This window comes from Marmota flaviventris, chromosome 1 (genome assembly GCF_047511675.1).
Source record: "Marmota flaviventris isolate mMarFla1 chromosome 1, mMarFla1.hap1, whole genome shotgun sequence".
Lineage (NCBI taxonomy): Eukaryota > Metazoa > Chordata > Mammalia > Rodentia > Sciuridae > Marmota > Marmota flaviventris.
In genome coordinates this window covers 53,946,856-54,523,571 of record NC_092498.1, presented here as the reverse complement: position 1 = coordinate 54,523,571, position 576,716 = coordinate 53,946,856, and the positions used below count along the sequence as shown (strand labels likewise).

General features: G+C 42.2%; 3 protein-coding genes, 2 long non-coding RNA genes and 1 pseudogene across 6 annotated transcripts in view; 4 read left to right on the top strand and 2 right to left on the bottom strand.

Moving 5' to 3' along the window:
- Positions 1-14,264, bottom strand: part of Lep (leptin) — a 16,449-nt gene extending 2,185 nt beyond the window's left edge. The window contains exons 1-3 of one of the 2 annotated variants that reach the window (XM_027926275.2): positions 14,211-14,264; positions 2,532-2,703; positions 1-874 (exon numbers count right to left, since the gene is read on the bottom strand). The exon at positions 1-874 is cut by the window's left edge and continues 2,185 nt beyond it. In XM_027926275.2, the coding sequence (XP_027782076.1) occupies positions 515-874; positions 2,532-2,675 (504 nt within the window). In that variant the 5' untranslated portion in view covers positions 2,676-2,703; positions 14,211-14,264 and the 3' untranslated portion in view covers positions 1-514. The remainder of the gene's footprint in view (positions 875-2,531; positions 2,704-14,210) is intronic. The other variant, XM_071607780.1, reaches the window with a different exon arrangement.
- A 135,037-nt stretch (positions 14,265-149,301) lies between these two features.
- Snd1 (staphylococcal nuclease and tudor domain containing 1) lies at positions 149,302-559,985 on the bottom strand. The gene is made up of 24 exons (XM_027926283.2): positions 559,674-559,985; positions 526,129-526,278; positions 519,135-519,255; positions 516,275-516,353; positions 513,922-514,082; positions 513,133-513,224; positions 512,262-512,420; positions 510,895-511,001; positions 508,478-508,568; positions 492,800-492,913; positions 411,216-411,305; positions 376,439-376,539; positions 336,835-336,945; positions 320,652-320,724; positions 300,023-300,164; positions 245,216-245,325; positions 164,694-164,882; positions 158,666-158,807; positions 155,287-155,410; positions 154,388-154,457; positions 153,156-153,269; positions 151,383-151,586; positions 150,008-150,052; positions 149,302-149,898 (listed from the first exon to the last, which is right to left on the bottom strand). The coding sequence occupies exons 1-24, from the start codon at positions 559,749-559,751 to the stop codon at positions 149,833-149,835; spliced, it is 2,733 nt and encodes a 910-aa protein (XP_027782084.1). The 5' UTR covers positions 559,752-559,985; the 3' UTR covers positions 149,302-149,832.
- Lrrc4 (leucine rich repeat containing 4) lies at positions 207,865-209,973 on the top strand. The gene has a single exon (XM_071607778.1). The coding sequence runs from the start codon at positions 207,878-207,880 to the stop codon at positions 209,831-209,833; it is 1,956 nt and encodes a 651-aa protein (XP_071463879.1). The 5' UTR covers positions 207,865-207,877; the 3' UTR covers positions 209,834-209,973.
- LOC114085185 (uncharacterized) lies at positions 229,415-240,336 on the top strand. Its single transcript, XR_003581441.2, has 4 exons — positions 229,415-229,511; positions 229,965-230,744; positions 236,323-236,427; positions 239,898-240,336. It is a non-coding gene; the product is annotated as an uncharacterized lncRNA (long non-coding RNA).
- Positions 559,986-560,338: 353 nt separating the features above from the next.
- On the top strand, positions 560,339-564,216 carry LOC139701344 (uncharacterized). Its single transcript, XR_011706568.1, has 3 exons — positions 560,339-560,786; positions 561,178-561,229; positions 563,307-564,216. It is a non-coding gene; the product is annotated as an uncharacterized lncRNA (long non-coding RNA).
- A 9,926-nt stretch (positions 564,217-574,142) lies between these two features.
- LOC114085208 (large ribosomal subunit protein eL22 pseudogene) overlaps positions 574,143-576,716 on the top strand; it is a 6,096-nt pseudogene continuing 3,522 nt past the window's right edge.

Sequence of the window (576,716 nt, the reverse complement as noted above, 5' to 3'; positions counted from 1 at the left end):
TGCTTTACATCCATTCAGAGTAAAATACATAATCAATAAATAAGTTCTTCCAACGTGTGTTGCTTGGGAGTTTCTAGCTGTGTGTGGACGTAGCCTTCATGGTGCTCCCTAGAATTCTCAAATAGAAACTTGTTCTGAAAAGATCCAGAGGCTCTGCCCACCCCACTCCTAAAATCACCCTGGGTTGCCCTGAAGCAAGCAAAGAGGGAGATGGAATGGGGAGAGGACAGGATGACTCTGGTCGATGGCTGAAGAATTTGGCGAGAATCACAGCAACAATCCACTCTGCTGGATGGACCCCCTTTCAGCGAGCGAGGAATCATGTGTATATATATCTTTGGTTTCAAGCAACGTGGAGTCTTCGCCTTTGGAAGGGTGGATTAGAGGAGGGAGAGGCATGGACAGAGTCCTGGATAAAGGATGTCCATACAAAGCTCTCTTCTCCTCCAGTCACCTGGAAGCCAAGGTTTCTTCCTTCTCCATGCTCCTTGGGGGAAGAGCAGTGCTCAAGGCTTCAGCATCTGGGGCTGAAGTCCAGCTGCCTCAGCATCCCCTGTAGAGACCCTTGCAGCCTGCTCAGAGCCACTACCTCTGTGGAATAGAGAGAGGCTTCCAGGACACCATCCAGGCTCTCTAGAGTCTCCAGACCACTGGTCTGGGGCAGAGGGCAGCTCTTGGAGGAAGCCAGCAGGCGGAGAAGGTCCCGGAGGTTCTCCAGGTCATTAGATATTTGCATCACATTTTGGGAAGGCAGACTGGTGAGGATCTGTTGGTAGACTGCCAATGTCTGGTCCATTTTGGACAAACTCAGGACCGGGTGAAGCCCAGGAATGAAGTCCAAACCAGTGACCCTCTGCTTGGAGGACACCGACTGCTGTGTAGGAGGAAGAGGGAGGGCAAGTGCTCAGTAAGAGGGCGGAGCAACCATTCTGCACCACCCTCCACTGCCCCAGGAAAGTGGAGGCTCATTCTCTGGGTTGCCTCCTTCCCCCCTTCCTCACCTTCCTGGTCCAGGCATTTATTTCCTGGGCCCAGGTGACAGTGAGTCTCTAAGACGGTTTCCTGGACTCATATCCAATCACCCTACCTTCTACTTCTGACTTATCTTCTCAGGTCATTCCTTTCTCCAAATAGGTTCTGTGAAGACCAGCCATGCCTTCCTATTTTTTTATTTAGTTGGGTTTCTTCCTAGACATCGTAGGTCCTCTATAAGTACTCCTTTCCCTGCTGCCCTCATTCTCTTTCACCCCAGCAGATTCCTCCCTCTCGTTCAGGTTCCCCCTTCTTAGGGGTCAAGGTTACAACCCATTCTTCTTCTCTGTGCCAATGGCTCTAGTTTCGAGGAGGGTCTCTCCCCATCCTGGTGACCCACAACTTGCTCTCGACACCACCCAAGTTGGGACACTCTTCACCTCTCATGTGCAACCTTGCTAATTGACTATTTTGAAAGAAGGAGACTTAAGGAATTTTCTCTATGAAATGACCAAGACTCTGTCTAATTCTGAGCTATCTCTGCTTCTGGCCTGACTGCCAGAAGCCACTTCTCCCTGACTACCAAGGCCACTGTTAAACACCCACCATGGCCAAAAGATATGGAAACCTCCAAATGGCTCCAGACAGGGGTGCTTGCACTTGCCTTAACTAGTTTGAGTCTTACAACAACCTGGAAGTGACTGCATGAGGTTCCCATTGTACAGATGATGAAAGACACCAAGGAACTCACTTAGGGTCTCGCAGATGGAGAACAGATGTGTGAAGATTCACACTTAGTCTTCCTATTCCAATATAGACTCATCTGGGAAACAGCTGAAGGCCTAGTCTATTGGACCCCAGAGAAAAGACCAGGGTGGACAGTAACAGCTGTTGACAATTACACAGAGGGCTGAATGTGAACAACCAAAATCCCACCTCATGTGGCCTTGAAAGCAGATGGGGAGAGGCTGCAACTGAAACTCTAAGAACCCTAGTTATAAGTACATCTGGAGACGGGGCAAGGCCCCACAGGGATGCTGCTAGTGTCTGGTCCCTGTCAACAAGATACAAGGACATATATGAGTTCCTCTGGTCCTGGGCACTAGGATTCAAAGAAAGGGAGTCAAGAAATAAGGAGAGGGAGGGAGGCAGAAACAGATGCAGAGAGGAGAGGAAGAGGGAGGGAGGAATTAAGGCTATCACTGCCAAAGTCTGAGGTCTGGGATTCCCCCCATGTTACAGTGAAAATAAACACAGGTGACCTCTTAGTACCAGAGAATCCTATAATGTTTTAATGAAACCACAGGGCAAAGTTAAATGCTCTTAAAGTGGTTTAGAATTAGAACCACTCATCCCTGAATCCCAGCAGGCAGAGGGGCCAAGAGAAACAACCAGAAAGAATGGGCATCCTGAGCTTTCAAATCTTCCTAACTTCTAGTAGGTGTCTGGCATTTAGAAGATGCTCAACAAATGTTTCTTGAACTATCTGGTTCCAGTCCCAGTAGGAGCCAGCTCTGGGCTGGCCACAGTTCTTCTTTGTCCCCCCTACCCTTCCCTACCGTGTGTGAAATGTCATTGATCCTGGTGACAATAGTCTTGATGAGGGTTTTGGTGTCATCCTGGACTTTTCGGATGGGCACAGCTTGAACATAAGACAGATAGGGCCAAAGCCACAGGAACTGGCACAGGCGTCCACAGCGCATTTTCCTCCCCAGGATGTGCTTCTTGGGCCTGCAAACAGAGAACCACACATTGCTAGAGCTGGTGTCTCAGAACACACGCACCTGCCCTGCTCCCAACCACATTGCCGGATGTGGGTGAAAATGAGATTTACTTTCTGCCCTGGCTACCGTCAAAGTCAAAGACAATTCATTATCTAGACCTTTATTAACGACATGCATCCCCTTGGGAAGACGATTATTGCCTAGTCAATAAAACCACAATGACGTGTCCTGAAGACCACAAGCAGAGAGCCCGGCTGTGATCCAATGGATGTGGAGCTTTAAGGGGACGAGAATAGACTGTTAAGTTCTGGTTTGAATCCAGTCCTTTACTCACTGTATAACTTTAGGCACATGGCCTAACCACTCAAAACTCCACCTTCATCCCTATAAAATACCTATTTCCAGGTTTTTATGAGGATCAAATTAGATAATGCATGTGAAAGAGCTGGAAGCGGTTGTGAGGTGTACTTTTTCACTACCCTATTATTAGAGATGATGTTACTGCCTTGTCCTCCCCATTACTCTCACAGCAGCCTGCTGTCATCTACGATGGCCTTTATTGCAAGCTTTATTACTTCCTTTCTCTCCTACTGGGAGCCTGGGAATCCACCCAGCACTGCTTTGCCATGTACTAACAAGTCAGATGCAGGGCGAGGCACCAAGGAATCAGGTGAACCACCGATGCCCTCTGCCCTGCAGTGTTTCATAGTTTAACAGAAGAGACAAAAAGTCTACAGGCCATTCCAGTACAGGAGTACAGAGCTTTGAAAGGGGAGCAAAAAAAAAAAATGTCAAGAGCCCAAAGGGTCCTCCCTGGGAGGGGTGTTGCCTTGGGCTGAGTATTAAAGACTGAGAAGGCATAAGAGTATAACCTGGTGGCCACAGGTGGCCAGGAGCTCAGCTGAGTAAAGACAGGGGCAGGATAGAATATGACTCCTTTACCCAGAATGCTTGAAACTTTCAAAGCCATGGAACTGTTAATTCTAAAATTAATAATATGCAGGTCCTTGATCAAGCAGCAGAGTTTTAATGGGATACATGAGGCAAAACGTAATCAAGTTAAATGCATGCAAGTCTATAGCCAATGATCCATGCTAAGTATGTGTGTATGAGCCTGAAATACTAATAAAATGTAAGTAAAAATTAGGATAAAGATTCTGGAAACATTAATCTCTGCTCTGTGCATTCTTTCTCATTGGGGTCTTGATGAAAACAAGTAATGCATTTTCTGTCCCTAGGTGGCAATATTAGTATAATTCATTTTCTAGCAATGTAATAAAAACAGTCTTTACATATTATCTATAATACTCAAATATGTGTATTTTTTCCAAATCTGATTTTTCAGAAGAGAAAAAAATGAGGTTCAGGAAGACAAGACAACCTGCCCAAAGTCACATTGGTTAGTGGCAGAGCCAGGGTATTTATGGAACAGAGTTAAATACATGCCCCTTACCCATGATTTTGCTTTCCAAGGTTTAAGTTACCCACAATGAACCATGGTCCAAAAATATTAAATGGCAAATTCCAGAAATGAGCAATTCATAAGCTTTTAATTGTGCCATTCTGAGTGGTGTGGTGAAATTTTGCATTACTTCCTCCAACCCACCTGGGATGTGAATCATCCCTTTGTCCAGTGTACTCACACTGTATATGCTACCCACCCATTAGTCATTTAGTAGTGGTCTCAATTATCAGATCAACTGCCATAGTATCACAAATGTTTAACCACAATTTAATTAATAACAACCTAAATTGTAAAAGTAGTATGCCAAGGAGGCAAAAAAAAATATGGAAGGACAAATAAACTCTGGTACTGTGTGGCAGTGCTGCAGGGCATATAGAGAAAAACTTAGTAGTGTCTGCAGATTCAGGTAACTACTGGGAGTCTTGGACATATCCCCCACAGGTAAGTGGGGGACTGTGATAGTGCTAATCCTTAACACCCTCGCAAAAGGAGGAGGCTATAGTGGAGTCAGGCTTCCAGGTTTCAACAGCCCACTCCTCCACTATTCATTGTGTGTCTCCAGGTGAGAAATGTAACTTCCCAAAGCATCTGTTTCTGACAGAAAATGGAGTTAACTTCACCACCTGGCTCAAAAGGGTAAAAGAGATGAGCCAGTGATGCCCCTGCATACGGTGTGTGTCTGACTTGGGATGGGGCAGGAAATGCCAGCTGCCCCCAAATGATTGTAATTCCAGGACAGGGCTTGAACTACTGGGGCAATAGCACCTGTAGCCAACTCTGAATCAAGCATGTGGCCCATCTCAACAGGGGACCTGCTATTTCAGGGTTTCCCCCCTGTAGCACAAGATTGAGGTGCATTCTTTTCTAAGATTCCTGTGTTGATGACACCTCCTTCCTGAGTAAATTTATTACCAGATTAACCCTGGTCACATCACAGCCATTCTCACATGATGGCCACCCTCTCATACCTGAATGGAAAACAGGTTATAAGCCTCCCTTATCACCACTGGTAATATGCTTCAGTGAATGCTGAGAATAAATTGCAGTTTTCCTTGAATGGAGAGGAGGAGCTGTTGCTGAGGAGTCTGCCTAAGATGGGGGAACAGGCTCGGGAACAGCCAGGGGGCTGCAGAGCAAGTGATAACAGGTCATTGAGATCAGAGTGGTGGCAAGCACTCGTTGTGTTGTGCACAACACACGGCACACATAACCTTGCAGTGGAGGCTGCTGGTTGTCCCCAGTGTCTAGTTTTCCTTCTTTGCCAGTTGTAGAATCTACAAAGTGTAAACATAAGAATAAATCCTATACTTCCTGGCTTCCCCCAGTAGCCATGGCTATGAAGCTAAATTCTGGCCAATAAAATATAAGTAGAAGTGTCACATGACAGTGCTCAGGACCCCATTGTGTGTCTTTGCCTCTTCCTTTTTAATCCTTCCCATTTTGGGGGTGTGCGTACTGGGGATTGAACCCAGGGCCTCATCTATGTGAGGCAAGCACTTCACCACTGAGCCACATCTCAAGCCCTCTCCTTCCTTTGTTCTGATCCCTCATGTAGATGAGGGAGCCAGCATTCCAGCACCATCTTGGATCATAAGGACAAAGGTCTCCCTTATGAATGGCAGAGCAAGGAGCTGCAGGAGCCTTGGTTCCTGAGGACTTTGTGGAACTGGAATTCCATGCTGGCCTTGGACAACTTGTCTCTGGACTTGTGTGTGTGAGAGACATGACCTCTGCTATGTGTGAGTCACTGTTGAGTCTCTGCTGCATACACCCAAACTTCAGGCTAACCAACTTAGCGTATCCCAGTGTGGATATCATCAGGAAGGAGTGGACATCAAGTATTCCTAGGTTCACCTGAATCTCAGTACCTTGGGGGTGAGGGAGAGTGACTGGGAAGGGCAGGGTTTAGGAGAGAAGGGGAAATTCAAGATGGTGAATTCAGCTTCAATGAGCGTGGTGCCTGAGGCACAACAATTACTCAAGATATATTTGATGGTTGGATGGTTGGCAGCTAACTCGTATTGATTTCCCATTGTAGGCGTATAGAGATGAAGATGACACTGACCATAGGAAAGCAGGAATCCAAAGATGGGGAGGTTCAAGCAGAGGCTGGGGGTTTTCCCAGGAAGCCCAGGTAGTGTATCACACCATAGGTAGTTATCACACTTTTGACTTTGCCAACTACTTTCATATATTATTGATTAACAATTTTAAAAACAAAACTGTGCTCTTCTGGTTTGAGAATTTGAATAATTAGTTGCAATGCAAAGAAGAACTGAAATTTATAAATCTACAGTTCAAAACTACTTTTGAGTCAGAATATATAGATTTTGCAGAAAGTTAGCTCATCTCTCTGAGATTCAGTCTCTTTAGTTATAAAATGGGGATGGCATCAATCATAATTCCCCCTGTGGCTGTTATGTGGCTGACATGAGATAATGCATATAAAGTGCTAACTCTGTGCCTGGCATGTTGCCAAACCCAATATTTGTTAGCTATTATCATTGCTATTTCAGAAGGAATTGCGGAGGTCTTGTGGAAGAGGTGGCATTTGCTAAGGGCCCTGAGAATAGGTGGAACTGGGTTTGTGAAGATGAAGGAGAAAGACAGTCCTGGCAGAGACTGAAAAACACCAGGCAGGGGGGGCGGCTAAGAAATGGGTGTCCCCAGCTGGCTCCAGAGGGTGACAGGGAGGAGGGGGCAGAGTGTTCTGGGATTGGGAAGGTGGTGAAAGCCAAGCAGGAAGGTTGCTCTTTCCTCCCCAGAACTGAGGAACAAATGTTTCAGCCCCAGGGACTAGAAAGATGGTACCAGATAGAAAGTGGGAGGGATACATGGAGAAGTTTGGGAAAAAGGAGATCTGGGACATGTTGATCTGCTGATACTGCTGGGACATCAGGTAGCCTCCACAGCAGCCCGGGGAACCCAAAATCTAAGCTTAGAACGGCTGTGGGTGTAACCACAGGAGCTGCACAGGAGTGAGTGAAGGGAGGGAGCTGAGGGATTCGGTGGGCAGGGAGAAAGGTCAACTGTGGGCCCTCTAGAATTTTCCAAAGTAGGCTTGAACATTCTGGAGCTGTCATATTATAAGAGATGGAAGATGAACTTCTGAAATGTTGAAATATAGCGCCCTGTTTACTTCTGGGGACAGTTAAAGCAGGACCTGTGCTCTTCTGGTTTGAGAATTCTGGAGAAAAGAGGGAGCGGTTCCCAGGAGGGCAGGGAGTGGATAGGCCAGGGTGGGTGATGGGCCTGCTCTCAGATATGGTCCTCCTTTCTGCCTCTCCCTCACCACCCACTCCTCTATCATACCCAGCTTTCTCACTAGCTAGCTTTCCTGCAGACTACCTTCCTTCTCCTTCCATTAAGGCCCTGTGACTCCCATTATCTCTACCACCTTGCCCTCCATGGTGCACTGGAGAAGAAAACAGAGCCCCAGGGACAGCACCAGAGGATGAAATATGAGCACAGTCAACAGGCTAGTGGCCAGCAGGAGGGGCTCATGACCACACCATCAGCCCACCAGTTTCCCCTTTCTGACTTTCCCAGGGTCCTGGGTTGCCTACTCCTCTTTGGGTGCCTCCCTTTCCCATCCCCCCAGAGCAGTTCTACAGGGCTCCAGCCACCCTCCACCCCACTCTCTGCAAATAAGAGGTTGGTGACCTCCAGATGGTGTGCTCCCTTATCTTCCCTCCATCGCAGGGGCTGAGGCAGACCCTATAGGGGCCTCCATGTCAAGGTGGGGAGGGGTGGCAGAGTTGGGCTGCTTCTCTGGATCCAGGCAGAAGGGTCATCTGAGCCAAGGTCAGGTCTTCCCACCACCTTCTGATGACAGCAGCAGGGGAAAAGGGAGCACTGGGTCAGAGACATTTGCTGGTGGAGGCTGCCAGCCTTGAGTTCTCCAGACTCTTCTGCCTATCTCTCCTGTTTAAAGTTCCAGAGATTAACCAGGGCCCAGCATAATCTTCTCCAGCATCAGAGTTTTTGCACCCTTCTCTCAGATAGTCTTTTGCATGCTAGTAAATTCAGATAATGCTTGGCCAACAAATATATGAAAAAGTGTTCTACATAGCTGATCACCAGGGAAACCAAATGAAAACCATAAGGAGCTACCATCCCATCCCAGTGAGAATGGTTATTGCCAAAAAGACAAACAAAAAAACCCACCTAATTCTGGGGAGAATGCAGAGAAAAGAAAATGGTGGAAAGGTAAATTAGTACAGCTATTATATAACACAGCATGAAGGCTCCTCAAAAAACTAGAAATAGGTCTGGGGTTGTAGCTCAGTGGTAGAGCACTTGCCTGGCTTGTGTGAGGCACAGGGTTTGATTCTCAGCACTGCATATATATAAATAAAGATCCATTGACAACTAAAAAATTTTTTAAAAAACTAGAAATAGAATCACCTTATGCCCTAGCCATCCTGTTACTGAGTGTATATCCAAAGGGAATGAAAGCAGTGTGTAAAGGAGACATCTGCACTCCCATGTTTATTGCAGTACTATTTACAACAGCCAATACATGGATTCAATCTATGTGGCTATTGATGGATGAATAGATAAAGAAAATGTGGTGAAGAGGAAGTGCTGGGAGTGATATTGGTCAAATCATATTGTTATGTTTTGTGCATGAACAAATATGTAACAGAAAATCCCATCATATATAAAAATATAATGTACCATAAAAATGTGAAAAAAGATGTGGTATATATACATAGTGGAATGTTATTTAGTAAAAAAAAAAAAGAATGGAATTCTGTGAATAGTGTCAACATGGAAGCTACTGGAGGACATTATATTAAGTTAATCTCAAAGAAGTAGAGAATGGAATAATGGTTTCCAGACCCTGGGAAAGGTGTGGTGAGGGGGATAAAGGATGGTCTATGGGTCCAGAGATATAAATGGATAGGAGGAATGACTTCTAATGTTCTATGTTCATATGCTCAATAGGATAACTATAACCATAATTAGTTAAATACTTTAAAGTAGCTAATAATCAATATTGAACATACTGAATGTTGTCCACACAAAGAATTGATAGAGAGGGGTCTGAGGTGACAGATGTGTCAGTTACCCTGACCTGATCATTGTACATTATGTATGAGTTGAAATGTCACTGTACTCATAAATACATACAATTACTTTGTTACAAATGTGTTATAAATAATTAGAAATACTAACTACTAATTCAGCATTTGCTGTGAATTATGAGGAAAAACCTTTGGCTCCTCTAAGCCCTCTCCCTGTATAAAATTTCCTTGTGGGTCCTTCTTTTATTCTTCCCTTCCTTCCATCCTTTCTTCACAACTCCAATTTGGAAGGGACTTGAGGATGGGGAAAGGACAAAGAAGGACAGAGAGATTGCTATTTGGGTCCTTCAAGTTGTCCAGAGTCCAGTGGAACAGACAGACAGAGGCTTGGATGACTCATGGTAACAACCTGGTGGAGGTTATGAGGCAAGGAGCATAGAGTATGAGGCAGAGAGGGGAAGAGGTGACTCCTGGTGGGAGGAGTGAGGAGAACTTTGCAAAGAAGGCAACGCGTGAACAGAGTTACCTGAAGGACAGGAGTTCTCAGAGGAAAGAGGAGAGGTTGTTACGGTTTAGATATGAGATGTCCCCGAGAAGCTCATGTGTGAGACAAAGCAAGAAAGCTTATATGTGAAAGGATTGGGTTTTGAGAGCCTTAACCTGGTCAGTGCATTAATCCTCTGGTAGGGATTAGCAGGTGGTAACTGTAGGAAGGTAAGGTGCGGCTGGAGGAGGTGGGTCATTGAGGACATGCCTTTGGGATGTATATTTTGTCCAAGGTGAGGGGAGTCTCCCTTTCTCTGTTTTCTGGTGCCACATCCTGAGCTGCTTTCCTCTGCTATGCCCTTCGCCAGGTCCAGAGCAATGAAACCAGCTGTCTATGGATTGAAACCTTTGAAACTGTGAGCCCCCAAATAAACTTTTCCTCCTCTAATTATTTATGTCAGGTCTCTTGGTCACAGCAGAAAAAAAAACAACTGACTAAAACAGGGGCATAGCAGACCACATTGAGGACTTCAGGAAAATCATGGTGGGTTTGGAAGAACTGCTAGAAGGGTGGAATGTGTGACTTTTGGGACTTGATTCCACATGTAGTGGGGTGCTGCTGGGGATCTGAATTACCTGAGAAAACACACATGTGCACACGTGCACGCACACGATCCGATCCCTGGTGCCATGTTTGCATTTACACTACAGTCCCAGTGGCTACAACTGCCTGACCAATGGGAGGCAAGAGACTAAGAAGCTCTTCTCTCCCCCCTTTCCTCATCCTTCTCCTCTTAACCCATGATCAGGCTGAGCAGTTTCTCTCCCAGAAATTTAGAGGGCTTCAGAGAGCTCAGTTTGTCTCTGTTGAGGGCTCAGAAGTCCTAGGGGAGTCACATTTGGACCAGGTACATGGAGGAGCTGAGAAAGAGCAGAGTCTACACCTCTACTGAGAGGTGAATTAGAGTCACTGTATGGATTCCTTCTGATTTTTCTTTTTGGTTCCTGACATTTTTGGTTCTGGATCCTTATAAGGCTTGGTGGCCCTCTCTGCCCTTAGGCTCCAGTGTAAGACACTCTTTTCCACTTATGCTTGGGGGTGATACTATGGTATGGACATAGTCTGTCCTTTAAGGTTCATATGTCGGGAGCTTGGTCCTCAAAGTAATAGTACTGGGAGGTGGTGTAGAACCCCTAAGAGATGGGGTCTGTTGGGAAGTCCTTAGGTCAATTAAGTGCACATCCTTGGAAGAAATTGTGGGAACCCAGTCTTTCTCTGACATCTCTGTTTTGAGATGTGATCTCTTCTTTTTGCACATGCTTCTGCCATTGCCATCTACCATGATGTGACACAGCCAAGAGGGCCCTCAGTGGTGCTGAGCCTATGCCAGTGCCATGCCCTAGAGTTTCCAAAACTGAGATAAATAAATCTCTTTTCTTCACAAAGTTACCTAGTCTCAGGTATTTTGTTGTAGTAATAAAAGTGGGCTAACACATTTGAGTAGCTTTCAACTTTTCTGAATATATTTTTCACTTAGGAGACATATAAATATATATGAAATAAGTGTCAAAAAATAAAATTTTCCCTTACTCTGGGTGACAAACTCTTGAGCATTTCAGTTTATTTTTCAAATATTGGCCACAATATGCAATTTGAAAAATCACTGAGCTAGCAAGAGCAATTTTCTCTACTTGCAGCCAAAGGCTTCATTTGAGGAATCATGCTAACATACTTAACCAGTAGCTAGGGTATGGATGAGGGGGTTATATTATTCCCGTACATCAGGAGCTACCCTTAGATCTGATCCCATCAGAGATAGAAAATGGGATTCAACTTCTGTGTCAACTCTGATCAATTTTTGGTGGCTCCCTGGAGCACTGTAAGAGGGGAATCTGAAGCTCCTGCCAGAGTCATAGAAAGAGGGTGCCATGATCAATTAGTGACGCCAGCATCCACCAAGGGCCCGGCATGGAGCAGGTGTTTGTTAAATATTTGTTGAATGAATAAATGAAATGTTTCCGCTCCCTGATCTTGGTTGGGTAACCATGAAAGCTCACCTGCTCCCATATTAGAATTCACTTTTGCCCAGCAGAAACACCTTCTAAATAAAGACAGACGCTTCAGTGTCCAGGTCTCCCTTTCTCAGACACCTTGGTCTGCTTCCTGCACCTCCTACATGTTTTGCAGATCCATATAGGTCCTGATGTCTTTCAGCTTCCTCAGCTCTATTCCACCTGGACTGTGGTACCTCAGCGCTCCCAGCCACAGACGTGTGCACCACCTGGCTCCCGCCCCTGCACTCTGGGCGTTCTGCCCTTGCCAGAGACCTCTGTTCTGCCCTCCTGTCTTCTCTGTAGCTTCCCTGCGGAGCTCTGTGGTACACCAAAGCACAAACACAATGTGTGCACAGATGGGGACTAAATCTTCTGTGGTGTGGGTGAAATGTCAGCATGGGCACTGATTATAGATTCATTTCCAGAGAGCTAACAAACTGAGCAGGAGAGAGGGGAACATCAATTTGCTGAGGAGCAAGGCGCATCTGTTGTCACACGAGCAAAGGATTCTGTGGATCTGGACACTGGGTGAGCCGTTTTAAAGCAGAAATTACCTCTCTTTCTGTTTCTCTGAGACAACCATATGAACTGAGAAGAATTTTAAGGCTCTCTGACGACTGGAGCTGGGGCAGCTAGTATCTTCTCCCTGTAGGGAGGGGGTCTGCTGACCGATTGGCTGCCAGAGATTTTCCTTTAAATCACACAGATGTTGCTCAGGGATATACACCCCATAGGGACTTCATCTCCCTGGAGCCTCTTCTCCCTTCCTGGCTCCCATGCTCCCCTGGGGCATCCAAGCTAGGGCTGGACAAAGACCTGGGCTCTTTGTGGAGTGTTCTCCTAGGTGGCACCTCTGTGCCTCACATGTCACACCACCCAGACATGCAAGGCATCTGCCCGGGGCTGATGGCAGGAATTCATTGCAACCTCCCTGGCTCTGTCCTTGGCACTTGGAGCTATTTCCTAGAACAGAGGGGGAGGAAAATATTTTCCCCAGATACCAAGAGGAGTTATTTTGGGTATAAAATGTACAAAATATGAGAAGGATGCTCCTTTGGCCAACATGGAAATGTTCCCCTCAGCCTAATGTCTTTAGTTGTTTGAAAAAGAAAGCTGAAAAGCATCTTTTTTTTCCCCTTGCCTTTTCTTGCTGCCTACATGAGATAAATGATCAATATTGCTTTTTTGTTTCTAAGGGTGTTCCAATGGGAACAACAACGTTATTAGAAACCTCCCTCATTGAAGTTTGGTTCCACAGACCTTGCTGGTGGGAATTAGGTTGGGAATACTATCCGAATCCCAGCTGACTGCTGCCACCTCAGAACTCAAAAAAACAAACACAACTGGAGCTGCCAGATGGCAATCCTACCCTGCAAAGGGTACTCAGAGAGCTCACTCTCCAGGAATGGTACAGCCAAGTCCCTGCCTCTGCCCCCTGCCCTGAAGACCATCTTCCCAACAACAATGAATCATCTTGTCCTCTCCAAAGCAGCTATTCACACATGACAAACAGGCCACTGGTCTCATTGGATCTAACTGTATTTAAAGAGTCACTTTTCCAACGCACCACCATCTCTAAGCCACAGAAACTGGAGTGCAAAGGCAACCACACCCATGGTGAAGTCTAAATCAAACCTAAAGGGGAGGAAGGCTGTGGGTGGAACTGATGGGCCTCCCCTGGAGCCTGCCTGTCAATCGTGTGTATTTACCTTTTCTGGCTAGCAATGTTTAGCAGTGAAAAATTTGCAGGTGACAGGCCTTTTCCATGACCTGCTGATCCGTCCCCCAGGTACCCCTCATCAAATTTACTGTGAAGAAAGGAATCTGCATGGCTTTGAAAACAGATGCATTGAGACCTGACACAATTTCTCTGAAAATTTGCCTTGTTTCGGATAGTTTTTCTATCCCCCTTTATTCTGCTTAGTTCTAGTCCTAAACCAGGCCTCATGCAACCCCTCCCATTCAGAAGTCAGGACGCTCCCTGGAAAATAAGGCCCTATCTCTCTCTCTCTCTCTCTCTCTCTCTCTCTCTCTCTCTCCCCCCCCCCCACCCCCAAACCCATGCTGTGCATGCTAGGCAACACTGGACCACTGAACTACACCGCCAGCCCTGAGGCCCAAATTCTTACCTGCAGAGTTCAGAAATTGAAAGCTCCTCTTTACCCGCAACTTTGTTACTTTCAGATACTGATAGGGCGCCCTAATCTTAGAGGATCTGCTCATGGTTTCTTGGCTCTGCTAACTATGCAAGGACAGATTCCTGCCTTGTGGGCACCGGTACAACTCACCACCGAATCCAGCCCTCCCCAGCTCCCAGCCACCTTTATTCTGGCTAAAACTCGGTGTAGAGCTATGTAGTCCAGAACCAAGCCATCCGTCCTGCCTCCTGCCTGCCTCAGTTTCCCGGGTGTCCAGAGTGGTGCTGGGGTCTGCCAAGAAAGACCAGCGGAGGAGAAAGGAGTACGTCGGGGGCCTTACCTCGCAGCTGCTGGCGCCGGGGATTCCTGCGGGGCTCCATGCCTGCCCGCCTCTCTTATAGCTGCCCCAGCACAACTTGCGCAACTGCCCCGCAGGCCCTGGCGCACCCCGAGTGCCAGTTCCCGCCCCGCCCCACGGGGCAGCTAAGGCCCGGCGGCTGCGAGCTCCCGGCCTCGGTGCGCGCTTTATCGGACCTCGAGGGCGACCCTCGGCTGCGCCTGACACCACGGGCACCCTCGGATGTGTCCTGAAAGTTTGGGGGCAGTTGTCAGGAATGAGAAATCCTCGAAGTCCCGCCAGAAGCTCCTGTGGCGCAAGGATCAGTCTTTTGGGACTTTTTCTAGCAGCTAGAACGCTCCCGGGAGGGGTGGCTCTCTAGAGCAGGCTGGGGGCTGGGGCTGCGTCCCCGCTAGTCTTGCAGACCGCAAGGACCCCCGCAGCCATCGGCGGGGTGAGCTGGACTTCCGCGGGCCGCTGCTCCCCTGGCTCTCAGCCCCGACGACACTTCACTCCCGGGGTTAGAGGGAGCGGCCCGTGGTGTAGCCAGCGTCCCTACTCGGAATCTGGGGAGGGAGTGCTGACCTCGCCCACTCCTGCTGTGGCGCGCGAGAACCCGGTTCCTTGGTGCAGGTCGGGTTGGATTCAGTTGGCACCCCGGGAGACTCGCATCCCGTAGGCATGAGGAGTCTGCTTCCAAGACTACACGTAGTTCCTTGCCCTGAGTAGCTCAGAAACTGAGGTCTTGGGGATGCTCTGAATGCACCAAGAGCCTCCATCCTCAGAGAAGTATTCCTGCTTACCAAGAAGGGTGCTCCAAACGTGGCCATGTTTTCCTCACAGCAGCCTGTGAGTAGACTGGTGTCGTCCTAGGGCTTCAGGGTGAGGAACCAGGTCCAGAGAGGTTAGTGACGTCCTTTAAAACTCTCATCTGGTAAGGAGTAGAGATGAGCCAGGGACTCAGGTGCAAACAAACGGACCAGGCCCATTCTGCTTCCACAGCAGAGAGTGCTGAGAGCAAACCATCCGGTTAAGAACCCCTGATCACAGTAGATGGGAAGATGTGAATGACCACGCGATCACGCGTACAGCACTTGAGCTAGGAATGGTTGGTGGTGGTCTGTGGGGGGAAGAATAGTAGTTCTGACATTAGGAAATTGTTTCAAAGATTGTCAACAAAAATTGTGGAACTTTTTTTTTCTCTTCTGTAAGAGAGAAAAATACCCTGGATTTTGCCTTTTGGTTTTCTGAAACCTAAAATGTTTGCCATTTGAAACCTTCAGAGAAGAAGTTTGTCAGCCCCTAACTAGGGACCACACAGGCAACATGGGTGGCTCCTCCAGACTTTTGTTTGCACCAGCCTCTGTGTCGCCTGATTGCTTCTCCATCCCTTTTCCCTGCAGAATCTCCCTTTATGGCTGGGCTTTCTCTCCATCATTGAAGAGGCCTGTCCTGTTTTTTTTTTTTTTCCCTGCCCACTCCCTTCCCCCTGGCCTGCTGGGTTCCCTTTCCATCTCCTTGGTTGTAAGTGGAGGACAGGAATTGATCATCACTTCTGAAGTCCTGGCACCTTTACAATGCCATTCACACACTGAGTGCCCAGAAAATTTTGCTGAACTGAACCTCAGGGCTTCACCCACCACACAGCTAATTTTTGACATATGTTAGTTAGTGTACCACTGTTTGGGAATTCCTCTAAATTCAAGGCCATTGGTAGGGTAGTGATTATGTGCAATTTGCATATGCAATGATGTGCAGGGTACAAGAGAAACAGGGTCCCACAGGTCCTGGAGGCAACAGTCCTATTGCATTTGAGATTCCCTAATAGAAACAAGTTCCCCAAAGATTGTTCCATGAAGTGATGGGGTCTTCCTAGTTCACTGCTGTCCTCCCAGTTCATAGCCCAGTGCTTACTACAAGTATTTCATTTTTCAAACATATTTTTAAATGAAAAGTTCAAACATACAGAAAAGTAAGCTGTAGATAATGAACTACAAAATCTCTCTCACCCAGTTGTATATATGTATTTGCTTTAAAAAAAAAAACCCACACAAATGATGTCACTCTATTCTATTCCTACTACTGTTTCTGCCCCTTATCTTTAGTTGTTTTTTTTTTTATATTGGAAATTTTCAAATCTCCATAATACATTTATAAGAAAAATGGCATAACAAATCTCCACGTGCCCATCATCCAGCTTCAACCATTATTAATCTTACTTCTTTTCCATAATGTATCTAGAATATAATTTCTTACCAGTATTCATAGACCTGTGCCTACCTTTTTGAAGTCCATATTATTCCATTTTAGGGATGCAACATAATCTATTTAACCATATTGTTACATACACAGTGCTCAAGTAAATATATTTAAATATATTAATTACAACATTATGTGAGTATATCTGTGGGAGAAATTCTGATAAGTAGAATTATCTAGTCAAAAGGTATGCACATTCAAAATAGAAATATATTGCCAAGTTACATTCCTTAGTGATTGCCCCAATTTGCATATGCAATTGTCTGCAAGTAACAGTGGTTTAAGCATTAACAGCATTTGGTTATCTCTTCTCCCCAGGAGTCAGGAGGTGGGTGGGTATATAGCACAGTGGCATCATCAAGAATCTTCCTCCTTCTGATCTTGTTTCCCTTGTGTCCTTGCGTTTGTGGCCTCACAATTGCAAGAGGGATGCTACCCTTGCAGCCTCATGTCCTCACACCAGTAGAAAAGGCAAGGCAGGGGCAGTAAGTTTTCTCTTCTTGAAATTCTTTAAGTCAGGGCAGGAAAGTCAGACTTTTCCTTATTTCTCATTGGCCAGAACTGGGACATATACCCCCATGTAGAGCAGTCTATCGCTGGCGTGATCGTCATGGCTGATTTAGACCAGAATTCTTCTCCTGAGGCTGAGGTAGATCAAGGTAGAGAAAGGGAGGTCCTGGTCTTACAATGCCTGATGTGTAATGGGTGATCCCTTAACACCTGTCAGGAAGTGATGCAGTTATGAACCAGTGACAGTGGAGAGGGGTTCCCCGCATTTGTTAGAGTGAGAGACATGGCTCTTGGGTGTTATGGAGCAAGGGCCAGCTCAGAGCTGAGGCAGCCATCCTCAGTTACTGGTTCTTGTGATCATGCTAGAAAGACTTCAGATTAGCCAGCATTATTTTATCAAAAGGGATAGGAAACTAGGTGCAGTGGCACACGCATTTGATCCCAGAGGTCGGAAGGCTGAGACGGGAGGATGGCAAGTTCAAAGCCAGCCTCTGCAAAAGTGAGGCGCTAAGCAACTCAGTGAGACCCTGTCTATAAATAATATACAAAATAGGGCTGGGTATGTGGCTCAATAGTTGAGTGCCCCTGAGTTCAATCTCTGTACCCTCCCAAAAAGATAGGAAAAGGGGAAAAGGGGACATTTTCACAGGAGAGAGTGGATAGAGGGATGTCATGCCCCTCCTGCCCTCGTGTTTTATTGGAAGTCCCAAAGAAGTTTTCAGAGAGTCTCTCCCAGATCTACCTCTTGACTTCCAACTGACAGAATTATATCAGACTTTCAAGTCCCCACTGTGCCTGGTCTCTGTTATCTATCATTGAGTACAAAAAAAATGTGCTTGTTCTACTCAACTCTGATGTATTATGGCACTTCTGATCAACTTGACTTAAAATATTAAGCAGCAAAACTTTGAAATTTTTTTTGCTGACAACCTTCACAAATTTTACAAAAGTAATCCAGCACTTTGAATTTGAATAATTCTTTTTATTTTTCAAAGCACTTATCATGATCTCATTTGATCTACCCACATCTTATTTTGATATTTCCTATGTGACCCTGAGATTCAGAGTGGTCAAGGGATGGCACCAACAGTTAGGGGTAGAGCTTGGTCAGAGTCTACACTTTTCTCACCCAGCCTGACCTCATTTCACATAATATTTTGCTTATCCAGATACCAACAAAGATTCCTAGCTGCCACCATTCTCAGTGGAAGTGGCTTCTGCCCTTCTGAGCCAATAACAATGGAGAGTTATGGGCATCAGCCATAAGGTGCACCAGGGTCTGAAGGTCACCTCAGAGATCCCCAGGCTTTGTGGAGTGACAGGTGATTACCTATAAAAGTAGAAGAAAGGCAGGTGAAGGTTTTAATTTAGGTAACCCCACGCAGCAACTTATGTAAGAAATATACCATTTGACCCACACCAAGGTGGGGTCTACACTGGCCTACCAACAGGACTAAAAAGTAGCTAGATAATTCAGTCAAATAGTGGGTCTGGATTTTCCAAAATTAAGGTGTGTGTGTGTGTGTGTGTGTGTGTGTGTGTGTGTATGTGTGTGTGTGTTTCTGCAGGATTGGCTCTTTTGGTATCTATGTAGCCTATTAGGGGACAGCTCCTCAAGAGCAAAGACCATATCTCATTCATCTTACTATTACCAGTTTGACACGGTACCTGATGCAAAGCAGGTGCTCCATAGACATCTGTCAGGTGCACGATGCAGGAATGGTCTGAGTTCTGTCTGCTAATGACAGATGTTCTCCCTGTTATCAGCTGTTAGAGTACTCCGTTTATTCTACATAACACCAAGTAAAACCTATAATTGACCAATCAATTATAATTACTAATTTATCCTGTTTTCTTCTTTTTTTTTTTTTTTAAAGATGAGGACTTGTGGGCTGGGATTGTAGCTCAGTGGTAGAGCGCTTGCCTCACACGCGTGAGGCCCTGGATTCGATCCCCAGCACTATGTAAAAATAAACAAATAAAAATAAAGATATTATGTCCATCTACAACTAAAAAAAGAAATTAAAAAAATATAGGGACTTGCTATGTTGCCCAGGCCGATCTCAAACTCCTGGGTTCAAGTGATCCTACCACCTTAGCCTCCAAAGTATCTGGGACTACAGGTGTACACCACAATACCCTGTTATCTTTTTTAAAAAAATGTTTATTTTTAGAATATTTTAAACTTTGAGAAAAGTTATAAAGATAGTATATAGATAAGTTATAAGAAAAGTTATTAAGATAGTATATACAGATAGCATAGAGAGTTCTCATATACCTGCCCGTTTCTCTGATTAGCATCTTCCATTAGTATGGTACATTTGTCACAATTAATGAGCCAATATTGGTACATTATTATTAAGTAGAGTCCATACTTTATTTGGGATCCTTCAGTGTTTTCCTAATATCCATTTTTCTGATCCAGGATCTAATTTATTTCCTTTTTTAGCTCATTCATAAGAACGTGAGTTCCCCGAGGGTGAGAACCATGCCCGTCTGGTCCCAGTGCAGGGCCTTCATGGGCTCTATAAACTACTGAATGAAGCTTTGAGCGAATGTTTGTATTTTTAGCTTTTAGTAGCGCCTGGCACATAGAAAGTCCTCAATAAAAATCTATAAAATAAACACCCAACAAAATACGACAGGAACTTTGTGTTAATGAGCTTCTGATAGGCATGATAAAGGCTGCAGCTTGACAGGCAGCACGGGGCCAGGGAGCCAGGCCAGCCAACTGTCCAGATGGACAGACAGCCCATCAGGAGTCAGCTGGCCTCCCACCACTCCTGGGTCTCCTGTTTCTCAATTTTCTCCAGTTCTGCCTGAGGGCTTTGTTCATTAACAAAGGATCCATTGTATTTAATCAACAATCTAAAAAACTGACTTTCACTTCATTTTGCTTTACTTGAGTGATTCTGGCGCAGGCTATGAGATTCCAATAGGCCTTCTTGGCAGACAAGGATGGACGAGGACTCCAGAGATCCCCCTTTCTGAGGATTCAGTGACGAAAACAAGGCTCCCCAGGCACGAGACTTTGCCCACTCCTCCCTTGGGCTGAGTTAGTTCACTTGGTGCCCAGGGCTCAGGGCTAGCTGAGGAGGCAGGGGCTGGGGGTTGACCTCTGGGCATGTCAGTCAGGTTGGCTGTGCATTAGTTCCACATGTTGATTAACTGCTGGGGTTGCTGGGCATTGGGGAAACGAGAGAGTCAGTGCCTCATCTTTAGGACACAACAGTTCCAGTCCACTCCCTGGTCCTGGCCAGTCTTGCTGTGGGGTATATGTGCATTTGTAAGGGAACAAGAAGGTGAGGGAACCAGGTGGACCCTTGGTCAAGGCTGGTGCTTCAGGCTGGCTGCTCTCCTGGCTGGGCTCTGGGGGAGTTATGTAATGTTGTGATGCCTTCTCCCCTTTCCTCTGGTCTTTTTTCTTGTCTCCTTCCCCACCCTCCCCCCATCCCTACTATGAGCCTCCTTAAACAAAATAATACAAAATAAACTGAAATTTTTAATAAATGTTTTTACACCCATATCAGGATGTCCAAAACTGGACCTGGGAAGTTTTAGAAGTTGGTCTGCATAGCATCTTTCTCCAGCCAGCAAACAGTCTTAGAGAATCATGAGCTATATCACCAACTAGCCCCAAATCTTGAGGCAGTGATCATTTATTTAGCTCATAATTTTATAGGTCAGCAATATGGCCTTATTCGTATGTCTGGTGGTTGGCTGGCTGTCAGTTGAGATGATGAGGGTAACCGGGCTAGCCTGGGTTTGTTTCCATGGTGACAGCTATTGGGTTCCAAAGATCAGGAAAAAAAAAATCCCTATGTGTAAGCAGTTTTTAAGTCCCTGCCACCATTATGTTTGCGATTTCCCATTGACCAAGATGAGTCATGATCAAGTCCAGGGTTACCATGACAGGAGACCACTCAATAGCAGGAAGGCATGAATAGAGTGGGCCCCTGACCATAATCAGTCACAGGAGAAGATGCCCACCACACTCAGAAAAAACCCAAGCCAACAGAAAGCATCAGCACTGCAGGCTGAGTTGTCAAGCAGAAAAGAGCAAAGGTCAGGTCACCATTTTGGAAGAGTCAACTGGAGAGAAATATCAAATATTTTGCCAGGGGTAAAACTAAAATCAAGATGATAAATTATAAAGAATAATTTCTCCACCCATTTGTTTACATATTCATTCACTGAACCAAGAAGCATACATCAAGAGTACTCTATGTGCTGGTACTAAGCCAGATCCTAGAGGTGCAAAAACAAGGGGAATATAGTCCTGGCCTCAGCTGTGGGCAAGCAGTTTTTAGAGGGGCAGAGGGGAGACAGAGGAAAAAGAGATCCTGTCATGGCTGAATGCCCCCACCAAAATTAAAGCCCAAACTTAATCCCCATTGGGAGGATGGGATCTGGTGGACAGTCAAGAGATGATTAGATCATGAAGTCTCTGCCCTCACGAATGGCTCCATCTACTCATGAGTTGATCAGCAGATTACTGGGTTAATTCATTGTCTTGAGAACACATTGTTACAAAAGCCAGTTTGACTCCATCACTTGTAAGTGACTTTCTGACATTTGCTGCCCTGCACTGCCCTGGAACTCTGCACTATCCCTGCCAGCCAGAAGACCCTCATCAGATGCAGCCCCTCAGCTGCCAGAACCATTGGGTAATTTATACAGAATAAATAAACCTTTATTCTGTATAAATTACCCAGTCTCTGGTGTTCAGTTACAGCAAGAGAAAACAGACTCTAAATGCCTTTTAAAAAATGCATTTTGAAGAAAACATCTGTCCTGTCAGCTGAATGATCAGCCTCAGAGGAAAGCACATCATACTGCCATTAACTTTCCCACCTAGAACCCAATGCTACTGCTGCTGGTAGAGACAGAGAGTTAAGGAGGTGGCTAAATGTGGAGGGGACAGGAAAAGGAAAGACAAACATGTTTGTTGGGAACATGGTTGTTTAGGACTTCTGATTGCAGTTGTTCTGCAGTTAATGGGGCTGAAGTCCACGTGACCAAGGATGAAGTATGGTTCCAGAAATCTTCTGTAAAAACAAAAAAGATGGTTTCTCTTAAAACAGGGTGGTCAGGGCCAGCAGACTTGGGCCCATGGAACACTCTATAATCTGCAAGGTTTTGAGCAATTAGTCTGCAGTAGAGGAAAGTAAAAAAGAGGATGGGGATGGAAATTTGCTGGTGTGGAGATCAAGTGGGGCTCTGAGGAAGGTGCATGCAATAGAGGGCACCTTGGAGCTTAGTGGGCTACCCAGGTTGGAGAAAAAGTCCTGCAAAGATAGCCCAAGAATTGTGTCTTTTTTCTTCCTTTAATTAATTTGCCCAAATAATCATTTTCATTGCAGAAAATTAGAAAAGGCAGAGAAGCAAAGCCATGAACAAAGTCATCTCTAGTCCCACCACGCTGAGATAACCCCTGTTTATATGTCTGCACTGATCCACCCAGACTTGGTAACAGCCTCTCACATCCTGGGTTGGAATCCAGCCTGGAAGCTCCAAGGGAAGAACAACAGCCAAGAAGTCGACTGTAGCAGCCTCTCCCTCTGGCCGCAAGCTCTTTCTCCCACCTGGTCTCCCTTGCCTGTTGGATCCTTTGTAGAGCTGGATCCAGGAACCAGGGCTCAACAGACATTTGGAAAGATGCTCTAGAGAAGCATCAAGAAGCCCTGAGCCCTCCAGAAAGCTGACCTAACACATCCAGAGGCTTCCCCAGTCTCACCATCACCTGCAGAAGAGCTTCTTTCTAGTAGCTCCTTTAAAACAGGATTCACTTACTTCCTCTGCTATTGGAGCAATAAAGAAGATGGACTGTGGGTACCCAGGGTTCAAGTCCCTGGGAAGGTCCTGTGTGGTCCCATAAATGTGAAGGACATAATTCATACCCTGGACAAATTCACAGTCTTTCAGGTCAAACTTGAAATCACCATGGAAACCTGACTGTAATGGAAATTGTCAGCCAGAGAGGGGCTGCATGGCATGATGTCTCTAAGGGCTGGCTGCAGGGCTGCACTGCCTGGGTCAAATCCTGGCTCTGCTGTTGGTTAGCAGGTGATATTGGGTGTGCTGCCTGAGCTCTGCCTCTATCTCCTCACTGGTAACAGGAGCTTTACAGTAGCACCCCATTTGGGTTGTTACAAGTAAAACTCTGCACAAGTGTTAATTATTCATCAGAGTGGGAGCTTTGGAAGCACGCGACAGGGCCTGTTTTGCACAGGCTGAGAAGTCAGCAGGGAAGGAATTCCAATGTGCCTGCTCAGCTGAGTGGAACGCAGCAGCCAGGGAAAAAAAGTCATCCTTCCTGCTTTTATGCAACCATCAGGCCTGAATTCTGGTTTGTCCCATTATGGTCTGTAATGGAGCTGAGGAGTTGGAAGATCCGTCTGCCCAGAGCTGGGGCTGCCAAGGGCATCTCTCCTGCAGTGCAGTTACATAAGGAGTGGGGTTGCTGCGTGGCACCCTGAGGAGGAGGGTGACCAGCCTGTCCCAGCAGTCAGGAGCTGCTCTCTCCTGGAGTAGGCTTGCTGCTGGCGTGTGGCCCCCACCCCCAGTCCTTACCTACTCATGTCTTAGGTGGGAATCATTGTCCTGTGCCTGGGAGGTGTTGCTGTGAAAAATAAAGTATCTTTTACTCTGATAGATGAGCAATGAACTTTTCTTGTAGAAAACATCCAGAGAAGATCATTCAAATTTCTTGTAATTCCTCTACCCTAAAATCATGAATCTTTTATGTTTTTGATTCACACCTTTTCTCTCATCTCCATATCTCTCTGTATACATATTTTTTTCTATCAGAAATAGGATCATAGAGTACATATTATGTTGCAGTTGTCTCAAGTTTCTTTTCATGTCATTAAATATTCTTCCCTGATGTAACTCGTAAAGCCTGCATCGTATGAATATGCCATATATTATTTAACCAATCCCTAGGGTTGAGAATTTAGATCATTCTCAATGATCTTCTGCTTTCCTCTCAAACAAAGCTCTGATGCATAATCTTGTAGATTATTCATGCTTATTTCCTGCAAATATTCATGCTCATTTCCTAAGGATCGTCTCTAAAGCTCATCAACAGCTTATTGCATGTTTTAAGGCTTTGAATGTTCACTACAAGGGGTCCCCCATGGGACTCCCAGGGATGGCTTTCCCCCCTAGGGCCTGCCAAGGTGGGCCTAAGCTACTTGCTGGGAGCTAGGGACTGGGCAGGTCACCACGAACCCTGAAAATTTCTCCAATCTTAAAAAAAAAAAAAAAAAAAAAGTGGCTGGGACAAGAACATGGCAGATGGCGCAGTCACCAATGTACAGCCAGGACGTTTAGTTGCTCTTTGGAGACTCAGGGAATTTAAAGAGACCAGGTGGAAACTTGTGAATAATTCCATGGGGGTGAATGAGTTGTCTCAGAGAGAGAGAGAGAGAGAGAGAAAAGAACAGATTGTCCTGCTAAAAACCTTGCTTGTAACTTTCAGGGGAGCCCTGGGGCTGCCCACACCTCTGGGCTATGGACTGTCTATCCCAGCAGATTGGGCTTCCCAACAGCAGGAATGTGTGCTTCATCTCCACAGCCCGCTTCAGCCCAGGACGAGTAAATGCTCCAACTCAGCAGTGCTTGCTCCTCCCACTTTCACATTTGCAAATCAAGGCTGTGGGCATCTAACTACCTGGTAAAGTGTACACTGGAGCATTTTTTGATAGACATGTGAGCAATGTCTACCAAAGGCCTTATCATATGCACAACTCTCAGCTGGTAACTTAGCTTTTAGGAATATCCTAAAAGTAATCCAAGTTCTCCAGGAACTGCCTCCTGTCTGCTTCCTCGGCATCCTTGATATTGGAAGGGCATTTCATGTCCCATTACCCAAACTCTTTCTCCATGCACAGGAAAACATGCTACCTTCTCTAGCAAGCCTTCCTGACCCCCAGATGGACAGCTGCATCTCTAGTGCATGTTAGAGTCACACACTTACCCAAACTTCCCAGCACCAGTCCTTGAGGGCAGGCAGGTAGGGAGGAATCCCTATCTGTCTTATCTTTACCTTGTGGCAGAGTGCTGCACCAACAGCAGGTGCAGAAAGTGTGATGGGAAGGCCCACTTGGGAAAAGGATGTTCTTTTCATCCCTCTCCTCTCACTGCTGGGAAACTGCATCCTTCTGCCTGCTGAGATTGGTCGCAGGCTTGAGCTGTGGCCACAAAGCCATTGCCCCCCACCCATCTTTTGGCATCATGATCTAAAGTTTAGTTGAGCATCCAGAGCCTGGAAGAGGTCACAGATGACCTTGAATCTGTGTGATCTGACATTGAGATGCAGTTTCTTCATACTGCATTAAGCTCAGTTGCTTCGTACCACAACACAAGTGTGATTATTTCTAACGGAAAAGAACTCATTTCTTTACAATAAGGTCTAGCATGCAGAACTTTAAATCTATGCCCAGAGTTCCCCTAGTGAGTTTCAGGGAGGGTTTAATTAACTATGATTTGATTCAAAGGAGCCAGCCTTCCAAAACAGGAATTTGTGAGACGAGGGAAAGAGCTGCAGTGAGGGTACTTGTCAGAGAAGCAGAGAAGACAGGCCAGCTCTGGCATCATTGATTCCATGACCCCTTTTCATTATTAAGAAGGGAATTTTTGTTGGTAACATAGTTAATTACTGATGGCTAATTTGCACGTTTTTACCAGGCTGTTCTGGTAGGAAAAGCCAACTGCACTCAACACTTCAAGGTGGGTAAAACCATTCCAGTGTTGTAAATGAGAACGCAGAGGCTCAGAGAGGTCAATTAACCTGTTCAAATTTACCCAGGTCCAATTTGAATCCTGGGTAGTCAGGGCTCTTCCACATCCCAGTGAACCTCACACAATCTTGCTTTACAGGCTCCCGGTGTCCAGGTCTCAGCCCAGCCCAATAAAATCAGAATGGATGAGCAAGGTTTCATATATATATATGTATTTTTTTTTTAAGATCACCAAGTACTATAATGAGCAGCCTGGGTACAGAATCCTTGACATTGCAGCCCCCACTTGGAGGACCCCGAATTCACAGGGAGCCCCTGACAGAGGTGACAGAGGCTCTCACCTTCAATGTCCTTAGAACTGCTGGGGGTTTTGAAGACAGATGCAGCCCTGCCACCCCGTGCATTAGAGAAGGTGGGGACTCTGGATGGGGGAACTGCACATCAGCATGTTGCCTTTTTGAAGCTCCCCAGGTGATTCTAAGAGTATCAGTGTTGAAAATTAAAGTCCAGAGCCTTAAATCAAATTGCATCTGCAAGCCTGCCCCCTAGACAGTCAGCCAGCCCCGGCCCAAGCAGAGCAGAGCGCAAGGCACAGTGGGCCTGGCCTCTGTGGATTCAACTTGAGTAGCAGGATGGGGAAGGAGGAGAGAAACAATCCTCATTCACCAACCCAGGATGTGGAGATGCTAACTACTCAAAAAGAATCAGCCAATTTGGGCTGGGGATACAGCTCAGTTGGTAGAGTGCTTGGTTGTCAAGCACAAGGCCCTGGATTTAATCCCCAGAACAACCAAAAAAAAAAAAAATCAGTCAATTCAATTTGTTGACAAATTTACTTGACAGAATCTTTCTTCATAGGGAAAAAGCAAAATCTTTGCCTAGAAAAGTGATTCTTTAAAGTGTCACAAATGGGGTTCAGATGAATGAGGTTCACTGTGGGGACAAAGGGAACTTAAGGGACAGAAAATGGAATCCACAAACCTCCACAGTGGGTGGATGACACAGGCTGTATATGCATAGCAGGCAAGGAGTGCCCAAGGGGAAACAAAAGAAGGTGAACAATTGATGCAGAAGGAGGAGCAGGTGAAGTCAGGGCTAGAGCCTTGGGAGGAAGGCAGGCTGGGTGTCACCAGCTGGGGCTGCAGTGGCCAACAGCTGCTGCATAGCAGGTCTGGGATGGATTGAGCTGCTTCATCCCAGTGACACCCAGGCTCCTTATCCAGCAGGGGGTGACCTTGGTGGGGACTGCTGCCCTCCCCTTAGTGCTCTCCCTCCCTCCCCCACCTCTGGCCTCCTGCAGACCTTGGGCAGGGCATCTCCTTGTTCTCTCCATGGGAGAGGGTAGAAATGGCTGAAACAAAATCTCTGTCCAACCCAAAAGACCTCCCACAAAGGGAGAGGAAAAAGAAAACAGCTTTATTATTAAATCAAATTAAGTCAATGCAATGTGCATCCTGAGCAATCCACTAAGAGACTTCAAAGATAGAAAGAAGACTCATCCTTTAACGTAGCCAAGGTTCTCAGGTAGGGGGACCTGCTGGCACCATTTGTTGCACAGAGTTTATTGCAGATCCAACTGGCCAGATTCAACTGCTAATTGACTTTTCCTTGGTTTTTGCAGTGCTGGGGATGGAACCCAGGGTCTTGTGCATGCTAGGCAAGTGCTCTACCATGGAGCAGCACCCCCACCCCCTGCTAGTTTGCCTTCATCCAAAATAAAAAGAAACTTCTCATCTCTTTATGACAAGAGGTAGCTCTACAACTTGGAGCCATAATTAGGCTCCTTCCCTGCTCCCTAAAACTAGGAGATGGATATATCCTTCAATGATTGCATTCAAAGGGAGACTCCCCAGGTCCCTGGGTGGAAGCTGGCAAGGACTTACTGAATTTTTAAAAAGCTGTACATACATTTCAAAGAGACAGAGAAAGTGCTTCCAGTATAAGGTCTCTAAAGTAAGTGCTCTAAGAAAAGGGAGTGGGGTGGGGATTGGAGGGTACCTTCCATTATCTAAGCTTTTTATTTTTATTTGTTGGTACTGTAGATTGAACCCAAGAGTATTTTACTATTGAGCTACATCCCCAGCCCTTTTTATTCTTTATTTTGAGACAGGGCTTCACTAGGTTGCTGAGACTGGCCTTGAACTTGCAATCCTTCTGCCTCAGCCTCCCAAGTCCCTGGGATTACAGGCATGTGCTAACATGCCTGGTGCCTCTTATATATGTGTATTTGTCCTTATAGAATTCAGCTAGGCCCTCATGTAATGCCTGCCAGGGAGGGAATGGGCATGTTAGGCCCTAAGGACAGTCCTTGGCCAGTGACACAAGAAAATCCAAGGAGTAGAGTTAAACTGGATTTGATCGTGCCATCTTGGGAGGCAGGAAGGGTGGATGGAGTGCAGCACTTGGGTAGTTTCTAGATTTGGCTAGGACGTTAGCAATGACAGGTGGTCCCTGCAACCCCAGAGCCCCTGACCCTTCAGCCTTCCTCCCTTCTAGATCTCATCTAGTCCCCTGTGTCACACCTCCCTCCCTGCCACACCCTGGTATCTTCTCTCAGTTCTCTGTGGGGGAGGAGGGCTATTCAAGATGCTGGCCTGGTATGGCCTGTGGCCTCGGGGCTGTGGCTTTTCTCCTCCCTCCCCTCCCCAGTACAGCTCACGGCTTCTGCTCTACTCCAATTAGACTCTAACCCACTGGCAGCTGTAGCCAATTCTGCAGAAAGTTCAAATCTTTAGGGACTTCATAAATTAGCCTTTACTGCTAAGTATTCTTCAGAAAAGAAAAGAACTGGAGAGCTGGGGCAGGGGAAGGGGGGTACAAAGTGCAGCTCAATTGCTGCTTCTTCTATCCAAGCTGAGCGTTCCTGTGAAAACAGAATCAGGGCAGAACCATCTGGAGAGGGGCGTCGGGAGTGCTGGGGTCGGCACAGGGAGAGCCGACTGGCCCAGAGGGTATTGGGTGACTCTGGGCAAGTCGGGGCACAGTCCTGAGGTATAGGCGCTATGATGGGTAATTCTGTGTTGGCAAATTCTGAGCCACATCTTGAATTTTAGTGTATGTTTGTGAGCACGTGACATGAGTGCTCTTTCCTATTTCTGTAGAAAATTCAGCCTGGAATCCCACATTTCTGCACACAAGTATGTCTCAGCATTCTGTTGTGTACCTACATCTGTTGTGTTTTGTGGAGAGAGGAGGCGTTTCCAAGGGATTCTGCCTGGCATGCGGGGGCCAGAGGCAAGGCCGGCAGTTTCTTGGTCCTAGGCAGTGTCAGCAGGGAGGGAGGGTCACTGAAGCTGGGGTGATGGATTGACAGGGCAGGTTCCACCTGCTTCCTTCCGCACAACTATTCTCTCTGGCCTTGACTGTGCCCTTGCCCACTACTCTTTCTCCACCCCAGAATTTGGTGACCGCAGCTCCCTCCAAGTGTGCAAAACTTGCTCACTCCTCTCGCCGTTGCACCTGCAGGTCTCTCTGCTCTTTCTTTATCTGGCTAAATGTAGCTCATCCTTCAGAGATATCACCTCTTTCAGGAAGCCCTCCTCAATCCTCTGGGGCTCCCCCCTCTTCTGGATGAGCCTCTATGGTAGCATTTGCCACACCCTATTCGAATCCTTCATTTATTTATCTGTCTCGCCCACTAGACCAAGAACTCCCTGAGAACAGATTGCATCTTATCTCCTGGCTTTCCACCCCCTAGCACAGTTCTTGGCAGAAAGTGTGCTTGTGAAATGAATGAATGTTGGGTAACAGCACCCCATATTTGCATAGCACTTTTCCATTCACCAAGCACTTTCACATATATTGTTCTCTGTTCATCTTCGCAGCAACACAGCCCAGCAGGAGAGGCAGGTGTGGTTTTTCCCCATTTTCTTGGTGAGGATCCAGGAGGTTGGACTGGGGAAGAGTCTCCAGATTCCTGTCCCCCGGTGCCACGCCCTCTCTGGGCAGCACTCCAGTCAGGAACAGTCTCCACCTTGAGGGAGGACTGAGCTCGCTCACCCAGGGCAAACTGGCTCAAGGGAGCTTTGCCCTAAAGCCCCAAATCCCAAACACTGATTGCTAGACATTGCTGGCACACACACACACACACACACACACAGGCAAGTTGCTGTGTGTGTTTGTGTGCCAGTGGAGATAGTGTTGCAGAAAGTGAATCGAGTGGGGCAGCACGTGGGTGCTGGGCCTCTACTCCCTTTGAAATGCCCCCAACCTCTCTCTACTCTCAGGCTCAGGGATCCACTCTATATTTCCCTAGATTCTCTGGAGAAACAGAAACAGTTGTGTGTGTGTGTGTGTGTGTGTGTGTGTGTGTGTGTAAAGACATTTATTATAAGGAATTGGCTTGGGTGATTATGCAAACTGACAAGTTCAAAATCAGCAGGGCAGGCTGCCGTAACCTGGAGACCCAGAAGGGCATATGTTTCAGATGCAGTCTGAAGGCAGTGTGCTGGAGCGTTCTTTCTTACTTGGAGAAGACCAGATTTTTTGTTCTATTCAGGCCTTCAATTAATTGGATGAGGCCCACCCACATTATGAAGGGTACTCTCCTTACTCGAAGCCCACCAACTTACATGTGAATCTCATTCAAAACCCCCTCATAGAAACATCTAGAATAATGATTGGCCAATTATCTTGGCACTGTGGCCTAGTCAATTTGGCATATAAAATTAATCATCACTGTAAGGGATCCTTGGGATCCTGTCCAGGACACTCAGGGAAGGGAAGGCAAGTTGCTGATTCCCAAAAATCTACTTCGGCTGTCCCTGTTCCATTTACAGTGAAACAGGAGTAAATGCATAGATGGATGGGAGGATGGATGGGCAGATGGATGGATGGATGGATGGATGGATGGATGGATGGATGGATAGGAGGATAAGAGAATGTATAGAAGGAAGTAAGGGAAAGTAGGAAGAAGAGAGGAGATGAATGCATGTATGCATCGGTGAGTAGGTAGATGGATGGATAGAAAGATAAATAGATAATTAGGAATAGATAGACATTAGTAATGGTGACTAGTAACTTTTCAGTTAGTATTAGACTGAAAATTTCAAAAACACAAAACTGGCTGGGCAGGGTGGCTCATGCTTGTAATCTCAGCAGCTCTGTGGGCTGTGGCAGGAACATCGCAAGTTTAAAGGCAGCCTCAGCAAAGGCGAGGCGCTAAGCAGCTCAGTGAGACCCTGTCTCTAAATAAAATACAAAATAGGGCTGGGGATGTGACTCAGTGGTCAAGTACCCCTGAGTTCAATCCTGAGGACCCCCACAAAAAAAACCCCACAAAAACCCCAAATACAAAACTGGAGAATGCAGACCAGAATGATTAATTTATCCACCTCTAAATTTCACATAAGGGAAATGGTACCCAGAGGAGTACTCCCTTCAGGCCACATATGAGTAGAGGTTCTTCTCCCTTCTGGTGTGGCGGCTGCACTGACACAGGAGTGAGGGGTGTATGTGCTGGATCAGGCTGAACTGAAGGATCAGAGAGAGGCTCCACACCTCCTGGGCTTGCTGTGTGCTCACACGTGTGCTGGTAAGTCTGGTGGAAGAGATCTACTCCATACTTTGCCTTGACATCTCAACATGTGGCCTCTGTGGCCCCTGAGGCAGGAGAAGAGAGAGAGTTGGCATGTGGAGTGGCAGCTCTTACATGCCCAGAAGCAACATCTGTCACCTTTCCTACCAGCTACCAACTAATAGAAGAGTGCTGGAAATGCAGGTGAGCACATGGATTTTTTGGGAGAAACAAGGGTTTCTGACATAGAGTAGTTTGTCATCTCTTTGTTGGGGTTCCTTTCCTACAGCTTTGAACCAAAGAAATTGCCCCAGGATATCTCAGAACCCAAGGATCACCCTTGTGCTCTTTGAACCTCCCAGGAATCTGAGTTTACACTGCCCTGAAGGCTTTCACCCATCACATTGCAGAACTGAACTCAACTGTGCTTTCTGTGTGTATCAAGGGTGTAGGGGAGACATTCCTCTCATCCTTCCCACCTAAACAAGTGGAATCTGAGCCGCTTACAGCCATTTTTACCTAAAGTACAGAGAAGTGCCAAGTTTGGTCCCTCTCTCATTGTTATTTATTCATTTTCGGGACATTGTCTGTATTTTCCGGCTTTTAAAACTCATTTCTCCCAGGATATGGTTTGTTCACAAATATTGATCAAGCATTATGATGGTTACAAGAACTTGATAGGTTCACATTGCAAATGTGCTACAAACACATTTCCTTTGAAGCTTCTTGCCCATAGTTGAAATGAACTTCCACCGAGGAGCCAGCCACATTTGAATTGCTTGTGTCACCAAAGGCAATAGTAATTACAACATTCATTTCTCGTGGCATTGGTATCCTTTAAGTAAATTTAAATAGAGCTTTTTATTAAAATAACTAAGAACAAATAATTTATTATTTTAATAAAATACCAACAAATATCAATTCAAAATAGGCTATATAATTGGAGTTAGATTCAAAGAAATACAAACACAGGCATAAATTGATGTCTTTAATTGCTAGGGCTGTTGACCTTTATTTAGTTTAATCCTGGTTCTTCTTTAGACTTGGATAGAGTTAATTCCGACTCTTCGAACTTTCTTAGGTATATGTCAAATATGGTCAGATTGGCCACAGCTTCTCTCCAGCCTTGATTTCCTGTATCTAATTAAGGACCCTTTTTTGACCCTTTACAATTTTTCTGGAGAAGGCTTTGGTTTCTTTGTTTCAGTCCTATTTCCTTGAAGTCTGCAGAGAAAAGGAGAATGAGTTATAGTAAGATGTGATGTTTCCAGAAAATTTCAAACTCATGAGTTTTTCTGAATTGGCAGTAGGATTTTTTCCTTACTTGAATTCTTCTCTCAGCCTCTGCTCTTTACTGAGTTTGTTATCACTAACCTCCATAGACAGGTCCCTTAGAAACCAGGGCTTTGATGAGGTTAGATGGATCTGACCCTTTGTGTCACCTGACTTTGCAAAGTCTGCTTTTGGATAGGTACAAAACAGGTCATTCCAGAACATGACTCTTAAAGTATCTTTGAACAGAAGGCAACATGGAGAGACAAAGTGACTTCTACCTAAGCCTCCCTGTGTGCTCAGCAAGATCCCAGGGGATGTGAAAATAAAAAAGTGCTGAAGGAGTTTTCACCTGATTTAGGTGGTGGTGCCTGGGGAGTCAGGTACAAAGCCCAAATGCCAAAGCTGGCTTCACTGGGCCAAATTCCAGCATCACATGGTTCCTCAGTTCTGGGTTAGGACCACCTGTGAGCAAAGGCCTGTTTCCTGCATTTAACCAGGTGCTGTAGGTCTGAATTCTCCTGTCAGTTTATTTCCACCCTTCACCAGGTCACCAATGGTCTGGTTCATGGTGCAGGAAAAGAAAGTTGGAAGACAAGGGGACTGGAGTTCAATAAGCTACAGGAAGTGTGTCCTCCATCAGCAGATATTACCGCGAGTATCAGAGAGTGTGCTGGGTTCTGGGTGTGCTGGGTTCTGGCAGGGTACCTTTCTTGGGGGCGGTCAGCCTGTTTCATTCTGGGTGTTGGGGAAGGGCTTGGAGAAGGCTTCTTTAGGAACAGGGCTTTTAGTAAAGCTGAACTCAATTGGTTAATGAAGCTACCAAGGCTGTTCCTAACAACAGCATCCAAATTATGCCTCTGTGGCCACAGCTGCCTTGGGGTGGGGGAGAGAAGTGGCATGTAAGGGGGGGGGGCACTGGATATATAGAAATCGTTACCATTTATTGAGCACTTGCTGAGAGCCAGGCTCCCTGGGAAACGTTTACTTCATTATCTTATTTATTAAGATGTATAGTGTTTTTTGTTTGTTTGTTTTTGAAGGGCTCATCACATTTGGGAACAACCTAGGGGCGGAGAGGATTCAACCGGGGAAGGTCTTGGTACCAGATGCTCCCTGGTAGTGCAGGTCACCAGGAGAAGAAACACCTTGCCCCCTCAGGCACTGATCTCCCTGCTCCTTCAAGTTCCCCACCAACCCAGTGACCAGGGCAAACTGACCAGACTCTAGGGCTGGCTGAACCCCAGGTGGCTTTGCTCAGGGGTGGATTGCTCCCTGAGCACTGTTCTGTGTGCCTTATCTTTCTGCCATTTTGCTTTATCCTCACCACAATCCTTGAGGGAGGATAATATTTTACAGACGAGGATACAAGGGCACAGAGGAGATGAGGACAATTTACACAGCTAGAAACTGGCAGAGCTGAGTTCTACTCATGTTCAATCTGACTGTCAGCTGCTACAGAAACCTGCTGAATTCCAGTTCACTCTACATGGCCCCACCCTTGGGCTTCACAGATGGGTGACTGGGCACATTGAGAGTCTTTGGCAGGGTCGAGAGGGTCTGAAGAATGGTGGAAGGCTTTCAATTATCCTGTAAAACTGATCTAAAAAATCAAACAAGAACAGAAAATACAATCTAGATTGTCGAATGCATAAACCAGCTAGCTCTTTGACAGAATACCAGGGACTGGATGGCTTAAACAATCACAATTCATCTTCTCACAGTCCTGTAGGCAGTAAGTCCAAGATCAAGGTGCCAACAGAGTTGGTTTCTGGTGAGGTTTCTGTCCTTGGCTTACAGACACAATCTCTCCTGTGTCCTTGTGTGAACTTTTCTCCTTGCATACCCATCCCTGGTATCTTTTGTGTCCAAATTTCCTCTTTCTATAAGGACACCAGTCAGATTGAATTGGGGTCCAATCCTTGTGACTTTATGTAACCATAATTGTCTGCCTAAAGGTTCCATCTCCAAAGTCACATTAGAGGTTATATGAAAGACACAATTCAGTTCATAACATAGATTCTTCAAAACTCTCTGCCCCACCCACAGGAGACCCCACAGCAATGGACACAGTGAGCTACAATCTGGTGCTAGCCCCTCTCTGGAAGGCTTGGAAGCCACTTCAATGCAGCTCCACAGAGAGTTCAATAAAGGCTTTCTCCAGAACACACTGCAGACTCCTGCAGCTCCGAACAACCCAACATTTGCATGTAATTTTCACTTCAGCTAAAGCTTTTAAATTTAAAACCTCAGTGACTGAAGTCACAACCCCCTATCTGATAGTTTCTTTCAATGTTAAAAGTGATTTTTAAAGAGTCCTCAAAGCTGTCTAAGGTTCCAGAGAACTCTGTTCTTTCCATACACAAAACCAATGCCTCTGATCCCATTGCCATCCCTGGAATAGAAACTGCACATGCCTTGGTAAACCAGGAAGAGAAGGAGAAGGAGGAGGACAAGGAAGGGGAAGAGATCAAGGAAGGAGGAAGGGGAGGAGCAGAAGCTATGGCCACCTTGATTTGTAGAGTTTACCAATCCCTATGGTAATAGATTTTAAGCTGTGTGGTTTAAAAATGGTTCACAGGCCTCTGAACATTTTCACTTGGCTTACAAGCTATTATGAGTGTTCCACTACACCCCTATTTGCCTCTCTCATGTTCTCAGAAACCCAATTTGTTGATTTTAATCTGGGTCAGGTACAGCCTGGGATCTTGATCAAAATGAGGCTGATGCCCTTTCAGGATTCAATTTCACAATTTTATTTCCATTCTCATCATGCTTTAACTCCACTAGCACTAGCCACAGATCTATGTTCATCTACTATATGCTCCTGGGTAAAACCTTCTTAACTTAGAAGAGTCATCCAACTGCTGAAGGTCAGAGTCGGCCCTCTACCATAAGATTTCTCATGGGTCCTTGGTCTGTGTGGGAAAAGTCAAGAGCAAGTTGGGGTCCGATTGATGACAGGTGTAAACATAACCCAAGTAGTGGTGCTCTGTCCCTTTATTTTTTATTCAACAAAATCTGTGGGGGCCTCAACAGGTGCTTCCTGATGATTCCAGGTGGTTAAGGTGGTGATCAAGGTCCCCTTGGATCCTGAGAGACCGTCTGCACTCCGTGTGTGTGATATGTCCACCTCAGAGGCAGAACTGAGAAGACCCATGGGTCAGGTCATATAATTCCAAGCTAATGACCAGGATGTGGCACACCAAGGGAAAACATGATCTGAGAGCTCACCTTAGAGAAAACTGGCCTTAGAAATAACATAATCCAGAGTAAATCAAATTAAAGTGGGAATTGCACCCTGGAACTTGACTTTTCTAGAGCAAATGGCATAGCAAGGGAAGGGCCACACAGAATTAGAATGGTCCCCCCACCTCCTTCCCTGATTGGTTCTGCTCCTCCATCTGGCCAGGCTTGGTAGGGAAGAAAGATATGGTGGGCATCAGGAGGAGGGAGGGTCCCTCATCCGTTCTTTCTCTCCCTTCCTCTGAAGTCCACTCTCCAGATTATTCCTGAGTCCCAGGTGAGTCAGACAAAGTGGTTATGATAATACTAATAAGCTGATTTAAGAGAAGAGCTGGGCTTGCTGAACCTTCAGGAAAGGCCTCTCTGCTGGCTTTGCTTGGTAGGATAACAAGCCTCCATGGGGCTCACAGATCCTAACCCTCTCCACCGCTGTAGTCTTATTTCATATGCTGAAGGTGTCGATAATCTCTCCCTTAAGTGGACTCTGCCTTTCCTCTGGCAATAAAAAGGTTCAATTGTAAATGGCATCCTTGGCGTCTCCTCTCCCTTTAGGGCTCCTCTGAGATCAGGGGAGGGTGAACACAGAGGATTCCACACAGTCCCTCATGCTTGGGGTCCCTGGCCAGTGTTCTCCATAATATTTGATGATCTGAAACAACAACACTCCCATGCGCTCTTTACTCAGGGCTGTTTCTAGGAATACAGGAAATCAAAATAATTATAATTGAGCATCTACTGCATGCCAAATCCTGTGCTAGGTATCTTGTATTTACAAACCTAATAAAAAAAAATATTGTGAGATAGAAGTCATGCCTACCATTTCAGAGATAAAGAAACTAAGGGTCAGAATGTTAACAGATTTGCCCGTGGTCAGTAAGTATTCAGATTCCAGTCTTGATCTTTTTAACACTAAAGCTCACTTTAAAAAAAAAAAAAAGTCATTATGTTATAGAAAATATGTCAGTCAGCACAAAACCAGCTTGTACTGCAGTTACAAGTGGCCCCAGAATCCCAGTGGCCTAGAACAATGATGTTTAGCTTCACTCTCTGTGTGCTACATGATTCACATGCAGTACAACTAGCCTGGGGACTCTGCTCCATACCATCCCAGGACTCGGGCTGATGATGGAAGAGACGCCAGACTGATGCAGTTCTCATGCTGGAGACTTAGGGGAGCTCTAGTGGGTCTAAAGTTAACAAAATGCTTGGGTGTTGGACTGACATGTTACTTCTACCCATAACTCAATGGCCAGGATTTTGCAGGACTCTTCCACACCGCAAAAGGGAGAAAACACAATCAGAACAGCTGAGGACACATTAAATGCTGGTGAACAGCATTAAAACCTGCCATGAGTGTCGGGGACAGGGCTTGGCACCATTTAAAATGTTCAATAAACACCGTGTCATGCTCCCTTCCCTTCCTCAATGGTGAACAGCCATGGTGGAATCTCTTTTTGGACCAAAGACAAGCCCTTCGTAATGTGCTCTGTTGAACACTTTCCTGCTTCTCTGGCTGACTACTGGATCATGGGATGCTGGTAACTGTCCACATCTGGATCAGATTGTTCCAGAGCCTGAGTCTCCAGTGACTTCATGTCCAACCATTCATCAGAGGTCTCCATCAGCTGTCTTGCAGGTGTAGTAGGTGATAGACATTCACAGACACAGCACATGACATCCTCCTGTCAGCATCCAATAGGCTGGGGACAACAGGCACTCCCTAACCTACTATCCCTGGTTTGCTAGCTATAATTTCACTCCTTCTTCTTCAATACAGGGAGGCATATCAGAATGCAAACGACTGGCAGGGGTGTTCCTAGAGAGACAGACTAGGTCTATTTTAATTGATAAAAAAGTCATCAATCACTTGAAAACCTCAACAGCTTATTATGAGTAGCCAATTGCCTATGACACACCTCAGCACTGATTCAGGCATGCTGCACATCAGGACATCGCGAGGAGGAACCACTGGTCAAGAAGATCCCAGTGCACTCAGTTGTGAAATGAAAAATGGTGCCAATTAATTGGTTGTTTTATGTATCCCGGGCCAAAAAATTGATTGGAGAGAACATCTCGTCCCCACTAACTCCACTGGCTAGTGGTCTTGGCATTGTGTAGACATAGCCTGAGTATTAAGAATGTGAGTCTAGTGTCAAACGGTCAGATCACACAATGTTAGACTGGAAGGAACCTCCAGAGATGCTTCTCATACATTCCCTTCATGTCACAGGTGAGGAAACTAAGGAACAGTCAGGTTAAAAGATTTGCTTTAGGACACGCGGCACAATCGTTAACTATTGTTTTAGAAAGGAGGTCAACGCGGGCACATCTTCACCCACAGCATTTTTAACATTTTCTGTAGCTATTTCAGAATCCAGATGCCCACTGAATGCCATTGCATACTTTCTAAAAGTAGACAAGAATTTGAGAAACACCCCGTGGTGCAATTGTTCATTGCTTAAACTTGCTGCTGACTCATTTGCCCTTCACCACTTCTTTACCAACATCAGTGGTGGCATCCGTACTTGTACTTACTGGCTGTTTTCTCTAGCTTGTTCTATCCACCCTGGCTGAGCTGGGAAACAGGATATAGTGACGTCACCTCTGCACGTCCTCATTGGCTGGTGGGCGGGGTTCCACTGTGAGGTCCTGATGGGATGCGCTGGGCCTATGGGTAAGCCTCTGGTCCTCCAGGCTGAGTAAGCCACCTGTTGTCCAGAGGGCAGGCTGTTCAAAGCAGACAGAAATCTGTTGAGCAAGGTCATTGAGGTTTTCAGGTTTTATCTTTTTGATAAAGAACAAATGTCCCCTCCAAACAAATTCTTGTGGACCACACTTAAGGTGTTAGGTGGGTGGGTGGGGGCTCCTTGGATCAAGACCCTACACACACCTACCTAGCTGTGAATTGTACAAAGTGAGTTTGCAGTCACTTCAGGTCCCTGCCTCTTGAAATGCCTTTTTTTGGAGACAAGCAGTTTGGTGGTGGTCCCTTTAATCATCCCTCACCCCCACCCTCTTCTCAAGTCAATTTCAGAGGTTCTGAAGGCTCCCTGATTTAGGGCCTGTGGGAAGACTAGTTCTGTCTGGCCCTGGGGCTGAGGCACAGGGTCAGTGGCCAAGATCTAGGCTTTCCACTGTCACTGCCCAGTCTAGGATTTTGGCAGCTCTCCTATCCCCACAGGCCCAGATGCAGCAGCAGCCTTTGGCATGGACAGAGAACACTTAGGCTGAGGGCCAAAAGTCAGCCCTTTACCCCAGATGAACACATGGAGTGCCCCTTCCCCACACAACACACCTCTCTCCCTATCCCCTGGGCTTACATGGCTTAGAGAAGTGGTAGGGAAGCAGGTAAGATGGAACCATAGGGTGACTTCTTGGGATGACTCTCCCTCTGACCCACAACAAATTAAGAGGGATATCCACCTCTTTTCTGGGGTTGATGCATTGTTGAGAAGACATTAAGGTCTGGCTCTTCCCAGTTTCTTTTCCTTCTTGCCTTTGATACAAAGCTACTAAAATGACACACACATACTCCACCCCATAATATTCAGGCCAGTTGTCCCTTCTTGCTGTTAGGTTCAGATTCCGGAAAATCCTAGTGGGAGAATTCATGACAGAAGAATTTAAGACTTTAAGGGAGGGCTGGGGATATGGCTTAGTTGGTAGAGTGCTTGCCTCGCATGCACAAGGCCCTGGCTTCAATTCCCAGCCCCCCCCCCCCCAAAAAAAAAAAAAAAGACTTTAAGGGAAAATAGAAACAGGTGAACAAAAGCCAGGAATAATATAATCCTTATATTTGATTTTGCATTCAGGAAATAATACTGTCCAAGAGCATACTGAATAAATAGCATTTTAGGAGGTATCATGTGGCACTGGTAGAAGTGGGTACTGGTTTAGAAATGCTAGTGAGCAAATTGGACACATGTCAATAACGAGGAATGTACTATCCCTATGGCCCAATAACCCACTTATGTGTGTGGGGTCTTCTCTGGGGAAACATGTACAAGGTTGTTCACTATAGAATCATTTGAGATTGACAACTCATAAATGACTTTATCCTCATCCATTTTTTGTTGCTATTTTTAAAAAATGCCTTGGCTGGGCACTGTGGCTCATGCCTGTAATCTCAGTTCCTCAGGAAGTCGAGGCAGGAGGATTGAATGTCCAAGGCCAGCCTGAGCAACTTAGCAAGAGCCTGTCTCAAAATAAAAAAATAAAAAAGCCTGGAGATGTAGCTCAGTGGTAGAGCACACCTGGGTCTAATCCCCAGTGATGATGATGATGATAATGATGATGATGATGATGATATACCAGGACTGGTACAAAGAATAGAGGTTTGTTTAGCTCACAGTTCTGCTTGGCACCTGGTGAGGGTCTTCTTGCTGCATCATAACATGCAGAGTGCAGCACATGGTGAAACAGAGAAAGCTAGCCAGAGAGTTCACCTTATAACAAAGCCATTCCTGTGATAACCCATAAATCCATGGGTTTAAATCCATTCATAGGCCAGAGTCCTTTGACCTAATCACCTCTTAAAGGGCCCACCTCCCAACATCACCACAATAGCCATTAAATTTCAACCTGAGTTTCAGGGAGGACAAACCATAGCAAAATTAAATGTCCATCATTGGGTGAGTGGATGAATTGTGGTTCCCTTTAAACAGTCTGTTATTTAGGTGTCACAATGAATGTGCTAGAATTCTACCAGCAACATGGATAGAGCATGGAAACACAAGGTTACATAAAAATAAGCAAGTTCCAGAATGATAGGGTCAGTGTGACACCACTTATGTAAATTAAAAAGCACTCAAAGAATTGCTAGGTATAATTATGAGAAATTGGGTTGGAACACATGTATGAGAAAAATACTCACCAATTTGAGGATAGTTGCTGCATATTTACAGAGAAGAAAGGGGACACAAAGGGAATTTTTAACTGTATCTTCAAGTCTTATTTCTTTAAAAAATCTGACATAAGTGAGACAAAATATTAGCTTTTGCCATCTTTTTTTTGGTGGGGACAAGATTATTGTCATATTTCTCCTTGTATTTTGCTATATGTTTAAGTATTTCAAAATTGGAAAAGGGAAAGAAAATCCCAGTGGCATTTTGCACACATTTGCATGAATAATAATGGGTAAGGTACTGTGACTTCCCATTTTCACGTTTTCTAGGAAAGAAACAGGATATCCTTTCTCTGTATCTCCAATGCAATGCTTTTAATGTGTTTTTCTTTGTAGCAGAAATATGCATCCAAAGGGTTATTTTTTCGGCCAATTATTCCATGCCCTTTGGATCCTGTGACACTCTCTCCTTCATCTGGATACGTGGGAAAATGAGAACAAGGTGAAGTATCCTGATCCAATCTACTCTGCAGCAGTTGGAGGTTCACCTTTCCATTGACAACCCATAGGTTCCTTTTTTCTCATGATCCCACCAGAGCTGACCTATGGGAATGGTAGTTCTCATATTTGATTATGCATCAGAATCACCTGGAAATATTATTAAAATGCAGGCTGCTGGACTCCACCTTCAGAATTTCTGATTCAGTAGGTCTGAATGGGGCCCAGCAGTATGCAGAAAGCAGTTTAACGGGGCTCTCTGAAAAGAAAAACAAGCACTGATTTGAAGTGTTTGCCAATTTCCACAGTGTAAATACTGCCACCGTGGCTGATGTCAAGCCCCCCCCAATGTGACTGTCACTAAATGTGGCATTGGGGAGGGAGTGTGCACAATCGGTTCTCCCAAGGGAATGCAAGCCATTTCCTGCCCTCCCTGGGCACTGAGACTTGAATTTTTGTGTTTCTAATAAGATTTCAGGTACTGCTGGGCTATAGATCTCTCACAGTGGTTCACACTTCAAAACCCACTGCTCTAGAAGGCAGAGCACAATAGTGTGGGATTTGGGAAGAGATCTTTGGATTGTGTAAATAACTCTGCAAACTTGACCTTAAAAATCCCATTTTCTTAAAAGAAATCCAGGGCCAGGTGCAGTGGTACATGCCTGTAATCCCCAGAAACTCAGGAGGCTGAGGAAGGAGGTTTATAAGTTCAAGACCAGCTTAGACAATTTAGTGAAAAAGGGGTTGAGCATGTAGCTCAGTGGTACAGCAGTCTTGGGTTCAATCACAGTACTGTAAAGAATAAGTAAGTAAATAGAAGGGAAAAAGAAAAGAAAAAAGATCCCGGAAGCAGATTTCCTGCTCTAAAGAGCAAGAGACATATGTCATGGGTCTAGGCCCAGACTACCCTATAGATGAAACAAGCCCAGATTCTATCCCAAGCTGGTGCACTGGCCTGGGGGTTCTGCCCCTAACCCAACTACCTTCTGACCATAGCAATCCAAACGGCACAGGCCAACAGATGGGTGCACCCTAATCTCTAGAGGCTCTGGAAGGGAGAAACCATGTCTGAGAATGCTTCTAGCCAAATAAGTCTAGGCCCTCAGAAAGAAGGAAAAGGAAGGAAATGGGAAATGAGAATGAGAGACGGAAAAGATAGACGTGGAGGTGGAAGGAGGAATCCAGAACAGAGATGCTAATGTGGAGTCATCAACTGCCAGGGATTTGGGGTATACCCCAGATTAGGCAGAAATGAAAGCACAAAATGCAGTTATCCATTCCCCTTCAGCTGACATGCCAGCTTCATGCCAGGGGTTCTTTGATTTTTCACTTCCTACTGTCACTTCCCCCAGGCCCACACTGGGCCAGGCCACCTCTGGGATGAACAAAGAAGCCCTGCAGGCATCCCATGGATAGGTGGGATGAACTCCTGGAGCCCTGCCCCAGGCTGTTGGTTTGCAGGATCACACTTCATTAGGATTATGTGTTGCAGTGGCTCCAGGAGCATTTGGCACCTCTAGTCCAGCTGGACTTTCGGGAAGCCACAGCTCTTCACTGCTGGCAATTTCTCTGACTCCTTCCTCCTAGAGCTCAGGATTCCATCTCAGCCTGCCTCCCCCAGGTGCCAGGCCTCCCGATGCCCTCTGTGGCTCCTACCCTCAAGGACAGTGGCTGGGGCCCCAGGCCTCACCTGCCTGTTTGGAGTAGGAGGGGGCGTGGAAGGGGAGGTGGTGGCTGACAGAACACAAGGGCTGGAAGGAGTCCAGCACATTTCTCTTGTTTTACAGATGCAGAAACTGAGGCCCAAAGAAGGACAGATGCAAGGCCACTCCATCAGCACGGGCCAGCCTGGATCAGATCCCAGCTCTTGGTCTCCTGGGAGAGCAGATGCATTGCCCAGGTGCTGCTGCTGTCTCCTTGAATTGGTGAGAGAGGGGAACATCAGGCGCCTGGAGAGACTTCCCTTTTTGCCTCGCTGCTTCCCTTTATTTCTTGACTTTCCTTCCCCTATTCTTTGCCACCTTCTTCCTCCCTCTCCAAGGCCCTGATTACCCACAGGCTGGGACAGCCCCTCCCAATCTAGGTCTGTGCCAGTAGGGCCCTCCCTGGCAGCTGTACACTCTCTGTCCTTACCTCTTGCTCCCAAGTTCCAAGGAACTGGCATGATGAACAGCTCCCTCCATCTTCTTCATGTCTCTCCTCCTATTTCCTGAGGACTGGTGGCCACCTTTCCCACAGTGCCCACAGTCCTGGAAACACCCATGGGGGCTCTCAGCACACCCCTGTCTGTTTAGGTAGGTAAGGTAAGGGGCAAACAGACATGGCTGGTTTCAATTGAACAACTCATTGCCAAGCACACACACACACACACACACACAGCTGTGTACAGGGGGCCAAGCTAATCCCCTCCCCAGGGATGACAGCTGCTAGATCCAGAGTTGGGGGCTCTCTTTTCTATGGTAGGGGTCATTCATTGTCCTGACATCCTCTCATTATGAGGTCTCAAACCCCATAAGGCAGGCATTATTACCCCTGGTTTGTGGATGAAGACACTGAAGCACAGAGAGGATAAAGGACTTTCCTGAGGTCACACAGATAAGATAGGGAAGATCTGAGATTTGACTTCAGGTTCTTTGCATGAACACTGGAAACAGAAGCCTTTTTTGAATAATGCCTCCTAGTGGGAACAGATCCCCAAGGGTGACAGGGTTGCAACTCAAGATGCTCAAGTGAAAGGCTGAGGGTAGTCAGATGCCCAGAATGTGGCCCCTGAAACCCACTTTGAAAGGTGACCAGATGCAGGAGAGCAGTGGGCTGCAGGCATCCTTGCCGAGACCCAGCTCCCCTGTAGCATCTTTTCAAACCCATCACCTATCCCTCTCCCTTCTCTTCTCTTCTACCAGCTCTCAGGCCATCAGCCCTTCTGGACTGCTCTGCACAGAACTCAGCTCTGCTGGGAAAGATCCTTGGCATCCACAACAGCACAGGCAGGCTACACTTGCTGAGTGACCTTACACATAATGGAGGGTGTGGGGTGCACTACCCAATATGACCGCATGATGCCACCCTTGAGCTACATAGCCATTCCCACCTGCTTGCAGGGGGCAGGTGACCTAGCAAGATCTGCTTTGCAGGGGGTGAGATGGAAGGTCAAGACAGCATCAGGGGCAAGAGCTCCAGAGATCAAAGAAATGAGTCATCCCCACATTATCACCTGCTGTCATCCTCTCTTCTCCCACTGCTTGTCTCCAGGTTGGGGCTGTTTGCCTCACATACCTACAGTTATTGCTTCTGGCCCATAAACCCAGCCCCTTCTGAACCTCCACAGCAAACCCTCAGCCCCATTCAGGATCCCTCTGCACTCTGGAACTCAGTGTGGCACACTCCAATTCACATGTTGCCTTACAATGTGGCTTCTGCATGGGGAAGGAACTTTCCAGGTGCCTTATTTCTTGAGATCTGTGGCTCTATGAAAGGAGAGGCCTGACATTGTGCCTTACACCATGGGATGCATCCTCCAGGGCTGAAGGGGAGGGATCCAGACAAGCAGGGGCACTGGAGCCCAGCCTTCTCCTGATCAGAGAGCATCAAGGTGCTCAGCACCTCTCTCAGTAGTGGAGAATGAGATGGCTGCCTGCGTGGCCATCTCTGATCCACTGTGGCCTCACTGCAGCTGCAGAGACCATCCCCCATCCACCAGCATTATCAGAACAAAAGGAAACCCACAGATACCTGTAAATGTCATAACTCTTCAAATCTCTCTGTAGTATATAAGCCTCCTTCCCTCATTTATCCCAACACAATTCACACCTAAAGGGGAAGTTTCCTTGGACCTTAACCTAACACTTACATATGACCCCTGCCCTCTACTCTGCCCTCTATCCCTTGAGGGCTTTCTGTAAGGATGGTGACTCAGACCTTCCCCAGGCCTGTCCCTTCTCTCATCTTCTCCAAAGCACACAATCCCTCCAACACACACACGAAAGGACTCTGTATCCGAGGAGAGCCTCAGTACCAATTCCACTTAACCTCAGCATCAAGGATTTTATCTGAAGGACTTGGGAGTGGTTCACAGGGTAAGGGGGCAGATACAAGTCCAGGCCAGGGAAGGACAGATGCAGTCTTTGCAGTGATCTAGAGAGCAGAAGCTCATAATCTTGTCTCACAGCTGCTAGGATCAATTGGCGCCAATCATTTCATTTCCAATCTTGTGTCCCTCTTCACAGGATTCCAATTCCCCAGGCTTTTGTTGGGTCCACTCAGTGGGCAAGGAGGACAGAACATTCTAAATGACAGGAGCGCCCACTGTGTGGGAGGGGTCCATCCCCAGAGATGCTCAGAGGCAGGTTGTGTGCAGAGAGATAGCAGAATGGGGGAGAGCCAGGCCACCAACATCCATCAAGCAGTTGTCCCTGCCCTTTAATGGGGCCATTCCTTTTTTTCTTACCTTGTAGTCACCCACTGCACACTGCCCACTAGGAAAAGATCAAGAGAGTGGCGTAACTCTGAGGCACAGAGAGCCTCAGCACTTGACCAGAGGACAGCTAGTTCCACTAGTTCTTGGGTTTGTTGTGTGACTCACCTGGAGCCCTCGGGGATCTCTCTTGTGGACAAGGCCTCCCGTAGATACTTTTTGGGGTAAGGGCTTCCTGACTACTGTTGAGAGGAACAGCAAGCCCAGACCGCAAAAAGATCCAAAGGAGACAGCATCTGGGCAGTGACAGGAGGGGAGGGTACGGCCCCCCAGGGCTCGGCTTATACTCACAGACCAGGTGAATGAGGCATAGCCAGGGCCTGGGGAGAGAAGGGAGAGAGATGAGGGTGAACCAGCAAGCAGGTGGGCATCAGGAATCCCAGCTGTAATCCTTCCTCCACCACTCAATGTCAACTTCATTCTTACCTGGCCAGTTAGTAAAGAGCAGAGCTGTGGCGCCCCCTAGCGTGGGGGCTGTTTGGTCTCCCTGAGTCCTCTTCATCTTTAGAGGATCTTATGGCCTCCTGTTGTGACTGGTGTTCGGTCAGTGGCCCAAGGGTCTTCAATGCCCTTGGTTCCACAGTGGCAGCATTGGACTTGGGATTGGTTCACAGGGTAAGGGGGACTCTCCAGAGCCTCAAAACACCAAGAATCCCAAGAAGACTCTGTCATTGGACGAAACTGCTGAGGAAGATATCTTTAAACTTGCAGGCATGGTCTGCTTTAGTGGACACCACTGCCAGGGTAAAGGCAGAGCTACAGGCCAGGCCCAGCTCAGTCTGAGTCAACCTCTCCTGTTGTTTTCAAGCAGCTGCTCTATAGAAGTGACAGCTAAGTCCCATAGGGGTCTGAAGCTCCCAGGAGGCATGGATGAGGTCAGCAAAGCTGCCTTGGAGTCCCCAAGCCAGTCAGGCAAGTCTTACCTGCTCTATCTGAAGGGCCCCTAGAGGCCACAGCCACTGGACACAGGGAGGCTCTTTCTAGAAGGATCATCACTGCTGGTTTGGAGAGTGGATGGTTTCTGCCTCTGGTCCACTGCTGAGCTCAGGATGGGTTGGTTGGTTTCTTGCCTTTCCTGAAAGGGTCAAGGAGGCATCTTAGACCAGCTCAAGAGGGTGGCCCTCTGTTTTCCCCAGATCCCCAACAGCACAGAATCCCCAGTGGGCGTGGAGGGAAGGGAGGCTTCACTAGGAAGTCATGTTTGAGTCTTCCAGGGAGGATGGGAGGGGATTGGAGAAAGGGAGGAGGGGAGAGGATGGAAGTGAAGGCGGGAGGCGAAACCTACTGGGGGGAAGAAAGGCTGGTTTGTAGGCAGAGCAAGGAGAAGGAGAAGGTGGGGAAGAACCTTGGTGTTCAGGCAGCCGCAGGGCTGGTGTTTTCTCCGGCAGGCAATGAACAGTCTCGGGAGGTTTTTGATCAGGAAAAAAAAAAAAAATTGTGAAATTGACTGAAAGAGGGAGAGGCTGCTGTTAGAGGAGAAAATAGAAACTACAACAATTTTGATGAACGGTAATGGGGCGCGGGGCTGACCCAGAAGGATGGAAGGAGGAGACCGATGCAGGGAATTTATGAGACAGGAATGGATAAGGTACAGTTCATCTGAGAGGCGTGGAAAGGGGTCCGAGTGCTAAGGACAGAGGAGCAATCACAGGAAGAAAGTAAGTGGTTGGATTATATACCGCACGCAGTCCAGCCTAATCATGTGGAAGACCCACGACGTACAGGGTTCACTGTCAGCTCTCAAGGTGTAGAATTTGACAATGATAAGCGAAGGGCAAAAGAGACAGGGGGAGGCAAAAATTGAAGCTGGAGGAGGAAGGCAGGCGTGCAGGTCTGGGGGATCGCTGTGCCATGCACATCTCCACTACGATGGGCTACCTGGCACTGTCCCAGCAGACAAAGTGATGGTCAGCGGGGCGGTGCAGATAGCTCGGCCTTGGAGGGAGGGACTAGGAGCCACGCCCACACCGGGGCCTGGAAAGGGCGTGGCTTCTGAGGTCGCAGGAACTTGACTCGTTGCTCTGAGTAAGACCATCAAATCCTACATCCCGGTGCTGCCAAGGGGTGGGCACTGCGCACAGGTCGAACCCCTGGCATTCAGTCCCAGCTCTGCCCACTGCCTGGGTGACCTTGGGCGGTTCACTGTGTATTTCTCAAAAATGACCAACGTTGTACCCTCCCGGCTGCTCCTACCCCAAACCTACAGACCACAGCGGCACCTTCTGAGTCCTCTTCCACGTTTTCAACTTCTAATATGTCCCAAGGTCAAACTCCTAAATATCCTTCAAATCTACCGCCCGTCTCCTGCCAGTCCTTTGCTCTGCCCTGTAGAAGACCTCCGTGACTTGTGGACCATAGTGGCCTCCTACTGGGCCTCTCCGCACCCACCCTTGCCCCTGCAATCCAGGACACTTTTAAAAAATGCAAATCTGCTTATGTTCCTCCACCTAAGAAATCCTTAAGTGGTTTCTTGCCACTCTTAAAAATGAAGTCGTGTTGATCACCTGCCTTTCCCCCCAGGCTTCTCCTGTGTCAATCTTTCCCTCTCTCCTGATGCTCCAGCCTCATTGGCATTCTTCCAGCTCCTTGAACACTCTGAGCTTGCCTGGGGGCCTTTGCCCTTGCTGTCCCCTCTGCCAGGAACACCGTCCCTCCCACTCTACCTAGGTAACTGGAACAGCCTGCAGCAGGGAGCCTAATTACCACTCCCGCTAAGAGACCTTCCCAGAGCACCCAAATTAAATCCTCTCCGTTAGTCCCTCGCAGAGCACTTAATCTCCTTTTACACATATTTATGTATTGCTGTGATTTCTTTGTCTTTTGTTTAATGTCTGTCTGTCCCACTGGACTGTAAATCCCTGAAGACTTCTAGTTTTGTCTGTCTTGTTAGCTGCTGTATACCTTAGTGTTGATGGAATGAAGGAAGGGAGGAATTAAACACGAGGGGGAATGGCATGAAGGGAGGGAGGGAGGAAGGGAGGAAGGGAGGGAGGGAGATAGATGGAGACCATCTCTGGATTCAATTCTAAGATTCAGTTTGGCAGAAGGAGGGTGATTGATCCTTGTCTCCAGGATAAACAGTTTATCCTTCACAACCAGGGGACAGAGGTAGAGCAGGAGAACAGGCCCCATGGTCTAATCTGGGTGCTCTCTGTCCACTGCTTCCTGGTTGTGCTGTGGGGTCGGAAGAGAGATCAGGCAGAGCGAGGCTGAGAAATGTGACTGAGAGAGGTAAGATAAAGAAAGTCATTGTGAGTACAGGTCACTGGCCTTCTGACAGGTCCAAGAAGGAAAGGGAGCCAGACCTTGTGACCTAGGCCAAGTGGGCAGAGCTGTGTCCAGGCTAGGCCTCATCACAACTCCTGTTCCGGGCCTGGGTCTTGCTCTAAGAGCCATGCTGCTGCTACTCACAAGGATTGATTCTCACCACTCACAAGTGCCAGTGGGTTTTTCAGGCTGCAATCAGCTGCCCAGACCTCTAAAAGCCATGTGTTCCTGTTGTAATTGTTACCACCTCAAATGACCCTCCCTACCCAGAAAGCTCTGGGAGATGGGCGCTGCAAATGCGCATCCGAGCTATTTCTTTGTGCTATGATTTGGAGGTGGTTTGTCCCTGCCAAAACTCTTGTTGAAATTCAGTTGCCAATGGAGCTGTGATGGGAGGTAGGGCCTCTAAGAAGGATTAAAGTCTTTCTCTTGAGACTGAATTAGGTCTCTTGAAAATGGATTAGTTCTCTGAGAGCTAAAGGGGGTCAGCTTCTCTGTTCCTCCCTGTTTTCTGCACATGCCTACTTTCTCTTTCCACCATGCATAGAATGGCACATGTCCGTCACCAGAAGGCTAGAAGATGCTGGCACCATACTCTTGGACTTCCAGAACTCTGAGCCAAACTAAACCTCTTTTCTTTGTAAATTACTCAGACTCTAGTATTCTGTTTTAGCAACAGAAACAGATTAAGACATTATATAATTGAACTCCCGTTAAACAGTGGAAAGTTTTATAATGCAATTTTATCACCTGGTATATGACTTATACATCTTTCTTTACTTTAGCTCCATATTTCTTGATTTGTCACCTGCTTGGCAACAAGTTAACCCTTATAATTTTCTCCATTATCTTCCTCAGTTCATGTTAAAATAGAAATACTTCTTACTTATGTGTTACTAATTTGTAGGCCAGTATTTATATTCTTTTTATCAGCTCTATAATAATATTTTCCAGATCTATTATAAGTTCTTATTGTCTTCATGGTTTCATTAGCCATAAAATGAAACTAAATAGAGTAACAGTTGTTCAATTTAACAACTGAATCTTATTCAGGAAATAATTTAGATAAAAATAACTACTGTATACTCAGAATGGTGAATGAAGTGAGATATTGCCATTTATAGAATTCCATCCTATTAATAACTGCATAGTTTCCTGGTTTTCTTTCTTATGCTAATGTAAATCCAACCTCCCACTCCCACTCCACCCATCTGAACTTGCTATATTAGGCAATTTGGGCTGTGAGATGGAGGAGAGGATCAAAAGCTGAGAGCTGACACCCTTTACTGGGTTTCTCCAGGGGTCTGACCTTAAGGAAAAAGAACATTTCTCAAGGGTCAAATATTTATTTGTGCAGAGGGAGCTCTCTTCCTCATTTCAAGTGCAGATCAGGACTGATAGCATCTTTTTCTGAACTTGGAGGGACAGGAGGCAACATAAAATGGCATAGCTGGTAAGCATATTGCACCCTGCTGTGGCCCTGGGAGTTATGCTAATGGATCTTCCTGAAGGGGCCCTGAGAGATGTCCCTGGGGCTCAGAACTGCAGCCAATTAGCTGGGAGCTCTAGCAAGTGCAAAGAGCTGGTTGGAAGGAAGCTGAGGAGAGGAAAATGGGAGCAGAGGGTCAGGGCTGGTTTTCTAGCTCTGTCAGGGAAGTGGCCTGCTCAGTCTCCAGGCCTTGCCTATCACTCAGTGACCTCATCCCAGTCTGGTGAGAAGCCTTCTGGTTATCAACACAGCTTTTTGGACTGTGGTTCCTGACACAGCAGTAGACAGCTGCTGGACAAGAATGTGACAGGACTTAGAGAGCTACTGCTGACCCCCTTCTACCCACAGTCAAGGAATAACCTGCTTCCAGGTCTTCTCTATTATTCATGAGCCTGGGTCCCTAGACGCTGCTCCATCCTGGGTGAATAGATAGGAAGTCCTGATTCTGACTTTGCAAAGGTTATATCCAGGCTTGGGGTCCAAATCACAGGCCCATGTAATGCCCTGAAGAAAAGTCGTCCACTGCCCGTCTCCTGCCCCCGCCCCTCTGCCATCTCTTGCCTTGGAATCCCCTCTCTAGGTGTCTGTCTTTGTCCTTCTGTTCCCACCTCTGTCTTTCTGCTTATCAAACCTACCTCTAGTGAAAATTTTACTGTCTTCTTTTTAGGGCAATAAATGAAACAACAGGAGGAAAAGGCAGTGAGAAAAGTGAGGGGGAAAGTATTTTCCACCCAATTCCCATCCGAGAGCTCTAGATGGGGAAACCAGGGCTGCCGTGGGAGGGAAACTGGAGGCAGGTGAGGCCAATGGATACCAGCCATGTGCTGGGTGCCACACCACGGCTGAGGTATGAGGAAAAGAAAAACTAAAATGTGCTGAGAGAAGTCTATTTGGCACTGGGAGTAATTTTGGCCACTGTTCTGGGGCAGAGGAGGCATAAAACTGGAGTTGGGCTTACACTGCTAGTCACATTAGAGTCACTAGTACTGGACTTGCCCTCCTGACTTGATCAACAAAACACAGGGAGCATATGTTTCCAGACATGGGGTGACAGCACAGGATTATCATTGTTGAGAGAAATACATGAAGAGGCTCATAAGTACCTCGGATTTCTATCTAGGGTGCTTTCCAGATGGCAGAGATCGGAGTGCAGGTCTGATGAAGTGGCTACAATCCGAGGGCTAGGATAGCTGTTATGGGATGAATTCTGTGCACCCCAAACTGACACATTGAAATTTTAACTCCCAGTAGCTCAAGATGTGACTATATTTGGAAAAAAGGCCTTGAGTTAAAAGCAGGTTCTTAAGATGGTGCTAGTCCAATCTGACTGTGTCCTTAGAAGAGAAGATTTACAAACACAGAGAAACACCTTGATCTCATACTTGTAGCTTCCAGTAGTGTGAGGAGGAGATTATGGCATCTACAAGGACTCCCAGTGGGTGACTGGCTGAGGGCTGGGTCGATACGCACAGGGCAAGATTTAGCAAAGCCCGGTAAAGAGTGGTTTCTGTGGAGTGAGAGGTAAACAGGGTTACCACAGGTCATGCAGGGCCTGGACACAAAAAGTAGTAAGACCTCAGTAAGGACTTAAAGCATTCAAGTGATCCCAGAAAGGACACGCCTTAAGAATAACAATTATGTCCTAGAGTAAGTGCCATACTCGAGGACCAAGTGAAAAAACTATAGCAAAGAATAAATAAATAGTCTACCAGGATTAAAATGATCCACCTATAATGTAATGCCTACCAGAATAAAATTTAATATCCTTTAAAGGAAGAAAATGTAAACTAGATTCCCTACAATATATCACTCACAATGTCAAAAATTCAATGAAAGAGCTGGGGTTGTAGTGAAGTGGCACCCCCTTTCTCTACAGAAAAGCCCTCTCCACCATGGCTGATTTTAGGACTGTCAGCAAAAGAGTCTCTGTGAAAGAGTCCAATGTAGATAAACTTCCTATTTTAGTGTTGCCCTGTTTTACTTGGCCACTGGCCAGGAAGATACCAGCACCCCAGGTGCTGGACACCCCCTTACTAGTTTTTCACAAACATATCCACTATAGTACTTTGTAGAAATGTGCAAACAAGGCCTCTGGCCTTGAGCTGGGCTTCACAGAGATGTCTACATTTTTAAGATAAGTTACAATTGGGCTCCATGGTAACAGCTGGCAGGAGGAGGGAAGAAAGGGGAGAAGAAGCTCTCCCCCTCTCAGGTGTTGTCCTTGAAGAGTTAACTTGCCCAAAACAGTGAAAGAAAGAGCTGCTTTTATGTGAACTTTTGCAGACTGTGAACTTCTGAGCCCCTCCCCTTACATGCTGGGTATAAAACTCTAAAACTCCCTGAACTCGGGGTTCAGGGGGATTAATTGATTACAGCAAAAGCTGTGCCCTCTGAACCTGGCTGCAGCCAAATAAAACTGTTTCCTGCTGTCTTTGGTGCCTTGCCTCATTTGTTCCTACAACAGTAGCTCAGTGGCTTACTTGCCTAGCACATGTGAGGCCCTGGGTTCAATCCTCAGCACCACATAAAAATAAATAAATAAAATAAAGGTACTATATCCATGTAATACTAAAATTATTTTTTTAAATAAAGAATAGAATTTAAAATATTTACACCTGAGAAGCAGGAAAATGTGACCTATGATTGATCAATAAAAATAGACTCATAATTGTTGTAAGCCAATAGAAACAAGCCCTAAGAAATGAAGTTGTTAATATCGGTTGATAGGACTTTTAAGCAGCTACTGTAAATGGGCAGGAATCTAAAAGAAAAGGATATACACAATGCATGAACAGATGTAGGAATTTAGCAGAAAAAAATGAAAACTATAAAAAAGATACAAATGGAAATTCTAGAACTGAACACTATAAGACCTAAAATTTTAAATTCACTGAATAGCTTAATATATTGGAGAAAAAAAGATAAATAATCTTGAAAATAGATCATCAGAAATTGTTCAACCTGAAGGCCACACAGAAAAATTAATTTAAAAAAAAAAAAAAAAGGTCAATGGTGGCTTAGGGCCAGGGAGTAAGAGAGGTCATAAACTGCAAAGGGATGTGAAAGAAATTTTTAGGGAGATGGAATAGTTCTATATCATGATTGTGGTGGAGTTTACATGTCAATATACAATTACCAAACTCATCAAACTATATATCTAAAAAAAATTTATTATATATAAAGTATACCTTCATAAAACAAAAATATTCTAAAAGTTGAAAATTTGGGCGAAAATGCAAAGAACCTAGAGTATCCAAAAAATTCTGAAAAAAAGAAAACAAAGTTGGAGAATGCAGATTGTATTGTTCCAGCACTCTAGGGCTTATGGCCCTCTGTGTGGACAGTGTGGTGACCAAGCACCAGGAAGGGAAGTACACTCAGGTTAGGAGAATGAGCCCTTCCTCTCAGGCTCTCACATGGTGGGCCCTCACCAGCTGGACTCCTGTTTTCAGGGATGGCTCCCCATGCCACTCCAGGTAACACAGAGGTCCTCGCAATAGGAAAGTTACATCCTGCCCTTCTCCAACCTCCTCTCCCACTTGCTCAAACTCACCAGACACAGAGACCTTTGCTCTAGATGTTTCCTGTGCCTGGAATGCCATTTCTCCAGATATCCCTGAGTTACTCCCTCACTTCCTTCAATCTTCACTCAAGTTTTCCCTTCCCAGCTGATCCCCATATCCAACACTGTAAACCGCTCCCTCTCAGGATTCTGCAACACTTTACCTGGCTTTATGCCTCTGTTTTTCTTTTTTTTTTTTTTTTCTGGTAAGCCTCTTTAACCTTCTAATTTATTTTCCAATTTGCTTATTTCTTGTTTCTGTTGTCATTGTCTGTGTTCTCTTGCTAGAATGCAAGCTCTGGGAGGGCAGAGGTGTTCATCTAACTTGCTCATCAAAATACCCCAGGAGTATAAAAAGGCTAAGCTTCAATAAATATATCCTGAACAATGAGTAAAATTTCTTTTTATGTCTTTTGACCACTGTTTTTCCCCCATGTAAAAACCTAATTTGTAGAAGGCCTTTATATATTAACTGTGCTTAGTCTTTTCTGGTTTAATATGTTGCTATTTTCTTCCAGTTTATGACTTAATTTTTTTCACTCTTCTTATGATTCATTTGATGGACAGAAGTTCTTAATTTTAATGTAGTTATTTTTTGCTTTTTTGTGTGTCTTGTTTAGAAACCCTTCTCTGCTCAAGATTATAATATCTGTTATCTTCTAAAAGTTGTATAGTTTTGTCATTTGTTCATTCATTCATTCCTTCATTCATGGTCTTGCCATATTGCCCAGACTGGTCTTGAACTCCTGGGCTCAAGTGATTCTCCATCAGCTTCCCAAGTAACTGGGACTATGGACATATACCACCTAGCTCAATTCACCTTTTAAATTAACATATTGAATATACATGAAATGGAATTTTGTGAAGGGTGTGAGGTATGGCAACAAGTTCACTTTTTTCCCCCACAGATAGTCAATCATCACCACACACTTATTGAATAGTCCAACCTATTTGGATGAATCTGAGATACCCATTCTTGCCATAAATCAAGTTTTCAAATATTTAGTTCCCTTTATCTATTTGTATGTTCCTATAACATGCTATACTTAGTTACTATAGCATTAAAATAACTCTTCTGGTAGGGTACATCTTCCCTTAAGTTCATTTTCTCCCTATGATGTTTTAAAGTTTTTATTCAATGCATAAATTGTTTATACTTTTAGAATAAAAATATAGGTGTAATAAAATATTGAACTTGATAGAAATATTCATGAAAAATAAGTTTAAAAATCAGGTTACAAAACAACTTGAATAAATTATTTTAAGTTGAAAGAATTAAAATATATATGTGTGTGTGTGTGTGTGTGTGTGTGTATATATATATATATATATATATATATATATATATATATAAAGCTGTATTACTAAATAAATACTAACAGTAATTATCTCAGGTTGGTGAAATTGTGGGTGCTTTATTTCTTTGCTTTTTTTTCTGCTTTGTCTTCATCTCTATTTTTCAAATTTTCTGCCACGAGCGTATATTATTTGCCAGAAGAAAAAAAAATAGCTTTATAATTATTTTAAGGTAATGAGGTGTAACAGAAAGAAGAGAACAGAAAAGTGCTGTGAACATTAAAAAATCCTCTGTTCTGGCCATTTTGAAACAGAACAATCAAAGAAATGATAAACGTTGGAAATGATGGATACCCTAATTGCCCTGATTTGATCATTACATAATAAATATCAAAGCATCACACTGTACCCCATGAACATGTTCAATTATTATGTGTCAATCAAAAATAGAATGAAACTAAAAAGAGAAAAATCCAGTGCTGTGGAGGGAGCAGGGCTGATCCAGGGATGGCCAGGGTGGGGCTGAGGGCAGGCGGGAGGCCAGCGGCCCACATTTCCACTGCAGAGATTCCTGGGAGGACAGAGACGTTAGCACAGAGAGAAACCACGAGGAGGAGCTCATTTGCGGGGAAGAGGAAATGTTGAATTCATTTGGATGTGCCAAATTGGGGGGCAGGGAGAGAGTCCAGCCCAGACATAGGCCCAGAGGAAGCCCAGGCTCCCAGGCATCTTAATTAGGAGGGTCTGAGGAGCCAGGAGCAGGGAAGCCACCAAGGGGGGATGTCAGGGACCAGGCACCTCCTGCTATCCCAGGGGTCTGATTAGGAGAGTGTAAAGGAGCCAGAGAAAGGGGAGGAGGAAGAAGAGAAGTAGGAGGAGGAAAGGAAGGGGAAATGAGAGGGAGGAGAAGAGGGGACCACCTTTGAAGCAGGGTGAGCTCTGAGGAGGGATGTGGGCAGCAGGCCTCACAAGAGAATGCTTAGGAGATGAGGCCTGCAGAGCGCAGTCTGGGCCTGAGGAAGGGGACAGGGGCCATGACAAGGGTTATGTTTTATTTAGAAGTTTCTGGTCAGGAGAAGGGAGGCCAAGAGATTGCATCAGCAGCTGAGAAGGCTGAGGGCTGAGGGAGCTCTTCATGCTCACAGGCTGTGAGGAAGGAGCAGGAAATGATTAAAGATGGAAGACAAAGCAAACAGGCTGAGCCGCCCTCCCATGCACACCCTAACTGCCCGAAGGACACAGCAGCCCAGGTGCCCCCTTCACGGTGTCCCCCACATTGGAACACACTTCCTGGTGTCCCAACAGAACATCCCAACAGCAGAGACTTTTTATAACTGTCAAGAACGCGACAGAGCGTGAAATCCGTTACATAAGTGATCTAGCTGGAACCAGGGTACGTTCTATTTGTTTTGTGACAGGGCAAAAAATGGAAAATTTTGCCTCAAGGTGGGAATAAAAAACAAAGACAAAGCACCATCGCCTCTCCCGAGAGCCTGCCGTGTGGCACGCGCCCTCCCAGCTCCTTGCCATCGCCCTTGCTGAGGCATGGGACCTGCACACCTCCCTGGCCTCGTTGTCTGCTTTCCATGCTCATCCATCAAAACCCTAACCCCAGATCGACCCTGCAATCCTCTTCCACTCCCACAGTGCCCCTTAGAAAAATCCTGACATGATCTTGCAAACTGACACCATACACAAAAAAATCCTAGTTCCATGACAATCCTTTGAGATATCCCACCCCCCACCCCTGCCCTCAGCCACTGTTTCCAACTTTCATGACTTGCCCGTAGCCCTTGCCTGTCAACTTGTAGACAAACTTGTTTCCTCCATCCGGTTGACCACTAAGGCCTCCAACTGTAACCTTTCCCAGTGTCCTTCTGCCCTCAGTGATCTGCCATTTCACCAGCTCTGTCCTCCTCCCTTGCAATCTCCAAGTGTGGATTGTCCACACTGCAAGTCCACGGGGAAGAGGAAATGTTGAATTCATTTGGATGTGCTGAACTGGGGGGCAGGGAGAAAGTCTAGCCCAGATCTAGGCCCAGAGGAAGCCCAGGCTTCCAGGCATCTGAATTAGGAGGGTCTGAGGAGCCAAGAGCAGGGGAGCAAAAGGGGAATGTCAGGGACCAGGCACCTCCTAGTAACCCAGGGGTCTGATTAGGAGAGTGGTCCTGCTCAGGGCCAATGTGCTACTCACTAGTCCCACTGCCTCCTCTTGGCAGCAGGCACTCTGTTGGCCTCTTTCATCTCCTCAAGTTCTTCCTCTCTCTGGCAACCTCCCCGAATCCTATTAATAAGCTCAAAATGCACTTCCTTCACTCTGCGCTTCTCTGGGGCTTGAGCTGTCTTGCCTTCCCTTCTCAGCTAAGCTTTTTGAAAGACTAATCTGTTCTCATACACCAACATCAATGGATACAAAAATAAAATATTACAAATAGAATCTGTCAGAAAAGTAAGTAATAAAAATAATAATATAAATGATAAAGTGACGTTTATTCCAGGAATGTGAAGGCTGTCATAAGAAAATCTATTAGTACAGTTTATTGCATGAATAGATTAAAAGAGAAAAGTGACACAATCATTTGAGAGATGCCCAAAAGACATTTGATAAAATGCAATACACAATTTCAAAAAAAAATCCCTCTCAGGAAACTAGAAATAGAGGATAATTCCAAAGCAGAATAAAAAACAAATTTAAATCTGGAACAAATGTTATGCTTGAAGATGAAGCATTACCCTATCACTACACAAGAGTGTCCTTGATTAGAGCAATCATGAAAACCCAAATTGTTTGGAAGTAAGCTCTAGTCAATGTAATCATTAAAGGAAAAGAAAAGGGAGGTGAGGGAAAACCTGCTTGATTCCATAGAAACCTGGAGATTAGAGGAACTTATTCTAATTAATAAGAGAGTTTAAAAATGCAAGGAGTTCCAAAAGAAATACTGAAGATTTTATTAGCTTTTCTATTTAGTGGCAGTAACCAGCTGAACATACAATGGGAAAAAGGATTTCACTCATAAAAGCAAACAAAATACAAAATATTAGGGGATCAGGCTGGGTGTGCAGCAAAGTGCAAGGCCCCAAGTTTCAAGCCCCAGTGCTGCAAAACAACAGCAAAAAAAAAAAAAAAAAAAAAAAAAAAAAAAAAAAATCAGGGAAGAATGCTAACAATAAGAATGAAGGTCCTCATTAAGAAATGCTCACTCTTTTCTGAACAGTCAAGTTAATCAAGGGCCATACCTTGTTTCAAGCCAGGAATACCCAATATTATAAAAATGTCAATCTTCTCCAAACTCATCTACATACTTCCCATAATGGCAATCCAAATCTCAAAATTAAGTTTTGAGTTGAATTTGATTAAACGAATCTAACATTAATCTGGATGAAGTTGTATGAGAAAATTCATAAAATTTGGAAGGAAAAAAAAATCTGAATTGGAGCAGGGCATGCTTGTCATATCAAATATGAAAAAAATGTATTTTAAATCCATAGTAATTGCTGCAGTAAGGTCCTGGTGTCAGAGTAAACAGACAGATCAAAGGAGCAGAACAAAAAATCCAAATGGCATTTCAAGTTGGTAGGGGAAAATGTGCTATTCAGAGAATGCTGCTGGGATAACATGAAGACAGGCTTCTTCCAGTTTGATTTGATTTACTGAAACATAAAAAAATTTCCATATGTCAAAGAAACTGCACAACAGAAATGTTTACAGAAAAATGATATTTATAGGAAAAAATAATATGCTGCCTGGGATTCGCTTTGAAATAATAGGGGGAAAGTTGGGAGGGTATAAATGAAATAAAATGATGTTAATGATAATGGTTGAAACTTTGTGGTGGATATGTGGGCGTTTATTATACTACTCTGTCTTCCTTTACACATGCTTGAAGTTTTACACAATAGAGAGCTGTAAATATCATATGAATTAAAAATTCCACCTAAAATATTTACAAGATGATGCACAAAAATACATGTCCTTAAGATTACAAATTGCTTTTACAAAGAAATGTAAGTATTCAGTCTCAATAGTGATCAAAGAAATGCAATTCTGTTTTAGAATAAGATTTAATTTTCAGCCTACAAAAAGAGCCAAGATGAAAAAGAATGCAGTGATTGAGAGAGGTAAATGTGTGGAAAAAGGTGGCCTCTCATATACAAGGTAGAGAGTAAACTATTATGCTATTTAGGGATAAACTGTCCATGTGTATGAGGACGCTTTAAATTATGCTTACACTTTGGCCCATTGATTCAGTCTTTAAGCGTTTAAATTCAAGCTAGTATCACCCTGATACCAAAACCAAACAAAGACACATTAAAGAAAGAAAACTTCAGGTCAATATCCTTAATGAACATAGATGCAAAAATTCTTCATAAAATATTGACAAATTGCACACAAAACACATTTAAAAGATAGTGCATCATGATCAAGTAGGTCTCATCACAGGGATGCAATTTTGGTTCAGCATACAGAAATCAATAAATGTAATTCATCACATAAATAGACTTAAAGACAAGAATCGCATGATTATCTCAATAGACACAGAAAAAGCGTTTGACAAAACACAACCCCATTCATGTTTAAAAAACTAGAAAAAATAGGGATAGAAGGAACACACCTAAACATTGTAAGCTATATACAACAAACCCAAGTCCAACATCTTTCTAAATGGAGAAAATCTGAAAATGTTCCTTCTAAAAACAGGAACAAGACAAGGATGCTCACTTTCACCACTTCTAATTAATATAGTCCTTGAAACTCTAGCCAGAGCAATTATGCAAAAGAAAGAAATTAAAGGGATATGAATAGGAATAAAAGGGCTCAAACTATCTCTGTTTGCTAATGACATGACCCAAAAAACTTCATCAGAAAACTTCTAGAATTCATCAATGAATTCAGCAAAGTAGCAACATACAAAATTAACACTCAGAAATCAATTGTGTTCGTATACTCCAATGAAAGAGAAATTAGGAAAACCATCCCATTTACAATAGCCTCAAAAAAAAAAAATCTTGGGAATAAATCTAACAAAAGAAGTGAAGGACCTCTACACTGAAAACTACGGAACTCTAAAAAAAGAAATTGAGGAAGACCTTAGAAGATGGAAAGACCTCCAATGTTCTTGGATAGGCAGAATAAATATTGTCAAAATGGCCACACTACCAAAAGCGCTATATAGATTCAATGCAATTCCCATTAAAATTCCAATGATATTCTTCATAGAAATAGGAAAAGTAGTCACGAGATTCATCTGGAAAAATAAGAGGTCCTGAATAGCCAAAGCAATCCTTAGTGAGAAAAGCAAAGCAAGAGGCATCACAATCACAGAACTTAAATTATACTATAGAGCTATAGTAACAAAACCAGCATGGTATTGGCACCAAAACAAGCAAGAAGACGAATGGAACAGAATAGAAGACGCAGAGACAAACCCACAAATATACACCTACCACATACTAGACAAAGACATCAAAAACATACAATGGAGAAAAAGATAACCTCTTCAACAAATGGTGCTGGGAAAACTGGAAATCCATATGTGGTAGAATGAAATTTAACCCCTATCTCTCACCCTGCACAAAACTCAATTCAAAGCGGATCAAAGACCTAGAAATTAGTTCAGAAACCCTGCACATACTAGAAGAAAATGTTGGCCTAACACTCCAACATGTTGGCTCAGAAACTGACTTCCTTCACAAGACTCCTAAAGTGCAAGAAGTGAAATCAACAATCAATAAATAGGATGGTGTCAAATTAAAAAGCTTCTTAATAGCAAAAGAAACAAGAAAGTGAAGAGAGAGCCTTCAGGATTGGAGAAAATATTTGCCACCTGCACCTCAGATAGGGCATTAATTTCCAGGACATACAAAGAACTCAAAAAACTTAACACCCTGCCCCCCTCCCCCGACAAATAACCAATAAATAAATGAGCAAAGGAACTGAACAGACACTTCACAGAAGAATAAATATGAATGGTCAACAAACATATGGAAAATGTTCAACATTTCTGGTAATTAGAGAAATGCAAATTAAAACTACACTGATTTCATCTCAATCTAGTCAGAATAGCAATTATCAAGAATACAAGTAACAGTAAATATTGGCAAGAATGTGGGGCAAAAGGTACACCTATACACTGCAAATCTGCAGCATGAAAATTCCTCAGAAAACTTGGAATTGAATCACCATGTGACCCACTCCTCAGCTTATACCCAAAGGACTTAAAATCAGCATAATACAGTGATGCAGTCACATCAATGTTTATAGAAGCTCAATTCACAATAGCTAAGATGTGGAAGCAATCTATGTGTTTTTCAACAGATGAATGGATAAAGAAAATGTAGTATATATACACAATGTAGTATTACTCAGCCATAAAGAAGAATGACTTTATGACATTTGTAAGTAAATGGATGGATCTGGAGACTATCATGCCAAGTGAAATAAGCCAGTCCTTAAAAGCCAAAGGTTGAATGTTTTCACTATATGTGGAAGCTAACCCACAATAAGGGAGGAGAAGAGAAGAACAGATATTCAGTAGATTAGACAAAGAGGGATGAAGGGAAGAGAGAAGATATAGGAAGAGGAAAGACAACAGAATGAGTCCAAAATAATTTTCTTGTGTTCTTATGTACTTGTATGAATACATCATAGTGAATCCCACCATCATGTACCTCCATAAGGATGGGGTCCTAACTAGAATAAGATATGTTCCATGCTTCTAGGATTGTATCAAAATGAATTCTACTGTCATGTATAGCTTAAAAGAACCTATAGAAAAGAATTTAAATTCAATTTTTAAAAAATATCTCATAGATACATACAAACAAGTTCAGATATTTATACATATGTACACACAACAATATTGTTTATAATAATAAAATATTGTGGTATTGCCCAAATATCAGTCAATAAATAGTTTATCTTAAATGAATTATGATATAACCTTACATTAAAAAGGACGATGCAGATTAAATTTTAATGAAATGGAAAGAGATGTTTTTGAGTGTGAAAGATCAGTTTAAAGTGTTGAATCCTTTCTTTAAAAATCTACTTTGCCAATCTGCATCTTTTAATTGTGGTGTTTAGATCATTACTTTCAAAGTTAATTATTGATACATTAGGGCTTAAATATGCCCTAGAATTATAGGTTTTCTGTTTCCTCTACTTGTTTTTCCTTCCTGTTCCTTCTTTCCTGCTTCATGTGATTTGTTAATCATTTTTATAATAAAATTTTGATTTGACTATGAAAAAAAGTAGGATGCAAGGTAGAAAGGATACTGCTTTGGGGAAATGTATCAGGAAATGTTTTCACATGGCAAAATGTGAATATGACTATTTTATGGATAATAAGACTCAGGGTTACCTTTGCTTTCTTTTAATTGTCTTTCTATACTTTCAGATTCTTTTTTTATGAGAAGCAAATGCACTATTACTTCTATAAGTAAAAAAATAAAATTACATCTATTTTTTTTTTAATTTTGCTACAAGGAATTGAACTCAGGGACATTCAACTACAGAGGCACATCCCCAGCCCTATTTTGTATTTTATTTAGAGACAGGGTTTCACTGAGTTGCTTAGTGCCTTCAGGTTGCTGGGGTGGGCTTTGTACCCACAATCCTCCTGTCTCAGCCTCCTGAGCTGCTGGGATTATAGGCGTGCGCCACTGTGCCCAGTACGTCTATTTTTTTGAAGGAACAAAGAAAAGAAGAAAGGAAGGGAGGGAGAAGTAAGGGAGACAGGCAGGAAGGACATCTGTATTTTGTATGTTCTTTTTTGCTCTATATGTCTTTATTTCTTTAAAATTCAAATAGTAATTAGTATACACAATGTTCTGTTTTTGTCTTTTCCATTTGACAGTAGATCTTGGTCATGTCAAACTAATCTCCCACCACATCCTTACCAATACACTGTGCTACCAAATTTTTTTAACTTTGCTGAGTTTTAATGGACAGCTGATTGTAATTTTAATTTGAATTTTCCTCATTATAAAGGAGGTTGAACATCTTTTTATATGTATATGGGCATTTAACTTTTCTATATCTGTGAGCTTTATTCACATTCTTTGCCTATTTTTCATATTTATTTGTAGTGACTCTTTATGTAGAAAGAAGTAGGCATTTGTCTGCCATATATGTTTGCAAATTCTCCACAATTTACCATTTGTCATTTGATACTTTTTATATATGCTTTTTTTTTCCCCAACACAGAAGTATGTTATTTTTATACAGTTGACTTAATTGCTCTCGTTGGACAGCTTCTTGGGAACAGGATCCTCCCCTACTCCAAGATCATATATATTAAATGCTTCATGTTTTCTTTGAATATACCTATGACTTCATTTTTTAATATTCTCTCCATTATTTTGATGTAAAGAGTGAACTAGGGATCACTTTTTCTCCTATGACCCTGGCTGCCCTAGCCTATATATTGAACAGCTTGTCTTTCCCATCTGATGTAAAATGGAATTTTATATATACTAAATTCCTATATCAATTCATGCTTTTTATTCTGTTCTACTGATTCAACTGAATATTCTCCAGTGCTTTTCATTTTGATTAAATTCTCACATGGGGTAGAGTCAATCTCTTCTTATGGCTCTTCTTTAAAACAATTTCCTGGTTATCTGTGCATGTTTGTTTTTCCATATGAACTTCAGAATAAGCTTGCCTGAGTCCAAGAAAAAATTCAGCTAGGTAATTGCATACAAATCATAATTTAAGAAAAATTAACATCTTTATAATACTTGGGATCAATAGTTTCCAATTCAAGAATGAGGTTTTTCATTTTCATTTTTTAAGTTATTCTATTGTGTTCCTAAATAATGTTTTAAACTTCCTCATATGGACCTTTCATATTTGTTGCTATTACAATTGTTTTTCCCCCTTCAATTGCATTTTTAATTTTTTTGTTTTTATATATGGGAATGCTATTAACTTGTCTTATCAATTTCATTTCAGTAAATTTTCTGTCGATTCTCTTGGGTGTTAAAGTAATACAATCACATAACTTTACATTATTGATACAATTTTATTTCCTATTTTCTAATTTGGTGCCTCATTTCTTTTTCTTTTTTAGCCACTTAATTAATACTTCATCTAACTGCTCCTTACTCTAGTGGGGATCCTTCCATAGCTTTATCATTAAGCTAGGCAATGCATTTGATTTGAAATAAATAGAAATAGAAAAGTAATCAAAATACAATATAGATCTTTGACAGAAGAGGAAATAAGAATGACTCAAATATAGGAAAAGATGTTCAACTTTATGTACAGCATTATTAACCTGCCCTTTAAAGGCTAAAATTCAGTCCTTGGTCCATTCTTTTCCCACTGGCAGCTCTTTGGGCCATTGCCTCTATCCCTCCCAACCCCCACACCCTACTGACAGCTTTCAAGATGACAGTCCTAGACCTGACTTTGCCCTGAAGCATCCTGTGTGTATCTGCTACAGCCACCTATGTATTCCCACTTGGATTTTCTGCAAGTACCTCAAACTCAACATGTTCAACATAGCACAACTATCTCAACCACCGAAAAGCTTCCCTATTTAGTGAGCAATGTGTCATCTGCCCAGTTCTCCCAGGTAAATCTTCTCTCTTCCACATCCTGTCCCTTCAATCAATCGAGTCTTGTTTCCCATTTACCTTCTAAACACCCACTTCAATGTGCCTCTTTGCACCCCCTACTATTGTGGTTCAGACCTTCATGGGCCCCCCTACCTGGGTTGGTACATGGGGCCTAAATGGATTTTTCTTCTCCTCTCATGGCCCTTTTAGAACAAGCTTCCAGATTTATTGCATTCAATGTATATTTCCAAAACACAAATTTAATCTTATTACTTGTTAAATGTAAGTGGCTCCCCATTGCCACCAGGATGAAGTACAAGTTCCTGGCAGGTTCTGCAGGCTCCTGAGGCCTGTTCCACCCAGCCCTCGTTGCAGCCCATTTGGACACCCTGCTCTAGTGACACTGAGGCCTCCTGGTGATAATGTGCTGGTTGTCTCACCACTGGCCAAACTCTGGGTCTAGGCTTCCTGAATCTTCTTTCAAAGAACGCTGCACCACTAACCACACTTTGATTTAAAGTTTTTATGTTAATCAAACCAATCCATTCATGGCTTAAAAAAACCTGATTGTATCAAAATAAAAACCAACCCAGGCCCACCCCCACCCCACCCTCTGTCCTACTCCTTGGAGGCAACCATTTTGAACTCTTTCAACTATTTCTTCTAGTGTTTACTTTTATATCTCCAAATAATGTATTTATAAAGCCATGTCTTGATTTATCAAGTGTATAAATCCTTCTTATTCCTTCCGTATTTTAAGAGTTTAGCCCTATTATACTGCTCACATCTCAACTCTCCCTGTATATCTACCATCTTCGGTTAAATAATATTTCCATTATCATGCCTACAGAAGAAACATCATTGCCAAATCAATTACAGTACATGGACTAAATGTTGTTTGTGTGTGCAGATTTTCAGTTTTCCAGGAATCTCTCTTTTTCTTTTGTCATCATATCCTTTCCTCAGCAGCTTTAGCTGTTCAGGTACTTTATCGGGTCTCCCCTTCTTTTCAGGACACTCCCTGTCATGGCCCTCTGTCCTCTGGCTCCAACTGGACTGCAGCGCCCCTCAGACACCAGAGAGCTCACAGCCTGGGACTTCTCCAGATTGCTCTACAGAACAGACACACTGTTCCTGGATTTTTTGTTTTTCTGCCCTCTTTGACTTTACCACTTCCTCTACTAGAGCACATTATTAATAACTTCCTTAAATAGGGTGCTGAGTCCTTGTATATCTGAAAAATGTCTTTTATTCTACCCTAATTTGGGATGGTAATTTGTCTGGATATGGAGCTCTGGGTTGAGATTACTTTTCCTCTGAATTTTGAAGGCTGGTTTCCTCTGAATTCTAGGGTTTGATATTACCATTAAGGGTTGCTACACACAATAATAACGTTCATTGGGATTCTATATTTTTTCTCTGGAAGTTTTGGCTTATTTTCTGTGTCCCTGATATACTGAAATTTGAGGTTGACATACATTTCTGTGGATTGATTTCATTCTTTGTGCTAGGTTGACTCGGCGGGTTCTTTAAAGACCTCTAAACTTCAGGGTTGAGAATTTTCCTGTATTATTTATTTGATCATTTCCTCTCCTCGATTTTCTCTGGGCTCGCTTTCTGGAATGCCTATTAGTCCAATGTGAGCCTTACAAATGAATTCACTTTTCTTTTCTATTATCTTTCCAATCTGTCGTGTTATTCTGCTTTCTGAGAGATTTTCTCAACTTCATCTTCCAATTCTACTGAATTTTTATCTTCTACTTCCTGGGAGATTTCCTTAACTGTATCTTCAATTCTGCTGCATATTTTCTTTTTTGGCAGTCATTTAAAAAATGTTTTTAATTTCCCAGAGCATTTTCTTATCCTCTGAGTTTTCCTTCCTGGTACTGTCTCTGGACATGAACGAGAGGTTTTGTTTGCTTTGTTTTTAGTTCTTTTCTGTCCTTTACATTATTTCTAGTTTCTCAGGGGTCTTCTTTTGCTCTTTGTTTCCCTTTGTTTCAATCATCTTGGAGATTGTCCTTGGGATGGATTATCTTTGAGGTATCTATACATATATTTAAGAAGAAGACATTGATCATTTGGGAACTGTGGATGTGGGTGAGGTTTTCCCAGAGGCAATGGCTGTTACACATGGGGACCGTCAGTTGTCCTGAGAAGAAAATTCTGATCTCCTGACGGAAGGGTGCAGTCCTGTCTGTAAATATTCTATTTAGTGTCAGGGTTGACTGTTAAATAAATAGACTTTCTAGTCTGGTACTAGCCTTCATTCTTGCCTCTGTCAAACCTGGCCATTTGGGGACCTCTTCTCAGGGCTTCTCCAGGGGGCAAGGAAGGCTTTTCCTTCCCCACTGCCTTCTTGAAGCATTCCAAGCTAGTTTCCGCCACTCCTACATGACCCTCCATACCTTCACCTGCTCTTAGTCTTCTAGAATTTGATGAAAGCTTCGAATTTGCTGATGGCCTTTCCTCATCATTGCATGTTAATGTTTTTTACAGAAATCCCCTTCCTGCCAGGCAAGGTGGCACAAACGCCTCTAATCCCAGTGATTTGGGAAGTTAAGACAGAAAAATCACAAATTCAAGGCCAGCTTCCACAATTGAGTGAGGGCCCAAGCAACTTACAAAAGCCTGTCACAAAATAAAAAATAAAAAGCCCTGGGGATAAAGATTGGTGGCAAATCACCCTGATTAAATCCCCAGTACCAAAAAAAAAAAAAAAAAAAGCAAAGAAAAAGACTAAAGATAAGAAACCGCTTTTCTACAAGTCTAGAGAGGTCTTGGGTCTTGGAAGGGAGGGGTAACCGGAATTTGTGTTCCACCTGCCATTTTATGGGATTGTTTTCACCGGCAGCTAAGCTCCTAGGGACAACAGCTGCTTCTAAATCATCTTTTGAGTCCCCAGAGCTGAGCAGAGTGAATGGCATAGGTCAGCCAATAGCCTATAAAATATCCATCAAATGGAATTGAACTTTCTGGTCTCTCTAAATCCTTCATGTTTATTTCCGTGCCTGAATTGGTTAGGATAATAAGAGGGCACAAAAATCATGTCACATATGGAATGGACATTTTGTCTAGAGAAGGGAAAATGGGGGCAGGGAGGTAGAGATGCATGGGATGTGTGGCATCTACAAATATCGGGGGGATCTCATGTAGAAGAATTGACATTTTCTGTGTGGCCTTGGAGGACAGGCTCAGGAGTAGTCAGAGGTGGGAGATGCTCAGTGACAGGTCTGGCTCCTTATGTGCAATCACTTTGAACAACCAGCTTCCTGATGATGAGCCTGGAGAGGTAATGAATTTCCACCCTGAAGATGTTCAGGCAGAGCTGGATAGCCAGCAATAAGGCAAGCCACGAAGAAAATTTAACTCCCCAGAGCCCCAACCCTCTGGTCCTTTGGCTGCCAGCAGGAGACTATGCCTCTCAAAGAAAAAAGAAAAGGGATGAGTACTATTATAACACCTTTCTCCTCCCCAAGATGAGCTCTTTCTGTTCTTGGAAGCTCTGGACTAAATCCTCTAACTCACTTTTTAAAAAATACCCTCATTTATAGCAAATGTTTGATAATATCCTTTTAACTATCTTAAACTAAAATAATAGTAAAGTCTACTTTAAAAAAAAAAAACATTTAAAAAAATCAAGGGCTGGGGATACAGCTCAGTTGATAGAGTGCTCCCCTCACATGCACAAGGCCCTGGGTTCAATCCCCAGCATCATAAAAATGAATACATAAATAAAAATTAAAAAATTGATAAGACTCCCTAATTGACATTGACAATAAATGACATAATTTATAATATAAGAACATGCATTTCAACATGTAAATGTTTAGACATGATGATGCAGAATAGAATTAAATAGTGAGACACTTACTGTGTGTGGAATTGTCACCATCAACTGGTATGAGTGCAGACTGATATAGGGGTGTTTTCTCAATGACTCCATTACTAAGAGAACTTTGCCTTCCAAGGTGGTGATTTTCCAAAATGACACACAACTCTTACTAAAATTCTAAAGCACAGTCTCTCCTCAATTCACACACAGAAATAGTCTCAGACAATTTGACTGTGCTTATGTGTAAACACAGTTCACAGATAATTCTGAATAGCTTTTTGCTGCTGGGCAAGGCATTTGAAAGCTGTGGGAGAGAAGCACTCATCGCAGCTGTGCAGGACTGACTCGTCTTCCACCTACTAAATGTCAGTAGCATTCCTCCAATCACTGTGACAATCAAAAGTGCCATGTATTTCCAAATGCCCCCAGAGATCATCATTGCCAGAAAACCACCAGACTAAGAGACTACCAAGGTCCCTTCAAATCCTAGGACCCTCAGATTCCTTCAGGAGCTACAGAACCAGGCAGAAGCAAGTGAGACTGGTAGTCCACAGTCTCGAGAGCCATCTAAGCTGGTGTAATAGCAGCAGTAGCTGCTAGGGGCCTCTGTGGGGGTCCCCTGCCTCTAAGCAGATCCACATGCACAGGCAAGGAACCAGCAGCCAGGTTATTTGGCATCCCCTGTGAAGGTTCCCTGAGTGGGTGTGACCGACCCTGCATTTGCTCTTGCAAATCAAGGTGGATGAAGGTGGTGGCATCTGTGCATCAGTGGTGCCTCCCCAGCACCTCAACGCCCTTCCTTCCCTGCCCTTTCACTTGGCTATTCTCTAAACCTGAAGGAACCAGCTGCCTTCATTCTCCCTACCTCCTGAGCTTCCATGGCTGGAAACAATGCAGCGTGGTGCAGCTTGTTGGAGCCATGCAAAGGGCAGCGGCCACACTTCCTGCCTCCATCCTGCTCCCCAGAGCCCCAACCCTCTGGTCCTTTGGCTGCCAGCAGGAGACTGTGCCTCTCAAAGAATAAAGAAAAGGGATGAGTACTATTATAGCACCTTTCTCCTCCCCAAGATGAGCTCTTTCTGTTCTTGGAAGCTCTGGTCATTAGTTAGCTTCTCTCCCTCCCCATTTTCAGCCACCTTTAATCCTTTCTGCTCAGAAATTGGTTCATCTCCTAAACTAAGCAGGAAACAAAGCCCCTTAGTCTCATCTCCATTTCTCCCTCTCTTCCTGCCAATATCATGGCACTTCCATCCTCTTCAACACCCTCCCTTGCTATAACTTAGTCTCTCTCTCCACCATACCACTGAATCCAATGGGTTTCCATTGGCCTAATTATCAAATCCTGTTTCCACTCTTCATCTTCCATTTAAATTCTCTGCAGCAGTTGATTCCACAGATCATACTCTTTTCCCTGAGTATCTGATTTTGTTCTCAGGTGTTCTGTTTCCTTTTCTGATCCATTGTTTCACATTGTCTTTGCTGGCTCCTCTCTCTCCCTGCCCTCCTCCCTGACCCCCATGAGTTCAACAGCTGCTGGATGCTGTGGAATCCCAGATCTCTACTCAGCTTCAACTTACCTCCTCAGCTCCAGTCCCAAAGACAGAACTGCCTGCACAGTCTGTCCCAATTTGCTCTGCCTGCCCTGTCATTAACCACTGAATGCTGTCACCTCCACCTGTGTCTGAACTGCACACCTGGAAGTTGAGATCAGCTTCTTTCACTTCCATCCCATTTGCAATCTGCTCCCAAATCTAGTGGATCCTGTGTCAGAACAATCTCAGGGGCTTGGCCTTCTTCTCTATCCTCTCTGCCACCCACCTCTTTGCTAGGCCTCCGAAATCTTTCTAAGAGCCCCAATTGGTCTCCATGGTCACCAGGTCCTACTTTTCTAGAATTCTCCATCATGACCATTTGACTCATGACATTCTTCTCTTTCTTACCTAATGCTTCCATGGGCTTCTCATTACCTACAGTTAAAGCCCAGGCTCCTCTGAAGGGCACGGCCCCATTTGCCACACTGTCCTGCCCACCTCTCCTATAGCCATCCTGAGTCTCCATAACCCCTGAACATGCCAAGTCCTGCAAGAGAATTCCTTTGCTCCCCAAGACAGTGAAGGGCATATTCATTGTACCCTTCTGTACAGTATGCTCATCAAACTTCTACAGCTGCTGTCATTACCCTTATGTCATAGCTGACAGCTACCTGCGTGCCTCACCCCGGACTCATTCCTCTTTGAATAAGCAGTGAGTGCCTAGCATGGTAGCAGCATATAGCAAGGGTTCAGTGATCATCAGTAAAACGACAGAATCAATGAATAAGCAGAAGAATTGATTAAAAAATCATGCCCTCATCTGCCTCTTTATCATATCATTCCCTAGGCCAAATCTGAATGTGATACAAATTACTTGGAAATCTTTTTAAAATGCAGATCTGACTCAATGGGTTCAGGGTGGGGTCTGAGCTTCTGCATTTCTAACAAGCTCCCAAGTGATCCTGATGCTGCTGGCCTGCTGACCACGCTCGGAGGAAAAAGGCCCTGTCCTCCACCAGTGGCTCCGAAACTTTGCCAGATATTAGAACCACCTGGAGAGCTTTGACAATTCCCATTTTTTAAAAAACCAATTAAATCAGAACTCTGAGCAAGGGAGCCAAAGATTGTATTTTTATAGATTCCCACACGACTCCCAGGTACAGTGAAGCCCAGGAAGTCCTGGCCTGTGCCCTTTCTTACCTCCTTAGCCCTGCCCCTCAGCCCTGGATGCTCATTGAATGGCCTGGGGAATGCTTAATACCTGCTGATGCCTGGACCACTCCCACATCAATTAAATCCGAATCTCTAGGGTTGGACATGAGAATTCTTAAAGCTCCCCAGGTAATTCTAATATGCAGCAAAGGTGAGAACCAATGTTTTCATGCTCTGCCTCCAAAGAATGATACAAAGGATCAGGAGTCCAGAATAAGGAGTAGAGATTAAGTCAGACCCTCGTCCCCATTACCCAGTTATGTGCTGTATCATCCCAGAGAAGTTAATTTAGCCTCATCTCCAACATGAGATTAAACATGCATGCCCTCCCCCTTACCTTAATTTTAGTGGAGGCTTCTGAATGTCATCAAGCCCGCAGTGGAATTTGGGAAAGTGTCCACCTAGGAGCCTGTCTTTAATGCGTAGTGACCACTTGAGTCCCCACTAATTAGCTGACTGCTGGTGGTAGAGAAGTCTCTATCCTGCATGAACTCTCAGCTGTAAGCCCAGCTAGGGAGCAGATGGTTTAGTAGCAGCCAGGCCACCAAAGGGGAAGTCACGAGGACCTACATTTGCAGCCGACCAAGAGGTGAAATCAAACACAACCCCTGCAAAGCAGCCTGGCCTGGATCCTGAACGCTGCATGGTGGGCTGGCCGGTCCCAGGCAGGGGCGGGGCACACCCGCTGTTCTTAGGACATACCGCAGTGCTACCACCTGACCCATGGCAATGAGCCTGTAGATTTGCACCAGGCTCTCTCTTAGGAGCTGTCTCTGTAAATCTACCCTGGTGCTGCAGGAAAAGCACGAAATAGCCATAGAAATCTTTGGTTCAAATCTGGCCTACTGCCCGGGCTGCGTGAGCTGGATCTGTTTCCTCCACAGCTGTCATTACTTCCTATTTAATCAGCATCTTATATACATATACCAAGCTAGAACACCCTTGTCCCTGAAGGCAGCAGAAACCCCAGGTCTCAAGGGAAAGGGGTTGGGGACAGAGGAGGCACGTTCCAATATGGAGAGGTTCTGGGTCATAGTTATAGAGAATCTTAAGACATACCTATATTAAAAAGTTGTCTTAATCTGAAATTAAAATTTAACTGGGCATTTATTTTTAAATCCAACAACCCTACAGGAGGGGAAGGAAGGAGTTAAAAGGTATAGCAAGTGCTTGGGCCTGAAGAGACTGACCTGGAGGGAAAAGGCCCGCTTGGCTGAACTGAGTGAACCGAGCGCTTCACAGGACTCTGAAAACCAGATGGCGAAAGAACACACACTCTTATGCCCCAGAGCATCTTCTGGAAATTAGCCTTGTCCAGCAAAGTCCAGTTACTTCCCTGAGGCAGGTGAGGCTGGGCTGGGGATGGGTTTTAACTCGTACTCCCACCATGTCACCATCTCTTCACCCCAAAGGACTGAGTCAACATGAATTTCTCAATACTACAGGAGAAAATATGCTCCCACCACCTGCTTCCCTGTGTAGATGGGGCCTTTTATATCAAAGTCCTGGAGGACGCAGCACTCCAAACCAAAGAGCCTTCAATCCCATCCAATGTCTTGTGGTTATGGCTGAGAGGTGTAAATTCAGAGAAGGATGACCACAAGTCTGCCAAAGCCAGAGAGCAAGTGACAGACTGGAACCCAGGCCTCCTACCAACCTAATCAGCTCAACCCCGTGCTCCTGAAACCACCCTTCAGAATAGAAATGCTGGTGACTTAATGAACAAATCCATTCATCAGCTCCACAAACTGGAACAGAGAGGTGTCAAAGAGGGCCTTAGGTTCTCCCCAGTTACATCCCAACTAGAAGCAAAACATTCTGTTCTGAAAAGGGCAAAGGGCTTTCCAGGGGCATCTGGAAGACCACCATGTTGCCTAGGTCCAGCCCTACTCACTGGCCTGCTGGAAGTCACTGAAGATAGTAGAGACACCATGTACTGCGGAGTCAGGAGACCTGGCACCCTGCCTTATCTGGATGGGTTTGGCTCATACTCAGCCTCAGTTTCCTCATCTGTTAAATGTGACTATCTCACACAGGTATCATGAAAATAATGAGATCAGGCACAGGGCTGAAAGCTTTGCATGATAAAGCCTAACCTTTTAAGTACTGCCTTGACATCTTTGAGTCTCCAAAACCTAACCATGAGTTCCCCCGCTCTCTCCAGATATGCCCCCCACCTGGTGGGAAGTTCTCCCCACCTGGCTAGTTTCCCTAGCAGCCAGGCCAACTGCACTCCATCTCATCTTCAACCTAAGTGGTTTCACCTCTTTGCCAGCCCATGAGATTATTCAAACAGACCAATCACACTTCCTGAAGGAAACAGGGACACCCCAGCCTCTTGTCACCCTGCCTCTCACAGCCCCTGCTGGTTCATTCAGTCCTGGTGCCACACCTGAGTGCAACCCTCATGTGGCCCTGCATGGCATGCCCTAGCCTCCAACCACAGGCTGTGAGTCCATGTGATTTATAAACTGCTGCCAAGCACATCTGTCCCTTGTCACAGGTTGTGTGTTGGCCACCTCATATAATTTAGGGCACAGGATCCCTCCTTCACCAGGGGATTCATTCTGGCTCACAGTCTACAATCTCACCAGGTAGCTTAGTAAGATTGTGGATTCTGTTGCCAACCTCTAAATCCCTAACCTTCTGGGGTGGGGGGTCCTCCTTCCGCTCCTGAATGGTGGTATCTGAGTTTCCATTCAAGGGAGAGGCTGAGACACTGACAGCAGGAGAATTTGCAGCAAGAAACAGCATTTGGTGACTTCTCAAGGTCTCTAGGTTAACAGTGTTTCCCTTCTACCCCATGACATACTCATCTTAAGTACATGTCATCAGATTCTAACTACGGCCGCATGAAAGGCATTATCAAATGCTTCACGTGTTTTTATGCTGGGAGGTGAAATGACTAGTCCAAGATCACACAGGCAAGAGAGGTAGGTCTGGGTCAATCCCACACTCCTTCTCCAGTGTCAGATCTAACCCTGTACCTGAAACCTCTAGGGAATAGAAGTGCTGCCCCATGAAGTTTGTCCCTGTATGCTGAGACAACACCCCAGAAAAGTGACTACAGGATACCTCCAGTCCCTCAAGGACTGCAGAATCCAAAGGTTGGCCTTGGCCATGAGACCCATGTTTCCTGGGAAGTTCTGCAGAAGAAAGAGAGCACAATGACCTTGTCCCAGCTCACTTAGACTGTGGCTCAGTCCCTCCTGGGATCAGTGTCCAGCTGATGGACAGTGGGGTGGTCAGGAGGCCTGATATGATCCTGCAGGTGGGGACAAGAAGCTTGAGCAAATATAGGACCACTGTGATTTTGCTGTAGGCCCCCCTCCTTTATTTGGAAACAAGGGGGCTGACAAGTAGAGCTTAAATTGGGGGTCAGGGCTGGGTGACTTCCACCAGCTTGGAGCTGTTCTTCACACACCAGCAGAGCAAAGTGCATTCTCTGATTTCTCAGTGGTAGAGTTTGGGCTTCCATCTACAGGGAGAGACCAAGACCCTGGGAGGAAGAGAAGTTGATCAGGGGGCAGAAAAGTCACCACTGGAACTGGATTGGCCTTCCCCATACCCCAAGGCACCCAAGCCTCTGGGATCCTAGGCATTTTCATGAAGGAAGGACTCTGAAGGCTAGTTTTGATTTCAAATGCAAATATCATGTTGTTTAGATGGCCTCAGAACAAACTGACTCTCAGGTTGTGGGTGCCATCTCTGCTTCAGCTAATCCCATTATGCAGATGAAGAAACTGAGTCTCACCATAAGGACTTGCTTAAGCAATCAGCTTGAGGCTGAAGGGACTATTTGGGTCCCCCAGTGCCGGCGATGGTGGTGCATCCGTCCAGCTCCCTGCTGAGCAACCGACCCCATGACTCATGAGACCAGATGTCCCTCTGGCCCAGGATGCTGTGGGCAGGCAGAGACAACAATAGAGTTCTGGGCTCTTTCCTACAGCCAATTCAATGTCGAGTTGGCTTCTGCACAACTAGAGGAGAAGTCAGGTGCTTATCCATAGGGCAAACTTCCCTGTATGTACTTGACCTTGGCCAGTCTTTCCCGAGGCCACAGCCAGCTGTTACCCAGCTGAGCACAGAGGGAAGCCAGAGAGTCAGGGAAGCTTGAAAAGTAGCCAGAAGTGGGACTGGGCAGATGGCAGCAGCTTAGCACTCCCAGAGGAATGAATTTTGTCTGAAAGACCCCCAGGGAGGCCACTGTCCTTTAGTGGAAGGCAGGTCTCCTTGCTGTCCATAGGTTTTGCCTTCACTGCTACCTCTTTAGCCTGGTCATACACAGCTCTTTTTGCCAATAAGAATATTAATAATAATAATAATAATAATAATTTATTGGGGAGAAAAGCGGTTTCATGACTCCCTTGAGAGCTGTGGAAACTCTGAGGATCTCGTGAGTGCTGGGCTTAGGTTCAACCTATAAGAAAGAAGTACCCTGACCAGGGCAGTCATCTCTCCTTCCCTTGTCCCCAGCTTGGGGGCCTTTTCTCTCCTCTCTGGTAGCTCAGAAGCAGGCAGTACAATGGCTGAGAAAAGGCCATTTCCTGCTGACAGTGTGCAAGAATGACTCCAGGGCCCAGCGTTTCTGCAAAGATGTGAAGACCTCCTCTAGTGACCTGACCTCAATAGGACAAAAACAACACTTGGATCTGCCTCTGGGTCAGATCTGACAAGGTTGGCCTAATCTCTGCTGTCCCCAAGGAGAATATCTATGGAGTAAGTGCTGTGAGGTGCCCAGGCAGGGAAAGGGGCTCACAGCTGGTCTCCAGCTTGCCCAAGGTCCCTGGATCAGGGCAAGGCAGGATGGAGAGAGGTAACTCCTCCATCCCTGAATCAGCTGAGGCATCGATAGCCCATCTGCCCTTCCTGAAGGAACTGGCATGACAGTAAGGAGATAGCTGAATGAGGTGGGACAATATCTCAGCACCTCCTTGGTGTTTAATAAGTTCAAGGAACCCAGGTGTGGAGGCAGTCTCAGGTAGAGTTTTGTATCCTGGATTCCACTTGTGCAGGGAGGTGGGGTGGGAAGGTTCCTGAGTGGCCACAGCCCAGTGAATGTGGTCTGCACAAAGCTCTGTCACCACAGAAATCACTTCTGGGGACCTCTTGGGCAGTCTAGAATACTTCTCTAATGAGAAGCTACTAAGACGCCATCCTGCACCAAGCCCCCAAAGCCATGACATCATCTGAGCCCTCTCTGCTGCCAGAAGTAGTTGGGATTCATCCCATGCCTCTCCGCACAATGAGGAGTTACTTTAGGAAAAGAGACAAGGAAGTGGTTGTGGGAATGTCTGGAAGGGGCTCACAGAGGCCAAAAATTGGATTTTTACAATCCAGAAAAATACCGGACTCTGTCTCATGCTTTCTGAAGGCTGGCTTGCTTTTTTGGAAGGTGGGGGGTCAGGGGACCTGGCTTCATTCACTTATTTTAATTAACCGAGGTGAGAAAGGAGAGCTTGTAGCAGGGACAGGAATAAGTCTCTCTCCAGAGTCATTTGCCCCTTGCAGGAAGCCTGTCTGCTATGTGGTGACGCCTGCCAGACAATCTTAGAGATTTTGCAGTCTGGCCACCTGGAGAGGACTCGACGTGTGTATGTGTTAGGGGACAGGAAGAAGGGTCTAGAGCCGAATTCTAAAGCTAGTCAAAAGCGGGAGAGGACGGGAAGACGGGGTGGGGTGGCAGGGTGTTCCCTCCCAGAGGGGCGCTCAGCGCTGTCAGGGAAAGAAGAAGCCCCCGACCGGTTTGGAGCTGTCCGGACTATGGTGCTGAAAATGGAGAGCGGAGGCCTAGAGGGTGGAGAGCATCCAGCGAAGCTTGTGTTTCCCAGGTGAGAGGGGGTGGGTGAGAAGGGATTCCCTCTCCACCCCCATCTCCTCTTCTACTCAATAACCCAAGGAAGAAAGAGCACAAGTGACCTGGGGCTAGCAAGATAGTTGAGCTTTGAGAATTGTGCAAGCCTTCCCGAAGCCGGCCAGTGTAGTTACAGAAGGCCAGGGCCCAGCTGGGAGTAGGGTGCAATCTGGGCCAGCTGTAGGGGATGGGCCCAGAAGAGACCCTGGACCTGGGCGGATCCCTCGCTGACCTCCTACACTCTAGGCAAGTACCACAGATGCATTTCAAGGAGGGGTGCACCAGATGGTCCTAGGCTATGGCACATTAGACTTTCGTGGGATACACTCCCTGGACACACTGGCTATGCTCCCAGAACCCGTGCACATCAAGCACACACAAGCAGTCCAGTACATGCCCCCTACAGTACACAGGTACCGGCTCCCACCAGGCTGCCCAGGCTCCAATTCAGTCTTAACCCCTCTGGCCCCTGGCCCCAGACGTCCCTCCAGCTTTGCTTCCAGGCCTTGAATGGTGTCCCTAAGTGAGGTAGAGCCAGTGGGAAGCCCCAGTTCTAGCCTGAGGCCGTGAAAAGTGCTGAAGTGGGATAGATAACCAATTCCTACACCCAGAAAGAAGGGGGTGAGACAGGCAGAACAGGTAGGTCTCCCACACCCCTTCTTCTTTCCCAGAACTCCCAGTTATGGTGCCAGGACAGGAGAGTGGACGGGAGGGAGTGTGTGTGCGTGTGTGTGTGTGTGTGTGTGTGTGTGTGTGTGTCTCCCTCCCAAACTGAGGACACCCGGAAGACCAGCGCGTACCTGTGCGTGGGAGGCCCCGCATGGAGCCCCCTCAGCGAGTCCCGACCTGCTGGCTCCTCTGGCTCCCCCTGGATAAAGGTGGGGATGGGAGTGGGGGTTACCCTGCTTGCCCTCCACACGGCCTCCTGGATGTCCGTGGGCAACGGAGTTTCTCCGTCCTGGGCGGCGGGAAGTTGCTCACGTTCGGGCGCTGGGAAGGGGCGCCCTCCGGTCCCTAAGCTTGGCCGCGGCTCCCGCGCCCCCGCGCCCGCCGTCCTAGCCACCTCGCCGGCGCCCTCCCGCCCGCAGACTGCGCCGAGTCTGCAAGCCCGGAGCCCTCCCGCCCGCCCTCCCGGAGAGTCTGCTGCTGACCTGCATTGACGTCATTGCGTCATTAGGTTTCCCCTGGAAACACTGGCTCGCCCGAAATAGTAACACATTAATTCAGGCCGGGGGAGCAGGGAGAGACTGTTTGTAACCCTGCAGCTAACTCGGCGCGCGCGAGCAAGCGCGCAGCAGCTCCCACCCCTCCCGAGGGCAGCGCGGGCCCGGCTCGCCTACTATTTTGAGAACAAAGGAAGGCAAAATTTAGAACCCCGGAGAGAGGGTGCGGGGGACGCCTAGACCCTCTGTCCTTGCACGCGCGCATACCTACACACACACACACACACGGATTCACACCCCACCTGGGACTATCTACCCTCCTTTGCGCGCTCCCTGCTTTCAGGCTTTTTCAGGGATCTGCTGGGGCGTGTGCACTAGACCTCTGTGCGCCTGGACAGGTCCGAATCAGGGCTTCCTGCCCTGCCCTGCCCTGCTGGGGTAAAGGATGAACTCCCTCCCACACCCGCCGCCCAGCAGGTCCGGAGAGTCCGCCTTCTTCCACACACCTGTCCCACCCACCCACGAGGGCCCGAGAGGAGTCAGGCGCACTCTGCCCTTTCACTCCCCGCGGGGCCCCGAACTGCGTGTGGGGGAAACCCTGCCGGGATCCAGCCCCCGCCCTTGGTTCTCCACCTCACCCCCGATCGGTGGTGTGGGGGATAGACCACGCTGCGGCAGGGGAGGAGGATAGGTTTGGGATAGGAAGACTGGAGGGCAGAGTTGCTGTCGCAGGTACCAGAATCGTCTGGGCCAGGGAGTGATCCACTTTTCTAAGCGTCACCTCTCTCCGGCTCACGGCCAGGCCCAGCAAGCAGAAAGGCGCTGGGGAACTCCTGGCGTCAGAGGCTCTCGTTAGTTGTCGCTCCTCCCCTGACTCGGCCCTTGACTCAGTATCTCGCGGAGATAGTGGAGAGCACTCCTGAAGATCAAAATAGCAAGCTCTTAGAGCCTTGGGCTGTAAGCCCAGCGGGGAGACCCGAGACCACGCGCGCGCCTGCGGAGCCGCGAGAAACTCCCAAGGCGCGGGATGCTAGTAGGCGCGGCTGGCCAAGGGGCTAGGCACTTCGTGGGTGCCAGTGTAGGTGGGGAGCGGGCGGGGCATTGAAGGACTCCACCTTCCTCCTCCTCCCAGAGGCAGCTCAGCAGCCTGGCCAAGGGCACCGAAAGGTCTCTGCCGTTTTATTCCAGTCTGAATTTGTCTTGCCCTTGCAGTCTCTGGGCGGGGAAGGAGGGTGAGCCTTGGATTAAGGAACTGTTCCCCAAGGTCTCTATCTCGTGCACAGAGCCCACCTCAGTAATTTGGCTCACAGCACACCCCTCCCACTGCAAGAGGACAGATGGCCTCTCAAACCGCACCCCTGAGCCCAGGTAGCCTCCTCTTGGCTTCTGCTCCTTGTTCACCACAGAAATGACGAACAAGCCGTCACGAACTGACTTTCATGGACGAACAAACCCAGTTGTCCCCATAGGTAGGAGCCAGACCAAATAACAAGATTTGGAGGGGACAGGCCTGGCTTTGCCCCCTTAAGCACTGTGTGGCCCTTTCTTTGAATGTGACTTTTTCTCCCTAAGCCACAGCACCTCATCTGTGGAATGGGGATCATGAAGCCCACCCCATGGGCTTCTGTAAAGATGACAAAAGATGGTGTGAGGGTGTGCTGGAGAAATAATGTCCAGTCCTATTCCTGCCTTTCTCACAGCAATAAGGGAACCCACATGCCCCACCATGTCCATGCCCCCTTTGGGAAAATTGGTCAAGGGACACTCAGGAAATAACGAAATTGAATACCCCAGCCCCAAAAGAGTTGGCACCTGCACTCTCCTTCTATACTACCCATCAGCCTCTGACCTAACCCCCCCCCCCAAACAGGTCTCTAATGCTTTCAGATTCAATCAAGTGGTGGGGGAAGGCATGGGAGCTCATGATCTGGCTCTGCCTCCCTCTCTTTAGGTTTATTTTCCAGTATGATATACACAAAAATTACATGGTGTGGGCTCCCATGAGCCCTACAACTATCGTCTTCCTGTCTGGCTCCCCCTCTGGGCAGTGGCAAATCCTCTTGGCTCAGGATTCTGACACAACAAGTGACATTAATAATTTGTAAACAAAGATTGATAGTCCCACTTTTGAAAAACTCTTGCCCCACCCTCCTGCTTCCATCTACCTCCCTATGTGAAAGTCTTTGCAGGCCTCTCTGATTCCCAGGGTTGTGAACTCACACTCATATGTCCTTCATCCTTGGATTACTTGGAAGTATCTCCTGTAATTCTGGCCTAAATTGCCATTCTTTAATTATACATTTTCCTGCTGGTTTGAAACTCCTCAGAACCAGAAGTAGGTCGTATCCATTTCCACATACTCCATGTGGTTTGGCTATGCCAGCCAGGCATGCAGTAGGTGCTCAGGAAATGGCTACCATGCTAAACTCTGCAGGTCTGCTCATGATTTCTCAGTTCTGGGAAGGAGAGTGATGCTGATGGCAATATCTCTGCAGATGTAGGCTAAGAGAGACCTTTCCATGTGGATAAGAAATGTCTCAGGCCACCCAGCTCCAGGAAAAGAGACACTGAAAGAGCATCCTTCCTACTTTCTTCTACCCTGGGGGACAGTGCGGAATCTGTCTGGTAGCTAAGAAGATGTGATGGGGGTGAGGAAGGAGGAGACCCACCAGGGTGAAAACCACAATCTGTCCCACGAACTGTCACATAGGAAAGCCAGTGTCTTACAATCACAGGATACACCCCCTTTATCCTGGTCCATAGTAATGTCTGGAGTCAGCCATGGGTCTCCTCCACAAACATGTAAGTTTGTGACTAGTTCTTTCTGTGATCCAGCCTATCCTGGCTACACTGCCCCCAGACCATCTCAGCTTTGTACCCCAGGCCTGTCAGCAAGACTGTTTCATCTTGTGAGTCCCCAAAGGAGCCTCCTAGGTCCTTTAATGTAACACTCCCCATCATCCAAGATGGGGATGGGAGATCCTAGGGTGTCTAGAAATACCTGGAAGGCTACTTGGGGTCCTAGGGGTTGGTTTCCCACCTGGGCTGTTTTGTTTCTCAGAGGCAGCAGGAGCTGCAAAGTTCCAGGTTGAGTGCTGCCTCGAAGGTTAATTGTAACTTGTCCGCCCCTGTCTCCTTCTGTCTTTCCCTCTTCATCTTCAGTTCAAACTATTGTGAAGGGGAGAATGAGGATGACTTAGGTAAGTACCAGGGTCTCTGACCTAGGTCACCTCTGGGATCCTGGGATGTCCAGAGATCTACAGCTTTGGGGTCAGATTTCCCCAACTGGCCCAGTTAGTGGGATAGGGAGGATGCCCTTGAGCAGAGCTTCAGGAATGAGTTCCTTGGAAAAACTCTCGTTTGATGTGTTGAGCACTGTGGCCAGCCTGTTCAATGCCATCACAATTAAGGGTAAACTTTAAATTCTCCCTCTATCCCCAGCGCATAAGTGAAGGGTATTGTGGGTTGGTGGGCAGTGGGTTTCATTGTTGAGCTGATCTTCACACCAGGCCTTCCAGTTGGGGGGCGGGGGTGGGCAGTGAGAAGGCAGTGGCCAGGCTCACTGTGTGATACTGATGGCAACAGGACCAGAGGGCCAATGATCCAGTGTGGACCCACAGGCTGTCTCCCCAGAGGACATTCTGTGTCCCATGTCAATGCCCACTTGGTTTTCAAAAACAGGCCTGGCCAGAGAAGACCTGGCACCTTCTGCAGAATGCAGGTGCCAGGAAGAGAGTCCCTCAGACCTTCACTAGAGGCCTGTTTAGAGCCCCACAAAGTGACTAACATGGACAACAGAGTCAAGAAGAGTGAGTTCTGGGCTGGAAATGAGAACTGACTTCTGATCCCAGCATTACCATTCAAACATGATATAATTCAAGACAAAGTTGTCCCCCTGCACCCCAGGACTATTTCAGCTACCTGCTCTGGTGGAATAGGATCATCAAGCAGACTTATCAGCATGGACATGGAGACCCTGTCCACATCCTCAACTTTGGTGGAAATTGGCCCAGTTGACAGCAGCCTATGCCCTTGAACCCAGAGCCTCCAGTTGGGCAGGTGGTAGAGTGGGCAGCTCTTGGGGTTTGGCCTAGCTAGCTGGACCACTGGTGGCCATATACGGTCTCCTCCCAACCAGCCCTCCATTTGAAGTCTTCTTATCCATTATTGTCTGGTACCTCCTGAATAAGCAAGTGTGCTACAGGCCCCCTTTTATTGTTCTTCCCAACAGTACAGGTGAAGATCCATTCATTCTGTCATTCTGCAACTTCTCAGGTGGTCCAATGCCATTTTAACCTCAAATTGTTCTCTTCTCAGTTCCTGTTCTTTAGCCACCGAAATTTATCCCAGGCTCTTCCCAGACTTTGCTCTCAACATTTCCCAGCCCTTGCATCCAGCCTGTCCCCTAGAGGCACCATTGCCCCATCACCATCTTGCTGACCTTCAGATCTGCATCCGAGAGACTGGAAATCCCTGGCCCACACTCCCCTCCTCTACCTCTCTAGTGCCTCTGCCCCTGACCCACAATCTGTTCTCCCAAATTCTCCTGGCTTCTAATACCTAGGAGGGGAGCACTGAGCCAAGGAGGTTGCTTGGCAAAAATCTGAGTTCAAGTATTGCTTTCTGATAGGGCTTGATTATTGTTGCAGTTTTGGGCAGAGGTGGAGGTAACTGAGCAGTGAGGGATTGGATGTGGAAAACCTGCCAAGGATCCAGTGGCAGGAAGCCAAGAGCTAAATTCAAACTAAGGGATAGAATAGGTGCCACCTTAAATGGGGCGGACAAGTTCTGCAACCAGCATTTGGAAAAGGGAGGGATCACATAGGCTGGAGAAAGCAGGTCACAACCACAGGGCAGTTGCATTAGACTGAACCCCAAAGGCAAGTAGGACATGGGATGGGAAGAGGGAATGGGAGAAAGACAGCTGGAGGCACCTGGAGAAAGCAATGTTCTTATCCTGACTTCACATTAGAAACCGCTGGGGGTCGACCTGGGCTCAGCCTAAAGCTAATAGGAAAATTCAGATTTCATTGGTTTGGGGTGAGGCCCAGGCATTTATAGTTTTTAAATTTTCATTTTTACTTTGTGACTTTTTGGCAATTATGTGCCACGCTACCAGAAATCATTTTTAATTTGTCATATAGTATGAGAGACCAAAGTAGTGCCCTGTTGGAATCCTGGCTCCCCACTCACTGGCCATCTGATCAGGAATGGTGTCCTGAGCTTCCTAAGTTTCTTTTTTTTCCTCCTCTGCAGAATGGTGAAAGTAATAGTGCCTATATCTCCCAGGGTTGTTTTGTGATCCCATGAGGTAAAACATTCAAGGTTGAGCGCTAACCCACTGGACACTGGTCCTGTTAAACAGATTTCCAGATGGTTCTAATGTATACACAGGGCTAACCTCTGGCATAAAACAAAGGCAGTAGTTAGGACAAAATAAGTTGTGTCGCAGACTCTTGGATGTTGGAGAAGATGTGTATCAGAGGGAGGAGAGACTGAAAAGTTGGGTCAAGACTCTATTATGGAACAGTTGAATGACAGGGTGAAATGTGGACACTTCATCCTATTAGGCACAACAGAAGCCTAACTTTCAGAGTTTGAGGATGATGTATGACATGATGAATGTAACGCCTCAGGTATCTGGGGGTTGCACAAGCTTGACTGGAGAAAGCAAAAGAACAGTGTGGGATCCAAAGGGCAGTGGAAATTGCAATGGAAGGATGAGTATAAGGTGATGCACAAAGGGGAAGTTAACAGGATTTAGGACCTTAGTGGACAATAAGAGGTTAGAGAGATGGAGGGGTAAAATATAAATATAAGCTTTCAAGTCTAGGAGAACTAAGGAGATAACCCCTGTGTTGGTTAGGATCATATTTAACTATGAGTACCAGTCCAATCAGCTGTGGCTTAAACAAAATAGGGGTTAATTTCTCTACCAGTTAAAAGACCAGAAGTTACTGGGCTCAGTGGTGTGCACGCCTCTAATCCCAGTGGCTCAGGAGACTGAGGCAGGAGGATTGCAAGTTCAAAGCTAGCCTCAGCAATTTAGTTAGACCCTGTCTCTAAATAAACTATAAAAAAGGGCTAGGGATATGGCTCAGTGGTTATGCTCCCTGGATTAAATCTCAGTTAAAAAAAAATCCAGAAGTGTCAGTTCAAAGTCAGTAAGCAGTTGTATTCCACATAATACTTGGAATCCAGGCTTCTGCCAGTTCACGCATCTGCTATCCCCCTTCTCATGGTACCGGATGGTGATAACACTTAGGTTTCAGCAGCATCTATGTGGGAAAGGAGTGGAGAAGAACAGGGAAAAGTCAAGAGCCAGAGTCTCCTGAGGGAGGTTCCTTGTAGCCACATTCACTTACATTCCATTGTCCAGAAATTAGTCTTATGATTTGCACCCTTGCGAAGAAAGCTAAGAAGTGTGGTCTCTACTTCCTAAGAAGACCTGTACCCAGCTAAAAATTCTATGGTACTTACTGTGTTGAAGTAGATTCTATTTCCATAAAAAAGAGAAATTCAGATACTGAGGGAGAACTAACGGTCTCTTCTATTACCTCATTTCTTTACCCGGTGAACTTAAAAGAGTTTGGGAAAATTTTTTTTTTAATGTATGAGTAGGAAAATGGGTGCCAGCTAATGGTCTTGGGTAGGCAGAATTCTAAGATGGCCCCAATATTCCTGACTCCTGATGTCCACATCTGTCTATCGGTGGGACTAGGGAATATGATGGGAGCTTTCTAGGAAACATTAAGAGTGATGTGGTGAGGATGCAAGTTAGATGAGAAAAGTTAGTGAGGAAATGGCCAATCAGAAAGAGGAGGCAGCTGTCAACATGGAAAAACCTTAACACAACACACAAAATTCACCATAAGGCCAGGAACAGTGACCCATGCCTGTAATCCCAGCAGCTTGGAAAGCTGAGACAGGAGGATCACAAGTTCAAAGCCAGCCTCAGCAACAGTGAGGTTTGTCTTTAAATAAAATACAAAATAGGACTCAGTGGTTGCATGCCCCTGAGTTTAATATCCAATACCCATCCCCCCAAAAAATCCTCCATTATTTGGCCACTGGCTTCCTCCCTAGAACTCTTCTTCTGCCAATCTCTTCTGCTTGTATCTTATTTTAATTTTGCCCAACTGCTGTACATCTGCTGGTCTCACCTCTGTGCCACCTAGAGTGCCCAGCACCTGTTCCCTTTGGCATGATTAACTCCTGCACAACCTTCCAAATTCAGTTCATACATTGCCTTCCCAGGAAACATTCACTAACCCACCAGAGCAGTTAGCTGTCTCTTTGTGGTCCTCCCATGATGCCCTCCAGCCTCATTCCATCCCTGAATTTGTTGCATTTTTAGAAGGTTACTGTTGATTTTGAGTTTGTCTGCCTTGTGAACTCCTGGAAGGCAAGCACAGAGCAGATTGTCTTTGTAACCACAGAATGTAGCACAATTCCTGGTGTACAGTGAACTCTCAAATATGTGGGCAGTAGATGAAAAAATATCCCTCAAGAGCTGGTATCAAGGGAACATAGGACAAGGGACATTTATTCTGGGACTGGTAGACAGAATGAGAAGACAAATATGGAGTGAGATGCTTTAAATGAGGACTTGTTATAATCAGGTTCCACTATCACAACCCAGTAAGGATGTTTCTTGGCACTTTTAATAATCAAGCTCTAGTGAGCATTGGTTTAGGGAGTTAGAAATGTGATCTTGATGTGAAGTTTTGAATCTGAAATATCCCCCAGAGGCTCATATATTGAAGGCTTGGTCCCCAGTGCAGCAATTTTTAGAGGTAGGGCTTTGGGGAAGTGAATGGATCACAAGAGCTCTCCCATGGATTTGTCCATTGATGGATTCTCAATTTGGTGGCATTATTGGGAAGTGGTGGAGGTGGGACCTTTTGAAGGGAGTGGGACCTTGGGGGCATGCTCTTAAAGGCTACCTCTTCTCCCTGGTCCTCCCCTACCCTCTGCTTTGTTTCCTAGCTGTCCTGTGAATAGCTTTCCTCTGCCGTCCTTTCCATCGGTGATATTTCTGCCTCACTACAGGCCTAAAAGCAGTGGAACGAGCTACCATGGATGAAACCATGATCTAAAACAAACTTCTTCTCTTTAAGTTGTTTTTCTCAGGCACTTGATCACAGTGATGAAAAGCTAGCTAACACACTTGATAACAAGATAGGATGGCAGGGTGAGGAAAAAATGTCTCCAAAGAGGGGGGGGGGGGCGGACATGAACCACAAGGGAAAAACAAAAACAAAAGCAACCATAAAGCTGACATTCAATCCATAAATTAACTACAAATATCAACTGCAATCCAGGGATATCAGATTCTGAGTAGAATCTCAGGGCTCTTTTTTCCTGGGCACTGTGCCCTCCTTAATTTCAATTTAAGTCAGCAAACGTGAACTGATCACCTACTGTGTACTTGAGCACTTGCCGGTGCAGTGGGCCAAGCACCAAGCAGGCAGCTATGAAGAGGATGAACACAGATTCTTCTCCACGAATGAAGACAAATATCAAGCAGGAATAGTAATTGTGAAGGCCTTGAAGGAATCATAGGAGACTCCTTAGGTCCCTGAGGTCAAGTCTCCTCAGCTCACCTCTGATTTTAGCCACAGCTATGAGAACAGTTCCACACAAGCCCAGGCTCATCCCTTGCTGGTAGTCTCCCTTTGAAGTTTGTGCACTGCAAGGGTTTCATTTTCTGCCTCAGGATCTGTGAAAGTCCCCTTGGAAATAGCAGGTAGAGGTCTTGGAGGAGGCAGTTTTTGTTAACCTGACGACCTCAATAACACCCCTTTCTACTGGCCTTTCTCCTTCCCTGTCTCTCCCAATTCCTGCACTTCTGTTGCATGATCACATTCCCATATATCACCTTCATAGAAGTCTGTGGCTCATGCTTTGCTTTAGTGAGGCTAACCAAAAACAATGGAATTTCCAGGTGCTATGAGACAATATCACCAGGGAATTTCAGCTGATTGGACTTCCTAAAGTCTCCTTTAGGTAAATCTTCTTAGGAAGCAATGTCTAAGTTGAGACCTAAAGGATAGGTGGAGTCCTTCCGGAGAAGGAGATGGAGGATGGGCACACAGAGGGCCTGACAGGTACAAAGGCCCAGCGTGCACAGGCATGGCATCTTTGAGGACCTGAAAGGCAACCACTGGGGATAGAGCAAGAGTGAAACGAAGTGAGACTTGTTGCTGAATAGAAAATCTCATAGCCATAGTGAGGATTTTAGACTTCATTCTAAGGCAAGAGGATACCAACTGAAAGTTTTGAAGTAGACATGAACCATATTTAAATGTTTTTTTTAAAATTGTTTTGGCTTCAGTATGAAGAGTAGCGGGGATCAGAGGAGATAGCCTGTTTAAATAACTGAGAGGCTAAAAAGTAATCCAGGGGAGTGTAGATAAGCACCATGGCAGAGTGAGGGAGAGAGGTGGGCAGACTCAAGGAGGCAGGACTTGCAGCCCTGGGTGTTTGATTAGATGTGGTAGTCAGGGAACCATGAGCCAAGGATGACCCTCAGGCTTCTGGTTTGAGAAACTAGGTAAATACAATGGAAAATCCTGGCAAAAGCATGGATTTGAGGAAGAAGACAAGGGATTCCATTTGTATTGAATTTGAGATGTCCCTGAGAATATCAAGGGAAGGGATCCCAGAAAATTTGAAATACTCAGAGGAACAGGAAGAGAAAAAAAACAGTAGTCTTAAAGATTGTTTCCCCTCCTTTTTTGTAAATTAGCGGTTTACTAGCTTAGCAGGTCTGATTCAGCTCATGGGAATTGTTTTACTCAGCTTTTTGTTGCTGTGACCAAAAGACCTGACAAGAGTAATTTCAGAGGAGGAAAATTTTATTTGGGGCTCATGGTTTCAGAGGTCTCAGTCCATAGATAGCCAACTCCATTGCTCTGGGGCCTAAGGTTAGGCAGAACATCACTGTGGAATGGTTCAGAGGAAGAAAGCAGTTCAGGATATGGCACCAGGGAGCAGAGAATGAGAGAGAGGTCTCCTCTCACCAAGGACAAAATATAAACCCCAAAGGCATGCCTCCAATGACCCACCTCCTCCAGCCACCCCCTACCTGCCTACAGTCACCACCCAGTTAATCCTTATCAGGGGATCCATGCATTGATTAAATTAAAACGCTCATAACTCAATCATTTCACCTCTAAACTTTCTTGTATCATCTCACATATGAGTTTTTGGGGAACACCTAATATCTAAACCATAATTTTCTGCCCCTGGCTCCCCAAATCTCATGCCCATCTCACAATGCAAAATAAATATAGTCCATTTGCAAGAGTTTCCATAGTTTCAGTAGTTCCATAATTGCCCAAAAATCTAAACCCCAAATCTCCTCTGAGACTCAGTGCCAACTCTTAGATGTTTTCTCCCGTAAAAATCGAAAGCAAGTTACATATATCCAATATATAAAGGCACAGAGTAAACACTTTCCATCCCAAAAGGGAAAAATATGAGCCCAGAAAGAAGATATGAGTCAAAAGCAAGACTAAAATACAGCTGGGCAAACAAGTCCTGTATTTCCACATATGACATCTGGAGCACACTGGTATCATGTTCTCTCCGAAGAGCTTGTGTAGCTTCGTCCCAATGGCTTTGCTGGTTGCAGTCCATATGGCCTCTCTCTTGGCTTGTCTCTGATAGATTCCTGCACTTTTTCTTGGTAAACATTCCACTGTAGTGGCATTTCTTAATCTTGGGGGTATCTACTGCAATTTTGGCTTCCTTCTCACATCTCCATGAATCATCCTCTCAGGGGCATCCTGCAGGGACTCTGACCCTGTGGTACTTTGCCTGGCCTCCCAGGTTTTCCTTTGAAACCTCAGTGGGAGCCTCCATGACCCCCTAACTCCAGCAGACTCAGTACCATGTGATTGATACCAAGGTCTGCCGCCATCTCAAACAGTAACCAAGACTCCTGGGACCCTGGCTGCAGCACCCTCTGAATGCCTGGGTGGTGAGCATGGTGAAACAACTTCCTAGCCCCACCCATGCAAGCAGGGTGTCCCACTGGTCTCTTCTCAAAGGAATTTTTACTTTTACCCCTTGATCCTATGATAGGTGTGGTCTTGCCAATTCCTGAGACACCCCCAAGCCACCTTTTCTGTTGTTCTGGGTAAAGTACTTAGCGGCATCTCTTTTGTGGCTATAACCTATTAAACCACCACAACTTCCTTAGACCCAGCTTTACTTATAATTTTCTGGCCAAACTGCAAGTTTTTCAAATATTTCAGCTCTGTTTCTGCTCCTGATTATCACAATCAACTTGGCTAAAAGCTGCCAGCAACATCCATACCACCTCTTAAAGACTGTGCTGTATTAAAATTTCCTCCTCCAGAATAATCAGTTCATCACCTTAAAATCAGTCTCACGGAGAGTCTCAGGACACGGGCAAAATGCAGAGATCATAACATGAATGGCCTCTAGTCCAGTTTCCAATAGAATCCTCCTTTTCCTCTGAAACCCCATGAGCTCTGTCTTTATGGTCCACAGTTCTATCAGCATTCTCATCTTCTGAACTCCCACCAGAATTGCCCTTTAAGGTCCACTTACAAAATTCTAAAGTTTTTCCAGCTTCCATCACTAAACTTTCCAAAATTCCTCCCACAGATTCAAAAAAGCTCCAAAGCTTCTGAACCACATGGTCAAGTTAGTCACAGCAACAACCCCACTTCTCAGCACCAATTTCTGTTTTAGTCAGCTTTTTGCTGCTGTGACCAAAAGACCTGACAAGAGCAATTTTAGAGGAGGAAAAATTTATTTGGGGCTCACAGTTTCAGAGGTCTCAGTCCACAGACAGCCAACTCCACTGCTCGGGGTGGGGCTTGAGGTAAGGCAGAACATCATTGTGGAAAGGTGTGGAGGAGGAAAGCAGTTCAGGATAAGGCACCAGGAAGCAGACAGTGTGAGAGAGGTCTCCTCTCACCAAGGACAAAACATAAACCCCAAAGGCATGACTCTAATGACCCACCTCCTCCAGCCACCCCCTACCTGCCTACATTCACCACTCATTTGTCCTATCAGGGGATTAATGCATTGATTAAATTAAAACCCTCATAGCTCAATCATTTCACCTCTAAATGTTCTTGTATTGTCTTGCATATGAGCTTTTGGGGGACACCTAATATCTAAACTCTAACTGGAAGACAGGCTCAGCACAGTGTTGAGCTTGCGGGGGCTCCTTTCTAAATGGCCACTCCCTTGGCCAAGGAGCTTCTGCTGTTACAGGGTTACTGGGATGATTCTACCCTCCCGCACACAGTCTCCATAAATAGATGGAGCTAAGGGAACACAGTCAGTCCCTCCCCACCAAATGGTTCCAGTCTCATCTTTAGATGTCTTCATCAATATCTGTGAAACAGAGTCTAGGAAAAAGACTAAAAAAGCTATCTTTATTTAGCATGGAGAGAGAAGGAGGGAGAGCTGTGATGTTGCTAGGAATAAACTGCTGCTCTTATCTTTTCCTCCTAAGGAGGCCAAGAGGTGGACTTGGGATTCAGTTACAGAATTGACCCTCAAGGTGGAGGGAGGGGAAGGTTTTTGCACCCCATTTCCACTCTGGAGACATTTGTTTGGAGTCAATTCAGGCTATCTTGACTGATGGCAGAAGAGTGTGGTTTGCCACTGGCATCTGGCAGGTAGAGGCCAAGGGTGCTACTACAGACCCGATAAGGTATAGGACAGCCCCCGCAGCAAAGAATGATCTTGCCCCCAGTTCCCATAGCGCCAAGGGGAGATACCTTAAATTAGAGGAATTGTAGTTTCTTAATTTCTTTTGGAACAATTGTCACTCAGTCCCTCTTAAGGGAAAGGGTATTTTACTTGCTTGCTTGTTGGAGAGTGTATGTGGTTGGGAACTGGAATTAGGACAGGACAGCAGTCAGGAACCCAGATCTCTCAACAAGAATGTCTGTTTTTATTTGCTGCCTCTCCATAGTGGCTGTCCGAAACTTTTAAAATTCTAAAGCAAGCAGCCTGATAGATTTTAGTCAACCATCACTGATCCTTTAGAGGCTCCATGATAGGCCACACTTTTCTGGGCTCCGGCATCATCCTGTGGGTTGAAGAACACCCTTTGAACAACAATCCAATTAAAGGTCATTCTTATACAAGGAACAGTCTAGACACCCTCTCTGGAGAGTAGGCTGGGAGCAGGGCAGAAGGGGATATTGGATTCAAACACACCGTAACCAGCCTTTATATTGGTCTTTCTGGCACTTGGCTCTTTTTCTTGATACAGTAAAGACAGGGTCAGAATACAAAGCTGTAATTTTCCTTTTTACTCCAAAAGCTGCACTATCCAATATAGTAACCATCACCTGCATATGGCTACTTAAATTTAAATTATTTAAAATTAAACAAAACAAATGATTTGGTGGTATTAGCCACATTTCAAGCCCTCAATAGTCCCATGTGGCCAGCGGCTACCATATTGGATAGTGCAGATGGAGAACATCGCTTTCATCAGAGAAAGTGCTGTTGGACAGCACTACTCTGAAGAAAGAAGATGCCTACCAACCTGCAGATTGGACATGAATGGAGAACACATTTTAGGGTCAGCCCTGTAGAGCAATCTGTCTTCTCTTAACTCATTCACAGTCTTATGGTATGCATGAAATACTGTGTGCAATTCTGTTTGTTACAGAGTTCGTGCTTCAGCTGGGGATGTCCCACAGGGATTATATGCCTCTGCTCACTGAAGCAGGAGCTTGGAGAATAATTTTACCTGAGGAGGATTGCTGTAACTTACCATTTAGAAGGTTCCTATCCGTGTTTAAGGTAAAAAGTAATGAAGGAGCTATGAATAGTTCATAATAAGCTTTCCAAATACCATGACAATAGATGACACAAAGAAATTTACGGTTCACGTAAACAAGAGCACAAGGCCAGACTTATCAGCCTCACTGACTTGCCTATACAAGCCTTCTGGATATTTCTCAGCTCCCATCTTTCTTGTGCTCCCCTCTTCTACCCTGATCTTATCTTGCTTCTAAAGAATACACTCTTTTTTTCCCTCCACATGTAGTTGTCTTTACCGTGTTGCTACAAAACTCCCAATCCTCTGCCTTCTAGGCTTAGGACAGTTGGCACTTCTGACCCTTGTGACTAGGGACCAAGTCCATGTGACAACTCTAGTGAGTAGCACTTCTCCTCCAGAGCATCTGATTGCTGATGTGGGTCCATCTAGAGGTCTCTTCCTGGCACGGCCACCAGCAGTATTCATTATTGCAGCTGGTCACTATCCTGTATCCCTGCCTGACCACCATGCTTGACGGCTCTGGAAACCTCTGACAGAGGCACAATGTAGGCATGAAAAACCTGTGTGGTATTTGGGGGCTTTTTTTTTTTTTTTTTAACCAAGGCATGATCTAGCCTATCTGGCCCCTCAATGTATCTTTTACATATTCATATCCTCAGCATTGATGGCTACAACTTTGCAATCTGGAGTATTTATTAGCTGAAGTTGTTTTCTGTTACTTAGAAAAACAAATGAGTTGAAACTTTTTATATTTGTACTGATCACTAAATTTGGATGTTGACATACTAATTATTTTTTTAAAATAGATTAGGGCGCTTGATACTCAAAAGAAGGGACCTCTTGACCTGCTGAGAAGGGGAAATATTTCTTCCCTAAAATGGCTAAGACCCAGCTGTCTCCTTGGTTCCTCGGAGAGAGACCTTAAAACTAATAACATCTTTGGAAAAGAAACTCATAATGGTTAATAAAAACAATGAGACCCCAGCTACTCAGGAGGCTGAAGCAGGAGGATCATTAAGTTCAAGGCCAGACTCAGCAACTTTGCAAGACTCTTCCTCAAAAAGGGGCAGTGGGGGGGCGGATAGCTGGAGATGTGGCTCAGTGGTAAAGTGCCCCTCGGTTCAATTCCAGTACAACAAAAACAAACAAACAAACAGCAATGGACCCAAGAGTAAAATAAAACACTGAAGAGGGATTGACAGGAATTTTCTCAATCAACAGAAATAGACACATAGCTCCTACGCCAGGAAAATCCTCATTCATTCATTCACTCATTCATTAACATATTCATTGAGAATTTACTCTGTGCTCTGCCCAGATGGAGCTTATGTCCTGGTGGGGAATCACAAGCAATAAACAGGTAGATAAAAATAAAATGAAGGGAGCAAACAGGAATGGGACTAACAAGGGGAAGGAGTGGAAAGGAAGGCCTCTCTGAATAGATAGTACTCAAGTTGAATCTGAAGACAAGGGAGTCCATCATGCAAAGAGCAGAAGAGCAGTTATACAGAGAAACAGTGGTTCAGAGGCCTGGGAAGCAAGGGGCTTAGTATGCATAATAAATGTGGGGAGCAGGGGACCCAACCTCAGCATAACCAGGGTGCTGCAATTGAGGGGACAATAGAGCAGATGAATCAGAGAGGTGGGCAGGGCCTTTAGGCCAAAGTAAGGACCGTGGGTTTCACTCTGAGAGGAACAGGAAATCTTGGAGGAGATTGGGAGGGGGATGATGTCAGCAAGTGTCATGTCCCCCGGCCCCCCGCAAAAGCCCAGCAGGAGCTGGTCTAGGCTGTGTAGACCTCATAATGTCGGGTGCAACCACACAGCTCTCTGGACACAGACAGTCAATACATAATGAATGAGCATGGTTGTATTCCAATAAAACTCCACTTATGAGCAATAAAATCTGAATTTCATAATATCTTGTGCCACAAAATATTATTCTCCTGACTTTTCCCCACCATTTAATAATGTAAAAATCATCTTTAGTTCGTGTGAACCATACTAAACCAGGCAACAGCCCAGATTTGGCCCACAGGGGGTAGTGGGCAGACTTCTGATTTGGATTTCTGATTCAGATCGCTCAGGCAGGAGGGCAGTTGAAGCAGAGAGACTGTTCAGGAGCCTTTTGCAAAGCAATTCCTCAGTAGGTGAGGAGGCTTGGCGTGGTGGTTATAGTGGCCGTGTGAGGATTGTAATTGGAGACTGGGACCAGGTCACAAGGTGCAGGGGTGAGAAGGGAGGAGTCAAGGACAGCTCTGTGGTGTGGTGCCATTGGGCAGAGAGGGATCTGTTGGGAGGGAGTAGGTCTGGAGGAAGCAGGAGTCCAGCTGGGCCACTTTGAGGTGGTTTTTGCTTAGACCTTGATGAACTTAGCCCAACTTAATTTGCAATCCAGGAAGCAGACTGTTACACCTGGATTTGTCTAGAGGCTTTGCTTCCAAGTTGTTTGACCTTGGGCAAGTCACTATGTTCAATCTTATTTCTTGTCTCAGTAATGGGGGAAAAAAAAGTATTTTCTGCTATCCCCTGTCTACATAGCAATGAGAAGCAAGTGAGATTTCACTTGAACCTGATAAGGAATTCCTTCTAGTCTCAGCACCTCGACACTCCTACCCCCACCCATTCCAAACTCAGCTCCAAAGGAATTGATGGGTGAGTCTTTAAATTTTGTGAGGAAATGGTCATATCATTCATTCATTGCACTGCAAAACTTTCTGAAAACCCACTTTAAACTTCTCTATTCTTTCTACAAGGTTCTCTCTGGTGTTGCTGCCTCAGTCTTCCATAGTCTCACCCATACCCCCTATTTTTTTCTTTTTCTTCTTCTCTTATGCTCTCCTCTTTCCCACTACCTACTCTAAGTCCCCCCTGGCTGAGTTAGAGGGGTAGGGGGACCTTGTGGTGATGAAATGGTTCTGTACCTTGACTGTGGTGGACACATAAGCCTACACATGCAATGAAATTGTGTAGACCTAAACACACACACACACACACACACACACACACACACACACATGCTGAAAGTGACCCTGAGAAACTGGAATAATTTTGGTAAACTGTAACAATGCCTCTTGTCTGATTGTGACATTGTAACTATAGTTTTACAAAATGGTACCACTGTGACAAAGTGAGTGAAGGGTATATGGAATCTCTTTGTGTCATTTCTTACAAATGCACGTGAATCAGCACCTCCACTGCCACCCCCAATGGCACATCTATGCCCCCTGCCCATTTCAGTAGGACACCAGCATCTGCTCTACTTCACAGGATTCTCCAAAGCAGTTGTCACCAAGCTTCTACCTGCATTTACTTTTATATCAGCAAATATTCATTGGGACAGTTCATTGTAATACTGTACTTGATCTTTATAACCTCTTTGAATGGCAAACAGTTAAGAGATTTAGTTAACATAATACAAAAATGTACAAGTTAAGATGGCCTTGTCTACATTCTCCTTCTCAAGAAATCACCCCTGTATAACACATGGACATTTTTGCCCTTCAGACTTGTGTATTATGCTTATGCCTTAGAAACTTGTATACATGATGGTGCATGCCTGTAATCCCAGTGACCTGGAGGCTGAGGCTGCAGGATTGTAAATTCAAGGCCAGGCGCAGCAACTGAGTGAGACATTGTCTCAAAATAAAGATGGAAAGGGCTGGGCTGTGTCTCAGTGTATCTCACTGGAAGAGCACCCCTGGGCTCAATCCCCAGTATGGAGAAAGAGAGAGAGAGATAGGGAGGGAGGGAAGGGAAGGAGCAGGCAAAGAAGGAAGGAAGGGAGGGAGGGAGGAAGGAAGGAAAGAAGTAAACTTGTATACAGTAGTGTATGAATACAGTGTCCCTTACCAAAACATTTAGGCATAATGAAGGCAGCTGACCTCCATACCCAACTCCACCTCCCCTGACCTGTAGTACCCCACCTTAATCCCCTCCTCTACCCCAGGAGACACACTATTATGATTTTGATGAGAGCTCTTTCCAATCATTAAAAATGCATTTTATGTATATAATCATGTGCACAGAAGATACATGACTTTCTTCTGTGGTTTTTATTTGCATGAGTCCGTGTAGAGCCACAGACATCCTTTAGCATTTTGCTCAAGCATTGTTATTTTTTGAGACCTCTTCACGTTGATACATTGTCCTAACTTCTTGTAACTGCTAAGCAGGTTCAAGCATCAGAGGGGACACAGGACCTGATTAGGTTTCCTTTCAAGGTTGTTGATGGTGCAAAGGCCCAGCACTCACTCATCTCCACCCTCTACATCTGCCCCTTCCCCTGTCCCAGTGGGGTAGGCTGGAGGCGCTGTCTTTTGAAGCATCCAGTAAGGAGGGACGGTTCCACATGGTTGGAACTTAAGAAGACATCAAGCTCAATCTTTGGAGGTGGCTACATTCATTCTCAACTGCCAGACCCAGCATTTCGTTTTACTAATCTTTGGAAACAAGCATCTTTCTGTTTTATTCCTGTGTCATGGGCGCCACTCAAGATTTCCAGGGATCAGTCTGGCAAAGACCTAGAGCAGATATCACAGGATGCCAGCCCAAGTAGTACCACACAGTTTACTTTTCCATCCTCCTTTGTCAGGATAAGGAGGTCACAGGTGCACTGGGTGTCCTTGCATGGGGTTCCCTGCACCTGGGTTTGAGCAGCAGTGCCACTACCATGAAATTGCCACAAGTCCATGGAGCCGATTTGCACCCAGGATAGCATACACAGAGTTTTGATTTCCCTTACCAATGATGATACTTGAAATGGGCAGATTTTAATGATTTTTTATTTAGCTATCCCATTCATAGTTATTCAAGACAAAACAAACAAAACAAAACAACATCAAAACCACAAGGACAAATGTAAAACCCATCCTCCTCTCCACCTGCTGTGGTTGGATAAGTTTGAGTGGGTCCCCCAGAGGTTCATGTTTTGGGAGCTTGACCCCAATGTGGCAGGTGGAGGTGGTAGACCTTTAAGAGGTGGGGCCTAGTGGGAGGTCTTTAGGTCATGGGGTGGGGAAGTTGTCCTCTGAAGGGATCAAAATAGCTCTGTGGAACCCATGAGCTCCTGTAAGAGCCAGCTGTTATAAAAGCGAATCCAGTCCTGAATTGTTTTCTGGCTTCCTGTTTGGTGATATAATTTTTTTTCCTCCCACACACATTCCTGCCATTCCCATCTGCCATAAGATAATACAGCCAAGGAACTGCAGCCTTGCCATAGACTGCATCATGCAGTTTGGACTTTCAGCCTCCAAAATTTGAACAAAACAAACTTCTTTTCTTTATAAATCTGGCATGCCTCAGGTATTTTATTATACTAAACAAAAAAGTGAACTAATATATCATCTCTCTATGATCTCCCCATTCATTCCACCCACTATTTAGGTCGATTCCATTGCAAAAGCCACCAAAAGATCTTGCTCCCTTCTAAACCACTCTCCACTCAGATGCAGGATGCTTTCTTTTAAATGAATCATTTCAAAACTTGAAGCAAGTAAAAAGAATAACATAATAAAACACCTATGTGCCCACTTCATCAAGTACTCAGCATTATCAATTTTTTTATGTTTTGTTGTGTTTACTTCCCATCCATGTTTCTACACTTTTCCTACAAATTTATAGAGTAACCATAACCATAAACAACATATAGAATTGTTTTGCATATTTTGAAACTTTTTATAAATGGCATCATACAATATGCATTGTTCAGCCATTTTGGTTTTAGACATCCACATTGATATATGTGGCTCTTGTTCATTTACTCTGAAAGCTGCACTAGATTCTTTCAAATGGATATATCATGATTTATCCATTCTCCTGTGATTCCAGTTTTTCATTATTACAAACAGTGCTGGGGTAATGGAGAACATTCCTGTACAGCGTCTCTTCATGCATATGTATAAGAACTCCCCTAGGGACAGGCCTGTGCATGGAATTGCTGGAAGCGGGGTTATACTGCTCGGCTCTGCTATATTTTGCTAAATTACTATTGAAAACGGTTAGACCAGTTTACACTCCTGAAAGTGCAAACATTTATTAATATTAAATGTCTAATACCGCACAATACTATGTGGATGTGTATTTAATGTGCAATTTCCTGATTGCTATTGAAGTCAAGCAGTTTTTTCGGATGCTTATTGGTCGTTTGGGCTTCCGCTTCTGTAAAATGCCTGTTTGCATCATTGGCTATATCTTAAATTGTGTTATTTAAATTTTCTTGGCTTGAAGGACTTTTAAATATATTCAAGATGCAAACTCATGGGTTATTTTTATTGCGAAATTTTTCTTCAATCTGTGTCCTGTCTTTAACTGTGTTCATAGTGTCTTTTAAAGTTCCAATGTTCCAAATTTTACTGAGGTCAAATTTATCAATTATTTTCTGGAACTGGGAGGTTTGGGGTCTTGTTTAAGAAATCCCTTCCCTTCCAACTTGAGATTATAAAGACATTCCATTTTCTTCTAAGAATCATAAAGTTTTGCTTTTCACATCAAAGTCTTTAATCCACATGAAGTTTTTATAGGGTATCTATGGAAATTTGTTATCCCATAATAAAAATGTCTTAGTATCATTTATTAAATAGTCCTTCCCCCATAAATATAATACAGCCTTTCTTATATATCAAGTTTCCAAACATAAGTGGGTTTATTTGGGGATCTGCAGCCTCTCAAGCCATGGAGTCACTTTTCTGTCCCTATGTTAATATTGTGCAGTCCTGGTTAGCATAACTTTATAATTAATCTTCATATTTCATATGGAAAGTGTCTCCTCCCCCATTAAGCTTCTTCCCAGTTGTTTTAGCTCTTCATTTCTTCTTGTTCTTCCACATTAATATTAGAATAAGCCTGTCAAGACCCACCAAAAAAAAATTCCACAGAAATTTTCATTTTTATTGCTTTAAATTTATAGATAAAATTGAGAAGAGCTGACATCATTATGATAGTATCTTTCAACCCAGGAATATTAGTCATGAACATTTAAAATTCTCCATTTGCCCAGGTCTTCTTTTATGTTCTTCCATAATATTTTGTGGTTTTTTTCTTGCACATCTTTTGTTAGATTTATTCCTAAGCATCTTAAAGTTTATTGCAATTGTGAATGATATTTTTTCCATTATATTTCTAATTGATAATAACCAGTTGTGTATAGGAGTAGTTATGGATTATTCTTTGTTGACCGTTTTCAACAAACTTACTGGACTCTCGTACGAGTTCTATTTGTTTTTCTGGATACTTTCATGGCACAGAATTCCTGGGACTTTCACTTCTACAAGTAACAGCCTAGATGTGATGACAAGTCTTGTTGTCATGTTTGAGTCTATCCTGCGGAAAACATGATTCCTCTTGCACAGCTGAGATTGTGGGAGGTTAGGTGAAATCTCCAAGGGACCAAGCCAGCTGAAACCAAGTGAAGCAATAACCATACAAGAAAGACGTGTTTTCCCTGAGTGCCAATGACTGTACATATAAATGCAGCAAGAGAAATTTTGCAAGACTAAACATTGGGCCAGCAGCGAGGAGGAGCTAAACCAACACCCCTGCAGTAAGCTGGCATTCTGGAAGATTGCTGAAGTAATCAGTTGGTGATAATTTGGCACGCAGTAAAAGCAAATGCAAATCATCTCTGAAGAAAGTCATCTTCAATTAAGGCCCAAAGATTCCCACAGATTAAGATATATCCATGTAAATTCACAATTGACAATCACCAAGACACAAGGAAATATACACCACTGTGCCTGAGAACCAGGAGAAACAACGGCAGAGTTATGTCCCCACAAGGATATCAGTTATCAGGAATCACCAGATAGCATACAGGAACTCTGTAGGGGGTATGTAAAAAAAGATTGAATCGACCACACAAATGGGCTCACAATGAAAGACTATCAAAATTAACTGAAGAAATGACAATCACTGATAATCACGTAGAATATTTACAAGTGAAAAATGGAATTTTAGGGCTGGAGTTGTGGCTCAGTGGTTGAGCACTCGCCTAGCATGTGTGAGGCCCAGGGTTTGATCCTCAGCACCACATAAAATTAAATAAATAAAATAATGGTATTGTGTCCAACTACAACTAAAAAATAAATATTAAAAAATAGAATTTTCAAAAGTCTGGATGTGGGTGAATAGCATATTAGACTCAACTGAAGACACAGTTGGAGAGAGAATTAGTAAAGTGGAAGAGAAATAGGAAGACACTGCCGATAGTTCATCACAAATTAGGACAAAAAAGTACAAGAGGGGCTGAGAGGTGAAGGTAATCTGGTGTATGTCTAGCAAAGGTCCCAGAAGAGAAATAGAGGAGCACTAAAAAGATAATGGCTGAAAATTTTCTAAAATGAAGAAAATTTTTATTTATCCCAAGCAGCATATGTTAAGAAAAGTCCATTTCTGGGGTGGTAGATAGAAAATATACAAATTCTTAAACATGTCCCAAAACCTCAGGCCTAATTCTCTTTGCCTTGAATGTGGGTTTGGTTTAATGATTTCTATATGTCTGAGTTTTTATTTTCTGTCTTTGTCTACTCTCCTCCTTTCTTCTTGATGATTTCCTCATCCAATTTTTCAATTCACCCCTCAGCTTGCAATTATCCTATATATTTGTTTGTTTGAGATGCTGGGAGTGAACCCAGGACCTTGTGCATGCTAGGCAAGCACTCTTCCACCAAGCTACACTCAGTCTCTTAATTTTAATGATTATATTTTCCATATCTAATATTGTATTTCAACTGCTACATTTTTCGTACCAAATGCCGTATTTCTGTTCGGTTCCTTTTTGTTTTGTTTTCTTATTTTGTTTCATATTACTAATATCTTCCTTTATCATTCTCTGTTTATGAGGCTAATTAGAAATTTTTTGATCCATCTGTTCCATATTTATGCTTCTGATGGGACTGAAATCCAATATGTTGTTTTTCTTTCAAAATGTCTGTACTCCTCTGAGCTCATGGGCCTCTGGCTGCTCTGCTAGGCAATGCAGAAGGCCTGCCCTCTGCTTATCAGTCCCAGCCAGCTCTAGGCTAGACAGAGCATGGGCTGGAGCAGATGAGAATTAGGGTGGAGAACCCCAACCTCAGAAAACCTCAGTCCCACCCACAAAACAACTTTTTGTTGCCAATGTACCATGCTTCAAACTGTCATCCCTGTCCCTGGAAAGAAGCAGCATTCGGAGGTGACATGTCTTTAAGATTACAATGTACAGATCCTGGAGGTTTGTCAAGGGCGGGTGGGGAAGAGACTCCTCAAGGATAGCTGGTCCCTATCTATTCTCAACTCCTCACAAGTACAGGGCTTCCAATTTTACCCCCAAAGACCCCCCTGGTCAGAGGGCTGTGTCTTAGCAGAGGTGCACATAGCAGCTGATATTCCTTTTAAAGTGATGGTAAGAAGCTGCAAGAGAACAACTCCAACAATACCCAGGGGTTCCTCAGAGCTTTTTCCAACAGTTCCTGTGCTTTTGATCTCTAGAGAAGGAGTCAGAGTTGTACCAGTTCAGTATTTTGGTAGGAAGCAGAACTGCACCTCATTCTCACTTCATGAGTGTAAAGCTTCAGTTTTGCCCTTAAGGGTATGAGAGATAGGTCACATTTTTTTTAAAGTGTTCTGATTGCATATCTGTTTCTGCTGGCTTGCTTTTTAATGTGGTTTTGGCACTGTCTTTCATGTTAGAGGCTTTCTTCAGATGATAATTCTGGATCATCTGTCTGTGACCAAGAGAGAGATACTGCAAAGCTGTTGGACAGCCCCCAGCCCGGGAGGGTGGGGTGCATGTGTGTCACTTAAATGGACTGTTCTGTATATACAAGTGCAATAACAGTTTTAGGTCTTCTTGGAGCCTAGTAGGGAAGAAGGCCAGGGAGTTTTAGCATTCATGGAGTATATATTAACTCAAGTCCCTCTTCCTTGGATCTTTATAACCTCACACCTGCTTTTCTTAGTTCAGAAAAAATAATCCCCCAGACTCTACCAGGGTAGGAGGGGGCACTTCTGGGCAATGGAGTAGGGGGAGGGTCCGGGGCAGAAGCAGGGGCTGTCAGTCCTTGAGTCCTTCGAGGATGCTGTGGGTAGGTGAAGTGGTACCCCACTTCGCCACTGTCAGTGGGGGACATGGAATTCTTGGGCTGCTGAGTCAGCTACTTCTTGTCCATCTGCTTCCCACTTTCTGAAATGTTATTGCTTTTTAACATCTTTTCTGTTTTCCTTGTCACTGTGGATTTATGTCTAATTTTAAATATCCCTTTACTGCTGTTTTAGTGGCATATCAGGAGAGAGAGAAATTAGATTCATGTGTCCAATTCATCATCTTTACCTGGATGCCTCAATTTTCTAAATAGAAAATTTTTATATCTGCAACTAAGAACAGCCTTTTTCTCTTTCTTTCAATTCTTGTGCCTTTTCTCTTTTCCTTTTTGTCATTTGCATAGACTCTAGAGTGTGATGTTGAACACAGTAGTAGGAATTTTTATCTTGGTTCTGATTTTTTGTAGGAAAAACTCCAAATCCCCTCCGATGCTGTTTGCCATAGTTTTTGATAGATTCTCTTGATCAGTCTCATTACATAGGCTTATGTTTGATTCTAAGTAAGAGAAAATATCACAAAAAGAGCAACTTAAACAAGTAGAAGTTTATTTCTCTCTCAGCAGTCCAAAGCCAGGGTGGAAGTTCCTAAAACTTCAAGGCTGGGGCTCTTATTCCTTCTCCTCCATCTTCAACATGAGGCTTTCAGCTCACCATCCAAAATGGCGGCTCTGGTGCACAAATATGTAATGACCATTTTGCACAACTAGAATGTACCCATACAAAAAGTAGGCAAAAATGGCAGCTCTAACTTCAGACAACAGTGTGCCTTCCAGGAAGCAGGGAAGAGAAAAAGGAAAGGGAAAGGCATGACCCCCCCCCCCCCAGTATATGTCTCAAAAATTTTACACATAATTTTTGTTTGCATTCCCATTGGCCAAAACCTAGCTGAAAGAAAAACTGGAAAATGTAGTTCTTTATTTTAGATTTATGTGCCTATCTAATCTGTTGAGTTTTCAGTCATTCCTGTATCTGTAGTAATACTAATGTTGCTTTTTACTCTTAATATTACATATGTCTTTTTCTTATTTTTCAATCACTTTTTTTGTTGATTCCTTCTGTTGTTTTGTATTTCATTAATTTCCACTTTTGTTTTTATTATTTCCTTTCATTTGTTTTTCAATTGTTGGGATTTCACTTAATTACTATCAATTATTATTAATTTCTCTTTATTCTTGATAAAGTTATTTAAGGCTATAAATTTATCCTTAATTCCCACTTTAATTTCATCAGAGGTTGATGTTTAGTACTGTCATTATTATTTAATTGTAAATACTTTGTTCTTTCCATTTTTCTTCCCAAGCCATAAATTACTTAAAAGTTTTCAAAATGTGAAAGTTGTATTTGTTTGTCTAATTTTTTATTGCATTTAAATCATTTTTAAAATTTAACTGCAGTGTGGTCAGGGAAAATGGTCTGTAGTATATGAATTTTTTTCAAATTCATTTAAAATGACTCTTGTGTTTTTTAAAAAAAAACATATATTCTCTGTTTGGTTCAGACTTCTAAATATATCTACTGGATTGCCCTGCTAATTTGTTTATTTTACCTACCATTTTGAGGATATAGAAGGAAAAACCAATTCAAACTCAGGTTTTCCTACTGTACTCACAGCACAGATCACTTCTGACACCAGATATGTGTGGGATCTCCCCACACACCAAGCAAGGAATTCTGCAGCAGACACCAGCTGGGTGTGCTCTTATCAACTTCGGTTCTGACACCATCTGCCTGGAAGTAGCATCAGCTCCCAAAGGTTGGGGACTCTGTCCCCAAGACTGCCCCCTTTCAGCTCCAGATACAAGTTCAGGTTGTTTTACCTGTGTTTCTGACCAACCAGTTAAAAATCACAGTTCCCACAACTGCCTCCTTGAGTTAGATTAATATCCTTATAAGGATATAGATGAAAAAATGTACCAGGTGAAGTATTAGGGAAGAGATGTGGAGCTTCAGTGACCTCGCTGAGCATGTCACCTCCAGGAGCCTTCACATGTTCAGCTACCCAGAAACTCCAGTCTTTCTAGGTTTTAATGGAGACTTCGTTGCATAGACTGATTGCTAAGAGCCTGGATAGGGAAACCAGCGAGGTCTGCAAATTCTTTTTCACCTCTCTGTGCAGGTTTACTTCCTCTAGGATATGAGGTAGGATACCCCTTGAATAAGGAGGATCTTAAGTTCAGTGGTCTGCCACGGGGAGGGGTTTATGAGCCAGGATCTATGGATGAAAACCAAAAAATGTGTATCATGATATCACCGTCAGTTTCTACGGAGGAGATTAAAATCTACCAATATGTCTATGGTTTCATAAATTCTTCCTTGTAATTCTGCCAGGTTTTGTTTATGTACATGGAGGCTATTGTGCAGGATGCATATTGTATGAATTTTAAATCTTTGTGGACTATATCTTTTATTATGTGATGCCCCTCTTTATATCTACGACTAGAACTGTATTAAATTCTCCTCTGATATTAGTTTTGCTATATCACCTTTTTTGGTTCGTATTTTATAATACATCTTTTTCATGTCTTTAATTCTTACTTTCTGGTTTTGTTTTAGTGTGTTTATCAGAAGTACAGAGCTGGATTTTTTTAAAAAAATATTCAATGTAGTGGATTTAATCAGTTAACACTGAGTACTGGGCTGGGGAATGTGGCTCAAGCAGTAGCGCGCTCACCTAGCATGCGTGCGGCCGGGTTCGATCCTTAGCACCACATACAGACAAAGATGTTGTGTCCGCCGAAAACTAAAAAAATAAATATTAAAATTCTCTCTCTTAAAAAAAAAAAAAACACTGAGTACTGATGCATTTGAGGTCATTTCTACCACTGCTCTCATTTCTGTTTATATCCTTTTGCTTCTTTATTTCCTCCTTCCTTCTCTTCTGTTGATCAAAAATTTTTCTGCATTTCTTCTGCTGATTTTAAACACAAGGATTGTATATCTTCTCTTTTAATAATTACCTTTATATTTTAATATGCATGCTTAACTGTAAGTTATTCTGGCATTGCCAAAATGTTTATCTCCTTCCAAACACAAGTCCATTAGTTTATTTTGGTCACCAACCACATACCACTTCTCCCCATATATTTGTGATCTTTTTAGAATTTCCGTTTCACCTTTTTTTAAAATCAGAAAACTTTGTTTCTAAAGTTGGAAGTTAATTAAATTCACTAACATCAGTGTCAGTACTCATCATTGTTTATTGCATCCCACGTCTTCCTTCCGGGTCCATTTCTCTTCTTGCTGAATTACTTTATCTTGTCATGAATAACTGTGGGAGGTAAGCGCTCTTAGTCTTTGTATGTCTGAAAATATCTTTATTTTGTCTTTGTTCCTGAATGATAATTTACCTGTAAATAAACTCAAGGTTTCAAAGATGTTACTCCATTGTCTTTCAGCAACGGAGTAATTGCGTAGGGTCTAATAGAGGTGACTTTTGGGGGTGTTTATCATTTCTCTGTGCAGCTTTTCTGATTGTTTAGGTAAACATCACATTCCGCAGTTTATTCTTAGAGTGTGCTAGGTGTAGATTTATTCACCTCACACGGTACCTTCAGCACCCTTATAATGAAAGAATTTGTGATCTCTTCCATCCAGGAAATTCTCAACTTCATTACTGCAAATATTTCTTCTCTATTCTCTTTGAATCAATTATTCGTGTGTCTTATTTAGTCCTTATTTTAATCTCTTTGTCTCTTCATGACACATTCTAGGCTGATTCTTTTTTTTTTCTTTTTTACCATTTTCAAATTCTCTAATAAAATTTTTCAGGAGTTAATTTTTTTCCATTTCCAAAATGTCTACTTCTCCGTTCATTTTTGCCTCTTTGAGTTTCTTGTTCTTTTTTTTTTTAACTTAATAGAAGTTATTCCTTCAGTCATCAATTTGAGCTCTTTAAACACATTTATTTAAAAATATTTGTCAAATTATTTTATAAAATTAATGTCATCTGCTGGGACTTCATCTGCTGGTAGATTTAGTTGTCTTTCTTGGTATTAAAGTTACTCATACATTCTGTGATTTTCAGTGGGAGTTTTCAATGGTTGCTTGGGTTTTTTTCTTTCTATGTTCTCCTTTCTCCTTGGCACTTTTTACTGTAGTCTCCACCTGGCACTCTTGGAACCCAGTCCAGAAGTAGATTTTTTAATAAATCACTGCCCCCCCCAATACCTCCGCGGCCCCACCCCAACCCCCAACCCCCGCCTTTGTGAGACACTAATGTTAACAGGGAAGGATGGGCAGTAAGCAAATATGGCAGTTGGCAATGAGTATTATGGGAAAAAAAATAAAATAAAGCAAGCTAAGGGGACAAAGATTGCAGAGCAGGGGTGGTGTCATTTGAGCAGAAACAGGAAGGAGGTGATGAAGCTCTGTAGTTGTCTGGGAGAAGGAAGGGCATAAAGGACAGAGAGAAAGAATCAGGAATTCTTGCAGACACAGCATTTAACGTGTTCCAGAGACATAGTTGACCAATAAATATTTGCTAAAGAGTTGAAAATACACAGCGGAGGGAGCTCTAAGTGTGGGGTTCTGCATGACATTTATTCGTGCTGAGGTTTATGGCCCAGAGCCCTTGGGCTTGCCATCAGGGACTCTCTCACTGTGGGGAAGTACCAAAACACTCCTAGCAAGATCTGCCAAGAATCTGCCACGTGCAGGTCTAATGCTCAGGTCTTCACAAGGACTCTTGGGGCAAGTATCTTAATTAGTCCAATTTCTCAGTGTAACTGGGACGAAAGAAGCTTGAAGGGTTAAATGACTTGCTCCAAATCACCTAGCTGCTTAACACGAATTTGAACCTGAAGAACCCCAAACCCTTCGCTGCCATCACCAGAGAGGAGGAGGCCTTAACCCAGTCATGGGTATGAGGGAAAGCTAATTAAGGACCCCTCCTGGAGAAGTGACCCCACGACCTAGGGGCACCAGCAACTGGAAGAAGCCTGTGTCTGAGCAAGGGAGGGAGGGAGGTGTGCTGGGGAAGCAGGGTTCCTGCCAGGCTCCTGCTTGCCTTCCCTCTGGCCTCAGGTGCGCTCCTTAGTTGGAAGCACTCCCAGGACACTGGCCAGATTAGGAAATTCCCTGGTGCCCTGTCCATCCCAGTTGCTTCTCAGGGTCTGTGAGCTGGGGCTGCCCTGGCTCCCCTCCCCTCCCCCACCCAGCCCTCTTCCCCAAGAGCGACCCAAAGCCCGGGGCACCCCTGGCCTTTCGCCAGGCTTCCTTTAACCAGTAAACGTGGGGGGAGGGGATGCGGGGTGGAGCATGCAAAGGGCAACCTTGAAAGTGTCAGCGTAACTGGGTGTACAGCTCATTCGTTCAGTCGATGAGAACTTGCTAGGGGTCCGGGGAGCTTCAGGGGTAAAGCCCACCTCCCCCTAGGCGCGCGGTTTTGCAGGGGACCAGCAGGCAGGAGAGCCCAGCAGCCCCGCGAGGTCCCGACGCTGAGCTCGCGCGCCCCCTCGTGGGTGCTCCGGGCACTGAGGGCGCCACCCCAGCTCAGAGGACCTCGAGGCTCCCTGCAAAGCCAGGGCAGTTCTCCGCCCACCCGCAACCCGCGCGGTTCCCCAAGGCCTCTTCTCACAAGGCCCCTTCCCACGCTCTGGAAACCTTGCCCTCTCACCATTCTCCATCATGGCCTGGCCTCACCTCACCCTCCCACGCTTCGGCCACTGGCGCAGGCTCAGCTGGAACTCAGGCTCCCCTATAAATGTTCTCCCCGCCACAACCCAGTATCTGTTTGCATCCTCAGTTGAACTGAGTCCAGCCAACTTGTTTGTCTTTGCCTGGGCCTTTCTGGGCTGGGGCTGGGGTTTACTCCTGGAGTCTGTGGGCTTAGGCCAGATGGCTGCTCAGTGGGACTACACTGTAGGCAAGGATTACTAGGGCCATGAATAACAGAGCATAGAGTTTGGCCCAGCAGCCAGACTCATCCCTGGCTTTCAGAACCAGGAGGGAGCCACGCAGCAGTTTTTGCTGGAACCTACTTGCTTCAGGTGCCAGGGGTGTATGAATAAGCCCTCAGGAGAAGGAGGGCTTTGAAACCAATTGTCCACTGACTGTGAACCCCTCAGAAGCAAACCATCTTGGCCCACTCAGCAGAACTCCCATCCAGATGGCTTCCCAGGGTCTATGGGAGGGAGGCACCTCCCAGAACCTGGTCGCTGCAGCTAAACCCAAGGGCCACTCTGGACAGCTACAAGGCCATCAGCTGCAGAGCCTAATGTCCCCATTAGGGACAGTGGAGACAATGGCAGCTGTCTGGATGACACAGAAACAGCACAGTTGCAGGAGCTCAGGTGGAGAGGGCTGTGGCTGACTTCACAGGAAGGGATGGCTAAAACAGACTGAACCCAGAACAATTCAGGCAGTGCTCACAGGACACCTCTGGTGCACCCAGAAATGCCCCAGCAGGGAATCTCTGCCAATAATAAAAATTCCTACATGAGCAGGTGGAAATCTTCCCATCTACCACTCATGAGGTTTATGAATAAATGATCTTGTGAACACATTTTACACGCACACTCATGATGCCTGAATCTTTGAAAAGCCATATTTTTCAAAAAGCAGAGAAGCTTATTTTATTTTTAAAGACTCCCTCACTAGTTTAAGTCTGGTTCAAGATCTGGCAGGACACTGCAATACCAGACATCTTCAACAACAGACTGAAGGAATCCAATAAACAGCACCCCTCTTCTGTCCCTAGGTTCTAAACAAATTGAAAAATCAAACAGTAGAGAGAAGATGGTGAAATGAAATACCACCTTTCCTATCCACCAATCCTAAATTGGAGGACTCAGCACAGTGTGTGTGTGGGGGGAAATGCTTGCCAGTAGACCCCCAGAGGGCAGCAGACAGCCCTCTTCAGTCTGGGATGAGGTAGGCTCACCTTTGGCAGGAAAAGTGAATGAAGAGTGTAGAGAAGCCAGAAGTTACACCACTTCAGCCTTCTTCACAATTCACAAAGAATTGCAGAAAGAGTAGGTGAATATTTCTCCTAATAATGCATATAGACTTCCCTCTTCTTTTATATGTTGGTTGGTCCTTCTTGGGAATTCAGAACATATTTTCTCCATACAAACATATGTTTTACATGTGACTCTCAAAGCCTGAGAACCTGTACTGGAGCTGTAAAGGAGCAGAATTCTAGTATCACATTAAACTCTGGGGAGGAAGAGAGAGCCAGGCAGAGGGAAGAGGAAGGAAGAAGCTATACCAGTGTTTTTGTTCTACTCCAAAATCCCAGTTCTGACACTGGAAGTTTTTCTTCCAGTTCATCAGCTCAATTTCTTGTCCCTCAGAGTGGAAAACTTGAACACGAGGTTAGAGAAAACCTCTCTGATTAAACAATTTCACATTAAACTATGATGATGAACAAGCCTGTCCTCTTTCATAATTTAAAAGCCAAAAAAAAAAAAATTTAAAGCAGATCAGTTCTTGTTAACTCCAATGAATTTCGAACAAATAGTAGAATTTCAGAAAGCGTGAAAAAGCAAAGTGAAAAATTCCAAGCAGTAAAAAAGAAAGATTTTTGACAGCATATGGGGAGGGAAAGTAGACGTAGCCACAAGACAGAGTGTGAAAAACTCGTGACAGGAAAACCCTGACTTGTACAACCAGCTAGGATTCTAAACAGGCTCACACAGGAAGTTAGAAGGATTTGGACCAAGAAGTTCCTCTTGGATGGGGACTTCTCTCTAGCAAGATAGTGTTCAAGACTCCTTCAGCTTTCCCCCAGTATAGCATACCTGAACATGTTTTATAACATATATAAATATTTCTATTTTAAACAAATGTGTGGTGAATTGGCAGGAATGAAAACAGAAACAGAGGAGGAAGTTGGGGTGAGGAGCTGAGGGCAGAAGCCCTCAGCTTGAGTTTCCCCTCCGCATCTGCCAGTCCGTGGTGCTGGAGCCCAGGTTTGAACATGCGAGGAGACAAGAGGCAAGAAGGAAAGCTCAGGGCCCAAATCACGTAGGAGATCATGTCAGAGAGAACCTCCTGGAGCTAGGTGCTCACTTGGTGAGTGCACTGGGGAACCCTCCTGTAATGAAAATGGAGAACATAGATGCCTCTAATTTAGATCTTCTCTGATATAAGGGGGGGGTGACTCAAAATGGGGTAGGGAGGAAGAGCATGAGAAGAAGATCACCACTAAATAGGGAAGAGAGGTAGGAGGGAATGGGAGGGAGAAGGGGAATTGAACGGAAGATGGAAGGAGACCCTCATCATTATACAAAATACATGTATGATGTTGTGAGGAAAAAAAAAAGAAATGTGTCACATTAGATTGGGTAAAGAGAGGTGATGAGAGGGGAGGGGAGGGTAAGCAGGGATAGGAAGGGCAGCAGAATAAAATAGACACTAATATTGCTGTATGTATATATGTGGCTGTATAACCAATGTGATTCTGCAACCTGTACACTTGGAAAAATGAGAAATTATACCCCATTTGATTCAAATATATGATATGTCAAGATCATTGTATTATCATGAGCCACTAATAAAAATAAATAAATAAATAAATAGATCTGGGTTGTGGCTTCATAAAGAGGGGAGACATCTCACTGATGATTCCTAATTATCAGGTTGCTCTTGCATATATCTGGAGCTGAATCCACACTACTGTATGATTTGAAAAGCTTAATTTTAATTTCAAATTACTCCGTGTCGATAATGTCCCCTTGTACATGTCCATTATTACCAAGCAAATAAGCAAGCAAATTTTCTATGGAGGAAAGCATTTTTAGCCCAGGCTTAAAACAATTTCCACAGATAATATCTCATGGAACATGATTTCTCAATTTTAAGAAATCACTAAACTCACAGGGAAATAAGAGTTAGAATCAGATGAGCAAAAATAGCAGATACTGAAATTATGGCGAACAGAACATGAATAATAAGTGCGTTTTAAAATGCTTAAATAAATAAATGGAAATATTAAAAATGTCACAAAGGAACTGAAGACTATTCAAAAAGCCAGGCAAGATTTGAAAAGTGCAAAGTAGACCCTCTAGAAATAAAATTATGATAATTGAACTTAGATTCAATAGATGGATGGAACCACATATGAGTCATAGCTGGAGAACAAATTAGTAAATTGGGAGATAGCTCTAGAACATGCAAAGAATTCATCTTAGAAAGAGATTTTAAAATATGAACAAATGCTTGGTGCAGAAACGCACACCTATAATTCCAGGTGTTTCGGAGCCTGAGTATGGTGGATTGCTAGTTTGAGCCCATGCTTAGCAACTTTTCAGACCCTGTCTCAAAGCATAAGAAGGGCTAGGGACATGGCTCAGTGGCAGAGTTCCCCTGGGTTCAATCTCCAGTACCAAACAAATGAACAAAACGAAGAAAATTGAGACCTAGACATTAAAATGATAAACTTCAGTGCAACTTTCCCCATAGTTTCAAAAAAAGATATAGAAAATGAGGGACAGGCAACAATCTTTTAAATAGTTGATAAATTTCCAGAATGAATGTAAGACACCAAGTCTCAGAATCTAAAAGCTTGAGAAATCCCAAAGAAATTTTAAAAAGACACACACACAAAAATCTTCTCCAATCATAATGAATTGAAACTAGAAATAAATGTCAAAGTAAAACTAGGTAAATCAAAACCATGAGGAAATTCAAAAGCACACCCTTAAATAACCAATGGGTCAAAGAAGAAAGACAACACAATGGAAATTTTAAAACAATACTTTGAGATGAATGAAAATTCAAATATAACATTTCAAAATTTATGGGATGCAGGGAAAGCAGTGCTCTGGAGAAAATCTACAGCAGTAAACACCTATATTGCCAAAGAAAGATTCTGATCAGTAATCTAACTTTACGCCTAAAGAGACTAACTAAACCCAAAGTTAGCTTGCAGAAGGAAGGACATACTCAAGATGAAAGCAAAAATAAGCAAAATGCAAAACAGAAGAACAATAGAGAAAAGCAATGAATAAAAAATTGGTTATTTAAAAATGTCACTAAAACTGGCAAACATTTAGGTAGATTAAGAGAGGGAAGTCTTGAATTACTGAGACGGGAATGAAGTGGTCACAAGCAATGGGTTTATCCTAGCTAAGAAATGAAAGAAAGATAGAGAGAGAGAAAGAAAGGAAGGAAGGAAGGAAGGAAGGAAGAAAGGAAGGAAAGAACATTAAGACGTTAAAATATGAGACTAATTGATCAATTTTATGCCAAAAATTAGATAACATACATTAAATGGACAAATTCCTAGAAACAAACTACCAACAGTGACTTAAGAAGGAATAGAAAAATCTGAGCAAACCTATAAAAAGTAAAGAAATTAAGTCAGTAATCAAAATTTCTCAAAAATAAAATCCCAGGATCATATGATTTCAGTACTAGATTCTACCAAACACAGAGAGGAGGAAACAGCCAAATTCAAACTACCTGGTGAGCATTACATTGACACCGAGTGAACAAACACATCACAAGAAAACTACATACCAATATTCCTTATGAATATAGATGCAAAAGTCTTCAATGAAATACCAGCACATTAAACCCAGAAACATATTGAAAAGACCAAGTAGGATTTATCCCAGGAATGTTGGAGTAGTTCAATATGTGAAAATCAGACAATGTGCACCACAGGATACACCACATTAAGAGAATGGAGGGGGAAACCTCATGGTCACTACAATTGACAAACCCAATATCCTTGTGACAGCAGATGATAGATATGTGTTAGGGGTAAGGGTCCTGCCCACCCCATCCTAGGAGTTTACAAATGGAGCAGAAAGCTCATGGCCAATGACTCCACTGGAGCCTGAAGGTGTGCACCAGAACCCTAAGCCAGTCCCCGAGGCTAAGCAGCAGCATGTGATCAACATCCTGATTGGACAGGGGTGCCCTGGTATGATGGGACTCAGAGACCCACTTCCTAAAAATCTCTAGGCTATGATCTTCAAGAACACCTAAGTGCCCTCTAACATTATCATATAAACCCCTAGACAATAGATACCCATTGGCACCCTATCTTGGGACCCCTTCCCCTGCATGAGCTCTGCTTTCAATCACTTTAATAAATCCTGTTACTTTGTGCCCCTGGATCTCATTCTTCAAATCTGTGAAACAAAGAACCAACAAACCATCACATCTCACTTTCATAATAAAATATTTGGAAAAGCAGAAACAGAAGAGAATTTCCTTAACACAATAAAGGGAATCTTTTGGAAAAAAAAAAAAACACAGCTAATATCATAGTAATGATGTAACTCTGAACGATTTTCCCCTGAAATCAGAAAAAAATACAAGGATGTCCACTTTTTAAGCTTCAAATTCAACCATTTTTATTTGTTCTTTTTAAATGCACATGACAGTAGAATGTGTTTTGACATATTACATACACATAGAGAATAACTTATTCTGATTAGGATCTCAATCTCATGGTTGTGAATGATATGAAGTTAGACTGATTGTGTATTCACAGAGGAACATAAGGAAGTTATGTCCAATTCATTCTACTGTCTTTCCTACTAAGTATGTGCACTTTTGCCAATTCTACTCAACATTATATTGAAGGTTCTAACCAAAGAAACCAGGCAATAAAAACAAATAAAAGGCATCCAGATTAGAAGGGAAGAAGTAAAACTATCTGTATTCAGAGATAACGTGATCCTACTTATAGAAAATCATAATTCATACACACACAAACACACACACACCCTATTAGAGCTGATAAACACATTCAGCAAAATTACAGGATACAAAATCAACACACAAGAATTTAGTTGTACTTCTACACACTAGAAATGAAAACCAGCAGTGGGCATGAAGAAAACAATTCCATTTATAATAGCATCAATAATATAAATAGTGGGGCTGGGGATATAGCTCAGTTGGTAGAGTGCTTGCCTCGCATGCACAAGGCCCTGGGTTCAATCCCCAGCACCACAAAAAAAAAAAAAAAAAAAAAAAAAAAAAAAAATATATATATATATATATATATATATATATATAATTTAATCAAGGTAATATTACTTATATGTTGAAAACTATAAAATATTTTTGAAGAAATAATAAATGAAAATATATCCCATATTTATGAGTTGGAAGACTTAATGTTAAGATAATGGCACTCTCCAAAGAGATATTGTATTGGCACCTCCTCCTCCACAGAGAATCTTAATTAAGCTTCTCCAGAAATCTTCACCATAATTGATCTTAGGACTATCAGCCGAAGAATCTTTACAAAAGAGTTCAATGTAGTCAAGCTTCCTATTTCCTGTTGCTCTATCTTACAATAATTAAATTTGGTCACAGGGCCTGCTTACCACCCAGGTGCTGAACACCTCTTTACTAGTTTTTTCACAAACATTTATGAACTATTAATTTGTAAAGATTTTTTCAAGGGAAGGGTGTCTGCAAACGCAGAGTATAATAAGAAAAACAGATTCTTTTAACTAGGCCTCTGGCTTTGGGCTGGAGCTTTACAGAGATGTTTACATTTCAAGGATAAGAGAAGAGGTTACTAATTGGGCTCCATGGTAACAGCTGACAGGGGGAGAAAAGAAAGGGGAGAGGCTCGCCCCTTCTCAGGCACTGTCCTTGAAGGGTTAACTTGCCCAGAACAGTGAAAGAAAAAGCTGCATTGTGTGAATTTCTGCAGACTGTGAACTTCTGAGCTCTTCCCTTTAGACGCTGGGTATAAAATTCTGAAACTACCTGAACTCAGGGTTCAGGGGGATTAACTAATTACAGCAAAAGCTTTGCCCTCTGAACTTGGAGATAGCAAAATAAACCGGCTTCCTGTTCCTATTTGGTGTCTTGTCTTGTCTGTCCCTGCAACAATGTATGGAGTCAATGGAATCCCTATTAGTCTCAATGATCTTTTTTTGCAGAACTGGAAATGCTCTTCCCAAAATTAATATAGATTTGCAAAAACCCTGGACAGTCAAAACAATCTTGAGAAAGAACAATAAAATTAGAAGACTTTCTGATTTTGAAACTTACTACAAGGATACAATAATCAAAACACCACAATGCTGCCATAAGAACAGAATATACACCAGATGAACAGAATTGAGAATCCAGAAATAAACTCATACATCTTTGATCAATTGATTTCTACAAGGGGGATAAGATCACTCAACAGAGGAAAGAAGTCTCTTTGACCAACGGTACTAAGATAAATGAACGTCCTCATGCAAAAGAATGACACTTACCTTGCCTCATACCATATACTAAGTTTAACTCAACAAGTTACCTTATTAATAGGTACAATTTTTATGCTTTTTATGTACCAGTTTATATAAATTTAATTTTTTGCAGCACTGGAGATTGACCAGAGGTGCTCTACCACTTGAACTAGCATGCACCCACCACCTTTTGTTTTGAGACAGGGTCTCCCTAAGTTGCCAAGGCTGGTCTCCAACTTGGGAGTCTACTGCCTCTGCCTGTGGAATCACTGGGATTAGAAGCATGAGCCACCACACTTGGCAAAAATAAATTTAACCTAAATTTAAAAAACAAATAATTGTAAAAAAATTCCACAAATAGAACCACCCAAAAGCTAACAATTTTCTTACCACCCAGACTGCTTAAAATTGCATTTTTTTCTTTGGCTGAATAAACTGAAAAAAAAATTATTTAAATAGCCTTTAAAAACATAATGGAAGTAAAAAATTAGATTCATGCTTTTCATACTACAAAGGAACTTTTCTTTCTCTGTACTCAAGATAAATTTAGCAACTGATACCCATTTCAAAAGAAATCTAAAGATAAACAAATCTGGTAGTTGACCATGAAAGAAATAAAGCACAATGACGATTGCAATACAGGGGAAAAAATAACTCCATGTGGATCAAAGGCCTAAATCTAAGAGTTAGAAATATACAACACCAGATGAAAACAAGGGAAAACCCTCATGAATTTGGCAATGGTTTCCTAGATATGAAAGCAAAGTTACAAGCAACAACAATGACAAAAATAGATAAACTGGACTTCATCAAAATTAAAAGATTTTGTGCATCAAAGAACTTTAACAAGAGAGTGAAAAGAACCCATGGATTAGGAGAAAATGCTCACAAATCATATATCTGATAAAGATCTAATATCTAGAATATATAAAGAACTCTTACAATGCTTCCTTAACAACAAAACAAGAATCAATCCAGTTAAACATGGGCAAAGGACTTTGAAAGACATTTCTATAAAGAAGATGTACAGCCATGCGTGGTGGCACAGACTGTAATCCCAGCAGCTCGGGAGGCTGAGACAGGAGGATCGTGAGTACAAAGCCAGCCTTAGCAAGGGTGAGGCGCTAGGCAACTCAGTGAGACCTTGTCTCTAAATAAAATACAAATGGGGCTCAGGATGAGGCTCAGTGGTTGAGTGTCCCTGAGTGCAATCTCGGTATCCCCTGCCCCCCACCCGCCCCCGCCAAAAAAGGAAGATACACAAATGTCTAAAAGCCCATGAAAAGACATTCCCCATCATTAGCTATTAGGGAAGTACAAATCAAAACCACAGTGACATTCCACTTCAGACCCACTACACTGTCCATAATAATAATAATTTCTAAAAATGAAAATAACAAGTGTTGGTGAGGATGTGGAGAACTTAGAATCCTACACATTGCTGGTGGGAATGTGAAATGGTGCAGTTGCTATGGAAAATACTTTGGCAATTCCTCAACAAGTTAAACACAGAATTATGACCTAGGACTTCAACTCCTAGATATACACCCACCAGAACTGAGAACATGTGTCCACATAGAAATAGGCACATAAAGATTTATAGCAGTGTTATTTATAACAGCCAATATGTGGAAACAACCCAAAGGCCCATCAACTGATAAATGAATAGATTGTATGTGGAATAGCCACATAATATTATATTATTTAGCCATTAAAAGAAATGAAGTACTGATACATGCTAAAACATAGATAAGCCTTGAAAACCAAAGGTCACATATATTATTTCGTTTATATGAAATGTCTAAAAAAGTCAACTCCACAGAGACAGAAAAAATATTAGTGGCTTCCAGGTTCTGGGGAAAGTGGAAATGGGAGTGAGGAATTGATGGGTTTGGAATTTGCTTTTGGGGAATATGAAATTCCGAAACTTGATCAAGGTGATGGCCACACAACATTATGAATGTACTAAGGGCCACTGAATTGCACACTCGCATTAGAGAACATTAGAAAGCTGTAGGATCAACAAATAGAAAGTAGCTACTCCTTCCAAGAATTAGCAGAATAAGTAATAGCAGAAATGGCAGAGGTCACAGGAAGCAGGGGGTGGGGGAGTCTCCATGGCAATCCAAGTGGTAAAGACTTTGTAGCAAACCTTGAGCAACTCATCACCCAAGCTCCTGGATACAGGAAAGACCATTCTAGAATAAAATAACAGAGCACACAGAAGAGTAGTAGCAGAAAATGAATGACTCTAGAACAATCTCTGTCTGGGCCAGACCAAGATAATTTTCTTGGTCAAATTTGTTCAAGGTCTTCACCGATTTATAGTAAGAAATAAAGTAATATTGAACGTGAGGAAATGATGGAAGAAACCAAAGAAGACTTATATACTTGGGGACATGCATTGTATTCATGGATTGAAAGACTCAAGATAGTGAAGATGCCAGTTGTCCCCAAATTTATCTATGTGGGTTTGATGCAATTCCTACCAAAAGTCCAGCAAGCTGTTTTTGCAGAAATGAATAATCTTATTCTAAAGTTTATGTGGAAAGGCATCTTAATCAAGAAGAATAGATTCTGAGGACTCACTCTACCTGATTAGGTCTTAGCGTATAACTTACAATCATCAAAATTCTGTGTAGAGCTAAAGGGAGAGACAGATCCGTGGAACGGAAGAGAAAACTCAAAATAAACCAACACAAAGTTGCCAGACCCATTTTTCACAAAAATGCAAAAGCAATTCTATGGAAGAAATATGGCCTTTTTAACAAATGGCACTGGAGCAATTGGACATGCATCAAAAGGGGACTTACTGATTCCTAGAATGGCTTCTACGTTTCCCTGGTAATTCACTCTGCACTCTTTTAACTGAGCGATTCACACCTTCTCACTTCTCCTAAAATCTCCAACACTTCCGCACTCTTAGCTGACAGATGCCCTGGCTTCTCATCTCCTCGAGGAACATAATCACTCGAAAAGGATGTCCACACCCCCACAGCAACATCCACCAGGCCGCTGGCAGCAGCTGCCCCTGAAATCTCCCTTTAAGTTTCCACAGACAGCACCACCTCTATTTGCATCTATATACCATCCTTTCTTGCCAACTCAAAGACTTCCGTCTGCAGTTATACCCTCTCTCTCCTTTATTGAACATACATCTTTTACTGTGTTGGATCCTTCCTATTAGCATGCAAATATGCCATAAAAGCCATTTTAAAAGAAAGCAAAAACCCACTTGACCCCATATCTCATCTCTAGGCGTGATCCCATTTATTTGATGGCTTATACAGTGAAATCCTCAAAAGGCCCAGCTACAGTGGTTACCTCCAACGACTCTCTCTGCATTTATTTTTTATTATGATAGACTTTTATTATAAAAACTTAAGCAGTCATCAAAGTGAGAGAATAATATAATAAACCCCCATATACTTGTTATAGATTAAATTGTGTTCCCTCCAAATTCGTATGTTGAAGTCCTAAACCCCAGTATCTCCAAATATGACAGTATTTAGATATAGGGCTTTTGAAGAGGTAATTAAGGTAAAATGAAGCCATTTGGGTGGGCCAACATGATTGATGTTCTTGAAGAGGCAATTAGGACACAATACAGATTGAGAGGTGACAATGTGAGGTCAAAGGGAGGGGGTGGCAGTCTGCAAGGATGTAAACAGACCTCAGGGGAAACCAACCCTGCCCACGCCTCCATCCTAGAATTTTATCCTCTGCAATTTCAAGAAAATAAATTCCTCTTGTTTAAGCCACCAAGTCTGTGGTTATTTTGTAATGACAGCCTGAGATGACTAATGCAACACCCATCGCCCAGATTCAATAACTCTCAAAGGTCTTTCTCTAGGTGGTTTGTCTAGCTCCTGTTTTTCTGAAATATTAGAAAGCCGATCCCAGACCTCAAGTCATTTCACTCCCACCTACTTCAATATGCATATGACAAGATGCACATTTTCTTACATAATTACAATGGCTTGTCAACACTTATACTCTTAGCTCTTAGCATGTATTACTTGGTAATATCTAATGCTCAATTCATTTTTAGATTTCTCTGATTGTCTTTAAAACATCTGCATTAATCAGCTTCAGCTACTATATTGAAATACTTGAGGCAATTAACTTAGGAAGAGAAAAGATTTATTTAGCTCATGGTTCTGTAGCTTCCAGTCCAAGATCAGGCAGACTCATTGATTTGGGTGTCTGGTAAGGGTTCTGGATGGCAGAGGGCACAAGTCAGAGCACAGAGCTTCATCCCCAGTCAGAAAGCAAAGACACTGAAAGATGGGGTCCCACAATCCCTTTTAAAGGGATGCCCCCAGTGACCTAAGGACTTCTAATAAGGCCCCAGCTCCTAAGAGATCCACAGCACCTCCCAACAGCACCATTCAGAGGCCCAAGCCTTTAACACATGACCTTGGGGGAAAGTCAACATTCAAACTCCAGCAATGTCCTTTCAGGGCTGATATGTTGGAGTCAGGATCCATACTAGTTTGTTAATCTGAAACTTTTACTCTTAAATCTCTTTGGATTAACCCACCACCCATCCCTGCCTTTTTTTTTTTTTTTTTCTTATTGATGCTGAAAAAAATCAAGTCAGTTGTTCCATTTGATGGTTCACTTTCTGAATTTGTCGGTTTCCTTACCTTCATGTACTTTTTTTATATTTGTTATCTTCTTTTCTTTTGGTTCTAAAATATTTCAAATTTAGATAAAAGGTGCAAACACAGTAAAAAACAAAACAAACAAAAAAAAAACCTTCCCTTTCTTGAGCTCTTTAAGTTGCTAATACAATGCCCCATCATCCAAGAGTATTTCAGTGCACATTTTCTACAAATAAGACATTCTCCTCAATACACCAGCAAAATGAGGAAATTAACATTGGTATATCACTATCAATCAATTTTCACACTCTGTTCAGATTTCACTAATTGTTTCAACCATGTCCTTTCTATTGAAAGGATCCAATCTGAGATCATAATGTTTCACTTCATTTCATAATCGAATCCCTTTTTGTCCAGACCGGTTCTTCTATCTTTCCTGACTACAGCACCTTGGCACTTGGAGATTTCAGTCCAGTTATTGGTAGAGACTAACTCTATTCAGATTAGATGTCTTCTCATGATTCGATTTGGGTCCTGCATCTTTGGCAGGTGTTCCACAGAAGAGCTACTGCTTGCTTCTCCTGGAGCCCTGGCAGGTGGTACATGATTTCAATTTATCTCACACTGATGATGTTAATCTTGATTAGTTGATTGAGGTGATGACGGCCAGGCTTCTCCCCTTGGAAATCAATAAGTAGTTTGAAACTCTATAATATCCTGTTACCCTTCATCTTCCACTCACTCGCCTCAATAGCTATTGGTGTTTCTTAGCTGAGTTAATTATTACTGTAAGGGTTGCCAAATTTCTGGTTTCATCATTCTTTCTGTATTTATTATTGGTGTTCCATTATAAGAAAAAGTTTGCCATCTTCTTTCTGTCTCTCAGCATAGGCTCATCGATTCCTATTTTATTTACCAAGTTACAATCTGTCACTTATTTAATTTGATAACCAAATATTCCCACATTTGGCCAGTAAGAGCCCATTCAAGCTGGATTTCTATGTCCCTGAACAATTACTTATTTTCTAGTATATGTTTATGTTGTCAATTACTTATTTCCAAGTTAGAATCAGTCATTTCTCCGAGAACTGTAGTTCCTTTTAGGGGGATGATAGTTTTAGAGACCAAGACCTGAGCCCCTGTTGTGCTCTTTGCTATACTGGGTGGTGATGCTCCCAGGCCCTCTTGGTGGACAGAGTGGGAATATCTCTCCCCACAAATGTTCATCTACATGTATCTATCCGTCACCAATCTATCCATCTCTATGTGTGCATACATAGCCATTAATTCATACCGATGTGTCCAGTTCCAGTCCAACATCATAGATTTCTTTCTAATTTTCTCTTTTTCGCATTTGTAACTGCTTTTTCCACCAATGAGCACCCCAAACCCCATAACCTTTCACTGCATTTGCTTATTTCCTGTCACCATGTATATCCCATCTCTCATGGATGCTGCCATCAAACAGGAACACAGAGCTACCCTGGGAGGCCCATCCCCAGGCTCCCATGATTTCCAAATTCTCTCTGTGAGATAAACAGAGAGCAGGAATCCTGCCCCTGATAAACAGACCAAGTCTAGAGCAGGGTACGACGGCACACCTGTGGTCCCAGCTACTAGGTGGGCTGGGGTGGGAGGATCCCTTGAGCCCAGGAGTTTGTGTCTAGTTTGGACAACATAGCCACAAGGCTTCATTTCAAAAACAAAACAATGTCAAAGACTGAAGCTGGGACCCTGTGGCAGTCCCTATTCCTGTCTGTCCCTGATTCCCTTGTGGGCTTGCTTAGATCTCAGCAGAGGCTGGGCAGCCCCCACCCTACCCTTTCACATCTCCCTCCATTGTGGGGATCTGAGAGAAGTCAGGACCCCTGGTCTCCCTGTAGCCCCTCCCACGCTTCCCCCTCCCTCTTGAAGCCCAACCCTTGCAGGCTTAATTAACATCCAGACACTGGGTAGCCTTGGGTGATGGGAGCTATAAAATTGCAAAGTCTGATTAAAAATAATAATGAGAATGACTATTGCCCATTAGCCTCTGCCTAAGCCCTTAACGAGGATTAATTAATTAATCAGCCTCCTTCCAGCCTGGGGAGGCCACGGTTTCTGGCCACCCTGCAGAAGAGGGGTTGAAGTGGGGTGGGGGCTGGTGCTGGGAGGAAGGCTCTGCCTGACCTACTCCGGACCTTGATAGTCGCCTTGCTGGATCTCCAAAACAGAGTTGGGTCCTGGCCATCAGGATCACGCATCAGCTGTGTGGCCTATTGAGGTGGCTCCTCCCTCCTCTGGCCTGGGTTTCCTGCCCTGTGAGATTCAGACATTGGATTGGTTGTTTTCCAGGAGTCCTTCCAGTCCTGATGGTGGAGATGACCCAGGTGGTCGGAGGACTGTATCTACGCCTTCTGCTGTCACCTCTCTGGGGAGCAGGGCCAGAGTCTTCCTCAAGGAAAGGAGGGTCAGCCCCTGCCCCTACTCCTGACCAGCAATGAACCAAGCCAGGCCATCTGTCCTGCATGCTCTCATGTTTGTTCTTGGTTTTTAAAATGATGGTATAACATATATGACGAAAAAGTTACCCTCATAACCATTTTTAAGTGTACGGTCCGTGGGCGTTAGGACATCCCTGTTATTGTGCAACTGTTCCCACCACCCATCTCTGTGACTTCTTCCTCTTGCAAAACTGAAACTGTCTCCCCAGAAAACACTAACTCCCCATTTCCCTAACCATGGGGCCCTTGGCCACCACCATTTTGTAACTCTGAATGTGTCTTGTGTGAGTCCCTTGTATAAATGGAATCACACAGTATTTGCTCTTTTGTAACTGCCTTGCGTCACTTAGCATAGGGTCCTCAAGGTTCATCCCTGGTGTTGTGACATGGGGATTTTCCCCGCCTTCTAGGACTTTGCCTCGGGTGGCTGGAGGTGGAGGAGCAGACGGCCACGAGGCTGGTTCTTAGGCAGGGACCGCTCAGCCTGTGCCAAGGGCTCCTGGAAGATCCAGGGTAAGGAGCACAGCCTGCAGGGCTGTCAGTTTCACTCCTTGGTAAAGATTGTAAAACATTACACAATAAAATAAACAGGAGTGTGTTCTGGAGCGGAATGGCAGAATGCACATGAGCGTTTGACTCAAAACTAGGACTGGAAGAAATTCTGTGCTTGCGGCACATTTTCTTCCACCTTGGACCAGGAGGGAATTTCATGGAAAGCTGAAAGAATCACAAGCCAGTAAACCCCCTGCCTTGCCTGAGGTCTGGTTTGCTTTGACCTGAGGAGTACAGGGTGCCCTAGGAGTGATGGGCTGCTGTGAGGACCTGGGTCTTGCAGGGTGGCTGGGATCCATTTCCCACTCTAATTTTAGCCTTAGAAACCCAAGGGAGCAAAATTACTGTGACCCTAGTGGATGCTCCAAGACCCACTGCTGCCAATCAGAGATGGACCACCTCAAGTGGAGGGACATGGAGCTGGGGATTATCTATCTGGGACTCAAGTGTCACCGCATGGGGGATGTCAGGATGGAAGCAGGAAGGAAGCAGAGGTGGGCTCGGCCACGTTGAGCCTCTGGCTGCCTGTGCTCCCCCAGGACCTCCCCCAGCTAGGAAGAGTTGCTGGAGACAGCTGCTTTAGGAGAGGGGAAGGTGGGCAGGGAACTGAGGGTCACCTCCTCCGCTGGCCTCTGGGGGAGCCACCAGGAAGCGCCAGGACCCACCGTAGGGCCCTCTCTGCAGCTAGAAACGCTCCACAATAATTTGGCCTGAGAGATGAGCGCCGGAAAGTTGCCCGTTTAATTTAATTTATTTCAATTATATTTTAATTTAAGCTATTCCACATTTGCTCTCCCAGCTATCTTTTCTCGTTCCGGAGGTTGTTAAATTATTGCAGCATGTGAAGGAAGGAGAGAGAGAAAATGGTCAGGGAGCCTAGAGGAGCCAGCCGCCACCCTCAGGAGCCCTGCCATGCCCCTGTGTGTCGCTTTAGCACTCCCAAGGTCGGGCGGAGGGGTGGATGGGGACTGTCACCTCTGGTAGACCCAGAGTCCCCTCCACCTACCCCAGGTGAAAACAGTAACCCCAGCAATTCACTGAGATCTGCTTGTGCCAGGGCTCCCTACCTCCTGCACCCTTCACCACCCATGGGGACCAGCATCACTCCCGTCTCTCAGAACAGCACCCTGAAGCTCTGAGGCCAAGTGGTTTGGCCAAGGATCTGAGCCTCCAATTGCAAAGAGCCTGAGGAAGCAGGACATGGGAAATGGTGAAATCCTGCCTACTGCCATGTGGAGGGCATGCCCGGCCCTGAGCCCAACAGAATTCCAAGGGCCATGATGCCTGGGCTTGAGGATCCTTTCACAGCCAGTCAGGCTGCTGGAACTGAACCCTTCAGATGGTCCACCTGGATTCCAAGCAATGGTTCTGGAAGTGGCATCCCAATCAGAAGGGGACCCTAGAGGGGTCATCGTGAACCTGCACATCAGCTCCATTCATTACCAACTGGCTGTGTGTACTTGAGCATGGGAATTGCCCTCGTTGAACTTCAGTTCCCAAATTGCAAAATAAAGTAATAATCTTAGCTGAAAGGTATAGGCCTCTAAAAAACTAAGAAAGCACAGAGAAATCACCCAAGAAAGATTGGGCTTAAAATGTGGGAATGTTGGAAAGACGGTTCTTTTTGGATAAAAGCAACTGTTTTGAAAGGGTAGAAACTTGGATTTGTCTTTGGGGGGCACCTTTCTCTTTCTTGTGAAGTGAAACCCTTTGGGGAGTCATTTGACTGCTCCTGGGTGAAGGTCCAGGGTAGGGTGGCACCTGCTGATCCGAAAACCCAACCCAAACATGGATGCCTGACCTACACTAGGAGCCTGGGATCCCCCCCACACACCAACCCTGCCCCATGCTCATCTTTGCAAGAACCTGCCCTTGCAGAGGTAGAGAACTTTTTAAAAATATAAAACCCAGAAGTTATCTTTGGGTTTTTCCACAGACTCAGGGCCTTTGCACTGGCTACCACCTCTGACCAGAGCCCCCTTCCACATATATCCATGTCTCTGGTTTGCTCCTGAACATCAATATTTTGCTTTATGTCCCCTTCTTAGTAAGGCTTTCCCTGATCACCTATCCAAAATTGCAGCTCAAACTTCCAATATCCAGGCCCCATCCCTTTCCCTGGTTTAGTAACACCTTATCATGGCCCTTGGCATCTTCTAACACATGTTGAATATTCCTTATCCAAAGTGCTTGAGGCCAGAAATGTTTCAGATTTCAGACTTTTCCATGTTTTGGAATATTTGCATATATATAGTGAGAAATGGTGGGTATGGAACCCAAGTCTAAACAAAAAATTCATTTATGCTTCATGTATTCCTTATGAACATAGCCTAAAGGTAATTTTATTTGATATCTTTAATAACTTGGTTCATAAAGTTTGTACACATTGAACCGTCAGACTAGTGGCATCATATTGAGCTCAAACAGTTTTGGATTTTGGAGCACTTTAGATGTTAATTTCTGAATCAAGAATGCTCATCTGTATAGTGTATTATGTATTTATGTGGTATCTTGTATGTCTCCCTATCGTAGTCAATTCAGGCAAAATACCATAAAGTGACTGGCTTATAAACAACAAAAATTCATTTTTCACAGTTCAGGAGGCTGGAAGTCTGAGATCAGGGTCCCTCATGGTCAGGTTCTGGCAAAGCTGCCTTCTGGTTAGAGATTGCTGGCTTCCCAACATGGTGGAACGGGAGCGAGTTAGCTCTCTGAGCTCTTGTAAGGGCACAGATCACCTGCATCGGGGCTCCACCCTCATGACCTAATCACCCCCAAATGCACCTCCAAATATCATCACTTTGGGGATTAGATTTCAACATATGAGGACTGGGGTTGTGGCTCAGCAGTAGAGCACTCGCCTAGTATGTGCAAGGTCCTGGGTTCAATCCTCAGCACCACATGAAAATAAATAAATAAAATAAAGATATTGTACCCAAGATTTCAACATTTGAGTTTTGTGTAGTTTATAGCATTCTCTCTCTAGAACGTAATGGCAGGAGTTTTTATCTGCTTTGTTTGCTGCTAAATCAACAGTGCCTAGAATAATTCCTGGCACACAGCAGGTCATGAATGTTGCATGACTAGATTACATGGAAGCATTTGCTCATAGGACATAAGGAAAAGAAATTATAATATAATTGAAGAAGGTTGGCAGGCCCAATATTCTCACTCCACTGGAAGAAAGAACAGGATAGATGGTTGCTGGCTCAAAACTTAACTGCATAAGTCAGGCTCTGGAAGGACATTGCCACACTGTTGTGATACTGTTGCCAGGAGAGGAGGCCAACCACACCCTTCTGAAGTTTCCTTTAAAAGGCATGACTCACCCCATAGGAAATGAGGTGGGCTCAGATATGGGAATGGGGAAGACTTGGCTGAGCCAGGCTTGACTCTGCCTCGAACATTCACAGGGTGGCAGTGAGCTATTCTCTACCCAGTAGAGGCCAGCTGTGCTCATCAGGAAACTAGCCCACTCAGAGCAAATTAGGGCCTGTGCACACCAAGGATAGTCACTTCTAATGGTAGCTGGAAAGCCTGTCCCAAGTTTGAGAGGATAGCCAAAGGGAGAGGAGTGGCCCCTGTCTGTAGCTGGAGAGAGGGCATCAGTCATGGTCACCAACAGAGGCCTGGGTGTTCAGATGAGTGGAGACTGGAAGGAGAGGCAACAATAGGTCAGAGATGAAGTACAAGCCAGATACCGGAGAGGCCTTTTCCAGAGTGTATGTGTGTAAGTCATGCTGATATTTAAGGAACTACTTCAACGTTTGTATTGACATGTCTTGTTGTCTGGGTGAAAGTGACTGTTGTCCTAATGACAAAATTGTTGGGGAAATAATTGTATAAGAGACTAACTCAGGCTGGGCATCATGGTGCACACTGTAATCTCAGTGTCTCAGGAGGCTGAGGCAGGAGGATGGCAGGTTCAAAGCTAATTGCAAATTTCCCCAAATAAATACAAAAAAGGACTGGGAATGTGGCTCAGTGATTTAGCACCCCTGGGTTCAATCCCTGGTACCAAAAAAAAAAAAAAAAAGAGAGAGAGAGAGAGAAAGAGAGAAAAAAAGAGAGAAACTCATTCAAATATACACACACGTATTTATATTGAGAGAGAGAAACTTACAGAAGCAAATAGCTTGGGAAACATGATAAACAAAGTACATGAAATATATGTACATTGAATGGAGATTTTAAAAAGAATGGAACAAATAATATATGGATAGATAGGAAGGATAGGAAAACAGCAAGGTGTCAAATATCCATGGTACACTAAATATACTCGAGACTCCAAATACACTAAATATTCATGACTTCTTAAATCAGCCACCCACTGGTGACACTCATTCTAGCCCCACGCATCCTATGCCCATGAAAATTAGTCAATTCTTTATTTAAAACATCTCAGACACACTTCTATTAATTTTTACTGTGGAAAGAAAATGCCTTTCTTTGGTAATTAAATAAAGCCTTAAGTGGGTCTGAATCTTTTAAAAAGCTACTCATCAGACTGCGCAGAGAGCTAGGACCACCCTGCAGCCCTCCGACCAAGCAAGTGGGTGTTGGCCCCAGCTGCCTCTGTCTGCTGAGCCCCGTGTGCACCCTCTGTTCCTTGTCACCTCACACTGATGGGGCTAATAGAACAGGAGCATGATGCCCCATCCTGTGGACACCCTGCCTATGGATTAACTTGTCCATCTCTTTCCTCTTGCTTTTTTCTGTGTGTTTTAATGGATTTCATAAGTCATATAAAGTGAGAATTTCCATGAGGTCTGTGAGCCTTCCTGTCCTATGTGTGACCTCTGGGACATCAAGGTAATTTTTCACATGACAATGTGACAGGGCATGTTCTTGGGGTACATGGATGTGCTGGGGGAGGGCCTTCTGGGGACTCATGTCATGATAATTTAGATGTGAACACTCACCTCATCTTGGGGACATGGTCCGATGTGGCCGGCTGCACTTTTCAAGAATGGCCGTGATAATCTCTCCCATCCCATATGCTCTCCTTACAGTGTGACCTTGAACGGCATGAGGGAGTGGATGTCCACTTCCTGGAACCTGGGCAGACCTTTGCAGCTTGCAAGGCTGGAAGGTGGCGCTGGGCGTGGACAGTGGAAGTGATGCTATGTGACTTCCCAGGCCACATGGCTTCCGTCTCTCTGGCCGGCAACAGTTCTCCCTCTAGAAGGCCTCAGTCACCTGCAAGCAGTTGGGCACCATGCTCTGAGGCCGCCACACTGTGCAGAAGCCACAGGCAGCAACAATGCAGGAGTAAATGAGCCTCAGATGATGCCAGACTACCCCAGGACAAGGTGAGGTCGGGAGTCAGAGGTCTGCTCCGTCCCTCCTGCCCAGCCCAGGCTGCCTCTGGCAGCCCTTGCACTGCGGGCAGGAGGAAGAAAGCACTCTCATCCTTGGCTTCCTGGGCTGCTCTCAGGAGCCCACAGGGAGGAGGTGGGAGGCCATGCTGGGTAGAGACAGCTGCTCCCGCCTCCCTGGTTTAAGCTGCCCACCCTGGAAGGAACATTTCTGCCCAGGTGGCTTATAACTATAGGTCCTGACAGGAGGCATCTGTTGGGGGACCAGTTGTGGACAGGGGACAGTTAGCTGAAACCCCACACCTCAGGCCTGGACAGCCAGCCCCACCACTCCGGTGCCTCTTGCTATGAGGAGGTAGCCCTTATTGACCCTTCTCTGGTGCCACAAGCCTGTTGCGTGCCTCTCCTCTAGTCTGGCAGCGCGCCTTGGTGGGTGAGCACCAAGAGCAGGCTGAGTGAGCCGAGGAGAGCTGAGGCCTCAGGGGGGTGCCGGGCCTGCACGGAGCCCGTTTGCTGCTTCCTACCCGTCTGTCTCTCTAGGGTCCTTCTCACTCTTTCCCTTCAAAATCATTTTAAAAGGAGCATTTTCTCTCACTTTAGCTTCTAGCTGCGGCTCCCGGTCTCTCTCTCACTCAGTTCTGTGTGCATCGGAAGGTTTCAGTCCATTTAGCTTGCCTGGGCCTCACCCCATCTCCAACCTTCTGCTTACCAGGACTTGGGATAAAGGATGTTCAGACAGTCCTGGGGTTTACCCAGGAGGCCCTCCAAGGAGCAGAGGCAGCTTACAAAACAGCTATAGACATGGCCTTGGAGCTAGACTGCCAGGTCCAACTAGGGCCTCACACTCACCAGCTGTGTGACCTTGTACAAGATGCTCAACCTGTCTGTGCTTCAGATACATGAAGTTTACAAAACGAGTGTAGTGGAACATGCTTCACAGGGTGAAGTACACTTAAGAGGCACACTTAAGAGGGGACTGGACACAGTGAATGCTGTGTTTGCTATTTTTATTATGCTGGCCTTTGTGCTGCCATGGAGTGGGGAGCAGAGACCAGCGGGGTGTCTACTTCCCCCTGGAGGCGGGGTGCCTGGAATTCTTTATAACTCTCCACTGCACTTTCTATGTGAGCTTTCCTCTTTCCCTACTCTATTGCTGGGGAAGGAAGACCACGGCTGCTCACCTGCCAGCTGGGGAAGAGGTGTGCCGCGAGGGACAGTGGCCTGAACCAGGCCAGCCAGTTAGGTGGGTTCAGTTCCATGCTCCAACCCTCCTGCCCAACATTCTTCCAGCCAGATTCTCTCTCTTTGATCCTGCAGCTGCCGCAGGGTCAGGAGGCCAGGGAGCCGCGAACCTACCCACTCATGCTAGCGCCAGGTCCTGGAGACTGCAGATGTCCACAGGGGTCCATTGAGCTCCCTTCCTTCTGGGAACCCTGGGAAATGGCAGCCCAGGAGGGGATCTCTCTGCTGGGGACCATTTCAGCCCCTGATGGAAATGAGACAATTGCAGCTTTCCACACGAGGCCCTTGCCACCTTTCTGGGCTCTGCCAGTGTTCCCCTGAAGATTCTGGCATCCTTCCTTGTGGGATAAATTGCCGGGCAGCAATTGTGCCAGGCACAACTCAAAGCTGTTGTGTGCTCTGTCGGTACACAACTTGCTCAACTATTTCCTAAGTTCCTCTGGTGACCCCAGCTGTCATGGAAGCTTCCAGAAGTGAGGGTTGATGCCATCCTGTTTCTGAATACCCACAGTCTCTGCTTCCTGCTGCCGCTGCGGTCACCAACACAGAGAGGACCATGGATACTTCCAGACTCCTGTCCATCTCTGGAAGCTGGTGCTCCTGGAAATGGGTCTACCGGACTCACAGGAGCCAGGAACATGAAGTTGTCACCATCCCGACCACCCCATGCCTTGCTTTTGTCAAACTTTCCTCTCTGAGAAGGGACTTTCTCTCTGTGCTCTGTGGAGAACAGCTGGAGCCACGCTCAGTTCTTCTGGGGGAAGACAGGACATGGCAACCGCCAACCCCTCACAAAATGTCAGAGCTAGAGAAGAAGGTGGGAGAGATCAGAGGAAGACTCCCCCCTCGCTGTGAGCACCCGTCCACAGACGTGCCAGAGCACACTGCATGGAACCGGGCAGAGCAGCACACAGGCTGGACCAGGGGGCAGCACGGATGGTAGATAATCCTTTCTGGTCCTGCTGGATCACTGAGCGCAAACAAGCATGGAGCCCTCCCTGAGCGCCAGGCACCAGGCCCAGCATCCCCCTCCCTTGTTTCTCACAGCAGCCCTGTGAGATGGATCCTGTGTCATCATCCCTATTTTGTAGATGAGGAAAATGAGTCACTGAGTAACTCGCCCAGAGACACGCGCATCGCAGCAAGTGGCAGAGCAGGGCTTGAATGTGGGTGGTCTTAGCACCACATTAGTGCAACCTTACCCGGCGCCTAACACCAGCTCACCACGCGGGTGGAAGAGCTTTGCAGCAATACTGTACGCTCAGCCCCATTGTGCCCCAGGGTCCTGGATCCACGTGTCTCGGCCGGCTTTCAGCACAATCATGCATAACCAACCACCTTCAAAATTCTCAGTGGCTTGCACAAAATGCATTTATATTATGGGTCTGTAGGTCAACCGCAGTTAAGCTGCAGTTATTACACACCTATTATGTGCCAGGCTCTGATCTCAGTGAGACCTCTGGGATAAGCTACCCAGCAGGGAAGAAACCCAAGAAACCGATCATAGTGAGAAATGCATGTTCTGTGACAGGAGGTGTTCCAAGTGCTTGGGGATAACACACAGAGAGGGAATAAGCAATTTTTTTCTTGGGGTGAATTGGGGACAGAGAGTAATATGCAAGCTGGGTTTTGAAAAAATAGTAGGATTTCAAGAGACAACAAAGTTGGAATGAGGTCTTCTAGAAAGTGGGAGCTGCCTTTTAGCCAAGGTGCAGGAAGGAGTATGAAGAGACAATGTTTAGGGGAGGCAGGTGGTTTCGCTTGCTGAGGAACAGGATGCATGGGCAAACATGGGGGAAGCAGTAGGCCGGTCAGAGGAGAAAGGGCCAGGCCAGGCACTCTGACAAGCCCTTGACCTTTTGCAATCTGTAGAGTGGACAGACTGGCTCTGAAAGGTGGGGAGACAAGGGATCAAAGCTTGGGAAATGCTCTGTGATTCTCCAGGTAAGAGATGTTGCAAACCCAGGGCCAGGTGGACCCAGGTGGTGGGAGTTGTGTGTGCATAATCCCAGGGTGGGAGGGGACAGAAGCCACCCCCTCCCCAGCTTCTTGCCAGAGAGTTTATGCAGTGTGTCACCAAAAAGCAATATAAGTAATATTTCCATGAGGCTGAAATTCAATATGATTCTATTATAAAGGTGGCATTATTGAAATGTTTTTTTTTTTCATCAATAGCAGCAGAATTGAGATAAATCCATGTTTCAATCCTTACCCCCAGGTGGATGTTCTACAGAGTTGCAGAATTCATAATTAGTCAGCTTTTTATTATTGTAAGGAAATACCTGAGACAGGCTTTTCTTTATAAAGAAAAGAAGTTTATTTTGGCTTATGGTTGCGGAGGTACCAGGTCCAAACAGCGGGAACAGGTTCTGGAGAGGGCCCCCCGGGGCTGTATCAGATCATGGTAGAAACATCATGTGTATCTCTGTTATAAAGCCGCCAGGTTTCAATCACAGGAGCTCTACCCTAATGACCTAATGTAATCTCTTCCCAAAGGTCTCATTTCTAAACTCTGTAGTCAGATTAAGTTTCTACTCTCTAATACCATTAATATAAGACTTTGGGGATTAGACTCCTACATGAGTTAGGAAGACAAACTACATTCAAACCACAGAACCTCACGTACCAATTCCTTGCAAAAACATTCATTGGTAGAGCCCACAGCTCAGGGCCCATGCTGGCGTCTGCTCTCTGCAGATCAATGACTGTGCCCAAAGACAGCCAGTCAGGGTGAGGTCTGCACACGTCCCCACCAAGTGCAGACAGAGGCCATGGTGCTCAGCGCCAATACGAGTGCTGGTGTCCTTTACTGCTGACAGTTGATGCTCAGTGCTGACAGGAAGCAGCCTGGGGCTGCGTGACCAAGCTGGCCCCCAGGGAGCCCTGAGGAATCAGGGACCTCATGACCTTTCCCTTCTCTCATCCTACAGCCCTGCTCCTCCCACTCCAGCCACCCCAGCCAGGCCTGAGGCAAGGTGGCAGAGCAGACAGACACCTGCCTGGACATGAAGCCCACCCAGAGGATGAGAAGCCACATGGCCAGCTGGTCAGGGGGAGGAGGGCACTGCAGTGGGCGAGGCTGCTTATTTTTAACCTGCTTATTGGCTGGGGCTTTGCAGAGCAGGAGGCGGCTCCTGCTCTTGCTGATGCTGTTATTTCTCCCCACCAGGGCTGGGAATTCGTTCATTTTCCAGGCAGCTACCTCAGCAGCTGCCCACTGCAGCAGCAGGCCCTGAGCAGGTTGTTATGTGTCTGTTTGTTGTTGTTTTTTTTTTAATATTTATTTTTTAGTTATAGGTGGACACAATGTCTTTATTTTATTTTTTATGTGGTGCTGAGGATGGAACCCAGTGCCTCACACATGCAAGGCAAGTGCCCTACCTCTGAGCCACAACCCCAGCCCCTGTGTCTGTTATTTTTGATGGAGCATGAATTCCCCTGGGCAGGGCCAGAGGCCTTGGTGCTGCCCTCACTGCAGCGTGACACTTGGCAAGATGCAACCAGGGGACAGGAGTAGGTGTCCACCCAGAGGTCTTGTGCTCTCACACCGCTCTGTGCTTCATGGCCCCTGGCCCTGGGTGGGAGGGGGGGTACCATGAAAGGACACCATGCGGTAAGTGGAAGGCTTCAGGCTGGGACAAAGCACCTGCCTTCCAGCCCCATGTCTGTCCTGGCTAGTGTGGCTATTGGTTCCGTTTTTGATGGCCAAGGAAGCTGAGGTGGCTTGGTACGAAATTAGCAGGGCCATGCTCCCTTTGGGGGAAGCTTAGGGATGGGGATTCCTCACCTCTTCTGGATTCTGGGAGCTCCTGGTGTTCCTTGGCTGTGGCACTGTAACTCTAACCCCTGCCTCTGCCTGCCTTCTTCACAGGACCTCTTGGTCTGTGGTTGTCTCCATCTCCATCTCCCCTTCCTCTCCCTTATAAGAACACCAGTTACTGGATTTGGGGCCCACTCCAAATCCAGGATGATTTCATCCCTAGGTCTTTCCTAACTTAAGTATTGTGGTTTTGTCCCTCTGAGATCCATATATTGAAAATTAATCCCAAATATGACAGTGTTAAAAAGTTGGGGCCTTTGAGAGGTGATTCGGTCATGAGGGCAGATCCCTTACAAGGGACCCCAGAGAGCTCACTTGCCCCTTCCACCATGTGATGGCACCGCAGGAAGGTGCCACCTGTGAAGCAGAGAGAGACCCTTTCCAGACACCAGACCTAGCACACCTTGACCTTTAATTTCAACCTCCAGAACTGTGGGCAATGACTTTCTACTGTTTATAAGCTATCCAGTTTATGCGATTTTTTGTTATAGCAGCCTGGATGGACTAAGATAAGTCCTAATTTAACTACATTTGCAAAGACCCTATTTTTGAGCAAGGTCACATTCACAGCATTCTGGGGGGTTCAAGACTTGGATATTTCTTTTGGAGGACACTATTCAATGCACTATAGTCAGATCCTTGTGGATATGCTCCCCTAGCTGCAGTGTGATAGTTAGAAGGTGGTGAGGTCAGAGGGCATAAGGTCAGAGGTCATGGGGCTGCTGGAAGAAGCCAATTGCCATAGAGCCTCTTCTATGCTAGGATGCTTACTTCCTGGCTCCAGTATAGATGAGAACTTTGGCCAAGGTTTGAGCTCTGAGCATGGAGTAAAGGTTGGCATCAAGTCCTTCTCCCCTCCCCTGCTGTAGGACAGCCAGAAAATATGAAGAAAGGGGATTCAATGGAAGAAATAGAGCCCTCCAGAAGAGGTGCCATTTGAGCAGAGAGGGCAGGGAATAAGAAAGGTGACAAGCAGGAAGACCGCCTGGTCTGAAAGCCACTGAGCTGCTGCAGCCCAGACATGCCCCCAGCGGCAAGGAGAAAAGGGGTGGGCAGACACCTTGGGACCCTGGACAGCTCCCTTCAAACTCAGATATTTGCCTTCGGCGCTCCTGACTCCACTTGGGACCCTTTTCCAACTGCAGTCCTCACTGAGGAGCCCAGGTCTCTATCCCAGCACCTACCTGCCCACCCCCCTTGCTCCCTCCTTTCTCTCATCAAGATCTAGCAGGCTGTGTTGGTCCCTTAGGCTTGCTTTTCTCAGCTTTCCAGGGGACAGAGAGCTGATCTTAGAAACAAATTTAAGCCAGCTTGGGAGTTAATGACTGAAACTGCCAAGGCTGCTGCCCGCACAATGGATGGCTGGGGGTATATTTTACATTTCCAGACCAAAGAGAATTCAACTCAAAATCAGGAGTCTCAAGGTTGCTGGGAGGAGGGCTTGTGAGTTCTGCAATAGGCAGTGAGACCTATTTTTGATTTGAGGGTCTTTGTCAAGCTCTGGACCTTATCCCACTGTGTTGTCCCTCCAACACCCAAATGTACGCGCGCGCGCCCGGGCCTGCTGGTGGACCACTTCCATGCAGCCCGGGTGGCCCCTTGTCCTGCTCTTGTGTGGCCCAAGACCTTTGTGGAATTCACCCAGGAACAGCTCTCAGACAGGCCTCGGTCACATAAACATGCCACAGAGTCTGTTTATTACTGTGTCTTCCTATTTTAAAGGTGAAACAACAGAGTGACATGTCGGCCCAAGGTCACACACAGTAAAGCTTCCTTGATCTGAGCCCAGACCTCTGGCTCCTCAATCTACCCTCTCTTCTTTTTAATTTACGGGCTGGTTTCTCAGTTTCCTTTTAACCCATTCCCTTCCTTTCCCTCTTTTCTCAAAGTCACTCATTTGAAAGTGTTTTGGTTTGCATAGGAGCTTGCAAAATGGTAATGTGTGTGTGTGTGTGTGTGTGTGTTTTGATAGTATTTGGTTCAGAATTTTCAATGGCATTCCCTTTCTTACTCTTTCTACTCAACTCTGCTTTGAGCTCTTCCATGTTCTACATGAACAGCAATTTCCTCTTGCTGGGCAGGACCTGTAGTTTGCTTCCATTGCATTTCACCCATCCAGTCTTGCAGGAATGAGCCCTCCATCTCAAGGAATAGTGCCACAGATGTCCCCGCTCCTGTCCCCTGATGAGTGTTCCTAAGGTTCCCTTTTGGGCATGTGCCAGGAATAGAAATGTTGGTCACGGGTAGGCATGGCTCCCGTTTGCTCAGGATGGCCACCCCAAGGATGGCCACTGTGGTTGACATCCCATCAACACTACCTTCCTGAATTCCTTCCCATTGGGTCTGAGAGACTCCTTGGCTGTGAAACAGAACATGGTGTCACATCAGAGTGTCACAGCTGTTACTGGGAATGGGTTCTGGTAAGAAGAGAAAACCTACAAGTTTGCTCTACATAGCTATGCCCATCATCCAGGATAAGCCACTCCACTTTAAAATGACCAGGCTGCCCAGTAAGCCCCGATCTGTGGTGGTGCTGGGGGTCTTGGGTGTGCACATCGGGATGAGCTCTCCACACTGTCTGCCTGCTGGCTGAACTGGCCGGTGGCTCCTCTCAGGCTTCTGGTTGATGGTGGCCACTGAAGGCATCAAGAGGCACTAGCAGGACACTGTGTGGTAGGAGGAGAGTGAAGTAGGGATTTGCTCCTCCAGTGCCTTCTCTTATCAAACCATGTCACAGACCTTTAGGCATTCTTTTCTCAGTTTTTTCGGAGACAGTGAGCCAGGTCACCTACCGTTGGCTTCTGTACACAGCTTCTCATGGAAGGTTCTGTTCTGTTTACTGTCCCCGCCCTCGCCCCTTCAGCTCCTTTGTCTTGCCATCTCTGGGCTGCTGCTCCATCTCTTGATGATTTCCATAATTTCTGCTGACTCCCCTTCGTGCTTATTCCTTTGTTGAATGGAATGTCACCTGTTTCTGAGGGGATCTGGCTGATGATACATTGTCTGATGTTTAAAGGAATACACAAAATGATGGGCTAGATTAGATGATATTTGAGGACAGTTCCAGCACTAGCCTTCTGCATACTAGGACAGCTACCAAGTCCTCTGTTAGCCTGTCTCAGTGCCCCAGTCAGAAGCAATACCTGAGCTGGGGACTCCCCTCTAGGACAAATTTATCTTCATAACTTCAACTCTCCTGTGCCCCCTCCTCAAATGGCTTCAGGTCAGTGCCACCCATTTCCCTCCCTACCCCACCCACTCAGGCTGCTCCTTTATGTCCCTTTGGCCCCCTGACTTCCTCTGCCATAGCTTTAATCCCCATGCTGTATCATGAAGAGGTTGTGAGCTCTTGAAGTCAGGCACAAGATCCCACGTTCCTCGCAGTGTAGAGCAGGCTCTCAGTGTTGGTGGAACTCTTTGCTGGCCCTATTTTCTCTGAGCTCACCAGGATCCTCCTTGGGCCAATGGAAATAGCATCGGTCTCTGCCTGCCTGTCTGGGCCTACAGCCTGTCCCACCTTTGGAAGGAGCCAATGATAGCAGCTGGGAGATGAGGTTCAGAGATCCTGGGGGGCCAGAGGGCTGACACTTTAATTGCATAATTATTTCTGCAGTAATGACGGTGCTGGGGAAGATGAGGCCTGCTGCCTGCAGAAAGGATGGTGTGAGGACGGATGAGTTATATTTTCCCAGATAAAAGCACCGATTGCCTATAAACTCTGATTTTGCCTGATGTAAAAGCCACTTTATTGCACATCCAGAAATTACTACCCGTATAAAAGCACATTATTGTGATGTAAAAATAGATTTTTATATAATTTTTTCATGCCACCACCTTGTAATTCCTCATTTCCAAGCACCCTGAGATTGCACTGAGGTTTATTTTTCTCTTTTAATTGTTTGCCATGGCATGCCAATTTATGGTGAGATATTCTCCGTGAGATCAGAATGGGGCCAGGACATAAATAATCAGCCATCACTTCATGGCAGGCAGGGTTCTAGGGCACCCCAAATGCCATCAGACAATATCAGTTTCAACCTGATGTCACAGTTTGGGGTGGGAGGGCTGTTTTCATACTCACCTAAAGCCCACCAGGAGGCAGGAAAGGGAGAAGGGCTCTCACACCTGGCACCTAACCCTAAAGGGTGTAGAGAAAGTCCTACCTCTTTGGGCCCAGCCCACCTGGAATGCAGTCAAGAAAAACTGGGCTCTAGGCTGTTTATTCTGCACTGCTGGCCTGCTTCTTCTGGCTCATGAGGTAGCCCCCTGTCCCTTACTTGTATGGGGACTCCACCACCCTATAAAACTTCCCTGTCAGAACTCTGACCTTTTCCACACTGACCCCCTTTGCCTGGGTCGCCTGGCAGGGGGACAGCCTACATAGCTGTTATTTAGGAGAGCTGCCCTCCCTTCCCCTGCAGAAAGTCCTGCCCTTTGGTTGGCTGCCCAATTAGGTGGCTTCCCTGCAGCAAAGAGCAAAACTCTTGATGCCCCTAGCCTTCCAGAGACTGTCCTCACTAGAGACAAAGGAGGATCACTTTCCTGTTTTTATAGCTTTGAGGGTGGGAGCTGTGAGCCTAACTCGGGCAATTCCATGCAGCCTCTCCCACCCTTAGTTGTCATTCACCTGCCTCCTGGCCTGGATCTGGGACCTCCTCTTGCTATTGATCATCAAATCTGTACAGAATCAACCCGGACCGCCTCTGTCTGCCAGTAAAAAGCTACTGGACTGCATCTTGGGGATGGTCCTCTCGTGGGTGGATGGGTGCTTCTGGGGTGCCCCTCCTCCACTGTCAGCACGAGGTAGGTTAAGTAACAAACTACTTAATACTGTACAAAAATGTTTAGATCAGTGGCTCTCACGCACGCCTCAGAATCACCTGCTGAGCTGCACAGAATTTTTCCGTGGATCTGGATTGGGGCCTGAGAATGTGCGTTTTAACAAGTTCCCAAGTGATGCCGATACTGCTGACCTGGGAACCATACTTGAGAACAAGTAGCTCAGGGGTCACCCTGTCTGTAACCTTGATGGAAGGAACTGGAGGCTGGTGGTTATGAGAGCTGTGTAGTATTGATCAACGGGAAGTGGAGAGCAATCCGGGCAGCATAGCAGCTTCTGGAACTGAGTACTGAGGGTAGAGGATGGAGGGGGTTGGGGGGGAGAGGGAGAACAGGCAATAGGAAGAACTGAGAAGGAGTGGGATAGGGACCCGGAGTTATGGGGAGTCAGATTACGCGACCCGAGAAGCGGCGGACTTATCTGGAGCTGGAGTCACCGGAGCTTCCCCCTGCCGCTCCAGCCGCCCCAGTGAGCGCCGGCTTCCAGCGCCCGGTGGCTGCAGTCCAGACCTCTGAGCGACTCCGGCCGAAGTCGCAGACTGCGCGGGCCTCCAACACCTCGTCTTGCCCCGGCCACCCCACCCCCGCCCCCCGCCCCGGCGCCGCCCGCCGAGCGCAGAGAGCAAGCGCCGAAGTTGCACAACGTAGAGCTGTCTGCCCAGGACACTAGGAATCCACGTCCAGGTTGCATCCAGCTGGGTACCCGATGCAGCGCCCGCCTACTAGGATCAGCTGCCTTCTTCGGTCACCTCACGACCGGAGATGGGGTCCCCGGCGTCCGCGAGGGACAAGGATCCCGGCTGCTCTAGAGCCTCCGGCCCCAAGTTGCTCCTCTGCAGCGTCTCGGGGCGCCACGCGGTATAGTGACCTCGATCGACCCCAGGCCCCTCTGAATGGTTGCATGGTCGTCACTCATTAGTTAGCTTGTGCGTGCGAAGCGAAGCACCCTCTGCCCGGGATGGGGCGGGAGGCGAGGGTGGATGCGCGGATGCCTGCGGCCACACCCGGAATTCTGACCCCGCCCTGTAGCCGACTAGCCCTACGACCTTGACCAAATCCCCTCCTCTTCTGTTCTCTTTCCTTTGTCTATAAACGGGGTTTGAGTGGGGATGGGGACCACAATTTCCTCTTCTGAGACTTTGCGGATTTACGTTGTAGGAAGTGCAGAAAAACTCCTACACCAACCATCCAGTGATCGCCCTAACCTGCACTCGCAAACCCACAGCGGGCGCCTTTAGTTCCCCTCCTCGGCTTTTTACTATAAGCAGGGCAGGGACTATCCGCACTCGGCTCCTTCTGGTTGCCTCGCCTCAGCCCTAGGGGTCGCTGTTCCCTGGACATGGGTGTGGTTATCGGGATCTGAATCCCGTTTGCGACCTTGAACCAGAATAGGACCCTAGATCCCAGCAAGGCTGCTTTGGGATGAAAGCACATGATGGACTTGGCACAAAACCCTGCAGGGGGCAAGAGCTCCGTGGATAGGCCATGTGGATAATGAGTACTTGCCTTGCCCTAAACTTTGCCAGGCCCTGCTTCCCCTTCCACTATTATTACTGCAGGCAGGTCTGGAATTTTCCAAAAAGAATTAGGGAAGCATTATCCCAGAGGAATAAAGGGCTTGACGATCACATATTTTCCAATAAGTGAAGGCTTGCGGCAGATTCCCAGGACACCCTGTTCAAGTCCTGCTTGGTCCTGGTGGGGAGTTAGGAGGTGACTTCAGATACTGGGAGCCTTGTTTCTCTGAGTTTCTGAGTCTGGCCCCATGCAATACCCCCTGCCTGGACTGAGCAGCACTTTAGTCTTTCATTCATTCATTACTAATTATATACTGAATACTTGCTACTGATGGGTCACTGTGCTGGGGATGGGATACATATATTAATAAAACATGGTCTGTCTCTCAGAGGGTATTTGTAAAATAGGGCAAAATGTCCCTTCTTCACAGGATTACTGGTAGAAAGCTTAGTCCAATGTGGGGCATTCAGACTATTAGCTGCTACTGACATCATGGTCATATGGAGAATTCATAGTTAAGAGAGGCTACACTCTGCTGTCCCTGGCACTCCTGAGGAAGAAGAGCTCCTAAGCAGCCCCAGCCCTTCCCTAGGTCAAGCTATTCTCCAATCATGACAGGGTTTGGCTCCTTCTTTCAGATTTTTGCTGCACATAGAAGGAATTGTGTTCTTTCCCTGCCCGCAACTTAGACTTCATCAACCTCCCAGTCCTTTCTGTGGAGGCCATGTGGGTCTCTCTACCTACTTACTTACCTACCTACCTGGAGCTGGTAGTTTCTAATCTGAAAAGAGGGTCCAGGAAGGACTGGCTCTTCGTAGCCTGGGCCTAAGGCCCAAAGTGTGTCCTGGGAACTTATTAGAAATGTGAATGTTTTGCCTCATCCCAGACTTATTGATTAGAATCCACATTTTAACAAAATGCCCAACTGATTCATAAGCATGTTAAAGTGTGAGAAGTTGCTCCAGGGCCTGCTGACCCAAAGGCCTGCTGCCACCAGAGGAAATGGAAGGATGGTCTTCAGAATTTGCCCACAGCCCAAAGAGCTCAGCCACCTTCAGTTTCCGGGCCTTAATTCTTTTTGCTTCTAGAGAACTCATGGGCTCCATCCTCAAGGGCTTCGGTTGTGTGCCATTTACCAAGAAGGTACTGCAATTCAGTAAACAGGAATATCTGCAGAATATCAAATATCTGCAGATGACATCTGCCAACAGGGCAAACCCCTTGAGTGGCTCAGCTGTGGTTCTTTGTGCCCAGTAAAGCAAAGGCACCGACCTCCTGTTTACTGAATTGCAGTACCTTGGTAAATGGCACACAACAGTGGCAATAGGGGAAGACCTCACTAGGTGGAACACTATCACCTCAAGAGAATTCCAGACTTTGGTTCCAGCAGAAGCCATACCTGCTGTCAGGATGCTGTACTTTGTTGAAATCTGGTCACAAAAGCACAAAGACAAGGACAACAAATACATGGGACCCATATGAAACTGTCCCTCTTTCCCACGCCCTGTGCTCTGGGTAGACATCAATAATTGATTGCAGTTGACTTTCTGGCATGACCTTAGAGTCCTTTCTCATAGCACCCCAGGGAGCCACTGTCAATTGATCAGACATGGCACTCTGTGTGATCTTGGCCTCTGGTCTCCCCTGGAGGCTGACCTCCATAGATCAGGGCAGATGAGACAGGTGGTCAGGCTAGCATCAGAGGATGCCCCAGAATGGTGTGCTGCTGGACCTTAAGGAGCCCCGTAAACTTCCCTCCCTGGCTGCTCATAGCTGGGTGGGTGGGATGCAGCCCCAGACTCTCCTTTACCCATACAACTCCCTCTTGCTAGGTGCCAAGGAGATCCAGTCATGGTTCATCAAGGTGGTCCTCTATACAGCTTTCCACATTCATGCCAGGTCTTCTTTCTTGCCTTTTGTAACTTTTCTCAGGCACTGACCTCTTCACGTCTGTCACTTGTCAAGTGGGAATGCCCCAGACAGTCATACTGTGATATCAGAGTATGCCCCTTAGATCCCAGGTTTCTGGTGGGCATTGAAGGTTGAGGAAGTGCCCACTTCAGTGTCAACATTTTTTGCCTGGCATGGTGCCCTTGGCAGGCTTCCTCTGCACTGCTCCACTCTGGCCTTGCTCCCCGGAGGAGCCTGGGATCCATTTCCTCTTTCACAGCCAATGATGCCCATGTGTCTGCTAGGGCTCACATACACACAGAATTCTCGTGGTGGCTCTGAGGCTGAGTCTGACCTTAATGATGCTGCTTTCTCTGCCTGCAAGACCCCAGTATCTCCAGTGTGAGGCTTCCTGCTGGGCATGAAGCACCCTGCTGCCCACTTCCTCCCAGCACTGTCCCTGCTCCCACCCACCTCTTTGCCTACTGCCCCCTTAGCCAACAGGGCTTTTTAAAGAGCCACACCTGCACTTTGTGGGGAGGACTTGTTTTCTGGAGCAGTTTATCAGGTCTGCTAATCAGAATGGAGACATACAGCCAACCCCTACCACCTACTTTTCTTTCTGCCTGCCAAGTCCAGATTTCAGATGCAAGGGAAGGTGTCCATGGGTAGGTTCTGGCTGGGTGTGGTATCCCTCCATGCCAAGCCTATTATGGTGTACACCCTTTTCCTTGGCATATGGTGCACTCTTCAGTGTCTTCCCACCCACTGCCTCGCACACAGCAGATGCTCAGTATACATGGGCTGACTGCCTTAGCTGCAGGACTACCCAGTTTCCACCCCCGGTTGCAGGATTCCCACCTTGGAGGCAGCCAGAGGCTCAGTCAAGTGACCTTGGCTCCCTCCTCTCCTGATACCCTGGTTCCCATCTGGCCTTAGCCCCACAATGCTCTCTGGACCAGAAGGCTGCTTCTGTGTTTGGGTTTGACAACATCGTGACTAGTTCCCTTCACCAAATAGCTCTGGGCTGCCTAAGCTCCCGCCTAGTTCAGGCCAGGCGCTACCTGGGTACAGGCAGGTTGCCCACATTGTCTTCCCCAGCTGTACCCTGAGCATTGAATCTGTGCTGGGTCATGTGCAATGGGCATTACAAATATCTCACGGAATTCTTTTATTAACATTAAAAGGTGGGAATTTTTACCTTTTTTGTTTTCAGTTTAGAGATGAAGAAATAGCCTCAGAGAAGTTCATTAGCTCCAGTGAGGGCCCTCAGCTAGTGTGTGACATGCTGGACACGAAGAGCTTACCCACCTACCTTCAGAGTCATATCCTCAACCACTATGCTACACAGCTCCTTGAGGTAACCTCATTTCCAAGTCCTCTGCCAGTGTCAGCTCAGCCTGAGCATGACTAATCTGATTGACATCTATCTCTCAGTCTCTGCTACAGTCTAAGCCTCAGCAAGACAAACTCTTTAGCCACTGGCTGGAGAGGGCAGCCTGAGAGAAGGCTGCTGACTTGGGCTAGCAGGAGGGTCTGGAACCCTCATTATTATCTCCACAACTATTAGACACTCATGGCCACAGGTGAGTTGAGCATGTGAACACACCCCAAAGATAAACAAAAGTATGAGTTAGATTAACCCATTTAGATTGGCCTCTTCTCCCGACCGCACCCCCCCCCCAACCATACTCATCTGGCCCAGATATATGGCATTTGGGTGGCTGCAAGAGAAAGCCCCATATCAGCCCCAGAGTGAGGGGGCTGACCTATCTGCTAGGCCCAGGAGATGAGAGGACACCCATAGATTTAGGCCGCCTGCTCACGGAATTGTATCAATAGCACCAGCTCCCTTCCCAGGCTGACTGGGCCCAGGGCATTCAATAGTGAGTGACTCCTTGAATGACAGATCTGCTGGGCCCTTAGGCAGGCCTCAGGGGTCCTTGTCTCCGGCTAGCCTTGTCCAAGGTCCTGAGGTCCACAAGCCATGTGAGGCTCTGAGGCACCCACCCTAACCAGTGTCAATTCTAATATCAAGTTTAGGGGCCTAACAAAGGCCTCTAGAGACCCATCACTTTCCCAGAACTGATTCTGGTAAAAAAATGTCTTTTAGAAAACTGGCACCAAGAACTGCCAGACCTTTGGTAACGGGTAATAACTGTTAGCTTTGTGGGGAGGGGCCCCAAGGAGCTTCTGGGATGCTGATGTTCTATGGCTTGAGCTGAGTGATGGCTTCAGAAGTGTAGAGCTTTGTAGAAACCTACCAGCCATACACCTGAGATCTGAGAGTTACACTTCAACCTGAAAAGGTAACAGGGACTTGAAGTCAAGGGTCTCCTATAGGCCTATCAGTTCTCTGCTGTTTTCTCCCAGGTGAGACGTTAGCTGGTCAGTGCCCAGGGCTGGTGGTCCCTAGGCCTGTGGCCATGTGCTGCCACAGAGCTGCAGGCAACTTCCTCCACGAGTTCCACCAGCCAGGAGGGGACTTTGGTCAAACCCCCTGCCCCACTGGAGGTGTTTGTGGTGGTCAGCCTTTGCTTCTGCATTTCATTACCCATGTGTAGAGGTCCACACATCCCAGTTTACTCAAGGCAGGTCCCACTTATGTTTGTGGACCAAACATATGGATTAACGGTGTCCCTTTTTTTTTGTTCTCGAAGACACCCCAATTTAGAAATTATGTGTTCACTCCACATACACATGTATCTAAGCAATGCAGTACTTGATTTTTGCACTTATGATAGTGGTATTGAAGTCCCCTGAGATGGGTTTCATCATTCAACATAATTTCTAAGATTTCTCCGTGGTATTTTCTGTGGCCGTAGTTCTCTTGTTCCACTGTGTGACTACACTTTGCCCAGTTTTTCACTGGTAGAACAAGGCTGCAATGCCATTTCTTGCATGACTCCTGGTTGAGAGTTCTAGGTTGCCCTAGAACCAGGATGGAATTTGTACATTTGTCCATAAGATCAATCAGGCTTTTCTATCACCAGGATCTGTTTGTTTTCTCAAGATACTATGAGCCCCACGAGGCTCGGGATTGTCCCCATTTCCCCCAGCCCTTAGAGCAGTGCCTGGAACAAGTAGCCTAAAAGTTCATGGGGCTATGGGTGGCACAGGCCAGACCCATTCCCTTTCTGGGAAAAGACTCCGAGATGTTGCTGAAGCTGGGTGGTAGAAGCAGCTGCAGTTTTACAGATGCCAGCTCCTGCAATGGCTCTGCACAAACGGAGGGTGTTGTGATCATGCTGTGGCTTGAAGTATTCTCCTTGCTTGAGGGCTGTGGGCCTGCAGCAGAGACAGTTGCCCCCTCTGCATCAGGACAAGGGCACCCTTGCCTCCTTCAGCTGGGCCAGGACCCCAGCTCTCCCTGCAGGTCCCTGAGGGCCAGGCCCACTGAGATGGACACCCACCAAGGTGAGAGCCATGATGTAGAGAAAAATCTTAGGCCTGGGGCTAGGAGACCTGCTTTCTATTCCTGGCCCTGCCATTAATAAGCTGATGACCTTGGGCAAGTCACTTTGTCTCATTTCTCATTTGGTAAAAATGAGTCTGGACAATGGTAGCTAATTCTTGAACTTGAGGACTCATCAGAACCAGCTAGGAAGCTTGTAAAAGTCTAAGTTCCCAGGATTCACCCCCACAGGGCTCCAGGTGGTAGGTCTGAAGTGAATCTAGATACATGCCTATTTCCGTGATAATGAACTTAAAGAGCCTCAGAAATGCTTATGGTTAAAAACTTCAATAGTGCTCCCCAGTTCCAACAGTGCTATCCATAGGCAACCACTTTTAATCATGTTTTCTTTTTTTTTTTTTTTTTTGCGGGGCTGGGGATTGAACCCAGGTCCTTGTGCATGCAAGGCAAGCACTCTACCAACTGAGCCCTTTAATCATGTTTTTGATCTTCTGGGGGTTAACCATCTTATTGCTAAATAATATGCTGGTTTTGTTTCATCGACTTCAAACAGTACCCATTGTCTTCCCACTATAATAGATGAGGACTTGGTTCCCTTACTCCACACTCACTCTCTATATAGTTCTGGCACTATTGGGGCAGCTGTATTTTAACAAGCACTCCAGGTGGTTCTGATGTAGCGGGTCTGCCTGCCACACTTAGAGAAGCTCTTCCCTAGGGAGATGTCTGGTAGAGACACTGACATTCCTTGGCCCACCTTTTTTTTTTTTTTTAATATTTTTTAGTTGTCAGTAGACATTTATTTGTTTGTTTATATGTGGTGCCGAGAACCAAACCCCGTGCCTCATACATGCTAGGCAAGTGCTGTGCCACTGAGCCACAACAAGCCCCTCAGCCCACTTAAGCCCCTGGTTCTTCTGCTTTGCTTCTGGATTTGCTGGTAGGCCCCTTTGCCCACATCTGAAAGCTCTGGAAGACTGGGCAACCATGGTACTGTGGGCTTTTGGGGAATGAAACTGGCCCTGCCATCATCCTCTCATCCCTTAGGGGAATGTCACCTCCTGTCCCCTAGTTGCTAATTAAGATGGGTTAATTTCTCCTTTAGGGACTGGCATAGCTCTGGCTTTAGCAGTCTGTTGAGTTTTGACTTCTTTATATCAATTGTGGTGTATTCATACAGTGAATCAGAGAGAAAAATGCCCACTCTGAACCTACTGTGGCCACTGGATGAATCTCATAGACATGCCAGGGAAAAAGTCCCCACATTGGAATTCAGACTGAGTTCACTTACGTAAACTTGCCACCTGGGTAAAACCTGTGGAGTGACGGTGACTGGGGAGGGCGGGGCTGGTGGTGCTCTTGTAATTGGTGGGGTGTTGTGTGGTAATGTTCACTTGGGGAAAACTTGAGCTGTAACCTTATCATCTATGTACTTTTCTGGGTATTGATTCCTTACAAATGTTACCTCTGAAAAAAGGAATTGAGCAAGACCAAGCAGCTTTCCTTCCCTCTTAAGCACCCTGCAAACAAGCCCTTTCCTGGGATGGTCCAGACAGGTAGGAGCCAGAAACAGCCTTTGCTTGTGGCTCAGAGTGTGGGGTGAGGGTGGAGGGGAGCTGAGCTCACAGATCTTGCCTGTCTGATGGATTTCAGAGTTCTAGTGTGGCACCCTGTGGAGCAAAGTGGCCTGCTGGGTCATGGAAATGAGGCCCAAGCATGTTTCCTGGGAAGGATGATAAGATACTAGGCGACCAAAACTCATGTGCCATCTTCCCCACCTGCTAGCAGCCAAGCTGTCCGGGGGGAGGGTGGTGTATGGGCCCCCAGCCCGCCTCCCCAGGCTGCTGGCCAACCTAGTGTAAATATTATTACACTCCTACGCATCTGAAGGACGTTAATTATTAAAACACATGCCACCCAGGGTAGTGCACTGTAATTAGGTTCAAATTAAATTAGCATCCTCTTGTAATTAGGACATCAATAACCACTCTTGAGACACCAGCTCTCCAGCCCCTCCCTCGTGCTTCCCAACATGGCCTGATGCAAGGAAAGGGGTCCATTGACTCTCTCCCCAGGATGCAGAAATAATCAAACTAATAAATAAAGCAAGGCAGCTACAGGAGCCCGTCCTCCACTGCCTGCCTTCCCCTGTCCTGCATGGAACAGGGAGAGGGAAGATGAGTCTCCAGCATCAGTACCTCTCTGATGGCCACCCCAAACCCTAGGCTCTGCTGCATCAGCCTCTGAGACCCAGGGACTCCCAAAGCCTGCTGGGAGATGGACCCAGGGCTGTGCTGGGTGTTCTCTGGGTCTTCAGCCCTGTTGGGTGGAGGCATGGATGTGTGGATGATTTTGCTGTTCAATAAGAAAGGAGGGCAGGAAGCAGAACCCATGATGCTGAGGTCAAGAAGCAAGTTCTACGAGGGTTGGGGAAGAACCTGTGGAGGCTCTTTTGATGCTACTTGCAAGTGCTGACACTAAGTGTACAAGCTGAGACAAAGGCAGAAAATGCCGTGCACACATGTACACACGCACACACACACACGCACACACACACACCATTTGAGGGTCTCCCTCAATTTTGCATCCTGGTCCTAGTCCTCCCCAGGACAAACCTCAGGAACTCAACAGTCTGGAGAGATAAGAATACCTCACTGGGGCTCATACCAGGCAAGCAGCGGCAGTGCCATCCTACCTGGTGACTGATTTGACCTTTGTCTAAACCAGCCTTGGAAGGGAAAGGAAATAAAGAGTGGGAAGGCCCAGGCATAATTTCAATTGGAAAACTAAGGAGGGTTTATCCTTGGGCACAGAGGTAACCAAGGCAACTGTTAAGACAGGGAGAGGATTTCAGACCCTTTACAAAAGAGTGGGCTGGCATCTTGCCCCTCTGCTGAGGGTGATCATCGTGAATACACATCCTACCTCTTGGCCTTACTGCTAAGCACCTTGGAGGTAGAGAAGTGAGATGGGCACTTTCTTTTCCATGGACAAAAATAAAAAGAGAGGTCATGGTGAGAGTGCCGGCCTGCCTGCTGGGGGCAGGACAGCTTCTCCAGGAGTGGGTATGATGAAGAGATTCACACATGTCACCATCACACTCCTGATTTGGTGGACCCCCAGGGGCACAAAGTCATGAGAAATGCAGTTCACTGAACCGTAAAGGACCTGACTCAAGGAGTGCGACACTTGCTCTGACCAGCCCTGTGGGGCTGCAGGCAGAAACACAAGGCCCAAGACAGAAAGGCAAACGCGGTGGTTACTGAAGCTGAACCAACTCCACGCTTCTTCCTCTGCCCCTTCCTGGGTCTTCTCACTCTTGCCTCTCTCCGTACACCGGCACCCGGAGTCTGGGAGACACACACCTCTTTAGATTAAAGGCAGAAGCCTATGTAAACTGTGTTCAGAACAAGTGTTTGGGCAGGACCCCTAGCTTGGGAGGAGAGCTGGTCAGTCAGTACTCACACCTGCACTGATGCTCCCGACCCGCAAGGTTGGAGGACTACTCCTATGGGGCAGCAGGGAAGACCTGACACCAGGTTTCATCAAAGTTCATGTCCAAGACGGGCAGGCATGGACACTGGATGTCCTTAGTGGTGACCTCACCTTTCTTCTTTCTCACATACACATACAGCTTTACCTTTCTCCCTGGCATTCCCTGCATGTGACAGGGTCCTCGCTACACACCACATGGCTGCCATAATGGGTCTTCTCCCTCATGGGTAAGAACAGGAGCTAGTGTGGAGCACACAGATCTCCTTGCTAGGGTCCTGGACCTTTCTCAGAGCAGCCTGTGCTTCCAGTTCTGTTCTCCAGTGAAGGACAAGGGGGCCTTGTTCTTAAAGCACTGTGTACCCGCCTCAGCAGGAACTGGGGAATTCATCTCACTGGTTACCTAATTCCCTTTGGGATCCTTGCTGGGGACCAAGCAGGACCTGCTGTAGTACAGTCAGCACCTCCCTGCCTGGGCCTGCTATCCAAGATTTTCTGAATCTCTAAGGTCCCTGAGGGCAGACACACACAATGAATCAAAAAAGACATCTAGTCTTCTGTATGAAAATCATGCTGCCAGGGGTGGCCACCAGGTCCCAGGAGTTGCTGGGGACCCTATGAAATGCCTTGCTTCCCCAGTGGGCTATGCTTTCAGGAGTTGTAGCCAGGCATTTGAATGACTAGTTGGGGGTCATTTGGGTGTCCCAGTCTCCTCCTGGCTGGGGCTGCTAAGATCCCAGGCTCTTGGCACGACAGTGAGGGCTGCAGACAGCAGGTACTATTTTATTGGGCCTTGAAAGCTTTAAATACAGAATGGGCTGGTGAGGTGGCAGATGTGGACACGCTGGCATTTGAGAGTGGATGTATCAGAGAAATCACATAATCAACAGTTGGACAGAGCTGGGGAAGGGCAGTCTGGGGTAGAGGTGGGTGCCAGCTGGCAGCTGGTCTTGGGCATCAGGATTACCCCCTTCACTAGGACAAAGTCATTCATATTTCTTCCTGATTTGAGGACAATTTTTTAAAAAACCACAAACCCCCAAATAAAAATATAAAATCGACTGGGACAGACTCTGGACAGCAGTGCTGTCATCCCAGAGGAGGATGGCCTGTCCCCAGCAAGACTCAGGATACCCTCCTCCCCCAGCCCTGATGTCACCCTATGAGACATTTCCATATACAGAAGCAAAGCTGGACCAATCTACACCCCTCCCCGCAGGTCTGGAGTTGGAACACCCTCCTGGCAGAGGAAGAGTAATGGCGTGAGCGGTGCTGGGGCCAGGCACAGTTCTCCTCAACGACTGTAGCCAAACTCATCGGCATCATCAGCTCGGAAGTCTCCATAGCGCCACAGGTTCAGCTGCGAGAGGGAAGAGAACATGTCTATTCAGGATGTGAGACCTGCTGGGACTCACTGGGCCAAGCCTCTCAACCCAGGATGCCCAGGGGGTACCGAGGCAAGAACTCACCCTGGCGCTCTTGGCCGATTCCTGGGCGTTCAGGTACTCCGTGATCTGATGGAAAGAAAAGAAGGGAGCAGTTAAGACAGGGGCGTTCTCAGCTGAGCAGCCAGAATGACCCTGCAGATAGATGCTAGGTCAGCTCCATGCCATTCAGGGCCTCAAAGCCCTCCAGGAGTCCCAGTTCCCAGAGTAAGCACAAACAGTCACAGAGGTCTCTGGTTCCTTAACTCTTGGCACTGGCTGTTCCATATGCCTGGAGCGCTCTTCCCCTGAGGTCCATCTGGCTATCTATCCTGTCCCAAGTTTTTTGATAAAATACATCTTCTTAATATGGCTTCAGATGACTCCATTTAAAATTATACATAATTATGCTCCTGATCCTTTTATTTTTTCTTTTTCCCTGTATTTATTTTCATTTTTTTTCTTTTTCCCTGTATTTATCTTTTAACATTGTTTAATTTACTCATATTCGTTTTTATTTTTTGTCTCTTCATGCTTGAATGTAAGCTCCACAGGGCCGATGTTGTCTCTTCTCACAGATACATGGGAGGTCCTCAATAAACATTTGATGAGAAAATGAATCAATGAATGAACATGTGGTGGGTGTCTGCCTTAGGGACTGGGGCAAAAGAAATTCCTAGATGCCAGAGACTTTACGGGTAGCTACATACAGGGACATTAAGATCTCCAATTCTATAGGGAGACTTTAGCTAAGTCTTAGAAGCCATCTGAGGAAACTGGGAAGTCTCTGAGGGGAAGGTGAGAGGGGTCTGATTTTTTGGAGAGACAGTAGCAATTCATACAGGTTTCTTCTTCCAGAGACCACTGATGTGCACAATCAGTGCCCCTCATCCAACACCACCAGAGAGAAGCCCATGTAAATGGTGAGTGCCAGGTCCTCCGCAGTCTCCCAGTCTTAGGACCTTTCCAGGGACACTGAGGCCTTTAAGAAGTGTTGTGATAGTCTTTGTGGTCCTGCCTCCTGGGCAACTCTGACTCTGGGTGGCCTTGGGTGCTAGGACTTGGGTGTTGTATATTACGAAAAAGTAAGAGATTGGCAGAGACAGTGAGATAAGGCTTTGACCCCCTCTTACCCCTGGCAAGGCTTTCCAGCCTGTCACCTGGGGGTACATACAAAGGGAAACTTTCCGCTCCAGTTTGCATTCTCAGCCAAGCCCGCAGCCAATTAATTTGGGATGTAATTAGATTTAAAAAAAAAAAAAAAAAAAACCCCAACAAACCCAAATCCATTATGTTTCCCCAGCAGGACCAGCAGGGTGGTAGATTCCCTACTTCCCCAATGGCTCTGGGTGCAGCCCCCAGTCCCCTCATCTGTGATGATGGTGGTGGAATGTGGGGGGACACTTTCTGTATCACTTACCACTTTTTGGAACTGTTTCTCTTTGCGCACCTCCACCATGACCAGCCCCTCCTTCACCAGGCCCAGCCCCACATCACCCTTAGAGTCAGCAAACTGCAGGGTGACGTGGGGGCAGCCGGCACTCAGGTGTTCCACGTTGAGCAGGCACTGAGTGTTCTGGATATCCCGGACCACACTGTCCACGGCGTCTGTGCGAGCATCCTCCTGGAAGGGCCCCAGCAAATTAGTGAGAGTGAAGGAAAACTAAGCAGCCACTTGGGCCCTGGGTCCTCCATGGACCTCCAAAAAAACAAGGTTTGCAGGGGCCTGGTGCCCTTCCTTTTGGGTCCCATCAAGGGGAACAGGTACTGGACAGGCAGAACCCCCTTCCCTTCACTCCAGGAATCTGCACACAAACCATTCTATCTCGTACCTAAGGCCCCCACCTACCTATCCTGTGTCTCCGAAGAAAGTGTCTTTTCCTGCCCCAAAGTAACCTCTACTTGTTGCTCTGGCCCCTCTCATTTCCTACCTTCTGCAGTGTCTTACTCCAGCAGTGACTGCATCATATCCCTGGTTTTGTCTTTGCTGGCATCTTGGGCACTTGTCACCCTCTGTCTCCCTACCCTTTTGACTTCCCTTCATTCATTTTGTTATTCTCACCCTCAGCATCTTCTGTGGTTTCTCTTTTTCCCTTAGCACATTTTACAAAAAGATAGGAAAAAGTCACCAATGCTAATTCCCAGCTTCCCCTTTGCTTCTGGCACCCTGCCATGGTTGGCAGCATCAGCCATGCTTCTCACACTCTTGCTCTCCTCAGAGATGAAGTCTCAGCCTGTTGGACCCCCACCCCCCACCACGGGGAGTGGGATGCCGTACACTGGCTTTCCCATTCTGGAAACCGAGGGCCATCTATGACCCTGAGCACATGTCTTCCCCTCTCACGGCATATTCTTCCTCTGGGCTCCTTGCGCTCAGGTGATGGGAATGCCAATACTCCGAAGCTTCTCTCTACTTTCCAACACACCCTCCACATACTCACTCCCATGGTCTTAATACTCAAACCCATAACTCTAGATCTTCTCTCTTTTCCATATAGAAAACCACATATCTGCCTGGAGGGCAGCTTCTTTCCCTTCCCCCTTGGCCAACAGCAACTTGTCCATGTGTTGGAAATCCAGTTCGTCCTAGATTCCTCCTTCCCTTATACCCCCACCCCTTTGATGCAGTTATGTATCTAAGACCTGTCCAGTCTTCCTTCATATCCCCACTTGATAGCCTTGGTGTGGCTGTTACTGTCTCTAACCTGGGCAGCTACAATTATTCCCTATCACTCCGCCCAGTCTCTCCCATCCACAATGCCACCAGAACTAACTTTCAGAAACAGATTTGATCATGTCTCACTCTGGCTGAAAATGCTGCCATTCCCCCTCTCACCCACAGTACAAAGAATAAACTGTCAGGGCGGAGGAGACCATGGTAACCAGGCCCTCACTAATCTTTCCCTTCTCATGTCCTGCCGCTACCCACAAGGCTCCTAGGATCCATGGTGGTGGCCTCTTCTTTGCCCCCATGCATTCTGGCTCACTAGGCTTCCCCATTTCTCTAGACCCAGCTGAAACACTCTCATGTCACCTCTTTTGTGGTTCCTTCCCACAATTTTCATAGTCAATCACTCCCATCTCCTGAGTCCTATCACTAACAATTCTTTACTGTTTTCATCATTTCCTGACAGCCTGGGGAGACTGTGGCAGTTATTGAGGGGACAGTCTGTTTGGAAGGAGGAAGACTCACATCCTGGGGCACCTGGATGAAGGCAAAGGCATACTCCGTGGCTTGAGCTGGCAGTACACGAGTGCTGAAGGCAGGAGGCAGGGTCCCCAGGCGGGTGGATGGCAGGATCTCTCTCTACAGAGGAAGCACCAGGCCAACAATATAACATATTCAATGCCCCCTTGCTCTCAAGGACAACCCTCTGTGACAGGCCTCTGGGAATTCCAACTCTGGGTCTTCCCTGCTGGCCCCACAACTTGGTTCTACTTAGCCATGCACAGCTGGTGAGCCCTGGAAGCACAGGTCCTACTGTGCAGGCAGCCAGCGGGGAAGCTGTGACTCCTGCCCTCTCACTCTGGGCTTGGTTCTGGCACACTTGGTGGTTCCCATTAATATAATCATGGTGACAGCTGGACTCCACTGTTTCCTTCCAATGCTCTTCCCTCTGTGGGGCTCCCTAACTATTACTCCACGAAGTAGGGGGATTCTGGAGGTGTGCTGGGGAGCACACTGAGACAGGGTCCCTGTAGAACATGGGCCTGCCCCTGGTTCTGGCCCAGATGGGTGGGGTCACCCCAGTCTGGCAAGACCTTTTCCTTGTGTGTGCCCAGGTGATAAGTGGGGAGCATGGCCCAGCTCTGGGCTCTCTGTTAGCAGATTCCCCATGCTCATCCTTGAGGAGGGTTCGGGAGAAAAGCAGAAGACCGCAGTCACACCCCAGAAGCACCAAGTTCCTTGACTGTACCCTTTCTCCTGCCTGCTGCTAAGCCTATAGGGAATCCCCCAGAGACTGTTCACAAACTCCCAGGACCAGCCTAGAAGCTTTTTCTCCCATGGGTATCCAGGTGCTCAGTCCTGTGACTGTCCCTTCCCAGGCAACTGGCTTGGGTATGTGTTGGGGATCTATAGAAGGAAAAGCCTGGCTCAGCAGGAGCACCAGGAGCTACAGGATGTAAAAGGCCTTCCTGTGCTATAGAGGCCCTGGGCGCTTCTTCAGAAGGGAAAGAATGGAAGCAGCTGGGCCCTCATCCTTGATGGGGGTGGTCGGTGTGGGACACTTAGTGCTTCCAAGCCTCTGGCCACAGACATCCATTCTTCCCGGTCACTCAGGCCAGGCCTGATATATGGACAGCAGAGGTGTCCAAATGTGCAGAGCTCTGTCACTAAGCTCAGAGGGACCTCAAGAGATCAGATGGGCTTCTGTGTGTGATGGTCCCTCCTTGGCTCCTCCTCCATGGGCCCCCAACACTCACATTGCCGTAGTCGATGTAGAAGACATGTACTTTGGCAGGAGACTCAACTTTCTCTACTCGGGCGCGGTACCTGCAATGGCATCAAAGGCAGAGCTCAAGGGACAGCCTTGAGGAATTCGGTCCCCTGGGAGCTTGGGGACATAGCATTTCCCTGCCTAGGATCTCCTGGTGTTGTCACAGAGGGCAACTCCTGGCCTCTATGGAAGCCCAGCCTTAGGGTGCGGTGGACACCATCTAATGGAGTCAGAGCAGAGCTGGAGCGCAGGAGGGAGAAGGGAGCATGTGGAGCAGATTAATGTGTCCTTGGGGCATAAAGCAACAAGACTAATGACTAGATTGATGTCTGCTGTTTAAACCCAGCACACTAAACAGCAGCTGTAATTAGCCGGCAGATCTGTCTGGGAGGCCGTAGCAGGGAACACATCCAAGTCACTTCGTCACCCTAGGAAGGCCATGGGCCCTACCCTTGGTGGATCACACATCATGACCTTCTTCTGGCCTGTGAGTGCTGTAGCTCATGTCCCAGACAGCAGAGGTGGAGGGTCAGGCGGCTGGTCTGGGCTCAATGTGAACCCGCCTCCGCCTCACTCTTGTGACATCATTCTTCCCTGAGGATGAGGGCTATGTTGGAGAGTTCCAGCCAGCCAGGCAGCACCCACCACGGCATTCCCCAGGAGAGTGGGAGGGACGCCACTTCATCTTTCAAAGGCTGGCTGGACTATAGGGACTCACAGGGACACCCCGAAGAGCTGCTGGACACCATCACTAAAAACCCAGCGGAAAGCAGACACTAAGGCCAACACCTGATATCCAGCTGTAGCTGTACAGGTCTGCACTCCAGGACAAACTCATTTTCCTCCTCATTAAGGCTCGGTGCCTTGCTGGTCTGGGTGGCTTACCATTCTCCATCTACAAATTTGGCAATGCAGAACTCTCCCCGGCGGGGAGCATAGGAGCCCTCTACAGGGGGATGGCTGGAGATATCATTGCGCATGTTCTCCATCAGCTTCTCCAGCTGGGTGCCTACAGAAGGAAGAGGGTAGAGAGTCCCAGCTGTCATGTTTTGCTGGAGCCTCATCTTGGGACTAAGTAGGGTGTGAAACTCTGGAGTATACCATAGCCTGCGTTGCCCCCAGCCCAAGCAGGGCCTCTGTAGTCCCCATTCAAGATACTTCAAGCTGTCCATCTTCAAACATGGGACACTTGGGGCCTCATAGGAACACTGTCTTCCAGGCTATTGGCTGGGACTGTGAAGCCCTTGGGAATGTGCTTGGGCTTTGAGTGAGGAGGTGGGAAAGGGAGTGGACAGGAGCAATGCCGAGCCAAGCAGCCTTCTCCACAGCGAGAGCTGACCAGCCTGGCCCCTTCCTTCAAGGGCCAGATCCTGGCCTAGGCCACAGAAGTGTGACTGACAGAAGCCACTCTGTCTAGCGTCTCCTGGGGACAACAGAGGTGAAGAAGGATGGGTCCCATGAAGCCTCGGACAGGAAGAGGACTCAGAATTGAAACCCTAAAAGACGAGGGTAAGAATTCTTGAAGAAGGGTCCAGAGCCCCAACTATTCAAACTGGGCTGCTCTGACCCTTGTCACTTTGTGATATCCGTGCTGAACAGAACTTCCAGTGTTGCCAGGATGGGCTCCTGCATGCTGCCTCCCACCCTTGTGACTCCTTTCAACAGAGGGCAGCGAGTCCCTGTCCCCTACTGCTTGTCTACAGGTTTTCTGTGACAGTTTCACCACCTGAGGCCTCCTTAGTTTCCCTCTCTAACTTGTTCCTGCTGTACCCTCCCTGCCCCCACCGTGCTAGGTATCCGTCCCCTGTGGTTTCTACTTTTGTGTCCCTTCTGGCTTTGATTCTAGCTCTGCTTAGACCTTTACTGCCCCTCTTCTCTCAGAGTTGAAGACTGGGCTGTGGACGTGTGGTCTAAGTGTGGGACCTTTCTCTCTCCAGGGCCGAAGGCCAAGCTGTAACAGGTGCAGAACACATGTATATTGTTGTTACACTCGATACCATCGGCCCTATACATTCCTTGTCTGTGTTTGTTTCTGCCACTACACTGTGCGCTCCTTCAGGGCACAGAGCCTAGCTCACTCGTTTCTGTTTACTTGCGTAAGGCCTAGGAGAATCCCCAATGCATGCAGGGTGCTTAATAATTCAACTGCACTGAAAATGATCTCTGCATATGCACACAAAGACACATGTCCACTCTCAGGCTGCTGCACAGCTTCAGCCCTAGCATTCACACGACTCAGTGTGAGCACAGGGACTCTTAAGTAGCGCAGATCCCTCCCACCCCAGAGGCCAGACCTCTCTAGAGTCACACGCCAGGGACTAAGAGGAAGCCTCTACATCCACAGGTTCTCCCTTACTTGCTCTACTTTTATTTTCTTATATTTTTTGTTTCAGGACAAGAGAAGTAGGCTTTTGCCCTCTGTGAACAGGCAAAACCCTCTGGGAGGTCCTTACACAGAGCTAGTTGATCATTTGCAACCTGTGTCGATGCTTTCATCAGATCTTATCTGAAAGTGGGCTTTAATTGAGAGAAGGGGGAATAACAAGAGGATGTCCCCAAGGAGATGGACAGTTCCTAAGAGGGAGCCTATGAATCTATTTTCATGAGTTACATGGAGCCACCTGAGGGCAGCAGGGTCTCCTCTGAAGCCCACCACAATCCACATGGCATTCCAAGAAGCACCTCACTCCCGGGTCTCCCCCTATGCTTTGAACATGTGTTTTTCTCTTTTCCCTTATTTTCTGCCTCAGATCACATTCCCTTTAGTATTCTGGTTTCCTAGAACTGCTGGAGACAGGAGGTGGGGTTTACTGTGTCTGGGCAGCCACAGGAAGACTTGTTCCCTCCAGTGTTGCCCCTGGAGACTTCAGAGCCAGTTGTTATTCACAGTAGGTCTTCCCAACCTGGGGCAGGCTGGGGAGTTCAAGTATCCTAGGCAGGGTCTACTCTGAGCTCCCTTCCCCAGGGTCTCTGAGGGCCTAGCTCCTTGGCTAATGAACAACTCTGATTCTTCCCTGGAAACACACCACAAAACTGGGTCTTCCTTGCCATACAGCCCAGACCTGGAGGCTGGCTGCTTCCTGGGTTCATTTCCAAGGCGATTGCTGGGCCAGCTTTCACAGGATTGTGGTCAACCTCAAGAGAACCTAATCCCGAGGACTTAGCCACATCTCTACCCTCCCCCGTGTCTTTCCTTTCTAAGCAGAGCCAGCCCAAGGCCAGAATTGGTGAAATGACATTGCCACAAAAGCAGCTGCCTAGAAAATGTCATTAGAGGGGAAGTAGCTGAGACGAGACTCTTAGCAATCTGGAGAGGGCCTTGGTGTGGGGGCAGAGCCACATCCCGCTATCTATGGGGCTGCCCACTAAAGGTGCCAGAGACATCTGTAGCCTCCTCTGCCAAGGATCTGGTTCCTTGGACCCAGAGGCAGTTCTAAGAGCCTTTTCCTCTGCTCCTAACTAACTTGATTCCCAGCACCAGGGGTGGGGGTGGGAGGGGTTGGGGGAGGTATGAGAAGAAGCAGAAGAGTAAAGGGGATGGGGAGGAAAGAAGAAGTGGGAGAGAAAAGGGGTAGAGATGAAAAGTGGGGCCAGCTGCTGACAGAGCCATCTCCACTGCCCTCTGTCCTCCAGAGGCCTGAGGTCTCTGACTAGGGGACTGGCCACAGTACATAGTCCTCAAGCACAGGAGGGAGGAGAGGGTCCTTCAGAAAGACTGCCAGGGGATGACTTCCCCTAGAGCCTGCCTGTTGCCATGGAAACTAGCCACCACTCCAGCTATGCTAACCTCTGGAGAAGGAGAAGCCAGGCTGTCACCTTCCCTGGGAAGTTGGGGGTGGGGGACTGAGCCATACTGGCTGGTGCTTCCTGACTATGTACAGAAGATTTTCTCCTTGCTTCCTGACAGACTTTGAGGGCTACAAATCCTCATGCTCAGCCCAGCCAGGGGTGTCTGGAAGCAAAACCATTACCTAAGAGTCTCAGAGCACCACCCAGACAAATCTGTTATCTCACCCATCCTCAGAGGACCTGTTAGCCTTGCCACCCCCTGCCTCCTGCCCTGTCTACTCCAGGGCTCGCTTGTACGTTCCTGAGATGAATCTTGGGCCCAGGAGGCTGGGGGTGGGGTAGCAGAGGCATAGGCTCTGCAGGGGAGTCTCCTGGAACCTTGGGCTATGCTCTTCCCTCCTGCTGAAAAGGGGTTCCCTTCCTGAGATGGATGTACCATGCAGGAGCTGTAAGACAGAGGTGCTGGGTCACTCACCTGTCTCTACATCCTGCACATAGAAGTGCAGGTCATCAGTGATCTCAGTCACAAATACAGGCTTGTAGCTGGCGGATCGCTCCTTTTCCTCCAGCACAGGCATCACCTCCTCCACCGGCTGCTCCTCATAGTGGGCCCAGACCTGCATGTGTAGGCGGCAAATGAGAGGAGGGAAAAGGGATGTCAGAGGGCACAGGAATGGGGTTTTGGGCAAAGTGGGTAATCCTGGGTGAGTGTAAGGGTCACTGTGGGGCACTCAAATCACTCTGGAGCCCCCGCCTCTGAGGGGGAAGGGGGTGGGCTCTTGGCAGACATCAGAAGCAACTGGGGAGCTCAGCAAGATCCTGGGTCCTATCCCAGGCTTACCAGATTAGAATCTGTTAGAAGGATCCTAGAGAGTCAAACAAGAACAAAACCAGGCTCCCAGGCGGTCCTTATGTGTACCAGGGTGTGAAGACCCCCTCTAATGAACTGCCTTGGCTCTGGGCTCCCCACTAGGCCACCTCTAGTGTCCCAGATCTCCATCTCCCTTCCCATAGTGCTCTGCAGGGTTGTTCAACTCTCCAGGCTCTCCCACCTGCCCAAGGCCATGGGCACTCCTGAGGCATTGTAAGCTACCACCTTGGGCTCCTCACTGTGCAAGAAGGCCTTTCCAGAGCAGCTTTCCTTTGCTCCACCCTCCTCACCTCCAGCAGGTTGCTCTGATCTCAGCTCAGAAGCTGGGCCACCCCCTCCTTTCCCTCCCCAAGCCCTGCGCTGTCAGGGCTGCAGTGGCTCAGAAGCTGATTCGACGTGACAGCGCGTCAAGTCCAATCCTGCGGCCAGGAGATTATCCAAGTAGTGAGGCCTGTCAGAGCAGGGGAGGGAGGTGGCTTTCCAGCTGAGCAGCAGCAAGGGGGTGGGGAATGAGGGGGACCAGACCACACATGGGGTCCCACAGACACATACACAGAACCAGGGGATGATCCAAGTGTCAGCTGAGAACTTACATGCTTCCTAGTGCCAGACGTCATTCTAAACATTCTCCAAACATCAAGTCAATTAATCCTCACAACAACCCTTTGAAGAAGTATATTATCCATTTTATAAATGAGAAAACTGAGGTATGAACTTGACTAGAAGCAGTGGAACCAGGGTTGAAACATAGGCAGCCTGGACCTAGAGCTCTTCCAGGGGCACTTTGGCACTGACTGAGCATCCTGGAGGGAAAAGGCAATGCTGGGCAGTGGGAAAAGCTTAGGCAAGAAGCCTCTTGCCCGACTGCTGTTGAACTTGTGTTTGACTTTGGTCAAGCGAGGTATGCTTTCAGGGTTTCCTTTGTTCCCTTGTAAGATTATCATGCCATCAGTGAGATGGTGCCTCTCAGGGAACATGAAGACTCCTGGGTGACTCAGGAAGCAGCTGAAAGGCACAGATGCTGTGATTCAGAAACCTCCTTGGGTCACACCCCAGAGCTCACACTTCTGCCCTTAGTGTGGCATGAGTGTATTCTTCCACTAGAAGGGGAAGAAGCAAGGGCCTGAGACCAGAATGAAAAAGAGAAGACTTTGTGCATCCAAGGGAGGATGCTGGAAACAGCCGAGACACAGAGGTGTCACACAGCAGTGCCTTCCTGGGTGGCATGCTGTGGCCTCTGCTCTGTGGCTGGGCTCTAATGCAAAAAGCCCCTTACCTTCTTGCTCGCACTTCCCAGGCTCCAGGCACCCCAATGCCTGTCCCCATCACCACTACCGCCTTTCTTACCACCACCTCCCAGAGACTTCTGCATTCTCCTGCTTCTAACACACTCACCCCTGTTCAGCCACAGTGGAGGAGATAAATGGCAGGACTTGAAGCCAGTCTCACTTCCATTCAGATCCTGCACATTTGGCTTAATCCTTCAAGGGCTCACCTGCCCATATGTAGAGGGGCCTCTAGTTGGGGGCTTCTCTATGAGAGGGTTTTGTGGGGGATAGTCATAGAGGCTTCCAAAGCCTCTGTCCTGATAGGGCTGGGGCTTTCCTCCCAGACCCCCTGGTTGGAAGTTCCAGTGAGTCATTCTGGGCTCCCAAGTCCTCTGGAACCCTTGCAGCTCTGAGGATTGATGGGACTCAAACTGTCCCTGGGACAAGACTGTCAGCATTACCTTAAATGGGCTGGAGCTGAGCCCTGCACCATTCATTCCACAGCCACCCTTCCGCAGCCCTCAGCTCACCCACCCCTCCATCTCAGCTCTCCAGGGCTCCAGACCACCACAGCAGGCCCTCAGCTTGGTAAAGAATCAGGGCACTGCAGTGGCTCCCAAAGTGGGCCCTGGGCCTGGGCAGCCTTCAGGGCCTCCTTCCCAACCCCACCCTGCTTCCCTTTGGCTGTGGGGGAAGTGCTCTTCAGCTGTGTTGATTTGGGAACAGACTGACAGGGTGAAAGCAGAAACTGCTAATGACTCCTCAAGTGAAAGTGCCTGGGGCGACAGGAAACAGTGGGGTCTCCTCTCTGGGGAGAAGGTGGAGCCTGGTTCCTGGATGGGCTCTGGTGGGCAGCAATCTGAGGTTACGGATGAAATAAATATAGCCTCAGGAATGGCCCTCAGCCCCCCGTGGTGATGGGGGTGGGGGAGTGCATACTGTACCTGTGTAGTAAGAACAAGGAGAGCAAAGTGGCGCCAGCCATACAAAGTGGCTGGGCCTGAGGTGGTCAGAGGCAGCCAAAGGGCAAAGATGAAGAGCTATTCATGAGGAAGGGAAGATGGTGTAACTTGGCCCTTCTGACCACGAAGCCTTGAGAGTTTCTTCTTGGGGGAAGAGGTGACAGCTCAACTGGATGTGGTGGACAGTGGCCCTAAGCAAGCTGTTAAATGTAACTTGGCCAGTGGCTTCTTGAGAGATGCCCGACAAGACACTTGTTTTAAGAATCCCCTTATTTTAAAAGGTGAAATGTCCTCTTCCTGGACAGTGAGGAAAACCCAAAGACCTTTTCCAGAAGGAACAGCAATTATGCACACACAGAGCTGGTGCCTTAGGGCTTTACCCTAGACTCCTGGAAGGAGCAGCTAGAAAGAACCCCTATGGCCTGGGTCTGCACTAAGCAGCAGGGCCCAGGGATTCTGGGAGACCAAGCATGCCACTGCTGTTAGGTCACTCTGGGCCACATATGTGGAGAGGCCATGCCAGCTCTGATTGATGGCAGGGTTTGTGATTAGGTTGGAGAATGGCATCTCTTCTGCTTCAAGGCTGGGCCAAGATGAAACTCTGTTTTGAGGCAGGGCATGTCCCATCTGCTCCTGGAAGCTCTGCCAGGTAAGTTCCTGTCTTGCTCAGGTCCCCTCTATATTTTAGGGCTCCTTAGAATCCCTGTCCCTAGGGAAGGAGTCTACTATGTTGGGCACAGGCAAAATTGGATCAGGACAGGAGCCACCTGTCTCCCCTGGCCTTTGGCCACCGCCTTCCTTTTCTTCTTCCCCTGGGAGCCCTGGGTCCTTCTTCTGGCAAGAGATGGGGAATGTGGGGATCTATTGGTGGGAGTCTTTCTAAATCCTATTTAATAATGCTACTCACAAGGCTCCAGGGGTGGGATTGGCTTGGGGCCACTGTGGTGGAGGCCTTCAAACCCACAGCAGGGAAGCCAAGCTCAATAAAAGCCAATCAATGGCCAATCCAGCCCTGTCAAGGGCCCTGCTGGGCATGAATGTGTGTGGGCGGGAGAGTCTTAGTCTGCCATTTGTGGTCCCTGGGATCTGCCCAGAAACCTTAAGAGAGAGGGGGAAGGAAGTCTCATCAGTCTCCTGCAGAGAAAGGGGAGGGCCCTACCTAGCCTGGTGGCTGAGGAGTCACCCTTAGGGAGGAATTAAACCCAGCAGGGAGGCAGCTAAATTCAGTTGCTGGGACACCTGCACTGTCAGGTTCCCCTAGACAGACATACTCACTAATGCATGCACACATAATCACATGGCCCAGAGAATTCTGCTAGTGCCTGGTCTCACCAAATCTCATTACCCTTCCTTGGTTAGCCTGCAGGCACAGATGCTTAGATGATTCTTCCCCTATCCCCCTTGGAAAGGTGGCCCTCATGGGGTCACAAGTGGGGCAAGGTTGTATACACCCGAGATACCCAGGTTATGTCCCCTAGATGGACACCAAATTCTCTCATCTGAGTACAGCCAATGTGGGCTGTTACAAGGTTCTACCAATGCCATCCTGGGGCACCAGCTCCACCAGGAGCCAGCCTGGGTACCTTGGAATCCTTCAAGAGGGCGGGGATTTGCAGAAGAGGGACCCAGGAGGCAGGCTGGCCTAGCACTGAGAGCTTTGTGCTGCATTTTAATTGGGCTGGAATAAAAACATGCAACCCATGTAAGTAATTAATCACTGGTAATTATTCCTCAGCATCATCAAGTGGCACCAGTGAAATGACAGCTTGGGCTCTTCCAGACGAATTTACTGTGTAGTAAATAATGATGCCCAGTTTAGCACCTGACAAGGAATACACACTTCCCTCTTAGGCCAGACCCCCCTTCCTGTCCTTTGTGCATCCCTCTCAAATCTCTTCTCTTAGAGGACAAAGGATGGCCCATATCTGAAGAGGTGGCTTTCAGGGTCAAATGAGTTGTCATTTGCTGAGTAGCAAGAAAGCAGGCTCAGGGCAAAGGTGTCTTTAGTTCAGGGTCTTAGACTCTGGTGCTACAATACTGGCCCTAGTGGCTTCTCTTCTGTGAAGGTTCAGCCTTATAACAGGCGGTCATGGCACTGCCTCGCCCCCATCTCCCTGCAGCAGAGGACATGGGGGTGGCAGTCTTAAGTTCAGCTGTCACAAGCAGGAAATCCAAGAGGAAGCGTGTGACTCCCTTTCTGTAGGAGCCAAGGCAGCCTGCTTCCCCTTCATTCTTTCTGGGAAGACAGGGTTTAATATGAGCAGGAGATGAAACAAGGACAGAGGAAATCCTCCTCTGAGCCTGAACTCTCAGCAGCTAGCTTCTCTAAGGCATGGATGGACAGCTTCTTCTACCTGTCCTGACTTTCTAAGCCAACTTTCTCTGGAGTCTGTCTTACCTGTGTCTCCTGGGTTGCATGCCCAAATTCCTAGGGGACAGAACAAGGCAGACCCAGAAGGGAGATCTCTTAGCCCAGAAGGAAAAGAGAGGTCCTGAATAAGGAGGAGCTACTCTGGGCTGGGGAAGAACATAGTGCCTTCAGGCGCCCAAAGCCCCCAACTCCTTTTGGCAGGTGTCTGGGCTTTGGCTCTGGAAAGTGAGTTTTGAGCCAGATGGCTGCCCCATGGGGAAGGAAACATTTATTCCTAGAACAAATTTATGGCTCAGCACCGCTGTCCTACGAAATCCTCCTCAAGCTCTGAGAAGCACTGAGAAATTGGTGGCCAGCTGATTTATCCCCATTATGGGGGCTGGGCTGTAAGTCATTGGAGACAGGCTAGAATGGGGGTGTTAAGCCTGGCTCCCATCCCCAAACCACTGAGTTTCTTAATCATCAATTTGTTTCCTAAAGCTGCTTTGTGACCCACCCCCCTTGTCTCTTCAATGCAGTGTCTGCAGAGACTGATGGGCTGTAAATCTGCTATTCTAACAGCTTTATGCATCTCTTGGGGCTGCTTCCCTGCAGGGCGATGTTAAGGCAATTCAAAAGGGGATGGCAGTGGGCCTCACCTTTCCCCAGAGGGCACTGATGGAGAAGGGTCAGGGCTGGGGAAAAAGGGTGGCCACAGGTTCCTCTTCACAAGGGGCGCCCGAGTTATTTCTCCCACTGCCCCAAAGTCATCCTTCAGTGTTCTGCTGCAGGGCTACCTGAGCAGGCCTGGAGATCACTGGGGATCACTCTCAGGCTGGCAGCCCAGGCCCACCTCAGGTCTGCAACAGGCTTATGGCCACCTAAACTGGCAGTCTTTCCCTTGAATGTGTGTGGCGCCTTGGTGTTGAGTTCTGAAATCATCACCATCCTGGGCCACTTGGACTGTTCTCTGGAGGCATACCTATGGAGGTATGGAGGGGGAGGACAGGGTGAGAGGGATTACATGCCAGGACAGGCCACCATACTCATACCTTCTCTTTCTTCTGCTTGGCGGCCTCCTCAGCAGACAGCAGGGACTTGTAGTAGGCACTGCGCTCGGCAGTGAAGTGGACCTTGGAGAGTGCGTGCTCCACCAGCAAGACGGACAGGTTAGCGCCATCCATGTGCAGCCAGCCGATGAAGTTGCCAGCTTTGTCCATGCTTTCTACCTCCACCTCCACCTGGGGGCAGAAAGATAGGTTGTCAACTTGTGGGGAGAGTCCTGCCTGTTCAGGGGTTGAGTCTGCAGGGGAGCACAGTGTGCTGAGGCAGAGGGCTCCCAGGTCTTGGGCAGCTGCCCCGGGGAAGAAGAGCAGGAGGGGCCTGTGGTTTCCATGTGCTTGAACTTCTCTGATACCTCATCACTTCACTGACTCTCCTTGGTATGTAATTAAGTGTGTGTGTCTTGTGTGTGTGTAAGGATCAAGAGTGAGGTAAGCAGCAGATGGGGCATGGCTACACCCCACTCTTCTTCGGCATCTACCTCAGCACTGCGCTAGGAAGACAGGCCTCAGGGAACAAGAAAATCCTGAGGGAGGAGACTGTTCTTCCTGCAAGAACTGAAAGGATTAATGTTTAATGAAGGTAATTAAAGTAGCTTCGAGAAAACCAGGAGAGAAGAGGATAGGTGAGGCAGGAAGATGTGGGCAAAAACTACATTAGGACATAGGAACTGTAAGGGGGCAACCCCAGCAGAGGGTCACCTTTGAGAAGGAGCAACTAGAAGGGTATGGTCACTGCCAAGCCTGGATCCTGGGCCATGGACTGTGGCTGAACCCCAGAATCCTCAGGAATTCCCACAGGGTTTAAGGGTTCCTGGCTCCTGTCACTGAGAGACCTACCCCTAGGCCCCCAGACCTGGTTCTGGTTCTGTTCGGGGTCACATTCTTTGTGGTGGCTGATCTGTCCCCACTATGGGAAGCCAATTGTCCAGGATAAATTCCTTCCTTGATTTTCTCCTGACCTCTTTCTTTTCCTACCAAAGGGGCCTATAAAAGCCTTTGCTGCTAAATGTAAAAACTTGTATTAATTTAAACGGTTTCAAGCTCGATTAAGCAATAAAATGAATGTCTAAATACCTGGGAATTCTCAAAGTCTGAGCTGCAGCCAGTGGCAGAAGGCTAGAAGTGATGAGGGGAGGGGCCAGGACATGTCAGTGACATGGCTCCCCAGAAGTAGACAGAGGTAGATGCGGGGTAAAGAGAAGGTAGTGTGGAGCAGAAAGTTCCTCCCTCTTCCATACCCTCTTCCTGCTTGAGGCCCACAGCTAAGGAAATGGGAGCCCAATACCCCCTGAAGTTGGGGTGTGGAACAGCAGGGGTTTGCAAAATATACTGGGGTCAGATAAAAGAATTCTATACAGATTAAGTCTGATTTGTTGATTTTGTAGGGGGAAACCAAGGCAAAGAGAAGCAAGTGGAGCTTATAAGGGGCCTGGTCCACCATAGGATACAGACTGCTTCTGAGCAGACAAGTACTCAGCTTCCACAGACTTCCTTCCCCTAGCCATATTCTGGGGCCCCTTTCCTGCTTTCCAAGGGGTAATGATGGCTCCTTCCACCATCCAGACCCATGGGGTCTTGCAGGTGACTAGCAGAGCCTGGGTGAAAATGCTGGCTTAGAGGGCTCTCCCTATCCCTGATTGGGCTGGGTGGACACAAGGCCTGCACCACACCACTGGGGGAAAAAGCAGGAAGAACTATCATCTAGTGCTTGTAAAGGCACAAATGGGATCCTGATTATGTGGTGAAGGACAATCTACCTTGCAAAGGTCCAGGGCATGGCAAGACTAAACTGCCTGCAGTGGAAGGGTGGGGAAGTAGGCGCTTAGGCCTGTAGTGGTGGGGCAAAAACTGCAACAGGCACGATGTTACTTAGGAAGATGGTCTCTTTGTCTTAATTTGCTAAGCTTTGCCACATATGCTAAGGCCAGAAGCAGTAGGTCCCAGAAGAATTTGGGGGCAACAGTAGAAAGAACAGAGAGGCTGCTTGTCTTGTGTTTTAAAGCTCAGGAGACACATGCCTGGCCAAAAGCAAATGAGGTTGGTTCTAAGCCAACACTGAGCTCAGGCCCACACCAGTTTCCCCATTCTCCGACCTCTCCTTTTCCACTGTTTTTAGTAGCCAAGTGTCCTTTCTCTAAAACTGAGGATGGCTGCCCTGCATGGCCACATGGCATCACTCCAGGGCTGGCAGGCCCTTGGGCAGCTTGTGCTGTGAGGTGGGCCAGAGTGGCTCTCTGCAGTGGGTTGCTGGGATTGATGCAAGAACCTCAGAGATGGGTTGCTGAGGCAACCAGACAGGCACAGTCTCTCTCATCCTGTAAGATGCCACGCTAGGGCCTCACTCCACATGGCAAATCCAAAATTGACACCGTGTTCTCTGAGGCCAGAGACTCGCCTTTCTCCAGGGCTCACACTAGAAAGAACCCACGTGGGGCCAGTCCTGCCAGGGAGCTGCGGGTTCTCCTTGGCAAGTGAGCCCCGACTTTACACTGCCCCAGCCCTCCCCGCCTGCAATCCATGCACTAACTTGGGCTTGACAAGTCCCGTGGCCCAGCCAGTAGCAGAGAAAAGAAACCTCTGGCCTTGGGCACTGTGCTGCCACTGGATCCATCTCAGGTTGCCCAGGGAGATAAAGCTGTTGCCTGTGGGGCTCTGCTTCCCCTTTCATTACAGCTGCCATTGCTACAGTAATTTCTCAATCAAATGAGGGCTCTCAGGGGAAGGTAACTGGGCTATTGTTTCTGCTGGCTCCTGTGTCACTGGGCTCCCAGCTTCTCTAGCCAACTACTAGGTTTTGTCCACTCTCATGGACACACCTTGGCCTGGATGGACGCGGGAATTCAGTGACTTTTCTCTGACTCCAAGAGAATTATGGGAGTTGTAAGCAGAGAAAACTCCCAGGTTGAAACTCATGAGCATCCTTCACGGTGTCTCTTCTTTATATTGACTGATGGTAACTTGTGGCTTCACTGTAACATTATGTGGATCTGTGTCTGTAGGAGCTCTATTTCTGTTTAATGCTAAAACTTTCCTTTAACTAAAAACACTATGAGCCAGGCACAGAGGTACCTGCCCAGCTACTCAGGAGGCCAAGGCAGAAGGATCACTTGAGTCAAGAGTCTGAGGCCATCCTGGGCAACCTAGGGACCCAGTTTCAAACAAAACAAAACACCCTGCCTCAGTGAGATCTACATATACATAGACACAGTCCATTTTTATCTATGGTAGTTGTGCTCTATATAGTGACCATGAACACTGAATTAAAGAATACTGAACCATCAAGGGGAAATACAAAGCTGGGGTTCCTGGGAGCCTCTGGTCACACTAATTTTGTTAGGTGATTAGTATATAACCTTGTTTTAGATGTGCTTCTGTTTAAAAGCCCTTATTTAATATACAGTTGATTCACCTACACTGAGCTCAAAGCCAGTAGCTTGATAACTCAGGTCAAGCTTGAATGAAGCTTGCCTAATGCACACATTTTCTCCTTAGTGCACACCCCAGCCTTGGAGGAATGTTGTAGCACTGTTTGCTAGGTACCATTTTAAACTACAATATAACCAACAAAAAGCACAAAAATGCAAAAAGCACGGCACTAAATAGACCACAAAAAGGACACATTTATATTCTGATAGCTGTGACAAGAAGGTAGAGAGCTGCCCTGTTCAGCCTGAGATGCAATGTGCTTGCCAAGTGACTAGTTTTATGCCACTCTGTGAATATCCACAAGTGATTACAAAAACACCACAAGAACTGATCTTGGGTTGTAAATAAATTTTACCGAGTGTGTGAATTTCCAAATATTTAATCTATAAATATCGAAGATCAAGTACATGTAGGAATATATAGAGAGTGATTTCTTACAAGTCACCTTAAACTAAAGACAAGAGTTATGGGAGGCTTATTCTTATCAAATACACACAAAGCCTCTTCTTATCTGGCCACTATGAACATTAGTTGAGATACTACCCATGGAGTGTTGTGTAAACTGCAAAGTGCAATCCATATAGTCACTTGCATAATCAGCACCTTGAAGCACTTCAGAAGAGCTCTAGACTCAACAGAGGAAGGTCTGCTATGATGGCAGGTGACAATCAAGAAACTGAGGACTTAGGTGATGACCATGGGCTGCCAGAAGTCTGGCAGTGGGCATCGTGTGTGTGTGTGTGGGCATTTGGTGTGTACACATGTGGGTGGACATGGTCATGTGGTGCCACAGAGTATGTGTATATGTGTGTACACAAGGAGTGTCAATAATGATTAGCACACATGCTGAATCTGAGACTAGACACATAGTTCTAGGGGAGACAAGAACCTCCTGAGAGACCATGAGAAGGGGCAGGTGGTACCACCCTGAGGAAGTGGTGTGGCAGTAACCGATTCCCACCTGCCTGAGCTCTGGCCAATAACTAACTTCTCTGTATCTGTTTACTCTGCTGTAAACTTGGGAATGCAACAGGCCTACCTCAGAGAATTTGTTATGATGATTAAATGAGCTAATAAAAATAGGTTAAGCACGAGAAGAGAGTTTGGCATATAAATGCTTCATCATGATGATTAATTTCTTATTTCCTGGTAGGGGCACTTATGTCCAAAAATCTTCATTCGATTATCAGCTCCATGGGACAGGAAGCTTGTTTTTTTACACATGGAATCTTTTCCAAAGCTGGTGTATGCACTGCCTGGGTCACGAGGGGGTAGAAGGTAAATGGATTTGAGTTAGGTGGACTGCAGTGTAACTTTTAGCTTTAGTTGTGAATTCTGGGGCAGATCACATGATTCCCTTAGACTGCTTCCTTAACTACAAAATGAAGAGAGGGTCTTGTGTATTAAGGAGAGGTGGCACATGCCTATAATCCCAGCTACTTAGGAGACGAGGCAGGAAGATCATAAGTTTGAGGCCAGCCTGGGTAACTTAGAGAGATCCCATTTATAAGTTAAATAAAGTAATAATAATAATAATAATAATTATAATAATAATAATAATAATAATAGGCTGGAGGATATATCCTAATGGAAGAGCAACTGCCTAACATGCAGGAGACCCTAAGTTCAGGCCTCGTTAACACACACACACACACACACACACACACACACACACAAGCGTGCGCATGAAACTGCTTCCTCTTCCCATCAAGCAATGCCAGCAGCTAATGGCTAGATTTGCATTTCCAGGGTGGTGACCTCCAGCAGCTGCCAAGCAGTGCACTGGGGTCTTCTAAACAGAAGTGACCAATCCTTGCTTCAAGAGTCACTTCATTCTCCTTTCATCTTGAATAGCTTTGGTGTCTTACACCCTGGGGTTCTCATACAAAATACAGGAGTGGAGATAAGGCAAATGAGGGTAGATAGGAAAAGCTGTGGTTGTGTGACTGTCCCCACACTCACGTGAACCAATCACATGCCTTTCTGCCACACCCGGGTAGGCAAGGGGCAGCCGCTGGACATGCTGGACCTGGTCTGTCTGTGGGCTGGAACAGCCAGAGGGCCCTGCTGCCTCATGGTGGGACACATCCTCCTGCTCCCAGGCACATTAATGTGCCACTAATGAAATTGTTCTGGCTTATTTACCAAATTAATACAAATGGCACAGGCTGTTAATTTGCATGTCTCCTAATTACTGAGGAAGAGCTCCTCGTGGCCAGGCAACTCGCACACCTCCGCACCCACCTAGCCGGGCTGTGGGCTCAGCCTCCCCAGTTGAGGCTGGGCTAAGAAGGGGAGGGGGGGAGAGGACAGAGGAGAAATGGAGCATCCCCCAGCACCACAGCTGGAGCAAGAGGAGGATGGTAGTGGCCAAGAACTTGTGTTATTTCCTACAGCCCCCTTTTTGATGACTTTGTGCCCTGGCTTCCAGAAATATATGCTTAGCCCCTCTCCAACCCCAACTTGTTTCCCTTTTCCCCCATGTCTGGATCCTGTCCAGCTCCTTAAAACAAGAGCTACTTCAATCAGACAGCAGTGGGGGCTGAGTCACTCTCCCACTCTAAGCTCAAGGCACATTCCCTGCCGCGGTGCAATGCGGACGGGGGGCCTCTCGGGGTTTGCCAAGGGGTGCGGAGGAAGGAAGAGAAGTAAAAACCAGGCAGGGCTGATGGTTTTATAAATGCAAACACTCTCCACTTCTCCTGGCCCTCCCTAGCCAATTAGCCTTCAGATTCTGAAATCTTTCCTAAAGAGTGTGTGTGGGGGGGGTGGGAGTGAGGAGTCTATCGAAGAGCTTGGCTATCAAACCACAGAGGAAATTCTGCCCATGCTGGGGTTCACTTAGCTGCAGACCCACATCCCCCTCCTGAAGTTTTCTTGGTATCACAGTGCAGTAAGGATACAGAGAAGAGAGCATGCCAAGGGGCTGCCTCCACTGAAGAGACAGCTTGAAAAGACAGCCGGGGCACGGAGGGCAAGAGAATTTAATAAATGCAGAATAGGGGAAGAGAGTGGGGGATTCATTCTCCAGATAATGACTTGCCAATAAATCCAGAAAAGGGATTTATGGGGGATTTACTGGCAATGAGCAGTGCCACTTCCTCCCATGTACCAGCCTGCCATCTACGCAGGAGGCCTGGGGCAGCACAAAAAATGACTGAGCTTCTAGCCAGCTTCAGCCCCAGGGAAAAGAGCTGTGGGGGTGCTCCCTGCCACAAGGAAGTGGGCAGCCTCAGGCAGGGCAGGATCCCTAGCAGCACAAGACCCCCACCTTACCCTGGGGTATCTAGTAAGAATTATAGTGCAAAGTGGGGTGGCTGGGGACAAGTTCTTCCAGAGGGTAGAATATGAGTGGTCAGGGCTGGCTTTGAGGAGGTGACACAGGGTTGGGGGAGGAGGGATGTCAGGCTTTAGAGGCAGAGTTTCATGCTGCTAGGTCATATTCCTGCTTTCAAAACTCCCCAGCCATCTGCAACAAGAACAGCAAAAGGCTGAATAGGCCAAGGAACAGGAAAACCCCTTGGGTTCCACTGTAATCCGGGTACCAGCTCTAGCTCCCACAGGCTGGGTACCTCACACCTGTGTTGAGTTCAGTTTCTTAATCTGTAAAATGAAAGGCAAACCATTTCTGAGGTTCTCTCCACTCTGAATTTTCCAAGTCTGGGATGGGGGGAGTTGGTGTTGTAACAGTATGCACAGGAAGCTGTGACTAGGAGTCCACCAGAGAAGAAAAGTAATAGGTTATATGAGGGAGAAAGGCAAGTGGGGAAGCCCTGCTGGCTAATCATCAAGCTCAGGAGGGGAACAGGCAGAGGGAGAGACAGGGAGTAGAGAAGAACTGAGTAATGATTTGTGGTCTGAGGCACTCCAGGCTCTCTCAGAGTGTAACGGCTTGGATATGGGTTGTTCCTACAGGTTCACATGTTGGAAGCAGTATTAAAAGAGGGCAAATCTTTAATAAGTGAGGTCTTGTGGAAGGTAATTAGGGCATGGGGACACCACCTTTGGAAGGGACTGATATATAGAATCTCATAGAAATAGGCTGTTATAGAAGGCTGAGTTAGCCCCTCCCCCACTCTCTGGCTTCCTATCTTATCTCTCTTGCAAGTGTTCTGGCCACGTGATGCTCATCACCACGAGGCCCACACCAGAAGCCAGTGCTGGTACCTGCACCATGCTCTGGGACCTCCCAAACTGCAAAAGAGAATAAATCCATTAAAAAAAAAAAAAAAAAAAAAAAAAAAAGTATCCAGGGTCAGGTGTTCTATGATAGCAACAGAAAATGGAGGAGTTACCAACCCACTCATCCTATCCACGGCCTTTTGTGAGAAAGCATGAGTAGCGATCCAGAGCACCCAGAGCATAACTGAAGTCCTTTCCTGCCATAAAGGGACCCATGCCACAGTGCTGGGTTTTCCACCATTACTGATGTTACACAGAGGCTGAAGCTGCTGCCACAGCCAGAGCTGTGAACTTGAAGAGACACTTCACCTTAATATAGTAGCAGTTTAACACAGCCAACTCATCCCCTGCACTCCAGGCCACACGCACACACAGATTGCTTTCAGAGATGATGAACATTAACACAACGCAATTAATAATGCAATGCCCCCGAGCCGGGAGGCAGAGCCTATCAAATGCCTCTTGGGCCTCATTATTGTCAGTGCCAGTGGGGAGCAGGCAGCTGCCCGATCTTCCATGTGCTACTGGAGCAGCATGGCTCCATCCACCCAGTGCCTCTGCTCTGTTCCCCTTCACCTCTAGACCAGATGACTTTTCCACATCCAACTCATGGAGTAGATTGCTTTCCCAGAAAACCTCTTTTCTGACATCTAAGCACTTGCTCATGCCAAAACCCTAGGAATGCCTGAAAGTCCAGCCCAGGTTGGCACATAAGCAAGAGGAGGTTCCTACGGATAGAGAGCACGTCTGGATGATGAGTGAGATGGGCCAACTAAAGGTTCAAGGCTTTTTTCCCTCTCTCCTTGAAGCCCCTTTCCTTACTTCAGGGATGAGGGGTAGGATGACAGGGTGGGGGCAGCCTCTGGTCCTGCCTGAGGCAGACAGGCAGCCCAGGCGATCAGCATTGCTGAGTCCGCTGGGAAATACAAGCTTGCTGACTCCAGGCCTTTGCGAACGAACGTAACAGAGTTTACAAACTGACGCAATCTGTTCCTTTGGTGCAGACAATAAGGAAGGAGGACTGTTCATCTTCCCAGGAAAAGCCCAGGCTGGGGGCTGAAGGAGAGTTAACTCTCTGTTCTCTGAGGTTCATGCAGGAATATAGCTGAATGGGGGTCAGAGTCCTTTCTTAAGAGGTTCATGATTGGGAAGCAGGCTTTGTGATCTGAGTGTGGGGCACGCCTGAGTGGCCCAGCTCCTCTTGTGCCCCCTGGATAATATGAAAAGAGCAGGTCTAGCCAAAAAGAGTTAAAGACTGCTTTCCACCTGGTGCTTCCAGACAGCATCCTCCACCCCAGCCCTTGGCTTAGGCCAGGAGGTCAGCCAAAGAGGGTGCTCTTCCAAGCCCAGCTGGAGCACCTTCCCAGCTTCAGGGCTATACCTGCCCTAAAGGGATGGAGCTAGGGGTTGGTTGTTTTGTGGAGAGCAATCATACTGATTGTTGTAACTCCCTGAGGTTATCAAATCTCTCATCTGGTCTGAAAGTAATTGAAAGTTGACCCAATTGTCCATTCAGGTCAACTTCAAATGGCAATTCCCTTTGAGGTACCTGCTCCTGCATAACTGACCCCAAAGCCTTTCATGGGTCCCAGTGCTGACTGTGCTGTCCTATGCATTCTGCTTGGCTGACCCTAACTCTCAGCCTCCTTCACCTGAACCACTGTGGGCAATGTCACTATGGGAATCCACACTTTGCTGTTCAGAAGCACTTAGGTAGGCACCCTCAGTTCCTTCTTTCCCTTCTAGCTCTTTTGGAGAAAAAAGAAATTAACTGGGCTCTAGGTCTCACTTTCTTCTGCTTCCTTGGGCACCTCTGTCCATCAGTTATCATCTGACATCATCTTTCTAATCATTCTTCCCACCATCATCCACCTTTTTGCCTACGAACATCCTGCCCATCTCAGAAAACCTTGCTTTGGCCTCACATACCTCCATGTCTGCCTCTTCACCCAAAGACTGTTCTGTACTTGCCCAGCCCCCTTTCAGTCTGGTGGAGACAGTTCCCATGGTCAGTGCTCCACTGTCACTATTACTTCAAAGGTCACTCAGGACCTCTTAATTGCCATTTTAATAATTTCTTCACAGATTTCATCATTTTTGACCTTTCAAATGATCTGACAAAGCTGAGCACCTCCTTATCCTTTTTGAAAAAAGTTGAGGGCTTTGTTATTCTGTTATTCCCAATCTTGGCTCTGTCTCCCTGCCTTTCTTAGTCTTAACTGTGAATTCTTCCCCAACAACATGGCTTGTGAATATGTATATCCCCAGGGGCCATCTTAATCTTGCCTTCCACCATTGGGTGACAGGATGCCACACAACTACTTCTAGTCCAGATCTTCCATTAGAAATCAACACCAGGTAAATCTCAACTGTAATGAGCCTAACCCTGAATCCTGTACTTCTAACCTCAGGGAGCAGCATGGCAATCACCCTGGGCTTCTCATACACTCACGGCTGGTCTCAGGCTCATATCAATTCTACTCTTCCTTCTTCTTTACTTTTTTTTTTTTTTAATTTGTTTTAATTAGTTATACATGACAATACAATTCTTCTTCTTTACTCTTACTGTTATTCTTGAAATTCAGGTTCTAGCTGGTGTCTTTGCCAATCTTGCCTCTAATAGCCCCTCCACAATCCTGTAGAGTGTGGTTTATTATAGGCAGTGTGGTACTCTGGTTAGATGCAAGCTCTGGAACCAGACCATCTGCTTTAAGTCTTGCTCTACTACTAACTAGCTATGTGACCTCAAATAGGTTACTAACCTCTCTGGGTTTAGGTTATCCTATTTGTCAAATGGGTACAGAAATGAATGACACCTCAAAGGGTTTTGAGGAAGAGTAGGTGAAACACCTAAGGAAAGCCTGGCATATAGTTAAGTGCGCAATAAATGTCAATTAAAGAAAGCCTTATGTGATCATTTCATGCTTTTGCTGAAATTCTTTCCTTGCTCTCTGCTTAAGTTCAAGTTCCTCAGCAGAGCCTGAGCTCTTTATAACTGGGCTCTTGCTGCTTATAGCTTCTACTGTTCCAGCTCTCTTTATTTGCTCTTGTCATGAAAGCATTTCCTGCTTCAAACTGGCTGTGCCGTTCCAGGCCTATACATGCTATTCCCTTTGGCTAGGAAACTTCTACTACTTCACCGGCAAACTTCTACCCAACCTACCCATTAAGATTCTGCACAGATGTGATTTCACTTGAACCATACCAGTATTTACTCAGGGCTTTTCCCCACAGCATTTTGTTCATTTCACAATTTTAGTACTATAAGGGGCTTTAAAATATATACATATATATATTTGCAATGCTTGGGATTGACTGGGCCTTGTGCAGGTTTAGCAAGTGCTATATGCCCCTGGGCTGCATCTCCATCCCTGAATGGGCATTTATTATGGCACTTGGTAGGAATTCAATAAACAGATGATGAAAGGTCTGAAAGGTCCAAGGTTTCCCCAGACCACAGGCAGTGAACTGGGAGAAAGAAAGTTCCTGTCACTGGGCAAACACAGTAGCACAGAGCTGAGGAGAGAAGGCTTGAGAAGCCCTCTGCGGAGGGAGGGCTGGCCCACAGCTGTCCCTGCTTCAGCAGCCTGCCCACAGGAGCCCAGAGGGGCCAGACCTGGCCTCAGCCAGGGCAGCCGGCACTGATGACTCAGGCAGCCAACATCAAGAGCAGAAGGGGCTGTTCTGCACTTGGCTTTGCTTGCACAAACATTAACTGGAGCGAGGATGGATTCCTCTATTTATCTAGACATGAGTGCAGCCAGCAGCTGTGGGCGCCCCCTTTGTCTCTTACCATGGACCCTACAGCAACAAAAGGTTGAGGAAGAGCTACCAGGACAGAACAGAGAATGGGGAAACGGAAATGCCAGGAAGCCCAGAGCCCTGGATTCCAGGCCACCACCACCCAGTGCTAAATCCTCCAAGCAAGCAGTTAGGCACACTGCGGGTTCCAGAAGGTCTCTGGCCCTTTTGGACAACACGGAAAGCTGTGAGAAAAGCAAGACTGTTATGTTTGAAGGATTTAGGGCTTGACGAGAAGCCCTGGCTCAGTCACTGCAGAGATCTCTAAACTGGGTGCTATCTGGATAGGGCCAGAGCATCCAATGCAGGGGAAAGGGACATGAAGCTCTTCTTTATTACCATCACTTGATCTCTTCAGCAAGAAGAGCAAAGACACTAATCCCTCTTGCAAGCCAGAAAAAGGCAGCAGAGTGAAAAACCTGAATGGAGAAAAATCCTATATTTCTAGCCATGATCAGGCAACTGACTACCTCCCTGTCCTCAGGCCAGCTGAGAAGGAACTGACTGGCTCCTCTGTGGCTTCTCTGAGGAAGCCCCCTGGCCCTGCACAAACCCCTTCCGATAAATTTATCCTGCCTCTGTGTGCTAAGCAGGAGGCCTGCCACAGGCCTCCCTTCAGCAGGCCCATGCACTATGTATCTGCGATGATGCCCTGGGAGGGAACCCTGTCCTGATTTCTGCATTCAGGTTGTTGTGGGGTGGTAGCAGCCCTGTTAACCTACATCCCTGGCCAGGACCAAAAAAAAAATAGAAGTCCCAGCCTTTCCTCTGACCCCACTAAGGAGCTGCTTTTAGGCCCAGTAGAGAGGAGACCCGAGCATTTGGGGATCTCTGCCCATGTGAGATACAAGTTCCCCAACCTCTTGTAGCACAGCAGGGAAAAGGAAACATCCTTTGAGATGATGCTGAGCCCTGGAGACTGGTCTTTGAGCCTGAGCAGTGCCAATGCTAGAGGGCTGTTCTGCATTCACCCTCCTGCACACAGGACAACTGGATTCTTGCTTGCTATGACCTGAAGGGCCTGTGATCTCTTTGGCCTCTCAGTAATGCACAGAAAAGCCCATGGGTAAAAGCCACCCATTATAAGGTTTGAGCACGTACACGGGGAATAAGGATAAATGCAGCCTGCCACAGGCCAGATCGGCCTGGTTAATGACCAGGCCTTGCTCTCCTCTCTGTGGAGAGGTTGGGCTTCCTTGCCGCTGACTTTTTATTGCTAATGACAATTAAAATATGGCACCGCTTACCCTCTCAGAGTGGAGCTCTAACAGGCCATAAACCCTCCCAAAATCCTAGTGCTGGGTTGGAGTTTGCACAGAGACACTTCTGGGTTACTGCTGGCAGTCCCAAGCAGCTCTTGCCCAGAGAAAGCAAGGAGCAGCACACCTGGGCCCACCTGGACATGTGGACACTGGTACTTCTCCACACTGGGACGTTCCTTCTCCTTCCACTTTGCCCACTGTCTATGGTGCAGGCTCTTCATGTTCTTTTGTAGATGAACACAATGCCTTTATTTTATTCATTTTTTATGTGGTGCTGAGGATTGAACCCAGTGCCTCACATGCTAGGCAAGCGCTCTACCACTGAGCCACAACCCCAAACCTCTTCATGTTCTTTTGAGACTTGTGATTAGTTTGTGAAAATTCTCAAAGTCACAGCAGTTCAGAACAGAGGTAAGAGAGAACACTATTAGTGACAGGGAAGAAAAACACATAGGATGGGTCAGCAGCTTAGTTGTTGATGGGATGCTCTGCCCATCTTCTTGACAGGAGCCAGGGTCCCATTAATCTCAATTATTTCTTCTCCAATTTCAACCAAATTTCCCAAATACAATTCAGCATAATAAGGCCCTGCTAGGCAGTGGGTGGCCCCTTGGCCCTATTATCCAACCAGCTGATTTTGCCCTATTCTCCGCCATGTCTCCTTAGACAGGGCCAGGGTGGCCTCATCTGCCCTCCTCTGTCTCTTGGTTTTGTTGTGCTAGGCAGAATCCTACTGACACCTGCTTTGCACTTCACATGGAGAACACTTCTCTAGGAGTATTCTGAAATGATGAGATGAAGATGCTTAGCATCTCCAGCAAAGATTGCCCCAAAGTCACAATGAAGCACCTAAAGAATCCATTTGACTCTGGAGGAGAAATAGTAACCTGACCCTGGCATAAGCCTGGTTGCTTCTTCTGACAGAGGACACTTGGATCAGCTACTGCTGTCAACACAGCTTCTCCCACTGTGGCCTTTCTGCCACCCATGCCTTTGGACAAAGCTTTGAGATTCCTGCCACCACCCTGTCACTCAGAGTAAATGCTATTTAAGCAATCTGATTTCTTTTAATGCTGTCCAGGGGTATTCTCAGTTGTCTGCTACTCCCAGAGCAAGTGGGCAGGAAAACAAGAGTGGGAAGCCAGGGAAGCAAGAAGGGAGGGAAAGGCTAGCTGTGCCCTAGACCCTAAGCAGGTGCTCACTGAGCTGCTGCAGAGAAGACAGAACAAAAGGACTAAGGAGATTCTCAACATCTTTTATCTGCTCAAAGAGGAAGTACATTAGACAGTTCTGATACACCCATCCCACCAGTCTCATTTCCTCTGACTCCTTCAAGGACTCTAGGCTCTCGCCCAGCTAATCTGCTTGTGATGTAAACTGCCCAACCCATCTCCTATACCGCTGCCTGTACGGGAGGCCAAGAGCCACATCAGGGCTGCAACAGTCAGACAAGCAGCAGTATAGGAAGGAGGCAGAGCCCACTGAGACAGAGATCTGTCCATTTGCTGGCAAAGGAGTGCCAAGGCAATCCCCTCTGGAAGGTGTTGCCCAGGAGTCTGGAATGAAAATATGGGCAGCAGTTTGCAAAGGGAACCCTACATTGCCTGTCTTCCGGATGCCTCCTCGATTCACTCTTCCCAGTGCATAACTGCATCTTAGTGCTCAGATTCTGTCCTATATCAACTTGCTCTTGCCAATCTATTACCCTTTGCATGTTATGCCCTCTGAATGAGGTTGTTTCCTGTGTCCTCTGAACACAAGCCCAGTCCCTAGAGCCTTACACTGCAGCAGAATTCTAGCCACTGCTAGAAGGGGCTTGAAGGAGGTGGATCCTGGATTCCTGGGGGAGACTATGCTTGGCAGGGCTCTCTTGTTTCTGGGCAGCACCTTTTATGTGGCTATATTCCCAGTTGCTGTCCAGAGCTTTCCTAACAAAGACAGCTTCCAAGACTAGGCAGGGAGTAGAAAATGAAGGTTAAAGTTATAAAGGAATAGAGTGCACGCTGCAAGGGAAGATCAGTGTGGCTCAGAAAGTTACAGCAGGGCTGGAGGAGGACCAGGGATGCCCAGTGGAGCTGATGAAAGGATGAGAATGTCCAACAATGATCAGGACTCTTCAAAATGGGAGATAAATGCTGAGAAGATGGAAATGCATAAAAATCATTCAGGGTATATAAAGAGATCTAGGACTCATTGTAATCAATCAAGCAAGAATAAGTTATTTGGTACCTACTAAATCACTGCATTAGGCACTAGAGTAGACATAAAGGAGAAAAAACTGCAAAGAACCTCAGATTCAGTTGAGAAGACATGATGAAGCCACATCACGTCAATTAGTGACAAAATGCCATGTAAAGCACATGACAACTGAGTGGTTCAGACAGCAAGTACTAGAAGGGTTCACAGGAGAGCGCCAGCTCTGAGGGCTGGAGAGTCAGTCAGGAAACTCTTTAGAAAGGGGCTGGGCCTTAAAGCAAGGGCCAGACTTCACAGTGGGAGAAAGGCAGACCTGTTCTAGCACAAAGAAACACTCTGGAAATAACACATAACTGTACAGTGGGAGGAGGAATGAAGGGGGAGTTTCGGGACAGAAAGTGAAGCTGAGGTCAGTGGAGGTACAAACATATCAGAGAGGGGAAAAGGGAATGGAAGAGGAAGCGGGCCAGGAGGAGGTATAATTTGCTCAGATGGAAAACTCGTGCAGCTCTTAAGAGATGGGGGTGATGGGCAGTCAGAACCCAACCTCTTTCTGATACAGATCTTGGTCCAAGGAATTAGGAGCTGGATTCTGCACATTTAGAGGAAGGTAGAAAGGACAGAAGGAAGAATAGGAACCTCAACAAGAGGCACAAAAATCCTGTCACAATCACAATGGTTGGGAAAAAGGAATGGGAAAGAATGAAAACACATAGTGGTAGCCTGTTAATGGACCATGGAGCATGTTGACCTCATCAGAATGCAGGGGAGAGATCAAAAGAAAAGAAAAAAGCTGAAGGCCCAGTCACTCTTACCAGGCTTGGTCAGTCAGCATGAATTCTCCTTCCCTTCCCGCATAAATGACAAAGGACAACACTTTGTGCCTCCTCCTACCGTCCCCTACCTGCCTCCATTCCAACATTGTCTCTGATCTTGGGGACCATATCCATTGGCAGAACTGCACAGTGGTTACCAGCAAGTGCCCTGGAGCCAGACCACCTGGGTTCAAATTTAGCTTCTGCTATTTACCCTCCGAGAGTCATTTTAAATCTCTGTGCTTTAGTTTCTTCGAGCTGTGACATGGGAGTAATAAAAGCGAATTTCTTTCATATAAGGTTTAAGTAAGTTGATACACAAAAGCTCTTAGAACAATGTCTACTACATAACAGCACTCAACAAATCCTGGCTCCTATTATTACATTAAGCACATGTAATAAGAATACGTGGGTCTACCTAGATCTCAGAGTGACCAAGTTCTGTGGATTTCTAAGGAAAAAATTCTAGGTCTTTGGCCAATGTACAACCTAACTTGCTGGCTCCTAGCCTTGACAGGGGTCAGACCTCTGTACTTCCAGCATTTCATAGGATCTTCTTTTTTTTTTTCTTTTATATATATATATATATATATATTTTTTTTTTTTTTAATTTTAACATTTATTTTTCAGTTTTCGGCAGACACAACATCTCTGTTTGTATGTGGTGCTGAGGATCGAACCCGGGCCGCACGCATGCCAGGCGAGCGCGCTACCGCTTGAGCCACATCCCCAGCCCTCATAGGATCTTCTGACCAAGGGAAGGGTGTGAACTAGAAGTGGTGAGTCCTATCCTGGGAGCCGGAGTGCCAGACACTGTACCCACCACTCAGCTGTGGGGGAGGGAGAGCAGCTTTCTACACTTAGTGAGACAGGGGACTTTTGTTTCTCTAGTCTCAGTTCCACCACCTCCTACCCCCATTCCAGGTGAACTGTCTAATTTGGCCCTAAACAGTTATTGACATTTCACATTTCTGTGCCTTGCTGTTTGTGGTACAGATCACCCAATATCCATTCTCTCCTTTTTCTGTTCTTGTTATTCCAGGCATCAGGATGGCCAGTTTCATGACAGCACTTCCCAGGCTTCCTTCTCATTGGTCACACTAGTGAGATTTAGCAGGAATTCTGGGGTGGGACTTCTAGGAAAGGGTTTGCTCCCTTTGAGCTTTCTCCTTGTATTTTGGCTTCCTGACTGAAGGAAAGTGTGAATGGTTGCAGCCCTGCTCCTTTAGAATTGAAGGCAGGTGCTAAGAAAGCTGAGCAAGATGAAGGACTTGGATTCCTGTTGATACTGGGATTTCCTATGCCAGTGCTGGACTGCCTATTTTGAACTTCTTTTATGAAACAAACACCCCCCCCCCACCCCACCCATCTTGTGTAAACAAATACTGTTTTTGGTCTCTCTCTTCAGCACCTGGATGCATTCTTATGCTGCACTGGTATCTCTCTCTGGAGTGCATGTCCTTCCTCCACTGACTTGACCTAAGCTGCACCTCCTGCAGGAAATCTATTCTGAGTCTCCAGTTTTGCTCTTAGGGAATCCTGAGCATATGGGGCAGGCATAACTCTTCCTCCAATTATTGAGGAGTTTTGGGGCCTCTCAATTCCTTGATGGTGTAAAGCATAGCTTACTTGACTTTGTGTGGTCCCAACTCCTACATGGTACCTGACACACAAAAGATAAAAAATGTGTGTCAAATGAATTCAGTTAAAACAAACCAACATACAAACAGATGCCAATCACTGGCACTTATTATTTGTCTTGGCTTTTAAGAACATGTGATTTGAGGGCCGGGGATATAGCTCAGTTGGTAGAATGCTTGCCTTGCATGCATAAGACCCTGGGTTCCAATCCCCAGCAACACACACAAAAAATAAGCAAATAAATAAAGTGGCTTGTCACTAATTAAAAAAAAAAAAATGTGTGAATTGAAGAACATAAAAGGGTATAATCTCAGTGGCACAGGCCTTTTTTGTTTTATTACTGATCCAAACGCAGTCTTGGCCATACAGTATCTGGGGCAATGGCCTGCTCATTATAACTGTACCCTTCCAGTGAGGCCTCTGAACACAGGTTCTGTCCAACAGCTGGGCTCAGCAAGGGGTATATCATAAATGCTCTAGGTAAGAGGGTTCTTCACAATGCATGCATGCACTAAACATTACCTGATTCTCCATTAATAGGTGCACCTTTTATGTTTTTATATGCTCATTTAGAAATACATTCAGTGTTGGGGTACAGCTCAATCGTAGAGTGCTGCCTAGCATGTGAGACACTTGGGTTCTATCCCAAGCACTGCAAAAACAAAACACAAAAAGAAATAAATAACAGCAATAAACTTGCCCAAGGTCATTTGGTAAGGGGAGAGGCCAGAATTTTAACTCAATTCCACCTGAGTCCAGAGCCTGTCTCTTGTCACTGACGTATGGGCACTGATTCTGCTGCATCTGGGAGAATCACACTCCCAGCTGTCTAAATTTCCTGAAACCACCTGAGTTGGAGGATCCAGCCAGGGCTAGGGCGTGGGGGATGAAGGCACACTGAGAGAGGCCAGGACGTGGCCCTGGGGGGAGGCATTTGTCTTCCTGCCTGCCCTGGTTGCTTGCTCTTAGGCAGTGGGGTGATGTGTGAGTGTGAAGAAAAAAGCCATTAAGAAAGGCGAGAGCCCTCAGCAAGATCTGCCTGGGCTCCTTCAATGCCCCATGCTGAGCCCATCCTAGGTCCGAGCGCTCTGGGTTCATTACCCTCTGGGGCTCACTGCATCTATTCTCTGTTGGTTGCTCAGCATGAGCCCAGCCCCAGGAACTCATCTTCACCTCCTTGACTGCCTGGGAGCCACCACTGCAACCTCTTTTTCTTGGGTCTGCATTGGGAGGTGGCCAGCCAGGGCATTCCCTTGGAGGCCAATAGGCTCCACTTGCTCCCATTTCATTTCTCTCCTGACCTCTCTTCTTTCCTCCCTCTGCCCAGGAAAGCAGACACCCAGAGAGGGGCTTAGCCTTGGAAGTTCAAACCTCTGAAGCTATAGGGGTTCCTTTAGATCCCTGCAGGGGGGACACTGATCGTGCTGAGATGACAAGAACAAGGGATCTGTGACCCACAGTGCTGCTTAGGGGGTGGCACAGGCTGTGGAGGAGGAAAAGGTGAAGGATGGGTACAATTTGGGATGTGTTCCTACCTCCCAACCCTCACTGCATCTGGCTCTCTTACCCTTTGACCAAAACAAAATCCTTCTGGTTTTCCCAACCGAGAGAAACTGAGTTTATAATTGAAAAGCCCAGAGAATTTATTGCCGTGGAGATGAGGAAATTTAAAACTCATAACCATCTTGCAGGCCAATAGATCAGGCAGATATCCATTCTATTAGAATAACTAGACTCTGTAGATATCCATCTTATTACACTAAATGGTTAAGAAAGCCTCGCCCTGTATCATAGAAATGCTGCAGATGGTTTTCTGCTCACCTTCCAGAGTACATTCATCAGCCCATTTTGTTTCCTCCGTTGAGATCGGCCTCAGAATTACAAACTGCTGAGAGGCAGCAGAAGTTTTAAATTAAGCATTCATGGGCGTAGGTGAGCTCGGGGAAATGATGGCGGGTCGAGAGGCAGGCAAGCAAGATTTAGTGCCTCATGTGTGGGGGAAAAGCCGAGGCTCATCAACAAGTCTGGATCAAGCCTGGGGATGGAGAAGCCAGGGAGAGGGAGAGCAAAAAGAGGTCTAGGGAGGAGGAATTTAAAAGCTCTCTGGTCAAAGGGCAGACATGCTGCATGACAAAATGAAAATTATTGGAGACTTTGAACCACTGCTAATGCCAACCTCCGTGCAAGGCATAAATATACATTCTGCTGCGCAGAACAATATATGTGTGAGGTGGGGACCTCAGCAGGACACTCAGCCAGGTGCTTGTGCCCCCTCCGCTTCCCTCTGGACATTCCCAGACTACCTCTTTGAGTGGGATTTGTTTTACCAGCACTTGCCTTAGATATAGTATAGCTGAGGCTGACACTGACCTCTGTCCCTCTGTCACCTCTGGGGCCCCTCGGGGAAGGACTCCCTTCCTTCCCACTCTGGTTTACCCTGGGAGGAAAAATCGCTTCTCTATTCCTTGCCTTCCAGCCACTGGAGGGCTGAGCCCAGGAAGAGGCCTGGAGGCTGGGATCCATGATGCTCTGCACCAGCTCAGTCTGTACGCGCTGCTGTGGCCACTCCATCTGACCACTGCATGGGTCACTTACTTGTCCTGAAAAGCCTGGAGGGCCACAGATGACTTCCTGATGGCAATCTTAGTGGTGATCGGTGGTGTTAGGAAGATAGGCAGCAGTGGGCCCAGTTCTCTGGAGGGCTGGCCCCTGCACCAGCCATTCCCATAACCTTGTTTTATTTTCTTTTATTGCAGAGTGGCTCCAGCATGTGGGTAATAAAGTTTTGACTGCTGCACTCCACAGGCCTGGGGTGGGGGAGAGCTCAGCTTGCCAAAGTAGGGCAGTGCAGAGAGAGGGGGCCCAAGCAGGGGGCCGATTTCAGCAAGAGCATCCCAGGGTAAAAAATGCCAGAGAATCCTTCCCTAGTTTGAAAAGCTCTTTGAGAACTGGAAGTAAAAGGAGCTGCCCTGGAACTATAGCTTCTCCTGGCCTGCTATTCATCCAGGATCCCCATCCTCTGCTTGTGGGTCTGCAAGGCTCCCACTCCCCCTCAATGAAAAACTTCACCCTTTTAACTGCTATGTTCCACCTGGTGTTCCTGGGCTGACCCCTTTCCCCAACTGCCCAGATGGTCCACTTCTGCCCTTTGAACAATTCTGTGTTCCAGTCTTCCAGGCAGTGAGGGAAAAATATTACCTTCCTAAGCAACTGGCCTCCTGCAGCATTTTTCCTTGAACCCTGAGAGCCATACAGACCCCTGATGGGAGGGCAGGCAAAGGGAGAGTATTACCTGCAGGGCCTCTACTAGAGGTGGGGACAGGGCAGAGCTCTTCATTTAAGAGCCAGTAGCTTTGGGAAATGGAAGTGCTGGGCTGGAGTGACTACAGCTGGAGAGGGTCTCCTGAAGGTTCAGGTGCAGACTTATATGGGATAAAAGAGGCTTTAGGGAGGAGAGAGGCAACTAGCTGGCTCAATGCCAAGACATGGGGTGATAGAGCTTCCTGCAAGCCTTAAAACCCCCACAATTGCCTCTCTAATGAGACTCTCTAAAGAGCCCCTCTCCCACCAACTATCTACACCACTTGCTTAAGCTAGCTGTGACCCACTCAATAAATATACAAATGCTTTTATAAAATTCATTTTATTTTATACAGTTTAAGGTAATTATGTATAGTTCTGCATGTTATATACCTGCACTTTCACACAGTAGGCACTAGCAATAAACTAGAAGTTCCTAAAGGGTAGGTGCTAGGTATTGGTCTCTTCACACAATTTTATTGATTATAATTCTCCTGCACCAGGGGACTAACCAAGGTAACACTGAAGTCCCAGGGGGAATGATTTTCAGGCACAAAAGTAGGGTGGGGCACAAGACTGGCATTCTAGGCACAGCCCATAGGGCCAGGCTTTGGACAAGGAGATGGATTTCGTCTGATTTCCCTTGACGGACGAGTTGTGTTCAGCAAACAGCCTGGCATGCAGCTGTCACTCTGATGCTGAGGTCTGACAGGCATCGATCAGGCTGCAGTGTGAGCATGCAGACATACACAGGCCTCATCAACATCCCCAGCTTGGAAGACAGTTCTATCTGGGGCCACAAAGGCTCCCCCTCTCTAACCCCATGGATGCTGCCGAGCGGGAGATTGCACCAATGTAGAAAAGAAGCAGGAAGGAGTTTCCTCAAAATACCCATTCCTGGGTGAGAAAACAAACTGCAATGAAGTGGAGTCCAGAAGAGAAGGAGAGACAGATTCAACCTTGACAGACAAGCTGCCAGGATGGGAGCTCATTCAGACAGCTGGGATGAACAAACAGGGGCATTAGGGCTAACACCAGGCATAAATGAACTGTAATCTGCAAGTCAGAGCAGAAGAAACGAACCACTGGTAGCTCTGGACTTTCTCTTTACCTAGCAACTGTGCCTGATGCTGTCTTAAAGCCCTAGGGAATTCCAGAACATCCCATGGGTCCAAGGGTCATATTTATTTCCCTCTCTGATGTAGAGGTCCTCCTTGTATCTGTGAAAGATCAGTTTCTATCAAGTATTTCAATAACTGAGAGTTCTTCAGGAAGAGCTTAGCTTCCTGTTAGGAAACATTCTCTTTCAAGTGAAAACTCACTAACTAAACTTCTTTCCATTGGTCTAAGTTTTATATTCTGGACCAATCTGGAACAAATCTGTTTCTTTTTTCTTCTTTCAGTTGGAAAGTTCTCTGAGCTCAAATATCACAGCTCAGAGGACTGTTCTGAGGACTAAATGTGAAAGACTTGTCAAATGACTAGTATGGTGCTTAGCAAGAGGCAAGAACACAAAAAGTGCTCATTCCCTGCCTCCCTCCACCTAATAGCCAATGGTGTTGTGAAGGTTTGCTTGGCCCTTTCTTTCCCTCCCTAGTGATTTCCATTACTCAGTGGAACTAGACCCCATATTTTACATAACACAGGTTTCTTCCTAGGAATGCCCCTCCATTGTATCAAGAATCCTCTAAAAATGCAATGCTAGAAACAGAGCACAATATCCTAGATGTTGTTTAAGCAGTGTAGAATAATTACTTCCTTCGATCTATACTATTTCTCTATGAATGCAATTTTTATCAGTCACTTCACACTGTTGTTAACATACAGTTGGTAGTAAACAAACCCCCCTGGGGTAATTTTCAAATGAATTGCTGTCAAGTGAGGTCACCTTCATCTCGTAATTGTGTAACTGATTTTGGAATTTAAACACAGGACTTGGCATTTGTTACAAATGGTAAACTACATTTCACTTTGCAAGTTGCAGTCCATCTCTCCATACTTGTAAGAAATTTAGAACCTTAGTTTTCTGTTCTAACAGAAAACAGTCTTGTGCATCTAAAATGCCTTTTCTGGGTCTCATGCCTAAGTCTTTGAAAAGGTGGGCCATTATGCCCCACATGTAAGGATTTGGCGGACACTGTCAACAAGAAAAATTCCTATGCTGGGAGCCTGTGGGGAGCCTTGGAGGCAGAGAACATGGGGCAGAAACTGAGAAAGGCCAGGCTGTACTACTCTCTGGAGATCCTCCTTCAGATTAGCTGGAAGTGAGGTTTTCACCTAAGTGAAGCTGCTGCTATCCATGTGGACCCAGAGATGGATTCAGTGAGATGGATTTTGGCGGGGCAGGGAGGAGCTCTAGGCATGACTATAAAATAGTACTCTCCCATTCTCCAATTCAGCGCGGGAAGGGATGCATTGGTCAGACCCCGCATCTTAGCAATTCTGCCCATCTTCTTGGAACAATGGTTCTTTCAAAGAACTATACAAATTCTCTGGAGAAGACCAGCTGGGTCACAGGTAAATGTCTGTGGGAATGCAGAAAAGGATCTTGGCAAAAACACAGAAAGTAGATTTGCAGGTGACATGATAAATGGAAGAGAGATTTGGGTCCAAAGACTAAGAGAAAAGTGTGTGTGGAATGACCAAAAATTCATCTAGGAACTTGAGGCTAAAGCAATCTTTTTGCATTGATTACTCTGGGTGGCAAAACTGCTGGGGACAGGAGTGACTCATGGACTCATTTGGGGTCCAGTTCCCCAGATTTTACATAGCAATATGATCATCTTTCTGGATGGTTTCACAGCAGTGAACTATGCTATAGTCATCCAGCTATGGTGAGGATAGCTGAATTGATGAAATCAGTGAAGGTGAACCTTGCAGGACTTTCTTTTCTCAGCTAGGAGGGGCAATGCTGTAAGGGTGGGTCAAGTAGAAATAAGGGGAAAGAGGAGGAACTATGAGGTCTCGAATTCTACCTGTAATTTATTCTTTAGGACCTGCTGGATCACACTGACCCAATTTGTTTTCAAATAAGATAAAAATGGAGTTAAGAGTGCCAGAAAACAATGGTTTTTGCAAAAACTCTTGATCTCCAGAAGGGGCATTCAAACAGAAGAACCTTCCATGTGCCAAAAAAAAAAAGTGGCGGGGGAGGTGAGAAAGAAGCTGGAAGGAGAATCCTGCAGTTCCCTGAGGTACCTGCCTCAGCCACTGAGGTCCACTTTGCTTGGCTGAGAATACAGTGCTGTCTGGGGAACCTTCCTTTTGTGTGTGCACCCCACCTCCTGTTTCAGCCAACCTTTCATTTGATGACCCTAAGACACAACTCAGAACCTGTTTCACATTCGCATCGCTCTAGAGACTCACTGTTTCCTGAACCTTGCCATTCCATTTCTCCCAGCACACTGGGGCTCTCTGGCGAAGCTATTCTGGAAACACAATTCACTATTATCATCCCCATTTTATGGATGAGGAGCCTGACATGTAGAGTTAGTTGTCTTAGGTCTAAGGCCCCGCAGCTAGTAAAGGCCAGGGCCAGGGTGCAAGGTAAATCTTTTATTTCTCAAGCCCACACTGCTGGCCAGCATGACATCTTGATGCGCTGACACATCACTGAGCTCAAAGCTTCTTTAGTCTTCCAACCATATCTTTGCTGGGAGGCTGTGGGGGTCAGGGTGGGAGGTACCATGGGGAAAGAACAGTTAAGAGAGAAGGTGCCAGAAAGAATGGACCAGCAGGGGGACTTGACAGAGTGACATATCAGTCATGGAGCATCCATAGCATTGCAAAACTAGGCCCTGATAAAAAGAGAAAATTGTCCAGGTGATTCGGCCTGTGAGGGTAGCAGAGGAAAAGGGGTAACCAGGAGTAGACTTCAAAGGGGAAGGTCCTGGTCCCATGTTCACTCCTGACTGTAGGGTCACAATATCCGAGGCTGTTTATAAGGAGCTCCAAGAGGTTCTTCAATGCTGCATTTTCTGAAGACTCTTTGCAGACAGAAAGATGGACAAACATCCATGTGAACAGCTAGAAGGAGTTGCAAACTGAATACATTTTTTCACACTAACTGAAAGTGTACTTCATTGATCCAGTGTGGCATAGAAGACACACAAGGGAGTGATGAATATTTATTTGGAGAACTGACACTCTCTTACAGCAGCAGGGATGATCCACATACACCCTGCATGACCACTTAAGGCAGTGATATTGCCCCTTTCATAATAGCTTTCTGCTCCCCTGAATTCCAAACGAAAATGAGTCCGAGCAGTGCTCTCCCCTAGTCATGCAGCTGGCCAGGCAACCACAGAGACTCATTCCTCAGGGGCAACACCTTCCCTCCCTTCCTTGTTCCCAAGGCTGTTACCAAACAGGCTGTGTTTCCCCAGTTCATCCCACTCTTTCCAATCAGAGCTAATTGAACCACTTAGCTCAAAGACAATAACATTTGTCCTTTCAAGCCATTAAGAAATGTGTCTCAGCTGAGGCATTATGCAGGAGGTCTGCTCTAGGATAGCAGTATAGACTCACATACAAACGTGCCCACAAAGGCTCTCAGGTCATGCTTAACCGGTGAACATGCGCTAGACCATCAAGTCAAGGAGAAATTTTGCAAAAGCATAGCCAGCAAGTGTCAGCCTGTCTTCTCAACAGGGTTTTCTGAATTAAAAAATTGCTGCCAGTTCTAATTTGGGGCCTAGTAATTGCAGCTGTGGTCTCACAGCCCCCCAGAGATTCTGCTGCTTGCATCCTCTGAAGTCCAAATAAGAATGTATAAGAGAAATGAAGAGGAGACTTCAGACTCTACCACACTTGGTGACAAGAATCTTCAGGGGAGGAAGTAGGAAACAGCCCCCACCCCCACCCTGGGACACAGGGCACTGTTTTCTTATCCACCTTATCCTAAGGGCTCCTGTAAGTAATGGAATTCCACAAAGGAAAGGTCCATAGGACACTGAGCTCATACCACTATAAAGAATACCCTTTCTTAGAGACTCAGCAAAGGTCCCAAAAGCCCTCAGGAGGAAGAGCAGAGGGCTCAGGGAAGCAGAACTAAGGCAAGGACAAGAGACCCGAGATGTTCGCTCCTGTGAGGAAGAACAGCCACAATGAAGAAGGGGCAAAACACTGAGGAAAGATGAGGAAGAGGGGTGAAGGCAGGGAAGATGAGGAAGTGATCCCAGACCAATTTTAACACTTTTGGCAGAAAGATGGGAATGTGCTTTTCCTGAGAGTGACTTCATATAATGAGTGGAAAGAGCTCTGGGGAGCTCTTGGCTCTGCCGCTCCTTTATGCCAGTGAGACTTTAAAGAAAGCCATTTAAGTTCTCAGGGTTTGTTTCCAGTCTCCAGATGGGGGATGGGATTAGATGTGCTGCTTCCCTCCAGCTCTCAAAGGCCCTGATCTCATTGTGCCTCCCCATCTTGAAGCTGCACACTCAATTCCAGGCCATCCCATGTGGTCCTCTCCTGCTGAGAGCAGGGCCTGTGCTGCCCTGGAGCACCCTCCCTCAGCTGACCTTTAGCTCCCCCTTGGAGTCCCACTGAGTAACACCAAGCCTAATCAATTAACCAATAGTTGCTGGACTGTAGTCAGTACCTTTCTCACAGACCAGGAGAGATGTTATTAGAATGAAGACAGGCAAATGCTAAACTGATCTTTTTTTAAAAAAAATATTTATTTATTTACGTATCTTTAGTTTTAGGTGGACACATTATTTTGTTTTTATGTGGTGCTGAGGATTGAACCCAGTGCCTCATGCATGCTAGGAGAACACTCTACCACTGAGCCACAACCCTAGCTCTAAACTGATCTTTAAAAGGGGTGGGACTGGAGTGGTTAGAAGCAAAGCAAGAAGAAGTGAATTCCTTGAACCAAAGGTAAAAAAACTTGAAGTCTGTCCCAAACCAAATTCCAGAAACAGTAGGAGTCCATCTTAAAACTGCTTTTCCCCAGGGACTGAATTATTTTCAGTGGGTCAATGAAAGGGCACAATGCAAGAACCACAAACAGAATTATTCCTTTTTCAATTATCTCTCAACTCTGATTATCCTAAGGAGAAAGTCCCAGTGTGCTGCTAATCTGTCTTTAGCATCTTTTTTAAGAGGGGCAGAACCTTGTGGGCAAATAGGATTTAGCCAGAATTCAGTAACACTCTTCTGTATTCTATGAACTGTATTTATTTTTAAGGTTTCCTTTAATGGTCACTGATAGTTACCTTTTATGATAAGTGATACTTTTCCATTTAAGGAAATTTAAAAAGTGATTTCAGAAAGAACAGTGATTTAAAGGAAAACATTAAGGAAATAGCAGTTGGTACCTGGATTTGGCTAAAGCACATAGATTGATGGTTTAATAATATGTAAAAATTGGGAGATACTGCTATAAATGAAGTGTAGCTAGGCAATAGCGGGGAAGGGACTACCTGATGGCATTTAGATTGCCTCATTCTATGACATTCCCCATGGAAAGGTCCACTGGCTGCCCAATCAACAGCCATTTCCGCCTTTTCTCCCTGCAGGTTGGACTCCATGATTTTCCTCTGTGGCACCTCAGGAAAATGCTGATGCAATTTTACTCACAGTTACTAAAATATTAAAAAAAAACAAACAAAAAAACACCAACATTGTTATGGTTTGGATGTCCCCTAAAAGCTTATGTGTGAGACAATGCAAGGAAATTTAGAACTGAAATGATCAGGTGATAAGAGCCTTATCGTAATCAGTGCACTAATCAACTTGAATACATTGTCCTGAGCTGCTTTCCTCCTCCACACCCTTCCATCTTGAGGTTCTGCAGCAGCATGGGCTCATGGAGATGCCTCTGTGGACCGAAATCTCTGAAAACTGTGAGATTCAAATAAGCTCTTCTTCCTCTATGTTGTTCTTGTCAGGTCTTTTGGTCACAGTGACAAAACAAAACAACAACAAAACACTAACTAAAACACCCACCAAAATCAAGATACAGTCAATACACTAAACAAATAACAAGAATCAGCAGCAGTCTTAAACTTTGGTTAGTGGTTAATAAAAATAAAGATGTAATTTTTTTTCCTATCCAAATTCATGGACCCTACGAATCTATAGTCTCACTCAATCATAGAGTGAGGAGAACAGTTCCCTTTCGTTTTGTCACATATTGGTTTGGGAGTGGTTATGTCATTCAGATCTGGGTAATAAGATGTAAAAGGAAGTCAGTTGACAAGCTTTTGGGGAAAATTTTTTTTTTCTTTTAAAAGGTATAAAATAAGATACTCTACTTCTGCCTTTAGAGATTGGTGTGTAAGCAGGCAATGCCTGGAGCTATGGCGACCATTCTGCAGCCAAAAAAGACACATGTGATCATGGTAGAAGAGAAAGGTGGAAAGAACTAGGGTACCTAATTTTGGGGCCACATCTCAGTTAAACCAGCCCATCATGGAATGCACACCTACTTTGAAAATGACTTTGTGTGTGACATGATAAATGTCATTATTTAAACTGCTTGGAAGTTCTATTACTTGCAGCATAAAACATCTACAAACTAAACTGACCCATGAGTCTTTACCATAGTTACATATATCTTTTCAACCTCCAAAATAAAAGTAGGTGGCTAGATCCTCTAATAGGAGCAGTGGGGGTTGCTCTGTGCCCCAAGCCCATCTCTGTCCTTCTTTCTAGCCTCTCAGGCTCCTCGGTGTAGAACAGAAGAGCTGTCTAATGAGAACTGACAAGGTGGAGGCCACAGGACTGCTGACAGGACAGAGAGCTCTTAGCAAAGGATGCCACCCAGAGGGCTGGAGCAAGGCTCAGACCTCCATTCCCTGGGCAGCCACTGGGGATGGGGGGAGGAAGAAGAGGCAAGTCCATGGAAAGTCGTTTAGAAGAGGGGACAGCAGACTGGCATAGTTGTGAAGTCAAGAGATAGAAAGTCTAGGGTCTATCAGATTCTGATCCAAATATTAGGGCAGATACTACTCCAGTTCCTTATAGGAACTCCTTTTTATTCCCCCCAACCCCCAGCAACCCATATCTGCCTCCAGTTTCCATTTTATAGGAGTGTGCAAATTTCTCAATTTGTAGCTGTAAATCTAATAGAAAGCTTGGAGAAGACATCAGACAGACCCTGTAATCTCTGCTAATCCTGTAATCGGAAGCTAAACCCAGGACACAAACGGATTTTCAAAATAAGGATTTCAGAAACTCAAATGGCATTAACAGGTCTCAGAGACAAATGTACACAACAACTGAGTGAGATCCATCAATACACACAGATGCATCGCCATGCCTTCTACTCCAACAAATTATCTACAAGAATAGAAGACAGGATGGGAGGGGCAGATAGACCTCAAAGGATGAGGGCAAAGCCATCTCAACAAGGTTCTTCTTCTAGGGAGGTTATTATTATTATTGGTACCGGGGACTGAACCCAGGAGCACTCAACCACTGAGCTACATCCCGAGCCCTTTCATACTTTGCTTAGAGACAAGGTCTGAGCTGCTTAGGGCCTTGCTAAATTGCCGAGGCTGGCTTTGAACTCTTGATCCTCTTGCCTCAGCCTCCTGAACCTCTGGGATTACAGGCATGCGCTACCACACCCAGCATTTTATTTTTTTTAAGTTTCAGGTTTTTTTTTCTTTTTAAATTGACACATATTGATTGTGCATATTTATGGGGTATAATGTGACATTTTGGTACATGAATACACTGTATAATGATCAAATCAGGGTCACTGTATAATGATCAAATCATCTATCACTTCATTTATCATTTCTTGTATCTTTTATGAAATATACAATACGTTATTAATTATAGTCACCCTTACTGTGTATTAGAACACCAGAACACACATATAAACCTATTGACCAACCTTCCTCTATCACTGTCTCCTCCAAAGGGCCTTCTTCAGAGTTCTCTGAAATTGTTTGTGAGTTGGAGTAAGGAGGAATAAAAGGTGGGTAAGGGGAGAAGCAGATGACAGTTCTTTTTAAAAGTTCCAAACCCTTTTTACATTCTTTGTTGTAAAAGAAACGAATGGTTATAAGCAAAGTTAACAACAAGGAAGGATGAATTTTTAATCATGTGTTGTACATGCATAGGGCCCACAAACAGAAGATTCAGTGGTAACCAACTTTCCAGTCACTGGTATCAGATTTGCTGCGCAGCTGACCTATTCCAGGGGACAAAGGTCTTTGGAAAGCAGGCAGGGATGCATTTGTCTGCAGAGCCTGTTTCTTTAGGAGTCTGCCTGTCCCTGTGTGGCTGAACCTGAATACATCTTTCTGCACTTGTAACTTGTGCATGTCAGAGCTGCAAAGCTCCCCGACTGCTCGGAGTGGACACATAATAACACACAGATCCCAACTGTCACAGGCCCTATTGTGGCCATGGGTCACTCAAGATGGGGACTAGATTGGAGAAAAAACTATTTCCTTTAGCCAGTAGGAACATTTCTTTGGGGTTCCTTTTTCTCTAAGTTCCCAGATTTGAAAACAATGAGTCCAGGGGAATTCTTGACTTGAGTCAACATTTTTGTTCCTTTCTAGGAGCAAATGCTCCTCAGAAGCGCTGGCAAGTGAGAGGTTGCTGAGTCCAGTAGAGGACCACTTGCTCTACTAGCTTCTGCTCCTAGACACCGCTGTTGGCAAGCCCACAGTCCTTCCTTCTGCTCTAACATACCCCTCTCCTAGAGGGTTCCGAAAATAAAACAAAGCGGTGGTGGTGGTGGAGGGGTGGCATTGTTCAGCAGTAGAATGCTAGTGTAATCCCCAGCACAGCCAAAAACAAAAGAAAAAAAAAAAGTTGGGTTGCATTGTCCTACTTAATGGACAGTCTGTGGTCAGTGCTGGATGTTTATTATGTACACATTATTCGTGATGGGATAAGTAGGAGCCACCAAATTTTTAATCATATTAATCGATTTTTTTTTGTCCTAAGAGAACCAGGCCCTTGGTCAATATAATTAAAATAATTAGGGCAAACGAAACATAAAGCATTTAACCTGACAACTGGGTGCAGTAGTGCAAACCTATGATTCCAGAGACTCAGGAAACTGAGACAGAAGGATTGCAAGTTTGAGGCCTGACTCAGAAACTTAGTGAGACCCCATCTCAAAAAAAAAAAAAAAAAAAGAAAGAAAGAAAGGAAGGAAAGAAGGAAGGAAGGAAGGAAGGAAGGAAGGAAGGACTGGGGATGTAGCTCAGTGGTAAAAGTGGTAAAGTGCCCTTGGGTTCACTCCTTGTACCTTCCAACCCCCCTAAAAATCAAAAAACAAAAAAGAAGCAAATACACACATATACAAAAGCCAAATAACATTTGGAAAGAAATAGTCAGATAGGGACAGCAGTGGTGGAAGCCAACTCACAGTGGGATTAAAAATGGGCAACAGCTGGTGTTGGGACTGATGGCCACAGCCACGCCTGGCCTCCTATGAGAATGGGAACTCCTCTTAGTCTCAGTCTGATGAAGAATCGTACCCTGCAGCTGTCAGATGTACAGGTAGCAAACGGGTGGCTTTCATTAGGAAATCAAAATGGCTTAGGGAAGAGAGAGGTTCCATGTGAAGGAAGATGAGCAGTGGCAATGTGCTGAGCACAGGTCACAGACTCCTCAGGCTGTGGGTTCCAACTAGAGAGATGAATGAGAATGTACTCAATGTGTCAGTAAGTCTGTCCATATTCAGGTCCTTTTCCCCTTCTCATTTCTTATGCACAGACACATACAGCCCTGAACAGATCTGACTGACTGGCACTTAGAGGCAGACTGCCAGAGTAGAAAGGACAGAGCTCAAGTTGCTCCATGTGTCTGGGATCCCAAGATGGTCTTCTCTGGGGAGGGATCCCCAAAGGGCTCTGTGCCAGCTTCAAAACACCACCAAGTTGTTGGGCCAGAGAGGATATTTGCGGGGGAGGGAGGGGATCCTGCCCAGTTCAGACACTGCTCATTTGCACAAAGAGCCCTTTCAGAGTTATTGGCTGGCAGGGTTCCTCTTGGGCCTTTAAAAAAAAAAAAAAAAAAGTACTTGTGCACTGACTGAATACAAATCAAGCAGTCTCACTGGGCTGCCACACAAACTGGCCTCAGTCACCAAGAAAGAGATAGAGAATGAGGACTACTCTCACTAGGTTGCCAGTATCCAGGCATCCTGGAGGAGGGCCCTGATCCTCAGCTGGTATCCCCACCACAGCAGGGACTTCAGTATCCTTGTCAGGAATGAAGCCGATCCATTTCAGTTTGCTTCAGTCTATTTCAGAGAAATAGTTTAAAGTAGCCTAAGACAAAAAGTTCCTAAGAGCACCTGCTTAGCTAACCAACCAATTAGGGACATCCCAATCACCCCAGATCCTCTAAAAGATGAAAAAGTGATCACCACTAGAAGCATTTGCATCTAAAAACATGTACCAAGAGCAGGCTGGAAGCTGGGTAGATGTAATCCTGGAAGAAACTCATAATGAAAAAGGAACGCAGCATCCAGGAGCCTGGGTGTCAGCCAACCCATCCATCCCCTGTTTGATGACTCACAGGGGAAGCCAGCAGTGTAAGCTCTGGGCTGGTTCTCCTGGATGTACCAATGCTGCTCTGCTCTCTACCTTTAAGGGTGAAATGCTGGCCATCCTTTTGTGTGAAGATGGCCAGACCAGTGACCGAGAGACACAATTCCAGCCCAGCCCACATTTGTACTATGGTGGCTTTGATCTCCCTCTCAATCTCCTTTGATGGGCAAATGAATACACTTAGGAGCTGAAGGTGCTAGGCCACTGTAGTATGGCAAAATTATGGTAAACAATTGGAAATAAAAATACTCTAGTCATACCTAAAGTTGACAGAAACAAAAGCAAAACCAAAAAAGCTGGCAAGATTAAGAAGAGGGCTGGGGATGTAGTTCAGTGGTAGAGTATCTGCCTAACGTGTAAAATCCTGGGATGGATTCCTAGCATGGAGGGGCGGAGGGAGATTGCAAGTAACTAACAAATTATGCAAGGAGGCTTGGTGGCCACAGATGAGGATCCAAAAAGAAACAAATCAAAGAGGCTGGCAGACAGAAGGTGATGCCAACATGTACTTCCCTATGAACTAAGGGGCTAAGAATGCCTCAAGAACAGGGAAGAGATGCAAAAAGAAACCACACAAGAGCCGGGTGCGGTGGCCCATGCCTGTAATCCTAGAAACTCAGGAGGCTGAGACGGGAGGATTGCAAGTTTGAGGCCAGCCTTGGCAACTTAGCAAGACTCTGTATTAAAAAAAAAAAAAAAGAAAGAAAGAAAGAAGAGGCTAGAGATGTAGCTGAGTGGTTTATAAAGCATCCCTGAGATTAATCCATAGTACCAGGAACAAATAAACAAAAACAAAAACAAAAAATTATCACACAAGAGGATACAAAAGGCTTCAAGCCAATCAGAATATATGAAATACACAGAGAAAGTTCCAAGTTGTGTATAGGTCTTAAATTCAGCCAGGAATTCCATAGGGTAAGTGTAAAAAGCATGTTTCCATTTTGTTCACACTCTCTAAATGCTAAGTTTTTCTTTGGCGTACTGAACTGCTCAATAAGGGTCCCTAGAATATTCCTAGAGGAATGGCCCTAAGCCATGTGACTTTTTTCTTTTCTTTTAAAATTTCTGTGACACACTCACAGTTGAGGAAAATGAAGTCACAACAAGAAACATCTTCCCTTGGGGCAAAATAAAGTCAGTGAAAAAGCAGGACCAGAGGACCTGGGCTCTCTGTCACTCAGCACAGAGCTGTTTGTTGTCTCCCCCTTAGTGTTTTAAATTAAGAGTCTGTTGATGGAATTGTTTGTTCTTTAGTCACCCAAATTTTGGGGACTGACAGCTAATAGAGAGCTGACTCTGGACAGAGGGGGACAGAAGCTCCTGGACTCTTTTCCTCACTCAGACTAGTGTCTGCCCACTGTGCTCGGGCTCAGGCGCTCAATGGGATATTTATAGCTGCCTTTAAATTTACCCAGCTCACCATAAAGCGAGGTAATGGGGCGCCCTTTACTGCTGCTAGTGGTGATTGTCCTAACATTCTTTAATTAGCAAAAAGCGTTGGCACAGCCACTTTCAAAGCATTTGATCTCACTGTCCTGGTGTTCCCTATTTCAGGCTCAACAGCCCCCACTCCCTTTGGAGAAAATGCACTTTAGCAAATTTGAAATAGTAGGTATATGCATACACAAGTACAGATAGGTATATTTGTGTACCTATGCACATTCTTCAGCTGGCTCCTCACATATTCATCTACCAAGAACCTGTATTTATGGTACCTCCATAAAACTTTCCTTCATAAATCAATCAGTAAGGGGCTGGGAAACTAAAAATTGAGAACTGGAGAAACCTTAAGGTCACTGGGATCTTCCTTAATTTTTTCCTGCTTAGAAAAATAAAAAGGTCAATGACAACAAAAACCAAACTAGGTAATATGACCAATTGGTGAGGCTACTTTACACAGGGGAGTCACAGTAAGTGTTAAGAGATCTGCTCAAGAAGTAGCCAGTCATCCTAAGATGTGGGGGGAAGAACATTCTAGGTAGAAGACAGAGCAAAGTCCCCACAAGGGGGAACCAAGTTAATAGTACTCCAGGAGATGAGAACCAGTGTACCACAAGGAGTAAGGGGGAAGACAGAAAAAGATTAAGGACAAATCAGGCCTGTAATCCCAGCTATTTAGGAGACTGAGGCAAGAGGATCACAAGTTCAAGGCCAGCTTTGGCAACTTAGCGAGACTCTATCTCAAAACAAAATAAAAAGGACTAGTGAAGCTCAGTGGTAGAGGGCCCACTGATTGAATTCCCCACCTCCCAAATGGTTAAGGGCAGAGATGTGGCAGGGGATGAAGGCTAAGGGCCTGTGGACCATGTAAACAGTCTGGTTGTTATTCGATCTATGAGGGAATGAGCATTCTAAGTAATCCACACAAAATCTGATAGAATGTCACAAAGATCATTTTGGTTCACACAGAGAACAGATTGTGGATGGCAATAGTAAAACTTATGCCTTGAAAGATTATTTTCTCAGCTTTAAATAAATGTTCTGTGGTTTGTGAGATTTAATGTAAAGGGAGATTGAGTGAAGGGTACATGGAAAGTCAGTACTATTTTGTACCCAACTGCAAGTCTAAAATTACCTCAAAAAAAAAAAAAAAAAAAAAAAATTGTAAGCAACAGACAGCACAAAACACAATTTTTTTTTTTTTTTCTCTCTTGGGCCAAGGACTGAGCTCAGGACTTTATGCATGGTAGGTAAGCACTCTGCCACTGAGCTAAATCCCAACCCCAACACTTCAAATTTTGAATTAAGAATTACAAGTTCTAAATTAGGTACAATACCAAGAACAATAATAGTTTAGGGGAAAAAAAGCTCAATAATGGACTCTGGACAAAATAGTGTCTTTTCTACATTAGTTTCTATATTAGAAAATAATAGGTTGGGAATGGTGGTATTCACCTGTAATCCCAGCAGCTCGGAGGCTGAGACAAGAAGATCACAAGTTCAAAGCCAGCCTCAGCAATGGCAAGGCGCTAAGCAACTCAATGAGATCTTGATTCTAAATAAAATAAAAAAAACAGGGCTGGGGATGTGGCTCAGTGGTTGAGTGTCCCTGAATCCAATCCCTGGTATTCCCCACTCTGCCAAAAAAAAAAAAAAAAAAAAGAAATAATAGGTGTACCACTATTACTATTTGCTGAGATTGACTGTGATATACAACTTGTTTGTCGTCCAACAATACCATGAAGGAAGTTAACTCCATTTACATGTGAATGATTTGAGGCTTAAAGAATTAAGGTATACAAATTAGTATGCAAAAATTAGATCTGAGACTTGAACCCAGGTTTGTCTGACTCCAGAAATACTTCATACCACCACTCTGCTATTAATGTCCACTAACATACACGTAAGTGTACTTGTGTACTTTGATGTAATGTATTTTGTAGAAATTGGTTTTGGGAAAAATACTTGTATTTTCCCAACCAAAATATGAATGACTTGACTTTATACTTACATCACTTATCTGTGAAAAAGCAAATTACACTTGAGGGCCTGGACGACCCCCTGATAAATGATCAAACTTATACATGATGTACTTGAAACACCATTTGAGTCAGAACCTTCAGTTTCACACTTATACAGGCTGGCTCTGATCTGGAAGTATACCTTAATCTTCAATATAATCCTCTTTACATTTCTGTGATTTAGTTACAGTTAAGCTAAATTTTGTAGCAATACCAAAAGGTACTGCTAGTATTATCAGTATGTTTCAAGATCTTTGGGAGAGAATCTATAGACCACTTCAAGAAAGAGTGAGAAAATTATTAAGGAATCAAGAGAAAGGAAGAAAGCAAGGGAAGCAGATTTCTTGAGTTTGTCTCGTCAAAGTGCACTTCTTTGACGGAGGGCCCTCTCCCTTCCCTGGGGGAAGGAAGACTCAATGGTTATACAGCTCATGCTTGGTTTTTCCATTTCTCTGAAGCACAGTAGAAGGAAAAGTCACTAGCTATCCTATGTACCTTCCCTTTCTCCCTCCTCTTTTGTGATATATTACAGTGGTTTCTGGTTTGGACCATGGACAGATTTGGGGGATTGAAACCTGATTCTGTCGCTGTAGTAGGTTGAAAGTCAGCCCCCAAAGATGGGTCCATGCCTTAGTCCTAGAACCTGACTGTTACTCCAATGGAAAGAAGGTTATTTGCAGATACAGTTAGCAATTAAGGATACTCAGATGAGGAGATCATGTGGATTATCTAGGTGGGCCCTAAACTTAATGACAAGAGTCCTTAGAAGTTGCAAATAGGAGAGACAGAAGAAAAGGAGGCAGTATGACCATGGAGGCAGACTGAAGTGATGCAGCCACAAGGCAAGGAGTGCCACCAGAATTAAGGGCATTTGGAGGGACTGCAGCACTGCCAGATTGTGAACTTTGAGCATCCAGAACTGCAAGAGAATAAAAGTTGTTGTTTTAAGTATTTCAACAAATGCTTATCATGTGGTTATTTGTTATGGAAGCCTCAAGAAATCAATCACTCATTAGCTTAGAATCCTGAGAAATCTAATGGTTCCTGTCTTATAGAGCTGTTGGGAGGATTAAATGTGTAACAAGACAGTGGAAAATATCTATCAATGCCCTACAAAATGTTGTTACTAAAATTATCATATTGCTGTACATTGGCAAATAAAAAGGATAAATCACCAGGACCTGAGATGGGCCAGTGCACCTGCACAGGGCCATTTTCAAGGCTCCTGGCCAGACATTTTTGGTCTGCTTGACCATATAGGTGACCACATCTAGAATGTGTGGCAAACCACTCTTCCAAGAGAGGAAGCAGCAGGGTAACTGGGAGGCTTCTCTCTCCACTTAAGCCTGGCAACTCACAAACTATAAGCCCTGGGAAACTTGTCCCAGAATGAAAGGCCCGTGCATTCAATAACTCTTCATTACGTTCATTAATCACCTGTCCCTTCTTAGCCGAATTCTGAAAATTGCTCTGGATGGGACAATGCTTTTCTGCCTACTCCTTTCTGACTTTCTTAAAGAGCAGTCGTTGAAGTAAATAATAGTGGAATCTCAGGATAATCAGAAGAGTGGGTAACTCAACAGCTGTGCTGGTCTGAATCACTGGCTCAAGGAAGAAAAGCCATTCTCTGTGGGCAATAATGGCATATCCTAGTCTCACTATGGGATCACAAGCAAGAAAAACAACCTTCCTTTTACAATGAACAGAAACTTCATCACCGGTTGACCCTAGAGGGGTATTTGCACACATGGGTGGAAATGAATAAGAGAAACACAGACAGGATATGTTCACTGCTTTGAGTAAAAGGAGGTGACTACTTCTGCACAGACATTTCTTACTGTTTTGTCATTACTAATTCGCCAATCAGGATCTTCCCTTCCTTCTTTGAAGGGCAATTTCCATACTGAATTTTCTTTCCTTCTGTTTCTCAAATCCCTTTAGTGGTTGCTCTGTTCTGTTGTGTTGCCACTGATAAACCTCCTTTAAGGGCCCCAAAGCCTACTGGAGGCAAGATGGTACCTTGCCACTCCAGGCAAACCCTATGAGGCATTATGGACATCTAGTGGCTGCTCAGAATAATGCTTCAGGGATGTAATGCATATCAGGGTGGGGAGTGGTCTAGCCTGGGCAATCCTGGGTCCTCTTTAGAGGACCAATTTCAGTCAATCCTTTAGATGACCATTTCTTCTGCTTCCTATTATGGGTCCAAAGTCACATGGAATGGCGCATCAGCTCTATTGAAGACCCATCTTTATCCCAATCCAGCAAAATATAATGGCACTTGCATACAAGATCACAGAAGCCAGGCATCTGGAAATATCTTCAAGTCATGGGTTTAAACTACCAATTAGCCATATATCAAAATCTTGACAGAAGACTGAGCTCAGAAGGAACAGACTCTGATATTAATTAGTCACATGGCTTTAGGTAAGTCACTGTGCCTCTCTGAACTTTCTTAACGACATCTGTAAAATGAGAGGCTAAGACCAGATAATCTCCAAGGTCTCTTTTAGCGTTAACATTTTGTGATCTATGAGCCTTTTTAGTAGCTGTGAAAACATAGTCTGCTGTGCTCAGCTCTGGCCCTGTGGATCTCTGGATTATGAAGGAAGCATTCTCTCCTCAACTGTGTGGCCCATTTCCAAGAGTTGGCTACAGTCCCAAAGGATCAAACTCCTTCACAGAGCTACATGTCTGAGAAGGGGTGGAAATCATAGACTATGAGAGCTGCAAGGCACTTTCTATTCCATTTCCTTGATTTTATAAAAGCTATTTTGAGATACCTCACAGGTCTAATCAGTGGCAGATAATCGACTAGAACTCAGGTATCCCAGTCTTAGTGCAGGGCCCACTCCACAGCACTGAGCTGCTGGCACAGGCCATGCCCAATTTCCTCCACTGGCCTCCTTCTTCCTTTCCCTCCAGTCTCCTCACAGCAGTCTCTCTGTGTGAAACTGCAAGTGAAAACATTCTCAGCATAGCAATTCTTCCTTCTCTTCCTCTTTGGGCTTGAGCCTTCTTCGTCCTTTCTTATTCCTTGGTGGTATCATGTCAAATTAAGGAAGCAGTAAGGAACAATGAGGGGCCATGCGCCAGTTAGAAGGTACTCACTTACCAAGATAAGAAGCTACAGGCCATGTTCAGGTCAGAAGGGATGTGTGCTACGAAGACCCCACTGGTTCCTCTTTAGCCTGGTTCAGGTGCTGGTTCATAAGTTCAGCTGCTTTTGCAAGACCAGCTGGCCTATAGAGGGCAAAGCGGCCCCAAGTAGAGTTCCATGGAACTTGGGAATATTCACTTTCATCAACAGCAGTCACAAATATTTACTGTGAGACAAGCTCATTACTAAGCACTGGTTGGATCCAAATCAGCCCACCCTTCCATCTACCTTCACAGTGCGGGGGCAGCAGCTTTCATCTGCTGGGACTGGAGCTGAACAGATGGGGCCTGAGTTTGCCTACACAGGCAGGAAACAGCCCAGGCAGAGCCCCTCTTTTGCCTGAGGAAGGAGGGACAGCCAAACTCCAGTGTGCCATCCAGACCCTGGCCAGGGTCTCTTCTGGTACCAGAACACTCTACTAGCTCTGTGCCAGCTCTGGCAAGGAGAGGAACCTCCTCCACAGATCCTTGACAGGCCAGGTTCACATTTCCTGGGTCTACAAGATGGTAGTGTCTGGCTTGAAGCTGAGAATATGCAGATGGGGCTTTAGTCAAGAATGCATAAGTGCTACTAAGGTGCCCAGTTGGAACTAAACCCTAGTTACCACAGTGTGACTAACCTCCATTTCTCTCATTTATTTTTTTTTAAATTGGTCATCATGAGTGAAGCATGTTTAAAGGTTTGTTGTTAAAGTCCCTCCTTTTACACCCTTCAACTTATTTCTTTCATACATCTTTCACTGAACTTTCATAGTTGTTTCCTGACCTTGCCTCCACCATTTAGTCTGAAGAATGGACGCAGTGGACATATTTGCTAGTGATTAAAGCACTGGTCTCAAGATTTGAACACTAGTTTGAAAGGCTGGTTCTGTTTACTTTGAGGAAACAGGACTGTGAGCAAGTTTTCTGCTTGCCTAAACTAAGAATCTTATCTGTAAAATGAAGACAATGGTGCCAATTACTTCACTGGAGCAAATGAAGGCTAAATCAGAACAGATATGTAAGTTTTTAGTGTGGAGGATAGTACATAGTAGATAAACATCCCAATAAATGACTGCTGAAGTACATGGATGAAACCCAAGTTCTCAGACCACTGGGCAAATACTTGAGAATCACTCCCATACCCAAGTTCCTTGACATCTATCTGAGGGCTGCCAGAAATCCTGGCTTACTATGTGACCCTAGGCAATATATTTGACCCATTCATAAAATGGACAATAAAGTTGATACAAAGATCAACAGTGGTACACACAGAGGAAGGGTTCAATAAATATTAAGTGTTAATGCTAATTTAACTGCAAATGCAAACAAAAAAGTCTTAGTAAAGAATGGGGTCGTCAATTTGCTACAATGGAACTTCCCAGGACTTCAAGAATGTTGTGGCATATTTAAGGCAGTTCAGGTTACTGGGTAACTGATAACACTGAGACTACAGGTGTGGCAGAATCCAGAAAGCTAAGAAATTCTGGACCTCCTGGTTCTTAAACCAGAGCCCATGAGGCAGTAAGGGTTTAAAAAGCAAGCTTGCCACATAACCACACAGTGAGAGTGAGGGGGCGGGGGCGGGGCCGGGGGCGGGGCCGGGCCGAACCAGGTGTCTGCAGGCAGTGCTGGAAGGGAAGGGAAACCAAACTGATGCCAAATTCTACTAGACCTGGGTCCTAGGTCTTAGCTAGATGACCCCACCCCCACTTAGTCGAGAAAGGGGGTCTGTTTGGTGAATTAAGAAAAGGCTGGCCTAGTCTCTCTCCTGAGGCGGGCTGTAGAATGCCCCAGGCTCTCCTCCCAGCAGATACAGTGACCAGAATTCCCTTTTTAGTAAACGGCTACCGCAGGTTGCTACGCAGTTCTTCTCAGGGAGTCCCAGGAAGACAAGAGGGGCTTGAGAAGCTCACCGGGCAGAAGGCGTAAGACGCCTCCCCCATTCTTTGCGCGCAGGGGAGAAAAGGGGCGACAGAGTCAAAGCCGCAGCTCCATGAATGAACCGTGGGTTGCGCCGTGGGTGCTGAGAGTTCACCTTAATCCTTCCCAGGTTGTCTTTCCCCCAGCTCCTTGCTCTTGGTCTTTCCTTCCACTGATTCCCGCCCCCGCAGCCCTCATTAAGAAAACTATCATTTAAAGCCCTAGTTAGAGCCCAGGACGGGTGAGGGAGTGTGCGAGGGAGGGGGCAGGAAGGACAGGCATCAGTGCAGCGGCAAATCCCAGGCTTTCGGTCTTCTGGCTCCAACCCGGGTCGCCCGCCCCCAAGTCCCCACCACTATGCAGCTCCAAACTCCGAGTCGCCTGCCTGCCTGGGCCCCGCGGCGAGGCGCCCCGTCAGCATTCCGCGGGGGTGAGGATGACGCGGGCCGGGCGGGAGGCCGGCCAACTGCAGCAGCCCAGCCTCGGACCGCCGCGTCCTAGGCTCGCTGGCCCCTGAGCCCACCAGCCTAGGGCCAGAGGGTGCCGAGCGACCGGGTGCGGGGGCCGTGCGGTCTCCTGCTGCAGCCCCAGGCGGTTCCAGCCTATCAGCGGCCACCCAGCGGCTCGCCCCGACCGGACCAAAATAGCAGCGAACGCCTGCGACTTGCGCGCTGCCCCTTACTTGACGCTCACTCCGGCTCGCTTGCCGGGCCCGCTCCCCTCGTCCGGAGGGGGCGGGGAGGAAGCGGCCTGGGAGGGGGCTCCAGGGGGGGGGAGAGAGAGAGAGGGGGGGGGGGAAGGAAAGGAAGGAAGGAAGGAAGAGAGGAAGGCAGGCGGCCGGACGATCAGAGGCGCGGATTCGGGGCTTCGGGGCTGCGCGGCGCGGGCCGGCGCGGCGCTGGAAGGCGCCGGCGTTAACCCCTCGAGGGCAGGCGGCGAAGGGGGAGCTGTGTTAATACAGAAGAGCACTGCATCACGCTAATCTTCTCCCCAGAACAGTATGCGTCAGCAGTACATTCACGTTCTGACTGAAGGACAAAAGGATGAGAGAGCAGTCTGCGTGGCTGCTGCCTGCAACACCGCGAGCCCGGCGCGAGGAGGAGACCGTGGGCGCCGAGCGCAGGAGCCCCGCTGCTGCCGCCGCCGCCGCCGCCGCTAGCCAGCAGGGACCATGTTCCCAGGTTCCGGAGCGGTTCCCGCAGCCGCGACCCCCGCTGCTCACGCCGCCGCCGACAGCGCTCGGGTCGCTGCAGCAGTCCGCGGGCAGCGTAGCCACTGAAGGCGCCGGGAGCCCCAGCCGAGAACTCGCCCTCTCCGCACCAAACCTGGGCCGGGGGCGCGCCGGGGGCCCGGCAGCGGAGGGCGGCGGCGGGTGGTTGCGCGCCACCGGGGGCTGCGGCCGCCGCCGCCGGACCCGCGCCCGCCCCCGGACTCTCTGAAGGGGCCTGCGGTGCGGGCGCGACAGCCGCGCGCTCCTCGGCCCGCGGACTCGGTCCCGGCGCAGTGTCCACGCCGCTGCACCTCAGGAGCTGGACGGATTACCGTTCCTCGAGCCAGCAAACAGTGGACTGGAGAACTAAGCCCAGTTTTTGTCTTTTTAACCCTTCCGAAGAGAGGCGAGGAGAAAGGGGGTGTGTGTCTGGGGAGGGCGAAGGCTCCGCGAACACCTCCTCTTAACTCTCGCAGCCCCGCGAGCTCACGACTGCAATCAGCTGCCGCCGGCCCGGCGCGGCCAACGCGGGAGAGCGGAGCGCAGCAGAGAAAGCGAGCGCGGCCTGGGTGGCTCGGGGCGCCCCCGCACCTCCGCCAGCGGCGGCCCAGGGAGTGGGCCGGGGGCGCGGGAGGCACACTTTGGCGATGAAGCGCCTTCCCCCGTGGCTGGAGCTAGCCGGTGCCGGGGTCCAAGGACAAAGCAAGGAAGCGCTGGTGGCGCCGCTCCTCGGGCTGAGGGGGGGGCATGCACCTGCATAGCCCGCCGGGCCTCTACTCTCCCTGGCGCGCCTCAACTCCGCGGCTTCGCCGGCTCCAGCTCCGGCTCCGGATTTACTAGAAGCCATTTTGTCTCCCCCACCCTTCCCTCCCCTCCCCTGTGCCCTCCCCACCCCCACCACTTCCCCCTTTTGTTAATTAAAAACTAAGAAGTCAGAATGGGAACGAGGTGCCCGGCTCCCATGGAGAAATCTTGAGGACACCACGACAGTTCTTTCCTGCCTTCCTTCCGAGGTAGGTGAGAGCGATTTGGGTGGGGATGGTTGCAATGTGGGAGAGAAAGTCTTAGCTTTCGGAGGGCTAGCCTTGAGGGTGGGCTTGGATAAGGGGCCGCTCTGTAGTTTGGCAGAATTTTTTTCGGCCGATCTGCTCCGTCTCTCTAATCGCCCCCTCCCCACCTCCTTCTCCAGATGGAAAGAGGAGCTCCTAGCTCACTTAAGCCGGGGTAGGGCTGGTTCTCCTTTCCGAGCCAAAATCCCAGGCGATGGTGAATTATGAACGTGCCACACCATGAAGCTCTTGTGGCAGGTAACTGTGCACCACACCTGGAATGCCGTCCTGCTTCCCGTCTACCTCGCGGCGCAAGTGTGGATTCTGTGTGCAGCCATCGCTGCTGCCGCCTCAGCCGGGCCCCAGAACTGCCCCTCTGTCTGCTCGTGCAGTAACCAGTTCAGCAAGGTGGTGTGCACCCGCCGCGGCCTCTCGGAGGTCCCCCAGGGTATTCCCTCCAACACCCGGTACCTCAACCTTATGGAAAACAACATCCAGATGATCCAGGCCGACACCTTCAGACACCTCCACCACCTTGAGGTCCTGCAGCTGGGCAGGAACTCCATCAGGCAGATCGAGGTGGGCGCTTTCAACGGCCTGGCCAGCCTGAACACCCTGGAGCTGTTTGACAACTGGCTGACGGTCATCCCCAGTGGAGCCTTTGAGTACCTGTCCAAGCTTCGGGAGCTCTGGCTTCGCAACAACCCCATAGAGAGCATCCCCTCTTACGCCTTCAACAGAGTGCCCTCCCTCATGCGCCTGGACTTAGGGGAGCTCAAGAAGTTGGAGTATATCTCTGAGGGGGCTTTTGAGGGGCTGTTCAACCTCAAGTATCTGAACTTGGGCATGTGCAACATTAAAGATATGCCCAATCTCACACCCCTAGTGGGGCTGGAGGAGCTGGAAATGTCAGGGAACCACTTCCCCGAAATCAGGCCTGGCTCCTTCCATGGCCTAAGTTCTCTCAAGAAGCTATGGGTCATGAACTCACAGGTCAGCTTGATTGAGCGGAATGCTTTTGATGGGCTGGCCTCACTTGTGGAACTCAACCTGGCCCACAATAACCTCTCTTCTTTGCCCCATGACCTCTTCACCCCACTGAGGTACCTGGTGGAGTTGCACCTACACCACAATCCTTGGAACTGTGATTGTGACATTTTGTGGCTTGCCTGGTGGCTTCGGGAGTATATACCCACCAATTCCACCTGCTGTGGCCGCTGTCATGCTCCCATGCACATGCGAGGCCGCTACCTGGTGGAGGTGGACCAGGCTTCCTTTCAGTGCTCTGCCCCCTTTATCATGGATGCACCAAGGGACCTCAATATCTCTGAGAGTCGAATGGCAGAACTTAAGTGTCGGACTCCCCCTATGTCCTCTGTGAAGTGGTTGTTGCCCAATGGGACAGTGCTCAGCCATGCCTCCCGCCACCCACGGATCTCTGTCCTCAATGATGGCACCTTGAACTTTTCCTATGTGCTGCTCTCAGACACTGGGGTATATACATGCATGGTGACCAATGTGGCAGGCAACTCCAATGCCTCGGCCTACCTCAATGTGAGTGCGGCCGAGCTCAACACCTCCAACTATAGTTTCTTCACCACAGTAACAGTGGAGACCACAGAGATCTCACCTGAGGACACAACGCGAAAGTACAAGCCTGTTCCTACCACGTCCACTGGTTACCAGCCGGCATATACCACCTCTACCACGGTGCTCATTCAGACCACCCGTGTGCCCAAGCAGGTGCCAGTACCCGCAACAGACACCACTGACAAGATGCAGACCAGCCTGGATGAAGTCATGAAGACCACCAAGATCATCATTGGCTGCTTTGTGGCAGTGACTCTGCTAGCTGCTGCCATGTTGATTGTCTTCTATAAACTTCGTAAGCGGCACCAGCAGCGAAGTACAGTCACGGCCGCCCGGACAGTTGAGATTATCCAGGTGGATGAAGACATCCCAGCAGCAGCATCTTCGGCAGCAACAACAGCTCCATCCGGTGTATCAGGTGAGGGGGCAGTAGTGCTGCCCACAATTCATGACCATATTAACTACAACACCTACAAACCAGCACATGGGGCCCACTGGACAGAAAACAGCCTGGGGAACTCTCTGCACCCCACAGTGACCACTATTTCTGAACCTTATATAATTCAGACCCATACCAAGGACAAGGTACAGGAAACTCAAATATGACTCCCCCTCCCCCAAAAACTTATAAAATGCAATAGAATGCACACACATACACACACACACAAAAAAGACAGCAACTTTTGTACAGAGCGGGGAGAGACTTTTTCTTGTATATGCTTATATATTAAATCTATGGGCTGGTTAAAAAAACAGATTATATTAAAATTTAAAAACAAAAAAATCAAAACAAAACTATTTTCTAACTTGTAAGTTCTATTTAAAGGGGGAGGGAGGGAAATCTTGGGAATGTTGTGGGGTATAAGCCACAAGTCAACTTGCTATGCCACCAGGAGGGATTTCTGGTATGAGGTGGAAACTGCTAAGATAAAAAACTGAAACAACAACAAAAAATGCCCCTAAAGAGGGTGAGGGCTGCTGAGGAGTAGGAGGGATAGACTGCATCTGTCACTTTTTAAGAAGATGCTTCATAGAATACAGGAATACCCATTTCTACAGACATCTTTCTTAAGCTGAAAGCTGTCTCTGCAGATTTATCTTATTAAAAACAACAACAAAAACCCAAATAACACCCCCCGCCCAAAAAGCTCATACATTTGTACCAAAACTCATACATTTGTGCCAAAATGTTGAGAGGCAATAATTTTCTTCAGAGGACAATGGGAAGATAGATCTGTAAATGTATTTAAAACAGGAAAACCACGAAAAATGAAACCTTAAAGTGGCTGAGTCTTTGTCCATGTGCACAAGTCCTTTGGTTTTGTGCACTGGGACTCGCATGTGCCTAGCCTGACAGAGTGCTTCAGGATGGAGCTGAGCAGGAAGGGAGCTGGCGTAGCTCTCAGTCAAATGCTTTCACATTGCACCAGATTCCTGCAGTTGGGCTTAACCCACTCTGCAAGGCATTTGTCTATTCAGGGTTTCCCAGGAGAAGGAGGAGGCCCCCCAGGGGGGTGCGGCACCAGGGAAGGGTAGGAAGGAGAGCAGCAGCCCAGAGAATGATTCACAGGAGGCCATAAATTAGCACTGTAGCATGTCCACCTGTTGTTCCGGGTATCTGACAAATGATTGTAGACAATGATGGCATTTTATGATTTTCCAAAAAGGTCTTGTTTGTTTTAAGGTGGAAAGGGAGGAGAGGCTGGGAGTGGGGAGCTTGGGGGAGTGGAAGCTTTTCTCATGCTTGAGATTTGGTGATTATTCTAAATGCTGATTCATTAGGGATTATTACAGCTAATGCCAACTGGTTGTGGTGATGGGGGTGGGGGGAGAACATGAGTAGGGAAGAATAAAAGAGACAAAAAGGGCACAGGCTAATTTAAAGTAAAGGAGCCTTTCCCAAACAGGATGCTTCACCAAAAAAAAAAAAAAAAAAAAAAAAAAAGTGAAATCCAGAGTTCAAATGACACACATGCATCTGAGTGAGTTCTGCATGGAGTCCTGTTGAATGGGGCACCATGGGGGGAAGCTTCCCTCTCCCAGACCTACCTCCATAAGAAGTGTAAGACAATGGGTTGGGAGGAAGGCAAAGATCTCTGTTATTCTGGTCCATTAAATGATGTAACTTCTTTCAATTATTATTTTAGCTTTAAGAGGGAATAAAGGGTTCAGATTTGAAAAGGGGTGGTATGGGCTGGGGGGAATGCCAACAAAAGAACACTGATTGTAATGTGAGAAAAGTGTATTTTTGTATTTTAATAAATATTGTTCAATTTTTAATTCAATGTCCCCAAAGGGTTAAATTGAGTAAGATCCTGAACCTAGAGATTCTTAAGAGCATCCACCAAGTCATTTCTATTTAAAGAAAAACAAAAAACAAAACAAAACAAAAAAAAAAAATGGGGGGTGGAGGAGGGAGGGAAAGAGGTACTATGGGTGCAGGGGAAGACAAATGTTAATTTTTATAAAGTATGGGAAAATGCTACAGCTGTCAACTACCTTTCCTTAGTTTAAATAAACGCACCCCGATTCTAGTGCATCTTCCATGAGCTAAGTGTGTTAGTCCCTGGCTTTGTTGGGGGTACAACCAAATTCCTCATGCCCTGGAAAAGGAGGGGAAATGGGTCAGCCTCAGTTCCTGGGACCTGGCCAGAAGTTAAGTGCCACCTCAGCAGAAGCTGCTGGTCAGACAGCACCAGCTCCTACCCAAGGACCCAGGGCGCCTGGATTTAAGAGGGTTGCGGTAATGTAGTTTGGCTACAATTTCCCCAAGCAATGTTGCTTCTGTTCTCTTGGATGCTAAACAGTCAAATGTCTCAGTGGAGGATTCTCTTGAGGCTCATAGAGTAATGGCATCCAAGGAGGCTGGGTGAACTGGGACCCTTCATTTCTTTAGCGCTAGTATTTATACTACTGCAGGGAATGGGGACTGAGTGGGTGTGATCTCTCTGGCACAGAGGAGGGAAAGAGGCAGGCAGTACTTTGCAGCAATTGGCTAAGAAAGGGTCAATTCTTAATCCTCCTGGGTACACATATCATTTCTGGGAAATGTGTTTCAGTGTTTGTGGCAGCTTATGTCCATGGGCACACATGTTCTTAGGCACCAAAGATTGATTCCCTTAGACTTTCCTTTACCACTCTACCCCCAATAAAGAGAGAAAGAGAGAACTGCAGCAGATTGAAGGGTGGGACTCAGCTAGGACCAGATGATAAAGCAAATTACTTCCTTTCTTACTGGCACATGACACAACTTAGATTGTTTAGAACAGTTTCCTGGGTATACATTCCAAGGCAACTGTGGAGGTAGTTGCTGCTACAAAAATAGAGGATGGGGAGCCAATTTCAAGCACCTGTTTTTTTGGGGGCAGAGAATTATGCTGTGCAGTAAATAAATGTAATGACAAAGGGTCTGTGGCCAGAAAGGTTGGAAGGTGGAGGTAGAGAAAGGGGCCTAAAACAGTCCTGGGAATAGTCCTAGGAACATATCCAGGGGTGAGCATATCCAGGTCTTGGAATCAAAGGGAGAAGTGATTTCCAGAAGGAACCTCAGGACTAGGGGAGAATGAGGATATGGTTTGGAGGCATAAGTATCCTTGGCGCTGCAGGGGGAGTTCCTTTCCCCAATGGGTCTGCCCTGTGCTCTGGCATTGTTTCAGCATTTGGAGCAGTAACCTTCCTCTGCCATAGGCTGGGTATATCCTCTACAGCAGGCACTTGGGATAGCTTTTCAGAGAGGAGCCCCACGAGCACTGCAAGTACAGTCTTTAAGGCTGTGTTAGTGACTCATCCTCAGGCCTGGCCAAGCTCTAAGGTTGGTTACCTGGGAATGGAACGTGGGTTGGTAGCTCTTCATGGGGGTAGTTATAGCAACACGTTAGAGGTAAAGACTCTGCAGCTTATTATATGGAGTTACAGAATTTTCATTATAGAATTTTTTTAAGGCTGTGAGAAATCATTTAGTCTTAATTCCTTTGCATTTTATGGTCAAGGAAACTGAGCCCCAGAGAGACGGAAAGACACAGCCAAGGTCACACTGCTAGTTAGTGAAGAGGTGGGACTAAAACCCAGGTCTCATGACTCAAGTCAAATGAATTTCTCACTCTGCTCTTATTGGCTATCAATAACGTATTTCTCTCCTTGCTAATATGCAGTTACAATGGGACCCCCTACAAATGCTTCCATGATCTCTTCTTACACTAAAAGATGTCCACAACCAGCCCTACTAACATGCAAGGCCTCACTTAAATGGCTGGATTCTCAGGGTCACATATAACAGCTTTCTGATTCTTAGGCCTGATGGCAGATAGAAACTGCAGAATTCCACAGTGGTTGACAGCTGTAGGAGAACGAGTGAAAGTAGGTAAGACGGTGTGTTTATATGGAGGAAGATGGCTTGGCCTCCTCCCAACCTTAGGCTGGACTGTTTTGAAGAGGATTGACAGAGGTCTTAAAGCACCTCCCAGAGAAACTCTCCATAGTGGAGTGGTTTCTGTTTATTTGGCTTAACAATGAGGATACCTGGGGTGGGGGAGGGGTCCTTAATTCTTCCCTCCACTGTATCTACCCAACCTTAGCTCTTTAAAAGCCATACTGTAGTCGCCACTTCCATAATCTGCTACAGGGTTTCTTATCATCCTTCAGTGTAATGCTGCATCCTATTATCAATGAAGGTAGACAGGCTAGTTTCTAAGGCCTAGAGACATTAGCTTTATGGTGGCTATTTAACATGTATTGAGGCCAGCAACTTGCTGGGTGCTGGGTGGAGCGATGTGCAAAAAGTTCCTGCAAGACAATTCCCATTGTTGGCAGGGAAGAAAGCCAAAGTCCATGGCCTCTGGCTTCCTTTGGTGGTGATGACTAGAGAATGGGAGAGGACTAAGTGGGTCCTACTCACTCCCCGCTTCTATAGCAGGGTACCAAAGCCCATAATTAAGGCTCCCCCATTTCAGTGGAACAAAGCAGCAAGAGCCTGAAATTAGAGAAGAAAGAAGGGGCGGGGGGGAGAACATTTATATCTAAACATATGTCTGATTTTTATCTCCTCTGCTGGCATTCAGCACTCCATGCCATCAGCTAATGCAGGCACTGTTCATGCCATTTCTAAATCCTGCCTCAGCTAAACTGCAAGGCAGCTTTTGGCTTAAAGCAACTCTATTGGTCTCCATCCATTCAGAAAGCACCCTTTCCCCTGCAGGGGAAGAATGGTTTGGACAGTGGATTCATATTGTTTCATCTTTGCTTTATATTGAAATGAAGTAAATTACTTTTTGGAGTGGGACTAAGGACCTCAGGAAATACATCAGTTATATGCATGTATGTGTGTGTATGTGTTTATATATACTTTAAAAATATTCTCACACAAAGCAATGTATCACAGTGCTTACAAGCACAGACTCTGGAGTCAGTCTTCTTGGGTAGGATCCCAGTACTATTACTTACTAGCTGACTTTGGGCAAATAATTTATTCATCTGCAAAGTGGAGACAATATTAGTATCTACCTTACTGCTTCACAGGTATTAAGAATTGAAACTTTAGCTACATCTATCTCACAATCAGCACAATGCCTGGCATATACAGTTGGCAGTTATTTGATGATATAGACCAAGAAACCACTTCCATTGCTGCCTCTATTCTTTCTTTTCTCCCCTTGGTATGGGGTTTTTAACCCAGGGATTCTTTTACCGCTGAGCTATATCCCTCAGTCCTTTTAAGCTTGAGACAGAGTCCCTCTGAGTTGCTGAGGCTGGCCTTGAACTTGGCGATCCTACTGTCTCAGCCTCCTGAGTTGCTGGGATTACAGGTGTGCACCACCACGCCTGGCTACCTCCTCTATTCTTGAAACTTGTCAACCAAAAAGAGAACATGCCCACTCTATTTCAGAGAGGAAGGACAATTATCTAGAAGTTGGGGACATTGTCATCTATAACTCAAATGCCGTGGGAAAGATGGTTATAATTTCCTTCCTAGCAAAATTCTGCCTTGAGCTCTGATCCTTACAGCTGGCCCAAGGCACTGTCTTATTCTAGGAATAGATTACTGTTTCTTGTGGTGAGCTAGAGAGAAAGTTCAGGTGCTTCTGCTGGTAGTGGTGTATAAGCTGAGGGGCTTGGACAGAACATCTCTACCTGGGAAGCCTTGATTCTTACCAAGAAGGTAAACTTCCTAGAGTCTTTGCCACCTATCCCTGGTTCTCTGTCAGGGTGAAGGAAGGCACTATTACTTAGAAGATGATAAAATCCTCCCTGACTACAAAGCCGTTCTAGGCCTAGGCAGGGAGGAGGGGAGCCAGGAGGGAGAAGGCTTTTAGCAGAGAGAGGACTACTGGGGCTTCCAAGCAGGACTGGAGAGCTTACTGGAAAATAAGCACTATAATTTGAGCAAGTGAGAGAAGAATGGATATGTGTGGTAGATTCACAGAGGCAAGGGTCTGCAATGCAGTTAAGAAGGAAAACCAGAGCAATTCCTCTGCCTTAGCAAGTACGAGGCTGGCTGGACCCAGGATGGCAAAGGACTGTTAGTGTGAAATTGATGGCATGGAACAGAGGAGAAGAAAAGCAGGGAGATCAACTTTCCAAGAGAGGCTGAAGAAAGAATGCAATTTGCTTTCCTAATGAGAGGCTAGAATTAGATTTTAGGATGATCCCAGGTTTTATCCTCTGGTATTTGCCAACCTTGCCTCAATACTTGGGATAAACCACCAACCCAATATAGTACTGCGCCCTCTCCTGGAGGCAGTCTGCTGCTTGGGGAAGAAACCTAGCCATCATGGTATTAGTACCCTAATCCTGACCTTGACAGCTCACTTGGGTCTGCTCTGAAACCATCCTCTCAATTCTATTACGGCACAGCCATGTGGGGAAAGGAGAGGGTGCAGCTCACTTTTTATTGACAAAGAGTGTTATTCCAGAGGGAAGGTGTTATATAAACCATGTTTTCCCATAGAAATGATGATGCCTGTGAGTTCAGTGCACATGGACCCCTGAAGTCAGTCAGAGATTAAGTTTAGGCCTGTGGCAATGTCCTGGGAGACATCCTCTCAAGTGCTAACTTACCAAAGCAAGTTAGCACTTGAGAGGATGGCATTACCTTCTCAAGAGTTTGGAACCTGCAGTGGGAAAGCACTGAGATGATAGGCCAGGTGTGAGGTCTGGATGGACCAAAGTGGTACTCAGCCTTTGAAGTTCATTAATTTTGTGTGTACCCACAAACAATATCAGAGCAATTACTAATGTTTAGATCAACTGCAAAGTGCCAAAGGAATAGTTTTTGGTCCACTTGTTTCTTTCGTACCCATCTACCTTCTAGATCCCCACTAATAAAAAACTCCCTTCATTTACTTATCAGGTCCTGCCCCTACCCCAGTCTCCATTTGAGTCCATTCACCTGCTGTGACAGGACCTAAGAAATCCTGCATGATCCTTCCATCCAAGAATGATGGCTCTTACTTACTTCTAACAGTTCACGTGCTATTTTTTACTCCAAGGCAGCTCCTTAATCTGTAGTCTCTTTTACAGTTCCTTTAAGGTCTCAGCTCTGGATTCCCTGTGTCTCTGAGCTGGTGCTGATTTAGTCACTCTAAAGTCACTCTACCTGCTCAGTGAGTCAGCAAGGAGACTGAGGATAGCTTTCACATACTCACTGTTCTTTGGGCAAAGTTTGGTTTCCTGGCCTCAGGCTACTTCTTCCCAGTCTTCAAGACCTGGTTTCCTTCCTTTACCTACCCACTCAGCCATGTTCATTAAGGCTATTCAGACAGCTGCTCACACTCAGATTCATCCCTGTTGGTAAACTGAACGAGTTATAGACAGCTCTCCACAGAAGCAGTTCTAGCCAGGACCAAGTGCCAGTTCTGTGGGTCCTGCGGCTGTGTTTGGAGAATGCTTAGTGCGTCTCTTGCAACAGCCCAGAATAGAGCTGAGGCCTCAGACACTAACAGCCTGTTCCTATAGCCTGGGAGCCACAGTGGTTACAAGTTATAATCTATTACCATTGCAAGAAGACTTAATTTCTGGACTTAAAGGAAGTCGGATAATACTTTATCCTATTAGCGTCTGCCTGTGTGAATTGACAATGGCTTCCTTCTGACATGACAGCATATTCTTCCAATTCATCTGTTTAAGGCTGGGGAGGAGGGAGTCTGGAGTAAGGAGGGAGGAAAAGAAAAGCCTAAGGAAAAGACTGTTGAAGGAACCAGGGAAAGACAGAATATTTTTCCTAATAGAAATGAGGAGAGGGGACTCGGAGGGCAGGGCAAAACTGAGCTCAAAGCTGTGGGTGTTTTGTGTGCACATGGGTCAGAAATAGGTTCTGAAGCCACAGAGAAGGATGAATACAGGAAGGGTAAGGAGCTGGTCCACCCGAGCACTTCCTCTTTCAGTCCACTGTATCCCCTGGTAGCTTTCCGGTCCTTGGATCTCTTTCTGCTTCTTGTTCAAGTCCACATCCACTCTAACTGGCAGAGTCATGTCAGCTGAGGGCACCTTTACCTCACAGGTATGTCACCAAGGCCAGCTGACCTTGGGATGACAACAGAGACAGAGTGTAGGTTTATAGCTTCTAACTTCAGGCATGCCGACACAGCCAAGAATAACCTCCAAGTTAATTCAGAAAATCTAGTTGGGTTGTCTTATTTTATTTAGGAAGAAAATGAAGCTCAGGGAGGTGTGCTTTGCATTCAGTTTCCCTAAGCTGGTGATGCAGAGATCAGATCTCTGGTCTCTGGGTTCTCAACCTAGCACTATCATTGAACACCAGCAGGGCCACCATGGTGTACAATTCCAGGGGACGCCATTTACAGAAATGGCAAAGTGATTAGTGCCCCCTGGAGCTTGTAATCCTGTGCAATCCCTAAAGGTCCTTTCTAGGAGGTGGGGGAGGCCAGTCCCACCAGTACTCTATTTGTGCTTAATGCTCTGAGACAGATGGTGCCCACTCATGATCTCATTTGAACAGCTAGAAATGGAGAAACCAGGCAACTTTTCCTTTCTCTTCCGCCATAAGTGTTCTGGGGCATGTGGGTTCTGATGGCAGCCCAGACAGCCAATAAATCTAAAGGTGCTTTATTGGTTAAGAGGCCTTGTCCTTCTTGCTACAAGAGCACAGGGCAGTAAGATAAACAACATGTACTCCTGTGCAAGGTAGGCTTAGAGAAGCTACATCATGTTAAAGGTCTGTTCAAGGTCATGAAGACCATTGAAGCAAAGAAGTCCGGAGTAATGCTTGTATCTCTTCTTGCCTTCCCTGGTGTTGTGTAAGCAAGGGGACCCTCAGAGGGAAAGCTCAGACAGCCCACACTGACTTAGGGACCTACTCTGAAACACGGGGCCAAGAACCTAGTAAACTGTCTTGCTCCCATTTCAACAAATCCTCTCCTGGGAAATGGAGTGACCCTGGCTATAATTTTATCACAGATTTAATTAGAATGTGCCTCCTTCATGATGATTTCAAGTGAAGTCCCAATAGAAACATTCTAAAAGAACAGCCACTTTCAGCAAAGCATCTCTTTTAACCAAGTTAATTTAGCAGACATTTGCTGTCTTGGATTGGGTGGAGTTACCTCTCTTTTCAACTTCAAAGCTGGGAAGAGAAGAGAGGTGGGGAATACAGAGAAATAAAGAGGAAGGCGGGGGCTTCAAGCAAATGAGTTTCCATCTATTAAGGAGCGGTAATTTCTGCTAGCTCCCCTAGAGACCAGTCCCCTCCAATAATGGCCTGACTCTAATGATTCCCACTCCTAAGCAACAGCCTGTGTTATGCTGGTGTTGAGACAAACTGTGCCAGAGAATTCCCTCTCTCTCCGAGGAACTGCTATCATTACGCAGAGAGATTAGCCAGCCAGGAGGATGTGCTCTTGGGGAGAGAGATAACCAAAGAGAATGCTCTTCTCTAGCAGGCTTGCTAGAGCTGACTTAGGACAGAAAAGAGAGATGAGAGGATAGCGAGAGGAGAAAGGATTCCCCTTCATGAGCAGACCAGTGGACTGGGGGAGATGGCCAGAGAAAAGCCTAGGTCCTTCCTGATGAGCTAATGAACTCAATGCAAGAGAAATGCTGCTGGCTGGGAGGCAGGTGTAGGTCTTTGGGGTTTGGGCTAAGGGCAGACATAATGGACAAAAACTGATAAGCACTTGAGATATGAAACATGGGAATTCATTGGAATCAAGGACAATTTTCAGGTCCCCAAGTATAGTACAGGGATGTGGTCTAACACTCAAATCCAAGTTATATCCATTTCTGGTGTAATCAGAGGAGGGTGAGGACTCATTTCATTCTGTCTTCTCCATTCTAACCACTGAAGTCTGGGGTGCAAGCAATAATGTGGCTCAAGTTATGGCTGTTGCTGTTGCCAGCTGGTTGTGAGAAGGGAGTCCCCTTATCTTGCCCCTGGTGCCTTGGTGACTTCCCTGTGATGGAGACAGACTGCTTCCAGAGGCTGCCTTGCCAGATGTGCCAGCAGGTAGCCTGGCCAGGGAGCCTGCAGTGCAGACAGATGCCCTGGGCCATATTCAGGATGGTGAGATCCTTTATGGTATTGTGGCTCAGCTCTGAGGCAGTGCCAGAGTGTCAGGGTAATGTTTCTCAGCTAGATTCATTTTCCCCTAAACCTCTTCAAAGTTGTGGGCCATGGAGGGAGGCAAATTTAATTAAATTACTGTGTCATACACTGACCTTCCTGGGCAAGGGCTAAAAATGGGCTCATGCTGACATGCAAACCCATCTGTGTACACAGGGCATGTGTTTCTTTGTGCTGGACTATCAGCAGCTGGAAAGGGCTGGCAGTGCCCAGGGCTGGACCAGGTTAGCTGGCCCCTTTCGCTGCAGCAAGGCAGAGGCAACAATAATCCAACCCAAGCCCCATATGGCTCTGATGACCTTTTCCTTTCCACTTAAAAGAAGATTGAGCAGCACTCCCTCTTTGTCCACCAATTCATTTCTCCTCAAATGCCTCTCTTGCTGGCGCTTAGGACTTTCCTGTAAGGCCCTGCCCATTTGCTGTACTGGTTAAGGAGTGGAGCTGCAGTGAGGTGCAATTCAGAAGACTGCATGGGCAGGGTTGGCTGAGCTTGGCAGGAGATGGAGGGGTCTCCCGGGCGATTCTCTGGAGTGCTACTTCAGCAGTTCCCTGTTGGCAACACCATGCTGGATGGAGAACCCTTGTTGTATGCCAGAGTAAAGTAGCAAAGCTTCTTCTCCCCTTTTGCTGCACAAATGTCATCCTGGATATAGGACTTGAGCAACAAACAGAGGCAAAGAAGACTGGGAGCAACCAGAAGCATCTGACAGTGGAAATCAGCAACCAAAACAAATGCTAGCAGTGCTGAACCTGTCAACCCCACAAGGTCACTTCATTTCCCTAGTAAGGCCCTGCCCTCGTGGAAGTTCAGTCTCCAGTTTGCAGAAAGCATAAAAACGCTGTTCTTGGATAGTGCTGGTGCTGAAGCCAGAAAAGGGCTTCTCTCTGCTGCTGTGAACCAGCCTGAGATGGAATCAATTGGTTTGTACTTAAACAGCAGACACCAAGGGTTGCATGATGGTGGCTTTTCCATTCACAGTCAAGACTGGGAAAGAGTCAACTGGGCAATCTTTTCTCAACTTGCCCCAGAGAATACAGAACTGTCCCTCATGTCTGAAACTTTACTGGATGCAACACGTGGGTAGCTGGGTACTGAGTGTCAACAGGAAAAATCTCCCTGGGTAAGCAGTAGCTGCATTTGTGCAGCCCCCTTGTGTGAAAGGAATCCTGGTATCAAGCAGACGCCTAGGGGACTGGAACAGTGCAAGTGACTTTGGGGCAATGGCAACCCTTCTACAGGTCCCTCTCTAGGTAGTTGATGCAATGTGAGAAGTCGGAGGAAGCTCCCCATTCCATCTCTAAGCCTCTGAATGGGCAGTAAGAACTGGCGTCCTTCCTGGAACTCTGCTATCCCCTGACACAATACTGAACAGCTCTAGGGCTGTTCTGACATAATTGGGGTGGGTGGTACTGTATCTGCCACATATTGTTGCTGGCTAAAGTTTCTGGCTATGAATATGATGGTTGCTTTCAGGACAAAGACAAATATTGCTAATTCAGGTCCTTGGGACCCACCATGGCAACCTGGACTGTGCCTGCAGGTCACTCTTGGTCTAGCATTTCCATATGACGAGACTTTCTGGACAAACTCAGGGCACTAAAATTTGGTTAGACCCAAGCAAAAGTGAGGAGATCTGAAGGAGTATGTTTCCTGTGATTAAGTGGTAACAAGAAGAGAAAGTGACAAAATTTAGACAAGGGATCTGAAACAGTCATGAAGAACATGAAACTGACGATATTGGTGAGATCTATCCTGTGGCTTTAGAGAAATGAGAAAGTTCCTGGGTACTCTACTCTGGTAAAGGGCATTTCCTGTACCAAAGTGAATAGAAGAGAGCAGACCCCAGCCCTAGGCTGCAAGTAATCGTAACATTTCAGTGGAAATAAGGCCCCTTAATTCCACATCACACACATGGAACTTTGCCTCTGAGGAGAGCTCACCAAATCACTGGCTTCAAATTCTAGGGATAGACAGGCTTCTGTTTTCTTTAGTCAGGATGTTATTGGTCCTTGGGTGGCAATAAAGATATTTCATCATTATTAATGACTGAAAATATTCTTATCCTTAAGTAAATATACCAGGCTGTATACAGAGTAGGTAGTTATCTCAATCTTGATATTCCTCTTTAGGAAATGGTTGCCTTGGGGGCTTATGCTGCTCCCTATTCAAGTAGCCCATGAACTCTTGAGAAAAACTTTTGAAATAATGTGTATAGTAGCTAAGTGAGTGTTAGGATGCATAATGTGAACACTGGTATTGCTGTAACACTGGCATTAACACTGCTGGGGTCCCTGAGGGTTAGAGATGACCCAAATGAGCCGGTGAAAAGGTTGATAGGTAACCCAAAAGAGCTAGTGTATTTATACAGCGTGGCCCCACTCAAAGGCAAACAGGCACTATGGTGGACAGTTGCTGCCAGCTTCCCTTCCTTCTGTAGGCTGTTGCCGGAGTGGGCGATCTCACTCAGGCAGAACCTGCAGGATGGACCATAGTTTTGCTGCTCAGCAGTAAGCCAACATGGGGAAAGGCTGAGGATACCCCAAGGCCGCTGTAACCAATCTTCCTCTTGTAAGTTTGCCCATTATGCTGGCCATATTTGTTATCAGTCTGTTTCTGTTAGAAAGGGACAAGGAGAAGGGAAACTATTTATTATGATGGTGTACTACAGGGTACACTGAAACAGACTATGAAAATGAGGAGTGGTGCTTTGAGAGGTTGGCCGAAGTCTGTGTTAAAAGGAGAAAGTGGAGGAAAAGAAAGGAAGGTGATTTTTGATATCAGATCTTTCCTCTGATTCTCTCAGTGCCCAATAATACTTAAGAGGCAGACAGGGTGAGATTAAGGCCATTTGCAAAAACAGATAAGCTTGAATGCAGGCTGTGAAGTGTTTTCTATACACACGAACACGAACTTTGCTCTATCCCTGTCCTAGGAATTTCAGATAATTTTGTTTTTCAAAAAAATCATGTCACCTTGGTTAATATGCCAGAATATGAACAAAGAGCTGTCTTCATCTTAGCCCCAGGCTGACCTGTAGGCAAGGCCTGGCCTAACCAGCCCCTTCATCTCAGGAAAGCAGGGCAGAAAGGGATGGGAGTGGCAGACATTGCTGGGTACGGCTGGGGCCATCTGCACTACTGTGAATCAAGGTTGGCTCAGACAGAAGGCACGAGGGAGGAGGTGCAGCTGCTGATGGCTCAGACAGCTTGGACCTGTCCAGGCAAACAAGCCGCTCAAGTGCAAGAACAGCCAGCCAAGTAGGCAGAGCACAAATAAGGACTTAAGGCTTGAAATATCTGACAAGATATGGAAAGAGGAGAGGAAGCTGTCTGGGATTTCACCTGGTGTCTGGCCTTCCTCTCACTGCTATGGTAGGCTCTTCTGCTACTTCTGAGTGGGGTGTGATGCTTGGGAGTTAGGCTGGAGCCTAGAATTTAAACTCATCATTCTGGGAACAAATTGTAGAGACAGCTCCGGGTTGTTCTCCCCCACCAATACTTCCCCCCCAAAATTACACTCTTGTCCACAGATAAAACTATCATTTTTCTGCTCATTTGCCCAAAGTTAAGAAGATAGTGGGCTCTGTGTCTACCAAATACACAGTATGGGAGGATTAGCTAAGGAGGGGTCATGGCTTCTCTGTTCTCCCCCATGCTTGGGGAAAGGGGTCCCAGCAGTGGGCCATGCAGGGAGGACAAGCATTATTCAAGCTCCTTCTAGTGAAGACTAGTCTAAAGGCAATGCTCCTCAGCTCCAGGTGTACATTAGCACTCAGGAAGCTGTTAAATATCAGTCTAGATCAAATAGATCATAATCTCTAGGGGTGGCCATGGGGACTTTGATATTTTAAAAAACATCCAGGAGATCAGAGACCTCTGCTCTAGACTCAAGAGGGAGGCAGGATAGAGGCTAGAAGCATTTCTTGAACATGGTTCTGCTTAAGCTTTCTTTCTTTATACTTTTTTCCTTTAGTTGTAGATAACCACAATACCTTTATTTATTTTATGTGGTGCTGAGGATAGAACCCACTGCCTCATCCGTGCAAGGCAAGTGCCCCATCACTGAGCCACAACCCCAACCCTGCTTAAGCTTTCTTTCAGGCTCTGGAGCTTGCCAAGTTTCAATGACTGTCTGCCCTGGAAAAACAAGGGGAAACCCTCCTTCAAACGTATCACCCACCTCAGAGCCCTAGGCAAAGAGGGAGAGAAAACAGATGGCTGAGATCCAGGAATACCAAGTGGGAGAAATAGAGGCACAGAAAGTTTATCCTTTATTCCAAAGCAAGTTGGAACAGAAACAAATGGCATCCTTCCCTCCAGCCATTATAGCCAGAAACCTCCCCAATCAGTCAAAGGCGGCACTACAGGTAAATTTAGGCAGGCTCCAGATCACCATGTGGTGGTGGTTCATAAGCCCAAATGAAAGAGAAGCTGATTTCTAAAATGTGAGGCTTGTGTCTCTTGGCATGGTGGCACTCCCTGCCAAGGCCTTTCCTTGGTTTGCTCATTCATTTGTATGCTTATTTAGAACCAAGGGCCAGCATCATGCTAGGTGCCAGAGAACTATGGAGATGAAGATTTGGTCCTTGCCTGGAGATGCTCAACACCACAGGCAAACAACTGAAATGGTTAGGCTGTGCTGACAGCAGGCAGTTGCACAGTGGAGGGCCTTGTAGAAAGCAGGCCAGAGCCAGGGGAAGCCTTTTCCACTGTCCCATGAAGAAATGCAGCACAGGCTGCATAGTAAGTATACAGTGTTACCTTAGAGTACCTGGGGGCTGCTTGCCCTAGAAGTGGACTAAGGAGGACATTTACCAAGTTGGACTCTGGATGCATGCAGTGGACAGTACTTGGACCTTGAATCAGATGCTGTGGGAAAGACAGAGATGCCTGGGCCTTCCTGCAGAGGGGCTGGGACATGGGTGGGGATGGAGTATAACTTCTGTACCTCTCAAGGTTCCCCTGAGAGTTGGGAGCAGGCAGCCACTCTCTCAGTAAACACATTAGTAATACTGTATGTATTCTGAGCTGGTTGAGTGACCTGGGCAGTTGTAGCTCTCCCTCTACTTCAGTGTCCCTTAGCAACACAATTAGCTTAATGTTTAGGTGTAAGTCACAAAGCCACTTAAACAAAGAACCAACAGCTTGCTAAGCCAGGGTCTTCATCAAGGCTGTGGTATACAAATATAGTATAGAAGCTTCTTGCCTGAGCTCCTGAGCTCCATTTAGTTTGGCTGCAGCAAGATGCTGTTTGTTTCGCCTGCTAAGCAGCCAGAGGAAACTAGCACTCGGGAATTGGAACAGGCACTGAAGACACAAAGGAGTCCCCATATATATGCACACAGAGCTGAGAGTGCGTACGGTGTTAGGGCTGGGGGAAGTGGAAGTTTCAGCCCTTCCGTTGCAGCCTTGGCCAAATCCCACTTGGAAAAGTGCTCAGTACTCAGAGGAGATGAGGACTGTCTTGTGGCATGTGTCATGATGCAGATGCAGCTATCTTCTCTTTTCCTTGTGAGGCCTAAGAGACCCTCAGGATGGGGCATGCAGCATTGGCAGGGGACAAGCAGGTAAAGCCCAAGGCATAGCAGTTCTCAGGCTGGTTATAGCAAGGTCACTCACTGGAGGACTGAGCTATCTAGCTGCCGCTCCAGTTCCAACTCTAGATACCTGTTCTTTGTGCCCATTCTATCCCTCAGAGTCAATACTGCTCACAGATACCTAGCCTGATAGATGAGGCTTATGTTACATAAAGCCCAAAGTTTAAGATGATCACCTAAGGTATAGGGATCCAAATTTAATCTCCTAAACTTATGATTAAGTCTTAACCTTAGCTCACATTAGAATCACCTGGAGAGCCTTAAAAAAAACCCTTAAATTTTTAATTAAAAATAAAGGTTCTACATGAAAAATTTGAATCCCTGAAAATAGTAATGAACTCCCATATACCCATCACCTAGATTCAATAATTACTAAAGTTGTCAACTTTATGTCACTTATCCCCTTTTCTTTGTTGAGGTATTTTAAAGTATATCTCATGCCTGATGCCATTTCAATCTTACACCCTTCTGAAAAAAATATGGTCATTTTCTTATGTAGCAACAATGCTATTCTCACACTTATCAAATTTAAAAAAGTTATTCTTTGGTATCAACTAATATACTTGAGAACTTATAATAAAGAGCTGGGCTTGATGAGGCCAGAATCTCTGGAGGGAGGCCCAGCCATTAGTAGCTTCCGTAAGCTTCCCTGCTTTGTGATGCCAATATGTTGCCAGGGTTGAGAACCACTGCCCTGGTCAATCTAAGATCATGCTGTGGGATCTTCAGCCAGTTCTATCAATGTCCTCTAGTCCCTGACCATGTGGCACACAATAAAACCTAAAGAAAATACAGAAAGTCATGGGCAAGATGAAGAGGAGGAAAACAAAAGCATAAAAAGTCGGCAAGTCACAAAACGGAATCCCTTGTATATTCCAAGGCTGTCCTCTGCTCAGGAGTTGAAGCCCACTCAGTTGATGCATCAGATCCATCAAAGCCTCGAGAAGCCTGGAAGGCGGGTGGTTCCCAGCTGCCCACGCTGCTTGCAGTCCTCGGCACCTCTACATTAGGCCAGCCTGCATTATTCCTCCTCCCTATTTCTAGCTCTTCTTGCTTCTGAACATGCTGGCAAACTTTAAGCCTTAGCACCTGGATCTTAGAGAGGATTAATTACATAGGCTGTGGTGGTGGGGTATGTGTGTGTGTGTGTGTGCGTGCGCAAAACTTCTTGGGTGTTGCACTGGAGTGTAAGAACCATATTCTTTAATTTTATTTTTCTCATTTAAAAAAAAAAAAAAAAACCCTAAACAAAACATACTGCAAAAAGATGAGGCTGTATCACTGTAGCTAAAAATACCTCCACTGAGGGCGTCCGCTCACCAGCTCCTCAATTAGAGATGCTACAGGGCCCTTTGTGAGTTGTGTAGTGTTGGCAGCTCCACGGGGGCTCTGGGTGGCTGGGGACAGTCCCTGGAGCAGTGACTTGTGACTGCTGGTTGGATGGGGTCTGGCAAACAGCCAATGAGCCTGCATTGAGACTTACATGCTTCAGGTAATTTCTAAACCCTTCTTGCTTTATGGGCCCACTACTTAAGCCAAGAAACCTCTTGCCCTCTTCTACAATGAGCCAGAATTATGCCTGTCATAATACCATGATCTCGACCTCCCCAAGGTTCACATGAGAGTCAGCAATGCCACCTAACCTGACTCAGGACGTCTGTGGTGCTGAACAGCAACTTGCAGCTGTGAGGTAGTGGTAACTAGATCCAGGTGAAGCCTCTTGGGGCCTCAGGAAAGGGCTGGCATCTGAAGGAACACTGTGCAGAGGCATGGGGCTTCTCAGCTTTCTCTGGATCTCTTTCTACGTTGTCTTGGGGTATAGGCCATTTAGTCCAACATGCTCATCTGTACTGAAGAAGATGCAAACTCAGGGAGGTGAAAAGATTTTTGTCAAGTTCACAGAGTTGGTAAATGGAAGAGTCAGGAAACATGGCAATCTTAATAACAAGTGATAACTATGTCATGTTACCCTAATAACTGGATTCATTCTAAGCATTCAACAAGTGTTGAAAAAGCTATGGGAAAAGGTAGCTTCAGTCCAAGTGCCAAAGGGACCAAAGAATGTCAGCAGAGTTGCCTGATGACCTGGGAATTCTTTAATGCAGAGGTTCTGAGGAACTCAGCACCTGAATCAGAGGTTCTGTGGGAACACTGATAACTCCACATGTTGTAGTCTTCAAGTAGACATGAATGGTCTTCAGCCATTCCCTATTTTTTGTCTGGTAGAGCAGGAAACATCTGGTATAAGTTTGACTAGGGCCTGTAGGAGAAAAGTGGGCAAGAACAAGGCCATGGCCAATTTGATTCAGGCATCGACCTCCTTTCTCATTTCTTGTGTGTGATCCTTTGAAAGCTTAAGTTAAAAGGATGAGGGTAGGTTCAATTCCTAGTAAAACACACTCATAGGATAAAAAAAGGACAAGGGGCAAGGGTTAAAAAAAAAAAAGGTTGAATGGGAAAATGCATTAAAGAGGCAAATTTCTTCAAGAAGAGTACAATGTAAATCCAATATTTCCAGAGTGCTTAGTATGGACCCTTGCTAGTCTAGAGTCCTGCACTGTTCAACATGGTGGCTGCTAAGCACATGTGCCTATTTAAATTAAAATTGAGCTTCAATGAAGATTCGGGTTCTCAGCTATACTAACCACCTTTCAGATGCTCAATATCTGTAGGCAGTGGCCACAGTATTGGACAGTGCAGATAAATAAATTTCCACTGATACAGAAAGTTCTGTTGGCTACTCATTGACTTTGGTTGTCTTCTTTCATTTCTTGATGGCTACAAGTAGCTTCTCAAACCCATCGGAGGAAGAACTAAACTCAGGAAAGCTAGAGGGTACCATAATCTACTCTCTAGCATGCCATTAAACCTGAAATCTCAAAAGAAGCTAAGAGCAAGTACATATGAATCTACAAGTGTACTAGGCTCACCAGGTCATAACCCTTCGTACCCCATGCTCTGTCTACACATTCACAGCCACTCTGACCTTTGCATATTTTATTCAGTTTCTATTTTACGCAGTTTTAATTGATGTTTAATATAGCTTAACTCTGCATGGTGTTCCAAGCCCCTCACCAGGGGGCCGCTCACAGGCAGAAGCACAATTAATAGCAATCCCCAGAAAATTATGCCCTGTATCAAAGTTGTCATTGCACCATATAAATGCTTATTATTACTATTGAATTCTCCAGCCCTGACACCTCCCTGTGTTTACTAGGTAGCAGATAAACCTCTGTTTGTGTCTTCCCTACTCTACCACACCACCAGGACTAAATATAGCCCTTGTGTGTAAGTTTAGTTCCATTTAGCTGTTTTTAAAAAGGGGAAAAATCAGAGTTAATAAAATTGGTGGAAAATGTGATTTATTTCTCCCCCACTTGACAACCCCTTAAAAGACATATGACCTCACTACTGGCAAAATGGGGAACCTGCCTCAGCTAAAGGTAGGGAGTCTCCCACGTTGTCAGGGCTCCCCAGTCTCCTGTGATGAAGCAGGCCCCTCAGCACTGCATACTGGAGCTAGAGATAGTGCCTTGGGCCCACCTTGTGCTAGGGAGTTCCCTAAACAAAACAATGTAACCTGTCCTCCAGAAAAAGAAAAAAGAGAGAGAGAGAGAGAGAGAGAGAGAGAGAGAAGGAGAAGGAGAAGGAGAAGGAGAAGGAGAAGAAGCCCTCAACTGATAGCAGTTTAGTACTCCTTGGTTGTTTCCTTTCGTTTCATCTGAAGTTCAGGTTTTGGCATGAATAGGCAGCAGCTTTCTACAATTGCAAATCAGGAGAAGCGATGGAAAATTCCAGGTCTGTCGACACCTGTACTCCTCCCCCTCTGGCATGCCTTCTGATTCCGTGTGCAGTTATCTTTGTGTCCCTGTCTGGACAGTCCCCTACAGAATGCCAAGGCCCCAGTAACTTCTTTGGACTTAGCCTCCTGTCCTTTTCTCACTAAAATAACCCAATTTGAAGAGCATTCACTTGTTTACTTCCTCTATCTGCCTCAGTCATATACATCCACACCCCTGTAGATGACATAGTCACATTCTCACATATTACTTAAACTTGGAGTGGATGATTAGGTGGTGGCAGCTGCTGTCTGGGAGGCGCTGTGGGGGTAGAGGTAAGAGGCACATAATGGGAATGTGGAGACTTTAGCTCTACCTTGAATTTATTATGTGAATGGGCCCAAGTGATAAACTTCTTCATGCCTCAGTTATCTCAACTACTGGGAAATGTTTGGCTTGGACTATATAACCTCTTGAGCCACTCTAGCTATAAAATGCTCTAACTCAGAATTATGAAAGCCCATGTTCAAGTCCTTGAAAACTGAATGGGTCATACTTATTTCTATTTATAATCTGTTTTTTATTTTTGCACTCAATGCTCCATAGAGAAAAGTAGATTCCTATTCTAAATTCTTCTAGTCAACAAAAGAAAAGCTCTGTTTTAGTTTGTTTGACAGGGAAATGTTTATAACTAGATTGAGTTTCCTATATTTATATTTGCTTTGCCTTCTTTCATCTTTGCCTAAAAAAGGAATTTCTAAAAAACCAGAAATGCTTTCTGTACTCAGGCAGAGCAGGAAAGAGGCTGCCTTGGCTGGAGGAAGAAGAAGATGGTGCGAGTCTCAAGCCCCAGTGGAGCAGGACTATTTGCCATCTGCTGCACTAGTTGCCTCGTCTCCAAATCAGGCCTGGTCTGTAGTTTGCTGCAAATATTAGGATCTGAGCCACACTAGTACTTCCCACCCATGGCAAGCCTTGAACCCTTTGTACTGTGGCTGCCAAGATGATGTGAAGGCAGGGGGCCAATTTCCAGCTTAGGGGGGGAAAAAAACCACGTGCATTAAATGGGAATAGATTCTTCTCCTTTCCTCTTATCATCCTCAACCATTTTAAAAGCTTTAGAACTAAAAAAAAAAAAAAAAAAAAAAAAGAGCTGCCCCAAACAAAGCTAAGGAAGATGATGGGATTGTCAGACTTCCCCCACCTCACCCATGCAGGACAGAATGGTTTATTAATGATCCATGGGAAAAGAACAATTGTCCTGCTGGCAGCTTCACATGTAATTAACCAGCTTCACAGAGAGCTGGCTGCCTTCTTCAAGTCTAGCATCTGCAGAGCTACCTGACAAAGCAACACTGGGTTTCTAGTGAAATCTCCCTACTGGGAGAAGGACATCCAAAATAGTGACCTCAACCCACTGAGCCCTCAGAAAACATGATAGAGATGGCAGCGCTCCTCTGGAGAGGCCTGTGTGCTCAGGCTGACACAAAAGACTGCGGCTCCTCTGATGGCAACAACCAGCTCTGGTAACCAGCATTCCCACTGATCACCATTACGGGCACACTCAGGTAAGTGGCTGAGAAGAGTTATCTTCCAGGGGCCTTCAGATACCACTTCTCCGCTGCAACTCTACACAGGCAAAAGTCTCTGGGAATTGTTTTGCTTTGTACCCAGGCAACAAACTTCAGTACTGATGGAAGGGCTGAGAGGGCTTAATGACCATGCTGGGCATGGTGGACAATAGTTGCTTCTGTGGAAGAAGCCACAAAATTCAGATTATGATGCATAAAAGAGAAGGAAAGCTGGGTTAGTCAAGCTCTGGCTTCACAGTCAGTGCTAACTCCCCCTTTAAGAGTCTGGGATTCAAAGACCCCAGGTCATCTCACCAGGTATTTACCATTCACAATGCAGAATTTAAAAATGAGCAATTTAGTATGTGGCAGCTGAAATGGCATATTCAAAATGTATACCTCATCACCTTTCCCAAGTGAGAGTCAGAAGGGATTCCCAGTAAGGATGAATAGCATGCACATATTCACATTATTCTGTGCTTGTTTCTAGGGTAGAGAGAGAAGCTGATAATAACAGTCTTCCATGCTTCATGCCCCCCTCCTCCAAGATAGGAGCCCCTCAGCACAAGAACACTTTCTTCAGGCCCCAGCCCCACCCAGGCCCAACCCTGGCATCTCACATTCCCCCAGGGTGAACCAGTTACTACTGGAAAGCTAGAGAAGAATGACAAATCTTTGCATGTTCAGCAAAAACGGAGCCAGTTCACAGGGGTCATGCATGGTCTTTTCATTCACCACACTAAATTTACTGTGGAAAAACAGATAATAAAGGGGTAGGGGATGATGCTGGATGACAGAGCAATGTCAATGAACTAGTGCTACTCTGCCTCTTTACATCACAGCACAGTTGGTGAACCCCTCAGATAAACCACAGAGCCAAAGAACAGGCTCTACAGCAATTTTTTTGTTCATTACTCACCATCTCCTTTCCTTCCAACTTTGATTACAAGAGCCAAACCCAGTAGTTCTCTCATTTCTTTTAAAGTAGTGTGGAAATAGGAGCAATCCCAATTACAGATCAGCAACCTAACAGGCAAGAGAGGTCATTGGTGGCTTGGTAGGAAATGGATAGCTCATGATAAATGAATTGGTATGGCCTGCCATTTTTCCTTGCCGTCACTTTAATCAATAAGGGAAAAGGTGAATTGCTATTGATCTCTTCAACACCTCTGAACGATACTGTACAAATTACAGAAACACAAGGGGGTGGGAGAAAGAATAAAAAGAGGAAGGACAGGTGAAAGAAAGTCTGGGCTGTGTGAGGCTGCTGTATTTCCCTGGAGGTGGTCACCTTCTGGTCACTGGGTATCAGGCACGCTTGGGTGCCCTTGAGAGAATGTGTCACGAAGTGCCTTTCCCCCTACCCGCAAGGGCAGGCCATGGAAAGCATCTCAATGCCTCCATTTGCACTGCACAGGTCATGATACTTCATCAGGGCTACAGGGCATGGGAAGCCATAGGGCTGGCTGTCCTTGATGCATGGCTAGGAGCCTATGTTGCAATGTGCTAGGAATTCCAGGGCTCTGTGAGTTTCTGAAGTTGCCATCTTTTAGGGCTGTTGGGCTGTGATATCTCAATCACTGACTATAATTCTGGATGGAAAACCAAGAATTAGAAGCTTCAAGGGCAATATCTAGTGACACCTTACCCTACTCCTGAGTCACATGCCAAGAAAATACAAGGCAAAACTATCTTGCATCATACTTGATAATAAAAAAGCTCATGGCTTCAGTCCTGTTTTTTGAAAGATCCCGGGCTGAAAAGGAATGAAGATCAGAGGCCTTGTCAAAATACTAGAGGTCTGGTCTCAATCCTAGGCCCAAAGGGAGACTGACTAGAGTGAGACAAGAAGACAAACCATATGCAAATATGGTCTCATATAGGCAAGACAACCAGGAAATAGTACAGTGTTAGGATAACCCACAACAGGAAGACACAACGTTTAATGACTGATTATCATCTTCAACTCAGGGTTTGGTCCAACCAGTTGGCTACAGGAAGACTGAGAGGACACCTCAGTCTTCTAGTCAGAACAAATTATGCTTATCAGAACTCAGCCAGTACTCTGCTCATGTCAGGAAAAAGGCAGTACACAGATATTAAGGCAAAGAGGCGGGGAACAGTGCCAAAGTTGAGCCCAATGGGGTAAAGAGTGATCATGTTTCAGGGCCCCAGACCAATAGTTCTCTGATTCCATCAATTGAGCCTAAGTATTCAGAACCTGGTGAGAGAAAAAAACAAAACAAAACAAAAAACCCAAAAAACAAAAACAAAACTATATGTGCCTCAAGGTCACACAAGACCCTCAGTGCATGATGTGGGGCCTCAGGACCTCCCCACCTTATCTGAGTATTCACCTTTGAGCATTCTCAAGGCAGAAGAGGGCTTTGAAAGAATCCCCATTTTGCAGATGGTGAAACCAAGGCAAGTAGTCACATATCAGATACAAAACAGAATCCAGCCTTAAAAACTGGCATGTGAAAACAGCAAGAGCCCTTTAGGATGCTCCTGGCACTCTTGCTTAGAGGATTCTCCAGAGACCATGACTCAGGGTGTAACTGTATAATTCTGGAATCAGTGATACCACAGTTCGCCAGTATCGCCACCTTCCTCCCACAAATACCTGAAGGGCCAAAAACACAGAGCAAAATAAAATGTAAGTTATAAAGCTGCTGATGTGTTGAGAGTGGAAGTGCTGAGATTAGAAGGAGGAAGTACTTAAGTGCACCCTGGGCATTTGGAAACGACCACGTCTGCAGCCCTGGAAGCTGATGGAGAGCTCTAGCTCTCTCTGCCAGGCAGGCCGCTGGCCCTTCACTCACGAAGTGGGGCACATGGCTGGGGGAGGAGGGATAAGAAACAACTATTTAGAAAATACCAGTCCCCTTCTACAAGGAATCTTCCAATTCCAAAAGTGACCCTATTCTAAAATTACCAAGTGGCAGGTGGCCAGGCCAAAAAAATCCATATCCAATCAGTGGTAATGGACTATTTGTTGCATTTCCTCATATAAGGTTGCAGCACTACTATAAAATCCCTGGGTCAGTGGTTTTAGAGTTATTTAACTGGGGAGGTAACAGCACCCGGGCACTGCAAGCTCTGTAGAGACCTGTGAAGTGAAGTAGCAGGTAGAGCTCTCTGGAAGGGAATGAGGAACCTGTTGGTTGTAGCTGCATGACCTTCAATCTCTAGCTGTACAACCAATGCCAAGTTCCTTTTCTGGTAACCACTAAAAGGAACTCTACTGCCTCAAGAGAAGAGAAAGGGAGACGAAAAAGGCATCACTCTAACCTGTGAAGAGCAGGACACAGTAAAGCAGCTTCCAGCTCCACCTTTCATTCCTGGTTTAATGGAGAGTTCTTCCTCCTGCAGCAACTGTTCCTAACAATTCCACTTGGGGTTCTCTTCCTGTCCCTTTCCGTCCTGGTTAACACCTAGATCTTTCTTTAGGGCTCCTGCTGGCACTGCTAGCTTCCAACTCTTCCAATTTAATGCAGATCAAGGGTAAGCATATGGCAATTTTAGACTACTGTGGCTGTGGGAGGGAAGGATGGGACAAAAAGAACACTGCAACTCCATCAAGAGAACAAGGAGGTCTGGGCTAGACATCCTGCAGCCCTCATTTTCAAGGTGTAGCAACACTGGGAAAAAGTAAGGGTAGAAGTCCTGTGTAAATGCACAGAGAGCCCCCATGGTAAAGGCACTCTAGTCACTATTTCTTAGACACAGATACCATAAGAGGTGACTGTGGACTCCTGGTTCCCCCCTCTTGTGGTGATGGTTGGCCTTATCAGTCCACAGTCAAGTCTAGAAAAGACTCCTTAAAGGTTAGGACTCTTGGATATTACCTCTGGACCTTTACTCTTCCAATGAATGTGATGCTGTGCAGAAAGAAATGGTTTCAATGTGTAGGACCACAAAGGATTGCAGGCAATGAGACCCTGTATTATCTTACTTCATAGAGAAAAGACTGGCTGATGCCTACAGGTACTTACACAAACACTTTTGGAACTTAGACCAAGGACAACAAATGGATTTCTGTGCAGGTGCTATATCCATTCAACTGGTCATAGCTTTGAGTATTCCCAGAGCCCCAAGTAAAAGCAGTGCTGTGGCCTACAGCAGTGTCTGAAGTGGAAATAGTACTTGATGAAGAGCTGGGGGAGCATACTCTTTGTCATTACAGGCTTAAAAAGGCAGGTTCAAGGATGGGTGATGGAGAGGACCGCACCTTATTCTTTGTTGATTCTAATAAAATGCTGTTCACAGCACACACACCTATATCCAGCCTACCACCCTGCTCTGGATATAGTGTTTTGTCAATGTTGAAGTTTGAATCCTATTTTAGAAGAATCATTAGAGAACTTATGTCAATAATAAAAATGATGCTGCAACCTGCTATGCATGAGTGTTTCGTACCTACCAGGTACCGCGGTAAGCATTTACATCTATTCTTTACTTTCACAAACACCCCTTTAGAGAAGGTGCCCTCTTTACATAGGTGAAGCAATTAGGTGTTGCAGGACTAATGCACTGCCCAACACTAGGGACACTATTCCTGCCCTAGGTTTAGAGAGGCTGAGGAACAAGTCCATAAGTAAGGCTGGAATGGAATCCAGGACTTACTCATCACATTATTAGGAGTTTCTGTTAAATGACCAAGAAGGAAAAGATGCCCTTAAATGTTCTGAAGATGAGCTGTCCTTTCTGACAATCTGACATGTTGTTTGGGCCAGGTTAGGGTATCTCTGCTGTTAATTCTCAGGCTTGCTCATAATCTTATTTCATGCATCAAAGCATTTCATAACAGACCATTGGTCACTTTCATTTTCAAAATCCATTTACGTTCAGCTGACCAGAAACTGTCACGGGTGGAGCAGCAAGTGGGAAGTTCATCAATAAAGCTGGGTTAGGAATGCAGAGGTTCTCAAGTCCTTGGCAACAGACACAGGAGTGGGCATGTTAACAGCAAGAAAAAGGCAGAATCAAGGTCAGATCATCCACCAGAACAGTCACTCTTATGTCCTTGGGGGAGTCACATGTGGAGCACCAGAATGTTAGTCCTACCTGGAGAGCAGTCTACAATCTGCTTATTCTTTGCTGGTGGCTCAGGCAGCCTTGCTATTGTATTATGAGCTGTGTTCTAAAAAGCTATCAATTAAATTATATAATACCAAGGGGGAAATTCAGGCAGTGGGAGTGGCTTGGAATGTTTGGAGCAAACAGAACAGGGAGGTGCAAGGCCTGAAGAGACTCCAGACACACCAGCATGAAAGCTCACATTCAAGTCTACATGGGTACTGGCCTGTGTATTGGGGTCCTGAGTGAAGCTCTTCTGAAAACAGGCAGTGGGCATGTATGTATGAGGTCATCTGTAGTTTATAAAGAAAACATCTGCTTGTGAGAAGACATTAAATGCAATAGAGATCTGTTTTTCAAACCAGGCTTTCAGAAGGAAGGGCACAGACTATATAATATGGTATGAAATATTTCACCTGAAAAACTTTAAGCTACTTTCCCCTTCAGCTCTTTATTATTATATTAAGAATATTTACTCTCTCCAACCCCTTTTAAGAGAAACTTCACCAAAGCTCCAGAAACAGTGATTTTCCAGGATGATTAAAGAGCTAAGAGAAACCAGGAAGTGCTATTTCAAAGCATCTAATACTTCTACATTAAGGTAAATGTAATACCAGCTCTTCTAGCACAAACCTTACCTCTGGGGGTGGAGTAGGGGGGTGTCCAGAGATTCTTTCCTCATGGCAACATTTCTCCATTTGTTCTGGGTCATAAGCCTTACACAGCCTCCTGGTGGGGACCAGGAGGCTGAATGTGTGTGGCGATATCTGTCTTCCATAGGAATGGCTCATCAAGAACATCACTTCATGTTAGAGTGGTAGACCAAATACCATGATGGCAGGGGTTCTGCTTAGCAAGACTCTGAAGGATTTTCATGACCTTGTGTTTGTTATGATAATTTTAGAGTGAACCACTAAGTATATTCAATCACTTCCCACTATTCTCTCTTTAGATTAGGTTCAATTAAGTCCTGTAGATCATTCTAGTAAAAAGATGCAAGAGGAAATTAGGTTTGAGCCTTTCCATCTTTACACTGGGACTGATCTGGGTCAGAACTAAAGATGGAGAGGAAAAGTAAGTGCCAGGACTGTCTTGGCACTGCCAAAGATTTCACTGCTCCTACTGAAGGGAAGAAAGTGCAGTTGTCATGTCCACGCCCTATATATTTTGACTTCATTTTTCTGATAGGAACAACAGTAAGAAAAACAAATTGACCTGGCAGTGAAAACATAAAAGTCTCTCAAAGAAGAGTTTCCAACAGAAGGGACCAATTCCTGAGGGAAAGGAAGTAATGCTTCTGCTGAAAGCAATTTTCTTCCCAGGGACAGAATAACATCTTTGCGACCTTCCTACGTGTCCTGAGGAGGCCACATCTCTTATGGTCCTACCCCATGCCTTGCCCTACTCCTAATCCCAACAGGCAGCCTGGGATGTGGACACTAGCCTCTAGAGGGAAGTGGGGCCTATCAAAGCAACACCACTATGACACAATTACAGGTAATAGGATCTTGGCCAAGCCAATGACAAATTAGGCCCAGCAGCTATTTCAGAAGAATGGATGCAATTCTATGCTTGACTGGCTATGAAAGTTCTAAGCAGGAGAATAGGGAAACAGCCTAGCTGAGCCAGCAGCTTTGCAGAGAGGAATCCCACTGGAGCCAGCACACGTTGCTGAGCTTGCTTGGGGAACGCCACTGGTGACTAGAGACTAAGCTACCTTAGGAGTTTACAAGCTGACAGGAGAGACCCTATAGCCAGGGGAAGAGAAAACAGGCTGCAATCCTCATTCTGAATTTTTACCTAACCTCTTCTCCTTGTGATGCCATTTTCATTTGAGGCTGGAATGGGACTTAAGGGCTCTCCTTCTGGATCTTGTACAAGTACTTGGTAAGAACCAGGAGTCCAGAAATGAAGGGATTATGAGTGGCAGATAACAGCTTGATATTCACATCATCTTAAAGCCCATCTTCAAAAGGGAATTTGTTGGCTTAAATGTGAAAATAATCCCTTCACCTAATAGTCTAATCAACCAAGCAGAGGATGGGAAACATCCCAGGGAAGCAGCGATGAGGAGCCTATATTAGGAATGCAAAGGGACACTAATAGCTCTCATATGACCACTGAACAATTTCAAAACATCACTATTTCCTTTAAGTGTCCTGGCTGGATAGATAGGGAGACCCAGGGAGGTCAGAGACTCATAGTAAGTACAGAGTCAGGTCTTGATTATGACATTTTTCATGAGCAGTTCCTGAATTAGCAGCCACATGTGCAGCCTCAGTGCTCCAAAGTCTTCCTCTCTTTTCCACAAATGCTGAGCTTCGAGAGGTTTCCTAAAGAGCCAAAAAGGACAATAGAATAGGCCTGCTTCCCAATCTCTGGAATTACAGGAAGTCAAGTAGTTGATTTAACAAATACTTGAATATTTCTTTTCTTATTATATATTATATATGTGGGAACTGAGTTTAATAGGCCCATTCTGACAAGGTGCAAATTATGAAGTGAATGGTGAGACATGAGGCTAGAGAAATAATCAAGGGTATGTATAAACCAAGGGCGGGGAGCTTATCCCAGGGGCAAAGGGAGGCATGTCTTTTGAAACAAACGCACAGACATACTAAGATTTGTCTTCTAAGAGAGATTAGAAATAGGAATACGGAGATAAATTATCAAGTGGAAATACAGTAATCACTATGTAAGAAGAAAAGCCAAACAACAGATAAAGCAGAAATCAGGAAATCAAAAGATGTAAGAATTGTGACAAAAGCAGAATAAATACTTATGGGAGGCAGGGCCCTACCAAGTCCCTTGAATCCCCTGCAGTCAACAAGTGTCCAGAATCAGAAATGAAGGTTTCACGGAACCATGTCAGTAAATGCTGGACCTTCAGAAAAGTCCTTTACTAGTTCACTCTATAGAGCTGAAAAATGATAAAATATGGCCAAAAGATTGTTTACATTCTTTTTTTTTTTTTTTGGTATCAGGGATTGAACTCGGGGGCACTTGACCACTGAGCCACATTCTCAGCCCTATTTTGTATTTTATTTAGAGACAAGGTCTCACTGAGTTACTTAGTGCCTTATCATTGCTGAGGCTGGCTTTGAACTCCTGATCCTCCTATCTCAGCCTCCTGAGCTGCTAAGATCACAGGTGTGCGTCACTATGCCCGGCTTAAGAATGGTTACCTTCTAATAACAGAATTGGCAAAATTTGGGGCAGAAAAAGCATTTGATTGGCAATGCAGAAATCTGAGTTTTAATATTTGTTCTACAGCTAACAATGGAGAGAAGCAAGTGCAATGGAGTTTCTTCAAATGTAAGGCTGGGATTAATCTCTTTTTCACAGGTTTACGTGAGATGAAAATACTGTATATAAAACTATTTATTTAGGTCCCGAGATTGAACTCAGAGGCACCTTACCACTGAGCTACATCATAGGCCCTTTTATGTATTTATTTTTTTGAGACAAGGACTTGCTAAGTTGATAAGGGTAGCCTTGAATTTGCAATCCTGGGATTGTAGGTATGCACCTTTGTACCTACCTAAAAAAACACTTTTAAAATACAAAATGCTACAAAACAATTAAGTATCACCAGGATAAGACAAGTGGTTTTTTAAAATGGAGCCCCCTTAGAAGAAAATAGCCATGAACTTACAGCAAACCACTTGAAGACCACTGATAGGAGCTGAACTGTCAAAGGTGGTTGGGGAGGTAGAGAAAAGCTTTAGCCCCAAATAGGTCTCCAAGGCCCATGGGAGCAGGAGCTGTTTAGAAAGCTGACTGTAATGTATTCCTATTTTCCTAGGTACTGGCTGAGATAAGCTAGAATAAGGTGTCTTTGTGCAAATAAATGAAACATGGCTGGGCAGCCTGCTTGCTTTCCTAGCAGGTAATTATCAGTGGCTCATGAGGGCTTCCGGGGACATGGCAACCTGGGAGCATGGGAGAGCAGTTTTCACTGGCATCACCAGGCCGAGTGTTCTTTTTTTTTTTTTTTTCTTTTTAAGAGAGAGAGAGAGAGAGAGAGAGAGAGAGAGAGAGAGAGAGAATTTTAATATTTATTTTTTTTAGTTTTCGGCGGACACAACATCTCTGTTTGTATGTGGTGCTGAGGATCGAACCCGGGCCGCACGCATGCCAGGCGAGTGCGCTACCGCTTGAACCACATCCCCAGCCCCAGGCCAAGTGTTCTTTACCCTCAAGAATTTCCCTGGGAAAATTGAACTATCCTCATCACTTTGGACCAGTTTGCTACCCTTTCTCCCCACAAGTGTTTCCTCCACAGGGATAGGTGGAACTGGAACCGGAGGACTGAGAGTATGTTCCACAGTGTTTGAGGGCACTATGGGGGGAAAGCCGGGGGTGTAGAGGACACAGATCTAGACTCTGTAAGGATGCAGCACAACATGAAGCCAAAATGAAGGAAGTAGACCCACTTCTCCTTTATGTTTTCTTTCCCAGATGTAACACCCTTCCTAAATAAACACCAGTAATCAGGGTGGGGCCACACTCCCAGATACACAGATTCATCTTCTTCTAACAGCAACACTTGCTTGTAATACTTTTATTTATCTCTGTTTTTCAAAAATGCAGGGGTGGGAAGAGAGGAAAACCAGGGCTGTGCCCAGGCTACTGCAGCCTAAAGAATGAGCTCCCCAGGGGGACATCTTCCTTTTTTGATGCCAGCAAGGAAGAAAGGGAAATAGGTCAGGGTGGAAGCCTGAGTTTTTGGTCCAGCATGAGAAGGTCATTTTCCAGGCAATAGCAAGGGGCAATATCTCAGGTCTCAGAAAGAACAAAGGGGTCATCAAGAAAGGCCTCGGAAATGATCACCCCCACCCCCAGAACCTCCTTCCCGCTGGGAACTGTACCTTCTCAGCTAGGAACTGAAGAGAGAGAGTTAAATTGTGACGTTTATCTCATTTAACCCTGTGGCCCTTCTCTAAAAGCTCAGGTTTCCCCAACATAGCAGCAGCCAGAGTGCTGTGCATACAGTGATGGCTGGAAAGTGTGTGCTGGTCAGCAGGCCTTCTGGAAGGTAGAGTCGGGGAATCCCAAATGACTTCTGCATTCATGACAAGGGTCTCAAAAGGGAGAGGATGGCTGGACTGCTAGATTAATCTTTAGACAGAAACACTAAGGCAAGAAAGAATCACATACCCAGGACCACATGATAACTAGACTGTGAAAACCTAGGGTCTGCACTGTTAAGCTGGTTACCTATCCATTAGCTAATGCCATCTCTCATCACTACCTCTGGGAAGATGCTAGCAATGGGCACAGTTACCCATCTGGGAACTTACACCAGATCTTCTTGTCTTTGGCAGTTGGCAGAAAACTGCCTTAAAAAGGCAGCTGTATGGTATGTGTGTGTGTGTGTGTGTGTGTGTGTGTGTGTGTGACCAAGCACATGCTATCTAATGGGATACAGCACTCACAGCTCACAGTCACAGCTATAGCAACAGATTCAATCATCTCATGTTGTATGGTTCAGCAGCAGCCCAAGCACAATGGCAGGGGATGAGAGAGCCAACCCCCACTTTCAGGGCAACCACAAGCCATTTAAATGCAGTTCAGCATACTCTACACCACAGGCTGTCAGCAAACTTTTTGCTAAGTATTTTAGGCTTTGCAGACCATATTTTTTTGTGTCTTAACTACTGAGCTCTGAGTTGCACTGAGCTATAATGTGAAAGCAGCCATGGATAATATACAAAGAATTAACATGGCTGTTTCAACAAAACTTTATTTTAAGAGCTGGTAGGGAACCAGATTTGCCCACCCATACCACATACCACCTGAGTCTGGCTAGCAAGAAATGCTGAACTCCTTGGACCTCCTCCTCCCTGGGATGACGACCTCGGGCTCACATGCTGCCTCCCTGCACTTACATAGCCCTTTCTTCTAAGGGTGGTAGGAGGTACCTGTGCATCAGATTCTTGTTAGGGATGGGGGTGGGGGGAGAGCAAAGAAAACCATTCCCCAAATGAGTTACAGAATAAAGGTGAAGGTGCTACTCAGGTAAAATGAAATGAATAAAGGTTAAGTCTGAAGTCCTCTAAGTTCCATGGCTGCTCTGGGTTTCAAGGTCACAAAGAGAATTAGGTTATCATTCCTCCTGCCCTGAGGCTGGCAAGCACCACCAGAACTCCCAGACCACTGAACTGGAACAGGTTTCCCGGATGTCCAACTCAGGGAGGAGAACCAAAGCCAACAGGAGCCAGTAGCTGAAGAGAAGCAGCACCACGTAGCACAGGGAGAAAAAGAAGTGTAAGGAAAGGCGTCAGGAAAATGTAACTGAATGGTGGCTGGAAATGTCAGTAGCTTTGTGCCAGGTCAGTCTGATGCAGTGTCAGAAGAGTAGGGTGATCAGGCCTCAAGATAATGGGGGCCATCTGAAAACAGAGAAAAACCTTGTCTGACACTCTCAGCCTCCACATGAGGATATAGGATAGAAAGGTAATTCTTTCTCATTCAAAACAGAGGAGGAGACAGGCAGAGATTCCTGCGTTGCCCATAGAAAGCCTGGACAACACACTTAAGTGAAGGCACACTGTAAGTGAGCTTCCCATTCCCTTCCTGGGAACCCAGGGCATAGGGACAGTGACCATTACACAGTCCCTCCCCATCTACATCCTTCTCCAGTCAGCTTATGCTTTCATGTATGTGACAACCAGGCCTCTGTGGGTTCCTCTTTTCCTGTAACGTGATAACAATAATTGGGGAAAGCAAGCAGTGGAAAGAAGACCTGGCCAAAAATAAGACAATATCAACAAATGTTTAGCAAATTCAAGGGAAGAGATGGGGCACCAATCAGAACAACCAATCAAGCTGGTTATGCTTGATTACCAAGGGAACAGGCACAAGGCACAAAAAGCCAGTTCAACTGTGGTGACCCAGAAGTGGCTTGACTCCAGAGTTCTTGGAGGGAAAATCGGCACAATGGAGGCTGTCCTGCAGGTAAGGCAACCTGGGGTGAAGGCTGCAGGCCCACATGCTGCCTTCCTGCACTTACATAGCCCTTTCTTCTAAGGGTGAGAAGTGGGTACCTGTGCATCAGATCCTTATTGGGGGTGGGGGTTGGGGAAGAGCAAAGAAAACCGTTCCCAAGACGAGTTACAGAATAAAGGTGATGGTGCTACTCAGGTAAAATGAAATGAATAAAGCTCTTACAAAACAAATCCCCTCTTCACTCTGACACTGTTGAAAAACCATTTTCTCATTCATCCTATGAAGGCAAATGCCCGCAACTGTGGTTTCTTTATTCAATATCTTGTCTCATTCATAGCTTATGTCATACTCATGTCTCCTCTGGATAATGGTCCTTCAAAGCAGCTTGCCCAAATCATCATATAAGCCACAAAGAAACGTAGCAATGTTCTTTACCAAGAGACCTCTCTATGTGGCTATCAAAGACTGGGCTACTACAATCAAGAAAGATAAATATCAACTTTGGATTCGAATAAGAATATGCAAACTCATATGCCAGGGGCATCAAAGAAGGTGGGGAAAAACTTTGACTTTTTCATTGGTAAATATGAAGAATACACAGACAGAGGTAAGGTCACAGTAACTGTCCAACAGGAGAAGAACACTGGGCCACTCATTACTTTTAGGTGGTCAGTATTCTTTTTGACCCCTGTCCTTTTGGATATCACCAGAGGGCCAGAAATAAGATCAAGAAGAAAAGTGGCTGGGAGAACAAGAGTTAAGAAATTTGGGGAGCTGTGAAAAAAACAGGAATATGACTCTGGTAAGAAATTTTATTTCTATAGCAGATTGAGAACACTTCCAACAAATGCCTTAGGTAACCTAACCAAGGGGTTCCATCCCTCTAGCCAAAGCACAAGAAGTAAGCAAGCACCTGGTGCTGCTTCCTCTGTGGTATCTTCTAGTCATGAACTCAAGTGGAGCCGCCTTCTTTTTCCAACAGCTACTCTTTGGAGTTCAATATCCAAGGCAAACAAAGTAAGAGAGAGAATTTCTACACTACTGGCCCCTTCCACCTAATCCCTGGGCCATTTCAAAAACTGCACCATGTTCTGATAGACAACTAGAGTGGAGTCTTGAAACACTTCTGTAGCAGGGAGCTGTCTTTAATTGGTAAAAATTCAAGCTACATTGTAGAGTTGGGAAATGATGGGGGTGGGGACAGGTAGGCATGTTAATATTAAGGATTTCTGCTTCACATGTAAAAATACATCTTAATAAAAACAAATCAGAGAGCAATGTGAATCTCATGATTCATTAAGTACTCCAACCACTGTGTAGATGGTAACAAAGCGGATGCAATAATACCAAGTAGTTGCAGTTCATGTTTGGGAAATGGAACTCAGATCTCTTGAACTGAGAATTAGGAATTTGTTTCTTTCACAAAATTAAAAGGCAAGTGCTAGAGAACTCCCAAAGAGGTGGCAACCAACAGCAAGAATACTGCTTGGTTAAAATCCAAGTGGTGGTTCTCTGAAGGGCAGGGGAACCTGACATCAGCACTCAGGCTAGGCTCCTGCATCTCTCACACCTATGTGTTTGCTAGCAATTCAAGTCTAAAGGACACTCTGAAACTTCTACACAGGTTTTTGTATCACTGAACATCCTAAAGATACCAAATGCATCTGTTCCCAGGATCTGAGATCCATAAGAGAGAAATCCTTTAAGACCACACTGCATGCAGTTCTGTGCCATGTTATGATATTGCATGAAAGCTGGAGCCACCTGACAGACCTGACTGTAAAAAAAATAGGGACAAAGGCAGATCCCAAATCTCAAGTGCTGGCCCATACCCACTGCTCTTTTCTGGTGGCCATGACATAGCAGGATGAACAGCTGGCCTAGTCCTGAAAAGAAGATGGATCTGTTGACAAAGACTGGAGCAAAATGAGCAGGTAGAAGGGCCCCACAGCAGCTGAGAGGCTGGCTCCGTCCTGCAAGAGCCAGCCCAACAGGCAGAAACAGAAATACAATTAAATTAAGTCAGAAAACCCGCTACAGAAAATGCAATTACTCAAAGATACAAATAAATGTTCAAAGAAAATTGGCCCCTGACAGGGTTAGTCAAGCTTCTAAATCCAGCTGGAGGCAGGCAGCTCAGGCTAATTCGCCAAGGAGGAAGACTGCAAAGCTGGAGGCTCTCTGCATCAGGATCCTGGCTGGCTGGCCTGGTGTTCACCACACATCCCAGGCCACCAGTGGAGTTGAGCCATTTGGGAGTGGCTGGCCAATGATGCAAGGCTCAAGGAAATAAGATGGAGGCAGACACAAGAATAGCTCATAGATGTGCAAGGCTGGGCAGTGGAAAAAGTGACCACTCTGAATTGGCAAAAAAAAAAAAGTCAGACGAGGGGAACTCAGTTATCTCCCACACAAGAAACAACTGGAAGAAGTCCTACCTCTCGCTGCAGCACCAGCTCCTTGGTGAAAAGTGTGGCTTCCTCGCTGAATGGCTCTCCTTCCTGCACCAAGCCCGGGAGGTTTCGGGCTCCTCTGGGGCATTCGATACCTGTTATCAGGATAAAAGTAGAATCTGTGATGAAAAGGGTCCCAACTAGGCCTGCTGTCCACCAAGGATAGTCCCCTGATGCCTCCAACATGGCAGGTGTTAGGTGTGTATTCTATCTGATCTGTCACTAAGGTAGATGCAGGGAGAAGTGAGAGGAGGGGTGTAGTTCTTGCAGGTGGGAAAATCTGGCAGCAGCATGATGGGGAGGGGCTCTCAGCCACTGCATGTGGGAATTACCCAGAGCACCTGGGGAAAGAAGCAGTCCAAGGAAGTGGGCAGGAACACAACCACACCCCGAGACTTGGGCCCCTCACTCCTTATGAGTGTTCAGCATCATCAAAAACTCTCTCACCAAAGTGACACTGCCAACCCAGACACTGTGCCTCCCCAGAGCCATAGCAGCTGACTCCAGAATTTTCTCCTTTATTGTCTCTCACATCAAATTCTAAAGTGTTAATTCAGTGTCATTTTCTTCTTCAAATAAGCTTCCCCACCTCTGTCCTTTGATTGTATTTTGGACCCTAATACCATCAGGCTTTCAGTCTGAATATGAGACAGAAAAGAACAGAATACTGATGAAGTATCAGGTGTCTACAGCCAGAGAGACCTGGGTTCACATCCCACCTCTGCTACTTTTTGGCTTCATGAAGGCCAAACTTCTGAACAAAATCTCAGGTCCCCTATTTGTAGAGAAACATAATAACACGTCTACTTTACAATACAAGGTATGCACTAGGAAGAGATTATGCATGTAAAATAGATTATGTGTGTAAAAATGTCAGAACAATGCCTGACACATGGAAAGGTACAATATAGCTATTATAACATTATTATCATTGCTCTCAGCAACCCATGTTCAAAATCTCAAAGCCTTCTTTGACTCTCTAACTATCCTCTAAGATTCCTGAGGCTAAGAAACCTATTCTTTATACTTATTTGTATCCAGAAACAGCATTTTTTTTCCCCTTTCTTTTTCTTCTTCTTTTTTTTTTTAACAAGATAAGTGCTCATTTACACAGACTGTCTTTTCTTTCTTTGATTCAATCACTCACTTTGAAAATACATTTATCACTAATAGTGACTGTCCGTGACAGATCATAAAATGTTACATTTTGATATCTGGGTAAGACTTATAAATATTTCAAAGTAATTCATACTACAGCTGTAATTATAAAGCAAAAAGCTGCACTGGGCTAGAGACACAGAAAAAGAAAATGATGAAAATCAGAGAGAGGGTACACTAAGTGTCTGTGTCTCCAAATGGCTTGTGGTCCCTCCTGCTGCAATAACACAGAATGAGGAGTACTTATTCACAAACAGCCCAAGTGAAGGGACATTACACTTGACCTTGGGAGACCAGAAGCAGGACACTTAGGCTACTACAAATAGGCACTCTGAGGAGAAGAGGTCCTGCCACTGCTGGGACAGAAAGTACATCTGCTTACAGATAAAGCTAGGTAGCTGCTCATATTTGCGTCCAGGGTATAGATTCAAGATCACAAAGAAAGTCACTAGTCTACATCTTGGTTTCTCAGCAGATGAAGAATAGAACTTTCCCTCTGAACCTGTAAGCTTTGTAAATAGAACCGATCATCTGCAACATTACCATAGGTTGGGAGGGCAGTGGCAAGAGAGAGCCAGCCGCAGGGGAGCAGGAAGAGCTGGCAGCAGTGACCACTCTCCCACCTTTGCAAAGATGGGAAAGCTGAAGGTTCTACTCGAGTGTCACAGTTTGAGAAGTTCACCAAGGCTGTCTCTTTCCTTACATTTCAGGATATACCAGGCTGCAGGAAGGTGGAACTTATTTTTGTACAAGTAGGCAAGAAACTCAGGAGCCAAAGAGCCTGAGATTAACCCTGAAGGGAGAGACAAGGCTAAAGTAAATAAAAAGGAATGAAAGATAGCCTATGTTTTTCACAACACCAATGGCCAACGCCACTTTTCATTTTATATCTGCAAACTAAGCAAGAGCAGAATTGCCAGAGAGAAAAAATAAATGATTCTGTTGAACTATTTTGCCACATACCCATACATAAAGCCTTGCTGAAGAAACAAGAATAATGCAAAAGCAAGTGTTCACTCTTTTTCTGACCCTTGCAACAGAGCTGGGGTGCTCTGGGGGTGGGGCTGCTATGCACTGGGGCCAGACAAGGTAGGGGGCAGTAGGAACCGAGGGAAAAAACTTTCACTAGGAGGGTACCAAAGACTTCAGAGCTTCGCTGACTGAGTACCTACTCCTCTGTCACCTTTTTGGTATTCTGAAATAGCAAGAACCTGGTCAAGCTGTAGAGATCCAGCAGCATTCTCTGAATCCTGAGAACCACCAAGTGATTAAACTGAGAAAACAACAGGCCAGGGAAACCAAACCACAGCACTCTGTGTAGATGGAGAGGAAAGAGGAACTTTGTTAACGTTGTTTTTCCACGTCCAGCAGCTGGGCTCTGTTTGTCAGCTGAAGTAGGCTGTTTCTCTGCCCTCTTTAAAGTGGAAATAAATAAACATCTTTTTGCATCAATTTTTGTCAGACATATGGGCAAGAAAAGGGAAAGGAATTTCTTGTTGACCTGTCTTCTCTGAAATAATCCCTTGCCAAGGGTCAAGGGGGCCCCAGGTGGGATACCACACAGGGAACTGCTGGAGTGAGGACAGGGGTACCTATTATCAGACCAAGGTTCAAAGTCTAAGCCAGGAGAACATGAAGGATTTTATGATATCTGAATGTGTGTTAGAAATTTGTTGAGCCAAGTTATATCTGTAGATAAAGGTTTTTCAGACTTTTAATTTTAATTATGCCCCAAATACACATTAACATATGAACACATACACCATATATATATAAAGTATCCACAAAGCAATGGTTAATCTTTTTTTTGGGGGGGGGGGGTACTGGGGATTGAACTCAGGGGCACTCAACCACTCCAGCCACACCCCTAGCCCTTTTGTGTATTTTATTTAGAGAGAGGGTCTCACTGAGTTGCTTAGCACTTTGCTAAGCTGCTGAGGCTTGCTCACAGCTCGCAATCCTCCTGCCTCAGCCTCCAGAGCAGTTGGGATTACAGGTGTGTGCCACCACGCCTGGTGCAACAATGGTTAAACTTGACTAAATATATTACATGATAGTCTCTCTTCTGCTTCATAACATTGAAGAAAAAAATATGGCTATGACATTAACTGATTTAAGACCCTGAGTGGTGCACAAAACACAGTTAAAGAAACCCTGGCAGAAAATGAGGTATGAAGACCAGAATTTGCCAGCCTCCAGATTTGCTTTTGTCCTGAGGGATCAAAAGGGCAAAGAACACATTGTCCACTGACAGAGAGGAGACCATGCAAGTACAAGCCTTCTATTGCTAGCAAGGCAGTTGCTGCGGCCAGAAGTTCAGTGCCCACTGCTACCTAGAGCATGCTGTACCTTCACTCAGACGAGGCACACACTGCCAGGCTGCTGTACTCGCTGGGCCACTTTCTCACTGAAAGAATGGACTTTAACCAAAAAAGATAAAACAGAAGGAAATAAAAGGTAGGTTCTCACACAGCAAACCCAAGGCTGTTGCAGGTGGGCGGGCGGCAATGGAGAGCTCCTCAGGGGCCAACTCTGGAGAGCTATAGGGGCCTCGACTGTAAACACAAAGTGAGATCTCACCAGAGTTCCAGAAGCCCTCCTTAGCCAGGTGAGGAAGTGCCTGTAATTCCGGATCCTGCATATTACCACTAATAGCCATCTTTTCTGATAATGCAGCCAGTGTGGCACTGCCTGCTAATAAGGGCATGCGGACTCAGCTGTGCTTCCAATGCCACAGGTGCAGAGTTAAGTTCCTGGCTTTGCCTCCATTCAAGAAACAAAAATACTTTGTTTTAATGAAAAAGAAAAATTATGCTTACCATCCTAAGCATTCTTGAGCATTTTCCTTTCCTATCATGGGCTGTGCCACCATGAAGAGAGAACCCACGGGCCTACTTAGCTGAGTTCCACCAAGGCAGAGACAGAGGAAGCAGGCGACACATGCTCTCCCTCCAGTTTCATATGGCTCCCAGGCCTCATTAAAACCCTACAGACACATCTGCACATAGGTAAAAGCTCATTACTTTCCACACTTTTTCTAAGCTTTCCAGAATATGAATGGTTGACCAAGCAAATAAAAACAAAACATAATAAAAACAAAAACAAAAAAGCATTTTGCCTGATGTCTGTTGGACTTAGGGAGAGAAACTTCATCACTAGCTGTCAGCGTATTGTGGTTCTGGTTTCTGCTCTGCCACTGACAAACCATTCAACTTCTCCAGGCTCACAGTCTCTGTCTATAAAATAAAAGGATCTGCAAAGGCTCACCCGGCCATAAAATCCTATAATTTTGATCATGCCCTTTTGAAATTCCTCACCCAAGGCCTGACTCATGGAGTACAGGGTGCCTCCTTTCAAACTTAAAATGTTGGGCTAAGGAGTAATCATTCTATTAAAAAAAAAAATTATACACTTAGAGACATTGACTAACTAGGTCAATTAACACAAAACACTTTGGCTTGCCAGCTTTGGAACAAGAAGAACAAATTTTTGTTAATGACAAGATAATGGCTATATAAGAGATTCTATTGATGGCTATGTGGAGGTTATGCATTGCACTGAATATTTTACACTGTATGTTGAATTTTATGATAATTAAGCCTCAGGACTCAAAGCATGTCTACTTTTTCCTCTAACAGGCAGTGGGAGCCAAGGGGAAGTATGGCAAATCCGCCCTGGCCAGAAGTGACAGTATGGCACTTAGTCCAGCAAACAAAAGGCCAGACATTAGCAGAAGGAAACAAAACTAGTGGAAACAAAAGCCAGTTTGAAGGATTAGTCATGGTGCTTTCTGCATGTCCACTGTGTTCTCTCTGCTGTGGTACAGGGGTGGTAGAACCTGCCTTCTGTCTACCTAGGATATCTAAGAACTCCATAGCTCACCAGACATTGCCTCCCTCCATTTCATCAATCCATTTCTGCACTAGGCACATGCTGGAAGGTGGGAGGGCACCCTGTATGCTCATGAAGCTCAATTACATGCTAGAAAAGACTACTGCCTTCTCCCACTGTATAAGGTATGTTAATAGTGACCGATGTTGCCATTTGTCCTATAGGCTGCAGAGTGTTAACATGTGATAGATAACTGGATTATGCTAGGCAGATGCATGCCCGTCTGGGAGACTGTAGGCAGAATGCAGTGGAGTGTCAATCATTGGGCCCATCATGCCACATCCCTTACTCGTAGATAGCCTTGGGCAACTACTTTTCCCAGCATATGACCGTGGCCTCTGTTCTTTTCTCTCTCCACAGCTGGAAATAGGAAGTAGGAGCAGATGGTGGGAAGTAGCAGGGAGGAGAGGCAGAGGTACCACTACATCAGATTCCAAGAAAGCCAATCTGCAGTGAGACAGGCAATAAGGAAAAACTCTGGGGCTGGGGGCGTAGCTAAGAGACAGAGAGTTTACCAAGCAAGCATGAGGTCCTAGGTTCCATCCCCAGCACCAGAAAAGAAAAAAGCTCTGGCCAAACAGAAATGGTAGCTACCAAGTGAACCAACATGATGCTCTTTCTGGAATTGGAAAGAGGCAGTGTATAAAACAGAAGCCCATTCAAGAGCCAGAGGAAGGAGGCAGTGATCAGAGGGGACTACTCTGCATTAACAATGGAGATTCCCTGGACCCTTTCAGACCCAAAGTCAAATTCCAGGTTCCAGGGTCTGTGAGACCTCACCCTACCTAGAATCCTTTTTTTTTTTTTTTTTTTTTAAATATTTACTTTTTAGTTGTAGTTGGACACAATACCTTTATTTATTTATTTATTTGTTTATTTATTTATTTTTACGTGGTACTGAGGATTGAACCTAGGGCCTTGCATGTGCTAGGTGAGCGCTCTACTGCTAAGCCACAACCCCAGCCTGAATCCTGTTATTTTAATGGATGTTCTGGTAAACCTGCTCTCTCCCCTCATTGCCACCATGAGCTGGTCTGTGAGAATCTTATATTTTAAAATGAAATAAAACTCAAACTAAAACAGAAATTGCTTCTGAGGGCGGGTACTGTGTCATATTCAGATTCTGTGTTCTTTCCTACATCCAACATACTGTCTAGCACACAGAGACACTGCAGATGTACTGAATGAAAAATACTTTGAACTGGCAGGATCATAGACCCTGAATGAGGTCTAGAGCAATCCAGGAGAGGGACCTACAAAATCCTTAACTACACACATCCCATTTTCCCATGGTTACATAATACACTTCAAGGATAAGAAACACAGCATAGCTACACCTATATACCCCACTGGTCTTTAAACTGGCACATCTGGAAAATGCAGTTTAAATCCAGAAATAAAGCAATTAATGCTGAGCATCAACATCTGGAAGAACCATGGCTGGGGCACAGGAGAGATGCTTAGCTTCCAACATAACAGAAGAGGAAAACAATTCCCATGTATGACCTATGATCAGCAGTAGGAGGCTACATGGCCACATGGAAATGCAGAAAACTGGAGCACACTTAAAGAGAGCAGGGGAAAATGACTCAGGGGCGGTAGGCCTGCCTTTAAAGGGAAGATAAAAGGTGCTAAATCTGTACAGCTCGGCTGAGCGGTGACTAAGAGGGTGACACGATAACAATCTGCAAATATTTGAAAGGTGTAAACACAAGAAAGGAGGGAAAATGCTTAGCCTGAAGCTGGGGGTGTAATTATTAGGGGAAAGAAAATCTGGACAAAATATCAGAAAAACAGCGTGGGGATGACTACTGGGCTATAAATAAGTTCCCTGATGGCAATGAAAATATTGTCATTCTATCTAAAGGTGAAAGGAAGTCAATCACAACATTCATCCCTCTTTCTTATAGTGAAACTGGCCAAGACCAGTGGGTTATGACTTTATTTTCTATATTTATTCAAAGACCTCTTTTATAGTATTTAAATCTAAATACCTCTGCTTTAAATACTGCTCCCTAAAATTTCAACACAATTTTTACTGATCAAACCACACAAGAGACAAAATAGTGGTTCTGGTGGGGCTTTAGAACAAAAACAAGCTCGATCTACTAGCAACATACCTGGGTAGCAGATAAAGTGGGGCTGAGTGTAGACATGCGGGACAGACAGCTGGGTCAGAGACATGAGACCAGACTGTCTCATCTACTGGGTCATCTTCATCCCTAGTCTCTAGGACCCTAGGCAGGAATGCTGAGAAGTTTTCCAGATGGGAAACTTCAGACACCTCTCCCTCTCCAGTCCCCTGGAGTAATTGTCAAGGACAAGGCAAGGCACAGAAAAAAACACCAAAATAAGCTTCCTGTCACACTGACTGCACTCCAATACCTTTGCCTGAGAGCCTGCTGCTGCAGCTACTCAATTTATAATCCACGGGCTCTCAGCAGAGTTTTTACCCCCAGATTCAATTAGTTCCATGTCTGTACCTTCCCTGCTACCTTTCCTCCTACCAACAAACAAAAGTAAAAAAAAAAGAAAAAAGAAAAAGAAAAAAAAAAAGCCCACTACACAGAGAATCTGACACTTAAACTGTGTATACAGGTTAAGAAAAGCAGTACTTTTTAAGACTGTTCAGGATGATTTCAAACAATTCTTTGGTGATAACAATATAGAGATAGCTCTTCCCTTGTTAAGTGTCGAGAACAAAAACTCAACCATCGAAGTAAAAGGCGGAGGCCGGGAGGCAATCTGCTTCATTTTAAGTAATATGGCTATCACTTAAATAATATATACACAACCAAATCAGTTCAAGTTGTCGGTTCTCAGAACTGTAACACATCTCACGCATTAAAAGCTTGCTCTTACTTCTTGTTCATAGGTGTCAAAGCAATTTGGAGGTCCTAAGTTCCAAGTGCTGTCCAGGAAGCAGTTAGCAACCTCATTTAGCACATACATTTTCATGTTCCTAAAATGGTCCAGACAGAAAGGGTAATGGTAGACTGGTTGGCTCCTACAAGTTAGCTCTACATGGTATAAGGTCTCAATTTATATTAAAAGGTTCAGAAATAAAATAAGGATTTCATATTGCTTCAAATTCTTTATTCTCTCCCTTGTTATCTAAATCTCTATGTTTCCTCAGGGGGAGGTAGCATCTTGAGGGCCAATTTTGGAACATGCCACTGCTAAAGCTTCTTCAACGATCAGAATAAAGGGATAAAAGAAGAATGAAGGGTTCCTAATTAAAGGGATCAAACATCTCAGGTAATTGTAGTCAAGGGAGTCAGAACTGGGCAGGAGCTAAGAATGAAGCTGTATTTAGTTCATGGTTCTTTAGGATAGACTTTTATTAGGTTGTTCTGATTTTGTGATGTTTGCTGCATTTGTTGGAAGACCAGGGACTGAAGTTAATTGGGTATAGGAACAATAAGACCAAGTCTTTACAATGCAGTGAGAACTCCCTTTGAAGAAAGGGAGATGGAAGGGAGGCACCTACAGAAAGGAAGTGCAGTTTGGCTATTAAACATACTCTAAGTTTCTGACACAAGTCATAATAGACAATGCTAGGTTGTTAATAGATCCCGGTTCTGCAGTCATTTGTGGTAAGGCATATACCAGTTCAGGTACACAGTAGATGCTCAATAACTGCTCGGTCATCTTACATGAATGACAGAGAGGAGAAAATGTAGCAGAAAAAGATACAACACACCTTTTAAAACAATCTCTATCCTGAGTTCTGCATGTATAAGAGTTAACACTTGGAGAGTTAATGAGGAATTCTACTAACACTGATTTCCAGGACTCCTCTAAGGTGCCAAAACGCTGATCACAATAAGTGGAAGAGGCAAGGGAGAGGTGAATCAAGGGCCTCACACTGGATTTCCTGCTCTCTGTCTAGCCAGGCAGTATGCAGAACTGGCTTCACCAAACTTGATTTATGTTAGCTTCAGACACCAAAGAATCACTCCCAAAAGGGAGAAAAGCTTTTACAGATAGCACTGGTACAGCAAGTAACAATCAAGACAGCTTTGGAATAACCTTTTATGATTCTCCCCATTGCAGAGCAAGATTTGAAAGCAGTGACTTTTAAAGAGAGAAAAAACGCTCACACTGATTAACAAGGTTTTCCCCTTCCTGTGGCATTCTGAGAGTGGCCACAATCAACCAGCCAGGCTGTCTCTGAGACTGTTGGGGGAAGGGGACTGGAGGTGGCAAGCTGTTGGCTTCCCAAAATACATGCTTCTTGTGGGGGTTTTGCTGCAAGTAGAAGCTGTGACCATGTCACCGTCAACAAGTGGCAGAAGGGAACAACTGGGCATGGTACACTGGTGCCCTACAAATGTGTCTTCCCTTGAGTTTCTTTTCATTATCCATATCAAACTATAGCCTACTATCTTCATTAAGAGACAGAAAACAAAAACTCTTGAGGTCAAAAGCTAGGGCCACAATGGCCTTTCAAATGACAAGAAGATGCCTACAGGGCTCAGGCTTTTATGTAACACAGAGGCTCTGTGGCGACAGCACCTAACAAGCACCAATAGGAGCAAGGAGGGGGAGTTGGTTTCTATGAGAACCTCAACTTTGCTTTTTCTGACTTATTTTAAACATGGAACTTTATCTTTGAATCAAATAAAACTTAGATTTATTTATTTTTTCTCTTTTTCATTTCTGGCACCAAAAGGTTCCTCATCTTGGTCTTTTTTGTTCAATATTAATGGATAAAGAGAAAATTTGAATTTACTGTCCAGGCTCCTACAGAGATTAGCTTCAGGGTGGGAAGAAAGTCACAGGAAATACCCATGTGGATCTTGTAAGTACAAGCTTCCAGAAGGTATTCTGGCACATACCTGGCAGCGAAATGTAAAAGCTACTTACTTGCATAAATTTAGAGTGACTTTTTCCAAACCAAGCTGTGTTGTGTTATTTGAACAAAATGGTTCTGAGATGAGTTGAGTATACTTCCAAACTATTGCCTTTCTTGAGCTTTCACTCAAAGAAAATTGCTCTGGGCTCCTCCTCCTAGGGCAACTAAATTCCAAATGTCTAGAAATTGGTACCCTCAGCTTGTGAAACAGGGAGGAAAAGCTAGGAGTGTCAGGAATACTAAGAGCTGTGAATCAAGAGAATGAATAAAAAGCCTGAGAGCTGAGTTAGAACCTTTACCATTTTTTTTTTAAAACTAACTTTACTTTAAAGCAGAGGGAGGTGGGTAAAGGAAGAAGGAAAAGAAGAAAGAGGAGGGGTGGGGAGCAGAAAAATAAAGAAATAAAGGAATTTTGAAGAGCATAGGCAGATCTTGGACACGTGGATACACCTTGTTCTGATAAGCAGCGTGGATTCTGGATTATAGGCAAAGAATGGCATTCCTTTTCTTTTTCTTTATCACCTCTAAAGTAGCAGACAGTGTTCTGCCCAGATTTTTGTACAACACACGAACCAAAAATAATTATTATATTTTTGAATGGTTGAAAAAAATCAAAAGAATATTTCATGACCCAAGATTCAAATTCCAGTGTCACAGATGGAAGTTTTATTGGGAGACCGCCATACTCAAAGTCGAGTAGTTGTGACAGAGACCATAAGGCCTACAAAGTCTAAATTATTAACCGTCTGGCCCTTTATAGAAAGTTTGCCAACTCCTGTTCTCATGTGTGCTGGTCTAAAAACAATTCAGGCAGGGCACAGAGTTCAATTCCCAGAATGAGAAAGTCAGTACAGCCAAGAGCATAAGAATTGCTTAAATTGCATTACTAATAAAAATACTAAAACAACCCTCATGGTCAAACAACCTAGAAGGTAAAGGAAAGGAACATATCTTAAGGGAAACTGAGGCAGTAGACACGGAGTACAGGTACGTGCCCTCCACCCTTTTCTCCTGGGCCCTGTTCTATGATGGCCCTTTCCCTGTTCTTGTGACTCAGATTTCCGCAGTCAAAACATTCACATCCAGCTAGACCTTGAAAATGCCAGACTTGCCACTCTTTGCTCCTCATGGTAACTGCTTCCCCCACTCCCTGACAATATCTGTCCACTGCCCCATCTCTAATGCTGAAGTTTTTGCTCCCAAGACTATACTCAGGCTGTCTTTCCATTCCTGAAACTACGAGGACCTATAAGATGGACATGGTACCGACCCCGCAGTGGGGCTCTTTCCTCCCTTAGCTTCTCTCTGCTGTGGTCCTCTCTTTCTGCGCCTCATGATTTGTCTCCTGCTATTGCCTCAGTCATGTCCTGTGCCCTTTCTTTTCACCCTGGCCACAACCCCACAGCAGGCCAATCCATTCTCACCTTATTCAACATGGTGATCGTTAGAACTTACAGATGTGCAGTCCTTAACTAGTCTAAGCTTCAGATCCCATTTCAAAATGTCTAACAGAGATCTCCCACTGGGTGTCCCACCAAAACCTCAAATTCAATGTAACTAGACCAAACTTATCTTCTTCCTCCTCCAGTGTTTCCTCTTCTGGCTCTAGCACTACCATCATTCTAAGTTGAAAACCTCACTCTTCTTTGATTCTTCTCTACTCTACCCATATGATCCAATAACTGCTATATCCCCAAACTTTCACTAATTTTGCTTCTATAGTTTTTGCTCTCATTCTTCATAATTCTGCTTGTTTGGATTGTCCCATGTGGCTAAGAATCTTCTGATCTCCCTGAATGCCGGCCCTCTACATCCCCCTATTCTAATTCTTCATACGTATAGCTAGCCAGAATAATATTCCTACAGCACATGTTCTTCTCAAAACCATGAATGGCTTCCTATACTTACCAAATAAAATCGGAACTCAACAATCTGACATTCCAGGCCCTCTAAGATCTGATGTAATTCCTTGGGACCACATAAAACATCCATTACACATCTGACAGCCCTTCAAATATTTGAAGACACAACATCTATTTCTTCTCATTATGTCTTATTTTCTCTGGGCTAACTATTCCCAAGGCCCTCACGAGACAAGAGTGTTGATTTCCCACTATTCTACTCTTTCCTCTGTAAAACTATACACTATGAAGGGAGTCTTCAAACTGGAAATACATTTCTAGCATTAAAAAGGTCTGAAGGGAGTGTGGGGTGTGCAGTGGGAAGAATCCCTTCTTCTGCATTGCTGAGAGCTGGTTTAGAAGCTTAGGCAGAGAGATGTGCTGCTTTCAGGGGAGAATCCATGAGCGCACCGCAGACTGCTTATCAGTTCTCTCTCCCTGTGACCAGCAGTTGGACTTTTACCCCCAGCAGGATGCTGCAGTGACAGAGCTGACTCCATTAGTGCAGGAGGAACCCCTAGGCTGAGGGAAAAGGAAACCCATCAGAGACAGGGGAGGTGGAGCCTGATCCTCTTGGAGCCTTCCTGCCTCCTTGGCCCCTATTTCAGCCCATTTCCATTCTTTGTCTCTCAGCAGCAGCCCCAGGCACTGTGGAGATCCTGGTGGTGTTGTGACAAGCAGTCTATTCATTTCCTTCTCTCTTTCACTGACTCTCAGGGATAAAAATGAACAGCAAATCCAAACCACTGCCTAGAATCCACTTCATGGAATTCAGGGAAAAACTGTTCTAGCAAAGTGATTATTTCCCATTTGGGAGACCAGAGGGAAAGAAAGGCTCTCTGCATCCTTTACTGTCCACTGATGCGAGATTGCAGCAATGACTATTTCAGTCACTACTGTGGTCGGCGTGTGGAGAAGGCATGGTGTGCACACTTATTAAGAGAAGGAAGGACAGTGAGGGGAAGATCAGGTACCTGACTGGCTTCTGGGGTTTCTGCAGCCACACAGGAGATTAACCTGTGCAGTGAGGCTGTGCCTGTTATCTGGGGAGAGGAGGCTCTAGCGTGTACCTCACTGCATAACTGAAGGGTGATCTAGGGTGGGAGCCTGCTCCAAGTTAGGAATCTAATAAGGGCAGGACAGGGGAAGAAGTGGCCATGGAGTGTTTAGGGGGATGGGGGAGAAAAACTTCCTGAACAAAAGCTCTCAATAGAACATTCATCCTGACAATGATGCCTTGTAGTTACGGCAGTCAAAGGGTGCGAGTGTGCATGGGTGCATGTGTATGTGCTCACTCACCCCAAAAAGGAGGGCAAAAAGGAAAGGAAAAGGGGAAAAAAAGGAAGGGGAATGAGGAGAGGAAGGAGGGGCTGAAGAAACAGCCATGGCCTCTCTCAGGGCTGGAATCACATGCAGGAGCCTCAGGTAAAAGATAACAGCTGTTACAAAAACCTCAGTAACTTGGGAAGAAGGAGACTGGCACTCACTCTCTGAGAGGTCCGGAGTGGAGTGGAGTGGAGCAGGCACTCCTGGGAGATGTGGAGGAGCCACCCCTTCTTTGGCAAGGGTCTGGGGCAGCACGCTCTTGCCATCTCCTCCACAGCCCTAGGGTGTGTGCCCGTCCCCTCTCCCGAGCTGTACACCGGGCAGAAGCTGGCCTCTCTGCGCATTCTAACTCACGTTCCTAGTTCTCTCTCTACTATGACCCTGACTCTCTGTCAGGCCATTCTCATCATCTTCTCACAAGAGAAAAGAAACCACATTAGCTAATGCCTTTTAGACAGTGGTTACTAGCTCCTTAGAGATGCAAACGGAGGGAAATCAATCAATCTAGCCGTCAGTCAATCACTTGTTCGCCCTCTGTCTCTGTCTTAGATGCACACATGCAAGCATGAGCAATGCTTCCTCTGAAGTGTGACTCCTCTGTGCCTCCTTACTACACCCAGTGTTGGGGTACACATAAAAGTCGTGTGACAAGGCCACTAAATTATAAAGAAAAACACAGGGCTGCTTGTCCTTGCAGGGAACTTTGGGAAATTGAGGAGGCTACATGGTTTGGGTTTGCCTTTGTGATACAATGATGTATTTTTGTTTGCCTAGGTTTTTCCATTAAAGTAATTGTATATCCTCTAAAAATATAAAACAAAGCAAAATGAATGCCAATCCTGGATAGGGTTTGTTCTTTCTGGGCTCTGCCCTCCACAGTCTATCAAACGCGTGCGTGGACATTCCCAGGCCCAATGGGTCCCCCCAGGTGAGAAGACAATTAGATCTCTGGACATAAGAAATGCTCAGGCTATCCAACTGTGGACCCAGGCGGGAGAGGAAGAAGGCCTCCTCCATCCCAGCCATCCATCCTAGGAGACACCAGCTCCTGAATGGCAAAGAGGACAGCTGTCAGCAAGAGGGCGGGAGCGATGAGGCAAATTTCAAAGCAAAACAGCCAAGAGAAAAACAAAAACAAGAGAAATGTTTCATATGGAGGCTGTCTCCCCTAATGTCACCAAACTGGAAGGTCCTCCGTTCTGTTATTCACCCAGCCTTAGTAGACAGCTGTTCATGCTTGAGGAGGGAGAGGTGAATGCTTTACAGGGGATTTCTCCCAGTCAGTCTGGAACTCCTAGGTCACACTAATAATGTCAGTAATGTGGGTGCCACAAAATGTGAGCTCACTTCTGTGTCCTTCTGCGGGGCATAGAGAGCCATGATACTGCCCCTCCAGAGGAAGCATGCCAGCCCCTCAGAAGGGAACCCAGATCTACCTGGTATCTGTAGGGCAGGACTAAGGAAAGAATATGAGAGAATCTTGAGGTACTGAGTCTGATCCAAACCACTGAGGTTACCTTGTGTGGACAGAGAGAACTGGCATTTATCATTTGTTGGGGCTCTAACATTCTTATTTCCCTTGTTCTGGCTGAGATGCTATAACGTATTAATCTTTGTAGATGAGTGATGCAGTTTAAAATACTGCAGGGTTTGGCTGCTATTCCCTCCCCCGGGGTCTCAAAATAACTCCACACAAATCATTTTTGCTAAACACTCACTCAGGCAGCTATTCCCTGCCAGAACACACATCTTATGTAAGGGAAGAAGCCACCTAGCTTGCCGGAGACAAGGGCGCTCCCTGAGAGGCGGAACTGCTTGCTGCCCTGATACTCTGCAGAGCTGGGTTTTCAACCCATCTCTGTCCCCTGCCAAAAGGCAGGAACACTGCCTGGAGACTAAGCACACAAGGAGGTTCAGGCAGGCAGGTCAGGGAAGGCCACCTAATTCAGGGCTGCCTTAAAACAATGCAACTCAAACATTTAGGGACTTCTTACTATGTAAAGGGTCTATTCTGCTACATTTTGGAAAGCAATGAGAGGGAGTAACACGGCCTCTCATAAGAAGCCTTGCAGTTCATGTGAAAGGGTGGTAGCTAAGGAAGGGACCTATACCAAGGTGTAGGAGGGGAACCAAAAGAATAAAGTCAGGAAAACGGACAGTGAATGGCTGACAGTGGGTGGCTGGGGAGCACAGGCAGTTTCAAAACCCCCTCTTCTCAAGGGTAGGAGTGGAGAGTTCTAACTTACGGGCTTCTGTGACACCATACCTTGTGCCCAGCTTGGCTTTATTAACTCTTTCTCCCAGGCCTCTCCAACATCTACTATGCTTAGGCCTCTGCCTTTGGATTTCCTTGTCCTAAAGGTTGTGAAGACTTGGAGCTTCACAGTGGCCTGTTCTTGGCTGTTTCTTGCTTCAAACTTTGTCACTAGGTAATTACCATTGCTCCCTGGGCTTCCTATTCCAGGATGCACTGATAGCTCTCAAAGATTTAATCTTCACTGCTGTTATTTCTGTTGAATTCACTTAGACCTGTAAGTGTCCACAGGTATCTAACATCCAAGGTGCCAAAATTGACCTCATCAAACCTTTCATTATTTACAAACCAGAAAACTGACCTCTATTTCTCACCCTCTATTATCAAGGAACCACCAAAGTTCCACAGATATAAACCCTACTGATCAGTTCTCAGGTCTGTTCTTCCCTGTTGTTCCCACACTGCAACCTAAGACAGGCAGCCAAATCTTGTAGAAGGTAAATGGCAACCACCTCCCAGTTACATTTCTTTACCTCAGGGTCTTCTCCCTAGTAACCTAGTAATCAAAATTATCTTTTAAAAACACATAATGTAATGAAAACAGAGGACCTTCTGCTGTTTCTAATAATATGAACAAACCTCAGTCAAAAATTGGTAAACTGGGGCTGGGGATGTGGCTCATGTGGTAGCGCGCTCGCCTGCCATGCGTGCGGCCCGGGTTCGATCCTCAGCACCACATACAAACAAAGATGTTGTGTCCGCCGAAAACTAAAAAATAAATATTAAAAAAAAATGCTCTCTCTCTCTTTCCTCTCTCTCTCTTTAAAAAAAAAAACTTGGTAAACTGACATTATGATTGCATTTTTTGAAGTTCAAAAACAGGCAAATCTAATCTATGGTGACAAAGGTCTGAACATCCATCTCTGAAGGGAGGGAGCCTGGTGGGTTACCAGAGATATATTCCATGTGGGTAGTAGTTACTTGGGGGTGTGTACACATATAAAAATTCACCAAGCCGTATATTTCAGCTGTGCATGCTTTATTGAATATGTCATACCTGAAATTAAAACAAAAATGCCTCACTCATCTTTCAACACATTCTATATTTTTCCTCAGGAGTTCCTCCTACCTCAGAAGCCAAGTTGGAGTAAGTTGGAGGGGAGGGGCTAGTGTCTGCAAACCCAATGATACTGTATGAAAATCTTTGTGTATACCTAGATTTTTCAGAAGAGAAGACTGATCCCTTCTTCAGGTTAACATTCCCTGAGAATGCCCATGACTCAAAGTCACCACCAATTGATTCGTGAGGCACAATCTAAATGACCTAGCACAGACACAAGGCCTTTCTAAGATGAGGTTACCTAACTTTGCAAACTCATCTTTAACCACTGTCCCTCTTGCAACAGACATGACAGGAATAGTAAACCAAATGCCCCTTTGAATAATGATGCCCTCTCACAGTCCCCTTTCCATTGCTGGATATGCCTTTTTCTTTCCTCATCTATTGGCATTTTCTAAGGAGAAAGACTATAGATTTGTAGGATTAGTTATTATCCCAATCAGCAAAGAAACTGAGCACAGGATGAAGTAACATCTAAACAACCTGGGTCTGAACCCCAGCACAATAATTGGTCTGCAAAGGTAGCTTGGGGCTGGTAAGCAGCTCAGTAAAGACTATTGAAAGAATGAATGAATCTGTTCTTGCTGTCCTGTGAAAATGATGTGACAGTCCACCACGCTTGTGTGAAGTCATTGGAGACCTGTGTGTTTAATATGTCATACCTGAAATTAAAACAAAAATGTGTTTAATATACATCACATGAAAGAATCAACAGAAAAGAGTCCAAGAGGCAAGAATTAGGGTTCAAAGTTAAGATAATACTGAAAAGGGAGAACAGCAAGTGCTCAACGGGTAAGGGGTGGGGGACAAGGTTTAGTACAAGTTCACGGATAAAGGACCTATCAAGTACACAGATTTGACTGCAACTCCGTGACACCCAGAACCTACAGGAAGAGTTGAGAAAGAAAATCACATCATCTAGGTCTCCTTCCTAAGCTTCCTAGTCTAAAAAGGAAAGGGAAGGACAATAAAGACATCTGTACGATTTCAAACTGTACTACAGAGCAATAGTAACAAAAACAGCATGGTACTGGTACCAAAACAGGCAGGTGGACCAATGGTACAGAATAGAGGACACAGAGACCAATCCACAAAATTACAACTTTCTTATATTTGATAAAGGCGCTAAAAGCATGCAATGGAGAAAGGATAGCATCTTCAACAAATGGTGCTGGGAAAACTGGAAATCCATATGCAACAAAATGAAGCTGAACCCCTTTCTCTCGCCATGCACAAAAGTTAATTCAAAATGGATCAAAGAGCTTGATATCAAATCAGAGACTCTGCGCCTGATAGAAGAAAAAGTTGGCTCTGATCTACATATTGTGGGGTCGGGCTTCAAATTCCTTAATAGGACGCCCATAGCCCAAGAGTTAAATACAAGAATAAACAAATGGGACTTACTTAAACTAAAAAGTTTTTTCTCAGCAAGAGAAACAATAAGAGAGGTAAATAGGGAACCTACCATCCTGGGAACAAATTTTTACTCCTCACACTTCAGATAGAGCCCTAATATCCAGAATATACAAAGAACTCAAAATGCTCACCATCTCTAGCAGTCAGAGAAATGCAAATCAAAACCACCCTAAGATACCATCTCACTCCAGTAAGATTGGCAGCCATTATGAAGTCAAACAACAATAAGTGCTGGCGAAGATGTGGGGAAAAGGGTACACTTGTACATTGCTGGTGGGACTGCAAATTGGTGCGGCCAATATGGAAAGCAGTATGGAGATTCCTAGGAAAGCTGGGAATGGAACCACCATTTGACCCAGCTATTGCCCTTCTCCGTTTATTCCCTGAGGACCTTAAAAGAGCATACTATAGGGATACTGCCACATCAATGATCATAGCAGCACTATTCACAATAGCTAGACTCTGGAATCAACCTAGATGCCCTTCAATAGATGAATGGATAAAAAAAATGTGGCATTTATACACAATGGAGTATTACGCAGCACTAAAAAACGACAAAATCATGGATTTTGCAGGGAAATGGATGGCATTAGAGCAGATTATGCTAAGTGAAGCTAGCCAATCCTTAAAAAACAAATGCCAAATGTCTTCTTTGATATAAAGAGAGCAACTAAGAACAGAACAAGGAAGAAGAGCATGAGGAAAAGATTAACATTAAACAGAGACGAGTAGGGGGAGAGAAAGGGAGAGAGAAGGGAAACTGTATGGAAATGGAAGGAGACCCTCATTGTTACACAAAATTACATATAAGAGTTTGTGAGGGGAAAGGGGAAAAAAAAAAAAAAAACAAGGGAGAGAATTAAACAACAGCAGATGGGGTAGAGAGGGAAGATGAGAGGGAAGGGGAGGGGGGATAGTAGGGGATAGGAAAGGCAGCAGAATACAACAGTCATTAATATGGTATTATGTAAAAATGTGGATGTGTAACTGATGTGATTCTGCAACTTGTATTTGGGGCAAAAATGGGAGTTCATAACCCACTTGAATCAAATGTATGAAAGATGATATGTCATGAGCTTTGTAATGATTTGAACAACCAATAAAAAAAAAAAATTTTTTTCTAAAAAAAAAAAAAAAAAGACATCTGTACATGTCATCTACTCATTCAGAGAACCAAAACCAAAGTAGAAAGAGCCTTAGAGCAAGCTCCTTATTTTTACAGGAGAGGAAACTGGAAATCAGAACAGTTCAATGACCTACACAAGGTGATATGACAACATGGCAATAAAGTACAGATTATAAGGCCTATCTTTTGACAGGCTAGTGTTCTCGCCTCTGTATCTTGGCAGATCAGGTTGAATGCACTTCATCTTACTCAGGTTGTCCTGCGTCCTGATTTATCTTACAGAATTCCATTTATGGATGTCTCTTCCTGAGTGAACAGATAAATAGTTGGTGTTATCATAGTGAGGCTCACATTTAATTAAAAGAGTTTTAAAGTACAAGTAGAGACTAGATGGAGTATTCAAGAAGAAAGTAGCATAATAAATGTTACTGCAATTTGAGTGGTCCTTCTGTTTATTGGGCACTGGATGAAGCACTTTTAAAAACATGCACCACACTATTAAATAACTTGTGCTATATCATAGGGTTTATAAAGGCAACCCCAAAAGTTGAGCCTATTTTGGTAATTCTAGAACCCATGTTTGTAATAAATAATATTGAAGTTCTTCCCTCAAAAAGAGCTATCACAGAATTTCCAAAGATGGAATTATTAAGAAATACTTAATTATCTTCTCCCAACTCTCTCTTTTTATATATGATGGCATTGAGCCAGGATCAGAAGCTGAGCATCCTGCCTATAAATCATTCACTTCTTCCTGCACAGCAAGTTTCTGCACTAGGGCTAGCAGGGACACAAAGCAGGTTAGGGGATCTGCCTGGCCATTGAGTCAGTCACAATGCCTGAGTTGAGAAATGCTCATTCTACCATGATCCTTTGATCTTTTTTCTCCGGACTCGTGGAGTAGGATCACGAATCAAATCACTGATCCACCTATCCACCCACTATCTACTACATTTTAATGACGTTCCAAGTATCAAAAGAACAGTTATAGGCAGAATACGTGCAGAGAAGGCAACTTTAAGTCCACCTTAATGAAGCTGTGTGACCTTGGCTAAGCAACAACTTTGCTGAGCCTTAGTGTTTTCACTTGCTAAATGGTAATATAAACAGTTCTTCCTATCTCACACCGCCACATGGGAAAAGCCCCTGAGAAGTGTTATTACATAAATTAACTCTTCAGAGGATTAATTTTCTAGTTAGAATGAACGAGTAAAAGCTGCCAGTGGGACATGCATAGGGACAACCATGGAGTGGTTCTGATGCTCCCTGCTGGTGTCAGTGACAGAAGAGTGCTCTGGCACGTGGAAAGGGAGAAAAACACAGAAGGCTGGCAGGTTCCTTCTGAGAACCACTGCAGGGGTTCTGTCAAACATGCATGCTTCTCAACGGGGGAAACAACTGACATTTGGGACAAAGGACGTCCTTGTGGACACTTCCCATGAACTATAGGATGTGTGGCATCTTGGCTCCCTTCCCAAACGCCACAGCACATCCTTCTGCCACCAGAAACACTGGGAGCATCAATGAACTACCCTCGCAGTTTTCTACTTGGTTCGCTTTGGGACAGCATGACATCAACTCTTCTAATATGCTCTTATTCTAAGCCAGAAAAGGATGTGGCCCCAGCAAACACAAACTCAGCTTATGAATGTTTTCTCCCAATAAATTGTGTCATAATTTCATGGATATCAAAAAAATGATTCCTTCTCTGTGTGTATTACTACTATTTAAACACAGCTTTTCATGTTATCAGTCAGATTTAATTTTAATTAAAATTGTGATCTGAGACCCATTATCACAGTTTTCTTTTTCCTTCTGTCATTGTCTATTGTCAAACTTTCTGAGCAGAGATTGAGAGGGAAGTTGAAAAAGCAAAAATATGGATTATTTTATAATTCGTCTCCTCCTTACCACCAGGGAAATGGCTTTCCCCAACATTACACACACACATCAGACAACATGGACTGCAGTCTCAGTGTTGCTGACAACTTTCAAATCTAAGAGTAGAGTGGGTTAAAGGGAGACAGAAATACTTGATTGACAGGAGGTCACAATTCCCTGGCAGAAGAATAAAGAACTTGTCTCAATGGAAGATCGGAATTGAAAAGCTTAAAATATTCTTTTAAAAAAAGAAACATTGTTCTGACATCCAAAGAGGACAAATCAAATTGGTCTCCTCCCTCGATCCCTGAAAAGGAAAGGGAGGAAATGGTGGAGTATTAAGTGCCAGTTCCATCCTTAATGAAGCTGTGTGACCTTGGCTAAGCAACAACTTTGCTGAGTCTTAGTGTTTTCACTTGCTAAATGGTAATATAAACAGTTCTTCCTATCTCACACTGTCACGTGGGAAAAGCCCCTGAGAAGTGTTATTACATAAATTAACTCTTCAGAGGATTAATCTTCCTGTTAAGTTTCAGCATATTTAACCATGGTCCAAGCTAGTACTTGAAAATGGCCACACTGGTGACAGGAGAGCTCATGAGCTCACGAACTTCAAGAGTTACCTTTTGGAAATATTGTTAGGAATTTTAGTTTCCTGCTAAATGCAGAGTGACCATACACTATTCAGAAGTAGGGTACTGCAAGCAAAGCATAATTTGGATAAATACAATAAGAGAATACTTTTGATTCTAAAGAGCATGGTGGAGATAGGGATAAGCCAATGGAGGCAAATGTTGAACAGAGTAAAAGGGCCTACATCTCTTAGGTCCCAGGATGGATTCCTGGCTAAGTTTTGTGAAGCATGAAGGACAGAAAACAGCTGAGAACTCAGGAAGGAGTGAATTAAGCTGCAGTTAAGATGCTCCCAGAAAGATACAATATAGATGGCAACAAGTGACAGCTACAAGAAAGCAGAAATTACATTCCTGGCTGATTTTCTCCATTGTGATTTCAGCAAACACATGTGTTCCCCACACCCCCATTCCCACCACTACCTTGTACATGAGCATCAAGGTGGTATGGGAGTTTTCTCTCTGGATGCCACTAACCCTACTGAAAAGACATGTGTCAGCTTCTCAACCTCGTGAGCTGTTGATGACTCCTCCTAATACGCCTACCCACCAGCAGATGTGATGGCTGTGCAACACGCCCCCCGGGAGTGAATGCAGATTGAGGCTGGTTTACCGAAAAGAAGTTTCTGATGGCAGAGCGATATGGCATTTGAGAGAGGAGCCAAGATGCTACACATCCTACAATTCATGGGACATCCCCACAAGATGCTGCTTCCCAAATGCCACCAGTGCCCCTATTGAGAAATACGCAACCCCAGTCTTACCTCTCATACTCGGATTGCCATCTACACGCCAGGTAAAGCAGACAATTTGCTGCACCCTGCCCATGCTTTGCACTTTTACGCAGCCTATAACAGAGCTGCCCTGATCTCCTTGTTTGGGTCAGAACATAATGATTTTGGCCTTAGGCTGTTTAACAACTCTAGAGAAAAATAGATCAAATAGAATGCAATCAGAATAAACTAGAAAGAAATTGTTGACTTGACTTGAGGTTCTAAGGAGGAAGAAAATATGTTCTACTCCATAGTTTTCTATCCACTCCAAGAGATTACAGTGTCATTTGAACTGATGCTGAAAGTAGCTTTGGCTCTGAGTTGAGAGCTATCTGTTCAAAAAAAGGCAAGTTAAGAACATGCTATGCCTGAAAACAAGCTATAGAGCTGAGAGTCCAGTGGATGAGGCTCCTGCTGTGCCACTAACCCAATTTGTGACTAAGACAGTGCCACTCCATTTCATTTTGTCTCTGCATTCTCATCTATAAAATAATATGGTTGGACAGTACTCAACAACACCTATAGATGGCTGTCATAGCAATCTGTAGGGAGGAATTGGAAAGTAAAGAGACCCACACCATGATCTGACCTTCCAGGAGATATATATATATATATATATATATATATATATATATATATATATATATATATATATATATATATATATATATATAAGGTAGCTAGAACATCAGAAATATGGGGATCCTTAGAAAGTAGAGGAACGACACATATTTTGTCTCCCAATGCCAACTGGCTTGTCTATACTTGAAAAGTCTACCTTTGCCATTTGGGGAAAATGACTCTTTTGTTTTCTTCTTCATGGATGGATGATACTTTGTGCCAAAGAAGTCTCAGACAAGGGAAACAAGACTTTGCACACGCCAAGAGAAATATACACATATGTACAAAGAGCCTGGTTTCATTCAGCTTCAACTAAGATCACGTATTCTTTAGCAAACACTTCTTTGTTTGATTTGTAGTTGGCTTGCTTACACAGCAGTATTTGGGTTTCAGGGCTTAATTTATTTGACTATATTCATTCCCTTTCCCCATCTTCCTTCTAGCACAGCAATTCTAAGCAGTGCGAGAATCCATCATACTCCCTTATGCAAAGAGTACTTCAGTTTTATATTAGAACTCTCCAGAATTACTGTTTCTTTTTAATAACAAGTAAAGGCATACCTCAAGTGCACCAATGTAGCTATCACCTTTAAACACTACTGCTAATATCTGTAAGTTCTGCGATATATTAAAATGCTTGCAGGATCAGATTATCGCCTCTCGCAGGAGAGGTGGGGAGAATAGTCAGGCTGATCAGTTCTGGAAGGGAATGTTCGAATGCCCTTTTGCTTCCTGCAGGCAACTCTTTTGTAGGATGGTGTCCTGTTTGCTGATTTTCACCTAGCTTTGCTTCCAACTAGGTCTCAAAGGTCTCGAGAGGGAGCGGCCCTGGCATTTGCATTGATTTATTCTGGTTGAGAAAATGGTAGAGAGGCTTGTTCCAACCCAGGCAATCTTTCTGCTTTCATAAGCCTATGAAGATACTAAAAATGAAGCATCAGAACAAACAGAGGCTGATGATGGCAATAGAAGAAAATGAGGCTGATTAGACAATCTCACATGGCAAAAGTAGTATTCAAATTTTGGTTGTTTTGGTTTTAGGTTCTGCTTTCTTCCCTCCTTTCTTGAAAATGACTGCTTCTCACTTTTTTTTTTTTTTAATAGTAGCAAACACTCAATCAAGAATCTAATTTTTTGTTTTACTACCTTCCGAAGGTTTCTCCTATTCTCAAGCTTTAGTCTGCTTTTCAAGTAGCTCAGAATGAAGATGCCTGAATCTAGGTCTCGCTGTCATGTAGCTTCACTTGTAAAGAAAATGTAAGTAAACATTATTTGTAGTTATTGTAAGAAAAAAAATTGCCACTGATTATTATAAAAAATACACACAGGCAATACAATTGTCTCCCTTTATCCACAATTCTGCTTTCCAAAGTTTCAGTTACCCATGGTCAATCGTGGAAAGTTTCAGAAATAAACAACTCCTAAGTTTTAAATGACATGCCATCCTGGACGGTGAGATGAAATCTCAGGCCGTACTGCTGTTAGTAACTTACTGGCTGCCATGGTTATCAGACTGACCATTGTGGTATTACAGAGCCTTACTTAACTTAAGCATGGCTCCAAAGTGCAATGATACTGGCAATTCAGATATGCCAAAGAAATTCAGGAAAGTGCTTCTTTTAAGTGAAAATGTGAAAGTATGGAAAGATACTTTAAGAGGGAGAGAAGCAGGGGTCATGTTCACCTAAACTTTATAACAGTATATTGTAATAATATTCTAGTTTATTATTAGTTATTGTTCTTAATCTTACTGTGCCTAGTTTATAAATTGAACTTTATCACAGGTATGTATGTGAAAGAGAATATATACATAGGGCTTGCTTACTATTTGTGGTTTCAGACATCTACTAGAGGTCTTGAAATATATCCCTCATGGATAAAGATATTTATATTTATATCCACTATATATTACAACTTTATCTTACTTTATTTACCAAATAGTTTTAATTGTGTAAAGTAGGTATAAATATATAAATATTTCCATCATCTACAAACGTAATAAACTATCTGGATAAAATGCTCTGGATACAGAAAAACCTACAGGGGGTCTTTATGTGCAGTTTTCTATAGTCCAAGAGGATAGTGATACATTTAATAATGACCACTTTCACCAGGAAAAGGCAGGTTGATTTTATAAGGCTTGGAGCACCCTCTGCCTATCCCTCCCAAGACATGGGACTAGAAAATTTTCTTCCTAAGACCTACCTTCCCTTGTGATTTCACCAAGATTCATCCCAGTATGTTCCTGGGCAGCTGGAAGGCAAGTATGGAATCTCACAGAAGCGGAGTTTTACTCCAAGTTTCATTATAACACTGGAGCATTGGATATAATCCCTTAAAGGGCCTCAAAATTTGGTCTTAATCTCCTTCCTAAAGTATCACTCAGAGAAGATCTGAGTGATGACAACCTAGTCCATTAGATGAAAACCTAGTCCATTTGATGACAACCTAGTCCATTTCTTTTTCACAGATCAACACAGAAGGATCATGGTGAATACAGATTTAATATCTTCTTTCTCAGCTACTGAAGCCTCCCCTGTGGCTGTAGAACACAGCTGAACTGAATGCGTCATATAAGCAGGTTGAATGAACTTCATTATTAATTCATAATTACTTAACCTCAGATGGGTTCTCAATGTTCCTCAACAGAACTTGTGCACCCTACCCCTTTCTAGATGACTGTAATAAAATGTTTTCTTTATTCTACTAAAGATGTGCGGTCTTCAAGGAGCAGCAGCATCATCAACCTTCAAAGGGTATTAGAAAATGTATGTGTGTGGGGAGGTAGGGATCATTTTTGTTGTTGCAAGGGTTGGTTCTAATAATGTTTGGACCTGTAACATGAATGTGGAATGTGGGCAGTTCCACATCATGCCCTGTCTTACCAACTGCCTATGCCCCACCCCTGCCCTTGGCTAGAAATCAATATGCGAATCTATTCCAGAAGCTTGAGAAAAACAGAGTCTGTGTCAACAGTGATGATACTGGTCCAGGTATTGTCATGTGGACCCAGGGGAATAAAATGACAGAGGCTTCATCAAGAGCTTACTAATTGTTAGGCATCATTCTACATGCTGGGGATTACACATAGCAAGGAACAAAACAGAATCTTGTCTTCTTTGAACTTGATATTCTGGTGGAAAGAGCAAGAGAAACAAGTAAAATATATATTCTTATAGATGGTGACAGTGCCATGAAGGAAAATAAAGCATGGAAGGAGAGTGAGAGGATGCTTTGCAATTTTAAAGAGGAGAATAAGGAAGAACCTTGTGGAGAAGGTGGCATCCAACCAAAGGTCTGGAGGAATGGGAGGACTGAGCCACAGGGGCATCCAGGAGAAGAGTACCAAGTGCAAAGGCCATAATCCAGGAGCAGACAGTGAAGTGGGAGGTATAGGAGATGAGAGAGAAAGCACAGGGCAAGGAAGGCAAGCCAGAGTAAGATGCTGGCTTGTACTATGTGTGAAATGGAAAGCCATTGTTAAAATGGCATCCAGGGATGAATAAATATATAGACAGCACCATGTGTGGGAATGTGGATAAAAAAATGATTACAACATAGTGTGCAGAGAAAACTCCTAAGTGGTATCCCCAGGACCCATGCAGATCTGGTAAGCATGCTGCAGAGTCCCAAGGGCTCCTGCCAGTGGAGGTCTAGCTATTGTTTATCCCATTTCCTCAAAGAGCAAAGATACAGGGAGTGCAGCAATGCCTGGGGAAGCTCTGGAGGGATTTGCCCCACCTTCTCCTGAACTCGTGGGCTGCTGCTATTATCATCACTGCCATCCTAGAATAGTGTTAAATTAGCCAATTTAACAACAGCAGCAAAAAGCCCCACACAAATGTAGCTTCCAATAGTATATTCATTTTTATGAACCAGTTACCTGAGCACTGCCTTAGAACTGTAAAGAGCAGCAATGGTTGAGCATGTTACCTTGCAGGTATGCTCTCTCACCATCCCTACGCCCCACTCAGGCTGAACTTTCTTTGTTAAGAGAATTCAGGGGGCAGAAGTCCCTGGTTCTACTCTGTCCTCATAGCGAATGTCTCTAATATGCAGTCCACTGACTCCCCTCTGCAGCCTCCCCTATGTATTCTGCAGAGGCCCAGAGAGAAGGTAGACAGGCAGCTGCTGCCGGGGAGAGCCCCACTTGTCTCTTTCCAAAGCAGCAGGCAGAGTTCCACAGAGAAGGAGCAGGCAAGCTAGACAGAGAAGTCCATGAGGACTTTTGAAGAACTAAAGATCTGTTGCATTTATCCAGTGGCATCACATATATTCAAACAGAAGCCTGGGGTTCCAGCCTTCAACATGGAACCTCATATCAGCTTATCATAACAGAAGCTTGAACTTCTATGGGAAACCTGAACCCCAGCTCTACAAAAGTATGTTTACAACATTGTGTCAACCCTGGTACTCAAAGGTAGAGTAAAGAGGTTAAGGGTTCATCTTGTTCTACACCTCAGGGCCACCATGTGTGACTGTGCATTATATGCTTGAATAATTTCAGGGGTGCCATGTATGTAGCCCAGGGATTAGTATCCTTACCAGTAAAACAGAACAAAAATTTAAATGAAAATAGGATTACTATGTGTATTATATCAGACAATTCATTATAAAGCATATAAAAGAACTGGTGAAGTGTCCACTAAAGTCATTCAAGGAAAGTTTTAAATCTTTGGGTAGCAAGAACAAGTGTGATTTGAATGTGCCAAGTTTCCAGTAGCTGACCTGAATCTTGAATCTGGGTGGGCCTTGAACTACTTGTCTTTCAGAAGATTTTGCTGGGGACTTTTGGTCTATGTAGTTCATTTTGTGTTTTTTAAGTCCTCCAGCCTTCAACATGGACCCCCATACCAGCTTATCATGACCCCATTAGCTACAGACATCATCATGGCCATCATCACCATCACCATCACCATCACATAATTCCTAGTCTAAGAATGCGAAGGAATATAGACCCAGACCTCTGTGTAATAGAGGCTGCTCAGTCTATGCCTCCATCTTGGCATTATTTGAAAGGTCCAAATGAAACAGAAACAATAGACTCCCAAGAGATAGCAGTCTGAAAAAAGAAACTAAGGAGGTCATATTGTTATTCTGTGTTTTGAATGAATAGGATGGCAGTTGTGGCCACAGAAGAAAGGGAATGAGTTTTACTTCATTAAAGGCATTCTCCCAATGACATGGCCATCAAACTGGCTACACACACAGGGCCAGGTTTTCCTCAGGATGCTGAGAACCTCTGCAGGAGAGAACAGTTACTAAGGGCTGCTTTGCTGGTTCCATAGGATGCCAACATGGTCTAAAATGTTGTTATTTCTCTTTCTCTATTCCCAAGGCTCAGAAGCAACAGGGGTAACATGGCAAGACACCTCTGAAGAAAAACTATACTGTTTTCTTGGGGGAATTAGGGATGGAACTATAGGACTATGCAATTTAATAGTTTGCTGTTCCACTGGCCATGAAGAGCAAACTGGTAAATGTTTCCACAAGGCCTCTAGGGTCTTGTTCAGAGAGTGGTCACTGCTGAATCAATGCCTCTTTTGAACCAGTCAGTGCTCTAGGCGCAGAGGAAATAGCAGGGAATGAAGAAACAAGAATCCCTGCCTCATGGACCTTACACTCTGAGGAGGGGAAAAAGATAACAAGTAAGTTACACAGTGTGGGATATGGTGACAATGCGTGTGCAGTAAAACAATGATAAAAGGACAGTGTCAGGAAGATGGTGGCAAAACACACACACATACACACATAGACTCACCAATGCATATTATGACCACAAGACTGCTTGAACCACAGCATCATGCCTGAGATGAGGAGGCAATAATCTGTCCTCAACTGTGGTTTGCTCCTATCCCTGGAACTCAGCAGCAAGCCAGGAATAATCACTGAGAGAGACCAGGAAACAGCCTTCAGTACTCTGCTGAAGCTCTAGGGCCTTCTTGGAGTCCCTCCTGACCACTTCAACCCCCAGGGCCCTTGGGATGGTCACAGAAGGAAGACAGACCAGAAGAGTCACAAGGACAGAAGCAGGAAGACTTGTAAGGAAACAGGAATGCTGTCTGAGAATAAACTGATCATAAAACCCCCAGGGATTCCTGACACTATGCCTGAGGAAGGGGTCATGCCTGGAAGCAGATCAGAATGTGACACCCAGAGGAGAGCTTATTAGGAGCTGCAGTTTTTGCTCTCACCTGTTTTATATCCTAGAAAACTTTACCAGCAAAGCCCCCATTGTACACATAATCGCATGCTCCCTCTGAGAGCCCCTGGTTAGGAGGGGGAAGTGGCCTCCCACAGGCAGTCCCAGTAGTGCTGGGCAGGATAAGTTACGGGAGCACTCTCATTGCTCTCTCTCAAGATAAGGTGCAGCTCTCCATGGAAGATGTAGGCAGATATATATCAGTACCCTAACCAACAGAGATAAATGTCATAATTCCAGCCCCTGTCCATAAATATATAGCTGCGGGAACAACCTTCAACAGCTCACTGTGCTCAGAAGAGGCAGGATTTAGTGGGCTTCCTTACTTGCTCATGTGCTGACAGTGCTTTTAGGAGGGTGTTAAATAGGCATGTTACGCAAGCTCATGAACCCAAAATAAATAAGGCATCCTCCTTATGTGGACGCCACCCACTTGGAAAGGCTGCACGTGCCCTGCTCAAACAGAAGGGAGAGGAAGAGACTCAACAGAAGTGCCAGATAATGCTTTCAAGCCAGTATCCTTCAAATCAGTGCTGGTGATGGTGGCAAGAATGCAGCAGGGAGATTTTCCACTGGCATGTCCCTCTGCAGATTCTAGGTATGCTCATTCTGAACAAGGCAAGAGTCTGAACATGAGGACATGCTGCTAGCCTCTCACCCTGCAGCCTGGCACCTCCTAGAGATTTGTGATTTCTTAAGATGTGACTGCTGGGACACTGCTTGGTGCAGCACCCTTTATGATTATAATGCTTGTACTTCATCCAGATCCCATCACCTGCTCCTGGCCTTTAGGTCCAGGCCATCAGTTTGGCTTTTCCCATCAAGTTCTGCTCCTAAATTAGTGACTGGCTCATCTCTCCAAATCAATGAAGCTCTCCAGCTCCCTGGAGAGGCATATATCAAGTATCAATCATGCATATTATTTTACAATATAATTACTTTGGCAATTAATCCACAAGGAATATTGCTCTCCAGATTCCAACTTCTGCAAACACAAATACAAAGCTCTTGGAGAGTGGTCACATGGAAGAAGACTGAACTTCCAGGGGAAGAAAGAGATGGCTGCTCTAAATAAAGCTGGGGACATAACAGAGTAAAGAAGAAGTGGCTTCTCCAGAGTCTGTCAACCCTGTTTCAACAGACCATGTTAATCTTGGAGATGCAGTAATCAAGCAGAAATGAAGGGGCGGAGGGGGAGGGGGGGGGAACGACTTTTGATCTTTCTATCTGAGCAGGTAATACCAAATGTTCCTGCCAGCATGAGGCTGACATTCTATATTTTGAGGGAGTTGAGATATTTTCATAGATAATAAGCATAGCACCTCCATGAAACCCCACTGTTGGGGTTTCTGTTTTGTTCACCTGTGGTTCCAGAATAGTGTACACTCAAGAGCTATTTGCTGAAGAAGGGGGAAGGCAAGCAGGCTTTCCAGGCTCCTTTACTGAGAAGCACTCAACTACCTGCCCTAGGTATATTCTGGACCATATCATCAGTCAGTCCACTTTGGCTCACAATACCAAAAGGTGCCTGTAAGACAGAAACTTTTCAAAATTATTTCAAATTTTATTTTTGTTTTTTATTTTTGGTACTAGGGACTGAATCTAGAACTTCACACATGCTAGCACATGGTCTTTCACTAAGCCACAATCCAGACCAGATAGTGATTGTTTTTTTAAAATTCAAAACAATTAGTCCTAAATGTTGTACATCCCAAACCTATAAACTGCCTCACAATTATCAACTGATGAAATTAAAATAAGTTACAACATTTACTGCTTAGGTTTTATTTCCTTCTCCCTCTCCTTGCCTAGTGGAGGAGGAACAGTGAAAAGGCTAAGATAAGAGTAGCAGCAGGAGAGACCAGAGAAGGAAGTGATAATTGCCAAATTGGATAAGCAGCCGCCTGAATAAATGAAAATTGTCAAGACTTGTTTTCCAATAGCATCAAATCTAAGTGAAAAGGATTTGCAGATGGCATAGATAAGGAAAAAAACTCATTTTATTAAAAGCACTAACTTTCCTTTTTCACTTGACATTTCTTACTGCCCAATTAGTGTCATTATGGCCATAATGTAAATAAGAAGCAGAATGAGAGGTAGGGAGATTAAATGAGTAATTCATGAAAAAACCCTGAGCTTACAATGACTGGTTCAGGCCACATACAAAAATGTTTGCTTCTGGTCAGGGACGTAGCTCAATGATAAACTGCATGCAAAAAAGCAAAATGAAACTCAACCCATATCTCTCACCATGCACAAAACTCAACTCAAAGTGGATCAAGGACCTAGGAATTAGACCAGAGATCCTGCACCTAATTGAGGAAAAAGCAGGCCCAAATCTTCATCACATCTGATTAGGCTTCAACTTCCCTAACAAAACTCCTAAAGCACAAGAAATAAAATCAAGAATTAATAAATGGGACGGATTCAAACTAAAAAGCTTCTCAGGAAAAAAAAACAAAACACAAAAACAATCAATGAGGTGAAGAGAGAACACATTTTGGGAGCAAATTTTTGCCACACGCACGTCATAGAGTACTAATCTCTGGTATATATAAAGAACTCAAAAAGCTTAACACCAAAAAAACAAACAACCCAATCAACAAATGGGCTAAGGAGCTGAACAGACATTTCTCAGAAGATATACAATCCATCAACAAATATATATAAAAAAAATGTTCAACATCTCTAGTAATTAGAGAAATGCAAATTAATCTATTCTAAGATTTCATCTCACACCAGTCAGAATGGCAATTATCAAGAACACAAGCAATAATAAGTGCTGACGAGGATGTGGGGGAAAAGGCACACTCATACATTGCTGGTGGAACTGCAAATTGGTGCAACCACTCTGGAAAGCAGTATGGAGATTCCTTAGAAAACTTGGAATGGAACCACCATTTGATCCAGCTATCGCACTCCTCAGTCTATACCCAAAGGACTTAAAATCAGCATACTATATAGTAACACAGCCACATCAATGTTTATAGCATCTCAATTCACAATGTTTATAGCATCTCAATTCACAAACCAATCATGATGCCCTTCAATGGATAAAGAAACTGTGGTATATATACAGAATGGAATATTACTCAGCATTAAAAGAGAATTAAATTATGGCATTTGCAGATAAATGGATGGAATTGGAGAATATCATGCTAAGTGAAGTAAGCCAACCCCCAAATCCAAAGGCCGAATGTTCTGATAAGTGGATACTGATCCAGAAAGGGGGAGGGCATGGGAAAAATGGAGGAACTTTGGGCAAAGCGGGAGAGGAGGCAAGGGGAGGGCAAATGGGGGCAGGAAAGATGGTGGAGTAAGATGAACATCATTACCTTAGGTAAGACTGCACATATGGTGTGGTTACGCTCTATCATGTACAACAAGAGAAATGAAAAGTTGTGCTGCAATTGTATACAATGAATCAAAGTGAATTCTGCTGTCATATATTCCTAATTAAAATAAATAAATTAAAACAAAACTGCAAAGCATGCACAGGGATGTGAGTTTGATTCTCAGCACTGGAAAAAGAAAAAAAAAATTTACTTCCTACCTGCACTTTGTTCTAATTAAAAGGGACTGGAGAGGAAAAATTAATTAGGAGCAGGAAAAGTAAGAATAAATGGGATAAAGAGGAAAAAGGATTTAAACTGAAAAGGACTGGAAGGGGTAATCAATTAAAGAGAAATGGGTATGAACAGTATGAGCTCTGGGGAGGAAGGACCTCCCACCCCAGAGCCTCTGCTCCCATTAACAGACCTCATTTCTGGGAGGCAAGGGAGTCAAACACCTCATCCCACATTCCTTCTCTTCTGTTTGCTTTTCTTACCAGTGCTACAGTCTACCCAGACTATGAAAAATGGTTAAGAGTCTACTGGTAAAGAAAAGATGTTTTACAGGCATCTACATAAGTAAAAATGTCCTAGCTAATTACTGGCCTCAAAATATTGGGTATCTGACACATTCAATTTTAATAAACAACTTCAGAAAAAAAGCTACATTGTTGTAAACTGTCATGTCAAACATGAGTTACTAGCACAGAAAGCTACAGGAAATAGCCATGAAATGTAACATAGCTGCTTTCCTTGGTGGCTAACAACAGATCTGCTCAGGAATCTCCAGAGACTGCTAAGGGCATGGGGCCTGAAAAAAAAAAAAAAAAAAAAAAAATACAAGAAACTTAAAAGTTCTTAATTGCTGCCTAAAGGTAATAGTTTCTCAGAGGAGTTTACTTGCTCCTGAGCTGGTCCTTTCAGTCTCTACCCACTAACTGTTTCCTGCCCTTTGGAAATCAGTGATGATCTCTATTTATGTGCAGTCTCTGTTTCTGGAGGTAGAATAGACTCTCTTGAGACTTTGAAATACATGTTGGTGTCACAAATACAACTACAGAACAAAAATCCTTGAGTACCTTGGAAAGAATAGCCAATAGAAATCAAGATCAAAAGCTGCTAAGGAATGAGCCTATTTATTTATTTATTTTTTAAATTTTGAGACAGGGTCTTGCTGAGTTGCTCAGCATAGTCTCAACTTTGTGATCCTTCTGCCTCAGCCTCCTGAGTTGCTGAGATCACAGGTGTGTGCCACTACTCCCAGCAATGAACTTGTATGTAAGATTATACATAAATTGCTTGTTTCCTATTTTCTAGTGAAAAATGGTGGGCCTCAAAAGTAGGTGACATTTCCACTTATTTTAGACATAATCATTGAGTGCCTAATAGCTGTCAGTGATTTTAGGCCAAGGTGACGTATCATAGACAAACAAACTGAAGGACATAAGAAACATACAGGGAATTTAGAATCTACTGGAGAAGACCTACATTAAATAAGAACTGTAAGTGAGGGAATTACAGGGAACTCTGGGAACAGATGCAGTTAGAGAAGAGATTATTATTCTCTAGTAGCTGATAGAATCCTCTGGAGAAATTAACATTTAAGCCAAGAATTGGCTGGGTATAGTGCACACCTGTAATCAAAGTGATTTGGGACACTAAAGCAAGGAGATCACAAGTTTGAGGCCAGTCTAGGAAACTTGCTAAGACCCCATTTCAAAATAAAAAATTAAAAGGGCTGGGGATGTAGCCCATGGCAAAATGCCCCTGGGTTCAATCCCCACTATCACATAAAACAAAAATACACCTCACCTTCTTGGAAGAACTGAAGGATGAGTAGAAGCTGATTCCTTCACTGTGGCAAATGCGGATTTTTTTCCAACATTCAGGCTCAAATAGGATTGGAAAGGAAATAAGGGTTCCTCAGCTACAGAAAGTAGCTCTTTTGTTTTTCTCAGTGATAGAAGATAACACCTGGGGCCATTTGTGGAGATTCCTATACTTACTACCTTAGGGGAGCAAGGGCCAGGATTTGTGAAAGGCCCTGATCTCAGGCACATTTTTCAACTACTTGGCCCCAAATGTCCATCCCCAGTTTTTAATCATAGGATTCTGTTCCAAATAAGTTAGCTTTATATCCTAGAAAGAATTCCTTTTCAGAAGTAGGTTCCTCATATTTTTTTGTTTTGGGGGGGTGGGGGGTTGGGGGTAGTGGGTTGAACCCAGTGTGTCAGGCTTGCCTAGCAAGCACTCTAATACTCAGCCACATCCCCAACCCCTCTTAGCATCTATAATATGGTAAGAACCATATCAAACCCAATATGACTCTACTGTAACTTAACTTGAAATGTATAATATAGTTTTGTTAACAATAAGTCTCTAGAACATTACCTATCTTACATGGCTGAAGCTTTAGCTACAACTCCCTATTTCCCCCTCCTTCTGGTCCTTGGCAACCACCATTCATTTTACTGTTTTTATGAGATGATTATTTTACCTACTTCACATCAGTAAAATCATGTAGTATTTTTCCTTCTGTAACTGTGACTAGCATATTTCACTTAGCATAATGACCTATAGATTCATCCTCATTGATAATGACAGGACTTTTCACCTTTTTTAAAAAAAAATTTTGTTGAAAAGACTAAATAACATTCCATTGTACATATACATCATCTTTTCTTTATCTTTTATCTTGGGATAAAAGATTGTTTCTATAGGTTGTTTCTATATATTGGCTACCATGAATAGTGCTGCAATAAACACAGGAGTGCAGATATCTTTTTGAAATATGCATTTCATTTCCTTTGGGTATATACCCCAAGCAGCAGAACTATTGGATCATATGGCAGCTCTATTTTTAGAGTTTTTGAGGAATGTCTATACTGTTTCCCATAGTAGCTGCACCCTTTCACAATCCCAACATTTCACAAGGTACCAATTTCTCCACATTCTTGCCAACATATACTTCTTTTGTTTCTTTGGTAACATCCATACTAATGGGTGCAAGGTTTTAAGAACCAGGGGCTGGGGATATAGCTCAATTGGTAGAGTGCTTGCCCCGCATGCACAAGGCCCTGGGTTCAATCCCCAGCACATACATACACACACATACACTAAAAAAAAAAAAAAAAAGAGAGAGAGAGAGAGAGAGAGAGAGATTAAAATCTTCCTCCCTTAAACTTGGCTCATTAAAGGGAATCGAAAAGCCTTAGCCTTAATATGGCTTTGTGTGTACAATGGATAGCTCATAATTCCCAAACCTAGAAGAAAAAAAGGTGTGTGTGTGTGGAGAGGGGACCCCTTCTATTTACTCAATGGTGGTCTGCAAATTGCCAGCATTGATATCCCTGGTAACTTTGTCATCAATGCAAGATCTACTCCAGACCCATGCTGGAAACAAGTCTGAGAAGTAAGCCCCACCCTGGAGCTCATGAGGGTCTTTGAACTCACTGGGGGTCAGTAACCATAGTCCCTCCAAAACTCTGCTCCCAAGTACAAGAAGTTTTGACTCAGGACTCCAACTGCCTTTCAAGTCAAGTAAGAGAAGAGCTGAAGGAAAGGGAGGGGGATTCAGAGGACATTCTTTATCTCCTATTTAGCATAATAAGGGGCCCATCAAATAACAAGAGCTCAAAGAAAGTAATGGAGCACCAAACACAGCTGGCTGGTAGCAAGTAGCCTGACAAAGGCTGAGGAAAGCATCTGTTCTTTTTTTGGAGGATCTAACCCACACTCAACCCTGTGCAGGCCAAATCTTCCCTTCCCAGCACAAGGAGCTGGGTTTGAAACAGGAACCTTACTCTTAGAGAGGAAGTTCAAAACAACTAAAAATACTTCTGAGCTACGGAGGATAGAGGGTGTTTTTAAATTCAAGAATCCAGGCACATGCTGTGGATGAGATCCTTTTTTGCCCTCTAAAACAAAACAAAAACAAACCCACACAGCTTCCTTCCTTCCTTCCTTCCTTCCTTCCTTCCTTCCTTCCTTCCTCCCTCCCTCCCTCCCTTCCTTCCTTCCTTCCTAAAAGCTGCTGGGAGAGTAATTCAGTTTTGAATGTAACAGTTAAAGCTATAAACTTACTTTCTCATTGTGTATGCACATCTCCTTCCAAACATTAAGAGATTAAAATCCAGGGGCTGGGGATATAGCTCAGTTGGTACAGTGCTTGCCTCCCATGCACAAGGCCCTGGGTTCAATCCCCACCACCAAAACAAACAAAGAAACAAACAAAAAAACAAAACAAGAGAGATTAAAATCCTCCTCCCTCAAACTTGGCTCATTAAAGGGAATTTTCCTGCTAAGAATTGAACTTGAACAGCTTTTAAGTTTGATGAAAAAAAAAAAAAAAAGAAAAAAGAAAAAAAAGTCAAACTTTTAATTTCCTTCTTATGGATTTAGGGGAAACAAACTTGCATAAGGGCAGGAGTGAGGTGGAAAAACTGAAGGAGCACTGGGAATTTGCCATTCAAAGTGATTTAGGAGATAAAGATTTCATTTATTTAGCTCCCTGTATTATTTGTCCCTTCCTTTTGAATATCCTTGCATTGGCATTGTTCATGTAAAATGAGTCAGGGAATGCAAAAGTTAAGGTTCTCATGGTAACTGTTAACAATTCTACAGGGAACATATTAGTATTGGCAATTACTAATTGGGCTGTTGGTAGAGGTGAACCCTTAATATACCATATGTGTGAAGTGGGCTTACAGAATTTTAAACTTACATGTTTCTCAGCTTATGTGTATAAATCTAAAGTCTTAAAAAATGTGCATGTGACAAACAAAAAACAAAAAACACACACAAAAAACCCCCAAATCCCAGATAAAGCCAATGGTTAGTGCAACAAATCTACAATCCCGGCAAGCAAAGAACTGGGGCCAAAAGAGGGTTGGGTAAGAGGACGCAAACATTTATGTGACAGGAGCAAAGGCACAGCCTGACCCAAGGTACTGAGAAGATGGTTCAACACAGCTTCTCAACCTCTCTCAGTGCCATCCCAGAAATCCAAAGTCCTCATCTCATTAGGGCCCTAATTGCTCTTTGGAGAACTGGATCGATGGTATTAGCATTAGCTTGGCTAGCTCACCTTTTGAGCTCAGGACACTTTAAAACTGAGGGCTCTGTTATCCAATTAGAGTGTTTATCTGATGAACTGAAGGAAGACACAGGCTGTCTTCTAAACTGTCATCTCCTACTCATACGAATTACGTTTATGCCAGGCTGAAAATGTAATCAGCTCAATTTACTGATCAGCTGACTTGATTTCAAACTCACAACATAAGAGTTAAGAAAAAGAGTTCATAAGATCAAGGCCTTGAAAGAATATCAGCTACCATCTAATATAATCCAAGGTGACACAGCTAGGTTATAACCTGCACTTAATGATTTTGGGGGCAAAGCCTACAAAAGCTCAGACAGTGACAATCAGAGAAGTGAGGACAGACATGGTATGTGGACCTTGTTTAAAGTCATCAAGAAACAGCAGAATCTGGGTGAGAAAGTCTTCAAATTATCAACTTTCCTTAAAAAACATCTCTAATGCATCTCTCATCTATTTTATTCCTCTAGAATTAGGCTGTCTATCAATTCTACTATGATGAATATTTCCTGCTGTACCAAAAAGTAATAACCTTCTTGCAGTACTCCAAAGGATCACAGAGAGCAACGGGGCCAAAGACTTGACCAAGAGTACAAATGGTGACATCACTATCGTGATAATTCTTGTTGTACAAAATAAAGACTATTTACCATTGAATGAGAAAACATGACCTAGTGAAGTTGAAAGAAACAATCAATAAGGACAAATACCCATATTTACACTGCATTCGTTTCAGTGAAAATTCCAGAGACATGAAACAAAGTGGATGGGGTAAAGCAAAAATAACAAAAATTATATGCAAATTGAAAAAAAAAAAAAAAAAGAAGAAGAAGAAAAGAAGAGTACTCTTTCTAATATGTTGTGCCATGAAACAAGACAAGCACTCTAGAGTCCTGGAATTCTAGCTGTCATTCATGGTTTTTAGTTGGCATGTTGGGAGGCAATGGCCTTGAGATCCACTTTTCCATAGTGTCCTACAGCTTTCAGTGGGTTGGAATTCAGCTAATATTTACAGTTAATCAAGAAATCCCTGAATTCTCAGAATACCATTAAACAATAAAATCAAAACATGCTTGGGGGATAAATGAATTAGTTTACCATACTTCATTATTTGCTGAAATATGAAATAGGATAATAAAGCTTCTATCATATCTAGGGCAGTGTGAAAAACTCTTGACAATCAACACATAGTATCCAGGGATGTTTACACTCCCAGAGGCTTCCAGACAGGCCTGTAAACTACCCTACTTAAATACTATTTCTAGGTTTACTCATACCTGGAAACACCTGGGCCTAAGAGAAGAACTAAAGCTGCTACAAAAACCCAGAGGCCTCACACTTGGCCTGGAAAAGCTGGGATGCACAACTGCCACAGCTCACATTCCAAACTCAGGCAATATCATGGATGCTGCCCTGGAACAAGTATGGTGACCACATGAAGTGCGGATCCCAGACATATGCTATATATGGGACTGAAAAAAATATTTCCCCATTTTTTATGGATATGAGAGGCAATCTGACCAAAATCTTTTAATTCTAAAAGTATGCAGCTAGCAAATAAGGCAACATGTTAACAAATCAATAAAGAGTAAATGGAAGATCTTTGCAACTTTAAATTTGAAATTTAAAGAAAATAAAAAGGTGTAAGAATTGTTGTGGGGGGAGGACCTTCAGATGTTTGTAAGTTGTTATCTTCTGGGACATTTAATAATCATGCCACTCTATGAAAGGTGCCCCAGTCGAAACGGCCCAGGAAACCTCAGCAGGAGTCTCCTGAGAGAGCCCTGGCTAACCACTCTAACATTTCTACATCAGTGTTGCCCAACTCTTAAAATTCTGCTACTCAAGGAGACAGTTTAACCCTCCTGTCTCCAAATGAGAAAGAAGAGCTTATTGGTGATCAGCAGATATTCTGTCCCTCTAACCTGCTCTAAGCTATCTACTTAAGTTATCACCAGGACTAGGCTAGTTGCTGGGCCTTTTATTAGTAAAGAAGCTGAATAATTTATAAGGGCTACATAGGGCCTATTAGAAGTGCCAGGGCAGTAATAACTGGCTGAGGACTTTGCTTACTCAGGGCTAAAGTTTAATTTGTCTATAAATGCCCCAGCTCATAAACCCATCCCACATGTCTGACCTGCTCTCTCTACAATCACATGTCTCCACCACGCTCTCATCTCATCCCAAAACGACGACGGGAAATTCACATCTTCATCACTACATTTCTTAAATAGGGACACCCCCATTGTCAAAAGCTTTGCTTTTGGCCATACCACAAGAAAAGCACTATTGGGTTGGCTCCTAGACAACATGAGCATAGGCAGATGCAGTGACCTAAGGGAAGACTGGAAAGCCCCTTGCTACCTGCAAAAATATCTGAGGTGAGACTACGTTGCTGTGTTCCTCAGCAATATGGGTACTGCATTCTAAATGAGGGCACATATGGTTAAGATTAAGATGTGCTCTGTTATCTCTTTAGTAAGTTAGTGAACTTTTCTATACCTCATTTTTTTCATTTGCAAAATGGGGATTGTAATGGTACCTACCTCAGGGTTGTGGGTGAGATTGAAACCACAGCATATAGCAAATACTCATTAAGTAAGGCTGTTATTATTAGAAAGTCAGACTAGGAATGAACCCAAGAAAGATCCAATACAACCCTCTCATTTCTATGAAACAAACAAACAAACAAAAAACTAAAAACCAAAAATCAAGATCCAAAACAGCTATGTAACTTATTGATGGTTCCATGACTTTGGGGATAGATGTAGGCATTAGTGCAGTTCTCCAGAAAAACACTCAATTTGGTCTCTGTGACTTCACGGCTGTTGTGGCTATAATGCCCTTTTGGGAACAGTGTTTTTTGAATTTTAAAGCAATCAAATGTTAGGCCAGAAAAATCTGTGTCCATTCATTCATTCATGGTAAAGCAGTATTCTAGGCATTATTACGGCTGATTCAGTGGTGAGAAGAAGACAAGGTTCCTCAAACACTTATATGTTGGTGATAGAAAGAGTGACATGAGTGGCAGCAGGGGCTGGTGTTGGGGGAATGGATGACCCTTAGCAAAGGCCATTCATGCTTCATTCTTTGCAGTTTAATCTCTAGGAAGATGGAACTGCAACACTAGTTTCAGTGTATACATACACGAATATGTCTGGATATATGTGATAAGAATTACACAAAGTGGCATCATCCTATAAAATTTCACTCTTGGGCAATCATATCAGAAATAAGCATGCTACTCACTAATGACTCTATCAGAATGGACCTTTGCTGGTGTTTGGTTTTACCTCTATGGCTGTTCCAGTGCAGATGGGCAGGTTAAGGTAAAAGGGCACCAGAGGAATCGAAGTGGAGCTCATTTCACTCTCTTTTAGGTGAAGTTAATTTCTCTACCCTCTCGAGGTTGGAATCTCAGCCCTCGGCATTTGTGCTATGTGCCATGAAATTCCTGCCCCAAGAACCAGTTCAGGGGATCAAAGAGCTATTCTTAATGTCTCAGTGTAGGCCAGTTGAGGGAGGGAATGGCGGCAGAGGCAGGCCACTCACCCGGCCATTCAGCCACCCTCCTCCACAACGGGGCCATTGAGCAGGCACCACAATAGAGGACTGAGAATAAAAGGCCGAAGGAAAGCATACACAGTCCCCTCGCACAGACTCGGTCATTCATCACCAGGCAAGTGCCAATATCTGGGAACAGCAATCTCAATTTCTGCAAATCCTCCAACCTGCAACAGCTGCTAGTGACTCTGGTGGGCGGCTTTGCTGCTTACGAGAGTTTGCAATCCCAAACCCTGGCTGCGGGCCAAGTAGACATTACTTAGGTTAGAGACACGCTGGCTGCAGAGAGTAGCAACAATGGACTTCACAGCTTATAAAGCAGCTTACAAAGGGCTCCCGTATATTTCAAAAAGCACTTCAGATAGCTGGTGAGAGAAGCTATCTGCACAAACGCATTCAAGCAGTTTATTCCTAACCTACTTAAATTCAAGGTTTCTGTCAGAAGCCAGGACATAGTGGAGGTAGATGTGGAGAACTGCAAGAAGCTGGGGGGTGGAGGACACAGTCAAGGCACTCCTCCTCTTCTGGAGCACCAGCTTGGTAGGATGGGGGGTGACTGGTAGCAATCAGCACCTTCACCCAGATGACAAATAAAATGAAAAAAATGAAAGATAGGCTGTGGGATTTCACAGCTCTGTAGTGAGCTGTTTGCCTCAATAGCTTTCATCAGCATCATTAAGGGGCATTTATAAATGTTACTGAATGAACACTCTTGAGTGCCACCTAGATGCCTGCTGCCATGCCACCCTATGTACCTTCATCTCACTGTACAGGTGTCACCAACCAATGCATCCTCTGCTCTCCCTTGCCACTCCTGAGTCTCTAGAAACCAAATTGCCACTCCATGATATCTAGGCTTGCTCTCTTAGTCACAGCTTAGTTTCTGGAGGACAGTTTGGCCTGGTTAACAGGCAAAGGCCAAATGAAGCTGAAAGCATAAAAACTCGCATTAGGAGCAGGGAGCCCACAAAAGCCAACCCCCACTGCCCCCCCCCAACAAAAAATCCTCATGTGCCATAAATGGATCATCTCCACAGAAGAGATATAAAGGTAGGTAATAATTCATTATCAATTTTGTTTTGTCCATTGCATTTATTTTTTTTTTTTAAAGAGAGAGTGAGAGAGAGAGAAAGATTTTTTTTTTTTTTAAATATTTATTTTTTAGTTATCGGCGGACACAACATCTTTGTATGTGGTGCTGAGGATTGAACCCGGGCCGCACGCATGCCAGGCAAGCGCGCTACCGCTTGAGCCACATCCTAGCCCCTTGTCCATTGCATTTAAAAACAACTTCAAGAGTGCTTTTGTTTCTGGAAGATGAGCTAATGTGAAGAGGTGAGGTAGGAACCATCCCTGTTGCACTGTTAGATATTTAAAAGTAGAAGGACCCCTTACGTAACTATGAATCCTATCTATGATCTGACTTCAAACAATGTGTACAGTACTGAGTGTAGATTTCTAGAACTCTGAATCAGCAGATACTGGAGTAAGAAACTATTATGAGAATAATTAATAAAATTTAAGGATATATACAAACCTAATTCAAACACACAGCAGGATTCAGATGTAAGGTAGCAGCAAGTGCTAAAGTGCTACTATGCTGAAAGAACAAAAAGCTACTAACCACAAAACCCTCATTCCAGTGGGTAAGACTTATATTCTCCCTGAGAAGAAGCAGGAATGTTTATTTTAAGGCCAACCTCTTGGCATGAAATAGACCAACATGATAGCAGGCTTAGAATGCTATCCCCCTATACCATGCCTTTTCTTTTATTTTGAATATGTCATGTGCAGCACTGAGACATTTTAAAGCAATCAGGTTTTTTCTTTATGGCAGGACTGGAGATGGAACCCAGGACCTCTTGCATGCTAGAGAAGCATACTACCAACTGAGCTACATTCCTAGCACTAGGGATCAGGTTCTTGGATCATTTAAGGCAACTCTTCCGTGTCTTGGTTATTCCAGCAATAAATTGGCAGAACAAATACTATTTGGGAGAAAGCTTTATAAAGAAGGTAGGGAAATAGGGCTGGGGTTGTGGCTCAATGGTAGAGTGCTCGCCTAGCAAGTGCAAGGCCCTGGGTTCTATCCTTAGCACGACATTAAAAAATAAATGAATAAAATAAAAGGTATTGTGTCCCACTACAACTAAAATAAATAAATAAATAAATATTTAAAAAAAATAAAGGAGGTAGGGAAATAGCTTTTATCATTTGGAGATGCTTTGCTTGCCTACCCACAATGCACGTCTATTTCCAATGTGACCGGATTTTTCAAGTTATCTTTTAAATGTGAGACTTCATCTATAGAAAGGATCCCTGCAACAAAACTCAGAGAACCAAACTTGGAGACTGCATAGGAAAAGCATAAAGGCACGAGTGTAGATCTATCAAGCAGAGCATGTTTTCTGTCCCTGACCTGCTGCCAGAGCCAGCAAAGACTAGGTTAGGCAGAGCTGGGCCAGCCTGGGGAGGCTCAATCACAGGGCTGGAATCCATGACCATGCAATTCTGATTTGGTCTTTGTGATCAGGATGCCGAAATCACCATCTGCCAAGAGGAAGAGCTGCCCAAGAGGACTTAACTACTGGCAACTCTCATTAAGGGGCCTACAACTAAGCTGGCATTTTACACTCTAATATTTCATATGCTGCACTGCAGTGTGATCTAAATGCTTCTTGTCAAAGAAGCTCCTTGAAGGCATACACTATTTCCTTTTCCCCCATTGTGGTACCAGCAATAACAGGTGTTAATAACTACTGACTAATCGACTATAAAAAAAGAAGGATATGAGCACAAATACAAGCAAGAACAAGTATCCGTTACCATGTCTTCCCACCCACCCAGCTACAAAGGAGAAAACTCCCTCTTCTCAAATCAAGGCAGGCTGCTTACAAGGAACACTACGTGAGAGAGAAAGATGGCTGTTCTACGCAATAGGCCTATTTTGAACCGAAGGGTTGGTCTGTCGTTAGCACTTTCCAATCAGGGGTGCTCACAAATAGGTCTAAACTTGGAAAAGAAGAAAAAAATTCCTATCAAACAATGAGAATCAAGAGAAAAAAAGAAATAGCAGTTTTCTAAAAAACAGACAAAAATACATTAGGGCCTTAGAAGAGTTATTTCTGCATTCCCAGCACATGCAACATCATTCATGAAGAAGGCAATGGTACAAATATAGCATAAATGTCGTCTGCTCTAGCTTGTAATTTAAAATGCAAATGCTAATGAGTGAACTGGTATATCAGTGGAGTTAATAACCGCATGCCTAGCACAGGGGCTGCATCCAAAACACACACAGAGAAGAGACAGACACCATGTTCCAATTTAAAAATAAAAACACCCAAATTAACCCTAGAAAAATCACTAGCAGATGTACAAGCTCAGGAAAAAGAGGCACGCAAGGGCAGGGAAATGGGAACTTCTCCACCAGTTGCAGACTGACTAGTTGATTTATATATCTTCCTATACATAATGAAGATAAACATGGGAGTTTACAGGGTTTGTTCAGGAATGCTATTGTAAAGCATGACAGAGCATAATATGTCTAACAAGGAAAATCTACAGGGAATCTGGAAGCTGAAATGGAAAGTTTTCCCAAAGCCTGCTCTAGAAGTCTGTAAAGCAACCTTATAGGGAGCCTGATGAGAGGTAGATCACATTTGTTTTATCAAAGCAAAGAGGAAAGAAACTTCAGTTAAAACAACAACAACAACAATCCCAAACTTACAAGGTCTGGATTAAATCAACAGTTTAAACAAATGGAAAAAAAGTGCGGTTCTTGCTCCTACTAGGTCTGTATCTGCCACTCCTACATCAGAATTTGGGAACGCTTCAGGGCACTGAAATGAGGAACTGCTCTCTAGGCCCCCTTCAGAGCCCCTAAACAAGTGCTATGACAAAGTGCATTCTGTGGTCAGTGGCCCTGTTCACTCCCAGGAGTAAAAATCTAAGATGACCCCTCCAGGTCAACAGGAGGATGTGTTTGGGCTGGTGGCCCATATTAGATTGTGTTAGTGCTACCCACTCAAACTACATATGAAAGCTCAGGCACAGACTTTCAAACCCGGCCTATCAGTGGGGAAGCTCCAGGAAAACCTCAAAAGAAATTTGAGTGAGCAATGGGCTGGGGTCCGGAGGAGGGGACAAGAACCACTTTTTGATGACGAGGAACAGCTTTATTTATTTTTAAACTCAGTCAAATCTGTCTGAAAGGGGGGATGTGAGAGGTGGTTCCCATGGCAACCAGGATGAAGTCTCATAGGCAGTACACACTGATCACCCTGGGGCTGCCCATTATCAGATTTCAAAACATTTTTCTTTAACTTCAAATTATCAAACCATTTACACTCCCTGTGCTGCATCCAGGTTCTGCCATTTTCTACTATGATTCTAGACAAACAGACTTCCCTATAGGGCTAGGCTGGTGTGGAATATAGCCCAGTGAAGGATGTTGCTGATTGTCTTTGCTACTACTAAGTAGCTGTTTGGAGAGTGCCAATAAGTTGATAAGACGGTGATGAAAAGTCCACACTGAAATGTATTCTGGGACAGCGACAAGAATAGAAGGGGCAGAACCCAAGAGATAGGAGCTGGTACTGGAAACATGATTATAGGAAAAAGTCACCAGATTTCTGGAAACTTCTCATTCCATCTCCACATGCCAACTAACCAGACAGCTTAGACAACCCTAAACTGATTTAGAAAGAACCTTCAACTAGGAGAAAAGGAGAATGAGCTAGCTGAAAAGGAAAGCTTAGGGGAAAGTTCACGGGTCTGACCTTTTGTACCACTGTGCTGGCTCACATTAGCTCTGTATGGAATAGGCCTTGTCCCTAGCCAGGGATACTCGCGTTTGTCTCATCTATATTAAAACTCAAAAGTGGCAAGAGTAGTAAGTAACTAGGCTGTAATTGCAGCTACTTGGCAGGAGGATCACAAGTTTGAGGCCAGTCAATTTAGCAAGACCCTGTCTTAAAACCAAAAATAAAAAGGAGTGGGGATGCAGCTTAGTGAAAAATGCAAACCTGAGTTCAATCTCCGGTACACGGGGGAAAAAAACCACTAGAGGGCTTTAGAATAAAAGAGTAGAAGCACTAAGTGAGTAAATTTAGAAGGAAAGGAATCTTTGTGCTAACCTATCCATCCAAAGGGCTTATTCTACAGAAGAATAAAACATCATCCATCTTTTCTTTCTTTTCTCTCTCTCTCTCTCTCCCCCCCCACCCCCCATCTTCCCTCCCTCCCACACTCCCTCCCCAGGGATTAAACTCAGGGACATTTAACCACTGAGCTACCTCCCTAGTCCTTTTTCTATTTTGATACAGGGTCTTGCTAAGTTGCTTAGGGCCTCACTAAATTGCTGAGGCTGGTTTTAAACTCACGATCCACGAACTGCTGGGATTACAGGCATGCATCACCACACCCAGCAAAACCCATGTTTTTTTTTTTTTTTTTAAAGCAGCAAAACCCACTGACACAGTGAGTGCTGAACACTTAAAGGGGAAGTCACAGCCTCTTTGGCAGTGTGAATCCACAGAAGGTACCACCACTCAGACTGTTTTTTCCTCAGTTACAGAAGCCCCTAGACAGGCTGGCACAGAACTGCCATATGGGCCTTGCTATCTCCCTCACCTCCAGGTCACCAGCATCACACCAAGATAAGCAAGGCAGTCTGATGGAAATAATTAATTAGAAAACAGGAAAGCAAGACTTGTTCTTCAAGTGTTTTAGCTCCAAGGTCTGTGACTGCCTTCAAATATGCTGAACAAATCCTACTTTTATTGATGACTTTATTTTTTACTCTGCCTGAATCAAAAAAAACATTTGAAATGGCTACTGAACAAGTTCAAGCCCTCTCTCTTTTTCCTTGACATATTTCATTATTTCCTAGAAGTGTGCCCTTCAATTCTTACAGCTAGTCCTCAGGTACTGGCATTTCTAGACTCTTACCAGGGATGTTACTCTCTTCTGACCAGATTCACCTTTGCCAGAATCCTTCCTAAACAGGGGTTTCCCAGAGGAACAGCATACTCTAAGCCAGCCCTGCCCTGCCTTGAGCCAGCACTCGGCCTTACTCTTCTCTGGATTCTGTTCTGGGTTATGCACCAGCTCTTTTGAAAGTATCACATTTATTCTTCTTGTTTCATTAACTCCTGAGTTGCTTCATTTGTATATAATTTAAGGTATGCTTCCCCTATCCTTATCCTAAAAAATATTTCTTTTTTCATGTCTATACATTTGTTGCTTTAGTAGACACAACTACCATGTTGAAGGCTGAAACTGTATCATGTATTTCTGTGTTCCTCACATTATGCCCAGTGGATATAAAAAATTATTAAATAACCATGCAATTGAATGTCATACAAGTATGAGGTGGTTCCTTCTGGAGATGATTCATGATCTAAAGATGGGAGATAATCGCTTGTAATTGGGGGTTTGTACTTTCATTCACATGACCAGTGGGTGACGGTGTATCTGCAGAGACAGAGCTGAGGGCAGAGCAACAAAGGTTCAATATCAGGAGAAATGAGAAGGAGATTTACAAACCAACACAAAAGCAGAGGAAAAAAAAAAATGACTGATGAATACCTCTATTTCTTTCAGGTAACTCTTTCTGAGAATTGATACAGGCAAAGTTGTTCTGCCTAGACAAATCACACCCAATCTGCCAGAAGAAAATATTCCAGATCTTGCTGGATGCTGAAATGCTGGGAAACCTTTTCCATTCCTGAATTAATTTTTCTTTCCTTTGCACTCTTGCTATGATTTGAACCAAACCTAAGCCCCCATTATGGTTTGGATGTGAAGTGTACCCTGCCCCATCTCACACCCCACTTCCCAAAACTCATGTGTAAAACAATGCAGGAAAGCTTAAAGGTGAAAGGCTTAGATTATGGTAGTGATACAATCAGTGAATTAATACCCTGATGGGGATTAACTGAGTGGTAAATGAAGGCAGGCAGGGTATAGCTGGAGGAGGTAGGTCATTGGGGGCGTGCCTTTGGGGAATGCATTTGGTGATGTCTTGATATGCTTCCCTTTACCACACTCTTCCACCATGTTGTTCTGCCTTATGTCAAGTCCTGAGGAACAGAGCTGGCTGTCTATGGACTGAGACCTCCCTCTGAAACTGTGTGCCCCCAAATAAACTTCTCCTTAAAATTGTTCTTGTCAGGTCCTTTTAGTCACAGCAGTGAAAAAGTTGAATAAAACAGATCCCTCTAAAATTCATGTTGGAATCTGATTGCCATTATGGCAGTACTGGAAGGTAAGGCCTGTTAGAGATGATTACATCATTAAGAGGGGCTGATACCTTTCAAGGGACTAGATTAGTTAATGCAAGAGCATTAAAATATGTTGCTGCCCCTTGTATCATCTCTTTTGTATGTATTCACCTGCCCTTCAGCTTCCCCACCATGAAATTAGGCAGCATAAAGCCCTCTCCAGAACTGAGCAGATGCTGGCAAGATGCTCTTGGGCTCCCCAGCTTTTAGAACTGTAAGTCAAAATAAACTTTTGAAGTAAGATAATGCTCATGGTATGTTGCTTAAACTGTTGATAATTCCTCATTTGTTTTTCCATAAAGCTGTCTACACTACTAGATTAAAAGCAATTCAAGAGCAGAAGTAGTTTGTAAATTTATCCAAGACTGCCTTTCTTATAGTACTTGCAAAAAAAAAAAATTCTTTTCTGTAAGTGATCCTCTATGATCCCCTGACATGAACACAATTCTTATAATTCCTATAATTTTGTTATTAAAAGTAAAGAACTAGAGCACCTTCAGGAAGTTCATGTCAAGCTGCCTATTTTTGGTAATGGGACCCAACTGAAAACAAGTAGGCAGTGGGGACAGAATCAATCTGGGAAGTCCCAAGAGAAAGAATATCCCACTTTACAAATATCCATTAAGTTGCAATTCAATTAAAGCATCTGAAAAGAATTCATAAGTATCAGCAGACCCTGTAATTGCTTAATTAAAGAGAGAAGCCCAGCAAACCAACCACAGTAACAGCCTGATTCATTAGCACCTCTGTGAGAGCAGAATGGGATTCCTCACTTAAACATATATCGGTTTTAATTGTGTAATTTGGTTAGGCACTGGTAATCAATGGGGATCCGCCATTCCCAGGGCCAGGAGATGAGGATATTCCTGTTTACCTTCTCTCCTCTCCTCTCATTAGAAGTTTTTGGTCTACTCAAACAGGCAGTTGATATTCCAATTAGGATTGGCTGGAGAAGAGATGTTAAACAGAAAGAAGAAAATGAAACACTTTATTCAAAGGCATTCAGGGTGGAGGGACACAGCCACACTTTTAGTTCACTGGGTACAACCAATACTCTTTTATTAAACCCCAGACACCTAGAACCTTGCTCATTGCCTCCCATGTCAGAATGCTGTAATAAAAGAGAGAGAAAGGGAGGGGGAAAAAATTTAAAAAATGCCAAAGGGCACATAAATGGAAGTCTTATTTTCTAGTCTTGTTACACGTGACTGGGTAACTGGTTAATTATATGTCACCTGCTGTGATCTACATAGGAACCCCCTGCCAAGTGGCTGCTGCCTTCCAGGCAGTTTGTTCCATGAGTTCTATGCAAGGTAAGTGACATCCATCCTCCCATCCCCACCCAACTGGCCTCAGTCTGTAATTCATAGTAAGTACTGCTATACCACCTCTAAGAACATGAAAATGCAAATGGGGGGGGGGGGCGCGGTGCATTCAGTCAGCTGGCAGAAGACTCCACATATTAGATTGCACTGAAGCCTTAAATTCTCTTTCAAATTGGGAGAAAGAATCTGGTTTACAGACTGCTACCTTGACACCTGCAATGCTTAGTTAACAGGAGAACTGCCTGGAATTGTGCCCTTAGCATGACCCTGATACCCAAGAGCTAAGAAGGTAATTCAAAATAAGGACACTTCATATAAAGATCATAGTGATAGGACACATACTCCATGCCCATGGTGCTGTTAAAAAAAACATGAATCAAGGGACAAGTGATTTTCATATATGTGCCTCGGTCTCCCTTTAGACAAGATACCAAAAGAAAATATGACACACATGACAAGTGAAGATAAACTAAAAATAGAGACTGTAGGTAAACTGTTTTGCTCTAATGGAAGGCAATGTATGGGGCTCAATAATGCTAGATGAAGAAAAAGGATGCTTTTCGACAAATGCAGGCTGCCCAGGGATGTTGGCTTCCTTGCTAACTCAGGACAAGAACTAACTGTGATTTGCCTCCAAGACTGAAATAAGTATGCACAGGAGACCACAGCAGCAGGCAGAGGGACCTTGAACAGTCTCAGCTCAGGTGGTATAAGGTCACCTGCTCACTGACCAAACCTAAGCCAGGTGCTCAAAGGACTAAAGGGCAAGAGCTTTCAGAAGGCACTGACCTGTTAGCTACAGCTGACTTTTCCCAGCCCCACCTGTTCTCCCATATGACCAAGCAATCACTCCACATACAGGAGTGCAGGAACCGTGACAGAGAGGCCAGCTGGCTCAGGCCAAATGCCACTCCCTATCAAGCTGTGGGGCCGTCTGCCCAAAAAAGGCCTCATAACAATGGAAAGTGTCCACCCCACCATGAAGTAGAGAGGGCTCTCTGAAAGGCTGGGATTAATGAGAACAGCATGCAAGGGACTAATCTCAACAGGTCTCTTGACTTTACCCTGGAGAATCACAGTGCTAACTCCCTCCTTGGACAGAGAGACATCAATTCCAGCAGAGAGCCACTTTTACTTGGTGGGGAGTGCATACCCTGGGTACTAGAAGCTGTATGAGCACCTGGTCCAGGTAAACAACTCCACAACACTGATGCTGGATCCGTGGCTACACTCACCTTCACTGAGGCAATCAGGCCCAAGAACCAAGGGGTCCTTCTGGCTCTCAGTAGATACCTCTAGCCACATTCTTCGCCATTCCATTCAGTCTATTTCCTCCAGGTCATCACTCTATTCCTATTCCCTTGCAGCCTTTCTTGATTCCTTCTCAGAATTCACGCCAGAGCTTTTCAACATTTTTAAAGGCATGGTTCCTATGATATTCTCTCATTCCATCATTTTTATATCCTCATTTGCCAAGAAGATTTTGTTGAGTTCTACATTATATAATTGGTATTATGGAAACAATAGGTATACTGAATAGCTTTGTCAACTATACATGCCATCTTCCTGATCCCTGAGCAAGAATTACAGTTCTAGAAGTACTCAAATGCTGACATCCTTGCACCTTACCTTGCTGCATTAGCCTTTCTTTTTCTGCACTTCTTTACATTCTTGGTTAGACTGGAATGAGCAACCTACGTTTGATAAGTCTTCTCCTTACTGTCTACAAATACTCCCCAGTCACCTATAATCTGCTTTTAGTTGACTCAACTATGATGAAACTGCAGTGACAATTTCACCCATGACTTCATGATTGATAAATAGTATAAAATCACTTCACCATTGTGCATAGTTGATATGCTCACCCTTCCCATGCTAGTGTTTTGCAGGGTGTTTACTCTTCCTACACTTTTCCTGTAAGCACTGAGGAAGCTTCACCTATTGCCAATATGTCACTCTCTGACCTGAATACTTTGCCAAGGCTCCTCTGCTGAGCTTGAACATTCCATGAAACCTTGAATACTGCACATCCAAACCCAAACCAGTTATTTGTTCCTTAAACCAATTCCTACTTTTGTGTTACCCTTGGTTGCAGACATCACAATTTACCCAATTGCTCAAGCATAGGATGCTTTATTTTCCCAACTACCCTCCACACCATCCCTGACCTAAGAAAGTACAGTCATTCCTGAATCCTGTCAAGTCTACCTCCTAAATGTTTCCCATTCTCTGTGCTTCTCTATACTGCCAGATTTCTGGCCTGTAACCTTTATCTTTAGGATTCTTTCCCCCTGGACCCTTGTCTCATTTATTCCAATGTATACGCCAAAATGAATTTTCTGAGCCCAAGTCACTCCTTTGCTTAAGACCTATCAGTGACTCTGAGGGTCCACAGGACAATCCATAGAAAGACTAGCTCTTGTCTAATTTTTCAGCTATATCCCATCGTCCACCCACCTCACTCTTTATAATCTACCAATATTAGAGGCTGCGTGGGACACAGGTATCAGGGTACACCAGCTTTTTGCACCTTTACCATACCCTGAGATAACTGTTAATCTAGAATGTGCCATTCCTCCTGTTACCCTCCCCAACACAGCAAGCTCTTCTTTGTCCTTCAAATGCAGCTCCCCTTCAGCTGTGCTGAGAGGTGTTCTCTGAGCTCCTTCCAAGGAACTCATCATTCTCTCCTTGATTTTACTTCTGTATTTTGTCCCTAATTCTTTTAACTTATCTAGGGCCAAACACTATAGTTTCTACATATGTCTGTTATCACTTGAGAGTTTCCTGAAACCTCTGACTATTCCCACCTGTTGTTTATTCTTTGTGACAAGGGTATAGGACAATGCAAAGTTTCTTGTTCCAGAGTCTTGGAGGAGTTTTCTTTTTAGGGAACTCATTACTCAAGCATGAGGAGGCTGGCATGGCTCCTTTTTCTGACTTTTCCCATTAATGGATTTGGTGAAAATCTCCCTGGTAGAGCTGCAGCTGTGTGCACACATAACACATGACCATCGTGTGACAGGTAAGGTAAGGAAGGTGTAGTTAGAAAAACACTAGCAACAATCTTGGGAGGCAGGAAACCACCTGTGGTTATATGTTTATAATGTTTATATGGAGGCTTAAACAGGATAAATAACCTCCTCAAAATTACCTGCATGTGCAAAGTAGAGCCAAGATCCAAACTGAGATCCTCTTAAGGCTTTTCAAGGTTATGCATCCCTGCTAGGTCTCCAAAGAATTACAAGATGTATAATCTAACAGAATACACTGTGGCAGGAGGACAAATGTAAAGATTATACTTTTATCAGGTATGTGCTTTGGTGTAATCTATCTTTCAGAATAAAAGCAATGCCACGGAATTGTGAAGCTCAGAATAATGCCACATCCATGGAGGAACTGGCTGATGCAGAGTTGAGCAATCAGATGGCTTGTGTCTAAGCAAGCTGAAGTGAAACAAGAAGGGTTCCACAGGAACGTTCCAACCAAGGCAGATCCACACACTGAACTGCTCCTTTCAGGTCGCTAATTTTAAGACAGAACTTCAGTGTTTCCCTTGCCCTGTAGAGCTCTGGCTAGCAGAAAGATCATACTGCTTTTCTTTCTTACCTTTGGAAATAAACTCTGCATTGCCAAAAGGATGTTTTCAGGTATCGAGTAGAGAAAGAATTTCATATATATCTTACACTTAGTAATAAGAGTTCACCACTAAGAAAGTTCTCAATACAGAAACATTAAGAAAAGGATATCAATGGCCACATGAAATGATTCTCACTCACTGCTTTGTAGCACCTCGGTTTACAACTCACATTACCAAAAACAAAAACAAGCTGTCAGGTGGGGTATGGATCTCTAGGAGTTCCCTGCCCTGGGCTTGGGGACACACTTCAGTTAACCCCTTCAGAGCTGTGTAATAGGGTGCCCACTAAGAAGGGATAGTCAATCGGCGGCAGCAGTGAGCTTCACAGCCCTGTGTTCAAGGAGTGACTTATCTCACATAACTGAATCCATTAATCGGGGCCTAAAGGAGATCCTTATCCAGGCAAAAAACTCACTGCCTTCTAGGAAAAGGAGGCTGATGTAACCTTGGTGGGGACAGCAAGTCTGGTTCTGCTTCTCTTCCCCCACAGCAAATTCTATTCAAGAATTCAATAGAGGAAGTGCAGAGGCAACAGGACAGCATCAGAAAAGGCAATGTGCATCTGGGGAGTACAATGGAACATGTCCTTTGTGAGTGAGTGAATTGAGTGTATGTGCGCACGCCCGTGGGTATGGGAGGGAGGGAGGTGGTGGAAGAAGAATGACAGCCTTCCCTCAAAGACCAGTCTGTGAAGAACTGACTGGAAATAAATAACTTTATTATTTGCCAGCAGCGAAGAAATGAAGCAGTTTGCTCCTTGAATACATAAATGTAAACTGCTCAAAGAACACAGTTCATACACAGTCTTGCTGGTTTGGGAAATATTAAGATATTAGAAAAGACAGGACAAGAGAGATGTACATTCAGCCAGCAAAGAGAGGAGGAGGCTTGCCTTAGCACGTCACCCTCAGTCCAACAAGAAATACTGCAGATGCAGGAAACTGGAAAAGTAATGCCATGGTTGGGGTTTCACACAGGATTGGGACCTTGATGACATTTGAAAAGAAGAAAAGAGAAGTAAATGGCATTGTGTTGGTAGCTCACTGCCTCTGAGGCGTGCAGATGACTAACATGGCAGAGGCAGGAGAATTCTTAGGTGGTTAATACCAACTATGAGAGTTCCATCATATTTTTTCCTGGGCCTGGAATTCCCTTCACTTATGAGGCTTCGTGCTATCTTTTAAGCTCCTTTTGTACTATGTCCTGTGCCTGGTGGATGTAAGGAGTGGAGGAAGGTATAGTGCTGGGTCTGAGGTTACATGAGAGCAACGTGGAGATGGTGTGCTCATATCCCACTTCCAGATTAAAGCTTCGGGGCCTATCTAATCACAGGGAAAGGAGGGTGTATGAAGAAATGTTCTGAGTAGTATATAACATGTAAATCTTACCTGCAAGCAAGAAAGTGATAAGGCAAGTTTCCTTTGGCAAGTAGAGTTTGAGGCGAGAACCACTGAAGACGTACTCCACCACGGCTTCAGAACGACCTGCCCGCTGAAGAAAGGGCAGGAACTGCTTTGCTTTTTGGGTATCCTGAAAGAGAGGAGAAGAAGAAAAGAATCACTGGAACCTGAGAAAATGCTTCTTTTTCTCTTGTCTAGAACAGAAAGTCCAGCAGACCCTAGGGAAAAAAGCAAATAACCCTATAAAACCAGATATTTCTGAAGACATGACACAGATGTGATACTTATCCAACCTTGATAACACTACCCTTCTATGGAGGTTAATTTAATCTTTGGGGAAAAAGAAAAAGAAAGAAAGGGGGGGGGGAAGAAGAAAGAAAGAAGGAAGGAAGGAAGGGAGGAAGGGAGGAAAGAAAGAAAAAAGATGACACTCCGGCTGTATTACACAGCCCCTAAAGCCCTTCTCAGGAAACCAAAACTAGTCCATCTTAAATCTTGAACAGATTATCTAAGACTCTGAGCTCCTGTTTCTTAACCTTGAGCCTGGCCTTCTTTGGGCACCAGCACAGCGACTGCATTCTGGAGATGAGGTGGACCCTAGGGTATTCTCTTTCTACTCAGGGAAATCGGTAACAGTAGGACGTGTTCCACGAAGGCAAACACCACTACATGTCAGCACAAATTATTATAGAAACAAAACAAACAAATAAAACCGCCTAGCACTTTCTGAACTCTTTTTATGCATCAACACATATTCCATGCATTCTACTCTCCAGAGTAGCAAGCATGGACATTTTGAAACTCATGAGCTCTCAACCACATAGGAGTTAAGGGCCTTCAAATCCTTTTAGTCTCTCGAGCTAATTAAACAGATGATAGAGTGAGCAAGCATGGAAACATCACATGGCATATGCTAGGGGAATAGTCACTGGATGTCAGAATTTCAGAGGTTTTGAGCCCAGCCCGCAGAAGTGAAAACTCCCTGCAAGGACAGCAAGTCCTGCACACACTCCTGACTTCTGTGACACAGGCAGTCTGCACTCAGCCGAGCTCTTCCCTTCTGACTCTTCTCCTAGCAACAGAGCTATTGTATCTAAATTAATGTACATTAGATAATGAAAATTTAACAAGCCATCAAGTATTTTCACAGCAGCCAAAGGGGCTCTCTCATTCAGAATCAGTGAAGTAGGTTGGGATAAAAACAATATTTAGAGTAATGAGATTCATCCCTCCCTTCAAACAGGTTCTTAGATAAAAGGAGAGACAGTCATCCATTCTCAGAGGTCCTAGTGGCACACTGGTAGAAGGTAAGCTAACAATGAGCTTTAGTGGGTTCAAAACTTCCTCACTGAACACTTGAGCAACACATATTCTACTATACATATACTGCAGGAAAAATGCCTTTCTGGCAGTTGGCTTAAGTCCAGAACAGTCAAGCAAGACAAATGCTCCATGGGAACAAAAGCACTACCTGATTAAAATCCTTTTGCCATACTAGTCTAAATCTGGGACATTATTCATGAGCTGAGCCAGTAAGTCAACAATGATTATCAAATTGATTATTGCAAATCATGAGGCAACCTTATGTCTCTGAAGAGAAGGCCTTTTTCTTCAAGAGTATAGTTATTTACATTTTTCAGAAATAGACTTGTGGTCCTCACTGTCTTTCAGATGTATTTATCTGAGAAAAAAAGAACAAAACGCTTACAGGAATAACAATAACATGTGCAAACCCTTTTCCCTTTTTGCTAAATTCCCAAAGTAGGTAGGCAAAGTATTATTTACTTAACAGGAGAGCAACTGCTTTGGACTGAGAATAGTCAACGAGAATCAAAGGGACCTTATTGCTCTCTTTGCTATAAAGTCCACAGACATTTCTGAGTACTTATAACCCAATAGCCATCTTCCAGAAATGACATGCCATTGACTACCGTAGAGATCAGAAGCAAAAGCCAAAGACAAAAGCAAATTTTAAAAGCATACCAGCACTAGCCATGTTTGTTTCCAGACAAAAAATATATAGGACAAGACATGGAACTCCCAGTCTTCTTGAGGCAAGTGTTCAAAGGCTTAGATGAGATTAAATGTCCACAGACCATCCAATAGGAGGAAGTACAGACATTTCATCCAAGTTGACAGAACTTAAAGAATAAAAAGTCTTATAAAGTCAATTAACCTGAATGTAAAATCCAAAAGATATCAGCTCTTTCAAACCTCATTTGCAGTCACACAAGGGTGTCTGTCTTTCTTTGTAAACTCAAGCACTTCTCTGTTTGGCATGTTCCTTTTCCATATAAAAACTCATAAAATAATATAATTTTATAAATTTAATATTTACTTCAATGACTCAAGTGAAAAATACTGTTTGGCAAGTTTTCTCAGGCGATGTAGCCATAAATCGTTCCCTGCTAATTAAGTCACAGAAATAACTTATTTTAGGAATTCTGATTTTATTATTATAAAACTGCCTGAATGTTGTTAAGTAATTTGCCTTCTGAAGAGCCTGTGCAAGTGTAGCAATGTACTTCAGATTCTTATACTCAGTATAACAAAAGTCCAGTTTAGGCCCTGAAAAACTGATGATGTCACTTGGGTATTAAGGACCATAAAGTAATAAAGTTCAAAAGATTTCATTAATATATTTTAAATCCCCCTCCAATAATCCTGAAAGCACGACTGAGATTTAATGAAATTAAAGGTATCTTTAGGTAATTTTAGCACCCAAGTGTATTTTTCAAAGTTAATATTAAAGGTCTCAGACGCAAAGAAATAACATTGATGCTCATCACATGAATGCTCATTTCTGCTTAGCAGACTCTCACCCTTAGGCTCCCTATTTTGTGGTTCATTCATATAAGGTCTAGGGATCTATAGCCACAGATCCCTGGTAATATACTGGCTTAAGGCTTTGAGAAGCCACTCAAAGCCTTCAAGATAAATTAGCTATGGTTTTCTGTTATCTATACCAATAATCCCCTCCACTGGTGTAAATAATCAAGAAGCAACTGTATTTCTCAGGAGAGAAGTCCTTTTTGTTACACTGGTAGTTTTCACATTACCTGTGCTCCACAACAAACCCATACATAACTATTTTCCTGTACTCTTAGAAAAGCTAATTTAAGGTTGCATTAGCCACATTTAACTTGCTATTGTGGATGGCATCTCTTTAAGGAATGTTTCTGCCTCCTCAATGCACCTTGAAATTGAGAAAGTAATGATGCAACAAATGTGCCTGGGGTGACTTCATTTCAAAGCACGTTAATATCTATACCTGAAATTTAGAGGACTAGGGTTTGGAATGACCCTCAAGAAAGGCTGGGTGAACCTCTGAGAGAGGCAAAAGTTACAAAGAGACCTTAATTAAATGCTCCCATTCTGCCCCTCTTCTAGCTTGTCAGTCCAAATCTCTTTCCAAATATGGGTGCATCACACCTGTCTGTTGAATATAAGAAGCCCCCTCTGTAGCTAGACTACATTTTTTCTTGGCAAAATACCTTTCTGTGTTTACAAAGGCATGTAAAAATAATTTTTACAATGAACAACCAGGTTTGGGAAGAATGGGAAAGTTGGGGGAGGGGGTGCTGGAGAGAGCCAGGAAAATAGTCCTTACACAGCAGGTATAGGACAAAGCTGCTGAGAGAACATGACTCGGACAACCAGATCACTTGCATCCTAGAGGAGCGGACCTTACAGAAATTAAACTTCTTTCTTCAAAATTCTGGAACAGGGTTTGAAGCTGTTGGTGTGCAATAAATGTTATTAGCACAGTGAATCCTATGATTTTTCTGCTGGAAATTCCTATGTGGTAGACACCAAAGTAGAAAGAACTGATGAAAGGCAAACATCGCAGCACTCAAAGCAGCACAGGGAAATGGGAACACAGTAAACCTATTAGTTAACAATTAACCACTCAGGATTATCATGTGCAAGCCTCAAATGGGAACTGTTAATAAGGAAGCTCACTAATGAGTTCTCATCATCACAATCACTCTTTGATTAACATCATAGGAAAAAGAAGTAAAAACAAATACATGCAGAGGTTATTATGTTACCATAAGAGTCCTCTATAGCACTTGAGAAACTCAACTGTGAAGAGGCCCGTCCACCCTGAGGAACTTCCCTAGAGGTACAACCATGTTCTCTAGTGCCCACCCTGGAATGTTTCTTCCCTGTAAGAGCTGACTGTGCTGCTAGGTTCCCTCAGGGCCAGGCTCAAGGACTACAGAGCAATGCTGCTTGGGTCCAAACAACCTTAATGTTGAAGCAGCAAAATCCTTGTGAACAAGAGGACAGATACAGATAAGAGTGTGGAGATCAGAAATAATAGCTAAGGATACTGAAGCAAATGTGTTCTTTCATTTTAAGGTATATCGTGATTTTTTACTGCCATAGATATCTGTTTTTACAGAGCTCTACAGACAAGGGGAACAGCTGTAGAAAAGACAAATCACAATGGTATCCTCTACCAGAAAGGCAGAAAAGTCATACATCACTCCACACTCTTCCTCTTTTCCACACACCAGGCTCCAGGGCCATACGAGACATTTTCATTCACAGAAATGAGTTTATGATGCTCTGTGAGGAGCCAGCTGTAGGGTATGGCAATCTCTTGAGATAAATGGGACCTTGGTGGGGGGAACACTTGGGAATGCGTTCCAGCTCCAGTATTACCACAGCACTTAAAAACTTGAGTCCAACCTTTCCTTGGCTGGTTATCAATATTTCACGGTGAGGTGTGTGTGAGGGGGTTGAGAGGGAGAGTGTGCAAATGTCACAAGCTGCATGTTTAGCAGGAATGAAGCGAACACAGGAAAAACCCTGGAGGAAACACTGACTAAAACAAAACCAAACAACATTATAATAGGTTTTTGTTTTTTTTTTTAAAGGTGCTGAATCTAAGTCATCAATAATTTCTTATTAAAGGCTGTCTGTGGCTTACAGTTTCTCACGCTGTTTACTTAGTTGGCACAGTACCTCACTCAGGCCTCCAACACCTCAGAGTGTAGGAGAAATAGCTATCAGGCCTGGGCCCCACTCCTGGGAGCAGGAACCCAAAGGACATCTGTAGGAGCACTGAGTTGGAAGAAAGCACAGGGTCTGGGAGGCCAGCTTTCTAACCTGTGGCTCTCACAAGATAGAACAACTTCCCTTCCCCACTCTACCCCTTTACCCATTATTTAGGAGGACTGCCTGGCTAAGCAGAATTCCCAATAGGGAACTTGTAAGATAAGGACAGCCCAAGGGAAGACGGAAGTTGGGAAACATATCAATTAAGTGGAGCCTCATCTCCAACACGTGGAGGGAAAAAATTACTTTTCTATCAGACTTGAAAGGAACTAAACCTTGTACAACTTTCCCCCCACTCCCAGAAGGGAGGTGGTGGTGGTGATGGTGATGAGGACTGAACACAGGACCTCGCACATGCTAGCCAATCGCTCTGCCACTGAGTCACATCCCCAGGCCACCTTCTACAGCTTTAAAAGTATGTCTTCTCTCAGGATTCTACAAAGGACAGACGTTTATATATATTTTCATTTGGTTAGTTCTGTCCAACAACTATTTCTTTTCCACAACATGTAATATTGAGAAAAGAAAGCAGGACTAGGCACCTTTTGGCTTAGAATGAAAATATGCAAAGCAGCATGCTGACTGACAATCACCACACCCAACTAAAGTAAAGTCAAATCGTGTAACAGGTCCCAGAATGTGGCATGGACTTCATTTGTAATTACTCAAAACCAGAAGTAACCTAAATATCCAGCAACTTGGGAAAAACAAACTAGAGCACCACATTGTGTAATACTATTCTATAGTAAAAATGGATGAATTGCAAATACACAATTCCATTTCCATTCTTGAAAAGGTTCAATTACAGAAGCTGAGGGTATAGTTCAGTGGTACAGCACTGTTGAGGATGAGTGAAGCCCTGGATTTGATCCCCAGCAGCACAAAACAAATAAGATTCAACTACAGGGTCAGAAAACATATCAGTGGTTGTCAGGAACTACGAGTGGCTCTCAAGGAAATGGAGGAATTTGGGGGATAATAGAACAGTAATATTATCTTGGTTGTAGTGACAAGTTACATGTACACATGTTTCTCAAAATGCACATTTGTAAAAACTCAAAGAATTAGATGTTAAAAATTATTTATTTTATTTATATATGTTATACCTTAATTTTAAAAAATAAGACAAAATGTCTGTTGTACAAAGAAAAGTGAATATTTTAATTTTTAATTTAAGGAAGCTTTTTTTTAAGAGAGAGAGAGTATGTGTGTGTGTGTGTGTGTGTGTGTGTGAGAGAGAGAGAGAGACAGAGAGAGAGAGAGAGAGAGAGAGAGAGAGAGAGAGAGAGAGAGAGAATTTTTAAATATTTATCTTTTAGTTTTCGGTGGACACAACATCTTTGTTTGTATGTGGTGCTGAGTATCGAACCCGGGCCACACGCATGCCAGGCTTGCGCGCTACCGCTTGAGCCACATCCCCAGCCCAAAGGAAGCTTTTTTTCTGAGAAACCTGGGAGATAATGACAAGTTCAAAACTAACCACTCAGTAATTATGGTTTAGACCAACTACTTTAACATAATTAGGTACTAAATGTATTAAAGTACTTAAAATAGTAAGCAGATGAGAAAGTTTTAAGCAGAAAGTGGTATAGATGAAAAAGTAAGGGGTTAGAGCACAGTAAAAACAAAACAAAACCTAACCAAAGATTTGTTTTCCTAAAAGTAGCATTAGAAAGTCTCAATTATTAGGCAATGACTAAAAGGAAAGCATGAGAATCATGATGTCACCCTTAAACAGCCATTAAGGGGACATGCTTTGTTCAAATAAGAACAAAGTTCTGTTAAGTACTTATGTCTATTGACAGACAGGTCTTTCCTACTTGGAAAGAAAATCAGGTGATACAGTTTAAGATGAATGAAATAATATCCAATTCTCAATCAAGTGAAAATTCTACACAGGTTTAGAGACTGTTCTTTTTATTGAATGACTTTTAGTTTCCCAAATTTAACCAGTTAAAATTATGCTGTGAGAACCATTCAATTTAACCTTTAGAAATGAAGTAATTGCCTTTTAGTGGTAAAATTTGCATTTTATCATCGACAGGAAATATAATGCCCTTGGCTTATTCTACAATACTTTTTTTTGGGAAGAATAGAAATCACAGATGATGGTATATCTGTTCTCCATATAATAGGGGAAGGAGAATGTAAGTATCTACTTGAATAAAGTATCAAATATATAGCTTGTTTCCGTCCTGTCTTCAATTTTCCTCCCCTATCTTGGACACCATGTAGCAATTAAGGCAGAGCCAAAGGTGCCACACCTATGGTCCTCATCAGGCCCGCTAATCCACACAACATGTGCAAGTCTCGTCTCATTCATTACCAATTCATGGCATCCAGAAAGTTTCCCAAACAGCCCATTCTTTTTCTCATTTTTTCAAAATCTAACTTCTCAACAGAATATTATTACAGTTTTTGGTTAGAAACTCTGTTTTTCATATGGTGATTTTGAAAAGAAAAGCCCCCTTGCTGTAGCACTTCCCAAGGGCTCTTCAATTGACTTGCTTACTTCTGTAATAGTAGCTGCCACGCGTTCCCCCAAAACCCATTCCTGGATGGTATTTCCTACATCCATGCCTGTGTTTTCTCAGTTTACTCTCTTATCCTTTATAGGAAAGTTATCTTGCTTATTTTAGAACTGACATGAGACTAGCCTACAGACAGCTTATCTAGAGTGTATGGCAATGATAATATGCAAGAAAGCACCTCAACTAGAGTCTACACCTCTGGATAGCAATTAGAAGACTAGGACTCAAAAATAACTTACAAGAATGTAATACTATTTTTTCAATATTTATTTTTTTAGTTGTAGTTGTCAATACCTTTATTTATTTATTTTTTTTTTGTGGTGCTGAGGATTGCACCCAGGGCCTCACACGTGCTAGGCTAGCGCTCTACCGCTGAGTCACAACCCCAGCTCCTAATACTATTTTTTCATTAGAAGTTTTAGATCAATTTTTAGATCAATTTTTATCACTTCCAATGTCTCTATAGGCAAACGGTAAGAATTTATTATAGATCAGAAAATGGCTTGAGAGATAATTAAAATAAAATGTGCAGAATAAACAATTTAAAAGATGGTCTGATGAAGCATACATTTTCATTTCATGGGCAAATCAAGAACTCAGGGGCAAGGAAATTGATGCCATGCAAAACTCTGCCCCACTCCAGACAAGAATGCAACTTCAGAAAAGGAGAAAGAAAAAATGTCAGCAAGGAATCTAGGACAAAATTAAAATATTAAAACAAATAGTAGTCAAGATTAGATGGGTATAGATGCAATTTTTTCACTGAATACTCTCTCTACAGTTGGTTGGTTCTATAGACATAGAACCCACAGATATGGAAGGCCAACTGTACTTATAATATCATTTTGACTGCATATCTACCAGTATTGGTCCAATAAACTTTAAGTGGCAGCATATTTTATTGTGTGTAATCAGTTTTTTTTTTAAATCCCTATATTTCTAATAGTAAAAAAAAAAAAAAAATTGGAAGACACAGTTCGAGTTTTCTCAGCATGGAAAAAAATGCCAACTATTATGGTAGAAATCTATTATTAATTAAAACTGAAGATGGTCATTGTTTTAAAGAACAAAAAAAAATGCATCCAATTAAAAAATATACTATTCTTTAGCCTAGGTGTCTTTTTCAGAAATTGTTTAAAGAAAATAACAATTTAGAGGAAGGTTGTTTATCATAGGAAAAAACAATTCCAAGCCCCCTACATCCAACAATGAAAGGTGGATTAAAGCAATTCCAGTACAGCATTTTACAGCATCCATTCATCCACCAATATCTGCTAAGCATCTTGTGCCAGATGCTTTCCTAGGAACTAACTGTATAGTTAAATTTTTGCAGAAAATTTGTGTAAGAAAAAAATGTGTAAGTTATTATTTTAAAAAGGAGAAAATATAGTAACATTGAAGGCTGATTCAGCTTTGCCCAGATAAACTTACAAATTATTTTATATCAGATAACTGCCCCTCCAGTTTTTCAGAGTCAACATTCATCATTCTCTACAATGAATTAGGTTCTTTACATTTTGAGACAAATAGATATTATTTATGTTATGACAAAGTCTGTAAAATACATTGACTGGAAGCTGATATGAAATTCACTCCATGATTCCATCAAATGGAGATCTGAACACAGTACTTCATGGTGCTAAGGACATCGAAGTAGCCCTTCTCTTAAGGATAAAAGTTTAGTGCAGATAATTAGGATTTAGACCCAAGAAAATACAACACAAACAAAACTACATATTGGTACGATGTGAGAAAAAATGTGTTCCTAATAAAATAGCAGGATGTTGTGAAATGCCCCCAAAGTCAGGCTCGGCATAGAGCCAATAAAGTGTTCCCAGGATTCCATGCAGACATGGGAAATAGGCAATAGTAAGTAGGCTTAAACAGCTGTACATCTACTTACAGAAAAATATATCTTCAGGGTAATTAGAACGTATAACAGGGGAAGGAGAATGTACGTATCTACTTGAATAAAGTATCAAATATATAGCTTGTTTCCCTCCTGTCTTCAATTTTCCTCCCCTATCTTGGACGGGATGTAGCTATTAAGGCAGAGCATTGGGGGCATTTGGGACTCCAAATTCTTTCTAGGGCAAAAGTAGAATACCCTATTCTCACCCAAGGGCTTCACAATTTGGGTATAAGATGACTATGTGCAGACATTGCATAAGGATCTAGAATTGAGGGCAGATAATTGGGACAAAGAGCTTTGGTCAAGACAAGGGAAGTTTATTTCACCAAGGATCTCATATCATTTTCATTTCCTTCCCCATCAGTGAATAGGTAATTATGAATGATCTCAAGGTGTCCTTACACATTCCAAACTACACAGATATCATTATTGTGAACACTCATAAATTTGCTCCTGAAAAAGTTTACTCTTGTTAGAAAGCTCCTAAAACTACAGGTCTAGATAAGTAAGGCAGTTCCTGCTGCTAATCCACATAGGGAGATATTTAGCTTTCCCTACCTCCACTTTTCTTCATCCCACATAAACTCTCTAAGGGCAGCACTGACCTGCAGTGCTAACTGCCCACCTGACAGGTCTCAATCTTTACCTTAATTGACCTTGAAGCAGTGGAGTCAACTCATGTAATGTGACTCTTTCTCCTCTGATTCTGAATTATCACATTCCACTGATTTTCCTTTGTGAGCTTGGGCACCAACCTGTTTCTCTGACAATGACTCTCCCCATCCATATATGATGGTTAAATTTTGGAGATAGAGGAGTTGGTCTAGGTATTCTTCTCTCTTAATATGCTCAAGCCATTTTATACACTCACATCTGTGTGTCCAATAGTCTTAAATTCATGCATAAAGCTCAGGCCACTTTTCTGGGTTACAGACCATTTGAACAGCCCATGAGTGCTATAATTTAAACGTGTTCAGAAATTACTAGTTCTCTGGGTCAGTGTTTATCATATGAGAAAATGAGCACCACTGTCAGGTGGCAATCTGTGCCAGACATTTACTTACCTGATTTTACTTCCCTTCCTTGACTCCCAGGCAAACTAACTACCTATTTCTACCAGTTCTTCTACCAATCTGGATCTGAAATATCTTTCTACCTTCATGGTTATACCTCTAGCCAGAATCTACTCAACCCTCAGACAACCTATAAGTGTGATCATCAGTATGTACTCTCACAGGACTTTGTACTGGCATCGCCATTGTAATTATATAACAAATTGTGTATGCCCTATAAAGGCTACATCTGTCTGCTTTAATATCATATCCTCAATACCCAGCACTGTGTCTAGCATGTAAAAAGCTCTCAATAAATACTTATTGTTTGATCATCCGTTCAGTGATTCAACATAGGAAATGCATTTAAAAAACAAGCCAGAGATGGCATATGTTCAATGTCAAATCAGAGACAGAGAGATCATAAAAGCTCAGGAGAGGAAGCAGTATGATTTGAGCCCTGAATTGGATAAGAAGTTTGGAATAGAAATACTATAGATGATGACGATAGCTATCATCCACAGAAGACTTTTTGTGTGGTAGACAGAATGCTAAGCAATTTAATAATAATCAATACAATGTCAACCACTGCTCTCTTTTGAGCTCTTATTATATTCTGAACACACTGCACATATCAGTTCGTTCAATTACACCACAATCTCAGGAGGTAAGTGCCATGATTACACCTATTTTAAAGATGGGGAAAATGGAGGCATGGAGAGGTTAAATTTCCTTGGTGACAAAGCAATAAGTAATGAGGCCACAACTTGAACTACCGTGGTCTGATGTTAGAGCCCATGCTACTAATCAAATGTCTATATTGCTGCTTATATTCTAGAATACTTGCATCCTTTCTGCTGTATGCTTTTACTAGCCTGACCCTTGATAGATAACTACCGGGAACAGTTAGTTTTATACTTGGAACCAGGTCACTTTTCTCCAAATACAAGTTCATTCTGTTGGAGCTTATCACTTGGCAAATCAATCTAAACTAGGCACTGTAAATATAAAAAAGATTCTTCTTTCTTAGTTTAGAAGCCAGTAAGAAAAATCACTGTGCAGTTCCCCACCAATGTAGGTAGCAACATGTGCAAAATCATGGTGATATGATAATGTAAGTGCTGAAGAAGGGCACGATCAGAGGACAGTGGGGATGAAAAGTAGAAATGGAAGAGTCATAAGCTGAAAGAGGAGGAAGACATGATCAGAGGGGAAAATTCCAGCAATCCAAAAGGAAAAGAAATGCCATTCCACCTGTGCTAATTAATACGAGTCAGCCAACAGACTCAGAACCTTAAATAGTGGAATAGATGAATACGATATAAAAGAAAAACAGGCTCTGCTGTGGGGAAGTACCTGGGCACCTTGTACTAGTGTCCAATTAATGGAACTGGGTCTTCCTCCTAATTAGAAACTGTGGTAACAGCTTATATCCTCAAGTACCTTCTGAATCCCGTACTGTCATGGGAATTCTTTAATTTCTTTTGGAGAATACCATTTCCTGAAGAACAAAGGCACAAAACTGTGGGGCATTCCAAAGCCACTCAGAGCTCTGGATGTCAACATTGCAAAGAGTGTCCAAAATTTTGTATGACATATTCTGTAGGGAATATGTTGGAAGCATGCTAAATAAAGGCTTAAAATACAAGTAAGCAGAATGTCTATGCTAGTAAAATGACTTACTTTGAAATGTTTACATAAGCAATAGCCACAGGACAAAATGAGTTCAATCCAGGGCTAAGTAGTGCTATGGTGGTGAAGTGGAGAGTGAAGCCCTAGCTGCACACAAATATTTCAAATTGTATCACATCACTTGGCAGTCAGGGGCTAGCTCGGACAACCCAATCACACACCTCAACCTGGGAACTGAGAATGTCATCAACTGCCTTCAAAATACCCTTATGTTCATTTAGCTAAGCCTGTAATGGGCTCAATTTAACCAATTTGAACCCATGAAATAGAATCTTAAAGCAATATCCACATGCAATCAGAGAATGGGGAAGAAACAGAAGAGCACGAACCAGAATGATAGCAAAATCTGCACTTACAGTCAACTTTCTTTGGAAAGAGATGCCACTTTGTTCAGAAAAGATGCTCCTGGGCGCTCTCAAATTTCCTTGTTCTTTTCTTTGCACAAAGAAAGGTTATGGCTTTCTTCCTAGCTATGGAAGCTAGGACCCTGTTGCTAAGGAGCTCATCTGCATGCACTCCTGTGTGTGAAGCCACAGTTGATCAAGGAATCAGAAGGAAGCTAAAAAAATTATTTCTTCTAGCAGAAAACTTCCTGATGACACAATTCATGGTAGTGACATATCAAGGTTATTGAGTACATGGGGAGGAAGATGATTTTGCTACAAGAAGCAACACACAAGAAGCTTTGTCTCTAATAGTGCTCCACCCCTGGGCAAGTCGCTTGAACAAATGTCCCCAGAGGTATGTCTGCAGAACTGGAACACAGCCAAAGGTCAAGATTCTGTGCCCTGTCTTCAATGTCCAAGTTCCCTACCTCAAGGTTATCTGCTATGGTGCCTGAATTTTCCACAACAAAAGCCTGATGGTGAACAAAATGGCAGACACCAAAACAGTATAGATCAGACACTCTGCAGATGAAGTACAAGTGTGCCCCACAGTGCCCAGCAATCCTATAAACGTTTATTGCCACTGATATAAATTCTTTTAAAAAATTTCTTTCTTGATTCTGAAATTGCTTCCATTGTTGAAAGGTAATTTTCAAAAACATAGAATCATGACTTGTATACAAATATGAAATGAACATGTCAAAAATTTCTTTTTTATTCACTTGTTAATGAAGGAAACAAAGATTCATAAGACACACATAGGTCACTAAGTATGCTAAAATAAATTTGTTAATTTTTACTCTATAAAAATGTTAACTTTGAATACATTTGTCTCACAGGACAGAAATCAATGTATCTCTAAAGGAGCACATTTCGTTCCTTTCCTCTCTCTTTTTTTTTGTAGTACCCAGTGGCATTCTACCACTTCGCTATATCCCAAGTCATTTTATTTTGAGACAGTGTCTCGGGCTAAGTTGCTGATGCTGGCCTTGAACTTCTGATCTTCTTGAGCCGCTGGGATTACAGGTGTGTGCTGCACCTGGCTAAGGACCACATTTCTACAGGAATCATTTGCATCACCATCAGTCCTTCACAAGTTACAAGTTATATTTCCTCTCTAGGAAGGTGCAAAATAGTTCAGACAAAATCAACAGAGAACTCATAGAATCACTTAACCCCAAAGGGTTTAAAGGCAGCACCCAAAATAAAGACATCCAGCAATCTTCTTGCTTATTTCAGAGTCTTAAACAATTTCTCCTCATACTTCCAACTAAATAAACACAAGAGATCATGTCCTAAATTTGGTGCCCTACAGTGTGCACAGAACAACACAAGAAGAATACAATTCAGTCAAAAAGCAGATAAAAACTTTATAAGAAGTACTTGAACACTGTAATCATTGATCGTGATAAATGCTAAAATGCAATCATGAAAAAGATTCCCATGGAAATCATGAATGTTTTCAGATTTAATTAGAAGAGAGGGTCACTCTTGAAGTTCTGGGGAAATTAAAGAGGGAGATTTAAAAAAAAGGAATTGAGTGTGCAGGACTCAAATGGTTGAAAGGAACTATAGACAACCACCCCACCTACCAAAGATAAAAGCAATGCCATCTGCCACACAGGCAAGAGTGCAACTGGCTGATATCAACCCATGACATAATCAAGGTTTTCTTAGTAACAACCAGCTCTTGCAGAGATGAGGTTTTAAAGAGGTAGAAAAAGAAAAGGAAAGGAAAGGAAAAGGGGTAGCCTCAGATTCTCTCCACAGTCTGGGAAAAATTTCTAAGGTAGCTGCCACTCAGGCATCATGGGTACTTGTCACTGGTGCCTCATGCTGCAGAGCCAATCTCTCAATTAAGCCCCATGCCAGGGACCAACTAGAGTTCACAAAAACTTGGTTCAGAGAAGAAAAGAATATATAGAGAAATACCTTCTCCTAAATGAGCATTAATTTGAGCTACCAAATGTGCCCAAGAACACAATACTCCTACTACCCGTAGCTTCCACCCAAGGGACCAATCCTTGTTTATGGAACATATAGGCCTTGCTCTGGAGAGCACAAGCAGGAGACAACTAGTCAGCTGTTTCTGAGTTCCAAGGGTTTTCCCAGGGCAGCAAATGCAGAGGCCAGCAGTAGAGCCCACGGCTAGCATGTGACTAGAGCTCCAGCACTAGGCAACCCCTCAAGGTTGCAGAAACCCACAGGGCTTGACCTTGGGCCATCCATACAGTAACTGTGGACTGCATTTGCACAATAGAACATGATGCAGGACTAAAAGGAGAAAAAGAGAAGGTAGAGCTATTAAAAAAATAAAACTCAAAGAAGGCACCTTTATGCCAACAGATAAATGTGATTAAAAAGAACAAAAAGGTAGCAAAAGGAACTTTATAATCATAATAAGAAAATCTAAAGTAAGTGGACCAGAAGACATACAAGGGAAACTAAAATTAACACAGACTTAACTGATGAAACCTCTGGAAGATTTTCTGCTTTTATCTTGTATAGATATTGGACAAACTATTTTTTTTTTCTGTTTTAATTCTTCTTCTTCTTCTTTTTTTTGCATGTCTTTTTTTTATTTATATATGACAGCAGAATGCATTACAATTCTTATTACACATATAGAACACAATTTTTCATATCTCTGGTTGTATACACATTCACACCAGTTTGTGTCTTTATACCTATACTTTGGATAATAATGATTATCACATTCCACCATCATTAACTACCCCATGCCCCCTCCCTTCCCCTCTAACCCCTCTGCCCTATCTAGAGTTCATCTATTCCTCCCATGCTCCCTCTCCCTACCCCATTATGAATCAGCCTCCTTATATCAAAGAAAACATTTGGGATTTGTTTTTTTGGGATTGGCTAACTTCACTTAGCATTATCTTCTCTAACTCCATCCATTTACTTGCAAATGCCATGACTTTATTCTCTTTTATTGCTGAGTAATATTTCATTGTGTATATATGCCACATTTTGTTTTTATCCATTCATCTATTGAAGGGCATCTAGATTGGTTCCACAGTTTAGCGTGAATTGTGCTGCTATAAATCTTTAAATTCTTTTTAGCCAAAAAGAATATATATATTTTTCTTAGTTTTCCATAAAGGCCAACTCCATGAGGAACTACAGAATGGTTACCCCAATAAAGGTCTCCAAGACTGTTATAGAAAGACTTTTCTTACAGAGATTACTCCAGGAAGAAGGGCATTGCATAAAAGCAATGGAAGACAAACGGATAAAAGGAGCCAGGCCACTTCATTTCATGACTAACAGGAATCCAAAGTCTTGCTTCCTACCATTGTACCCCCCAGACCCAGTCCTTGGATCAGTTGAGGCCACAGCTCACACAAATTTCTATCGGTAGTACTAAGTGTCTCCAATCAATCACAGGTAGACAGAGCCATAAAAACATTAGTATGTAAGACGGGCAAGAAACCAAGTAACAAAGTGGAAATGTCCAAGTGAGCACTGCAGCAGGAAGAGTAAATTATAGTAAAACTAACAAATGCATTGCTAGGAGCACATGAGAAGGCAGGAAGATTTTCAGAGAAAGACAGATGATCCCATCCTAGGGCTTACAGAAATATGACTAGAAGATGATGTTATAGGTCCTATCCTCTTGTGTCATCAGCTAATAAACAAGCAATCATCATAACTCTTCACACACTAGAGAAGAAAGAACAGAGATGAAAAAAGAGAGGAAAACTCACATATACATTGAGTACCACTCACATACAAACGGAAGAGGAAGAGGAATGGAAATAAAGGAAGCAATCTGCACTTGCAGAGCTGGAGGCAACTGGAGGAGTGAAGAACTCTCCCTCACTCTCTCTCTCTCACCTGAGAACCATAATTGATTTGTCTGATCTACCAGAACAACAGTTAGGCATGCACCAGCCCCATTTTATTGCCTGTTTTACACTGTGTATCTGCAGGAGATCATATTTATTACCGAGCAGACTACAGCAAAAACAATAATAAACCCAAGATAAAGAACAGCCTTGTATTCCACTGACATGAACATTCCAGCTTTTTCTAGGCTGGCAAGGGAGGGAGTTGAGTCAGATAAGGGGAAAAAACCCACTAATAATGAAAGTGTGGATGCATAATGTAAAGCAGAACCCCAGAACTTTCCTCCAAATCAAGTCAGATTAGAACTGAGTCAATCAAGCTCTTAGTTGGTTTCACATACACAGGAACATTCCAAAGTGAAAGGAAACCAGGCTATTATAGCTCTGACAGTATTGGCTAGTACTTGCAATTCCTACTTCCTTTACCCACAAAAATGAAAATAAGGAAAGTAGCCACCTTTTCAGTACCTATGTTACTGGGCCAGCAGTAAACACTTTTTTAACCCTAACCCTGAAAACAGGTGCAAAGGTACAGATGGACCAAGTTTTTATCAAAGCCCTAGACAAACAGGAGTTAGTTAATTCAGTGAGTGATACATAGAGAGGCTCTGTCCATCTTACAGAAAAACCAACTTAGTGTCAACAAATCATCTGTATTAATTAAGTCCTGCTTGTTGTACCAACTCAGGGTCCAGTGGCTCACCTAAGAAGGGGTCTGTCCATCTCTGACCCCTCTGCCTGGATTACTTACTTCCCGCCATACTCAGCCAGCCAAAGAGGCCTTACACTTGCTGAATTTCCATAGAAAAGTGTTCTAATATAGTGACCCTTGCCCTGTGAGATAATTTTTGAAAAATGCAAGAGGAAAGATATGAAGAATGGGTACAAAACTCAGTTCCTAAAGTGAGAGGCAGTTAACACTAGGACTGGTTATTTGATTCACAATCACAGTACAATCTATTCCAGAACACATTTCTTGAGTGTGTTTAGGAGACAACGTGTACACTTATGCATGCTTTTCCCCCAAGGATACGCACTGGGGTAGGGAGAAGGATGGGGGAGTATTATGCACAAAAAATAGTTCATATTAAACGATTTTGGCAGCACAGTATATACTCTGTCAGCTCAACGAAAGCTTCCATTTATCATGACCTACAACTAAGAGGGGGATCACTCTGGGGCAGTGGGGAACACAGCTAAAGATTTAATAGAGATTAAGAAACCTTTGTGAAACCATTATATACATGTCCATTACATTGCCATTATTCCAGGTATTTATTCTCCATCAGGCTGTACGCTGTCTGCCCACATGACATCACATGTCTACCTGTCCCTCAGACAGCAAAATTGGCAGCATGTTCCAGGAAGCAGAAAACCCATACATCTCACTTAAATGCCACAAGGGCACCCAACACACACTCATACTTAACACAGTGATAGAAAGACAGGAAGGTGAGAAGGGGGAAAAAGACAAACCTCCTCTATTACAGAGGGCACAAAAAAATTGCAATCTTAGCTGAATAATTTGTGATTCAGGCAGACAAGGTCATATCTGACATCTATTTAAATTGAATAGCTTTTTCACTCTCAGTCTTCCACTTGCTCAAGCTTTCCTCTTTTATTTATGTGGTAACTGAGGGAAATTTAACTGGCATTTATTTTAAAATAACTTTAAGAGGAAACCAATTCTTTAATATCCAGATGGAAAAGAGCATAAAAATAGGCACAAAAAATGAGTTATAGTTTTAAGGGGGAGTTAGTGGAGAAAGGAATTAGAAAAGAAAAGAAAGATGACAAGTTTCACAAGACCCATTGCTACCACCACCACCAACAACAACAACAAAAAGAATTCAGAAAGCTTCAAGGTAGACGGAACATAAGATTCAATAATGGTCTTGAGGATGCTGCACTGGGAGCTCCAAAGAGGACACTTAAGGCAAGTGCAACTTGACCTCTAGAGCCTCCTTAAGACCTCATCTCACTGACAGTGGGAAATCAGAGCAAGAACATGAACTCCTACCAAAAGGTGGCACCTAACTCCAAGGTGCTGGTGGTGGGTATTATGTTTTTGGTTCATACTAATGTTTTTTGTTTTTAATATATTTTTAATTTTCAATGACAAATTAAACCCTAAGGTTTAATTCTGCTTCTGGAAAGATCCCAGAGTATGGGTTTTATATAAGCTTTTCTTTTCTTTTTTTGGTACTGGGGACTGAACCCAGAGGTACTTTACCACTAGTTATATCCCCAGTCCTTTTTATATTTTATTTTTGAGAAAGGGTCTTGCTAAGTTGCTGAGGCTGGCTTCAAATTTGCTTTCTGACTCAGGCTCCCAAACTCCTGGGATTTGAGACATGCATCAGCATGCCTGGCTTATATAAGCTTTGTAATGGGCAGATAGTCCTTATAGAGAGGGGCCTCTACTGTGACTTCTAAAATAAATATTTATAGCATTCTTTCCTAAAGCTGAACAGCCCCCAAATTGCACTTTGATTGTTCTAGTATCTTTAGCAAAATAACAATATTTAGGAAAATATTATTAAGATCAACAGATCACACACCTATAGAAATTAACATATATGAAGAGTAACTCAACAGGGTAAGCCACAGAGAAAAGAGGTCAAATAGCACTGCACTGGGCAAGTCAAACCTGCTACAGGCCTTAACATGGTCACCTGTAGCTCAAAGGCCATTAATAGCAAAAGGTTTCTGGGCATCTCCGGATTCTAAGCCATAAAGAATGTATAGCTCTGTATCTCATCCACTTAAAAGAGGACTCAACCTCTTGACTGAAGTCCAATTCATGGAACGTAGGTAGGTAGCACTTTTTAACCTGCAATCTGTGATAACTGGCTATAAAGAGAGAAAAGCTCACCAGAGTTCTATTGCTTAAAATGAACAGGGGACCACTACACCCAGGCAAGGAGAAGTTGGCCAGACACATTTGTAAAAAGCAATCACCAGGAACGAAAGAAAAAGATTCCGCCAGGCCTGGGAACACAACAGGAAGATAATATACTCTAATTCATCACTGCTCTGGGTCAGGCTGAGCTCTAGAAACGTTTGTTTATATTAAATGCATCTTCTAGGTGCCCAGGGCAAATTCCCTGAGTACCCAGACTAAGATTTACTAGCCCTCCCCTTTCAGCTCCCCAGGTGATGTGGTCCTGTACCCAAGACTCAGACCTGATCCCTTTCCTAACTGTTAGTGACTATGGGAGTTGAAATGGATGGTGTGTGTCTCGGATGCCTTCCTGGGCCATCAGACAGAAATCAATACTGGCACCATTCACTATCCAACCTCAGCTAGTATTATTTCTCTTTGTAGAAGCTGTCACTACTCCTGACACTGCAATTGCTACCCTTTCCCACTTGAATATAGTGACTGTATTAGTTTTGGTCACTGTTATATTCTCAGTGCCCAGAGCAGTTCCTGACACACAGTAGGCATTCAATAAGTACTTATAGAAAATATCCACTCAATTAATAAATGATCTACTCAGCCAAAAGAGACCCTAAATGTGCAAGGGTGAAGTCCTTATTGCAAAAAATTCATTTGGACAAAGGCTTTTGAGAGCTCAGAAGTATTTGTATCATTGATCCCTCTATATTATCTATCTATATCTCTATCTATTATCTCAAATGATGTTCATACATTTCTCCATTGTCTCCCACTTTCAAGCAGAGAAAAAGAACTCCTGAGGAATCATGATTAATTCTTAGAGTTGTCATAAAACCTATACTTGACTTTTCACCATGAAGACTTCCCTCTCCTAAGTGAGAATTAAACAAGGATTTTAAAAAAGAGCTAATTCATTTTAATAGAACTGGGAAGTATCTTCTAAGCTCATAACAGTTAAATACGGAAAGGCAACATAGAGACAGTTCAGGTAGAGAAACACAATAAGGGTTTGAATTGCATTTTTCCATAATAATATAAAACAGAATCCCTATAGAAGCCTAAGTAGATACCATGGAAAAAAATCACATTCAAGGCCTGAAAAGGCGCAAGCTACAGAAAACGCACAAGCAGAAGTCTTTCAGCAAATAAACACACACACTCCAGGAGCCTCTGAGCTACTACACAGCTTGATTCAGAGACAAGACTCACCCCAGAGATATCTGCAACACGGTGGATAGGCACTTCCTTCTTGCTATGCAGACCTTTCCCATTCTTAATAGCTCTGTAAAGAAAGAGAAAAACCATCCGATTAAGATAAAAACTACACTGGGAAGGGGCAGGAGAGTGTCACACAGGGGAGAGAAACAAGGCTTGCTAAAAGGGGACATGTCACTACATAAATCACACTGTACACTGCTGAGTAGCTGGTCTGTGCGGGAGCAGTTGATGGAGGGGAGAATGTAAGACTGCTCCTTTCCTGAGCCCAGTTACCAGTACTTTGCTGCCAGTTTCGGCTAACAGTGTGCCTGGTAATCAAAGAGCTCCCTTACTTGTTTCCAAATTAAAGGCATTGTTCCAGGCATAAAAGAAGAATCAGTTGGAAGAGCACACTCCTAAGAAACAGAAGTAATAATGTTTCTTTCAGCATTTAATCACATGAAACATTTTAAATGCAAAATATGTAGCTAGTGTTCCAATTCTAATGGAAATAAGTTCCTCCCAGGTAAAAAGATAAGTTGCCCTGAATGAAGCAATATTGTACAGAAAAGTCATTTAACTGTTGGGGGAAAAAATTAGCAAATGCTACCTAACTTGACATTAAGCCTAGTTCCCAATTGGTTTTTGGCTTATAAGACTAGGGGATTTAGCAGGGACTCTGCCACACCTTGGTCTGCTCCAATCTCCCACTTTTATCTCCTATTTCTTTTGAGTGGTAGCTTCAGGACAGAAACCTAAAGCATCACTGGGTGTGATCACTGGTGGAACAATGAAGGGACACATATCAAAGCTCTCTGATAAGTCACTATCTTCTTACCCTAGATAAGGCCTTCCCAAGGCAGTGCTGTAACAGCAACTCAGAGGGGCTGTCTTTGCTAAAGACTGACTTTGCTTGAGCCTGCATATGCCGAGTGGGTAACTAGAAGCAAGATATAGCTTGGCATCTTTGCCTTCATTTTGTATTTGTCTCCTTTATTACCTTAAACTTTGTGACACTGCTCAGGTCAGCACAGACATGTTAATCGTTTTAAGGAATACATCTATAAATTAGTAATACCCTCTTCAATACTGAGGCAGTAACTGCTGCATCCTACTTCAGGCTCCTGGAGTGGAGCCAAGAAGCTTTCAGATAAGCCAGACCTTCCAGGAACTGCATGGTCTATCATCTCATTGGAACTCAACTACCCTGTTCAGGATCACAGATCTGACAGGTGAACATCCTGCCAAACCTCCTGAAGTGATAAAAACTTCTCCAGAGCCACCTTGAAGAACCAGAACTGAGAAAATCATCAACCAGACCACAGTTTGACCAAAACTGTTTAATTATATATAACTCTTGCCTCACCCCCCAATTCTTCTTCTGTTTAAACCTAATGCTCTGTTTAAACCTGTTAAAGACAGAGTTGCTGGATCTTACTTTGCCTTCCCAACATGGCCATGTCAACTAGTTTTCTTTCTTGCTTTATACCTTTTCTATTTGTGTTTGGGGTGAGAGGCTGAAGCTGATATGGCAAAACACCGGAGTTAGGCCTCCGGCCTAGGACTATGGTAACACTGCCAGGCTTGCAGAACACAGCAAGGAAAAAAATAGAGACAGATAAAGAGAGATTCAGGGGTGTTTCTGCTCTGCTGACCAGCCCTTTTAGGGTTTCTGAGATCCAAAAGAAATACACAGAATGCTGTCAGAGAAAGGCCAGGATCAGTGTAAGTGACCCCTATTCACACTAGTGCCCTCATTTCACTTCCACACCAGCTGTCGCATTCCATTCAGGATCATAACTTTCTAAACCAAACCCACACTAACCAAATTGGATGGTGTTGCTCAGTGCAACCTAGAATGGCCACATTTCTTGTGGGCTTAGACTGGTCTCATTGTTAAGCCTTTTTTTTTTTTTTTAAATCCCAGAGGAATCTTTTACTCACTAAAGTGATCTAAAATACTTTTCAGTTCAGAAACAACAAATAATAGTTTTCCTTACTATCTATTTTCCATTCCATTATGGGGATATATGCGTACCCACCCACTCTGATCTGAAATTCTGGTTAACCATGCTAACAAAAAGAAATCATTTCTAAGTTCCTTAAATTCCATGGTTCCTTATGAATTTTAATGAAGGTCTTTAGCTTTAGAAATTGCCAATGGGATCAGGTCTTGTGAAACACACCTGAGAGGCTGAGGCAAGAGGACTACAAGTTTGAGGACAGCCGGACAACTTAGAGACTATCTCAAAATAAAAAAGACTGGGGATGTAGCTCAGTGTTAGAGTGGTTGCCTAGCATGCCTGAGGTCCTGGGTTAAATCCCTACCACTTCCTCCCTCCAAAAGTGCAAATGGATCAGAAAACTTCCCTTCACAATTTAGTCTGGTAGTTTATTATTAATGATAATGATCAGAGCTGATTATCAAGGCCTGCTTATGGGCTCTTGGGATTTACAATGAATAGAATAGGACCATATAGATGGAAACCAATGGCTAGACACCAACTATCCAACTCTTCCATCTCCCAAAGCTCTGACTACACCCTGTTCCAGTCCTGTTTCTACAACTTCCTCTTGCCACTAAGCTGATCTCCTGATTTTGTTACCACAAACTGGAAGGAGCAGCCTTCAGAAGGCCAGGGAAGCTCTCTCCTACAGCAGAGGCCTGCTAAACATTCTGCTAGTCTCTGGGGCACCAAATGCTCACAGCCTTATCCTCTAACAACAAGGACAACCAAAATAAATGGATTTGACCTATGAACAGACGGTTCATGTTACAGCGCTGCTGAACTCCTGGCCTTTCCTGGGCTGGGGAACAGCTCACATGCCATGAGGAAAAAGCCCAGAGCCTGAGCTGTAAGTTGGAAAGCCAAGGTCCTCCAGGCAAAAGCAAGGTGGTGGAAGTAAAGTTGAGGTGTTTTCTGTATACCTACATGAGGATACAGAGGAGGCCAGACTTAACCAAGACTAAATGTACTACCAAAGGAAAAATAAATAGCACCCCAAATTGAAAACCATGGAAAACAGGGTACAATTGACATCTAAAACAGTACAGAATTCTATCACATTAAGTGTAAATATTAAACCCTCATTCATGATCTATTTGTTCCTAAAAAGCAAATTATCAGATCCTTATTAACATTCAGGCATTACTTTTGGAAAACCTTCAAAGACCCCCCCCCCCCCCCCCCCGCTTCAGAAATGATTGTTAAATTAGATCAATTTCTGGCACATTCAAGAGGTAGCAAGAAGACTACATTGTAACATCAAATATAAACTAGGAAACAGTTGTTATTTTGTTAATTCTTTAAAAAGAGAGAAAACTGATAGTTCACAACAGGTGGTTAATCACTCAGTTCAAACAGCACCACTCAGAAAACCACCACACCCAGCTACCAAGCAGGAGGGATCTGTGAGAAACACGTATGGTGGCGTATTTCACTGGGTCTCCTTTCCTTGCTGATTCACTGTCACCACACTCTGTTGTACTGTGACAGAAATGACCCTAAATGAGCCACCTCCAGCAAACACCCCTCTGCCTCACACAAGGCTGATGATAAAGCAAGACCCTCTCTCTGAAAGAGACTCCAGGGGAACCAATCAGTGTGGAGGTTCAGACACGTACCTCAGAGAGAACAGGAGCAAAAGCCAAGTGCAGCAACCACCTTGCTGATGATCTTTGCAAAGGGGACTTAGTTCTAAGACTCTGAAGACACATCAGGAATGCCTAGGAAGAGTTCTATGTATGGAATCAAACCATGAAGATCATTCTGCTGAAAAAGGTATGCTGCCTTATCACCACTTTGAATGGGAATCTATCCTGTGCATCTCACACAACTGGGTTTCCTGGGGAGAGGTGGGCAGATGGCAGAGAGCGGGTTTGCTTCCATACATACTTGGGCCACAGAGGGCACTAATGCCTTCCCACACTGCCTGGCCCTGCAGACCACGCGGCCCTACGTTTTCTTTAGGCATGGACTGAAACTCCTGATTTCTCAACTTCTGCTGTGTCCGTTTAATAGCTGCTTCCTCACAAACGCAGGCTGTATTCAGCTGGCCAGGAGAAAGGAAGCAGTGGGCCAGAACACAGCCTACTCCTTGCAGAAGCTCTCCTCTCCTCTCCAAGACGCAGCAATACAGAGACAGCAAGGACCAGCAGTGTCAGAAACTGATAAAACCCATCACTGGCTAGGAAACGTTGGTGTGTCCATATTACATACAAAGGGGTGACAGGGCAGAAGAGGGGTGAAATTTGCTTTCTAGGTTTCTTCCAGGACCCACAGGGCTGCTCTCCATTCATTGGAAAGATCTTTCTCTATCAGCAAACTTTGAAATTCACACATAGTAGTGCTACTACTGCCCTCCCTCTAGAAGATCAAGCCTGTCGCTCTGCAAAGGCAGATGAAGACTGTCACAGCAACATCACCCCTACCGCCTCAGCACCTGAACAGTAGACTCTCACATGCTTTTCACACACAAGAACAGGGCATGTTTTCATGCTCTCCAGCTCATGCAGAAATTTCTAAGGACCAATCCTCTCCAACTCAGAAATTAGCACCAGAGGACATTCTGGGCCCCCACCCCCCCAAAAAAAGAAAAAAAAAACCCAAAAAACAAAAAACCAGGCCATCCATTGGGTAATTCAGTGATGGCAGACTTATTCTGAACAAAAATTTTGGGATGTTTACAAAGAAATTCAAAGAATTTATGGTTAGATCCCACCTTATCACAATGAAAATGGTTGTTGCAAAATGAATTCTTAACCTGAGATCATAAGTGAGCTTTGGCTAGATGCCAGGAATATTGACGAATCACCCCGGAGTATTCATGTGAATTTTCCTAGAGGGCAGGAGCTTTTCAACAGTTTCACAAAAAGAACTGCTTTCACACATAAAAGGATCTAAAGACAATAAAGCAATAGAAAGTAAAAATGGCATATGACAGATAGGTGGCAGGGAGATGATAGGGCAAGGGAGATGACAAGTACTGAGAGAGGTCAGGAGCCCCTGAACATGCCTCCTCTTCTGTAATTTCTCTTAACAATGCTTTCTGGTAACCAGGGACCAAGATGTCCCATAACTCTGCTTTGTTTTATTCCCTACACACGACACTTTTTTCCTTCCAATTAGGGCTCACGTTGCCCTTTTGTAACCCTTTTGGTCCAGGCCCTCACCAATTTATTTCAAGAGAGCTTCAGGAACATTTAAAGTGAATTCACCCAATCCTTTTGGATACTGCACACCACTTTGACTCCACAATGTCATATGACTTTGGAATAAAAATTTATTTCATCATTTCACTTCTCTACTTGGATGACCAGTCTGGGAAACCAAGTGAAAGTTCTTATGCTTGACTTTCTTGGGTCTCTACCCTGTGGCCCCAGTATATATTTTCACATGATTTCAACAGTACTCCTGCTAATCCAATTAGGCCCATTTTCTCCATGCCTCTGACATATAAGTTCTCAATTATGTGTGTTCCCTGAGCCTATCTGTCCTTAAGGTACATGCTATAGAATGAAAAGAGATACCACATATCTGCAGCCACAACCTTATCACGATCATAAAACAGTTGCCACAACAACAGGGATCCTAGGTGAACCACAATTAGGATTCAGATATTGAAATGATATTCATTTGAAATAGTAGTAAAATTATATATGTGAATGTGTGTGTGCATAAAGGTGCAGTTCAGTATGTAATTGTAAACTGCAACATACAATTTTCACATTGCTTCAGATGTTAGTCTTTATTCTATAGCTAACCTGAAGGCCCTTTGGAGATAGGAGTCTGTCCTTAGTATTTGTATTATATTTAACAGAGCTACACTCACGGAATCATGTAGACATAGAGCCCACTCATTCAATTCAAGTGCACCTGGAAAAAGATGAACACATAACTATCTGATGCAGTTCGCTGAAAACATTTCAAGTTGGAGATGTGGCCAATGGCAAAGGGACTATGGAATCAAGTATGAGGTTGGCTGGCTTTCCTGGACTGGTGGTTTCCCAGTCTATCTCCATCCAGCACACAGGAGGTCAAAGGCTGGTCTATTAGCAGAAGCAGGATTATCTATAACCCAAGTACCACATTTCCATCCAAGCTCCCGAAACAGGAGGAGATGTGCAAAAGTTTGAGTGGCAATGAGTGGGTGCATAACTCTGACCACCATAAACAATGAAACCGAACTAAGCAACAGGGCTGTAAAGATCTCCTACCTGACAGCAAAAGATAAATGACTCAGAGGAAGGGAAAATAATTCTAACTGAAAAGGTTAAAAATCAGAACAAAGGGTGAATAAGTTACTAAACTTGCAAAGCGCTTCTCACTGTGTTTCAGAACACATTGATGAATATGATGTTTCAGCATGAACCAAACAGATATCACTGATACACGGCAGCAGTAAACAATTCCTCTGGCCTTTTTAGTGATTCCTGGGCAGCTGAAGGAAGCAACAGGGTCCTGCCACTCAGAAAATAAGACACAGAGCAGACACAGGTGCAGAATGGTAGGTGGGAGAGCTAAGATTATGCAGCTGCTTTTTCAACAAAAATGAGAATTACTGATAAGAAAGGCAGAAAAGATGGAGAGAACACAGACTGGAAATGAGGAAATTGAGTCCTATAGTCAAGGGAGATGAGTGGATTAATGAGTCAGTAGGTCTTATGAGGCAGGAAGCAAATAACAAAGAACTCCAGGTCATCCTCTCATTTAAAACTAATATAAGGAAGAAATGAAGACACATGCCATTGTGCTAGGTATGACAATGGGTCTGCAGTAGCAGGAAAAGAGGAAAGGAGGGATTATAAGAGATCATGACAGAGCATAATAATCTACACAGAATAAATACGATGGAAACACAGTTGCAACAGATAAGCAAATGCTACTGACCCTAGATTAGGATCAAAGGAAAATTAGTCCTAGGTAGAATCAGGCATTTATGGTCCAAAAAGCCTCAGAAGAGGGAGATCATATAAAACTGCCTCAGTGACACTGGTTTTTGATGTTTTGGCCACAATGTCCACCAGAAAAAAATTATGGGAACCATTGATGAATAATCCTTTTCTGAGGTGGTACATGCTTATAATCTCAGTGATTAGGGAGGCTGAGTGCAGCCTGGGTAACAAGAGAAAACCCTGTCAAGAAAGAAAGGAAGAAAACCAGCAAGATAGCTAGGGATGTGGCTCACTGGTAGAGCAAACCTGGATTTCATCCCTAGTAACATAACACACAAGACACCAAAAAACAAACAACAACAAAAACCCTATTCTAAGATAAAAGCTCCCCTTAATATTTTTTTGAGGGCTTATACACACATACCTGCCCACTTCTACTTTTGAAAACTAGTATACACCATGGAAAAACTTCCGTAGGCTTGTTTTTTTCCCCCAGAAACAGGTAAATAAATACTTACCTGTGTCATTAATTTCTTTACATCAATTTTGATAGCCACACAATAAATCCATCATATGGATGCACGTTTCATGATTTAATCAATTCCCTGCTGCTAGATATTTCTGTGAATATAATTCTACTAATATGCTACAAGGAATAACTTTTAGATAAACTGATGGTCATCTTGCTAATTACTTTTTTAGGATAGATGTACAAAAGTAGCACTTCTATGTCACACAGCCAGGGAGCAAAGCAGTATTTGTTTTACACTGCCCTTTCACAAGGTGTCCTAGATTGACCGTACCCTGCCTCAAGGGCTCTATTTGGGGGTAACCCTTGAGCTTGGGTGATCTTTTACCTATGCATCTAACTTTTGCAATTACATTTGCAATTATTCACCTGTTTACCCTAATCAAAATATCATGAATTTGTTTATGTCTTCTATGTGCTTGATAAAACATTTATTGCTGTAACATGAACAGTCATAGGAAATTTTAATGTGTCTTTTGAGTGATAAGTAATAGTTATTGGAAGTGTGATTTGGAAAATGGTTTTTCGGTGTGAACTACGCTGCCTAGGACTTACTGAAAAAGATTCATTGCCATCCTCTAGAGACTTGGTTCTCTGAACTTGATGCAAAAGCAAGAGGAACAGCAAGTAAGCTTTCTCAACTTCTGTGCCCAAAATGAGAGGGGGAATCAGAGGCAGCTTAAGATAAAACAGAAATGCACAAGGGAGTTCATAAGGAATTGAGATGCAAAGAATCTTGCAAATGAAAGAAAGTTATGAAGCAGATTTCCCCTTCACAAGCAGCTATAAAACTGTGCACTGATGTATCAGTGATTAATTATTTGAATTCTCATCCTCCTAAGAGATTTCCAAGGATTATAACAAAATTAGGAAAGGGATATACCTCATAGAGGCTCAGCTCTCAGACCCACTAAGCCACCTAACATTACTGAGGAATCAAATCAAGCAAGTACTGCAACTCAAGGTAATTTCACATGAAATTAGCCAAGAACTGGTAGAGGCTACTCAGAAAGAATGGAATTCAGGAGCCATGAATGTCAAATACAGGGAAGGTAAGACAGGAGTTAAAAGGGGTGGGGGGAGGAGTTAGGACAGAAATTCAAAGTTAGTCCACTACATGCCTCGTACTCTTTTACTTATAACCATATTTTAATTCCCATTATACTCAAAATTAAATGACTTATCTGCCATAAAAGGACATATCATTTGATTTGTTTTCTAGTGGTCAGAACATGTTTATAGCAGTGGTTCTCAAATTTTATTATATATCACAGCCACCCGAAGAATGTCTTAAAAAGAGATAGGAGCAAGGGAACCTGAGTATTCACATTGTTAACAAGTTCCCAAAATGACAATGATGATGTCTGAGAAAGACTGGTATAGGGAGTTAAGTTACAAGAAAGTCAAGGGTCAAGTGTTACATTTTGCTGCACAATTTATTTTGGATTGAATTTATATTCCCAGTATAATAATCTTCAAACGGGAGCAGGGTGTGGTAATACATGCCTTTTAACCCTAGGGACTTGGGAGGCTGAGGTAAGAGGATTGCAAGTTTGAAGCCCACTTGGATACTTCAGTGAGACCCTGTCCAAAAACAAAAAAATTAAGAAGGTTAGGGATATGACTCAGTGGTGGAGAGTCTCTGGGTTCAATCCCTGATACTGGGGTGGAGGGGAGGAGATAATCATCAAATAAATATTTTGAGTGTGTGAAAGGAGCAAAACTCTCAGACAGAAGGCACTGGGATAGGAGAGAATAAACAAGATGCTCTGAACAGGTAGGCACTGGAGGCTGATCATATTAGGAGGGGAATAACAACCATGATAAAATCATCTAGAAAGGTTGGTCTAGAAGGAATACAACCGGGCAGAGTAATGATTATGGGAAGGTCAGGCAAGAAGTAGTACTCATACCAGGTGCTCATCTGACTGTGACTAGCAGCACTCTTTCCAGCTTGGTACACAAAGCAGCAGCTGTATCCATTGGATTCCACCTTTACCCCAGGCCCCAGAGAATCATCAAGTAAACTTGAACAGCTTGTTTTATGCCAGAGGAACTGGGGGTGGGGGTGGGGGAGGTGGGAGGGAAAAGGAGGAGGAGACCTGGGAGTGAACAACTCCTCTTAATACCCTGAAGGAGAAAACTCTTTGGAAATGGAGACATTATACAGCTCTCCAGAAGTGGCCATTTGTGCTGCCTTAAATGCAGATTGATTACTCCTATTTGGATGTTGAGTGCATCATCTTTCCTGAAGAAAGGGAAAAAGCTAAATTTCCCCACATTCAGCTGTGTCGACAAATCACTTCTCCACACCAGCTCTTTTAATGCATTTTCCTGTTATCACAGCCACTTGCAGTAGCTGATCTACCCTACTCCCCAACAGTAACACCCCTTCCCAACACGTGCTGAATCCAATTAGCAACCTCATGACTGTGACACCAAACTGCAAGCTCAAATCTTGGTGGGACCATGCATCACCAGCATCTCTGCATCTCTGGGGTGGATAAGAAGGAAGTCAGGAAGGTGTTTAAGAGAAAGATCAACTCCCTTTCTCTTGAGCTGGTTTCCAACCTGCAATGGCATGAGGTAATGCAGCTGGGAAAAGAAGGCAGAAGATAATACACCTGACTCCTGCTTTTTATGATGCTTGAGCTAAAAATCCAACAATACCCTGATGTTATAAGAATCTATGATTAAACAGTGAAGAAAAGAGGAAAAACTTCAAGTAAAAGCTGTTTTTAACACTATTGAGTAGGTTCTAGTTTTATTCAAAGAGAATTTTCACTTGTTGGGGTCATTAGATTCAAAGTGAGAAATCTTGGTTTAAAGCTGTACCATTAAACTATTGAGAAGATGAGGACAGAGACTGAAAAGAAAAGATGAATTTCAGGGAGATGTTCTCAAGAGAAAATTTAATAGAAATGAAAGACAGAATAAAAAAGATGTAAGGCAAGCAGTGTTAATAATAAGGAAGATGAAAACAGGAAGGGCTAAGAAAACAGGTTAGAAAAGACAAGAAATAGGAAAAATAGTAATACCCAGGAGTACTATTAGAATTATTTAATACCGGTCCCTCTGAGATTGCATGCATTGTAAAGGGTGGAATCTATTATCTTTTTTGTTCACCACTATTATCCTCAATTCCTGGGAAGCAGGATACACTCAAGAAAATGAGAATAAAGAGAAGAAATGAATGCAAAGCCATCATATGCAAAATAAATGAGCACTGAAAAAAACTGTTCCTGGCAGGCAAATATCTGCTTTCCTGAAGAATGGATTAACCATGTCATCTATACCCTATGATAGGATGTATAATTTTCAAATTTCAAGACACACAAATATTTGCAGGGAACTCACATTCAAATTCCACACCAATTTTCTCAATGGAAAGGCAAAGAAATGGAACTTGCTTCTTTTTATAAATATATTTAACAAATCAGAACGGTATTCAACTAGTATACGGAGTTCTTCCATTTTAAGGAGTCCTAAAGTTGTATCATCATCCCCTCCTCCTTTTTTTTTTTTTTTTTTTGGCTGCTAGGGATCAAACCCAGGACCTCACAAGTGCTAGGCAAGTGCTCTACCTCTGAGCTACATTCCTGCCCTCCACTTGTACAGTTTAACTTAGTAACACAAAGTGCTACTGACTGATGCTTCACATTATGCTCATAGCCAGTATGAGAATGTCAGTTCAACTGAAGATGCAAACATGAACCAATTGAAATTTTATGGAAAAACTTCCTTATGTTTCAGAAAAACAGTAGAGCTGCTCTGGTTAAGAGTATAAGACAAAGAGTACTTCTTTCCCAATGGTATTAAAAACATTTCAGTAGAACTGTAAAAATGTATTTACAAGTGCCTGCTATAAATGCATAAAAATGGTAAGCCTCCTGTGGTCCCAGTAACTATCACCAAGAGATATTTAGTGAAAGACATATTCCTCTTAACAATGACCACTGATACTGGCCTAGGAAAGAAAGAGTTACTAACAATCGTATATCCTTCTGATCAAACACTGTGATGGAAATGCCAGCAGTTTTCTTTGAGGTTTAGGCAGAGAGAAACCTAAGAGGGTCCTGTCAACCACATGGAAAAAAAGCAAGAACTGATGCTTAAGATTGGAGATGGAGAAGTCAGAAAGGCAAGAACACTGTTTTTGTTTCTAAAAGAAGAGTGAGCTGAGGCAAAGCTGAGATGAGGGCAGGTTCATGCTTGCCTCTCAGAGAGGGAGGACAACACCACAGTTTCCTGAATCTGCAGTGTTCTGGGAAACAACAGAATACATATGAAAAGATAAGAGACTGCCCTTTTCTCTTTTCCTGAGATAACCCTAACCTCATTATGAATGTCCAGAGTGAATCTATAATGCATTTCAATCTGCTCAGATGCTAAATTGCTTTCCCACAGTCAAACTGGGGCATCAATTTCTTAATATATACATCCTATCTTGAAATCACAAAAGCTTAGAATTAAAAAGATTCTGTAAAGGAATAAAGCCCCAACTCTTGAACTAATGCAAATTCTCTTTTCCTGCAATAAGCCACAGATTCCAAAAATTTCTAGAAAGTCTTAAAATATAGCAGTTTCAAATAAAGTCATGGGCAGCTTCAGGAGAATGCACATAGATGCTATCCCCTAGATATGCATACCTACAAGAAAATATGGCATGAAGCCAGGCTCTGATCTAACTCCAGTCACTACAAGCTTGTCTTCAGTACCTTTAACATGCTCAATAAATGCCTATGTGGAAGACCACTAGCATAAAGATGTTAGTCACAAAATCAATCTGGATGTATCATGTCTAATATATGGGCTAGAGTAAAAAGACACTGCACTTTAGAAAAATTTAAGTGTTTTGATAATGACTCACTCTCTTGGATGTAAGAAAGTCCCTGAAGGAGGCAAAAAATGCCATAAGTTTAGGACACCCATCTGGACTACAAACACAGCCGGCCAGCTAACCAAGATATGCTGCAATGAGATTGGAAATATTGGAAAGTCAATCTGGGGATTAAAAACTAGAATCACACAGAAAAGACAATCTGTCACATTCCACAAGGAGCCCCAGAGGATGCCCCTAAAAAGGGAGACAAGGTTTAGGAGCATCACAGAGAACTGTGGGTCAGCTACACTCTAAGCTCTTTCTGCAAAAAAAAATATGGAGGCTAACACAAAAAGGCTCTCAGAACCCTGGGACAAAAATCAAGAGCTTTTCCATGGAGCCCATGAGAGAAGGAAGGCACGAGATGCAAAAAGAAATGCCAAAACCTTATCTTGCTGGGACACAAGGTAATTAGGGAGGAGGCAGCTGATGACAGACAACTGAACTAGAAAAGAAGGCTATCTTTGGGGAATTAGAGGCTTATTTATCCTTCAAACAAAAAGATGTGACTTTCTCTAGATGGGCCAGGTATTTGAGACATAATGAGGGTTGCCCATCAGCAGACAGGTGTCTGAAAGAAGTGCCTTGAAGGGTCAGCAAACTGATAGGAGCTGCTGGGGTGGTAGAGTGGTTTCTAACAGGCAGGTGGATATGCTTGAAAGCAACTGGCAAACTGCAATTGGTATTCTTCCCTTTCTGTCTCACCTGGTCTCCCAGTGAGCGCCTAACATACTCTCCCTGAGCAGCCATCAGATGATCTGAGAAAGGTTGGCAGATCATACCCCCTTGCAGAGGAAGTAGTGCCTACAGAGCCCTGAGAAAGCTCATCAACTCCTAGGCAGGCAGCTGCACTGACCCGAGAAGTCAGAAAAGCTAACAGGCTGCCCTTTCCCCAAAGCTTACAATGTTTCTTTAAAAGGATTAATGGCCAGGCAGTGCACTGGAAAGCAAAGTCAATGGAAGAGCACTCTGCACCATTGCTGATATCACTAGCGATTACCAGAGAGAAAAACAGGTAATCAAGGTCAGGGGCAAGAAAATCTGTTGAAATTGACACCCCTGTGGAAAGGGACTAATGAAAATGATAGCTTTGAAATTTTACCTTCACCCACCTAAACTTTCAGAATGAATGACATAAACGCAGCAGATATTATTATTTGGCCTTTGCCAAAGCATTAGATACAGTAGTGCAAGAAATTTTACTTTGAAAATTAATTCAAATTGGCTTGGTTCAGTACACAATCACTGAAGATTAAAAAGGGGCTGAAGGATGATAAACAAAAGACCGTTAAGTGACAGTCCATGCAATGAGAGACTTGGGGTCAACACCAAGGCCTTTCTTGTTGAGGGGTTCTATTCATGGCCCAGAAAAGGAGTAAACAACTCACTAATGAGATCTGCAGAGGACACTAAGCTGGGAGGTAGAGAAACTGCATGGGGGCATCAAATCACAAAACAGAGTTCAAGTGGAAAAAATATAGCTTATTTATCTAGGGGAAAGCAACCCTAAACTTAGATAATATTCGACAGACAGAGAGGATGAGGGGCAGGAGCAGCATGTAAAAAGAGCTTTGACATGCTATAACGTGACAGAAGGAAGTAAGAAAGCCAAGGGCCACGTGGGGAGCATGCATGGGGGCACAGAGTGCTTTGAATTGAAGGCAAACGAAAATAAAGCAAAGTGTCAGAGATAGGTGGTCTGCAAAAGAGGTCAACTTTATCGTTTTCCACAAGAAAAACACATCTACACTCAAAATCTCTTTTAATGGCTACAAAGCCATAAATAAACCAGACCTAGCAGTTGTTTTGGTCTTTCTTGGATTTAGAAGATTAAAAAGGGTTAGCATCTAGAAGATGGCACTGGGCCACCATCCTAGGGCTCACTGACAGTAAAGCTCCAAAGGAAAACCCACTCACAGTTGAGGTTGGCTATTTCTCCTAATTCTTTATGAAGCCTGTATTGCCTTTGGGCAATGCCTCGGGCTTGGGGAAGTGGTTAATTTCTCTCCATTTACTCAACCTACAACAGTGCAATGACCCCGAAGCCAATTTTTCCACCATCAGTCTGAAAGCAATGGCTCAACACAATTATCTCTAGGCAACTCAATGCTTTAGCAAGCATCTTGTTACATTACTTCAGCACAAAAATCAGCGCTAAAGAAGCTATTTTCTTCTTAAAACCTAAATTTAAAAAAAAATTCCCTATATGTGTTTCTTCTTTAAACAACACTCACAACATCTGTCACATCATGGCTATTCTAGCAGCATGATAAGAGAACTTATTCTGGTTTCATTTTCCAGGGAAGTTTTGCAAATTGTTTCCATGCTTACCTGTCAGAACTAAATATTCACTAGTGGCACAGTGAACCCAATACTAAAAATATGAGTGTATATCCCACTACACAGCTTGGTGTTCCTGCTACTCTGGAAACATCTAACCTGTCCTTCAAGTTGCCATCAGATGAGGCTGAACATTCTGGTCACAGACTCACATTATGAATTGCACCAATAGTTGAGTAAATGTTCATTTTTTAGAGTGACTAGATGATCACACAGTATTAAGAGATGTAAAACCCCATTTCCAATCATGGAATTTTTGAGCCCACCTGGACTAGAGATACTATAGGAAGGAAGAGAAGAGAGGGCTTATGAGAAACACCAATTATGGATCTATATATAAAATATATATATATTTTAATGTCCACTAATGAGCCCTAAACATTCAAAGATATGGGTATTTTCACTGAACTCTTCGTACCTAACAATCAGGTCCTGGACAGGGCCTATTGGGGAAATCCCACGAGAAGGAATCCAAAAAGCCACAGCCTGACAGACCGATTTCTCAGCTGACATTCTGTGTGACATTCTATAGATGCTCTATCCATCAGGATATGACACAGTGTTAGAGGTAAATGTCACATATCAGGGCAATGTTCTGGGCCAAAGAGCAAGAAAAGTGATCTCAATGACAAGTCTGAAGCTGAGATTAGATAACATATGCCCAAACTCACTCCTTCTCTAACCACAGCACATAACCTGACAATGGCCAAACTTCTAGAACTAAAGGGGTCCTAGAGGCCATGGAAAAAATTCCTGAGTGAGACCAGCCTGTGCAACGCCTTTGAAATAATGGATCTATTCTGGTTGAGTCCATGCAGTCTGCTGAGCTACCCAAGTTGGTCCAGTATTAAGTAGCTCAGTTCTTATTACTTCTCAGGAAGTCTGGGAATCACTCAACTATCAGTATCATCCAGTAACAAAAGTATCCCTGAATTAGAGCCTTGAGGAATGTCAATGACAAGAAACACTGCTGAGCAGTATGCATATCCTTGGGGCAACCAGCCACAGGGATGAAGGACAAAAGTAAAATGTCACAGGGTTTCTCAAATGCTCTCCTGCCAGCTGTCAAAAGTTTTGGAAACCAAATTTCATTTCCCAACAAATGTTTTCATTTCCTTTGTACATTACAAAAGGTCTAAAGGTGATACATGGGAGGGGCTGAGAGGAGAGGCCTCTGAAGGTAAGACACAGAGGCAAATGTACTACACGCACAAGCAGGGCTTCCCTGCTAGTTGCAGGAATGGGATAAAAATATCTGTTATAGTACTCTATTCCACAGTTCCTTTTATAACATCAGTATAGGGAGATCATATCTAGTATATTTTATAGATTTAAAAAATAGAGGCCCAAATGAACTTAATCAAGGTTAGGTAATAAGTTCAAAGTGTGCTCTTCTTGTTTTCATGGGGGAAAAAACTGGAATGAAAAAAGGATACGAACTCTATCAGCTATCACTAACCCATTCTTCACAGCTATAGGTACAAGAGTGGAGACAAAAAACTGGGGCTGTTGGTCCCAGTGAGTTTACATTAGTAATTTTTTGACTCACCTGGCTTCTGCAGCAAGCAGCTCATCATAGTGTGAGGATCGCTGGTCATCATCCTGCCGGTATCTGATCACAGTGGCTAGACCTTTGCTGACAAGAGCCTCAGCGATGTTTCTGCAATGGAAAAGGTAGGTCAGTGAGCACTAGAGGTGCATATGGGGCTCAGTCAACAGAAATAATAACAGTTAGCACCTGGAGGTCTTAACGCGTTCTGGCAGGGGAGAGAGAGGCCAAGGATTTCAAGACCAATGAGTTGTTAAGCTAGAAATCCAAATACAAGGTTGAATACAAAGTTCCCTAGTTCAGCATTTTTCTGGTTAGTACAGTCAGATGCTATATCAATCCATACATAAAAACTAGCAGAAAATATCTGTAAAAAGCCCACATTAGGCCGGGCTATTTACAGAATGTTATAAACAAGCCACTACCCTCAAGAAAAGTCTGCTCTAAAATATCAGGCACATAGATTTAAAAAAAAAAAAAAAATGAAACACATAAAAGCATGACCTAAATTTCTCAAAATCTCCTTCTCAGCCTATGCTGCAACTAGAAAATGTCTTGTTTCATTTTGGCAATGTTAGAAATGTCGGTTTAACATGATGGCCAAGTACTTTTCTTCTCATCACAACTACTGAGAGTGGATCTCCCACCCAAACTGGGCTTGGGGGAAGGCCAAGAAGGAAGTGGGGAAGAGGAGAGCCAGGCAGGAGGCATTCTGGTAAGAAGAATACCACATGGTGATCAAAGAAAGTAAAAAGTGTAAAATCTAAGGTGGTCAGTTTTGGAGTAATATTCCATGGGACTACAGGATATTATGGATTACAATCTGACCTGAAGCAATTAAAAAATGTATTCAGCCTTCTTTTCTTCACCAGAGCTGCTTCCACTAGGGAATCAGAGGTGTCACCAATAGTGGCTACAACTACTAATAAGAGATGAGAAGTACATGGAAAGTGAAGCTAAGAACTAACAAAGCATATTTCCAAGGCTCCTCCCCAATCTGGAAAGGGAACTTGGACATGAAAATGAAGTATAAAAACAAAATTTCCAAAAACTTCAGAAAGCAAATGTGAAAAAGCAAAAGACATGATATTATTGAGGGAGAGTGGTGGTGATGTCTTTCTTTGTGTCTGTCATAATTACACCAAGGGCCCCACTCACACCATCTGGTTCGCTGCCCTTTGGGGAGAGGGTACCGTAAGCAATAGGCTACTATGCCATATGCTATGATTTAGTATTACTTGAAAATGTAGTTAACTCTTAACATACTAGTGGTCCTTAGAGAGTGGTGTTGTGGGAATGCTGGCAGCTGGACTGACCAGTATGTATGTGTGTTTAAGCCACTTAAGGGTTCTGTTTATCCATTCACACTCAGCACAGACCTTTTCAAGGAAGAAGAAAAAAAAGTGCTGGTAAAGAAAGGAGGAAAAGATGCTGTGGCTGATTCTCATTATATGCCCCTCTGCTGCCTGTTTATCTACTGCTGAACGATATTAATATCTCTAAAACACCACGGAATTAGCACTTCTCAAAATCCACGCCCACAAAGAGGCTGCTTTGCTGGCCACCCTGTCTCCTGAGTCATTGCATGAGCACGCTGGCAAATGCTGTCATTATCACAGACTTGTGTTTTGGCAGCATGAAGAAGGCAACAGCCCCAAATCAGCAGATGTAGATGTTGATACACGGTGAGGATTTAACTAAGGTTGTCAAGAAGGAGCCCTAACAGGGCAGGACAGGGGCTCCACCCACCCAAAAGCTGGCCAGAAGGCTATGATGAAGTGGTGTGAGAGGCAACTCCACTTTGACAGATTGAGATGTCTTGGTAATTTTAAATGCCAAGAGAGTAAAGAAATATTTGTTACTGAATTCTGAATTACTGAGCATTGATATTTTACAGTCAATACATGGGGTCTGCAGGAGAAAGCTGGGATGACAGAGCAGGTGAGGACAATTTCACACAAATAAGCCTCTATATGAAAAACTAGAGAATACTAAGAAAAACAGCACAAATGTTTAATGATCCATTCCTGTTAATGCTGCTCAAAATCAATTCCCAGAATTACTGAGCACCTGCCTGGCCAGCAGAGAATCAAGGGCACAATCCTTCCCTACTTTTCAGTCCTAGCCATCTTGATCCTAACAGCAAATGTCTACAACCCGGTCAAGACCTGCCATATGGAGTACCTAAGGCCTTAGGTTCTCAATTCCCTCCACCACCTCTGCCCACTACTTACCTCTCCCTTCCCCCTACAGTTGAGCTCCTGAGCTGCATTCTCTTGGCTACTTATCCTAATTACAGATTTTCCCTGGAGGGACAGTGTGGTGTTGATGGGTAAAGAGAGTAAAAATACATAAAATAATAACAACTCTCATTACTGGGTTTTTACTACATTCTAGGTATGTGAGAATCACACAGTCTATTCTTGGTGCATTAATAAATTTTCATGCAATATTGCAATTATCAACTCATAGTGCCTATCTTCCCTGCACTCTGTGAGGACAAGGTTCATGTTTTTCTTGCTTGATATCCAGTTACTATTACAGTACTTTGCACCAGGTAGACAGAAAATGTTTTTGGAGTGAAATTATTTAGCTCATTTAGGATAAAAATATTTTTTTAAATGTGGCACAATTAGAGCACGTTCTTTTGTTTTAAAACATCCCAAAGTTTTGAGACTCTTTTAAGGAAAAAAAAAAAAAATCCTAATCATTTTGTAAATGTAGCACTGTAACATTATTTATTTCCCAAGCCAAGTTTGCCCAGCAGAGAAACAAGGACAGTAACTTTCTCCATGACTTTCCAGCTTTTGTCTTTCTCTTCCCCATTATCTGAGGCTACAATTAGAAAAGAGAATGAAAGGGACTGAGTGAAAATGGAATTAGCCCAGCTACTTGTACTTGACGGTCTCATTCACTTCTTTTGGCTGCTAATGAAAGGTCAGGAGATTTTCCCTTGGCTAAAGATGGCTCAGAACCTGACAGAAGTGCACTGATCACTTGCCCAGGAAGAAAAGAGAACATTAAATTGTGCGCCATGACAATATGCTGCTTTTAGATAAATTTATAAGACCTGCTTTCCTGCATGTATCAGTAATTCTACTCCAATTAAATATGTCTAGAGCAAATGGATAATTTAAAGTCAACATATAAAAAACGGACTAACAGCCTTGGAGATCTGTCAATAAGTCATCTCTATTCATATCAGCTAGGAACTCAAAAAGAATTAAGTGCTGGGAATAAACCGATTCTCCAATCTAAAAGAGGTATTGAGGGTTCTGTTAAAAGTGAATAGTTGCCATTAGACATGATCAGGTATTCCTGATACAAACACAAGTGACATCGGTCTCACATTAACATTCTCAAAAGATCTACAAGTAGTTGGGCATCTCTTTCCCTCACACTTCTTTCCATATAGCAAGCAGATTGTGATAAGCTGTAAGATTCCCACTATAAGATCATTTCAAAACCATCAGGTTCTGTGTTCTGAAAACATGGAGAAAAGGTATTTTATGCCCATACAAGACAGAAGGAATCTTAAAAGTAAAGTTTCAATTTAGAGCAGTCTCTAAATGTTCGATCACATTTTTTGCCTGCCTTCCTCATTGCTTCCTCCCTCATCCCAATACTGGAAGTAACAAATAATATATTGATAGGTGAGATAACTGTCTAAAATTGTTCATATTACATAGAATACACTATGAAGCAATTTTGCAACTATCTGAAGGAACAGAAAAGCTGCAGACACAGCACAAAGAACAAACCCTTCTTCTTTGAACCATCTGAGAGCAAGTGCCTGACCTGTTGAACTACCATCCCCAAATACTTTAGTGTGCATTTCCTATAAACCAGGCTATCTTCCTGCATGTAAAAAAAAAAAAAAAAAAAAATCAAGCTGAACTAGGTTGTTAACATAGACACATTATTACCATCACATGCACAAATCAATTGTTTTAATGGGATGCTGATTTTTAAAAAAGGCTCTGCAATAGTAGTCCACCCTTATCTACAGGAGATATATTCCAAGATTCCCAGTAGAGGCCCGAAACCACGGATAGTACCGAATCCTTTACAGTCTGCTCTCTGCATCAATGGATTCCTCATTTGTGAATTCAACCAACCCTGTATTAAAAGTATTCACACACACACACACACACACAAACACAATCACATTTGTACTGAACATGTACAAACATTTCTCTTGTCATGATTCCCTAAACAATACAGTATAACAACTACTTACGTGTTGTAGCATTTATGTTGAAGTAGCACAAGTAATATGGAAAAGAATTAAAGTATATGGGAGAAGATGCATGAGTAAGTGCAAATACTACAACATTTTATATAAGGGACTTGAACTTTCATGGATTTGGTATCTGTGGAGTTTCCTAGAACCAGTTCTTCATGGATACTGATGGACAACTGTATTTTAGCCCTCACATACATACATACATACATACATGTATATGATAAAATTTAATTTGCAAACTAGAAATAGTAAGAGATTAAAATCAAGAACTAATCATAAAATAAATCAATTATAACAATATATTGTAATAAAAGATATGTGAGTGTGGTCTTAAAATATCTTCTTATATTCTTTTATTTAAAAGAACACTTTTTTAAAAAAATATATTTTTTCAGTTGTAGATGGACACAATATCTTTATTTATTTTTATGTGATGCTGAGGATTGAACCCAGAGCCTCACACATGCAAGGCAAGTACTCTACCAATGAGCTACAACTCCAGCCCAAGAGAACACCTGATAACTTTTCTTTTGCATGTCTAAATTGCCAGCATCACTCTTGCACTTTGGGGCCATTATTAAGTAAAACAGTGGTTGCTATAATACAAACACTGGAATAGCATGATAGTAATTGGAAAACCAAGATATCTACTAAATGACTCCTGGCAGGGAAGTGTATACAGTGTGGATATATGGACAAAGGGAAAACTCCAACATCTTGGGCAGGATTGAGCAAGATGGTGTAAAATTTTATCACACTACTCAGAATGGTGCATAATTTAAAATTTATGAATTATTATTTCTGGAATTTTTAATATTTTGGGCAGTGGTTGACCATGGGTAACTGAAACTGCAGGTAATGCAAGAAATGCTACAGTACAGAACCAGGCCTTCCATTTAGTCGTCACTCCTTTTAATCTGGAAGAGTCCCTCTCTGGCTTCCTTTGACCTATATGACCTTGATACTTTTGCAGCATGCAGGCTATTTATTTTGAGTTGTCTGTTTCTTCATGATTAGACCCAAGATATGTAATGATATGCAATTTACCTTGATCACTTGATTAGGGTGTTGACTATCAGGTTTCACCACTGTATCCTTTTGCTCTTTGTAAACAACAGATACTCTGTGAGAAACTTTGAACTACATAATTTTTATCCGTCACCAAACTCCCCAAGTTATTCATTTATTTAGTTGAATTAGTATGAACTCATGATTGCTCATTTTGTTAAAAGGGTTATAATCTGGGGTTAGGGTTGTGGTTCAGTGGTAGAGCACTTGCTTTGCATGTGTGAGGCACTGTGTTCGATTCTCAGTACTGCATAGAAATAAATAACAAAAAATTTTTAAAAGGATTGTAATCCACTACTATTGTTCTTTATTTTGATTTTCAAATTGTTCCCAACTTGGCCTGAGGGAGCAGGGACAATGTATTGCCTTCAATGTACTTTGGACAGGTCTCCTATCCTCCTTTGATAACTCCTTATTTTCTGGCAAAACATGTTTCAGGCTTATATTGTATAGTATTTCCCAGATCTAGATTTTAGCCATTTTTCTAAGGAGCCCACATTTATAATCTTTATTTATTTCTATATCTATGCACAATTATTGAAAGCCATGTGTGGCAGTCATGAAAATGTGCCTCTTGGATCACCAACTGCAGGAAGCATAATTGAGTGACAGCTCAGTTTCTGTGCTCTGAAATCCATCACTACTATTTCAGCCAAGGCCATGCTTCCCACCAGCTGCTACTAGCCAATAACTCAGTCCAGCGGAGATACTAAGGCAGGTCTACTACTGAGAGACCCGATGCCTCTGATGGGCCATTTGGACCCGAGGAACGTCTTGGTCCATTCTCTGCAGCTATAACAGAATATGTGAGACTGGGTAATTTATGAAGGAAAGAGATTTTTCTGGCTCATGGTTCTGAAGTCCAAGATGTTCAAGATCATGGTGCTAGCATCTGGTGAGGTTCCTTGTGCTACATCAGAAGATGGAAAGGGACATGTAAGTGTATGTGACAGAAAGCAAAAGGGGCTGGTTCACTTTTATAAGAACCAACTCTGGTGATAATTGATCTCCTCCCAGTATAACTGCCTTAATCCATTCATTAGGGCTCTGTTCTCATGACTCTAGCACTTATTTTTACTCTATGTCTTGACACTGCTGCATTGGGAATTAAATGTCCAACATGTAAATGTGAGGTGATATATTCAATCATAGAAGAGACACAATATCAGCTTTAAGGAAACTATCCTTAGAATTGCCCCACAGTTATAAACATACCCTGAGTTACCACAGATACCTTCAGTTTGAATTCAACACAAGCACTCCTCCTCCTTTCACATCCATGAGTCCCTTCTCAGACAGTGAGGGGGCTTATTGTTAGTACTTTTACTTATAGGATCAAACTCTGGCAATGTAACCAATCTTGTATCATTGTTGCCACTGCCTCCTCAGTGGATGCTCAGCCTCAGCCTCTGTGTCAATGTCTGCACTCAACATGGACTCTGCCCTTGTGAAGATACCCCTATCCTGCTATTGGGCTCTGATGCTCTAAGCTAGATTACGCTTTGGGACAGATAGGCCTCTTTTGAACTGCCCTAACTGCTGAGAGACAGAATTGTTTCCATTTGTCTACAAATACCAAACACCAACCGCCACTAAATTTCCATAGAGCCAAACTATGAAGAGGCAGAGGAGACTGCTTCTCAAGGATACTCTTGCTTCTTCATGAGAGAATTGGAGTATATGTTATTATGCCTTTGCCTCTCTGGTTACGCTCTCAGTCAAGGGTGCACATTTCAACAGTGAGAATAAACATAAATCCTTCCCCACATATAAATATATTTCTCTCACTCACACATTCTGTGACTTCAGTGATTTGGTGCCTGTAAGTAGAGCTAACTCAAAGGGAATACACTACATGATAAAATAGAACCTGGGTTAAATGGATAAAGATATCATAAGTGGGCATAGGGAATAATACTTTAACACACCCTGCACACCCATCTTTTCTCTCTCCATCTGAAAATGGTAACAGGTAACTCAATGGTTCTGGCTCATAGATCTTTATCTAGCTCTTTGAGCTTAACATTTTAACAGTCACTGAGGTGCCTATGGAGATGACAAGCAGAATATTTTCCTTAAGGCAAACACATGTGGGCATATTAAGAATAAAGCAGACCACAAAAGTAATGCTTCTGTAATACATTTTAGTCAAAGTTAAAGGAAAGGGCTGAATGATAATTAACAGTCACTTGATCTGTAGTGAGAAACATATCATAGGCATAGACAGAAGTACGCATGTGCACACATGTACACACACTCACACACCGGATGGAGTTCTTCACAATAGCTTTAAGACCTTGTGGTAAAATTTTATAAACTCAGCCCAAAATGGACCCCATGCCTCTTTACTGTTAGACATTAAGCAAGTATCCCAGACCTCTGTTACCTATGATGCCCAAAGGCTCTGGCATTTTAAGCTGTTTCTAATTTCTCTACACAGTGGTAACCACTTTTGTGACAAGTACAGGCTTTCCCCCTGGGGTGAAGAACCCCAGTTGACAGAGCTCCAGTATTGATTTCTGACATACGAGATGGAGATGGCTGATCTCGCTTCTCAGGTGCTCAGGGGATGGGCTCCTGTGTGCCAGCCAATCGATGAGGGGAGATATGGGGGTGCTCATGTCTTTTCAGCAACTAGGTTAGAGACAACTAGGAAAGAGAGGTCACCATAGGACTCAATAAGGAAGTAGAAAGGTCAAAGACTGGAAAACAATTTTCTTCAGAATAATAGTTCTACCTGCTTATTTATATGGCAAATGTGGGCTCCCCATCCCAAAAGACAATGAACAAGTAGGAAAAATGCTCAACAGCTCACAGCTCAAAAGCTAGGCTCCCTTCAGATCTTCTCTACAAGTTCACACTAAGACCTCTAATATTCATGTCCTTTGAGGCAGAGTCCTGGCAATTTCAGGATTGCAACAGACTTGGCTTTTTTAAGCTGACAATATATACCTATAAAGAGTAAGAGCAAAATTCTACATGAGAAAGACCTTAAATTGATGTACAATGAATGATTATCTCCTTATAAATGTCTATTTTCCAACCAGCTGCAAACAAGGAAAAAGTCGTACAAAACAATGGATAGCTCCCCAAACTAGCATGACAGCCTCCCCAGTTACTCCCCCACTCAATATCTCTGATTTGCCAGTCTCCACTGGCTGAATTGATATTTTTTGGTCCCCATTTTCCACCCGCCTTATATACAGCCATGGAGCATTTCTTACAGAACCAAGCAGCACCTGTAGACAGGAGATTTTGTTTCAGAAGCATCAATAACTGGAAACATTTGAGGTGGCACTCATCCTTTACAGATCTACTAAATCTCTTTCCCACTGTCTTCCCCATTTTTCACTCCCCTCTTAAACTTATGTAGTTCTAAAACTGATTCAAATTGATTCTTACAATCTTTTTAGCTTGAATGGCTTCATTTTCCATTTCACAAGTCCTGTCTCCAAAAGAGACAGAGAGGATGAGAACAGTGGCTACAGACTTTCCCGGTATTCAAGATATAGACTGAAAACAAATAAGATTCAACTGCTTATATGTCCCTCGCCAGGCTTCAGTAACTAGGGTGAAGTGAGGGGAAAATCAAAGACTATCAAGTGTTGTGGGAAAGCACATGAGTCGCAGGGCAAAGCATCATCACTCTAGGCTCTGAAAGCCAAGTGTCTGTCTTTGACAACCTACCAACCCAGCTGTAGTTACACAGCAGCACAAGGCACAGCAAGACCCACAGAGGGCTGTGACCCTAAATAGCCAGACTCATGAATGGGAAAGTATGGAATGGAACTTAAAAATGAGTCAATTAACAAAGCACTCTTCCAAACAATGTCATCAGTAAGTGTTAGTTCATACTTCACAAGCATTCATAATGTGTAAAGGCCTGTGATTTTACAGAAAAAATGAGAGTTAAGAGAATTTGCTAGAGGTTTGAGTTGAGATATACAAAAAAAAAAAAAAAAAATCAAGAACACCCCCCCAAAATAAATAAAATCAAGAACTCTTGGGAACAATGACACAGTGTATTAATGATCATAATCATTCTTCTTCATGGGGAATGAAAGTGGAGAAAAAACAAAGGAGACTGATATTGGACTTTGTTCTACTTTTAGAACTTGAAAGGATGCTTGGTTAGAAATCAGAGAAGACCCACAAACAAAACTGGTAGAAATACTTAGAGAAAGAAACAAATGGGGTGGAAGGAAGGAAGGAGAAAAGGAGGTGAGATAAAAAAAGAAAAGTCATTCCATGCAAAAATTACTGCTTTGTAGACAGATAAACCGTGGAATTGCTACAGCACATATCCATCCAAACTTCATTATTAATAACAGGCTGACACTTGAGCACTGACAAAAGCCCCTCTAGCTTCAGAGGCCATGTCCCACTGAGCTCTAATAGCACCCTTCAGACAGGGAGAAAAGACATAAAACCAAAGATATCCAGGGACTTGGGTTTTAGAAGTGGGTGATAAAGAGATGTCACTCAGTATTCACCCTGCCAGAATAGCTGATTCTCTACTCCAAGGTACTTCTGAGCCATACTGTACCCATTACCTTAGTTCCATTCATGCCCTACCTACCTAGGTGAGCATACTTACCTTGATCTCCTAAAAGAACAACTGACAGAGGAAAATAAGATAAAAATACAGTTGGAAGCAGTAGAATTAAACAACTAACCTACTTCATAAATCTGGCTAGTAGAGAGTAGTGTTGAAAATATGGGTCAAAGCAATTTAGAAAAAGAGGGGGATAAAGCATAACATCAAATAGGTATATCAAATAGTTATGCTTAGTAAATAGACAATTTTATTTTGCCCCCAGAATTTCTGCAGTACTGTAATCTTATTGCCACCTCTTATTTGATAGTTTCATTTATTCAGCAATATCATGCTTAAGACTTTATAAGACAAGTAAAACTTGTATTATACTCCATTATGCCAGCTCCTCTCTGGGTACTAGTGCAGTTCTAAGTCAGTAAAACATCTGGGGAAGTTAGAGCAATGATGAATGTTGGCTGAAAGATGAGGGCATATTAACTGTAAGTGGTGATAAAATAATGTCCATCTTCAAATGTCTAATATTTTCCCTGATCTTAAACCATCAGAAAAGAGAGAAAAAAATGAAAATGGCATGATTTGCTTGAATCTCACCCTATGACCACAGTAATGTCTCCCAAGGTGACTGATCCCTCTGTGAAAAACATACTTCATTCATCAGAGACAAAGAATTCCTTCATAAACAGTAGCTCGCCAATTAAATTCTAGATTGAGCTTGAAGAAAGTAAATGTCTAACAAACATGCACTTCCAATGCAGTCAAAATGGTCCACTTATTGCTAAATATGCCATGCATTCACATTTCCAACTCTGCAGGACATGTGAATTTGTATGATTCATCATCACGTAAAACTCAGCATTTCAAAAATAAAACATTTCCCTAGATTAATGCTTTTCTGAATCCTACCAAATCAGCTAATCCTCCCAACATTCCTATCTGTAGGACCATCAGTCACCTAGGCCTGACTTGACTCATTCCAGAATAAAATCCTTGAACTCAAATCTATGTGGTTTCTTACCTCTCATGTGGCATGCTCAGTCTCCCCTACAAGGTCTCCCTGCAGCACTGACCAACCCCAAACACTGTCAATTTAATCCTCTTAAGGCGTTAGGCTGGCAAGGAGTTCTCATTCTCAAGCCCACCACCACAGAAAACCTGCTTGAACGTTTCCAGTAGGGGGACAAACATTAACTGACTAGAAATGAGGTGATTAAGGTAGAAGGGAAGAAGAGGACAGGAGAGTGGGACGGGGGTGGAGAAAGAGAAGAGTGGGGGAGATGGGGGCCAGAAAGAGGGAATGGGACAGCAGTGGGGGAAAGGACAGATAAGAGAATAATTTTTGCTGCGTGCTACTCTAATCTACTTTACACTTAACTCATTTTGTCCCCACAAAATTCTGATGACATAGGGACCATTTCCATCTTTCTTTCACAAACAAGGAACCTAAGACCCAGGAAGGCTGCACTATTTGTAAGTGACAAGAGCTATGACCAACCAGAAAGGGTATCGGAGGCTGCAGCAGAAAGGTGGTATTTCAGTGTGGAAAGGACTGGCCAATCATCTTGTCCAACTCCTAAACTTTCAGTGTCTGATCACACAAATCTTTCATCCATTTTCACAAAAGACAATTTCAGAGTTAATGAGCATCTGGGGGTGCTCCAGGTCTATAGATGGGCATTTTAACATACAACAGGCTAACCCTGCTAGCAATACAGAGGTGGTTAGTGCCTTTTGCTGCCACAAAAGAGTAAACTATATCAGACTTGCTACCAGTAATCCTGTGTAGGTGGCAGAGCCATGATCAAAAGCCAGGTTTTTTGATTCCAAATGCAGTTTTCTTTTGATTAAACAGTGGCACACAGAACAGCACAAGAGACCATTGAGGGCAATATGCAGCCTTGTCCTCACTTGCCCCACAGTCCCACTCCACAAAGCCCCTTTCGGCTTTCTGCTTCGGTCCCCAGTCCACTCTTCAGCCACTGCCCAAACCTGCCCTCAACCCACTTCTGGGCCTTGAGACCCGTTTGGCACTTTTCTGTTGCTGTGTGGACTGTCAGCTTCCTTTGTGTACATATCTTGCCTTACCACCTAAGACTGTATTCCCTACTGATCCAAGAAGAGCCACACACTTAGTAGGCACTCAATAAATATTTATTGACTAGCAGATTGATTTTACTCACTGAGTTCCCAGGAGGTTCTGTGGCTGTCAGATGAAAACAAAGTAATAACTGACTGAGTCATAGAATTTTTGAGCAAAAAGAGTCCACAGAGATAAACTAATCCAAATGCTTCCACAGAGATGAAGACAGATTCAGAGAGAAACTCAGAAAAATTGTAAATGAGTTGTCTAAGAGAAAAACAGAACAATACCCTCACAATGGGCATCTAAGATCTCTGAGTCTCAGACCATTTCCCTTTATTATACTGTTGTCCTTATAGAATTCTATAAAACAAGAATAAATATAATGTGCACATGAATTATCTAAGATGCCCTTAATGCATTAAAATGTATCAGCACATTAAAAATAATCTATCTACATCATATTATAAATTGACCACTCTAATGCTAATATGTGAGCTAAAATATATATTAAACATTTAATTAAAATAATTTGCCTGCTGTCTGGGGATCCAAAAGACCTATTTGAAGAATGAAGATTTTGAAATGTCCTTTGACTTCTCTTTTGCTCTCAATATGTATTCCAACACCAAGAAGAAATGCTCATTATAAACACAGATAAGCTTCCTTTATTTCTTATTTTCTCTGCTGCTCTTTCCATTGAGAAATAAGATTTCAAAACAGAGTAGTATGTTGGGGTTAGGAGGGCAGCTGAGGAGTAGAGCAGGTGGGAGGCACTGGGTTTGATCCCCAGCACAAAAGAGAGGGGGTGGGGAAAAAGAGCAGTGTGATGAGTGTGGACACAAGTATCAGGTGAAAACACTCTCATCTTCCCTCACTCAGAAATGACAGAGTATGAACTGAGTTTGCACAGACACTCGAGTTCTCTTTGTCTACCCTACTACCATTGTCCCAGATTCCTAACTGAAGTCACTGAAGTACAAGAGGTCCTTCTGACTATAGTCCCTCCATATTTTCATGCATAATATGGTCTTTAAACACAAGTTTGAAAGCCCAATATTCATATGTTAAATAGTGGATGTAACAGACAACTGTCATTTTCCTTTGACATATCACACAGCTGTAGGCTTAATGGTAAGGCGTATACCATGGAAGATGAAAATTAGACATCTTCCCTTGCTCTTGACCCTAGCAAGTGGGGGCACAGACATAGGGTAGAGTCTCTGACTATAAAATGTTCCTGCCTGGAGAGTGGCACAAAGCAGAGGGACAGCCAGTGTTTATTGACAGTGGGGCCTCTTTCCAACTGAAGTATTCTGCTTCCTGCATCTTGGTCTTTTTGCAGTTTCCCTGATTTCATCGACTTCCCAAAAGCCTTTTAAGCCTTCTACTAGGGCTCCAGACCCTATCCACTACTATCCTGCTACTAGCCATAGGTCAATTCTATCTGCTGCTCATAACTTCTTCATATAACTTCCTTATTTAGGATAGTGAGAGTTCCTGATGTTCCTCGCAACCAAAAGCATCCTAATAAATTTAAATGATTCTTACATTATGAAGATCCATTTACAAGAGTTTAAAAATAAAATTGTCCCTAAGAATAGGTAACATAGGTCATACTTTCCTCTAAACTAGGAAACATGGGAGCCCAGGCTCAGGGCAAGAGGCAGTTGACAGAGTAAGGCTTCAAGGCCCAGCACAGGCTGTATAGGACCTTCTATGCTCCACTGTATCACCCAATTCTCATCCCAATGGCAGGGTCCAGGGTAGGTAGTTGGGCAGCACTTAGTCCTTAACCCTCTGCTTAGGTGCTTGCAATAGAGTAAGAGGAAGAGTCTTGTCTTTCTGGCACTTCCTTACTCACTGAGTAAGGACTTCATGGTGTACTCCACACCTAAACACCTGAGTCTCTGTGAGGTTTCCCAACCCACCTGTTTCACCCACTCTAATAGGGAAAAACAAAAGGGCAGGAGAAAATTAGCAGTTAAGTGATCGGAGGACACTACTTCGGGTAATGAAAGCCACTTGAAAAACATCCAAACAACTTATTAAAGTGGAAAATGTGAAAGGGGACTATCTTAAAATAAACAACAACAAAATTCCACTATATTCAGGCAAAGCGATCAATTATAGGTGCTTATAAGAATGAATGAACCGGGGCTGGGGTTGTGGTACAATGCTTGCCTAGCATGAGTGAGGCACTGGGTTGGATCCTAAGTACCACATTAAAAATTAATAAAAATAAAGGTATTGTATCCATATACAACTAAAGAAATATTTTAAAAGAATGAATGAACCAGGTAAACATGAAGAAATTCTGTTGCTGGTGAGTTTATAAACATGTTCCTAATGGAAGAAACAAATCATAGGCAGTAAACTGCTTACTAGTGAAAACAATTTTATATAGCTGTGGGCACCAAAAACATTAGCTTTTAGTTTCGTTTATTTCAGATGTTTTCTAACACTCACACAAAAGGAAAGTGACTTTCTCAAAAAGACATTTCAGGGTGGACATGTTCTTGATATGAGTTAATTTAATAGTGAAAAATCATCTAAATTGTTTACAAAAAGTGAAGAGACAGTAGAACACTGAACCAGATGCATATGGTAAAACAGAAATATTAGGGATAACTGTGGTCCATCATCTACACAATGAAAGAGAAGTTACCCACAGTTATTTCTCAATAGCAAAAGCCATGTAATGATCCCCCCTGCCCCCAGTCCTATGTGCCCAATGACAGCAACTCTGAGCTCCTTTCATTAAGCCAGCAAGATACAGAGCAGTGACATAGAGCAGAGGACTGGGGCTCTCACTCCAGCTCTTTGTAGAGAACATGTGCTAAGCCTGTGCCATTTCCCACATCTATAAAAATGAGAGGGTACACATAAATGTTCCTGGCCCAGACATTATTATAATCGATTTTTTAAAACATGAACCAGGATTTACCAATCAATAATCAAGGGTGTATATTCGCTACAGTGTCATTTATCTATCAATATCTCTACACAACACTTGACAATCACATTCAAGGAGAACTACATTAAGCATCATTTCAATAAATGTTTATCATAACTTAGGGTTTATATACTTGGGTTGTGATTGTTGGGGGACATGTCAGCAGCCGTAGAAATTTCTTTTAAGCCTTCTACTAAGGCTCCAGACCCTATCCACTGTGCACACATATGGTGCTGGTAAAGAGTGGGAGGCCAAGCTAATGTGACAAATTTATAAGAAAATATTTATTTATTTTCCTCAATTTTTAAAATATCCACCACTTGATTAAGGTACATTATCCAAATGCTCTGCCATATAATAAACAGGAGGGAGAAATGAGAAAATAGGAGAGTATATAATGTATCTTCTACTGGGGAAACCAAAGTCCAAGCTTTTGAATTAATTAATTAATGGTGCTGGAGATTGAACCCAGGGCCTTGTGCATGCGAGGCAAGCACTCTACCAACTGAGCTATAGCCCCAGCTGCTTTTGGATTCTTTACTGGCTAGTCCTTTAAACGGCTAAGTACCTTTTTTGTCTGTAACTAATGGACTTAGCTCATTAGCAGTACTGTGTTCAAAGAACTGATTTGAAAATAAAGAACCAACTCAAAAGTAGATTTGACATTTAGCAGCAATTTCCTACGTTTCTCCTATCACTGTAGTTCACTATCATATGTAAACTAGGAAGTTTATTCTTACATCTTAGCACAGAGAATACTGAAAAATCAGATTCATCTTCACATTTAGAGTTTGTCAAGTACTACTTTGGCCTATCAAGCTTATACTTGAAAAATATAAATAGCAGCAATGTCAATAAAATCATTATGAGTTGCTTCTTGAGTGATGATTATGAGCTTGACAGGAGATCACTGCACCGTAAGTACTAGAAGTGCAGGTGGACTTCATCACCATAGCCAGAAGTCAGTTTTCTGTTGAAAGGATCTTAGCTTCAACTCCAATTCCTTTATTTTACACATGACTTAACAGAGATCCGAAGACATTTAAAAAATATTTCATGACAAACTTGGACTAGAATTCAGGTCTCTAGTCATAAACCAGGCATCCTTCCACCATGACAGCCTGCCTCTTGCTTCATATACAGATTACAAAAAAGTCAACAGGAATAAATATTGATATAAGCAATGATGTAAATGGATTCCAAGGGTATTGTGTTGAATTTATCACATATTATATGGTTCCATTTAAATAATATTCTTGAAATGACAAAATTATAGACAGAAAACAAATTAATAGTTGTCACGGATGATGGGAGGGGAAAAGGGTAAGAGGAGCAACAAGAGGGCAATCTTTAGGACAACTAAATGGTTTTCTATCTTCATTGCATTGGACATGGATGGACATATGATAAAACAGTACAGAAATCTGTGATTATACCGATGCAAACTTCCTGATTTTGATATTGTACTCTCATTATGTAAGACAGAACCATTGGTGGAAACTGAACAAAGGATGCATGGGATGGATCTCTCTACCACTCTTGCAACTACTGTTGGTATCTCTCTACCACTCTTGCAACTACTGTTAGTCTGTGATTACTTAAAAATAAAATCCCTTATTTAAAGATCAATAACACCCTCATTGTTATACAAAATTACATAAGAGGTTGTGAGGGGAATGGGAAAAAAAAACAAGGAGACAAATGAATTACAGTAGATGGGGTAGAGAGAGAAGATGGGAGGGGAGGGGAGGGGAGGGGGGATAGTAGAGGATAGGAAAGGTAGCAGAATACAACAGTTACTAATATTGCATTATGTAAAAATGTGGATGTGTAACCGATGTGATTCTGTATTTGGGGTAAAAATGGGAGTTATTCATAACCCACTTGAATCTAATGTATGAAATATGATATGTCAAGAGCTTTGTAATGTTTTGAACAACCAATAAAAAAATAGAACAAAAAAAGATTTAAAAAAAAACAAAAAACAAACAAAAATAAATAAATAAATAAAAATCAATAAGATTTGGACTTAACAAAGGAAGGAAAGAAATGAACTGAGGCCCCAACTCATTCTCTACTACAAGAGTCAGAATAGTGCTTAGCCAGAAACATTTTATGAGGATGAAAGTCGAGAGGGCTCCTCATCACTTTTATACTCAAAACTCTATAGTGTCTCTTGCCTCATTCAAAATAAAAGCCAAGGAATTTAATGGCCTATGGAACTGACATCATCTGCTGTCTCCTCTATCTCCTGACCCTGTCCCTCACCAACCCTCTTTCATGCCTCTATTCCATCCACAACTTCTTCATTACTACCTAGGCACTTGCACCCTAAGCCCTGTCTCTCTGGTGTACCCTTGCCTTTGTGTTTCTGGCTCTTTTACTTCCTTTGTATCTCTGAGCATGTCACCTGGTCACTGGGGCCTCCCTGATGATGCTGCTGAAAAACTTCATCCTTCCAACCCTGGAGCACTTTCTATAATCTTTCTTAGTTTTATTTTCATCACAGCACTTTATTTTTATTTATTTATTTTTACCTTCTATATTGCATATTTTCATTGTTTCTTTCTTTGTCCCCCAGGGGAAACACTGCAAGCTAAGAAAGGAAAAGAAGAAAAAGAAAAGATTTCTCTGAACTATATTCATTGCTTTATCCTCCATGTCAAGAACAGGCCTGGCAACATCATGTACTCATTCAGTAAATAATCTGTTGAATAGAAAAAAGGTTCTTTATAAAAGAACAAAAATAAAAGTATAAAAGAAAAATGATTATGTTACATTCTTGGGGTCTAAGAAAAAGGTCCAATTTGAGGATAGCATGTAAATGAGATTCAATTTCACTTAGATTTTGAATCATGAAATTCCAAATTTCAATTCTGGCTTTAATTTGATAAAAGCTGAGAAAAGTCACTTAACTTTTAAATCATATTTTAAGTCTATCATATCGAGGGGACTAAACTGAAGGACCTCTAGGGTCCCAGGCAAAGCTAAAGTTCTAAATGATGCCACAAAAGGCATAGTTCATCCTCATTTCAAGCTTAACTCAGCTGAGCTTAGAAATAATGAGATAACCCATGGGGAGCCATGGAAAGTATCTGAGCATTTGTTAACTCAAAGATTCTCTTCAGGGCAAAAAAAAAAAAAAAAAAAAAAAATGCAGAGCACACTAGGAACAAAGGGGGAGAGGGGGAAGGAGGGAGGGAGTGGGGGAGGGGGAGGGGGAGGGGGAGGGAGGGGGAGAGAGGAGAGAGAGAGAGAGAGAGAGAGAGAGAGAGAGAGAGGTGAACTAATGTTATAAGTGCTATAAGCCTTAATGTAAGTAAGCACAATGTGCTGGGGAAGGATTTACACAAAATGCCCAGTTCTGATTTTGTCTTGGAGGAAGGCAGGTGCTGAAGGATGAACAGGAGGAAGCCAGGTGAAATGTGTTTCAGGCAGTTAGAGCATACCCACTTCAAGATTAGCAAGTTTTAAATTTTTTACAGAAATGATGGATGAGTACAGGGGAATGTTAAATATAAACATGGAGGGTAGGCACGGGCCAGATCATGAGTTTGAATAATCCCAAAGTTGCTGCGGAATGATAAATGAAGACTTTTAAGCAGGAACATAATCAGATTTGTGTTCCAGAAAGAGAATTATAGCAGTCATGTAGAAAATAGATCGGAAGAGAATAAAACTAGAAATAGGCCAATTTGAAGACAGTTGTGTTATTCCATGCTGACAGTATAAACCAGGCAGGAAGGAGAAGAAGAAGAGAATATGCCTGAGCTGTACCATGTGATCATCAGGTATAGGAAGTGAGGCGGAGGACAGGAAGAGGACCTTTATAAGTGACTGGTGACACTATCAATCAAGATGGAATCATTTGAGTGGAGGAACACCTTTCAAGAACACTCATGGGAACTGATGAGGTAACCAGTAGAATGAGGACAAAAATAAAGAAAGTACAAAACTCAAAGCAGACTGAGATAAAGTAGAGTTGTAGAAGGAAATCCAAGAAAGTGATAGGCTAAAAGGAAAAATATATATATTAAAAAGTTAGAGTAAGTGTTGAATGTTGAAGAAGGGTGAAATAATTATAAGAGATGTGCCCTTGAAGGAAGCATTAGAGAATGATGTAGAGGGCCTAAGCCAGAGGTGGAGTAATAAATAGCAAATGGAAACAGAGTGAAACGTCTTTTAATTTTTTTCAATTAATGTGGGTACAAAAAGAAGGCAAGAAAGAGGAAAGCAGATATAGTAAAATAGAGGACTCAAGAACAATTTTAAATAATTAGCTGAAAATGAGATAACTGGTGGTCTCACATCCCCCATGCAACCAAAAGAGTGAGAAACTAGAACATCTTGGTAGAAAGATTTGTTTGGAAAAGAAGAAGGAAAAATCTTCTCGAGAGATGGGAAAGCAGGAAATAAGCAAGCAAGCACAGGAAGACCAGTTGGGGGCTGAGAGAATAAGAAGTTAAAGATGTATCCTGATGAGACTATATTTTGTCCATAAAGTAAGAGATGAAAGAGGGGATCTAACTGAGTAGGGGACTTGACAGAAGACAGTTGTGAAAGTCTAAAACAGCTGTTGTGGATAAATAATAGCATGAAAACTACATTTATGGGAAATTAATCCAGCATCTTATGTAGGCAGTGCTGGAGAAGGGCAAGTTGACAGTCATGAAAGACACATCTACAAGGCTACTGTGTTCATTTAGATCTGACTGGCTGAACGCATGGAGTAAGTGATGGCAATTACAGAAAATAACTGGCAAGGGAATCCCTAACTACATAACTAACTTAACTCACCACCTCTGTATTGAAAAATTGCCTTCCCTTCAAGACCCTAAGTGTCAAAAAGGCAGGATGAAATGGCTCCTGGAGGGAACCAAAGCTACAGATGAGAATCCTCTCTTTGAGATTTCCCAACCTAAAATGCTACTTGAAGACTTCTTGAACCATAGTTTAGAATGCAACTTACCAATCCATTAAACCTGAAAAACCATGCCTCTTTAAAGCACATCTGGAATGATTCCCTATACAAGGAGAGATCAATTCTGATAGCTGCCCAATCAACTTAGACAGCTCTTCAAAATGACCCTTATCTAGATCCTTGGCTTTCTTCCAAGCTCAGCATGTTGGTGACTGGTATGAACAGAAACAGAATTAGTTGGAAGGAGAAGACTATAATGAGTACTAAAGAAGCTGAGGCCACCTCATTGCTTGGGGTGTGTTTTAATAAGCTATACAGGTGATTCTGGGGCACACTTGAGTTTGAGACCATTTTAATCAGCATCAGCATTAAGAATGTTGGCTCTGAGATAAGAATAGGGCCTAGAAATGGAAATGAAAACCAGGTGTGTGGTAAGTTGAGAGTAGAGATCAGCAAAGAGAAATAAAAGGTTGATAATCGTCAGCACACAGGATAAATGAAGCCATGATTTATCAAAATACTGAAGGGAAGCCATTCAGGGACCCCCCCCCCCCCCAAAAAAAAAAATTGCAGGATCAAGACTGACCCTTAGAGATTATGAAGCAAAAAGACTTAAGCCTTTTTCCCCCAGTCACATACCAAAGGCAAAAGAAAGAGCATGTTCAGTTCCTGCTTCTCATTTTAATTATGAAATTCATTTCTCATGATTGACATTCAACAATGTTTGTGATACCTGTATTGCATCTTTCTTTAACCAAATGGAGAGAAACCACTTCAAATTTTTTATAGACAGGAGGACAAAGGTCCTATAACAGAAAGGGCTATGGACAAGAGCACATAGATTAGTGAGAACTTCAAGAAACCCAGCTTCTATGCACATGTCCTCAGAGGGACAAACTTTTGTAATCACCAGTGGTGTTTATCACTCAATGGAATTCCTTCCTGACTGCTGATCTGGGTGCAAGCTCATTTCCCTCTTGGTGAATACCGCTGTTGAGATGCACAACTCTCCACCATCTGTTACCCAGAATTAGCATAATGACCGATTATCTCATCTCTCACATTTAACAGATACAAATGGTACTTCTGTAACACCAGTCCACTGGCATCCTCATGCACCCTACCCCATAAATTGGTCTTCCCACTCTGCTGGTTATGGAACTGGTCTGGAATATACCCTCCTCTCCCCATCATCTTGACAAAGAGCACAGGTGCTTTGCCAATGAGAAGATTTCCTAACTCTGTTTATCCAGGAGCTGTCCTTCCAGGCGCATTTGAAAAGGAACATACTGAAAATAAAGAAAACTGTGATAGACCAGTAAAACTCAAGTACTCACAGGCAGTACTATATCAGACTGAAAATTTCAACAGGGCAAGACAAAGCTAAGTCAGTACTTCACTGTTGAGAGTAACAAAAGGTAGAAAGAAACAAGAAAGGCATTGGAAAATTAAACGGGCAGCAAAGTAATATCATTCTAACAGAAAGGCTCCACTGTGTAACAGATTTGAAAGTGTTCTGGGTAGCAAGACCTGGTAGCATTAATAAAGAATGAGAAACAGCATCCAGAAAAATGAGGACATGCTAATGGGAACAACCACGAGAAAGGTATGATCAATAGGAAGTGGATGCATGGCGGTGAGTGCCACCAAACACAGGAAGTGGGGAACTATTCTGTCCCCAGGGACCAATATAAAGATAGATCAATTAGAAGGGAGAAAAAGGAATCAGACTGAATCTAAAACAACTTCCCAAACCAAACACTACCTTATAAACTGAGCTTTAGGTAGGGGTCAAGAGAACAGATCACAAAAATATACCCGCTTATAAAGTAATTCCAGGTTTCCTGAAAATCATCCTGGGTGATGGTATCTGTTCAACCTTCAATACATAAACTTTTCACATAGGTGAAATCATGAAATATTTATTAATCATACTTAATCTTACAATAATTTTTTTTTGGTTTGCTTGTTTAAACTATTACATTTCAGGAAAATTTTACTCAAACTAAACACTGTATTGATGACACAAAATATATACAACCATCATTAGAGCCATTTTTCAAGTAGCTCACTCTTAACCTTTCCATCTTAAAATTTTAATAATTTGTTCTTGGGTATATATTCATATCTCAACAACACAAGTTCCTAGAATAGGGAATGGCAAATTCATAGCCTATTTTTGTAATGAAAATTTTATGGAATACAGCCACACACATTTGTTTGCATACTGTCTATGGCAGAGTTGAACAGGTGTGCTGGAGACCCTTTGGCTCTCAACACTGAGAATATTTACTATCTGGCCCACTGCTCTTTCGGTTGACCTTTAAAATAACACAAAACACTTGCAATTAGTGGGTCAAACTCACAGGAATAATTGCTACATTTGTTTTTGTTTTTTTTTTAAATAGCTCTTTTTAAAGATTCTGCATGTGACCTTCATGTAGTACCACAGAAACTATCTCAGATTAATTTATGTGTTCAAAACAAAGTAGCCAAGGAAGCATTCTATAATATGATAGCCTTTGTGAGGACTCTGTTAGTATAAGGTGACTTCCTCTCTCTTAGCAGTAATTATTATGTGCAGGGGAAAAAAGAATTTGGCATTTTCTCAGGGTATTAATACCCCGGCCACAAGACTCTACAGTAAACAAGCTGGCACCTCTCTTCCAAAGAACACTCATGATGCTTCCATTAAGAGGAAGGAGAGCAACCAATACTGTCATCCTTGCTTTTAGCAGCAGCAGGACGTCCAAAGAGAAGCTGTGTGGAACACTGGACTTGCCATGCAATGTTCCTCCTGACTTCTGTGAGGAAAAAAAAAAAATGAATTACTATATTTAGATCCTGCCTGGCACACAGAAGTCCCCCTTATATGTGCTGGAAATCACTTTCGTTAATTTTCATTATTATTAATTGGCTTGGTTATATCACTCCTGCTGGACTGAGTGGCTCTATTTATAAAATGGAGAGGAGGTGGTATTAAAGATATCATCCTACTACAAAATTCTATGACTTTATTTGAATAAAAAAAAGTTCAAAGGACAAACATTATGGTATGTGTTCTCAAAGAAAGCATTAGGAAGTGATGACCCTGAATTCACAAGTCCAGGGAACTGTCTATTAGACAAAGCTGTCAGTGCAGATTCTTGTTGCAAATCCAACTGTCCTGAGAAGAGGTCACCCTGAGCTGATAGAGATATCGTGGTCACTTCCTTTGCAGGCAAGCTCGGCCCAGGAGAGTACCCATCCATCCGAAGCACTCTCAATCACACATACGGTTGCAGAGGCAAGATTCATGGCTCCGGCAACAGTCCAGTGTTATCCAATATGCATGAAATCAAAGTTTTCATCATTTCCAATGGTCAAAGGCCAGGGAGTGTTAAATCTCAGAATACCAGGATTAATGAAGGAGTCATTAAAAACCAGCATTAAATCACTTCCGTAGCCAATGCTGAGAATGATGTCTGTAATACATTACAAGGCTGATTAAAAAGAAACAAGTTCCAATTTAGAAATGAATTACCTGATTTTATTTAAACTGGTTGGATGGTTATCACAGCAATTTTGTTATTACAGGGTAAAGAGGAATAGGTAACATATAAGTCATATAATGGGGAATTATTGTCCTAAAACCACAGGGCAAATCACTTCCTAGACACTTACTAAGAGGGAGAAAAGAGCACTGGAAAACTGGCCAAATTTTAATTCTGTTTTGCTGTTTTTGTAATTTGGGGGTTAAGGGGGCTGCTAATATCTTATGTCCAGTAAACAACTTTATTCTGGATACATTTTGAGAATAATTACTGTCTGGTTATAGTTTTGAAATTCCTGCCTTTAGTAGACTCTAGGAGTGAGCCGATTCTTCAGCTCATTCTTTTGCAGCCATTATAAATAATGAGATACAGCTTCTAGAAGACGACTTACGTGAGTAATAAAGGGTGAGCCATAGAAAAGGTTGAGGGATGAAAGGGAGCAATGTGTGTTGATTCTCATGTACTATCCTCTACTCCACGGTGAATACTGCTCTACTGCTATACATGATCCACCAAGGTGAGAACAACGCTGGCACAGGCGGCTCTGGCCATGCCCTACCTCTACACTTCTCTGTTGCCTCAATTTCTGAATGTGAAAATCGCAACCTCCACAGCTTAAAACAAGAGGTAGAAGTCTCAGGAGGCTGTGATTTTCTAGTTTTAGTTCCTACACTGAGATGGTACATTGAAGAGTCAGCTCTCTATAATCTGTGGGTTCTACACCTGTGGTTTCAACCAACCACAGATTAAAATATTCACAGAAAAAAAACTAGGTATCAAATATATACAGATTTTTATTTCTTATTATTTTGTAAACACAACTATCCATGTGGCATGTTCATTGCATTAAGTATTCTAAGTGACTAAGATGACTTAAAGTATTGGTAGGATGTGTGGTTATATGCAAATACTATACCTCCTTTCACATAGAGGACTTGAGCATCCACAGATTTTGGTAGCCATGGGGCTCCTGGAACCAATCCTGTCTGGAGGCATAGAAGCACTACTCTACTTGTTTCTGACACTCTCCTCTCTGCCAACTCATTATAAGAACAAGATTTATATCACTCCCTGAAAGACATTTTGAAGGGCTCTCTAAGAACAAGTGATATAATTCTTAAAATCTTATGTACTATAACTCTCACTAGTATTCAAATATTTAACTTAGAGGCACTGGCTAGTTTGTCCTGTGTATACTAGCTAATAAAAGCTCCTTTTACAAATAGAAAGGTGTGACAGAAACACCCAGGGTTATAAACGGGGTTATATCTACAAGGGCATCAAAATAAAACAGCGAATCTACACCAGGGTATTAGTTTGGATTGAAAGCTGCCAAATGACCATGTCTCAGTCATCAAAACACACATAATTAATTTCAGACACATCAGTCTACCCAAAAAAAGAACACAATAAACTCAAGGTTTCATGGATATTTAAAACACTGGCTTGATTGGTTACAATGGTGCTTATTGATCCTGTCATTTGCATAAATAAAAATACTTGAATTTGGAAAGTATTTATTACTTGGACCCAATTTTGGTTAGTTAACAACAATTATGACAATGAAAGCACAATATCTTACACTGCCTGAGTTTCCACTGAAAGTGGAAATTTTAAAACAAGAGTCCATTTAGTCAATAAGCAGACAAAAATCTATAAACTTGAAAATCAGTTACAGATAGAATTAAAAGTCACCTCATAGGCCCAAATGCATGCACTCATTGCTATTGTACTACACCACTGCTCTCTCAGGCAAGCAAGGTAACTAAAGTCATGTCACTGGCTAACAGCTCCACGGCCACTGAGTCAATTGGTAGAGATGTTTCTTAACTATATGTTTGGGAAACTCTGATTATATTAATGAAGGGCAGGCATCTTAGGCAGACTTGTAAACCCAGAGACTTCCAAATAAACCCACTCACTTTTAGACCAAGAGCCTGCAGAGGCAGAGGTTACAAAAGGAAACATTTAAAGCCAAAGGAAAACATGAGGCTTCACTGCTACTGCTTCTCTCTCGCTCAAACACAGCCTCCTGCGTCACGAATCTGAGAGGAGGTTTAAAAGAAGCAAAATATTAGTGTATTATTTTGCATTCTAAAAAGGCTAGGAAGGGAATTTGGAAAAGCAGGCAAATGACTTGTCAAGGTCATACCATATGCTGGAGGCAGAGCTAGAAATAACCATCACCCCCACAGCCTCTACATACTGCTCTGGCATTGTGTGCTTCACTAAACAGAATTGGTACGAGGGAAAATGCACAACTAAGTTGTAAAAGGTTGTGCTTAGACATTGAAAGTGATCTGAGAAAACAGACATTAGAAAGTTTATTTTATTCCTCCTTTACCAACATCTATACTATAGGCCTAATCTGAGAATATAGGCACAGAAACAACCTCTAGACTTTCTTTCCCAGTGGTTATCAATGCAGGCTGCCCATTGGAATTGTCATTCCAGATACAATGCCAGGCTCCACTCCAGACCAACAAAACAAGAACATTTAGGAGTGAAGATCAGTATTGTTAAAACATCACTAGTGTTTTAAACAAGGAATTCAGTGCTTAGATTTTAAATTTGGGCATACTCCATTGTTTTTTGGGTTTTTTTAAGTGCCTCACGTGATTCCATAAAGTTTTGTGAAAAACAGTAGAGACAGAAACTACAAGTAATAAACTTTCCTTATCAAGAAATCAAGGGCCAAGGATGATTAAGCACACATCACCCCCACCCCCAATCAAAGCTGTCAAGCCACTAGGCCTTCCCAAAGCACCAGAACCTGAGAACTGTGGAGAGGAAAAGACCAAACTTCATAATTGTTTCAGGAACAGCAAATTCATCCCTTAATGGTTCTATTTAGGCTGCAGGAAGCCAAGTAATTGGTTGTGGTAACAGCCTGAGAGATTCCTCATCTTTGCCTCTTCATAAGAGAACTGCCAGCTGCCATGCTGCACTTCCTAGGCAGCTGTGATGACAAGAGCCCCCTCAAAAACACAGACCTGACTTGGGGTGCGGAGGGTGGTTCTCTGCCTCTTTCAGAAACAGGGACAAATAACTCGTGGCCATTATGACAAAACCAGGCCTACGTATCCAGTGTATTATTAGCCTGACATTAAACACCACTTAAAAACAAAACCAAACTACCCGCCCACACAAACACATACCCCAAGACAGAAAATTACATAATGGCATCTGGAATCATCCACTCTGACAGTGAAAGCAGAACCACCCAAACCTAAGAAGTATAGTAATGTCCAAAATGGGGAAAGGACAGCCCTAGAGAGTCACTTTCACCTGCTAGAGTTTATGTAAATGATGATACACATAACCAATGCATGGTTCAGAGGAAAAACTCATGATAATAGCCTATATTCTAAAAGGCTGTCATTCTGCACGAAAAATACCAAGCCATGACTAACTGGAAGTGTAACACTTGTGTTGTTCTACTGAGCCCAATCATTCTACACAAGTTAGAAGAAAATTGTTTTGGCATAGTAGAGTGAAAGCTCAAGGTAAGTTTCATTTATTTATTTTTTAAATTTTGTGGGGGTCAGAAAGGAAAAGGGGGACCAGTAAAAAGAATCCTGCCATCTGCGCCATTATAGTTTATGGTCCACAACCTCACCAGCTGGCAGGACAGAAGGGTGTTGTTTTCGTTCCCTAAAGTCCACTGGCACATGGATCAAGCCACTGTTTGCCTTGCTAAAGTCTAGAATGTGGCAGTGAGGTCTAGACTTCCACTGCATAAACAAAGTATAGAACTTCTGCAGGTAAAAGCTATGGAAACAAGATCCCAATTATAAAATTATCTGTGTGATAACAAAATGTATGAAAAAAAATGGTCAGGATTTTTCCTAAAAATTAGAAACCAGAATATTTTTCACTTAATTATTTGTAGTTATAGTATAAGCAACAAATGGGCCCAGCAAAAGGTCTAAGGGTCTTGAAATTTCCTATTTTCTCCTTCCCTTGGAGGGAGGGGTTGTTTGGGTTCCTTGCTTTGAAATACAATAAGCCATTAACAGAGACTCTGTGGTCAGCCCTCACTCAATGGTCTCAAGTTTCCATAGCTGCAGACTGAGACTTATGAAGGAACACAAACATTTCAGAGGGAGATTTCTGAAAAAGTGGTGTCAGGAAAAAAAAAAAAATGCATTGCACAGTTGCTTCCTGTGTATTTTTTTTTTAAAAGGAGAAGGAATAGTATGAGAACTGTAAAATAGCTCTCCTGGCTACTGACCTGATATGTGATGGTTTATAAATCACAATTTTAACACAATAGAAGTGCACATTCAAGAAACAGTCTGCTGAACCTCAATTTATATGTAAGCAGAAGTATCAGAAATCCAAAGGTTCCATGAAAAACCCACATTGAAATCTTGTAGAAGGCAGTGCCAAGTTCCTTTACAAAACTCATGCTCTAAACATCGTAGGTTCTACCATACACATTCACCTCTAAGGTCCCAATATTTGCTAATTCCCTCCAAGTTCTATTTGTTTCCTTGTTTTAAACATAATTTAACAGAAGGCATGAAAATTCACAAAGCTATCAGGGTAGAGAGGCTCACTCTAAAAGCTTCCCATTCTCTAAAGCTCTAAGTAGTAGCCCCATGCATAAACACCACCTCAAAAACTCATGCAGAAAACAGCCAGCTCACTAACCAGAGCAAGCAAACTAGGTGAGTGGCTAGCATACCTCTTGGACTGACAAGTATCCAATACACTGTTTCTATTAAAAAATAAGACTGTGTGGCTGGGCATAGTGGTGTGCACCCATAATCCCAGCTATTCGGCTGGAGGCTAGCCACAACAACATAAAGAGAGATGGGGATGTAACTCAGTGTACAGCATACCGAATGGTAAATGTGTGTGAAGATTCTTGAAACATTAAGAATGACTCATGACTAGCCATTACTTCTACCTTTATGCAAGTTCTTATCAATCATTACTTCCTTATATACACTAAATAGTTACGGGGAAATGGATGGGATTTAGCCATCGCAACAAATGAGAAAGTAAAAGAAGAGATAAATCCAAACCAAAGTACCTGACAATGGAACCAAAAAAAGGACTAGACCAAAATCCAAACCATAGCCCAATGGGGCATTTTGTTTGTTTTTTGATTAAACTTTGGGCAACATACTAAGTTAATGATTAGATCAGCCTGGAAATGAGAGGCACTATCAGAGGTTGAAAGCCTAGCCTGGGGGGAAGTGATAAATAAAAGAATGGAATATAAAATAGGAAAGGAAAAAAATATGAATGAGAAAATTCTAAGGGAAAAGTAATAGAGATTGGAGAGAAGTGACAACCAGATCTGAAATGAGGACAACCAGATCTTCATCATTTGGGTGAAGAGGCTCGGGAATCATGTAAGCACTTGGTTGTTATATGAACCATTTTCAGTGCATTGCCATATTTAATCTTCACAACAGTCGTATGAGGTGAACTATGAGAATCTCTAATTTACTAAAAATGAACTAAGGTTCAGGATTACATAGCTATCTAATAGAGTTGAGGTTTTGCCTCAGGTCTATTCATTCCCAAAGTTTACTTTTAGAAAATATGCATAGAATCTTACGATCCAACAACAAATTGCCATGGATTTCATCTCAACACTATGTCTCAAGGGGTCAAAGGTTTTCTGTTTGTTCCTAAATTAAATTCTTTAAAAAGGAGAAGACCCCAAATAATCAGTGTTATATTAGCATGATGAAATAATGGGAAATATTCCCTATTTTTGCCCTTTTGGAAAATGTTACTATAGTTTCTATTACTTTTTAAAAGATCACTCAGTATGAACTGGAGCAAATCTCTTTTAAGCAGCATCACAACTGGGAAATAGAAAAATCTATAAAAACTCCTTTCCTATTTCCCTTTACACTTTTTACTGTGCTGACCACAGGAATTGTAAAAAGAAAGGAGCTGAGAAATGACATATAAAGGACCCAGAAGTTTTGCTCATTAGTAACCATGTCAAATGTCCCTTCTCCTTATCACATCAATTGCACTATCCAAAGAAATAAATAAAGAATGCTTGCAGGAGGTCAGAATGGCAAACTGAGAACTGTGTCCACGTGCCATGCCTTACAAGGTCCCACTGAAATAAGGGAAAGACAGATATGGAAAAGCCCTAACCATGGTGGAAAAGAAGAAAGTGTGTTAATAGTCAGATTCTGAAAGACAGAAAGTAGATGAGGTGACAATGGTGAAGAAATGGCAGCAGGAACCTCAAGAAGTAAGAAGACTCCAAGGCCTTTATTAGCAAATACAAAGCACCACAAAGAGTGGACTTTTAAGGACATCATGTAACAATCAATTAGGAACTACACCGAGAAGGGCTCTGCAGGCCAGCCAGGCCCTCCCTCTGATGTCCACAGAGTAGCTAAGGGCAGAGGGTTCTGACCCTTGGCAAAAACCCAAGAAATACTACATTATGAACAAGTAAAGTAGATATGCCTGCTATTCTATACTTGTAGGGATGGCTCACAAAACCTGAGTTTCTCACAGAAAACCTGAAACAAATAGGGTAGTGGGAAAAAATAGGGTTTCAGTTAGACCACATAAATCCCATGGAACTTTTAGGCCCAGGGACTTGCACATACAGTGGATTTCCTACTGGCAAAGTGGCTGTAAGCCTGGGGCCCTCTTATTTCCTCCCCTTTTGAGATGAGGGACCATGGGGCTTTAGCTTCTAATAGAGGCCAATTTTATCAAAACATAAAATCTGACCCAGGGGTTTGACCTTCTTCATTAATCCATTATTTTAATACTAGAGGACAAGTTTTCACATCTTTTCCAACTATACTTACAGCCTGTCACAGGTCAGCAATAACACAGAGGAAAGCATAAACACTCTTGACGGTACTAAAGAAGTTACAGCTTACATGAAAGGAAGTTACTGCCACAGGTTTCTCAATTTTGATTTACAGATTTAAAAAAAAATCTTTCATATACTGCTAAAGCTCTCCTTTAAATATGAGAAAGCACAGTCCTTATTGTTTCTGTTCTTGAGAATATCATTTTTAAATCAACATGACTTCAACTTTATACCAATGCTATTTCCCAAACAATCAATGCCACAGCAGATAATTCACATCACCAAAATGTGTGTTTTGGTAAAGCAGACAGTAGGTGATGAACCAAAGAACCTTGGATAGACACTGTGGCCTTAAGCAAAAGCAGAAGCCAGAGCATTTGCAGCAGCTTCTAGCACATCATAGCCCATTCCTGGAGACTCTTGCAGCACAGTCAGGCTCTCCATAGGAGCCCCTTCACCTGGACCATTTTAGTGGGGTCTGTGATCCATGTGCTCAAGGCCTTGGTGCTCAGACACCCTCCAAGAAAGCTGGCCTCTGGTACAACCTCCTTTCCAGATGGAGATGGCCTGGGGAAGCAGCCCTACATTCCGGCAGAGTTACACCATCATCCTAACCCAACTTTTATGCAGCCTGGACCTTCTTCATTAGAATAAATGAAGGTTCACAAAAACATTTTGGGGAACACAATAAACAAAGAACATTTAATCAAAGAGGAAAATTTCAGACAATAGAAGTGGATATTATTTCTTTTAATTTTAAATAATATTTGCAGAAATACTAAAGAAAATACTATATAAACTAAAAAGAAGTTGCTATTAAAATAGAACAATTAAAGGACAAAATTTAAGTAGGTGCTGAAATTTAAGAAAATAAAAACAGCTAGATTAATAAAAATCTTAGATTAATAGTCTGTAAATTTTTTTCATTCACATTTTTAACTGGTGTATTATAATTATACATAATAGTGGGCCTCATTACATAGTGAACATGCACATGATATAATAATATAATTTGGTCTGTTTATAAATTTCATGAGGGTGGAAATCATTACAGTTCTGGAATCAGTGATATATTCATAATGCCTAACAGTGCTTGTATAAACCAAGCATTCTCTAAGATTTTGATAAAAAGGGAATGAGGTATAGCTGAGTGATAAATCACTGGCCCAGCATATGCAAGTCCCTGAGTTTGATCCCCAGCATCATCCCACCAAAACAATAAAAAATGAATTAATGAGTGATTAAATGAATAAGTGAGATGAATGAATAAGAGAGGGGGAATGAGTAAAAATAATATGCCCAATTAGCTGTCCAAGCAAGAAACCTGTAAGATTTAGTTGAAGACATCTCTTTGAATATAAAATGAATGCAAAGGTTTTAAGCAAAAGATACACTACTAGTAAAATGACTATAACAAAGAACAGGGACCATGTTTGTGGCACATGCCTATAATCCCAGCAGCTTGGGAGGCTGAGGCAGAAGATCACAGGTTCAAAGAAGCCAGCCTCAGCAATTCAGCAAGCAGCTGTAAGCAACCTAGTGAGACCCTGCTTGAAATAAAAAATAAAAAGGGCTGGATATGTGGCTTGGTGGCTAAGTGACCCTGGGTAAGAGTAACAGGAAAATTTTTTTAAAAAAAATTTTTGGAGAAGATATAAATGTTCAAATTAAAATTAAGAAGATGTACTAGGTATGCAGCAGGAAAATAAGACACACCTAGAAACAATTTGATAAAATGTCTAAAAACCAAAGTTATGTGGAAAATTGCAAACTTGTTAGAAACCTGGGGGAGAGGGGAAGCTACACTTAAAGAAATGAAAATTGGATTTCTCATAAGCATTGATGAAACAATAGAAGACAATGACTTCAGAGTTCTCAGGGAAAAAACCTAATTTTGAAGGTAGAATTTTATAACAAAACTAACAATCAGGAATATAACCAAGCCGGGTGTGGTGGCCAAAGGTTCAGGAAGCGGAGGCAGGAGGAGCACAAGATCAAAGCCAGCCTCAGCACTTAATGACACCCTGTCTCAAAATAATGAAAACAGGCTGGGGATGTGGCTCAGTGGTTAAGTAACTCTGAGTTCAATTCCTGGTACCGCCATAGCCAAGCTGGGCATGGTAGCATACCTGTAATACCAGTAACTTATGAGACAGGAGGATTACAAGTTTGAAGCCAGCCTCAGCAACTCAGTGAGATTCTGTCTCAAACTAAAAAATAAAAAGGGCTGGAGAAACAGCTTAGTGGTAGAATGCTTGCCTAGTATGTGTGAGGCACTGGGTTTGATTCCCAGCATTGAAAAGAAGAGGAAGAAGACAATGAAGATGACATTTTTAAACACGTAGGAATTCAGAAAGTTTATTGCTTGCATGGGAACAATGAAGATTCTTCAGTAAAATAAAAAAATATTGTAAAAAGAATGACTTAAGTGATTGTTGCACTTAAGGTAATATGAAAAGGAAAAAAAAGAAAATTAATTTTAAATTTCTTGGAGGATTTAGTATCATAGATTTTTTTTCTATAGGTTTAATCACTATCATACTTCTTAGTTTAATACATTCATTATAATATATAATATAATTAGATATTATAACATATATTAGATATTATAACACCTATGGAGGGGCAGAATTAAATTTTTAGAATGAATTTATAGACAAAGCTTAGGAGATAATTATGGTTACAGAAGAGAAATGCAATAAATGCTATATATCTTGATAATATAAAAAATTAAGCTTTTAAAATAGGAGAAAGGAGGAGGGAAGAAAGCTCAAATGTTCTGATGTCCTTACCATTCAGAATAGGAAGCACACAGTTAACCAGAAACAGATTAATTAAACATTATAAAGTTTACTGTTGGTTAAACTAAAATAATATAACAAAATTGAGGGCTCTAGAGTGAAAGTTATAGTACAAATATGTAAAAGTATTTATCTGTCATATAAGATAGTAAGCAGATACTGCTTAAAGCTGAAAACTTAATAAGTTCTAACAGAGTTGATTTTGTGTGTGAGTGGTGCTAGGGACTAAACCCAAGGCCTCACACATGCTAGGCAAGCACTCTACCACTGAGAACAGTGGTCAATTTAGAAGGATATAATAACAAACCAAAGAAGTCAAAAACAGAAACTGTCCTGAAGTTAGTGTTCAGGCTGCCATCTGCTTAGGCCTTGAAGGAAGGCACCGTAAGGGTGCCTATGGGTACCAGAATCAGTATCAGAACCACGGCAATTTGTTGATTCCCAAGGCTCCTCCACCCTGAAAGAATCAAGGACTATGTGGAGGAAAAGGACAGATGGGCTTCAGTGAGTGGTCATTTGAGCATTTCATTTAGTCTCCTGACGGTTTAATTACTGAACGATCTAAAAATAAAATTGTAAGAAGGATTAGTTTTCATTTATATTTTAACCTATTTCTAAATGGTAAAATCTCTGTAAAAGTCCCTGGCAAAACCTGAACAGGAATGAAACTCTGGAGGCTGAGAGTGTGGCACAGAGTTAGGGCATATTGCCTGGCATGCATGAGGCCCTTGATTTGATCTCCAGCACTGTGGGGGGAGGGGGGAGTGGATATGGATCTTCTATGCACTGATTAAATCAAGTCATTTGTGTTTCTTAGAGCAAAAATGACATTCTGTAAGTGGCAAAGTCAGTGAATATCTACAAGAACATCTGAGGTTCCCAGCCCTAGAATCAAGAAATGCTAATAATGAAATGCAAGCAAGGACACCCTAAACATGTAGAACTGTTTCTTGTTTTGTTCACCACTGTATTTCCAGTGCCCATATGGGCCTAGACCCTCAATGATCTAGACTGACACTTGTACTTGTAATCTGAAACCAATAGTTTTAAGAAATAAGACTCGGCAGCATGAGGTTTCTATAGATAGACAGCCACAAAATATCTGAACAAAAGTGACAGATTTGTCTGAAACTCAACAGTATTTTCCTGACTCCAATACTGAATACTCCAATACTGAATCAATAGCCAACCTCCTTCTTACAATGCTTTATGGGACAAGTCTCTTCAAATGATTGCTATACTTGAACTAGCAGATAGGCCCAGTTATTCAACTACTTCCTTTTAAAGTATTGTAACCACTTACTGCCACAGATGCTTCTGATGTCCTTCGAGTTGTGGACAGGTATATGTCCACTACTCAACATAAGAAGAATAGCATAAGCACATAAATCAAACCTAAGCTACTCTTTTAAATGCAAGAGTATTAGTTAACAGTTTGTTTCTATTCTCAAAAAAAGTTAAAGGAAGATAAAGGAAAAGGAAAAGAAAAATGACAAGGCAAAGTAAGACAACAAAATCTTATTCTGATATATCCTTTTCCTTTCATAACAAGGGAGTTTAAAAAAACAAAACAAAACAAAAAATACCCACCTTGCCAAAAAAAGAAACAAACAGCACCAACATATTGATTAAATATAATAATGTATAAGTGCTAAATCTGTGGAAAAATGGTTAGCTATCATCCACATTCTAATATCTGGCCAAGTCACTGGCACTCATGGTGTCACCATTCTCTAAAGTGAAGAAAGACAAGCTTCAGGATATTGGCGGTCTCTCTGGGTAAGAAGATAAGGAAAACAGACTCAAAAAGTTACGTTCTTCCTAATTGCAGCTTAAAAACCATTCTAGTAGTATATTTTAAAATTTGAAAATTCTGAGATAGATTTGGCTGAAAGGAGAAAGCTTCAAAGCTATGGAACACAAGCCAAAAGCTGGGAATTAGATGGCACTTGTTCCCATTGTGACTGACGGGGGGGAATTAAAACAGGCCTACTCTAGCAGAATAAGGATGAGAGGTAACCCAATGATTCAGTCACAACTGGAACTACTGGATAAAAGTACCCACTGAAATCAGAACCCCAGACAAAGCAAAAGCAAAGGAAGTTTTTTTCCTTGAAAGGTTAAAAGTCTGGTTCATATGAATATAATAAAATCAAGTGTCTCTAGGAAGAATCCAGAGACACAGAAAGGAAGTTCATAAACATGGTGTTCAATCTGCTGGGTGACAATCATCAGGCAAAGAGGTCACCTCAGATGTTCCAAGCCCCACAAAATTTTGGACAGTAGTTGAGACAGCAAGGCCCCATACTCATACAGGCATCAAGGTTAGGGCAGCAGCTACCCATGGATCAATAAAGAAGGGCTGCAGGAGTCAAACTGGGAAAACCAGTAGAGTGAAACTGTTACCAAAACCAAAATACCTTTCTAAAAGCATGTGATTTTTGTGCAGAAAGTAAATGCATTTCCCAACTGTACCTTTTTCATAGTTTCATTTCTGTTCCATTCTTTGAACTTTTCCAAAATAGGCCAAATATGTTGATTCCTACCACTATGAAAACTTCACATCATGTGTGTGTGTGTGGGGGGGGGGGGGGGGGGGGGGAAATGGCTTAGTGTCACTGTATCTTCTGGATATGTGACAGTTTTCCAGCGATGAAGGTGGGGAGATGGGGATGGAGATATGTTATGTGTGAAGCTTGACTGTAGTTATACTTTGTAGATGCCTTTTTCTAAATGTGAACAAAATTTTCCTCTGATGCTTTTTTTCTTTGAAAGACATGAGCAGCAAGTTAATAGATTATATGGGTTTGCCAAATTGGAATGCAAAGTAATTGGGAAGTCCAGCACAGGGAAAGGTCACCCCAGAAAATTTCACTCCTCAAGACGACTCTGGCAAGAATGAGATTTTAATCACTGCAGCTAATTACATAGAAGACTAAATCACAAGAAGAGTTATTTAAGTGTCTTAAATACAATAAAAAGTAATTAACAGGAAGCGCCATCTTGACAGCTTCATGTCACAAACTGGGCCTAAAAGGATCAAGTAATTCCCAAACCCGGAGCCAGAGAATGAGAAACCACTCAAGGTTTGATCTTTTTATTTTTTATTTAAACTGTTTTGATTAACAGATAACAACTCTTGCCAACTCCACAGTGAAGTTAATCAAGAAAAAAATTTTAATCTACCAGAGGAATGATGAACCTTATTTCCATTGATTCCCCAGAGGGCAGAGATGGGTTCCTGAAGGCAGTGTCACACTAGCAAGGCCCCACAGGGTCCTGAGCCTTGCCTCTCTCCCACTCATCAAGAGGAAACACAGGATTATACTGTGCCCTACTGAGGAGACAGACAATGCACACACTTTGTATGATATACATCTAAAACTCTGCTTTGAAACAGCCCACTGGGAGACATCATCTCATCTGCCCCTTTCTTCTGATTCCTTTAGAATCATCACTTCAGAGGAAGTCTTCCAGTCAGAGAAGTATGCAGATGTGGAAAGCCTGGAGGTTGTGGGACAAGTATGGTATATAAGCCCACAGATTAGTACAGACACCATTTAGACAGGACTTCTTAATTCCACACCATTTCTACAAGTCTGAACAAAGCCTACCCTTCAGAGAAGCTATGTATACTAGAGAAGCTCTCTTAACTAACCCTTCCATTAAATGATCCACACAAATGATACTGGCAGATCCATGTTACAGTTACTGAGAGCCACTCCACCACACCTGTGCCCTTTGTTCCACCCCCACAATAAGCCATTTGCTTTATTCCTAGTTTATTTTGGTTGTGTCTGTTATTTTTATTATGTACTTAAATACTGCATTAATCACTGAAACACAGGCGCACAAAAAAACATGTTTACAAAACACTTGCATCCTTATAAAGGTTTAATAAAGACAAATGGCTTTTAAATTGCTGTAAAATAAATAAGAGTGAGATAAACAGGTGAGAGAGATGTAAATTTCAAAAATATAAGGTTTTACAATTAGTGTTTTTGCCAAACAGGAAGTTATGTAGCTCACTAGGATATCAAACAGGTGATCCTTGCCAGCCATAAGTCAGAGATCTGAATACATGTTATTACATTTAAATGAAAATATTTGAGAGATATCTTTAAAAATTTTCTTCCCTACTCAGTTTTTAAAAATAACTAGCCATTAAGTGAGGTAGCTGACTTTTAGCAGATATCCTTATTTACTAAAACCTCATCTTTCAACAATATTATTTTGATTTAAAAAAATAAACTCAGGAAAAAGATTCTTAAAATTTGGGCAAAAATAAATAAATAAATAGAAACTCTAAAGTCAATTTACAATACAAAAAACATGCCCTTAGGTCCACTTGCTGGAGGTGGGTGGCCTACCTTTAATCTCCCCATCCCCCTCAGCTTCCAATAACCAAATAAAAGAGGAAGACAATCAGGTATAGTGTTATAGTACTGATCAGATTTTTAAAAAGAAAGAAAGAGAACCACTAATGAAACACCCAAGGACCCCCTATTATGCTTCATGAAAAGGGACTCTTTGTAGTACAGTTAAGACATTCAACTAATTGAGCTCCTACCATGCACTGGATACTAGGACTATAATAGGGAATAAAGGAGACAAAATTCCCTATTTTCAGGGAGACAATAGTTTAGGGAGGAATGGCTTCAATACTACAGTAAATTTTAATATCCAGAATATACAAAGAACTCAAAAAACTCACAATAAAAAACAAGTAATCCAACTTAAAAATAGGCAAGTGATCTGAACAGGAATTTCTCAAAAGAAGACATCAGATAGCCAAGAAGTACAGGAAAATGCAAATGAAAACCACAAGGAGATATCACCCATCCTAGGAAGACTAGCCATTAACAAAAAAAAAAGTAATAAAAGCTGGTAATAATGGTAAAGAGAGATAACAGGCACTGTTGGTGGGGACGTAAACTAGTACAGTCATTTTATGGAGAACTATACAGAGACTCTTCAAGAACTAAAAATAAATTTACCATAGGATCTAGAAATCTCACTTCTGGGTATATATCCAAAAGAATGAAATCAGCCTATCAAAGAGATACCTTTTACAGGCAAAAGGAATAATATCAGTCAAAGTTAGAACAAATACACTTGAACCCCAAGGTTTCATGCCACAGAGCATACCCTTAATACTATACTGGGAAAAAGGGTTTTAAGTCAGCTGTCACAAATTGTCCTAAAAACTTAAGAATCCCTCACATCACACAAAAAAACATTCCCTTGAATATCTGATATTAAGCCATGTGAACTAATTTTCAAAATGTACCTTGGTGGTAACTAAATTAGATAATACATTCCAATAGTGTGTTAAATAAACACTGGCAGAGGCCATCTGCCAAAAATAAACATGTACATTTTTACAGATATAAGACTGTTTTCCCCAGTAATTACATAGGAAGAGCAGTAATCTATGGAGATTACTCCTTGCTTTCGATGATAAAACTTTTACTATAGGGGAATACCAACGTTCCAGCTGTCTCCAGTAGGGAGCATGCATTCAGCTTCTAAGAAGTGGTGAGGAATTGGTAATAGATCGTTATTGTAGGTTACACAGATGGAATAACAACCAAAACCTGTCCTACCGTTTCACATTACAAAAATATTATCTGATTTATCAGAAACCAGCTTCCCACAAAGTCTGTCATCTGTAATGGTGGGAAGGTAATGAGATCAAATGCCTATAATGCACCCCTGGCAAAAATGAAAGCTCTGGTTGTTGTGTGAACATTAACGACATTAATAAATACAGGAGCAGGTACTGGCTAAAAATAGTCATTTCCAAATGTGAAATCAAGATGAGGGGAAAGAGCCTCCTGCTTGATAGGAGAGTTTCTAGGAGCTAAATAGCTACAAGATCCTCATCCTTTCAGAGGCAGTGCTGTAGCCTAGATGCATTTCTCCTAATGGCCTTCATTAGACTTCAATAAGACAATCTCTGTTTTGATGAGAAACCTATTCTTTTCTTCCCCTCCACTCTGCCCCCTTAAAAGAAAAGAAAAATACCAGTTTGGTAACAAACAATACTTACGACTGTTAAATAGAGAAGGAAACAATTACCATGCTGGTATATTTTATGCAAAGTAAAAATTACTACTGGGGACTGACTGATTGTTTTAATATTTATTGTGGAAGCATGGCCCAGCAGCCTTCCTCTTTCCCCCGTCAGATACCTCCTCCCTTGAAAGATTCTGTTCATCAACCAGGCTACCAAGAGACCTTGGAATATAACCAGGAAATAGCAAGTTTGGTAGAGACTACAACTCTAGCATCTACTGGTTTTATACCATTATACAAAGAAACATGTCCCATTAACCTCTCCTTTTTTTTCCGATGACTACAACTTGATTTCATAAACCAATTTTGGACAGTACCTAGGGCCAGCTTGATACTTTACACAGAGCCCAATAAATCTTTAACAACAATAATAAAAGTATATGATTAACTAAGGAGTGATTATAAAGTACTTTGCAAATATAAAGTGCTACACAGGCACATAATTATAAACCACTGGGTTAAGCAGAGCCAAAGGAAGGAGAGATCTGATTGATCAGAGAACTCCTAGCTACTTGAGACACAAGCTGGGAATATGCCAGCCAGAACACTCACATTCCTCCAATGGTGACAGTGGCACAGGTCCGTTCTGAAAAGGCAGGAACTGTCTCTGTGGCTGGGCTGGCTGGTCTAATGTAGTCCACTGTCACATTGACCTGGAAATAAAGAATCAAGAAATTAGGGTTAGAATTCCGTAGCCCAGCTTATTAGTGGCCACAAATGCTTGTACAATGGTGAAAGATCAACTCACACTTTAATTTGATGGATTTAAGATCTTTCAAAAAAAATTTAACAACAACAAAAAAATCTAGATAACAGACTGAAGTATTTGCAAAAGACATATTTCATAAGGGATAGTTATCCAAAATATTCAAAGAACTCTTAAAACTCAACAGTAAGAAAACAACCTGATTAAAAAATGCAAAAGATCTGAATGGCTCACCAAAGATGACATACAGATGACAAGTAAGCATGGGAAAAGATGCTCCATATCATATGTCTTTAGGGAATTGCCAATTTAAGCAATGAAATATCACTACACACTTGTTAGAATGACCAAAATGCAGATCACTGGCAACAAATGTTTTATAAGGATATAAAGCAATAGAAAATCTCATTTACTTCTGGTGGGAATGCAAAATGGTTAGAGCCCCTCAGGAATATAGTTTGGTGGTTTCTCACAAAACTAAGCATACCCTTACTATTCTATCCAGGAATATGGTGCTCCTTGGAAATTCACCCAAAGGAGCTGAAAATTCGTCTATATAAAAATCTGTACAGGGATGTTAACAGCAGTTTTGTTTATAACTTGTCAAATTTACATACATCCAAGATGTTCTCCTATAGATGAATAGATAAATTGTGGTACCTCCAGACAATGGCATATTATCCGGTACTAAAAAGCAATGAGCTACTGAGCCATACATACTCATTGAGGAATCTCATATATTATTACTAAGTAACAGAAGTCAATCTGAAAAAGTTTTCTACAGTATGATTCTAACTATATGACATAAAAAAGAGGAATCTAGTAAGTCAAAAGATCAGTGGTGGGGCTGGGGACATGGCTCAAGTGGTAGCGCACTCTCTTGGCATGCATGGGGCGCTGGGTTCGATCCTCAGCACCACGTAAAAATAAAAGAAAGATGTTGTGTCCACCGAAAACTAAAATATATATATATAAATTCTCTCTTAAAAAAAAAAAAAGATCAGTGGTAGCTAGGGGATGGGAGAGGGAAGGATAAATGGGTAGAGCACAGGGTATTTTTAGGGCAATGAAACTATTCCCTGTGATACTACAATGGTGAATACATTCTATTATACATTTGTCAAACTCCACAGAAGTTACAATACCAAGCATGAAGCCTATGGACTTGGGGAGATACTGATGCATCAATGTAGGTTCATTAGTACTAACAAATATTCATCTCTGGTGTTGTACACTGTTCATATATGGAGGAAAAGGGCATATGGGAAATCTGTATTTTCTGCTCAATTTTGCTGTAAATGTAAAACTTCTGGAAAAATGGATAAAGTCCATTTTAAAAAAGAAAAAAGTTGAAAAACAAAAGAGGAAAGATGACTGACTATATGAGCACTTGAAACCCCATAGAAATTCTCCTTGACAGAAAAGAGGTCTGCTACATTCCTGCCTGACTTGCAAGACACTATACTAAAGTAGTTCTTCAATCTTTTAGATTGTCATACAACTTTGAAGATCTGCATTTAGATATATGACCTGGCTCCAGGAAAACTACATATAATTTCATAGTGCCATACCTTTTCATGGACCAGATTAAGAACTATTAAGAACAACAGCTGGGCGAAGTGGCTCTGGAGGCGGAGACAGGAGGATCACCAGTTTAAAGCCAGCCTCAACAATAATGAGGCACTAAACAACTCAGTGAGACCCTGTCTCTAAATAAAATACAAAATAAGGCTGGGGATGTGGTTCAGTGTTTAGAGTGCACCTGAGTTCAATCGGAGGAGGAGGAGGGGGGGGGGGGGGAGGGGGAGGGGGAGGGGGGGAGGGGGAGGGGGAGGGGGAGGGGAGGGGGAGGGGGAGGGGGAGGAGGAGGAGGAGAAAAAAGAGTAGGAGGAGGAAGAGACAAGATGACCATTACAAAGATGCTTAGAATTGTTTCATAGTGTATTAATCAAAACACCACAGCAAATCCAACGGAAGTTTTGGATGGGGGTGGGTTAGGTCAGAACGAACTAGAAGATTGTTTAGGTCTTAAGTTAATAAAGGATGTGTGTACAGATAAGAAGTTAGGGGCATAAAATGGAAAACCTGTTTGCTACTAGTATATACTAAATAAACAGATGTAGACAAAGTAGACAATACTTTTTCCTTATGAAATCTTTTTTAATTTAATATATATTTTTAGATGCAGATGGACACAATATCTTTATTTTATTTATTTATTTTTAATGCGGTGCTGAGGATCAAACCCAGTGGCTCGAACATGCTAGGCAAGAGCTCTACCACTGAGCCACAACCCCAACCCCTCCTTACGAAATATTTTTAAAGATAAACATGAATCAAAAGAAATCAGTATATAGTATTAATAGCAAACATATGGAGTATGCCTTGATGTTTGGCTTGGGTCATAGCCGAGATAGACATACACTGAAGACACACCTGAGAACAAACAGCCTGAGCCTTCATCCAGAATCCTTTTCTAATTCCATCCCACTTCTCACCAATCTGCCTAAAGTTGTGCCACATAAGCATCAAGTTCAGCCACATTGCTCACTTGACCCTTTAAATCCTCGCATGCTATCTTCCTTTTACAAACTTATTTTTAAAATGAACATGGAAGTTTGGGAAAAGGACAATGCTTCAAAATTCCAAGGTCCTACAGTTAGCCTACAGAAGTAAGAAGAGGCCAGAAAAGCAACAGGATTATCGAGTCATGGCAGACACCAAATACAAAATCTTAAGTATGAGCTAAGCAAGGCATGTAAAATATCTCAGGGCCAAATTTAAATAGGGCACAGCCATAGCCTATGGTCCGTCCAATTTGCACATTCAGTGGGAATTTAATAAATATGTGGAGATGAGCAAAGTCCACATATCCTTGTACAATTCATCTAACAAGCTCAAGCCCTCAATTCTATTAGCAGAGGGGGGGAAAATCCTTGTTTGAAAATAAACTAAGTAAATCTCAAGGTGACCCTGCATCTGCCAGTGCCAAGGCATGCACAGGGGCCGACAGCAGCTATCCAGCACAGAAACACCACAGAGAAACATTCGCTCTCTACCCAAAGAAGGCCACATGGGTGGTGGTAGATAGGATGGGTAGTAGACATTAGCATCTGTGTATCTTCCAGGGCAGAAAGTCAATCTGAAATGCCAGCCCCAAACTGTCTTCCAGGGAAATTCATGGGAAAAAACAAAAACAAAACCAAACAAGCAAACAACAAAAAACTCCACTTTAATCTTCAATTAACAAAAGAAACAACAAACACATTCATTGGTCAATTAATTATTCCTTGTATCTAGAGAAAGAGAATTGCAAATAAGTCAGAGATTAAAGAGCTCTTTGTGGAGGCAATATTATTAAAGAAAATCTCAAATACAAATGAGGCCCTAAGAAGAGCCCACAGCCAAGATACACACCTGCAGGCAACTATGACAAACCAGGAATTAAAGTCAATGTGTAATTAGCATTTATGTCCCTCTCCTGTGGATTCTGAGATCTGTTCCTCTACCTTGGAGTTTTTCATCACTAGATACTCATCACTGACCTGTCAATCACTTGAAAAAGCCACAATTTAAACAGTTTCAATTAAAACGGCTGGAGATCTTAGCAATGTCTGTCTGAATAAATGATAACCTGAATTTTAGGCCTGCAGGGAACATTTGAAATGGCATGAGTTAAAAGAGGATAAACTAATTAATACAGATATGGTCCTCCCTTTTTAGTAAAAGATATACCTGAAATGATGTAATCTGCATATATGTGACAAAAAGGCTACTTGATCAATCCAAAGTCTCTTTATAGCCAGGAGAACAAGGAGCCCTAGGCTCTTGCTTGGTTCTATCTGTCACTCTCTTATACATGAGTCATGTAACATCTTGCATCTTAGTTCAGCTTCACCTGAAAAATGAGATCTCCATATTAGATCTTTGTAACATCATTTAAGTCTAGAACTCTAAAAGATATCTTAACCAGACACGGTGTATTATGTTGTACTTTTTTAAACCTTTGTGATTCCCACCTTACATTAATCAATGAGTTGGAACACACAGACTGCAAGCACCATGAGCAGGAAGACCACGTCTTTTATTCATGGAAAGATGTGGCATAGGGTTTGTGAAGTAGTAGCTGGATATGCAGTAAATATTTGTTGCATAATGCACACACATAATAAGGAACTCTTTGAAACATAAAATTTGAAGGACACTTTTGAAATGAGAAGATTAGGTGCTTTAAGGAACACCTGTCAACTTGGTGACCATTCTGTTTTATAAAAGAAAAAAACACATTTATTTCAACTTTGGGTGTAGTGGTGGGGAACGGGGGCAGGAAAAATATTTTGAAACAGTGATGAAGCTCTAATGCTTAATAAAAGCAAGTACCATAAAAAATGAAGCTAGCAAAATATACATAATTTCTCTTTAAATTGTTTCTCAAAGAGGTTCTCAGAGGTTAAAAAAAAAAAAGTTGTGTAGTAGGCAGTCAGATTCCATCCAATTGTAGGCTGTTCTTTGAAAGCAATTTCACGAACCCTTCGGAGGAACTAATATGGTAACTTAAGACTAAATTTATATCTTAGTCTCTTGTAAGGTCTGATAGCAGTTTAGCATGATCAAACTGCTTTACACTACACATAAGTTCTGAGCATCTAAGAATGTTCTTCATATGAATAGTGAGTAGAAAAATATCAAACTATCAAAGAACTTCACAGAATTTGATGCTGATGATAATGAAATGCCAAAATGTGATCTACCTAAGCACTGAAAATGAGGTAGGGAAAAAACAACCACCTAAACACAATATTTCCAGCCTGGGTTTAGTTTTAATATAAATAGAGCTGTTATGTGAGGCTGTTTTGCATAATTACCCCATAATCCCACCCATGATTCCACACAGCCAATCATAAATTCACAAAGAACAGTAATAAATACTTTGCCTTTAGAAATAAGCTCTTTTATGACCCCACTCTCATGACAGAATTTTCAGGTAGTTATGAAAAGCCTCTATACACAACTGATACAGAGAAGCCAATGCCATCTGGGCCTACATCCAAATGATGCTACCTGGAAACAAGAGTAAGTAAAACAAAAGAGTTTACACAGCCCAGATATGCTGGCACAGCCAGCCTGCAGGGTTTGGTTCCCAGCAATCCTACAGAGGTAACTGTGTGAACTTGGAAAAGTTACCTACCATCTCTGTGCTTCCATTTCACATAGTCAACTATGCCCATCTCACTGTGCTAGGAAGAAAAGCATTAATATACATAAGGCATTTAGAACAGGGCATGACTCACAGTGAGCTCGATTCAAGTGCTATTTATTTTTAGATAAGCATGTACTGATTTTCTTAGAACAGTGCCTGGTACAGAGTATATGCTAAATAAGTATATATGAGATAAATAAATAAATACGCTTACACACACATATATGCATAAAAAAGATACATGTTGACTTAAATCATTAGACTCCTGAAATCATTAGGCAGAGAGACTCAATTAAATGTACTTTTCTCCTTAAGGAATCACAGCAAACAAGAATATGTACCTCATACATATTCATCCCAACTTAGAGATAAGTAGGGATTATTTTAAAGAATGACACACTATTTAGTATTTATTTAGATATTTTATGGATTAATTTTGCAGGTACATTTACTGGATATTTTATTTACCAAAGATAATTAAATGGAGTTTTGTGAACCATATCAATTAGTAGGTTAACTAGAAATATTTAGGGCAGGATACTTCTGGCTTTATTAAATGAGGAAGACAATGAACAAAGAGAGGCCAAGTTTCCATTTGCTTTGGACTTAATAGGACCTTAAACACATTATACTCCTCAGTATATCCTAAAAATTTGAATGTAAATATTTTTAAAAGTTTGAAACACACATCAATCACCCATTCTCTAGGTAGGCAAGACCTTCAAAATAAATTACTACTGATGAAGCCAGCCTAATGGTCCTATCTCTGGACATGCTCTCAGCTCACCTCCCCTAAGTAACTTATTCAGATGCAAGCACCCGGGAAGCTAATCAACTCTCAGGAGATAATGTCAAACTTAACTGCTTCTCCACAAGCATTATATGACAAAAATTTAATGAATCACAAATCATATCTGCACGTACACATTTAAAATAGTAGCATAAAAAATAAAAATGGGTGAAATTTATTTTAATCCTATTTCTTATATATTTCAAAATTTGCAAATTCTCACCATTTAGATATTAAACCAATACTATAGACTTTTTCTTTCTTCTTCTTTTTTCCTTTTGGTACCAAGTCTTCAGTATCCAGTGTGTCTCTTCAGTTTGGACCAAGCATGGCTTAAGTACTCCAAGCCACACATGTTAAGATATGTTCTGTTCAATAGTTTGATAAAAATACTTCTCCATGACTCATTCTGGATTTTTAAATTAATTCACAATTTCCAACACAATTCTAGGATTCTTCACCTCAGTGATGAAATTTACCATAATGGATAGATGGTGACTGTATGACTGCCAAAAACTCATTTCAAAGAACTATCTGATTTTTTTTTTTTTTTTTTTTTTTTTAGTTAACAGTAAAGGCTTCTGTTGAATGTGAACATTATTTAAAAGAAAATGATCAATTGATAGATGTGAACTAATTATTTTTATGAACTTTTATAACTGTAAAAAACTTCTATAATTATAAAAAGTTGAAATTTATTTGTTCCATTTAGATATCTATGAGCTCCAATATTTCTTAAAGTAAAACAACCTCTACAGATACATTTGCAAAACAAAACCAAAAAAAAAAACCCTATACATTTGTTTTCTCATTTACACTGCAAGGCATAGAACAGGGACATAAACCCCTGTTCCCAGGCTCTCTCTCCAATCCAACCTAGATTTTTTAGGTTGATGTATTCTGGCACACCCACTTCCAAATCATTGTAATTAGATACTAAGGCTGGTTGTTTATTCACATGTATTTATGCTGCTCTCTCCATCTACAATCACCCTTCCTACCTCCTCCACACTGAACTATTTTAAGCACATTTCATTTTCATCAATGGAAGGTTAACCTATGTGCTTACAAACCTTTGTAAACACAGGGTCAAACTGCTTTCTTATTTCATGTATTTCAAACAAAAGGAATATCCTGCCTGGCCCCTCCATCCCAAAGGGCAGATGCTTTTATCTGTTTTGAGGGGAGAGGTAAAATACACTGTGAGGAGACATTAAGAGTCTCTATCTGACATTAGGCATTCATTTAAGTGCTCCCTGATATACCTTCAGTTCGGTAAATATTTAATTAGAAGCATACACAAATGCAAGATCCAAAAATATACATTAAAACATTTTATGTAAGGGGCCATTTGAGATTGGCAAAGATTCTAGAAGTAGTGATAACTACCCAACAACAAATATAACATTAAAATTATCTGAAAATATACTGTTCCGTTTTCGCATGGAGGCAAATTATAGGCACATATAAAAATCAATAAGGAAATACAGTTTTGATAATTGAAAATATTTTAAATCTGATGGGGACCTCAAGAAAAAAACAGAGATCACTACCTGAAATAACTTCACAGCTGCCACCATTTTGCATTAAATCTCTTGGTTCTTAAATCCTTATAATCTTACTAATGTATTTAAAGAGTATAATCTACACTTTTGTTAATGTTCTGACATTATCTTATTATTATATCATTTGCATAGCCCATACCAATACCTACTTTTAGTACTGTATTCCTTATCCCGAGGAAGAAAGCCAGAAGGTCTCAGAGGTACTAAAAGAAACTTTCCCCCTTGCACGTCCCTTTTTTTGCCTCACCAGAGCTCCCATCTTTCATTTGCCTTCCTCCAGTGGATGCAAGTTGAGGGCGGGTCTTTTTTCTCTTCTATACAAGTGTCAATCAAAGTCATCTGTGCCCAAAATTCCCAAGGTCATCAGCAGTCAGGGGAAATTAAATCTCTTCCTTCAGAAGTCTCCCTGGAGGAGTTTCAGCCACAAGCAGCACGAAAACATGGAGATACTTATATTGTGGAGAAAACACACAATGTCACCCAGTCTTTAAAACAGCAGCAATAATAAAACTAAGAGGATAGGGCTCAGGGATATGAATAAAGAGGATTTGTTTAATGGCTTGTAAGAAGAATTACTGAAGGGGGAGGATAAAAACAAAAGGTTACATTACATTTGCTTTGTAATTGTATGACAGTCTCTGAAGTTTTGGGATGTCTCTATTCCCCAAAAAGCCAAATGAGGGATCTTAGCAATAAATGTGGAGACTAAAGTATTCACCCTGCCAAGAGTTTCCATAAATTCCTGTTTCTCTGGAGGCTGGGTTCTACTTGGGTGAGCAATGTCAGCATGGAAAATCACCCTGGATTGGACACACCCCAGAGCATTCAGTTTTCTCTAGCTTCCCACAAGCTGGCACCGAGAAGTTACTCAGACAAGAGAAACGTGCATTCAGGTTAAGTTAACTACAGACCAAAGTTCTTTTTTTTTTTTTTCTTCTTTTGGTGGTGTTGCTGGGGATTCAACCCAGGGCCTTTATACAACCAGAGATATGAAAAAAAATGTGCTCTATATGTGTAGTGTGAAGTAATGCACTCTGCTGTCATATATTTTTTTAAAAATCAATAAAAAAAAGAGAGAGAGAAAGAGAGAGACCAAAGTTAAAAAAGGTGCAATGGCCTCAAGGAAGTATATCATGATTCAAAGGAGAAATTTAACTATTCTTTAGGATGCCTTCCAATATACAAAGCGAAAATAGCCCAACAATACACCACTTTGTATCTTAATTATTTTCTGTCTTGTGGCTAAGTAAACCTTCCAAAATAATCAAGTGCCAAAAATATAGGCCTTGCTCTCCTTTTTTGTTTGTGGTGCTGAGGATCTAACCCAAAGCACTGCACATGGTAAACAAGTGCACTACCACTGAGCTATGTACACAGCCCCACGTGGGCCTTTCTTGGTGCATTTACCACCCTTTTCCCCATCTCACACTGAAGACAGAGCCTACTAAATGAGTTTAAGCTCCCTGATTGAAGACACAATGTGCACGAAGCAGAACCACTTAAGTTCAAGGTCTAGCTACACAACCACTGACTGAAGACCATCCTGCACCAAATCTGTGCCCTCTTCCAAATTCAGTTCTCTTGACCTATAGCCACTATTTAAAAAACTGTGCACAAATATTTGGAAATTGGGTAGGTAGCAATGGAGGATAAGTGTCAGTCAAATATAGCATCTGCATCTCGAACAGTAAATTTATGAAATACGCTAGCTCAATGCATGTATGTAAACAAAGAAGAAGGCTTCTTCCAGTCCCACAGTGCATGTTTTTCCAACCTAAGTTATCAGATACATGAAGTAAAAATACTGCTTAAATTCCTCAAAAAATGAAAAATAGAATTACCATATGATGCAGCACTTCCACTTCTCGGTATATATCAACTGAATGGAAAAAAGGGTCTCAGAGAAATCTGAATACCCATGTTCACAGCATAATTTATTCATAGCAATCAAAGAATGGAAGTAATGAAAGTGCCCCTCAATGGATGAATGGATAAACAAACTGCATACACATATGTGGGAATATTATTCAGCCTTAAAGGAAGGAAATTCTGACATACTACAATGTGGATGCCCTCCAGGACATTGTGATAAATGAAACAAGCTAGTCACAGAAAAGATTTATTTACAAAAAGAAAGTTAGAGAGAGAGTTGTAGCTAGAGAGTTGTAGCTAGAGAGAGGGTTGTAGCTCAGTGGAAGAGCACTTGCCTAGCAAAATGTGAGGCACTGGGTTTGATACTCAGCACCTCATAAAGAAATAAAATAAAGGTTTATGTCCGTCTATAATTTTTTGAAAAGTTAAAAACAAAAAATAACGCCAAATGGTACTACCTAATGAGATAGCAAGCAGTCAAAAATCACAGAGAAAGCTAAATGGAGGTTGCCAGGGGCTGGAGGGAGATTTAAATATTTAACACATACAGAATTTTGGGTCTGGAAGATGAAAATGTTCTGGAAACGGACAGTCATAAGTGCACAACAATGTGTACATTTAAAACTATTAACAAGGTGAATTTTATGTTGTGCCTGTTTACATACACGCACACACACACTAGGCTGTACCAATCACACATTCCATAAATCAACAACAGAGGCCAAGCAATTCTGAGCCCAAATGCAGTCAATTCCTAAATCTATTTTTGCCTGAGAGACAGTATCATCACATTCCCAGGAAAACAGATGGTTTCCCAAAGGCAATTAATAATTAGAAGTCATTTTCAATAACTGATTAACAAAAGAAGAAAGATCAAAGGTAGTCATATAAGACAAAATAATCTACCTTTCTCAGGCTATGAAACACCTTAGTCTATTTTCCTACTTTCAAGGCAGGAGGATCACTAGTTCCAGGCCAGCCCTGGCAATTTAGCAAGATCCTCAGCAACTTAATATCAACTGTCTCAAAATAAAAAAGGACCGGGAATGTAGTTTAGTGGTAAAACATGCCAGGGTTCAGTCCCCAGTAATATAGTGGAAAAAATCCTAATTTCTAAAGAGTCAATACACTAAGGCACAAGTTTTATGCCTAGGTACCACAAGTTTGCCTAAATCCACCTTCTTTATCACTTTTAAGAGGCACCTTTAAAAGGGAGATACGAAAATTTTGTTGTTCTGACTTTCTATTACATTGTCCATTTCTTTTGATGTCATGTGCCCTGTCACATCTTACATGTTTGAGGAATCCCTTAAAGATCTTTCACCTATAGATCTATCTTTTGAGAACTTCCAGTACATTCCATAGCAATTTCCCCACCTTTATCTAGTTAGCTGCTGAATTTAATCATTTCCACCTCTGCTTTTGTCTAATAAACCTACGGTTTTCATGGACTTCTCTAAGTGATATCTTCTGCAATTGTCAGGAACATAAATTATTGCAGCCCTCTGAAGGTCAAGGTGGCAATTCTGCTAACATTTAATACGTGAATGCCCTTTGACCTAGCAATTTCATTTCTAGAAATTTAGTCTATTAAAATAAAGATGCATATAAAGTACTGTACTGTGTTGTTGGCACTGATGATAATCTAACAAAAACGTAAAATTATAAGCTGAATCTAGACCTAGAGTTCCATGGTAGCAGAAACCCTGTCCATTTTTCCCACAGTAAATTACTAGCAATTCTCAATAAATACAACAAAGCTGTTGAAAACAATGAAGATCTATACAATCTGCTTTGGATTTGAGATGTCCAGATCAAAAAGCCAATGCACAATGATATATATCATATAATTCTATTTGGAGGGACAAAATTAAGGGACAGACTCTATAGGATTATACTTGACATTGTTAGAAGGGCTTATCTTTGAAGGTTTAAATATAGGGCATACAATTTTTCACATCATGTTTTTCTGATAAGATCTAAAAACTTTTAATTACATTTGTAAAGGGAAAGACGAACTTAAAAAAACACAATAGGGCAAGCTGAAGTAAATATGCAAAGAGAAAATCTACCTCTAAAAACAAAACAAGAAAACGAACAACAAAAACAAATCAGTGGCCTGCTCACAATGAGAGTCTTTAACACTGAACATCTATTTCATCATGATAGTTCCCATGATGAGGCCATGGTTGTGGCTGGTTCACTAGTGCCTGGCAGCCAGTAGGATCATACAGGACAGGCTACGCGCTGTTAGAAGGACACATCATGAGGGCTTCCGGGTGCCCAGTGGTGTACTACTGCCATGGCAGGTGGGCATCACTATCTGCAAATGAACTGCCAATCTCACTGTGAGCTGATAATGATCCTGCCACCACCACCTGCCTGCCATATGTTTTCCCTACTTGTCATGTAACAAGGAACTGCATTTTGGCATGCTGATTACTGACAGTCTGATACTAGTGGTTGAGGTTTATAGTACCTGGCCATAGCACTTCACAGACCTGGAGAAGAGTGGAAGAAGGACATAAAATACTGCTTTGCCAGCTGACCATTCACTAAAACCCAAAGATTTGCAGCAGAGTAGCCAGATGCTCCTTTTTAATTTGAAGACTAAGAGCTGCTAGGTTCAAGACGCGATGTTCTACCTCCACTTGTTCCCTGTGATCCTATTTCCCATTAGTAGAGGAGAAAAGGAGCTCACATTTCTTGCTATAAATTGGATTCATTCTGTCTCCTTAAATCACCAAGGTACACTCGATGAAACTTATGTCATCCCATGAAGTTTTCTTTTTCACTCTAATGTAATGCAGAGGTAAGCATTGGATGTGGCATTAAGAGTCATGAATTCCTGCTGATAAAGCCTCAGCTCAGAGAAGAAAATAATCTGGGAAGAGATTATATGAGGAAGAATGTGGTTGGCGTACCAGTCAACTGCCTCCACAGTCTGTTCCCTTTAGTAGAACTTTAATTCAGACATTTATAACTGTTTATACTGGAGAATCTCAAAATATAAGGCTTGTTATTTCCTCCTAGTCAACAAACTAGGAACTGAGTGTCTGAAAAGGAAGACAGCAGATTTTCAATACAGTTTGGGTTAAAGATAGTGTCTAACAGATTATGAAAGAGACTGGAAATGGTTAAGCACATTAACCAAAGTCCTTGGATTCCCACAGATAATGAGGATGTGAAGGAGATTCCCAAGACACTATCCATGAATTAGGAAGACACTGGACAAGCACATGCTTCTCTTAATGACAGGACTCCTCCTACATGCAGGTGCCTACCCATTTAACACAGCACATAAAATGCCAACCTACTTTAGCACCAAGAAACACCAAGTACTTAATTCATGAACCACTCCAACTAACATGCACATTTACTTTATAATTGAGATAAAATTCATGTAACATAAATTCACCATTTAAACCATCTTAAATTGTGACAATTCAGTGGTTTTTAGTATATTCACAACACTGCAACCAATATCATTATCTAATTCTGCAACACTTTTACTACTCCCCAAAAAGAGTCCTGTTTCCATTAAGCAGTCAGTCCCCATTCCCAACTTCCCCTAGCTCCTGGCAATCAACACTCTAGTCACTGTCCCTGTGGGACTTCTCTATTTTAAATATTTCATATATAAAAAGAACCACACAATTTGGAGTCTTGTGTTTCTAATTTTTTACTTGGGACAAGTATTTTCAAGATTCATCTATATTATAGTATATAGCAAGGCCTAACTATTTCTTTTATGGCAAAATACACATACTGTGAAGATATACTATATTTTGTTTATGTGCTTCTGCAACTGTAGTAATAAGAGACAATGTGTTAAGAACCACTCTAATAATAAGATCTTATAACAATAAGTGTTAAGAATGAGTTGAGAGTACAATTCATGGCATATAGAATTGTTTTTAGGTTATAGCAAGTTATCAGCTATCAGTAACAAACACAGGAACATCATATAAAATAAATAACTTAATCTCCTAATCTGTCCACTTCTGAAAACTTCAACCAAATCGGGGAGGGGGGGGCAGTCTCTTGAATGAGAGATCAACCAGCCACATAATAGAACAGGAAATTAGGGCACAGAAATTATTCGCTCAAGATAAACAGGAGAATGTGAACATGATGCAGAAATAAAGTATAGAAAGTGTCAAAAAAGACATCTCCAAGGCTCTTACCCTCATTTGCTGCAGAGTTTCCCCTGTCCACATTCAATGAACAAAAGTATACTTCAGGTTTCAAAGACTCTGGTATCCTGGTTGCTTGGCATGTTGGAAAACACCTTTGGAATACACAACAAGGATCCCTGATGTATCCCTATACGGTAGTTTCTACATGAGGGGCTACTCAGACCAGCTAACCCAATTCCTCTCCTGACCTCATCTCTCAGAGTTCCTAGTGGGAGAACTAATGATATATTCTACAGCACAGTAGTAAAGGAATGAACAAATGAACCAGTGAACTCTACTCCATAACTTAATATGGAAAGAATTTTTATTCTTAAGTTATTAAAGAAAAGTCTCTTTTAACCCAAGAGAAAAGTCAATATTAAGATATTGACTTATCTCAAGAATAAGAGAGTTGGTTTATTCAAGATAACATTTTGAGCTATATATTTATTATTCTGAGTGTCAAAAGACTAGTGTGAGGAGACAATGATGATTTGCGTGAGAGGGTACAATCCCAGGGGCACTTACTGAGCCACACTCCCAGCCTATTTTATTTTTTATTTGGAAGCAGGATCTCACTAAGTTGCTAAGGCTGGCTTTGAACTTGCAATCCTCCTGACTCAGCCTCTTGAGCTGCTAGGATTACAGGAGCACAACACCACACCCAGCAATAATGATATTTAATAGCATTCTGCCACTCAAGAATTACCAGAGAATTTTATTTAACTGTGAAACAAGAAAAAAGTCAAAACTCCCAGCAGCTCTTAAAGAAAATGCCAGAAACACGTTAACACAACAACCAAGACCACACAAAAGTACAACTTCCAAAAAACCAGCAAGTTAAGTATCCAACTACAGACAAGAGCTTCCTGCAATCACCAGGCAAGACCTTCATGCAAATCACCCCAAAAGAGACTTGTCAAATGATCACAAAATGAAAAGGGCACAACCTAAAAGAAAGGCCAGTCAAAGAGATAGTATGTTTCAGAACACCCAGGAAGTACAGAAATGAAACTTGCTATACTGAAAAACATGCCAAATATACATATTTATTTAAGAAAATCAAAGACAACAGTAAAATAAATTTAAGGAACATCTACTAAATTTCAGGTTAATTATCTGTTGAAAGAGACAAAAGAGGTCAATAAAATACAGGCTCTAAGTTTCCTCTGTAAAAGATGAATGATAGGCATGGTTAGATTGATTACAAGTATATACTTAGAATCTTCATAATAAATTATTATAAATAACTAAAGGTTATAAATTGAAATGGTGTGTCAGAGTTAATAAAAAGAGCATTTTGTTAGTAACATCACTATAATTCCTGTGAATAAATATTACAATAATCCTAAGAATATAAAACTTAAGGTAACATTCAATGAAACTTCGGGAGCAGTCTGTGATTTGGAACAAATGGAAAAGAATCAACTGGTATTGGTCTAATAACTCAAAAACCTGAAAAGAATGCATATAACTAATTGCTAATGACTCCACAATATATTGGTAATAATCTTTATGTGAAGTGGGACCTCATGCTACTCTTTTCCTTCTTTGCTTCCTTTGAACACAAAGGAATTTTGTTTTAGCTGGAGAGGAGTAGGAAGCCACAACAATAACATCGACAATAACAACAATGGTTATTAGTGAGTCACGGAAGCTACGTAATTCTTCAGAAAATGATGCAATACAGTCTTCTGAAATACAAGAGAAATGAAATTTAGACCAACAAGTCAAACGATGTGGAATTAGGCTAGATTATAAAAGAGAAAGAAGAGACAATACATCTGGATAGTAAACAAATTTTAAAATGATTAATTTAAATTTCTAATTAGTTATTTGAAGATTTCGTTTTTTATTCTAACTCTAAATTCATTAACTGAGCTATTAAAGGATAACTTAATATGAATGGCTTAAATGAGAATGAAAGGGATCACAATTAATACCTACAATAACTACATACTACAATATAAGAGAAAAAAGAGATTTGGATTCAGTTATGTTTCCCAAATTTAAACATCCATTTAATTTAAGATGTGACTAGAATCCTAAATATCAGAGCAAATAATATCTAAACCACAAAAGCAGGAATGTACAATAAAAGAGAAAGCACTGACATCATTTCAGTAAGTTAATTCTGTTATATGACTGGAGAATTACAGTCTAGGAAGGCTGACCGACGGGTCTTCCAAGTCTGAGTCACTATATAAGCTATCCTTAAAATGAACAGAAATGAGGAAGGTGGCTGAAGTGGGAGCATCTGAGACAGATACAAACCCAGACCTCCAACTTCTGTATTTGACTTTTTCTTTTTTTTTTTTAATTTTTTTTATTGGTTGTTCAAAACATTACAAAGCTCTTGACATATCATATTTCATACATTAGATTCAAGTGGGTTATGAACTTACAAAAACTACCACCCTATATCTATATCTCTCACTGATCTACAGGAAAGCCAATTAAAGGTCAAAATGAGCTGTTATGTTGTTATTTTGCTGTTATGTTGTTTTCAAATGAAAGAATAAAGGAAGGTGAAGCAATTGATCATTAAGAAGAAGTAGTTAAATAATAAACAACTCAGAGCATTAATCTTCAGGATATATAAAGAACTCAAAAAACCAAGAAAAAAAAATAACTCAATAAATGGGCTAAGGAATTGAAGAGATGATTCACAGAAGAAATACAATCAATGAACAAATATATGAAAAAGTGTTCAACATCTCTAGCAATCAGAGAGATGCAAATTAAAACTACCCTAAGATTTCATCTCACTCCAGTCAAAATGGCAAGTATCAAGTATACAAGCAACAATAAATATAGGCAAAGATGTGGGGGAAAAGATACACTCATACACTGCTGGTGGGATTGCCAATTGGTGCAACCATTACTAGAATGGAACCACCATTTGACCCTGCTATAGCATTCCTTGTATACACAAAGGACTTAAAATCAGCATACTACAGTGATGCAGGCATGTAAATGTTTATAGCAGCTCAATTCACAATAGCTAAACTATGGAACCAACCTAGGTGCCCTTCAACAGATGAATAAATAAAGAAAATGTGGTATATATAAACAATGGAATATTACTCCGCCATTAAAAAAAAGAATGAATTTATGACTTTTGCAATCTTCAGGATATATGAAGATATATTAGATGAATGGATGAATCTGAAGACAAATAAGACAAATTTGCTAAGACAAATAAGCCAATCCCAAAACTCCAAAGGTCAAATGTTAATGGAGATGCTAACACAGAACAACAGGGGAGGGAAGAATAGAAGTTCAGTGGATTAGACAAGGGGGAAATGAAGGGAAGGGAGGGAGGATGAAAATAGAAAAGATAGTAGAATGAATCTGACATTATTACCCTACATGCATATATGATCACATGGCCAGTGTAATTCTACATCATGTACAACCAGAAGAATGATCAGTTATACTCTATTTATGTATGATGTGTCAAAATGCATTCTGTTATATGTAACTAATTAGAACAAATTTTAAAAGTGGCTAAATAAAATTTAAGATAAAAATTAATAAAATTAAGTTTTAAATGAAAGAATCAAAATCCTAGCAACCAGAGAAGGTTGACTCTTTATATTACATAAATACAAAAAACTAAAATGGGATGGAGCAGGGAGCTATTATACTTCTTAAAGGACCAAATACTTTCTAAAGAAAAACTCAGTACTGTTATTAATAGACGTATTTTACTCTGCTATCCATTATATCCTCTCGGATATAGAAGTTTGTGGTTTTGTAGAGCTCAGTAAATACAAATAATTTTCTTATACAGGGCAGCTTGTTTATTAAAACAAAATTGTATCATGAAAGGAAATTAAGATGAACATACATTGGTTAAGCAAATCACACAACCATAATAAAATGATATACAGCTATTAAAATTAATACATACAAGTTCATTTAATGGGGAGATTTTCAGGTTTTCTTGTTGACCAAAAAAGAACAGAAACTGATTCAAATATAAACATATTTAAGTAAAAGAAAATATGCCAGGGTTGGAGCTGTGGCTCAGCAGTAGTGCACTTGCCTGGAAATGTGTGAGGCACTGGGTTTGATCCTCAGCGCCACATATAAATAAAATTAAGGTCTATCAACAACTAAAAAAATTTTTTTAAAAATCTTTAAAAAAAAGAAAATATGCCAAACGGTTAAAATATTTAAATCACATTTTTATCTTTTATACTCGCCAAACTTAGTGAAGGAAAAAAGTGCACTGCTTATAGTCAGAAAAGAAAATAATCGAATAAAGAACACAGATCATCATAGTTAAGATGTGATTTATGGTTGCAATATTGTTCCTAAAAAACAGTAACCTGTGTATTACGGACAACAGGAGAGACTAGATTCCCCAGGTATAAATTTTCAAAAGGCTATAATTTACCAATGAATTCTATTCAGTGCCCCCATGATCCTACCTATTTTAAATCTGCAATATTATAGCTATATCTAACTTTCAAAAGAAAGGAAGGAAGGAAGGAAGCCAGGGAGGGAAGGAGGGAGGAAAAGAAAGAACGAATTGGTGTTTGACAAATATACTACCAGAGATGGAAATCAATGGGGTTATTCACAAAGAAAGAACAAGATCAGATATTTGCAAAGCTTTCCAAAGTCAAGAACTAAGGAAACAGAAGTAGTAAAAAATGATGACACTACATTGTTACCAATTATCTTGTTTTTTTTAAAGGGGGGGGGGGGGAATTTTAATATTTATTTTTTAGTTTTCGGCGGACACAACATCTTTGTTTGTATGTGGTGCTAAGGACAGAATGCCGGCCACACACATGCCAGGTGAGCTCACTACCACTTGAGCCACATCCCCAGCCCACCAATTATCTTTTAAAGGAAACAATAAAGGTGGGGAATGCATAAGAGGTCTTTTACATGTACATTTGCAAAGGAATTCTCTCTTTTTTCTTAGCACTGGGAAGGTTACCTTTACCAAAGTGATAAGTGAAAAGGACAGATAAAGTGTTTAGAACAATGAAAATGAGTATAGACCAGAATTTTATTCTAGGCTATAAAGCTAAAGTGAAGCCTAAACCTAAATTGTTAGTCTTTAAAAGAAAGGGCTTATGAATTCAGCTAGCAAGAAGGAAAATCGTGGAGGTGGTCATAAGACCATATTCTGTCTCAGTGGATGAAGAGAGAAGGTAGATTTCATCCACATCAGGGAATTTAGCTTACTTATAGAACACAAAATACAATCTCAGAATTTTTTTAAAAACGAGAAGCTGTCTATAAAGATTTAAAAAACTGGCAGATAATTTTTGAGAAGACAAATAACAATATTACTGAGAATGAAACTTTTGCTTCAATTAAATATTTGGTGAATATGCATTGAATTGAAAAAGGGAGGCCATTTAATATCAATGGAAGCAGAAAAGTAACACTATGGGGAAAAGGAGAGTATAATAATATAGCACTGTGTCTGCATAACCACTTAGCTTTTTTTTTTTTAAAGTGTTTGCATACATTTTTTAATAAAGCAGCATTTCTACTTCATTTTGTTTCAACATACACCATATTTAATACCAGGGTAAAATGCTTCACTTTTTAAGTGTTGGCTATGATGAATAACATGGAATCCTCACTCTACAATACAAATCATAACAAATCTCTCACTTTAAGAATCAAAGTACTTTAAACAAAATATGCTGCCTCTGTGATAAGACATAATTGACTTCATAATATAATCTCAAATTTAATCAATACCTGAATTCATCAATGGCATTCAAGTAACAGAGCAACTTTAAAATACAAATGACAAAATGCCCAAAATAAACAAAACCCTAAAAAGCAAATTAGAAATGCTGGATTTAATAAGCATTTACCTTTGGAGATGGGAAATGCAGGACATAAAGCATTTGTTCCTGCTTGCTAAATCACACGGTTATGATTAGAAGGGTAAGTTCAGGAGACAGAAAAGCTTTTTCTGAAACTCTCAAAGAAACTCAGGGCATAAAAAACTGCAACAGGGGTGTACATACTTTGCCCTTTCTTTAGCTTCCTTTAGGTTTCAGCAATTATGTTCTCCTCAGATGTCCTGCCAGTTCCCATGGGGATTCTACCAGGACTGTGCAAGGAAACTCAGAAAAGTAAGAAAAGAGATGTTCTCTCCCAACACCTCCTTCCCAAGGTCCACTCCGTTTCCTCTTGTTCAATGAGCACCATGGAGATCAAAAGGAGGCCAAGCAATGACTGTGATCTTACTGGACTGCTAATCACCTTCTCCCTAAGTACTCACTCTATATTTCCCCTTTCCCTCCATTGCTCATTGTACCTTTCCCTTTCTCACTCTGATTTATCAGGATGTAGATCCGATCTAGTTCATTTTATTTGTCATATTACATACTGCTACTAGTTCTTAATTTTCCTATGCCCTGACTCAGTAGTTTACTATTATCGATTGAGCTCTTGCAATGTGCCCAGCAATGCACTAAATGCCAAACATATATTACCTCATTTAGTGCTCATCACAGGACTGAGTTAGGTAATGCTGCCCCAGAGACTCAAACTCATGTCTACTTAAGTTCTAAACCCACCCTCTACACCACAACAAATTGCCACCAAATGGGATATTGATTAAACATTCACTTTATATTACATGATAAAAGTATCTCAGGTAGAAGACTATTTAATGACACAGGGAAATCATCACATCGAAGGTTACAAAACAGCAAGTATCATATAATTAATTACTAGCTAACATGAAAATTATGCAAATAGCCAAAAGCATTAAAAAATTGGACTAATACAAGCTCAAGTATTAACAGATGCTACCCTTAAGGTAGTAGAGTTTTTCTTTTTCCTTTATCCTTTCCTCTTGATTTCAAAAACACTTTTTATAAATTTAAACAATTATTATTTTATGATTGATAAATCATAAAATATTATTATTTTATGATTAGTATTATTTTATGATTGATTTACGACAAAACAGCAAAAACAATATTATAAGCAAGGAAGGATAGAGTGGACAGTATTTTCCAGTATTAGCAGAATTCATAATTGCATTTTCAAGTAGGAAAATTACAGCCGTAGAGAAAACTAGACCGAAATTCTGTAGGAAAATAGTAAGCTTTCAGTAAATTATGCAGATCAAATATGATAATGCGTTAGTACTTGCAAGCACAGAGAAATGAAACCCAAATGCAAAGATACTATTTTTGGTAATATGTACAAATTTTTTTTAACTACATCTATGATGCCAGCATTTGTGTGAAAAGAGAGAAGACCCATCCTCCCACCCCACCCCGCTCTGTAGAACTAAAATATGTCTGGAAAGAGTCACAAGGAAATGATAATCCTGGCTCTTCTGGAGACATAAACTGGACTGGTGAAGGATAGGGCAGAGGATAAAAGATCTGAATTTTCAAAGAAGTAAATGCATTACCTACCCAAAGTAATAATTAAAATAAAAAGTGAATACCACACTGTGAGAGAATGCTACTAAAAAGATATCTGAAATAATTTAAATGTCTGTTTTATTGGCTTTCCTGTAATGACTTCAAAATGTCTGTTTCAGCAATTACAAAACCCAAGTCCATTTACTTTCTTGATTTGAGTTTGAAAATCTTTAGGAGAAAAGAGAACCATTGCTTTATCCATATATGTACTTTCTACACATCTATTTTTTTCCTACACATCCTTTCTACATCTATTTTTAAAAGTAAAGAACAAGTAATGTTATATAAAACAAATTTTTAAAAACTTATGTATTCTTGGATATTTAAAAACTAAATTAAAAAAAAAAAATCCTGTAAGGAAAGAATCTTTTGGGCTGGGATGTATTTCTGTGGCGAAGCACTTGCCTTGTATATATGGAGCTCTGGGTTCAATCCCTGGCTCCAAGTAAAGACAAAAGGAACTTTTGGCCAGAAATCATGCCAATGCAATAAACAATGTTTGCAAGTAAAGAAAGAAATGAGGCCAGAGAAATCAATCCTGTGCTGCTAGCCAACAATCTTGATACACAGAGCTGACAACCCATCAAAGAAGAGGCGCTCACAGCCAGATGTGAACTCCAGGGACATGGGTCATACAAGAAAAACACACTTCATTACAGACTCTGAAGCAGGTCATGGTGTCATCCAAATGGTTATGTCTAAGTACCCAATGTGCAATTTGTGCTTGGGACAGCATCAAGCTTATGTACCATCAGAGCACCCACCAGGTCACACGTACCCAGGCCCTGGCCTTTCAACTAGACTCGCTCAGGGAGGACAAATTGAGACTAAACAGGATGACTGCCATAACTTCTTCCTTGTTCATGTTTTCTTTTTTCCAAAAGGAACAGGAAATGACAGTTAAAGCACAGAGAATTTAAAGCAACCACAATATTATGCAACCTAGAAAATTATGAGTGTTCATCCAAGAGTCCCCAAAGCCAAGGAAAAACTGGAACCATCAAACAAACTAAGCAGACCATGTTCAGAGGAAAACTAATGCTCTGTCAACTTTGGTAGAGAACCAGGCTTCAAGCTGCTGGGAGGAAGAACGGAAACAAGAAAAAATGGCATTTAGCAAATCACTGTTTTCTTCTTAAGGCCAGAAAGGTCCCAGGGATCCACTGCAGCAGCCAAGTCAGACATAAAGGCAGATGGAGTGTATGTACTGGAAACGAGAGCTTTTTGGAGCTTAGCATTTTGAAGTTGTTCATACTAAAGGTCCAAGAATCATTGAGGAGAGAAATGGCAAAATGGAAGGCAGAGGAAAAGGAGGGGAAAAAAGATAAACAGAGATGGGGAGGAAAGAAACTAAAACTAGAGAGAAAAAGAAAGGAGTTTGTGTATAGAGTATGGGATAAATGAGGTTACCAATACCACTTTCAGTCCCTGAATGGTGAGACAAAATAAATTTACCTTAACATAGTGATCTTATTACAATTTCCCCCCTTAGAAAGCTGTGATTAACTACCACCACACCAGAAATGCCGAAGAACAGCAACAGGACTCATCTTTGTCTTTCATTTTCAAAAACCCTCCCATGCTGTGGAGTTCAAACTGCATGCTGCTTTTCTTCCACACTGCTGGCAGCAAGAAACCTTCACCATTGGGAATAGGAGAAATCGGAGGAAAATGTGAAAAAGTGCCCAGTCACAGTCAAGGAGCCAATCATTTGGATGGATTTTTATTTCTAAAGCCATATTTTAAAATTTAGTGAAACAACAAACGATTAAGGAAAACAAATACCAGTTCTCAAATGGGAGAAAATCATTTGAGGCCATAGATCCTAGAGAAGAAGAAAAGGGAACCTTGGCCCAATAATAAACTGAACTATAACACCAATCATAACCATTTAAACACGTCACATAAAAATAAAAGATAGGCTTTGATCATAACTCAGTACCATGAGCAGAGAAGAAAAAAAGAAGGAAGTCAATCTCTTAGCTTTTGGGGTGGGTGGGGAGTAGAAGGCATGGTGGGTAAAAGATATAGAAAGCTACTCTATAGAAGTAATGGGAGATTTATATTATGGTACATTCAACAAACAGTCCTATAGCAAAGAATCAACCATGGCTCCCAGGACTCAGGGACTGGGTGTGACACTGACTATAGATGAAGCTGAGTGCTTAGATTCCCTCCCTATAGTAAAGATTTGAGCCATTAAAATTCTATGCCCATTTCACAAATGAGAAACAGAGGCATCATGAACACACAGGCCATATGTATAAGATGTTTTCCTCCCTGCTGTTGAGACTCATCTAGAAAGCTGAAGAAGCTCCCCAGCTCTCTAGCTACACATGGTACTATCTTGTTCAAAAGTTCAGCTCACCTCTAATGAAAGCCCAGGTCCTGTTACGCTCTCCCTTCCTATCTCATATTCCTTATTTCCCTTTCCTTTTCTGTTGTGTTTTTAATAAAAGGGGTTAGAGGTTTAGAAGGAGTGGAAACCTGGCCTGGTGGGGAAAGACAGGTGTTTATCTGGCTACTCCTTTCTTTGGACTCTACTGAGCATCAGAGTTTAATGTGACAGACTCCAGGGGCTAGGCTCAGCAGCAACCTGCCAGGCAAAAAGGCACACCACATATTGGAGAAGAGGCAAACTAGAACATGTCACTGACTTGTTTACTTCTAATTCATGTGGTTTACATTGGGGGAACAGGAACATCACGACCCCAAGTCAGAAAGATTGGACCAGCAGGGGCCAATCAGGGTCCATCAAGCTCTGTCACTTAGAGCTTTAAAATAATAATGGAGAATCCAAGCCAAAAATATTAACTTATTGCCTACTAGTTAAGCATATCCTTCTGCCGTTTTTAGGAAGAACAAATTACAAATGCTGTTCTTTCTCAATTATGAGGAAAAGACACAGAAATAGCCCCAAATCACCACTAAGAAGTGACTGCTTAGATTGCCTCTTGAAGACTTCAAATGTCAGCTGAACAATGGGACACTGACGACATTAGGCATGCTGCCACCAATCAGATGGAGTGATGAGTTAATGATTTTTAGCCCATAAATAGAAAAACACAAGAAAAACGTTTATTCTACCCCCTTTTCAGGTGCTGGATTGTACTGCAGACAGTATGATGCCTAAGGTCTCCTTGAATTAGGACTCAAAGTTCACCAGTAAGGAAATGCAAGGAAACCATTTCCTCCAGTATTCATGATTTGTTTCCTATAGTCTTTCTCCATATCCAAATCACAAGGTCTTTTGGAAGACTTTCAAGGGCCAGGACACAACCACCTTTTCTGTCAAGAATTATGGGACCCTGGGACTGGGGTTGTGGCTCAGCGGTGGAGCACTCACCTGGCACTTGTGAGGCCCTGGGTTTGATCCTCAATACCACATATAAATAAATAAATAAATAAATAAATAAATAAATAAATAAAATAATCCAATTACAACTAAAAAATAAATATTAAAAAAAAGAAGAAGAATTATGGGACCCTAACGGAATCTCAGCAACAGTCACAGTGCTGGACCTGCAAGGAAATGAATAGACAAGCCAGACAGCTTGCCCTGCAACGGTGGGGACAGAGATCAGAAGTAGGAACCACTGTTGGGGAAACAAACACGGAAGTATTACATTACAGAAGGATGGACAGCATCCCAATTTACATGGGGAGCCAGGAATACAAGAGAGGGAAAGATTTTAGACAGAACACCAAGTGTGAAGGCAAGAAACTGGGAAAGGGCTGGACATGCCCGGGGAATGGTAAGAAGGTCTTTGTGACATATATAGAGAATAGATTAGGAATTAAGAGTAAAAATGGATGCAGGATCCTCATTTGAAATTATAGTATTTTACAGACAGCTCCTTTGCTTTGCTTTTATGTTCACTGAGGGAGTTAGATTCTTTTCTGCAGGCAATTGGGGTATCATCAGAGTTGGTGGCAAACCAATATTATGCACACAGAAAGCAACTGTGACAGCAGTAGGCAAGATGACATAAACTAGAGAAATAAGTAAAGGCAGAGTTGCAGTAATTAAAATGAGAGATTAGAAGGAAAGAGACTAAAAGATGCTCACTGGACGAACAATGAAAGGGAAGACAACTGAAGCAGAACCATGTGAATCTGGTCACAGAGAAGACTGGGGTAGGGACCAGGAGACTGCTGATTCTGAAGTTTGGGACAATGAACGGGTGATTAGCAACAAAGCCAAAGCAGCTTGTGGGTAGGGAAAATATATCATATGGAAATTATGAACTGTACTTAACAATTCCATGCAGTTCAGTCTTTTTTAACGGTATACAACAGATGCCAGCTGTTTACTGAAATCTGTAGTTGGGTATCCAGCAGTCAGCAGCTGGAAGCAGAGATCTGTAGGCAGAACAAGAAGGTAGGAGTGGAAATATTCATAAGGAAGAATCAGCAGCATGGGTGGCAACCGAGGCCACTAAGGTATATAAGGTCACCCAGCAGTTGAGACCTCTCCTACATATGGCATATAACTATGATCTGTACAATATACCTTAATATTTATCAAATACTGCCAAGAGATACTTTTATATCACCAGTTATTCAAATCTATTCTTATTCAACTTCTCACATGTTGATGTCATCTTGCCCCAGTTAGACTATAAACAACTTCAGAGATAATACTTTATTTATTTTATTTTTATAAGGTACCCAGCAACTACAGTGGCCTCTTCTAAAAATATTAGTTCCATGAAAAGATGTGTTTGTAAGGCTCTATCCTCAATGCCTAGAACAAGGTTTGGTACAGGGTAGTCACTCAGAGTAGTTGCTCAAAAACTATTTGCTGAATGAATAACAAAACTGAATTGATTTCAGTAGGCTACTTCTTAACATGTTATGTAATTATACATGATCAAAGCTCCAAGGACTAAGTCCTAAAACCTTGGATTCCTAGGGCTACTGAAGAGAATTCCCACATAGCTCCATATAACTCATGCTTTTCTGCTAATTATTCGTAATGTACTCTTTATCAACCCTAAATGGGATAAGACTGGTTCATCAAGAGCTACTGCCAGGAATGATTCTCCCAGGGTGTGCCATATTTCAAATGCTATTAATTATCAACAAAGAAGAAATAAAGGCTCTGTGACCAGGATGGCCACAAGACAGGGCAGCCTCCTCAAGTGGACATTAGTACTTATTCTTCAAAGAAGAGAGACAAGACAACAGCAATCTGAGGATGAGCCTGCTGACAAAACCGGAAACCATCTCAACACTAAAACAACAGGTGGTCTGAAGCAGCAGAGGCCTGTCAGGAAGAGCAATGACAAAAAGTAAACACAAATAAAGGGAGCAAGACAAGACCGGCAGCGATCAATGGTGAAAGAAAGCTGACATCAGAGTGCTAAATACAAAATTAAAAACTCAGAAAGTAAACGTCTTGACAAGAGACAGGTGGTCAGATAAAAGACACTACATTGCTTTCCTACTGCATTAGCTTCCTAGAGTTGCCTTAAGGAAGCACCACACATGAATTGGTTTAAAACTAAGAATCTTACTCTCTTAACCTTCTGGAAGCTTCAATCTGAAAATTGAGAGCAGGGGCCAGAGATATGATAGGCAGTTAGGCCTTGCTAAACAGCAGATTTCTGAGTTTCTTACCCCAGCAAGCCCAATATCACATACAAAGTGTCTGATAAACCAAGCAGCTCAGGATAAGTGACTTCATTGGAGCCTGAGGTATGTACTAGAACCCTGAGCAGTGCCTGAGGCGAAGTAGCCAGACCTTCAGCAGGTGTGATCAATGTAATGCCTCACCCTAATTGGATTTAGGAACTTCTCTCCCTAGAGTCATTAGCCAATAGATTTAAAGGTCATTTCTAGCAACACCATATAAACCCCTAGAAAGCAGTAATTTAATGGCAACAGTCTCTTGGGACCCCTCTCGAGAGATCTGCTTATTTTTTCCCCCTTAAGTAAAATACTTAAATTGCTCTCACCCTCCTTTTCATCATTTGGAGGGGTGACACAAAGAACTTCCAGATTACTGCAAATCCCAGAAAAACCCTATACAAAGAGTCATTATCTCAGAAGGTCTTAGGGGAGTATATTTTCTTGTTTCTTCCTACTTTCTGGTCACTTTAGGCAACTCTTGGCATTCCCTGGTTAATAGCTAAATCACCACAATCTCCACCTCCACTGCCACAAGGCCACCTTCTTACCAGGATACCAGTCCAATCCAGTATGACTTCATTTGAACTTAATCACATCTGCAAAGACTATTTCTAATGGTGTTGCATTCTAAGATTACAGACAGATGGAATTGTGGGGGAAACCATTCAACCCACTACACATACCATCATGAAAACATCAAGAAAGGACTCTTCAAGCAGCAACATGCATCGGAAAGAACTGCTGCACATTAGGAATAGCTAAATATTTGCCACAGAAAATCACTATACAAGTGAAAGTAGATAAGGCAGTTCTATCAATAAACGGTGCTTGTTTCAGATAAGCACAAATAATATCACTCGGATTTTATACGCATTAAAAGAAGGAGCCCATATTTTTAATGTACAACTACATATATGGAGGTGTAGCTCTAAAAATATCACTTCCATCACCTGGGAACAGAGTTGACAGAACTTCAATCTTAAAACCAGTGGACATGCTTTCTATCTTTGTACACATGCACAAATTATTTACACTCTTGTGAAAGACACATTCAAGCAACCTGGATGATTGGTCTAACCCTGCAGAATAGAATATAAAGAGAGGATACACCAAGGGCTGGGGTTGTGGCTCAGTGGTAAAGAGCGTGCCTTGTATGTGTGAGGCACTGGGTTCGATTCTTAGTACTGTATATAAATAGATAAATAAAATGCAGTCCATCAACAACGTGAGAGAGAGAGAGACAGACAGACAGACAGACACCACCAAAAGAAACTCTGGAACATTGCTGCTTTCAAAATAAAACTATTTCTGAACAATGTGGTATTTAGCAAATACACAGGAAAAAAATTTTTTTCTCATTAGAAAACACCTATGTATCCATACATGGACCCTTATAAGCAGATGAAACTGTTACAGAAATAAATATTGAGAAAAGACAGAGCTGGGTTTCCTTCCCAATCACACACTTCTGTACCAAATCTCGCTTTACACTCTTCCCAACATTAAGACATTCTGCACACTATCATCGAGACCAAGCTCAAAAGAATCTATTCTCTGTAAACCAGGAGGTATAGGAAGTTGGAAGATTTGCAATTCAGCACATTTTATAGGGTTTTTGGCACATAAGGGTTATTTTTAAAGTGGGGAAAAAAAGCCTGTCCTCTCCCTACCCCCAAACACAGCTGAGCTGATTCAGCACAAATCTCCCCCTAAAATAAAATCTTGATTTGCAGAGAATAAGCATGGAAAGTTCCAGTTCCAAGGACGACATTTCAGAAAGCTAGCAGGAAAGATCAGGAGTGGGTGGCTGAAGACAAGCTGACCACAAATCATGTTACAAATATAAGAATTTTCACCAGAAAACTACAAGCAACTGGGGAGTCCAAGGAAGAAAGTCTTAAATAATAAGCAAAGTAATATAAGAGTATTACCTAGAGATTCGAGAACCTCGAGGATTCTGGTAGATAATAAATCATTTCCCACAGGTGAGTATACTGAAGAAATTTCCAGGAACACAGCTGAATATTCTAGTTTCTTCATTTAACTTAGAGATGCTTTCTGAATAGGATATTACAAAATACATCATACAAAAAACACACTTCACCAAAGAGCTGTGTGCTCCGTTCAACACCCTGTTGGCCCCCAAAGTCAGAAGTACTTTTCACAATCTGCAGACCAAAAAAAAGAAGGAGGAGGAGGAGGAGGAGAAGAAAAAAAAAAAACAGAAGAAGAAAGAAAGAAAAAAAAGAACTCATTATCAGAAACAGCATTTAGGTGGCAGCAGGAAGAAAGCTACCTTGCTGAGTTTCCAGAAACAGGCAATTCCAGTCATTTGTTAATTATCTGTCACCAGACAAGGCAGTTAAGGGCTCAAGGGATAAGACTAGGATCATTCTTAAAACCCAATGGGTAAAGGGCATCTAAAATGAACCTTGGTGGCCAATGCATTATGACATGCACCCATCATATCCAAGTGGGAAAACTCCCGTAGGAAAAGGCAGGAACAGAAATCCCAAGTCATCCAAAGCATCTCTTAATTTGGTGAATATCTCCAGTCATTTGTTCAAAAATTTACAGCCACATTGATGGTAACAGCTGGCACTGGAAGGCAAGGAGAAGCAACCTTCTATAAACCTGTCAATTTAAATCACAATGCATTCACAACCTTAGGGCCTGTTTTGATCATTAATGTAAAGGACTTTTCCATAGTGCAAATGAATCAAATTAATATGAAGTGAAAAATGTGGAGATGACAAAAGAAATGTTTATAAAATCCAAACTAAAATGCATCAGAGGTAATTAAGAACAAGAATTCCTAGTCAGCTAGCTCTTGTACTTAGCACCCTGTGACAGATAGCACTTTAGTGGGTTTTTTAGACGAAAAGGCCAATCCTGGTAGGCAGCCTGGAGAAGGCAAGGTCTTCTCCTCAGGAAGACACTCTGCCCTTGAGGAGCTGCATTACCTGAGTGAACGACAGCCCCTCCTAGGGACGGGGACTCCTGGCACCTTCAGAGATAGATACTATTCCTCACGTTCTCCCTGGTTCTGGGTCAAGAGGAGTGGTGGGTGTGGCTGTCCTTCCTTTCTTCCAGACAATTCCTGAAGTTGCCATTATGCCAAGAAATTAAGAAAGGGAAATCAAGGGTCATCGCTGGCTTTGCCATGTTGCCTTTCATCTTCCAGTGTCCGCTTAATGTGGGAAACATGTAATCTGACACTGATTCTATGAAGAACAATTTGATGAAACACATCCTCAGAGGGGCATCTCAAAGACTAATGAGATCATGTCTAGAAGGCTGAAAGGCTCAGAAGGCTGATAAGTGGTGCCACCACCACCCCCTAAAAGCTGTAGACTAGGATGAGGCAGCAGAACAACTTCTTATAGCGTGTAAAGTATATGTTATATATAGGGACTGACATTTTCCCCAAATGTGCAAAGACCCTATCATCATTTGAGTCAGCATACAGCAGGGAAGTGGACATTTCTAGGCCTTTAATTTAACACAGCAATTAAAAGCAGAGCTAGATGATCAAAATACTTAATTTCTATAGGTTTCAGATTCTTTTCCAGTAAAAATGGGAGCAATATATGCATTCTGCAGAACACAGGTAAAAATTAAAAGTGAAACCAACATCCCTGAGTCCAGTGCTTACTACAAACAGATATATGGCTAACCTAAGGTCTATCAGATGAGTCCTACGTCAAAAAATTCATTGAGCACTTAATATATGCACCACAAACTATACTGGGCACTGAGATAATGAGTTGTTGATGCAGTTCCTCATCAGCATAACAAAATAAATCCAACAAGAAAGAAGGATTTTCCTACATAGACTCTTGAGTGTATATTATCACAAACTATGGAACATATGTGGAGGGTAAATTATTAGAAGGGGAGAGTCAAAGAAAATTTCATCCAGGAAGTCACACTTGATTGTCTGGCATGCATAGAGATTTCCCCCAGATGCACACCCTAAAAGTACCCACACCTCAGAAAAGACAGAGTTTGGAGCAAAAAATAATAATTATTATTTAAAGCAATCTATACATAAAATGACTCTCAATAAATGATTTACAGCTCCAGAATTTCCAAAATACTGGCCTTTATCAAGAAAAATGCCCAATTTTAAGTCCCTAAAAAAGAGCCAGACTAGTTCACAGAACAAATTTCACTGGCATGCAAACTGTACAAAGGCGGCCACTTGTGTACAGATGAGCCTCATCCCCCAGATTTGCTTATTCAAAGGAATGGTGGGGAAAAAAATTTCAAAACATTAAGGGAGAAAACATATGCTGGGGGCATATGCTGGACAGGCCAGCCTGCAGTGAGCATCAATCTCCTGCTGGCTTCGCCTCAGTACACTCTGGCTTGTTGCAATTCCATTTCTTCCACCATTTTTGACCCTCCAATTGTTGAAACAAGTTCTAACTTTGAATACAATGGTTCCCATGGTAATAGAAATTCTGCGGTTAAGGGACAGGAGTTATAGGAATGATTCATATGTCATTTGTAAATGCTGTATTACATGGAAAAATATACTGAGATTTGACTTTAGGTATACTATGGGATAGCTGGGTGGGGGATCCCCAATGAAGATCTCAGTGACTATCCTGTCCTATCAAAAGCAAAATAACTGTGACATGCAAACTATTGCTTTCTATGGGCTGATCTGGAAAACTAGGACATGTGGAAGTTCTCACAAATTCCATTGCATGATAAAGCAGTGAAGAAATCAGCAAGGAAGTTGTTTACCATGAATATGCTTTAGTCAAGATTTTAGAGAAAAGGATGGCAGATGGTAAACAGGATGGGATGGGTAGGTTGAGGATACACACATTATCTACAACTTCCCAGTTTGAAAATCACACAGACCCTTTATTTTACTTTATTTTTTGGTACGAAGTACTTTACCACTAAGCTACATCCCCAGCCCTTTTTGAGATAGCGACCTGCTAAGTTGCTCAGGGTCTCCTTAAGTTGCTGAAGTTGACACTGAACTTACCATCCTCCTGCCTCAGCCTATAGTCACTGGGATTACAGGCATGTGCCACCAAATCTGGCTAAAAAAACATATCTTTTAGCCCAAACTGATTTATTTTGGGGAAGCTGAATCCCTGATACCACAGCTAACCATAAACCACCCAAATCCATGAAATGGGTTGAAAAGGCAGTCAAGTCAACAGAAACAACAGTGAAAACCATGGAAAAGTACTGCAATTATGATGCCAACTGCACATTGATTTATCTTTCTTTACCTCTGAGCTAGGAGTAAATCTAAACATGTAGAGTATGCTACATTCCATACGCAAATTGTATTATTAAGCTACACCAAACCACACGCCTTCTTGTCATCTGAGCGAACATGAAAGACTACTATCATCCTGCACAACTTCAAGACAAGGGAAGGCAAATTGTATTCCTAGTTCATAAATGATAAAAACCAAGGCTCCAAGAGAAACATGTTTACTCTAATTATGAGACATGTCCAGAATTTAATCTGAGGAGTACATCAATGTGAAGTTCCGCAGCTGGGATGGAGGTCTTCAAAGACAACAAAATACCTCAGCAGTTTACCTTCTCTCTTGTTTCTCCACATTCTACACAACTCTCAAAATCACCACAGAATGAACTCTCTGAGAAGGTCTAGTCAAAGAAAATAATTTTATCTCCATGTCTTCCTTAAGCTGTGACAGGCTGCCCTAATCAGCTTTCATGCACATGGACACACATGCTCCCTCACGGTGGCTCTTAATCACCATGTGCCATACTGAACAGCTGCAGAGGTCTGAAGGGAATTGGCAGAAATGTGCAATGATGTGCTAGCCACCCCCTGACCCCCTCCCACCCCAGCCCTGCTGCCAACCAGGCAGCAACTGCCCTGCCTGCTCCCAGACGCCAGAGCACATGGGTGTTCACTGTCGAATTGACAGGCCCAGAAGACAGGCAAGTAGTTTCAGGTGGTGAGTCAGGAAAAGGAGTTTGCATCAGGAATGTTCCAGCCCAGCAGAGCTGAGCTGCATCCAACTCCCTTAGCAAGGATAGAGTATTCATCATTTATACAATGTCACCGTGGGGGACAAAACTTGGGCTCAGCACAAATAGAATCCAATCAACCACAGGAACCAGTAAACAAGGCTTCTTCCACTAAGAAGGGACCTAATTGCTTGAGAACTGACATCATATCTGACATTTAAGGTCAGTCCTTTAATTCCGTGATGGAGGACTTTACCGTGGCCTAGTACACAGTCCTTGAGAGCAGAGCCCTGAACTAACCTTCCAGGACCAGTCAGCAGTGGCTGAAATAAGCAGTGACCTATATTCCCAGAGAAGAAACAGAATCAGGGTAGGGCAATAGTCAAAGAAACCAGGTGGGCGCCACAGTACCTACAAACGACTGGCACACCTGAATCAAATGTGCTGCCACTCCTTTCTGTGTGACTCTGTATCCTTAGAAATCCTCACTGATGAGGGAATTCCATGCAATTGTATATGAGCCAGTAAATGAGTGATACAACATCAACTGGGTGAAACAGAGATGTGAGACTTTACATCAGATAACAGGAGATCTAGAAATTGAAAGAGACTTCAAGCCATCATTCGCACTATACTTCATGAATGAACACAGCATTCTGTCAAGCTTTATACAATGACAAATGAGCCTATTCTCTGAAGGAACCTGAGAAGATTTAATACTCATTTTAGGGAACCTACTTTGGTTTTTCTGTCTGAAAATTAGCAATTTCATCTTATATCCAACTTCAAAATAAATTATCATCCTACTAACAACAGTATAAAATAAATTATCATCCTACTAACAATATATAAATTAAATATATAAATATATAAATTATCATCCTACTAACAACAGTATAAAATAAAACTGTTTATATTTCTATTTATGGTATACTATTTTGGCATTAGTTCAAAAGCAAGAGATTTATCAAACCCATCACAACATCAATAATTTAAATAAAGAATGTTAATATGGTTTTAATGTTTTAAGTCAGACAAAAAAACTGACTGGCTTTAACTTTTTGAAGATATAATAAAAGTTTACCCAAAATGTGGTGTTTTTCTAGAATCCCACCTAAAGCAAAGTAAGGAAAACACAAGTCTCCCTACATAGACTTCGTCACTTACCAAAGGAACTATCCCATTTATTTACTTTGTTCATCCAGGATATAAAGAACTTAGGACTTTGGAGTGGGGGGGGCGGATGACAGGAAAAATAAGGGGGATGCTCAAAAGCTAACTATATTCATAATATGAAGAACATTATCCTCTAAATGAGTACACAAGAAAATGTACTGTAACATCTCCAAGTTGTTGCCATAGACTAAAAAGGTCAATGTGCTACAGAAAAATCTGCAAAGTAACTATCAGCAAACCACATCCTCCTTACTCACTGAATTGTCATGCAGCACCTGCATAAGAAGCTGTGGGAAATTTTATAAGCCAGATAGCGGTAGCATTCACTAAGAGGTACCATTTCCCTAAGCATGCTCCTAAATCTAGGAGACCCTAACTTCCCCTCCTCTTCAGCCGACCTACCCCTTGGAAGTGAGGGAAACACAAAACAGAAGCAACTTCCCCTCGCTGGAAAAATCTCACAGCCCCAAATTTTAAATGGAGGTGGCTGGAGAAAACAAGAGAGCCAAGGGAATGGAGTGCAGGGCAATATGCAATTATTGAAACTGGAATTGAGCCTGGAACCTGCCATGAGAGTACTGGCAATCAAACTGTGGTCAGGGCCCCAATTTTAAACCTCTCTCAAGGAATACCACTTCCTGACACAGACACACCTCCCTTTATATCAAAGGAATTCTGCTTGACTTGGTGGAGGAGTATCATCTGTTGGTGAAAGGAATAAAAAGGACTCAACTTAAAATAAGCATGTCTGAAGAATTGAATGAAGTACAATCACTTGCAAATATGTTTCTGTCATTCTTACCTTCTTCCCAATAAGCTTTTTTCGAAGAAATTCCCGGGCCTCAAACATGTATGGAATGTCATACAGGGGACGCAGTTTCTTATTCTTATCCTAAAAGCAAAATAATATACCACATCAGGAAGAGAAACCAAATGAACACAGGCAATAGTACAATATATTGGAATGTATGTGAATTTCTCAGAGTCCCAAATATTAAATTAAATAAGTGCTACATATCTGATAAATGTTTAATAAATATTTGGCTAAAATGCTTTATTGAGAGTCAGATTATCTTTTTCACATGATATACTCAAAAATAAGCAATGGAATGTTTGCAATTACCCAAGCTGGAAGTAAGCGTTCAACATCAGGAAATAGCAACATAAACTTCAATATATAAGTATTAGGCCCCTTCATTAATGCACTATAAATTTAATTCAATCGCCTTTATTGAGCACCTACCAATTACTGGTTCCATACAAATCATCCCATAAATACATGTCTATATCCTGAACTCAAAAATCTTGGAACATAGTAATAGAAGAAATCCAACAGATATGAGATAGAAAAACAAAGCAGTTTTGGTTAAGTGTTAAATTACTGGGATACAGACTGAACTGAATGCTATAAAAGTTCAGGGACGTGGAAATAAAGAAGCAATCAGGACATGTTTCATTGACAGGATGGGATTTAATTAAGGTGAATGTGCAGGACAGAAAAAAAATAGAGTATGAAAAGGTAGAACAAGGAGAAAAGGAAAAAGGAATGATATTTTCTCTCTCTCTTCATTATTTCATGGTTCCCAAAAGATGTGACTGCTCTAAGCAATGTCATTTTGAAATGATGAGAGAGGGTCTAGACGAAGGTGACAGAAGTAAGAATGGATAGAAAGTTAAAGAGATATGAGAACCATCTTAAGAAATGAATTAACAGGAACTGACAAGAGAGTAGATAGAGGGGATAAAAGAGTGGAAATACAATATTGAGCCATGATGACAGGCAAAAGAAATCCAGAGACGTTTGCCTTTTGGTGAGGCTGTGGAGGCACAAAGGATCTAATTGAGAAATAAGAGTCTTAGCTGGACAGATTGGTACATTACCTCAATGTCTCTCTCACACTGGCCTGCCATTTCCAAGATAACAGAAACCATGTCCATTTGTGTTTTACTTTAACACCCCAGCGCTAAGCACGCTAAGCACAGTACCCTAGAGCTAAGCACAGTCTTCTCTCATAGCATGAAATCAATGACTAAAGATGGATTCAGTAGCTTCTGACGAAACATTCAGGATGGTATGCAGAAAGAAAGCATGCCAGGAGAACAGGTCTGCATGTGCAGGTTTGGGGATCTCCAGGATACAGGTAATATTTGAAAAAACTACAGGAAGAAAGGAGAAAGCAAGGACTAACTTCTTTGCTAGATGAACAACACTGGCTCCCCCACTTCTCTGGTTGGCTGAGCTGGCTGTGCCTTTGCCATCTATTAAGCACCTGACAAAACATGAGGCTTCTGTAGGATCCATGCTGGACTCAAAGCAGATATTCATAAGTTATTTTATTTTCTTAAATAGCCAACTACTCTCAGATAAAGAAGCTTCATCCCTTTAAGATCCCATTTTAAAATTCAATCTAACGTCAATAGTGAGGGAAAGAGATTCAAAATTGATGCTTCTTCCCAGATACTAACTAAGCCTTGATGTCTTGAATACATCATAAAACATTTCGATTCATTGATATAACCAAGAAAACCTCTTATGAGAATTCTTCCTGTTACAAGGAAATTTGAGCTTCACATTCATCATCTGATTGTCAACTATTTCCTCTGTGAGAATTTTTTAAAAGGCATTTATTGTTCTTCCACTGCTCTCCAAGGGAGTAAAAGAACCTCCTTGTCCCTGATAATGTATGAAAATCTACATACTCTGCACAGAAAGAACTAGGGTAGCCAAGGTCTGATCGAGGTCCTAGGATGTTAGGACCATAGCCTAAAAAGTAGGGTACAACGTTGAGCATGAAAATTTTAGAGAAGTAAAAATACAGGAGGGGTACAGTGGAGGTAGAGGAGGAGGATGTGTGGGGTTCCCTGGTCTCAGGGAATGCTGAGTAACACTACGGACAGATTGGATATTTTACAAATGTCCAGGAAGCCAAGTGAAAATAACAAGCCATAAATTAGAGACTTATTTAGGATCCACAGGTAACATATTATCCTGAAAGAGAGTTAGTGACGACACTCAGTGATAGAGTTAGAATGCTCATTGACAAAAGATGTTGGGTGCCAGTAAGGAAAAGGATTTTTAATAAAGACAAAAATCAATGGTAATCAGAATCAGCCCTCAGGAACAAAGAAGTGCCAACATATTCACGTTCACCAAGCAACAGAGGAAAATCTATTTACAGAGAGTAGCTGTGTGATTACAAAAGCTTTAGTGAACAAAATTTTTAAAAATGAATTCAACAAAATAACAGTATTTACTATAAACAGCCATCTAATTCACTACAGAGCTTGAATTTCCACACCTTACCCTATGTATTACAAAGCATCAGGGGTACAAGGGACTGTCAGTTGACTGGAATTCCAAGGTAAGAAACACAGTTCCAACGAGCATTCAAAAGATCATGGAGTGATATACACCTACATGTGTGAAAATGGTTGTCTAAATAAGAATTCTGTTTTGGCTATGGTGTATAGCTCAGTTGGTAGAGAGAGCATTTGCCTAGTATAAGCAGGGCACTGGTTCAATACCCAGCAACACAAAACACACACACACACCCCGAATCTATTTTGAAGACACTCTGCAGAACTGGGCCAAGTCAAAATACCCTCCAAAGAATGAAAGAAAATAAATAATATGCCAACAAACATCTCCTAATAAAAAAAGAGGGCAACTTCAGAGTTTGATAATATGTCTCTCATGAAACTAGGAAAGAACAAATACCACAAGCAGAAAACAAGATATCAGAAGTGAAAACGGAATGATCTTGTTACTCTAACCCTTCAGAGCTAGGAGCTATTGACATCTGCAAACATCTTACAAGAGAGATATTAGAAGTCCCTAAGACACCACAAAATAAAAGCAATTCCTCCAAATTACCAGGTACATAAAAGCCTTTGAAAGCTCTAAGAGGCAATTGAGGTATGGAATATATTCTGAGAAAACAGGACTTTAGCTGAATCTCGCCTGCTAAAAGGGACTGTCTAGTTTAGATTCTGATTTACATGGAAATTTTTTTTTCCCAAAATAAAAATAGAAGAGAATGCTTACTTTATCTGGTGGGCGGATAATATACAAACCAATATGTGCTGTAATCACTGTTCCTCCTGAGAAATGACATTGCATGTAGGCCCTGCAATGACTCACATTGGAGACGGAAGAGATATCTTCTGTCATCTGCCTCTCTTCCCAGGAGCAAGGCCCAACACCCACTTCTCAGCATCTGAAAACACATCTGGCATTTTTGCAGGAAGGTATTTTTGGCAGTTTGCCAAAATGGGGACATCTGGTCAGTGTTCATTTGGAGGGCAGGAAAAGGACTTCAAATCCACTCCTTGCTCTCAACCCATTTTAGGCCTAATTTTTACCTAGTCTAAATTTAAAAACTATAGCCATAAAACTTTGGCTTTGAGTATAACTAAAAAGGACCTCTCCTCTCATTTTTTTTTTTTTTAACTTAATGGCTTTGAGATAGTTCAGGATTTCCTAAATAAGTGTGAACAGAAATATATTATGGTAGGGGTATAGGGAAGCAGGTAAGGGTGGCTCCAGCAACATTTTTAAAGTTCCTTATTTAAGACATCATTGGCTGGGCACGGTGGTACAGGCCCATGATCTCAGAAACTCGGGAGGCTGAGACAGGAGGATGGAAAGTTCCAAGGCCAGCCTCAACAATGAAGAGAAATCCTGTCTCAAAATAAAAGAAGAAAAGAATTGGGGGTGAAGCTGAGTGCAGTAGTATAAACCTGTAATCCAGCGGCTCATGGGGCTAATACAGGAGGATCACACATTCAAGACAACCTTAACAACTAAGTAAGACCCTAAATAACTTAGCAAGACCTTGTCTAAATAAAAAATAAATAAAGAGCCGGGGATGTTGCTCAGTGATAAAGCACTCCTGCTACCAAAAAATATGGGGGCGGGGGTGGGAGGATATAGCTCAGTGGTAGGGTACCCCTGGGTTCAATCCCCAGTACTCCTCCAAAAAGTATCATGATCAAAGTGAAAAGTTGAAGCACTGTTGTTGATAACAAAGATTGTGAAAGAAAAAGCATAATTAGAGGGAATGGCGGGGTGGTGCACCAGTGTATTATGCAAGCAGGCTTCAAAGACCCAAAAGAGGTATCAGATGCCCAGCATCTGAAGAAAGGCAAAGAGAACAGCCAAGGTAAATCATGTGTATGCCTGGTGGATTCGGGAAACAACAAAGATACCAGGTGACTAGAGCAGAGTGCAGGAAGGGAGAGAATGGCAGAAATCTGACATCTGAAATAATCACTCTGGTCTTTGTGAGACCCTGTAACAAGTGAAAGGTGAAGCCTGGAAGACAAATTAGGGAATTATGCTGTACTCTACGTAAGGATTGAGAGTTTACAAAAGGGTGGCAGCACTGAAGGAAGTTAAAGGCAGTCAGAAGTGGAAATACGAAGTAGATTCTAGATGGAATGGGAGATGTAAACAAAAGGGAAGAATCAAGGAAGAGTCCAAGTTATTATTTATTGTTAAAAAACAATGGAAGAATGGGCAAAAAAGTATATATGGGCACTTCACTAAAGAACTCTGACAAGATGCTGTGTGCATAAAAAGTATAATTTCAATAATAATCTGAGAAATGTAAATTGAGAATACACTCTAAAAAACTTGTCACATGTACAAGATAAGGCTATACTGACACTGTGTATCATATAACCACAAAATAGAATACAAAGCACTTACACTGAATTAAAGCAAGCTAACAAAGGTACAAATTTTAAAACAATACTGAACAGGAAAAAGAACATAAATCCCATACAAATGCAGACTAAAAACAGACACAAACAATATTATGCTATTCACAGAGCTTTGTTAGCGGCAAAAGTATAAAAATGCTGAGAAATAAAAAAAACCAAGCTAATGGTTACCAATGTGAGATGGGAGAGGGGTTGAAAAATGGGGCTGAAGATGAGCACTCTGGGATGTTCAACTGTACCTGTAATATTTAATATTAAAAGGGGGAAGAGGAAGAAACTGAAAAAGGAACCTAAGTGATTGTTTTGTTATATTATTCTTTAAACCTGTAACTTTTTTTTCTAAGTGAAAAAACGTCCAGGGAGAGGAAATTTTCAAATCTGGTTTGTCACCTTTTCCATTTCCCACAATGTCTTACACTTTTCTCTTTTCAGTAGAATAACTGGGCATCCTTTCTCATAAGAAATGCATTAAATTCCATTTTTTCTTAAAAAAAAAAAAAAAAAACAAAGATACTCTCTCACAGATGTAACCCTTCCATGAAACAGAGGAAATAATTTAACTATAAATATGCTGTCAAATAAACAAGGTCAAAAGAAGTCTGACTTTCACTTTAAAAGGAGACAAACTATAATATCTTAATTAATGTAGCCAAGTGGAATCATACTGCATGCTGATCTTAAAACTGTTGAATTAAAATAAGTAAGAACAACAGACATGAACAGACTTAAATGGATAAAATTTCAAACAGTAAATAATGGACCAGTCCCAGTAGCTTTTCCTCATATGCCATTTTAATAAACAAAGGCTGCAATTTCCATTTGAATTACAGACTTAAAATAGGAAGAGTATCATATGCCCTAGGCATATTTACAATCAAGGACCTTTCAATTCCCTTGGCAGCCAGGAGACAGAATCTACAGGGATATTCACTGTTGTGTGGTCATTAACACACACAGTAGCACATTTCTATAGAAGGCAGGTCTGCTAACAGGAAACTATAAGGCAGCAGCAGGGGAAGGTTTTAACTTGTAACCACCTTGGCCAAATGGAAGATATCCTGCATCTCCCCAAGATATCTAACTATACCTGAAGGACTGTGTTCAGGAGCAGTACACACCCAAATACCTCCTCAAAAACTTGCTTCCCCAAAAAACTCAGCTTCATTTCCCAACTAGCACTATTTCTCACTCCTCGCTCAAAATACCTCTTAAAAGTAAACAGTCTATTACAGAGATGCAATCCAGGTAAGTACTGCATGTATAATTCAATACATTTCATACATATTCTAGGAAGCAAAGAAGACACTGTAAATAATGGAAACTAAAATCAAATTTAAAAAATAAAATCTCTTTTAAAAATGTATAGGTGTGGAATCAAAAGTGCTGATTATATAAGATAAATAGTTCCTTTAAATGTATCACTGCTTTTGTATGACCCTCAAATTTCTTGATTTTTGTAAGAACCCTACTTCATCTTGCTGATCCCTTAAGGATCTATGAGCACTATACAGTGTGAAAAGCACAAGAATTTAAGATATGATAATAGCTATTGATGACTACCCTATTGCATAGGCATAATGCAGATAGCAATCTTACCTCATAAGGATCATGACACCCATAAGGAAAGTGTAAGATACCAAGTTTAAGTGACTTTCCTGAGGACCTCACATAATTATGTAAGGGAAAGCTGGGGTTTTGAGCCTGCTTTCCAGATGCTCATCACTGGTGGGCCAGATACTGGGCTCTCTTGGCTTGTTTAGGTCAAAAGGCAATCAATAGGGCTGGGGTTAGCTCAGTTGGTAGAGTGTTTACCTTGCATGTACACAAGACCCTGGGTTCTAATCCCTGGCATCACCACCACCACCAAAAAAAAAAAGGCAATCAATCGCACCTGTGGTCTGGTTTTGGTATGCCCAAAAAGGAATTTACCAACACACAGACTTCCAGGCCTACACCAAATACTGTAATACAGTAGGTCTAAAATGATTCCCACAGATCTGCATTTAGAAATAAGTAGCAAGGAAGTATGCAGGCTATACTTTGAGAAATGTTGCTATATAGAGGTGCATGCATGTATGCACGTACAGAAGGATGCATGCATGGGGCGGGAGGGAATGTGTACACACACCTAACCCCACTTAAATCAATGTCAACAAAAAGGAGGTCAGAAAGCCACAATGAGGAGCTTCATTAATGTCAAAATGGTTCAATAAAAATAATAAACAAACTTCAGTAAGTTAATAACAATTGGGGAATTCAATGCTCCTTGATCTTCTGTACAGGTTAGATAACTGGAAACATGCTAGTAATGGTGACAAAACTTCTAAAACCTCCTTTGTTCCAACAATTGAAGACTGGATAAGGAAACTGAGAATCCTACTGAGCACGCCATGCTGACCATGCCAGGTAATAGCAGGAATATCCACATCCTCATTCCTTCCCTGACCAAGTCCACACAGACACCCAGCAGTCTAGACCTATACTAGCCATGGTAACAGCAAAAAAGAACACGAAGTGGCAATTCCAAGAATCAGTCCTGGTTACAAATGTCTTCTGGCAACCTGCCAGTAGAACAGTTTCACAGCATCAAAAGAGGGAAAGAAGTAAAGCAAATTTAGGCAGCCTCATGTCCTTGAAGGGACTGACCCGTTATCTCCAGTGCACAGCATATGATTATATTCCACAGGAACTTCCACATCCCAAAATTAAAGTACCATTTTCAAGGCTATCATGGAAGGAAAAAAAAAAATCTCCCTCTGGAGACTGCTCTTCTACTCAATTACATAAGCCAACTAAGAGCCTTTTCAGAAGTGCTTGCTATTTATTGCTCAGATGCAATAAGGATGGGAAGGAAAGAGACAGCAAGAGAAGAGACGGGTGGGGAGAAAATAAGAGGAGCCAAGCATCAGCACCTCTCTCCCAAGACCCTGTCAAGACTTTAGGAATAGTTAAAAGGCTCCAAGGCTCCAAATCCATTATCTAAGTAGCACACCATATGTGGTCCCTTCACTTGGCTACAAATATTTTTGCAGTAAGAGAAGAGTGGAATGAAAGAACAACACCAACCCTCACAGACCTAAATGCCAAAGAAAACCATGACTCAAAAAGTATGAAGCCGTGTGGCCAACAGAAAAGTGGCTCCCAGACCCACAGAAGGAAATAGAAAAGGAGAAAGGCTCTGGGGACCTGCCCCATCTGCCCTTCCTGCACAAGTGTGAGTTCTAACATGCACCTGAGTAAAAACTTTCTGTCATCCACAAAGTGAAAATGAAAATCTGCTCCGAGGAGGAACTAAGGTGGTGCCACCTTTTCTAGAGGAACAGTGAGGACTCCACTGGCAAGTCTCAGATAATGAAACAGAAAGGGCATGGAATCCTCAAAGAAAACAAAGCTCAAGTTCAGAACTCCGGAAGTCAAAGATGAAAAGAGCTATTCTGGACTTGAAATCAAACATCCCTCAAATATTTTCTGGCACCAAATGATCAAGAGCAAGTGGGCAGTCTGGTGTTGATCTATATAACAGGGGCCCAGGCTGTAGACAGAGAGTCTAGTACAAGCTACTAGCCTCCTACCTGGTGACTTGTCTATTTCCTTGTAAGACCAACTTAAATAAAAATCATCTGGCTTTATACACAACTTTGCAGTGAAAACGAAGAGAAATTCCTTCAAATTCCTGCAAAAACCTGAAAAGGGTTTCAGAAAGGTAACTCAAGGAACATTTTAGCAAATATAAACTCCACTGGAAAACCAAATCTACACTTTTAGTGTTACCAGGAAGCAAAGCTACTTAGCTGAGTTAAGTTTTACAACATCTAACATGGATGTTAACAAGAGCTAAAATGTCGAGACAGAGGAAGAGATAAGCCAAAGTTACAGCACTAATCACTCTCTGCCTTGTATTACCGTAATTTAATTACTTCATACAGGTCTTATCTTCTCTACCAGACCTCATGAGGGAAGATCTATGTGAGAGAAAAAAAGATCTTCACAGTACCTAGAAAGTGCCCAACATAGTGCAACATTACTAGAAAAGGCTAACACAATGAGAGAAGAAAATAGGTAATACAGAAAAGTCTACCTAGATTTATTTTTGACAACTCGAACTGTAGCTATTGTGATTATGGGAGTGGATGGAATTGGTTAATAAATCTCACAATGAATTATAAAGAAGGGAGCAATACCTCTGCAGCTTCATAACAAAGTTAGCAAGTTCACTAAGCACAGGTGTCTTTTATGGCACGAGTTAACAGCAAACTATTCTACAACTTTCCAGCTGCTGTTATTAACATGATTCTATATTACACAAGAATACATCCATTAATGAAGATTAGAAAGTATTTAGACTTGCAACTTGATTCTACAACTGTAAAACATAAACTCTATAAGCACTGATGCAACAATAAGGCTCTTGGTAGTTTTGTGTAGTTAAAGAAAATCTGAATTCGCAAAATCCAAATAATTAGTATGCTCTCTTTTGACTTAGCTAATTCTTAAAAGCAATCTTCTGTTCTCTCTACAAGTTTGACACAATGAAGTCTATTAGTTATGATCTTTCAAATAATATACCTTCAATGTATAATTAGCCAATTGTTATCAGAAATTCTTATGGAAAACATATAATATCATTCTGAGTTCAAAGTACAGCTCAGCTGATATACTAAAAATATCTCAATTCTGACAGTTCAACTCTAAAATAAATACATTACCCTGCAATGTAAAAGGGGGTAATTTCCTAATGTCAATTTCCTAATGAGATCAAAACATGCAGCTTCTCCCCTCAGACCTCACCCTCAATTCCAGATTTTTGGGATTGAGATAAAAGAAGGAAAGGAGAGGGTAGTGAAGGATCCTGCAAGCCCTTTCTTAATTATAGAAAGACTAATTTGCAGCAACACCAATAGGTATGACGTCTTCCTAAATGAAATACACTCCTCATCTGCTGTTCAGACGAGTGTAGAGAATAGGGAGGAAATAAAAGTCCATCAGTGTCTTCCTGGAAGGGACTCTTTCTACCTAGCTGATGGTTCTGAAAATCAACTGGAAACACAAAATCAATATTAAAAGTGGAAGGGCAAAAGGAATGGGGAACCCTTGAAAGACAAAAGGCAACCTGGAGGTCTTAGAGAGGGTGTGATACAGGGCAGTGGCACGGCCCAGCCATGTCGCAACTGGCTCTGCCTTTCTTGGCACCATTTGCCTTTTCACTGGAAGCTCATAATTAACCAGTTGGCCCTAAATCATGTTTTCTAGTAATGGAGAAATCTTCTCCCACATTTCTTACCCTTCATACCCAGGCTAAAAATGGAGAGCCTGTGCCCTCAGAAGAGACAACCCTGTTACTTAGAGTACAGGCTACAAGCCAGATGAAATCCATCCAGCACAGTGATGTGCCACAAGCCCTCCCACAGTTCTAGAAGAGGAGAAAGAAACAGGGGGAAAAGAAAACACATCCCTTACAATAGCAAACCAATTTTCTCTGTAAGAAACAGCAGAGTTGGGTGAACCCATTTAGAGGATCATATCATATTGTTAGAGAAATGCTTCTTTGTGAATGTCTTCCTTTCTTCACCATATTAAAAAATAATTATTATTATTAAAGTTTCTTCCTGGAACATCACAGAAGGGAAAATGATGCTGGATATGACACCATTATTTAGCTGATGCCAGTGGAACCTTCAATTGAGCCAGAGTTCCAGTCAAAGTTGTGCAATAAATTGTGGGAAGGAAGGAAGGAAGGAAGGAAGGAAGGAAGGAAGGAAGGAAGGGAGGGAGGAATTATTTAAGTTCATGGCAGAAAGGTCTCCCTTTTGACAGTTTCTGCCTTGACAGTTGCATCCCTCCAAGATCTAAACCAAACTGCCAGATCTAGTGCCACATATTTTATCCACCAAATTCAACCTACTCTCAGCCTATACTTAAATATTCAGTAAAATAAGGACTGTACCTTTTCAGGACAGATATTCACATAATGTTACAGAATGAAGATTACACTTTCTTTTACCTTATGGTCTATTTGACATTAATTAGAAAACTAATACTTATCATCCACTACTATCATGGCGAAATACAGACAATTGAAATTAAAAGAACTACAAACTGCAAAGACATCTGGCTGGACCACCACGGGCATGGGAATTTCATTACACATTGCCCCATCGCAGGAAGAGACCCTGACAAGCCTGAAGCCAGAGAAGACTGCTGCTAGAAGACTCTGTCCCTTCATTCAGTCTAAAATTAACATGCTCAGGAATTGGTTGGGGTTCTTCTGTTCTGATTGCACCCTGTAAACAAGCAGGAAAGTAACAAAGAGTCCACAGAATAGTCTCCAGAGAATAGAGGACGGAAGAGCATGAATAGGGGACTCTCACTCTACAACTATGGTGTCTTCCACAATAGTTTGCTCCTGTGGGAAAGGAGACTGGTGCCCAGGTCTTGGAGAATACAGTTTCACCACAACTTTATGTAATGCTGCTCTGAATTCTCTTGTTCTTCTAACCATAAAAGAAATTGAATAATGCCTTTTTAATAATGTTTTTATATCAATCACATCAACCTTGCTCTGTAACAAACACAATCTCATCCTTCCTACTGCTGGCCTTCCAGTTTAACTTCCTGAACATGAAGGATCAGCTCAGCTCTACAGTTCTATCACACTTCATTTTAAAAAGAAAATAAAATACCACTAACAGTTTGAACGCTTCATATGTGCTTGGCACGTTAAACTTACTAATTCTAATCCCCACAAGAACCAACAAGGCTAGAATTCTTAGTTTTTACTTCACAGAGCCCTGAGAAATTAGTTGCCCAAAGAAATCACGTGCCCCATATCACATACCACAGAACAAAAGAGCCCGGCCAACCTAAAACCCATGCTAGTTTCCCTCTATTAACTGCCTCCCAATCATAGCGGTAGCAAGAACTGGCAGATTCCCTCTTGGCTTTCCATTCACATCTGCTTCCACACATAATCTCCCACAGATCTAGAAAGGTCAATTAATTTCAACGTACAATGCATGTTCATCCAGAGCCACCAGCTCCTGGGGAGCTCACTGAGTTTGAATGAGTCGAACCCCAGTAGTAGTGCCAGTTATGAAGCTACTGTCACTCTGTTCCAAATCGTATCTTTTAAAAATCCTACTCTATAATGGGCAGAACACTGGTGAACCATATTTTGGCTTTGCTAGATGGTTGCATCTTCATATTACCCAAGAGCTCTCTTTTTACCATTTTACTATTCCGACACCTGGCCAAAAAATTCCTCATTACTATATTTGTTCTTTTAAAATAACTGCTGTGGTTTCTGTCTCCTGATATAGCAGCCAAAACCATCCTCTCTATATAAAGAAAACTGACCATGGACAGTAGCAGTGCAAGTCTCTTGATAGCCAACATCCCTCAGAGATTAATTCCATACGACCAGCACCTGGCCTACCCCACACAGCATGTACTACTCTATGCAGATGCACACAAATATCCAACCAAAAGAAACAAGTGCAGGGCTGGGGTTGTAGCTCAGCGGCAGAACGCTCTTCTAGCATGTGTGAGGCCCTGAGTTCGATCCTCAGCACCACATAAAACTAAATAAATAAAATAAAGACATTGTGTCCAACTACAACTAAAAAATAAATATTTTTTTTTTTAAAAAGAAAGAAACAAGTGCACATAAATAGCATCCACAATAGTTAAGATAGGTGAATGCAGAGAAATGTTTGGAAGATTTAACAACTGACAATGAATAAAGGGAAGATTTTTCAAGCCAGTATGTGTCTAATCTATTAGAGTTTGCAAGATATAAAAATTACACAAAAAGGGAACAATATAACCTATAATTTTTTTGCTGCCTGATAAACTGTTGAAAACTGTCATGGGTACTGCATCATTTTGTGGCTTTTAAGCCCAACCACAGGGAGGTTACATTCATGATTTTGTAAACGGCAATCACGGTAAAGATAGAAAACTAAAGTTAGCTTAGATGTGCCAATGTGGTTACTACATCACATAAATTGGGATGCAAATAATCTAAGGATTGGTGGAGAAAGCAGAAGTCACTAGAGGCCCATAATATCTAGAAAACTGTCATTTTTCTATTACAGCAAGATGGAAAATTACCCCAGATTTGCTATCACATACCTTATCATGCAAAGAACTCTAGAAATTTCTCAAGGCAGCTGCCAAATAAAAAAGTGCAGCTCCTTGGTTATTCAGGGCTGGAGGAGAGAAGAAAAGAAATCTGTTGTTTAATGGAGATAGATGTAGGTTTGCAAGACGAAAAAGGTCTGCAAATGTCTGACAATAATGTGAGTATGCTTGACACTCCTGAACTGTACTTAGTTTTATGTTATATATGTTTACCACAATAATAAAAAAAAAAAAAGTGGGCCACATTCAAAATAATATTCTGCTGATTTCTTTAATCTGAGAGAAGCATCAGGCATGCTATCAAATTCAATTTTTACAGTAATGTGAGAATTTTAAGATATGAATTCCATCTTTGTTGAGTGTTGAAAGAGATTGCTCAGTTACAATTTATGGACATAATCAAGTAAGTTGGCCCATTTCTGGCCCTAACAACTGTATTCCAAATTGTCTGGTTCCTGAATAAGCCCTACAAACGAATCTTCTAATTCCTCTTAATGCTATCTCTTTTGGCAGGGTGTAACTACTATCTTAGCATGAAATATTTTGTCAACTAAAACGCCAAATGTTCTGCAAGACCATCTTCAACCGCATCCCCTACCTCCAGGAAGTCTTCTATTAATTCTCTAATCAAATATTCTTTCTTCTCTCACAGCACATTTAACCCAAGCCTGTATAAATGCATCTCACATCCCACAGGAGATATGAGGTTAACAACAGCATCTTCTCTTTTTTATGCCACTATATTCATTTCATCCCAAAGCAATTCAATAGAGTGAACTTATCACTTAAAAACTAGAAAATGGCAAAGCAAAAGTATATTATTACTTAACTAACTCCAAACTCCATGGCCACTGGATACTATCACAAGGCATCTACAATCCTATGATGCCTTCCCAACAGCTTAGAGCAAGAAGAAAACAACCATTTCCTTTCCTCCAAGCACTAAGCTCCTTGCCCTAAGAGGGAGAATTTGTATTCCCTATAAAGCGCCCCCACCCACCAAGAGATGTGTACAAGGTGACCTCCTCATCTGGAACCTGAGCTCTGCCTCGCCACTAGATGACAAGGTTGCTGGGCAGCTCCTAACAAACGTTGCTGAATGCAAGAAACTATCCAGGGTCACTGCTAATGAGAAGCCAGAACACCTTGCAACCTAGCTACAGAATGTTCACCTAATAAATCTTACAGATTTGAACACAACCCAAGACCAGGAGGTTACAAAAAAAAAAAAAAAAAAACCAAAATTCAGAATCACCAGCCTAAAAATCTACATCACCACCTCTATGCTTATAAAAAGTATGACCCATAAGCTTTGATATCAGAACTAAACAGACACAAAAGAAAAGGAAATAATAAAAACATTAATACTTTTTTTTAAAAGAGTTTAATGGTAAGACACTATCACTATTTCTTCAGGATATTCCTCCTTTTGACTTGATTTAACTTCATTGATTTATTTTGATCAAGGATAAGACGTCAGCAACCTAAATGAAATAGGGGATCAGTAGAAAAACATTATAGCCCTGCAAATGGATCAGCATGTCAGGCCCAAAAGAAATATAATGGCTGCCTAACAAGCCGATGAGTAGGGGAGACCAACCAGCATGCCTGTTTTATTGCAGTATGTACACAGCATAATCTAAAAGACAGAAACTGTGTCTTTTGCATGTTCAGGTGCGTCAGTATGCTGATGGCCCCAAAAGTTTGGTTTAAATTAAGTGTGATAACAATACCATTATGTGGGATTGTCAGTCTGTCAGAGTAAGACATGTAAAATTCCCTTATTTTAGCTGTAAAAAATTTCAATAATTTATCTCACACTAATTATGAACTCAGATTTAATCAGACAGGGCTAGGCTCAAGCTTATGCATGTATAATTTATGAATTAAAAAAGTTCACCAATCGATTTAAGTATAACTAAGGGTTATGTTTAAGCTTCTTAACTTAATTAATATACTGACAGACAATTGATAGAACCATAAATCTACCATTAACAGCAAATCACCATCGGCTGTTTCTTGGCAGCAGTGAACAACAAATCTGGCTCACAAAACCCAGAAGAAAGTGGAAAGAGAAAGAGACAATGAGAAGGATGACTGGGGATGTAAGGGTGCAGGGTGGGGGTCATTCTGGGTAAAACTACAAATTTAAGATGTATGTATGTGCCAGTCACTGGAAAAACTGTTCCTGTTCAAGCACCTTTACCTAAACAGATCAAATGATTACAATACTGAGAAATACATGCAAAGTGCAATGTATATATACACCAAGCACACAACAGTAGAGAGAAGAAAGCACCTAAAGTCTTAAAAAGTAGAGATAGCTTCATGAAATGATGTTTGAGCTCAGGTTTGAAGGATAGGTGACCAGCTACTACAAAAGAGTGGAAATGTGTAGTCAATTTGGGGAATGGGAAGCAGGCAGCTGAAAGGGAAACACAGAATAATCAGGGCATCCATGATCCAAGTGAGAAGAGAGTTTGAAAAACGAAGATCTGAAAACAAAGTCAAATTCAAAGAAGTCACAATAAGGACAGCAACATGCCCTCCAAAGAAAGGTGGTTAAGAGGATTTTGATGTTAGCCTCAGCAACTTAGCAAGACCCTGTCTCAAAACAAAAAATTAAAAAAGGGCTAGGGATATAACTCAGTGGTACTGGGTTCAGTCCCCAATACCAAGGAGGGGATGGGTATAGAGAAAGACAAGAAAGGCAGTTTCAGTCAGATTCTAATGAGTTGAACAATTAATAAAATGTAGACAGGCTGTGTACAGACAGACATCTTTCAAGAAAGAGCAGTAACTAAGAAGGGGTACTGTGGTTAAGGAAGAATACTGGATTAGTTTAATCCATAAAGTCCCAAGTTTTCAATTCTCCAAATAGTTCCATGAAACTGACACAGGTGTATTTTCACAGGCTGTAAATCAGTCTAGAGCTTTTGTTTTATATATTTTTTCATCTATACATATATTTCACACATGAAAATATATGTATATATTTTTTAACGCTCTAATCAGTCACCCATTACTTTTCACAAAAGACTAGAACTCTAGAAACCTAACATTTACTTCAAAAGTTAAAAGTTAAGTGGTGTAGGGTTGGGGCTGTAGCTCAGTGATAGAATGCTTGCCTAGCATGGGTGAGGCACTGGGTTCGATGCTCAGCACTACATAAAAAATAAATGACTAAAATTTTTTTTAAAGTTGTGGTGTATTTATTTTTCAATTTAAGTTTTTATAGGTGTCCCACATTTGGGGTGACTGGACTTAATGGGTTAAAAGATAAAAATCATTGTTATGAATGATTAAGTTAAAAAGATAGTGAATAGAACAGCTGGGGTAAACTGTCATATCAATCCAGAAAGATGTGATCATGAATGATTCACAAATATTCTATTCCCTGATCTGCTAATTACAAACTGTATGATCTGAGAGCTACATACTTGTCTCCAACAGGGACTTAAAACATATTCATCTTTGTAGCCTCCAGCACCTAGTACTGCATCTGACACATGGTACACACTCAATTAATGTTTGTTGAATAAAATTACTTAATCTCTTCGGACTTCAATTTCCTTCTCTGTTTAAGAGAAGAAAAAGAATTGGCTAGTTCTAGATGATGTTCCTTCTAGCTCTAAATACCCATCATTCTGTCAGTGTTACATAAAATGGGTCAATTCCCTATGATTCCTTGAAAACATGCTGTGTTGTAACATTCACATTCAACCAAGGGCATGAGAACATCAAAGCTGTGTTGCCTAATAGTGAGAGTATGTGCCTTCTTGAGGTCCTCCTTTGAGGTGGAAATGTTTCCATTAAATCAGAAAGGAAATGGATGTCAGATCACTTCAGAAAATGTTTTCATGAGTGTAACTTTTTTGCCACCTCCCCCCATGTTAATTGTCATTCTGCACAGACATCAGAATGACTTGGAAACATTCTAAATGGAAAAGAAACCTTTAAAAGTTCATTTTCAAAAATTCAAAGGTAATAAATCCACAGTTGTGTAAATGTCTTATGTCTCCGAGGCCTAGGCTGTTTAAGTTTTAATCCAAATGGGGAGCCAGGGAGGAATGAAAGAAAGAACAGAGAAAAGGAAAAGAAATGAAGAGTTGGATTTCAAAAGTCCCTATATCTGCAGGCCGCTCACAGGAAGGAAATTCTTGTGATACATTAAAAATCAACACTAATCAATAGTTTCTCATAAATCTGTCCCCTGCCCCACCATCACCAAAATTAATTAGTTCAAGAGAGGGAAAAAAAAAATGGCCAGAAGAGCAGTAGTTGTTTAAAGACAAAGCCACAGACTCATCACTACTAACAACTCCCCTACAGAACCCTAAGGTATCTTCAGTGGCTTCCTAAATCTTTTCAGTCTTTTCTAAAACTTTTATTCAATCTGAAAAATCAAATTTTAAATATAAAATAATAATTGGGCCCCCTCCAAAGAGTTTCTGAACAGATAACAGATGGGAAAGATATCAAACATTTAATCTAGACTAATCCCCAGGACATAGCTAATTCATATAGGTTTTAGCAATAAAGTATCTGAGATCATTTTCTAAAACACAAAATTAAGTACCCAATTGGTCACATGTGTATACTGGGTGTTCTCTATTTTCTTTACTCATCAGCAAACATTTAGTTGACCATCATGTCAACCATCCCAAATAGAAAACAAATAGCATCTCTTAAAACTTACTGCAGTAAAAAAGAATTACTGTTGTCACTTGTATTAGAAAGACTCTTGTAAATACACAGACATTTTAAAAATCATTACTCAGTTATTTTCCTATTGCTTCTAAAACATAAATTGGTTTACCAATAATTGATTTTATTTGCAGAATTCCAGGAACATTAACATAAGGAATTACATCTTTTTCCATTTTTGTTTCTAATGCTTTTAAAATATCTCTTTGTAAATTATATCATTTACTTCATTTAATTTAGCACTAGTAGAACTAAACTGTTTGAGAAAAGATAAAAGAATGAAGAACCCAATAATGGCTCTGCTGCTTCTTTTTCATCCCACGTTATCAAGAGCTTTATATAGTGTTCAAAGATTACAGATATCATCCCTTCCAATTCCACACCAAGGTTATAACCTAAGAGTTATAAAATGGTAAAGACCAAAAGAGGAAGTCAAAATTGTTCCAGGGGACAGATGAAGCTAGGCTCCCTCACAAAGAGGGGGAGAAATTTCAAGCACATATGCAAATTTGAGCCAATCATAATGAACTTCTTATTCAGACTGCCCCCATGGGTTATATATGATACAATAACCACTTAAGAATCCAATATGCATTTAATCAATGCAAGCTTCTTGTAGTTTAACTCATATACTCACTCCATTCTTAAAGCAAAAACAAAATAAAAAACCAAGCAGCTAAGAAAAGTGTAGCAAATGATCAAAGGAGAAACCAACAACAGATCAAAGGGAAAACATAAAGAAAGCCAATAGTGCTTGCGGTGGGATGGTACCCCAAATCTCAGTCTCCACGGTTTATTTTAACTCTTGTGAAAAAGTGAAAGTACTACAAACCAGCAGGATATATGGTTAACAAAGGGTGGGCAGAGAAATTGTTCCAAATGAGATTTTAAATGAGTCATGCTCAGTAACCCAGACAATTTCATTTACTTATCTAACGGAACAATGTATTTTATCCAAGAAACCATTCAGAAAACACTGCCTTTGCCTAAAATACACAATGATCAATTTTAAATGAAATTAAAGAGAAAATGATATGAGTATGAAATATACCCTTCTTGCAGAGCTCTAGATTTACCAACTTTAGCCCTCAAATTTTAAGTTGAAATGTGGTAAAACCCTAGGTCTTCAAGTATAATCAAGGGCACACACTACAAAAGAGGGGAAGGGGAAAAAAAAACAAAACACTGATGTCAACAAATCACACAAAACTGGTCTGCCCCATACTTGAGGCTAGAGAAAGCATCCTAAAAAATGTCCCTCACATTTTTTAAAAGACATCTTTCCTAATTCAAGTAGATATGGAGGTAGAAACTGAAATTGTTTTATTTTCTTCTGTACATGCTTAGAAAGCAAAAAGGCACAGGAAGGTCCTGAGACTAAATAAACATGCAGCATAGCTGGGGTTATTAAGGCAGCCAGATCTTCTACAATCTCAATACAACTTAAATTCAATGATCTGTGCCAAGAGTCAGATAATAGAAAAATTTAAGTATCCAATATATATCGTCCTTAAACAGTGTCCTGTCAGCCACCATTAAATACCATTTTGCTAGCCTGTAAAATTGATATTTCATATCTAAGGAGTGTACAATGGATAACTCTGGGAAGGGATTCAAGACTCTAGACACACATTTGAGGTTCTGCAAATAAACATTTAAGAATCAATTCAATAAGCAAGAATGCTAACTAAATTTCATGACTATCGAACACCTAGCAATTACAGTCAACTAGGAAGACACTGAATTGATAAATTACTCTTAGGCCAAAAGGTTTAAATGGCTCAAGCTCCCAAACAGTCATCATAGATGATATTTCTTAAAGAACGTCATCCTACAATTAATAAGAATATTCTTATTTTTCTTCTTTGAACAATGTATCAGGATTCACAAAAAAAAATCACCCTTGTCTCTGTAAACTGGGAATCAGCTCACAAAACTGAAGACGCCATTAAACTACCTTGGATCAGGGTTTCATATCTTAATTTTGCTCTTCATCTTCCAATTAATTTCTGCTTAGACTTCCTCCCTCACACTGGTCAATCAGAATGCATTCCCTTCAGTGCCCCATGCCTCCATGATTACCAGATTTCTTTAGTCCTTTCCACTATACTATCATAGCTCTCTCTCTCAAAAATCTTCTCTTAGGATATATTCTACATTTCAATAAATAGAATCTCGTTTATTTTTTTCCCTGCTTCACAATTCTAACCTCTCTGCCAATTTCACTAACTACCCAAGAGGTTCAGAAAACAAGTCTATGAGCTAGAGGACAGCCTGTGGGGAGGTTTCCACAGTCCTCACAAAATGGGAAGAGAGAGGAGAGAGAGAGAGAAACAATGTGGTACATCTGGGCTTATAAATTACTCCAGATTGAAGGACAGTCCATTATAATGAAATTATACCTTTTTATCTTTTTAGAATTAGTTCTTCATTCTTTTAAGAAATAATGATGTCAGAAGTAGAAGAAGCTCTTCTCTTCTGCTTTCAAACTTGAAGGATAAGTTAGTTTTCTAAAGGGAAGGGAGGGAGACAGGCAGTAGGAAAGAACAGAGAGTTCAAGAAGGTATAAGATAAGAGGTAATGCTGGATAGGGAGCCAGGGGACAAATCATGCCAGCCTAACTTTGTTTGCCAGGCAGAGATGTTAACCTATGGAATATAAAAATGAAGAAAATTTGGGGGAAGGAGAGTGATGTGATGTGATATGAATTTTACAAAGACCAAATGAACAGCCATGTGGGATGATATGCAGGATGGCACTTGAAACAGGAAGCCAAGAAGCTTATGCAATAAATGAGACAAGAGACAAAGGCTTCACAGGTGGGGGGAGGAACGATTTTGAGATAATATTCTGCAGTTTAACCAATTCATACATACAAAGCACCTATCATAATATGGCTCGTGTGTGAAAACTCACAAATATTAATAGTTTTCTGTTTACTTTGTTTTCTTTACACCTTACAATATCCATACTAGATGAGTGGTCTTAATCCATAAACATTTCCATTTCACATTTCCTAACAATACAATGAAAATGTCAACATTAAAAAAAAAAAAGGCCCACCAGCATAGACCACACACACACACACACACACACCCCTTAATGCACAGTAACTAATCCCAAACTAAATTATTTTATCACATGGCTAAAGTCACCACCAAACTGGGGAGGGGGGGTTGGGGGGGGTCTTCAAAGCAGAGCATAAAAAGATCTGGGTACAGTAGATGTTCAATAAATACTTGATTAAAGATAATTTTTCCCCTCATAAAATGTCACATGGAGCAAATGAACCAAGAGAAGCTCAGTCTAAACTCTAAGTACAACTGCTGTTGCAAGGGTCCCCAGGAATGTTTAAGTGTGCCTGGCCTCCTTTAGTTTTGGCAACTTTAATTCCTATGTGTTAAGAGCAACTAGTTTAATTATAGGTATAAGCATATAGAAGCTAAGTTGGAAGGAAATCCATTTCTCCATGGCATCAAAAGAATCTGCTGTAGTACAAAGCTGCTGTTAGTCTGTTAACATACATTCATCAGGGGACACAATCACAGCGTTCTACTAATCATTGTCAGTTGACCAGTATCTTGTCAGTCACTAAGGAGAGGAAGCCTGTTCCCTGTGGGTAAAAATCATTGTATCTAATAAGGCCTCAAAAATCTAAAAGGGCTGAATTAAGATAGAATCAGGGATATTGAAGAGTTTAGGTTACAGCTGTCAGACATCACTTCTGTGATAGCAAACACATCTGGATCAATGTCTGCTGGGAACAGTAAGCACAGCTCTATATATCCAAATCAAAAGAGATGCCACACTGGAAGGTGACTCGTACACGCCTCAGAAGGTGAAATAATTTAACAAAAATATAGCCAGACCTGGTTTTCCTCCCCAATTTCCTATGAGCAGCATCTTACCACATGGCCCCATTAGTGTCCTGGAATCTCTTTGCTGAATTAAAGAAATCCCTGGCCATTTACATTAATTATTACATTACTCTCAATGGGTCTCTTTTCTATTACGTAAAATGGGGAGCAAGACAATGCTTCACAGACTGGGGAGTTCTATTCTTTGGCATTTCTATAGCAGATAAATAGGCAGCAGATGAAAACTTCAGTTCAGACCTCTAAAAAGGTTGGGGATGGACAGAGATGTCTGTCACCAACCCCTGCTACTCATGACGGCCTGGAGCTCCAGTGTATATAATCCACAATCACACTTGGGATCCAAGTGGGGTTTGAGTTACTTTCTCTACCTTTCATACAATCTTAAAGACCTAATAGGCTGATTGAATCATGACTCTCTTGCCAAATTAAAAATCATTACTCTGTACAGTAGCCAATTAAATTCTATTTTCGGCAAACTAACAACCTATATCTGCCCCCAAAGGATTGTAACCTATGACAGAATGAGGTTTAAATAGACAAATAAGTTCCCAGGGCTGCTTAAAAAGATCTTAACCTCAAAGGAATCACACATCTCATCCATACATCAGTATCTTCTCAGAGGCCCTGGTGAAAGGCAACGCAGACCAGTATAAGACCATCAATTCCCAGTAACCTCCCCCACACCCTGTGGGGTGGGGGTGGGTGGGGGGAGTACTAGACTTAGAGTTGTTACTGAAGATCCTACCAGGCAGGGCAAGAAACTGCCTCTGCCTCCTCACAGATACATAACCCCAAGAAGGATCACAGACATTGCAACTTGATGAAGACACCTAAAAAGAAACTGGACACCTCTTAGATAAATGGAATAAGACCCAGGCCAAACTTTCGTGGGAACTTATCTTAAGTGCAAAGATAGAATCTGGACAAGATTATGCAAGTAATTATCTGATTTCAGTGTGATAGGTTTCCCTTTCTGAAATGAATATTGTGAATAACTCAGGTAATTATTCCCATATATGTTATGAGATTACAAATCAGAATATGCTTTGGGACATTTTTGTTATTATTAGAATGACATTTCATTATGATTGCTTTTACTTTAATTATTAATAAGAGAATGGAAGCTCTATCAAATATGTAAGCAACTGACTAATTTGCACAAAGGCTACCCAGAAGATATTCCTTGGATAAAAAGTAGGAGTTATAAATCAAGCCATGAACTAAGGTTCGGACCCAATTTCTATCCCAAATGAAAACTCAAGAATGCAAAATTTCTTCCTTTTGTAACTGCTGTATAGTCAAATTACTGCCCCAGCAAGTTGGCACAACTGGAATGAGTTAAATTTATAAAAGAAATTCAATATCATAGCAATAAAACAGCTTCCGTTTTTCTTCATGAATTTGGTAATTCAATTATATGAGTTGGTATAATGAATTTAAAAAACAAGCAGGATCAATGCCACATGGTGCAGGCGCTTCGACAAGAACCAGCTAAGCCACTTGTAATCCATGTAGAGAGACGAATAATAATGAATTATTTCTATGTTGAACTAACTGGTCTTATCATCTTCATAAATTAAAGACCACAGCATCACAGGATCTGTAGGCTAAACGGGAATTGGAAAGTCTTTTTCGTACAGCCTACTAGGTACTACCAAATACCCTCTAGGTTCCTACCATGTGGTTATTCAAACCACACCTAAATGTGTTCAGTGAAGGGAAACTAGACCTCCTCCTGGTGCAGCCCATTCTCACTAGACACGTTTCTTAGAGAGTTCTTTTATTTTTGGTTTCCACCTGCATTAAGCAGAAATATGTTCTCCTATAACTCATTCCAGTTTTATTCTTTGATGTCCTGAAGAAAAAAACCTAGTGATCTTTCTCACTGACTGGGCAATATTACAGTTGTCTCTGCAGTGCAGCCTAACAAAGAGGCCATAAAACTTTTTGAGTTTTCTGTAGCTCAGTAGGGTTCTAAATGCTGCCAGAATCATAAAGTACTCACTTTTCAGCCACAGGACACCTCAGGCAACTAAATCCCCAGTGCATCATGAAACCATTCTTCAGGAACTCAGCTGCCTGTTGCTCTGATCTTCTAAATGACCAAACTGAATAAAAAGGAATCTGAAATTAAGCATTTCTTCTTCTCATTGTCTAATTTGTCTGTTAAGGTATTGAAACAATTCTTGTAAAAGAGCTAAGAAAGACTAATAGTGTCATTATGATTAGTGAGCTAGGCCCTAAACACAGAACACGGGGACAGGCTTTCATTATGCTGAGAAGAAAAATTACAGAGGATGCTATCTCTGAAGAGGCAGTGGTTCCAAGTCCAAATCTGAGATGTCAAAGAAAACAGAAATACAACAATGCTAAAATTATTTTTCTTGGGATTTCTATTGTTGCTTTGGACAAGTTCGACTCACTGGGCTCACATGATTATCTATAACATTACTAGCCTGGACCAATGAACTCTAAAAAAAGCCCTGACAATTTTGATACTCAGTTATCTTACCTGGTGAGAATCAGGAATCTGATACAGGCACCCATCCAAAGTCTTCTTCTATGGTCCTGCTTACCATGAACTTTTATGATTATTTCATAAATTGGCTCAATTTCACAACCAAAAGCTACCTTATTTTACTCAATTTGATGTGAGGCAAAACATGAGAGAAACCAAAATGGCCATAAAATGGTTCAAGCCCTTTAGTGAAGATTTCCAAGTGACACACAACAATTCCTAAACTTCAAGACAGGAACAGGCCTCTTCACTCACTCACATGAGCTGTAAGGCATCATGCTGCATATCAGGGACACAAAAATGAATCAAACATGAATCCCTCCTTCAAGAGAGCTAAAAGTCTGGTAAAGGAAATGAGACTTGTACTTTCAGTGCAAAATAGAAAATGATACCATAAAACAAGATATGACGTACTATAGCAGCTCCAGGGACAGATCACTTCTGACACAAAAGAATCTGAGGAAGCTCCCTGGCTGTGGTCCTGCCTGCCTAAATACTGAAGAGTGGGTAACACTAGTACACAGATAAGGAAAAAGAGCAATCCAGGCAGGAGGCAGAACGGGGCAAAAGGACAGAAAGCAGAAAGCATGTATGGAAAGCCACAATCTAACTTGGCAAAATCATGCCACAGTAGTCAATGAGCACACCACGAACAGTTTGGGTGGGTCAAATCTTCACTAGACAGGGCAATCCCATTTAGCACTTTGGGTCTCACCGACTATGTTCACAGTGACAAATACATGTAAAATATCACTTCACATTTCCAAATTCCTGCTCTTAAGAACAACTCTAAAAGCAAAGAGTACATGAAGGGCATATAAGAAGCAAAGAAGCTTAGACCACATCATGGGACTTCAGAAGTCTGCCTATTTTCTTCATGCAATGGGAAGCTTTTTAACAGCTAAGCATAAGGAGAGTGGCAGAATAAGAGGTATGTTTCAGAAAGATTAATCTAGTAGCCATATATAGAAACTGGATTAGAGAAGGAAACAACTAGAACTAAGGAAGCCAGTTAGAAGGCTCTTATGAGGATAGAGGAAAGATGTAATGAGGACGAATGCTCAAAAGGTGCTTGGTTCAACAGCATACTGTCCAAACCAATTTTAAATACTCCAAAAACCATATATCCCTGGCTTTCATGATTTACTCTAGTGTAATATGTCACTACCATTCATGTCAGAGAGAGAACAGATTTCTTTATATGCCACAACAATTCTCCTACCACCACTGCAAAGCTGAGCTACGGGTTTCTGTCCAGAAAATTCTGCATAAAAGTATACAGGTAGGTACCTTCTCTTTTTACATATAGACTAATTATTTGTTGTGGTATTAGCGTAATAAGTCAACTTAAAATGATACTTGAGAATAGGACATTTGGATCGAAAGTCAAGAATATTAGTAGAAGTCTCTGAATAGTAAAGTCATCAGACTTAAGAGAAGCAGCCAGCAGCTCTCAGCTAGGTGAGCTGGATGTATAGTAAACAAAAAGCTAAAGGCTGCTTTTAGACACCATCTTATTTAGAAATCCAAAATGAGCTATTAAGAGATCCTAAATAAGCTTGAGTGACAACAGTAAGTATTAATGAGCTATGTAATATTTGAATGCTAAATATGCATAGGCATTATGTGAGGCCCACTAAATGTTCACAGAATAAGAATTCAAGGATATTGCAATTTTAAAGACAAAGAAACCAGAGCTCAAAAAAGTTAAATAACTCATTCAAGGTTGGTCACCATTTTAAGTCCCAGAAACAGACTTAAAACTTAGGTCAATCTGACTAAAAACTGTCCTCTTTCTATAATATTCAATTAAGAAATAACTACATGATGACAAAGCAAGCATTTAGAAAACATAAATAAATGGGACCTCAGGGGGATGAAGAAAAGTGCCAGATAGGCTCAAGAAACCTTTGGTAGAGGATAAGGCATATCTGGTGAGATCAAGTGCTGATTTCTGAAAAACCTCAACAGAGCTGCAAGGATAGGCAAGTGTGGCTATGAAGAAAAAAGAGGATCTTATTTTAACAAAGTCTTTGGGCTCTCTCCCAGGAAAGGGAAGAGGTATGGATAAAGAGGGCTTTCATGAAATTTCTGAAGACTTACTATGAGCCTGCTATAGTTCAAATTTAAAAAAAAAAAAAAAATTTATACTGAAGCATAAATACCTCAAAATCAACTATTTTCTTTTGGAACCTGCAAATATATTGCAATCATTTTGATAATTTTGATATACTTTCTAGAGGGTACCTGTGGTTCTGTTTTCCAAAATAACTATATAACATCCAATATCATTCAGTAATAATAGCTAGCATCTCCCTACTGCCCATTCCTGACCCTGCCTCTGAACCCATGTATGGGCAACTGGACTTCTCTACCATCTATCCAAGGTCGAAAGAGGAAGAACAGCTATCCAATTCTGTGCTACAATGCTAAAAATCTCTATTTCCTCTACCAAATTCTCCCTAATGCTGAACAGTTTTAGCTACTCTTCCTGAGAGTTTTTCAACGTTTATTTCTGCCAACTCTAAAACGATATTTTGCATATATTAAGATATCAGTCAAACAATACAGCTTTTTCTAAACTCAATCCTTCTGCCAAATGAAAGCTTTGTTTACTCTGTTCAGTGATTTGTTTCACTCTTCCGGGAGGTGGGCAGCAGAGTGCTGTGAGCGCCTGACCACAGAGCAGCAGCAACAACGTGACTTTCCTCTTAACAAGCTGGGTCACTAGATAACTTCTTAACCTAATAGTTATAGAATTCACGGTTTGTGAATGAGGATGAAAAGGGCCCTAGTGACTGAAAATCAGGAGGTGAGCACGCAGCAGCTGACAGAAGAAATGTATCACAATGCAGTGGGTGTCAACAGGAGTAAAGAGGAACGTGCTTTCCCTGAACCCACAGATCCCAAAGGGTAAAAGGCCATGATGTTCTTAAAACTAATTGGTCCCTGAGCAGAAATTTCTGTTCTGAGCTGGAGTTAAATGGGACTGAGTTGGAGTCTGCATAAGCTCCAGGCAAGGAGAGCAAATACAACCCAAATATCTTCTTTCCTGCTGCTGGCCGTTATCATAAAGGCCTTCATCCTTTGGTTATAATAAATACCCACTGTTTCATACCCCTCCCTGCTCGTGGATGGTTATACCGCACAGTAACTGGAACCATGCCCCTAAACCACTCCCTCGATGATAGCTTTACTCCATCCATACACACAGGTACAGTCACATATTTTACATAATACTTATAATTATAGGTTTTGTACAGTACTCCCGAGAAGGACCATGGGAAGAAGGAAAGAACAGATTTTTTTAAATTATTATTTTATTATATTTTTTGCTGGGTAATAGGAATGTTATAAAAACATTTGTTTTGTCCAGGAAGATGTTTACTGCATGGTGTGGCCTCCATGATACAAAATTCTCCAAGCACACTCACTTTCTAAATTAAAAGCATCACTGCCTATATTTTCCAATTTCTTAAAACAAAAACGTATAAACACTGAGTCTTAAATGAAACAAGAAAATATCGATAAAAATAAACTTTAGTTTCAAAGGATAATCAAAGTTGGCACATAAAAGTCATAAAGAAAATTGGCAGATCTTTTTATTAGAGCAATTTTAAGAGCTAGGCCATGTGTTTAAAGTCAACTCGAACACATGAATTACTGAGATACCACTAGGCTCCTGCTCTAGAGCAGAAAACGGGACAGTCAATGAGATGAAAGCTTCATGGTAGGCTTTCAACAAGCAATTTTTAAAGGATGGGTTCGGCTTTGGCTGGAACGAGTTACAATACCAATCACTACTCTATCAAAATGGTTGGTCTGGACAGAACACTGCTCTTTTCATTGCACTGCAATAAACTCCCACATGTATCAGAGACATAAGCATTTTACAAATAAACACATGGTGGGGTAGGATGGAGAAGGGATGATTGGACAAAGATTTAAGCCTGGCTCTAGAAAGAAAACTATGACATGAAATGGTATGTAACCAGAGATAAGACATTCTAGAATGCAGATATAACAATTCTGCAAAAAAATACATTTTAAAAATAAAATACCCAAATATAGAAAAATAATGCAATCCATCTAAAAGACACTCCAGAAAGAGGCAAATATAACCACCAATAAAACTGTAATTCTGCTTTAAAAGTAACCAAAGCAGATGAGGAAGTAGAATTGTTCATACCCTCTGGCCTACTGACCAACTTTGGGAATATACAACTATAATAAATAATCCTAAATATGAACAAAAATATATATAATGCTACTAAGAAAAACTGAAACCAAGAATAAGAGAATAATTAGGAAATAGTACATTAACATAATAAAATGTGGGACTATGTAAAAAATTAAAGTATGGAACTTCTGCTTTCAGCTAGAAAGCCTTCTTTCCTAAAATGCAGGAGTTGGGTAGTAGGGGACACTTAAACTTGGTTTTCAAGACACCGAAAAACAGGCAAAAAAGAACAGTAATCCTAGAAGACAGCAAACAAGTGAGCCCTGCACATGCTCCAGCTTACTGCCTTGTAAGAGTTTCTAGTGGAACAGACAAGGTCTGGGAAGGCCAAGGTGCTCATAGTTCATGGCACAAACTACCAGGACTAGGAGCACACCCTAAAGAGAGAACCTCTGAGATTTACAAAGGGTCTCCCTTGAACAGAATACAGATCAGCACATGTAAAGAAAATATCTACCACCTGAGACCAGGGAAAGAAACATCAGAAAGGATTAATGAAGGAACAGTGCCAACATATTCATATGAACCAAACATTCCCTTGAGGATATTTAGTCAAGAGACAAGAAAACATATGACCACACACTGAACAAACTCAAATCTTCACAGCAGCTTTATATGTGAAGAGCAAAATATCTGGACACAACTCAAATGGCCACCATATAAATGGATGAACGGTGGGTCCATAAAGGAATACTACAACAATAAAAAGGAATAACTATTAATAGACATTACCATATGGATAGCTGAGGGAAAAAACAGACTTAAAAAAGGACAAATGTCTAAATTCCACTTATATAAAACTCTGGCAAATGTATACTAATGTAGTGACAAAGCAGATCAGTGGTTAGGGCTGTATAGCAGGGGCATGGGGAGAAATACAGAAGAGTACAAGAAAGTTCCGTGGGGATAATATGCTCACTATCTTGTTTGTGCTGATGGCTTCATGGTTATACATACCCAATACATATATGGCTATACATACAAAACTCAACAAATTGTATGCTTTAAATATGTGATTTTCCTGCAACATTTTTTTTTGTTTAAATATTTTATTCTCAAGAGTTCATCAAATTTATTTATTTATTTATTTATTTTTTAATTGTTGGTTGTTCAAAACATTACATAGTTCTTGATATATCATCTTTCACACTTTGCTTCAAGTGGGTTATGAACTCCCATTTTTAGCCCATATACAGATTGCAGAATCACATCAATTACACATCCATTGATTTACATATTGCCATACTAGTGACTGTCGTGTTCTGCTACCTTTCCTATCCTCTACTATCCCCCCTCCCCTCCCCTCCCCTCCCCTCTTCTCTCTCTACCCCCTCTACTGACCTTCATTTCTCCCCCTTGTATTATTTTTCCCTTTCCCCTCATTTCCTCTTGTATGTTCTTTTGTATAACCCTGAGGGTCTCCTTCCATTTCCATGCAATTTCCCTTTTCTCTCCCTTTCCCTCCCACCTCTCATCTCTGTTTAATGTTAATCTTCTTCTCATGCTCTTCGTCCCTACTCTGTTCTTAGTTACTCTCCTTATATCAAAGAAGACATTTGGCATTTGTTTTTTAGGGATTGGCTAGCTTCACTTAGCATAATCTACTCTAGTGCCATCCATTTCCCTGCAAATTCTATGATTTTGTCATTTTTTAATGCAGAGTAATACTCCATTATGTATAAATGCCACATTTTTTTAATCCATTCGTCTATTGAAGGGCATCTGGGTTGGTTCCACAGTCTTGCAATTGTGAATTGAGCTGCTATGAACATCGATGTAGCAGTGTCCCTGTAGCATGCTCTTTTTAGGTCTTTAGGGAATAGACCAAGAAGGGGAATAGCTGGGTCAAATGGTGGCTCCATTCCCAGCTTTCCAAGAAATCTCCATACTGCTTTCCAGATTGGCTGCACCAATTTGCAGTCCCACCAGCAATGGACAAGTGTACCCTTTTCCCCACATCCTCGCCAGCACTTGTTGTTGTCTGACTTCATAATGGCTGCCAATCTTACTGGAGTAAGATGGTATCTTAGGGTGGTTTTGATTTGCATTTCTCTGACTGCTAGAGATGGTGAGCATTTTTTCATGTACTTGTTGATGGATTGTATGTCCTCCTCTGAGAAGTGTCTGTTCAGGTCCTTGGCCCATTTGTTGATTGGGTTGTTTGTTCTCTTATTGTCTAATTTTTGGAGTTCTTTGTATACTCTGGATATTAGGGCTCTATCTGAAGTGTGAGGAGTAAAGATTTGTTCCCAGGATGTAGGCTCTCTATTTAATAAAACTTCAACTGTTGCTTTTCTCAAAACAGATGATGCATGAACAGTTTTAAGTATCTGAAAACAATGCAATGGGTATACATTGGCCAAAATTATTATGCATAAATAAAGTTTGTTAAGTCTTTGGAGTTTCACTTACTTACTTTTTGTTTGTTTTTTTTAAGGATGGCAACTGCTGAGTTAATTAAATCTAAAGGATCATTCTTTTTAATAGAAACAAGTTTGAAGAGAGTTTGGCCAAGATCATATGAAAAGGTACTTAAAAGAAATAGAAATTGCACAATTCTTAGGATGTTGAGCTCTGTCTACAATCACCATTATATTTATTTTTTATTATGAGACAGGATCTCACTAAATTGCTGAGGCTGGCCTCCAGCTTTCGATCCTCCTGCCTCAGCCCCCCAAGTTGCTAGGAATGCAGGCATGTGCCACCTCTCTTGGCTACATTCTCATCACTCTCAAGCAAGTTTCATCAGCACCAAAATGAGAGATTACTCTTGAAATAGCAAAAGACTTGGAAAACAAGCAGCTGCTCAGAAAGAGATACAAACAGAGAAACTAAAGAAATGGTTTCCTAATTTCAATGAGGTAACCAAGGATCCTCTACAGGATGTGACAGAAAACATTATACACAAAGAGAGACTACAATGTTTGGGAACTCACCCCATCTCACCCCATTTAACAATTTTCAGAAATGCTGGTTCTTTCATCATCAATTGAAACTCAAACCAAAATTTTGTTTGTTTTGTTTTTGTGGGACTGGGAATTGAACTCAGGGACTCACATATGCTAGGCAAGTGCTTTACCACTGAGGTATATCCCCAGTTCTCAAAGCAGCTTTTGAAAATCAAAAGGAACATTATTGCCAAATATAATATTCACTTAAAAGCTACCTGATTTTGTTGTTCTCACTGCTGTTGTTATAAAATGGAAAGATACTCTTAATTCTTAATCACAAAATGAAACTATAAACTGGGGCGGGGGGATTAGTTTCCTAGGGCTTCCAAAACAAACTGGGTGGCTTAAAACAATAGGAATTTATTCTTTCATAGTTCAGGGCCAAAAGTCTGAAACCAATTTATTGACAGAGCCATGCTTCTTCTAAAGGCTTCAGGGAAAACTGCCTACAGGCCGCTCCTTGCTTCTGATGGTGGCTGGCAATCCTTGGCATCACTTGCCTTGTAGCCACATCACTACAATCCTTGCCTCTGTCTTCCCGTGGCTTCTTCCCTCTGTGTCACAATCGTTTCTTATTGAGAAAAACCAATCACTAAATTTAGGGCCCACCCTAAGCCGGTATGATCTCATCTGAATTTGACTGAAACTGCAAAGAATATTTCTAAATAATGTCACATTCTCAGACATGATTTGTGTGTGTTTGTGTGGTGGTGGTGGGGGGGGGGGGGGGCATACCAGGGATTGAACTCAGGGGCACTCAACCAAAGAGCCACATCCCCAGCCCTATTTTGTATTTTATTTAGAGACAAGATCTTACTGAGTAGCGCTTAGTGCCTCACTTTTGCTGGATGGCTTTGAACTCATGATCCTCCTGCCTCAGCCTCCTGGGTTACTGGGATTACAGGTGGCACGCACCACCACATCCACCTCAGGCATGATTTTAATCCATCTTTGGGTAAGGGCACAATTCAACCCAGAACAGATTCTCTTTGAGGAGACAGTAATGAAGAAGAATGAAAACTCAGTTAATGTTGCGAGAATTATCTTCACCTCCAAATACATGGTGATGGCCCCTGCATGTTGAATCAAGGAAGCTGAAAATGATTGACAAAATACAATAATCAGTTTCCTTTCATTCCTTTTCTCTAATTTCACATTTATGTTTGCAACAAATATTCCTGATTCTTATTTCTTCCTAACTCTCTCTCATTAATAAGAATTTTTGTTTTAAAATGAATTTTGGAGGCTGTAAAACTAATTTTATAACCAAAAAGGAAAAAATACAATTGTTGTTTTTTCCCCCTTAAAAAGTGATAAATGGTTTGCTTAGAAGGGGTGCTGGTCTTGTGCTTTTAAAACATTATTTTAAAGGTGTTTTAAGATCTCTAACAAAATGTGTGTGTGTATACACACACTCAATTACATATAAAGACATATAAATAACTAAAGTTACAATATACTCTGAGTCAAGAGCTAAGAGTGAAGTCAAAATGTGGCTTCTCCACTGAGTGTGTGCCAGTCAAATAAGGTTAGCATAACCTAGAAAATAAAAACCTGGTGTCTGTTCTCAAGATTGACAAATGGAATACAAAAACTTTCATTATTAAATAGTGAAGTAAATTTACCAACTGAAATTAAATTATTAGGCCCAATATGTTGATAAAGAAGAAATCAAAGAAGGATATAAATGATCTGAGATTCAAATAAGCTCTCACAGAAATTGACATTTTGGTGACAAAGATTGGGGATTCAGGGGATTCAGCCTGTTACCAAAGCAAATGCATCATGGTTAGATAGAATGATTTGTTTGCAAGACAGAAGCTAAAGATATTTGTTTCACATATTCCTTGATCATTTAAAAAAAAACAAACTACATGCTTCATAATATGTCTACTTTTATGCAGCATGTAATCAAATGTCAAAATGGCCTTTTAACATATCCTTATATGTTAAAAGGGACACAGATGACAAACTGGGGGTCATTTTTGTTTAAGATTTCTAATAAGAGCGCAATGTGGTTGTTTTATATCTAGAGCTAATAATCAATAAACACCATATTATTTCATTTCTTCCAACTACAAAAGTTACCAAGTTTAAGAGGGAAGATCATAGACACTCTGCTTATTAAAAAAAAAAAAAAAATTGAAGCCAACTCTAAACTGAGGGCATAAAGCCCATTATCTACTGTAAAGAGTTTATAAGCACTGGACAACAATGTTATCAAACAAGGGAAGAAATATTAAATATATATATAATCACTCATCTGAGGTCCTTAAATATAGTTTTGACTAGTGAGCAAAGACCCATGCACTCAGAGTCTCCTTCAGGTCCAAGTCTCTATGATTCAAGGGCACAGTGACTGCTCTTTCTTTACCTTCATGAAGGTAAACAGCATTAAATCTAAATGAGTTTCTGCTGAAATACACCTTCCACTTCCTCCTCCAATGTCCCTCTGCATTGATATGTTTGTGAAGATTGTGCTCCCAATGAAGTGTTACATAAATTATCTGATGTGCAGGAAAACAGTAATGACAAACAGTAAACAACATGCATCTTTTTAAATAGATGGCCAGACCAGAACCAAAAGAACTCAGTTGTTCCAAATCTGCTGAGTAATCTACCAAGGTGAAAGAATCAGAGATCAGAATGAAGTCTGATCATGGGCCAGGCACGGTGGCACACACCTGTAAGCTCAGTGGTATAGTAATTGCTTAGCATGTGTCAGGAACTGTGTTCAATCCCTAGCACTACCAAAAAAAGGAAAAAGACAAGTCATGGTGCATGATATTTAACCAAATGTGAGATTCTATTTACTTTAAGACACATGATCATTTCATATGCCACTGGGTGTGAGAGTGGGGAATGAGATTTATGTTTTATGAATTTTAAAAGATAGTATATCTCCAATAAGGTCAAGCAGGAAAGATATATTTCTTAAATATGAAGCTCTACTTTGCATCTATCGTAGCTGAAAAATCTTACTGGCAAAAACAATTATATAGCTATTTCTATCCCTTTACATTCATTTTGTGTAAAACTCCTAAAAAGTATAATCAATCTACTTGCAAGTGGACCTCCAATGGTTACAGTATGTCAACAATGTGGAAGAGTAACTAAGTAGCAGACAGATTGATCTAACATCACCCATTCAAGTCACTTTCACCAGTATAGGGAAAATTTAAGAACTTAAATTTGGTCCCTTGGAAAACCACTGGTATGTGTATGCAAGAATTAGCCTGTGGCCCCCAAGCTGATCATTTTCTATGCATCAACTCAGGGTGAATAACAATCAGAAGGCAATTGGCAGAGACATACAGCCCCCAGCTCAGTTTGATGTATGATTCTGAGACAACATGATTAGCAAGAACCATTTCTCTTACACCAAAATACTGAATCCAGATGTCACCCTGGTGCCTGGAAAAGAAGCTGCACAGTGACAGCTGTTTGGTGCTTCCATGCTGAATAGCTGCATTCTGACCAGACACATGCTTTGACCAATGCACTCATTAAAAAAAAAAAAAAAAAAAAATTACCAAAAAGAATTCTGGCCACCAAAATTAAAAATTAGCAACCTCTCTTGCTTTTTGGTCTGCTTAAGTCACAGTAAATAAGAAGCAGTTTTGCAGAAAGATGATAAAGGGACTACTGCATTTTATGTAATTAAGCAATAAGCATTCAGAAGCAATTAAGTGTATAGCATGAAATAGCAATAAGCATTCAGCACAACACAAATTACTCAACACATTCATTTCACCACATTTTTTTAATTGAAAGAACTGGTGACCCAGATAAAGCATTGAATTGAAAATCAAGTGAATTTAAACAGAAAGATATAGCAGTTACAAATACAGCCATTGGGAAGACCTGGGTCCTATACCCAAGAGCTCCACTTACCAGGTGTTTGACCTAATACAAGTATCTTAAAGTTTCCAATCCTCAGTTTGCTAACATGCAGAATAAAGATATTAAACCCTCACCATAAAGGGTTTTGACTTTGTGAACAACAGAACAGACAGCACAGGAAAATCTCTAGGTTCAGTGTCTGGCACAGGGTTAATATGCAAAATGTTATGTACTATTATTTACCGTCAATTCCAGTTACAACACTACCAAGGTAAGCAATTTTCTAACACTCTTCCTTTGAATGTCTTGAGTATATTACTTTTGCACCTCTCCCAAAGCATTTTAATTCTACCTTGAAATGTTTATTTGCATTTTATCCTCACTCACCTACCCATCATATGCATCTACCTAATGAAACATCTTTGTACTCCCTCAATAAGTAAAGGGTACTGAAAAATATTTAAATTCTATAGAGGCACCAAAGAAATACCTGAGCAATGAATGAATGAAGCATGAATGAATCTAATTGCCAGTTTAAGACCCTTTTGGGGTGCTGGTATTCCCTGCCTGCTGCCCTGCACAATGGGGAAGGGGAGTGGCACAATGCCGGAAGGTTATGTGGCAACAAGAGGTCCCCAAGCAGTTCTACTTCCCTCCATTCAGGAGGATACCTCTGACACAAATGCTTCAATTCAAAGGAGACACTAATGTGCTTCAGTGGAATTCTGCCAACCTGGCCCATAAATATCCTTATCAAGAAGAGTCAAAAACTACTTAATTCATTACAGGCTGAGAGTTTAAAAAGCAAGAGAGGATTAAGCAGTGCACACTCCAGTCGTGGGCTACAAAAGGGCACAGTTCCAGTTAATACAGCTGCCTCTGAAATGGAAAAGGAATGAAGAAGATATAAGACGATACCTATATGGAGAATTTCATATTCAATATATATAAACCAAAATACCCAGAATTTAAAGAAAGATTCCATTAATATGATGTATGGAAAAGACATATCTGAAGAACATTCAGGAACAAGATATGTGGAAAGGGAGTGACCGCTGGTCAGAATACACATAACCAAAGAGCTACCAGAAGAAATCACCAGAAAAACAGGTAACCAGAATTAATTAGGCTGCTAGACTGACACCAGAACCACCCTCTGAATTCAGTAGTAACCCAGTTCCCTAGGTATAAGAAGCCACCATGTAATGACACAAAGAATTAAACAGAGCTGGGCAAACATGTTTGTATCTTGCCCTGTGGCAAAGATGAGCACCCACCTCCCTGAACTGTGGACAGACAGCCCAGCCCAGGCTCTGAGGAGTCACCACTCTAAAAAAGCAGAGTTCAACTGATCAGCACTGCCACTTCTAAAACACACACTACTAATGCTTTCAGGCCTCCAGGAACAAATCCAAGCTCTTGTTCTCGATCTGTAGCTCACAAATTTCCACCAGCCAAATCAAGACCCATCTATTCTCAATTCAACCTCCTAATACCTACATGAATCACGTGGGATGGTTCATTATAAACCCCAGAGGTATGATGAAGACAAAGAATTTGACCTACACGCAAACTTATTCCTCCCCTACCCCCAGTACTGGGGATGGACAGGCTAAGCAAAATGCTCTATCTGAGCTACATCCCCCAGACCCATACACAGGTAGCCCTATACACAGGTAGTTAAATTCTGGGTGAATAATGGCATTCTCTGAGAGAAAACAAGTGGAAGAAGAGACAGAGAAGGAGGGGAAAACAATATTAAATATCACTGGCTATCTATCCAGCCCTCCAATCCCATTCAAAAGAAGAGGGACTTGACTGTAAACTATTTCTGATCCCAGAAAATGCATCTAACCATCCTGTAACACACAGTTTGAACAAAATGACATTAAATGAATTTTCAGGTGTGATTTTCACCATGTAAAATTCTAATCTCATACTCTGACCTTAAGATGTGAGTACCTGGAAAGGTACAATTGCACTGTAATTTGTCATTTTGATATTTAAATAAAAAGTTACAACTCCTCTATGTGATGAGCTACAGACGATAGGAACACCATCCATACAAGTTTCATTGTAGAGAAAAATAGCTCTTCTAACCACAGGTAAACCCACACAAACACAAGATTCTATCTCCAAATCTTAGTCAATCTTAGCCTTGCATTAGGAAATATTCCTCAACTACCAAGATCATAGGAAACCTCTCTGTTCCAAGTACACTGACAAGACCACAATCCCAAGACAAAAGATGACGAACCACCCCCCCCCCCAAAAAAAAAGCAAGCCTGGAGACCATTCTGGGCCACTAAGCACACCCACAAACATTGCCTCTCTGGGCCCTGGGCAATCATCTCCTACTCGACAGGCACACTCTGCCTCACAAGTTTGTTATAAGGAAAAAGTATAAAGTCCTTTGAGAATAAACAGTGAATAAGGCAGAAAAGTAGTCAGTGAAAAGACAGGCTTTTATTAAAGTCAGAGAAAACAAATATTGCCTCTAATAAGGAAAGATGAAAGATGACAGGTTGTTAATGAGGTGGTGTGCGATAACTACGACAGCCCATCCCCTGACAACTATTTTAGTTCAAAATATGTCCCAGATTATGTGGTTTGAGGAGATAGAGCATATTCATTTATCCAGCGCACTTTTACCAGAAAATTCTCCGCCATGCTGTTACCTAGGGCTTGCCAGGTATGTGTGGAAAGGGCTTGAAGAGATTGAACACTCTTCAAATTGGATTTCAGAGGGTTTCTAGTCAGCCTGGATTCTGTGGATATTTTTATTCCGCACCTCCCATTTATACACCAAAACCAATGTCTCAAGGCCTACTGTGAGTTGTTGGTTTTGAAGGCAACTTCAAACACTGATGATTTAATCATACCTAGGATGTACCTAGACACCAGAATTAAAGGAAATAAATATTTACTCCTGTTGATTCCTTAGAATGAGGGAGAAAGGGAAACGGATGGCATTAAGAACCTTACATGATACTACCATCCAGAAATTGTGTTCTGGTCTCCAGCACTGATCACTGAAGAGAACTAATAGATGTGAGAATCATTATTAGAACCTAAGAGTTATTAGAACCTCATTAGCAGAGTCCAATTACAGGCAGAAAGTCAACCTATTTTAGCTGAACATTCATACCAATGGAAAAAAAATAGAGCCTTCTTAATCACTTTCATTATCAAAACAGACTCCCTGCTGGAGCCTTTTAATTGGAAGTCTACCATTTTAAAGACATTTGCATTTTATCAAACTATATTGACAGGACTAATAGAAATAGCTTCTAGCTCCTAGCTTCACATCTTCTAAATATGTGAAGGCAGCTGTGGTGATCCACCGAAACAAAGCAAGAAGAGCAGGACAAGAAGCTGGGCCCCCAACACGCAAGCATCTGGCTGGAATCTCACACCATACTGTGAAGCAGCTTTTCTCCTCTTTTTCTCTACTATGTTAAAAGGAGGAGAGCCACTCAGAGAAGAGGGGAACAGCACCATGTCTTGTCTATGTAAAAAAACATCTTAAAGGCAAAGGGATATTATCTATTAAAAAATGGGGAAGGGGGATGACAAAGCAGTATAAATGAGTATGTGGGTAGATATTCTATGTCCTACACAGGCGTCTCTCTTCCCATCTTTTCTCTTTACCACACATTCTCTCTAAACATGTTGGGTGCTACAGTGTTATTGCCATGAGCCCTATTTTGTTATTTATAGAGGCTATGAAAGTACACAGCACTTTACAAACCACAGAACACAGGCACCAGAGCCTGGAGGAACTCAGCCTAAATGAGACAGGAACAAAACAGGGGGGAAAACAGAAAGATATTTAGTTGCACCAAATTTGTGGCAAGAACAATTCTGAGACAGTGAAACAGGGACTACTAAATAATGATCTGCAGGAGGAAGTTCACACAAACCAAAACCAATTCACAGGTAATACAAACCCTTAACTCTTGTCATTGTCTTAGCCTGTTTGCACCACTGTTAACAGAATACCTGAGACTGGGTGATTTATAAAGAACAGAAATTTATTCTTCACAGTTCCAGAGGCTGTGAGTACAAGTTCAAGGTGCCAGGAGGTTTCACACCCTGGAAAAAGCCTGGCCTCTGCTTACTAGTGGATGCCTTGCTGCACTCCTCCAGAGGGAAGGAACAATGGGAGGGACACAAGTGGGTGGAGGGAGGGAGGGAAGGAAGGAAAGAAATAAAGTAACAAACTCCTCCTTTGCTCTTTTCTATGAGCATTAATCCACTCCACCTTCAGGAACTAAACAACACCAAAGCTCCCACCTTCCAGCACTGTTACACTGGAGATAAGTTTCCAACACATGAATTTTGAGGGACACATTCAGACCACAGCAGACATTAAACATACAGTTTGGTTTTATGACTATATGATGCCAAGTTCATCTAAGTAATATTAAAACATGAATGCCAAATAAACATCCAAATATTTCTAGATGAAGAAACAAGGAAAAAGAAGTGGATCAAAATAAGATCTTCTGATGATTCTAGGAGGGCTGCAAACCTATTGATTATAATAAAATTTGCCCACACAAGTGATGGGACCACAATTCTCATCAGCTGAGGGAGTCATCACATCCCTCATCCTTATTACTAAATGAAACGTTTAATCTTCTAAAACTTCTACAAAGGAAGAATTTCCAAGTCACAGAGAGCTAAAACAAGAAATTCTCTCTAGGCCTCAGCCTCAAAATCTTTAATTGAAGCACTTAAAGCTTGTTCCTTAATCTAGTACTGTCTGAACTTGCCAGAGACTGAGGAAAATGGATAGACAGATGTTCTTAGTATCAAATTTTACCAATTACAAAGGATCTAATGTTGCCAGGCAATTCTGTGATATATTACCTTTCTCTCTTTGTGCAGAGCTAAAGGGACTGACTCAAAAGCACAGTAGATGTCTCAGTGTGACCTACCCCAGATTATGAGAATACCAATCACAAACACTTGCTTGATGACCCCATTATAATATATCACTACAGACAGTCAAAAAGAATCAGGTTCATTTTTTAAAAGGCAAATCAACAATGCTCAGTTGTTGAGTGTTAAGGAGAAATTTTAAATATCCTGGGCACTCCCTCATTGAAAGTAAATACCACAAATAGTCTCTTACTGCTATTTTTCTGACAGAAACCACTAGTCCAGTGGTATCATGATGTGTACTTGGATGTCAGTTGTAACCAATATTGAAAATGATCGCCTGATTCTGATATTCTCATAAATTTCTCTTTAGTTTTCCAAAGAGCATGTTCCCAATTCATTGCAGAAAATCAGGCTTTAATCTCCTTCCATTCATCAACACCGACATCAACCCCCTTCCCGATTCAAAGGGGAAACCATCTGCAATAGTTCTGCCCGATTTCCCCTGGAATTTTAGCTTCGACTGCCTGGTTTCTGAACCCTCAGCAATGGGAGCAATTTACCTCGATCGACTTCACCAGTCACTGTTGCAATTTAGCTAAGACATTTCCCAGGGGCCTATTAGAAAAGGTTCCAATTTGAAAAACTCACATCTGATCCTACAAACCAGTCCTGGAAAAATCATTTAGTACCAACTTTCAAATTTTTCTTTTTCTGATCCCAAATCCTTCACTTTGATACAGAAATGCAAATAGGAAATGAAAAAAAAAATGACAGGATTTTTGAAAATCAAAAACAAAAGCTCCAACATTTAAAAATTTTTTTGGTAATAGCCACAGCCCACTACATGGATGTTAAGGTTGTGATTTGGTGTGGTTGTTATTTTACTCTACACTAACTAAAGATGGTGGCCCACGGCAGAGGAAGCCTCAGCAGCATATGCAATACAGCAATATCTGAAACCTAATGAGTATGTGGAGTTCCTTCCAGAGTTAAGGACCATGAAAACCCAAATTGCTCTATTAAAATACTTTGCACTCAGACACACATTGCACCTACTCAGTGGAGCTAACCAAAAGGAATGAAGAAGTATACATTATGTGGGAATGGGCAAAGGGTAGGAGAAAGCTCCTTTGGAAAAGGAAATGAAAAAGACTTTTCTTTTTATTATCAATAAGTAAAAGGTAAATAGCAACCTTCAGACTACCATTGTGAACACTATAATATTCAGTTTAGAATTACATGCTATCCCATAAATAATTATATTATTATTTGAAATTAGACTTAATAGACCATGACAATGTATTTCAGTAGGTCTCAATTTATGCTTCTCTAGAATGCTGGTTCTTGTGAAATAGAGCGTAGGAAAAGTGTCCTCATCACTGCTTAAAATAATAATGTCACCAAAATACAAGTCAGTAAACAGAAGAGTCTCCATTTGAGATCCGTGTTCAAAAGATTTTCTTTAACAAAAAAGAACATTTAGTACTCCTGTAGTCCAAGATACTTGGGGAGGCTGAGGCAGGAGGGTTGAAAGTTTGACTGAATGTATATACACAAATACTTGATTTTAGAAGACATATTTTAAACCAGAATTATCCCAGATTAAAATTACAAGATTAAATATTTCCATGAACAGGAATTCTAGCATGATTTCATGCTAGTGTCACTTGAATGTTTGAGAATCAGTGCTACAGTCATAAAAACTCTACTGTTATGTATATCTAAAAAGAACAAATAAAAAATAAAATAAAGACTGATACTTAGAATGTCAAGCATGCTTCAGGAGAGTCAGATTCATATGGAGACGTGGGTCTTAGTCACTGTAGATATAAAAGTCTAAGCCAAAGTCACCCTGTGAGATTAGGATGCTTAAAATGTTTTAGGCAACTGTATAGACTGAACTGGTCTCCAAAATTCATATGCTGAAGGAGCCCTAATTCCAGGTAAGTATCTCAGACTGTGACTAGATTTAGAGAGAGGGCCTTTTAAAAATGTGATTCAACTAAAATGAGGTCCTTGGGGAAGACCTTAATCTGACTAGTGCTCTCATGAAAAGAGGAGATGAGGACAAAGAGATATCAGAGGCATGTGCACACATGAGAGACAGCAAAGGAGTAGCCATCTGTGGGGCAATGAGCAAGGCCTCAGAAGAAATCCACTTGGAGACCAAAGGATACCAAGAGATACCAAGAGACACTTTGATCTTAAACTTACACCTACAGAATTATGAGAAAATAATAAGCCACCAAGTGTCTGTCTGGTATTTTGTTATGGCATCTGTAGCAAACTAATAAAATTGTCGATGTGACCTGTGAGGACATTTCTACTTGTTCTTCCCAACATACTCTAATCCTTCTCACTTATAAACATGAAATCAAGTTTACACCAGTGACCACAAAACAAGGAAAGTGGAGAACAAGGAAAAAATCTAGATGTCTTTCTCTCATCCCAAAATTCCTTCCACCATATTATAATAACAATTGTGAACGAGGGTTTGCAGGTATTACTGAGCACCAATACCAAACACTCACAAGTTAGTCTTATACTTCAGGAACATACTTCTTGAGAGTGCTCAGAAACAGCCAGTAGTTTTGTAAAAAAATTTATCAAGGTGCAAACCTCTAGAGAATACTGTAACAATAACACCTGCTATACAGACAAGGTGCCCTTAAAGAACACTGACAATGGTAAATTTTTTAAAATTTAAGAAATAAGATGGGGGACTTGTAGGGATATGAAGTTAATTTTAATAGCTTTGAAGGTGAGGTGGGGGCTAAAAATGAGACCAAATGACTGAGAAGACCAGCGTGATGCTGGAGGTGAATCAAGGAATGAATTAACCAAAACTAAATCTAAGGTTTTCAAAAAGCTAAAGACTTCTAGAAAAAGAAAGAAGAGAGTATTGAGTGTTACAGAACAGTCAGAATACAATGATATGCTTTTTTTAAGCTCTGTCTCTGCAAATGCATCCTTGGCACATTTAGTTTTTGTTTGTTTAATTTTCCTCCCTTAGTGGACCCTTAACTAATGGAGGAGGTATTGAAATACCCTAATATATCAAATAAGGCAGCGACCACAGCTTATTCGTTTGGTATATTTCAAAAAAATCCACCAAGCGATAGCTGATGAAATGATACACATGGACAGGATTAGATGTTAAACCCTCAGGTCTACAGGTTTCCTTTACAAAGGAATTTGCATGTGGATTTTTTCAAAGTGTTGCCCTCCCCACAACCCTCACAAAAAGAAACCTGTTTAGATTCGGGGGATGACTAACGCAGTTGAAGTCAGGGAACTTGAACCGTAATTAGATGCAGGCAAAATATTTAAAGTTTTTCAGCATGCTAATCTTGTACTTGATGGCCAAAATGATAGAGCGAGGTGGCCTAGAAAGCCATATGGAGATGTGATGAAAGCTGTGCTTCCCAGCAGCCCTAGTTAAGGTATATATGGAGAGCAATATACCACTTGAAATCTATTTTTGAAATCTTTTTATGCCGTTTAAATGTTCCCCCAAATTATATTATGCTATAAACTGAAAATCTAAAGATCTACAAATTTGTTCAGAACATAGTTTGCAATTATAATGTAGTATCTAGTTCATCAGGTCCACATCCATACATTACCAGCAACCAGGAAATGCCTGGACACATAGTAGGGTCTCAATGCTTGATGGCAAAAATAAACAGCATCCCAAAAGAAACTGTCAGACAAAAAGCTAACACTTGAAGTATTGTGTGTATTGAGATAATTAGGTTAAAAGGAGTTTGCAAAGGCAGTTTTCCTTAATAATGGCAAAGAGAAGGAAAACATATGGAAGAGAAACTCCTTCCTGCAAAGTTATACATTAACCTCAAGACTAATTTTCCTATTGTCATCAGAGCACATGATGATTTTCCTAGACAAACCTAGGAAAGTTCAAGTTTAATAATAGTGTTATTCAGGTCAAACAAAACACTTTGCCCTTAACTGGCTATGAACAAGTGATCAGATTCCTCTAGAAAGCAAACAACATGAAGAGAATATTTGCTCAAAGTCTCCCAAGTATTATCTTATTCAACCTCATTTACTAAGCTACAATCCTGGGCAGTCATCATTATAGTGCCTATTTTACACATTCATACACAAGTTCAAACTCAGTTATCCTCAGAATATCTTACACCTAGTGGTGGAGCTAGTTTCAGACACAAACTCACCTAACCCTTTAAAGTCTATTTCTTTTTCTTTCCTCATTTGGTCCCTCAAGTAATAAATAAGTAAGACAAATTAATGAGACTGATTAATGATTAATGAATCAAATAAGTCAAAGCAGCCCAAATTTATATTGTTGGTGCTGGAGCCCAAGTGCACTAAGAATACACAGGGAGAAGCCCATCGTCAGAACCCCAGGCAGGGAGGGTAAGGAGCAGGTAGGAATACACAACCCCAAGTATGTCCAGCAGGACTTTCGGCTTGAGGAGGGAGTGGTCCTGACTAGGTTGCCAAAGATTACCTAGGGGTTCAATCTGATTACACACAGGAGAAATGATCAAATCAATAAATAAAGTTAACAACAGCAAGTTTCTCACTGTTCGAAACGGGATTTACAAAAACAGAAAGGGAGAAAACAAGATGAGTCTTATGATGCCTAGTTACAATTAGAGCTACTGGTGATAATGGAAGTAACGGTCTTCAACATTTAATAGTTACAGAAATAAAGGTAGATATAAATGGATCTATGTATGTTCACACATATATCTCTTAGAGGGAAGTACTGGATATTGAACTCAGGGGCACTTTAACAGTGAGCTACATTCCCACATTCCCATCACTTTTTATTTATTTATTTTTATTATGAGTCTCTCTACATTGCTGAGGGCCTCACCAAGTTGTTGAAGCTAGCCTTGAAACTGCAATCCTCCTACCTCAGCCTCCTCAGTTGCTGGGATTACAGGTGTGTGGCACCATGTCCAGTTTCATACATCTATCTCTAGATCTGATCAGTTGAGAGGGTCTGGGAGCAGGAACACTCCAGAAATAATGAGTATACTTAATATCCAGCTCTTCATTTTTAAGTACATTTTCTACTAAAAGGAACAAGACTCCTTGGAAAAATGGCTGGCTCTAGGGTTGAGGTGGATGTAGTTTAATAAGCCTCATCCATGAAAGTAAGGAAGTGATCAAAGAATGATGGAGACATGTCAAAAAAACACTGGAGCACACTTAAAAGTCCTTACTGGCCAAATCAGGGACAATTTGAGAAACAAAACAGAAAGAAATATAAATGGATCATAATTCACTGAATAAAATATGAAGCAATGCATCTATACTGACTTACATTAATGGAAATTTACAGAGTTTCAATATACCTCCCCACACAGTATTTATTAATTTCATTTTGGGAGGGACTTCACAGAAGGAAAGCCTGACAGACACCATCTTAAATCCCATACTACATTCAGATGATTCTTCTCTGCTCATTAAATTGGTTCTACATGCTGTCTAATAAGCAATATATACCCATTACTATAGAAATCTGTAAGTAATTGAATTGAATCTTCTTTTGAAACTTGCTTGTTTCAATTTTTCACTGAATCACAACGAATTACATATTAGTTAAAACATAGGAGCAAAGTTTTTATGTAAAACTTTACAACTCAAAACCACAAGATCTGGTTATAGTAAATGTTGAAACCAAATAAAGCTTCCAACACTGTTGCATATAAATCAGAAATTTAATTTTTAAAATTCCAGAAAATAATACTAGTCATATATGCAGGTTCTTTAATTTAAAAAGTGAAATAAATCTCTTGATATGCTATCAACTTCAATACAGGTAATTCACAGTAGGGACGGGACATGGAATGTAAATTCCATAAGGATAGGGGCTATTTCTTTTACAGCTGAATTTCTAAGGATGTGCTCTGCATATAGTAAAAAGTTACTAAAATAATTGTGGAGGACAAAACCCAGTTGTGGATGAAATAAGGACATGAGGTAGCAAGATTCCATCATATAGTGCCTCTCCACAGAACACTTTTGGGAGCTTTAATTTCTTCATTTGTGATAGTAGTGATTACCTATCAATGCTGTTTTATAACCTGAATAAGTTTTTTTAAACATCTAACAATTTTAAATGCTTAACAAATTTTTAAATGCTTAACAATGCAGAACAATTTTTCAGTATATGATAAGCTAATAGCATTTCTATGTTATAGTCCTAATATAACCTTCTCCAAAATGATTTTTTCCTCCGTGTACTGGGAATCAAACCCAGGGTCAGTCTACCACTGAGTTACAGCCCAGCACTTTTTATTTTGTTTTATTTTATTTTTATTTTATAGACAGGGTCTTGCTAAGTTGCCCATGCTGGATTTGAACTTGTGATCCTCTTTCCTGTCTCCTAAATCACTGAAATTACAGGTATATGTCACTGTGCCAGCTTCAAAATGAATTTTGTGTGAGTGCTTACAAAGAAACCCTGAGTTCACCTGGGAGTCAGGAAAAAAGTGCGGCATAGATACTGCTCAATGTTTATCTCAGGCCTATATTCCAACATGGCAGGAGCATCAATAGGAAGCTTTTCAAAAGAAAAGAAAAGGAAAAAGTGAAGACAGAAGAAATGAGTGTCCTCTCAAAAACAAAATGAGAGAGTTTGGACATAGGAAACATTTTCAGAAACATTTAAGAAAGGCCTTTCATCATTAAGACAGTAGAACAGCAAGCCACAGATTAGGAAAAGATTTTCACAATACACATTCAATGGGAAGAGTCACATTCAGAATATAAAAAATAAAAACTCCTAACAATCAATAAGAAAAAGACAACCCAATTTTAAAAACTAAAATGATCAGAAAACCTGAACAAATATTTTCCAAGAGATATCTAAATACCCAAGAACCTTATGAAAAGCTGTTCAACACACAAGTCCTCAAGGAAATGCAAACTGAAAACAAAATGAGATAACACTATAAACAGCTCAGAATGACAAAAATTAAAAACATAAAAATGCCAAGTGTTGGCATGGATGTGGAGCAACTTTCCATACATTCATACTGGAAAGTATTGGGGATTATCAACTAAAGCTAAACATGTATCTATCCTATGACCCCCAAGTACTTTCTTAGGTATACGTGAACAAAAATAAACGTACACATCTGCCAAAACAAACCAGAATGTTCATTAGCAGCTTTACCGTAACAGACCCAAGCTGGAAACAGATAATCTAAGTTCCCAGGAAGGAGAGAATGAATAACCAAATAGCAGTTTATTCATACAATGCAATGCTATGCAGGAGAGAAACACTACTGACACAAACAAGATTATGGAAAGATTTCACAGACTATGTTGCATAGGAAAAGGCAGAAACTAAAAGGTACCTAGTATAATTCCACATCATGAAGTTTAATAATAGGCACAATTAACTGATTAAGCCAAATGTCAGAAAAGAGGGTGCCTCAAGGCATAAAGAAACACTGTCTGGGAATGGACATGTCTTGATTTGGGTGGCAGAAATTTGATGTGTACTATATAAATTCACTGAACTATACACTGAAGATTACTGTACCTTACACCAATGACTGGATGTTGGTCTCAATTAAAAAAAATAAATAAAAAAAAGTTAAAAAAGATAAAAGCTTTTAGAAAGTGGCAAAGATAGGAAGGCTAGTGCTATTTACATTTAAATGAAGAATAACTCTTTATTAGTACTGGGAATGGAATTAGAAATTACTTGAAATTTGTACACTATGCAAATATACTTTTATTCCTGGCAACAGCTAGCAATATGATCTGAGGAAGTATGGATTCTATGGTGTTCCAGCATATTCTATGGAGATCCCAGCAGAAGATAAACTGTAGAAGGCAGGAATCCCAGAGGAATGACTAGCAAGCAGAGGCTGGCTGTAATAAAGCAGAGGCTGATTGTAAGATGAGAAGAAAGATACAAGGAGCAGAGGGTAAGGACAGTGGAAGGCCTAGAAGCTCTATATTTTTCAGCTTCTGTTTCAGAAGAATGAAGATAAAATGGGAAACATGCCCTTAACTATTTTCTAATTTATGGTTATTTTATTTTTTTAAATATTTTTTAAGTTATTGATAGGCCTTTATTTTATTTATTTATATGTGGTGCTGAGGATCGAACCCAGTGCCTCACACAATGCTAGGCAAGGGCTCTACCACTGAGCCACAACCTCAGCCCCTGTGACTATTTTTAATGACAAAAAGGCACTTACAGAGCTTTCCTGTGGCACCATCTTTCTCCTTTGCCCTGTGTGCTTTGAAGCAACACACAGCTCTCAAGTACAAAAACCATTCCTAAAGGAGATGTTTGGAGGGAGGTACCAGGGGGAGAGGAAGGGACTGCTAACAGCAATGTCATCATCATTGGGGTGCAAATAGTGTACCTACAACCCCCCAAACACAATGATACATAACGCTGACACTATTAAGGTTGAGGCCTCATCTACATCCTGCCTCACAATGACTTTAATAAAAGAAAAACAATAAAGCAACTTTTCTTTATGATAGTGCCCTAAATTCTTGATCGCCTGCTGCATTAACTTGGCAAAGCTTACAGCCAGCACTCTCTAAAGACCTGAATGTTGGTAGGCTTCACAAGGGACAACAGCCTGCTACATTGATACACTCCCTACCCAAAGTCACCAGAGGAGAAGCACACAGCTTTCAGAAGTCTTCTGAAGCTCTGAAATATTGCCACTCTTGCTGAAATTATCCCAACATCTGTGTAGTCTTACAGGTTCTGGAACTCCCTGGTGCTTATTTTCCACGCTGAGAACACATCTCTCAGATAACAGGATCGCATTACACAGAATTCATAGGAAGCCTCCTTCTTATCCACCTGGAAGAGCCCAGTTTCTCTTGGATGTTAAATTCCTTTCATGAGCATAGTTAATCCACCCTCGTCAACAACCCAAGACATAACCACCTCAAACTGTCAAGTTCACAGCTAAGAACAGGAGAGAATTTGAAATTAAAATACTATAGATCAAAGGCCATATACTGAAAATATAATCCTTCTCTCACAGGCCCCAGTACTCTCCCAACTACAGACCAAACTCTAGACACATTTAAGACAAAAACTCGAGTTGTAATTGGTTTGTAAAAACCATAAGTTTATCTACAGCCCACCAGCATTTATCAAATCTAATACTTCAAAGGCTGATATTACAGCTCATTTTACTTGAGATCCATAAATCCCCAGACATTCATAAGCATTTTTCAATTCAAATCCAACTGAATTTTATTCTATTGAAGACAAATGGAAGCACTAAACATTGTTTAAAAAAATTAATAGACTATTTCTATTACCAATCCCAGACTATAAGTATTTGTGGAGTAGCATACTCTTGTATTTGTGGATAATACTCCTACATTCATATAGCACTGCAATCCCATTAGCAGCAGGCTTAAATTAATAAAATTGTTTGTCTTGTCAGCTTGTGTTACACGTTGTACAAACTTGTTAGATAATCAGCAGAGGCATGACAATTCATTATCCTACAGGGAGCCGGTCTGAAACCAGCAGCTTCCGCTTTCAAACGGAGCCTCCACATCAAATTAGACCATCATTTGTAGCCGGCTGCTGCATATTCTGAAGGGCACCGACACAGAAACTCTGCATACGTCCCACTGCTCACCAGCAGCAAGAGAGATTTTAAATTCTACTTCTAAATGCACAGTCCCCATGGCTGCCCAGCACCAGCAGGACTGTAATTTGAGAAGTTTCTGTCACAGGGAAGATTCTCCTTTTGCATGTCCTCAGTTTGGCTGGCAAGGGCAAAAGAGATGGCCCAATCTTACACTAGGTTTTATCATCAGCATTTGGCTCGTAGCAAATATCATTCTTCTATAACAAAGAAATGGGAAAAAAGGAAGATAAATGAAATTTTCCTGGACAGAACTTCCTCTTGGTTCATCCTCAATCTTGTGTCTCCACATTACAACTGCACAGAGGTAAGGGCATTTAGTTGCCACTCATTGGCTATAAAAGAATGAGATGTCACTCTCCTTTTGGGCTCTGTGCTAACCAATATGTAAGCAATGACGCAGTGAATTAAGTTAGCATGAATCTACTCAGCTATTTCAAGCCATAGGAAGTAGATGTCAGTAACAATACAAAATTCCTGGCATCATTTACCCAAAATACAAATTGGTGGCAGGTGGAAGACCATGTGCCAAATGTTTCTCTAGGTTCCAGAGATCACCCCTGTAACTTGGCCCCACAGCTAAGTACAGCTATGCAAATTAGAACAAGCCTAGTCCAAAGGGATTTATTTAGACCTTTAGAAAAGCAAAGTTTTGGGAAAAGTGAAAATGACAATGAAAAAGAAGCCCCACAAGTTGAACACTATATCTGTAGGCTCTGAATGCTACGATTATTGCCCCAACAAACCAGTGAAATTTAGGTAGGCCAAAAATAATTTTTAACTTTTGTCCCCACAAAAACAAATATGCATCCCCCATTTGGGACAGGATAAACTTAGCTAACCATCTAATTTGTAAAACTGTTTCAAAATACTTCTGCTCCTCTCTGGAAAAGGATAACAATTTCCTATCACGTTGCCAGGCTTGGCCATGTGACTTAGGAAAGGATTATAAATCCTGATAGATTTGGAAGTAGTGAAATCAGAAAAAAAATCAAAAAGCTTTTGCTTTCAATATCTCTCTTTCTGCTCCTCTATGATACTGGTTAAAGGCCAGGTAACAAATAATCTATCAGCCTGGATACCAAAGGGAAGATATCCGGGGCAGAGTCACAGCCTACCTATACTGGACGTACGATGAGAGAAGTCACTGAGCTTTTGTTACTGCAACTCAACTCACCAAAAGTGGACTGAATAAAATCTATAGGCAATTTGGTCCCAATAGGGACACTGATGTTATAGAGAAAGCAACAAAACAGCCCATCAGAGAGGCCAATGCATGATGACCCATTTTAAGAAAGAAAAATTATCTTACTCTACCTGACCTGCTCCACCTAAGGCCTATTTTCACTCCAGAAGATAATCTATACAATTCCAACAGAGAAATCATTTTCTATTCTCCAAACAGAAAATACTGTGGCACAAAATGACACATCATATTCAGAAACTCTAATATCTGTTTTATCTTTCTCTGCTTCCTATCTTGCTAGCAGGCTGCTAGTTCCAATTCACTTCTAATTAATAATCTACTTTGGGCAAAATGTGAATAAAATACTAACAAATAGGTTCTGAGTGTTCAAGAGGACTCTGATAAAAGCTAACTTTGGGAAAGAGATCAATTTTGACTCATAAGCAATCAAAACTTTACTTTCTTCCTGCTATCTGGATACGTGGGGTATTGATAAAAAGTAACCATTTTAGCAGTAATCAATTGTACAAAAGCTTATTAGCTATGCAGGGTTCAAGATATCAGATATAATAAAAGATAAAGCATATATCAGGGCCCCAAAAAATTCTTTAGAGTCCTATGAAGATGAGAGGTGCACTAGGCACCCAGGCAACCCGAAGCATCTCTTGTCCCACCTTCATTTGGTCCTATTACACAACCAATAATCATAAGATAAGCAAGGCATGGTTAGGAGTTGGGGACTGGGGCTTCCTGCTGGAGGCAGTGGAGAGAGTAGGGATTTTTTTTCCCCCATGTTTAAAAAAAAAAAAAAAAGTTTAAGAAAAATCAACATCTCAAGTTTCATGCCAACCAAAGCTTCAAACAACATCTGGCTGCTAGCAGCCAAACTGCACTGCCTCTTGCTTTTCCAGAGATAAAAGTACATTGTTTCTTTTTAATCATTACAGCTGTTAGTAAAAATTTCCATTCAAATCAACCTCCACCAAACACAAACTATTCCATTAAAACATTTCTGTCTAAACTCAGACTCTTCTACATCAAACTCTGAGTAGACACACTTGACAGGAATTCCTTACCCAGAAGTAGGCACTAAACATTTGTCACTTTTAAGCTCTGAAGAGGGATGCTATTTGTCCCTAAAAAAAACAGGAGTGAGTCAAGATCACTGGGTCAATACCCTGTTTATCTCCATGCTGCCAAACCATACAAACAGAAGAGTTCAGGGAACTGATCGATGCTCTGCCAGCTGTATTCAAGGAGACACTCCTGAGACAATAAAGGAGGCAGAGCTGGATACAGAGGCCAACACCTAGCACCTCTTACCAGAAGGAACGCTGGCCCACAGGCTACATCTGGCCTTTGTGGGCAGCTTACGAGCTACAAATAGTCTTTACGTTTTTTGATGGTTTAAAAAAAAAATCAAAAGAACAATATCTAGAGAAGTGATATATTTTTGAAATTAAAATTTCAATATTCAAAATTAATGTATTCTTCGAACATGGCCACACCCCTTCATTTAGGTTCTTAGTGCACAAGACTGATTTCAGCAACAAGGCGAGATTTGAGTAGTAAACTGTATGGTCCACAAAGCTTCATATTTGCTCAAATATTTACTATTTGATCCTTTCCCCACAGAAAACTGAGCCAGTCCCTGCTTTACCCTCTCTAAATTCCCTGTGTATTCACCCAAAGGAAACAGTCTAAAAGTGCAGAACTCAACCAAGAAACACAGCCTATCTGGCAGTGAGGCTGTCTGGGCCTCCAAAGGAAGGAAAGTGCTCATCTTCATCTCTGCATCCCAGGCCTGGCACATAACAGGTATTTAACAAATGTGTGTTGTTGAACTGCAGGTGAATATAAGCATTATAACAGTTCCAAATCAAAACTCACCACAGAGTGCCTATCCCTCCATGCCTGCCCCTCTACATTTCTGCATGCTCATTTTCAAGGGAGCAGAAACTCAATTTATGTGGAGACCAGCATGACCAGTACAATGCCTGCTGGAATAAACTCTCCAGTTCTGTTTGGAAGACCACATGCTAAATGCTTACAAAAAGGAAATGATGAGAAGTGGAGAGGCTGAAAAGCAACACCTCACAACATGGCTGGCTCTGCTGGATCCAGCCAACCCGGCCCTATCGATCAGATATTCAGGGAGCAGCAAGTAGAAAGGAAGGGGAACAGCAAGCACCAGCCTTACATTCAGATGCTACTTAGGATTCAGGCAACAGCTGCACAACGGGTAACGCTCCCTGGAGCAGTCAGCTGGGGAAGCGCTGTGCCTCATCCTCACTAAGAGCTCCGGCTGCAAACTCACACACGCTATTTGGACACCCAATTGCCCATGACTAGGCCAGTGTCCAGAGGGTGCTGAGTAACCAGGGAATGCAATAGGGTCATTTTTCTCAACAAAAATCCTGGGAAACTACAAGACTCTCCTTATTCTCCAAATCCTGCCCTAGTCACAGATTTGCTAGATCAGGGATATTGTTCTAATTTACATAGAACCCCCCCCCAACACACACACACACACACACACACACACACACACACACACGCCCTTACCTTTCAAAAGGAAAAAAAAAAAAAATGAGGCCAATTTCTTTGGAAAAAATGCCTTATGTCAAGGGAGGGCTATAACCTAAGCTTCCCTTCAGCCAACTTGCTTTCCTAACTGGCAAAACCAGCCTGCCTTAGCAAACACTGCCATCTAATCCATGGTTCCACTCATCTATGACACCAGGGAATATACTAAGGATGGTGTGGGTCATGGACAGAAAGGCAGCCCCCACTCCATTATCTGTCATTCAAAACAATGCATACCACTCTGCCATTGAAATGATGCATCCCTTTAAATTAAACCGTCCTCGTTCATGGGCTACAATTCCAAATTGCTCAGGTACTCAGTACCAAGTCAAAGTCTGCAAAAAGCCCTCTGGAGAAACTAAGAATATTTCTTCTGTACCAAGTCTGGTCATCTATAACCTCAAGTCTAGCTCAACTCATTATTAATACTTCAACAAGAGGAAAGAGACTGAACTTTGACTTAAAGTCTGCCATGGAACCCAAATGCCAACAACAATTAAAATAGAATTGTTTACTTATACTGTCTAAATTTTCTACATCCACCTCAGTAACATCAATAAGACGCCTAATATGTCCTAATCCTTCAGAGCCAGTGGTAAACCAATAAAATTCTACCACTGAAGCAAATAACATACATATTATCATTACATACACTCCAGAATGAGAATCAGTTTAAAGGGAAAGGAATAAAGTATGGAAATTTTCTTTCTTGAGTCCAGATAGACTAGAAAAAGTACATTATTTTAAAGAAATTTCCAATATTTGATTCTCTGACTTTGTTCTTCATTAAAATTCTCTAACAGGACAGCCTCAAACTAGGGATCCAAAATCCTTTATCCAAAATTGTGAATTCCAAAAAGCTCCAAAAACCAGGCACTTTTATAACTCACTTTGTGGTAAAAGTTAACCTAATCTGAAATTATTTGCTCCAAGATCTCACCTGAACAGATGTGAGGTTACTTTTAAGTCTTTGTCCCATTTCATGTGAATATTCATGTGGCACTGCAAAAATACTAATGGGTTTAATTATGGGGCTACCACCCACAACCCACTGAAAGTAGTTATATAATTAATATACCACGCATGTACCACATAACCTTTGTAAAATTCAAAAACATCTGGATTCAAAAATTCCCTAAAGATTTCTGACACTGGGTTGTGGCCTTCCATTACCGTAATTTTCCCTATCACTCTCGCCAGTGGCCCAGCTCTGAAACTTTATACTTACGGGAATCAGCAAGGGTCCTAAATCCTCCAACCCAACCCTTCAAGCCATCTTAGTATTTGTTCTATGACTAATCTGCAGCCAACTCAACCCTTTACTGCATTACCAATAAACTTTCATGCAACTGAATCAAACATTTTGTTGCCATACAAAACTTTGAACCTCTGCCTCTGACTCAACATGAATGAACCTGAACTTCTTTTTACCAAGTCTCCCAAACCAGCATCACCTATTTTTGTGAACTAAATTCTTATTCTCCTGATCAAAGCCTTAAATCTCTACGGACAAATTTGCATCCAATGATAAAACTTGATTACTCTGTGTCAATGTAATCAATCAACAAACCTTGCAGTCTCTTCCTGTTGAGAACATTCTCCATGCCTCATCACTAATACTACCAAAAGCCTCCTTACCACAAGAATATTCCTAACACAATTTTTTGATCACACCGAATCCCTGCTCAAATTCTATTTCTTCTACTAAACATCCTGTCCCGCCCCATCTTGAAACTCTCCTTCTTGACTCTTAACAACTGTGACAATGTCTATATTTCTTCGTTGGTGCTAGGAATTGAACCCAGGGCCGCAAGCACACACTCTACCACTGAGCTATATGCCTCAGGTCTGAAGTAGAGCAATATCTAACAGAACAACTAAGTGGTTTTGTTTATTTTCTACTGAAATAGGAATGTGATTTCTAAGGGATATTTTCCTTCTTAATTTTAAAAACTTTTGATGTGTTTAACCTTGTTGCTTAATTAGATTATAGAGTCCTTCCAAGGAACAGGAAATATTTTTTCTCTTTTCTGCTCTCACCAAATACTTAGTCTAATTCTCACGCATACTATTAAAAGCTTTTGATTTTAAAATTACTTCTGTCACACACCAGAGGGCTAACAGGCTTCATGGCTACCAATTCAGACAATTACCAGCACATACTTGACTGACAGGGTTCTAATCCAGAACACAAGGTAGACAGGTGTGCTCTGGAAGGACACCAAGCACACCAGCCTGGCTCACAGAACCATCCAAAGAAAAAATGCAAAGACCTAGTTGATGCAAGAATACTGCAGTCAGTATCATGGAGTCTGAAATGCAGCAAACAAGCTATCAACAGGAAGATATGAGATCTGGCATGAAAGGAAAACAAAAAAATCATAAGCATAGTCACCAACATGAAATGAGTCACAGATCCTCACTTCAATATCCTGTATTCATGTAAGTTTGTGTTTCTGTGAGCCCCCAAAAGGGGTCAAATATTGGCTGGGGCAGTTGGTAAGCAAATACATAAGAAAGACAGAAAAGACCAAAATGTTTACTGATTCACTGCAGAAATATACACATAGAAAGGAGTGGAAGGTGGGTGGTAATATCACATTTGGGTCATCATCTTACAAAAATATCTTAATTCTACAACAACCAAGAAACCCTGTTTTCGCCTGTTCTCTTCTGTAGAATGTTCCTACATTAGTCAAATAAAAGGCAAGAATCCATGTAAGTGACAATACAATATGGTGAAATTGGTAATGAAAAGGCACAGTTTGTCTTTAGCTAAAGCATTGCTAAAAATTACTACCAGAGTATGTCCTAAAAAATTAGTTATTATATGAAAAAAACTATGCTGTGGGCCTAACCAAGCCAGAGTCATTTCCTCTAAGTGTTCATGTTCAGTGTTGTCAAATATGACATAACTAACTAACATACTATAAAAAAAAAAATTATTTTTCTAAACAATCTTCCAGGCTACACATGAAGATTTCAGACTATCTGACTCGGCTTTCCGAAGACTATAGCTAGAAAAAAGCATTAATATCTAGATGACCCATTCTCAAAGAAGTGTCCCTCAACACCCAATGACAATTCCCACAATACCTTCTGAGCCTTGATCAAAACTATGCATTGTTGTAATTTCCCATGTTAGAACAAATGTTGGTGACCAACATGAGCAGAAAGTAGAAGCAGAAAGTAGTTTAATTCCATGGTTCCTCAGAGACAAGGATAGAAACTGCCATCAGTAATCCTATACTTAGGGAGTCCTTTCTACAGCCACACGTGCTACTTATATCCAAAGAGTAGGACCTAAGGCCTTGGATAATCCATTTAATGATAGGGCATGTCTATAGTTTTCAAAGAAACAGAGATATTTGCACTTTCAAAACCTTGGACAGGGCTGGGGTTGTGGCTCAGAGGTAGAGCACTCGCTTAGTATTTGTGAGGCACTGGGTTCAATCCTCAGTACCACAAAAAATAAAATAAAGATATTGTGTCCACCTATAACTAAAAATTAAATATTAAAAAAAAACCTTGGACAACCTAGAAAGAAGCCTTGCAAATCACAATTTCCTTAATTTCTATACATAATTTTTCACCCTACAACCAACATCCTCCACATATGAGGGAGATGTAGAAGGGCGTAATCAGCCAGGAGCCAAGATGGTGAGTCAGGAAGTCAAGGGCAGGTCCAGGCCAAAGAAGCATAGAAAAGGTCCTCCAATGAGGTCAACTTCCTGTTTGATAAAGGTGCTCATGGATACAAGAGAGGGACTGGATTCCTCAGGCACTTCTATACTTGTCCACGTAAGTGGGGGAACCAATAGACAAACTAAAATAGATGTGTTGACATGGAGGAACACTAAAAAAGAGAACATGAAGAGGAGAGAAGAAAAAGAAACCATAAAAAGAACAACCCAAAACTTCTCTAAAGGACTCCTGGCTCTGGGGCTGATTCTTTTCAGAAGTCTGCTACTATTACTTGCAATAAATCTCTGTTTGTCTGCTCTTTTGTGTCCTCTGTTCTTCAATTCTTTTTTTTTTTCTTGAACAGAGATAACAAACCCAAGACCCCTAGACAGTAACACATACACAATCAAAGTTCTTTATATGTACCAAACACAAAGTCATTCACAGGGTGCTTATTTATTTATTCTCAAGGCTCAAATGAGTTGAAAAGTTACTTTAACATCTCAAATCCAAAAATGAAAAAACAAATGTGCTAGTAAAAAAGTACAGAACACCTCGTCACCGAGCCATGTTGAACACAGTCAAGCATATTAGCATAGGCTGACTATAGATGGTTACCACAGAATGTTAGCAGCCTTGTTTGGCCACAAATGCAGGCCACAGGCTCAAAGCAGCCAGTCATTACCATGGACAGAGGGGACCAGGGATTAAGCATCAATAAGTCACAAAAGCAAGGTTATAAATAGGTAATTTTGTACTAGAAGTACCAGACATGGGTTTTCTGGCCTAGGACACCACCAAATTCAAATGATAAGTGTTCAAAGAGGGAAAGGAGTTAGTAAGAAAAGGCTAGCCACATATAACAATTTGAAATATCTCCCAATAAGATAAGGTCCAAAAAATTGGGAAGGTTTCACTTCACCAGCAGGGTATCTATATTCCCATTCTTCCTTTTTCCATCATCTCTCATGCCCTCCTCTGATGAGTCTGTAACATTACGAACAGATTTCTCATTTAAGAATTCACTGGCTCCTGCTATTCAATCGTATCTCATATCATAATTCCTAGAGTTTGAGGCACAACAACCCGTTGTTATGGAAATGAATGTAAGACCACAAGGGTTAGGGCTCAAAAACTGGTTTAGCAGGCAGAAAAGAGCTGAAAGAAGTTTTTAACTTGCTCTGGTAAGAAAAATTAAATTACGAACTCTGCTTGCTTCTATAACACAACAATATGGTCAAAGCCACATTGCATTTTTTTTAAAGTACTTTTAAAATTACAATGCATGATAATATCAGGCAGAGACTGCCATGAAATCAAGAAAAAAGGAATTCTCACCATGATCATTCCCCTCAGATACATACTCCTCATGTTTCTCCACTGGTGCTGCTGGGTAACACAACACTGACATTCACAGGTGTGCACACAATCTCAGCATCCTCAGCAGATCAAAATGCTAACTACTCCAAAACGGTCTTAAAGCTTTCTAAGCATCTGAAGAAGCAGTGCAAACAACCAGACAGCAGCTGAATTCAGGGTCTATGATGGAAATTTCCTTAGTGTGGTTACCCCCACGCCAGACAGTTAAGACCATCCAGGCCACCCATGACTATCACTGAAGTCAGTTCTGTATCAGACTACACATGGTGTCAGGAGTGGGGAGAGTTTTTACCAACTCACTAAGTCTATGATGGAAATATTCAGTGATCAAAAGAAGATAAAATTACTTTTAGGTAACTTTGTGGCAGCTCCAGGAAGGAGACCAAGAAGCATATATTACTCATGAACAGTCAATTTCTCTTGTGCTAACAAGATGTCTATCTACATCATCTCAAGAACACTGACATCGTGTGAGGGCAGTCATACTACTCAGGAAGAGTCTGTTAACCCAACTAGTAAAATTCTGAAAATAAGACATGACAACATCCTTAAAACTAGCTACAAAATAAACAAACAAATTCACGTGAAAACTGAATTAGGGTCCTTATTTCCTTCCTTTCCTGAATGCTCAAACAGTACTGCTGCCTCTGAGTCTCTATTTACCAAGGCGTTAGCAGCATTATTTTTATATAGTTTAAGGATCTTAAAAATGAATATTCCCATCATTTTATAAACATAACAGAAGTGTAAAATAAATAAGAACTCTTGCTCAGGGATCATATCATTTTTAAGATGTAAACAAGACAATGCAGTTAAACACTTAGTCACAGGTATAGTCATCTTAGAGCTTGCTCCAAGCACCTGAGCATCCAGGGGAGCTGCAGGTGTGTCTTTACAACAAGAGTATTTGTTATAGCTCCAAATTTCCTCTTCCCACTACTTATTTTATCTTGTGCACTCCCCCAAAATCATTTCTCTTTCCATGCTTATACTTCTGAATTTAGGGCAAAATGACCAAGGTTAAAGATTATCATTTAACAAAAAAAAATTCTAGCAACTACATTATTTTCTTGAGAGGAAAAAAAAGGAAAAGATAATTGCACACAGTGATTTGATAGAAAGCACAGGTAAGCTAAGAGAAAATGAGCACATCATCATAGAATGATGGCCCAGTTCAAAATGTTTCTGTGTAGGGCAGCCCAAAAGACATAGAAATAAGTGACCAATCAGCAAGAGTGATTACTTCAAGCCCACTGCACATGCAACAAGGTTAGAACCTTGACCAAGCATTGATGTAGTACAAGAATAAAAAATGACTTATTTAGCAAGTATTGCATCAGATTATACTGGTTAGTTTTTTTTTAATCACAATGTACATTCATAAAGGAAAGTAAACATAAGCAGAGAATGTCTTTAAGTCCACCAATAAGAACAGAGTGCATGAAAACATGGAAGAAACAGCAATGAACCGGAGCATAAATATATTTAGCACACCTTCAATATCTATTAATTATAAATATAGATCTTCTCCAAATCAATGTTAATTGCAAAGAGAATATTCATGATCACTTTCCTAAATAAACAGATGTTTGACTAAACTTTCAACTTAATCACCATCATGAAAGATATATTATAATCTACTATCATTAAAAATCACCACATACAAACTTAATTTTAAAAAGGTTTTTATGGCAACTCTAGGTTCTTCATTAAAACTAGCATCATTACACATTTGAAAAATATTTGTATCTATGTGCAATTTACATGCCAGTTGCTAAAAGACAGGTGCAAGCCTGGGAAATTAAATGGGACCTCAACAGCAGTTTAGAATCCTATAACTAAAACCACCATGATTGCCTTGGCTAATTTCATTAAGAAAACTACTCAAAATTACACTATGCTTAAACTGAGGAAAAGTCTAAGAATGATAGGCATACAGGATCCAAGTCAAAAACAATCCCCTATAGGAACACAGTAGCACACACCTGAATCAGGAGGCTTTCAAGTTTGAAGCCTACTTCAGCAACTTAGCAAGACCCTGTCTTTAAAAAAAAAAAAAAAGTGTGTGTGTTGGATCTGGGGTGGTCCTGAGGACAAGGCCTGAGGGCAGGAGGTATCAGGAGCAGTTGAAATGCTCCACTTAGAAAACCAGATCACTACTACTTTCTCCAAGAACCAAAACCATAAATCTTGAACTTCCTCCTAAGAAACAAGGTGATCATCTGAAACTTGCCATCAAAACTGGTACCTTCTAACTTATTGAAACCAATCTCTTTAAAACACTGCTCCAGTGCTTTTTACAGAAGCAGCTTCAAGCAGATATAGATTATACAGATGACAGTGAGGACAGAAGAGGCAAAAGAAGGAGAGAGAGGGTACTGACCTTTAAATGTAGTGCTACCAAAAGGCCGGAGGCTATTTTGCTAGAAAGTAAAGGCATCACCTTCCTCCCTGGCAGTAAATGCTTGCTGACATTCAGCAAATGACAAGGGCTGCCTGAGGAGTGGCCTTCACAAAATGTCTAGGTAAAAAGCAGAGTTTCAAGGGAAAACACCTTGCATCCTGAGGTCCCTGTACACTGCAAAGGAATCTCTTCAAATGTAAAACATTCAAACATACACCAAATGACCAGCACCTCACCTAAGGTTTGAACCAGCTTACAATACAGTTCCATCCCTGGTGTCAAGCTCTCTGTCAATCTCCAACAAAAAAGTTTGTTAATTTGAATATGAGACTGGTTCTATAATACTGGGGATCGAAAGGGGTTAAAATAAAAAAAACCATAAATCCCTGAAGCAAGGATAAAATGGATGGGGGGAGGAGGAGTCAGCATGTTACCTACACAACCTATGCCATGACAAAAACTCTATCAAGAGGACTTCACAGGAGATACAAGCAGGAACATCCGGATCTAAGTGGTCAAAGACAAATCAAAGGTAAGGTCTCTCTTTGGATCCATACATGCTTGGATTGTGTCCCTCCCGGCAAACACTGTATGCTGCCTTCATGAATGTGTGCCTGAGCTGGTCCTACCACCAGACTGTAAATTTCTGATGAGGGTAGGAGAACTTCATTTTGCATACCTTGGTTTGCCTCCTTACCCACAAACAGTATATTGTACAGAGCCAGGACTAGGTAACTATTAGATGAACTAAACCATTTAGAACTTTCCGAGGATTCATTTTTGTGGAGCACTTCATACAAACAAAGATACAGGGTGCTTGCCACATTTCCTGCCATACCCTACCACCTTCTGCCCTATTTTGATAGAATTGAATAGGAACTTTTTAATCCAGATTAAAAAGCAGGAGAGGAGTGTTATGGGAAAAAACAAGATGGGTAGGCTTCACTGGACCTGGAATGCTCACTCTCCCACAACAGACTGAGACATTTCTTTTCTTTTCAGAAGGGGAAAGACTCACTGAACTACTATCCCTAGTGTCAGGGAGACTGACAGCTCCAGAAACTCAAAGCTGCTGAAAATGACACTAATTCTGCTCTTTGGTGACACCACAATGGAGAATGAGAAATACCCTTTAATTTGATGTAATTTAAGCATCAGCCAAAGACACATCTAGTAGCAAACGTTGTCCTCTGGTCTCGTTGCTTCCGCCTTGGATCAGTCCAGTTTTCATGCCACTCTGTCACACTAACCCTAACATTACAACATCCTCCATCTAAGACTACCTATATCCAGCCATCAGCTGCCCATCAAGTGGATTTCTTCATCAAAGTTTAAAAAGAATACCTGAGGTCCTTACAGAACTGACCTTCTGCCCAAGAGAAGCTAGGTGTTGAGTCTTCCTGCTCAGGTTACCAGAAAGGCATTCTGGGTACCTGTCCAACCCCATAGGGCACACATTTGAGTTGAAAACAAGATATACACAGCCCAGTAAACTCAAGGTGTTAGGTTTCTCAAGGAAACCTTACCTGACTTCAGGGAACACTGTAGGGATTAATAATGAGGCTTTAAAAACATCTGAGTTACCCCCAAAAACAACTGAAAAGAACACTGTGTTGTCCTATTCAAAGCAAAGTTTGGCCTGGCACGGTGGTGCATGCCTATAATTCCAGCAGCTCAGGAGGCTGAGGCGGGATGATCATGAGTTCAAAAGCCAGCCTCAGCAAAAGCAAGATGGTAAGCAACTCTGTGAGATCGTGTCTCTAAATAAACTACAAAATAGAGCTGGGGTTGTGGCTCAGTGGTTGAGTGCCCCTGAGTTCAATCCCCAGTACCATAGATAGATAGATAGATACATAGATAGATAGGTACATACATACATACATGGAGCAAAGTTTGTATTCCATTGTAACAAGAGGGGCCCATTAAAAGTCACCCACAGAAGAGGACTAGTTCTCTCACAGGGGACATAACAGATATACAAAGGAGGGCCATGTTAGTGAAGAATGAGAAAACAGAATAAGGGTTGGTAGAGGGACACACAGCCAAGCAACACTGGACACTGTGGTCTGCATCCCATTAGAGAGTCGCACTCACCTGTGACACAACAATGCCTATGCTCCACTCACTGGTTGAGGATTAGGTATTTGTATACTTTTTGTTGTTTAAAAGTTTCCCAGGCAATTTTTAGGAAATGCTATAAAAGTTAATGTTTTTAAGAAAAGCAAGCAAACAAAAAAGCAAGCAGGTAAAGAACAAGGGAAAGGGGCATTTCAAGGAGACAATTTGTACAGGCTAACGCCAAAAGAATTCATTCAATATTTTAAAAGCCCCTATTCTTGAGAAAGTTAACTGTATATAGGATAAATCAAGTGCAGGATGAAATACCCACCTAAGAATACTAGCTGTGTTACAGGTATTCAAGGGAGAACAAAACTTCCCTGATAAGTTCCATAAATCAGGCTACATTATGGCTTTTAAAGCACCTACTTGTCCAAATTTGTAGGATGAAAAAGAGAAAGCAGGTACTATTACAATATTAATGATTTTCTCTCCCTAATTCCAGAGAGAGGACAGATAATAATCCTTTAAAAAGTTTTCCAGAAGGGAAATATTTAAACTTGTCATTTAAGAAATGAATGGCTATGACATCTTTATTATTGAATAAGTGAAAATTCCCCCCAAAGAGAAGATGATTACTTCATACAATTCTTAAAGCAAATTAAACAATATTTGCATCTACAAGATTTTCTTTGGACTAGATGTCATCACTTTCAATCATAGACCACCTGCCCAACCCAGTATCCATCCCACCAGATCTCCAATGCTACCACAGTCACCCAGAAGAGACAAGAAAATAGGTCTCAACCATTGTTGCACATCACAGATAGCTGAGGAGCTCTTGGGAGGGTAGGGCCCACCCTTGAGAATTCTGATTGGGCAGACCAGGGTCAAGCAGGTATGCTGATTAAGAACTCCATAGGTGATTCTGATGTACAGCCAAGGATTTCAACCTCTGAATTAAAAGCATCAACACTTAACATTTTTTCCCTCTGTATTTTTCTTCTGATTGAGTCACACTGCAGCCCATGCAGACCCAAGGCAGGCAATAATAGATTCTGTTCCCCAATCCACAGATGAGTTACTATGTATCATGGGCTCTAATTTAGTAGAGTAGAGACACTGATGAGTTCATGGCTTTGTCTCTCATTAGTCTTCTTTTGCATTCCAAGTTGTGTGTGCTTTCCATTCCATGATCAACACATAAAAATGTTTAAAAGATACCCAGGCTACTTTCTAAGGAAAGTCGCTTTTATGTTAGCCTATCCATTCAATAGATGCTTGATGAATGAAAGCCAGATACACCCCCCAAATAAACACACATACACACACACACACACACACACACGGGGGGTGGGGGGGGGGGTGTCCATCACAAACAAATGTTGCCAGTTACCCTCAGAGCAGAGTACAGAAATCTGTTTTGCTGTGAACTTTAAAACAACACCTGAGATGTATGCTTACAGGCAACAAGAATTTAATTATAGAGAGCAACCTGAGCACAGGCTTATAAGGAGGAGGTGTAGCTGTTTTACACTGACAAGAACAGGATAAAGGAGTAAGGAACACTATTCCAAGGGTGTCTCTCCACTCAAAGACTCTCTTCTGATCAGACTTTTTTTTTTTTTTTTTTTTTTTTTGACCCAGTCTTAAAGACATGGGTCAAAAGACCTGCTATTTCCAGAACTATCTCTCAAGAGACGAAGTTCATCAGCAACTGCCTGATCCCTTGCCCAGACAGAGCCAAGTGCTTATGAATGTCTGGAGCACTTTGGCCAGGAATTTAACCTCGTCTGAAACCCTCAGACTCAGGACAAGAAAGGGGCTTCCAGAACAAAAGGATCAAGTCCAGTTTGATATGTGGCATTTTCATTTCTACATCTTTCTGTGGCTGTTCCTGCTGAGTCTTAGCTACTAATCCGCCTTACACCCTCACATGAGTTACACTGTCCCTTGGTGAGGATATTTTCAATGAATTTATTACCATCCACCCATGGTGTGGAACAGCCAGAGGCTTCATTAAAGCCAAGAAACCTTCAAGCAACCCCTTGAGGATGCAGGCCAAGGGAGGCCAGATGATTATCACTGAAAAAATCATGGTGGTTGTCTGGGCCTCAGAAAGCACCTAGCACTAGGGAGAAGCAAGATATTAAAAAGGACAATAAAATAAATAAATTAGCCTTCTGAGTTCACATAAATAGTTTGCTAATCAGTAAAAGGACAGTACAGGGAATATAGAAAGAGCACCTAGTATTTAATGGAATTTGGGTAAAATATTATACTTTCCAAAAGTTACTCAAGTGTGGCAGGGAATCTATGAGCAAAAATTACTTTTCAAATGACCAAGATACCAATTTCTTCTTCAGAACCACAGAGAAGGACCCATAGAAACAACATGGTATCTCTAAATGATCCCCAACCCTGAACTCATCCTTTCCCTTCCTGAAATTGCAGACACATTTCAGCACACAGCCACTGCTCTTTTCATCAGAATGGAACCAGAGGGAGCCAATGTTGCTCCAAGCTACACACCTGTGCACAAATTAAAATATCTCCACTTACATTTCCTGTTTATCAAAAACAACTAACCCTGTGAGTGCCCTTCCAAAGCCCTTTACTAGCTCCTACAGGAAACATTCCAGAGCCAGGAAGAGGACAGGGAGGAAGCTGCAGGAGGTGGGAAGAAAAGAGTGGGAGACCACCTATGGGTCACACAAGTGACTACCCACAGCGAGCCAGAGTCTGATAGCCCAACTCTTTTTTTTTTAAACATTTATTATATTTTTTAGGTGTAGATGGACACAACACAATGCCTTTATTTTATGTGGTGCTGAGGATCGAACCCGGGTCCTGCCAGTGCTAGACGAGCCCGCTGAGCCACAATCCCAGCCCTGTGATAGCTCAACTCTTATCCCTCCATCCTCTTCTGGTCTCCTAGGTTCCCTGGACCATGTTTATGTGATGAACTGATCTTTTCTGAGGGAAGAGAGATAAGAAAAAGACCTGAATACAAAAACAGTAGGTAAATACAACCTTCCTCCAAGGCTCTCTCCCCTCCTACAGACTGGACTTCACCCAGATAAAGAGCTGAGCCTTCAGAAAAACAATCTTTTGAAGGCAAGACCACAGCCAGATGGCCAGTGGCTCAAAGAAGGCGCTAGAAGTAATCAAAAAGGTGCCAGTCCTTAGCCATGGGGCATGTGACTATAGCAAACACTGAGCCTTCAAGTATGCACATAAAAATAACCTGAGACAGGAAGACAAAATTGAGCATGTGAACACTGTAGAGAATCTGAGAGTATCTTCTAATTATGCAATATGCATGTTAACCACACAGAGAGTTACTGTAACTTCTGGGTTGGATTATTATAGTATGCGCTCTACTCCTGAGGCATCAAACGAGTAAAGCCAGTAAAGAAGCAGCAGCCAAACTGCCAAGTGGCATGGAACATAAATAGTACCTTGTGCTGGGGTCTGCATTGACCCATGGCTGCCTTCTTGCCTTATGGTATATTTGAGATGCAAACTTTAAGTTATGGAGTCCCTCAACAATGTGAGCCGTGACTCCTTGTAAATACCACACCACTTGAGATCAAACAAGATTGTGTGGACAATGTTCAGGTTCCACATGCAGACAGAAGGGCCATGTGGACCTGCATGTGCCTCAATCCCTGCTCCCCTGAACCGGTTGCATCCTCCTTTTCCTCAAGGCAGAGGTGTGCTATATTTCTTTAAACTAGACACAGTGGTTGGTTATTTCCTACCTACTGGTCACTACTGCTATTTCACGTTAATTAAATATAATTGCTTTATATACACTTATGTGGGAGCAAATGTTTCTATCACGATGGGGTGCAATAATCCACTGTGTAATTGTGCAAACACAAGCACATTGCTTTGTGCTAGTACCTGACAGAGCAGCACATGGACCAGAACAAAGCAAACTGCAGGTGCACTCAGGAAGCTGCCACCAGGGAACTTGCATTCCCATGCAAGCATCTTAGCAAGTCTCCCAGGCAGGACAGCTAAAAAAGAGCCAAGGACCCTAGGAGACTCACCTATGTCCTCTACCCTTTATATCAAAAGCAGCAAGTTTCGCTATTGGCAAGGGAGGGAGCCAGTTTGGAAACAAAACACAAGGGGCTTGGATCCCAGCCTGCTTCTAAATAACACAAATAGATAAGGAATTAGGTGATTAGAGACTATACTGCCAGCAGGACTAATATCAGCTCCTCTGGGAATGTATCCGTGATAAGAATGTTCTATGGTGGACTGCAGCATAACTTGCCCAAGGGCTACCTCTGATCTGAATGGAACTGCTCAGACTTTCTACTATAAGGCAAATTTTCATTTTAAGAAAAGATATAATGATAAAAATTGAAGATAATTTATATCTCCAAAAATAGCTTGGAACTGAATAAATGAATCATAGTATGTCCATATTATTAAAAGCTGCACAACCATTAAAATTTCTGTTTTAGAAAATTGCTTAAGGGCCAAGGGAAATGCTCCGTTACAAAACATGACCAGGGAAGCTGGTGAAAAGGCCGTGAGAAATTAACAGTGGTGATACTGCCTCTGGGTAATAGGATTTGAGTAATTTATAGTTTCTTCTTTAAACTTTCCCAAATCTATAAAATGAAAGGTACATTTGTAATCAGGAAAAATATTCTAGAATAGAGAAATGTAAAGATGAAAGCCAAAACACAAGCCACATATCTAATATGAGCTAATGTATGAGAAGAATGAAATTAAACTGATAATGAACTGTCTAGAAACACAGGGCTCAGGAACCTGCACAAAAATGACTAGCGCTGAGACTGTTTAAAAAGGAGAATCCAATTTCTTCATAGGTTATTAGTCTGACTGTTCTAAATAGTGAAATTATTGCTAGGAAAACTTCATACAGGAGAAAAGATTATTTAAAGAGATACAGTGGACTGGGGAGATAGCTCAGTGGTAAAGCACTTGCCTAGAACGCACAAGTCTCTAGATTCAATTCCCAGCACTGCAAAAAAAAAAAAAAAGGAAAATGTTGTGTATACACACGCACACATATATACACACACATGTGTGTGTATGTGAGGGGGAGGGAGAAAGAGAGATGGATCCACTTACATGGGGTTAAATACCCATTAGAAAAATAAATTACAGTAAAGTAAATCATGGTGCCTCCAAAAATGGTTGCAGGAAATATTTTAATTTTGTAAAAATGTTGAAACAAGAAAGTACATACTGCAATAATGAAGAAAAGCAATTCAGGAATTCTGAAAAACAGGAGCATGCGGAAGTCCACCCAATAGTGGAGAGGGCCACCAACCCACTCTGGCAACATCCAAGTTCATACAGCACATTCGGAAGTAATTAAAATCCCAGTTCCTCCATTTAGAAGAGAAGAAACTGTGAACAAATTACAGAATCACCCCAAACCTCTGTTTTCACACTTGTATAACTGGGATGGGGGAGGATTAAATAAGATGTCCAGGGCCTTGTGCCCTGCCTGGGCCATGCAGGTACCCAGTGTTGCCACAGCGTTTTTCAGTGTCTAGCCACCTCCTTTCTTCAGATGCTATAAATAATAAACAAACTTCCTCCACAAGAAAGAGAATGCCCTTGGCTCATCAGAACATTCTTGTCTATCTGGCAGTTGGAATTCGCATCATAAATTAATAAAACCACAAACTGACTTTTAAATCACATCTTTGTGTATTTATTTAGCATAAATCAGTTCATCAGTCTAACAGTCCACATTTCTCAGCCTGTAGGGCTCAGAGCTGGTCCTGAACAGAACTGAGCAGAAGACCTACAGTGAGCCTTTAACAAAGGACAAGTTCCCTCCTCCTCAGTCTTAATACAGAGCCACAGCCTAACACATACCCTGCATGGCCTCCTTTTGTGCATCAATCACTATTCAGGAGTCACCTGAGGATTTGCGGGGCTATGTCCCGAACTGCTGACTTTTCTCTAGACACTGCATTTTCTCCCAACCACTGAAAGGTTTCTTGTACATTGCCAGAGGCAAGCTCATTCCTTAACCTGTACTCTATTCTCTGTTATACGCAACTCAGTAGAACTGCACAAGAGGTATGAACCCTGATGCAACAAGGCACCACTTCATAGACCCTCTCTCGTAATCAAAAAGTAAAATTCATCCTGGAAGTCACAAATACCATGCTACCTCAGCATCAGCTTAAATAGCAGGTTATGAACCCTAAGAAACTCTACTCTCCCCTACAGAGCCTTGTCCTCTGAAGAAGAATTCTCCTGTCTCCATTCGGTAGAATCCTCTGCAACCTGGGGGTTCACACAGGAAACAGCAGAGATATCATTGCATCTAAATCTGGCTAAGAAAAATGGCACATCAGAGACAAAATTCTGGAAAGATAGTTTTGGTAAGTCCCTAACACTTCCACTCCTAAGAGCAACAACCTAAAACAGTGGTTCTCAAGCTGAAGCGCCTGGCAGTTGTCAAAAATGAACAGTCCAGGTTCCAATCAGAGTGATCTTCACACAAATAGCTTAGGAACTACACCCTAAGAAAAATTGACCTGGCTTCTACTTTAGAGCAGAAGTAGTTCATTGTGAGAACCAAAGGACACAAGGATATGCATTTGGCTAGGGTTTAGAGGAGAAGGAAGAGAAATTACAAGACAAGGCAGAGGCAGTCAGTGGCAGACCCCGAATACACACTGCAACTCTGCTACTCAATCAAAATATATGGAACCAACAGAGATCCACTTAATCTTTGTCCTCAGAGTAGTCCTGTGCAAACCCAGAAGGCTTGCAGCTCATTTGTCGCAAATGAGAAGCAATAATGTTGGGCAGCCATATTTGCAGTGAATCTAACAGTTAACAATCAAATGATTTGCCCTTGTAGAACTTGGCATCAGGGGATACCTCAGAAGTGTACATATGAGCATCATTTTCCTAGCAGGGAAAGGGACAGAGGTAAAAGAGAGATATACCAAGGTCAAATAAGAGCCAGAAATAGCAACGAGTCCTCACTCTCCAGCTTCAGAACTTCAAGTCAGTTCTTGATGCTAAAAGATCCCTCAATTTATCCACAAACAACTGGTTCCAGGACCTCCCTGCAGATAACAAAGTCTCCAGATGCTCAAACCCCTTATACAAAAATGGCATCGTATTTGCATTCCCATTGCTCAAGGAATAAATGACATGGGGGAAGAAGAAGAAAAAAAAAATAGTCCGGGGCTAGAGATATAGCTCAGTGGTAAAGCACTGGTCTAGCATGTGCAAGAACCTGAGATTCGATATTCAACATCCCAACAGAAAGAAGGGGGCGGGGGAAGAAGAAAAAGAGGGAAAAAGCCTATACATTTCTAATAAACACACAAATTTTTTTCTCAAAAAAAAATTCCAATTCATGGAACCCTTGGATACAAAAGGCCAACTGTATACAAGTATGTATATGGGAATCAAAACTGCTTCCTGATGATTTTATGTACTCCAAGTCTCATGCTGAATTAAGAAGATCAGTTACCTCTACTACCATGAGAGGCTTCATATCCCTGAAGTAACCAGACCAGTACATTACAATTAGGAAGAAAACACAGTGTCAAGAGCGAAAAAGGGAAATAGAACTAACTAAACTTTCTCAGTCCCTTGTATTAATCCTGACAAGGGAAGAAGAAACGAAAAAATGTATCTGGAGAGGCAATTGTTGAAGGCCTGCTTCCTCCCACAGCACCAAGGAAGTAAACCTGGCAGTCTCTCAAAGAGAGGAGTTTTGAACCTCCCACCATTAATGATAAACGCCAAGACTGAAACTTGACATCACAAACAAGCCAGAATGAGGAAGCCTTGCCACCCAAGCAGACTCGTTTAAAGGCAAGACTCCCCAGCAATGGTGAGGGGGCTTCTTCAAATCAGTATCTTTGAAATTTGAGATACAGATTTAGAGATTTTACCAATTGAGACATCAATTGACATGAGATATTCCAGGTTCAGAAGGATACTGGTCTTAAGTTAGATAAATATAGTTTTTGAGAACATGGCTGCATGTAATAAACAGACTAAATGATGTTGTTCAATAAAACTAGAGAGAACAATGTAGTTTTGTCCATGTTTTAAGTAATGAATTCAGGTTCAAGATGCCACTCTTTCTAGCTGAACCCACAGCAAGACCGCTAAAGGGCAATAGTCAATTTCAACAATACTAAGCACTCATTCATTTGCAGACTCACACAGCATCCAAAATGCAGCACAAAAAGATTTTAAGAGCAACACAAATCAAGGGAGACACAGGACAGCAATAAGCTCCTTTGTAAGGTCTACAGTAACAAGAAACAGAATGACCAAATTGTGTTGGCCAGGAATGACCCTCATTCAAATCAATGTTTACAAACTCCCTCTGTACTCCAGGAGGGAAGGTAGAAGTAGAAGGAGTCACAGAGCAGGATAGGGAAGGGGATTCAAATAAATCTAAATGAAAACAAAAGTAGCAAAAGCACATATCTAGACTCTTACAAGTCAGAAATATTTGCAAATCAAAACACAAAGCAAAAAAGCAAAACTTTTGAGAATCATGAAGTGGGGAAAGGAAGGCAGAATGGGGCCACAAGTCTCCCAATTCACCAGCTCTGAGGTGGACACAAGGGCATGAAGAGAGCATGGTCCCACCAGAGCCCATTTGAGTATATTCCTAGACAAAGAGAGACACTTGAGCACAATCAGCTTCAGCTTTCAGTATTCTTTTCTTACTAGGTGACACAGGTGCGATATGAAAAGATGTGGGATTTTATTACTCTGAATTTTCAGTCTGTCAGCTTCCATCGACAATATGGGGTCCCATGGGACTAAAGTAAATCTTTCAGGATTGAGACATTATCTCTTCAACAGCCCAATGATTGTCCTGCAATACCTGGTGGATATCGACTCATAACAATGGGCCCAAACGTTGTTACAAACTGAAACAGCTCGATGGCTTCTCAACCAAGGAGCCTACATCTCCCTGAATTCTGCTATTACCCGGTCCTAAAGAACCATAAGTTGGTATGCAAACAGGAGTGTCCAGGCTGAAGGAACCAATCCCTTTTGTAAGAGGACTAGAAGTGGGTAAGAGAAAGAGGAGTGAGGCCACAAAATTTAAAAGCAAGGAGGCGGCCACCCTGAGCAAACTGCTAAGGCAAACCAGAGTAGGGCTCAAACCTGGCTCATGTGGCAGCGAGGAACTTTAAATATTTTCCTGAGAAAAATCCTGAGCTGGTGGCTTAATATACACTGAAAGGAATAGCAAAGCACTGGGATAACTTCTTTCCTCTTCATAAGGAAGAAGAAATGAATAGAATAAGCTGCTTTGAGTGATGTCAAGTCTCTCTCTTCTTAAAGTACAAACTGGCCTAATAATTTTGGATGTCCCAATGGCCAGACCAGCAAATGGCACTGTCTGCCAATTCTGCCATGCAGAACACAGTGCACTCCCTCACAGCAGCAGCTGCAGTAAAAGGTAAAGAGGGTCCAATAAGAACAGGGTGGGCACCACATCCACAGGGGCTGGGCCTCAAGCCAGAGCCTGAGGAAGCAGAGGCTGAAAAGGGAGCCCTAGGCACGTGGCACATCAGCAGCCCTCCACACAGCTCCACCTACAGCTCCTGCAAGCTTGTCAGTCTAAAACAAGCCCCTCCAGCTGGAGAAGCAGATGCTAAAGGGAGCTCCATATGAATAAGAATGTGGCTGTTTCCTAATTGCAACTCACCTTACAAAATGAGAGTCCAGCCTTCCTCCTAGTCTTGCTGGTAATGATGAGAAAAATGTCCAGGGAACAGTCCAGTGGAAGAATCGGACCACCAAGTGTACCCTGCCCATCCTGTATCCTTAAAGTTATGAACAAGGAATAAAGCTGGCCAATGAGAATGCAGTGAGACATTATATAACAAATACTCGAGTATCAACTATGTGCTAGGCAGCTAGCTAGCAACAGATCTGAAGAAATGAGAAATTTACTTGACCCAGAAAAATCAAACTGAGTAGAGGAGAGGGAAAAAGGCAGAAGGGGGGGCGGGGAGGATATTTAAAAGCAGAAATTAGAAACTATAGGCATCCAATGTGGATGTCTCCAGAAACATCAGTTCAGCAGAAGCCACCAAATTCTGGCGGCCAACATCTAAACCCAAAAATGCAACAGATTCCCCCACATAAAGGGTATATTCTTTAGTCTCACTCAGGGCCAATACAGTGAAACAAGGATGAAGGGAATTACAAAACTAATTATATTATAGCAGAGAAATGAAAAGATAGGGAAAACAAAGTCTCCAGAATGTCTTCAAGCCACACTGCACAGAGATTCTACTTAGAATCTCTATTAGAAATAGTACCATACCCAGTAGCCACCAGTAAGATACTGAACCAGGCAAAGACATCTACAGCCCAAAACAGGCAAGTATACAGTAGAGGATAGATTAAGGACTGTAAGAATGTGAACAACCCATAAATTGGCCTCAGATTTTCAAAGAAAGGCTGAAATGAAAAGTGACATCAAAAATATGCCTAAGCAATAGGCCTGTCATTTGCTAGGGAAAAAAGCAAACATCTGTGTCCTTCAGCTTCCCCTTCTATTCTGAGTTCTGAAAAGCCTTTGCTGAAACAGTAGCATGAACCAATGCTGTCTTGTCCATAATCCATCATCCCATCTAAAGTTCACCTGCTGACCTCAACACCCGCTGGTCAGGATCAGACATTAGTCCCTAAATCTATAAACACCTTACTAATAAAAATAAGTTCCCAGAACCATAAGGGCCTATAATACATGAGGAACTTAAATGTGTGGGTTTTGAACTGAACAAAATTCTCCCAGTCCAAAGCTAATTAGCCCACCAAGGAATGAAACCTACAGCCCTGGCCTGCAAAAAAATGCAAAGCACTGGCTGACTGCACTAAACTTGCCTTGAATATAAATGTTATGCAAAATAAAAAAATTTTAAAAAGGTAATTTATCTAAACACAGTATAGGTAGCTCTGCAATCAGTATCTCATAAATAAAGAGAGAAAGATGAAGGGAAAGCTCTCTAATTGATTTTAAAATTAGTTCCAGCAAAGAAATAATCTGACAACCAACAAGGTCGACCACAGGAGGGGAAAAAACATATAGCCCTAAGTAAAAAAATCCACATAAACACTTCAACGAATCAAAATACACAAACTAGTATGAAAGGAAGATATTCAGAAAAGCCTGAATAATAGTAAAGGTGCTAAAACAAAACCAACTAGGGACCAATCTTCAAAGGCACTTAAAACCCTGAAATTAATCCCTCTGGTGGACTGAGCCCAATCTGCGCTGTGCTAATGGAAGACACATTATGAAGAACACCACCATGAGGAGAGGCAGGGTTAGTCAACCCAATGGCAGCAACTAGAAAACTGGGAGTGGGAAAGAAGAAGCGCTACAGAACACTATGTGTGTCCAAGCCAGCAAAACTAGCAATCCAATTCGGAAGCAGAAAAAAACAAGAGTACAGAAATCACTCTCCTTGGACTATTAGACACCAGGACACTGGCTCCAGCTGAAATGACGTTCTAAAGCAATCAAGGAGATGAGATGTGGATTTGGGTGAGGTGGCAAAATGGCTGCCCACTCAAAGACAATATATGGAACTAGTTCTGATACCTCAGCAGATAGTTTGATTTTAAACACTTGAAAAATGCCTAATGTACTCACAGCCCTCTGCAAGATTCTGAAAGGGGCTACGACAATGATATAACCATACCACTCCTGGCCTCAGCAGACTTGAGACTTCACAATGGCAAGTAGGTGTGCAAATAAATAAACAGTACACACAGGATGTGATGGAGAAGGGAAAGACTATGTGTATGGAAGTCTCGGGCCTCAAGGGGCTGTGAAGAAAGACAGTTGCCCTAGAACAGCAAGGATGTTGAACAGTGAACATGTTGGTGCCGTCAATTCCAGAAACAACAGACAATTACTGCAGCTCAGAGGACTGAGAAGAGGCAAGAAATATGAACATACAGCACAAGGAAGATTTAGATAAATGAAAAAATGTAGAATTGTGTGATAGTGATAATTAAAGGAACAGAAGAAAGATAGAGATGGATTGAAAGAGGTAAATGCACAAGGTTCAGAGGATTAACCACCAAGACCCACTAGGAGATTGTTAAAATCCCACAAAAATTATTTGAAAGAGAGAAGCAAGATAATGGGAAGCGGATATAGAACTAAAGGAAATATAATTTATAATAGGAAGAAGAAAGCAAATCAATGGCAACAAGATAGGCACATGCTGTCTTCTCCAGTTTAAAATTCACTTAAAAAGATCAGTGGAATATACATTTTAGGAAAGTGCTATCTATCTAGATACCCAATGTCTTGACCTCATCACAAGGAGTCAGGCTTGGCCCCAGTGACCTCTCCAGCTGAGGAGGAGGTCACAGGGATACTTTAAGTGATGGCACTTAGATTTTAATCTTAGAAAACAGGACAAACACATTCTAGAATCTTAAATAGGTGAGCAAAGACCCACCCATAATCTCCTAATAGTAATGTTTTTCTGTCTTCTAACAAAGGAGATTTCAAGTGTTCGTCTCAAAAATACTCAGATCAAACAAATCTGAAACTGGTACAGAATGCCACTGCCAGCCCTGACATATTCTATGTCTTTTGATCACATTGCTGCAGTCCCCAAATCTCTCCATTGGAAACCGGTGAAATGCTATATCCATTTCAAAGAGCCTTTGCTTTTCTCCAAGGTCCTTAATGCCAAGCTAGAGTCCCTCTCTAATTTGCTATTTGCCTTATGCTCCAGTCACAAGCAAAAGATCACAGTCAGTAGGTTTATTGGTTTGCCCCTACTTTACTTAGGGACTTCCAACCCCACAGCTTTTTGTTGGTATGAGTTCAGTGGCAGCATCGTCTGCCTGAGGGTCCAGAGGGACGAGTCATCTTGCTTTCAGAAATCTAAACTAGAGGGAATAGGTTGAGAAGTGCTTTTAAACGTACCTAAATGGCAAAGCACCCTGGGGCCCTGTACGAGGAATGGAGTTATCAGAACCAGAAGCGGCCTTGCCTCTGACAAAAAGCCCTGAAGAATCCCAGGGCATCACTGATAACCTACCTACAGCTCCTCTCTCTACCAACTGCCTGCTCAGGAGACCCAGGCCTAGGAGACAACTCCCAAAAATGAAGGACTCAGGGAGATGAGGCAGATTGCAGCTTTAATAAATCCAGTCCTTTAGTGCCCAGGTCTGAATATTTAGAGGCCCTGGGGTGAAAGAACCTTTGTGAGTTGAGTGAGTTCATAGGGAGGAGGCTGAAAGGGTGAATGAAACTGAAATGAAACTGAATAGGCATTGATAGCACCGGAGGTGGGGCGGGCAGGACGGGAGATGGGGGTGGACTGGGCAGGCGGGAGGAGATGACATCCACACCCCCCAGAACACTAAACTCAACTACTGGTGGGGGGAGGGGGGAATGGCACACAGAAATAGATACAGAGCCAGAGAGAGAAGGGAAGAAAGGAGCAAGGAGGGGAGAAAGGAGTTTGAGAAAAGGCCCTGCAGCTAAAAGCAAACTTTCAACACTAAACATCTGGAGGTTGAGTAAATTATGTACCTGTTTTCAAGGTAAATTTCAGCTCCAGTATCTCTTTACCAACTATAATAGCACTGCCAGAGCAGACTTCATGGGGGAATAAGTCAGCCCCTTCATCAGATGCCTAGGGGCTGTTTCCTTTGTCATTAACACTCTAAGTGTAACACAAAGTCCACAGCAGCCCTGGGCAATAGAGCACTAGGCTTTCCAGTTTCAGATCAAAGCCAAGCGCTCCCTAGGAAGTCCTAAGATTGCACAATGTGCTACCTCCTTCAAGGCAGAAGCTCAGAAAACCCACAGCCTTTCTCCAAGACTTAGCACTTATTTCTTTATGGCAAACAACTGGATAAAACAAGCCCTGCCTTTAGAGAAACCCTGATGCATGTCTGGGTTCACAAGAGCACCACATGTGAGTGTTCCCCACTGCTTTCAGCCTGAAGGAGCAAACGTCCAAGAGTCCACAATGGATTCACCCTAAGTAATCTAGAAACGATAAACACCACCTGACACATCCCACTAGAATCTTCTGAGGGAAATACCACACACTCCTGCTTGGAACTCTTCCATTATATTTTCCATCAACACACAGGGTCAGAAACTACCTGCAAATCTTAGGTAACACTGGAAAGTAGATGCCCTGGTGAGAACTACTCCTTTGATCAGTGTTTTGTCCAAGTACTTCCTCTGGCTCCAATTAGGGGGAGAAGAAGTATACAGTTAGCCTTGGGCAAAACCTTGTCTTCCTGTATAATTTAAGAGAAATAAACCTGTCTTTGTGGGCCAAAGAGAAAAATCCAATTTGCCTTATTATCCCCCAAATTTATAGATGTCTCACAGATCTATATTAGTTGATGACAGGCTACTAGAGTTTTTAGGGCATAAAGAAGAGAAACTAAAAGAATATCCTCACTGCTTTCTTGAAAGGCAAGCCCCATTAGGTCCTCATCTAGGAGCTCATAGGGAGACCTTTCCCACAGCAGGAATCTCTGCATACCATCTGCCTGCGCTTGAGGGTGATCATGCTGAAGATCCCCTTCTTTACCACCTCCAACAATTCCTTAATCTGCACCCTCTCCCACTTGGCTCTTTGGTTTAGAAAATGCTCCAATACCATAAAAGCTATCAGGTTATCTTTTGCTCCATTTCAAAGCCAATGACCCCTAAAAAACACCCAATAATTAGAAAGTAATCTCCCAATTGTTTGTTTCACAATCCACACCATCCATCACATATCTTTATCTCCAAACAATCTTCAAGCACCCTATGTTTCTGCATCATTTCCAATAACCAAAACATACTCTCCAACATTTTCCTTGGAGGTTCTACCAGCCCTATCCTAACTAGGGCAAGCACGTGTTCTCAGCAAGCTATGTCTTTCATGAGGGCACCAGGCCAAAGAGACAAACAGAATAGAAACTGACATTCACCTCCGTTCCATTTACCAAGTGCCCTGATGTGAGGCTCCCTGGAGGAGGGGATACCCTTCTCTAATTTGCAGAAAGGTGCCATATGAGCTAACAGAGGTCTTGGCCCTAACATCTCTGCCTTGAATACTTGATTGGGCCCCCTTGTAGCCACAAGAACAGATGGGACGTAGTAAGGGAAACCAGAAACCCACAACTCCAAGGGGATGCCTACTGCCAACTCTTTCCATGTATATGGTTATAGCCACACTGGGATCTCAGGTGATCTTTCTTCCTACACCCACATTATAAATCTTTGTTAACTTTAAATTAAGCATAGAGGAGAATCTTTCTTTGTTTGTAACATTTTTAGTTGTAGATGGCCACAATAACTTTATTTTATGTACTTATTTTTATGTGGTGCTGAGGGTTGAACCCAGTGTCTCACACATGCTAGGCAAGCACTCTACCACTCAGCTACACCCCCAGCCCCTAGAGGAGAATCTTATACTCATAAATTATAAGAGCTATGGAGAATTCTTTAAGCAGAAAGGCAAGTACTCTGAATCACTGGCACTGGCACAACACCCACAGTTCTCAAGCATCACACCATTCTCCCCCAGGGCCGTGGTCAATGAAGGCTTATCAAAAGAAAAACCAGAACTCCTTGCTGCAGATCAGTTTTGATCTGTTATGACCTTCTTGTACAAATGCAAATTACTTTCATATCTTATGAATTCAAACCACCAACACAAGAGTTCTTAAATCCAAACATGCCATTCCCTGGTTTAAAATTCTTCAAAACCTAAAAGACCTGGCATAAAAAGATTTCAACACATGGCCCCTGACTGATTACCAAGTCCATTTCTTACCAATCCCTGATGTTAAACTATATTCTATTTAGTTGTACAAAATTACTTGCAGTTCATTATATGGCCCACATTCTCTCTCCCTTCCTGAGTATCCTGAGATGTTTACAGGACATATTATGATCTGGCCCTAAAATTTCATGTCACAAGGTGACATACCAGTCACACATCATCATCCACAACAGGCATATGTCTCGAGTCCCCAAAATTCACCCAATTTTTGTCATGGCTGCTTCCTGGGTCATGATTTCCCATACTTTCATCTATCTAGTTCTAAACATCCTTCAGGACTTAAATATCACTTCCATAAAGAAACCTTCCCAGATAATGCACTCTCCCTGAACTGGAACTTTTTTCTCCACGGCCCATGACATAAATGAAAGTACTCGTTGATTACGTGCTGAACTTGGGAATTTCTAGAACTGTGCTGTCCACAATAGTAGCCACTATGCTTATGTAGCTTTTGAGTCCTTGAAACACGCTAGAAGGAATTGAGATATGGAACAAGTATAAAATACACAACAGATTTCAAAGACTTAGTTTTTAAAAAGGCGGGGTGGGGAGGACACTATCTCATTAATGTTTTAACATTCATTAAATGTTGAAATGATAATATTTTGGATATGCTAAGTCAAATAAAATACATGAAAGGTAATGTTAATAAAGTTTTTAAATGAAGCTACTTGAAAATTTTAAGTAACAAAACAGTCTGGCCTACATGGCTTACTTCATGGATCTACCAGACAGTGCTGCCTGAAGTACCCTCCCTTACTTGCTAACTTGAGCACTTCAATGTATAGTAGTTGTTCTAGAAAACCTTCCCAGATCACCCACCACATCTGGGATCTCCAGGGTGCCCTCCACCATCGTACTGAAGGTGTATTATATTACCTTATTTCTTATGGGACCCCACAGTACACTATTGAACAAATAATGGAAATCACTCCTTATTTCCCTCAAAAGCCTTATGTTATAGACTGTTATAGCTAAGCCTTACTTCAAACTTTTTAAAAATGGAGTAAGCTCTCAGGAGAGAACACCAAAACAAAAGAAAAAAGAGTCTTCCCACCTCAGTAGGGAACAAAGATTATATAATCAAGGTCCTGCCCAAATTAGGAAATATATTCCAACAACTTCTCATCAGCCTTTAGGTTAACAGAAATCCATCTTTCACTCACTGAGGAGCTTCAACAAAATCCTGGAAAAACTTAAAATTCTCAGTAGGTTAGGTTTTTCTTTGAAAACCCTGCAATCACCCTACCTAAGCTACAAAGACCACCCCTTGCCCTCCTAAGACTGCTTAAAATTCAGCTACATAGTCTACATTAACATAATGCTTTGGCTGATGATGCAGGCACAAAAATTAACGTTCAAGAATTTCAAAGTTGTGGTTGCTGTGGGAACTTGAATTCCAACTGTAGGGTACAGATGCAGAATTGTGGACTACTCCCAATACTGATAAAATTGGAGATGTATATTTACTCTGTGCAATGAGGCACAGCTACAGTTACTGAAAGAACCTCATTTTGGCATTTCTAGGCTTTCATGCATTTAAATTCTCAACCTTACCACAATACTGTTTGCTGCATTAAACTGTCTCCTCTATGGAGAAAAAAGAAAGAGAATGAACTGATTGGCCAGACATTCAAATCACCCATCCTCGATGTGTTTTTATGCATGATCTGATTCAAAAGACAATCATGATATTTTTATTTTACTCTTATGGGCTGTCTATAAACTCTCACATAAATGAAAACAGGGTATGAATTTCAACTTGTGAATGCACCATGACATGTATATGTGCAAAACATTGGAAAAGCTAATTTTACATCTTTAGAACTACAAAAGGGATAAAATAAAAAGAGAGAGTCAACAGCACTGACTTCAAGCACGATATTTAATTTCAGAAAACTGTCCAAATACTGAGTCTGGTGGCTCTCACCAAAGACCTAGTCCCATAACTAGTGAAGACAGATACTGTAGTTACCAGAGGTAACAGGAGTGCAAACAATGTTTGTAAAACAGATGTACCAAACCTAAGAAAATGTTCAGCCTCATTCCTTATCCTCAATCTCTCACAACTTGGAAAGAAAGAAAATAACTACAAAATTTAAAACAGAAAAAAAACTGACAAGCTGCATGCTGACTACCAACTCCTAAGAGTTTTCATTCAAAGTGTAATATCTCAAAACTAACAGACCCAAGTCATACATGTTAGTTAGCAAAGCACACATTCAGCCAAAAGATTCAACAAGTAGCACAAAATAGTGTTAACTAATTATAGTTACCACTTGCAAAACATTTAGGTGATCCCAGAGAACACATATACACAAAGATCCATTTCTTTCTAAAACAAAACTATAAGGAATTATCAAATTAAAATGACCAGCAGAAATAAGCTCTACTACCACATAGATGAGATAGTTTCTCCTCTCCTTCACAGAAAAATCAGATCTTGTTATCTTGCCATCTCATATATCCCAATCCTAATTGCTCTCAAGCCCCCTCAGGAGAAGCCAATAGTGTCCATCCCAAATGTTTCAGAAGATGTGAAGGCCTGCCCAATGGAAACCAGTCTGCGAATATCAGGAAATACTACTTTGGGGATTTAAAAATACTTGTCCTTCTGCATTCTCACATATATGTACCATTTAATTGATTCTCTAGCTTCTTCCCTTTAGTTTTGGCACAGAGGCTTGGCTGCTTGCATTTTCTCACCTGTGTGTTCTCCCCTTCCAGCCTCGGTGGTCGAATGCTAGACAGGTGAATGGTCTTGTAGTCTCCCGAGTTCAGCTTCACAACAATGGCATCAGCATTCAGAACCTGCATCACCTGAAGACAAGAAGGCAAAAATGTTCACACTGGTTTTCAATGTCTACTCCACACACCTAGGAGCAAGGCCCACCATAGTCATAGGCAGAAAACAAGATCAACAGCCATTTTGGGCAGATCTAATATCATCCTTCATCGTTAGCAAATTCAGAGAAAATTACTATAATTATCAGTTCCCGGAGACTTTACAATGATTTCTTAGCAAGACAGAATCTATATCATTCACAAAGATGGTCAATCCTTTTTATCTTTTGCCCTAACCGAGACATGTGGTTATCTATAAAGCTTAAGAACTGGAAATCCAGTCCCTACATGTTATTGAAGATTTTCCTTGAAACAGGTTTTAAACTAAAATCAAAATCCCTGTCTCAATATGAATCTAGAAGAAGAGGCAAGGGTTGGATTAGAAAGATACCAACACTAGATGAGAAAAAAATGGCCCAACAGAGGCAAAAAAATCAAAGGCAAGTAAAGGACAAAAAAGAATTGTCATCTCGGCATGGGAAAGAAGATGCTTAGCTATTAATCTCAGGCAGAAACATTAAATTACTAAGATAATTCCTCAGCTACTTAAGCCACCTTTTTTCCAGAGCGCTACTATGGACTTCTCTGTTGTGGAAACCAAAATCATTAATGTTGTACCCACACTCTTAGCAGAAAAGATTAACTTTTGAGTATGGACTACAAGAATATATTTGAAGGGCAAAAGCACAAATATTCCTCTGTGAAGGTTATTAGAACATTCCACCCAATGTGTGCAGAATAAAATTCCATTCAAACAGGGATAGTGCCACAACAAGATTACAACCAGAACCCATAATACAGTCAGCAGTCTACAATTCACTCAATTATATTCAGACCCTGTTGTTTCAAGGCTGTTTGGTATTTTTGCAAGCAATACTTTGCTACAAGGTAGCTGCTGACTACAAACACTGTCACTATCTACTGCATCTGCAGAATAAAAATCAAACTCTTCTGTGCTTCAATCAGGGCCCATGAGGAACCACCAGGTGGCTGAACAAACTATAGGGTCAGCTGCCACACAGTGAGAGTAGACTGGAAAAATTTCCTTTCTCTTTTATGCACGACACAAAAGCAGCTAGACACTCCTTTGCCATAATGAATGTCACACTGGGAAGTATCTTAAAGGAGGCTTCTCTATTTCCTGGAAGGCCCAAGATTTTTTTTTTTTTTTTTTTTTTTTAAGATATTAGGAATTGAACCCAGGTTTCATCCATGCTGGTCACTATCATGAGCTATATCCCCACTCCTTTTTCATAATTTTTGAGACAGGGTCTAGCCAAATTGCTTAGGCTGGCCTTGACCTTGTGATCCTCCTACCTCAGCACACAAGTCAATGAGATTACAGATGTGAACCTCGGTGCCCAGGGAAGACCTAAGTAAGAACTTTTAGCATCTTTTAGCACAAAATACAGCCATTTACTTACAGACTCCTCCAATAACAGCTACTCTCTACCTTTTCCCATAGAACCAGCCAACCACAAACCAAAAACAAAGAATGCTTTAAGAAATAATCTGAAGAAAGCAAAAAACAAAAACAAGTGAGAAATTATGCACAACAGGAAGTGGCAGGATCCAAGTGCCATCAAACAGAATAAATGAAAAAAAAGAAAGATGACAGTTGGAACCAAGCTCCAAATCATCCACTGTTAGGCTACAGCTGGAGGATGGAAGGATATCCCAGGTCCTGGCCACGATGAATAATGGAAGAGTGTGTGGAACAGGCAAGGATCAGCAAAGTAATGAAGGATCTGAGAAAGAACTGAGTAGATTAGGAGAAGGGAATTTTTTAAAAATGTCTATTATACATCAGAATAATTTGTAACTGAGGCAGCAACAAAAAAGAAAGCCTCTAATAACCATAAGCATTTTGTTATAACCTTTATGACAGATTAAGAAAGCAAAATGCTAAAATCCAAAGAGCCAGAATCCAAAAATCACCTGGGCAGAAAAAAACTTGATAGAAGATAAAAAGTAACAAAAGGTATTGACATGTGGTCACACCAGGACCAAGGTCCAGTGTTGGTTATCTAGATATGGGTGGTACCAAAGGGTATAGGACCCTCCAAAGAGCCCCTTACACCAATCAGAAAAATTGTATGACCATGAGATTAGAACCTAAGAACTAATTAGAAGGTATAACCAAAAATTTAGGTTCAGTAACTGAAAAAAAAAAAACTAGACCTTATTTCTATTGCAACCTAGACACATTAGTGCCAGGTAGAAATTCTCACTATAATAGAGTGTTTTCCTTAAAGATACCAGAAGAGAATGACTGACCAAAATAGAAAGGCCCCAGCTAATGATTTCCCTATTCCTTTAAAATCTTACATTTGTGTTAAAGGAAAATGGATGATAGAATATTTAAGGGGTGAGATTTACACAATATGTGCTATTTATTCTGCTATTCTAACTTCAAACCAAAGGGAAGAAAAAATTCCTCTAAGCCATTCCAAGGAAAACAGCTAATACAGCCAATCAATACAGTTCCTCCTTCAAAAGGATAGCTGAAGAATAATAAGGTAATCTTCTGGTGTCTCAAATGTACACAAAGGACACTATTTCCAAAATTTCAATGCCGGACAGATCTATAATTCTTTCTAACCAATACTCTTATTAAATTTTTAATTGCAAAAAACAGGCAAGTTCCTATAATCAAGACATTACAACCATTTTCAACATTCTCTGTACCCTAGTCATGCTTGCAAAGAATAACACCAGGGAAAGTGTCACAGTGCTCACACCTTCACCCCCTGATTCTAGAATGTGAAGATCTAAGCATACCCTGTGACAAGGTACTAGTATTCGTCATGCCTTATAATGCGTTAGCAGCGGCAGCAGGGAATGGATTCTTGGAGCTGCAAATTTTAGGCCACAGCAGCAGACTCTGCTCGGCATCTCCCTGATTAGAAACCTCCTCTTCAGGAACTGCGTACTCTGACGCTGCCATCTACGTGAAGCTCACTGTTCTGGGAGTTGAGGGTAGGGTAAGTACATGCACGCGTGCGCTCGCTTGTGTGTGTGTGTGTGGGGGGGGGGGGGGGGGGGGGGTTATGGTTTTCTATTTCTCTGTAAATTATGTCATTACTGTCCAGAGAATAAGGAGCACCTAAGCATAGGCATGGAATAGCCATAAAACACTGGGTTATGTCCCATGCTATACACTAAGTAAAATGCAGAGGGGTTACTATCCAAAGCCTGTTAGTCGGCACCATTGCAGACCACTTTGAACAGTAATATTTCTTGTGCTTTTCATCAGGTAACTGAAGTATGCCCATAATGCTCACCTTCTCCACAAGCTATGGATCCTTAATCCAGCCACCCTCAAGCATACACACTAAGAGAGCACTGAAAGCCCAGCAGCAGAAATCCATACAGAGCAAACCACTAGCTGGACATAAGATACAAGCACTAAATCCCATTCCCTCCCCATTTCTTGAATCTCAACAGTTAATGATGACAAGGTATAGGGTAAGGGCTGCCACAAGTCAAGAGAACTACCAAGATCTGTCAAGGGCAAAGGACATCCATCTAATTCTGCAGCCCTCTGCCATACTCTATCTGCAGAGCTCATCAACAGTGCTCACTGGGTGGCCAATAGCTGCTGTTGTGTGGTTTCTTTAACTCTGCAGCAAGAAGCAGGGGAGGAACAAAGAGCCTTAGCACAGCCACCTGAGCTAGAAAGACTCTTTCAATAGCTCCCCAGATACAACCACCTACAGCTTCATTGCTGCCCCAAATCTCAATATCAGAAAGAAGCAAGAGAATCGTCAACCTAAACGAGGCTTCTTCAGGTACCACCAGAGAGCATCCTTTGATGAAGTCACCTGGAATGAGATGCAAATACCCTTCTCCCTCTTTGACATCATGACATCTGGCTATTTCTACTTCTCCTTAAGGTTGTATGCCATGTCTGCTCTCCCCAGTCCCTCACGAAAGCAGAGCTGCCAGCCTGTTCTTCACAAAAATGAAAGAATCATGATACCATGATGGAAGAACCTCTAGGCCTAAGCAAATTCAGATCAGATACTATCAAATGAACCCAAACAGAAATCAGGCATTAGATACATTTCAACAGGGGCCATCCTAAAAAACCACCTGACCAGCACTCTTCAAAACTATCGTCATGAAAAACAAGGAAAGACACTGTCATATCCAAGAGAAGGCTAAGGCAATATGATAACTAAATATGATGTGGTTATTTTGGAAGAGAAAAAGATATTAGTAGAAAAATCGAGAAAACCTAATAAAGGCAGACCTTTAATTAATAATAACATACCATACAACAAATGTACCACACACGTAAGCCAGTAGGGCAAACTAGATTGGGAGAAGAAGGATAATTTGATAGAGTTCCCTGTACTGTCTGCTGTAAACCTGTCACTAAAAAATTTTTTAAATTTTTAATGTTTTCTTATTCAAATGAGCAAGCTAGATTGCTAATATAAGCTTCAAACCAGCAGTGGCCACCCTTCTAGCCAAATCATCCCCAGACTTCCTTTTCACTTGAAAAAAATCAGGGAGATGGTTAGTATTTTATTGGTTCCCTCCACATTACCATAAAAGAACATACTGAAAGAGTCTATATAATGTTCCAAATATTAAGAAGTATTCTTCCTTAAAAATCATATCAAAAGTCATTTCCAATCCACATTGTCCTAGTAATTCTAGCCAGAGCAACTACGCAAGGAAAAGAAACCAAAGGCAAACAAATTGAAAAGGAAGAAATAAAATACCACTATTCTCACATAATGTATGTCTACAAAACCCACAAATACTGTTAGAATTAATAAACAAATTCACAAAATGGAAAGATACAAAGCCAACACTCAAAATCAGCTGCTAACAATTCAAATGAGAACTGCATTTCCAATCATATAAAAAAGAGGAAAATACTTCAGAATTAACTAAGGAAGTAAAAAAAAAAAAAACTACTACAAAAATATGCTAAGAGAAATTAAAGACAACTTATGTTAAGTGGAGACACATTTCATGTTCATGGATTAGAAGACTTAATTGTCAAAATACCAATATTACTCAAAGCAATTTATAGATTTCATGTGATCTCTACCAAAATTCCACAGACAAGTTTTATAGAAAAGGAACACTCGTTGTTGTTTGACTTCATAATGGCTGCCAAACTTACTGGAGTGAGATGGTATCTTAGGGTGGTTTTGATTTGCATTTCTCTGACTGTTAGAGATGGTGAGCATTTTTTCATGTACTTGTTGATTGATTGTATGTCCTCCTCTGAGAAGTGTCTGTTCAGGTCCTTGGCCCATTTGCTGATTGAGTTATTTGTTTTCTTATTGTTTAATTTTTTGAGTTCTTTGTATACTCTGGATATTAGGGCTCTATCTGAAGTGTGAGGAGTAAAAATTTGTTCCCAGGATATAGGCTCACTATTTACCTCTCTTAATGTTTCTCTTGCTGAGAAAAAAACTTTTTAGTTTGAGTAAGTCCCATTTGTTGATTCTTGTTATTAACTCTTGTGCTATGGGTGTCCTATTAAGGAATTTGGAGCCTGACCCCACAATATGTAGATTGGAGCCAACTTTTTCTTCTATCAGATGCAGAGTCTCTGATTTGATATCAAGCTCCTTGATCCATTCTGAATTAACTTTTGTGCATGGCAAGAGAAAGGGATTCAGTTTCATTTTGTTGCATATGGATTTCTAGTTTTCCCAGCACCATTTGTTGAAGATGCTATCCTTCCTCCACTGCATGCTTTTAGCCCCTTTATCAAATATAAGATAGTTGTAATTTTGTGGATTGGTCTCTGTGTCCTCTATTCTGTACCATTGGTCCACCCGCCTGTTTTGGTACCAGTACCATGCTGTTTTTGTTACTATTGCTCTGTAGTATAGTTTGAAGTATGAAGTCAAACAACAACAAGTGCTGGCAAGGATGTGGGGAAAAGGGTACACTTGTACATTGCTGGTGGGGCTGCAAATTGGTGTGGCCAATTTGGAAAGCAGTATGGAGATTCCTTGGAAAGCTGGGAATGGAACCACCATTTGACCCAGCTATTCCCCTTCTCGGACTATTCCCTAAAGACCTTAAAAGAGCGTACTATAGGGATACTGCTACATCGATGTTCATAGCAGCACAATTCACAATAGCTAGACTGTGGAACCAACCTAGATGCCCTTCAATAGATGAATGGATAAAAAAAAATGTGGCATTTATACACAATGTAGTATTACTCTGCACTAAAAAATGACAAAATCATGGAATTTGCAGGGAAATGGATGGCATTAGAGCAGATTATGCTAAGTGAAGCTAGCCAATCCCTAAAAAACAAATGCCAAATGTCTTCTTTGATATAAGGAGAACAACTAAGAACAGAGCAGGGAGGAAGAGCATGAGAAGAAGATTAACATTCAACAGGGACGAGAGGTGGGAGGGAAAGGGAGAGAGAAGGAAAATTGCATGGAAATGGAAGGAGACCCTCATTGTTATACAAAATTACATATAAGAGGAAGTGAGGGGAAAGGGAAAAAAAACAAGGGGGAGGAATGAATTACAGTAGATGGGGTAGAGAGAGAAGATGGGAGGGGAGAGGAGGGGGGATAGTAGAGGATAGGAAAGGCAATAGAACACAACAGATACTAGTATGTAAAAAAGTGGCAGTATGTAAAAAAGTGGATGTGTAACTGATGTGATTCTGCAATCTGTATACGGGGTAAAAATGGGAGTTCATAACCCACTTGAATCAAATGTATGAAATATGATATGTCAAGAACTATGTAATGTTTTGAACAACTAATAATAAAAAGTTAAAAAAAAAGAAAAGGAACACTCATCATAAAATTCATATCAAATCTTAAGGGACCACAAATTACCAAAACAAACTGAAAAGGGAAGAACAAAGCTGGAGGACACATACTTCTTGATTTCAAAACTTACTGCAAAGCTACAGTAACCAAAACTATAGGGTAAAAGAGACGTACAGCTCATTGGGATACAGTTCAGAAATAAAGTTGTTGGCTATATGGTCAAATGATTATTGACAAGGATGTCAATACCATCAATGAGAAAAGAGCAATCTTCTCAGTAAATGATGCTGATAAAACTGGATATCCACATGCAAAAAAAAAAAAAAAACAAAGTTGGATGTTTATTTAACACCATATATTAAAAACTAATTCATTGTGCATCCATAACTTAAATACATAAGTCTAAAACTACAAAATTCTTAGAAAAATTCACAAGGCAAAAACTTTACAACTTCATATTTGGCAATGATTTCTTGAATATGACAACAAAGAAAACAGGCAACTTAACAAAAAGTAGACAAATTAGACAGCATAAAAGTTTTAAAAATTTGTACACCAAAAGTACTACTAACAAAATAAAAATAACTCACAGAATGGGAACTATTTCCAGATCATATATCTGATAACAAATTTCCAGAATATATATAGAATTCCTAAAACTCAACAACAACAACACAATTCAAAAATAGGTAAAAGGCTCTAGATTTGATCACAAAAACTAAAAGCTGGGCACACAGAGAACTTTAAAATAGACATAAAGATTTTCAAATGATAAATAAGCACAGGAAAAGATGTTCAACACCACTAATCATTAAGGTAAATGCAAATCAAAATTATGAAATACTACTTTATACCCACTAAGATAGCTACTATCATAAAAACATGAGCCAAGAGCAAGGGCGCCCCACCCCCTATAATCTCAGTGACTCAGGAAGTTAAGCAGAAGGATCACAAGTTTAAAGCCAGCCTCAGCAACTTAGTGAGATCCTGTCTCAAAAAAAATAAAATAAAAAGGGATAGGGATGACCAGGAATGGTGATGCATGCCTATAATCCCAACAACTCAGGATGCTGAGGCAGGAAAGATCACAAGGTTGAGACCATCCTCAGCAACTTAGCAAAGCCTGAGCAACTTCACAAGCCCCTGTCTCAAAATTTTTAAAAAAGCTGAGGATATGGATCAGCGCTTAAGCACCCTGGTTTCGATTCCTGGTACCAAAACAAAAGCAAAACAGAAAACAGCAACACAAATCCAGAAAATACCAAATGTTAGAGAGGATGTAGAGAAATTAGAACCTTTGTGTAGTGCTGATGGAGATACAAATGGTACAGGGTAGCAGTTCCTCAAAAACTTAAAGATAAAATCACCAGCAATCTACTTCTTGGTACATAACTTAAAAGAAATGAAAACAAGTTATTCAAAAGATGCTTTTACACTCAAACTTGTGGCAGCATTGTTCACCATAGTTAAAATGTGTAAACAAGTCCCGTATCCATCAATAGATAAGCAAACAAGTTTAAAATGTATACATAGACTGGATCACTATTTGGCCTTAAAAAGCAAGGAGATTCTGACACATGCTATAACATGTATGAAGTATGGAGACACATTCTAAATAAGCCAGTTACAAAAAAGACACACCATATGATTCTACTGAAATGAGTTACTTAGAGCAGTCCATATCATAGAGACAGAAAGTAGAATGATAGTTTCAAGGGGCTAATGAAAACGAAGAATGGGGAGACAATTATTATTTAAGTGGTATAGTTTTAGTTTTATAAGATAAAGAATCCTGAAGATGAATTCTGATGATAGCTGCACAACAATATGACTATACTTAATATCACTGAACTGTACATTTAAAATGATTAGGGTAGTAAATTTTATATTATGTGAATTTTACAACAGAAAAAAACTGGGGGGAAAGCCTCAGAGACATAATAATGGACTCCATCTACAGCTGTGATGCTAAATAACTCATGTACAAGTGGAAGCACAGCAAAAAATAATCAGGACAAAACCAGTTACATTCAAATGCATCCACAGATAGCTAATAGCTATGATCTACAAAACTGGACTTGGCCACTAATGCCAATCAACTATGTAGGGTTCCCAAGCAAAAGTCCAAAAGGGTAAGCTCCTTGAAGGCAGGAAATACTTCCAGGTTTTTAATGTCTCAAAGCACCCAGTTTGGGGCTCCGTTTCTTTAAACTATCACACAGGGACAGAGAGCCAAGCACAAAGCCTCTAACCAGCAGGACAGTGAGAAGACACCTCTTGAGGACATACTTCCACTTCCCCTCCCCTCAGCAATGCTATTCAGGTCTGTGAAATCTGCAATGCCCACAGATCCAGCAGCAGGGACAGGGAAGCCAAGCCACGTGCTCAGGGGACCATATGGCTACAAACAGCACAGATCAGCTAAAACGCCACAGGGAAGGCAGGCAGGGAACTGGCAGGCCACGACAGGCACAAAAGTCTCAGGCAGGCTTCAGCTAATCACTGTGAAGGGAACATGCTTTTCTGCTAACCTGGAGAGACAAGGAGAGCCCTCCCTTGCATCTCATTCCTTGAGAAGTAAGACTGCTTAAGCAGACAATGGAAACCAGTCTTTCAAAAGAGAAATACTTGGTTAAATTTCAAATTTCTCAGAGTGAGCCTCTTAACCAACACTGGTCCATAGTTTTGCATCAGTTTCAGAAATCAGAGGAGCCTCAGAGGCACCCAGCTAAAGAAGTCAGAGGTTAGCTTTTGTAGGCACTTCAGGTTATTTTAGCTGTGCCCTATACAATTAACTCCTTAAAAAAACAGAGTGACTGATGAAGAAAGAATCACTATTTGCTAAGACCTCAGAATCACATGATTCTCAGAGTAGAATCCTCAGCAAAACCTCATGGGACTTTTCGACTATGTGGGTGTGGACCCTGGGTACCTGAAGACTATTAGTTTCCCTTAAAAAAGTTATTAGGCACTTATAGACATTTTACATTGTGTAAAAATTGACTGTAGAACTATAGCAGCATGCTAGGTTATGAAAAATAAGGCGGATCATTTTTTCCTTTTTAATTCAGTGTTGATATCCAGTGTTGGCAAACTATGATCCAATGGCCATGCAGCCCACTGCACAGGGACCATATGGCCTGCAAAGCCTAAAATATTTACTTTGTATTCTTTTCAGAAAAAAAATTAGCTAACCCCTATCCTATCACATATTAGAAAATAAAGACAGGTATACCCTCTGAAGAGGTTAACATTTCTGAAGAGCTATTTGACAAATATGGTCCAAATCATTTCTAAGGAAATAAATACCACTTACATGGAGATTTATAAAACTCTCTAAATACTAGAAAAACTGTCAAATACATGAATATTGACTTATTGGTAGCTGGTTAAGTAAATTATAGTGCAGCTTCACAATGGAATATTATGCGCCAGATAAAGAAGAAAGCTTAAAGGTTTATTCTGCTTCTTTCTGCTAAACATATTTACCTATTTATGTATCTATATAAGCCCAAGAGGACAAAGACATGATAACATACGGAATACTGCCACAAAACTCTAGAAGCTACAAAGTAAACAGATGCAACTGAGTCTACATATTCACAAAAGTGAAATCCAGAGCCAGTGGTGAGAAAACACTCTGGTCAATCTGATTTACAGTCAAGTCTCCTTCACTATCCCCAACTTGTCAAAAGTCTCAAACTGTCAAATCAGACATCTTAAATGGGATTTAAAATGGGGCCAAATGCTAGAATTGGTTTCAAATCTCTGTAAGAAGCTGCTGAATTTCAAGATGTATGCCCTAAACCCACACTTAAGTTTAATGCTTCCAACTCAGTACTTAATACCTCATTCTAAAACAAAGAAAGAGAAATGACAAAGGATTATCAAATATCTGAGGAAGCCTGCAATAAGAAAAATGCAGAACCAAAATAACCAAGGAATAGAGGGATACAGAGAGTGTACAAGGAACACTTCAAGAAAATTAATTTCTCACACATATAATAAGTTTTAGATGTTATTTAAAAAAAAAATTTGTAGTTGTAAATGGACAAAATGTCTTTATTTTATTTGTTTATTTTTATGTGGTGCTAAGGATCGAACCCAGTGCCTCAAGCATGCTAGGCATGCACTCTGCCACTGAGCTACAGCCTCAGTCCGAGATGTTATTTTAAGTAGTAAAAAGAAAACATTCAGAGAATAAAAAATAACTCTTAGAAATTAAAGAACAGAAGAGAAGGGTTAAAAAATAAACAGAAAGAGATATAAAAAGAACAAAAAACAGACAAGGAAAATAAAAGAAAAAAACAAGAATACCAGCCCACAAAGCCCAACATTTAAATAATAAATGGGAGTTCTCGGAAAAAGGAGGACAGACAAATTAGATGGAATTCAACAAAAGAGTTGGGTGGAGGCAAAAAGGTCCAAAACCAAAGATCTAAACATTTAAGTATAATATACTCACATATGAATAAAATCATGGAGAAATGTCAGAATGCTAGAATCAAAAAGAATTTGCTAAATCCCTCTAGAGAGAAAAAATAACAAATCATACAAAATAAGGAATCAGAATGGTTTCAAACTCTAAAAAACAAGAAAAAAAATCTTAACTAGATGATGGGATAATAAATTAACAATTCTGTTGGAAATAACTTCCAAAATAAAATTCTATACCCGGCTAAATTATCAATAAAGTTTAACTAGAGAATGGATATGAAAGGTCTCAGAAAATTTACCTTTAGCACATCTGCCATGAAGTTACAGAAAAAGTATGCTGTCAAAATGAATTAATAAAGAATAAAGAAAAAGTGATGGGATCCAACAAGCATAGTTCTAACCAGAGAATAAAGCAAAGAAACCCCCTCAGGATAATGATGAAGAAATCCAAACAAACATATAACAGGCAAAGAGAGGAACTGGACAAAATTAGTGCAGGTCACAAGGCTCCAAGAAAGTATTTTTAAAATAAGATTATAAAACTGAATGGATGTCCTGAGAGAAAATTTAGACAGGTAGAAGGTGTGAGAATTGAATTAACAGCATGTATTTTAAAATATACGTAAATGGAAGCTGGAGTAGTGGCCTAGCATATGTGAGGCATTAGTTCGATCCTCGGTATCATATAAAAATAAATAAATAAAATAGAGGTACTATGTCCATCAATAACTTAAAAAATATATTAAAAAATTTATATACAGGGCTGGGGATGTGGCTCAAGTGATAACGCGCTCACCTGGCATGCACGGGGCACTGAGTTTGATCCTCAGCACCACAAAAAATAAAATAAAGATGTTGTGTTCACCGAAAACTGAAAAATAAATATTAAAAATTCTCTCTCTCTCTCTCTCTCTCCTCTCTCTCGCTCTCTTTAAAATATATATATATATATATATATATATATATATATATATATACACACATAAATGTTAAAAAACATTAATTATAGGGAAAATGAAAAAGTGTGCAGGAAATGAAAATTACTTTCAAAATCTATATGGATATAGGGGCTGAGGTTATGGCTTAGTGGTAGAGCACTAGTCTCGAATGTGTGAGGCACTGGGTTTGATCCTCAGCACCACACGAAAACCAATAAATAAAATAAAGGTGTTGTGTCCATCTACAATAATTAATAAATAAATAAATATGATGTGCACATTAGAAGTTTTTTTAGAAAGCTATACAGATGTAGCTCTGTGGTGAGTAGCATTTACAAAGTAAATACTGAATATTAATTTAACCAAAATTATGATATAATCATATGTGAAGGATGGGAAAGAGCACATGTGTACCCATGTGAGTATGTATGTTTGAGTCACAAAATTAAATTCATTTTCACCCATGGAATAAAGGAAAGTGGTTACACCCAAAACTAAATTTTTTTAAAAAATAACAATATATATATGTATACGTATATATATATATATATATTATTTTATTCACAGGTATGAATTAGCAAAGAACTGAATGTGCCTCAAGAGAGACAGAAATTGGACTACATTTGTTAATAAGCCTACAGAAAGCTTACCTTTTTTCTGTATTAAAAGTAAGCATTTATAAAAGTAAAATTTATGCACAAAAGAGTACAGACTGATACTACTTAAAGCAGCTGTCAGTATGCAATGAGATAAGGAACTTATACCACAATATTAATCAACTACATACATAGGAAGAGAACTACTGGTATGTTTTGTAGCAAGTCTTTCCCTTCAATTTTTATGGGGGGCATTGGTTGCTGGGGATCAAACCCAGGACCTCAAGCAAGCTAGACCCATACTGAGCTGTATTCCCAGCTTCAAATTTTTCTTGACAAAGGAAGTAGTGCAGGGACTAACATTTTATCTCAAGCTCCTCATTTCATAGCAAGGCACTCTGAGTAAGAATGAAACAGATCAGGGATCATCAAACTTTATATAAATGCCATAGGCAAATATTTCACACTTTGTAAGCTAAACTCAAAGAGTTTTCAACAACTCCATAACAACTACAGAACTCGGCCATTGTGTCAGGAAAACAACCACAGACAATATTTAAACAAATACAGATGGCTATGCTCCAATTTATTCATGATAATGAAATTTAATTTTGAAAATTTTTCATATACCACAAAAAAATGTTTTTCTCCTGTGTAAAATCCATAGATCATAGGGAAGAGGGGAGGGAGGGAAAGGAAGGAGGCAGGGGATTAGCAAGGATGGTGGAATGTGATGGACATCATTATCCAAAGTACATGTATGAAGACACGAATTGGGTGTCAACCCACTTTATACAGAGACATGAAAAACTGTGGTATATATGTGTAATAAGAATTGTAATGCAAAAGAAAAAAAAACAAGTACATGTATAAAGACATGAATTGGCATGAACATACTTTATACAAAGATATGAAAAATTGTGCTCTATATGTGTAATAAGAATTGTAATACATTCCGCTGTCGTGTATTTAAAAAAAAAAAAATCCATAGGTCATACGAACAAGGGCAGAGCCAGATTTGGCCTAAAAACCATAGGTCTTCCAATTTAGAGATAAGACCATATGATCAAGTCTGTTTAGAAAAACAGCTACATCATAATGTTTTAGGTAATATGAGTATTTTGCTTACTCTCTTTATGTACTTTTCCTGTTTTCAAAAAAAAAATATGCTTAAGAATTTTAAAAACATGGTAAATCTCCTGCCCCACCCCCAACCCCAAAGCCCTCTACTGCTGAGCCACATCTCCAGCCCTTTTAACCTTTTATTTGAAACAGGGTCTCCTAAAGTTGCCAAGGTTGGCCTCAAATTTGTGATATTCCTACCTCAGCCTTCCAAGTTGCTAGGATTACAGGCATGTGCCACCATACACCCCAGGATTTTAAAGAGTAGAAGAAATGCTCCTACTGCCATTTCTCCCTTTTCTAGTTGATAGTACATCATACTTTAGACAAATGATAAAGCTATCAGCCCAATCATCTAATCCTTTGAATTTCTTTCATCTGCAATCTCTTAGTTCCCCAACCAGCAAAAGCCCAAAACTCATCTTCCAGGTTTTTCTATAAGTGAGGACGTGCTGACAGAGACAGGGCAAGGTGATGGGACTCTCCAAAGCCTCACAGATATCACTAATGCCACAGACTCTCAAAGTAATGATGGTAAAATTAAACCCCTGCCTCCCTTGTTGAGTGAATGGTTATGCTTTGATTCAGTAACGACATTTTAACTTCCAGAAAACACAGGCACAACTAAGTGAGTTCCAAGTAGGTAAAGCAGTCCATGCACACGAGTATATTCCTCACACAGAAAGGAGGCAGAGGCCCTCTGATCTACATCTCGACCTATTAGATGCACAGAGGAAAAATCACCAGGGACAACCCCACTCAGGTCTACTACAGGGGGTGATTATGACTAACCTAACAGCTCTTTAGCACCTACTAAAAGAAGGAAAGAGGACACTTGAGCACTCCATGACCTATTACTTTGGGCATCATAAAAGAGAGAGTGAAAAAATTTACCAATTCCTTGGAGACTTTGCTAAAATTTTAGCATTCTAAGATAAACACTTTCAGAATTTTTCAGGCTGACAGTGCCACCTAGTGGCTGTCCATTCTAAACTGATGGTTAATTGATGAGAAAGCCCTCCTTGTCCAAGAATATGCACATAACCACTTTTTGCCTATAAACAGACAAAATTTCCAGCAACTTTTGTCAAAAGAAAAAATAAGTTATAAAACACTATAGCATTCTGGGAAGGCACAGACAACATGTCTACCATTAAAGTTACCAAAACCTGCAACCAAAAAAAAAAATTTTTTTTTTACAGCACCATTGATAAGACCATTTAAAGCATCCGTTAACAGTTCTGATTCTGTCATATCAGTTAAGGAGAACTCTCGAGGTGGGGAGAAAAAAAAAAAACTACACACACACGAGTTACCAAATAGAATAAAGGGAAACACGAGCGTATGTATACTTGGACACAGTAAATCTGAGAGAACGCCATTTGCTTAGTATATAAAAAGCATCCTTAAAATATGAGAAGTATTTCAAGCTGACAGTGTCTGCAAGTTTAACCTGTGAATTTATGATGAAGTTATCCTAATTTACAGTGAGAAATGTAAATATTCTTATCATTTCTAAACTTCCTACAAAACACACACACACACACACACACACACCATGCTTGCCTTTAGATATTCAAGAACTACACCATTTGTACTTGTTCAAATCCTCATATTATCACTTGCCTAGCCATGTCCATTATGCTTATCAACATGCTGAGAATGACTCACCTTGGCAACAAACTGCTTGTCCTTTTGATCCAAATTAGCAGTGGGAGCTACATAGTCTCTCCATATTCTCAGCCTGCGCTCCTTGGCAAACCTGGTAATAAAACAGGAATACAAGATCATTCAGCCAGACCAAGACCATTCCATCTGAATCCATCACCATCATGGAAGCAGTTAGTACAGAATCCTATCCTATCCTACAGACATGTAAGTTTCCAGTCAAATCAGAACTAAGAGTGATAGCAAATGGAAATATCCAAAGTGTACAGCAAATGGAAAAAATCCAAGATACCTATATACATAAACTCATGATTGGTAGACTGTGATCAAGGTGTGCAACTGTTTGAGTTTGGACAGTACAAGTCCACCCTGATAATTAAATGTGATTTATCCATTATCTTCTGAGAGGCTACTACCACAGGTAGGGCAACAAAGAGTAAGTGGTGTCTCAAATGTGAAAAACTCACATACATGTGCGCACAGACCTGCTCAATTGCCATTTGAAATATAAAAAGGTTATCGGCTATCAAATCCTATGTGAATCCAAAATTCTCATCATCATAGTCCATCTAAAGAAGAACTGGAAAATAAACAAAATCCTTACAGAAGTTCATTGGTAGGAGTTTAAAAAAAAAAAAAAATGATGCTAGAAATTCATTTTCCAGTACTAAGCCCAGCAGATATTTTCTGAGTCAGACTAAGAATGGGAAATTGAGTATGTGCAAAGATTGGGGAAAGAAAAAAAAACAAAAATCAATGAACAGCTGTCTTAAACTATTTACAAATGAGTGAATGCATGTGCTGTGGAAAGGAACTATTATTTCTGGAGACAGTATTGCAACATTTTTTTTTTTTTTAACACGCACTAAAATGAAAAAACCAGGATGTACTAGTTATAAAATACATAAAGTACTTCCATTGAGAGGATGTAATTTTACCAACAAGGCATGTAGCTCAAATATAGTATGCAAAACAGCAGGCAAGTAATCACATATTGAGATATGATTTGCATTCCCTGCATTCCCTGATCTAAGCCTGTTTTATAATGATGAGTACCCTCCAAAAAAAAATCCATAAAATTTTCTGCAGATGTTATGAAACATGTAGATACTACTTTAATTGTACTCACTTTCTTCAAAGAGGCAGGAACTTAAAAAACTCAAAAAACAAAATTCTCAACCAAAAGAATGATCTAGAATAGTAATTTCTGAACACACATACACCCAAAAAAAAAAAAAAAATGGAAGAAGAAATTAACCTCATAGAATAATCAGAAGTACCTGGAACACTGAACTGAACAAGGTTATTATATCTTTCTAATGTAATTATGGGAGAACATAAAAAAAAAAAATTTTTAAGTAATCACTGTTTTTTTCTCCTCCAAATAATACGTGAAACGTGCATTTGTCAGACAAGCAGTATCAATGGGCCACATTAAAATCTATATTCTTAAAAACTTGCAAATATTTCTGCTAACATGTACAAAGGGATGTGGAAGATCTAAGAAAAGATACAAACACTATAGTTATTTTTCTGTTGTACATTACTTAGGTGTAGGTCTCAATGACAAAAATGTAAAGTTATCAAGATCATTATTAAGATTCTGATATAACAAAACAAGCCTTGAGAGTAGACCATTGTCACTGACTATTTGTTGTCTTCTGATCATAAGCATGCTAGGAAGCGGAGATTCAAATTTTCCTGAGTATTATTTCCATGTATCTACTTTTGGTACCTGCTTTACTTTCTTCCATCTACCCCCACCAAATGGAAGAAATTTACCTAAACATCCAGAAGTACTTGACCTTGACACTTGAAATAGCGAATCTTTGGATTTTCTACAGCCTGTTTTCTGGAAATAAATTATTTCTGCTTTAATCACAAAGCACCAAGCCAGAAACATGACAATAGCGCCTCAGAGTTGCATTAGCACTTATGATGAAAACATACTTATAAGTAAATTAGGGCATCAGGCCTCATATTATGACATGGTTCTACTTTGGAACCCACAGGCTCAACCTTTCCATCATAGCCCTGCTCCAGCCTACCTGTTTAGGAGTAGCTAATAAGTGATTTTATTGTCCTGAAATAACACTGAACTTATTTTATCCCAAAATGCCCCAAATCCAGAAATAAAGATATGGACTTGGGAAAAAACATGAACTGAAAATGTTAAAAAAGTGAACCACATGAAGAATAATGTCAAAGTGAAAAAATCTGAGCCCTTACTACCCAGCACTGAATTACACTAAACCTAAAGACTAATACTGAAGACAATCCTCTGTATGAGATCCTACCTTCTTTTGGAATTCACCAAACCTTTATTGAAATAAGAGACACTGACACACATGGGTGATAGAAGATGGCTAGATTACTTTGCCTAGGCTCCTTGGCTGGAAGGGTTTCCTGACAGACCTTACCTCTCAGCTGCCCTCAGCTTTTCAGCACCCCGGGTATAAACTGCAATCGACCAGTCCACACACCGTGCAAAACCTTCCTTCAGGAGGAGTTCAGTGATGTTGCCGTTCTGAGAAACAAGCAGCATGAGAAGGCAGATATGGATTAGATTCTGGAGCAAAAGAATTTATTTCTCTAGATTTCTAACACAACAAACATGTCTACAATCTATATAAAAATTTTTAAAAAAGTTTCTCTCATTAAGAAACCACCGTAAGAAATAAAAAGAAACCATCTCTAAGATGGGAGATACTACTCTGAGACTCCTCTCAACAGCATTGATTTCATATCTAGACAACAGCCAGCATAGTATCTCTCACTTAATAGGAGTAGGATGAATGTTAGTAGCATTGAATGGAATTGACATTTCTATAGCTCTTCTTGGGGTAGAGAAGGAAGTTAATCTTTAGTAGAATTACACCTACTCCTTCCTTCCCTAAGATCAGCACTTTTTCCTCTTTCTATAAGCAGAGGTTCAAGAACAGGCTGGGTAAAGGAATGGCTTAAGATACACCTTGCTCAGTGAATTACAATTCCTATTCTACACAGAGCCATCTGGCTGGGCGTGGTCAGACACTCGGCACTCCAGAAGAAACAGACGTGGCCTTGGCACACTCCAAACCAAGCCTCCCAGGCTTCTGAAAGTAATATCGTGGAAGAATTATCTAACCAAAAAAGTAACAGTAGTTTAACTCTGTATTACAGATAGGTTACAATAATGAAAACTAACTTAGTTGTCAAAAAACAAGGTCATTTTTTGTCCAAGAACAACCTAACTACCACAGTAAACAATAGGGTAAAATTCTCATAAATAAGAACTTTAAGTACATTAGAACCAAGTTCCTGCTCAGAGTGAAGAAGTAACTGGATAAGGCCTGAAATACAGAAAATAATTGTTCCATGCATTAGTTTCCTCATCACTGATCTACCAATACTCAGCTGACTTCTTGACCTAAAGAGCCTCACTGACCCTACTCCACAATATCATTACACATTCTACCTTATGTGGCCATCTCCAGCATTTCCAATTGGCACCTTCAGGATCAAGCATTTAGGAAAGTAAGTGATAAAGTCCTCTTCCCCTTATGAACTCAGCAACATTTGACATTAACTTCCTAAGGGTAGGAAGTTGCCCAGATCTGTCCAATTCTATTAGACAAATAATATCTCCCTAAAAAAATGCTTCAAAATCATTAGATGGTAATCCTTCCAAAATATTTAAATGGATGTTACAAACACAGAGTGAAAGAAGAGAGAAGCAAACTGCAGCTCTTCAAAGCCCGAGTACATTCGTAGCCCATCACAACCCAGGCTGCATGTGCACACTCACTGGATGAAGGATGGTACCCAGAACATTCTGGTTGTGGCAGCTCTCCAGGATGATCTGAACGTCTCTCTGAAGCAGTCGCGACTCAGTAAAAAATTTGGCTTCTGCAGCAAAAGGCTCCGGTGTTTCACTGCCATCTGCTTCCCGACGAAAAGTTGGGCACTGAAGGAGAATAAGGCAGGATGGGAAGGCAGACCAATGAGAGACGGCTCTCTTACCCTACCCAAGCCTTTTCCACACCAAACCTGCTACAGGCTAAGCTCAGGGAGGCCTCAATATACCCATATCAAGAGAAGATTTGCCAGGGCCTAGATTTTAATCCCCAATCTCTTAAAAATCCAAATAGGATCCAGGTGCAGTGGCGCACACCTGTAATCCTAGTGACTCTGGAAGTTGAGGCAGGAGGATCACCAGTCCAAGACCAGCCTCAGTAACTTAGTGAGATCTTCAGCAACCCTCTCTCAAAATAAAAAATGAAAAGAACTGGGGATGTAGCTTGGTGGTAAAGCACCCCTGTGTTCAATCCCCAGTACCAAAAATAAAAACTGAAAAACCAAACGGGTATTTCTGAATTAATATAAGCCATATTCAGCAAACTTCAGAGTCACTTATTCCTCCTCCTCTAGGTTTACACTCAACAATCTTCCATTTCAAACAGGTTGAGTGCTTTCAATTATTTTTTAAAAAAGGTATTTGATCTGATTAGAAATGTTGTGTTACAACATTTAAACCAAAATAAGTATAAAAGAACTCTGGTTAATGAACAATATCAAGAAGGAAATAGAGATCCAAAGTCCCAGGTACAGAAATATACCTATAACTAAACACTTCTACCAATCCCATACCCACCATGTACCCCAGTTTATGGTCTGACCTTGATCCCTGACAGCATGACTGTAACCAGGTAGTAATCTGGGAGAAGCAAGGCCCTGACCACACTGCCATCCCGCACGTGCTCGATGATAGCTGCATGACAGAATAAACAACTTATGAAAAAGCCATGAGAAGGATAAACAATGCCCAATCAAATTGCATATAACCCAGTAATTCTCCCCCAAACCCTGAGAAAGCCTCCCTCTGAGAAGTGAGGATGCACTGGCACATCATGAATGTTTGCAAGAACCAATCCAGGGAAAACAGCTAAAAACTGCTTTTGTCTTCTGAACCTTCTGGTACCTCATCACTCACACCAAAGCTCTGTCATCCAAAATCTAGAATGCTCACCACATACCCTGTGCCAGAAAAAACAATGACTCAGGATTGATAATACTTTTACTTTACTAAGTCTGTAGTTGGGTCTCAAAGTGGGACCAAAAACTATATAGCATATGAATATATATATGGACTACATGTTTCTACCTCTAAGTAGCAGGGGTAGTATTTAAGTAGCCTTCTTTTAGAGACAGAGAGATTCACACAATGTGTAAAATACCAACAACTACTTGCCTGTTAATGGCAAATAACTAGAAATATACCTGATATAATCTGCATGAACACAATTCAAACTCCAAAATGCCATCGTGTCATTTTACCCTTAAGGAATTCCCTTGGATACTAAATAAGCAGAAGAAAGACTCACTAGAGCCTATAAACCTCAAGAAGCAAAGAGAGCAAATAGAAAGAAATCACCCTGAGTTATAGCTGTTTCTTCCTGCCAGCCTACCATTGACAGGCTTCTGGTGGTGTGAGTCCACAAAGTGCCTTGGGTTCTCGATGGTATACTTAAGGTCCCGGATGGTGTGTGAACCATTCCCCTCACTCCACATCCCTTTCTTCGCTGCTTTTGCTTGTTCCTCACATTCTGAAAGCCGGCTCTGCTCAGGACTAGGACATAAAAAACAAAAAAGCTTGGTTATTGAGTTCATAAACAGAAACCAACTGCTCTTAGCCACTAGGTTTTTTTTAAGCATGTTCTTCCCTGGAAGAAACCAAAGCATTTGTTTAAGACCTATGGCTTAACGACTCAAACCTATAACCACGAAATCACCATGAGCATAATTTCCAGATTCCAAATTTGTTTCTTGAAACAAATTGGATTCTAAGAATATATAATGAGAAGACCTAAAGAACACACTCTGAATACTGCCACCATGGGTGAGTCAAAGACAGCAAGTCAGTGGCTCAGAGGGGAGCCACTCCAGGGGATACAGCTTCATTTAACAACCATCTCAGATTCAGGAACTAGAAGCCAGGCATAGCACAGTAGGACACAATGCAGGGAAGGTGGCTAAGAACTGCCCTTACTCTCTCTCAATCCACAAAACAAGGCTGGGGCGCATACAGCAAACATTGCTGTAAACAGAAAATGTTGTCCCAAAGCTAACTAGCCATTCAATCAGGCCAGCTAGGCAAAATATGGTTTGAAAATAAAGCCTCCTCCCCTAAACAGGTAGAAAACCAAACTATATACCAGAACAGCCAAAAAGTAGACAGATCAAAGCAAGTTTAAAAAAAAAAAAAAAAGCAGGGAGGCACTAAAAATGGCTCCCCTCTTCATATTTGAACTAACATTAGGGAGCAATGAACTCCAAGGGCTTTATACAATCTCAAGAAAAACTGGTACCATCAACAGCTATACACATAAACTGAATCTCCTCCCACCTTGATCAGTAGGAACTGCTAAGCAAGAACGACCTGCCATAGCTCAAGCATACCTCTCTTCCTTACCCCTACCCAAAAGGCAACCATGTCCTCAGAGATCCAAAATCACAGCCAGCGTTAGACAGAAAATGTAGCAAGAGAGATAAAAACACAGAAACTGAGAAAAGGAGACTTTATGTTTAGAGGGATTAGTACTCCAGCGGAGATTTCTTTGTTGAGATGGTACAAAACTGTAGTGGGATTTTTTTTTTTTTATTATTACACATTCCGGTTGCAAACTGAATTCCCAAAAAAACACTGCAACAGTAATCATGCCAGTAATTGTCCTTAAGTTAGAACTGCAGCATGCTTCCAAAAACACCACCTAAAACAAATATCTTAATTCAACAAATTCCACATGTATACACACCAATTATGGAGTCCAGCAAATGTCTCCGAGCGATCAGAAAGGCCCAAAGGTGAATGATGCAGCCCCCAAAGTCTATGAGGCCTTTGCTCAATCTCATCTTCAGTACACCCCATGCAAATATTTATCCAAAGCCTTTTCTTCAGCTACTATAGTCATATACTACGACTTAATGATTTAAACAGCATGTTTACAGACTCTAAATTACTGATGTAGCATATCACTTTTCAGAGACTAAAGTGTTAATTAAAGCCAGCTGCATCTATCCTAATGAGAGCTAACACTAGTGAACTTACACATGATACATGTACTACAAACCTTACACACCTAACACTCCCTTCTAACAAGTTCACACTGCCATTAGCTAAACAAACATATTTTTACCTACTAATTAAGTATCTAAAGATTCATAGACCAAACAAAGTTAAAAGGCTTTGAAGAGAGAGAAATTTTTCCTAACCCTCAAAACAGAACAATCGTGGCCATGTCAGTTTCCTCAGATTTTGCTTTGAATACTATTTATTCACTCAGCTTGACTTCTCACTGCACGATTCCTTGCACCCAATATGACTTCATATATCTATTTATTGTCTGTCCCCCCATTAGAATGCTAACAGAGCCTAAATCAGTTCACTGCTATACTCTCAGTGACTAGAACACAGTAAGTGCTCAATAAATATTTAGGTCTGAACAGGTGGAAAAATTCTCTTCAACTGAATATCTACAGTCTAAGACCTATATAGACTCACGAATATGAAGAATAGAACTGCCTAGTCTCAAACCCTATTTTTTAAGAAGATACACAAATCAAACACCATTAATGAATATTTAATGATCTCCTGGTTCAAAACAATCCATAGGTAAGAATATCTCAGAAAGCACCTAAAATTATCCATTTTATATGAGGGAACAGGAACAAAAATGTAGCCAAGCCAATTAACAGTTGAACATCTTATCTCCTTTGACATCTCAAGAAGGACACAGGGACAAACAAGTGCTGGATACTTACTTATTAGCTCTCATGCCTTCTCTCCGGGTGGCCAAGCCCTCTGCAACCAGTGACTCTGCAATGTTTTCCCCGGTAGTATCTGAGGAGGAAAACAAGAAAATTAAACAAGAAAACTAAGAATCAAACCTGCCTCCACTAACAACAGAGCTCCAGTGGACAGACCACTTTCACACTCAGTTCTTCAAGGAATGATGCTGCCAGAGAACTGGACGGGCCTCAGTGCAGCACTGAGCTTTTCAGAAGACCTCATCTTCCCACATGTCTAGATTTGAGGACCCAAAGACTTATCCATCTTCTCAAGACTTTGTTTCTAATTTTCTAGTGTAACTCCCAGGTCAAAGGCAATCTCAGGAACCACAGGAGACTGACAAGAAAGCAAGACACATGTGGCAGGCTGCTCAGAAGAGCATGAAGCAATAACCAAAGGAAAGCAAAGCTAGAGATGAACACAGACCCACTGCTTAGCAGCTTAGACAAGATTTCTCAGCATCCTAATTCATTCACCCTTCGAGTAGGGACAGCACCAGCCTCCACTGGTTCTTGAGAGAATTGAATAATATACGTAAATCACCAGACACCTAGCCAAGTGCATGGCAGAAGTAAGAAAAAGCTAGTTCCCTCACCTTGGAGGGATAGACACATTCATTTAGGGTTGTGTATCACTTCACACCTCAAAGTCTAATTCCTCTCCACAATGTCCCACTCCAAGAAGACACCAAGACAAAAAGAGAAAGAAAGTATCTTGCTCTGATAGAGGTTCTCAGAAGACAGTGTCTTAGATTCCTTATCTCACACAGCAGCCAAGAAAAATGAAGTTAAACATAAAACTCAACCTGATGAGGTTCTATTCAGGCACTTGAAACATTAATTGCATTTCCATACTATTGAAAAAGTTTTTAAGCTGGGAATATTCTCTCAAATCTTTGCTTGTCAGCTAAAACGATAAAGAAAAGACATCTAGGAGGGAATCACCACATAAAAATCTTTAATATGGCAGAGAACAAGCTCCTAGATAAACTGAAACACAGCAGTCTAGCTTATAGGTAATGTCAGCACAGAAAAAGATTGTTTAAGATTTATATTCAGTACACTATACATCAACTTTCATAAACAGTAATGAGTGCATACACTCCCAAGCCCAACCTGAATGCCTCACTAGTAGAATGCCAAAAATTCTGCAGAAGCAAATTGTAAGCCTCTTTCCCTACCAAAGTTGAAGAGAATGATATTTATATGAAGAACACTCAAGTCTGAGGCTCAGGGTGGATCATCTGTTCTTTCTATGGAGGTTAACGCTGAAGCCAGACACACATGTAACTAATATTAGTAGAGATCACACTGGTTCCTTCAAAGCAACAGGAATCCCAAGAGTGTAAAATCAAAAGGAAGGATTCAACAATTAGGAAAGGTTGAACACTGAGATGTCAAGAGGTCAGGGGGTAGAAAGAATGAAGCCCAAGTACAAATAAGATGCGCAGTCACAAAACCAGCCCATCGACAATGCTATCCCACATTAGTTGGCACAGACCACTCAGAAATGGCCCATTTCTAAAAAGTTGAATTCCAGATGCTCCTTCAAAAATGGAGAAAAATATATTCCCCTAGGCTGAACCCTCAAAGGAGGCAACAAAAATGTGGGTACATAAGGAATCAAAAAAGAAATTTGCAAACCACAGACCTCATTCTTGCTCAATTACTTATCAAATTAAGATTCTGATCAAATCACAATTGGGGGATAGTATTCAGAGCAGATGGATGACCATGTTGTCTTCAAAAGTGAGAAAACTGATCATCCCTTTTCTAATAAGTCCTGGGCTAACCTCAAATTCTACCATTTTTTCCCCCCATCCTAAAAAGAGAAAGAAACTGAATAAGATGCCTCCAAGTTCATTTCCAACTCACTTTTTCAAATATCTCCACAATTATAATCAGTCTTAACAGGATGTCATTAGTCTCACCACTCAACCTGGCTTGTTTACCTCCAGCTCTGACTACACAAGTCAAATAGATGATCTAAGACAGCTTAGCTGCATGAGATGTTAGGGTTGCTTCTGTTTTGTTCTGTTTTGTTTTTAAGAATCACAGGAAACTTTTTAAAAATATGCTCTCAAACTGTTCATGTTCATCATGTTGCTTTCCATATTTTATCAATTCTTTCAATGTCCTATGTCTGTTGAAACTCCATGCCCAATCTTACTCTCCCCCTCCACCTAAGCTAAGCCAAGAAGACCACAACACCTCACATCCCATTAGCCATCTAGCCCAGCTAAACAACAGGAGCATGCACACATGCACATGCACATATTCACTGAGTACACACACCATGCCAGAGGTGGCACTTTACATGTACCATCTTTTTAAACTTTATCTTTATATATACTATCTTTTTAAAGCCTGTGTTCTTTCAATTCTTACAAAACATGTGGCCAGGGAAAAAAAAATGAAAAGCCCTGAACAGATCTTCCTTTCCTAAAGAGTCCCCGGGAAGAGAAGAAAAGCCACAAGATAAAGAAAATAGAGGATGCAACATAGAAAATCTATAGGAATTCAATGAGCACTCTGACCTAGAAACACAGAGCCATTAAGTTCCACAACCTGGTTGCCTAAACAGGAGACAAGACTGCTACGCTATTCCACATCCACCTCAAACCACACCAAGAAAGCAGCACAGGAGTAAACAAGGAGCAGGACTACGGGGTCGTGCCTGTGCATCTATGTGCCATGTGCCCAGTACCTGATGCATCTCCAATGCCACCTACAGCCAACTCCTCAAGCTACCTCCACAGTAGACTGCCACCACATGAAATGCCCCCTCAGAGGAATTTTACACTCCATGAGTGCACTCCTCCTTGCCGCTCACCTTTTCCAAGGTAGATCATGCCATACTCTCGCCCCTGGGGAGTCTTGTTTTCTATCGTGAAACAGACTTCCTTCCCAATCAGCTTCTTGCGAAGGAACTCTCGAGCAGGAAATGCCCAGGGCTGAAAGACAAAACAAAGGTGTCACAGGAGAACTGCCTATTCCATATCCCGATCAGAGTTCAAGCAACTTCATGCCTTCAATAACCGTGTGAGTACCTAGCACACCTCAACGCTAAGAGAGAACAAGAAAACAAAATGCACACAATGCAGATTACACATTTAGGGGCCTTATACAAACGGCAGGTATAGTGATTAGTTAACAAACCATAAAAACAGGCCTCAGAACTTTCCAGACACCAGTAGTAGCACTTTCCCCATCACTGCCTGCTTAGTTACAGCTTACTTTGTGAATAATATTTGCCAACACTTTTATAGCACTTGCCATGTGCCAGCCACTGCTCTAACTGCTTTCCATGTATCAATCCACTCCCTGAAATAGGGAGCCCAGGCTCCAGAAGATACCTGGAGGATATCTTAAATAACAACTGCCACCTTGTTATTTATGAGAAACATCATAACTAACAAAATACCACCTCCATTTGTTCACCTTTTTTCCAATTTACAAAGCACTTTCCCCAAAACCAGTTTGAGGCATTGCTAGAGGAACGATGAAGGCTTAGTGCTATTATTTCAGAGGGAATTCACTGCTCAAGAAAGAGCCTTATTTTGTCATTTCTGCCTTCTTTTAAAGTACAGCAGCACAGTTGAAGACAGTCCCCGCAAATGTCTCCTCTTCTATCCTGCTCCAGTCTGAAGCCTTTGCTGGTCCCAGATTCTTAGAAGGACATCAGTAACAGCCCTGAGGGGGGATCAGCAATTGTGGCAATTCCTCCCTCTCACCCACTCACAACACAGACACAGGTGGGAGTCACACATCCCCACATGGAATATCTCCAGGCTATCAAGAAAATAAGCAAAGCAACTGAGCACACTGGTACACACCTACAAATGCAGCAACTCGGGAGGCTGAAACAGGAGGATCACAAGTTTAAGTAAGACCAACCTGAACAACTTAGCGAGATAGCCTCAAAATTTAAAAAAGAGGCTGGGAGTATAACTCAGTTGTCACCTCAATTCACTCCCTAGGAACACATTAAAAGGAAGTTAGAAAGGAAGGAAAGAAGGAATTGAGCAAAGGGAGAGTTTTGTCCCATACCTGCCCACCACTCCTATGATGGTTCAAAGAAGATGTCTCCTTTGAAACAACCCTGTCAGAGTGGACACTGGCACCTGAATTTATAGTCCAGTCCTAGCTCAATTCCCCAAGTTCCCTTAGAATAGAAATGGGAGGGACGGGCTCAAAGTTCCAGGAGCATATGGTCAGTAGGAGCTCATGACCTGAAAACACACAAAGGAGAAAAGGGTGTTCTTCTCTTACAATGCAATATGCACACATTCCCTATGAAGAGCTCTTAAAATCACAGAACTCCAAATGGACATAGGAAAGCAAACAGTAAATGAGTAGCCTGAAGAGGAAGCCTCTGCTTATCTTTTCAGTCCATGAAGATTAAAACATGGGGTCACCCAACAACATTTCTAAATGAAAAATATACCCAGACCAGAAGCCAACCAAAATATGGCAAATCCATCAACTTGCTTGGCTGGTAGTCATGTAACAGTGCTGTTACATATCCACCAACTGTGACTGGTTCCAGGAAGAACTAGTCCCAGGTAAGGGTGCTCAAAGACCCTAAAACAACCTTGTACTCACTCACATGATCCTCTCTCCTGAAAATTACAATAGGCAAAGGAGCCTATTGCCTTATTGCCACTCAGTGGCAATAAACAGTTCTCCATATCATTATGGTTCATTCCCCACCCACATTCCCTAAAACTGAAAACAGAAAACACTTGCCAAAAATAGGTCAATAACTGATTCATGATCCCAATTATCAATCATATCACAGAAATAATAATAAACAAACCAATAGTACTGAGCCTCACACATATAAATTAACTTAGTGGTCAACTTATTCTACAAACATACCCAACTATAGCTGTGCTTACAATACAGCCCCAAGTACCACATTAATATTTAAAATTCAGTAATATTATTCTTAAATACTGGCAAAGTTCTAATCATACTTGTGCTCCTAAAGGAAGTTAAGACTTTGGTGAAAACTCATGTAACTAGGGTCAGTTCATGAGAAAATTAATATCTACCCCTTAGGGGGATCCTACAGGTTTTACCCACCAGGCAGAAGCTTTCTAAAAGCTTTCAAGGCTTGCTGAAAGAAAACCTTTTACTGAGGCCCTCATGTTTTAGAGTTGGTCAGTCACTGGGCAATAAGAGAAAGCCACACTGGAGATTTTGAAATGGACACACACCTAACACTGTAGGAAACAAACTGCCTAGTTTCTACAATCTTCCTTCCCTAAAGCAGCCCTCAAGTCATTTTCTATGCAGAGATGGGTAAATTCTGTAACCAGAAAAGATATCGGCTAAGACGAGAAGAGGCTCAGAGCTATGCAGGAAAGAAATTGACAATGGGTGCTCACAAGGGCAAGAGAACAGGATAAGAGAGAATCCATGCAGGCTGAGGATGAAGCTCTGTGGTAGAGCTCTTGCCTAGCACACATGACACTCTATTTTAATCCCCAGTAATATGATCAATCAATACCACAAAACAAAACAAAGAATCCTTATAGAATTAAGGCCAATGCCTCCACATGTAAACACAGGACAGTCAGGAAGGCTTTCTATCTCAAAAGAATCTCCTACAACAACTCTAAAAGGCAGAGAACCTCCCTAAAAGCATTATCAGAAGCCAGAATGGCCTAATAGGAAGAATGACTGGTCTATTCATATGATGTCCCAGAGCTTCATCTAAGAAACAAGTAGCCTTTAAGTGAAGATTCACAACTACCTCCTCCTCCTCCCTTTAGAATGCCCAATGCAGGTACTCTGAATCTGGCAGCTTATTCTCCATGCTCAAACGCAAGCAAACCTGTGACACCTGAAGTGAAATGCAACTTTCTGATTCCAATCTTTTTCAGTCATACTCCCAAAACTACTGGGACAAGATCAAACCCCAGAACAAAGTAAAATCTTAAAACCATGGTCTAGCATTTTATACTTCCATCCCCAGCCCCATACTGGAAAATAAGCCCAGGGCACTGTACCACTAATCTACACCTCCAGCTTCTTTATTTTTTTATTTTGAGACAGGGTCTAAGTTGCCAAAACTGGCCTCTAACTTGGAATTCTCCTGCCTCAGCCTCCCAAGTAGCTGGGACTACAGGACTGAACCACTATGCCCAGGTTGTTCTAAGACTTTTGTTCCTTCTTTTCTTCTAATGACCCCATTGCATCACATGGATATCTTGCTCTCCCATCTCTCCCTCACCATCCTAATCCTCAAACTCAAGTGAATATAACTGTCACATTCACTGCTGTATTTCTCATGAAACCAACATACAGCTTTACACTGCAGGAGCTCAATTAATCTGTGAGAAATAAATATATAAATCTCACAGTGCCCATCAATGCAGTATCTAGGCTGCCTGGAGTAGCTAGGCAACGCTGGGGATTAGCCTGGGACAGGGGCAGTGCCGGCTGGGACATACAGTAGGGTTGCTTTCATTGCCACAGGACTTAGGAGAAAGCTGAGTACCAGTGAAAAAAGATAACAGGAGGAAGGCAAAAAATAATCAAGTGAATGATATTTGGGGCAGTGATACAAAGGCAAGAAAAAGAACAATAATGTCTTTGATATTTCTTGAATGTGAAAAGAACCAACAGCTCCAAAACAATGGAAGCCTGGAAGGGTGGTGCCATGATGAATAACCCTCCTGCTCCCAAAGAGAAATGTTTGGGTTCTTTTCCTCATTATCCTCTTAAACATTTACTCACTGTATACCTGCTTTGTGTCGGGTGCTGACTAGACACAAGAACCCAGAGATGAGAGAAAAGGCCCCTTCTTTTGAACAGCTTATGATCTAGTAGAGAAAAGCACAGACCTGGAAAGAAATGTTGAGGATGCTCTGCTAGCACTAAGATGGGGAAAGGACTCCTGATGGAGGGAGTAGCATGAGCCAAGGACAGAGGAGGTACACTCCTGTGTCCTAGGAGGAGACCTGAGTGCTGCATCATGGTTGGGCAAAGAGACTGAAAGTTAAATCACAAATGCTCTGTGTACCAGGCTAAGACACGTAGGCTTGTCAGTGAGGAACCACTGAAGTGTCTGGGAATAACAATGAGCAAGGCAATAAATGAAATTATGTTTCAAAAGAATCTGGGTACCTATGGAGAAAGGATTAAAAGGAAGAATGAGGCAAAGGGACTTCATTTCAACATTCCAAGCACACTATCAAAGCTGAACAAAGAACAGTAACAACAGCAATAAAATGTCAAGGATGGATAAGAAAAGATTTTAAGGAGGCAGAATTTCTAGGTCTTGATAAAAGGCCTGGATATTGGGGGAGAGGAGGTGAAACAAGAACAAGGGAAATCTGGTTGGGGCATTCCTGGTACTGACTCAGGGCAGCTTCAAGGGCACGCAGGTCACAGCAGAGTAAGGACAGACTAGATGTTAGGAGGGAGAAATAATGACTGTGGGCTCACTGAATCTACAAATACTTCATCTGCTAGGGATCCTTGAAAAGTAACTGGAAGAAACTTGATGAGACTGAGGTGCTCTGGAAGAGACAAAAGCACTAGACTGTATAAATACATGGGACTAAATGGAATGCCAGGTAAGATCAGAGGGTATTCTTTCAGCTAGGATAGTTCTGGTCAGATTCTATTGTCCTGTTACATGGCATACAGTTATACTTTAGAACAAGTCCCAACTGGCCTTGAGCTTCTCTGCCCCAGATTCTCACCCACAAAACGGGAAATTAAAACACAACCCTCTTTCTTAGAGGCTACACTGCTTCTTTCTTCTGGAGAAATGAACTTGATCAGTTCCAAGAAAGGTCAACACTCTTCACCTCTCAGAAGCAGTTGAGTTGTTATATAACATGCAACTGAAAGGAAGAGAACTATTTAAAATGTTGGTTTGCTCATTTGGTTAGCACCCAAAATCTGAAAACTATTGAAAGAGACTTAATGTTTAGTACTCGGTGTAACACAGCAGCAGTGATTGCCACACACTACCACTTACTAAGTACTTTATGATGCTATAATGCACAAAGCCTGACACATTTTCTCGTTTAATCCGTGTTGAACAATCCTGAGGTATACACTATATATTCCCAACATCTGTGGTTACTGATGGAGGACCAATGAAAAAGACCTTATCTTAATCTATTTAGTTAATATTCCAAGATTCTAACTGGTTCATTTGACAAAATGGTTATTTTTCTCCACTTCTATTATCTGTAACACTCCTTTACATCTTTTTTCTTTTCTTTTTTTTTTTGTAGTACTGGGGATTGAATCCCCAGCCTCACACTTGCTAGACAAGAGTTCCATCACTGGGCAATATTCCCATCCCTTCACTATATTCTTAATTTAAACAAAATGCCCTTAGTTATAGTTGAAAAAAAAACTAAAATCTTTTCCCTAAATAAAAGATCCTTATGAGCTCTAGCTTGTCCTTCTTCACGACCCTGGAGAGCAAAGGAGAGCTGAGGTACTAATTTGTGTAACATCAAATTGGGGCAAAGGACAAATAATTATTTTCTAGAAATTTTCTTTCTATACCCAAGCACTACTAAAGAAGAGCCAAACACAACGATGTTTCAAGGTACAGAAGCCAAGAAAACTAAATTGTGCAGAACTGGGACTCAAGGCAGCTGCCTAGAGAGAAAAGGAGTCCACAAAGCAGCCCTGGAAGCCAGGCATCAGAGGTGGGGGAAGGGGAGTGCTAGAGGCATGGTAGAGATAGGGGACAAAAGCTCAGCAGTTTCTCAAGTCACCTTAACACAATGGTGAGTTGCTGAGAAACAGATAATTTCATCCCTTAAAAAGTCCATCTTCAGGGCTGGGGCTGTAGTGGTAGAGCACCTACCTCTAATGTGTGAGGCACTGGGTTCAATCCTCAGCATCACATAAAAATAAATAAAGATACTATGTCCATCTACAAAAAAAAAAATACTGAAAAAAAAAGTCCAGGGCTGGGTTGTGGCTCAGTGGTAGAGAGCTTGCCTCGAATATGTGAGGCACTGGGTTCGATTCTCAGCACTGCATATAAATAAGAAATAAAGGTCCATCAAAAAGTAAAATAAGTAAATAAAATCTAAAAAAAAAATTAAAAAGTCCACGTTCACACAAAAATTTACAAACAACTCCATGGGACTCGCAGATACCTTTAGGGATACATGGATTTCAGATTAAAAATCTGTAATAGGGACCCAGCATGTATCATAGGATACTATTTATGAAAACAATGCTATATAAATATTAAAAATCTTTGAAAGAAGACATAATAACATCAATGGTCTATGGGAGAAAAGTAGTAGCTTTTCACAGCTGTCATAACTGATGATGACTTCAAATGGCTGAGACTACCTAGAAGATGTTCTCAATTTATTCCCAGAGTAGCAAGGGAAAATACCAACCAACCAAAAGGTTCAAGAAAAGCCCCGAGACCCTTGATTGCTGCTAAGGCAGTGAATGTGAAACTACAAGATGCAGCCACAGGGATGTACCCAGAGCCATCAGTCCCATAATAACAAAATACTCAAATTACACAGGAAAGAAAGCACATCAAAATCATAACAGTTACCAGGTGTAATGGTGCATATCAGCTCAGGAGGCTAAAGCTGGAGGATCGAAGTTCAAACCCAGCCTCAGCAACTTAGAAAGGCCCTAAGCAATTTAGTCAGCAAGGCCTTGACTCAAAATAGAAGATAAAAAGGGTTGGGGATATAGCTCAGTGGTTAAGCAATACCTGAATTCAATTCCTGATACCAAAACAAAAAAGAATCACAATAGTCAAGGGTGAGATTGAGCTGTTACCCATGTCCACAGCCTTAGGAGGCACCTACCTCATCAGGGGTATCTTTTGCATCTGGTTGTGTGGCAGCTGCCCGCCGGGCAAGATTGCCAGCGCGAATGTTGCTGAGGTTGATCTGCCTCTCAGGAGGAGGCCCACCACGAGGCTGCCCTCGAACAATGATGGCACACCCTGAGAGGACCTAAGGAGAGAAAAAAAGAGAAAAATTAGTGTTCTAGATGTGACATCAACAAAATGTAGGTTGTTCACTAAGGCACTAATCCCTAACACCTTAACAGTACCACAGAGGCCCTCAAATATTTGGTGAATAAAGAGAATTGCTTTTAACTTTATAAGAGAAAAAACTGCATAAAGCCCTGGGCCAGATTCCAAAATGATGGTCCCAAAAATACAACAGGAATTAAACAACCAATAGAAAAGCCATAAAATAAATAGACTGGGATGAAAAAGTATGTGAGATATGGAAATTAATGAATGACCTTTGTAATTTCATCCCAGCAAGCACCACCACTTATGTTCTTTTCAATTATTAAGAAGCTAATATCTCTATTCACACTTTCCATTCTAGGATTGAGGCAAACATGAACTTAAGAAAAGGGGAAGCCAAAAAAGCCCCTACACACCATCTAAGAGGAACTGAGGGTGCCCAAGGTCAAGAGAGAGAGAAATCTGTCATGTAATCTGGAAAGCCAGTTCCTGGATGATTAGAACAGTAGACTCTAAAAGAACTTTAAGGCTCCCACATGTAGCAGCTCCTTTGATCTCTGACCAAGGGTGCCAGGCACAGAACCCACTTGCAACTGAGAAAAAGACATTTAGATCACTAAATGCAGATGAGGCCAGAGAGGAATGATCCTTGTGAAGGAAGATGAATCAAAAAAGAGGAGTCTGAAGGTATTGTGGATTGGATATGAAGGTCACCTAAAAGCCCTAGTGACGGTTAGAATATGAGAGCTCTGACCTAATCAGTCCATCCTAGTTTGAATGCACTAACCAGGTGATAACTAGAGGTAGGATATAGCTGGAGGAGGTGGGTCACTGGAGGTGTCCTGGAAGGGTCCATCTTCCCTGTGGCCCTTTACCCTCTTTGTGTTTTCTGGTAGCCACTAGTGAAGCAGTGCACCTCCACCATATTCTACCACAGTGATATGCTATCTTACAACCATGGTCTAATCCTCTAGAATCTTGAGCCAAAACAAATTTCCCCTCCCCTAAGTTGGTCTTGTCAGGTATTCTGGTCACAGTGGGAAAAGCTAACAGAGCAGAAGCGACTCTAGCTAAGATTTCTCCCTCACCTTTCCACCTTAAGTAATGCTATAAATTGAAAAACATAAATTTAGTAGTGCATTTCAACATACATGTATAAAAAAAAGAATAAGAAAAATAAGTAACTGAATAAATGTTGTGGTTTAGATCTGAAATGACCCCCAAGGTCTCGTATTGAAAGCGTGGTCCCCAGGGCAGCAAGTTCAAAGATAGGGTTTTCAGGCAACGATTGGATAATGAGGGCTCTGATCACATAGGTGAATTAATACACTGGATGGATTAACCAACTGACAGCTGAATGAACTAATGGGAAGTGGGACCTAGCTGGACAAAGTAGGTCATAGGGTATACCCTGGGAGGGTGTTTTCTCCCCAGGCTTTCCCTCCTCCACCCGCTCTCCCCCTCTGCCCTCTCTTCTTCTTCTCAGCTACCATGAACTGAGCAGCTCTGATCCACCACTTCCTCCATGATGTACTGCCTCATCTTCATTGCCCAAAGCAATGAAGCCAGCTGAGTGTGGATGGAAACCCCAGAAATCATGAGCCAAAAGAAACCTTTCCACCCCTAATTTGCTTATGTCAACTATTTGGATCACAATGATAAAAACTGACTAACACAGTAGTCACTACCCATATTAAGAACTAGGACACCGTCAGAACCTTGGATTCCCTCTGTGCTCTTCTCTACTCACGTCCCCTTTGCCTGACTCCCACCATTACTCTGACCCTTATGATAATTCCTCCCTTGCTTCTTTGTACAGTTCTGTACAGTTCATCAATATATACATATACTTGGCAATATGGCTTTATATTTTCTATTTATGAACTCTCTACTAAGTGAGTTTACTGCACGTACCTACCAATAACTTGTTTATTTTGCTTCTTTTGTGTTTAGTAGAACTCATCCATGTTGATGTGAAACACTAGTTTTGTCATTTTCATGGCTATATAGTATTTCATTTTCTGAACATACCACAACTCATTTACCCACTCTACTCCTGTTTTATGGGAACTTTATCAAACAAATAAGCATATTCCAATTTTTAAAAACTGGTGCTCTGATTAATGTCTTAATATCTCCAATGATTTGAGCAGACAGACCTTGACCTAAATCACTCCTCTCTAGTTACACTCACACAACACAGTACACACACACACAGTCTTACTAATCCAGTTACAAAGCATGCTCTTATTATTATTTCTGATCAAGTGTTATCAGCAACAAAACTCTAAAATTGCCAACCAAACAACCTTGCTAACAGCCCTAGGCATCGTCTCTGGGAAATGAGATTCTAGAAAGACAGCTCTCAAATCCAAGCCAGGAAAGAAGAGGTAGACTAGAGCAGAGGATACCTGGAGTTCCTGAGACAGATCAAGAAAAAAAAAGGAAAAGAGCTTGAATCTGAACTCATTTACAGTCAATTATTCATCACAAATGGCATAAGTAAAATACATAGAGCACACCGTAGTATACACGCACTTTAAATATTTCATGCACGTATACCAAAGGAGGCCTAGGAGAGCCACGCTACTCATACCACACAAACCAGATGATCTGTCTCCATTACCTGCTCCACAATTTTAGTTCAAGTTTTCACAAAAATAAAGCATTCCCAGGAGACCCAACATGTTACTCGATGAAGCACAGTTGGAAAAGCTAATATCCACTTACAAGAAAACGCACTGTGGCATACTGCTAAATAAGTACTGACCCAGCTCAGGAAACCAAAGTCTGACAATGACCACTGAAAAGCTCAAGAACAGAGTAACTCAGGAGAAGAATCCCCTTTCATCCCTAAACATTAGAAAGGTATTGCCTCTAATGCCTCTGCCTAGTAATCTAGGTCCCCAGGGGCAACGGGTCTACTATGTAATATCTCAGCCCCATGAAGGTCTTTGGCAAATAACTAGCTCACAATAATTTTACAACAATACTCTCTTCCCGAATGCTGTCGGAACTTTGCATTATTGCGCCAAATATGCTTGAATTAATATTAGACAGACTTGGTTTTTTACTTTTTAGGCTGCTCTGTGTATTGTATTCTATTGAGTATGCTAATTTGAGCAGCAGCCACCGATTCAACCTTCTAAGCAACAAGAACAGATTCATAATGGCAGAGACTGCTACTTCTATTCCTCCCAGGTAAGGACGGATGTGTACATCTGCCTCTGAACTGTCTTCCCATCATTTGCCAGTGACCTTGGAGGAATGGTAGGAAAAGATTGTTAGGAAAAATGGTTTCCCTCCTACCATTTAGAGAAACGAAAATTGTTCAAAACACACTTAGCTCTCCCCATTTCATTTTCCAAGCGCTGTTAACCTCCTCCACCTGCCTTGCTTGTCAACCATCTATTCAAGTTCTTCAGTAAAAAAACATTTTAACGGCTTCCCTTTACATAAGATTTTCAACCAAATAAAACCAAAGAAAAATAACTTTAGGGGGAAAATACTTTAAACGTCTAAGTAAAATATGGAAAAGATCAAGATCTACATATCAGATAACTTAAATTTCATGTGGCATCAACGCATTTTTTTCCCCTCTGAGAGACCTGCCATCTAAGTTGATTTGGGAGTAAATTACAAATACTTAACCACTGAGCCATATCCCAGCCCTTTTTATATTTTATTTAGAGACAGGGTCTCATTAAGTTGCTGAGGCTGGCTTTGAACTCACGATCCTCCCAACTCAGCCTCCTGAGGGGATTACAAGTATGCTCCGCTATGTTTGGCCTAAGTTGATTATTTTCATAAGTTTATTCACTGATTGGTTTATTCATTTAGTTAATTATAGTTATTTATTTTATTTTTTTCTTTTAAATATTTATTTTATTTAATGTCTAACTATGTGTGGGTCATTGTTCTAGTTAAGCATCATATTTCACTGAAACAAAAACATTTCTGCTTTGGGGGAGCTGATATTCTAGTGGGGACACAAACAGCATAGTAAGTAAAATGTCATTCATGAGAATTTTAATTTCAGAGGAATCATGTTACAATTGAAAGGAGACTGTCATGGGTAATTGATCGCTGAAGCTGCACTGACTGATTCATGTTGCAAACTTTCATGGATGCAGTAATTATCCTTAATTGCTAATTTATAGGGCATAGAAAACAAGTCATATGGTTACTGCTTTATCCAATTATATTAATAAAATGACATATTCTAGAAAACCAATCTTAGGACTACCTGATTCAGCAGGAGGTTTGTGAAACCAGCTGTCACAATGAGTCCAGTTTGATTGAGGTTATGGATTAGATAATTCTCAGCTCTGCCAATAAAGGCTGCAGAGAGATGTGTGTGATTCAAAGCACCTGGCTTCAGGGCAGGAGTCAGGTGGCTACAAAGGCTGAAACAAGGCAGCTGAGAAAGAAAATGGGGGCTCAAACTGTTCAAACCCACTTACAGGTTTACTGGGAGATTACCTACAGTGAAACACTATCTGGGCAGCCACTAAAATGTTGCCCAGCAACAAGAACACCACATTAAATCTTCACTAGATTCTGATAAATGATCTGGTGTGCTTAACTCTTTAATTCCCAGCCACTGGCAAGAGTAGACAGAAATCTTCTGCAAAAATCTACAGCAAAGAAAGCGACCGTACAGAAATTCTTAAGTACGTTAATGCAGTCAGCATTTGTTTCCAGTCCAAGAGAAATATCTTCTTCACCTGAGGATCATCTTATTACCCCTGCATTCTACCTGTTCAGATAAAACGGGAAAATGGCAACAGCAACACCTGCCAATATGAAGAACCAAGATAAAGAATGAGAGCTCAATAAAAGGCCCCAAACAAATCCATGCATTTATTGTCAACTGATTTAACAAAGGGCTAAGAAAATTCAATGGGAAGAGCGGTCCTTTCAACGAAAAGGTGTCAAGATAACCAGATATCCATAAGCCAAAGAGTAAAGTTTGATCTCTACCTTATGCTACATGCAAAAGGTTACTAAAGAAGGTTCAGAGGTAAACCATAAAAGTTTTAGAATTTAAAAAAATGTAAATCGTATGACCATGCATTAGGTGCTAATTTCTTAAATCTGACACAAAAAATACAAGCAACCAAAATGATTTTAAAAAGGACAAACTGGACTTCATTAAAATCAAAAGCATTGTGCTTTAATGAACATTTATTAAGAAACTAAAAAAATAATACTCGCAAAGCATGTTTGATAACTATCTAATATCCAGACTGAAAAATCAGAACAATAAAAAAAAATAACCCAACTAAAAATGGGACAGGACATTTGAATAAACATTTGAATACACATTTATACAAATAACCAATAAGCACATGAAGAGATGCTCAACATCATAAATCATCAGGGAAATGCAAATCAAAAACACTTCACAGCTCCTGAGATGGCTATAATCAATAAGATAGAGAGCCAGACTCAGTGGCACATGCCTGTAGTCACAGCTACTTGGGAAACTAAGGCAGAAGGATCACTTCAGTCCAGGAGTGCAAGATGAGTCTGGTCCACATAGGGAGATCCCATCTCCAAAAAACAAAGTCAGAGAATAAGAAGTGTCGCCAAGAATATGGAGGAATCGTAACCATTGTAGGTTGCTGGTGGTGCTCCTGCTTTGGAAAAGTCTTATTGTTCCTCAAAAGTTAAAGTTACCTTATGACTCAGAAATTCTACTCATAGGTATAAACCCAAGAGAAATGAAAACACATGTTCACACAAAAACTGGTTGACAAATGTTCATTGCCACATTATTCATAATAGCCCCAAAGGGGGGAAAACAACCCAAATTTCATCAGCTGATGAATGAATAAACAAAATATAAAATATCCATAACAAAAATATTACTCAGCAGTAAAAAGAAATTAAGTTCTGCATGATTTCACAATATGGATGAACCTTGAAAAACTTATGCTGTCAAACAAGGCAAACACATGTTGAATGATTTCATTTATACACAATGTCCAGAATAAGCAAATCAATATAGACTAAAAATAGATTAGTGGTTCTCAGGGACTATGGAGAGAGAAAGAGCAAAAAGTGATAAGTGATGGTAACAGGGTATCTTCTGGAGTGATGAATTATATTCCTAGAGCTGGGCACGGTGGCACGCTTGTAATCCGAGTGTTAGGGAGGCTGAGGCAGGAGGATCACAAGTTAAAAGATAACCTCAGCAATTTAGCAAGGCCCTAAGCAACTTAGCAAGAACCTAAATCAAAGTTTAAAATAAAAGGACCAGGGATGTGGCTCAGTGGTTAAGTACTCCTGCGTTCAATCCCTGGTACAAAAAAAAAAAAAAATTATATTTTGGAATTAGGCAGTGGTGATCACTGTATGAATGTAATAAAAACCACTGAAATATATACTTCAAGGGGGTCAAGTTTATTATGTGAATTATATTTCAAAAAATTTTAATGAAACCAGGCATGGTGGTACATGCCTATAATAATCTCAGCAATTTGGGAACTTGAGACAGGAGAATCACAAGTGTGAGACCAGTCTCAGCAATTTACTGACTCTAAGCAACTGAGCAAGAACCTGTCTCAAAACAAAAAAACAAAAGGAGCTGGGATGTAGTTCAGTGGTTAAGCACACTTGGTACCCACCCACCCCCAAAAAAAGGCCCAGTTTGATCTACATATTCTTATAGGTAGATTAGATTTAAATAATGCTAATGAAAAAGAAAAATTTAAGGCACTGACAGAACCAAGTCAGGCATGGTGACTCATCATAGAAAAGGCTATAGAGAACCTCTAGGAATAACAAAGCAAGAAGTCACAAGGAGAGAACTTTGGTAAATCTACTAAGCTCTTAAAAGGATGAAAATGGCCAGAAACAATATGACAAGTATTCTATGTCACACAGAAAGGAGAACCAGAGGTGTCTCTGTGCTAGAATGTCCACAGAGCCATGGGGAAATCTTTAATTACAACACTCAAAGACTGCACGGACAGCCAGGCACGGTGGCACACACCTGTAATTCCAGCAGCTGGGGAGGCTGAGGCAGGAGGATTGCGAGTTCAAAGTCAGCCTCAACGATGGTGAGACACTAAGCAACTCAGTGAGACCCTGTCTCTCAATAAAATACAAAATAGCGGGGCTAGGATTGTGGCTAAGTAGTAGAAAGCTCGCCTACGATGCATGGGGCACTGGGTTCGATCCTCAGCACCACATAAATGTAAAATAGAGATACTGTGTCCACCTAAAACTAAAAAAATAAATATTTAAAAAAAAAATACAGGGCTGGGGCTGGGGCTCAGCAGCTGAGCACTTGCCTAGCATGCATGAGGCACTGGGTTCAATCCTCAGCACCACATAAAAATCAACAAATAAAATAAAGGCATTCTATCCATCTAAACTACAAAAAAAAAATTTTTTTAAATACAAAATAGGGCTGGAGATGTGGCTCAGTGGCCGAGTGCCCCTGAGTTCAATCCCCAGTGCCCTCCCCCACTCCAAAAAAAAGACTGCATGTACAGGGGTCTAGGTCAAATGGGAGAGTAGGAGGCCAAGGACTCTCCTCTGACAATGTATTTTCTACACCTAAAATCCCATCAGGGGATGGGAAAGGATCTGCTGTAGAAAGGGGAGGCAAGGTTTGGCCTAGTAGATAAACTTTAACAAAGCAAAAATATCTCAAAAAAAATCTAAATAAACACAAAAGTAACAATCAAGAAACTAAATTGGAAATTTTTCAGAAAGTATATCAGGAAAAGGCATCCTTACAGCCAGAGTTATTGTCTCCAGAGGAAGAATCATCTCTTGAAAATTAAAATGTCACTTAGACAAAGCAGGCAATCCCCAAAGAACATAAGCTGTTTGGTCTGGGAAGTCTTTCCCAGAACATTTGCCAACATAGCCAGCTTCTTTTTTATTTTTTCCTTTCTTTCTTTCTTTTTCTGGCAAGAGCAAGAGGCAAACCTAAATTAGAGGGCCCCACATTCAAAGCCAATGAACTGGAAGCCCAGGACATCTCATAGAACTGCTGTTCCACTGGTTCGGGATACAACTGCCTCCAAACCAGCTGTGTCATAAATGGGCTTCAGTTTGTAAAATAAGGGAGTTTAAATCTCAGGAGCATGATCTACTGAGACAGGTCTGATAAACAGAGCAGTTAATCTGGGCCCTTTCATTTTATATCTGAAAGCAAGACAGATGAAGTGACTTTTGCCTAAAATAACAAGGCAGGTATCTGATGGTAGAGCAAGGCTTAGAACTGAAGTCTCCTATCGTGATGTTCCAACTATGCCACATGTAGAAACATGCATTTGGAAGCTAATTTCTCTGTTAAAACAGTAACTGACGTTACCTACCAGTTAAATCTTCCTACCAATTAAAAATATCCACTTACATGTGCCAGCAGAGCAGGTGTCAGAGACAAAAACCACGAAGCAAGTAAAGCTTCCATGAGCTGGTTGATCCAAATCAAACTAACATTTACTAAATACTACCACACGCAAGGCAGGCAAAGACTTAGAGTACAATATTACAAAAGAGCACACAGAACACAAGGGAAAAAACTTCACAATGGTAAAAGGTTGGACTGGTAAACTATGGCCTATTTGCCAAAGTTAGCCTGTCACCTGTTTCTGTATAGTCAAAAAGCTAATTTTTAAATGGCTGAGGGGTGGGGGTGGGGGGAATCAAAAGAATATTACATAATGTGCAAAGAACATGAAATTCAAATTTGCGTGTCCATAAATAAAGTTTTATTGGAACATGCCAAGTTCATTCATTTGCATATCATCTACAGCTACTTTCACACTAGACAGCAAGAGTTGAGCAGTGGTGGACAGAGACCACACTGCTTATAAAGCCTAAAATGTTTACTACCTGGCCCTTTACAGAATAATTTTGCCATCCCCTGATATGAAGCATTACGACAAGGGAGTAAAACTAGTTTTTAGTTTTTCAGTAATCTAAATAGCAAATGCCCAGAAAAAAATAAGTTCTGGACAACTGCAAGTTATTCAAACTGCTCATTTTTATAATCAGAGGAGGAACAGCATTATATAGCAATAAGTTAGTTTCAGAGTCAAACCAATCAGCAGTGACCTCAGAAAGTTACTTAATTGGCTCAGTTTCATTATTTTGAAGTAAATATATAAGAATATCCATAAGAATTGTTATAAAACCTGCCAGGCTCAGTGGTGCCCATTGTGACCCCAGCAACTCAAGCGGCTAAGGCAGAAGGATCACAACTTAGCAAGTCCCTGTCCCAAAATTAAAATTTTTAAAGGAAGGAGGATCTGGGCATGCAGCTTAGTGGAGAGCAACCCTGAATTCAATCCCCAGTATAACAACAACAACAAAATCATTATGAAATCTAAACAAGAGGATAAAGTACTTGGCTTAAAACCAGGTCCAAAGACACAATAAATACAAGCTGACAGTTACTATAAGAAATAGCTCAAGGGCTTGGATATAGCTCAGGGGCAGAGCTCTTGCCCAGCATGCCCAAGGCCCTGGGTTCAATCCCCAGTACAGATGGAAGGAAGAAAGGATAAAATGGGGGGAAATAGCTCAAAGTGTGATGTGAAGCAAAGACTAAAAGAATATGTACCTCAGAAGATGGCCATTTCCTCTGGGGGTGAAAAAGTAAGCATCAAAATCATGGAAATTCTCCCACACTAAATCCAGTCAGAATTACTTAGGCATCCTGTAATCTAGTCCCATGATTTATCAGTTAAGATATCCACTCTCTAGGAAAGCAGACCTAAATGCCTGTCAGAATATCTTTCCTCAAAAGTTATAGTATTACGTATCGTCTCTTAGGTTTGTACTGTACTGAACTTCACACTTGACAAAATGTCTTAGCAAACACAGCTCAGACAGTGTGGCCAAGTGGAACAACAATGATGAGTTCTGTAAGACTTAGACAGTCTTACAAACTCAAGGGAACACTACCCTGAATGTGTGATAGTCCCTCTTCTATAAATGAGAATGTAACTACTGTCTTCTCTGGGCTGTTTATATTATTACATGGGCTGTCTGACCACTAGAGTTTGAATATGGATTGTCTCCTCTGAAAACTAATGGGGAAATTTAATCCTCACTGTGAGGTATAAAGCAGATAAGGGGCTGGTGATATAGTTCGGTGGTAGAACACACACTTAGCATGCATGAGGCCCTGAGTTCAGAGCCCCCCCCACCCAAAAGGTAAAATCTACAGAACACAGAAACATAGCCCAACTAGGGTGCTTACAGGAGGGCCCTGGTGGTGGGGGGGGACGAGAGAGGGGACGGGGAGGGGAAGCAGATAAGATCATCAGGTAGAAACCCATGACTGAATACTGGTGACTTTATAGAGGGAAAGACAAAAGCACAAATGCATGCACACAAAAGCACACAGCCCTCCCTAGTTATGGTTGCTTGATGCTCTGTGCCATCATCTCTGGATCTTGCCAGGCAAGAAGGCCAGAAAAAGACATGGCCCCCCAACCTTGGTCCAGAACCATAGCCAAAATAAACTTCTTTTTAATTTTCCCAATCTGTGGTATTATGTTATCAGCAATAGAAAATGGACTGATATACTACTATCTGAAGTCCAGTAGGTAATTCAATAAATGGTAAGGGGATGTTGGTCACTCGTTTCCTTTCCAACTCTCCATGCCTCTCCATCCTCAAAATGTTCTGAGGAAGCAGGGCAGAAATCTTTATTCTCATTTTACAGATGGGGAAACCACAGCACAGGAAGAATATGGCTCCAAGATAGAATACAGGTTTCCTTATTGCACATTCTAATAAACCCCAAAGACTTATAAACCCAAATATATGATGAGAACCATAAGCCAATACTGATGAGTTACATAAAAGACCACCACAAGACCTCTAGCTCAGTCCCTGCACAAAGAGAGGCTCTCCATGTAGGAACTGACCCCATCTCCTAGAAACCAGTATCAGCACTGCCTCTAGGACAATGGTCCTCTGCAGAGCCAGGTTTTTGCAACCTCATGCTGAGCTCTGCTGTTGCCAAGGACCCAGGAGATCAAGGCATATTTACTTAGAAATAGGAGAGAAAAACTCAGTAACAACTAATCATACGTAGCATGCATATGTGAAGTGCTTCTTCAGAGAAATATACTCCAGTTGTCAGGAGAAAATTTTTCAAAATGGGCAAGTCATGTGTTACCTTACCAAAAGAAAAGCCAGTACACTGACTCCAGAAGATACAAAATATCACTGCCAGAAATCTTTGACCCCTCTACCAATTGGTCAGGGTCAGATACTCAGACTTTTAAAGGTACAGGAAAATTACCACAGTGATCCAGGATCTTCATCCTTTATCCATGATTAAAGAAAAAAAAAGCAATTTAAATGTTATATAAACAAAGTGTAAAGAAAGACTACAGCATCAAACTAAAACCCATGGTAATATTACAGGTGTACCACTGCACCCAGATTTATTTATCTATCTATCTACTTTTATTTCTTTTTTAGTTTGAAAGAGGGTTTCACTAAGTTGCCAAGGCTGTCCTCAAACCTGCAATCCTCCTAACTCAGTCTCCCAAGCACTGCACCACTGTGCCCAGCTAGGCAGCCTTTGTTTACCTTTCACTACCAACTGGTCAAAAAAAAGCCCTAGCTGGGGGTAAAAAACCCCACTGTGGGAGACCATAAGCTTAGTATGCATAAGGCCCTGGGTTTGATCTCTAGCAATGCAAAAAAAGGAGGAAAAAAAAACTTTTTAAATAGCCCTAAGCCCTTCCTCCTCTTGATCAGCACTGTCTAGTAGGGCACTGAGGTGCTGACAAGTCAACCAGCACCTGCCAGCAGGTCAATAAAAGCTGAGGATTCAACTAGTGTGAGCAGGAAATTGGCCACCTACAGGGAAACTAAGCAAATTAGACACTGAGGAAGATAAAAGCCAGGTTTCTCCCTGGTTAGAAAGGGGAGTAACAAATATAGAAAGGCTAGGAAATAAAATCCTGTTGGGTTGGAAATGAAGGTAAACATTAAAATACAGACATGTGCAGGCTCGGGTTGTGGCTCTGAGGTAGAGTGCTCACCTACCATGCATGAGGCACTGGATTCGATCCTCAGCACCACATTAAAAAATAAAATAAAATAAAAATATTGCATCTACTTATAACTAAAAAATATTTTTAAAAATACAGACATGTGGATGTGTGTCTATACACCCATGTATTTCCTAGCTCCATCCACTAAGAGGGCTTAAAAACCTGATACTCAGCCAGATGCAATGGTGCATACCTGTAATCCCTGCAACTCAGGCAGGAAGATGGCCAGTTCAAGGTCATCTGGGCAACTTTAGCAAAATATTGTCTCAAAATAAAAAACAGAAAGGGCTGCAAATATAGCTCAATGGTAAAGCAACCCTGATTCAATCCCCAGTACTGAGGGGGAAAAACACTGATGGACAGATCTTGTACTAAAAATTCTGCTGAAAAGAACAAAAGCTCCTTAAAGAAATAGCAAATTCCAGGTTTGAGTCAGAAAAAGCATATTATGCTGTGTCAAAAGTAAAAAATGTGCTTAAAGAATAATGAGGACAAAAAAAAAAAAAATGAGGGGAAAAGATGGTGGAATGAGATAGACATCATTACCCTATAGACATCATTACCCTAGGCGCATATATGACTACACATATGGTGTGATGCTATATCGGATACAACCACAGAGATGTAAAGCTGTGCTGCAATTGTGTACAATGAATCAAAATGCATTCTGCTGTCATATATACCCAATTAAAATAAATACATTTTAAAAATAATTAATCCTACATTAAGATATTAAGATAACATATTATTAGAATATGTAAATCTTTAAAATGATTATAATAATGTACCTATGCCTTTTTTTCTGTTACATGATAGAATAAGCACTTCTATAGAAATAAAGTACGGTTAAATTTAAAGATCAAAGAGGATGGAAAGAAGACTTAGAACAAGTAAAAATCTAACTGGTCATTCTTTAGTCTTTTGCACAAAGACAATCTTCAATTAAAAACAGGCAAATCTTCACTGGTAGAATGCAAACCAGTGGTTGCAAAGGCTAGAGGTGTCTGGAAAAATGAGGAGTGACAGCTTTTGGAAGCAACGAAGATGTGACTAATTAGGATGATGGTTGCACAATTCTAAATATATTAAAAAACAGAATTATACTATTTACATGAATGAACCACATGAATATAAATTATATCTTAATAAAGTATTATAAAAAAATAAAAAAAGAATGATGAGGACATATCAAAATGATAAAGAAGCCAGCTTAAAAGAACTCTCACTGGCCAAAATTGGGACAACTTGAAAATAAAAATAATAATAATGGATTATAATCTATTGAATGAATAAATGTGTAAGAGAAAATTCTACATTATAGTAAAACAACAACTAATGGATGTAGAATCAACAATACAATTAGAAAATCATTATTTGGTAGCATTCACATTAACAACTCTGGCAAGAATCATCAACGGTGCTAAAATTGGATAAGTATTTGATAAAGATCAAACATTTGCATAATCTCAAAATATCTTCTTATAGTCAAGCACAGAGGAACATGCCTATAATCTCAGCAACTGGAGAGGCAGAGGCAGGAGAACCTTAAGTTTGAGGCCAGTGTCACCAATTCAGTGAGTCCCTGTCTCAAAAAATAGGTAAAGTGGGGATTAGGGATGTAGTTCAGTGGTAAAGCACCCTGGATTCACTCCTCAATACTCCCGCAAAAAAAACATTTATACACACACACACACACACACACACACACACATTTTCACAAAGTACTAATTACATGTTAGTTAATTACATGTTAATTAAGTATTAAGTATGTGATAATTATCAAATAATTAATGTAAAAATATTTATTACTAATTATATAAAATACTACATTGAAGAAACCTTCCAGATACCATCTTAAACAAGTAATTACATTATCTGTATCAGTAGTAATGGGACTATCAATGCAATGTGCCTCAGAGATACAATTCACTAAAGAGAACACAGCATTATTTATGATATTCCTGGCAAAATGCATAACTTTAATCACGAGAAAGCAAGGCAAACCAATGCTTAGGGACATTCTATGAACTGGTCTTAGAAAATATCAACAATGTAAAAATGGGGAACCACTGCTAACTGAAGGAAACAAGAGACATGACAAGTAGCAGGTGGATCACCAGGGTCCAATCCAAGTGATCCTACACAGGGCACTGTTAAGAAGTCTGTAGGTTGGAGGACAGTATTCTATCCATATTAATTTCTGATCTTTATAGTTACACTGTGGTCATGTGGAATTGTTTCCTTGTTGTTGTTGTTGTTGTTTTAATATTTAGTTGTAGATGGACATAATACCTTTATTTTATTTACTTATTTTTATGTGGTACTGAGTATCGAACCCAGTGACTCACATGTGCTAGGTAAGTGCTGTACCACTGAGCTAAATCCCAGCCCTGTATCCTTGTTTTTAAGACAACACTTAGAGGCAGGAACTGTGGCACACATCTATAATTCCAACAAGCTGGGAGGCTGAGGCAGGAGGATCACAAGTTGAAGGCCAGCCTCAGCAACTTAGTGAGACTCTCAGCAATTTAGTAAGACCCTGTCTCAAAATAAAAAGGGCTAGGGATGTAGTTCAGTGGTAATGTGTTTCTGGTTCAACCCCCAGAACAACAACAACAACAAAAACTTAGAAATATTAAAAGGTAATGGGTTATCATATCTGAATATTACTCTCAAATAAGTCTGGAAAAATTACAGTAAAGAGATTATATTTGCAAATTTGCCTACTCAATATAATTTATTTGTAACTTCCATATCAACAGTCTCAGCACATTTACTGTCATTCAAAGGCATGCACATGCAGAGTAGCAAATATATGAGTTGTCAAGTGTCCTGTCCCAGCAGACAACAAAGCAATGCTCTCCTTTCTTGTTTCAGCTCTAACACAATAAGCAAGTGTTCCTTTCATGGTCTATTTAGTTACATGTTTTTTTGCATCTTGGAGCTTTTTGTTATTTTCATTGTTTAAAATGGCCCTCAAAAAAATAAAAAATAAAAGAAAGAAAATGGCCCTCAAGTGTAATCCTGACATGCTGTCTAATATTACTAAGTGCAAAAAAAGCTGTTATGATATACCTTACAAGAAAAAAATGTATGCGTTAGATACGTAAAAGCTTCATTTAGGCACAAATTATAGTGCTATTGACTGAAAGTTCAATGTGAAGATGTCAACATTATACATTAAATAAGATGGCTTTAAATAGAAGCACTCAGAGAACAAGGTTATGTATTAATTGATTGGTGAAAATGTCACCAGACGTCCAAAGGATCCTAATCCTGTATTGCCCCTGGCAGCAATGGTTCAATATTCACTAATTCAGTGTTTGCAACTTAATAGAACATTAAATATTGTGAATAATGACTGTATGTAACAAACACAGAGAGGATGATAAACCAACTGGGGCAAAGGACTTATCCGTACCATTCTCCCAACTGTTATTAATATTTGAAAACATTTCAAAATCTAAAAAATATTTTTTTAAAAACAACTTTTTAGGTGTTAAACATACTATAGGCTATTTTAGAGCCTCAATGATAAAACACATCACTAGAACTAGATCTCATTGGTGATTCTGTAACTGTCCATTTCCCTACCCTTTCCCTCCTTCTCCACACATACACAACTTCTAAGACATAGAATGCATACCACAGCTCTGTTGCATGACCCACATATTTCACTGTAATCCTTTCATTACTTCATTTTCTTCCAAATGAAATGTCAGAAACTTTCACAGAATTCAAACCTTCTCCAATGCACTATTCAAGACTAACACCTCCAAAAATACTTTTAGGTTTTAAGGGAGATGCCAATTCCTTCCTATGCCAGTTATCTGGAGGGTATTTTTTTAATCACATATAAATTATAGAAATGTGGTAGAATTAGGTTTTATAGCCAGGTATGGTGGTACATGCCTATAATCCCAGCTACCTGTGAGGTTGAGGCAGGAGGATCACATGTTGGAGGTCATCATGAAAACTAAAAAAGGCTAGGATGTAGCTTGGTGGTAAAGCACCCTAGGTTCAACCCCCAGTACCATAAAAGAAAAGAAAGTGGGGGGGAAATAATTAGGTTTTATATTTAAATATCAGAAACCCTTAGCCAGTGCATGACTGTAATCCCAGCAGCTCAGGAGGTTGAAGCAAGAGGATTGCAAATTCTAGGCTAACCTCAGCAACTTAGCAAGTCCCTAAGTAACTCCTATCTTAAAGTAAAAAGGGATTGGGAATATAGCACAGTAGTAAAGAACCCCTGAGTTCAATCCCCAGTACAAAAAAAAAAAAAAAGAACACCCTTAATGTCTCCAGTTTTTGAGAAAGTGAGCAAGTTTAGAATTACAATTATTGAGAAGTTTTTGTAAGAGATAAGAACAACATTCAATGTCTGGGTTTAAGTGAAGATCTGCAATCTTGGCTGCAATCTTTTAACCCCTGAGAGTCACTTTCTTTACAATCAGGAAGGAATCAGATTATCAAGAACAATGCCAGAGTCCTCTGCTCTAATTTAGAAACAAAAGAAAAAGATGTTTTGAGAAATACCAAGAGAAATTCTCTCGATTACACAATAACTGGGTTTTTCTTTTCTTTTCTCCTAAGATTTCCTCTCTGCCCATCTTTGAGCCTTTGGCATTTTCCACACCATAGGCTGTCCAGATCAAAGTACAAGGACAGTATAGAAATATTTTCATGTGGAGGGATCAGGAAGCACCTCTACTGCTAAGCAAGTACAATTTCAAAGCATGGAACAGTTCATTTATATCATTGCAGTCACCATGGCCACAGACATCAGTTGAACCCCATCATCTTTCAACAGAAACAAAATTTGAAAGGCATAACAGAAAGCCTCTGAAGTAAATTACAGACCAGCAATCACCTGATAGTTTGTTAGAAATGCAGACTTCACACTCCATCCAGACCAAGTAACTTAGAACCTGCATTTTAAAAAGTTCCCCAGGTGACTTGCATGCACATAAAGTTTGAGAAGTATGCTCCACTAATTCCCTGCCTCTACTATCCAACTACCCGGCTCAGAAACCTATGTTCTCCAGAAAATTCAGTTTAAACTTTGTTTTGGTAAAGAGTCTTTCCAAATCCACAGACCAGGTGAACTTGCCCTGCTGTATATATTCTCTGGTACTCTACACTTCTCCCCCACAGAATCCATCACAATATGAAATCATGGTATAAGCCTGTTTTGCATCAGGCTTCTCTTGGCTGGAAGCTCTATAAGGGTAAAGGACTATATCTCTCTTATTCACCATGGCAGGCCCAGAACAGGACTAGAAACCAAGTATTTTCTTTTTTAATAAGTGAATGGTGGGCTGGGGTTATGGCTCAGAGGTAGAGCGCTCACCTAGCATGTGCGAAGCCCTGGGTTCGATCCTCAGCACCACATAAAAATAAATGAATAAAATGAAGGTATTATGTCCAACTACAACTAAAAAATAAATATTAAAAAAAAATAAGTGAATGGTCCTCTGTGTCTCAATTACAGTGTTAGATTCTGGAGCAAGAGGACAAAATCAATTAAGATATGGACCTTGTTCTTAGGCAGTTCACAGCTTAGAGGACTTTGTGCAAACTAACCATGAGCCAAGTCCCTAAGAACATGGGCTACATTCACAGCTGCTTTTCTTATTTCTCTGCCAAATGATAACAGATAGCCCAACTGTTCTCCAAGGCCCTCTGCTCCCACAGCATGAAGGGGAGGCCAAGAATGTCTTTGGCAACTGCTCCTCATTTGGATCCTTCATTTCCAGGTTACCTTGCCCAACCTTCTCTCTCTGCCTAGTACAACTCCAACTTTCTTTAGCATCACTTCATTCTCCCCTAGGAAGTTCATGTTATTTCTGGCAACATTCTCTATAGCCTCTTCCCTCATCGGTTCTCTTATTATGAGATGTCGAATTTCCCTTGTTACCTCCTCCAAAAATTGTCTTGCCTAACTCATTTCTAACCACTCAATCGGTTATTTCCTGTGAGCTGACAAGCCTACTTTATTCTCAACAGAAACCACTCAAATCTATATCCCTGGCCAATTTGGAGAATCTCCTAATTAACTGTTCAATATTCAATTGTCTTCCTACTTTCCTCAGTCCCTTCTCATATCTCCCAAAGGATACTTGGTGATTGAGCAAATGCTATTCTCTTTTCTCGGATTATATTCCCCATGATTCTTATATTCATTCTTGATTAATAAAGAAGATCTCTCAGTAGATTTACTTCCCAAGCCTATATCAAAAAACCATGGTCACAAAAACATATCTAAATACTGAAACTGATAGCAATGAGGTGGTAATATTGCTTCCTTCTACCTCTGGACATGCAGTTCAGAGAAATGGAAGTTGATGGGCTAAGAATACAATGTGATGTGGAGGAAGGTGCTCAGCAGAAAATGTGCAAATAAGCTTAGGCCACTATTTCACCAGAACAGTCTGATAGGCTCAAAATCCATCATGCCTCTCCACAGTAACAGGGAGAGACCAGCTATGGCCTACTAGCTGCTGCCATGTCTTCTTTCTCCTCCTCACAGCATTGTCATCATTGCATCCTGGGCAAAATGCACTGTATAAAACATCAAATCATAATCAAATGATTAAAAAGGAAACAGGGGACCGTTATACCAGATACAGCTAAATGAAAACATACCAGATGTGCCAGGTACAGTGGTGCACACCTGTAATCTCAGGGAGAGGAGGCTGAGACAAGAGGAGTTCAAAGCCAGCCTCAGTAACTTAGCGAGACCCTAAACAACTCAGCAAGATCCTGTCTTTAAAAATTATATAAAAATGTGGGGATGTGGCTCAATGGTTAAACTTCCCTGGGTTCAATCTCCAGTACCAAAAAAAAAAAAAAAAAAAAAAACAACCCACAGAGATCTTAATTATCAAAAGAAATGAAAAATGATTGCATTTACCGTTCCTCAGGTTTGTTTCTATAAAGTCATGTGCATTTTTTTCTCAAAATACTTGTACAGCAATAGAGGCACTAAATACTGAGCATAATACTCAATATTATTCATAGTGAATCATCTATAAAGAACGTCTAATATTTACTTTGGTTTATAAGCAGGATCAATAATAGAACCTGAGTTAGTAAGTCAACTTCTAAGTTACCCATGAAAAGCATTAATTTTTCCAATTTCTTTCCAAGCGTGTTTGGAAACTTCCTATTTGAAATGCTGATAGTCAATTTTAGATGTCAAAATAAAGTACAAATCACAAATCGACCATAAACATTTCAGAGTCTTTTATTGCTGCATTAACATACCATCTCAAGATTCTTCTTACACTTAAAATCCTAGAGAGACTATAATAAAGGAATAAAAGCTGAAGTCCCTAGTCATCTAACGCAGCTGGTAATTAGAAAGAGAACTGCTCATTCCTTCCCCACTGGGATGGGGCTCTCTAAGCCCAGGCCATTCTCCAACATAAGGCGTACATCTGCATATTTTCTTGAGACGTTAAAAAGTGCACACTTCCTCAAGAAATTAAACAGAAGGCTATGTGACCACCATTTGGAACCTGCTTATGATCATCTGCAGTGCAAGTACTGCCCATAAAAGTCTGTGCCTTCAGGCTGGGGTTGTAGCTCAGTGGTAGAACAGTTGCCTCACATGTGTGAGGCACTAGGCTCAATCCTCAGCACCACATAAAAATAAAAAAAGAAAAGAAAAAAAGACTGTGCATCTATTTTTTTTTTTTTTGGGGGGGGGGGGGGTGGCGGTGGTACCAGGGATTGAACCCAGGAGCACTCAACCACTGAGCCACATCCCCAGCCCTTTTTTGTATTTTATTCAGAGACAAGATCTCACTGAGTTGCTTAGCACCTTGCTTTTGCTGAGGCTGGCTTTGAACTCACGACCCTCCTGCCTCAGCCTCCCAAACCACTGGGATTACAAATGTGCACCACCGCATGGGGCTTGTGCACCCATTTTTATTAGAATGTCCACAATATTCTATTTACTCTATGCTGTTACTAAAAAACAGCTCTGTGATTCCCTGTTTTTTTGGAGATTTCCTCAAATGTATAAAAGTTAATTAAGTTCTTGAACATATAAAGCTTAGAAATTTTAAACAAAAGTTTATGGATGGCTCCAACTCCTGGGACATCATTACTATGTTTAGTGTTATGCCATCGACCACTTTACTTTCTCAGATAACCTGAGTCTATTATCTGTTTGCATTGCCTTTCAGTTTCTTAAGAGAGTACTTTCATTAAGAACACTGATAAGGGACTGCCTAAGAATCAAGTGGAAACCAAGCAGTCCAGGCTAGCAGTCCTTCACTGCCTGGGAGACAATGGAAAGTTATTCCTCCAGAGCCAGGATGATGATGACTAATACAAGGGCAGGGCAGCCTTATGAGCAGGGCCAGTGCCCTGCAGAGAGCCCACAGGAGGTCTCAGGAGATTCTAAAGCTCTCACCAGAGAGGAGTTTAATAAGATAACTCAGCTTTTAAGTAATAGAGGCAGCCTCCTGGCCTCTGGGCTGTGAAAAGGCTCACCTGCCAAGAGCAATAACACAGGTAATTACTGCACACAGAATAATAGATCTCAGCGGGATTCCAGGACCCAGGTACTAGCCTCCTTCCTACCTTACAATACACACAGGAAGGAATATAATGCACTACTTTTCTCATTAAGACCTGGGACAGTCTCCTAATGGGTAAGCAGATAAATTTCACTTGGCACAATAATTTGGTTTTGGGTTGTTGCCAAAAATAAAAATGTTCCTGGTATTAAGCAGTATAAGACAATGAATGTCCCCTCTTCTGGAACACAATTCATAAGGTTGAAAAGTTCACTAAGATCGCATTAGTGTATTCCAGAGACTGGAAACAAAAACTCTGAAGCTCATTTCTTTTTTCTTTCTCTATTACACACTTCCAGCTGCCCTCAGTCTCTAGGCAAGTCGCCTTAACTTTGTACACCGAGTCCAGGTTGCTTGTCCAGTATTCCTGCCAGTACTTCATCAGTTTACCTGCCTTTTTTCTTATCCATTTTATTCCTCTGTCTGTGTCAAGACATCTGTCACTTGTACCATCTTCCTAGGAAAGTTATTTTTAAAGAAACTGATCTAAAAATATCACATCTGGTTTTTTCAACCCACCCAATCTTTTTTTTTTTTTTTTGGTACTAGGGATTGAACTCAGGGACACTTAACCATTGAATCACATCCTCAGCCCTATTTTCTATTTTATTTTAGAGAGAGAGTCTCACTGAGTTGCTTAGCACCTTGCTTTTGCTGAGGCTGGCTTTGAACTAGCAATCATCCTGCCTCAGCCTCTGGAGCAGCTGGGATTACCTGTGTGCCCAGCCCAACCCAACCACTCTCTAAAAAGTTCCTTTCCAGTACAAAACTATTTGTCTCTAATTATCAGCCCAAAGCTTTACCCAGAATCGAACACTGAGTCTGAAGCCCCAAGCCTGGACTACTTGCCCCTCTCCCTTTTGGCCATGAGACCTCCTCTAAGGCCATGCCAGGAGACTTAGATTGGTCACTGGGAGCTCTTTCTTCCCTATCTAACTGTTGTTACTAACCCCAATCTGTTCTCTCTCTTATTTTGCCCAAACCAGTTCCATTTTCTTCCCCATCGATCTTGGGGACTGTATGAAAACACTGGATGACTGACATCCATCTAATAGTTACCAAACATAAAGTGCCAGACACAGTACTAGGTACCGTATGTGCATTCTCCCATCAAATTTGCAACAACTCTATGAGAAGAGCCCTATTAGTTCCATTTTACAGGTGAAGCTGGTAAAATTACTCACCCGAGGTTACACAGCTAGTCATTAGTGAAGCTAATGGTTTAAACCACAGCTAGAATGTAAGTTTATTTCTGCCGCAAGACACAAAATTTATATTTCCTTTTTTTTTAATTTTGAGAAGGTGTACCAGGGATTAAACCCAGCCACTGAGCCACATCCCCCGTCCTATTTTGTATTTTATTTAGAGACAGGGTTTTACTGAATTGCTTAGGGCCTCGCTTTTGCTAAGGCTGGCTTTGAACTCCCAATCCTCCTTGCGTCAGTCTCCCAAGTCGCTTGGATTACAGGGATGTGCCACCACACCTAGCTAAAGTACCTTTTAAAATTAAATTTAAAAAATAGTCAATTATCAAAAATATTTTTAAATATTTAATAAAAATAGTCTGATATTCTAGAACCACAACAGGTGTATACACACATCTGACGCCTGGGAAACTTTACAGAAACCAATAATACTAAAACCTGGATGAACACTTCCCAATCCTAAATTCTGTAGAACAGATTCCCTGCCTAAAAATGACAGTATTCCCATGGCACCATGCTCTCTATCACCTACCACCCTAAAGAGAAAGCTAATTGTTTTTCTTCTTCACTCACACCCCAACACTTGTGACACCAAATGCATAGGGATTTCCCACAACAAGCAATTCTCCAGTTCTCTATAAACACCCCCTAGGCGTTCTACAATTCAATTCTGACACCATCTACTTGGAGTTTGTATCCAACCCCACCTGGCAGTTAAGTCTGGCTCCAGTTCAGATGACCACTTGATTACAGGCCTATCTTCTGACTGACCCACTATAAACTAGGGTTCTCACCACTCTCTTCTCACATTGGGTTATTTGCTAAAACAAATCGCAAAATTATGGAAAATAGTTTACTCAGTAAGTTACTGAGTTTTTAAAAAAAGATACGACTCAGGAATCACCAAATGGAAAAAACACATAAAGTAAAATGTGGGGGAAGGGGTGCAGGCTTCCATGTCCTCCCTGGAACACTCTCCCTACACCTCCTGAAACCCTCCAAATCCCTAAACATCACTTAAGTGGGTGGGAAGGTGGGGTCATCCCCTACAGAGACATAGTTGATTCAATCACTGGCAATAGAGCTCGAATTCTAGAGCCTCTTTTCAGCCTTCTCCCCTCCCACTAGGCTGAGAGGGTGGGGCTGAAACACTCAACCTTCTGACAACCAGACCTTCATCCTTGCTGTTCACAAAGTCAGTCATTAACATAAACTCAGGTGTGGTAGCAAGTGGCTAGTTATGACTATCAAAAGATACTTTTTTATCTTTTTTTTGGAAATCAGTAATGGGACTTGAATCCAGGACTCTGCAAGCGCTTTACAACTGAGATACATCCCAGCCAACTTTTACCTTTGTCACTCTCAACACTTTAGAAATTACAAGGGTTTTAGGGGCTCAGTACTAGGAAGACCAAATATTTCTTACATCACCATGTCACACACCTCTATTGTCTTATTCAAGTGGGAAAAAAAGAGGAAGAAATACATGCCTGACAGTAGGAAAAAGTCAAATCCCTATTGGGATTTTGCCTCTCACCTCTACTTGTCATCTGTCATTTAGGTAGTCACAAATTTTCCTTGTCACTGAGCTCTCTAGAACCCAGTGAAATAAGGGCAAGACCCATTTTGGTCAGATATTTGCATCACGGTAACCAAAATACCCAACAATAACAACTTAGAGGAGTGAAAGTTTAATTGGGGCTCAGTTGCAGAGGTCTTGGTCCATAGACTGCTAACTCTACTGATCTGGGTCTAAGGTAAAGTGGCATATCATAGAGGAAGGGCCCAGTGGAGGAAAGCTGCTCAGCTCATGGTGGGGGTAAGGAAGCAGAGGTGGGTAAAAAGGCAGCAGGGAAGAACAACCCCTTCCAAGGCATGCCCCAGTGATTACTTCCTCCAGCCATGCCTCACCTGCCTACAGTTACCACTACAATCCATTCAAACTAGGATCTCACAATCCAGTCATTTCCCCTCTGAGCATCTCTGCATTCATTGGATCTTTGTGGGAGGTACCTCATATACAAACCATAACAGCTCCAAAGGGCCCACTTGAAGCTGGGTACAATGGTGCATACATATTATCCCAGTTATCTGGAGGCTGAGACAGGAGAATCAAATTTAAGGACAGCCTGCACAACTTGCAAGACCCTGTTTCAAAATAAAATTTTGGTGGGATGTAGCACAATGATAGAATGCTTGCATAATAGCTGTAAGTGCAATCCTCAGTATGAGAATGGAGGTTGGGGCTTTTTTTCCACATAGGCACTAAGATAAAACACTTGGGGGATCTTCAAGCAACTAAGAAGTAGTTAGTAGTTACTGGGTCCCACATGCTCACCTTTGCACTGCCTAGAAGAGACAATGTGACTTTTAAGAATTTGGAATATAAAACTACCACACAAAAAAATAAATTAATTGGTAATGCAATGTTAAGATAAACTTATGATGACACCTGTAAGACATAAACAGATAAAGTATAACCCAAGCACTACCCAAAACAGTGAGTATTTTAAAAAAAGGTACCCAAGGCTATATCTTTAGGGACCTATCTTAAGAGAAATGCTAGCACAAGAGAGAACAGAAGTGTATAAAATAAAGTTCCGTGAAGCAGTGCCTAGAATAGTACAAAGCTAAAATCAACACACATCAATAGCAACAGTTAATTTTAATACATCCAAGCTATGGAACACCACTCAGCCATTAAAAAAAGACTGCCAGAAAGAGAATATGGTCCCATTTCAATTTCTTAAAAAAGAGAATGAGTGTCTGCATGAAAGATTTTGGAAGTAAACATACTATCAACATTTTCTTAGGGGAATGAAAATGAAAGATAGAAAAATGACTTGGCAACTTGGTAAGGCTGTCTCAAAATAAAAAATAAAAAGGGCTGGGAATGTTGCTTGGTCGTAAGCACCCCTGGGTTCAATCCCCAGTACTGCAAAATAGAAATAAATAAAAACAACTGAGAAGTAAAGAGGGCAAAGGGAGAAAAAATTTTGTATTTAACTTCAAAATACTTCTATACTGTTTTAAAAGCAAGTACAAAATTTAAATATAAAAATAACTTAATTATTAAATTATTAATACTGAATGGTGTCCACCAGAACATTTTGAAGGAATTCCAGGATGAAATGGAAAACTGTTGAACAAAATGAGGAAAGGCTACCAAGGAAAACTGCAAACATGAACCCTAATGAGAAGAACTTCATAAATCTTGTAAGAAAATGTTATACCCATGTTAGATAAGCTTGTGGAATAAAAAGTAAAGCCTAAGACCACCAAGCAGAATATTCTGGGTTTTACTACTATTATTAAGAATGAGGCTTATAAATAAGAAACAGGATCTAAATATACAATTGAGGCAAAAGGCCCAAGTATCAGACTCTAGGATTCAAAGAACAGAAAGTAAGGAGCTTAGAATCTTCATATTTGCAAATGACACTAAAGACTTCCATGGCAATATTGTGCCAGGTTATTGGTGCCAAATTATAGGAAGATCTTGGGAATCTATGCAAATACAAGGAAAAGTGGCAGATGAGTGTTAAAAAACAAGCATATGGCCTAAATCAGGCACATAAAACAACAACTTCTCAGCTGTCAGTTATGACCCAGGAATAGGATCTCACATTCACTGTAAATGGACCCTGAGGACTTGAGCCCAACATCAAGCTACAGATTAAAAGCAATGCAAAATGTCCTGGGAACCATCAAGACAAAAGCCAAAAAAGGAGAGGGAAACCACAGAATTCTCCCCTCAGAAAATTCTCGTGCACTAGCCCAAACACATTTCATTTATCATTAGTGTTGTACCCCTTCAACTACATATAGTAAAGGAGCTAAATAAGATCAACAGGTCTCAAATGCCAGCTCCACATCAATTCCAACTGACTCTTACAATCGCCTAGAAGTGGCTTTTCTAAAAATACAGATTCCCATGACACTCCAGAGATTCTAAAACAATGTTTCTGAAAGATCTTCCAGGTGGTCCCAATACAATCCTATTTAGGAAATCACTGGGATTCTTTCACTGGCTCCATATATACTTCCAGAAAGGATTTAAGATGGCTTACTATGAAAAATAAGCTCAAAAGGAAAGAAACCATGTGAAAATACCAAGAACTGAATAAGATGGGCTAAGGATGAAGCTCAGTGCTAGAATGCTTGCCTACACTTAGCACTGGGAAAAAAAAAAAAAAAAATTAAGATGATACTTGCACATAAAATGGAAATCAAAATATCTGGAAAAATGAAAAAATCTGTCCTCCAAGCAAGAACAGTGCTTGGAGTGCTTCAATTGAGAGCTGGGCAACAGAAAACGCTACCCATAAGCTAGACACCCTGTTAAGTTCCCTCCTCAACCTCACCTTCTCAAGTCAAGGCCTAATGTGCCAGGAATGTCAAGGTGTTCTGAAATGGAGGTGAGACTGAATGGATAAAATCCCCTAGGCACCATGTTCCTCTGGGTCATAAGCAATCACTCACGTAAGTTTATTTTGATTACTGAAAAGCCAGAATCTCCCTTACTTCTATTTACCCCCACCCCTCCAAACAGTCCTTTAGTCTAATTCATATTCTAGTCCTTGGCCTTCTACACAAGAAAACCATATTTCAACTAATCCACTTTCTCAGAAAAAAAAAAAAAAAAAAGACAATGGGAACGGAGAGGAAAGCATAGAGCATGCTTTACGCAAGATAAGCAGCAATTCAGAGTCAAGCCTACCATAAGGTATGAGATTTCTGAGATTTGTTTCAGCATGCCTAAAAGAAATGTAATACAGGTTTTTGTTTTTTTTTTTTTATATAATCACAGCCTTATGGGACTGAAAGATGCTTAGAGACAATGAGTAGAGTCACCTCGTTTTAGAGAAAAGTTGTTCAAAGTGAAATACCTTATCCAACCCATTACCCAGATGGAGAACAACAGTACCCAGGTCACAGCTTGTGTCCCCTGACTCCTAGGCCAATGCTCTCTCCTCTATGACATGCTACTTCCCAGGGACAATGTTAATAAAGCAGATTTATTAACTTTAAGCACAAGTTCCAGAAACCTCTTTAATCCTTCCTATTATTCGTAAGGTTGGTATTATAGGATCATGCCAAGCACTTCCTAGACACACACACACAAAAAAATTAAAAACTAAAAAAACTTTAAAGCATTCAAAATTTGTTGAGGCACAGAGAGAAGATAGCCATCCATCATAAGCATATATAAATGGAAAAAAGTACTAATCACAGTTATATTTATATCACAAACCTCAGATATCTCACAAATGGATTCTGAAAATGACGTGGAAATTTTTTATATTTTCCTGTAAGTTGCTTAACTTCCTAACTTTAAAAAAAAATGCCAACTGAAACTAACTGTTCATTTTTCTTAAACATTAGAGATAAGTGAGAAAAAACATAACATTAATTTATCATACTGAGTCTCACTGAAAGTAAGTGAAATCCCACGACACTCCATCTGCATCAAATGCTCACAACCTGTGATTCCGCATCAGTTTCTGCTGTAAAAACAAAAAGCATATGTCAGTCTCCCAAGAGAGGAAGCTGCAAAAACTGGGTGTGTATCCATCACTAGCAATAAAAGAAAACACTCCATAAGCACAGTGAAAAGTGAAGTCCCTTTATTTTGTTCCCTTCTCCTGGCAAGGCACAGAATTTCCTATGATATTTAACTATGCTCTTCTTGAAGAATGAAATACATTCAAAGACTAGACCCCATACGCTCTAGCACAACCCACTAGAATCACATCTGTCAGCCAGATAGCTAGCCACGCTGAGAAATGAGTATACAATAAACTGTACAGTACAACTGTACTCCTTACCTGAATTCAAAAACCTGATCAATTATCTCCTTTGAACTTACAACTGAAAACTAAAATTCTCACTTGCTGCCCAACTTACTCTCCAAATAAACTGGCATAGTCTTTACTAAATCATCTGCCCACTAATTACCAGCAGGGGTCACTGGCCTCAAAAGACATCCCCCAGGCTAATGAGCCATGTTGCACATGAGCCAATTCCCTCCTGACCACTGATTTGAGCTCTGGAGCATGCTACTTTGCTTTTCAATGACGCTGACATCTCAAAGTTTGCTAGGCTAAAAAGTACTAGCAAAAAGTAACAAAGCAGCATTAAATACCATGTACTAACAAAATGCTAATAGAAATACAAACACAGACAAGGTCCAGACACTATTAACTCTTACCGGGCCTGCTCCTGGCATTTACTTTTTCATCCATGTCCCCTTCATTGGAAGATAATGACTTGGGAATACACAGGACTAACAAGAAGTCAGAAAATCATGTTTTGGCCCAGTAAGAAACAAACATGGACTGAAGTTGTGGCTCAGAAGTACAGCACTCGCCTACCATGCTTGAGACACTGGGTTTGATTCTCAGCACCACATAAAAGTAAAGATATTATGTCCACCTATAACTAAAAAATAAATATTTTTTAAAAAAAGAAACAAATATGACTAAGAACAAGTTTTATTTTGTTTCTTTCTTACCTATCTCCCATTCTTTACATTTACTCAATGGACTGAACATCAGCTATGGATCTCACTGGGATACCAGAACAATGACCACGTCCGCTGCCTTTTATCCTTTTATCATACTTAAACCTGTGTGTTACATAATAAGTCAGTTAAACCTGTACCATTTGTGGGGTACTGAACCTGAAGAAATTAAAAAGCTACTACAAAAATACTAAAGAACAATCATCAATGGAAACCCCAGGGGCTTGGTACTTGCTGTTTCCTCTGCCAGAAGCATACTTCCCTTTTGGCTGGTGTGCTCTTTGATGTCCATCAGGTCTCAGTGCAAATGCCATCTTCTGAGAGACTTCTTTCCTAAACACACTATCTAAAGGATCGACCCTCTCCCTCACTTGTGACCACCGTGTCCCAGTCCCCAATGTAAAATTACTCTTACATGCATTGCCAATCTTTTTTCTCATTCACATATTTATTGTCAGACCCCTCTATGAGGCACAAGGAAACAAATCTGAGGTACTTTTCTACTATCTCCAATACCCAGGGAGATTTTGACAGGCAGCAGATGATCAATAAATATTTGTTCAGCAAAGAAAGGAAATGTGATTGTTTATCTTCTATTTCACTAGTTACTACACAGCACCACTACTTTTAGCATAACTAGAGCCAGATGGATGCTTCCTTTCCACACACACAAAAAAAAGACAGAAAACCTTTATAATACAGTAATAACTAAGTGTTCCTTTACTTACAATCCTGATTGAAAGCAACCACACTTACATGTTAGGAAATGGGCAGTTTTAAGTCTATAGGGAAAAGCCTTTCATCCTATTATACTTCTTTGCAAATGGCCCTTCTAAAATATTGTGTTATTCAGCTACCTTATCTTTGAGTGGTAGAATAAGAGTAATAGGAAAAGTTTTTTTGCTTCCCGCCCCCCGCATATGCTAAGTGCTCAGAGAAAAGAGCAGATCAACAGATTACTCTGTTCCCACTCAACACATACTTCTTAGTTCAGAAACCTAAGAAACACTTAGTTATAAAAAACTAAATTATAGGAAGCATTTCTTGCAGGCTGTACACTGAAGAAATTTCCACTAAACTACTCAGCATGAAGTCTACATTTTGCTTTACAACAAATTGGCAGCCCAAGTCTATGGAAGGAAGGAGAAAATTATGACCACCTCCTCCTTTAAGTGTCCCTTTGCCTTAGTTACCCAGTGGGAATCACTGTTCTTAGCATAACACCATGAACTGGCAGAGGGATTCTTTTCCCCTTCTGAGGCAATTAATGGGGAGGGGTTAAGTGTGAGGTAAAATAGGAACTGAAATTTGGCCTTGTCCTCCTTTTTGACCTTCCACACCCTAAGCACAATAAAATACACCATTTCCATGGCTGCTTCTAATAAGCACAGAAGACCCAAGAACTGTCACCAATTCATTCTACTGTTTCAAAAGTCAGCCATGTGCTCCTACTTGAAGAAACATGCAAACATGACAATTAGAAGGGAAAGTTAAAAGTAGAAAGACAAAGAAAAGTAAACCAGGGCTGGGGATATAGCTCCATTGGTAGAGTGCTTGCCTTGCATGCAGAAGGCCCCGGGTTCAATCCCCAGCACCACCATCAAAAAAATAATAAAATAAAATAAACCAGGTCACAAAACCAGACAAAACAGCCATTTCAAAGTAGCTAAGTGGGTGACTGAATTTTACACCAAGTATTCCCAAAATCTACTCCCAATGTCATCTATTTAACATCTACTGACAATATTCTGTTGCAGCTAAAGAATGTCTATCAAATTATTCAAATAAACCCAGAATTGGAATCTTTCAGGGTTTTGAGAAAATAAGATCTGACTTGACAAAGACATTTACTTATCCAAGTTATATTTTCACCCACACACTTGCTAGTTTCATCCCAACTCAGAAAACATAAATCCATCTTCAGCCTTTCCATTATCCTCACTGACTTTCTCAGTAACAAGACATCTCCAAAATGCTTGTGCAGACTTACCACTCACTTCCTCTTTAAACACATTCTAAAACCAACTCAGTCCCTTCACCCCCACTCCCTACAGCAGACACAGTCGCGACTGTCACCATCATTTTTAAAAACAACCAGTGAAAGATTTTTTTCAACTTGGTTCCCAAGTTAATTCTTCAACCTTAAAAAATAGCCAGGATTTCTGGATGACAAGGCAGAGACCAGAAGAAATTTGCACCTTCCACAGCCCTACAACACTTTCTTTTACCAAAAATGAGGAAGGACTATTCATCTTCACTGCAGCAAACCTCAATCCTAGACCATTTCACACCCTCAGCTCAGTTTGAGTTCACAGGAATCCAAGAGCGCACACATCTCGTTAATAACTGTTCCAAATTCCGCCCTCTCCCAAAAGCAGGGTCTCCTGTTTTCCTATTCATTCAACTATTTTCTTCTCACTTTCCTATCACTGAAATCCATCTTCCTTTGCAGAGTTCTTACAAAGCAGTTCCTAGTACCACTGGAAACAATTACTCTCCTGGAAAATACAACTTTGCTTAACAGAAGAGCTTCACACAGAGCAATTTGCCAGTGGTCAATTTTTCATTCCAGACAAGGCTTCTAAGTTTCGCACAAATCTGCCTGTAGCTCCCTCTCCTAATCATTGCCTATTACTCACCACCCACCGCAGCAGTGTGGTCAAAGTGTGCAGTGAAATCTACAAATGGCACAAACTGCTCAAAACACTGAATTTTTGACGGGCACGGTGGTGCACGACTGTAATCCCAGCGGCTCCAGGAGGCTGAGGCAGGAGGAAGCCAGCCTCAGTAACTTAGCAAGACCCTAAGCAACTTGGCAAAACCCTGTCTCAAAATAAAAAATAAAAAGAGCTGGGGATGTGGTTCAGTGGTTAAGCACCCCTGGGTTCAATCCCTGGTACAAAAAAAAAAAAAAAAAAAATCACTGAATTTTAAAATGCCACATTCCAGACTCTGCACAACACTCCTATGCATATAAAGACCATAAGCACCAAATGAAGTCACTTACCATAATAGCAGCTCCCGGACAAAACAAAGAATAACATCTAATCTTTCTTCAACTCAATTACAGTCAGCTTCACTTTCCTGCAATTTGCGGTCATGCATCACTGACCCCACCCTTCATGTTATAAAGTAGTACCCTGGAGTACTGGAGTCAAGAGGCCTCACAGCAAGATGTTTTAGAGCTTGTGCTCTGGCAGACTGGCCTGGATTCAGGTTCAAGTCTGAGCTCTGCCTTTTAATACCAATAAGAAAGTGCATGTCCTTGGATAGACTTTTTTTCCTAAACCCCAGATTAAACATCTATAAAATGTAACGAACAACCCTATGGATTTGTTAGGTATTTTAAATGAGATAATATGTGCAAAACATCTAGCATAACACATGACAATTGATTGATGATATTAGTACCCGCAGGAGTAATTTGTAAACAGGTATGGTCACCTCATAGAATCCAGATGCCCTGGAAGCCTCCAGCACTGGTGGAAGCAAAAATATTTTCAGCCTCATTCTACTCCCATCACACAAAAGAGGGGACCTTTAAGAAAAATTTGGGCATTAACTAGGAGAAAACTCAAAAATCCACTCTAGGCTGACAATTCCAACACCAGACAGTGAAAAGATGCTTTGTTCCTATAATAAAGAGAAAAACAGTATAAATGAAAAAGTTAATGAAATAGGAAACACTTTAAGATAATCCTTTCATGGGTCAGGTCAAAATTTCAAAGAGAACATGTAGACCTTAGAAATGCTCTTCTCATTCAATTTCTGATAAATTCTGACTATTATACATAAAGAGAAAAGGTAATATTGAATATTCCCTGAATCTCAGCTGGCAACAGATACCTAAGAAATTAATACATGAAAATTAAGGGGAGGGGAGAATCTTTAAATCAAATTTACACACACACACACATACACATACACACACAAGCTGTAGAACACTACAACAGCAAAAACTGTGGAAACCTGGGAGAAATTGTCATAAAGGAGCTTTGCCATTCCTGATGGAAAAGTCAAGAATTGCAGTCTAAAATGAAATCTAAAGGTTTACCGTCATTGCAACCACACAACCTGATACCCCAAGAAATGTCAGGTTCCAAAATTTGGGAGAGCTAAGAAGAGGACAACTGAGGGGGGCCACTGATAAAGCAGAACTACAATACAAAATTATCATGGAACTAGAGATGAACCTAGTTCATCATCATGCAAGGTTAAGTCAAAATTCAAGAATATAGAAAGCAAAGGCATATAAAAGCAGGCAGAACTTAGTGTTAAAAGCCTGTACTAGAAATCAGAACACCTGGATGTTTTTCCTGGCTCCAACCCTTGCCATGTGCACTTAGGCAAATCACTTGCCCTCTTTAAACTTGTCTCTTATACTTAAGGGATGGGGAGATAATGATCATTAAGATTCCAGCTGCATAAAAGTTAAGAGTCAAAGGACACAATGATCAGGAACTCCCAGGCCTACAGACCAGACACAAGATATGGAGGGGAAAAGAGGATCACAGAGTGAGAAAAGTTGGAGTATGTAACTGAGTGTCGGTGGAAACGGAAAAGCTTCATGATGGCCAAGTACTCCTAGGGTTCCAGGAAAGAGAGGATATCAGGAACTTGAAAAACTGCAAACTGCTCAGCATATGTCAAAATGGACCTAAAGAGGGGAATGGGATGACAAATATCAACGAACTATCTCCGTTAATAAATCAATAATCGATCTGTCCTGGTAGACAGCCAGGAGATCCGAAAGCTGCGACCACTAAAATCGCTGTGACCCCTGATGCGGGGGTATCCAGAAAGCAAAGACCAAGCGGAGCTCATGTTGGGTTCTGTCTAGTGACGGATTCGGAGGATGGGCGGAAAGTGAAAAAGGGGACAGAGGAAAGGGAATCTGGAGACCATGCAGGCTGGCAGGAGGGAGAAAAGGAGTCAATGTCTGACTCCCGATCGAAGGCGGCAGAGGGGTCCAGGTCCGGGGTCCAGGTCCGGGGCCCCGCTCTCACCATCTTGACGATGCCCCGCTGCACGGTGGGGACCGCGGGTCCCCCGGAGGAGCCGCCGCTCTGTGCGGAGGAGGCCATGTGTGGAGCTGGCAAGGTAAGCGAGTGGAGCGGCCGGCCGGACTGGAGATGTCAGTGTGGGTGTCGGCTTTGGTGAGAGGTCGCTGAAAAGAGAGGCAGGCGAGCAACCAGCTGCGAGCGATAAACTAGACCGATGCGCTGGGCGCTCACTGGAGCAGCAGCGGGACTAGGAGCAAAAGAGGAGACGCGATCTCCGCCGCCGCCACACGTTCTACTCGCCGCGCAAGCGTGCCAGAGCGCCACCGCCCTCTGGCCAATTAGAATCCTAAGCCCGCCGGACCTAGAGCCAATAGGCACCCTGCTTACGGAGCCCCACCTCTTGGTCCTAAAACTGGTGGAGAGCTCCAGGAAGCGCTGAAAGAGCTGATTTGCGGTGACGGCCTAAATATGGGGCGGGACTTCCGGGGCAGCCCAAGTAGGTAGTGTCGGGAGGTGTAGTGGGAAGGAAAGGACACGTCAGCATCTGGCCGTGAGGCGCAAGGGGCCATGGGAGTCCCGGGGGCGGAGTCAACCTCGCCCTCCGGCTGGCTCCGCCCACAGATGGTCCCGCCCTGGAGCCCTGCCCTTTCTGCCCCGGCGAAGCCCAGGTGTACGCGGGCGAATCAGGTAGGCGCGTCCAAACTGAAGAATGCGACTAGGAGCCCAGAGTATCGGCTCCACCGCGGCCAAGCCTGGAAGTAATCCTGGTACCAGCTTTACACCGACTTCCTACATTTCACCTCAACTAACAGTATGGAGAGAACTTGGAAGTCGGAGCATTGTGAAAGATCCTGCAGATGTTGGTTTTGACCCGGAACACGGCTGCGCGCCCTCCCGGCTATTGGGAGTGTGTCTATTCTTGTCGCTGGGGTCTAGCCCTTGGTAGCTGCTCTACTAATGTTTGTCGAAAGAAGAAGTGAATGTCTCCTAAAGGGATGACTGTTCTGTACGCAGGAGAGAATGACCTTCGGGTCTCTTCCCTGCAGCTTCTACTGAGGTTAGGAAAAACCTCGGTAAGCGCACTCCCTGATCCGGAGGAGACAAATCCTGAGTGTGGTGAGCGCCTCCAACGCTGTCCCTTCTCCTAGCCTCAGCGTTTTGAGTAAAGAAACAGGGAGAGGGACAGGAGACATTAAGACATTAAGTGAATGTTTAGTGAGAACTAATTTCTTCATGTGCCAACTATGTGGAGCCAAGAACCTTACGTGTAGTACGTCATTTAACTGTAAAGCCTTCCTGTACATTGAAGGCACCACTTCCCCTGTAGCTTTTTCAAGAAAAGGTTGCTTATTCTCCCACATTTCACGTATTTCAAGGTTAGGTTTTGTAGGCAGCATCTTCTCAGCTCTTCCCTTTCATCTCATAAATTCTCTACCCTCTTCAAAAATAAATAAATATTCGTGGAGACTCGTTCCATCTGATTACACCCTTCTCCCATCTGATTCAGGTTGTCCTCTACCTGACCCAGCTCCTACGTTGGCAGTTCTATGAGATTGCAGGTACCTGGTACACACTCTTCTCTACCTAATGATCCTGAATCACTTCAGTATTTGTGAGCATGACTTACCAATACCTTAACTTCTTAGATCCTTGACCTTATCTTCAGTGAACATAACCTTTGCACCATTTTAGCCTTCCTCTCCGGGTCAGCTAAACAGTATAACTTCGTGACTGATACTAAACCTATACACCTTCTTGTTTGATCCTAATTGCTATCCTTTTTCCCCACTCACCCATTAATTCCTCTTTACTTTGTTTTGGTTATCTATTGTGTAACAGTTAACACAGGCTGTCAGAAATAATGGCCAAAATATATTGAGCACTAAACATATGTACTAAACAGATTCCCTGCTGAATGTTTTTATCTACATTGTATAATTTAATCCTTAGGACAACCCTATAAAGAAGATATAAATCTCTCTTTGAAAGAGGACATTAATTCATTTTAAAAAGATAACCAACCAACTCTAGATCAAAGCTTAAAGGATTAAATCAAGATTTCAATCCAGAACTTTCTACCATAAACAGTGTTCTCTTAGGTTAGCCTGCTTCTAAGCCTGCTCTTATCCTCAGCCTGCACCAGTAGAATCCAGAAGCTAGAAATAGTTTTCACCTCCAGTAAGCTTCCTTTGGGTAGACAGGAGAAAACACTGGGATATTAACTTCCTGCCTCCTTTCCTCTGCTCCTTTATGTTTATTTGAAAGAAAAACCTCACCAACCCAAGTTTTATCTAGGTCAGTGCTATCTAAACTAACTTTCTACAGTGATGAAAATGACGTATATCTGCTCTGTTCAATATGATAGCCACCAACCACTTGTGGCTAATGAACACCTCAAGTGTACCTAATGCAACTGAGGAAGTGAATTTTTACTGTTATTTTTTAACTAATTTAATACATATGGCCTAGTGACTATGGTATTGACTAGGTGATTAAATTTTATTCTTGCTGTCATGTCTATTACCATAATATTCTTGAATTTGGAAGGTGGATGCTAGGGATTAAACCCAGAGGCACATTACCACTGATCTATGTCTCCAGACTTTTTTTTTTTTTTAATTCTTAGATAGGGTCTCATGAAGTTGCTTAGGGCCTAACTGCTGAGGCTGGTCTTGAACTTTTGATCCTCCTGACTCAGCCTTCACAGGCATGAGCCACCACACCCAGCCTACATAGGTTTTTAAGTTATTTCTATGTGCTTCATATAGTTACAATTTGATTAAAATGCACAAAGACATAAGCCATAATTTTTAAAAACTTTAGAAAGAAAATAATTTACTTTGTAATATTAAAAGTAGAATTCAGAACCAAGCATGGTGGCACATACCCATAATTCCAACAACTTGGAAGTCTGAGACAAAAGGATCACAAGTTTTATGCCAGCCTGGGCAACTTAGCAAGTCCTTTTCCCAAAATTTAAAAATTAATAATAAAAAGGGATGGTATGTCACTCAATGGTAAAGCACCTCTAGGTTCAATCTCCAGTACCAAAATAAAAACAATTATATCAACCCAAGGAAGATAGTGTACTCTCCAATTAGCCCTATCTTGATAGTAACTCAATCTAAAGGATTTATGAAAGTGTAATATGCATTTATAAAATTATATGCTTGGTACAAAGGTTAAAAAACTTTTAGTTAATGGATCAACTTTGTATCCTATCCTTTTGACATTCAGTGCCAAGTCCAACGTTCATTCAGTTATCCCAAATGTGATTAATCAATGCCTCTGCTTTGTCAGTGGCCTTGGATAAATATATATTGATTTGCTGCTGCTATAGCTATTCACTTTGACCACTGAATTTTATCACTGTAGACTTTGTCTGCCACACAAATTTCTAAGGAAAAAAAAAATGAGGAATACTCCAGCCAATGGTACCGCATTGATGATAGGGTAGCATGTTGTCTGAGTCCCTTAAAAGGAGATGATCAAGCAAGGATGGAACTTGAGGATTTCCTTCTCTCTATCCCCAGAATCCTGAGGTCAGTGGCTAGCAAACTCCAAATTAGGAAAGTTTCATCAAATAACAGCAAACTACATTCATTATGGGATAAACGTGCATTTTCCCCACTACAGGTCAAGAAGTTGGAAGTATTTGTTTACAGGCTCAACAATCTCCATATGCAGGCATCTCTGCAATTTCCTGGCTTTTCCATGGTAGCTGCAGAATAGCTACTTCAGCTCCAGGCACTAGAAGAAAAGAAGGCAAGAAGAGGAGAAACCAGTACCAGAAATATCTGTCCATTTTTATCAGGAAAGCAAAAGTTTCCCCAGAATTGTCCATCATAAGGCCTCTTCTTACTGCAGGGTAGGCAAAGATGGCATTTAGGCTAACAAAGTAGAGGGAATCGAAAACAGATGTTAAGATGCCCTGAGCACTGGACCACTTCTTTGCTTCTGGTCCCATTTCACCACTTTAGAACTCTGTCCCATTCCTAAGCTCCATTCCCTCTTTCAACATACAACTATGACTTCTCATTCTCTCCAAAGCAAAAAAAGCCCAAGCAGTAAGACTTGCTCTTTCTGGCCCCCATTTCCAAAACCTGCCTTTATAGAGTATGAAGTCAGGGAGCATAGGCTGCCTCCAGTTCACCTACCTGTGGTCTACGAAAGGACATACCCTGGTTGGCATTTCCCTAAGTTGTTCACTGGCTCTAGCAGCTCAAACTACAGTAGAAAACTCACCCAAACATACCCAGGGCTCTCTGTCCCTCTGTCCCCCAGTTGCCTCCATTTATAATGACCTTTTATACCTCAGTTCCAACACAGCTTTTCCCCTAAAAATTTTGTGAGATACCTCCAAGCAGGAGTGACATCTCCCACCCCTCTATCTTCAGACACTTGGGATGATACCCTTCTAGCACTGTGCACTATATTCCCTGTTTCATAGTTATAACAGTTGAACTGGCCTGTAAACTTTTTGATAAGCTCTTAGAAGTCATGTTAGTTTTTGTACTCCCTATTGACCTGGCACTGCCTTATAAAGAATCAGAACTTGATACATCTATTTTGAATGAATTAAAGTATTTAGTCAATTCAATTGTATGCAAGGGTTGCTGAGATGTCTTTATTTACCATTTCTTGCATTCCACATATCCATTATATATTCTTTGTGTTTCCTGGATATTGAACCTGAGAATATTGGAGATATTAAGTGGGCAGGTTGGAGATTATAGTGGACTATTATCACTGGACATCTGCCAAAATAGAATAGTTCATTGAATCATACATTTTATTTAACTCTTGCCAATAATAGTCTGTGTCTCTGCCTCTTCCTGAATCCTGGAAATCACATATACCTTAACTTTAGCCTGCTCCTGTGTATCAGAAAGAACATGCTAAGCTGGACGTGGTGGCATATACCAGTAATCCCAGCAGTTCCAGAGGCTGAGCAAGAGGATCGCTCTTATGAGTCTTGTTCTTATGAGGCTGGCAAGTTCAAAGGTCTGAGGATGTGGCCCAAGTCATAGTAGCTTCAGAAACTAAAGAACTAACAACTCTTTTCTTTTTCCTTTTCTTTTTCTTTTTTTTTTTTTTTTTTTTTTTTTTGGTACTGAACCCAGGTGTTTAACCACTGAGCAACATTCCCAGCTCCTTTTTTAATTTATTTTTTTACTTTGAAACGAGGTCACTAAGTTGCTGAGGGACTTCCTAAGTTGTTAAGGCTGGCTTTGAACTTGCAATCTTCCTGCCTCAGCCTCCTGAGTTGCTGGGATTACAAGCATGCACCAACATGTCAGGCAAATACCAACAATTCTTGAGTGTAACTAATAGACCAGGATGGTGACTTTCCTCATGTAATCTTCCATCAACTAAGGCTAGTGTCAGTTCTCCCATTCGTTAATAAGGTTTTCCAGAAAAAAAGTTCTCATTTAAAGTCAAGAGCAGAGGAAGAGGCACCATGTGATGATGCAGGAATATTTTGAGGAAGAGGAGAAAGATATTGAGATAGTCACATTGGATGTTCTCAATCTTCTAAAAAGGTGGGGGGACTGAGGAATCAGAAAACATCATAAGTCTCTATGGCAGCAGTGACTCTGATGCCCAGGGAAGGTAGTATCCTGAAATCTCCAGAAGCTGATAGGAACTTATGTCAGACCTCTGAGGTGGGTAGGCATAGTGCCCACCAGGACAGCCAATGTCAGCTGTCAGAGCTAAGGAACCAGAACAACCAAGAGGAAGGAATGGAAGAACAAATGGTCAGGAATGCAAGAACAAACCAAGAAGTAAGGTAATAACCCCTAGGGATTTGTGAACAGAAAGAGAGTTGCTGGAATGTGGAGGTAGGGCAGCCATCGTAAAGGACCAAACTCCAGGAAGACACGTCATTGCTGGAAGTCAAAGAGTAGGGGTGGGGCTGAGGCAAGAAGCCAGAGTTTGGGTGACAGCTTGAAGGGGCACATGTCCACTCAGTGGATTTCAGAATGGCGGTGCTAGACCTACCTTAGGTTAATTTTCCTAAAGGAGAACTGTTAAGGTAGAAAAACAATTTCGGACAAATTCTACACTAATACCACAGAGACACCAAGAAGCAGAAAAATTATCTCTGTTTCTTCTTTAGCCCAAATCTTGTTTCAGCATCCCAGAGTGGCACAAATTCCAATAAGAGATGGTTTTATGAAGCAGCAAGATAATTTTAAAATTATACTCCATTATTTAGTGAAGTACAGTTAGTAGAGTTCGTTCTCTTAAGAGTTCTTCAAGAGTTTAGGATGCTACTTTATGCTACAACTGAAACACCCCAAAGAACCATAGAGTTACGTGATGTTTATATACCAGGAAGGAAGAAGGGCAGGCTCTTTCTTTTATCTTCTTTTTTTTGGGGGGGGGGGGGTTACTGAATCCAGGTGCTTAACCATTGAGCAACATTCCCAGCCTCTTTTTAAATTTATTTTTTACTTTGAGACAAGGTCTCAATAAGTTGCTTAGGGTCTTTGTGATGTTTCCTTCTGCCTAGAGCTTTGTCCCTGGAACAGGGTACAAAAATAGACAAAATCTGTGCCTTCTGGGAGCTTACATTCAAATATCAGATACTCAGGATGGGATAATTTTAATTCATTTTGAATTAGAAAAACTTGTAACAAAAGACAAAAATTAAAAAGATAAATTAAGGTTCTATAATTCTCATTGTCTGATCAAAGGAAGTGTATTGTTTCATGGGAAGAGAAACATTTCCCTTGACATTGAATTCTAAAAGATTTTCATTACATGACTACCTAAATAACAAGGAGTAATGTAACAGGCAATATTTCTGACAGTTTTGTAAAATATGCAGAAATGAATATTTTATTAAAAAGTTTACACAAAAACCTAAAAGAATACTATTAGATTGTAATTCAGTGAAAAAAAAATCTTGCGGTAACAATCTTCATAAAAGAAAAAGATCTGCTTCAAAAAATAAGACCAAAATAGGGCTGGGGTTGTGGGTAGTGGTAGAGTGCTTGCCTAGCATGCGTGAGGCACTGGATTCGATCCCTGGCATCACAAAATAAAACAGTTTTTAAAAAGAGGCCAAAATATTTAGTTCTTTTCTTCCAAGTACTGACATGAACTAAAACATGTAAGAAAGAGAAAATAAAGAACTTTCTTAAAATATTCTAAGTGGGTCTAAAATATTCTAAGTAGGTTAAGTGAAGAGGATAATATTTAGGCACTCCCCAGCATGTACGTATCACCTTGGTGAGGGAAGTTGGGCAGAAAAAAACTCTAAAACTGAATTTCTTGAACCTAACATCCCTCTAACCCTCAAACCATCCAGGATGTCCTTGTAAATTGGTTCACAGTGGACAAAGAATAACCTGGAATATTCAAGTGAGTCTTTTGACCTGGTGATTCTGTTTTGGGAAAACTCAGGGGTGGGGAAATGTCCTAGCACAGAATGGGAGGAGCTCAAGGCAAATATGATGGCATGGGGTTGAGAGTGAGGGGGCATGGGGTTGAGAGTAAGGGCGCTAAAGTGTGACTGTCAGGGTACGAATTGTTTGTGAAAAATTCCTCCTCTATAAAATGGGAATGTAGTAGTTAGTGCCTGTCTTACTGGGTTGTTGTCATATTATATGTGAGATAATGAAGGGGCTACTTCAAGTGCCTGGGATCCATGTAGTTCTGAATAAGGTTTATAAGGTTAACGATGGTGATGATCTTGAGAATTTGAGAATAGCTAAGAAAACCTAAGGTATGTAAACACAATGAAATATTAGGAAGCTGTTAAACTGACATGTTGGAAACTATATTTAAGTAAAGTACAATGTAAAAAGCCACAGGACACAAAATAGTTTTGCATATTGTTTGCAAAGAGTTAATAAGGCATGCATGCAATTAAAAATAACCCAAGCAAAGAAAGATAACCCAACAGCGGGGGATGTAGCTCAGTGGTAGAGAGCTTGCCTAGCGTGTGTGAGGCTGTGGATTCAGTCTCCAGCACTGAAAACAACAACAAATCCAACAAAATTTTTAGAGATGAAAACAGAATTTAATGTTCTGTGACTTGCTGGGTGACATTTGTAGGGCTTATGGTGATTATTTTCAAACTAGTTCTCAGTACCAGGAGATTAATTTCTCAATCTTTTTATTGTGAAATATAAGACTCAGAAAAGTGCTCAAAACAAAAATGTACAGTTTAATGACTTATTACAAAATAAACAACAAGGCAATTACCATGCAAGCCAAGAAATGAATGACCAGCATCCCCCAGAAATCACTGACCTAACTGCTGTTCTAAGAATGCATCCTGAAACAGTATAACTTTATTTTTCAAAAAAAAATTATAATGGGACAGGGCTAGGGTGGTGGCTCAGTGGTAGAGTGCTTGTCTAGCATGTGTGAGGCAGTAGTTTTGATTCTCAGCACCACATATAAATAAATAAAAATAAAATTCTATCAACAACTAAAATAAAATTTAAAAAAATTATAACTGGTGCTGGGGATGTAACTCAGTTGATACAGTGCTTGCCTAGCATACACAAGGTCCTGAGTTCAATCTCCAACACCACCAAAAAAAAAAAAATTATACCTGGAGCTAGACACCATGGCACATACCCATAATCCCAGCAACTTGGGAGGCTGAGGCAGGAGGATCTCAAGTTTGAGGAAAAGCTGGAAGATTTATTTTTGTTTTTTAAATTTATAATGCAGAAGGTCTATGTAGCTCACAATCTTGCTGGCTCCAGTACATAATGTTAGCATCACACAGTTCTAGTGATAATCTTACTGGAAGAGTCCTGAGCAGGCATGTGGCATCATAAGGGATTAGAGGGAGCTCATGTCAAGCCTAGGCAAAATATTTGTCTCAAAATAAAGTAAAAAGAGCTGGTGATGTATCTCAGTGGTAGAATGCCCTGGATTCAGCACCCATACTGCAAAATAAATCAATAAATAAAATTTAGAATTAAGCAACCTGTATTCCTTCATATGGCTTCCATTGTTCAGCACATAAAGAGATTAACACAGATTATTTCATATAATTGTCATTTTTTTCAACTTCATTGTTGTCTAGTAGTCCACTGTAATTAACATACCACCATATATTTATCCATTCTACTGTTGATGGACAAATGACTTGTAAAAGTCTGTGTTTTCCAAAGGTGGCCACAACAATATCTCTCAAAACACATGTTCATTCTCCCCTTAGGAGGTTGAATCTACATTCCTCCATCTTGAATCTGGTGGGCCTTTACTCTTCCTCAGCTAATAAAGTACACTAAAAATGGCTTCCAATGCTAGGTCATAAAAATGCTATGTACTTCTACTGTGATCTTTGGGGATGCTTGCACTTGGGAACCATCACCTCGATGTGAGAGAATCCAAACTACAACATTAAGGGTCATATGCAGGCACTTTGGCCAACAGGCATATGTCCGTAACAGACAGGATATATGAGTGAACCAGCCTTCAGCTGATTCCAGCCTCTCCCCATTGAGTTACAGTTTTTGAGGCCTCCCAGCAAAAGCTACAGATATGGAGCTAAGACAAGCAATCCCTTTTCTGAACTCATGACCCACAGAATTCATAAGCATGATAATGGTGGTTGTTTTATACCACTTAGTTTGAAGTAGTTAATTCATAGCAGAGTTGCATCCAATTTTCAGTTATTACAAATAAATATTTATGTGCATGTATTTTGGGAGGGAATATCTAGGGATCATAAGTGTGAATATGTTTAATTTGGTAGATAACATCACAGTTTTCCAAAAAAAAATTGTACTGATGTTGACTCCCACCTTCAGTATATGAGAATTTTCGTTCCATGGCCGCCTCAGTGTCTGATATTGTTGGTCTCTTTTAACATCAGCCATCCTGAAGGATGTATAGGAGGATTTCATTGTGATCTTAATTTGCATTCCCCTAATTCTAATGAGGCTGAACATTTTAAAATATGTGTATATGTCATATGGTCATAAAGGTATTTTATGATCATATGACATGTACACATATTATCATCTAGGAGCTTTATTATTGGTGTTTCACATTAATAGCAACAAATGCAAGAGGTGCCATAAAATTTCATTTCATTTGTGTTCCCTCAAGTTATCTTTTAGAATTATAGCCATTTACATCTTACCTAAACCCACAATAATGTAGGAGAGTAAGAGAGAATCTAACCCTGAAATATTTTCCTTCTCCAGATCTTAGAACTTCTTGCTAAGTAATAAAATCAAAATCTTAAAGCCCTAAAAGCATGATAAGATGCTTTTAATGCTTTATTCTTCAAGCAATCCAATTTCAACTAAGTCATTTGGGACCCTTCTACAGAAGCCTGAGCCTACCTAAGTCACCCACTCATGCTGGTCTCCTCATCTCAGCCCTCTCCTCCTAAACAAGTTTTGCTTGAAGCTGTGACTGTCTACTTTTCGCACTGTAAGTCAAGCAAATGTAAACTTTCTCAATCCTATCCAGCCCTGTGTGGCAGATCCAGTTGATTAAAAGTGTATTTTCCAAATTGGGGGTCTCCAGATTCAAGGGCAAATACTAGGATGTTTGTTCATTTTAACTGTCACTAAAGATATTTCCATTTGTAGTACTTGAGTTATCCTGGGAGAATTAGGATGGACTCTCTCTCAGAGGTTACTACCTATGGAATTCCAAGGAAGATTTCTAGCTTGTTCTTCTTTAAGGTGTAAAGCCAATTTATTATTCTTAAGACAGACAAGTGGGAAAATTTGTTCAGGTAAATTAATGTTTACTACTACACAGACTTTGCTAGTTATTCACTTCCCTTCTCATTTCTTCTCTTCCTCCCATTCACCTACCTTTTGCTTATGATTTCATTTTCTTAAATGTCTCTGTTTCTTCCTCTAAACAAACAAACAAAAAACATTATAATTAAACATCCTCCAATACAGAAATTTCACTCCAGGCATTATTTTCCTCCATCTCACATCAGTATAAAAATTGGGTAAGAGAGATAAGAGGAGTCAGAACAGAGTGGGAGTATAATAAATGCTCTCACAAAGCTTGCAACTGGTTAGAAGATACATGGTACTGATAAACTTTTGCCCAACAAGACATTCCTGTAGTGCTTGGGTGCTCAGAGAGGTCCCTACTCCCCTCCTGCACCCCGCTCCACAGAGAGGGCATTTCTCAGTTCCCCACAGATGTGTGGGGTGAGCATGCTGATTTTATAATGCTAGAAAAGAGCCCAGAGTTCAGCTTTAATTACTCATTCAGGGAATAGTGTTGCTGCTTTTTTGCAGGATGTAGTCCCTGCTGCCCTATCTACTGGCCAATACAATCCAGATTGCACCCTGGAAAGAGAGCAAATTGCTTCTCTTCAATGACAGCATGATTGATAGTCCAGTGTTATACCATTCTAGCCTCGGATCAGAATTCACCTGTGTGAGAAAGAATGAATAGGAGTCCCATGTGACTATAAAACAACAGCTCAGAAAAGTAGCAAGAGTTTCTTTCTGATTTGAGTGTCTTGCTTAGCCTTGTTTTGTTGCATGGCATCTCAGTGTACCTGCATATTCCATATATTCATAAATTTTAATAGCTAAGAAGCTTCTTGTTGTCTTTTTAAATTCAGTCTTTTAGCAGTTTTCAAAGCTTTTATTTTTCCATATTTTTATTGACGCATTATAATTATATATAAAGTGGGATTCATTGTCACATATTCTCTCTCTCTCTCTCTCTCTCTCTCTCTCTCACACACACACACACACACACACACACACACTGTGACAATATAATTTGATCAGAATTGTTCTGCAGTATCTCCCCTTTCCTTCCCCTCTTACCTCCCCCAATCCCTTTTCTCTATTTTCATTAGATCTTCCTCACACCTTTCTTCTCCCTTTTTTCTTTCTATCTTGCACATATGAGAGAAAACATATGACCTTTGGCTTTCTGAGTTTGACTTATCTCACCTAACATAATGTTATCAAATGCCAACATTTTCCTGAAAATGACATAATCTTATTTTCTTTATGGCTGAATAAAACTCCATTGTGTATGTATATCACATTGTCTTTATTCATTCATCCGTTGACCAACACCTTGGCTGGTTTCATAATTTGGCTACTGTGAATTGTGCAGCTATAACCATAAGTATTTATGTATTGATATAGTATGATGACCTTAACAATTTAGGATAAACACGGACGGGTGGTATACCTGGGTTATATGGTGGTTCCATACCTAACATTTTTAAGAACCTCCATACTCTCCATACTGATTTCCATAGTGGTTGTACTAATTTACAATCCCACCAACAATGTAAAAGGGTTCCTTTTCTCTCATGTTCTCTCTAGTATTTATCATTGTTTGTATTTATTTATTTATTTGTTTGCTTTTGGTACCAGGAATTGACAGGGGCTCTTAACCACTGAGTCACATCTCCAGCCTTTTTTTTTTTTTTTTTTTTTTGAGACAGGGTCTTGCTAAATTGCTGAAGCTGTCTTTGAACTTGCAATCCTCCTGCCTCAGCCTCTCAAGCCACTGTGATTACTGGGTGTCTAGAACTTTCAGAGACCGACTGAATGAGCCTAAAATGAGATCTAAAGCATCAACAAAAACATGATGACCAGTTCAAAGTGGTGTTGGCCCAAATTTGAGTGGTCCCCAAAAAGAACTTCTGGTGAGGTAAGAGAATTCCAGAAGACAGACAGACAGACAGACACACACACACACACACACACACACACAACACTATATGAGGATTTGGAGTTATGCTGCCACAAACCAAGGAATTACCAGAGGTTAGTAGAAAGATCTGAGCCAAATCCTTTCCCAGCATCTTTAAAGGGAACATGTCTTTGCTAACATCTGTCTCAGACTCCTGGCCTCCAGAACAGTAAGAAAATAAAGTTACATTGTTTAGGCCACTCAGTTTGTAGCAATTTGTTATGGCATCTGTTGCAAATTAACATACCTTCCTATGATATAGAAGAAAAGGTGAACTAAGGTAACTTTATTCAGAAGAAAGTTGAGGGTTATATGGCCTAAATCTCAGTTTTCTTGGGCAATGTGTTCTCCTCCACACACTTGACAATGGTGCCAACCCCCTCCATCAATGTGGCAGGACAGATAAAGCGGAAAGTGAAGAGAGGATAGAGGTTCCCATGTCTTCTCTTTCCATCTTCCTCCCACATACTCATTCCTGCTATTTCAAACTTTCCCCTTTCTTCTCCCAGTCCAAGAATGTTCAAGACTGCAACTTAAGGTTGAGAATGGTTGAAGAGGAAGAATTTAGAAACTATGATGCCCTTTGGCATCTGAATTTCTCTATTTTGCCCTTATTTCTTTGTTGCCATTCTAACCAGATCAGAACTCAAGGAAACTCATTCTCCAGTTCAGGAAAACCCAAGCCTCTTAAGCTGAGAAGCCAGCTGCCATTGCCTGTTGTAATTGCTTAGCATCTCTTTGGGCCAGCTGGTGTGTTTCTCTTGTCTTCTCTCACGTGGGGCTCTTCCCATACTCAAATATGTGAGCCATGACCTCTAAAAGAGTCTGATGTTGTTTTACAGACTGACACCTTTATACACTTACTCTGCTTTTACCATTCATATCCATAGATTGACATATTCATTATTGCCTAAAGCTCACAGACATCTCTATTCTTTCCAAAACCTCCACCAATCACTCCACAAGCAACTTTAATTTCTTTATTGAGATCAGAGTGATAAAGGAAAGGGAAGTAGATGCATGTATATAAACTCCATTTTTTAAAATATCATGCTAAATGATATAAGTCAGACATGAAAGGGCAACTATTATATGATCCCACTTACATGTGGCACCTACCTAGTCATCAGGACAGAAAGTAGAATAGAGCTTACTAAGGGCTGAGGGGAGGAGAATTGAGGAGTCATTGCTTAAAGGGTACAGAATTTCTGTTAAGGATGACAAAAAAGTTCTGAATACAAATGGTAGTGATGGCTATAAAACACTGTAAACATACTTAATGCACTGAATTGTACTCTTAAAAATAGTTAAAATTTCACCACACTTATAAAGACAAATCCAGAGATAAAAAAAATCAGCATTATTTGCTACTGATCTAACGTAACTACTATTTTTTCTGGACAATTATGTTAGATCTGATCTTTTTACTGGTTGTTGGAGCATTCTTTTTTCCTCAAGAGGAAGAAGAATTCTAGTCTTAGACCCAATTTCCTCTAATAGTGCCAATAATACCCAAATAATTTGACTCTGTTCAGAGCCAGTCTTTTCAATTCTTTCCCTCTTCCATGGTGAGGAAGGGGTATTTGACAATAGTGTTTGGAGGGGACTGGTGCCTCAGAGCACTCACTGCTGCCCTGACTCTCCCAGATCTGTGTCTTCTTTTTCCTCTCTGCGTACTGATTCCCCTTTCAGTGGACTGTGGAGATAAAGGGAGTTTGAGTTGCTGTCCCACAAAATGCAGGTGCTGGGTGTATTCCATGGAGCTACCAGATCTGCCAAGCTAAGCGCCTGATGCAGGTTAAGGAACTGAGGTTCAGCAGCTCTGGTGAGCTTTCTCCCAAGCACTCTTTGGTTGGAGCAGTTATGATTCACATTCAGTTATGAGGAATATTAAAAAAAAACGAAGAGAAAGAATTCAAAGACCAGGATACTAAAGAGAAACCAGCATAACTAGGTAGAGAGAGCATAGCCATGAAAGTTCTAAACTGAAGAGTGGGACAAGAAAAGAAAAAAAGTAAAAATAGGCTTTCTCTCAACATTAATGATGGGTATCTTCCAGGAATTGGGGTGGTGAGAGAAAGAAAGAAAGAGAGAGAGAAATGTGGAACAGTCCTAGGAAGGCTCAGATTATCGATTTCAGTTTGGAACTTCAGAGCAAAGAGCTAGTTCGATCTAGAATTGAGAAGTGAACCTGAGGACCAGTGAAGAGGAATTAGGTGAACTGAGAACTAGGGTGCAGGGGATGCCAGCTGGACTGGTAACAAAACCTTGGACAATTGGTCATTCAAAGCCTGTTATTGTGTTTAATGGTAGTAAGCCAAAGATAGTAATAAGACTTTTTTTTATAATTACCTGTCTTTACATACCTTGTTCTCTAGGTACTACAAGGCTTCCATCAGGCTGAACAGGTGTTGTTTGGGGGCCTTTGTGGATGTAATAAAGATGAATAGGTATAGCTTGGTATTCCTGGTACAAAGAGGTAGAATTGTTATCTGCAGGAAGTGAGTTTTCTTTCCCATGTCCTTTGGGTCTTGCCAAGTAGTGAAAAGTTACCCAGGCTGGATGGAGTACTGGGTTTTCCTACTCCGGTAGGGCTTGTTACAGACTTGTTTTCAGTGAAGGCTAGAGAAAATAAAACTAGTTCCTTCTCCTTCTAACCTAGGACCAGGCCAAGTCTCCATGACCTTCAGGAAGAATACAGGCAAAAACCGCAGAGCATTAGTTAACTTATACTTGTCGTTTATTTTGCTTTCAAAAATTTGGTAGATTTCAAAGGGAGAAAGATAGCCATCCAATTATCTGCTAGGCAAGGTAATTTTAGGTCTGAGAAGAAATTTCATATGATAGGTTAATGCGCCTGCGAATGAGGAGGGCCAACTGAAGAAGCAGAGACACAAAAATGACAGAACCCCACTATCCCACTCTTTGGTCTATACCCAAAGGACTTAAAATCAGCATATTGTAGTAACACAGCCACATCAATGTTTATACAAGCTCAATTCACAATACCTAAACTAGATATCCTTTGATACATGAATGGATAAAGAAAATGTGATATATATATATATATATATATATATATATATATATATACACACACACACACACACACACACACACACACAATGGAATATTATTCAGCATTAAAAAAGAATAAAATTTTGGCATTTGCAGGTAAATGGATGGCGCTGGAGAATATCATGCTAAGTGAAGTAAGCCAATCCCAAAAAAACCAAAGGCCAAATGTTCTCTATGATAAGTGGATGCTGATCCATAATGGGGAGGGACATGAGAAAAATGGAGAAACTTTGATGGGGCAAAGGGGAGGGAGTGATGAGGAGGGGGCATGGGGGCAGGAAAGATGGTAAAATGAGATGGACATCATCACCCTAGGTACATGTATGAAAACACAAATGGTGTGACACGACTTTGTATACAACCAGAGACATGAAAAATTGTGCTCTATATGTATACTATGAATTGAAATGCATTCTGCTGTCATGTATACCTAATTTAAATAAATAAATAAAAAGAAATGACAGAAGTCCAGAGTTAGGGTGGGGAGAATGGTCTGGGAATCTCCTAGACTATAATATTGAACTTAGTCAATAGATAATAATATTTGTCACTGGTGCATAGTACTAGTTATAATAATAATAATAATAATATCAAATACTTACATAGAATGTTCTTATTTATGTTAACTTATATAATGCAACAACCCCAAGAGATAGTTATATTGTCATTTCCATTTTATAGGTGTCGGCAAATAAAGCACAGAGAATTTTAAAATGTAACCTTAAGATGTAAGCTGTAAAAAGTCAAGGATTTTAGTTTTTTAATTCAGTGCTATTGTTCTAGTACCCAGCACATGCTCAATAATTATTTGTTGAATTAACCATTAACGGATCCAAGATCATGCAGATGGAATGGCAGGGCTGGAATAGGAACTGAGGCTTGATGGTTCTAGGAATCCCACTGCTAATTACTTAGATGCTGTTTTAGGAGATGAACTTTTTGTCTCTCAACCTGAGTTAAACCTGCTTGCCAAACTCGTCACCCTCCAAGCTGGCTATCTACTTTCTAACTCTAGAATAATGAGTCAACATTACTCTAATACCAAGAAAAAGACATTATAAGAAAGGAAAACTGCAGACCAATATCTCTAATGAATGTAAATGCAAACATCCTCAACAAAATATTAGCAAATTAAATCCACACTGTATAAAGATAATTATACCACATGACTACATTAGTCAAGTTTTCATCACTGTGACCAAAATACCCGACAAGAACAATTTAGGGGAGGAAAATTTGTTTGGGGCTTACAGTTTCAGAGGTTCAGTCCATGTTTGGCCAACTCCA

Coding starts and splice junctions, on each gene's coding strand:
- Snd1 (XM_027926283.2), bottom strand. CDS start 559,751: ATGGCCTCCTCCGCACAGAGCGGCGGCTCCTCCGGGGGACCCGCGGTC. Junction 508,569..510,894: donor AAGCTGAGGGCAGCTGAGAG/GTAAGGTCTGTC, acceptor TTTTATTACCAG/GTTTGCCAAGGAGCGCAGGC. Junction 164,883..245,215: donor AGCTGGTGCTGCAGCGAGAG/GTAGGACTTCTT, acceptor TTCTGCCCCCAG/GTGGAGGTGGAGGTAGAAAG.
- Lrrc4 (XM_071607778.1), top strand. CDS start 207,878: ATGAAGCTCTTGTGGCAGGTAACTGTGCACCACACCTGGAATGCCGTC.